We start from the raw sequence: 451,127 nt of genomic DNA on the forward strand, positions 1-451,127 counted from the left end.
TCATGCTACCACTAGAGTGAAAGCACCACCAGCATTCAAAAGTAACCAAAACATCAGCCAGGAAGCATAGGAACTGAGAAGTGGTCTGTGGTCACCACCTGCAGAACCATTCCTTTATTGGGGGTGTCTTGCTAATTGCCTATTATTTCCACCTGTTGTCTATTCCATTTGCACAACAGCATGTGAAATTTATTGTCAATCAGTGTTGCTTCCTAAGTGGACAGTTTGATTTCACAGAAGTGTGATTGACTTGGAGTTACATTGTGTTGTTTAAGTGTTCGCTTTATTTTTTTGAGCAGTGTACTTTGAACATATTCCCTGTAGAAAGGAGTACATTTAATTTAATTAATTTAATTTAAAGAAGTTGCTCTATCCACACACAAATGGTTGCAAAATTCCAGTCACTTTCCACAAATTCCCAAGTTTACCAGAAATCCTGGTTGTAGGATTCCTGATTTCCTGATTCCAGTAATCTTCCAACTGAGACTTCTGGAAACCTGGGAATTTTTTAGAAAGTTACTGGTATTTTACAACCCACCCTCTATGCAAAGTATAGATTTCCGAATTAGAGACCAAACAGTTCATGAACACATCTGACAGCATAGCAAACCACTGATCCTCAACACTACCCTACCTCGACTGGGTTGTGAAGGGCATTTTAATTAAAGATTAATTACATAGACTTTGCCAGCTCTGCAAGGAGACACTGCCTGCACATAAACGGCCCACTGAGGATTTCTGCCTCTGCTTGCCCTGACTTCTCACCTTGAGAAAAGCCCCCAGTGAACAGCTAGTGATTTGCTGAACACAGTGCCTTGCCCGGAGGCTCAAATGACAAACCCATGTCCTCTGGCGTACCACCAACCCAAGCCGTTTTCCCTCAATTCCCAACACAGCAGATAAAAGCAATAAGCTGCGTTCAATTTGGAGTTGACATCTGACATCTCTCAAATCCAAATGTTATGTTTTCATTCACTTAGTTTGGGCTATTGATGTTTCTCTCACCAGCTAGCAATTTAGGTTGGCATTCCCCATGACTCACTGTGCCTACCAAACATATTGACCAATCCCCTAGGTGGAGAGAAATCAGCTCATGTTTATTTTTGATTTCGTTGGTGACATTGATTGGGTCACCAGGCGGCTTAATGCCGTTTCACCCCAAATGCAGCAAGCCATTTGAAGGACAGCAGGGATATTTTCAGCATCACTGTCTGGTTTTTCAATCCATACTTGTTTCTATTATTGGCAATGGGCAGACGCTGTTTGAAAATGGGGACAACCGCTAGCGTTCAGGAACAAGGCCACATTGTTGGGCTTGCTCTTTCACAGAACTGTTCCTACTTATGTGAAGCACACTTTTTCTTGTAAAAAATGTATCATATTTGTCTGGCTAAAATGTCTTTTATAACATAAGGAAGTAAAATGTATTCTCCAAAGTGCGTTTTCACCCACTCTGGGTAGTGGGTGGACTGGATACCCTAGATTATAATTATTGGATAAGTATAGGCCTAGAACAAGTTGTTAGCACCCATGGCCCCCATTGTGGAAATGAACCGTGTCTAATCTCTCTCTTATGTAACTAGGGGTATTCACATTTTATGTAGCGGCTTGTTAGTGGTAATTCAATAGTAGCACTACCTGTAGTGTTTTAGACAGAACATCATGTTCAAGTGTTTTGTTTTAGACATTAGTGGGTACATGGTGAATAAGAAGGGCGTAACGGGGAGTGTATTCAGAGTCCTGTCATTAATTAGTTTGTAATCATGACTGATATCGACCAAACAGCCAATGGTTTATGGATGGTTCCTTGGTGAATGGGTAGAGCTTGTTAACCAGGTTGACACACACACACACACACATCTGTGTATATGTATATATAAACGCAACAACTTAAGAGTTTACTGAGTTACAGTTCATATAAGGAAATCAGTCAATCTAAATACATTATGTTAGACCCTAATCTATGGATTTCACATGACTGGGAATACAGATATGCATCTGTTGGTCACACATACCTGTTGATCACAAAGTAGGGACGTAGATCAGAAAACCAGTCAGTATCTGGTATAACCAGTCAGTATCTGGTATGACCAGTCAGTATCTGGTATGACCAGTCAGTGTCTGGTATGACCAGTCAGTGTCTGGTATGACCAGTCAGTGTCTGGTATGACCAGTCAGTGTCTGGTATGACCAGTCAGTGTCTGGTATGACCAGTCAGTGTCTGGTATGACCACCATTTGCCTCATGCAGCATGACACCAATCCTTCGCATAGAGTTGATCAGGCTGTTGATTGTGGAATGTTGTACCACACCTCTTCAATGGCTGTGCAAAGATGCTGGATATTGGTGGAAACTGGAACACACTGTTGTACACGTTGATCCAGAGCATCCCAAACATGCTCAATTAGGTGACATGTCTGGTGAGTATGGAAGCCATGGAAGAACTGGAACATTTTCAGCTTCCAGAAATGATGTACAGATTCTTGTGACATGGGGCAGTGCATTATAATGCTGAAACATGAGGTGATGGCGGTGGAGGAATGGCACGACAATGGGCCTCAGGATCTCCTCACGTTATCTCTGTGCATTCAAATTGCCATCGATAAAATGCAATTGTGTTTGTTGTCTGTACCTTATGCCTGCTATACCATAACCCCACCACCACTATGGGGCACTCTGTTCACAACGTTAACATCAGCAAACTGCTCCCCGTTGGACGTACTGCCAAATTCTCTAAAACGATGTCAGAGGCAGCTGATGGTGGACATTCCTGCAGTCAGCATGCCAATTTTACGCTCCCTCAAAATTTGATACATCTGTGGCATTGTGTTGTTTGAAAAACAGACTGGAAAATGTTCCGGGATTCAACCAATGGCATTGAGGAGTTTACCACATCAGTCACCGGCATCGACAACATCGTCCCCACATTGACCATACGTACACATCCCAACCAGAAGCCATGGATTACAGGCAACATCCTCATTTCCTGTTTAAGAATGACAATGCCCCTGTGCACAAAGCGAGGTCTAAATAGAAATGGTTTGTCGATGTGGAAGAAATTGCCTGGAATGCACAGAGCCCTGACCTCAACCCCATCAAACACCTTTGGGATGAATTGGAACGCCGACTGCGAGTCAGGCCTAATCGCCCAACATCAGTGCCCGACCTCACTAATGCTCTTGTGGCTGAATGGAAGCAAATACCCGCAGCAATGTTCCAGAATCTAGTGGAAAGCCTTCCCAGAAGAGTGGAGGCTGTCATAGCAGCAAAGAGGGGACCAATTCCATATTAATGCCCATGATTTTGGAATGAAATGTTCGACGAGAAGGTGTCCACATACTTTTGGTCATGTAGTGTATGTGTGTGTCAGTCTGACATGCTTCACTTTGCATGTAGCATGAAGTCAGAGAAATGAGTAAATGTACAAAGAAACCTCTGGTGCAGGTGAGGTGTCTTGTTAACAAGCGTTACGTAATCAGGGACGACTGCAAAGAGTAGATAAGCTATATATAATAATTCACTTGAACTTTCCTCTCCAACATCTTCATCTGCCCTTTTTTTTCAAAGCCCTGCACCGACTCGTATTATACACCGCTGCTGTGAGCTGTTAACTGCTGCAGGGGGATGACTTAAGCAAAAAAAAAATTGGGCAATTGACCATGTTACATTAACTTTGGCGCACACGGCCAAGTGGTGACTGTGTTATATTTTGCTGCTGTGTTTGCAGTATCCGTGGCAGTCTGGGCCCCAGCACTCGCAGTGGAAGTGATACTATCGCCTCGGTACTGTCTGTTAAGGAAACAAAGCCTCCACCATCAGGGATAGGAGACATTTATTATTCTTTCCACTTCAACATCGTCATAAAACGGAGGGTGATTTTGTATGGACAAAATACAAAGAGTGGAATTCCACCTCCTTTTTTTTTCCCTCCTCAAATGTCTACTCCTGAAACAGGAAAGGGCATTCGATTGTGGAAGGGAAAGTTGTCGTCTCGATTCCAAGCCTTAACTTTGTTTCAAGCATGTCACTTGCTTGTAAGTTCATCACTCTTTCCTGCCCATTAACCGATGAGAGAAGTTAATACATACTGTACATTGGCCATTCGGCAGGGGAGGCATTTACTGTAGATCAACCCCAGAGGGAAAGGTCATGGGCTGGCTCGTTGTGAAACTGCACTGTTTAATTGGTGTCTCGAGGATGCAGGCTCTCATGTAAACAGGAACTAAATCTTGGTTGTTCAGTTGTCTCAATGCTATCTAATTACCATCGTTGCTTGCATGAACCAAAGTTGTTCAGTGTTTAATTATGCAGTTATAACTTTAAAACTCGTACTCAATGAGGAAAGAGTTTTAGGTTTTAGTTGTACTCTCTGAAGTTCTCTGGATAAAAAAAGAACAGTCTGTGATTAACCGTGGGCGCAGCACTCAGTAGTGATGTAGTTAGTGTAGTAGGCTAATCAGTAATGATGTGGTAAGCTAATGAGTAAAGATGTGGTAGGGTAATCAGTAATTATGTGGTTAGTGTAGTTGGCTAATCAGTAATGACCTGGTAGGCTAATCGGTAATGATGTAGTTTGTGTACTAGGCTAATCAGTAATGGTGTGATTAAAAAAACGCTACTACTTGATTGGAAAACTATATACAGTGAGATATAGCACTGCCATTTATGACATTTGAGTCACATCTCCCATGGAGCGTGCATGTGCCCTGTTACCCTTTGACCCCACCTCATCAGTAACCCTATACCAACCTCAGGATATTTTCTTCACTTGTATTTTTGTCCATCACACCGGGTTGAGCACCCCCTGTGAAGTAGACCACTCGCTGTGTCCATTTACTAGAACCAGGCCAAAGCCTGCAGTATATTTACACCATCTACAGTATTGTTAATAATACAGTGGATATACACTGAAACAGAGGTCTACTCCTGGACCAAACAGTACTTTAAATGGAGATCCTCTTAAATGGTATTTTAACTAAAAGTTATGTTTTGTCTGTGGGTGTGTCTGGGATTAGACCTACTCCTTGGAGGACCAAAAATCCCAATGGTTGGATATCAGTAATTTAGAACACGTGTGGAGGTCAAATGTCACTAAGGACTACTTATCCCACGTCCCAAATGCAGCGCTGTATGTTTGAAAGTTGTGTCTGCCTGCAGAGTTAAGACAAAAAATGTTACTAGTCAAACTCTCCAAATATGTCCCATGGTCCTCTGAGGAACCACATTCTCAGACAGAAACAGGTGCCCATGAGAGCAACAGTACATTATTCACTTTCAGAACACCTCCCTTTAGCTGTGCTTGTGAGACCTTGCCGTTTTAGCCTGTACAATAGCCCGCTATTAGCCTGGAATCTATTCTGCTATTACTCTGTTTCAGGCTCTTTACATGAGACATTGAAAGGTTAGAGGAAACCCTTTTGGGAGATGAGTCTCACCCTTTTAGAGCCAGTGTGTGTCATCTGCAAAAAAAAGTGGCTTTTGGTGCTGTTTGTGCAGAGTAATTCTCTGTGGACTGAAGTACTTTTCCATGACACTCACTGGCTGTAAATGCAGTAGCAACAGCACCAATTGATGGCTTCGCGAGACCATGGGAGTGCTATATAAACATTCAGTGGGCAGACTAACATGTTATTAAACTCTGTTAGAAGTAACAACAAGAAGAACACCATTGGCATGTTTGGGTAGTAGTTATGAAGTTCCGAAAACCAATGAAAATTTTGATTGTTGAGTCTGTCTGTCCCTCGTTTCACAATCTCAGGCAATCACACGATTTGAAGGGCAAAAGTAGTCTTATCTTCTCCGCAATGCCCTAGAGAGTGTGGTACATAACCCGGGTAATGGTCTATACTACCGGCCATGTTTTTGTTGGATTTTACAAAATACCGTGACGAAGGCATTCGCTCGAAACGTGTCCGTTTTTAACAATGAAATTATTTATTTGAAATGGTTATTTTTGAAGAACACTCCCATTGCCCTTCAAAGAGTTGCTGATTTATCTTCACATCTACAATACTCCCCAGAGCACAGTGTATACAGGAGTGACTGGGCAGGCCTTGTCTTCGACCATATTCCTGAATGTCTTGGTCTGCCAATCAAAAGCCCCTCGACTCGCTCGGCCCACCTCCCGTCATGCTATCCCGTGCCAAATAATACACCCCTGGGGGAACCCAACCCATCACCAGCCAAATATTTCCTATCTGAGTTTTGATACCGGGGATAATCAAAGTTCAAAGAGAGGCCAGACCATTCTTGATAAACAGGCTGGATATAGCGTAACGGTCTTGGAAATGCCGCCGTGCTCAGATGCTGAGTGTACACAGAGCGCTCAGGAGACTGATGGAGAGGGATTCAATAAGACATTCAACTGGGAGGTTCATGTGGGCTAGTGCATTACACAGATTGCCAAAACAGAGGCTAGGAATGCATGTAGCCACTGGACCCCATTTGACCGCTGTCTGTCAACCATAATCAGTGGTCCCTGGCAATAGGGAGTGGGTTTGCACCAACTTTCTAGTATTGAAATGCAGAAAGATTAATTGTCCAGCCGATTTACATGAGATGGAGAACTGTCTTTGGCATGTGTTGTTTTATGAGCAAAAATGCCAAAGTTCTCTCTTTGTGGTAGCTGAATTTGTCCTTTCATCTTGAGAAATGGTATAAGGCTGAAAAAATTCACCTGTTCATCCTGTAACTATATTCCCAGCTCTCTAGTAGATTTATAATATATGAAAATAATGTTTTTAATGAAAATGTCATTATTTTTATAAATATGTTGGCAACCGTTTTATAAAGACCATAAGGCCCTCAAACCATTTAGGCTTCAACCTTGGGCCTAAGAACAGCCCTTAGTCAGGAGTTATCACACGATAACCCCTGGGTTCTTATGCCTTATTGCTTAAATGTACAGAGAGAAAAGATTAAAAACACTCTCCGAAAGCTGACATTTGCCGAGACCCCAATTTTTTTTCAGATCACCAGTGACCAACCGGTCTTGCAATCCACAAGGGCTGTACATTTAACTTCACACTGCTCTGGTGAGGATGGGCAGCTAAACAAAAAGCTGTCTTTTACACATGTCAAGATTCTCTATGAATGGATTGTCTTTCTCTGTCTACTTCCCTGCCTGTGTCTGTCTGTATATATTCATTTGACTGCTAGTCTGTCTGGCTGTCTGTATATCTCTCTCACTCCCTCCCTCTCTGTGTTCATCATAACTGCCCAGGGGTGCCCCCCCCCCCATCACACAACGTCGTTATATCATGTGTGATATACTTTCCTCGTTTTCATGGAGTGCATGAAGTCAAATCTGTAAAATAATGGCTCCAGATTATTCTTATTATTCATAAAGCCATGAAAGAATCTCACTTTTGAATTTGAATGAAGTTGCATGTGGAGTTCTGTAGATAAGCAGGTAAACAAAAGTGCAAACGCAACATATAAAGTGTTGTTCCCATGTTTCATGAGAAGGAAAAAAACATATTTCTATCAAATTTTGTGCACATATTTGTTTACATCCTTGTTGGTGAGCATTTCTCCTTTGGAAAGCTAATCCATGCACCTGACAGGTGTGGCATATCAAGAAGCTGATTAAACCACATGCTCATTACACAGGTGCACCTTGTGCTGGGGACAATAAAAGGCCACTCTAAAATGTAAAGTTTTGTCACACAACACAAAGCCTCAGATGTCTCAAGTTTTGAGGGAGTGTGCAATTGGCATGCTAACAGCAGGAATGTCCACCAGAGCTTTTGCCAGATAATTTCTCTACCATAACGTCTGACGACGTGTTACAGAATTTAGCGGCCTGTCCAACGGCCTCACAACCGCAGACCACGTGCAACCATGCTAGCCCAGGACCTCCACATCTGGCTTCTTCACCTGCGGGATCGTTTGAGACCAACCACCCGGACAGCTGATGAAACTGTGGGTTTGCGCAACCAAAGAATTTCTGCACAAACTGTCAGAAACCGTTTCAGGGAAGCTCATCTGCGTGCTCATCTTCCTCACCAGGGTCTTGACCTGACTGCGTTTCGGCATCGTAACCGACTTCAGTGGGCAAATGCTCACCTTCGATGGCCACTGGCACACTGCAGAAGTGTGCTCTTCGCGGATGAATCTCGGTTTCAACTGTACCGGGCAGATGGCGTCGTGTGGGCGAGTGGTTTGCTGACGTCAACGTTGGTAACAGAGTGCCCCATGGTGGCAGTGGGATCATGCTATGGGCAGGCATAAGCTATGGACAATGAACACAATTGCATTTTATCGATGGCAATTTGAATAAACAGAGATACCGTGACGAGATCCTGAGGTCCATTGTCATGCCATTCATCCACCGCCATCGCCTCATGTTTCAGCATGATGATGCACAGCCCCATGTCGCAAGGATCTGTACACAATTCCTGGAAGCTGAAAAAGACCCAGTCGTCCATGGCTTGCATACACACCAGAAATGTCACCCATGGAGCATGTTTGGGATGCTCTGGATCTACGTGTACCCGCCAATATCTAGCAACTTCGCACAGCCATTGAAGAGGAGTGGGACAGCATTCCACAGGCCACAATCAACAGCCTGATCAACTCTATGCAAAGGAGATTTGTTGTGCTGCATGAGGCAAATGGTGGTCACCAGATACTGTGGTTTTCTGATCCACGACCCTACTTGTTTTTTAAGGTATCTGTGACCAACAAGCATATCTGTATGCTTCCCGGTCATGTGAAATCCATAGATCAGGACCTAATTTATTTATTTCATTTGACTGATTTCAGTATATGAACTGTAACTCAGTATAAAAAACAAAACACTGTCATGCGGCCCATGGATCCTTCACTGTAGATCAACACTCACTGCTGAACAGTTATTCAAGCATTTCTCTGGGAATATGTGAAAGCAATCACAAGGGATATAGAGTGTACTGTATATGCTGATGTAATTCAGCAGGAAAAAATGCAATTCAATTGTAAACTGAAATTATAACATTGTGCTTTTCATTTTATTTAGCTCAAAAACAACTAATACAGTAATCAAATGTCATCAGGCAGATTCATTATATCTTATACACATCAATGTGCAGTATGTAAATATCCTATACTGTATTTAGTAACTCTAGCTAGTGTAAACTAGCTGGTTTACTTACTTCAAGTGCAGTTTGGAGATGGGCAGAACACCTTGGGCATGGGCAGATCAGTTAAGCAGAGAAACTTGCATTTTTCGCCACAAAAAAAGTAGCTAACTTACCCTAATCAGGCAATCAAAAATGCCTCCTTCCCTCACTCTGACCCTATTCTGACCCTAACCCAGCGGAAGGACTTTTGGGTAGCAAACCAAGCAGCATCTCAGAAGATTGAGCAACTGCCAGAAGTTCAAAGGTCATCGGACTCTGGGATAAACATGGGATCCAGGTGCATTTTGGGGAGGATGACGGGGGTGCTGGCCCCCACCCAGCCGCAGGCCACCCTATTGAATGTGGGCCTCTGCACCACAGGCTCCCCCTGGAGCTCTGGGTACAGCTCCGGCATGGTGTTGTGTTCCACGTCGGGGGCCTTGAACAACGGGGCCGGTATGGTGGACTTGCCGCCGAAGCCGCCAAACGGGGTAGCCACTCTGGAGATGGATAGAGGATTGACAATGTTAATATTAGCCTTGCACAACTAACAAGGCAGAGGGGAAGTGACACTTTGACTGAGTCATCAAAGAGTCTAAGCCTCTGGCTGGAGGACATGTTCTGTTGACATGGTAAGGGATGTATGGTAAGAGATGTATGGTGTATCTGTTGACAATGTTGTGACTCAGATAAAGGAATGCACCGTATGTCAGTGGACACTTCATCCGCTACCAAAGTGTAAAAGCAAGTTTACATTTCTATACATTTCTGCCTAGTAGACATAGAGAATGTTGTGTAGAAAACCAACTGTTCAAAACACTACTTGTTTCTTGCAAGGGTAAAGCATCATCTTTTGAGTATCAAAACTCCTTAATGTATATATTTTTTGGAGGGTCAGGACAGAGTTAGAAACAAGATTTGGGGGATAGACCTAGGAAGAAGAACAGTAAGGAAAGGCACAGCCAGTCAGGGAAAGGGGGGGGCACCTAGTCAGTTGCAAAACTGAATGCATTCAATGGAAATGTGTCTTCCTCATTGAACCCAACCCCTCTGAATAATAGAGGTGCGGGGGCCAGCCATAATGGACATCCACGTCATCCGTGCCCGGGGAGCAGTTGTTGGGGGTTAACTGCCTTGCTCAATGGCAGAACAGCATTTTTTTTTCTGGGATTCGAACCAGCGATCTTCTGGCTCTTAAACTTTGGGAACCCTTGGCCTAGCGGTTTTCACTCAATCCCCCCCTTGCAGCATTGGGGAACATTCCACACCCCACATCTATTTCTATGGGCACAAGCACTGTTCATGACACAAACTGTCCAACCCCTATTGTTGATGGAGAGAACAGTTTGCAGGTTTAAAGCGTATTTCCTGCAATTCTACACATTTTGTCATGGGGTGCAGAGAACAATGAGCAGTTTTAAAGTACATTTTCTTGCAATTCTATACATTTTACCATGCCATGTGATATTTCAGTGACTCGAACATTGCTACAAAATCTATGGGCCAAAGAACCTAGCTAAAAAAACGTGGGCTAGTTTATCTGGACATTTCTGAGAAGTTATAAATACCTCTCTGAGGTATGCAATGACTGACATGACAAGAGGAAACTGATGATGCACTACCCAATTCCAAAATTGCACTCTACTATTACAACGTTCTCAAGTAAGTTGAAAGCAGAACTGAGTTCATAAAAAAATGTAATTAAATGTATTAAATGTACCAGTCAAATGTTTGGACACATCTACTCATTCAAAGGTTTTTCTTTATTTTTTACTATTTCCTATATTGTAGAATAATAGTGAAGACATCCAAACTATGAAATAACATATATGGAATCCTGTTTTGTAACCAAAAAAGTGTTAAACAAATCTAAATATATTGTAGATTCTTCAAAGTAGCCACCCTTTGCCATGATGACTGCTTTGCACACTTGACATTCTCTCAAACAGCTTCACGATGAATGCTTTTCCAACCGTCTTGAAGGAGTTCCCATATACGCATGTTGGCTGTTTTTCCTTCACTCTGCGGTCCATCTCATCCCAAACCATCTCAATTGGGTTGGGGTCGGGTGATTGTGGAGGCCAGGTCATCTGATGCATTACGCCATCACTCTCCTTGGCCAGATAGCCCTTACACAGCCTGGATGTGTGTTTTGGGACATTTTCCTGTTGATAAACAAATGATAGTCCCACTAAGCGCACACCAGATGGGATTACATATCGGTGCAGATTTCTGTGGTAGTGTGCCTTAAATCACAGACAGCGTCACCAGCAAAGCACCGTCACACCTCCTCCTCCATGCTTCATGATGGGAACCACACATGCAGAGATCATCCGTTCACCTACTCTGCGTCTCACAAAGACACGGAGGTTGGAACCAAAAATCTTATCAGACCGAAGGACAGATTTCCATCGGTAAAATGTCCATTGTTCCGTGTTTCTTGGCCCAAGCAAGTGTCTTCTTCTTATTGGTGTCCTTTAGTAGCGGTTTCTTTGCAGCAATTTGACCATGAAGGCCTGTTTTCACACAGTCTCCTCTGAACAGTTGATGTTGAGATGTGTCTATTACTTGAACTCTGCAGCCAAAATAAATGCTTCAATCTGAGGTGCATTTAACTTTAACTTATCCTCTGCAGCAGAGGTAACTCTGGGTCTTCCTATCCTGTGGTGGACCTCATGAGAGCCAGTTTCATCATAGAGCTTGATTGCTTTTGCGACTGCACAAATTTGACGGATTGACTGACCTTCATGTCTGAAAGTAATGATGGACTGTCGTTTCTTTTTGCTTCTTCAAGCTGTTCTTGCCATAATATAGACTTAGTCCAATTTGGTAAAAGACCATCTTCTGTATACCACCCCTACCTTGTCACAACACATCTGATTGACTCAAACACATTAAGATGGAAAGAAATTCCACAAATGACCTTTTAACAAGCCACACCTGTTAATTGAAATGCATTCCAAGTGACTACCTCCATGAAGCTGGTTGAGAGAATGGCAAGATTGTGCAAAGCTGTCATCAAGGCAAAGGGTGGCTACTTTGAAGAATCTCAAATATAAAAGATATTATGATTTAACACTTTTTTCCCCATCATTTTGATGTCTTCACTATTATTCTATAATGTAGAAAATTATTTTTTTAAATAAAGAAGAATCCTTGAATGAGTAGGTGTGTCCAAACTTTTGACTGGTACTGTATGTATTTATAAAAATAAATAAAAATTGGGGGGCCCCACAGTTTGGGAACCACTGCGCTAGGCTACCTGCTGCCCTCAGTCAGCTGAGCGAAGGCTTGAACCTCCGTTGCCGTGGGGGTATAATTTGTCTAGAGTCGGGAGCATTACTACTGCACCAGCCTCCGGCATGGCAAGTACTGTACTATCATCAGTCCTACCTGTTGAAGCTCTTGTACCCTGGTCCTTCAGGCTTGGCCTCTAGCTCTGCCAGGTGGTTGACAAGGCTATCGGCCAGGGAGGGGTCGCTGTGGTAGATGGCCTGGTCCCAGGGGGAGTGGTAGGACTTGGGGAGGCATGTGCTGTTGAACTTCTCTGGTTCCATTTGTTTTAGAGGTCCACCATAACCTGGGCAAAAGAGGGGGAGAGAGAATCTGGTGTAATCTGGTGTAAGGGCCCTGTGACTCCATTCGGTACAGTTTGTCAAAGCGGTAGAAGAAGTTGAGAGCAGGAGAGGAAGAATCAGAGGGAGAGCTAGACATAGAAATAAGAAAGAGGAGGCAGTGAGAAACTGCATAACAGAGAGATGGTGTAATGATTTACAATGCCATTTGAGGAATCTATCAGGTCATATACAGTACTCCCAAGCTGATTTTTGTCTTGCACAAACCTGAATATAAACAAAGTGCAGCACTGTATGGGTTCTCCCTGTATGGTCAAAAATATGGTTAAGTTTCACAGTGAACCCACATGAAGGACATTTTACTGTGTGGTGTAAGGGTGACAGGGAAGGCCTATCCAAATAAGTATCCTTCAAAACTAGTGTTCTTCGCCAGGGGCGCCTTGCAAACACGTGTTACGTAACGTAGGGTGTTGCTGTGTCACGTCCAACCCTCTTACAACTAACAAAATATTCAGTTTGTTTTATCAAAGGAGGAAATGAGAAAGACCAAACATTGTCTCCTCAGGGGAGTTCTGCTGTTTTTTTTTTTTGAAACTTCCTTCACAAACGCAAACCACAAGATCTACTTGGGGCCACGGAGAAGTGTTCACGAGCATGGCTGCACATTTGGCTGCTCCAATGTGTTGTGGGAAATGTACTGTGACTGCCGCACTGCAGGAAACACTGGGGGTTGGGAAGATGAAAGGGAGATCACTGTATTAGTGACATGGGGTTAAGGCATGGTAGATATAGACAACAAGACTAGAGACAAAGTTTTGACTCCATGTTTGGAAGCATTGTTCCAAATGTGAAGCATTGTTCCAAATGTTCTCACGTTCGCGTCATGATCTCGAGCCAGTCCGTCAGACCCACACTACCAGAGGGACAAGATATTTGGTTAGCACTTGACATTACAGCAATGAATAAAGTGGTACCATGGTGACAACATTGTAGTATTACATATCTATTACCACTGTATTACCATAATATTAGCCCTTTTGCCACTCTGTAATGTAAAAGGCTATCGATACGGGTATATCAGTGGAGTGACATTTCAACACAAGAGTCTGATTGCGGTGCAGTGATTTATTTGGTAGCCAGAATTTCCTTGCTTCCCTTCCCTATTCACACTATTCAACAAGCCATTAGACACCCAAAAGTGAAACATCTGGGTTCATCTCTTGGCTATTTTAAGAGTCATTGTGTGACATCCGATACCCTTTGAGCCCAATTCACTGCTACTGTTATCGCTGTGTCCACGGACTTCTCCGCCGACTCCCTCTCAAGGTGGTGGCGTAGTCATATGTTCCCAAAATAGCATCACAAACTGTCTCCATGTGCTCATCGGCTTAACTGGTGTCCATATTATGTTGACGGTGCTGGATCAGGAGGTTGAGCGTGATCCGAGCGCCATTCTCTTCCTGATGGTTCTCAGAGGATAGCGAGTGGTGGACACAGGAAATACTCTGCGCATTTCCTGTGGAGGAAACTTGACTGTTATCAAACTATCCCCAAGGTCGCCCATAAAAAGTGAGGGAAGGGAAGGGGGAGAATGGATAGATACAGAGAGTGAGGGAGAGATCCACAGAGAAAGATAGAGAGGGGGGAGAAGGAGAAGGAATGCTCCTGCCCTGGAGCCGGAAGATTCCACTCAAGAATAATGTTTTCCCCCACGAAGACGCCTAAGTACAAAAAAATGCAATGGAATTAATAAAATGCCAAAACAATGAAGACTATCGCCACGCTGTAGCTAAACATTTCATAGTTTGTTAAATCCAGCTGGACCAACACCTATTTTATCCATACACTTACCTCATGTGAATAAAGGAGTAAACGTTACTAGCACCAAAAGTTCTACCATAGAGCAAGATGTAGCTATGACCATATTACTTAATAAAAGTAAAATCCTGTCTAGTGGGTAAGGGGCTAGGGCTACTTTCTTGAAAGGACATAAGGCCAGGGATATTCTCATTCTCACTCAATTTTTAATTTGGCCTAAGGTTTTGAGCTCTGTGCCCGATGCAGGTGCTCCAATAAATGTTTTCAACTGGCCAAGGCTTGATGACTTCAATGTCACCGGCTCACCCGTGCTAGTATAAATCATACTAATGACTCCACTGACATCCAGGTTAATGAGTCGTAGGGGTCATGGGGTCATGAATTTAGAGCAGAGGTTATGTCGCATTAGCAGCACCCACCTGGTGCAATGTTGTCTGGGTTGGGGGTGTTGCTCGGATCAGGCGTGTTCGTGGTTGTTTTAGACTGTTCCACTCCCAAGCTGTTGCTTTCTGTGGTTTCTTGACTCTGCGTTTGAAGAGTTACACCATTCCAAGGAGAAGGTGAGAGGGAGGGAAAAGGCAAGGACAGAGACAGTTTAGAGCAAAGGTCAGAGATATAGAGGGGTTAAGAAAGAGAAAGTGAGATTGGGAGAACGATGGAGAGTTCAGTGACTGTCTTATGTAGAGCCAGTAACATGAGGAGCATTGTTTTCCCATGTATGAATATCCTGTGCTGTGGCCCACAGTGGGTAACTTTCATCCTCCCCAGTGATATTTGTACTAATTTATGCCAGGACTTCCTCAGGAAATGTTGACAACTTGAAATAAATTCCCCTTTGCCCCAAAAGGTAAACAAACGGGGACTGCAAGATCAAACTATTTTCATTTAGAGTTTTAATAATTTCATTAGATTCAGTGTCCAATATATTCCAAACAACCTTAAAATGTACAGGTGATTGACAAAATAAAGGAAACACCAATATATAGTGTCTTAATGGAGTGTTTGGCCACCACGAGCCAAAACAGCTTCAATGCGCCTTGTCATAGAGTTCCAGACGCTTGCAGAATCTATTGGATTCTTCCATGAGAAATGACTTCATTTGGTGAGGGTGGGGGAAAACACTATCTCTGGCACTGCTCCAGAATCTCCCATACGTTTTCAATTGGGTTGAGATCAAGTGACTAAGACTTACACACACACACACGACCCACCCTTTAAACCCTCTATGCTTATCTGAGACCCCTCTTTCAAAGTCACTGAGATATCTTCCTCTATCCATGGTAGACAAAATAATGGGCGACTGGGAATGTTATTCATGACTCTAAACATGATGGGATGTTAATTGATAAATTTACTCAGAAACCACATCTGTGGTGAAGCACCTGATTTCAATATACTTTGTATCCCTCATTTACTCAAGTGTTTCCTTTATTTCGGCAGTTGCCTGGATGTGTGTGTGTGTGTGTGTGTGTGTGTGTGTGTGTGTGTGTGTGTGTGTGTGTGTGTGTGTGTGTGTGTGTGTGTTTACAGGCTCAAACAACTAGGTATCAGAGGAAGTGTCCTGGATGTGACTTCTAAATGGAAAGAAACAGATTGGACTCTCTGTTTCAATTAGTTTGGTAAAGTATATTGGGAAATGTTCCTGTATGGTCTGAGTAGCATAGTAGCCGCTAGGGCCTACAGTAGCCGCTAGGGCCTAAAGTAGCCGCTAGGGCCTAAGTGGCCTAAATTGCCGGGACGAAAAGATGAAGACTTGGCACACTGCCCATCCAAACACAAAGCTTGTAAACAGGACTTTTAACTTATGCCCGAATCTCATAGCTATTATGCAAGTACAAGGCCTTATCCAGAAACAACCCACTATCCGTTACCCCCTATCCGTTACCCCCTATCCGTTACTCTAGCGGTTAGGCTGTTTCTGCAATGTGTCCGAGTCTTGAGCAGCAGTAAGGCTGCAGTCTGATAATCATCTCAAGCGCTTATGTGTTTCATCAGGAAATTAGGTATAGTGTTCGTCAAGTGTCTGTTGCCGTTCTCCTCCTCGTAAGTGTATAGGCAACTATAGGATTGGGAAGAATGAATCACGAGATGACAGTCTCCTACAGTACAAGATAAGCTCTTCGAACGCTATTGATAATGGTTTGAATGAACCGAATGGAAACTCTGCGATGAGCCTTCTTTAAATCTCTCATCACAATCGCGTAGAGCTCCAAAACAAATGCTAATGGTATCGGTCATCTCCCTCATCGCTCATTTTGCCATAAATGTTCACGTTGAAACAGCAACTTTGTTCCAGTTTTTTGATTGTCGTTGTAGTATCCAGAGTTTTTAATCTAGCTAGCGTTCACATTCAAGCGTGTACTGTACATGCAAGGGGTTTGTGTTGCTTACATTGATCTGTGTGTTGGTTACATTCTGGATGCTCTCGAAGGTGTATTTTTCAGAGCGCCTCTTGCGCTTTTCAAAGAGGAGGGAGCCCCTGTTGGAGGCCAGAGACAGCTCCTCCAGCATCACATCCTTAGGGACACTCATCTTCTTCCCCAGGTCCATCTCTGCATCTGGAAGAGACACAACAGCTCTGAGAAAGTAGGGATGGTGTGTATGGGGAAAGGTGGGTGGGGATGTGTGTGTGTGTGTTGTGTCATTCTGTACCTCAGCTGTGCATGCCCTTGTTATGGTTTTATCTGTGTTTGGCTGAGCTAGTGTCCCACACGTCCTTACATTTTAATGACCCTATTATGCATACAGTCTGTAGTCTGTCAGAGTAAGTTATGCTCGTTATACTGACAATATTCACATTTGTCTATTTACATTCTACTGATTTACCTTTCACTGTAAAACATATTCCCATTACCCATCTCACTGACTTAATATATTGTATGCTGTCAATAATACAATACATTTATAATAATCTTTCTGTGTCAGACAGCCTCTCATGTTGGCCCCCTTGTTTGTGATTAGCAGTGAAATCCCCCCCCCCCCCCCTCCCGTGCATGCTGATCATGGAGACGTCATAGTTTAATCAAATGAGCCAAAAGCAAACCAGCCTGACAGAATATCCCTCAGCTGTCAGTGGCCCTCAGGCTCTCCCTCTCTCTCTCTCCCCAATGAGCCATGCAGTTGTCCCCTCCCAGAAATAGCTTGTTCAAAGGACAACGACAAAGGGATTAATTACATTGAGTAATAAAAAAACGTAATATTTGCTTATTTATATCCAAGGCCGCAGACGGTTCAATGGTGCTGCTTGGAAACCAGTAGTGAACTAGATGATACCCGGTTACAGAGTCTGTATAGATTGAGTGAGAGAGAGAGTGTGTGTGTTTGTCTTTGTTTACAGGCACACACACATGTATTTGTCTGTACTGTATGACTGCAGTTAAATTGTTCATGTGTGTCCATGTGTTTTTTTTACATTAGAAATTAATGAAGGGAGGCAGCGGGGGGAGAGAGAGCGAGTGTGAGAGAGAGGCCACGTGTCGTACCATACCTTCAGGACCCTGTACCTCCCTACAGATGGCTGCAGCTTGCATCTTCCTCTCGTTGGTCGTCATGGTAGAGAACTGCGACATCCCTGCCCCTGGGGAAACAATATCACAAGGGACAGCATGTGACGGCACGCCTTGTGCCGTAGCAACTAGCTTAACAAACCAAAGGAAGCAATGCCGCGCAGCACTGTAAGGCATGCTATCCTCACCAACATTACACTCCCCCTGCCACGAACAAACACCCACCGCAGCAGGTACAATTTATTGGTAGTGCTGAAAGGGCAAAGTTAACACATCCCTTTTAAATAACCCTGAGCCGTTAAACGCCAAGCACATGCTCGGCAGACATGACACTCACTCGGTGGTGAAGCGAGAATCAATATGCTTGGGATCACCCTTTTGGGTTGAGAAAGGACATAGGTATGGGACGGGCAATGTCACAGCAAGCATGTGTGACGGTTGACAAGCTGTGGGAAAAGCAACAGTCCACATCATACCATTGTGTTCCTTGGTCTAGCTGTACGATGCACCATCTTGTTTTCATTTGAAATCCACATAAATCTGTATCCGTATGAATAGCTGCTCATTCAGTAAGTCATTCGGTAAACATCATTTAGGTAAAGACAACAGCAGAGTAACGTGCAGAGAAATCAAAGTACTTGTCTTGTCTATTCACTTGGCCTGAGGGCCATTCCTATACGACAATCTGACCATTTTAATTAAAGCATTCTTAGCTCTAGCGTCAAAAACACTGAAAACACTATGGAGAACTTGGAAATATTGTGAAAAAGATTGCTTGACATCATCGTGCATAATGACATTCATCACCCTACAGTAAACCATTTACATATCAGGCTGCATTAAGTCTTAGGAGGGATCATATAGTAGACATACTACGTGTGTACCTTACATCAAGTGTCCTACATTAACAAGACATGGGGATGCAAGAGAAAAACTGTTCGATTGGACAATAATACAGCTCTGTCAATCATAACGCCTGTACTATTGAAAGTCCCAAACAAGCTTGAAACATCAATGTCACCCTGTGGTATCACCCAGCAAAACATATAGGCACAGCACCTAGGAAGTGACCCTATGCCTATGACACCTTACCTGTGTGTAGGTACCTTTAGGGGCGTCTCAGCATGTGCCTGTATCCTTACGGAAGCTAGGAAGACGTGGGGCGAGGAGGTCAGACTGGGTGGGGCGACCTGCGCGGGTCCTTGCACTCCCCTGTGCTGAAGCCTTAACGGGGGTGAGTGGGAAGGAGGGGGAGGTGAGGGGGCTTGGTAGCTGGCTGGATGAGTGACTGGCTGTGTGGGTGTCAGTGTGTGTCCTAGTTATTGGGCATGTTTGAGTGGTATGGCTAAAGCAACCCGACTATGTGAAGGACCGAGGAGTGAAGTTAGGGTAGGTGAAACTACGACAGCCGAAAGTCGGACACTAAGGCTCAGATCGACATGGCAGAATCAAAATAAACATCTCCAACCCCCATATCATACACTCACAAACTGAAATCATATGTGTGTACATTGTACAATCAATTAGTGAGACAGAGCCTCAAATATGAAATCCATTTATACTGTATACAGTATTTCCAATGTAGCCTGCTATATTTGAATTGCGGCAAAGTTGGTTCCGGTTTCAGTCATGTCTTTGGTCATGTTCCCGTGGGTCAAACAAAAGACCCTAATGATTGGTTGACAGTAGAGCCTTCCTTCCACAATGCAGGTGACGGCTGCAGGATGAAGTTGGTGAAGGGCAACTGCATAAACTTGCAGTCATCTTCGTGACTTTTTAATCACGTGATTTTCATGTTGTCGACATGTAGGCAGGCGCATGTCGGCCAATTTTTATCTCTATAATGAAACACACTTCGAAAGGCGGTGACCAACAATGGTCACTGACTTGACAAAAGGGATCCGCTCGAACGCGCCCAATGGTATTTGGTTCGGGCGGTGGGGGGCTAAATATAGCGGCTACCACTCCCCTTCCCTCCCTGTCGCTCGTGGCTCAGTGTCTGTACAGAAGCTTAGGCTGGGTGCAGGGGTTGCTGCCGAACTAGCTCCTGCCTAGCCACTACTCCCCCCCCCCCACCCCTTTCTGACACCATACCATCTCCCATAGTTCCCTTGGTCTGATTGGCATGGACCTGTTGGAAAGTGTGTGAGGCTGGGGTTGTAAATACCCCTCTCCCCCCAGTAGAGCCAAGGACAAAACCCTTATATTACCAATCCTTATCACATATCTGTAGCGTAGACCTCAACGGCCTGTTCAGGGAGCTGAAATGATTGGATATGTAACTGCTATAAACTCTTCCTAAGCTGCTGAAAGGAATCGTTTTGGTATTGGACCCTAGGTGGCAGTAGAGTTAATTGAGAGGTGGGGTTTTATATTTCCGATGCATCAAATGCATCAACGACTATGGGACTACCAATAGTTTAGTTACCAGGACCTAACTGCACCCGGGCCTTGTCATTTTGGAACTTTGTAGGCTTTTTGAATGGTCTTCAATTAGGAATGTGTGTACATTGTACAATCAATTATTTATATATACATTTATATATAAAGTTACCTATTGATTGTTAAAGAATTATAAATGCCTTATGACCTTAGTTCCACTGTCATACCCCATCATAAACCAAAATATAAGCTTGGTTTACTCCAATGTTTATACATAAACACTGTATAGCTTCAAAAACATGCTTAAAACTATAACTTTAATGTATTGGATGGTCAGTCCTTGCATCCATGGCTCTGTCTATGAATTTGATAGTGGTTTCATTTCTCCAGGCCATCCCTCATCTTTACACCAAAACAGAAACCGGGGATGTTGAGGAGTTTGTTGAACAACATTCACAGTTCTTCACTACTTCTATCCTATTCTAGTCTATCCAACTCAATTGCTGACTGTTGCGTTATGCTACTTTGTGGCATCAAACTTGGAGATTGAAGCATCATCACATGCTGACAGTGGGACAGGACTGCTCTTTTGTTCTAATGCTGCACCACTCTCCATAGCACAGCTGCTGTAGACCCCCTGCCATTATGTAACTGTCTCCTAGGCAACAAGTCCCCCTAACAACCCCTACCCAATGGCTATGGAGCGTGTGACTCGGAGGGACTAAACATCAAGCATAGTGCTGCACACATGGCTAGTAAAATGGCGATTTTTGCGTTAGTTATTACTTTATTTGCTCAGAATGTATGTGCAATAATTTGACGCTAAAATAGCAACTATATGCCGAGGGAATTCACGTGTGTTATAATAATAATAATAAATTACATTTGTAGAACGCTTTTCATTTGCAGATGTAAATCACAAAGCTCTTCACATTGTGAGCAACCATTAAAGCTTTATTTTACCAAAAAGGCTAAAGACATTAAAAGATAGCTAGCGGTCAAGTACCATACAAGATACACAAAATAATAAAGGTGACGAGGACAGAACAATAGAACTTGAAACAAACATATAAGACCAACAACTGACACCACAACGTAGAAAGTATTACGTGAAAGCCAGTTTGAAGAAGTGATTCTTAAGCTCAGACTTAAAGGACGTGGTGGTCTGGGGCAAGCGGAGGTGGGGGGGGACTGCAAGGAGTCTTTTGATCATTTGACTAGAGTGACCCTGAAGGCTGTTCACTTGAGGTATTGGATACCATAGGCATTGAGGGGTATTGACGACTAACAGGAGGCTTGAATTTTTTCTAATTTGGATGGGTAGCCTGTGGAGAGAGGCTAGAATGGGTGGGATGTAGGCAGATCTCCGTGTTCATGTGAGGACACTGGCAGCGCTGTTCTGCACAAGCTGCAGCCCGTGGATGCTTTTTTAGGGGAGGGCATTGCAGTAATCGAGTCGGGAGGTGACTGGGGAGTTGACCATCTTTTCCAGATCAGGTTTGGAGAGAGCAGGATGAAGCTGGGTGATGTTTCTCCGGTGAAATAAATATTTTTTGCAGACAGATTTTGTGGTCAGAGAAAATGAGGGAGGAATCCAGTAACACCCCAAGGTTGTAGACCTAGGAGGACAGTGGGATGGAGTGGCTGCCAAAGGTAAGAGCGGTGATGGGACTGGTTTTGGTGTGATGGGGAGTGCCGATGAGGATTGCTTCTGTTTTAGTATTGTTGTGTTGCAGGAGGTTGTTTGACATCCAGGCCTTTATGTCATCTAGACAGCTTGTGAGGGTGTTAATCGAAGAGAGGGAATCCAGGGTTTGGTTTTATGTAGATCTGTGTGTCATCAACATATTGTGTGCGGTTTGAAAGGTATGAGGTGAACCAGTTATGGGTGGTACTGTCCAGACCTATGTATTCCTTCAGTCGACCCAGGAGGATGCTGTGGTCAAACTGTGTTGAAGGCAGCACAGCTGTGGACATACCACCACAAGCAAAAACCAAGGCGACACTAAGCGAACTGACAGCAAGAATCCTCTCACCCGGAAGCAGTCAGTTTCCCAGAAGCAAGCCAGTTTAAAATAAAACTTCTCAAAATATCACCAACATGTATCCTGGCCCACAAGACGATCCGGCATGCTTGACCATGTATACACAAACATCCGTGATGATAACAAAGCCATCCCCCGCCCCCACTTCAGCCAACAGATCAGATCTCTCTGTTCCTACAAGCAGCAACTCAAGAAGGATCCACCAACACAGAGAATAGTGTGGCACTGGACAGAGGAAGCAGTTTCAATGCTGCAAGATTGTTTTGAGAACATTCTGATTGGAATATGTTCAGAGTCATCCACCCAGGACACGTCATCAACATTGAGGAATATACATTGTCAGTGTATAGTAAATTAGGAAATGTGTTGATGATGTTGTACCCATAATAACAATTTGGACATACCCCAGCCCAAAATCCTGGATATACTGAGATATCCGTACAATGCTGAGAGCCTGTACTGCAGAATTGAATGTAAGCAGAACGAACACCGATGACTCGGTGTCGCGCAACACATACAAGCTAAGCCGGTACGAAATCCGCAAAACCATTAGGGAGGCAAAAATATAGACTCATATAGACTCAAACTTGAGTTGATGTTTGACAACTCAGACTCACGTCGCATATGGCTAGGATTGCACACTATCACTGACTGCCAAAGCCTACCTCCTAGATGAGTTTAACACATTCTATATTCGCTTCGAGGCAAACAATACCGAGCCATCCAGAAAGACTCGCTGTTCTGGACTACCAGGCTCTTTTTCTGTCCGAAGCTGACGTGAGAACTTCAGTGAACACTCACAAAGCCACCAGCCCAGATGGCATCCCTGGCCGCGTCCTCAGAGTGTGTGCTGACGAGCTGGCAGGCGTCTTTTCAGACACTTTCAACTTCTCCCTGTCCCAGGTGGTAGTCCCCACCTGCTTTAAGGAGACCACCATCATCCCAGTCCCCAAGAAAAACAAGGTGACATGCCAGGCACACTGGACCCACTCCAATTTGCCTACCGCTGCAACAGATTCACGGAAGATGCCATTTCCTTTGCTATTCACATGGCCGCAACACATCTGGGAAAGGGGAACACCTATGTGAGAATGCTGTTCATTGACTACAGTTCAGCATTTAACACTATTGTTCCCTCCAAGCTCAACACCAAGCTCAGAGCTGTGGGTCTTGACGCCATCCTCCGCAACTGGATCTTGACTCTTAACACAGAGGCCCCACAGGGATATGTCCTTAGTTCTCTGCTGTCCTCCCTGTTCACCAACGACTGCATGGCTTTGCACGACACCAAGTCCGTCATCACGTTTTTCTCACAAAACCATGGTTGTAGGCCTGATAACCAACAAGGACAAGTCAGCCTATAGGGAGGAGGTAAGTGAACTGGCATTGTGGTGTCAAGACAGCAACCTCTCCCTCAACGTCAGCAAAACAAAGGAGTTGATTGTTGACTTCAGGAAGCAGACGAGGGAACATGCCCAGATCCACATCAACGGGTCTGCAGTAGAGAGTAGAAAGTTCCTCGACATCCACATCGCCGAAGACTTGTGCATTGTTGCCTGGTAAGGGAATTTCTCAGTCCCCGTCACAAGGCCCTAAAGCGGGTGGTGAAGATGGCCCAGTACTTCACTGGGACTGTGCTCCCACCCATCCAGGACATCTACTCGAAGCGATTCCTGAGGAAGGCACATAAGCATCATCAAGGACCCCACACACCACAGCCACGAGCTGTTCTCTCCCTTACGGCCAGGAAGACGGTATCAGACCTCTTGCTCCGATACAAACAGGCTCAGAGACGGTTTCTATATACAAGCCAAAAGACTGATGAAAACTTGAACTGGACTGACCTGCTCTGATTCTTCACACCTTAGCACACATGCACTCATACACACACAAGATGGCGTAGCAGTCAGATGTCTTTCTTTGTCTTGTCTCGTCCCATGTATATTTCTTTTTCTTCGCATTCTTTTTAATATTTTTCCTAAACCTCAACTTCAAAATACTCTGTTGCAACCCGCCTCACCCAATGTGGTGTGGATCTGTTTTTTTTCTAAAGTATTTCTATTTACCTCTGAACTGGAATACCTCAGCTGAAGTTAGCTAGCTAACTAGCTACCAGCTATCAGTCAGCTAACCTTTAGCTCGGAAAGCTCTCGCCAGTTAATACAACGCGTTTCAAACCAGCGCATGCCGGACCTATGTTTCTCTCCTATGTTTCTCTCCTACCGCAAACTCTGAACCCTTTCATCTGGATCATGTCAGCTAGCTAACTGCAACCCGGGTTGACTACTCCTGGCGTTTCTGTCCCGTAGCAAGCACCAACTAGCCTGGGGCTAGCCGACGCTTGAACCATCTCCCAGCTAGGGCTCCTGGGCTACTCCTGAAGCCCACTCTTCGGCTACAATATCCAGACTCCTTCTACTGCCGGTACGGGGCACGGAACCCCGCAGATCCTTCACGACTGGAATACCGACATAATCTGCCCGAGGATCCCAAAAGGCCCCACAGGCGTGACTTCCCCTGAAGGCTCATTCTGCTAACCGCGGCCTGCTAGCTATCTATAGCATATTGGACTGTTAGCTGATCCACCGGCCAGTTTCTTGGACCACTATACCCATTTTGCCAATTGGACTTGGACCACTCTGCTACTTGCAACCCTACTAATTCCACGACTGGTCTATCAACGTCACCGAACGAGGAGGCAAAAACTTTCCCCCCATTGCGACATACCTCTAAGGCCTTATGCTAGCTTGCTAGCCCCGGCCTGCTAACTGTCTGAATCGCCGTGTCCCCAAACAGCCCAACCACTCACTGGACCCATACAATCACTTGGCTACGCATGCCTCTCCATAATATCAATATGCCTTGTCCATTACTGTCCTGGTTAGTGATTACTGTCTTATTTCACTGTAGAGCCAAAAGCCCTGCTCAATATGCCTTAACCAACCATGTTGTTCCACCTCCCACATATGTGATGACATCACCTGGTTTTAAACGTCTCTAGAGACTATATCTTTCTCTTCATCACTCAACGCCTAGGTTTACCTCCAATGTACTCTATTTCTACCATACCTTTGTCTGTACATTATGCCTTGAATCTATGCTATCGTGCCCAGAAACCTGCTCCCTTTACTCTCTGTTCCGAACGTGCTAGACGACCAGTTCTTATAGCTTTTAGCCGTACCCTTATCCTACTTCTCCTCTGTTCCTCTGGTGATGTACAGGTTAATCCAGGACCTGCAGTGCCAAGCTCCATTCCTACTCCCCAGGTGCTCTCATTTGTTGTCTTCTGTAACCGTAAAAGCCTTGGTTTCATGCATGTTAACATTAGAATCCTACTCCCTAAGGTTGCTTTATTCACTGCTTTAGCACATTCTGCCAACCCGGATGTCTTAGCCGTGTCTGAATCCTGGCTTAGGAAAAACACCAAAAACCCTGAAATTTCCATCCCTAACTATAACATTTTCCGCCAAGATAGAACTGCCAAAGGGGGCGGTGTTGCAATCTACTGCAGAGATAGCCTGCAGAGTTCTGTCGTACTATCCAGGTCTGTACCCAAACAATTCGAGATTCTACTTCTAAAAATTAACCTTTCCAGAAACAAGTCTCTCGCTGTTGCCGCTTGCTATGGACCACCCTCTGCCCCCAGCTGTGCCCTGGATACCATATGTGAATTGATTGCCCCCGCATCTATCTTCTGAGCTCGTGCTCCTAGGTGACCTAATCTGGGACATGCTTAACACCCCGGTCATCCTACAGTCTAAGCTTGATGCCCTCAATCTCACACAAATTATCGATGAACCTACAAGGTACAACACCAAATCTGTAAACACGGGCACCCTCATGGATATCATCCTAACTAACTTGCCCTCCAAATACACCTCTGCTGTTTTCAACCAAGATCTCAGCGATCACTGCCTCATTGCCTGCATCCTTAATGGGTCTGCAGTCAAATGACCAACCCTCATCACTGTCAAACGCTCCCTAAAACACTTTAAAACACTGCGAACAGGCCTTTCTAATTGACCTGGCCGGGGTATCCTGGAATGACATTGACCTCATCCCGTCAGTAGAGGATGCCTGGTTATTCTTTAAAAGTGCCTTCCTCACCATCTTAAATAAGCATGCTCCATTCAAAAAATGTAGAACTAGGAATAGATGTAGCCCTTGGTTCACTCCAGACCTGTCTGCCCTTGACCAGCACAAAAACATCCTGTGGCGTTCTGCATAAGCATCGAATAGCCCCCGTGATATGCAACTTTTTAGGGAAGTTAGGAACCAATATATACAGGCAGTTAGGAAAGCTAAAGCTAGCTTTTTCAAACAGAAATTTGCATCCTGTAGTACAAACTCTAAAAAGTTCTGGGACACTGTAAAGTCCATGGAGAATAAGAGCACCTCCTTCCAGCTGCCCACTGCACTGAGGCTAGGAAACACTTTCACTACCGATATATCCAAAATAATTGAGAATTTCAACAAGCATTTTTCTACGGCTGGCCATGCTTTCCACCTGGCTACCCCTACCCCGGTCAACAGCCCTGCGTTCCCCACAGCAACTCGCCCAACTCGCCACTGTCATCCCCTCTTCAAAGGGGGAGACACTCTAGACCCAGAATGCTACAGACCTATCTCTATTCTACCCTGCCTTTCTAAGGTCTTTGAAAGCCAAGTTAACAAACAGATCACCGACCATTTCGAATCTCACCGTACCTTCTCCACGATGCAATCTGGTTTCAGAGCTGTTCATGGGTGCACCTCAGCCATGCTCAAGGTCCTAAAAGTCATCATAACCACCATCGATAAGAGACATTACTGTGCAGCCGTATTCATCGACCTGGCTAAGGCTTTCGACGCTGTCGATCACAACATTCTTATTGGCAGACTCAACAGCCTTGGTTTCTCAAATGATTGCCTCACTTGGTTCACCATCTACTTCTCCGATAGAGTTCAGTGTGTCAAATCGGAGGGCCTGTTGTCCGGACCTCTGGCAGTCTCTATGGGGGTGCCACAGGGTTCAATTCTCGGGCCAACTCTCTTCTCTGTATACATCAATGATGTCGCTCTCGCTGCTGGTGATTCTTTGATCCACCTCTACGCAGACGACACCATTCTGTATACCTCTGGCCCTTCGTTGGACACTGTGTTAACTAACCTCCAGATGAGCTTCAATGCCATACAACTCTCCTTCCGTGGCCTCCAATTGCTCTTAAATACAAGTAAAGCTAAATGCATGCCCTTCATCCGATCGCTGCCCGCACCTGTCCGCCCCTCCAGCATCACTTCTCTGGACGGTTCTGACTTAGAATATGTGGACAACTACAAATACCTAGGTGTCTGGTTAGACTGTAAACTCTCCTTGCAGACTCACATTAAAGATCTCCAATCCAAAATTAAATCTACATTTGGCTTCCTATTTCGCAACAAAGCATCCTTCACTCATGCTACCAAGCATACCCTTGTAAAACTGACCATCCTACCGATCCTCGACTTCGGCAATGTCATTTACAAAATAGCCTCCAACACTCTACTCAGCAAACTGGATGCAGTCTATCACAGTGCCATCCGTTTTGTCACCAAAGCCCCATATACTGTACTACCCATCACTGCGACCTGTATGATCTCGTTGGCTGGCCCTCGCTTCATACTCGTTGCCAAACGCACTGGCTCCAGGTCATCTACAAGACTCTGCTAGGTAAAGCCCCGCCTTATATCAGCTCACTGGTCACCATAGCAGCACCCACCCATAGCACGCACTCCAGCAGGTATATCTCACTGGTCACCCCCGAAGCCAATTCTTCCTTTGGCCGCCTCTCCTTCCAGTTCTCTGCTGCCAATGACTGGAACGAACTGCAAAAATCTCAGAAGCTGGAGACTCTTACCTCCCTCACTAGCTTTAAGCACCAGCTGTCAGAGCAGCTCACAGATCACTACACCTGTACATAGCTCCTCTGTAAATAGCCCATCCAATCTACCTCATCCCCGTACTGTATTTATTTATTTATCTTGCTCCTTTGCACCCCAGTATCTCAACTTGTACATTCATCTTCTGCACATCCCACCATTCGTGTTTAATTGCTATTGCTATTGTAATTGCTTTGCCACCATGGCCTATTTATTGCCTTACCTCTCTTATCCTACCTCATTTGCACATGCTGTATATAGATTTTTCTACTGTATTATTGACTGTATGTTTGTTTATTCCATGTATAACTCTGTGTTGTTGTATGTGTCGAACTGCTTTGCTTTATCTTGGCCAGGTCGCAGATGCAAATGAGAACTTGTTCTCAACTAGCCTAGCTGGTAAAATAAAGGTGAAATAAATAAAAAATAACACACACACACACAGTACATTCATGCTACACACACATCACAACTGCTGCTACCAGATTCTTATTTCCCTTACCCAATACATGTGTAAATATTGTGCCAATACTATAAATTGTGCCTTCCTGTAAAATACTTATGCTAAAATGTTTATTCTATTTCACTGAGTCATTAACTTTGTTTGTGTTCTTATCTTTTATTATTTCTTATTGTTGTTTGCATTGTCGAGAAGGAACCCACAAGTAAGCATTTTGTTGGACGATGTATACCATGCGTATCCCGTAGAACTAATAAGACATGAAAAGAAACACAACCTTTTAGCATCACATGGACTACCAGCAGCACAAAAAACAATGATCTAATGATTCCATTTAGATTTGATGATGCCTATATTAGAACTGGGATGAGTTAAGATGGAGTAGCTTAGAAACATGTCAGTCCCACAACAACAAAATGAGAAAAATACTTTGTCAGTAGTTCAATGCTTTTTTATTTCCCAAAATGCCTCATCCTGCCTACTGAAATCAAATGATGAAATCAAAACCGACAAAAAGTACACAGACATTGGGTAATTGTTTGGACTGAAAGTACTGTAAAATAAATGAATGAAAATACAAAAAAATATCACTCTTATCACTCCAATATATCGTTGCTGATGACACACATACACAACTTTGTAAAATCACATGACAGATACTAACTAGTGTTAAACTATTTCAAATCTCGCAATAATAAGAGATGATACATGAAAATTCAGAATTTGATCCATCGCAATCGCACATAAAATCTTCACCGTGGACTCATGAGAATCCATGAAAGAAGTAAGCAACACAGGCAAACGCAAGTGATGTGTCTCACAATTTCAACTTGATCCACACCATACATGTCCATGACCACATAATAAAATGACAGTTATTGATTTCCTATTCTACATTCTATTTGCTTTGAAGCCGATTTATCACCAGCCACGGACATCGGCAAATAACACATTCTGTGCTCTACTTAAAGTCCAAGAACACTATTTCCACCGCTCACTCTCGAGTGTACCTAGTGTCACCTCTCATCTCTTACATAACTGGATCTCACTTTACATGAAGGTATATTTAACATTATTAATGTAAAGTATTAAGGTAATCTAAAGGACTTACCTATACATGATTTATATGGAAGTTGGAGATGCGTGTGGCATCTCACAGTAGTATTCAGCCCTGTGTTCTTAGCCCCTTGCTCTGGATTGTTAATGGTTTACTATAATTGACTCCCTAAGCATTAACCATATTCATATTGACACGTTTAGGTTGAGACATGTGAATCCACGAACACCACAAAAACCAGCATGCTAAGTAAATACATCCGCAGTGGCTCTTTAAGTCATCTGGATAATAAAACGGTAAAATCAGAACACGTGACCCTTTCGTATCCAACTCCCCACAACGTATATGTGGCCACCAACTACTACTATAACACCTGGGTTATTTTGTGTGTTTCTCTTCGTGTTCGTGCCCTATCAACTAATGCTATTGCACTAGGTCTTAGTTTGTCATCACACATTATTGTAGCACTCAGCAATTTCAAACTGACTTTTGTTGTGGTCATTGGTGAGTGGGTGATCTGTTTTGATGCACAGCGAACATAGCAGTATATTTCCCACTGTATTCCATACTGTATAAAGGTTTTTTGACACAAATGTACATGTCCATTCATTACTCCCATCCTTTCATTTTTATACATGACAATCACACATTCTGCCTTACAACATACTTTATGCCCATTTCTTCCTCCAACGAAATACTATTGATTTCACATACTTTGAATGCTACCATCACATCACAGTGTTGGAGGAAATTAAAGCCTCTGACAGTGCAATTACACCATTCTTTTTGCTTCAATCACTCATTGATTTCTGTCCAATGAAAGCTTGATGAAGTGAAACTCAATAGCATCCCATTTGACTAAAATAGAACCATCATTGACAGTGTCCCCAATACCAAAACATTTACTCTTATCATCTGTATATTCTTAGCAGTATTCTCAATGCAACCGAATAAGCAGATCCAACCTCCTTCAATCTCTCTCCTGTACACACCACAAACTATCCCATCGCTCTCCTCAACCCTTGTGTTATCCCATTGTCCCAAGTTTTATTTTATGCTGATTATATATATGGTCCTTACTACTATTCATCTGAATATCTTGGAGTTACTTTCTGGTCTTGTTATGAAGATAAGTAGCCGTCATGTTTGTCTGCCTCTAGCGTCTCCAGCTCCAGTCGGTGTGGTACACAGATCTGTAGCTCGGCTGCTGCTGCCCCCTCAGGGGCCTTCCGTTCCCATAACCGGCCCCAGAGTGCTCGATATTGGCCTCCGTCAGGGACCTCTGGGGCTGCAACTGTCTGGGCAGGGACCTGTTGCCAGCTGGACCGGCGGGGGCTGAGGCCGTGCTCTTTGTTGGGGACAGGAACGGAGGCATAACTCTGCTGTAACTCTGGCTCTGACCCTGGCTCTGGGTCTGGCTCTGCCTCTGGTTCCATCTCTGGTTCGGGTTCCATCCCTCAGTCATCCTGGGAGGATCGTAGGACACCCTAGACTTCCACTCAGCAGGGGGCTCGGGGAGCAGCTTGCGCTGGGCATCCAAGCACACGTTGAAGGCGATGGCCTGCTGGAGGTTCTGGAAGGTGAAGGCCTCGTCAACCAGGCCCATGGGGTGGCGGGCTGCGGCCTCCCAGGGGGAAGGAGGCTTGTAACTCTTGTCCAGCCAGGACATCTGCCTCCCCTGGGGTGCTGGAGCAGACGAGGCCCGGGGTTTATACGAGAGGGAAGGGGACCCAGACGATGACCGGAGGCCCAGCGATGGTGCTCTGGCGGCGGGTGGGGACAGAGAGTAGCTCCTGCCAAATGCCTGGAAAAGAGACATTCAGACATGTTTACTTCAGACAGCACTTGTCTGACTATCCTTCCAGCAAGAACAAATCACAGTGAAACTTGGAAAATGGCTTAGATATACAGTAGTTTGAGAGCCTCCTTTGAGCATTTAATACCCACATATAATCCAGTATTCTCTTCCCTCTCTCGCAGCAACAGTCATGTGTAACTGTACAGCTTCATATTAGGTTATGTTCCAAGTAATATTTTTGATATGGTAGTTCGATTGTTTATCAACAATAATATAAAGCAATGAGAATTCATTTTTTATCACCTTTCTCACAATAGTTATGCCATAAATCATTCGTTTGTGTTCTCTTGGTAAATGGCAAAAGAACGGCACCGTCCTACATCGTGTGAGGAGTATTTTGGTAACCTGAATCATGATATATTAGGAGTTGACATTCACGCTGCTAGTATACTGCACAAAGGCCAGCTCTCAATTCTCAAAACAACTATTAATGTTCTAAAGGAAGACAACTCTACCAGAATCAGGATACAACTTGATAGAGGATTCCTATTCAAGAAGCTACAACCTTAGAAAAAAGGGAGAACCATTTGAATAACCTTTTTTGGTTCCAGGAAAAACTATTTTGGTTTCCATGTAGAGCCCTTTCCACAGAGGGTCCTACATGGAACCAAAAAGGGTCCTACATGGAACCAAAAAGGGTTCTGCCTGGAACCAAAAAGGGTTTTGCCTGGAACCAAAAAGGATTTTGCATGGAACCAAAGAGGGTTCTGCCTAGAACCAAAAAGGGTTCTGCCTGGAACCAAAAAGGGTTCTGCCTGGAACCAAAAAGGGTTTTGCCTGGAACCAAAAAGGGTCCTACATGGAACCAAAAAGGTTTATGCCTGGAACCACAAAGGGTTTTACTATAGGAACAGCTGAATAACCCTTTTTGAACCCTTTTTTCAAAGAATGTACTTTTCCATTTTTTTGTTGTCACAATTCCAACACTTGCCCGACTTTTGATTTCTCAGAACAATCAGCTTATGAGTGTCTTTCCAAAATTAGCCACATTTATCTTGTTTAAATTGGATCTTACTGGCTTTGTGGATTACCAGCATCACTTTCAAGGTGTCTCAATGAGTCAGCAAAGCTTCTCAAGGGCCGTTATCTTGTCTCTCTCATTGTATCAAAGAACAGGTCCCTTTTAATTCCCTATTAGGATCCCTGCACAGGCAGAGGAAATGTGTGTGTCGATTGTTCTGCCAGCACTGCCCAGTCTTCCTGCAATTTAAACCACTCTGAAGGGAGTGTGCTGCCATCTGGTGAATAAGTGTAAGAACAGCCAAAAATATCAACTCCTATAGAATTTTGTCAATGGCAGGAAAAATAAAATGGAATTGTACGATTCCTTTTAGGGGGAAATTCGATAACTAACTTGTTTAGTGAGTCAAGATATCCGGTAAGCTGTAAGAAGAGTCCAAGAATTGTCTTTGCGATCCAGCTGTCACTATTTTGACTGGGACGCATATGAATCGGCTTAAGTAGATTAGTAGACAATGTAGCTACATTAGGTCCTGTTTTATTCAAGATTGATGTTAAAGAGGATTTGTACACGTGAAAGGATGTTGCCTTTATTGCATTTGGTTTATTTGTTTATCGGGATGTACAGTAGATTTTGAAAATGATTATCTATGGAAAAATCTATATTCCCCCTGTTGTCACATTTTCTATTTTATTTCCTCTATCTTTTTTCCATTGCTAAATTGTAGCTCAAGCTTACTGTTTTTAATCAAATTAACAGATAGACGGTTGTTAAATGTGGGTGGAGTATGAATAAGTGTGTTACCTAATGTTAATCCAAGTGTTTTGCCAAGTTTGACAGTAATCAAATTAACCAAACCTGCACTTTAAGCCACCTTTGAAAGGTAAGAGTGGGACATGGTGATACACAATGGAATTGGCCTTAACACTGTATGATATCCCAGGATAGGACAGGCCATGTACAGTTGTAGGATCTTAATTTGATCAACCTTTTGCAAGATGACTTTTCTGCAAAGCAGGAAATGTAAAACTTGTGGTGTATTTTAGGTTTAAAAAGGCTTGATTTTTCCCCTTACGAAAAATATATAAATCCCTACAAAAATGGCCATTAACTATAATCCACATAATATTTAACATTTCCTGTTGCTGCAGGATTATTTTCCTGCTGTAGCAAACTGGATCAGATTAAGCTCCTACATCTGTAGGTCTTTGGAGTGGACGTTTGTCAGAGGTTTTTGTGTTTTCAGACAGATGTTTGACTCGCTCCACATACGGTGCATCAGTGTTATGGTTCAGATTATCAAGATTTATGTATTCAATCCCCGACTGACGCTTAAAATAGCCTCTGACCAGGATAGAAGGAAAGGCATGAACTAATCGCTGATTTCCAGCCACCGCAGGGAATGCTTGGGTGTCTACCTGGGATTGGAGGGGTGACATCAAATTTAGATGGGCACCATTGAGTCTGGCGTTACCACACCATTGGGGAGTCCGCCTAGCATTAGCATTTTAATGATGTCATGGCAGCTGGGTCCATTGGAAAGGGTGTCTGCTGGGCTGGCGTGACAGTGCTACTGTACACAGGGATTTTATAGTTGTGCTTTTCACTCGACTCCTACGTCGCTGGTTTGTTGACAACATCCAATGGAAAATACTGAGATGAGGACATGTGTTGACAAACAGTTTTGGGGTCTTCTATCATTCAGTTCACCAGGAAACACAACATGTTGTGCATCAATCAATGTTTTCCCATTCATTCTGCAACTGTCCCATGCCTTAGCCATAAATCTGCCACAGTTTAGTCTTGCGACTTAAAGCCTCTCCCACAACACATACAGAGGTCTTTACAGTTATTAAAATGTACAACCAAGAAGAGCACCTAAATAATTATTCGCTTAGAATGCATTAACAATACATAAATCGACAGTATGTGAGATTTTAAGAAACCGGTGCAGCCAAAAGGCCAGAACAGGAAGTGAGGATGATCAAATTCCCTCCCGATATAGCCTGTGCCTGCGGTGGGCACCGAATTGATATTAAAATTCCCCCTCAACAGACGACATCCCCTTGTCAACCTCTCTAACATGGCTCCCAACACGACGTGGTGATGCAAGACCAGAAGGGTAAACATTTACACTGTAGGTCAGAGCTTGCTCATTCTCCAGTCTTATCCAATGAGGTTGTCCAAGCTGGAAATACCCTTCTGTCACCATGCGTTCAGGGATGGGAGAGTGCTTTTTGAGCACTTTTCTCAATTCTAGAGAAGTCCAGAGTTTGAGTGAGGGACTCATCATATTTCTAAGCAGAGGCAGCTGGCTTGTAACAAGGCTTTTATAGACTGTGAGCAGTGAGCTATTATTGGACAGTGGTTGGCTCTCCACCATTTTGAATTTACGATACTTAACCACAGATGGTGCTAACAGTGGTAGCTAGCTACCTCCACTATCAGCACAAAAGCATGTTGGGTATGCCAATAAACATGTCAGTTGTTTAGAAGGTGACATGGAGTACCTGCAACTTTGTTTCTCCTCTATTCTAGTTCACACTATGTTCTCAAACTTCCTTCAGGCTGTGATTTATTGAACGTACTATTTGTATTTCGCTATGACTGAAAATAGTTTAAGACGTGCTACTGTTTAAAAAAAATCTAAACCAAAAATCCCTGGGTGTTCCTATTTGAGTTAGGAAGTAGCAAAATAATGAATGTGGGTGTTTTTGTCATTTCTCTACAGAAAATATGGCGCAGTGGTAAGGTGGGAACAGAGTTGTGCCAAGTATAAAGAAGGTGTAGAGGGAAAGTAAAGAGTGGGCAGAATGGGAGGTGAAAATGCAGGCAGAAGAGGCCAACCAAGGAAACGCAAACGTAAGGATAAAAGGCATTTTAATGGCACTGACATGAATCGTACAGAAAGTGCACTATGAAAAAGAAACACAAAAGAAAATGAAAAAGAATCGACAGAACAAGAGAAACCAACTCTAACAAATGTATACCATTCAAATGACAGGGTGGTTCATCCAAACTCCCTGTTTTTCTGTAACGGCTTATTTCAATATCCCTTTTTAGAATGGTTTTTTTGGGCCATTATGTTAAACCAAAGCAGGTGTACAGAAACATAGGAAAAAAATATGCAAAGCTAAAATTAGAAGCGTGAGAAAAGACAGAATAGCTGGAGGTCTAGTGAGCGACTGGTGAAATAATACAAGCCCACTAATCCTCCCAAACCGACAGCTTTCACTCACGCACACACATAATCTGTGACATGGAAAAGTTTACATTTAGCCACCTAACATGACGCAATAACTGGTCAAAATGAATCTAAAACAATTCAAGCGGGGTCGTTTGGAAGACACTGAATGAAATTGTACCAGATCTACATCTTAAACTTGTGCAAGTACCTTCCACCTCCAGGAGACGGGACCCTAACAAAAAAATACTAGACTTATATGTATACTTCAATTTATAAAATACAAAACATTCCCTTTTTGCAATGCAATTTATGAATGTTTGGTAAATGCCGTGTTTCCTATTCACTATTGCATATGAACATTATATCCACCAAATCTAAGTAACGTCACTGTACTTACAAAACACACGTCAAATGAAGCCAGGCGGCTCTCAAACCTGACCCTAAATATGTTTCCACTGACCACTCCTGGTCTCCCTAACCATGTCGAGAGCTTGGGACGATAAGGTTCAATCTACATTGTTGTCCAAATGTTGTCATTGACATAGTCTTGTTCTGTTCAATGTTCTCTACCTATATAGTACTCTAAATACCCCCAATTCATGTTGTTACACTTAAAAGAATAAGATAAAAAATTGCTGACACCATTCAAACCAATGAGGGTTTGAAACTGTACGGCCAATTATCTCAGAATGGTCTTTTAGCAGATAGAGCCTTATCGTGCCAAGCTCTCGGTGTCTTAAACCTCTTAGTCGCTACTAATAATTTTCTTCTCAGATCATTCAAGGTCAATTTTGACAAATTATTGCACATCTTAACAGCTAACAAATACACTGTTGATATTGCAGAAGATCTTAGCAAACTTGTCACTGGCTCACACACCGCCTTAGTACTCCAACCTTTTCTTAAATTCCCTTTCAAGCATCTCTCATTTCCAATTTTAACTTTCTCAGCAATATACATTCACCTGCTCCTCTGAATTCTTGCTGGCTATTATCCTCGTTCACATTCTGGCAATGCCTGTTCACAGGCTCCACTGATTCACGTCATAAGTCTATTGAATGCATTTTGTGGATTTCCTGAAAAACTACATTTTATCATTTTTGGGCTTAGATAATTGAGATACACCAATATCATATATTAAATTTTCTATGTATTGTGCATTGCAATATTGCAAAGAAACCAACATTGAAAAGCGTTGCTTGAAAAACAAAGATATTATATAGTTGTATACATGTAAAGAGTGAATGCATAGCAGGTGGAAAAATACATCCAAACTTTATATATTAAAGGCCCAGTGCAGTCAAAAATGTGAATATCCTGTGTTTTATATATATTTTTTCCACAGTATGAGGTTGGAATAATACTGGGGAATTGTGAAAATTATGATAATGCCATTTCAGTGTAAGAGCCTGAAACTTTGGTTGGATGGTGTTTTGGCCTGCCTGCCGACATCACCAGGCAGTATAAGTTAATATACCAATAACAAAGAGTTTCAAACCGCTCTACCAATAACATCTAGTTTTCAGGTTATGTAACCCTCCCATTAGGCTCGTTCAATTAGGCCCCTCACTTAGACCACTCCCAGACAGTCCTAGCAAAATTCTTGCTTGAGAAATTGCTCTTTGCTAAGATGCAATTTGTTTGTTTCTAACCATTTTAATAAAAAAATAAAACAGTAAGGTACTTAATTCTTACACAGAAATGATTTGATATTGAGATCAAAACAGCTGCATCGGGCCTTTTTAAAATTCTAGCATTTATTTAAAAAAATATGTTGGCTATAAAATGTTGAAAAGGCATCTTAAAAGCTTTCTATGAATATATAGCATTTATATGAATGTACTGTGCATGTATGTGTTGTAACTAGAGCTACTGTTCTTTTAAGCAAAGATCACTTAATTATGCTATCAGAATCACTCTTTCCCCACAGCTGCTGGCTTCCACACCTGGGCTGAACTCTTTTTGGCCATGAACCTGGGCTTTGGAGTGGTGCTGCCCCCAGAGATGGACTCAGACTTTGCCGCTATGGGAAAGCTGGGCACCACGTAGGTACTGGGAGGTAGTGGCTGGTATGGGGCTTGGGGTGCTGCTTGGTAGGGGGGGCTATGGGCTGGCTGATAAGGACCTTGGGGGGTCTGTTGGTAAGAAGGGTTTTGAGCTTGCTGCTGGGGTTGATAAGGGGCTGGAGGGGCTTGTTTGTAAGGGGGATTATATGGATGTTGGTAAGGGCCAGCAGGAACCTGCTGGTAGGGATTGTTAGATGGCTGGTAAGCATTAAGTGAGGCTGGGTGGTATGGACTATCATGCATGGGTGGTTGAGGGGTAATCCCGTAGAGCTGCTGGGGCTGCTGTGAATAGGGAGCATTCATTTGTCCAGCCGGCTGGACAGGGGCAGCTTGCTCATATCTTATTGGTTGGTTTTGGTTTGGAGGGAGTGGGGCAGGCTTTGGTGCGGCGGCCTTGGCAGCCTCGGCAGCCTCCACTGCTGGGCCATAAGTAAAGAGGGAGGCATTGAGCTGATAAGGCTGATGTTTCATGACATCTATAACGGCAAGGGGTTTGCAGGCAGGTTTGCCTTTCCCTTTCTTTGCTTTGACCGCAGGGCTAGATGGAGGGGGTTGCTTAATGGCCCCTGGTGGGTAGGAAGGGGACTGTATGGGGTTGTAATTCGATGTAGGGGGAGCTCTGCAATTGGGCGAATATTTCCACGGATGAGGTACGGAGGGAGAGGGCGACGTGGGCCTTGCCTTGTTTGCCTGCGCAGTGGCTGCCTGGGCTTGCTGAGCTGCCTGTGCAGTGGCTGCCAGCACAGTGTCCGAATCCACGACATACTTCTCCATACGAGATTGCCTCTTGGCGAACAAATCGGCTCCTTTCCCCCTAACCGCTGGCATCGACAAAGCCGAGCCCATTCCTCCTACTGGTGCCAAAACGGTTGCCATTGGATTGATGACGGGTGACGAGGACCTTTCGCCAAGTGTGTAAGAGTTAATTCGCTGTGGGGGAGGTGGAGGAGTAGAACAGGGAGCACTTTGTGGAGCATTCCAAGGTTTTGGAGAAGGTTGACACACTCTGTGCATCCGGGTCTGAGTATTCACTGGGGCTTGCTGTGGTTGTGGGGCCCAGGTACTTGTGTGTGTCTGAGGCTGTGCCTGAGCTGGGGCCCATGCATTCATAGGTGGCTGTAAGGGTGCCTGCTGTGGAGGTGGTTGTTGCCAGTTTTGCTGGGGTGGGGATTGGGTTGAAGGTGGTTGGACCCAAGGTGGCTGTGGCCGGGCCTGATTCTGATCTGGGGCCCAGGCATTCATGGGTGGCTGTTCTTGCTCTTGAGATAACTGGGCCCATGGAGGCTGGACCTGAGCCTGAGCAGGTGCTGGGGCCCATGCATTCATAGGGGGTTGAGACTGAGCTGGATGTTGGGGTTGAGCTTGTTGGGCCCAAGGTGGTTGTTGTGGCTGGGTATGGCTCTGTGGTGGTGTCCATGCATTCATTGGAGGCTGAGGTGATGACACCCAAGGTGGCTGAGTCTGGGCCTGGGGCCAAGCCTGTTCTGGAGACTGAGGCTGAGGTTGTTTAGCCCAAGGTGCCTGGGGCTGTTGCTGTGCTTGTTCTTGAGGTTGAGCCCAAGGTGCCTGGGGCTGTTGCTGTTCTTGAGGTTGAACCCATTGGGGTTGTGACTGGGCAGGCGCTATAGCCCAAGAATTCATGGGTGGCTGAGGCTGAGGAGGTTGGGGAGTCACCCAAGGGAGATGTGGTGGGGACTTACTTGGAGCTGGAGCCTGGTGCTTCATTTCAGCAGGTGGCCAAGTACTCACAAGTGGCTGCTGTGATGCCTGTGTTAGTGACGGAGCCCAGGAACTCACTTGAGGCTCGGGTTGCGAATGAGACTGAGTTGGTGAGGGACCATTTCCTCCCCAAGCTGGCACTTGCTGGGGCTGCTGCTGCTGCCTGCCACTTGCCTGGGACCCTGGGGGACTCCATGTGTGTTTGGCTGGAGAGGGGGGCTTGGCAGGAACAGGAGCTTCCTGGGGGGCAAGAGGAGGGGAGGGCTCTGGGGCCAGTTCTGGGGCGGACTCGGTCTCAAGGGCTGCAGCAGGTGCAGGGACGCTATTTTCAGCATGCAGTGGCAACTCCTGGTTGGCCAGCTCAGGCTGAGGGGACCAGGGTGGAGAGTTGGGGTTAATGATGGGTTTGGGAGCGACTGGTGGAGGCGTCTTATGCTTGACCCTTGGTGACTGGAGGAAGTTGCAAGCCTCAGCTCCCAAGCTAAGGTAGTCCTCTTCCGTGCATGACTCGGAATCCAACTTCTTGTCACTCCTGTTGAGGAGATTCAGAAGCTCGGGGTTGGGTGACACTTTGGGTGCTTGTTTGAAATTGAACATTGGCTTGCCCTTGAACCTGTTCCTTGTGTCCTGCAAGATCCCAGACTTGATTGCCGGTGTCGAAATGCGCTCGTCGCGTGAGGCAATCTGCTCTCCCTGACCCATCATCTCTTGGTTGCTGCCACTCACTGGGGGAGAAAACAGGGCGGGCATCTGGTTTTGTAATGAGAAGGGTTGGGCAGTTTCATTGCTCATGGAACTCTGCATTTCATTGGTTTGATGGTTGGCCATGCCATTCATGTTAGACGAGTACTGCTGAATATGCTGCTGTTGGTACTCTTGCTGCTGGTGGTGCTGCTGTTGATGATATTGTTGTTGCTGCTGGTACTGCTGCTGCTCGTACTGTTGTTGTTGCTGCTGCTCGTACTGTTGTTGTTGTTGCTGCTGGTGCTGCTGTTCATAGTACTGCTGCTCTTGGTACTTCTGATACTGTTGCTGCTGCTTCTGGTGCACGCTAAAGTCCATGTAGGCCTGCCTCTCTGTGGTGGCCTGCATGTACGAGCGCTCCTCCATCTGCTGGTAGGCTGCATGTTTCTCCACCTCCTGTACCCCCTCCACGGGAATCCCCTGGCGCCTCATCTCCTCATGTTCGCCAACGATCTCATCCATGCGCTGGCGGCGCTGGGCGAACATTGTGGCCCCCTTTCCCGTGGTGTTGGGCAGTTGCTCCATCTCCTCTCCGGAGTTGAGCTTGCGCTCGATCTCAAGTAGTCCTGTGTCCCAGTCGAAGGTTAGCACTCTGCCACCGCCCTGGGCATTAGTGATAAAGTCCTCCTCAAGCTCTGATCCGCTGGTGGTGGCTACGAGGGTGAATTTGATCGCTCTGGCGTCTTCCTCGTCGCTGTCATCGACCTCGTACTCTGGTTCACTCTCACCGGTGCCGTAGCTGACGAGTGTGTACTTCTTGGCCCTCTGTCGATGCCTCTTGAACATCAACACCCCCTTGTTGTTGGGGTTGGGAGCTTCAGCGTTCAGAAGGATAGCAATGCGCTTACATTTAGACTTGGCCTCCTTCACCTGCTTGTCTGACAGGCTCTCACTGCGCCTGAGCCCTGTGAGGGGGAGAGGGGAGGGAGGGAGAGAGAGGGTAGAGGGAGAGTGTTAGTTCATTTAACTGCATATTATGGGTAATAATAGCTCGGGTATAACTGAAACCACCACAAATCTGTAAAATATCACAAATGAATATCTTCCTATTTGAGCTCCAAAAGTATTTGGACAGTGACAACTTGTTTTGTTTTGGCTCTGTACTCCAGCAATTCTAATTTGAAATGATGTAATGACTGAGGTTAAAGTGCAGACTCTCAGCTTTAATTTGAGGGGATTTTCAGCAATATCAGGTGAACAGCACTTTTTTGTAGATAGTTCCCCTATTTTAAGGGACCAAAAGTGTTGAGACAAATTCACTTATGTGTATTAAAGTAGTAAAATGTTAAGTATTTGGTCCCGTATTCATAGCACGCAATGACTACATCAAGCTTGTGACTCTACACATTTGTTGGATGCATTTGCTGTTTGTTTTGGTTGTGTTTCAGATTATTTGGTGGACAATAGAAATGAATGGTAAATAATGTATTGTGTCATTTTGGAGTCACTTTTATTGTAAATAAGAATAGAAATACTAACCTCCCGTGTAATTGTAATGATGAGAGGTTAGCATGTCTTGGGGGTATGATATTTGTGCGTCTAACCTTCTCACTCATCATTGTTCACGATTCATTCAGGATGATCTGTAAGCATGGTAGCATCCACATGTATGTAGAAGTGTTTATGAAACATATTCTATTCCTATTTACAATTGAAATGACTCCAGAATGACGCAATACACTATTTACCATTTAATTTCTATTGTCCACCAAATAATCTGAAACACAACCAAAACAAACGGCAAATTTAATTTAAAAAATGTGTAGAGTCAGAAGCTTGATGTAGTCATTGCGTGCTATGAATATGGGACTAAATACTTAACATTTTACTACTTTAATACACATAAGTGAATTTGTCCCAATACTTTCGGTCCCCTAAAATGCGGGGACTATGTGCAAAAAGTGCTGTAATTTCTAAACTCAAATCAGACCATGCTATTAGTTATTTAAAGTCAGCATGAGCTAAATATCAATGCGGACTATTTGATTCAGCCCATTTTTATATTGAAATATTTCAATCCAAAACAAATTTGTAAAACTCCCTCAAATGACAAGTGCAATCAATAACCTATGAATTGATATTTTCATAGACATCATTCATTCAATACTTTCCTGGTCCCGATTTTATAGTTGGCTTTTGATGCCCTTTACTTAGTGCCAAGACAGATCACAAATTTGTTCACTCAATCTACACAATCTCTATTCAATTAACACGCCAAGCAATTACCCAATTCTCTGACCCATGCCTAATATACTCCTTGTTTGTTCCCCAATAATACATGATATTAACACAGCTGTGACAGCCTGTTCAACGGGTGGCCCAATAGTTGGAGCGAAAAGCAGACCATAGAACATATTAATATTAGCCTGTGGGACAAAAGTGCATTCACCAGCACCCAAGCACCTTTACCCCTTTTCTGTAAGTCCACTCTCGGATCTGTCACCTAAACCCGAGGCGACGACAGGCATGCCTACACACTCTTTAACGACCCCAACCGTACCCACACATACAAACACAAAGCGGCGATTTATAAAAGAACCCATCCTTAAAAAAAAAAAAATCCCACAGTAGACTAACCTCAAGGTGGAGGAAGACGGGGAGTAGTGAGCGACTCTCTCTTTACGGCGCAGGCTAAGACGAGCCGTTTTAAAGGATCGGGTAACGGGCCAGTGCAGCATATGCTGGTGTCCATCAAAGAGCATTTCTACAGGCATCATCAATGCACTGGTGTTTTATTTATGTCCCCCTGCATGGCTCAATGTAATGCCCTATCTATCTCTGGAAGACACATCCTGATCAGGCCCATATTCAAAGCTAGGGGAAAACATTTGATAGGGCATTTTGTAGAAAAATGTATAATAAACAAATATTATGAGAATGATTTATTCTTATCCCCATCTCTCTCTCTCTTTCTTTCTCCTCTATATCAATCTATCTTTTATTTAGCTCTATCTCACATCTTTCTTTCTTTCTTTCTTTATCTATCTTTCTCCTGATACAGTAAATTGCCACAATCCTGCCTTCTGTGATCTTGGATACTACTAGTATAATTCAGCCTTGAACTGGACCTCTCTGCTTCAATCCAAAACCCCTCCCAAGTAAGAGAGATTGTCTACTATTTTGGGGGGCACATTTTAGCGTGCAACAGAGCACCGGGCTAAGGAATGCACACATGCCATCCAGAGTTGCGTTAACAAATGAAGTTCACAGCAGTGCTATGTCAGTCTGCTATTAGGTCTGAGTCAGTGCACCTTATAAGACAACACTAATTTGACACTCCTACACAAAGGATGACTAGTGGCAGTGAGATAAGTGGAAGGGAAAAGGTATGGGGTACTCACTGGCGTGCTTGGCCCGGTGCTTGTTAGGTTTCTCAAGGTCCTTCTCTGAATCTGAGTCTCGCTCCGCTGCTGGTTCCGCCCCCTCTGTGGGAATTCCAAAGGAGACGGTGAAGGAGGCGGGAGCTCCCTGGCTTTTCCCTCCTCCTTCCTCCCCAGGGGCTTCACCAACACTTCCACTGGCCCCATAGACGACTACCCCTTCTACCAGACGAGGAGAGCCCCTCCCGGCTGCTGGGTGCTGCAGGGTGACTTCCACCTGGCCCAGCAGAGAGGGGGAGCTCAGCACCACTCCATGCTGACTCAGGGGCTCCCTAGCTGGGCCAGGGACGTAGAGCGAGTGGGTGGTGGTGTGAAGGAGGGCCTCGTTCTTGAGGGCCTCTCTCGCCTGAATCTCCCCCTCTATTCCAAGAGCACTCCCCAGGGAGGTGCAGACGGGATCCTCCAGGGTGTGTTCGGCGAGGGACAACTGTAGCTCCACCATTGCCCCAGGGGAGAAACTCCCCCCCTGTGGTCCCTCTCGACCTTTGTCCCCTCCTCCTCTGGGGAACTGGCACTCCTCAGGCGCAGGTACGCAGAGCTGGGTGCGGACCAGATGGATCCCTCCGGGGGCCTCCGTGTCACTCTCCGTCTCCCCATAGTAGGCCTCGTCCTGGGAATCGGCGATGTAGAGCTCCCTGGGGGGTTGGGACCTGCCAGGGGACAGGATGTGGAGGGTGGTGCTTTCCAAAGCCTCACCAGGGGACTCCTTTGTGCCAAAGTAGGTCTCTGAATGAAAATCCTCAGGGGATAGGGTGTGCCATCTGTATGAAATAGTTCAATGAAAATGGTAAAAAACTTAGCCAAGTGTTGAAACTGAGCATACTGTGTTAATATGTCTTATCTGGGGACTGGCATAGAACATCTAATTACAAAACTATAGTGTTTTTGATCTCATCATTTGATTGCCTGGATTTCCAATATGCAATATCGTTGAATAATGTGCTGCGCAAACGTGCACTTGCCCTTTGTGTTAACTAAATCTATCTCATCTACCACTGGCCCTCAAGTGGTCACCTTAATCAAGCAAACTCAATCTCCGTCCCTCATGTTATTTGACTGGAGTGAAACACTGAAGTGGAAAGTAATCACATTTCAATTGGGCCCCACTTAATTTCCCCTTTTAGTGTCATAGAGGAAAACAGAATGTCATTCTGTGACTACAGTTATTACATTGGAGTCATTTGGAGCCTAGCAACCAAAGGGAAGGGGATGAGAGATGTGACCAAAAATGTTAAAATTGGCATAATCTCGACACCCAGAACCAAATCTTGAGTGTGAACTGGTCTGTGTTTAGTCTGTCACCAGAGACTTAAAGTGGCATGGTTAAAGTCCTACAATTGCTTTTCACCCATCTAGTCTGTTGACGTCAGAGTGCTATGCATGATGGGGAAATAAGACGGCTAGCCACTTTAGAGTAACACGATCCACTTGCAAAGGGACTGTGTGCCTGTCGGGTGATCTAAATTATGCCTTAAATATGGGCAATGGCACCAATATCCCATGGTACACCAGATGTGTGATGCCCACTGAGTAACTGTTTAACAGCTGCTTGGTGAGCGGACCGCTGGTTCGTCAGCAGCCAAGCCACTCAAAGGTCAACGCACTTGCCAATAAAGCCACTCTGTCTGTCCGCCCACCATATTCCAGGCCACTCAACCAAGTACAAGGGCAGGTCATTTACAGCATGCTGTCTAAAGGCAAATACACTGGTGATTTGTTGTGTTGAACCATGCCTTGTAGTACATGGCCCAGTTAATAGGACCAAGCAGTAGGTTTTGAGAGCATTGAGTTGGGGATGGTTAAACCTTGATAAACCGGTAGCACCCAGGGTTGGGGTCGATTTGAATTCAAGTCAATTCAAGAAGTAAGCTGAAATTCCAATTCAGTAATTGGAAAATAAGAGCATATCTTTCAAATTCAAATCACTTTCTGAATTCACTTTCTTCAATTCAAATTGACCCCAATCCTGGTAGCACCCCGACGTTGAAATGATGATGATCTTGACTCCCATAAAAAGAATTGATTGAGAAACAATGTTGTAGTTAATAGTAAAACAAAAATCCAGCTTTCGATGTTACCTTTTGACCAGTAGTTGCAGGGAGTCGACGGAGGCGTCAATGAGAGCATTTGCTTTCGGGAGGGAAAGCTCCCCGCAGGGTTCTCCATTCAGCGACACCAACTCGTCCCCCTCGCAGATCCCGGCCAGGGACGCATGACCGCCCTCTTCCACCTATGGGAAGACAAACAGTGGTGAGTCACAATGACATGCCTCACAATATATACATATATATTTTTCCTTCACCTGGCACTACAACAATTACTCAGGTTACGGTATTTACTGTAACAAAGTTGGTTTTGGTGAACCACTGTTGCGTGATGAGTAACATTTCCTGAGATCGGAAGACTTGATAATCTAGCTCTAGGCATTAACTTGGTGAGCTATCTCAAGATGCCCAGGTTCAAACTCTACATGACTGTAGGTCGCATTTTCAATTGGACATCTACTTGGATAAAAGACAGAATACCTTCCCCATGGTTCTCTTGGACTATGAGGACAGCCATTCAAAAGGTTTGAGTATATGTTTAATCAAGTGGGTATCGGGTCCCTGGTCATTGGCAAGACTTGAGATGATGTTAGTGATGTGTCAAGCCTAGACATTAGCTCTGGGAGCCAACTTGAGTCTTTGGGTCTCAGACAAGGTTACTCTTCAGCAAAGCTCAGCCAAAGTCTTCTGTTCCACTTGCAGTGAGGAGTCCAAAGTTAAATAAGGTCTTTATTGATACGAGTCCAAATGCTACAAATGTGTACCAGTACAGTACCTCCATTTAGATATCATTGACTTAGATGATGGCACAACAATACCTTACAATACTTATCCACGCCATACATTTTCAGAGCAACTGCTGACAAAAAGGTCAACATAGGAAATCACCACTGTATTCACATGTTAACCCAATGCTCCCATTGGCTACTATATTCAAATGCCAGTGTAACCAGCCAGTGTGGACAATCCTGACAGGTCATCTCTCCAAATGTGACATCAGAGCGCACAGTGCCCACCAGTGAACATACCACAACAGGTGCTCGTCGTGTGACCCAACAATGCAAATTGCTGCTTCGTTCAGAGCCATAACCCAGACGTTCAGAATAGCCAAGCAGCAGGGGGTTTAAGTGCAGGAGTTACCACTGACCTTCTCTGGCACTTTGGGTGACAGTGGTACTGTATCTACAGCTCCAAACCACCTCAACTCCATCACTCAATCATCAGTTGAGGTACAATAGCTGAACTAATAGGGAAATATATGGACTCAGCTGACATTGATACTTATTTCATTTAATATAACTGTGTCACTTGTGTACTGTTGGCACAGTGATATTATGTTACTGTACTTATTGAAATGACATTTACTGATCTCTAGAATGTTAAAAGCAAGATCGCAAAATATTAGAGAAATAAAATGTGGTGGCTACAATTAGAACATGCTCAATGCATTGTAGATTAATATAACATACTACTGCAATAACCCTTCACTTTATAAAGCTGTAGTCAATCAACTATAAATAGATTGCATCTAGTAAAGGAACTATACAACTACCACTGTGATGAAACTATATAGAGTGAAAGACATGTAAATACTCTGTGGTTATTAGTGAAATTAGTATGATTTGGAAAAATGTAAAGGTGCAATGTTTGATTTTTTGACTTTTTAATTAATGATATATGTATACAAGAATATACCTTTTATAAATGCCTCATAAGCTAAGTTTAACTGTCGTACACCAAAGTATTTATTATATTGTTTGTAAACAAGACTGGTGCAGCAGTCTAAGGCACTGCATCAGTGCTAGCTGTGTAACTACAGATCCTGGTTCGATTCCAGGCTGTGTTGCAGCCGGCCGCGACTGTGAGATCCATGAGGTGGAGCACAATTGGCCCAGCGTCGTCCGTGTTAGGGGAGGGTTTGGCTGGCCAGGATGTCCTTGTCCCATCGCGCTCTAGCGACTCCTGTGGCTGGTCGGGTGCAGTGCACGCTGACACCGTCGCTAGGTGTACGGTGTTTCCTCTGACACATTGGTGCGACTGGCTTCCGGGTTAAGTGGGCAATGTGGCAAGAAGCAGTGTGGCTTGGCGGGGTCGTGTTTCGGAGGACGCACGACTCTTGACCTTCGCCTCTCCCGAGTCCGTACGGCAGTTGCAGCGATGGGACAAGACTAACTACCAATTGGATATCACAAAATTGGGGAGAATAAGGGGGGTAAAAAATTTTGTATAATAAATAAATATGTTTTTTAATGTAATTATTAACAAACACTGTATAGCTTTAACCCTTTACACTCGTACCCACTCGTACACTCGTAAATGCCTAAATTTGAACGCAGTGGCTGCACAGTAGCATGTTATAAATTACGTCAAAGCTCTACGCTTCAAATCGCTGTATTGGTTTTGACCGACAGACGTTCTGAATTTGAGCACGGCACACGACAAGAAGTTGCCCCCATCCCTCCCACTAATTGATGCCCACTTGACCCAGATTACGATTTATAATAGGCTATTTATAATGGACCGTAAGTAAACAACAACAGTAATTGTCTGATGGCGGGGATGCAGGGTTGTGTTCCAAACAAAAGTACAAGTGTGCTTGCTCTAGTTCCTCAACGACAGAGCTAGGAGAGCTCAAAAAAAAGAACCTTCTTTGAGTTATAAAAGTGCATTGAAATTACGTAGGAACTGTGCACCCTATTGAGAGTCTGTGGCCACTTGGAGAAACCAGTTAGTCCTCTCACTTAAAACCCCACATTTTCCAGCAATATTCTTCTTATCGTGTTACTGAATGTATCCAGAGTATTTTCAGATGTTTTTATCAACAAATGCAGCAAAAAGTACATTAAATGTTAAATGCTAAATTAAATCAACAGTGTAATGTTTGGATTCAGTCTTGTGTCAGGTGAACTGTTGTCCTCAACTTTGGTCTAATAATTTCCCCATAGTCTCCAAACTGTTCTCTTTCAGTCGCTACAATGCATATGCTTTTCATATATCTGTAAAACAGTTAAATGTATCTCTATAGGCCAATTCCCACGAGTGTAAAGAGATTGTGTTAACTATAATTTTTCATCCATAGCTCTGTCTATACATTTGTGTGGTTACATTTCTCCCTCTGCAGTTTATCGAAACAGTGGCGTGGTGTCCAATTTTGTTCATGATTGATCTGCAGATTGGCCCTTTTTAAACAGTATCCAGCACTGGCAGTTAATTTCTTATGATCAGTACAGCACCTACTGGAGTGGCCAGTGTTGTTTAAATGGCTGTTCTTAAGGGGCGTGGAGGACAAAAGGTGTGTATCGTTATTCTTACAAATCCCTCTCCTCTGTACATTCCATTTGCTTCCAGTCAAAGCTCGCATCCACTACAAGACCACAGTGCTTGCCTACGGACCAGCAAGTGGAACTGCCCCTCCCATCTTCAGGCTATGCTCAAACCCTATATTCCAACCTGAGCACTCTGTTCTGCCACCTCTGGTCTCTTGGCACTCCCACCCCTATGGGAGGTCAGCTCCCACTTAGCCCAGTCAAAGCTCTTCTCTGTCCTGACACCCCAGTCGTGGAACGAGCTTCCCCCTGATGCTAAGACAGCAGTCCCTGCCAATCTTCCAAAAATATCCGATACCCAACCTCTTAAAATAATATCTTAAATAAGACATCGGTCTTACCCCACCCAAACTAAAATGTAAACTGTGTACTTGCTTTTCGCCCAAAAAAGTACTTATTATGACTGTGATATGTGGTTCTCACCTAGCTATCTTAATATGAATGCACTTACTGTAAGTTGCTCTGGTTAAGTCTCTGCTAAATGACTAAAATGTTAATGTACCGTGTATATAGCAGCAAACCATGCAAATGCAACCATCCCTTTTGCTTTCACTTTGGTAGTAAAAATCTGCTTTGTTTTCTATTAAATTCTCCATTAAACCTGAAACCACTGTGTCAGTAATTGGTTATTGCACAAATTACAAGAATTGTAGTTTCATTTATTTTATTTAACCTTTATTTAACTAGGCAAGTCCAGTTAAGAACAAATTCTTATTTACAATGAGGCCTAACCCGGCCAAATCCTAACCCGGACAAAGCTGGGCCAATTGTACGCCGCCCTATGGGACTCCCAATCTGTAGTGACATACTTGTATGTCCCCTGCGTGTGCTCCCTCTGCTGTACCCTGAAGTCCAAAATATCGAAAATTGAAGTGTGTCTAGGGTGTCAGGTAAGGAAGAGATGATATGATGTTTAACTAGCCTCTCAAAGCACTTCAGGATGACGGAAGTGAGTGCTACAAGGTGATAGTCATTTAGTTCAGTTACCTTTTGCTTTCTTGGGTAGAGGAACAGTGGTCGACATCTTGAAGCAAGTGGGGACAACAGACTGGGATAGGGAGGCTGGAATAGGGCGGCGCACAATTTGGATCAGTGACGTCAGGGGAGGGTTTGGCCGGGGTAGGCTGTCATTGTAAATAAGAATTTGTTCATTAAATTATTCAACAGAATTCTTGCAACCAACAGAATTTTATTTATATGGGAAATACAACCACCAGAGCTCTGCAGGTTATTTCTGCAAAGAGGCAGAATCATTAGATCATTGGTTTGGTACTGTCCATAAGTACCGTGTTTTTGGTCACAAGTCCAGGAATGGCTAAAGAATTGCATTATTTACCTGGAGCTAACCCTGCAGATAGCATTACTGGGTGATCTGAAAAGTCATAGTCAATCGCTCAATAATATAGTCATATCTTTAGCAAAATATTTATTTTCAATTTACAATTGTAGAAACTATGAGAATGGAAAGGTTCAGAGCTTTTGTGAAACATCACAGCACAATTGAAAAATATGGCAAATATGGATGGTGTTAAGAGAGAGATGGGAAGTGGTTGAATGGGACTAAAAACAACAAGATAACCAATGTAAAACATACTATGCCCGTAAAACGTATATAGGTTCGGAACCTTTTTGAAAGAGTACAGTTTGAACGATATCACAAATGGAAATCAAACCGGATGGACATAAAATGTATATAGTATGTACATGTATAAGCTGGAAATACAGGCCTAAACATTGTTGTTCACTAGTTTGCTCCAATTGGGGGAGGGGTGGTAGGGTTTGAGGGTATAAAGGAAATATACTAATCCCCAAAAATATTGTGTGTGTGTGTGTGTATATATATATATATATATACACACGTCTTGACCAAACCCCCTGTCTGCCACGACCAGGGGGTTTGGTCAAGACGTTTACACAGATCAGACACGGACAAAGTTGGATTAGCTCGGTTTCAAGAGTGTTTATTTAAATAACAACTGTCTTCTGGGCTCCAGGGTCTTGCTGTATCCTGGGGGAAACAAAACTGAGCTCCCTCCGTTACCTCTGGGACTGAGCATGACTATACAGGAGTAACCTCTCTTCCCCCAGTACCCTCCCCCGGAGCTGCCCTTCTGGCAGCTTTATGGGACTCGTCCAGCTGGTGAGCGATCAGCCCCAATTAGTCCTGGCCGGAGAGCCCGTCGAGATCTGGTATGTCCAGTAGAGGGAGCCATTGCCTCGTGATATAGACTCCATCTGTCACCAGGTCCTCAACGAGTCTCCCCCTGGTGCAAAATATATATATATATTGGGGATTGGAAGTGATGCAGACAACTACAATGATGGAAGCTACAATCTATCTGCAATATTAAAGCTGATCTCCCCCCTATTTAAAAAATAAATAAAACACACACACAAAAACAATGTTCATAATTGACTTGCCTAGTTAAAAAAAAACATTTAAAAAAAAGGGAGATTGAATATGTCCGTAAACACTCCAGCCAGCTGGTCTGCTCATGCTCTGAGGGTTGTGGCTGTATGCCGTCTGGGCCGGCAACCTTGCGAGGGTTAACACGCCACGGAGAAGGAGAGCACACTGTCCTTGGTAGCGGGCCTTGTCGGTGACACTGTGTTATCCTCAAAGCGGGCAAAGAAGGTGTTTTAGCTTGTCCGGAAGCAAGACGTCGGTGTCCACAATGTGGCTGGTTTTCACTTTGTAGTCCGGGATTGTCTGTAGACCCTGCCACATATGTCTTGTGTCTGAGCTGTTAAATTGCGACTCCACCTGTCTCTGTACTGATGTTTTGCCTGTTTGAATGCCTTACGGAGGAAATAACTACACTGTTCGTATTCTGCAATATTCCCAGTCACCTTGCCATGGTTAAATGCGGTGATTCGCGCTTTTACAGTTTCTGGTTTGGGTAGGTTTTAATAGTCACAGTGGGTACAACATCTCCTATACACTTCCTGATGAACTCAAGTCACTGTATCAGTGTATTCGTCAATGTTATTCTCAGAGGTTACTCTACGTATCCCAGTCCGCGTGATCAATACAATCTTGAAGCATGGATTCCGATTGGTCAGACCAGCATTGAATAGACCTTAGCATGGGTACTTAATGTTTGAGTTTCTGCCTTCATGAAGGGAAGAGCAAAATGTTGTGTCCAGATTTACTCGAAGGGAGGGCGGGGGGAGGGGCTTGTAGGCATTTCAAAAAGTTAAGTAGCAGTGGTCCAATGTTTTCCCAGCCTGAGTACTACAGTCAATGTGTTGGTAGAACTTCGGTAGCATTTTCCTCAGATTTGATTTGTTAAAATCCCCAGCTACAATAAATGCAGCATCAGAATATGTGGTTTCCAGTTTACATAAAATCTAGTGTAGTTCTTTGAGGGCCTTCGTGGTATCAGCTTGAGGGGGAATATACACTGCTGTGACTATAACCGAAGCGAATTCTCTTGGGAGGTAATACGGTCTGCATTTGATTGTGAGGTATTCTAGGTCGGGAGAACGAAAGGACTTGAGTTTCCGTATATTATCACAATCACACCATGAGTACTTAATCATGAAACATACACCCCCACCTTTCTTCTTCTTGGAGTGTTCTTTATTCCTGTCTGCGCGATGTCCCGAGAACCCAGCTGGCTGTATATACTGGGACAGTATATCACGAGAGAGCCATGTTTCCATCTAAAGTTCTGCACCCATATTCATAAAGTCTGAGTAGGACCACTGATCTAGGATCAGTTTAGTATTTTAGATAATAATGAATAAGATGACATGGACTGGAGACCAAAGGAAGCTGGTGGGAGGAGCTATAGGAAAATGGGCTCATTGTAATGTATGGAATGGATTAAATGAAATGGAGTCAAATGTGCTTTCCATAAGATTGTGTTTGATACCTTTCCATTTATTCCATTCCAGCCATTATAATGAGCCCGTCCTTCTATAGCTCCTCCCACCAGCCTCCTCTGCTGGAGATGCTTCATGCATACAGTTTTATTCCATCAATGGGAATAATGTTTTCACAAATATATTATGTAATGAATGAATGTAATGACTAAATAGATGCTTATACATGATCACATCTGCATATTTTACACCATGTTGTCTCTACTTCCTTAAGTACAGAATTGGGCCTTTATTAAAAAATTGCTTCTAAAGGACAAATCTTGGTATTGATCACACCAGAGAATTACAACAAACTACATTTTTTTACACTTTAATGTTCCTCCACTACCCCTAATGACAACCACATGAGCAGCCTTAACTTTCTGTCTCTACCTCATGCATCTTTCATTACTTGCAAATAGCCGCCTTTCAGTTTTGAAACTTTTGTAGGCATTTTTAATGGTCTTCTATGGGCAAAAACGTAGCGAAATGGTCTTTATCAAAAAACGTCATAAAAGTCCATAAAAGTACAAACACAAAATATAATTGTACGTATCTTATTTGACCTGATTTTCATTAATTTGATGATATATATTGAAGCCCATGCAAAAGATCAGGAAGTAAGATGCAGGAACGCATCACTTGCATGGCGTATAGGCCTTGTTGTTGTCACTCACTCTGCTTGTAACCCTGGCCCAGAATTTAATGTGCTGCCTCTCCTACGTTGTTTTGAGCCCCGTCATTCTAGCCAACTGCCTCTGTCGGAGTTCATTAAACCAGTCCCCATTCTAGCCAACATAGTATCAACATGACTCACATATGTATACCGTACAATAATTATAATATACGGTACTTCTACACAAATACCATTTCCATCACACTTAGTATCAAACAAGTCTGGGTATGAAGCTAAGAGTTTAACACTTCTAAAAAGGAAACAGCCTGACAACCTGTGATAAATACGAGATCTCGCTATATATACAGATATGTTTTATGGGTTTATTTTATGAGCTGGCACCCTCTGCAGGTTGGAAATAACCGGATGCATCCTGTTTTAAGGAGAAATGGAAAGAGCCTGTGACGCGACTTCTGCTTTTGGACTTTAACAAGGTGACATCTTAACTCCTCCTCCACATTAATCGATTGGTTGATCAGTGCAGAAGAGAATCTCCACCCACAGCCATTTTTTCTCGTCAGGACCAGAAAGAAAAATGCCTCCTCAGGTGTTTCTTTTACAGCTGCTTCATTGGGTTAATGAGCTGGTAACCATCTGATAAAACAGTACGACTCCAGCCTGAGTTTTAGGAGCCATCTGTGTGCAAACGGCCATATATGGAGAACTCCTGTGAGCCTGTGTTTGGACTCGTACCTCTCTATGGGAGGAAAGTCTGTCTGGACCACCACAGCACCACTCCTTTCATTTCTTTCCCCTCCTGAGCCATAGTGATACACACATAATGTCAGACAATATTCTAGACCGGACTGAGTTGCCACTGTTAAATTTCAGTCTTGGGTTGCTTATAATAGGTTCCTCCGGTTACTGTATATGCTGTGTTTGAATTGTTATTTTTCATCTGTTTCTATTTTGCTCTTGGTGTGGAAAGATCAACAAAGGAAACACTTTTTATTATTCATAAAGAGTGTGAGAGGTTTGAATCTGTCGTTCAGATTACAGTGCAGCGTTCCATGCAATCTCACGTAGTTACAAAGATTTTTAACAGTCAGACATTTTATATTGTCATCTGTAGGGCCAAAATTTGACAATTCATACTCGTTCCATGCCTGACTGCGCCTTTCCCAAATGTCCTACTTTTTAGTGTCTTAAATGCAACACAAAATCACAGGAAACACAAGACTGTGCATTGAACAAAAAGCTTCAGGCAGTTCCATGCAGCTTTAAGCAATTATGTTTTCAAATCTCAGGCAAACATTTTCTAGTGGTTTTACAGGTAGCGCTGGCTACTCATGGAATGGCAACTGACTGTCACTGCCTCTATATACTGTATTTAAAGGTGCACTCAGTAACTTTGAGTTCGTCAGTGGTACCCTGAGGTACTACAAACGCATTCAGCCCACAGACAACAACAAAAAGATAAGGGGTTACATCTGTAAGCCGAAGCTCCTGGAGTTACATAAAATAACACAAAGCTGTGCGTTTGTTTTATGCATTCATTGAATTGATAAGGCAGTGCATATTGTTTAAAACAAAATCACTCAACTTGATATCAAGGTTTTCATTTTCGTCCTCACAGGAAGGGACAAGCACTGATTGGCCATCACAATGAAATCCTGCAGTCACCACTTGTGATTGGACAGAGCCATTTGTCTCCTGCTACAACTCTACGACTGCGAGGGATGCATGAGAAATGGATATTTGATAGTACAGCATCTTAATCAAGCGCATGTGGTCCACCATTAGGACTAATGCACAAGTAACAAAAGGCCGCTATACTCACAGGGCTGGTTTCCCAGACACAGATTAGGACTAGTCCTGGACTAATAGGATATTTCAATGGAAACTCTCTAGTGAGCATGCTTTTTAGTCTAGAAAACCAGTCCAAAGAAGAGTTAAGACTGCTCTCACCCAGGAGCGATATTCCCCAAAATATGGGAAATTACTTTACTGCCCTCTTTTGAAATGACTTCAGCACTCCTCCCTGTAATGACATTGCTATTTACGCAAAGGGAATCCAAAGTCTTTATTTGAAGGAAACATTTATTCTGGTCGTCAGACAACAGGGTTGACTTGATTCGCAGTGACATATCTCAGTAATTGGAAGGCCAAAATAGCCCTATCCATACACTTGCTACCATCTGTGCAGACTACATAGGAAGGTAACTTGGATTCTGCTTGGACACAGAAACAGGACAACATACTTATCTCATAGGATTTAACCCTGTTGGAGTAGCATCACTGGCACTTTCAAATGAGCTGTAGCGCAAACTGAATCCCATTTAGCTATATTTCTATATTGTCATAGCAATCCAAGGTCCGTAATTAGCCTTCATGAATGAATTCCCAGGGCGTTTTTCATCTTATGCAATTTCCCATGCCTGCCTGTCTGTCAAGTGATATAATTTCAAGGGGCTGTAGAAATCAAAGGACTCAGTTTGCCACAACTCCCTGCAATGTGGCAGGAAATGCCACGTGACAGTGATTAATCAACATCACCATGAGAGATAGGGAAAGGGAAACCGCAAGTTAGTTTGGTATGGTGCAAGTGTTGTAGTGTTTCATTGTATGATTAATTCAGTAGCTAAACTCAACCTGAAAGTATTTATTTGGTCTCTTTACCCTCTTATCAGAGATTGGTCTTTTCCTTGGAGTTTACGTTCCCCTCTGTATCAGAGGAGGCTGGTAGGGGGGGGCTATAGGAGGATGAGCTCATTGTAATGGCTGGAATGGAATTAATGGAATGGAGTCGAACGTGGTTTCCATGTGTTTGATTCCGTTCCGATGATTCCATTTCCAGACATTACAATGAGCCCATCCTCCTATAGCTCCTCCCACCAGCCTCCACTGCTCTGTATGTATTTGGACAGTAAAGCTAAAATTGTAAATTTGGCCCTATACGGCAGCATTTTTTATTTGATATCAAATGTTTCGTGAGGTGACAGCACAGAATGTCACCGATCATTTGAGGGTATTTTTATTCACATCTCAGGTGATGAACAAACAAACCGTGAGAGCCACGCACAGACTTGCGCTTTGAAGTCTGTGATAAATAATACTTTCCTAAGGTTAGGATAAAGGTTAGAATTAGGGGAGCAGAAGTCAGAATGGTACCGGAGGGGATGGCTGCCATTTTACGTGCTCCTAACCAACTGCAATTTTGTTAGGTTTTCTTTGCAACTTATTTTGTACATAATGTTGCTGCTACCATCTCTTATGACCAAAAATAACTTCTGGACATCAGAACAGCAATTACCTCTTTTTTTTTTACGAGTCTGACGTGAAGGATATACTGCTTTCTCGGGAACAGGCCCAAATCCCCATCAATTGCGTGAAAAAAAAGATGGATAAAAAGGGGGCGGAGGTCAGGCTGCCTTCTGAGAATCGTAGAGAAGTAAGTAAAGAAGCTACATCTGGTAAGACGTGGGGCGGGGGAGTGTCCATTTGTCAATAACAGCTGGTTTGTAGTTTCATTTAAGTGATTGCCTATCCAATATGCTGTGTCCATGGGGCCAAATTGCACTTCCCAAGGCTTCCAGCAGATGTCAACAGTCTTTAGAAAGTTGTTTGAGGCTTCTATTGCGGAAGGGTGTTGAATAAGAGCCGTTTCAACAAGTGGACTAGGCTGAAGCCAATCAGTTGTTTACTGCGTGGTCACGCGGGCGCGCCGTTCCTTCTTTTTCCTCTGTAATGAATACGCTATTGTCCGGTTGGAATATTATTGAAGATTTATTATAAAAAGACCCTAAGGATTGATTGTAAACATCGCGCATTGTGCCTTTGGAATAGTGAACTAAATGTGAACAAAACAGAGGTATTTGGACATAAATATGGACGTAATCGAACAAAACAAACATTTCTTGTGGGAGTCCTGGGAGTGCAATACGATGAAGATCAGCAAAGGTAAGTGAAGATTTATAATGCTATTTATGACTTTTGTTGACTCCACAATTTGGCGGGTAACTGTATGGCTTGCTTTTGTGGCTGAACGCTTTTCTCAGATTATTGAATATTGTGCTTTTGCCGTAAAGCTTTTTTTGAAATCTGACACAGCGGTTGCATTAAGAACAAGTTCATCTTTAATTCTATGTAAAACATGTATCTTTCATCAAAGTTTATGATGAGTATTTCTGTTATTTGATGTGGCTCTCTGCCATTTCTCCAGATGTTTTGGAGGCATTTCTGAACATGGCGCAAATGTAAACTGAGGTTTTTGGATATAAATATGAACTTGATCGAACAAAACATACATGTATTGTGTAACAATGAGTCCTGGGACTGTCATCTGATGAAGATCGTCAAAGGTTAGTGATTCATTTTATCTATATTTCTGCTTTTTGTGACACCTCCTCTTTGGTTGGAAAATGGCTGAATGCTTTCTGTGAATAGTTGCTGACCTAACATAATGATATGTTCTGCTTTTGCCGGAAAGCCTTTTTGAAATCGGACACGGTGGTTGGATTAACGAGAAGTGCATCTTTAAAATGGTGTAAAATACTTGTATGGTTCAGGAATTTTAATTATGAGATTTCTGTTGTTTTGAATTTGGCGCCTTGCAATTTCACTGGCTGTTGGCGAGTTGGGACGCTAGCGTCCCGAACGATCCCAGAGAGGTTAAAGAAGTCTTAGGGTATTGCTCGCCTAAGGTAGAGTACCTTAAGTTAAGCTGTAGACCACACTATCTACCAAGAGAGTTCTAATCTATATTATTTGTAGCTGTCTATTTACAGTACCACTCCAAACCGATGCTGGCACTAAGACCGCAATCAACCAGCTGTATAAAGCCATAAGGAAACAAGAAAATGCTCATCCAGAAGCGGCGCTCCTAGTGGCCGGGGACTTTAATGCAGGCAAACTTAAATCCGTTTGACCTCATTTCTACCAGCATGTCACGTGCAGCCAGAGGGACAAAAACTCTCGACCACCTTTACTCCACACCCATAGATGCATACAAAGCTCTGCTTACAAGCAGGAAGTACCAGTGACTCGCTCAATACGAAACTGGTCAGATGACGCGGATGCTACGCTACAGGACTTTTTTGCTAGCACAGACTGGAATATGTTCCGGGATTCATCCACTGACATTGAGGAGTATACCACTTCAGTCATCGGCATCATCAATAAGTGCTTCGACGATGTCGTCCCCACAGTGACCGTACGTACATATCCCAACCAGAAGCCATGGAGTACAGGCAACATCCGCATCGAGCTAATGGCTAAAGTTGCCGCTTTCAAGGAGCGGGACACTAATCCGGACGCTTCTAAGAAATCCCCCTATGCCCTCAGACGAACCATCAAACAGGCAAAAACGTCAATACAGGATTAAGATTGAATCCTACTACATCGGCTCTGAGGCTCATCGGATGTGGCAGGGCTTGAAAACTATTACGGACTACAAAGGGAAACCTAGCCACGAGCTGCCCAGTGATGCGAGCCTACCAGACGAGCTAAATGCCTTTTTATGCTTTGAGGCAAGCAACACAGAAGCATGCATGAGAGCACCAGCTGTTTTACATGACTGTGTGATAACGTTCTCGGTAGCGGGTGTGAGGAAGACCTTTAAAACAGGTCAACATTCACAAACCCGCAGTAATACCTACATGTTTCAAGCAGACCACCATAATACCTATGCTCAAGGAAGTGAAGGTAACCTGCCTACATGATTACTACCCCGTAGCACTCACGTCGGTAGCCATGAAGTGCTTTGAAAGACTGGCTCACATCAACAGCATCATCCCAGATACCCTAGACCCACTCAAATTCGCACACCACCACAACAGATCCACAGATGACGCAATCTCAATCGCACTCCATACTGCCCTTTCCCACCTGGACAAAAGCAACAACTATGTGAGAATGCTGTTCATTGGCTACAACTCAGAGTTCAACATCCTCCGTGCCCACAAAGCTCATCATAAAGCTAAAGGACCCTGGGACTAAACAACTCCCTCTGCAACTGGATCCTGGACTTCCTGACGGGCTGACCCCAGGTGGTAAGGGTAGGCAACAATACGTCTGCCACACCTATCCTCAACACAGGGTCCCCTCAGGAATGTGTTATTAGTCCCCTCCAGTACTCCCTGTTCACTCATTACTGCATGGCCAAACAACTCCACCATCATTGAGTTTTCTGATGATACAACAGTGGTAGGCCTGATCACCGACAACGATGAGACAGCCTATAGGGAGGAGGTCAGACACCTGGCAGTGTGGTGCCAGGACAACAACCAGTCACTCAACTTGAGCAAGACAAAAGGACCTGATTGTGGACTACAGGAAAAGGCGGGCCGAACAGGCCCCCATTAACATCGATGGGGCTGTAGTGTAGTGGGTCGAGAGTTTCACGTTCCTTGGTGTCCACATCACCAACGAACTATCATGGTCCAAACACACCAAGACAGTCAAGAAGAGGGCACGACAACACCTTTTCCCCCTCAGGAGACTGAAAAGATTTGGCATGGGTCCCCAGATCCTCAAAGATCTACAGCTGCACCATCGAGAGTATCCTGACCGGTTCCATCACCGCCTGGTATGGCAACTGCTTGACATCTGACTGTAAGGCGCTACAGAGGATAGTGTGTACAGCCCAGTACATCACTGGGGCCAAGCTTCCTGCCATCCAGGACCTATATACTAAGCGGTGTCAGAGACGATCCCCAAAATTGTCAAAGAAAACAGTCACCCAAGTTATAAACTGTTCTCTTTGCTACCGCACAGCAAGTGGTACCGGAGCGCCAAGTCTAGGACCAAAAGTCTCCTTAACAGCTTCTCCCCCTTGCCATAAGGCTGCTGAACAATTAATCAAATGGCCACCGGACTATTTACATTGCTGCCCCCCCCCATTTATTTTTTACACTGCTGCTAGTCTCTGTTTATTATCTATGCATAGTCACTTCACCCCTACCTACATGTACAAATGACCTTGACTAACCTGTACCCCCACACATTGACTCTGTATATAGCCTTGTTATTGTTATTTTATTGTGTTACTTTTTATTATTTTTTACTTCAGTTTATTTGGTAAATATTTTCTGAACTCTTTCTTGAACTGCACTGTTGGTTAAGGGCTTGTAAGTACGCATTTCCCGGTAAGGTCTACACCTGTTGTATCCGGCACATGTGACAAATACAGTTGAATTTGATTTGGATAATTAGTTGAAATGTTGTTGACGATTATTGAACATCTATCCACTGAACATCGACAAACCATCTACTTAGGACTATCCAAATAAAGTGTTACAAATAAGTATCCTCCACTTACAGAAATGTGGCTGCCTTTCAGTCACGCTAAAGAGTTTCTGCACCTTCAAAAAACAAAAACAAAAATCAGAAATGTGGCTGCCTTTCAGTCACGCTAAAGAGTTTCTGCACCTTCAAAAAACAAAAACAAAAATCAGTGGGTTGTGACTTCACCAACTTTGTTCTCAAGCCAGGACTCCCAAAACTTACAAAATAACTTCCCATATATGGAAAACTGCCTCTTGAGAGTGTAGAGAGACCCCCTCACACTGTGATCTACTGCATGTCAGTACATTGAACAATCACTTTCTCCTTGGAGAGGGAGCCCTGCTCACACCTAATCCAACAGAAGCTTTGAATAACTCCAACTAATCAGATATGAAAGTACCCTACCTCTGACAGTGGAGTATTTCTCAATCTTGGTATGTTAGCTTTTTAAACTTTTACAGCTCTTGACCCGCCCCCGCCCCAACCCCCCTCAAAAAGTATTGAGACAAGCTAAAAGTTATGTCTTCCAGATGACTTTCTGTTAGGATGAGGTCACTCTTCAGATATCCTCGACTGAGGCGTAGACTAGCAAGAGACGTCTTCTATTGACATTTCACATCAGCACAGGCAACATTCTTACAGCTAAGCTGAAGACATTCACACAGTACTTATAGAACAATGTGCTCGGACTGTGGCGGGACCCTCTTTTGGAGTTTAGCACCGTAAAATACTGCAGGAGAATGATACTTGTTCGACAAATCATATAATTAGTTCAATGAGGATGTCATGTACAAAAGACTTTGAAGACTGAAGTCACTTGTAGAGTGGGGGGGTGGGGGGGGTGCATTTCCCTACAAATGTTATTCACCTTTAATTTAATTTACATTTCCCCTTATTCCCTACGCTACATTAGAAAGGCCTCTTTCACAGCTGCCGTGCTTAAGTATTTTTTGGAATGTCAACACGTTCCCCAGTTGTGCCAATAGCAAGGTTTAGAGCAAGACTTTATTTGTCTAAAAATTGAAATCCAGTTGGTTGACTTATTTATAGATTACCTTACTGGAGTGGCTGTGGATGAGTGACGCTTCTCATGGATGATATAATACAGCGTCAGTGTCATTTTTTACATGTCAAAGTTGTTACTTGTTTGTCAATGTCCCAAATAAATTAACTAAATCAATTGATTGTCAACATAAAGTAATAGAATGAAAGATGACTTCAGTTGAAATTGTATGACACAAAAAGCGAACATTTTCAAAATAGCCAAATATATGCGTCTTGGCACCTAAATCCCTCACATACTTTTACAGATGCACAATTGACAGCATCCTGTCAGGCAAGCTACACTGATAATATAATATGAACGCAACATGTAAAGTGTTGGTTTCATGAGCTGAAATAAAATATCCCAGAAATGTTCCATGCGCACAAAAGCTTATTTCTCTCAAATGTTGTGCACAAATTTGTTTACATCCCTGTTAGTGAGCATTTCTCCTTTGCCAAGATAATCCATTCACCTGACTGGTGTGACATTCCAAGAAGCTGATTAAACAGCATGATCATTACACAGGTGCACTTTGTGCTGGGGACAATAAAAGGCCACTCTAAAATGTGTACTTTTGTCCCACAACCAATACCACAGATGTCTCAAGTTTTGAGGGAGTGTGCAATTGGCATGCTGACTGCAAGAATGTCTACTACAGCTGTTGCCAGAGAATTTAATGTAAATTTTTCTACCATAAGCCGCCTGCAATGTCATTTTAGAGAATTTGGCAGTACGTCCAACCGGCCTCACAATTGCAGACCACATGTAACCACACCAGCCCAGGACCTCCACATCCGGCTTCTTCACCTGCAGGATCGTCTGAGACCAACCACCCAGACAGCTGATGAAACTGTGGTTTGCACAACCGAATAATGTTTGCACAAACTGTCAGAAACCGTCTCAGGGAAGCTCACCTGTGTGCTCGTCGTCTTCACCAGGGTCTTGACCTGACTGCAGTTGTGAACAGAGTGCCTCATGGTGGGGTTGTGCTATGGTCAGGCATAAGCTACGGACAATGAACACAATTGGATTTTATCAATGTGAATTTGAATGCACAGAGTTACTGTGACGAGATCCTGGGGCCCATTGTCATGCCATTCATCTGCCATCATCACCTCATGTTTCAGCATGATAATGCACGGCCCAGTTCTGCCATGGCCTGCATACTCAACAAACATGTCATTGATTGAGCATGTTTGGTATGCTCTGGATCGACGTGCATGACAGCATGTTCCAGCTCACGCCAATATCCAGCAATTTCGCACAGCCACTGAAGAGGAGTGGGACAACATTCCACAGGCCACAGTCAACAGCCTGATCAACTCTATGTGAAGGAGATGTATTGCGCTGCATGAGGCAAATCATAGTCACACCAGATACTGGCTTTTTGGGGGGGGGTTTATCTGTGACCAACAGATATCTGTATTCCCAGTCATGTGAAATCCATAGATTAGGGCCTATAATTGATTTCAATTGACTGATTTCCTTATATGAACTGTAACTCTGTAAAATGTTTGAAATTGTTGCATTTATATTTTTGTTCAGTGCAGTTTACCAAGCTACCAATTACATCACACTGGAACAAGTTAAAGTTATTCTTAAGAAAAATATAGTTTACTTTGCAAAAATTACTCTGAAGGTAGTTAACAACATTCAACTAATTAGTGGAAAATTATCATATCTAAAATGTCAGACTACACTCTTCGAAAAAAGGGTTCTACATGGACCCAAAAGAAACCCAAAATGGTTCTACCTCTTCTACTCTTGGAACCCAAAAGAGTTCTACCTGGACTCAAAGAGTTCTCCAATGGGGACAGCCGAAGGACCCTTTTAGGTTATAGATGGTATAATCTTACAAAAACAAAGTTCTAAGTTAAGAAACATGACTGCAAGAACAGATCACTATGGAGTCGGATGTTAACAGAATGTGTAGTTTAATAAACACAACCTAAGTTTCAAGTGAGAATTAGGCAGGTCTGATGCTGGAAAAGAAAGGAAATTCTTGTCTACTTATTTTTTCAAAAACAAATGGTGTGTAGTTCAATAGTTAGCTAAACCGCTACATGGCAAAAACGTAATTAACAACTGAAAACACTACCAAGACTGGAATTTGGTTCAACTACCACCAAGCTACTAAAAAATATAGTTTTATTACTAGTTTAACTACTGTACATGCAGTTCACTACTCCCCAACACTGTAAACACTGCAATACTGTTTAGTGCTGTTTAGACAATCATCAAGTTTGCTGATGACACAACAGTGATAACCCTGATTACAAACAACGACAAGTCAGCCAACAGGAGGAGGTGAGTGCCTTGGCGGTGTGGTACCAGGAAAATACCCTCTCTCCAAACGTCTACAAAACGAGCTGATCGTGGACTACAAGAGACAGCAGAGAGAGCACGCCCCAATAGGTAGGTCCGGCCGTTCAAGGGTCACTATTCTAGTGGAGCAGTTTGGGCTATTTCAGTCAGGCTTGAGGTTATGCTTTTCACATGGTATCATGTGAATTAAAAGGTATTGGTAAAGCAAATAAAAATGTAGTAGAGGTGGAAGAGATCATATTGGCGCTCAAAGGGAGCATTATTAATACAGGCAGTGGACAGCTCTTTTAAAATGTAATTATGAGATTCTATGTAGACTTTTCCTGCAGTCAAATGACCTAGTGACCTCATGGGTGGAATATTATTTATATTTCCATAATTTCATAATTAACCAATATTATTTCAAAAACCTGCCAAAAACATGGTGTTTCTATGTCAAACGGTTTTGTTATATTTAAGTCTTCTGTGATGTATAAAAAGTGTAATATTGGGATGCAAACTCAAAATTGAATACATTTCAACTCTATATCTGACATGATACAGGTGTCTTTTTTTAAGCCCATTACCATGTGTGTGAGGAGTGTACTTTTGTTTCAAAGTAGATTTAAGACTACCAAGAAACACTGTGTGACCCTGATTTAGCCCACTGCAGTAAAAATGAATTATACCATCTATGAAATGCTGTGTAGTCTACACTATGCTGTAGATAAGAGTGGAGGTGCTTCAGTAAACTATGCTCTCATGATGAGTAACTTACCATGCACTCATGATGAATAACTTTGCTAACAGTCTCAGGGCCGGTTTCCCAGACACAGATTAGGCCTAGTCCTGGACTAAAAAGCACTTTCAATGAAGATTCTCCATTTAAGCATGCTTTTTAGACCAGGACTAGGCTTAATCTGTGACTGGGAAACCACCATTTAGGATTGATTACAAAGCAAGTTACAAAGCACTGAGTTTCAACGTCTGTCAAAAAATGACCTTAAATTCTTCAATATTTGGTCCATCGTTTCCTGGAGTTCCAGTTACAAAGTTGAATGGCTGTGATAGGAGAAAACAGAATGGCTCAACAACACTCCACAATACTAACCTAAATGACAGAGTGAAAAGAAGGAAGTCTGTACAGAATAAAAAATATTCCAAAACATGCATCCTTTTTGTAATAAGGCACTAAAGTAATACTGCAAATATGTGGCTAAGAAAAAAAAATCTGAATACAATGCATTATGTTTGAGGCAAATCAAACACATCACTGAGTACCATTCTTTATATTTTCAAGCATGGGGGTGGCTGCATCATGTTATGGGTATGCTTGTCATCGACAAGGACTAGGGAGGTTTTTTTTTTATAAAAAGAAAAGGAGTAGAGCTAAGCACTGGCAAAATCCTAGAGGAAAACCTGGTTCAGTCTGCTTTCCAACAGACACTGGGAGACAAATGTTCCTTTCAGCAGGATAATAACCTAAAACAAAAGGCCAAATATCTTACCAAGATGACACTGAATGTTTCTGAGTGACCGAGTTACAATTTCTCCTTAAATCGATTTAAATCTATGGCAAGCCTTGAAAATGGCTGTCTACCAATGATCAACAACCAACCTGACAGAGCTTGATGAGTTTAAAAAAAGAATAATGTGCAAATATTGTGCAATCCAGGTGTGCAAAGCTCTTAGAGATTTACCCAAAAAGTCTCACAGGTGTAATCGCTGCCAAAGGTGACTCTAACATGTATTGAATCAAGAGGTTGAATACTTATCTAATGAAGATAATATTTTTTTCATTCTTCTTCCACTTTGACATTTGAGTATTTGTTGTATAGATCATTGGAAAAAAAACTATTAAAACAATTTTAATCCCAATTTGTAACAAGAAAATGTGAAAAAAGTCAAATGGTGTGAATACATTCTGAAGGCACTGTAATGACTAAAATCATCCTAAAACACAGCAAATGGCTACAAGTGAGGTTTGGGTCAGTGTTGTGGGCCCACTTAAAATGTTACTTAGGTGGAAGTACTTCCACAAAGTTCAGGAACCCCAAGTATTTAGTATTTCATGAAGTATTCAAATATGTATTGGCTCAGGATTTTTTTATTGGGATGCCCATATCACTTCCACTTAAGTGAACTTTTAGTGCAAGTGAAGGCAATTGCTTAAAAGCAGTAATGTGTAGCCAGTAATGCCTAATATTGTGTTGCCAGTAATATAGATTATGCCTACAATACTAAATTAATCAACAAGTGGTTGGCTGCGCAATTAGGCCTATTAGGCTTAAATTATAATCTTCAATTAAACAAGATAAATCTGAATCGATTTATTTTATTTTTAGTCTAAATAATATGTCCCGTTCAACAGCTTTCCTGCTTTCTCTTGTTGTTGTTTAAATTGGTACCACTCCGTGACCTCTGGAGGTACGCTCGCAGCGCATAGCAACGGTCTCTCTCCTTTCCACAGCTCGAGCGCGTGTTTAGATTCTTGCTGAAATCTTCACTTGTGATAAAGGATCGCTGCAGCCCTCGAGCTCTGACCATATAAGGGTCTCCAAGAATCCTACGCATTCTGCCTGTTCCAAACAAACAAGCTGATAGCATTTTCCCAAATAAAGGGTTAACCATAGAATATATAGAACCTTAACCCTAAAGAGCAAAATCATTCATATATCTGCCTCATCATCTTCCCATCAAATAGGCTACATTTCCAGCGCAGCTAGTGAATTCATTTCCAAATCGCCACTTTTCCTCTAAACATGAGGAGAATATAACTAGTTGGCCACAAATTCTCACCAAGACTGTTATGGCATTGTGAAAGGCACCATTATTCCAGCTGGTAACAATTATTAACATTATAAACTACTGTTCGTCTGGATGCACTAGCATACCAGCCAAATCAGAATGGTACTGTAACATAGATGGCATCCTCTTTTGAAAATGGCGTTTCAAACATTGTTTGACATAACCACGTTCATAAAGCCACACTGTATATGACATGTAAATGAACTTTTTTCAAGATTCAATACAACAATTCCACAAATAAAAGCGAGACGAAACAAACCCGCAGTGCGACACAGCATAAAGTTGATGAAGGCTCCGTTAGTCTGTTAAAACTCGGCAACTCCAAAAGCATAAACAATTAACAAACAACATACTTCAAACGAATGATGTTTCTACCTGATAAACCTGCAAACGTCGGTAGGCATCCCCCTCTCCCTCGCGGAGACTGAAGCCCCAGGGCGCGCCTCCGTGCACCGTAACACAGATATAATCCCCAGTGCCCATGCCACACGCAACAGGCTCCCACCAAAACCGTTATCATCAAATTGTCCGGAGTTGGACCAACAGGGCTCTATGAAACCAAGAGCAGCACAGTGCAGTATAATTCCCATCATCTGCAAGTTATGCAGAGTCCAGCCCGCTCTGAAACGTCATTGCATATGGACCCGCCCGCGCGCGAATCAAGTGGTGCGCTCTAGGGAAAGTCTTGTAGCAGCATTTGTATGGGGCCACAACTGAGTCGGGGTTGAACTTTTCGTACAGTGTCGTTACAATAATAATGAGCTCTGATATCTCAATGTAGCGATTATGCTGCCTGGTTTCTAGTCAAGTTGGTTTGTTGGCCTAAGTAGAATATTGGTTGAAAGTTATTTAATTGGTATTGTTTATCCCTATACATTTATTGATTAATTGCATTGTACATTTGAATAGCCTCTCTGATGACGTTCTCTGTAAGTGGCCCGCGGTCAATTTAGTCGAGTATGGGCATGTGAGGTGCCAAGGATATTGAGTGTACTCTTTTCCGTTTGGCCACACCTATAGAATTTAACAGAATGGACTAACCCTTGGCGATACATAATATAATATAAACTTAATTCACTGGTAGGGAATTTGTCTTGAGCATACGCAGGCCTAAACGAATACTAGAAAGTGAATGAACACACTACAGTCGCATATAGCCAACAATTATGCAGAGATTAAACAATTGAAATCAATTGCTGATTGACTGTGTAAACGATGGTTTCACATTATAAATCATCTTAACAAAATCTGGAATTTTGTAGATCTAGCCTGCTGAGACTAATTAATATCTATGTACGATCTGGTTTGGTCTCAATTACATACACCTTTTAAGGTCATGTGACAGTGGATATCTACCTACTACTGCATAGTGAATGAAACATGAAAGCAATGGGTCTACCCATCTTCTTTCATAGTTTACTGGTTTACATTTAGCCTACCTCATGCCATAGCTATAGGACTAACTGTCAAATCAGAACTGCACAATTTACTGGGCCTTGAAGAGTTTAATGCTACGCAATCGGCGCAATTGGTCTATGCTGACCTGTAGGGTTTCCCACAAATTGGCGCATGCGCACGCACCACTGAGAACTACAGCGCGATACATGGGGGTCGTCACTAAGTTAACACAGCCACAAAGTCATAAACCCCGCCTATTTCTAAAATGTATTTTCTTTAAATGTGATTATTAACCTAACCCTAACCTTAACCACACTGCTAGTCTTATGCCGAACCCTAGCTTTATTTATTTTTTAAGACAGATATTTGTTTTCATGGATTTTTACGATATCGGCGATTCTGACTTTGTGGCTGGGGTAACTAGTGAAAACATGGCATAGGGACCGGTGCTGTGTTGGAGTTTGACGTGGCACTCCGCTTTCACGATCAGGAATTCAGAGTAGAAGACTCGGCAGATACTCGCCAGAATACAGGTAAATAATTGTACAGAAAAGCCTAAAGGGATTTGTAAGAGGGTATTTTATCATATATTGGTCTATTGAAATGCATTTGTTTAACCGAATGCTTTCTCCGTGACGCAAACTTAGTTTAACATGTAGACATTTCCGTGTATGAATAACAATGTATCTATTTGTAAATAACGTACACTGCGCCTATCAGAAACGCATGTTGTGCGCTGGATAGATGGATATTGATTCGGGTGCTGCAAACAACAGCTATATTTTCTTGCAGTTGATAAATATCGGCGTCACTCTGGTTGTAACTAAATGGTAGACTAACGTTTCCTAGGTTGGCGATGCTAAGATTTGTGTCGAAAATAACGGTCTTTGACGTGGCAATTCTGGGTAGTGGCTGAAGGACTCGTCTTACATTTTTTTTTGTTGCTATGACTGTCTCTTGATATTTCTGTCTTAAATTATGGACTGTTTACATGTATTTTTTATCACTTTTGTATTTGATTGTCTACGAGTCGAGAACGGAGTTGTCAATGTGAGACAGCTGTTTATGTGGCCTTAATTGAGCAAGATTTGACAACTCTGTAGGCTATAGTGTGGAAGTTCATCAAGTCAAGCTTAGTTGGTTCTAAAATGGAGAAAATGTCAACTTTACTATGAGATTAAAATATAAAGAATAGCTTACAAGGGAGAACAATAATTTGCTTACAAGGGAGAACAATATAGCATACTATTTTGCAGAAGGTGACAAATGTATTTAGGGCTATGTATTTATTTATAACCGTTGGCCTTTATTGAAAGGCCTATTGCTCAAGAATGATTTCACCAACACTGCACTTGAATAATAATATATCTATAGCCTACAATTTCTGCTCCAATATGTCATCATGAACCAACCAGGTCCATACCCAAACAGTTCGAACTACTAATTTTGAAAATTACTCTCTCCAGAAATAAGTCTCTCACTGTTGCCGCCTGCTACCGACCCCCCCTCATCTCCCAGCTGTGCCCTGGACACCATTTGTGAATTGATCGCCCCCCATCTAGCTTCAGAGTTCGTTCTGTTAGGTGACCTAAACTGGGATATGCTTAACACCCCGGCAGTCCTACAATCTAAGCTAGATGCCCTCAATCTCACACAAATCATCAAGGAACCCACCAGGTACAACCCTAAATCTGTAAACAAGGGCACCCTCATAGACGTCATCCTGACCAACTGGCCCTCCAAATACACCTCCGCTGTCTTCAACCAGGATCTCAGCGATCACTGCCTCATTGCCTGTATCCACAACGGAGCTGCAGTCAAATGACCACCCCTCATCACTGTCAAACGCTCCCTAAAACACTTCTGTGAGCAGGCCTTTCTAATCGACCTGGCCCGGGTATCCTGGAAGGACATTGACCTCATCCCGTCAGTTGAGGATGCCTGGTCATTCTTTAAAAGTAACTTCCTCACCATTTTAGATAAGCATGCTCCGTTCAAAAAATGCAGAACTAAGAACAGATATAGCCCTTGGTTCACTCCAGACCTGACTGCCCTCGACCAGCACAAAAATATCCTGTGGCGGACTGCAATAGCATCGAATAGTCCCCGCGATATGCAACTGTTCAGGGAAGTCAGGAACCAATACACGCAGTCAGTCAGGAAAGCTAAGGCCAGCTTCTTCAGGCAGAAGTTTGCCTCCTGTAGCTCCAACTCCAAAAAGTTCTGGGACACTGTGAAGTCCATGGAGAACAAGAGCACCTCCTCCCAGCTGCCCACTGCACTGAGGCTAGGTAACACGGTCACCACCAATAAATCCATGATTATCGAAAACTTCAACAAGCATTTCTCAACAGCTGGCCATGCCTTCCGCCTGGCTACTCCAACCTCGGCCAACAGCTCCGCCCCCCCCCCCCCCCCCCACAGTTACTCGCCCAAGCCTCACCAGGTTCTCCTTTAACCAAATCCAGATAGCAGATGTTCTGAAAGAGCTGCAAAACCTGGACCCGTACAAATCAGCTGGGCTTGACAATCTGGACCCTCTATTTCTGAAACTATCCGCCGCCATTGTCGCAACCCCTATTACCAGCCTGTTCAACCTCTCTTTCATATCGTCTGAGATCCCCAAGGATTGGAAAGCTGCCGCAGTCATCCCCCTCTTCAAAGGGGGAGACACCCTGGACCCAAACTGTTACAGACCTATATCCATCCTGCCCTGCCTAAGGTCTTCGAAAGCCAAGTCAACAAACAGGTCACTGACCATCTCGAATCCCACCGTACCTTCTCCGCTGTGCAATCTGGTTTCCGAGCCGGTCACGGGTGCACCTCAGCCACGCTCAAGGTACTAAACGATATCATAACCGCCATCGAGAAAAGACAGTACTGTGCAGCCGTCTTCATCGACCTTGCCAAGGCTTTCGACTCTGTCAATCACCATATTCTTATCGGCAGACTCAGTAGCCTCGGTTTTTCGGATGACGGCCTTGCCTGGTTCACCAATTACTTTGCAGACAGAGTTCAGTGTGTCAAATCGGAGGGCATGCTGTCCGGTCCTCTGGCAGTCTCTATGGGGGTGCCACAGGGTTCAATCCTCGGGCCGACTCTTTTCTCTGTATATATCAATGATGTTGCTCTTGCTGCGGGCGATTCCCTGATCCACCTCTACGCAGACGACACCATTCTATATACTTCCGGCCCGTCCTTGGACACTGTGCTATCTAACCGCCAAACAAGCTTCAATGCCATACAACACTCCTTCCGTGGCCTCCAACTGCTCTTAAACGCTAGTAAAACCAAATGCATGCTTTTCAACCATTCGCTGCCTGCACCCGCACGCCTGACCAGCATCACCACCCTGGATGGTTCCGACCTTGAATATGTGGACATTTATAAGTACCTAGGTTTCTGGTTAGACTGTAAACTCTCCTTCCAGACTCATATCAAACATCTCCAATCGAAAATCAAATCAAGAGTCTGCTTTCTATTCCGCAACAAAGCCTCCTTCATTCACGCCGCCAAACTTACCCTAGTAAAACTGACTATCCTACCGATCCTCGACTTCGGCGACGTCATCTACAAAATTGCTTCCAACACTCTACTCAGCAAACTGGATGCAGTTTATCACGGTGCCATCCGTTTTGTCACTAAAGCACCTTATACCACCCACCACTGCGACTTGTATGCTCTAGTCGGCTGGCCCTCGCTACATATTAGTCGCCAGACCCACTGGCTCCAGGTCATCTACAAGTCCATGCTAGGTAAAGCTCCGCCTTATCTCAGTTCACTGGTCACGATGGCAACACCCATCCGTAGCACGCGCTCCAGCAGGTGTATTGCACTGATCATCCCTAAAGCCAACACCTCATTTGGCCGCCTTTCGTTCCAGTTCTCTGCTGCCTGTGACTGGAACGAATTGCAAAAATCGCTGAAGTTGGAGACTTTTATCTCCCTCACCAACTTCAAACATCTGCTATCTGAGCAGCTAACCGATCGCTGCAGCTGTACATAGTCTATCGGTAAATAGCCCACCCATTTTTACCTACCTCATCCCCATACTGTTTTTATTTATTTACTTTTCTGCTCTTTTGCACACCAATATCTCTACCTGTACATGATCATTTATCACTCCAGTGTTAATCTGCAAAATTGTAATCATTCGCCTACCTCCTCATGCCTTTTGCACACAATGTATATAGACTCTTTTTTTTTCCCCCACTGTGTTATTGACTTGTTAATTGTTTACTCCATGTGTAACTCTGTGTTGTCTGTTCACACTGCTATGCTTTATCTTGGCCAGGCCGCAGTTGCAAGTGAGAACTTGTTCTCAACTAGCCTACCTGGTTAAATAAAGGTGAAATAAAAAATGTTATCACATATATTCATCTTGAGAAAATAAGACATCTTTTTTTAGGAGCATTGTTGCAGGAAACTGACATAAGTATAGTCACTTGTAGATTAGACAATGACGATGGGACCTTATCTCCAACGGTCCAATGCGCTTGGGTCTTGTTGTCTTGAGGTCAAATATTGCTTGTTGGCGTTGCCTAGTGGAGAATACCACATATTTACTTTGTACTGTAGGAAAATACTGATGTTAGGTGTGGGGAAAAAACTACTGAAGACCACGAACCTGTCAAGTGTGTGGTCTCGGAAATGTTTTCCCATGTGCAGTGTCAGTTGTTTCTAAATGCTGTGGTTGGTGAAATTCTGTGAATTAGAGCTTTTTTAATCTCACTTTTAAATTCATGCAACATTTTCTTGGCCCTTCAAGTCTAGCCTGCCTTAAATGAACTGCATCCTCAGAAAACAAAATTCCTTGCTTCTGTCTTTGCAGGTTTTTGGATCTCTGCCATTTTGGAATGAGAAGACCGTAACAGCATTTAGGATGAGTCAGCAGGGTTATGTTGCCACGCCTCCATACTCCCAGGCCCAGCCTGGGATGGGGGGCTACCCAGCTGGGTTTGGGAGTTCGCCTGCCCAGCCCCTCTATGGACATTATGGGGGACAACCTCAGTCATTCCCAGCCCCACCAACAGGTAAAGCCACGTTCCTTTGGTCTCTCATTCCTCCTGTAAAATCTTCTGTTTAGCTTTTCATCCAACCGGTCTGATCTTGTCATTTGGGATGTGTGCAATTCTTTATTAGTCCAGGAGCAATTGTTTGTTCATGATTCAAGCAATGCAGCTTCCAATTGAAATGACAAAATGTAAGCCTAGGGATATGTATTTCTGTTGCTCGGCCATACTATCGCCTCGTTATTTAGAAGGTTTGCCCATGTATACTGTACTGTGTATGTAATGTGTGACTGCAAGAGGATGCTTTGTGGACAGCAATGCTATTGGCACAGCATTTAGATGAGACATTTTGCTCAGGTGCATACTTTGTGTATATATTGTCTGACCATAAGAGGATTTTTTTACCTTCCAGGTTTGATGAAGCCTGTGTCATCCCCCTCCGGCATGCCTCCACCAGAGGTCTCCAGCCAGTATGGCTCAAACATTCAGCAGAATGGAGCTCACCCTCAAAGGTAACAGAGCTTACTCCACCGAGCAGAGTCCATTTACCACAAGTGCAAGTGCACACTTTGGGTAAAAGGGTAAAGAATTGAAAGGCAACCATGGCTTCATCCCAATACTCTTAGTGTATTCCTTCCATTTTCTTCAAGTCCACTAATAGGTAAATAGACTGAACATTTTTTTTGTCTGTTGGAACAGATAATATTTAGCTCTTTGTTTAATGTCCTCCAGGTACCCTGCCCCCCCTGCTGCTGCTGCCGCCTCTCCGTATGGACAACCCCCTAATTCCCCCTACCACACCATAGCCCCCCAGGCCCCAGCACAGCAGCTCACCAATCAGATGGGTTCCATGAACCTCGGATATGGTAATTAATCACTGTTTATAGAACTCAAGATTGTTGTATTGGGAATGGTTAGGGGGGTGGCATCCACTTCAGAAAGTAAACAAGATGCAAAGCAACTTACAAACAAGTTTAAAAAGCAAACGGCTGTGTTGTCCAAACAGTAGAACAGAAGCTTTTCTTACTAGTGGTAGTCTAGATATTTATGGCTTTGTCAACTTTGGTAAACTAGCATGCAGCTATGTTAGCAACTTGCCCAAGCCCAGACAGCTGATGTTCTGAGAGATGCAAAATTTGGATCATTACAAATCAGCTGGGATAGACAATCTGGATCCTCTCTTTCTAAAATTATCAGCTGAAATTGTTGCAACCCCTATTACTAGCTTGTTCAACCTCTCTTTCGTATCGTCTGAGATCCCCAAAGATTGGAAAGCTGCAGCGGTCATCCCCCTCTTCAAAGGGGAAAACACTCTAGACCCAAACTGTTATAGACCTATATCCATCCTGCCCTGCCTTTCTAAAATCTTCGAAAACCAAGTTAACAAACAGATCACAGACAATTTCGAATCCCACTGTACCTTCTCCACTATGCAATCTGGTTTCCAAGCTGGTCATGGATGCACCTCAGCCATGCTCAAGGTTCTAAACAATATTATAACCGCTATCGATAAAAGCCAAGGCTTTCGACTCTGTCAATCACCGCATTTTTATTTGCAGACTCAATAGCCTTGGTTTCTCAAATGACTGAGTCGCCTGGTTCACCAACTACTTCTCAGATAGAGTTCAGTGTGTCAAGTTCAATTCTCGGGCCGACTCTTTTCTCTGTCGCTCTTGCTGCTGGTGATTCTCTGATCCACCTCTATGCAGACGACACCATTCTGTATACTTCTGGCCCTTCTTTGGACACTGTGTTGACAAACCTCCAAACAAGCTGCAATGCCAAACAACTTTCCTTCCGTGGCCTCCAACTGCTTTTAAATGCTAGTAAAACTAAATGCATGCTCTTCAACCAATTGCTGCCCGCCCGACTAGCATCACTACTCTGGACGGTTCTGACTTAGAATATGTGGACAACTACAGATACCTAGGTGTCTGGTTATACTGTAAACTCTCCTTCCAGACTCACATTAAGCATCTCCAATCCAAAATTAAATCTAGAATCGGCTTCCTATTTCGCAACAAAGCCTCCTTCACTCATGCTGCCAAACATACCCCTCGTAAAACTGACTATCCTACCAATCCTTGACTTTGGCGATGTCATTTACAAAATAGCCTCCAACAGACTACATACAGTTTGGTGAGTAGAGTATCACAGTGCCATCCGTTTTGTCACCAAAGCCCCATATACTACCCATTACTGCGACCTGTATGCTCTCGTTGGCTGGCCCTCGTTACATATTCGTCCCCAAACCCACTGGCTCCAGATCCTCTAAGTCTTTGCTAGGTAAAGCCCCACCTAATCTCAGCTCTCTGGTCACCATAGCAACACCCACCCGTAGCATGCGCTCCAGCAGGTATATTTTACTGGTCATCCCCAAAACTAACACTCACTTTGTCCGCCTTTCCTTCCAGTTCTCTGCTGCCAATGACTGGAACAAATTGCAACATTCACTGAAGCTGGAGACTTATCTCCCTCACTAGCCAAACTGTAAATGGCACACCCAACTACCTCATCCCCATATTGTTATTTATCTTCTTGCTCTTTTGCACCCCAGTATCTCTATGTGCACATCATCATCTGCACATCTATCACTCCAGTGTTAATGCTAAATTGTAATTGTTTCGCCTCTATGGCCTGTTTTATTTACTGCCTTATCTCCCTACTCTTCTACATTTGCACACACTGTAAATATATGTTTTCTATTGTGTTATAGACTGTAGGTTTGTTTGTAACTCTGTTGTTTTTGTCACACTGCTTTGCTTTATCTTAGCCAGTTCACAGTTAATGAGAACTTGTTCTCAACTGGCTTACCTGGTTAAATAAAGGTGAAATAAAAAAGTTATTGTTAGGCTTCGTTCATGCAGTGTGTTGAAAGTTGTTCACACTCCCCCTACCTATCCTGCAGGTCCAGGGCCCATGCAGAACCCTCAGGCATCCCCCACCTCTCCCCCAGCCCAGCAGCCATTCCAGACTGCCCCTCCCCCAACCATGGGACAAACAACCCTGGGCCCCCCACCTACGGGCCCCCATTCACCCCAGATGGCTCCCCCACAGTCGCCCCTAGCTGGCCCATCTATGGGAGGGCACCCATCTATGGGAGGGCACCCATCTATGGGAGGGCACCCATCTATGGGAGGGCACCCATCTATGGGAGGGCACCCACCCATGGGAGGCATGGGTAGGCCCGTCCCAGGCCCACCCCCTCCAGGCTCTGGGGGCTTCCAGCAGCCTGGGCCTGGAGCAGCCGGACAACCAGGATACCCTCAGCAACCGCAAGGTACAGAAAGCGCAGTTACCTGTGGCTCAGTGATGATCACTGCAAAGCTTTATGGATTTATAGGGCCAGTTTCCTGGAGCCAGATGAAGCCTATTCCTGGAATAAAACATGGTTTTCAGGAATAATCTAGGATATGGTAACTCACTGTGGTAGTCAAACTTATCTTATCGAAGGTGGTGAGTAGTGTGTACAAATTGCTTTTGGAGTACTGTACCACTTAGTGTGTGCTTGCCACTAGGATTGCACCAGGTGTAGGTCACCAGAGCCTTTACACTGTGGCATGGTCTGTATTTCAGGTCAGTTTGGGGGGCAGATGGCGGGACCCGGGATGGCGGGACCCGGGATGGCGGGACCCTTCCAAGGTGGGGCAGCCCATATGTCCGGGCCACCTCAGAAAAAGCTGGACCCTGACTCCATCCCTAGCACAGTGAGTTCATATTTAATCCTCGTGTGACTTCACGTCTTTGCATGCCATGTCACATGTTTCCCAGCTACCTCCAAGCCAGTATTACCTATAAAGACATCTCTTTAGAAGACTGCACACCCAGTATGGGCCCAGGATAGACATGTGAGCATCCCATTTTTGTTACCCCCACCTCTACAAATTACCTATTGTATGTGTCTTATTTGGATTAAATGTATGACCGACAATTTGTACGATACCAACACGTCTCCGTTAACACACACATCTAGCAAAAACTGACCGATTGAAAGCTTTCAAGGACTGTTTAAGGAAATGGCTCCGCACAGTATACACTCTTTCACTGACAATGCACCTCTCTGGTTTAGACACAAGTCACTGAGGACGACCAAGCCAAACGAGGAGGACAGGTGTACACCACAAACCTCAGGGGTCAGGTTCCCCCGCTAGTCACTACTGACTTTACTGTACAGGACCAAGGTAAGGCACAGGAATACCACTGTACTGTAAACACAAACTTATCTGTGTCATTGAACAGAACTAACCTTATTTCCAACATACTTAACTTAGCTTTTTGTCCAGTCCATCACTAGCACCTGACTCGACTAATCAAGGGCTTTGTGATTACTTGACTAGTTGACTCAGGTTTGTTTGTGTTGGGATGGAACAAAAATGTGCCGTTGTGGGGTTCCCCAAGGAATGGATTAGTAGAACGTGACATGGATGGCTTTGAACAAATCCGATAATAGCCTTAGATCAAACATACACTTCTGAAAGATATTCTAATGGCAACATAAGGAACATGATTGGGGTCTTTTCATTAGTGCACACCGTAGCAAAATGTTTTCTCAGGGGAAACGTTTTGCAATGAAAACTAGTTTCTTAGGTAGCTCCCTCACTGTTTTGGCCTCTTTGTTTCTATTTGGTTCATATTGAGTAGACAGACCCCTGCTCTAACTCAAACGAATACCTCTAGAAGCCAGTAATATAACATAAATCTTTAGATGAGATTCCATTTTTTAAAACTTTGTATTTACTTTACCCTTTGATCTCGTTTTAAGTTGCGCCACTTCAGATTTGTCAAACTTAAAACATTTCCGTCTCAGAAAAATTGTTTGACCACACTGGAAAAAATTAAAATATATTAATGTTAAGGTTCTCTGAGTGCAACGTTACCTGAAAATTGCAAGGGAAATACTGATTGTTATGAATTAAGTGGTAACGTTTGATACTGTACTTAAATGTATGAATTAGAACACTGAATATTGCATTTCTTTGTAGAAAATGTAAGTTATTTACAGCCTGATGAATATATAAAGGGAAGAACTGAACGATATTAGGACTAGTGGAAGGCTTTATGCGTAAACACAAAATGCTAACATGTTTAAACTATATATTTTCTTGAATCAAACCAATGAGTACAACTTAATTGAACCATTTACATTTTAATTTTTTACTTTGTTTCCATTTCTTCATCCTCTTTAGGAAACGCCAGTCCAAGATTCATGCGTTGCACCACCTACTCTTTCCCCTGCACGGCTGACCTGGCCAAGCAGTGCCAAGTTCCTTTGGGTGCCATCATCAAACCTTTCGCCACGGTGCCAAAGAATGAGGTAGGCCTTATCCTGTGTATGTTTGCAGAGATTATCCACATTGTTATACAAAGTCAGACCACTAAACCACTTATGAATTTTGAAACCAAGATGTTTAAACCCAGATACTATCAAAACCTCAGGTACATACTGTAGACATCCTTTTAGGGAAGGGAGACACTAGCACTTTTAGTTTTACTCAATGACACGTAGATGTATTATTTCCTTATAAATATACTGTACGTCCAAGTGCTGTAAACTTTTAAAAGTGTCATGTGGACAACCTTCATGTGGATCTTGGGTGGTCTCAGGAATCCTGCCTTAGATATTCTTCCCCTCATTTTGTCTTCTGTGCCAAAGGGCCTTTTTAGGCAATGCTACTGTAGCTTTCGCTCTGTCTTGTAGAAAGAGCTAATTAGCTAATGTCAAGATCTGCGTGGACCCCAGAATATGAAAGGGGTTCAGCAAAGCAATCAAGTGCATTGCCTTCTCTGGTTAGCCCTCAATGTCCAGACAGCACTAGCATGATTCCCATAGTAGGAAGCTAATGCCCTGCATAGATTCCTTATCAAACAAAAGCTAACACATTATCGCCATGTTAGCATTATTGTTTTGTTTGTAATGAATGACCTCACTGCACAAGCAGTGAGTCTTAACATTAAACCCTTGTATCGCACTTGGATTTATTCTAAACATTTTTATAATTCAGCATCACATCCCATTTGGATGACCTACTTGGCTGCATTCACTTCTGTCTGCATGTGGAGTTTAATGGTCTTGGAGGCCATATGAAAAACATACACACACTAGTATATAAACAAGTACTAGAGTAAAAGCCTCCCCTCAAGAAAGAGCAGAAATCAAGGGAGTCTTATTGGGACAATTCAATGTGTTTTTAGGTTAGATTTATATCCCTGAGACAATGTTTTGGTTGTTAGGCTACAATATTTTGGATAGTATATCATTTCAGTGATTCTTAATGTAAATAGTTTGAAGTAGTTGAACGAGATTTGGCTATTTGGCCATGCACATGTGAATATAGCATGTGCGCACAGTTTGTTTTCACTAATGAATGTTTGTGAGTGTACGGACTTTGTGCATGTAATTTATGCCATATGTTTCCATGGGTTTGCTTGTGTGTGGGCCAGAAGCTATAGGCACACCTTTACCATCTGTATTCCTACACATTCCCACTCAGCAGGAAAAATATTTAATCCTTACATTAAACAAAGCCTTATTCGGACAGAAACGTTCAGTTATAGACAAATGTAATGTAAATGTAATGCAGCTATTTACATACATGGAGCATGAGATTGATCCGTTTCTGGGGAGCAAATCTGCTTTGCGTATCGTGACGGCACGTGTTGAGTTGCATGATAAAACTGTTTTGAAGGTATAGATGAGATCACCCACAATGTTTAGACTAAATGCTTTATGGCAGAGTGTGGGTCTACACGGGTGAAGATCTTGACATTTGTCTAAAACGGCAACAACTTCACTCTTCTAGACTGTTGCACTGTGTTAGGTCTTGTTTTTAATTTCCACAATAGCTGTTTTAAAGGCAATATTTGAATTTAAAGTAAAGCTAAATTTAGCTGTTAGGATGATTGTATATAGATAGTGTGGCAGAACCAATTGGTGAGGCATAAACTGAAGCCTGGGAAATGACTCCACCTTTGGCCAAGGGAGCTACTACAGCCCAACTACCCAGGAGGACTGGCACACGTGTTTTTTTAACCTTTATTTAACTAGGCAAGTCAGTTAAGAACAAATTCTTATTTTCAATGACGGCCTATGAACAGTGGGTTAACTGCCTTATTCAGGGGCAGAACGACAGATTTGTCATCTCAGGGATTCGATCTTGCAACCTTTCGTTTGCTACGCTCTAACCAGTAGGCTACCTGCCGCCCCAAACAGAACCAATCAGTCGATATAATCGAGAACAATCATCAGAAATCACACAATATGAATCAGACAGATGGGTGCCGCCTGACCCACTAGTTGGTCAGAAGGTTCAAATCAACGTTTCGTATCATCATTTCCGAGTAGGCGGTAATGGTCATTTTTATTGTGTTGTAACTGAAACTAGAAGATCTTCTGATGTCCTTTCCCTTCGTCAAAGGTACATAAAGTGTTTTTACCCCAGAATAGCCCGCTAATATGACCCATAGTAGGGAAGAACGTTTCTTGAAAACATTTTGATCTACAGTACATCTACACCACGATATGAAATGTTGATTTGAACCTTCTGACCAACTAGTGTATCAGGTGGCGCCCCACTGTCTGATTCATGTCGTTTGATTTCTGATGATAGTTGTCGATTTGATATAAACCGATAGCAATTGTATCGGGTGCATGTGTAGCCTTTAATTTAATCAGCCTCAGTTGTGACACACTGGCAGAGAGCACATGGGCACTGTGTTTTAAATCACTCTAAGGTTGGGTTAAGGATGTGATCCAAGTAAATGTTTTTATTGCAGCCTTGCATCCTGGTTGTATTTACTGGTATATTATCCAGTCAATGACTGCAACAACTATGCTTCTGTTATTGTGTAGTTTGTGCTGCCCTGTAATAAACTCAGCAAAAAAAAGAAACGTCCCTTTTTCAGGACCCTGTCTTTCAAAGATAATTCGTAAAAATCCAAATAACGTTACAGATCTTCATTGTAAAGGGTTTAAACACTGTTTCCCATGCTTGTTCAATGAACCATAAACAATTAATGAACATGAACCTGTGGAACAGTCGTTAAGACATGAACAGCTTACAGATGGTAGGCAATTAAGGTCACAGTTATGAAAACGTAGGACACTAAAGAGGCCTTTCAACTGACTCTGAAAAACACAAAAATAAATATGCCCAGGGTCCCTGCTTATCCGTGTGAACGTGCCTTAGGCATTCTGCAAGGAGGCATGAGGACTGCAGATGTGGCCAGGGTAATAAATTGCAATGTCCGTACTGTGAGACGCCGAAGACAGCGCTACAGGGAGACAGGACGGACAGCTGATTGTCCTCGCAGTGGCAGACCACGTGTAACAACACCTGCACAGGATCCGTACATCTGAACATCACACCTGCAGGACAGGTACAGGATGGCAACAACAACTGCCCGAGTTACACCAGGAATGCACAATCCCTACATCAGTGCTCAGACTGTCTGCAATAGGCTGAGCGAGGCTGGACTGAGGGCTTGTAGGCCTGTTGTAAGGCACCAGACATCACCGGCAACAACGTCGCCTATGGGCACAAACCCACCATCGCTGGACCAGACCAGACTGGCAAAAAGTGCTCTTCACTGACGAGTCGCAGTTTTGTCTCACCAGGGGTGATGGTTGGATTCGCATTTATCGTCGAAGGAATGAGCATTACACCGAGGCCTGCACTCTGGAGCAGGATCGATTTGGAGTCAAAGTCCGTCATGGTCTGGGGCGGTGTGTCACAGCATCATCGGACTGAGCTTTTTTTGCAGGCAATCTCAATGCTATGCATTACAGGGAAGACATCATCCTTCCTGCAGGCTCATTCTGACATGACCCTCCAGCATGACAATGCCACCAGCCATACTCCTCATTCTGTGTGATTTCTTGCAAGACAGGAATGTCAGTTCTGCCATGACCAGCAAAGAGCCCGGATCTCAATCCCATTGAGCACGTCTGGGACCTGTTGGATCAGAGGGTGAGGGCTAGGGCCATTCCCCCAGGAAATACCTGGGAACTTGCAGGTGCCTTGGTAGAAGAGTGGGGTAACATCTCACAGCAAGAACTAGCAAATCTGTTGCAGTCCATGAGGAGGAGATGCACTGCAGTACTTAATGCAGCTGGTGGCCACAACAGATACTGACGGTTACTTCTGATTTTGACCCCCCCCCTTTGTTCAGGGACACATTATTCCATTTCTGCTTGTCACATGTCTGTGTAACTTGTTCAGTTTATGTCTCAGTTGTTGAATCTTGTTATGTTCATACAAATATTTACACGCGTTAAGTTTGCTGAAAATAAATGAAGTTGACAGTGAGAGGACGTTTCTTTTTTTGATGAGTTGATAAACTGGTTAGGATAATGCATGGTAGTAATCATCATTAACCTGAAGCCTGTCAATTTCACCCAAACTACTAACTAAGGCATCGTCTATGTACAGTTGACTATGGGTCAGTGCTATCCGGAACCTTGGGACGTCTCTACCCTTACCGTAACCATAATCCTTTCCGAACCTTAACCCTTACATAACCATTTTACATTTTAACTTCAATGGGGTAGGGACGTCCCAAGGATCCTGGATAGCACGGACTGTTGACTATGGGCAACAGTTGACTCTCTAAAACAAACGCGTGACGGCTCTCTTATGTGATGGCTGTCTTATGAGACTATCTCCTCTGTTCTATTGTGTGGCCCAGACTCCTCTCTACTTCGTGAACCATGGTGAGACTGGCCCGATCCGCTGTAACCGCTGCAAAGCCTACATGTGTCCCTACATGCAGTTCATCGATGGCGGCCGCCGCTACCAGTGCGGATTCTGCAACTGCGTCAACGAAGGTACCCATAATGAGGGGATGGGAGACCTTATTGGGTCATAATGCCCCGTGGCTAAAGATCAGCTATGGATCTGACTAATCTTTTGGAGCTCAACCTATTTTTTTTTTTTAGCTTGTCTTTTTAATTTGAGTAACTTACATTATCCAAGATTTAAATGATAGTAGTTGGTTATTCTTCATATTTCTGACTTAAGGTCTGACCAGGGCTTTAGGGTAGTTTTGAACCCTCTTACATAAACTAATGCACTCGGGTAGGGGACACTATGCCTGAGAGCCATTTAAGGCGTAGTTGCTAAGCAGAGGCAATATTATGTTTGGGGTATGTTATTGTCACCACTGGTAAAACGCGTTATTTTGTTCTCTCACAGTGCCAGCTTTTTATTTCCAACACCTGGACCACATGGGCAGAAGGGTGGATTTATATGAGAGGCCAGAGCTGTCGCTGGGGTCCTATGAGTTCGAAGCCACCCTAGATTACTGCAAGGTAAGCAATGCTCTACCATTGTGGTTTATCTTCATAAATGAACCTTCATAGTGAACCTTATGTATGATATTGTTTCATTTTATACAAATAAAGAGACATTGTCAGTTGGTAAAATAACTACATTGAATAACTTTTGTATGGATGAAAAGTAAAATGTGTTTCAATCAATATTCCTAGCAGTTTATACATCGCCAATAACCTACAATTTGAATTGACATAGAGGAAAGCTGTGATGGTACATGGAACAGAACGGATAAAACTGGCCAAAGTAATTCTTGGCAAGAGTCTATCTCTTAAAGACTTGTATGAAGTGAAAGTGATTAGGAGCACAGAGTACAGGCAAAAGCATGTTCTGTTCTCTCAACACCACCTCATTAAAGCCAAAAGTGCTCCATTTTGTTACGCTCTGTGGGGTGGTCTTTTCTAGTACATTCTGGGTAGAGGTAAGTGGCGGCTAGCAACGCCACGTTTTGCTACTGAAGCCATCTTGTTACTTCAGTCTGTTTATTAATGTTTGGAAATGTAGTCCCGGCCAGCTTTCAGCGCAAGCATCCGAGGTGAGCCGAGTCAGACTGTTACCGCGGAAACAAAACAACGGCCTGTGCTGTGTCCTTCATCCACATTCCTAACAAATGGAGGGCAGTCGGATGTCACACACAGTCTTAACGGCTCCAAGATCCAAGCAAGCTGTAAGCTTAAAACGCAGAGAAAGTAATGGGTGTGGTGAAGGGATACACAGGGCAGAACATGTGAGGAAGAGAGAAAATTGGGATCCAATAGTAGCCTACACGTTTCACCTAAAATTGGGGTACAGATTTGACGTCTCTGGTGTGTTCACGTTATTATGTGGTTAACCTTGGAGGCAGGGTCAGTTGTTGATTTCATAAGTGAACAATAGTTTGTTTTCAGGGTTGTTTTAGACAAAGACATTTTAAACCGCAAATTAAGGAAATAAGGTGAAGTAACAGTTGAATTGAAGTTGTAATTCAAAATGTCCTCTCTCTCTTTCAGAACAACAAGCCAGCCAGTCCTCCGGCGTACATCTTCATGATAGACGTGTCCTATGCCAACATCAAGAGCGGACTGGTCAGACTGATATGTGAGGAGCTGAAGACCCTGCTAGACAACCTGCCCAGGTACACCCACAATACACACACACGCTATCAAACACTGACCTCGTAATCAAGGAATGGAGCCTTGAACCACCTGCATTTGGAACCTGAAACTCTGGAACCTGGCCCAATATCACTCTGCCTACTGCCTAGCTCCAAGATCTTTTTATATGCAATCTCCCAACTTGGAGTGAGACCCACTACATAGCCTTAGGGGTTACGGTGAAATGAGGTAAGCCGTGTCCAATGTCATAATCTTTTATACAATGCCCTGCTCTCCAAAGGATTAGCATTGGATAACTGAAGTCTCACGTCAGAGAGAAACCACATTAGATTTATAGAAGTGTTGGTTTTCAACGCCCCCATCACCCATAATGTGTAGCTTGGTGGTTTGATATTTGGGGTGGGTTGCAGACCTCCAGAGACATTATAGCCTACACTACCTCCCACCTTTCTGTCAACACATCTTCAGGGGGGGCCATATGTTCGCCTGAGCTTCATTATGCTTCCATCGCCTCAGGGTGTAACACAATACTACTGGAAATCCGCGATACCTTGCCAAATATGGTTGTCCCACATCTACAAGGCAAAGAAAAAAGCATTAAGCCAAGTATTTAAGTATCTCATCAGTTGAAAATGATTTCCTAAAGGGTGTGGGGGTGGGTTGATGGGAGGGGGAAGATGCTAGGGGAAGGGAAAGAATGAGGGGGAGGGGAGAAAATGTTATGGTGCAGTGCAGACTCTAACCCTGAATCATGTCCAAGACACAAGAAGTCCGCGGCACAGATGGGTCTGATTTTTGGCTGTTTTATATGGGTCGCCAACAAGACACAAGGTTTTGATTTACCATCGAGAAACGGATGACATACTTCACCTGACTTTCCTAAAATAACTTATTTGGAAACTGGCTCTCGCTCCTAGCCTGCAGACTTATGGAGATATTTGTCCGAAACCCTTACGTCACCCCCGAAACGGTTAGGTAGTGCTCTATCCAAACAAGCCCCCTGTTTTTAAATTACTTTTCTTCCCTGTTGTCCATTGAGACTTTGCTCTCTCCTGTATTGAAACTAATGGAAAACATGTTGGAAACAGAACACTTTTATAAGGATCTGCAACGCTGCCGAAATAGCCACATTTTTGCTTCTAGCTTGCTACTGTGGAAAAGGGGCTCCAAGAAAGCACACGCAGGTGTAGATTAAATCCTGTGGTATTTTCTCCTTCATTTTAATATTTCATCGCTGTTACTCAGTATGAAAACGAGCAATAAAAAGCTGCATTGCATGACTACTTCTCATGTCAGTTCTTGATGTTGACATAAGTCTGTTCTATGGTTCTCATCATTTACATATGGCAGATTTAGTTATAACGAGCACCTCCTTTATACTGGGTTAAAGTGCATGTTCTATACTGCTGTGTTCAGAAAGAAAGGGAGACAAACCCCATTTTCCCCTGTCAGATGGGGAATACTTTTACACTTTATTTGGATAATCCATCTGTAGTGTGACCATTTGTAGAGAATCAACTGCTTGTTAGGGTTAGGGTTAGGATAAGGGTTAAGTTTATGGCTAGGGTTAGTAGATAGTTGAAATGTTACTGATACTGAGCATCTACAGATGGACTATCCAAATAGTGATACCCATTGTTTTGATGATAAGGGTTTTAGATACAGGCCCCAGTTCAACAGACTTACTAGTCCAACAGGCCAATTCCAAGAGCTCTAATTTGTTGCTCAGGTTCTCTTAGTGCTACTACAGCTACTTTCTCTGTACCTCATCAACACAGAGGTGTATATAAAATAGAATTTATCTCAACTGGGTGGAATTCTCCCCAGTCCATGAAAAATGAAAGCGAGATCTATAAAGGGCTGAAAACAAAGTCATATATTTCACTGACAGTTTATTATTCATGTTATTGAACTTCTGTTGAGAGAAATTGAGAGAAATTGTGTGTGGACATTAAATCACATGACATCAGAGATGGCAGTCATCTTAATTGAAAGCATATGAGGCCCCTTTTTTTACTTCACCTATTTGCCCTGAAGAAAAACAATCCTAACCCTCTTTCTGTGGATGTTTGTGTAAGTTCGTCAGGCATGACTGGGTGATGGCCCTTTGTGTTTTTGGAGTGGTGGATGCTGGAAGAGGTGCCCATCCCCGGAATGAGACCCTCTCCTACAATGTGTTTTTGGAGTGGTGGATGCTGGAAGAGGTGCCCGTCCCCGGAATGAGACCCTCTCCTACAATGTGTTTTTGGAGTGGTGGATGCTGGAAGAGGTGCCCGTCCCCGGAATGAGACCCTCTCCTACAATGTGTTTTTGGAGTGGTGGATGCTGGAAGAGGTGCCCATCCCCGGAATGAGACCCTCTCCTACAATGTGTTTTTGGAGTGGTGGATGCTGGAAGAGGTGCCCATCCCCGGAATGAGACCCTCTCCTACAATGTGTTTTTTCTTTGCTTTAAAAATGGGTTTCTGCACCCAGGAATGTTTTTAACTCTAAAACTTCTCTCTAAAACACTCGTAGTTAAATAAATAAATTATGGCGGGAAGTTGTTTTGCTAGAGCAAATAAATATACAAAGGTCTGAAAAACCGGGCATGAGATTGTGCCTTTTGACGTAGTGATATCGGAGAGGTTGAAGGAAAACCATTAGCGCTCTAATTAAGCAATAAGGCCCGAGGGGGTGTGGTATATGGCCAATATACCACGGCTAAGGACTATTCTTACGCACAACGCAATAAGGCACCACAAACCACTGAGGTGGCATTTGCTTGAGCCTGTCTGAAGTGCCAGATGGGCGGAGTTGATACTTTTGGGAATATTGTATTGTTTCTATTACCAGGTCCGTTAGCTAACACTGCTTGCAAACAGTGTGTGTATCCACATTGATTTGTTATCCGTTCTTGTCATATCATGTTTAGAATACAACTTCAGAATAGGGGACTGATCTGCCGCTTATTGGCCATTTTATGTCAGAGTGCATCAGCGACTATAACAATTTAGTGATTACTTAATCTATGCTGTAACATAGTTCCCTGTAATGACAAGCATGTTTAGTTCAAATAGAAAACTATTCTGAAAGGTTCTCTCTTCTAGCCTGGTCCCAAATTTGTGTATGCTTTAGGCAAATATTATCAATGACATGACTATCATTAATGACTCATGCCAGGCTACTGCTTCTCTCGCTCTCTCTCTTTCTCTTCCCCCCCCCCCCCCCCCCCCTAAATGACACTAACGCTCATCCCCAATTTTGCCCCCTCTTCCTCCCGCACAGAGAGGATGGTGCCGAGAGTTCGACGGTGAAGGTGGGCTTCGTCACTTACAACAAGATCCTACACTTCTACAACGTGAAGAGTGCCCTTGCCCAGCCTCAGATGATGGTGGTGTCCGACACGGCCGAGATGTTTGTCCCACTGCTCGACGGCTTCCTCGTCAACTTCCAGGAGTCTCGCGCCGTCATCAACAAGTAAGGGGCACACCTCTGACATGAGAATTGATTTGAGTAGTGATGCTTGATTGCATGTTTTCAAATATTTACATATGGTCATTATTGTTTATGAATAGCAATAGGCAGGTCATTGGTAATGTTAGGCATCTGAACCTTTTTGAAGGAGGCATTGACAATATTTTGCTTATATAGCCCAATTGGAGGGGCAGGATGAACTCTGCACATTGTCACACTTTGGGGTATAGATTACAATCTGATGCAGACCAAAGGGTAAACATTCTGTCTGACACAATCTTACTTTGTGGGTTTGTAGTGGTGTCTTTCTTTTTGATAAATGTATACATTGTCTTTATCTCCAGCTCCTTCTCAAAGCCTGTCGATGTGCATCTATTTCTGTCAAAGCTCATTTCTGAGCAACATTTTTCATGTCATGAAAACAATTGTTGAATGACAACATTTGATTATCTTGCCACACCAGGTGTCCAAGGCCTCATTTTATCCGTAGTTTCAGTGGTTTTCATCACAAATGTCAAAAACAGTTGCTTCCAGAGAAGTGGTCCCTGGAAATATTTGATATTAAAAAGACCCATGTGGATTTATATGGAAAATGGTCTTATCTATGCAGTTGTATGACACGGCATCAAAATTATTTATTACAACTTGATATTTTGGTATGTCTATGATAAATCTCTTACTCCCAGATCAACCAGTTTGTTTTTCTGAAGAACTGACTCATTTTTCTCAACTTGTACAATATAATTAAACAAATGTGAGTTGAGTCCTTGGTTTAGATCCAAATATGACTTTGTCGCAACAACAAAATTCTTCCAAAGGTGTTTTATCTTCTGCATGAGCTGAGAAATTCACTCTTCTAAACTGTCTATGTGCATGATACTCTTCCAATGATCTGTGTAATTGTAAGGACAATACTGTTGGATGTAGCCACTGGCTGTCCCAGTAATCGAAAATAACTTTTTCCTTATCTCTCTTCCTTGATAAACCACAGACTGTTAAAATAACTGGATGGACACTGACCGTAGTACTTACACCCATCACCTCCTTTCAGATTAGCAGTCATAAAGGAAAGGAGGCAATGAAACAGCTATTTTAACACAATTGGGACAGAGCAAATTGTGTATCTACCAAGTGTTGAACACAATGTTCCAGAGGTGAATGATTGTGACACTTCCTCCCTCTCACTCCTCTCCAGTCTCCTGGACCAGATCCCTGATATGTTTGCAGACACCAACGAGAGCGAGACGGTCTTTGCCCCCGTCATCCAGGCTGGGGTAGAGGCACTCAAGGTGAGAGGCTAGATGTCAACTCTGTCACACACGAGGGAATGGGATAGTAGGGCAGCTGTTAGTTTGTCCAGGCGGTGATGGACTCCAAAGTATCCAATAACCTCTCTGATTTCATTACAATTGTTTATTTACATAGGGACAGATAGAAAAACACTGGCACATTGAAATGAAAAGACAACAGACCCACATAATAAGTTGATAAAGTACGTTGTGACATCAATTAAACTCAAAGCTAGAGGAATTATAATAGTCCAAAAAAATAAGTCTGTCAGCTGTAGAGGCCATCTAAACTTTTTGCAGTCACAGCCCCTTTACCGCCACCCCCCCAAAAAAGGGATTTTTTTTTTCAGCATAGTCCATTATACCGTGCGTTCTCAGTTGGCATTGTGCCTTAAACAGTTTCTCCATCAACCCAATGACTCTGCAACTTTCCGTTTTGCTTCTTAATAGAACTGTTTATTTAATCGGCTCCAACTGAATTTTTCCCAACGGCTTGCCTTCAGTTTGAATTAATGTGTGGTAGAGGTCACGTAATTTCAGATGCGAACAGACAGCCTTGCAGAAAATCTCATTTGATTTGGCACGTGCGCCGAATACAACAGGTGTAGACCTTACTGTGAAATACTTACTTACAAGCCCTTAACCAACAATGCATTTCAAGAAAGAGTTCAAATATTTATTAAATAAACAAAATTTTAAAAAAGTAATACAATAAGAAGGTTAGTGGAGGTAATTTGTACATGTAGGTAGGGGTAAAGTGACTATGCATAGATAGTGGTGCAGCAGTCTAAGGTACTGCTTCACTACAGACACTGGTTCGATTCCAGGCTGTATCACAACCGGCTGTGATTGGAAGTCCCATAGGTCGGCGCACAATTGGCCCAGCGTTGGCCGGGGTAGGCCTTCATTGTAAAAAATAATTTGTTCTTGCCTAGTTAAATAAAAGGTAAAATAAACAGTGAGTAGCACCAGTGTAAAAACAAATGGGGGGGGGGGGGGGGGGGGTTACTCACGTTGAGGGAGAGGTTGTTGTCCTGGCACCAGACTGCCAGGTCTCTGACCTCCCTATAGACTGTCTCATCATTGTCGATGATCAGGCCTTAATGATGGTGTTGGAGTCGTGCTTGGCCACGCAGTCGTGGGTGAACAGGGAGTACAGGAGGGGACTAAGCACGCACCCCTGAGGGGCCCCCGTATTGAGGATCAGTGTGGCAGATGTTGTTGCCTCCCCTTACCACCTGGGGGCGGCCCATCAGGAAGTCAAGGATCCAGTTGCCGAGGGAGGTGTTTAGTCCAGGGTCCTTAGGTTAGTGATGAGCTTTGTGGGCACTGTGGTGCTGATCTGTAGTCAATGAACAGCATTCTCACAGGTGTTCCTTTTGTCCAGGTGGGAAAATACGGGTATGATGGTGAGTCACAACTAATTTGGGTCACGAAGACCATTGACTCTGTTGCTTTAGCCATCTGTTGACCTACACTTAAACCCTAGAATCCCCTCACTGAACGTGAAAATAATGAGGCCCGTCTAGGTCAAATCAATGTTGTTCCCTTCATTGAAACGGTCACACAAGGAAATGCTTGCATGTACACCTTTTCCCTGTATTCACTCTCTCCTGTTGTTCCCTCTCTGTAATGTGTTATTTATTTTTGTTTTCTCCAGACAGCAGAATGCAGTGGCAAGCTGTTCATCTTCCACTCATCCATCCCCACCGCCGAGGCCCCTGGGAAACTGAAGAACAGGGACGACAAGAAGCTGATCAACACAGAGAAAGAGAAGGTAAAGAAAAATAGCCCGTCTTTTGCATTTAAAACAAAGTGGACCATATTATCATTGGCTATTAAAAGCTTGCTTTCTAAAATGTGTGTTGTTTGGTTCCCCTGCGGTGTCCTAGACTCTGTTCCAGCCCCAGAAGGGTGTGTACGAGCAGCTCTCCAAGGACTGTGTGTCTCAGGGTTGCAGCGTGGATCTCTTCCTCTTCCCCAGCCAGTATGTGGACCTCGCTACAATGGGAGACGTCCCCACACACACTGGAGGCTCCATTTTCAAGTACAGCAACTTCCAGGTATACACAAACAGTAATGCAAACAACTGCACAATACAGTTTGTTTTTACATTTGAGTCATTTAGCAGACACTCTTAACCAGAATGACGTACAGGTTCAATTAGATTTAAGTGCCTTGTCCAAGGGCACATAAACAGATTTATCACCTAGTCAGCTCAGGGATTCGAACCAGCCGCCATCTGTTATAGGCCCGACACTCTATCCGCTAAGCTACCTGCCGTCTAGTTCCCCAGAGCGCTCTTTTTATGCCACAGAACATCTTATTTTTCCACACTGCCATTTTGAGTCCATGAATCGTTATCTTATTGAACACATGTAATTACTCTCATTACATGAAATGCATTAAAGCCCATTTTCTCATTCAGATCTTGGCACTGGACCAATATTCCATGGAGTATAATTGGGGGAAAACTCTGTTACCTTGTGGTTGACTGTGTCACTACCTGTGTATTTCAGGTGGAAATGGATGGAGAGCATTTCTTGAGTGACCTGAGGAAGGATGTGGAGAAGGCCATCGGGTTTGACGCCATCATGAGAGTCCGCACCAGCACAGGTAATTCAGTCAACTGTTTTTAGTGTATTGCACTTGTATGTACTTAAAAAAGAGGTACAGTTTAGATTGTAGATTGAACATTTTAAATTACATTTGTTTCCAATAGTTTTACATCGCCAGATGTAATGCTTAAATTATGCATTGATTAAAAGGTATTTAGGTAAAATTGGTTTTCATACTGCTAGACTGTATTGCACTTCAAGACACTAACCCATAGTTTTCCCTTGTCTCTCCTGCCAGGCTTCAGGGCTACAAACTTCTTCGGTGCTATCCACATGAACAACACCACAGATGTGGAGATGGCTGCCGTGGACTGTGACAAGGCTGTGACTGTGGAGTTCAAACACGATGACAAACTTAGCGAGGAGACGGGCGCTCTCATGCAGGTGTCTCTCTCACACACACACACACACACACACACACACGACTCAAAAAAAATAACACCACATTGTTTTGCTGAAGTCATCTTAAGCTTCTATTTTGAATGGTTACCACTAATCAGATATTTAGGCTCACTGCAAAGTGGATATTTGACTGCAACAATTACAAATATGCATCATATTTAATAACCAATGTATCCCATTCACAATGTGTTTTCAGCCAAAGGTTCCACAAAGCCTTAAACATCCTACTCTGACATGTAAGATTGAAATCATGACAGGCTTTTGACCCTCTAACGGCTTCTGTGTGTGTGTGTTCCGTTTCTCAGTGTGCCTTGCTGTACACGACCGTCAACGGCCAGCGTCGTTTGCGGATCCACAACCTCAGTCTGAACTGCAGTGCCCAGCTGTCTGAGCTATACAAGAGCTGTGAGACTGACGCCCTCATCAACTTCTTTGCCAAGTCAGGTGACTACACACAGCAGAGTATTACTGTGTTTAGGCTTGTGTTCAGTAAGGTCCAAATGAGATGCACAATAAATCCACTTCCCATCTAGGCATAATGAATGCGATTCGATATATAGTTATTCGCCAAAGTATTTTTATAAGCCTTTGGGCTGGATGTGTCAGTAGTTCATACATGCAGAATCTATGAGAATAATTACTCTTACCTCAAATAGAGACCATGCGTTTGAAAGCGACTGTTTTTCCCCCACATGGGCCAGCCCCCTATCATTTTGAGTTCTACCAATGAGCTACAGCCCCTTGCCATTTGAGTGACAGCTAGCAAGAGGCAAATGATGCACACACAGCAGAGAGAGAGGGCAATGACGTGGTGCACATATGTGACGTAGTACACAATTTTCAGGGACCACTTGGCTCGTGAGCGCTACTTTCAGATCTACTGGCTAAGAAGTATACAAAAGTACGGGAGAATCTCTTGAATTAAATAGTCTGATCATTGGATGTAACATACTTGGCTGGTGTGTTTTATTATGCATTATTCAGCATAATGATACCCAATATGTAGACCTTTATGTGGGAAATCTGCTTAAGTCGACTCGTGACTTGTGGCTTCAACATTGCTGGTCGATGGTGTCATAATTCTGCTTTAGTTAAATACACCTCATGCATCACTTCAGCTTCCTGATACCCAGTATATCTAAATCACCTTATAAGATAACTGAGAGGTGAAGTGAGTCTTTTAAAACCAGAACCATATGCCTCCCATAAAGTATTAGTGACAAGCAAACTTGTTGTATGACATGAGAGCACTTTAGACAGCTTTAGTGTGGGAACACAGTTACTGACCTACAAATGCCCTCTACCTCTCCCTTCATCACTCCCTCTCTCTCTCAGCGTACCGTGCCATGCTGAACCAGCCCCTGAAGACGGTGAGGGAGATTCTGGTCAACCAGACGGCCCACATGCTAGCCTGCTACAGGAAAAACTGTTCCAGTCCCTCTGCTGCCAGCCAGGTCAGTGGCACAGAACACTGTGGACAACTTTCATAGAATAAAAAGTTGTCTTTTTTAAATATTTTTTTACTTGCCTGTGTTATGGTCCCTTTTTTACAAATGCAGTGGTGTGATTTAACTCCTAGGCTGGTGACATTTCAAGTATCTAGTTTTAAAGAAGTGTACAAACATCCATTAACTTACAGGTGCAGGGTACAAAAGTAAACTGATGAAAGACTGAAGGATTCCTGCAAATTTGATTCCTACTGCAGTTTTAGGTTTGCTTTCGTCATTTCAAGTAACAAACATTGTTACTATAGTGTCAGGGAGTCGTGTATTAGGGGTTCTCATTTGCTCCTCTCTCCCCTTGTGTATCTGTGTGTAGCTGATTCTGCCTGATGCCATGAAGGTGTTCCCAGTCTACTTAAACAGCCTGATGAAGACTGGTCCCTTGGTGGGCAGCGCTGATCTCTCTACAGACGACAGGGCTCACCAGAGACTCATCGCCACGGCCATGGGGGTGGAGGATACCCAGCTGCTGCTCTACCCACGCCTTATCCCACTGGTGAGACAACGCTCTCCTGCCTTATCCTGTTGAAGAAACCGCACCCACCTCTGGCTCTACCCATGTCCCATCAATCTCACTCCCTCTCTCGGAGGTCCTTTTTACCAACTGCAATTACATTTTTCTATGATCATGATACCTGTTTCCTTCCTCATTTAGGTAAATGGACCTCCAATCTTAAGTGTTCCATCACTATCCCACTTCCTGTCATCATATTGTTAGTGTGGAGTTCTGGCTACATGGTTTTCACTTAATTGATGTCAAAAGATACTCTGGGATATATACTGAATATCACTCTGGTCAAGGGATACAATAAAGAAACTGAAAGATATTCAGTGTGGATCCCATGTTCCTGATGAACAGCAGAGGGCAGCATTTCGCTGCACCTCCCTACAACATAGTTGACGCATTTACTAGTTCTTTGGTATTGGCATCCGTAAAGTGTGACATCCTCTTATTTGATATGGCAACTCATTCCACAAAAATGATGGCATTTGTATGAGGTTGTGTATTGCATGCCAGCACACAAACAATTACCCAGCAAAACCTGCCATTTTGAGGTGGCTGATAAGAGATGCTGAATGAATAGTGTGTGCATGAGACTTCAGAGAAGAGTATGAGGGTAAATAGTTGCCCTCAGTAGAATAATTACATGCTTCATAATTGTGACAAAATGGCTCATACAATGGCAGTTATTTGTTCTCCTTCACATCAATTACCATGTTTGCTGGGGAAGTGCCAGGCACTTGTGATTCATTTGGTTTTCATTTGTGGGTCACAGCAAACATGGCAATTGTTTTAAAGAAATACTTTAAGATGTGCATAATTAGGGTTGGAATGTTCCTCCTAATAATATGCTGCAAACTCTGGAGCACTGCTCAGCAGAATGAAAGTGCAAGATGCATTTAACTTGTCAACACACCTTTATATGGCAAAAAAATAGTAGCAGTCTCATTGAAAAGGTGTACAGCTCAATATTTTGTAAGGACTCATCTCAAAATGCTATTGTTGGGGTCCAGTTTATACAATGGTTCTTGTTACAGATTGTGGTCTAACATGAGTCATGTGCAGCCCCCTCCATATCTTTGAAGTTATATTCATTCATTGATTCCTCCTCCAGCACAATATGGATGTTGCCAGTGATGTGGTGCCAGCTCCAGTGCGCTGTTCTGAGGAGCGCCTGACAGATGCTGGCATGTTCCTGCTGGAGAATGGGCGCTCCCTCTTCCTGTGGCTGGGCCAGGCCTGCCCCCCAGAGCTTGTCCAGAGAGTCTTCAATGTGCCCTCCTTCGCCCACCTGCCCGCTGACCTGGTGAGGACCAGAACTCCCTTACGCCCAAGCTCTACAGAGGATGGAGTGTTTTGAAACACCTTAGTTAGATACCATTAGTTCAGATATTTGAAAAGTTAATTCAAGACTGCATAGAAAGAACATATCACTAATATGCATGTGTTTTCCAGAGCTCCCTGCCAGTTCTGGACAACCCACAGTCTAAGAAGTTGCGTTCCATCATTGACTCATTGCTTGACCAGAGGCCCAGCGCCATGAAGGTACAGTATTCCATGTATTGGTTACTGTTACTATGCATACTTTCCACTGGATGTCTAAACTACTTTGATATAATTAAAGAACAGTATCTGTTTGTTGAATTGGGAAACAAACGTAGCCATATTTATCACATGGTCATAAATCTTACTTTTAAGCCATGGGAACAATAAAATCACATATTCAACAGGCTGCCCAAGCTTACACTCTTTTTTTGCTTGAAAGCAACTGCCCAAAAAATGAAAGGAGTATTGAAGTATGTTGCTGTTGATATAAAATAATATTAATAATAGACTGGGTAAGTTTGAGCAAGCTTTTAAAAAAACCTGAAAGCAGTTTGTGCAGCAGTGTGCACCTCAGGTCCTCGAGGGCTACCAGGTCTGCTGGTTCCATTCTAGCTGATGAACACCTCCCAAGATGTGCATCAGCTAGAATGAAAACCAGGAGTGTCTTCTTACTATTTACATCATTTAGCGATTAAGTGCCAGGGAGAAAGAAATACAAACAGGACTGTAAGTCCTTGAGGACCAAAGCTGTGCACTGGAGTTAGGGTCAGGGCCTAAGCTGACTGTGTTCCTGTGCATAGCTTCTGATCGTGAAGCAGAAAGACCGGTCTGAGATGCTGTTCCGCCAGCACCTGGTGGAGGACAAGGGGCCCTATGGTGGAGCCTCCTACATGGACTTCCTGTGCTACGTCCACTGCGAGATCAGACAAGTCCTCACTTAACCCCCCCCCCCCCCTGGATATCACCTCTTACAGAGTCCATAGCTGCCTTTCCAACAAATCTTTAACCCCTTATTCCAAAACAAACCTACAGGACTACCGTTCTCTCTCTCATCTGTCAGAGTATCAGGATCTGTGCTCCAGTTTGCATTGTATATTTGTCTACATATGAGTCAGTCTGACTTCTTTAAGTCCGCAGAATTGATTTACATTAACAATGAACTGATTTCTATGTAAATTGGCCAATGGTTGTAAAAGGAATTGCTGGGATTCAGGACACATTAGGCCCTCCGGACCACATTTGCAACATTAGACAATTGGTTTCACTATTGAGTAAACCCAATTTTTATTAGTGTATATTTAGCTTTTTTATTGCCAATGTCTGTTTTTAAGCACGTACATTCCTTGTCACAATTTCTCATTGGGAAGAGTTGACAGAATTTCACAGCATCAAATGGTAATTTAGTCACATGGGTTGGAATAAACATCTGCTTGCCATGACTGAAAATTGGTGCCGTGGCTATTAAATTAATGGCTCACTTTACCATTAGTGATTGGATTCCATTGTTTTTCCATTCCCCTCAGGTATGGAGAGAATTTCCTAGCTAGATTATTGAATCAAGGCCAAATCCAGTGACAACTCACTGACAAACATGGGGAAAAATAACCCACATTTTTCTGTAAAGATGAGATTAAACATTCCACACTCTTAATTCCAATTGTATACCTTGGTTTTTCTCTTCAAGTTACTGCTTATGTCTCATTTACTGGCATTATCATTACTTTAATATATAAAGTCAATTATTGGTTGTTTGTATGCGAGGAGGTGGTTTTGTGGGAAATGGAGTTCCTGTGCCAGTTCAATCTGCCTTAATTTTTTAAATTTGTAAATATAGGCCATTAGTCTATTCCAGTGAGATACAGATTTCAATCTGTAAGGTTTGTATGCAAACATATCTCAGGTCATACCTAGCAATTGTGGTGCAGAGATGGGAAACCAGTGGCGTAACTTGAATGGATGTATTCAAGTGAAGGGGCCTTGGAGTAGATTCTGAGCCTAAAGCCTATATGAAAAATATTGTTTTTGATTAAATTCCTGACTACATCAAGCTTTTGAGAAGTTATGTGCTTGTCTTATTTCCATTGAAATTCTCACTAACAGTCTTGTTGAGCAGTGTTTGAAAAAGTACCAAATTGTCATACTTGTGAAGTAAAGATACATCAATAAAGACTCAAGTAAAAGGGGAAAGTCACCCGGTAACATCTGATTAAGTGTAAAAGTATTTGGTTTTAAATATGTGATCAAAAGTGAAATATTTTCTTTACGGAGAGCCAGGAGCACACTGACACAATTTCCACCAGATCAGAGGCAGTAGGGATGTTCTCTTTTTAAGTGTGTGAATTAGACCATTTTCCTGTCCTGCAAAGCATTCAAACTAAGTACTTTTGGGTGTCAGGGAAAATTTATGGTGTAAAAAGTACATAATTATCTTTAGGAATTTAGTGAGGTAAGTCAATATAAATTGTAAAGTACAGATACACCCCCCCCCCCAAAAAAAGTGTTTTTGTTTTTTACTTCTACGCCAGACTAAGATATAAAATACATTAAGTGATATAGGATACAGTTTCATTTGACTGCCTCAAATATACTCAACAAAGAAACGCAACATGTAAAGTGTTGATTTCGTGATTCGTTGTGGCGAAATGTTCCATACGTACAACAGGATTATTTGTTAGTGAGCATTTCCCCTTTGCCAAGAAAATCCATCCACCAGACAGGTGTGGTTTATCAAGAAGCTGATTGAACTGCATGATTCACGCCAGCCCAGGACCTCCACATCCGGCTTCTTCACCTGCGGGATTGTCTGAGACCAGTCAACTAGACAGCTGATGAAACAGTTTCTGATGAGAACTCAATTCTGATTGTCTGGGCATTGCTCCCTGTGGGTGGTTCCCTGCCCACTCATATGAAATCTATAGATTTGGGACTAATTTATTTATATTGACTGGTTTCCTTATGAACAGTGACTCAGTAAAATCCTTAATTGTTTATTTTTGTTAGTGTATGAACCCACTTTATTTTATTTTATACCTGAGTGAAAGTGCAACACTTACACATAACCAATGCTCCCTCTAAACGCGCACCTCCGCTCCAAGTACAAGAAATATGAGCCTGTGCAGAGAACGAGATTGAACTTCACTCAACTGTCTGCAGTTTAACACGTTATTAACACTATCAAGGATTCCTTCTACAGTGAGGAGAATTGTGATCGAATCAACGCAATATTAGCCACTTTCAATGTAATATACCGAAACAAAACTAACTGCAAGAGATTTTCTTTTAGGCAGAGCGCATTGGAGTAGGATTCTAATCGCATTGACAGGCACGACTCCAGCTCATACGCTACACTAGGGGTACTCAACTCTTACCCTACAAGGTCCGGAGCCTGCTGCTTTACTCTTGTACCTAGTAATGAATTATGTGTCCCAGGTCTAAAGCAGTCCCTGATTAGAGGGGAACAATGCAGCGGAACTGGCATCGAGGTACAGAGTTGAGTTTGAGGGCTCTGCACAGACCGGTGCGCCATAACCAATCAGAGCAGACTGAGTAGTTGCACTGGTTTTTAGATCAACGTGAGTGCTGCACGCAGCCACATTTGTTCACATTCTTTGCTAGTCTGAGTTATTAGCCCAGTTATAGCTCATTTCTAGTCAACAATGGGGGAGTGGTTGCTTCCAACAGGAGCACAAAATGTTTGCATTTCTTGCCATATTTCTTCTTCTTGATGTTTAACGGAAGTTGGCATCCAATTTGTTGCATTACCGCCACCTACTAGACTGGAGTACAACGCCCTTATGCTTGACTTGAAAAAGAAACATGTACTAAATAAATACCCTACCATCTAACACTATACTTACTAATTCCAAAATTATATAAAATGAACACCCCCCTACTCCACTAATTAAATGTATTCATTCCTACCTCATGCCATCACCCTGAAAGGATGGGACATCACCACTTAACACATCATGTAACTCTTCTGCTGTCAAGTCTAGCACACTCAAATACCTCTCTGCAGCTGCCACCACAACCTCAATTTTCAGAGACTTCCGATCCATCCCTGCAGTGCAATTAATAACCATTGCTATAAATGCTAAAAATCCAATCTTACGGAAACTTATTTCACTTTTTGGCCTATCCCTCTGTACTGGTATATCTCTACTACTCTCACCACTCCTCCCCCTTAACCCATATTCCTCTACTTTATTCACTGCCTCAGCATATGACAACTTCTGCTCTACTCTAACCCTGGAAACCTCAAACTGCCTCTCCCGCACAGGACATGTCTGATCCCCAGCTCCATGAGCACCCCTACAATTAACACATTCCACTACTTTCCCCAGTACTACACATTCCTTTGTCTCATGCCCTTCTGCCCATTTCTCAGGACTTGTACCCTCCCTCCTACACACTTCTGCCACATGCCCATAAGCTTGACACGTAATATCTTGGTGTATTCGGCACATACGCTCGTACAGGATAACTTATATATCCTAACTTCACTTTGTCAGGCAAAGACTCAACTTCAAAACTCAAAAGAAGAGACAATGATTTCTGTTTCCCCACTCTCGCCACCCTGTCTGCATCACATCAAACGACGAGCATCACATACACCGGCAGTCTTAGCCTTCTCCTGGTCAACGTTCATATCTACTGCTACCCCAGTTATCACTCCTTTCATTGGTGCCCTTTTCTTGAGAACGAAACAACTCACGTTTCTTTCCCCCATTCATTTTTACTTCGAGCGCATTCTTCCTCTGCCCAACAAAAACAATTATCACTAGACCACTTCAAGTTACCCTCACCGATTCCAGATGACCCACCTTTTTTTCACCCCCCGTGAAAGCACAAATGAATCAGCCAAAAGGCAAGAGTTCACTTTTTCCATAAGCTTCACTCCTACTGTCAGACTCTTCTTCATCCAGATCCTCGGTCTCCGGTAACTTTACTGCACCTACACACCACTGATACTTCACCCTCATTCACTTCCATTTCTCCTCCTTTCTTCCGCTCCCTCTGCTTACACTTTCTACCATTCTTCTTTGACAAACCATCTCCATTTTTCCCACCATTTTTATCCGACTCAAGCTCACCCATCCTTCCCTCACCCTCTTAGACCTCTTCTCCCTCTCTGTTTCCCTCCATTCCTTCTCCATTTTCCAAGTACCTCTCCTTATGATAATACTGCCGCTCCATCCCTGACACCCATCTTGTACTTGCTTTCTCTAGGGATTCCATTTCCCCCTCCCCGTTCCAACTCTGTTCTACTCCCGTCGAAAAAGGTTCACAAACCCTTCAGCAATGCAGTCTCACTGAGATCGGGTCCTAGCCATCTTTGAAAAGCAAGTCAGGTGAAATGTCTTAAAGGGGCAGTGTTGTAAATGATAGAACAGCTATTTCCATGTTAAAATCAAATCAAAGTTTTTGTCACGTTCGCCGAATACAACCTTACAGTGAAATGCTTACTTACAGGCTCTAACCAATGGTGCGAGAAAGAAAAAGGTGTGTGTGTAGGTAGGTAAAGAAATAAAACAACAGTAAAAAGACATTTGAAAAAAGAGTAGCAAGGCTATATACAGACACCTGTTAAGTCAGGCTTATTGAGGTAGTATGTACATGTAGGTATCGTTAAAGTGACTATGACCACATTATTGATGTGGACACCAAGGAATTTGAAGCTCTCAACCTGCTCCACTACAGCCCCGTCGATGAGAATGGGGACGTGCTCGGTGCTCCTTTTCTTGTAGTCCACAATCATCTCCTTAGTCTTGGTTACGTTGAGGGATAGGTTGTTATTCTGGCACAACCCGGCCAGGTCTGTGACCTCCTCCCTAAAGGCTGTCTCGTCGTTGTCGGTGATCAGGCCTACCATTGTTGTGTTGTCAGCAAACTTAATGATGGTGTTGGAGTCGTGCCTGGCCATGCAGTCGTGGGTGTACAGGCGGGGACTGAGCACGCACCCCTGGGGAGCTCCAGTGTTGAGGATCAGTGTGGCAGATGTGTTGCTACCTACCCTCACCCCCTGGGGGCGACCTGTCAGGAAGTCCAGGATCCAGTTGCAGAGGGAGGTGTTTAGTCCCAGGATCCTTAGCTTGGTGATGAGCTTTGAGGGTACTATGGTGTTGAACACTGAGCTGTAGTCAATGAACAGCATTCTCACATAGGTGTTCCTTTTGTCCAAGTGGAAAAGGGCAGTGTGGAGTGCAATAGAGATTGCATCATCTGTGGATCTGTTTGGGCGGTATGCAAATTGGAGTGGGTCTAGGGTTTCTGGGATAATGGTGTTGATGTGAGCCATTACCAGCCTTTCTAAGCACTTAATGGCTACGGAAGTGAGCGCTACGTGTCTGTAGTCATTAAGGCAGGTTGCCTTTGTGTTCTTGGGCACAGGGAGTGGTCTGCTTGAAGCATGTTGTTATTACAGACTCAATCAAGGACATGTTGAAAATGTCAGTGAAGACACCTGCCAGTTGGTCAGCACATGCCCGGAGCATGTGGGATGTGTTTTTTTTCCATTGTTTTTGATACAAGGCCACACGGGTAGGCCTAAATTATGATCATATAGCCACGGTAGCCATCTTGGTCACGGTTAAAACTGACTTAAAGCGGGTACAGCCTTATTGTTCACAGTAAATGCACGGCAGAAGTTGCACAGCATTTTCAAAGTTCAAGTTTGAGCTCAGCAGATCTGAAACTTTCTCTGTGACAATTTTTTTTGAGGGAACATTGAACATAACTACACACCACAGTGACACAACCACATGAAATATCTGAAGACGGGGGGACATGAACATTCAATCCAGTTTATTGAATCTCTCTTATAAAATGCACTCACCTAATCACAAAGACAACTGTACATCTTAAATGTCCAGTGCAGCTTAAGGTCCTTTATATCACCCTTCTAATCCTATATGGGTCCGCACAAATTTAACCTACACTATCTTGGATAGCAGTTTCCTAGATTTAGCTAATGGCAGAAAGATTAGTCTTTCCTTCCTCCATTTTTAGAGTGGTCCTCTGTAGCTCAAAGCATGGCACTTGTAATGCCAGTGGTAGTGGGTTTGATTCCCGGGACCACCCAAACGTGAAACGTGCATGACTAAATCGCTTTGGATTAAAAGCGCCTGCAAAATGGTATATTGTATTGAGTGAAAGAGGAACATAGTTCCTTAACATTTGATAGAGGTCCTTCGAGGAAAATATACAGCACTTCTATTTCAAAATACGATTCAAGTCATCAATGTTTTACCTAATGTGTTTAATGCTTCTCAACTCAACTAGTTTTTTCAAGATTGGAGTAACAACGTGACTCCATTGCAAGTTATTTGAATGGGTGTGGGATTTCTTTTTTTATCTTGGCAGCGTCTGCATCCCTGAATTGCCAATATTTCAAAGTACATTATTTCTTTGAACCAAGTGGTAGGCTCAGAGTACCACAAGGTGGCATTATTGTAACATTTTCTAATGGATCCAAGCCACAAACTCAGCACACAGAGGCTACTCAAATAAGCTAATAACATTGGTACATTGTGTAAGAAAATAAATACAATTTAAGTCCTGTGCATATATCTGTGAAGGTTTTAACAGGCTTTGTTCAATCAATTCATTTTCCAAGATCAGATTGAGTGCAATAAAATCTGAACTCAGAGCACCCAATTACTACCCTCATGCACCTCATGCTATTATGATTGATTTAAATACATTAGGATGTAAGGTTGAGTAACAGATTGACAGAAGTCACTTTCTTTGCCAGAGACACGTTCAATAGGGAGAACACGTTTTGTGATGGTGAAACCGTCAGGTACAACCGTGCCTTACTGTGCCTTACTTAAATCGACCCATGTTTTAAGGAGATAATTAGCCCACTGAACAAAATCCTTGGTCAAATAAGATCAAGCTAGGTACACAAACAAGTCATTTCCCTAGACTATGCCTCTTCTTGTGATCTCCAGAACACATTCCCAGGGGTACATTTACATGGATAAATAAGTTATTGCCAATTAAGGAAACAGAATATGCAAAATACTGCAGATACCTCCTTGCTCATGTCCACATTGCTTTCCACAAACTTTTAATTTAGGGATGGGCAATAAAGTAGGGTTTTGGAGCAGAATCATCCTGTAAGTAGTGATATTAGTGAGGGAGGGGCCCCATCTGCTACCCAGCATGCCCTGTCCCTGAGCATGATTGGAGCCAATCAGGACTCTAATCAGAGACCGCAGCGGCCAATCAATCCTCATATGCAGGGAAACTGGACAAGTCACAAACAAGATGAAGGAAAACACAGGCCCTGTCCAGAAACAACCCCTACACTGAGTATATTTAAGCAATATGGCCATAGCTCCACCTTGCCCTCTGATAGGCTGAGTGGAATTATCACCATATTGTTTCAACCTGTCCAATCCTACACTATCACTCCAGTGTTTAATTGCTATATTGTAATTATTTTGCCACTATGGCCAATTTACTGCCTTACCTCCCTATATAGACTTTTTCTATTGTATTGTCGACTGTATGTTTGTTTATTCCATGTGTATCTCTGTGTTGTTATTTGTGTCGCACTGCTTTGCTTTATCTTGGCCAGGTCGCAGTTGTAAATGAGAACTTGTTCTCAACCAGTCTACCTGGTTAAATAAAGGTGAAATATATATATTTTTTTAATTGTCTAGATAGTTGGGGATAGAGGTTGTTTCTGGACAGGGCAACAGATCTACCTCTCAAAACCAAAGTATGACAGATTCCAATCTGCTTGCATAGCTTCACCCCAGTGACCCTCTGCAAGGACAGTGATAAACTTGCATATTCAAAAAGACCATCAATTCCCCCCAAGAGTGAGCTTCTGCTTAATACTGTCCACCTGACTATCCCTTTGTACATTGACTAGCATATCTACCATATATCATATCTATATAATTCAAATCCAACATACCAGTGTAACCTGCAAAATTGTTATTTGAAACATGAATGAAAAGTCAACAGGACACATGGGGAATACAGACATCAGTCAAATAAAATACAGTACATTTAAAAGCAGCATAATCTTGTGGCAAGATAATTGTTTCTCCTAATCGCATACTCAATGTAAGTAAGAGCTACCTGTGTGCTTCTAATGATACTTTTCACCGTCCAGACTCGTCATCGAATTCAACGTGGAGTGCGTCGTCTCATTTTAGTTGGCAAGTAAGCATGAACAAAGTTGAAAGTTCCACATAGATTCTTAGAGTATATACACTTTTTTTGTAAATGGTACAATGTTAAGTCTATTTTACTTGGGTGCTGGGAGAGCAAAGGATGGACCGTGGTGGCTGAAAAACCTCAGTGGTTAGGAACATTCTGGAATTCTGAGCCTGATTTCAGCATACAGTTATGTCACTATTCATCATACAAACTTTCACCTTCCAGGCTCATTGTTGTCCATCTGTTCAAAGGCAGTGGCATAAGATAACACATTTTGCTGGTTTCCACTAGAAAACACAGGCACAAATGCAAAATTGGCAATATCGTAAAAATTTATGAAAACAAAAATTTGCATTTTGGTTTTAATTTAAGGTTTGGTATAAAATCAGGGTTAAGGTTTGGAATACAATTTTAAGAAGATACATCTTAGAAATAGGCGGGGTTCATTATTTTGTGTCTGTGTGAAACAGTGATGACCCAGTTTGCTGGATTCCTGGACTGCAGATACTGTAAATGGTGACTGCAGCACAGGAGATTTGAAGAGTTCAATCTACTTAATCAAACCACAAAACTCAAATTGGAAAGGAATTCTTTTTTTTTTTTTTACAGTTATTCCAGAATGTTTCATACCATTACATGTATGATTTGTGTGGTCCATTGCGCCGTATGCCGGTTGTTGGTTGGTGTCTGTTGATAGTCGAGTCCAGAGCTCTCCAGGTCAGCCACAAGTTAAATGACGTTTTCAAAGAGCTGCATCGACCTCATGATGTTCTCATCCTGGTGGACAAAGAGAGGAACACTGAAAATGTATACCAGAGGTACCAAATACTGTATTATGTGTGATGCAATTGCAGAGAAGGCGGTGGAAATAACTCACATTTTGGCAGCAGTCAATAAACTCGTCTATGGTTACAACACCATCCTTATTTTTATCCATCTTCTGTTGGTCAGGAACATCAGAGAGGTTCGTCAGGAACGTCAGAGAGGTTGGGAAGCCAATGCAAAATATGTATATTGTAATAGTACTAATTGGAACTAATTGGAAAGATGGAAAATAGTTCATTTCATTCCACATAACAAATGTCACTGTACTTTATGGTAACTTGTATTTAAATATGACAAGCATTGGACTATTAGTCCATACAATACATGCTGATGATGGTGAATGCAATATGCACATTTTGGCAACAATATATGGCACTTAAAAAAAAAAAACACACACCTGAAAAAATATCTCCACATGTTGTCGAGGGGTATCGTCTTTGAGTAGGGGATATGTGCATTTCCCCATCATGTCATAGATGGCCTTCATGATGTCAAGCATTTCCTTTTAAACAGAGAGTAAAGATAAGGTTGACAAGTACACTGTATAAAAGACAAGGTGAAGAAAAGTAGAGGATCCTTTTTAAATATCATTAGACTGGTTGACCAAAATGTAAAGATATGTCATGCTTTACTTCTACATGAAGTAAAGTATCACTCATTCAGCCAATTACTAGGTCAGTATTTTATTCTTATTTATAGACATCAATAAGTAACTCAATTAACGTCATATAGACAGTGAGTTGCGACACTGATTGTATGTACCTCTTTAGTAATATGTCCGTCCTTATTAATATCATACAGATTGAACGCCCAGTTGAGCTTCTCCTGGACTGAGCCTCGGAGGAGGATAGAGAGGCCCATAACAAAGTCCTGCAGTAGAAACACAAACTATTGGAAATTGTACCAAGAACCCATCAGAAATATCTATGAAGCCTTAATGGGTAGATATGATACTGGTAACAGACATTTCTACTCATGTTCAAAGAATGAACTTGAACTGAACTTAGTTTGGTTACCATATCTAAGTGATATCTAGTCTAAAATATATAACATTTAAGTCCTTTAGCAGACACTCTTATCCAGAAGAGCATTTGGTGTCAAGTGCCTTGCTCAAGGGCACATACCCCGCTGGGATTTGAACCAGCAACCTTTCGGATACTGACCCAATGCTCTTAACTGATAGGCTACTGCCACCATTAACACATTCATCAGTATGATTCTTTACAACAATATTCTTCCCAAAAAACAAAACAAATGAACACACATTATATCCTTGGGGTGCGAAACATAGATAATAAATAATGCACATTATTTGATTTGTAGAGATGCTTTGGGATCCCTACAAAATAGGTTTGAGTGTGATACAGTACTCTTGGACAGAAGAACGCACCGTGTTTTTGTAACACCAGATATCTCGGGTGATGAGCAAAGACAACTTTTCTATCCTAATAAGCAAGATTATTCACTTCATTAATGTTAATTATATGTATGCTGGGGGGAATCCATTTGGACTCAATTCAAATTAAGTGAAGTTTCACGGTTAGCATGTGTCTTGTGGGTATGAAGCTTCTAACAACCTTGGAATGCTCACTTTTTTTGTATCAACTTCTGTCAAATGCTCCTAGGGCAACGGGGTAGGTAACTAGGAGAGGATTGAGACGACACACATACTCTCAGAGACTGATGTAAGAAATCTCCACAATTGTACATTCTATATTAAAATATGTATTGTAAAATAGATTATTTAACCTGAAATGTCCCATTGAGATACACTATATAAAGATATATATATATATACAGTGCCTTCAGAAAGTATTTACACCCCTTGACTTTTCCAAATGTTGTTGTGTTACAGCCTGAATTGAAGACTAATTACATTTACATTTTGTGTCACTGGCCTGGCTACACAATACTCCACAATGTGTTTTTGTTTGTTTTTATAAATGAATGAAACATTTAAAGAGCTGAAACGTCTCGAGTCAATAGGTATTCAACCCTTTTGTTATAGCAAGCCTACATAAGTTCAGGAGTATATCTTTTTTTAAAGTCACATAAGTTGCAAACATGATTTTCTTTAAAGACTACCTCATCTCTATACCCGACACACACAATTATCTGTAAGGTCCCTCAGTCGAGCAGTGAATTTCAAACATTTTCAACCACAAAGATCAAGGAGGTTTTCCAATGCATTGCAAAGAAGGCTCCTGAGTGGTGCAGTGGTCTAAGACACTGCATCTCAGTATAAGGGGTGTCACTGCAGTACCTAGGTTCAAATCCAAGCTGAATCACATCTGGCCATGATTAGGAGTCCCATACGGCAGAGCACAATTGACCCGGGGTAGGCCGTCATTGTAAATACGATTTTTTTTATTAACTGACTTGCCTAGTTAAATTCAAAAAAGAAGGGCAGCTATTGGTAGATGGGTAAAAAAACAAACAGACATTGAATATCCCTTTGAGGATGGTGTATCAATACACCCAGTCACTACAAAGATAAAGGCATTCTCAGTTGTCGAAGAGGAAGGAAACCGCTCAGGGATTTCACCATGAGGCCAATGGTGACTTTAAAACAGTTACAAAGTTTAATGGCTGTGATAGGAGAAAACTGAGGATGGATCAACAACATTGTAGTTGCTTCACAATGCTAACCTAAAGGACTAAGTGAAAAGAAGGAAGCCTGTACAGAATACAAATATTCCAAAACATGCATCCAGTTTGCAACAAGGCACTAAAGTAATACTGCAAAAAATGTGGCATAGCAATTCACTTTTTGACAATAATCTAAAAATCAAGGGCAAATCTACACTGGAGTTGTTTACCAAGAAGACAGTGAATGTTCCTGATTGGCAGAGTTACACTTTTGACTTAAATCTGCTTGAAAATCTATGGCAAGACCTGAAAATGGTTGTCTGGCAATGATCAACAAACAAATTGACAGAGCTTGAAGAATTTTGAAAATAATAAATGGGCAAATGATGCACAATCCAGGTGTGGAAAGCTCTTAAGTGGTTTACCCAGAAAGACTAACAGATGTAATCGCTGCCAAAGGTGATTGTAACATGTATTAACTCAGGGGGTTGAATACTTATTAGCTACTGTTTTATTTTTCATTTATTTTTTATATATGTAAATAAAAATCTTCAACTTTGATATTAGTATTTTGTGTACATTGTTGACAAAAAAATACAATTTAAATACATTTTAATCCCACTTTGCAACACAAAATGTGGAAAAAGTCAAGGGGTTGTGAATACTTTCTGAAGGCACTGTATATCCTGTATCCTGTAAATTCTGGTCCTGAAGACTAGCAGGGTGTGCAGGCTATTGTTGTAGCTCAGCATTAGCCCACCCTACTCAATTCATCAACAAAGCCTTTAAGTTAAATGGGTGTCAAGACTAGATTGAAATTAAATGCCTGAACACCCTGTGTGTCTTCAGGACCATAATTGACCGACACTGGTCAAGACTGAGTGTTCCAACAAGAGTAACACTATAGAACCAAATCTCAAATGAGAAATGTATCTAGGTCATTATACTTCAGAGAGTGATGTCAGGGATGTCATCAGGGGCGGATTGGTCATCTGGCAGGTGCCAGATGGGCTGAACCATTTTTTGGGAGAGTGAAAAGAGAGCGGCACAGCCAGAGGCTGTAGTAGCCTTTTCTTTTTTCTCTGTTGACATAATCTATCAGCTTTCTCTATTGGGCAGATGAGGTGAGAAATGGCCCCCCTACCAAGATGGGCCGGTCTGGTTAAGTTCAAAGACAAACGCGCCATCAGTTTGCCAGGCCGTTCCTACCGAAAGGTAACAAATGAAATGACCAGTAAAAAATGAAAAGGTTGTGCGGGGAGAAAAAAATAAGCTTTTGAGTCCGTTGCAGCAAAATCTGGGATACCAAATTGACAGATAAGGTCCATGTTTTGTAAAATAGCGGAACTAAAGAAGCAAAAGAGAGGAAGGATTGCGAGGGAGAGACTGTTAGATGAGTTAATAAGGATGATGACAAACAAAGAACATGACTTAAGGCACACACACAGTTAAACTGCAGCCAAAGGAACGTAGGACAATGCAGTCGAGGTAGAAAACAGAGACACACACACACACACACTGATAGATGTATACGCAGTTCCTTGATGTTTTGGCTGCATGTGTTGCCTAATAATTATAGGCCTAATGAATCCTTAGGGTGGGGGGGGGGGGCATATATCAGACAGGCATTTGCATATGTAGGCTAGTATGCAGCCTAGTTAGGCTAGAAAATAATTAGCTACTGTAAGCCTATTGAACGTATTACAATTCATTCTTTTGCACAGGTTTCTCATATGCCATAAAAAATATTGCAACATCAGTCTTCGTGTGTGTGTGTGCATGCAGGTTTATCTACGGTGTAGTCAGTTAGCGATCGGCTAGGCCTACTTATGATACTGCAACTGTCTTATGAGTAGATTGAAATGCTTTCCCAAAAACATTTTGAATTAAATGTTAAGTACTAATAAGTACACCTACCTGGCAGAATGATATCATGATTATTATTTGTATGAATCGGGTGAGGATTTGCTTGGCAAACTCTGCCATCGTAGTAGCCTACGACGACATTGGTTCCCAGTAGATGGGTAAGCGGCAAAGTCAAAATTGGCTATATTGTCCAAAATAATGAAAAAACACATTTTCTTTTTGGTTTTAATTTCAGGTTAGGATTAAGCATAAGGTTAGCAGTGTGGTTAGGGTTAGGTTTGAAATCTGATTTTAAGAAGATAAATTGTAGAAATAGGCAGGGTTTATAACTTTGCCACTTGCCCAGATAGTGACGACCAGAAACATCGATAGACAAACAAGGTCCTCTCTCGCTAGGTGCACAATTAAAATGACACTCAAGAATCACCCTAAAATATTGTTTTTGATGTGATTTTTGGTGTAGGTGAAGCTGGGGCCGCTGTGGTGCAGCCGGCATGGCTCAAATGAGCCTAAATTAATTCCCAGTCCGTCACTGGGTGTCAGTCAAAGGAATAGGATCTGAAGAAGGATTCACAAGCTTACCTCAAAACTCACAGATCCATCTTTATCCGTGTCAAACGCGTTGAACAGAAAATGTGCATACATCGACGCGTCTGAAATGAGAGACACACAGCCTCAGTCAAACATAGTGGTGACCAGTCACAGCCTCAATTTACACCGACGATACAGGCCCACAGTGGTTCCAACTAGACATAAAATCCATCCCAATTACACAGAAAACAGAGTAGAAAGAGTTTGGATTCATTTTTCTTTCTTGCTTTCACAGTTGCAGGCCTTTAAGTGAGATGTGTTATCGCTCCCTTTCATTCTCACTGCAAGAATAACAAAGACTCGTCTTCACACATGTTGCGGTTGGAACAGAGGTAATCCTCAAATATCTTCAGACAGCATAAACAGAAGCGCGTGTGTGTGCGTGTACTTGTCCGCTTGTTGTAAAGATGGAATTGTCAGTCTTGAGTTTCTTTTGTTGAGCTGTATAATACAGATGTTAGTCCACCAAACACAAGGGACCCAGGGACACTATCAGAAAGGGCTCCAGCTAGTGTCATAGAAACAAAGGGAGCACAAAAAAAACAAACAAGCTATACAACGACATCACAATGTTACATTGCTTCTTAACAGGAAATCCATCCGTTTACATTGGTCAATTAAGCAATAAGGCCAGAGGTGGTCTGGAGTATGGCCAATACACCACGGCTAAGGGCTGTTCTTAAGCACAACGCAACGTGGAGTGCCCGGACACATCCCTTAGCCATGGTATATTGGCCGTATACCACAAACCCCTGAGGTGCCTTATTGCTATTATAAACGGGGACCAATGTAAGTAGAGCAGTAAAAATAAATGTTTCGTCATACCCGTGGTCCGATATACCACGGCTGTCAGTCAATCAGCATTCAGGGCTCGAACCACCCGTTTACAATAAGAGACATACTGTAACATCTATGACATCAGTGGTCACCAACCAGTCGATCGCGATCCACTGGTCAATCTTCAAGGCATTCCTAGTCGATCACCAAAAATTTCTGTAGAAAAGCCAACCATAAAGGCTTGCGCTCCTTTTTTTATTTGTTTGTGTTGCACTATTGCCGGTAGGTGCACTTGATTCAGAAGCCCTGCGCACCGGGTCCACAAAGTGTTCCCATTTTGAACCATTTTAGTTTGTCTGAAAAGACAAACTCTACCTACCCAGCGGACCGGGAGATCTGTGGCTAAATCGAGTGGGCCTAATGCTCTCCGTGCCTACAGCTTCCACATCCCCGGCCACAGCAAAGTTTGATTCTAGACTACATGAGATTTCATAACTTTTAAAAACCATGACCAGAGAGACTGTCAAAGAATACAGCAAAGAGATACTGCTGAGGAGAATTCATCTTTGTGTGAGTTTGGCTGCCATACACTACTGTTATGTACATACAGGTTGTATAGAAACGCTATTTTGATTAGGTTTCTAACGGCTCTTGTACTATTTTATTGTAAAATAAATGAAGATATGTGTTTTACAGCGGTTGACAGATCTAGCCATATCCTCAGAGTTCACACAGAGTTTGGTCTCTCTTGCTGTAATGAGCCATATATTTATATGGTTATGAGACATCATATAAAAGTGATTTGCGGGACACATTCGCCAGTGTTGTTCGTCATTTGTCTTATTTGATACAGTGTCTTAGAGGGGGCTTTTTAAAAACATCATGTGTGAATTAGAATCTGGGGGAGAACTTCAGAGTAGAAAAATATTACCTCAGGGCAGTGTGAACTCTAAATGAACTGAATATCGATATGCCATAGAAAGTCCAGGCACTTATTTCCAAGAACCCAAACCCCTCTTTTTCCAGGTAGACCAATTCCAATGACCCAATTCCACTGGATAATCAAAAGCAAAAGCACATTTGGTCCGGCCAAAGGAAAACCTCATTATAAAATGAGCATTCCCCCCCCCCCCACCTATTCCTAGTCAGTAAGGGATGGGTCATTCTTGAATTGCATTGGAAAATGCTGTCCCTTGACTTTGACGCAATGAAAAAACACTTACAATGGAAAATGTATGTTGTCATTTATTTAACTGTTATTTAATAAGAAAACATATGCAAGTCCTTTATACTGCAAAATATATATTTGTATGCATTGTAGAAACTACTGGGGGCTAGCAAATTGGCTTGTCCCACTGGTGACGTGTTTTTGGGGATTTAGCGATATCTATCTATTATTATTGATAATTTGGTGTCTAAATCCAGTGTTACTTGGTGTTACTCAACTTAAATAAAGGGAAATAACATTGTGAGCAAAATTATTAATCATATCTCTTTAGTAAATTATTTTTAAAGGTTTGATGACCTTAGATTTGATAATTTGTGGCCTCCATTTCAGAAATTCCTCATTTACCAAAAATGTCTCATTGGTGTTACCATCATTGGTGTTACTACTCCTACTGGTGGTACAATGTTATCATAATGATAAACATAATTTAAAGTCATTAAGCTAACATATTAGTTGATTTAGAATGGGAAGAAGGACCCAAATACATTTTAAATAAATAAAAAATCTAGAAAAATTAAGTGAATTTTCCACACTGTCTTGCCAAGGGCCACAGTAATTTAAGAACGACCCGGATAAAACAGCAAAAACGAAAGAAAAACATGAAACATTCTTCAGATATAATGGCGCCGGAGGAGATGGCTGCCATTTTACAGTTTCCTCACCAATTGTGCAATTGTTGTTTTTTTTGCGTCATTTGCAACTTATTTTGTATTTAATGTTTCTGCCACCATCTCTTATAACCGAAAAGAGCTTCTAGATATCAGGACAGCGATTACTCACTGGAAAAATATTTTTTCTTTAACGAATCGGATGCGAAGGATTTACTTCAGACACCAGACAAGGCCCAAATCCCTGTGATTCGCGTGAGAAAGAGACGGAGATATCGGGGACGTAGGTCGGGGTGCCTTGTAAGGATCCGACGGCGAGTGAGTAATCTGCCTCTACCATCAGTCCTATTAGCCAACATACAATCATTGGATAACAAAATAGATGAGCCACGATCACGAATATCCTAACAGCGAGACATGAATAACTAATATCTTATGTTTCACCGAGTCGTGGCTGAACGACAACATGAATAATGTACAGCTGGCGGGGTTTACGCTGCATCGGCAAGGAAGAACAGCCGCCTCCGGTAAGACGAGGTGTGGCGGTCTGTGTATATTTGTAAACAACAGCTGGTGCATGAAATCTAATAGTAAGGAAGTCTTGAGGATTTTCTGGCCTGAGGTAGAGTATCTCATGATAAGCTGTAGACAACACTAATACCAAGAGAGATTTCATCTATATTTTCCATGGCTGTCTATTTACCAGCACAAACCGAAGCTGGCACTAAGTCCACACTCAATGAGCTGTATAAGGCCATAAGCAAACAGGAAAACGCCCATCCAGAGGCAGCGCTCCTAGTGGCAGGGGACTTTAATGCAGGGAAACTTAAATCTGTTTAAACTAATTACTTCCAGCAAATTAAATGTGCAACCAGAGGAAAAAAAACCTCTATAACACCTGTACTCCAAACACAGAGACACGTACAAAGCCCTCCCTCGCCCTCCATTTGGCAAATCTGACCCTATATCGTCCTGATTCCTGTACGTGACTGTACGTACATACCCCAACCAGAAGCCATGGATTACAGGCAATATCCGACCTGAGCTAAAGGGTAGCACTGCCACTTTCAAGGACCGAGACTCTAAACCAGATGCTTATAAGAAATCCCACAATGCCGTCCGACCAACCATCAAACAGGCAAAGCGTCAATACAGGACTAAGATTGAATCGTAATACACCGGCTCTGACGCTCGTCGGATGTGGCAGGGCCTGCAAACTATTACAGATTACAAAGGGAAGCATAGCCGTGAGCTGCCCAGTGACACCAGCATACCAGACAAGCTAAATTACTTCTATGGTTGCTTCGAGGCAAACAACACTGAACCAGGCATGAGAGCATCAACTGTCCCAGACAACTGTGTGATCACGCTCTCCGTAGCCGATGTGAGTAAGACCTATCAGGGCCAGACAGATTACCAGGACGTGTACTCCGAGCATGTGCTGACCAACTGGCAAGTGTATTTTCAACCTGACTGAGTCTGTAATACCAACATGTTTCAAGCAGACAACCATAGTCCCTGTGCACAAGAACACTAAGGTAACCTGCCTAAATGGTAACAGACCCATAGCACTCACGTCTGTAGCAATGAAGTGCTTTGAAAAGCTGGTCATGGCTCACATCAACACCATTATCCCAGAAACCCCAGACCCACTCCAATTTGCATACCGCCCCAACAGATCCACAGATGATGCAATCGCTATTGCACTCCACACTTCCCTTTCCCACCTGGACAAAAGGATCACTTATGTGAGGATGCTATTCATTGACTACAGCTCAGCGTTCAACACCATAGTGCCCTCAAAGCTCATCACTAATGTAAGGACCCTGGGACTAAACACCTCCCTCTGCGACTGGATCCTGGACTTCCTGACATGCCGCCCCCAGGTGGTAAGGGTAGGTAACAACATATCTGCCACGCCGATCCTCAACACGGGGGCCCCCCAGGGGTGCGTGCTCAGTCCCCTCCTGTACTCCCTGTTCACTCATGACTGCAGGGCCAGGCACGACACCAACACCATCATTAAGTTTGCAGACGAGACAACTGTGGTAGGGCTGATCAGCAACAACGATGAGACAGCCTATAGGGACGAGGGCAGAGACCTGACCGTGTGGTGCCAGGACAACAACCTCTCCTTCAATGTGATCAAAACAAGAGATGATTGTGGACTACAGGAAAAGGAGGACCGAGCACACCCCCATTCTCATCGACAGGGCTGTAGTGGAGCAGATTGAGAGCTTAAAGTTCCTTGGTGTCCACATCACCATCAAAATATCATGGTTCAAACACACGCCTATTCCCCCTCAGGAGACTGAAAAGATTTGGCATGGTTCCTCAGATCCTCAAAAAGTCCTACAGCTGCACCATCAAGAGCATTGGTTGCATCACTACCTGGTATGGCAACTGCTCGGCCTCCGACCGCAAGCCTCTACTGAGGGTAGTGCATACGGCCTAGTACATCACTGGGGCCAAGCTTCCCGTGTCAGAGGAAGGCCCTAAAAATTGTCAAAGACTCCAGCCACCCTAGTCATAGACTGTTCCTCTGCTACCGCACGGCAAGCGGTACCGGAGCACCAAGTCTAGGTCCAAAAGGCTTCCAGCTTCTACCCCCCCAAGCCATAAGACTCCTGAATAGCTAATCAAATGGCTACCCAGACTAATTTACATTGTCCCCCCCTCTTTTACACTGCTGCTACTCTCTGTTTATTATCTTTGCATAGTCACTTTTACTCTACCTACATATTACCTCAATTACCTCGACTAACCAATGCCCCCGCTCATTGACTCTGTACCCCCTGTATGTAGCCTTGGTACTGTTATTTTACTGCTGCTGTTTAATTATTTATTATTTATCTATTTTTTACTAAGCATTTATTTTTCTTAACTGCATTGTTGGCTTGTAAGTAAGCATTTCACTAAGTTCTACACTTAGTGACAAATAAAATTAGATTTTATTTGATTTCCATTTTGTAATGCGATATTCTTCTATTCCTTCTCATTACCTTTTTTGTCTGCCTCCTATGCCTAAAATGGAGACATTGCTCGAGATAATTAATCAAGTTGATTACAGAATGCAGTAAAAGAGTTCAAAAGTAACAAGAACCTCCAGCTGATCTAGAAGCTTCCCCAACCAGGGTCGTGTTCAATAGGTAAAAAACAGAAAGTGTTTTGAAACGGAAAACAACCAAACTTTGTGGAGAAGTTTAAGTAGTACATTCTCTGTTTCAAAGCCTTTTTCTCCCATTTTGTGCATATTGAACACAACCCAGGGTTAAAGATTTCAGCCCTAAAGCAGTATGGATGGTGGGAGCCATTTGTCAAGCAGAACAATTCTCACCAGATGTGTCAACATACCTCCCTGTGGGAAGAACTGGGAGTAGATGACTTTGAAGGTGTCTTCATTGACCACGCCGCTAGGGCACTCCTGCAAAGAAAAGGAAAAAGGAAATATATAGTGTGTATACAGTTCACATTTAAAACAAGCTTATATTTTGGGGCATATATCATGAGGCATTTCTAAGTTATATTCTTCAAGAATCAATGGGTATCTATCATTCATTTATATGTCCAAAAATGGATGTAGCAACTAAGGACTGTAGCTTTAAAGGTTTCTCAATTAAAACATGTTTTCAAAATGCTAGTTGATTTGAACAGAGGGTCTTTTCTCCAGGCCAACAAGGTATTCCCAGTTTGCCTCTAAAAAATCTCTGACATGGCCAACCCTATGCTGCAAGACGTGATAAAAGCAATCCTTTCTACTGATGTGAAAAGGACCGCCGTAGCCTTTCATTGGCACGATACAGTTGATTCAGCGTTCCACTGTATATGGGGAGAAACTATACATAAAAGGCTCTGATTTCATTCAGTGCTTTGGAGAAAAAAAGTAAATGGCCCATTCAATGTTGTCCAAGAATAAAGGAAAATGCAAGCCAAGCTCCGACCAATTTCTCATCCAAGGCCTTTTTAAAGCTACCAAGCTGTAGACGTCTGGCCCCATTCAGTAAACTTAAGAGACATTTATAAGAGTACTCTTATGCAACACTTCAAAAGCCAGTCTTTTCAGAAAAAGAAACATCCAGAGAAGAGTGTTGTTAGCGCATAAACCTCAGCATTGAGATGTGTTGGAGGCGGGTAAGCCTTGTTTTCATTATCGACTTATTACCAGCCAACATTCACGCGGCCCGGCTATTCAATTTTGGGAGTGCATTTTTCGCCACAGGGGAAAATATTTCACCCGTGCTGACAATCTCTCAACCCAAAGGTATGAGGGAATTGACTACCCACATTTCAATACACGAATCGACCCTCAGACAAGGCAATACGGGGTTGCAGGATTTCATAAGAGAGACCATATCAAGGTGTGAATGCACATAAACACAATTCATGCATTTGGACAACGGTTTCCTTGATTTACAGTAAATGGGACCCGGGTTGCCAGGATACTGTAGCTGGGGGGGGTTAGGCTTGAAAGTGAAAATTAAAATATATACATAAGTTATGTGAAGGTAAGAACATTATGCTGTTACTGTGCCTTATTGGGCTGTGTTTTCTAATCCTTCCCTATATGAAACTAGGAAAAGCTTCAACCAGATAAAACATACACTTTCATAGCCCTCGCACACAGTACTGAAAGAGGGCCAAAAGTCAAATGAAACCAAAAAAACAATACGAGTTTATGAAATGTGTTTCCTGCAAATACACTGGCAATCAGTGGGAAGCGTTTTTCACATAATTGCATAGAACTACAGTATGGCTTGCATATCAGATGCATTTGGCTGGCCATTATCAACCTTTCATTTTTAGTAGTTGCTCTTATCCAGAGCAATGTACCGGAGCAACTAGGGTTTAAGTGACTTGTTCAAGGGCACATCAACACATTTTTCACCTAGTCAACTGGCCTAACACTCTTAACCGCTAGGCTACCTGCTGCCCACGCCCTCGAGTGAGCGTGGGGAAAAGTGTACCGACCATTATCCCCAAAAGGGAAACAGGAAAATACAGAGGGCTTTTAAAATGGTGTCCTTTGAGAGAAAAATTAGGCTTGGCTCCTTCCTCAAGTCAAAGAGCTATACACTATCTGCCCTTGTCTGCTAAATGGAAATCTATAATGTTTGACATTGAAGCCCTTGAGAATTGTATTAGCCTATCATGTAGGCTTCTGGAGCTAGCGTTAAGGTAATAGAGCTAACTTTTCTTACAGAGTAGAATACTGAGAAAAAATCCATTTTGCTTTAGAAATCCACCAAGGACACAGTCTAAAAAGATCAATCATTGACATGAATAATTTGTTGTTAAACAATGAACAGTAGCATACACTTCCATTTTTATCTTGCCTCTGTACAAGACAGAACGAGAATATAAACCCTGCAGTGCATGCACATACAAACATCATTACTTGTGTGTTATTTAGTAAATCAGAAGGACATGAATGGATCAAGACACCGTATTTACATTGACATTGTAGTCATTTAGCAGACGCTCTTAGACCACAGCAACTTACAGGAGATATTAGGGTTACGTGTCTTGCTCAAGGGCACATTGGCAGATTTTTCCCTTATTTGGCTTGGGGATTCAAACCAGCAACCTTTCTGTTACTGGCCCAACGCTCTTAACCACTAGGCTACCTGCCACTCATTAAGGTCTCACCAACCCACTGTTGGGCTGCTGATAACAATGATAACCCTTAAGCTATGTGCTTTCGAAAACATTCACAGCTCACACTGTAACAAAGCATTCGTCTCGGTAAAAGGTGCAAGATTAATGTCAGGAATGTCGGGGTGGTGCCTTATATAGCCTCTAGCAGGGTTACTAAAGTACTATTTGAGAAGGTCCAGTCATTTTCCTAGTTAGCAAAGGTCCGGATGAATATTGTTATTTATCGGCGTAGTAACAAACCACCACCTCACAACTCATGCAACCCCAAGCTGTCTACTGTATATAATACCATACATCTCCCAATGTTTGGAAAGAGATGACCATTGTGAAATAATAATGAGCAAAAAAGGGAAGGCCACTAAATAAATGAAACACGGGACTGAGCAATGTTGAAATAATCCATCAAGTTGAACAGTGTAAAGACCACATAAAGTAGTGGTTGTAGTAGCTTTCCAGGTTGGTATCGTATGGTTATGAATGAGTATTAATTTACTGAGGCAACACCTGTCATTGCTACGGTGGCCCTGCGGCGCAATACCCCAACAACAATGAAAAAATTGGATAGAAACAAAATGAACTTAAATGATCGCGTTGCAAACTGAATGAACTTGACATGAACACAATTGACTTAGCACAAACAAAATGCAAATTGGCCACAAAAAGGTCACTTAATGATAGTCGACACAAATATTGACAACATTTATAGAACTTGTACATGCATGCAAAACTGTATCCAACTCCAATGGAGAGAGTGAAGGGTGATAATTGTGTGGGCCACAGCTGTTGTTTCGATGTTTGTGGGTGAGGACCAACCACATAAACACAGCTGGTAGGTGGCACCCATAGAGTTTTCAAGGGCAGGGCTGCATGCCTTGTCAAGTAGCAAATCACATTAACACCAGCAGGCATTTGATCAGCACGCAGTTTGTGTGTATCAATGTCAATGTGTTTCCCCACTGAGCTAAAGCCTACCACGAGCATTCAAGTTTCAGGCAAGAATTTTCCTCAAATAACATCTAAAACTCCTCAGAACCTTGCACAACAGGCGCAAGATCAAGAGAGGTTTGAGTTGTAAAAGTTTGCACCAAAGTTACCAGTGAGTGCGCTCCAGGCATACTGTAACTTTACACCTCAGTGTCTACTCAATTGTCTCAGATGGTCTCTGATTTGACCAAGTCTGCAGAAGAGAGATGGAGGAACAGTTTACCCTGGGTGGGTGGTAAGTACCACGTGTTTGGGTCCCCAGATGGCTCATGGTTTTGGGGGAACGAGGGGGAAAGCAGGGGAGTTGCTAGTTCTTTGTTGTTTCATAAACCCCTTTTAATATCCTGTGAGTATCCTGTAGGTCAAGAAGACCCTCGATTTTCCTGGAAAGCAGGCGAGAACACAAAGTTTGAATTAAGTTTGTGTCCAGTTTTTCTTTTCGCTGTTTTGTGACCTGATTCTGTCAAGTTAAGTGTAAGGAAGCTATGAAGGGTGTTGTGGTGTTAACATCTTACCCCTCTGAGGATTGTCTTACTAGGCAATACTGGGTATACAGTACACCGCTTATGCTGTCTATATAAGCTTGATCTAGTCCTGGCTTTAAAAGTCCTGTGTTTGGAATTGTAGGTTACACGTTGAGGGTGTCAAAGTAATAATTATCACATATACAGTGCCTTCAGAAAGTATTCATACCCCTTGACTTATTACACATTTTATTGTGATACAGACTGAATTCAAAATGGATTAAATAGTATTTTTTTCTCACCCATCGTCACACAATACCCCACAATGACGAAGTAAAAACATGTTTTTAGATATTTTTTGCTAATTTATTGAAAATGAAATAGAGAAATATCAAATTTACATAAGTATTCACACCCCTGAGTCAATACATGTTAGTATCACCTTTGGCAGCGATTACAGCTGTGAGTCTATCTGGGTAAGTCTCTAAGAGCTTTGAACACCTGGATTGAACAATATTTCCACATTATTCTTAAAAGAATTCTTCAAGCTGTGTCAAGTTGGTTGTTGATTATTGCCAGACAGCCATTTTCAAGTCTTGCCATAGATTAAACCGATTTAAATCAAAACTCCAGTGTATATTTGGCCTTGTGCTTTAGGTTATTGTCCTGCTGAAAGGAAAATGTGTCTCCCAGTGTCTGTTGGAAAGCAGACTGAACCAGGTTTTCCTCTAGGATTTTGCCTGTGGTTAGCTCTACTCCTTCTCTTTTTATCCTAAAATACTCCCTAGTCCCTGTCGATGACATGCATACACATAACATGAGGCAGCCACCACCATGCTTTTTTACCCATCTACCAATAGCTGCCCTTCTTTGCGTAGCACACGCTCCAGCAGATATATCTCACTGGTCATCCCCAAAGCCAACACCTCCTTTGGCCACCTTTCCTTCCAGTTCTCTGCTGCCAATGACTGGAACGAATTGTAAAAATCGCTGAAGTTGGAGACTTCTATCTCCCTCACTAATTAAGCATCCGCTATCTGAGCAGCTTACCGATCACTGCAGCTGTACACAGCCCATCCAATCTACTGACCTCATCCCAATATTGTTGTTAGTTACTTTTTTGCACACCAGTATTTCTACTTGCACATCATCTGCACATCTACACTCCAGTGTTAATTTGCTAAATTGTACTTACTTCGTCTCTATGGCCTATTTATTGCCTTACATCCTCACATCATTTGCCCACACTGTATATAGACTTTTTTTTATTTTATTGACTCTACGTTTGTTTTTTCCTAATGTAACTCTGTGTTGTTGTTTGTGTCACACTGCTTTGCTTCATCTTGGCCAGGTTGCAGTTGTTAATGAGAACTTGTTCTCAACTGGCCTACCTGGTTAAATAAAGGTGAAATAAAAAAATCTAATTTAACATTTTTGGAAAACCTCCATGATCTTTGTGGTTGACTGAGGGACTTTACAGATAATTGTATGTGTGGGGTACATAGATGAGGTAGTTATTCAAAAATCACTATTCTTGCACACAGAGTGAGTCCAACTTATCATGTGACATTAAGCACATTTTTATCTCCTTAACTTATTTAGGTTTGCCACTCAAGACATTTCAGTTTTGTCTTTTTAAAGAATTTGTAAACATTTCTAGAAACATAATTCCACTTTGACATTATGGGGTATTGTGTGTAGGCCAGTGACACAACATTTCATCCACATAATTTCAGGCTGTAACAACCGCATATGGAAAAAGTGTAAATACTTTCTGAAGGCATTGTATTTTACAAATGCATAATCATGGATATTGCAGTAATTCTAATATACTATACCTCAGATATTTGTTTGTCAGACAATCTCCACATAAGTTATTACACTTAACAAATATTTAAACGCAACATGTAAAGTGTTGGTCCCATGTTTCATGAGCTGAAAATACCTGAACATTTCCATACACACAAAAAAGCTTATTTCTCTAAAATTGTGTGCACAAATTGGTTTACATCCCTGTTAGTGAGCATTTCTCCTTTGCCAAGATATCAAGATGTTGATTAAACAGCAAGATATCCTTTGCCAAGATATCAAGAATCTGATTAAACAGCACGATCATTACACAGATGCATCTTGTGCTGGGGACAATAAAGGGACACTCTAAAATATGCATTTTTTTCACACGACACAATGCCACAGATGTCAAGTTTTGAGTGAGCGTGCAATTGGCATGCTGACTGCAGGAATGCCCACCAGAGCTGTTGCCAGATAATTGAATGTTAATTTCTCTACCATAAGCCGCCTCCAACATCGTTTAAGAGAATTTGGCATTATGTCCAACTGGCCTCACAACTATGTGTATGGCGTTGTGTGGGTGAACGGTTTGCTGATGTCAACGTTGTGAACAGAGTGCCCCATGGTGGCGGTGGGGTTATGGAATGGGCTGGTATAAGCTACGGACAACGTACACAATTGCATTTAGCAATGGCAATTTGAATGCACAGAGATACTATGACGAGATCCTGAGGCTCATGGTCGTGCCATTCATCCGCCGCCATCACCTCATGTTTTAGCATGATCATGCACTGCCCCATGGCGCAAGGATCTCTACATAATTCCTGGAAGCTGAAAATGTCCCGGTTCTTCTATGGCCTGCGTACTCTGTTGAATCAACTTCAAACCTAATCACTAAACCAATCAAGGTGTCTGCTGTACAGACACAAAGTTCGACGTAGACAATATTTATTTGGAGCCTTTGTTGTTTCGCAAAGCTAGTGCTAATTAAAACACTGTTTTGTGTTCTTGTCAACCCCCCCACACTGCTTTTTCACGCTGCATGAGGCCATATAGAGTACAGTAATTATGCTCAGAATGGTTATAGTACGTTGCGACATTAAACGGCTTCCCTTATTTCAGCCCTATTGTCTGCTAATCAAAATATGGTTGTGAGCCGTGCAGAGTGGAAATGCAGTGTGTTCACACTATCCTTGAAACCCCAGAGACTGTTGGGAGGTTACAGATGTCAACACTAATTGGACATAGTGATTAAATGGCAAAGTAATGAAAAATGGCTGGGTGCCAAACAAAGAAACATCCTACTGCTGCCCTTTATACAGTGCAGTGACTCGCCCTAGCACATGTGAGGAGACCAGATGAAAGAAATGTGTATAGAGATTCAATAATATTGCTTTAATTTATCAGGTCCTTCCAGAGTGCTGAAGACAAATCGACAAGAGCAGGGAGAATGTTGGAAGTTTTCAGTTTGGAATCATGCCAATTGACTAAAATGTAAGCCACCACACAAACAATAACATCTTCACTTCAGATCACACAACACGCAACAGATTGCTGCATGTTTTGCTTTTCACGGAGAACATAGAGTTCACACTGCACCTAAAGTTGTTAAGAGCTCGATTTAGAGGAGAGCGTTTGATCAAGGCCAGCAAAGACAGGTAAAGTAGTCAAGCCGGCTGAAAGAGACAGCTAAAATGTTTTCTGTATCGATTCCATCAAAACGCAGGGGCTAGAGAACCCGCAAAAACGGCCACTTTACATTCCGTGAGGTGAGGTCAAGTTCATCTCGGCCATGGTGACATACAGTGAGGGAAAAAAGTATTTCATCCCCTGCTGATTTTGTACGTTTGCCCACTGACAAAAAAATGATCAGTCTATCATTTTAATGGTAGGTTTATTTGAACAGTGAGAGACAGAATAACAATGCACAGTGACAGTGCACTTCTCTACATATGGGTTTGAATGATGTGAGATGACTCAATGTATCTGTATTCATTTGATAAACTTGTGAAATTAACTCATCCATGAGAAGAAAATCATAACTCATTTGTGGAATGCAAACCCCAGCCGCACGTGAAATTCCTTACAATGACTCATCTCGTCAAGGTCGGGGAAGGAAATGTATGTGGAAAATCAAGCTACTGACTGAGAAGTTTGAACAGCGGCATCTCCTCTGATGTATTTTAAAGAGTCACAATCTGAGATGTTAATCTGCTGCCCCATGCCGATGCCCTGGCTCTGAATCCCTGAACAGTTTGGAAGAATTGGTCAGACGTGAGGAGATTGGGTTGCTATTGTCAGGAGTCTGGGATGAGGTCGGCAATGCGAGAAACAACCTTCATACTGCGTCTGACGATAAAGACGAGCAGTGTTGGACATATGATCACATCGGTCTGAATAAAGCCCCGTTCGGACATCTAAATACTTGGCCAAAGGTCTCGTTCTGGGCACTACCGATCCGAGAGAACGCCAAACTCTGGCCGCTCGGAGGGGTTATAAATGTCTTACTCGTAAAGATTGATGTTCAAAAAGACTCTCCTACCACCCTCAGACGCTCACCTTGGAGCGATGTTTCGCACCCAAGTCTGAGACGTCAAGGACACAGGGCCAAAATTGCTTAGAATAGAGACTGTTCCAGATTACATTTGTCAGGCCAGTTTTTTTTTAAAGCTTTCCTGTGTTCTGCCCCTGACACTGGCTGAGCGTGAACCATAGATCAGGATTTTGACCTGAGCGGGTAATAAGTTAAAGAGCTATAGCCTTGACAATGGACAAAAGCTAGTCAAAAGCTGTGATTTTTCTAAGTTTGAGACACTGTCCTGATTGGGAATGTGCCCAACTACAATAACTGCCTAACTGTAGAGAAGTGATGGGTCTGGCTTCTGCTGAGAGGCCACTATCATTGAACATGCAAGACCAAATGCCACCTTAAAACAGTTTTAGCGAAAGAGGAGAGAAAACAAAAAGCTCTAGAGGTAGGGGAAGGGGTCTTAAAAATGTTTTGATGGGAGATTCCATAGGGACAAGGCGTCAGGGGACAACATGGTGACAATTAAGAGCCGCCTCAGGCATTAGATAACTTATCAGCCCTTATTTCCAGTCTCCTGTGGTGAAGGGCTAATGGGTAGACTTCCCCTATGCACATCACAGGGTCTCTGGGTAGTGTCCACAGGGACCAGGGCCACTCGGGATGCGGTGTCATAGGCCGTGGGCCTACCCATTTGTCACCAGACAATTTGGGTCAAGTTAATTCTGGGTCATCTCATTACGGTTCTTAACAGAGGTGACAAAGACCTTTTTATTGTACACTTGCCGCTCTAAAGAACCTTGTGTGACCCGATTGTTCGTTAGTCATTAGATAGTATATAGAATGCATTTGAGGTGTGACCTAATTGTTCCTTTAGTACTCATCCTTGAGTATTCTCGAGTGAGGTACACTGTGTGGCCAAAAGTATGTGGACACGTGCTCATCGAGCATCAGATTCCAAAATCATGGGCATTAATATGGAGTCGGTCACCCCTTTGGTGCTATAACAGCATCCACTCTTCTGGGAAGGCTTTCCACTAGATGTTGGAACGTTGCTGCAGGGACTTGCTTCCATTTAGCCACAAAAGCATTAGTGAGGTCGGGCACTGATGTTGTGAGATTAGGCCTGGCTCGCAATTGGACTTACAATTCATCCTAAAGCTGTTTGATGGGTTTCGAGGTCAGGGCTCAGTGCAGGCCAGTCAAATTCTTCCACACACCGATCTCAGCAAACCATTTCTGGATGGACCTCGCTTTGTGAATGGGGGAATTGTCATGCTGAAACAGGAAATGGCCTTCCCCAAACTAGAATGACATTGTAGCTGTAGCGTTAAGATTTCCCTTCACTGGAACTAAGATGCCTAGCCAGAACCATGAAAAACAGCCCCAGAACATTATTCCTCCTCCACCAAACTTTACAGCTGCCACTATGCATTCGGTTAGGTAGTGTCCTCCTGGCAACCGACAAACCCAGTTTTGTTCGTCGGACTGCCAGATGGTGAAGCGTGATTCATCACTCCAGAGAACGCGTTTCCACTGCTCCAGTGTCCAATGGCGGCGAGCCAACGCTCTGGATAACATAAAAACACCTCTGCTAGGGCGAGGAAAAGGGTCAGAGTGAACAGTTCTCTCATTTGTGTCTGGAAGTAGCTAGCATGCTAGCCAACGTTAGCCAGTTAGCTTGGGTGCTCGACTGCTGTTGTTAGGTCAGAATGCTCGGATCAACCGTACTCCTCAGCCAGAGCATCCAGTGTGCTCTATGAACGCTCCGAGAGCAAAATGCTTTTAATTTACAAACTGACAATCTGACAACATTCTGAGTTTAAGAAAACCCAGAGCACACTCTGGCACTCCAGATGACATTTATGAACACACCCATAGTATAAACCAGCCCTCTTGAAATCTTTGGTTGTTAAGTACATGGCCTCACATGTGAATCCTTCAAGAGACGGTGGGTCTAAAGCTTAAGAGGGTGTAAACAATGCTGAATGGGTGTACTGTAGACAAAGAAGAGCTCTCCAGTAAGTGTACCAAAACATTCCAAGGGCCATGTCTCAAAAATTAGGTACAAAGTTTATCAACTTTCAAAGCATAATTACTTTCCCATTGTTCCTCAAATATAGTGAATGACATACCATATACCAAGTCTCTACTTTAATAAAATGTAACAACTACTTTTTATAATCATCTAAATTTGCAACATAAGACGGAATCGAGCCCGGTTGGTCACATACAGTTGAAGTCGGAAGTTTACATACACCTTAGCAAAATACACTTAAACTCACCTTTTCACAATTCCTGACATTTAATCCTAGTAACAATTCCCTGTCTTAGGTCAGTTAGGATCACCACTTTATTTTAAGAATGTGAAATGTCAGAATAATAGTAGAGAGAATTATTTCTTTCAGGTTTTATTTCTTTCATCACATTCCCAGTGGGTCAGAAGTTTACATACACTCAATTAGTATTTGGTAGCATTGCCTTTAAATTGTTTAACTTGGATCAAATGTTTTAGGTTGCCTTCCACAAGCTTCCCGCAATAAGTTGGGTTAATTTTGGCCCATTCCTGCTGACAGACCTAGTGTAACTGAGTCAGGTTTGAAGGCCTCCTTGCTCGCACACGCTTTTTCAGTTCTGCCCACACATTTCGATAGGATAGAGGTTAGGGCTTTGTGATGGCCACGCCAATACCTTGAATTTGCTGTCCTTAAGCCATTTTGCCACAACTTAGGAAGTATGCTTGGGTCCATAAGGAAGATGCATTTGCGACCAAGCTGTAACTTCCTGACTAATGTCTTGAGATGTTGCTTCAATATATCCACATGATTTTCCGTCTTCATGATGCCATCTATTTTGAGAAGTGCACCAGTCCCTCCTGCAGAAAAGCACCCCCCACAACATGATGCTGAAACCCCTGTGCATCACGTTTGGGATGGTATTCTTCGGCTTGCAAGCCTCCCCCTTTTTCCTCAAATCAAATCAAATCAAATTGTATTTGTCACATACACATGGTTAGCAGATGTTAATGCGAGTGTAGCGAAATGCTTGTGCTTCTAGTTCCGACAATGCAGTAATAACCAACAAGTAATCTAACTAACAATTCCAAAACGACTGTCTTATACACAGTGTAAGGGGATAAAGAATATGTACATAAGGATATATGAATGAGTGATGGTACAGAGCAGCATAGGCAAGATACAGTAGATGGTATCGAGTACAGTATATACATATGAGATGAGTATGTAAACAAAGTGGCATAGTTAAAGTGGCTAGTGATACATGTATTACATAAGGATGCAGTCAATGATATAGAGTACAGTATATACGTATGCATATGAGATGAATAATGTAGGGTAAGTAACATTATATAAGGTAACATTGTTTAAAGTGGCTAGTGATATATTTACATAATTTCCCATCAATTCCCATTATTAAAGTGGCTGGAGTTGAGTCAGTGTCAGTGTCAGTGTGTTGGCAGCAGCCACTCAATGTTAGTGGTGGCTGTTTAACAGTCTGATGGCCTTGAGATAGAAGCTGTTTTTCAGTCTCTCGGTCCCAGCTTTGATGCACCTGTACTGACCTCGCCTTCTGGATGATAGCGGGGTGAACAGGCAGTGGCTCGGGTGGTTGATGTCCTTGATGATCTTTATGGCCTTCCTGTAACATCGGGTGGTGTAGGTGTCCTGGAGGGCAGGTAGTTTGCCCCCGGTGATGCGTTGTGCAGACCTCACTACCCTCTGGAGAGCCTTACGGTTGTGGGCGGAGCAGTTGCCGTACCAGGCGGTGATACAGCCCGCCAGGATGCTCTCGATTGTGCATCTGTAGAAGTTTGTGAGTGCTTTTGGTGACAAGCCGAATTTCTTCAGCCTCCTGAGGTTGAAGAGGCGCTGCTGCGCCTTCTTCACGATGCTGTCTGTGTGAGTGGACCAATTCAGTTTGTCTGTGATGTGTATGCCGAGGAACTTAAAACTTGCTACCCTCTCCACTACTGTTCCATCGATGTGGATAGAGGGGGGTGTTCCCTCTGCTGTTTCCTGAAGTCCACAATCATCTCCTTAGTTTTGTTGACGTTGAGTGTGAGGTTATTTTCCTGACACCACACTCCGAGGGCCCTCACCTCCTCCCTGTAGGCCGTCTCGTCGTTGTTGGTAATCAAGCCTACCACTGTTGTGTCGTCCGCAAACTTGATGATTGAGTTGGAAGCGTGCGTGGCCACGCAGTCGTGGGTGAACAGGGAGTACAGGAGAGGGCTCAGAACGCACCCTTGTGGGGCCCCAGTGTTGAGGATCAGCGGGGTGGAGATGTTGTTGCCTACCCTCACCACCTGGGGGCGGCCCGTCAGGAAGTCCAGTACTCAGTTGCACAGGGCGGGGTCGAGACCCAGGGTCTCGAGCTTGATGACGAGCTTGGAGGGTACTATGGTGTTGAATGCCGAGCTGTAGTCGATGAACAGCATTCTCACACAGGTATTCCTCTTGTCCAGATGGGTTAGGGCAGTGTGCAGTGTGGTTGAGATTGCATCGTCTGTGGACCTATTTGGGCGGTAAGCAAATTGGAGTGGGTCTAGGGTGTCAGGTAGGGTGGAGGTGATATGGTCCTTGACTAGTCTCTCAAAGCACTTCATGATGACGGAAGTGAGTGCTACGGGGCGGTAGTCGTTTAGCTCAGTTACCTTAGCTTTCTTGGGAACAGGAACAATGGTGGCCCTCTTGAAGCATGTGGGAACAGCAGACTGGTATAGGGATTGATTGAATATGTCCGTAAACACACCGGCCAGCTGGTCTGCGCATGCTCTGAGGGCGCGGCTGGGGATGCCGTCTGGGCCTGCAGCCTTGCGAGGGTTAACACATTTAAATGTCTTACTCACCTCGGCTGCAGTGAAGGAGAGTCCGCATGTTTTCGTTGCAGGCCGTGTCAGTGGCACTGTATTGTCCTCAAAGCGGGCAAAAAAGTTATTTAGTATGCCTGGGAGCAAGACATCCTGGTCCGTGACTGGGCTGGATTTCTTCTTGTAGTCCGTGATTGACTGTAGACCCTGCCACATGCCTCTTGTGTCTGTGCCGTTGAATTGAGATTCTACTTTGTCTCTGTACTGACGCTTAGCTTGTTTGATAGCCTTGCGGAGGGAATAGCTGCACTGTTTGTATTCGGTCATGTTACCAGTCACCTTGCCCTGATTAAAAGCAGTAGTTCGCACTTTCAGTTTCACGCGAATGCTGCCATCAATCCACGGTTTCTGGTTAGGGAATGTTTTAATCGTTGCTATGGGAACGACATCTTCAACGCACGTTCTAATGAACTCGCACCGAATCAGCGTATTCGTCAATGTTGTTATCTGATGCAATACGAAACAACTCCCAGTCCACGTGATGGAAGCAGTCTTGGAGTGTGGAGTCAGCTTGGTCGGACCAGCGTTGGACAGACCTCAGCTTGGGAGCCTCTTGTTTTAGTTTCTGTCTGTAGGCAGGGATCAACAAAATGGAGTCGTGGTCAGCTTTTCCGAAAGGAGGGTGGGGCAGGGCCTTATATGCGTCGCGGAAGTTAGAGTAACAATGATCCAAGGTTTTTACACCCCTGGTTGCGCAATCGATATGCTGATTAAAATTTAGGGAGTCTTGTTTTCAGATTAGCCTTGTTAAAATCCCCAGCTACAATGAATGCAGCCTCCGGATAAATGGATTCCAGTTTGCAAAGAGTCAAATAAAGTTTGTTCAGAGCCATCGATGTGTCTGCTTTATATACGGCTGTGATTATAATCGAAGGTGATTATAATCGAAGAGAATTCTCTTGGTAGATAATGCGGTCTACATTTGATTGTGAGGAATTCTAAATCAGGTGAACAGAAGGATTTGAGTTCCTGTATGTTTCTTTCATCACACCATGTCTCGTTAGCCATAAGGCATACGCCCCCGCCCCTCTTCTTACCAGAAAGATGTTTGTTTCTGTCGGCGCGATGCGTGGAGAAACCCGCTGGCTGCACCGCCTCCGATAGCGTCTCTCCAGTGAGCCATGTTTCCGTGAAGCAAAGAACGTTACAGTCTCTGATGTCCCTCTGGAATGCTACCCTTGCTCGGATTTCATCAACCTTGTTGTCAAGAGACTGGACATTGGCGAGAAGAATGCTAGGGATGTGCCCGTCTCCGGAGTCTGACCAGAAGACCGCCTCGTTTCCCTCTTTTTCGGAGTCGTTTTTTTGGGTCGCTGCATGGGATGCATTCCGTTGTCCTGTTTGAGAGGCAGAACACAGGATCCACGTCGTGAAAAACATATTCTTGGTCGTACTGATGGTGAGTTGACGCTGATCTTATATTCAGTAGTTCTTCTCGACGGTATGTGATGAAACCTAAGATGACCTGGGGTACTAATGTAAGAAATAACACGTAAAAAAAAAAAAAAAACTGCATAGTTTCCTAGGAACGCGAAGCGAGGCGGCCATCTCTGTCGGCGCCATCCAAACATAACCGTGGTCATTATGGCCAAACAGTTCCATTTTTGTTTCATCAGACCAGAGGACATTTCTCCTAAAAGTATGATTTTTGTCCCAATGCGCAGTTGCAAACCGTAGTCTGGCTTTTTTATGGTGGTTTTGGAACAGTGGCTTCTTCCTTGCTGAGTGGCCTTTCAGGTTATGTCGATATAGGACTCGTTTTACTGTGGATATAGATACTTTTGTACCTGTTTCCTCCAGCATCTTCACAAGGTCCTTTGCTGTTGTTCTGGGATTTATTAGCACTTTTCACACCAAAGTACGTTCATCTCTAGGAGACACGTCTCCTTCCTGAGCAGTATGACGGCTGCGTGGTCCCATGGTGTTTATACTTGCGTACTATTGTTTGTACAGATGAACGTGGTACCTTCAGGCATTTGGAGATTGCTCCCAAGGATGAACCAGACTTGTGTATTCTTGGCTGATTTATTTGGATTTTCCCTTGATGTCAAGCAAAGAGGCACTAGGTTTGAAGGTAGGCCTTGAAATACATCCACAGGTACACCTCCAATTAACTCAAATGATAACAATTAGCCTATCAGAAGCTTCTAAAGCCATGATCTCATGTTCTGGAATTTTCCAAGCTGTTTAATGGCACAGTCAACTTAGTGTATGTAAACTTCTGACCCACTGGAATTGTGATACAGTGAATTATAAGTGAAATAATCTGGCTGTAAACAATTGTGTCATGCACAAAGTTGCCAAAACTATGGTTTGTTAACTATAAATTTGTGGAGTGGTTGAAAAACGAGTTTTAAAGACTCCAACCTAAGTGTATGTAAACTTCCCGACTTCAACCGTATGTACAATGTGGACCCAGAGGAAAGCACTTAAAATTATTAATTAAAACACTTGTTTCCAAAGTGGTCCTCAAATGGTAAGAACGGTCTAAGAATGGAAACACGAGTCTGACTACTTGGATATTTGGAGGAGGACATTTATGGAGAGACAGAAAAGGGACAATGCATGTTCTCTTAATTGCATTTTGGATGCGTGGTTAAACTGGCCCACTTACGTTCTTGAAGCCTCGGTAGAGGATCTGCAGCTCCTTGCGATTGAAGCGGGTCAGGGCCTCCAGTTGCTCCAGGCCCTCGGGGCGATGGCGGACGGCTGAAAGCTCCAACTCATCCTCCACGCTGTCTGGAGAGGAGGAAGAAGGAGTGAGACATTCAGAAGCTGACGACAACTGGCTACATTTCACCCATAAGAGAAAGGAGTGTGTTGTCCTTATACGCTCAGCAAATCAGGACCCTGTCCTTCAAAGATAATTTGTAAAAATCCAAACAACTTTACAGATCTTCATCGTAAAGGGTTTAAACACGGTTTCCCATGCATGTTCAATGAACCATAAACAATTAATGAACATGCACCTGTGGAACGGTCGTTAAGACACTAACAGCTTACAGACAGTAGGCAATTAAGGTCATAGTTATGAAAACTTAGGACACTAAAGAGGCCTTTCTACTGACTCTGAAAAACACACAAAAAAAGATGTCCAGGGTCCCTGCTCATCTGCGTGAACGTGCCTTAGGCATGCTGCCATGAGGTATGAGGAGTGGAGATGTGGCCAGGACAATAAATTGCAATGTCCATACTGTGAGACGCCTAAGACAGTGCTACAGGATGGACAGCTGAGAGTCCTCGCAGTGGCAGACCACGTGTAACAACACCTGCACAGGATCAGTACATCCGAACAACACAACTGGTACAGGATGGCAACAACAACTGCCCGAGTTACACCAGGAATGCACAATCCCTCCATCAATGCTCACACTGTCCGCAATAGGCTAAAAGAGGCTGGACTGAGGGCTTGTAGGCCTATTGTAAGGCAGGTCCTCACCAGACATCAGATGGAACAACGTCGACTATGGGCACAAACCCACCATCGTTGGACCAGACAGGACTGGCAAAAAGTGCTCTTTACTATGCTCTTTTTCTAGTCCCAGTTTTGTTTTACCAGGGGTGATTGTCGGATTCACATTTATCGTCGAAGGAATGAGTGTTACACCGAGGCCTGCACTCTGGAGCGGGATCGATTTGGAGGTGGAGCGTCAGTCATGGTCTGGGGCAGTGTGTCACAGCATCATCGGACTGAGCTTGTTGTCATTGCAGGCAATCTCAACACTGTGCGTTACAGGGAAGACATCCTCTTCCCTCATGTGATACCCTTCCTGCAGGCTCATCCTGACATTACCCTCCAGCATGATAATGCCACCAGCCATACTGCTCATTCTGTGCATGATTTCCTGCACGACAGGAACGTCAGTCTTCTGCCACGGCAAGCAAAGAGCCCGGATCTCAATCCCATTGAGCACATCTGGGACCTGTTGGATCAGAGGGTAAGGGCTAGGGCCATTTCCCCCAGAAATGTCTGGGAACTTGCAAGTGCCTTGGTGGAAGAGTGGGGTAACATCTCACAGCAAGAACTGGCAAATCTGGTGCAGTCCATGAGGAGGAGATGCACTGCAGTTCTTAATACAGCTGGTACCCACACCAGATACTGACTGTTACTTTTGATTTTGACCCCCCTTTGTTCAGGGACACATTATTCCATTTCTGTTGGTCATACAGTGGGGAGAACAAGTATTTGATAACCTGCAAAATCGGCAGTGTTTCCTACTTACAAAGCATGTAGAGGTCTGTCATTTTTATCATAGGTACACTTCAACTGTGAGAGACGGAATCTAAAACAAAAATCCAGAAAATCACATTGTATGATTTTTAAGTAATTAATTTGCATTTTATTGCATGACATAAGTATTTGATCACCTACCAACCAGTAAGAATTCGGGCTCTCACAGACCTGTTAGTTTTTCTTTAAGAAGCCCAAACTGCTACAGACCTATATCTATCCTACCATGCCTTTCTAAGGTCTTCGAAAGCCAAGTCAACAAACAGATTACCGACCATTTCGAATCTCACCATACCTTCTCTGCTATGCAATCTCGTTTCAGAGCTGGTCATGGGTGCACCTCAGCCACGCTCAAGGTCCTAAACGATATCTTAACCGCCATCGATAAGAAACATTACTGTGCAGCCGTATTCATTGATCTGGCCAAGGCTTTCGACTCTGTCAATCACCACATCCTCATCGGCAGACTCGACAGCCTTGGTTTCTCAAATGATTGCCTGGTTCACCAACTACTTCTCTGATTGAGTTAAGTGTGTCAAATCGGAGGGTCTGCTGTCCGGACCTCTGGCAGTCTCTATGGGGGTGCCACAGGGTTCAATTCTTGGACCGACTCTCTTCTCTGTATACATCAATGAGGTCGCTCTTGCTGCTGGTGAGTCTCTGATCCACCTCTACGCAGACGACACCATTCTGTATACTTCCGGCCCTTCTTTGGACACTGTGTTAACAACCCTCCAGGCAAGCTTCAATGCCATACAACTCTCCTTCCATGGCCTCCAATTGCTCTTAAAACTAAATGCATGCTCTTCAACCGATCGCTACCTGCACCTACCCGCCTGACCAACATCACTACTCTGGACGGCTCTGACTTAGAATATGTGGACAACTACAAATACCTAGGTGTCTGGTTAGACTGTAAACTCTCCTTCCAGACCCATATCAAACATCTCCAATCCAAAGTTAAATCTAGAATTGGCTTCCTATTTCGCAACAAAGCATCCTTCACTCATGCTGCCAAATATACCCTTGTAAAACTGACCATCCTACCAATCCTCGACTTTGGCAATGTCATTTACAAAATAGCCTCCAATACCCTACTCAACAAATTGGATGCAGTCTATCACAGTGCAATCCGTTTTGTCACCAAAGCCCCATATACTACCCACCATTGCGACCTGTACGCTCTCGTTGGCTGGCCCTCGCTTCATACTCGTCGCCAAACCCACTGGCTCCATGTCATCTACAAGACCCTGCTAGGTAAAGTCCCCCCTTATCTCAGCTCGCTGGTCACCATAGCATCTTCCACCTGTAGCACACGCTCCAGCAGGTATATCTCTCTAGTCACCCCCAAAACCAATTCTTTCTTTGGCCGCCTCTCCTTCCAGTTCTCTGCTGCCAATGACTGGAACGAACTACAAAAATCTCTGAAACTGGAAACACTTATCTCCCTCACTAGCTTTAAGCACCAACTGTCAGAGCATCTTACAGATTACTGCACCTGTACATAGCCCACCTATAATTTAGCCCAAACAACTACCTCTTTCCCAACTGTATTTAATGTATTTATTTATTTTGCTCCTTTGCACCCCATTATTTTTATTTCTACTTTGCACATTCTTCCATTGCAAAACTACCATTCCAGTGTTTTATTGTGCTATATTGTATTTACTTTGCCACCATGGCCTTTTTTGCCTTTACCTCCCTTCTCACCTCATTTGCTCACATTGTATATAGACTTGTTTATACTGTATTATTGACTGTATGTTTGTTTTACTCCATGTGTAACTCTGTGTCGTTGTATCTGTCGAACTGCTTTGCTTTATCTTGGCCAGGTCGCAATTGTAAATGAGAACTTGTTCTCAACTTGCCTACCTGGTTAAATAAAGGTGAAATAAAATAAAATAAAAAGCCCTCCTGTTCTCCACTCATTACCTGTATTAACTGCACCTGTTTGAACTCGTTACCTGTATAAAAGACCTGTCCACACACTCAATCAAACAGACTCCAACCTCTCCACAATGGCCAAGACCAGAGAGCTGTGTAAGGACATCAGTGATAAAATTGTAGAATTGCACAAGGCTGGGATGGGCTACAGGACAATAGGCAAGCAGCTTGGTGAGAAGGCAACAAATGCTGCCGCAATTATTAGAAAATGGAAGAAGTTCAAGATTACAGTTAATCACCCTCGGTCTGGGGCTCCATGCAAGATCTCACCTCGTGGGGCATCAATGATCATGAGGAAGGTGAGGGATCAGCCCAGAACTACACGGCAGGACCTGGTCAATGACCTGAAGAGAGCTGGGACCACAGTCTCAAAGAAAACCATAAGTAACACACTATGCCGTCATGGATTAAAATCCTGCAGCGCACGCAAGGTCCCCCTGCTCAAGCCAGCGCATGTCCAGGCCCGTCTGAAGTTTGCCAATGACCATCTGGATGATCCAGAGGAGGAATGGGAGAAGGTCATGTGGTCTGATGAGTCAAAATTAGAGCTTTTTGGTCTATACTCCACTCGCTGTGTTTGGAGGAAGAAGAAGGATGAGTACAACCCCAAGAACACCATCCCAAACGTGAAGCATGGAGGTGGAAACATCATTCTTTGGGGATGCTTTTCTGCAAAGGGGACAGGACGACTGCACCGTATTGAGGGGAGGATGGATGGGGCCATGTATCGCAAGATCTTGGCCAACAACCTCCTTCCCTCAGTAAGAGCATTGAAGATGGGATGTGGGTGGCTCTTCCAGCATGACAATGACCCGAAAAACACAGCAAGGGCAACTAAGGAGTGGCTCCGTAAGAAGCATCTCAAGGTCCTGGAGTGGCCTAGCCTGTCTCCAGACCTGAACCCAATAGAAAATCTTTGGAGGGAGCTGAAAGTCCGTATTGCCCAGCGACAGCCCCGAAACCTGAAGGATCTGGAGAAGGTCTGTATGGAGGAGTGGGCCAAAATCCCTGCTGCAGTGTGTGCAAACCTGGTCAAGAACTACAGGAAACGTATGATCTCTGTAATTGCAAACAAAGGTTTCTGTACCAAATATTAAGTTCTGCTTTTCTGATGTATCAAATACTTATGTCATGCAATAAAATGCAAATTAATTACTTAAAAATCATACAATGTGATTTTCGTTTTAGATTCCGTCTCTCACAGTTGAAGTGTACCTATGATAACAATTACAGACCTCTACATGCTTTGTAAGTAGGAAAACCTGCAAAATCAGCAGTGTATCAAATACTTGTTCTCCCCACTGTATGTCTCTGGAACTTGTTCAGTTTATGTCTCAGTTGTTCAGTTTATTTCAGTCAGTTGTGCCCCAAAGATCACACAACCCCGAATCACCCTCTAAGCACAGACATTAGAAGTGTGTAGTTTACACTACCCACGTTAATCAAATCAATTAGAAGAAACACTAGTTCTCTATCTATTAAACCATCGGTTTTTTATAGCAGCAGCAGGGTTAATGGGACTACGATTTAAACGTCAAACAGTTCTTCTAAATATGCTAACCCTGGATCCTTAAGTGCTGCGGTTATTATCCAGCCACAGTTACGCAGGGCACGTGTCCAGCAGCCCCCGAACTCCAGGGGTTCTCCAACCAATTTTATTATGATTTTTATTTTGAGGGGTTGTGGGCCCCCCAGACAGCATATGATTGCAAAATGTTTATAATTGCAGGAAATGTGCTGTAAAACTGTACGATTCTCACTCGATCTCATGGCAAAAGGAAATTTGCTTTAAATCTGCAAAATATTCTCATAGCCTCATGACAAAACGTGTAGAATAGACATGTTTTCAACACAATTGCAGGAAGTTGGCCATTTACCTAAAACCAAATCTGTTTTCATAAAGGAGGTCGGTGCCCGGGGCCCCAAATGCAGTAGTCCGTTTCTGTGGGGAAAGTATACCATGTAGTCCCCACTTAAATCCAGTAGTCCGTTTCTGTGGGGAAAGTATACCATGTAGTCCCCACTTAAATACAGTAGTCCGTTTCTGTGGGGAAAGCATACCATGTAGTCCCCACTTAAATGCAGTGGCTTTAATATGACTGTTCTGAACCAACTATCCACCATAGTCAGCCAAAGGAGACTTTAGCCAAAATTAAATGTTGTACAATTACAGCACAGGAGCAAATACACACATTTGTATCACCCCTGTTCCTAATGAAATCCAATTAATATGCCATTCACACAAAGGACACTAATGGTTTAAAGGCCTACAGACAATTGAATTTCAGCTCCACAGTATCAGTCTCAGGAGAGTAAGAATATAGGCTAGTAGCGTGCCGTCATTGTCAGTTTAGGCATATTCACTTGATGATCACTACAATTGGACATTATTTGACATTAGGCTTAAGGGTCATTTTCAAGCACACTTCAAAATCCAACCAATCAAGGAACCTATTTTCTTTTCACATCCTCCCCTTGCCCCTTCATTAGAAAACCTTACATGACAAAACAGAGCAAAACCCCCCAAAACGGTTGCCGGTGTCCCGATCTCTCCTATGAAATATCACGGCAGCGAGGTAATTAGTGTTAGAGACCTAAGAACACAGCCCCTCTGGCAAAGAGCCTCCTCAAGATGAGGGCTGCTGAACCCTGAGAAACACTTTAATGGGCCTGTAATGATGACACCCGCCGTCTCGGCCCTGTCACCGCTAGCGGTTGTCCTCGGAGCTAAGCGCTTGACTCATCTCGCTTGCATGCACACACACACACACACACACACACACACACACACACCTGAGATATGACAGCATCTCGCCAACCCTAATTAGCCTAAAAGACCACATCTCCTCTCAGTCCTTGATTAACCTGCCGAAACGGAGCTGGGCCCCAACAGGGTGGGTGTGTGTCTACAAGCATGATGGGTAAGTGAAGACACACCATTTGTTTTTGCAGTCTGAGAGTTTCCCTACGATGCCGGTGAAACCCCTATGCTCACGCTTCAAAAGAATACGATATCTAGTGATCCTATACATAAAGCTAATGTAAACATGCTTACCCTTCTCGTAATGCTGAATTAATTACTGCCGTCACTCACACTGTCAAGTCAATGTCCTGTCCACTGAGTGTGTTGGTGCTCCACAAAGTGAGGTGATTCATCAAAAGAGAGCAACAGAGTCAGCCTCTCCATGTCACTGGTTAAATGATTAAAGAAAGTTCTATCCAAAGGCACTATTTGCAATGGCTTATATTTATTCATTTTTATTTTGTTTTTCCTCAAACTTTTACTTTTGTACACACACAGGGACAGTCACATCAACCAGACAACCCAGATGAATGATTCACCAGTTTCTACTGACTCATAGTTATGACATCATCATAGTCAGAGTTTCAATTACTATTTATCCAATGGACAATAAAGTCCCCCCCCAGGTATATTGCAAACAGGTGGGTTGTAGCATCAGACCTAACCCAGTGCATTGACATCTTCCATATTGACATTTGCATCTCTTTTGCCATGCACCTTCTCTTCACTCTTTGAAGTTTGAATATTATTCGAAAAGGGAGGGATTAGACTTTGATTTTAGGTCCCACATTTTTGTAGAAGGTAAAGTAGGGATTATGTCTCTTCAAAAACATTTCCTCGCAATTGGTGGCAGTGGCCAGCCACAGAAGACGAGGGCGTCAGCGAGCAGACAGAGAAGCAGTGACTGGCCTGAGGTTTCTGTCAAAAACCACACTGACTGTACAGGGATCCCAGGGATCCCACACATTGAAGGCAGTCAATTCAGGAAGTGATTTGAATCAAATTAAATAATAAAACATTTTTAAATAAATAACTTGTACTTTACAGTTTATTGAGAATGTATTGAAAGTATACACCGTTTTTTTCAATTATTGAATTGGAATTTCAGTTTACACCCTGAATAGACTGAATTGACCCCAGAGAGAAGGAAGGAAGGATAACAGTTAGGGGGAAAGAGGGATAAAGAGAGTGTGAAAGACTTGCTTTGGCTACTGGTAGATGACTTTTTGGCAGAGGAGCAAGGAAAGAGCTTCATGAGCCGAGCTCTGACACCGCGCCTGTGGTCGTTCTGGGGGCAGACGTAACCTAGGAGATACAGCACGGTGAGTGTCACAGTTACCAGGGCAACTGGTGGCTGCAATGCATGCTGGGAGACAAAGTGAATGGGGAAGGGAGATGTTGGAGTGCAAGCAGTGGAGATCAGTTACTGTGACAAAGAACTCTCAGGACAACAACACTGGAGTGCATTTACCTGCTATGTGAAAACATTCAGATTTAGCACTCATGTACTATTAAAGGGAAATTAAATCTCAGATCTGGGCACAAATTATCATCAAAGTGGACGCATCTCATCTCCATCTCGAGGCAGCTTGGTCTCACCATTAATTCAGTAAAATATTGTTGTTTGAAATTGGCTTTCAAATGTAAAAGACATTGCAATGCAAAAAACGATTCACTTCAGTATGGCAGCCAATGCTGATACATTCAGTACCTACAACCGAGATGCAACTGTCAGCAGTAATCTTGGCCTGCTAGTGTAAGGCCTACTCCATGAACCCAGTCATTATGTTAACATGACTTATTAATATACTCTAATATTGTGGCACTGGGTCATCACCGTAAGAGGGGCTTTTAATATTATCTGGAGCATGTGACCTTAGGTCAGACACCAATCCAATACCTCGTCTATCAAACTCATTTCACACAGTCAAGCGTATTGCTTTACAAACTCCCAGGGGTCCATGTTGTGCCTGCCACTGTGAGCAATATTATACACGACTGTGACAGCATTGTGTGTCAACACAATATCTATCTCAAGAGGATAAAATGCTCAACCTTTATGATCGCTATAGCGTGTAATACATGTTGTAGAATTTTTATTCATTTAAATAACACGTTTAGATCTTCTGCAAGCGCTAAAGTTGTTTCTACCTTCTTGCCAAAGTGAAAAAATAAATTCTGCAGGCCTTTAAGGCTAGGGTGGGCGTAAATAAAAGCTCACGAATGCGGTGTCGTTCATCAGTCACTCGTAATTACAAGACGGCTTTGACGTCTGGTATAAAGAATAAAGGCAGTGACAGAATGCGCTGCGTGTTTGTGAGGAAGGCACAGTGAGGAGTCCAGACACACTGACAGCCACTAGATGGGAACTCTAGAAAGTGGAGAAAGAGGCTTCCCTTTACTTGGGACTTGTACATTGGCTGGCTACATTTAGCAGATATTATATTTCTACGTGGAGCTGACTACAGTCTAACACAGCGGTATATTCGATGGAAGCCAACATGATGACATACAATGTAGAAAATATACATATAGATTCTCTGACAAATGACATGAATCTAATTTCTTCTTCGAGACAATATCCATCCAGGCCAATAACCAATGTGTGAGACACAATATCCTCCTCCTCTATCATGATGTCAGGGCAATCTTCTGGACCATCAGGTCAGATGTCTTGCTGTTGTCGTCCATTCTTGTTACCACACTGACATACCGATCTCCTTGCCACTCAGCAGCAGGGTATGTGTCCTCGGCAAAAATACAAAAAGCTTTGGAGAGCAGACATTTATGTGGAATCATTAAGGTAGTGCAGTGACACTAGCCTTTAGTAGCTCCAATAAGAGCTCAAGGGAATAGACCAAGTCAAGTAATTCATGTGACAACTCTGGCCAGAGTTGAAATTCAAAGACAATATTTGTCTGAAGTGAATGCCCAACTTATACAAATCCATACTTGCATGTTTTGTTATTTTCGGGAGCTGCGCGGTACCCGGCTTGAGAAATGGCAGACAGCAAGTAAGTGGAATTAATGTAGGCCCTGAGTGACACGGCCCTTAATGCAGCCAGTGTTTCTGGATGAACACTTGCCCTTTGTTTCATAATGGACTAAATGGATGTGATATGTCCTAATGTAGGAGACAGCTTCGACTGAGCTAGCAGGCGTCACAGTGACTGCTTCCTTACCACAGCTCCTGCTCCAGTGAATTGTCGTGCCAAGTTTGTAGTGCGACATATTCATCACAGGCAAAGGTCCAATGTTGTTGTCCTGACCAAAGCATTGTGGGAATACGGACAAACTGGGGACCCACCATTTTTGAAATCACAACACAGCATAAAATCACAACATGCACACTGCTGTCATGTCATACTTTTGCCTTCTGCAAAGAAGGGAACACAACTGTGGCACAGCTAGTTCCCCAAAAGGTTGCCCTATTCCTAAGGGACCACATGTGTTGCTGACATTTTTCAGTACACATAGTACATTATTTTGCTGACACAAAGGTCCCTCATCTAGCTTATCTTGTAAAGTAGCAGCAGTTTATTCTTGCAGCTCATTTCTTACATGATAAGCAGACGTGTTCGAAATCTGTCTTGTCCACTAATGATTACTAAAACTACTTACTGTGTGCTAGTCATACTACACTGAACAAAAGTATAAACGCAACATGTAAAGTGTTGATCCGATGTTTCATGAGCTGAAATAAAAGATCCCAGCATTTTTCAATATGCACAAAAATATTATTTCTCTAAAATGTTTGGCACAAATTTGTTTACATCCTTGTTAGTGAGCATTTCTCCTTCACATAATCCATCCAACTGACAAGTGTGGCATATCACGCAGCTGATTAAACAGCATGCTCATTCCAAAGGTTGTGCTGGGGACAATAAAAGGCCAATCTAAAATGTGTAATTTTGTCACACAACACAATGCCACAGATGTCTCAAGTTTTAGGGAGCATGCCATAGGCAGGAATGTCAACTTGAGGTGTTGCCAGAGAATTTAATGTTAATTCCTCTCTCATAAGCCACCTTCAACGCCGTTTTATAGAGCCTCACAACCGCAGACCACGTGTATGGAGTCACGTGGGTGAGCAGTTTACTGATGTCAGCAATATGAACAGTGCCCCATGGTGGCGGTGGGGTTATGGTATGACCATGCATTAGCTACGGACAACAAACACAATTTCAATTTATCAATGGTAATCTGAATTTTGAATTAGGCAAGTTAGTTAAGAACAAATTCTTATATTCAATGACGGCCTAGGAACAGATTTGTACCTTGTCAGCTGCAGGATTTGAACTTGCAACCTTCCAGTTACTAGTCCAACACTGTAACCACTAGGCTACCCTGCCTCCCCAGGGTTGAATGCATTGAGATACCATGATGAGATCCTGAGGCCCATTGTTGGGCCATTCACCCGCCGCCATCACCTCATGTTTCAGCATGATAAGGCACGACCCCATGTCGCAAGGATCTGTACACAGTTGCTGGAAGGTTAAAATGCCCCAGTTCTTCCATGGCCTGCATACTCACCAGACATGTCACCCATTGAGCATGTGTGGGATGCTCTGGATCGCCGTGTGCGACAGTGTGTTCCAGTTCACGCCAATATCCAGCAACCTCGCACAGCCATTGAAGAGTAGTGGGACAACATTCCACAGGCCACAATCAACAGCCTGATCAACTCTATGTGAAGGAGGTGTGTCGTGCTGCATGAGGCGGTGGTGGTCACACCAGATACTGACTGGATTTCTGATCTACGCCCTTACTATTTTTAAATGTATTTTTGACCAAAGATGCCTATCTGTATTCCCAGTCATGTGAACTCCATAGGTTATTTATTTATTTAAATTGACTGATTTCCTTATATGAACTGTAACTCAGTAAAATCGTTGAAATTGTTGCATTTATATGTTTGTTCAGTATATTTAGAATGTACTGTTAGGTAAAAAAGTATGCAGTAAGCAACAAATATCAACATACTACTTATCCAAACTGAGAATGGGTAACTAATTCGCAATTTCACTTGTGCCGTGCCATTCGTGCATTTTTGGTCTGATTATCAGCTGTTGTCAAATGAGGTACAGATGCAGCTGTGAGAAGACCATGTTCTTCCTCAATAGCGTACAGCGAATTCTACTAGTTCAAAAAAACGAAATGAGTATGACATCCTGCCATTTCTAGCACACATTTTCTACATTTCACATACTATAAAACATACAAAAAGCCTACTATTTAGAAAGCAAGTATGGGTATACGGACACAGCCCATGTCTTTTCCTTCAGATGAGTACTTCCAAAATGAGGTACAGTTGAACAAAATGACAAAGTACAGATCAGGGAACAGTACTGAACCTTTCCACAACGAACAGTATTCTGGGTGATTGTCCTATTCTCAGAAATTACAATATATCATGAAGAGGAAACCAATTTTCTTTCCAGCCTCTTCAATCTAATCATCCCCTATGTAAAGCTTTGACCTTCTCATGACTTCCATCTAACCTCCTAGGTTAGGTTTCCCTCCACTTATCCCTTGTTCAAATATCCCCCAATATTCCAATATTACTGGAGCATGGTCTGTAATGGAGCTAAACAGTGCTCTGCTCAGAAAGCTTTTCTCATGCATGTCGAGGTCTTACTCTGGGATGAGTTAGCATCAGATCCCAAATGTTAGGTTCGCTCTGTGGCATCAGGGATCTGGGATGAGAAAAGCAGGCCAGCACTCAGAGGACCTACAATTCATCATCCGGCAACACACCTGCTAGTGTTACAGACAATCACACTCTAGTGTCACATAAATGCCTTGTCGGAGGTGTGTGGAGCTATAACCGTGCATGGACTGTGGTGTCACTGTAATTAACATAACCCATGTTGACCTAAGGATATCCAGGCCTGGTCTGGTGATCATGCTGTCTGGTCGTTAACCATAGGAAAGGAAACTACCTCTCTTGGGTGACGAGAAACCCAGTTGAATAATAGAGGGCTCATTAGCAGGTGACCATACTATACTGTGCTGTTCACTCCAATGCCATAAGCCACATTCTAAAACGTCAAATATGATTGCATTTATGAATGTATCTGTAATGGGAATTTTTACGTTTGTGCATTTTCCTATAACTAATGTCTGTGTTCTATCTATGTACTGTTCTATAAACCAATTTCTGTGTTCATGCAAGTGGCTGACTGAATGAATCCTCACTATCAAGAGCTGCAATTTGGCAGTACGCCCAGAACCTTGTTTTGAGAATGAAAGATATCTCAGTTTCAAGGTGAGGTATTAGTCTGTTATGTTATGTTCCAGTATTCGTCGGTCACACGTATTAAACAAAACGGTAATGATGAATTAATTCTGTTAAATCATGCAAATATAACTTGTCTGTGTATAGCCGTATATAAGACAACTGCTGGGACTGCCCCAGCAGAGCTCCTGATTGACATGTTTACTATGGTGCATTGAGTTGGTTGGAAGCTCCCCAGCACGCTGACAATAAACAAAGATTAATATTGAGATTGGCTTCGAGTGTCCCTGTGTAAGAATTTCCATATCATGTAAAATGTCATTAGGATACAAAATATATTTTGTGAGATAGACCAACTGGCATTCTGGTGTAGACATGTATACTACATGACCAAAAGTATGTGGACACCTGCTCATCGAATATGGAGTTGGTCCCCCCTTACTGTTCTAACAGCCTCCACACTTCTGGGAAGGCTTTCCACTAGATGTTGGAACATTGCTGCGGGGACATGCTGCCATTCAGCCACTAGAGCAATAGTGAGGTCGGCACTGATGTTGGGCGATTAGGTCTGTCTCGCAATCGGCATTCCAATTCATCCCAAAGGTGTTCGAAGGGGTTGAGGTCAGGGTTCTGTGCAGGCCAGTCAAGTTCTTCCACACACACAAAAAATTCTGGATGGGCCACAATTTATGCATGGGGCATTGCCATGCTGGAACAGGATAGGGCCTTCCCCAAACTGTTGCCACAAAGTTGGAAGCACAGAATGTCATTGTATGCTGTAGCGTTAAGATTCCCTTCACTGGAACTAAGGGGCCTAGCCCGAAGATGGCATCCGTCGGACCACCAGATGGTGAAGTGTGATTCAATACTTCAGAGAACCCATTTCCACTGCTCCAGAATCCACGTGCGGAATCCACGTGCATTAAACCCATTTCATGAAGCTCCTGACGAACGTAGCTTCCAGGGGCAGTTTGGAACTCGGTAGTGAGTGTTGCAACTGAGCACTCGGCAGTCCCGTTCTGTGATCTTGTGGCCTACCACTTCACGGCTGAGCCGTTGCTCCTAGATGCTTCCACTTCACAATAACAGCACTTACAGTTGACCGGGGTAGGTCTAGCAGGGCATAAATTTGACAAACTGACTTGTTGGAACAGTGGCATCCTATGATGGTGCCACGTTGAAAGTCACTGAGCTCGTCAGTAAGGACATTCTCCTGCCAATGTTTTTCTATGGAGATTGCATGGCTGTGTGCTCATTTTATACACCTGTCAGCAACAGCACTCATTTGAAGGGCTGTCCATATACTTCTGTAAATATACAGCAGTGTACATGAGGAGAACAGATGAACAATCTTAATTTGAGGCACTTTGCTCCAGCAGGAAAATAATCCTGCAGCAACAGGAATTTGAAAGTGGAAATTACAAACTTCAGAAGCCTTTTTAAACCTCAAATACACAACAAGTGTGAAATTTGCTGCATTGCAGTAAAGTTCTCCTGCAACAGGTTGATCAAATTAAGATCCTAACACGATTACAATGGCAGGTCAGTTCTTCATGGTTGCTTGTGCAATAAGAGTGAAACTAAAGTCTGGTCAGCACAAACTATGTAACGTGTCCTCTACTTGCGACACACCACAGCCCACTCCAGTAGACAAGCTGGACCCTGAGCCAAACTATGCACTGATCTTATCTCCACCTGAACCGTTTCCTTATATAGTCATTGGGGCCTGGCAAGACAACATAGGACCGAAGCAAGAGTCTCATGTAAATGGCCGGTAAAGAAACAAACTCTGCCATTGTTCACTTCTAACATGCTGACCACACCACTCGCGTAGCGTGCGTTGCAAAATATACTCATACACATCGGTTTTACCGTTTAGAAAGTAAAGCACTTTATGCATCTAGTCCCCCCATTTGAAGCTGTCAAAAGTATTTGGACAAATTCACTTCATAGAACATTACATTTTGTCAAATGAGTATTTCGTCCCATATTCCTAGCACACAATGACTGTATTAAGCTTGTGACCTGACAAACTTGTTGTATTCATCTCTCAAGCCGTGACACGTGATTCCAATGTAAACTGATGATCGAGGCTACTTCTTCGATTGAGATGTCAACACCCAGTGACTGACTGAAGGTCAACTCATTACGAAAAGTCACTGCATTGATTCCTGTCTGTAGATACAGTTGAAGTCAGACGTTTACATACACTTAGGTTGGAGTCCTTAAAACTTGTTTTTCAACCATTCCACACATTTCTTGTTGGACATCTACTTTGTGCATGACACAAGTCATTTTTTACAACAATTGTTTACAGACAGATTATTTCACTTATAATTCACTGTGTCGCAATTCCCGTGGGTCAGAAGTTGAAGTTGAAAATTCCAGAAAATGATGTCATGGCCTTAGAAACTTCTAAAAGGCTAATTGACATCATTTGAGTCAATTGGAGGTGTACCTGTGGATGTATTTCAAGGCCTACCTTCAAACTCAGTGCCTTTTTGCTTGACATCATGGGAAAATCTAAATAAATCAGCCAAGACCGCAGAAAAAAAATTGTAGACCTCCACAAGTCTGGATCATACTTGGGAACAATTTCCAAACGCCTGAAGGTACCACGTTCATCTATACAAACAACCGTATGCAAGTACAAACACCATGGGACCACGCAGTCGTCATACCGCTCAGGAAGGAGATGTATTCTGTCTCTTAGAGTTGAAGGTGCTTTGGTGCGAAAAGTGCAAATCAATCCCAGAACAACAGCAAAGGACCTTGTGAAGATGCTGGAGGAAACAGGTACAAAAGTATCTATATCCACAGTAAAACGAGCCCTATATCGACATAACCTGAAAGGCCGATCAGCAAGGAAGAAGCCACTGCTCCAAAGCCACCATAAAAAAGCCAGACTACAGTTTGCAACTGCACATGGGGACAAATATCGTACTTTTAGGAGAAATGTCCTCTGGTCTGATGAAACAAAAATAGAACTGTTATGAAATTACCATTGTTATGTTTGGAGGAAGGGGGAGACTAGCAGGCCGAAGAACACCATGCCAATCGTGAAGCACGGGGGTGGCAGCATCATGTTGTGGGGGTGCTTTGCTGCAGGATGGACTTGTACACTTCACAAAATAGATGCCATCATGAGGACGGAAAATTAGGTGAATAGACTGAAGCAACATCTCAAGACATCAGTCAGGAAGTTAAAGCTTGGTGGCAAAATGGCTTAAGGACAATAAAGTCAAGGTATTGGAGTGGCCATTACAAAGCCCTGACCTCAAAGCTATAGAAAATGTGTGGGCAGAACTGAAAAAGTGTGTGCGAGCACAGAGGCCTACCAACCTGATTCAGATTCAGTTACACCAGCTCTGTCAGCAGGAATGGGCCAAAATTAACCCTACTTATTGTGGAAAGCTTGTGGAACGCTACCCGAAACGTCTGAACCAAGTTAAACAATTTAAAGGCAATGCTACCAAATACTAATTGATTGTATGTAATCTTCTGACCCACTGAGAATGTGACGAAAGAAATAAAAGTTGAAATAAATCATTCTCTCTACTATTATTCTGACATTTCACATTCTTTAAATAAAGTGGTGATCCTAACTGCCTTAAAACAGGGAATTTTTACTGGGATTAAATGTACTTGGCTAAGGTGTATGTAAACGTCCGACTTCAACTGTAGATATGTGGCATGTTCATATTAATTGTCATGGGAGATCAATAAAATAAATAAATAATATATCCAGTATGTGTGTCTGACAGGGAGAGCAATCTAACACAATATCAGGAACTACTATGCATTTCAATTTGCAATCCAATTTCCATTATTTGCTGTGTCTTGGTGGTGGGAGCATTTGTTTACTATAATACTTTCCGAGAGGCAGTCAGTCGTCATCTGCTTTAAACAACAATCCATGTTTACTCCGAGTTGAAATGAGGATGAACTACCGACTATCCCTTGGCAGAAGGTATTGAGGTAAACTTACACAGCGAGAGAGGGAGTTGAATTCAAATGAGAGAGTCCTGCAGACTGGCCAATGGTGGATTTGATAGGTGTTGGAACAATCACGCGGAGGAGGCCGGCGTGAGATCAGTTCGACAATGCTCTCTTGCCGTGGCACTGTCATCACAGGCACACTTTCTTCTCCCAGAACATGCCTGAGATTTTGGAGAGCCGGATCTGATCGCCCGCCGATAGACAGCCGTTACGGCGGCTTCGTAATGAGCCACTCGGAAGCACATCTGCTCATGTTTGGGGATGAGCCTCGCTAACTTTCCATATAGCTTTTTTCAGACTCAGAAGAGGCAAAAACATGTCAGGTAAGGCTTAATGACATCAAAATGATGGTGATTGGGAGCGAAGCCAGATCTGGTGGAGAGGCTTGAAATAATTTCAACCCACATAGGCGCCGAGGCAAGCCGTGAAGTAATGTTCAACTGTTGCATCCATTAATATTGCAAATGCCTGCCTCTCAGTCAGATGGAGAAATGCTGCTGGTGAGTCCCAAGGGGATGGAGATGTCTCTCACAGACAGCCTGGTGAGGCTGTGTTTTAAATTGGAGACAATCCTCTGGTACTAGTCCAGAATACCACTTCCTGTCATCTCCACCTGCCAAACAATTCTGGGCGCAACAGTGGACACACTTACACTGAGCCTGGCCCTAGAATATTTTAGAGGCAAGACTATAAATAAGCCCCCCCCCCCCCAAACACACACACAGGCAACATGTGCCATTATTGTTATCGGGGAACATCAGAGCACTGCTGTCACTGCTCAACGAAGCAGGTGAGTGCACAGCATAAACACGGACAGCATACCTTCAGAATGCCAAGCTGATTTATCTGATGAGGCAAGAGTCTCTTTGCCGGGTAGCAGACAGCAAAGGTTCACACGCATACAATGAGGCCACTTTCCTTCTAGAATGGTGAAGAAGTACATGAGGCCACATACAGCTTAGTTGAGGCCTGGCAAACTGACGACTCAAAAGGAGGCATTTGCCTTTACAACATGAGGAAAAGAGGGAATCTATTTGGCATCGTCTCCACTGTCAATCTGAATATTAGCCTTTTTAAGTCTTGTTTTTTGGAGATGGCATGCAAATGCTCAGTGCCAGAAAAATACCACCTCCACTGACAACCACTGGATCTTCTGTGTGTGTGTTGGCATCCCTAGGTCTAGCCTGGAGGAAGGGAGATTTTCAAAAGGAGTAAACTGAGGTGACCTTGGGACATATTCTGAAACCCAGACACGGTTTACGTTTCCGGAGGAGTAATACATTCCCATTGGACCTCTCACAGGTACAAATATTTGCAAATGATCCAACACAAATGGTAGCAGACAGTAGAATACAATACAACCACTGCCAAACAACGCGTCTCTCAAATGACTTTTCTTCATTTGTGTTGTGTCCGATGTACAAAGTCGATAGAAGATGGGTATTTCAACCACACTCTTGACCACCTAATGGGAAAGGCTCATTTTAACTCACACATATGCCATGGAAAATGGCCATAGAAACAAATAAAAGCAGCCATTCGTTCCTATTTGTGGTCTCAAACATAAATAGGCTTTAAGATTGGAGTCAGAGAGAATTATGTCATTGCTGTTATTTAATAAAAATGCAGCCTCGAGTTCGATGTTGCTGGCTGTGAGGATGGCAGTGGAATGACTTTGGATAGGAAGGAAGGTCATTGAATATACACTGAACAAAAATATAAACACAACATGCAACAATTTTAAGATTTTACAGTCAATTGAAATAAATAAATGAGGCTCTAATCTATGGACTTCACATGACTGGGAATATAGATATGCATCTTTTGGTCACAGACACCTTAAAAAAAAGTAGGGGATCAGAAAACCAGTCAGTATCTGTTGTGACCACCACTTGTCTGATGCAGCACGACAAGTCTCCTTTGCATAGAGTTGATCTTGCTGTTGATTGTGGCCTGTGGAATGTTGTCCCACTCCTCTTCAATGGCTGTGAGACGTTAGAAATATATCTGAGATCTTTTATTTCAGCTCATGAAACACGGGACCAACACTTTACAGGTTGAGTATTTTAGTTAAATATATTTCCGTTAACCCTGGCAACTCATTTCCTCTACCACTGGGCCCAACTGTTCATGCAATTGCCTTGGTTATTAAAGCAATGTACAGGATTCTGACAACTTGTGATATTTCCTGTCAGAACTATCAGTCCTTTTGGTCTATAAATCATTTATTCAACTTTTATAGCGCTATTGATTACATGAAGAAATCTCAAAGCGCTGTAAAGCACAACAAAAACGAAGCAATTTAAAAACAACATAATTAATTAGAGTGACGGTTTGAGAAAGTTCATGGCATGATTGAGGTCCCCGGAAATGCACATCTTTGCCACAGTTTAAATTCATTGCTTTAGAGGTCAGCACGAGGCCCATTCCAGCTGAAGTAGCCTAAACTGTGGTGGCAGAGATAGAGGAGACCAGTGGGCGTTAGGCTAACAGTCAAACTGTGTTTCAACTATTTCCCATGTTGCCTGGGAAGATGTCCCAAAACAGTGTTAGTCACTAATGAAGCACAGATGGTGAATCGGAGCAAAACCGGGCTTTATAATTAGCGTTCACTGATGTCAAATAGGGGACCATTACATACGAAAAGACATAACTGGTCAACAAAATGCTGTGCTCACCAAGATCTTAGACATAACAGGATATTTGCTTAACAAATTATGCTTAGTTCATGAACTGTAAGCAATGTTTTGTTTGTGCATTGATGTTTCCAATACACAACTTTTCCAGACAAGATACAGACGTTGTTTAGAGGCTGCACCAGACGAAATTGTGTTCTTATCTTAGAACACTTGAAACACTCAAGTCATTCCAGAGCTGTGTTTTTCTCCCTTCTTGAACTGAGACGGACATCACATAAATTGCTGTCCTTTGCTATTATGGCCAGTGACTGACTGCACTTCGGAGCGAGGCTTTAGGATGGGGCATTTGAGGTAATGACAGACCATCAGAGGATTGAGGCGTTTAGAAATGTGCAGTAATCTAGAGTGTTAATTGCAGTAGTCTGTCAGCAGGAAGGGTTTCCATCAGACATTGTATAAAAACACAATTTTCCCTATAACTGTTCCACAGGGTTCAATTCAGAGACAAACAAATGGATAAATACAGTTGAAGTCAGAAGTTCACATACACCTTAGCCAAATACATTTAAACTCAGTTTTTCACAATTCCTGACATTTAATCCTAGTAAATATTAAAAATCAGTTAGGATCACCACTTTATTTTAAGAGTGTGAAATGTCAGAATAATAGTAGAGAGAATGATTTATTTCAGCTTTTATTTCTTTCATCACATTCTCAGTGCGTCAGAAGTTTACATACCCTCAATAAGTATTTGGTAGCATTGCCTTTATATTGTTTAACTTGGGTCAAACGTTTCAGGTTGCCTTCCACAAGCTTCCCACAATAAGTTGGGTTCATTTTGGCCCATTCCTGCTGATAGAGCTGGTGTAACTGAGTCAGGTTGGTAGGCCTCCTTGCTCGCGCACGCTTTTTCAGTTCTGCCCACAAATTTTCTATGGGATTGAATTCAGGGCTTTGTGATGGCCACTTGGGGTCATTGTCCATTTGGAAGACCCATTGCGACCAAGCTTTAACTTCCTGACTGATGTCTTGAGATGTTGCTTCCATATATCCACATCATTTTCCGTCCTCATGATGCCATCTATTTTGTGTAGTGCACTAGTCCCTCCTTGCAGCAAAGCACCCCCACACCATGATGCTGCCACCCCCGTGCTTCATAGTTTGGATGGTGTTCTTCGGCTTGCAAGCCTCCCCCTTTTTCCTCCAAACATAACCATGGTCATTATGGCCAAACAGTTCTATTTTTGTTTCATCAGACCAGAGGACATTTCTCCTAAAAGTACGATCTTTGTCCCCTTGTGCAGTTGCAATATCAACAGTGAAGAGGCGACTCCAGGATACAAACTTCTAAGGCACTGCAGAATTCCATGAAAAAGGGTAAAGAGATTTCTCTGATAGCAATCTAGTTGTGAGCATTCCCATTTTTTGATACAGTGGAACAAAGCTCCATGTTATTGTTGTACCTCAGCTTCGACTATCTCCAGATGACGCAAGCGACTTTGTCATTTATCCAATTCAATAAAACGGCAAATTCCTTTGTTACGGGTGGGCTATTGTATCAGGCTTAAGGCAAATTATAAACCTGTCTTTGTGTGGCTGATAGTTTTCACTGTTTCATACATCAAGTAATGAAAGTGGTACCCTAAGGCAGTGACATCACCTAGACCAGCGAGTCAGCACTTTCACAACTCTACCTAAAATGGGGTAAACTAACTCACAACAACATTTTGACTTTAATTTGCAAAGTATCGGTTAGACTTTCAAAGCCAGACAAAACGCTCAGGGAAAATGAAACAAAGAAACTTATTCAGACATACACTATATATCCATAAGTCTGTGGACACCCCTTCAAATGAGTGGATTCAGCTATTTCATCCCCACCCATTGCTGACAGGTGTATAAAATCGAGCACAAAGCTATGCAATCTCCATAGAAAAACATTGGCATTAGAATGGCCTTACTGAAGAGCTCAGTGGCTTTCAACGTGGCACCGTCATAGGATGCCACCTTTACAACAAGTCAGTTCGTAAAATTTCTGCCCTGCTCAAGCTTCCCCGGTCAATTGTAAGTGCTGTTATTGTGAAGCGTCTAGGAGCAACAATGGCTCAGTCGCAAAGTGGTAGGGCTCACAAGCTCATAGAGCAGGACTGACAAGTGCTGAAACACGTAGCGCATAAAAATAGTCTGTTCACAGTTGCAATACTCACTACCAAGTTCCAAAATGCCTCTGGAAGCAACATTTGTCAGGAGAACCAAGAAATGGGTTTTCCATGGCCGAGCAGCAGCACACAAGCCTAAGTACACCATGCGCCATGCCAAGCGTCGGTTCGAGTGGTGCAAAGCTCGAGAGCAGTGGAAACGCGTTCTCTGAAGTGATGAATCACGCTCCACCATCTGGCAGTCCAACGGACGAATTTGGGTTTGGCGGATACCAGGAGAACGCTACTGTACCTGCCCGAATGCATAGTGCCAACTGTAAAGTTTAGTGGAGGAGGAATAATGGTCTGGGGCTGTTCTTCATGGTTCGGGCTAGGCCCCTTAGTTCCAGTGAAGGGAAATGTTAATGCTACAGCATACAATGACATTCCAGATTATTCTGTGCTTCTAACTTTGTGGCAACAGTTTGGGGAAGACCCTTTCCTGTTTCAGTATGACAATGCCCCGTGCACAAAGCGCCCGACCTCACTAATGCTCGTGGCTGTGTTCCAACATCTAGTGGAAAGCCTTCCCAGAAGAGTGGAGGCTGTTATAACAGCAAAGGGGGACCAACTCCATATTAATGCCCATGATTTTGGAATGAGATGTTTGACGAACAGGTGTCCGCATACTTTTACACTATCTGTGATTAACTTTGACATACTTTTTATTTATTTAACTTTTTTTTAACTCAGCAAGTCAGTTGAAGGCCTACCCCACCAGCCAAACAGGGACAATTCTGCGCCACCCTATGAGACTCCCAATCACGGCCGGATGTGATTCAGCCTGGATTCGAACCAGGGACTGTAGTGTAATCTCTTGCGCTGAGATGCAGTGCCTTAGACCGCTGTGCCACTCGGGAGCCAATAATACATCAAAGCACCTACGCCCTCAGAAAAATGATGGAAAACACTGTTTTAGGGGGATATTCTTTTTCATTTCGCAAGCTAATTAAACTTGTGAAAGTGCTGATTGAGCATATTCCCTGTATCGTCTTGATTGAATAATAAATAACGGATGGGTTACTTCACACCTCAGGCACTCGGCTTCAAAGCTCCTCAAACAATGATTGAATAGGTTCAAGAGGAAAACAATATACTGCTTAACACATTTTTCTCAAGGCGACCATTTTCACGTCATAAGTATTTTGCAGTCTGTGACATGGGCCACAAAAGCTTTTTTATTTTCCACAGAGGTTTTTAATTCAGTAATGTCATGGTAACTCTAAGAAGCACACTCCAACACCTCAGCCATTGTGTGAAATACAAGGTGAGCCTGAATTCATTGGCATTATGGAGATATATTCCTGTTTTCTCCTACTGCTCTGAAACAAAGATCATTTAACATCCTACGACTTCAAAATCTGCCTTCATCTCATCACTGTTCGTCACTCGCCCCCTGTCAGAATTGATTATCTGGGAAACGTTTACCAGTACTGATCATTCGGGTTTCTGACCATTTTGGTAAGTTTCCATCCCACGCCCTTCTCAGTGATGAGGGCTAAAGACACTTGAGGGGACCATTGGTCAGATCGCCCCAGGAAAGGTTGTGTCTAGCAATGTTTACAGGCATTTCTAAAATAGTGGGTTAAAATAGGGTAATTGTTGCAGTTGATTTTCATCCTGTTCATGATATTGAATAAGGATTTTGTTATAAAGAGGGAGAGTATGACCTGTTTTTGTTTTGAAAAAAGCAATATCCTTCTCTTTACTCCTTTAAAGGTATTACCTTGCACATAACAGATGTCATGAGTGTTTCCTCTTACAGAAAAGTAGGGACTTTATGGTGGTAGTTAAAAACAACATTTCTCCTTTATTTAACGTGAAATATGCAGAAATCGCTGCACCATTTTCTGATAAAAAAAAAAAGTATAATTGGGTTGTGTAATTTATGTTTATGTGACAAAACAAACAGTCATTGTGTAGAGAAACATTGTACCAAATAAACCGCAGAGAAATATATTTTCCATAACCAAAAAAAAGTATTTTCAGCTGTTTGAAGCTGGTGTTCAAAACCAAATCTTAAGAATGGAAAGCATAGAAATAGCTCACATAGAACAGATCTACAGCTTTTTAGACTTGCTTTAAATGAGAATGACAGATCTATAACTCACATTTCTATGTGAATTTGGTCAGGTTGTCCAAAAAGTTACACATTGCAGCATTAAAGAAAGTGTCAAGACACAACCAATTTTGCCAGACAAGCCAGGTAGTCCCTTGACACTTTAATGGACATTTGCCAAGATGTAAAAAAATGTTTTTTTAATTGACTTGGTCTTGGGAGGAGGGAGAGGATTTGATGAGAGTAATTTTGTTACAGTCCAATATTTTTGTCAGAGGAGTCAACATACTACAACTATGTGGCACAATAAAAAAAGTACTACTTATGGCCAGTGTTGTAGTCGAGTCACTAAACCATATCCGAGTCGAATCCCAAGTCCCCTGTGCTTGAGTCCGAGTTGGTCACGAGACCCTTTGGGTATGCGATATACACCGTCATAGTACGGATGAAGCCTGGGTTGGAGTGGAAAGCTAAAATCCTGAGTAGATCTAGCTTGTTTCGTAGTATACCCCTCAGGTCCAAGTGCTCAAGTCTGAGTAACAGTGACCAGGTCTGAGGTTTTAAGTTGAACGTGGTTCCAGTCTTTTCTTAATTTTTTCCTGTTCCATATTTGAGATTGTGCCACACTGCACCATCTGCTGAAAAACTTTGAAGAGCAAAACAAATGATTTGGGGTTCTTTAGACATATTTGGTATTTTGGTTACTGGTGTTTTGTTGCTTGCTCGTATTGCCGGCTTGACGGCTCGATGCTTGGCTGTTGCTAAATTCGCACCTCTATTGATCTGGCTTGGATTTGGTCAAAGAAATCTGCTCAACAACAACTAGTGGCTGGCTGGCGGGAAGATTTTCATGTGAGCATTGAAGTAGCGCAAAGATTTTCCTCATTGCACAATGGTCATAATTGCCTGTAAAATGCAATAGCCTATGAAACAAATAAGTAATACACACAGGCTCAAACATATTTAATTTTAATATAATGCTCAATAGATATGTCAAATCAGTAATGATGTTGAAGGGGCTGAATGGTCTCTAGACGGAATTGGCTATTAAATCAATTGTAACAGTCTTTCAGCTACTTTATTTTGGTTGGTAATCACCCACTGATATTTGTGTAGGTTTTTATTGCAAAGTGAAAAGAAAAGGGAGACTTGTCAGAACCTGGTTATTGGATACAGGGGGGAAATTGGGAGGGTAAAGCGAGAAGACAAATTCAAAGACAACCTACCTCTCTATACTCAAGGGGAGAAAGAGACAAATAACTACAGTGGCTTACGGAAGCATTTTTTCCTATTTTGTTGCCTTACAACCTGGAATTAAAATAGATTTTGTTGGGTGTTTGTATCACTTGATTCACACAACATGCCTACCACTTTGAAGATGCAACATATTTTTAATTGTGAAGAAATAACACAAAAAAACAAAAAAACAAAGTCAATACTTTGTAGAGCCACATATGCAGCGATCAATCATTCCTTCAATTCTGACCAGTTTCCCTGCCGATGAAAAACATTCCCACAGCATGATGCTGCCACCACCATGCTTCACTGTGGGGGTGGTATTCTCAGGGTGATGAGAGATGTTGGGTTTGCACCAGACATAGCGTTTTACTTGATGGCCAAAAAGTCTCATCTGACAAGAGTACCTTCTTCCATATGTTTGGTGAGTCTCCCTCTGTGTTTGCTTATTTTTTTCTTTAAGCAATTACTTTTTTTTCTGGCCACTCTTCCATAAAGTCCTGCTCTGTGGAGTGTACGGCTAAAAGTGGTCCTATGGACAGAGGCTCCAATCTCCGCTGTGGAGCTTTGCAGCTCCTTCAGGGTTATCTTTGGTCTCTTTGTTGCCTATCTGATTAATGCCCTCCTTGACTGGTCCGTGAGCTTTGGTGAGATGCCCTTACTTGGCAGGTTTGTTGTGGTGCCATATTATATTTTTTATAATGGATTTAATGGTGCTCCGTGGGATGTTCAAAGTTTCTGATATTTTTTTATAACCCAACCCTGATCTGTACTTCTGCCCAACTTTGTCCCTGACCTGTTTGGAGAGCTCCTTGGTGTTCATGGCTTTAATTTATTTTACCTTTATTTTACTAGGCAAGTCAGTTAAGAACAAATTCTTATTTTCAATGATGGCCTAGTGGGTTAACTGCCTTGTTCAGGGGCAGAATGACAGATTTGTACCTTGTCAGGACAGGGATTTGAACATGCAACATTTTGGTTACTAGCCCAACGCTCTAACCACTAGGCTACCCTGCCACCCCACTTGCTTGGTAGTGGTGCCGCTTGCTTAGTGGTGTTGTAGACTCTAGGGCCTTTCAAAACAGGTGTATATATACACTGAGATCATGTGACAGATCATGTGACACTTAAAGTCCACCTGTGTACAATCTAACTAATTATGTTACTTCTGAAGGCAATTGGTTGCATCAGATCTTATTTAGGGGCTTCGTAGGAAAGGGGGTGAATACAATATACATTTTTTTTTGAATTTTTTTAAACAAGTTATTTTTTTCATTTCACTTCAGCAATTTGGACAATTTTATGTCCATTACGTGAAATCTAAATAAAAATATATTTAAATTACAGGTTGTAATGCAAATAGGAAAAACGTCAAGGGGATGAATACTTTTGCACTGATGTTTTACTATTCAACTCAAACCCTTTGTAAGGCTGCTTGTGTTTCTTATGTCGATATAAGACTCGTTTTACTGTGGATATAGATACTTTTGTACCTGTTTCCTCCAGCATCTTCACAAGGTCCTTTGCTGTTGTTCTGGGATTGATTTGCACTTTTCACACCAAAGTACGTTCATCTCTAGGAGACAGAATGTGTCTCCTTCCTGAGCGGTATGACGGCTGTGTGGTCCCATGGTGTTTATACTTGCGTGCTATTGTTTGTACAGTTGAACGTGGTACCTCCAAGAGTTCGGAAATTGCTCCCAAGGATGAACCAGACTTGTGGAGGTCTACAATTTTTATTCTGAGGTCTTGGCTGATTTATTTAGATTTTCCCATGATGTCAAGCAAAGAGGCACTGAGTTTGAAGGTAGGCCATGAAATACATCCACAGGTACACCTCCAATTGACTCAAATGATGCCAATTAGCCTATCAGAAGCTTCTAAAGCCATGACATCATTTTCTATAATTTTCCAAGCTGTTTAAAAGGCACAGTCAACTTAGTGTATGTAAACTTCTGACCCACTGGAATTGTGATACAGTGAATTATTGTCACGCCTTGGTCATAGTGTTTTGTGTTTTCATTATATATTTTGGTCAGGCCAGGGTGTGACATGGGTTTATGTGTTGTGTTTCGTATTGGGGTTTTATAGGATTTGGGATTGCTAATGATTAGGGGTGTGTCTAGTTAGGCTTGGCTGCCTGAGGCGGTTCTCGATCAGAGTCAGGTGCTTCTCGTTGCCTCTGATTGGGAACCGTATTTAGGTAGCCTGAGTTTCACTTTGTCTTTCGTGGGTGATTGTTCCTGTCTCTGTGTAGTTTCACCAGATAGGCTGCATTAGGTTTCACGTTCCGTTTGTTGTTTTTTTGTATTTTTGTATCGTTATTTCATGTGTCACTTTTCCATTTAAGTCATGAGTAACCACCACGCTGCATTTCGGTCCGACTCTCTTTCTACAAACGAAGAACGCCGTTACAATTATGAGTGAAATACTCTCTCTGTAAACAATTGATGGAAAAATGACTTGTGTCATGCACAAAGTAGATGTCCTAACTGACTTGCCAAAACTATATTTTGTTAACAAGAAATGTGTGGAGTGGTTGAAAAACAAGGTTTAATGACTCCAACCTAAGTGTATGTAAACGTCTGACTTCAACTGTAGTTTCAGAATTACCTTTAATAAATGTATTCTCAGTTGCAGGCTACTGTCATACACACCACAACATCAAACTGTCAAAAACAGGGAGTAAAAGTAGCTCTAACTGCAAGTCTTAAACTGTTAAATTGAAAACAAAGGGCAAGCAAACCAACTAGTGAACTCTGCTGAAAGCCCAAGGCCAGGCATCATCTCTGCCACAGACCTATTTCAGAACCCAGCCTCCAAAACCAACTGCAGAGAGAACATGCACAGTTTTACGTAAGAAACGAAAGGGTAGCAAATAAATACAATTGTCTAGAAGCCATGTTTATTTTTTTCTGTCGTGACCCTCAGAATGCAGAATGACAATGATATGAATAAGACTGTCATTCAGTCTGCAGACTAAAGGTCCTTGTGATTGATGGGATTAGATGTTGGCTCGAGCTACACTGTCAAACTACTACTGGCAGAGTGTAAAAAAAGCCATAAATGTTAATTCTAGCTAAATTAGGGTTATCCACTCTTCAGACATTGTAGTCATTGGATGTTGGGAAATTCTACCCAACCAGAAACAGATGGTCTAAGATGTGTGTGTATATATATTATTATTTATTTATTTATTTTTATGAATCCTCATTTATCCTGGTACTAGGTTAATTGAAAACCAATTTGCATGTGTTACTGTGTGGCTGAGATATATTGCCTGTAAATCTATTGTCCTTGAGGCAAAGCAAATGACAACCGAGACGCAACTTTGTATGAGAAACACCTTCAAGAACACCATTAGAAGTCACTCTTTTAGCCAAATTAGAGACAAGAGAAAGGCCATGTGAGATGGTTATCTGCTAAAACACTCCATGTTTTCTACCCTAATTGCTGACACCGTGTTTTAAATTGACTGTGTTCTGCTCTCATGTAAAAAAAGAAAAGAAAGAAAGGTCTGTGTCACCAGGGCCAGGAAATATTTATCTTCCCCTGACACACTGGTACTGTCTGTACCTGGGAGGCCTTGATCAGCACTATGCACTAATGGGTGGGAGTGTGTGTGTGTGTGTGTGTTGCCAAAGGTTTGTGTCATCATGACCACAGCAGTCTGATTCTCAGAAGTCCTGGAGAACCAGCAGGAGGATAAGGGTTAAGTGTCAGCAGCTAATCAGTCAGATAGTAGGTAGAGGGGCTCTAGCTGACTGATTACAGCTCAGGCTTTCAATTAGCTATCCTATCCACACAAGAAGAAGAAGAAGTACACCTTATGGAACAGCGGGGATTGTGAAGCAGCACAAACATAGGCACAGACACCTGCATACAAACACACAATAACATATGCACTATAAACACACATACACACATGGATTTTGTGCTGTAGATATGTGGTGGTACAGTAAGGGCCTGAGGGCACACACTTAATGTGTTGTGAAATCTGTTGTGAATGCGTTGTAATGTTTAAAAAATTGTATAACTGCCTTAATTTAGCTGGTCCACAGAAAGAGTAGCTGCTACCTTGGCTGCAGCTAATGGGGATCCATAATAAATACAAATACACGGGTGTAGTGGGTCTTAAAGTCAGTCTCAGACATTGCAGACAAACTGTTAAAAGCCCAGTGCAGTCAAAAACGTGATTTACCTGTGTTTTACATATATTTCCAAACTATGAGGTTGGAATAATACTACGAAATTGTGAAAATTATAATGTCCTTTTGGTGTAAGAGCTATTTGAAAAGGCTGGCTGAAATATCAGCCTGTTTTGGTGGGATGGATGGAGTTTAGGCCTGCCTGGTGACATCTCCAGGTGGAAAATTAGAGAGTTCCAAACCTCTCTGCCAATCACAACTAATTTTCAGGTTTCTCGTCTCCACTCAACCACCCCAGACAGTCCTAGCTAAATTCTTGCTTGAGGAATTGCTCATTGCTAAGAAGCTTTTTTTGTTTCGTTTTGACCATTTAATTGAAAACAATCACAGGAAGGTACTTCACTGTTACCCAGGAAGGATTTGATATCGAGATAAAAACAGCTGCATTGGACCTTTATCCGCAGCATCTGGCAGCCCTATTGCCTCTGACCACAAAACATCGGCTTTCATTTCTGCTCCTTTCCGATGATTGCCGATGATCATCAAATCAACGTTTATTTGTCACGTGCGCCGAATACAACAGGTGAAAGGTGAAATGCTTACTTACAGGCTCTAACCAATAGTGCAAAAAAGGTATTAGGTGAACAATAGGTAGGTAAAGAAATAAAAACAACAGTAAAAAGACAGGCTATACAAGAAGCGAGGCTATATATAGACACCGGTTAGTAAGGCTGATTGAGGTAGTATTTACATGTAGATATGGTTAAAGTGAATGTGCATATATGATGAACAGAGAGTAGCAATAGCGTAAAAGAGGGGTTGGCGGGTGGTGGGTGGGACACAATGCAGATAGCCCGGTTAGCCAATGTGCGGGAGCAGTGGTTGGTCGGCCCAATTGAGGTAGTATGTACATGAATGTATAGTTATAGTGACTATGCATATATGATAAACAGAGAGTAGCAGCAGCGTAACAAAGAGGGGTTGGGGGGGGGTCACAATGCAAATAGTCCGGGTAGCCATTTGATTACCTGTTCAGGAGTCTTATGGCTTGGGGGTAAAAACTGTTGAGAAGCCTTTTTGTCCAAGACTTGGCACTCCAGTACCGCTTGCCATGCGGTAGTAGAGAGAATAGTCTATGACTGGGATCTTTGACAATTTTTAGGGTCTTCCTCTGACACCGCCTGGTGTAGAGGGCCTGGATGGCAGGCAGCTTAGCCCCAGTGATGTACTGGGCCGTACGCACTACCCGTTGTAATGCCTTGCGGTCAAAGGCTGAGCAATTGCTGTACCAGGCAGTGATGCAACCACGTAGGATGCTCTCGATGTTGCAGCTGAACCTTTTGAGGATCTCAGGACCTATGCCAAATCTTTTTAGCTTCCTGAGGGGGAATAGGCTTTGTCGTGCCCTCTTCACAACTGTCTTGGTGTGTTTGGACCAATCTAGTTTGTTGTTGATGTGGACACCAAGGAACTTGAAGCTCTCAACCTGCTCCACTACAGCCCCGTCGATGAGAATGGGGGCGTGCTCGGTCCTCCTTTTCCTGTAGTCCACAATCATCTCCTTAGTCTTGGTTACGCTGAGGGATAGGTTGTTATTCTGGCACCACCCGGCCAGATCTCTGACCTCCTCCCTACAGGCTGTCTCGTTGTTGTGGGTGATCAGGCCTACCACTGTTGTGTCGTCTGCAAACTTAATGATGGTGTTGGTGTTGTGCCTGGCCATGCAGTCGTGGGTGAACAAGGAGTACAGGAGGGGACTGAGCACGCACCCCTGGGGAGCTCCAGTGTTGAGGATCAGCGTGGCAGATGTGTTGCTACCTACCCTCACGACCTGGGGGCGGCCCTTCAGGAAGTCCAGGATCCAGTTGCAGAGGGAGGTGTTTAGTCCCAGGTTCCTAAGTTTAGTGATGAGCTTTGAGGGTACTATGGTGTTGAACGCTGAGCTGTAGTCAATGAATAGCATTCTCAGGTTCGCAAGGCACTGTACATACACACACACACACACACACACGCGCATGCATGCATGCATGCATGCATACATACATACATACATACATAAAGTACATACATACATACATACGTACATACATACATACATACATACATACATACATACATACATACATACATACATACATACATACATACATACATACATACATACATACATACATACATACATACATACATACATACATACATACATACATACATACATACATACATACATACATACATACATACATACATACATACATACATACATACATACATACATACATACATAAAGTACATACATATATATACATACATACATACATACGTACATACATACATACATACATACATACATACATACATACATACATACATACATACATACATACATACATACATACATACATACATACATACATACATACGTACATACGTACATACACATACATACATACATACATACATACATACATACATACATACATACATACATACATACATACATACATACATACATACATACATACATACATACATACATACATACATACATAAAGTACATACATATATATACATACATACATACATACATACATACATACATACATACATACATACATACATACATACATACATACATACATACATACATACATACATACATACATACATACATACATACATACATACATACATAAAGTACATACATATATATACATACATACATACATACATACATACATACATACATACATACATACATAAAGTACATACATATATATACATACATACATACATACATACATACATACATACATACATACATACATACATACATACATACATACATAAAGTACATACATACATACATACATACATACATACATACATACATACATACATACATACATACATACATACATACATACATACATACATACATACATACATAAAGTACATACATATATATACATACATACATACATACATACATACATACGTACATACACATACATACATACATACATACATACATACATACATACATACATACATACATACATACATACATACATACATACATACATACATAAAGTACATACATATATATACATACATACATACAGTGCCTTGCGAAAGTATTCGGCCCCCTTGAACTTTGCGACCTTTTGCCACATTTCAGGCTTCAAACATAAAGATATAAAACTGTATTTTTTTGTGAAGAATCAACAACTAGTGGGACACAATCATGAAGTGGAACGACATTTATTGGATATTTCAAACTTTTTTAACAAACCAAAAACTGAAAAATTGGGCGTGCAAAACTATTCAGCCCCTTTACCTTCAGTGCAGCAAACTCTCTCCAGAAGTTCAGTTAGGATCTCTGAATGATCCAATGTTGACCTAAATGACTAATGATGATAAATACAATCCACCTGTGTGTAATCAGGTCTCCGTATAAATGCACCTGCACTGTGATAGTCTCAGAGGTCCGTTAAAAGCGCAGAGAGCATCATGAAGAACAAGGAACACACCAGGCAGGTCCGAGATACTGTTGTGAAGAAGTTTAAAGCCGGATTTGGATACAAAAAGATTTCCCAAGCTTTAAACATCCCAAGGAGCACTGTGCAAGCGATAATATTGAAATGGAAGGAGTATCAGACCACTGCAAATCTACCAAGACCTGGCCGTCCCTCTAAACTTTCAGCTCATACAAGGAGAAGACTGATCAGAGATGCAGCCAAGAGGCCCATGATCACTCTGGATGAACTGCAGAGATCTACAGCTGAGGTGGGAGACTCTGTCCATAGGACAACAATCAGTCGTATATTGCACAAATCTGGCCTTTATGGAAGAGTGGCAAGAAGAAAGCCATTTCTTAAAGATATCCATAAAAAGTGTTGTTTAAAGTTTGCCACAAGCCACCTGGGAGACACACCAAACATGTGGAAGAAGGTGCTTTGGTCAGATGAAACCAAAATGGAACTTTTTGGCAACAATGCAAAACGTTATGTTTGGCGTAAAAGCAACACAGCTCATCACCCTGAACACACCATCCCCACTGTCAAACATGGTGGTGCCAGCATCATGGTTTGGGCCTGCTTTTCTTCAGCAGGGACAGGGAAGATGGTTAAAATTGATGGGAAGATGGATGGAGCCAAATACAGGACCAAGGCTCTCTATGGTCAGGGCGTGACAATAGCACAACAAAATGTGGAAATAAGTCTAGGGGATTGAATACTTTCTGTAAATATATTTCAGGATGTTGTCTATCCCTGGAAATAATCAGAATTCATGTAAACATTACATAACTTGTCCAAATAAAGTGGTATCTTGGCACAACTTACCCAGTGTATGAGGTAAGTTGTGCATAGGGGCAAGGTCTGTTGTGGGGCCTACACATTTCTGTACTGAATGAAATATTACCACTAACTGTCTTTATTTCCCAAACAAAATTCAACACAATCACAAATCACGTTTTTGCCTTTTTAATCACTCTAAGCATATTTTAACACAGGCTTTACACCTAACAAACAACTTGCACTTTTTAAAACACTTTTAACATAGGCTAGGCCCTGTTGTTACCTCATATCCCAGCAATAATGCCTTCAATTACACTCAACTTGCCTTTGGCTAAACTTACCCCATAGCCATTGGCTCAATTTACCCAAAGGCAAACATTTAGACTATATTAGCCCACACAGCTACAAGGATTCACTTTCATGCTAGGTTTAGGACCTCATATTGAGGTGTATAGAGACCCCAAATGATATTTAAAACCATCTTAAAAGTATCTACTTCGGTTTAGATACAAGTATCATAAAACCTCTAACACAATACATTCATTTGGTTTCTTCCTTCAAAGACTCCATGAAATGATGACCTCTTCCTAAAAATTTGGTCAAATTATACATTTTGTGTATGTTTTTTAAAAAACAAGGGGCGGCTCAACTAACCATTTTGCTCAACTTACCCCACTCCCCCCTACTCTAGGACTAGAGATGAGAAACACTGGTTTAAGAAACCTAAAATGCTGAACGACTTAAATTAAAGTGGCACAAATCTAACTTGGCCAGTGGGCCAATATAAAGCACAATTGGCAATTATTTAATGTCTCTCAGTTGCCTAAGCCTCCAGCACCCATAGCTTCCCCGGCTACCTTTGATGCAGTGTCGCTTAATGCTCCCTTCATGTACGCCCCCTAGCTCATCTTTCTGAGTTCTGGATCCCTCAGTCACTTCCCAAAACTCCTCAATTAACACAGTAGTTGACCCCGTCTCTCTCTCTCTCTGTGCTGTATTGCCATTCCTGTTCTCAGTTTCACAAACTGCCCTCTAAGACAACTCCAAATTCAACCCTTATTTGCAAGAAATGAGTGACAATGTATCCAAAGCAATATACTATAAATACAGTACAAAACATGTTACATATAGGAACTTATCCAAGCAAATTACAACAGAGTATAATCAAGTTAGGAGAACCACCAATGGACATATCACTCTTGCATATCCTACAATTCAAACTCCCCCAAACTATTCCCAGCCCCTCGCTCGCTCTTCGCTCTCCATCTCTGTCTCGCTCACCTTTCTCTCTCTGTTTCTGTTAATCTCTTACCCTCTGAGAAGTTGATGAGTCCCAGCAGATGCAGCAGCTTGAGCGAGGCACACACCAGCACCACGATTCCCACCGCCTGCAGCCCCTCAGTCTCCCACAATGCGTTCAGCATGCCTCCACCATGCCCAAGCTCCGGCCCCCGACCCAGCCTCCTCGCGCTCGGGGTCTGCGTCCCCTGTGCTCCAGTTCCCCCGTGCCCTCTCCACCTCCGTCGCGCCTACCCACACGCCTGCTCACTCCCCAAATCCAGACAGGGTAGGATGGAAGCAGAACGGTGGATGAGGAGAAGACGTCTGCCTTAGAGTCCCAGAAAGTCTGCTAGAGGCATACAGGAAATGTCCCACAGAGTTGCTAAGAAGTAAGAGAATAGTGTAAGGGTGCCAAAAACACAACGTGGCTCCTGAAGTGTTTAAAGTGTGCCTTTTTCTCTCTCACTCTCTTTGTCTATGTATCTCTCTCTGTCAAGGGAGATTAGTGCATGTGAGCGCTACGGATGAGGAGAGAATTAACTATGTTCCCTCTGACAGTAGCGCTCTCTGAGACGGGAAAGAGGCAGAGGAGGGAGGGAATAAAAGAGCAAGAGGGAGGGAGGTAGAGAGAGGAGCTGTGGTTGTTAAAATGGTCAGCTTCAGTCCAAACGGCCAGCTTCAGTCAGCTGATTCTAGCCATCCTTTATGGTTAGTTCTGGTCCGGCAGCTTAGTCTCCTATTCAGAGGTCCCCCACTTTTGTTAGTGTCTTATTGGTCAAGGTTACGCCAAATACTTATAACCACATCTCCTTCAACCACATCAGTTACCTTGATTCCCGGGACATCAGTTTCAGTTAGTGTCTGACCCCAGCATGCTGTGTGGTCAGAAACGTGCTTTCCCCATGCTGAAGAGCACTTCCACAGTTTTCCTTCCTGCTGAACTTTTCCTCCTGTGGACTGAATCCCTGTACATGTATGTCTGATGTTTAATTGTGCATCTAAACGACCACATAGTTTATGTCAGTTCTCACTGGACATGATTCTCAGTTATCTGAACCATGAGTGGTCAGATGTGTGTGTGATGTGTGTGTGAATGTGGACATATTCTTCAATTAAACTCCCCTTAACCTGGACATCCGCCTCATCCTTGTTCTGACCGGACATACTGTAGTAGTTGCTACGGGTCTTAAGCCAGCACCTAAGGTTTCTTATTACATTTATTGTAATTTGATTCTCTACCACCCTACCCCTATTTTTCAGTGGTACTAAAGGTTACAGTCTCACACACTGCGTACTTAAACTGAGTGTACAAAACATTAGGAACACCTGCTCTTTCCATGACATAGACTGACCAGGTGAAAGCTATGATCCCTGATCGATGCCACATATTAAATCCATTTCAATCAGTATAAATGAAGGGGAGGAGACCGATTTAAAGAAGAATTTTTAAGACTTGAGGCAATAGAGATATGGATTGTGTGTGCCTTTCAGAAGATGAATGGGCAAGACAAAAGATGTAAGTGCCTTTGAACAAGGTATGGTAGTAGGTGCCAGGAACACTGGTTTAAGTGTGTCAAGAACTGCAACGCTGCTGGGTTTTTCACACTCAACAGTTTCCCGTGTGTATGAAGAATGGTCCATCACCCAAAGGACATCCAGCCAACTTGACACAACTGTGGGATTCATTCGAGTCAACATGGGCCAGCATCCCTGTGGAACACTTTTAACACCTTGTAGAGTCCATGCCCCGCCAAATTGAGGCTGTTCTGAGGGCAAAGTGGAATGCATCTCAATATTAGGGAGGTGTTCCTAATGTTTTCTACACTGAGTGTGAATATTAAATTACCCCAAAGGGGACAATCAACAAATCAGATCAATCTGCAATGGACACTAGGCTAGTGAGTCATATGAACACATAGTACAGTTTTCTGGCATTATTACATGAAGAAAAGTAGGCAACATTCTGGGGGTAGTGGTCTAAATTGGGTTGGAGCACAACTATTGGCTACTGGGACAGTTGTATATTTACATAAATACTAGGGCTGGGACAAAATCAGTACCGTGATACTCATTAGGAAAACAGCCCTAATGTTGGAAACAAACATCATTATGTTGTCATCCAGAGTCACATTTATTTATTTTCCAATCTATAGCACACAAACAGTTTGTGTTTACATTTTTGCCATGAAAAAATATTGCGATGCTGTTATTGTCCCGGGCCTAATAAATACATTGTTTCCCATGGGAGCACTAATTGATCACATCACATGGTAATAATGAGAAAGAGTCCATTTGAAAGGGTGATGGAAAGCTACAGGGACAACAACAACACAGATTAAAATAGTCAATTAGGAAAGTGGAAACTTCAATCTACATACTAATAGCAGCTTCCATTTCGGTGCTTAATTGTAACACAAAGCTAGAATCCTTAGTTGCTACATACATTTTGGGACTTATAAATGAATGACATAACTTATAAACGCCTCGTGAGCTTGGTTCAACTGTCGTACCCCATCAGAACCCAACATATAAACGTGTTTAACTCCAATGTTTATAAACCAAATAAACATTAACTAACACTGTATAGCATCAACACATGGTTTAAACTATAATGTTCATCTCCTGGATGGTCAGTCCTTGCATCCATAGCTTTGTCTATGAATTTGAGATTCGTTACATTTCTCCTGGCTCATCCCACAGCTTTTGACCAAAACAGAGACGGAGTATCACTTTGTTACCGCACAGCAAGCGGTACCGTAGAGCCAAGTCTAGGTCCAAAGGGCTTCCAGCTTCTACCCTCCAAGCCATAAGACTCCTGAACAGCTAATCAAATGGCTACCCAGACTATTTGCATTGTGCCCCCCCTTCCCCTCTTTTACGCTGCTGCTACTCTGTTTATTACCTATGCATAGTCACTTTAACTCTACCTACATGTACATATTACCTCAATTACCTCGACTAACAGATGCCCCTGCACATTGACTCTATACCAGTACCCCCTGTATATAGCCTCGCTACTGTTATATTTACTGCTGCTCTTTAATTATAATTATAATTTGATTTTTTTACTTAACACTTATTCTTCTTAAAACTGCACTGTTGGTTAAGGGCTTGTAAGTAAACATTTCACTGTAAGGTCTGTTGTATTCAGCGCACGTGACAAATAACATTTGATTTGAATTAAGGACTCTAGCGTTAATGGTTTAAGCCCCTGTCTAACTGAACTGTAGCTTGGAAAGAGACTTCATTTGAATCTGGAACCTGTGCCAAAAAGCATAAAAAGCTAATTGATTGCCCTATCATATCAAATGGGACTGAGGGAAGGGGTGTGCACTAACTCGAGAAGATAAAAGCCAGTGATCATACCACCACCTACCGGTCTGCTAAAAGAACTGTTCATAATACCACCGACTGGTTTAGGAATTCTTCTGAGCTGTTCTCCATCCACCCACGGAACCATCCTTTCCTTTCCTTTTGTAGATAACAGCTTGACTGATAACACCTTCGTTACATCTGGTACCGCAAGTCCCCCATAAAGAAACATTGATACCCATTTTCATTTACATTTTGCTCAAGTTTACACAGCTCTTACACAGAATGTAAATTCAAGGACAAATGAAAACAATATTTTCATCTTCTCCTCGCATGAATAATTTAGCATAGTGCAATAAAATAAAATAAACTATTCACCATCATACTGTATTTCATGAAAATGGCCTCTGGCCTTGTGATCGTTTATTGGTAAGTGTCTCATTCACAGTGCTATGTCACTAAATATCACTCTAAAAGGCCCCTGGGAGTAAGGGATCTCAAAGATCAGATGTGTGTTATTGCAGGAGAGACACTAAGGACATATGAAGGGTAATCTGTGTTACAGGTGTAAAATGCAGTATGCAGCTCGCTACCAAAGTTCAACATAGCTGGGTTCTCACTGGAGATGGGAATGTTGTGTTTTTTTTACTGACGGCAACATTTCAAGCTAACATCAACGAGAACAAAATAAAAGCAATATTGCACTGCAAATTGAATAGTAGATTACACGCCTACAGAATGATGCGCATCCTCCTTTTAAATAATGTGATAGGGTAAGACCAACATTTGAGTTTTTCAAAACGACCACCAAAACCACCATGATTGTTTTGTAGTTGCGTAACATCCAACGTCTTAACCTCCAGGCCACTTACAGGGCTCCACCAAAGCTGAAGGAGAAGACAACCAGGATAAAGTCACGAGATGAGATAATGTGTATATTAAGAGTCTGCAACATAAGCTGCATATGCATAGCCATCTACAATTACCTAAAAATGTTGGTGTATGTAGACCTACGCATATATTCGCACACCCACGATAGACTGATATAGCCTACACCCACATCACCAAACTCACACCTCTGATGTCAGCACATGAAGTCTGGCAGCACATCAGTAAAGGTAGAATCATATCATCCCACAGGACAATGGAGGAGTGAGTCATTCAGTCACCAGCACACATCTCTAGTCGCCCATGGTGTCAATTCACTGAACCGCTGGGGAGAGACAGATTTCTTCAAGATCTTCTCAGTGGAGGTTACAGCCCCAGAATGGAGATAGATGGATGGTGAATAAAACATGGGGCCAATGGACCAATCATAACCTCTCCAGTGCATACGGATGCTGTAACCGTAGTGATTAACAATTGAAGACATGAGGGTAGACAGACACCAATGGGAAGAGAGAGAGAGAAAGAGTGTTCTTCATACATCATAGTTACAGATGAACATAAAATAGATACTGTATGTATGTTTGATTGATTGTTTTTCCAAAGGAAGGCATGATCAACTGACAGAACAGGCAATGTGTGGGAATAGAATCAAACAGTGCAAGTCCCCATATAGTTCCCATTTTCCGACAACATCTGTCTGCCGACGTGTCCAGAGGTGCCAGTGTCAGAAAATGTCATTCGGCCGCATCGAGGAATCAGTCTCCATTCCGAGACTGATTCCTTATGATGGAGCACGATGTGCCACTGACAAACCCGAGGCTTTTGCTTCTCTGTCTTACATGGCAGGCTGAGAGATTGATTTTTGGAACAGATTACATATTTTCTCTCTCATGGCTTTGTCTCGCTGCCCTCCAGCCTGCCTGGCCTGCCATATTCGCTGGGGGGGATGTTATCACCAGGAGTCTGGAGGCCGGGCCACGGAGGAAGAGGAAGAAGTCAAAGTCCACTACATCAACAGTGTCTGTCTGGAAGCTGGAGCTCCTTTTGCACAGGCAATAGCAACGACAGAATTCAATCATTAAGTAGCATCATGGAAAGGCAGCAATCGATGAATAAGCACCATACCCCAGTGGGATTGTCTTTGTCAATGGGCAAATGCCTTTGCAGCAGAACTTTAACGTTTAGAGTAACTGAGGTTTTAATGCCAAAACCCAAGACAAAGATGATTCCAGAATGATAAATCACACACACATGAACACCACGGGGGAGAAATTAATTACATTTTCTGTTGTTCCTTTCCTTGTTTATTAGTTTCCCACCATGCATACCTAGCCAGGTAGCCCAGAGTAGACATTGAGCTGCCGCGAATCTACAGGACCAAGAGGAGACAGGAGCCATCATCAATCAAAACGATGACGATCGGCGGACAGGCCAAAACTAGTTATTCTGCGTTTTCTCAGATTAGCGAAAACCTGAAGCGGTCTGCTCAGGCATGCAATACGGCTTTGGTGTTTAGGTTGTTTTCTGGGAGCACGTTAAAATGAGCCCATCATATTTACAGAGGCATCGCCTGTGAAGGGGATGGCAATTAGAACCTATGAACCGAGGCTACCTGTAGTGGAGCTGCATTCACAATGAATGGTGGAGGGACTCTTACGATGCAGAGACATTTCTTCATGGCCTCTTTGGATCTTGCAGACACACACACAGACACACAAAGGAGAATGTCACATGCACACAAGTAAACATCTACAGATGCCGCATGCCTACATCAAAAGGGCACGAGACCCCTTAGGTCTGACAATAGGCTTATCGCTCACTCTAATGGGTTACATATGCCACTTAAATTTTTATTGCCATCAAGCCCCAGGGCTTTTTGTGAGAATTGTTCATCTCAAACGAGTGACAGTGATTTATTTTCACAACACCCAAGTTGACAGGGTGCCCTGGGCTTGCTCCATCACATGTTAGTGCTCAACTCCCTTCATGCCATCTTATCCATATTTTATATATGTGTATCGATACAAAATGAACACATAGCCTGCTATAGCTAAAATGATAGCATGCATCACATACTGGTATGATATTGATTGGACCATTTACACAGTGAGTTGCTATTGGCTGTTAACCCTCATGGCTCTATTGACAGATACAGGTGGACAATGGGTCCAATCAGTTGTACACCCAGCTGGAAAGGCAGTGAATGGCCAGTCAATGGCATTGTCTGCAGGTGGACAGTCACACAAAAGCCAGGGGTTTGAAGTCAGGACAGCATGCTGCTGCAGATAACGTTGACCTCTGTTCCATCCGTCTTAGCCTGGGTGTTAACATGTTCCAAAATCCTTACTGTGGACATCCTGCATGGAAGACAGAGGGCAAGCTCTTCACATGAAGGACTAGCTTTGTCCTTCTGATTTACAGTATAGGCTAGGCTACCGTCCTTCAGAGGCAAGGTACCACAAAAAAGGTTGCTGAAGAATACGATACGAGGTGGCTGAAAAACAGCGCGGAAAGTGGACATAGCGAGTGAGCGCCCGCAACAGTCTGTCCAAACACGGGATTTGGTGGGCAAATCCTGGTTGCTGAGAGGAAATCCCTTCAGGCAATTATCGCTTGAAGGTATCGTGAACATGGCGAAGAAATAGGGAAGTATAATGTGTGTCATCTGTGTTCAGTCTAAGTGTCCTTGGTTCAAGTCAGGGGTAGAGTCCGAAGCAAAGAAAGGTTGTCAATGTTCATGGTTTGTCCTATTGACCAACTGTCAATGAGGTCTGGTCTCTAAAAACGTCAAAGCATCGATTTTCTGCTGATGACAAGCATATACATAGCCTACCAAGAGCCTTTAGAAAAAGACAACGTACAGTGATGGAGGAGAGCGCCACAAAAGTAAAATTGATCAGTTCAAGCGCCACAAACATTTTAGACAAATATGTACGGCTTCCAAAGCTTTTCCTCCAATCACAATGGGTGAGTAACACTGCTTGATGACTGACTCAACACAGTACAACTCAAACTAAACGGGTCAATGGCGGCATGCACTCTGACCCGTTATCCCACCATCCTTCTCAGTCAAAAGCAGGCAGCATGGTTCTGAAAAGTGCTGAAAACACATTGGCTCCCAATTTAATATGAAGATGGAGAACAAGCTATGAAGGAAAATTACTGGAACTTTGGTGCAGGTACAGCCAACTAGAGCAAAAATAATATTGCGATATTGTCAAAATACCCTGATATGTAACTATCGATCCCTCCCCATCACTAAAAGTAATGTATTATGGATCTGTTTGCTGAGAATGTCGAGGAAGAAAATACCCACTGGTTGTGTTGATGATGTTGATCACTGTAAAACTCTCCAGGGGTTTTTGTGGTTAAGATCTAAATGGCTAGCTGCTTTCAAGACGGCATGCATAACGGGCGGGTGCGAATGGTTGGGTAATGCTGTGCAGATGTCTAACATGGATATGATGCAGACGCCAAGAAGTGTCTACAAACGGTGGGTACTACGTCCAGCCCAGGGATCGGCAGGTCATTGATTTCATCATTTCCAAAAACATTTAGGCCTACAGTAGGGCCAATATAACGTGTCCTGATTTTAATTACCGGTCATATTGTAATCAATCCTATCAGATTATTGTATCTAACTGGGTTGAATCGAGAATTAATATCAGAAGTAAACATGAACCTTCATTCTTGTATCATTTCATATCAAATCAAAGTTTATTTGTCACGTGTGCCGAATACAACAGCTGTCAACCTTACAGTGAAATGCTTACTTACAGGCTCTAACCAATGGTGCCAAAAAAAAGTATGTGTGTGTGTGTGTGTGTGTAAGTAAAGAAATAAAACAACAGTAGAAAGACATTTGAAAAAAGAGTAGCAAGGCTAAACACAGACACCTGTTAGTCTGGCTTATTGAGGTAGTATGTACATGTAGGTATCGTTAAAGTGACTGTGCATATATGATGAACAGAGAGTAGCAGAAGCGTAAAAAAAGAGGGGTTGGCGAATGGTGGGACGCAATGCAGATAGCCCGGTTAGCCAATGTGCGGGAGCACTGGTTGGTCGGGCCAATTTAGGTAGAATGTACATGAATGTATAGTTAAAGTGACTATGCATATAGGATAAACAGAGAGTACCAGCAGTGTAAAAGAGGGGTTGGGGCACACAATGCAAATAGTCTGGGTAACCATTGGTTACTTGTTCAGGAGTGTGTATGTTGACCTGTTTAAAGGTCTTACTCACGTCGGCTACGGAGAGCGTGATCACACAGTCGTCCGCAACAGCTGATGCTCTCATGCATGTTTCAGTGTTACTTGCCTCGAAGCTGCATTGGTAGTTACAGTCTTGTCCCATCGCTGCAACTCCCCTACTGACTTAGGAGAGGCGAAAGTCGAGAGCCATGCATCCTCCGAAACAAGCATCTTAACACGAAAGCCAGCTGCACCAATGTGTTGGAGGAAACACCGTCCAATTGGCGACCAAAGTCACCCGGCCTGCCACAAGAACTGGGACTGTAGTGACGCCTCAAGTACTGCAATGTCTTAGACCGCTTGCAGTCCTTGGGAGGCCCTTATCTGTTTGGTTTTAATAATGTTCTACCACTATATATTTCCTCCTCGTATAATTCAGTTAATTGTGTGAAGAAATCCCTTGTCGTAAAGCGGTTGATGCCAGCAGAGTGTTATCAGGGGCCATCTGTGCCGATTTGCAAAATGGATCCGATATATTTGGCAGCAGACAAGCGGGGGAAAAAAACAGATCACATTGAGTATCTCGTTGAGCGTCCAAGAGAAATACACAGTGACTACACAATGGCTGTCTGTAGATCGTTTTTTATTAAGGCGATAGCTACTATAGAAGTTAGACGTTAGATGACTGATTTCCGCTGTCATGAGAAAAGGACTGGTGCGCAGGGAAATACATTTATAAAACACTCAAACTCAAAAATCATTTTAAAGCACATTCATCAATAAACACTGTGCTAAAGCTAGGGTTCACCGCTGAAGAGGATGGACATTTTGCAGATAGTTCTTGTGATGGTAAAAGTGTTGAAATTACACATTCAACGCACATTTTGGGGGGGAAAGGGGGTTGAAAACGAATTACAACAGCCAGAGGTCATCTGCTACATACCAGCATACACCAGACATTTCCAACATTGGGAGAGCCAATGGTTACAAAGTCAATGAATTACCCCCTCCTGATCATTAATCATCATGTAAACAACAGATCCATACATTACTGTATATTGTTATTGCTTATGACAAGATACACGGACATGGCTTGATAGTACCATCTCTGAATTTATGAAAAAAATTCAAATTTACATTTATGAATAGCTTTTTAAGTGGTGATGGCAAAATTATGAGCACAAGCAAGACGGCAAATGAAATATTTTAACAACCCCTAGTTTGCCGGAATGTGAAGAAGACAGGATTAATGATTTTAAAGATGCGAGATACAGTAGGTGGCAATATATATATATATATATCTTTCAAAGTCTTATATGACCCATGACTTGTTCTAAAAGGGTTATTTTAAATGTGGAGCCAAAGCCATTAAACAAAGCCATTAAACAACGCCATTAAACAACGCCATTAAACAAAGCCATTAAACAACGCCATTAAACAACGCCATTAAACAAAGCCATTAAACAACGCCATTAAACAACGCCATTAAACAACGCCATTAAACAACGCCATTAAACAAAGCCATTAAACAACGCCATTAAACAACGCCATTAAACAACGCCATTAAACAAAGCCATTAAACAACGCCATTAAACAAAGCCATTAAACAACGCCATTAAACAACGCCATTAAACAACGCCATTAAACAACGCCATTAAACAAAGCCATTAAACAACGCCATTAAACAACGCCATTAAACAACGCCATTAAACAAAGCCATTAAACAACGCCATTAAACAACGCCATTAAACAACGCCATTAAACAACGCCATTAAACAACGCCATTAAACAACGCCATTAAACAAAGCCATTAAGAGTCAGCTTCAAAAGCCAGTTGGACCTGTTTTAAAGGGATGACCTTGCAGAGACTTACTACTTCTGAAAGATATCTAAAGGAGAAATTCAAAAGCTCTATGTACGGTTTGAAATGCAGGAGCTCAAAGTGAAAGTTTAGATCAGTTCTTTTACATGGTCCTTTTTTTTTACTTGGTCCAATTTGGGATAGATGCAATTATCTTTATTATCAGCCGAGGGGCAATCAAATTGTGTAGTCTGGCCCATAGCCTAACTGTGCAGACACACACCAGGTGAGTACGCTGTCTATCAAATAGTCTCTGCTCTAACTTCTCTGATACAGAATGGTTTTCTTTGCGGAGGGACTTTGATATGATTTTGTTACAATTTGTTTACACTAACAGAGACTCCCATCTCATTATAAAGGTGTATGCAAACATCATTAAACAAATGACATGAGAGTGCATACGAATAAGAACATCCCATTAACTTAATGTGGCTCCCACTTGCACCGTGATGAATGATCCTGTATAATTAAATGTCTGTGGAAAGACTGCCTAGTCAGGCATAATTCAATGTAGTGCTCCCGTTAGTGGCAATACGCCTGCCACTCCACGTCTGATATTCCAAGATATTACAAAAATTATAAGAAATTGTAGAGTTTGTATAACATCCGTCTTTGGTCTCTATTCAGCTATACCCAGTTAAATGATTCAGCATTTCAAACCGGTGAAGGGGAGAACTTTAATATGAATAAAACGGACAAATACGCTGAAACTAGGCTAAATCAGAAGCAAAATGTCATGCTTATATTTATTTCATTTTCGGAAACCAATGTCAGTTTTGAAAAACAATTGTTCCATGAGTTGAATACTCATTAAAACGCGGTAATTTGTTTTAAAGCTGATTCAAAAGCTTGAAAATGTTCTATCAAATGGTACTCACTCTCCTTCCAGACTCATATCAAACATCTCCAATCGAAAATCAAATCAAGAGTCGGCTTTCTATTCCGCAACAAAGCCTCCTTCACTCAAGCCGCCAAGCTTACCCTAGTAAAACTGACTATCCTACCGATCCTCGACTTCGGCGATGTCATCTACAAAATGGCTTCCAACACTCTACTCAGCAAACTGGATGCAGTCTATCACAGTGCCATCCGTTTTGTCACTAAAGCACCTTATACTACCCACCACTGCGACTTGTATGCTATAGTCGGCTGGCCCTCGCTACATATTCGTCGCCAGACCCACTGGCTCCAGGTCATCTACAAGTCTATGCTAGGTAAAGCTCCGCCTTATCTCAGCTCACTGGTCACGATGGCAACACCCATCCGTAGCACGCGCTCCAGCAGGTGTATCTCACTGATCATCCCTAAAGCCAACACCTCATTTGGCCGCCTTTCGTTCCAGTACTCTGCTGCCTGTGACTGGAACGAATTGCAAAAATCGCTGAAGTTGGAGACTTTTATCTCCCTCACCAACTTCAAACATCAGCTATCTGAGCAGCTAACCGATCGCTGCAGCTGTACATAGTCTATTGGTAAATAGCCCACCCTTTTCACCTACCTCATCCCCGTACTGTTTCTATTTATTTACTTTTCTGCTCTTCTGCACACCAATATCTCTACCTGTACATGACCATCTGATCTTTTATCACTCCAGTGTTAATCTGCAAAATTGTAATTATTTGCCTACCTCCTCATGCCTTTTGCACACATTGTATATAGACCCCCCCTTCGTTTTCTACTGTGTTATTGACTTGTTAATTGTTTACTCCATGTGTAACTCTTTGTTGTATGCTCACACTGCTATGCTTTATCTTGGCCAGGTCGCAGTTGTAAATGAGAACTTGTTCTCAACTAGCCTACCTGGTTAAATAAAGGTGAAATAAAAAAATAAAAAAACATTGAAACACACATACAAGGTGAAAATGTCTCCCTCCCGAGGCAGATCTTATAAAAACCTATGCCCATGTGCATTTGTGGTTTGCATCCAGTTTTGTGCATCAACCCACCTTTCTGCACAACAAGAATGTTTTTGCTTTTCATGGAGGTGTATTCAACAGCACAAACCGTAGCAAAATCTATTCCAACGAAAATATTTTTGCAAAGGAAACGAGAGTTACTGTTGGATAAATGGTCTTTATATACACATGAGTTTTCCCTTAAGAAACAATACGATACACACACAAGCAATGGAATCTGGGAGTCCAGGCAAGCTAAATCTTACGGTTTAAGTATTTGATAGAAAACAAATACTATACCGATGTCTGCTTTCAAATGATGAAGCCAGTTTGCCATCATGCTACCATGATGACAATATCGTAAAAGGATAGTAAAGGGCGGTGAGTGGTGCTGCCGTGGTGATTGGTGAATCACTGCCGAGTGAAAACTAAGTGAAAACTCTTTCAAATCATCACTGTCACAAAATCAGTACAGCACACAATGTCACTAGTTGCTATGACGAAGCAAGTGGTCTGTAATTGGAATGCCATTGGAGGTTTTAGCCTAATTGTTAAGTGTTAAGTGGCAACTTAACATGACTGCACCCCTCACATTGTTTTTTCATGTGTATTATTAGAATAAATGTAACAATCAAGTTGGTTGAACTCAAGATAGATGGTTAGTTCCACAAACTAATAGTAAGCTGTAACACTTGTACTAGTAATGTTATTTTGATGCAAGACAGTCTCAATAATATCCCCTGTCCTTACTATATAATCAAAAACACACATAAAAGTATGTGGACACCCCTTCAAATGAGTGGATTTGGCTTTTTCAGCCACATCTGCTGCTGACAGGTGTATAAAAAAAGAGCACACAGCCATGCAATCTCCATAGACAAACATTGGCAGTAGAACGGCCTTACTGAAGAGCTCAGTGACTTTCAACGTGGCAACGTCATAGGTTACCACCTTTCCAACAAGTCAGTTCGTCAAATGTATGTCCTGCTAGAGCTACCCTGGTCAACTGTAAGTGCTGTTATTGGGAAGTGGAAACGTCTAGGAGCAACAATGGCTCAACAGCAAAGTGGTAGGCCACAAAAGATCACAGAAAGGGACCACTGAGTGCTGAAGCACATAGCGTGTAAAAATAGTCTGTCCTCAGTTGCAACACTCACTACCAAGTTCCAAACTACCTCTGGAAGCAACGTTAGCACAATAACTGTTCGTTGGGAGCTTCATGAAATGGGTTTCTATGGCCGAGCAGCCTAAGATCACCATGCGCAATGCCAGGCGTCGGCTGGAATGGTGTGAAGCTCGCTGCCATTGGACTCTAGAGCAGTGGAAAGGCATTCTCTGGAATGATGAATCACGCTTCACCATCTGGCAGTCTGACGGATGAATCTGCGTTTGGCGGATGCCAGGAGAATGCTACCTGCCCAAATGCTTAGTTCCAACTGTAAAGTTCGGTGGAGGAGGAATAATGGTCTGGGGCTGTTTTTCATGGTTCAGGCTAGGCCCCTTAGTTCCAGTGAATGGAAATCTTAACACCACAGCATACAATTACATGCTATATGATTCTGTGCTTCTAACTTTGTGGCAACAGTTTGGGGAATGGCCTTTCTTGATTAAGCATGACAATGCCCCAGTGCACAAAGGGAGGTCCATTCAGAAATGGTTTATTGAGATCAGTGTGGAAGAACTTGACTGCCCTGACCTAAACCCCATCGAAAAGCTTTGGGATAAATTGGGACGCTGACTGCGAGCCAGGCCTAATCGCCCAACATCAGTGCCCGACCTCACTAATGCTTGTGGCTGAATGGAAGCAAGTCCCTGCAGTAATGTTCCAACATTTAGTGGAAAGTCTTCCCAGAGGAGTGGAGGACGTTATAGCAGCTAGCAGCTTTTGTCATGTAATGAACCATTCAAATAAATCTGGATCAAAACCGAGATAACCCACATGCTTCCACAGCTGTGCCACTGAGTTGTTTTGACCATTTGTAACCACTGGATACGATCAGGCATCATTAAACTTCCCGTCTGGGGGGGTGATCTCTAGATTACCATATCAGATGGCTTGTCTCATCAGCTGTCACATCGCCGGGCTCTGGTGGCACGGTGCTGTCAGTCACTGTCTCCCCTTCTGAAGAGGAGGCGGGTAAACTCTTATGAGCCGTTTGCGTCTGGCTGTGTCGTGTGTCTATTTTTAAACCCAGTGTGGCAGTGGGAGAGTAGCACAGTCGGAGGAACCACACCGTTGGGCTTGTTTTATTAAACAGACATATTCGGAATTTGGTTACAAAGAAATGAGGATCAGAAATCCTTCTGGAAAAGTCTAAATATTAGAATCGTAATTGTATTGCATGTCCTATTTTTTATTTATTTTTTTAAATATAATGTAAGTTACTAAAGCACTGTTAACATTCGTATGCAGATGTTAAGACACAATTGTTTCGGTGCAGGTCCAAAAAGTTAGACCCCAACCGAACAGACCAGAGGACAATCAGACCCGAAACACGAAAGGATGCGAGGACAACTCTACGTAGACCCGACCCGTACCCTAACAGGTCGGGTCTCAGGTATATCTGGTCCACCAGGACCCGTGAATACCTCTAGTTGAAGCTGGTGCAAAGGACTTGCTGTTGGGTGTCAGCTCCAATATCACAGAGCTAAGGAGAATAAAAAGCCTACATGCTGAGGGAAATTTCTATGGACTACATCACATCCCAGACTATCTGAGCTTGCATGTCTTGACTGCTGATGTGCATAATTTAAGACTACATAGTAAAATGGAACGATAATAGACAAAGTGTCTCACACTCAGATCCTTATATATGCCATTTAGCAGACGCTTTTATCAAAAGCAATTTACAGTCATGTGCTCAGTAAGGCCTCAGTATGTGCAATTGAAAGACACCTCAATCAAATCCAACTACAGTGGCTTGCGAAAGTATTCACCTCCCTTGGCATTTTTCCTATTTTGTTGACAGGGAATTCAAATCTATTTTTTGGTGGTTTGTGTCATTTGATTTACACAACATGCCAACCACTTTGAAGATGCTAAATATTTTTTAAGACAAAAAAAACTGAAAACTTGAGCATGCATAACTACCAAAGTCAATACTTTGTAGAGCCACCTTTTGCAGCAATTATAGTTGCAAGGCTCTTGGGGTATGTCTCTATAAGCTTGGCACATCTAGCAATTGGGATTTTTACCCATTCTTCAAGGCAAAACTGCTCCAGCTCCTTCAAGTTGGATGGGTTCCTCTGGTGTACAGCAATCTTTAAGCCATACCACAGATTCTCAATTGGATTGAGGTCTGGGCTTTGACTAGGCCATTCCAAAACATTGAAATGTTTCCCCTTAAACCACTCGAGTGTTGCTTTAACAGTATGCTTAGGGTCATTGTCCTGCTGGAAGGTGAACCTCCGCCCCAGTATCAAATCTCTGGAAGACTAAACAAGGTTTCCCTCAAGGATTTTCCTGTATTTAGCGCCATCCATCATTTCTTCAATTCTGACCAGTTTCCCAGTCCCTGCCGATGAGAAACATCCCAACAGCATGATGCTGCCACCACCATGCTTCACTGTGCGGATGGTGTTCTCGGGGTGATGAGAGGTGTTGGGTTTTCCTTGATGGCCAAAACGCTCAATTTTAGTCTCGTCTGACCAGAGTACCTTCTTCCATATGTTTGGGGAGTCTCCCACATGCCTTTTGGCAAACACCAAACGTGTTTTCTTATATATTTCTTTAAGCAATGGCTTTTTTCTGAACACTCTTCTGTAAAGCCCAGCTCTGTGGAGTGTACGGCTTAAAGTGGTCCTATGGACAGATACTCCAATCCCTGCTGTGGAGCTTTGCAGCTCCTTCAGGGTTATCTTTGGTCTCTGTTGCCTCTCTGATTAATGCCCTCCTTGCCTAGTCTGTGAGTTTTGGTAGGTGGCCCTCTCTTGGCAGGTTTGTTGTGGTGCCATATTCTTTCCATTTTTAATAATGGATTTAATGGTGCTCCATGGGATGTTCAAAGTTTCAGATCTTTTTTTTATATCCCAACCATATTCTCTACTTCTCCACAACTTTGTCCCTGACCTGTTTGGAGAGCTCCTTGGTCTTCATGGTGCCGCTTGCTTGGTGGTGCCCCTTGCTTAATGGTGTTGCAGACTCTGGGGCTTTTCAGAACAGGTATATAAATACTGAGATCACGTGACACTTAGATTGCACACAGGTGGACTTTATTTAACTAATTATGTGACTTCTGAAGGCGATTGGTTGCACCAGATCTTATTGAGGGGCTTCATAGCAAAGAGGGTGAATACTTTTCATTTCACTTCACCAATTTGGACTATTTTGTGTATTTCCATTACATGAAATCCAAATAAAAATCCATTTGAAATTACAGGTTGTAATGCAACAAAATAGGAAAAACCAAGGGGGATGAATACTTTTGCACGGCACTGTAGCTAGATCCTTGCAACTCAAGGAAGCAATCTCCACAAAGTCATCAGTACACATGTGCAAGGTCAAAATTGCTTGAGTCAACCTAAAGGTTTTCCTAACACTAATATGCTTTTAAGGAATTATCGAGAAATATATATCCATCCTAAGTTGCAATGCTGCCAACCAGGCTTCTAGTTGAGCAATGATCTGGCCTACTAGCTACATTTATAGATAGAGTATTGCAATTAGCTACAGCTAATTAAAGCATTTTAATTGTGCCTTTTGCTTGTAAAAGAACACCCCATCCATCCATGTTTTCATTGTATTGTAAATCAGTAAAGTAGAGTTGGGAATTTGATGTTAAGTCATTGCCATCTGAGACAAATTCCCAAAAGAGAGCATTATGTAATTCCATAATTACAATCAGGAAGGGTGAACAAAAGGCTATATCCTAGCTCAGGCATTTTGTCAGTCTCTATATTCATATCTCAAATGTGCTATACTGCTCTTCAAATGTAGATGTTGGGTCAACATGACCTTAACTTCAGCAATGTTAATTAGAAGCGCATAGCGCATCAGTAACTTTTGGCTAAAAACACTTCTCCAGGAGGAGACTTACCGCTAGCATGGATTCAGTTTATTGGAGAGTACTTATACCCTTCAATTTTAAGAAACAGGAATGGCCTTGCACAATTTGCTAGTGCTCTGCCCACTTAAGAAATAGTGCTGTTGACTGCTGCTTGACCAAATTCGTCAATCTAAAAGTGAATCACAGCTTACCTCCAGAGGAGGAGAAAGTGGCTTCAGCAAGACTTTCCCGCCCCATATGTAAGGAGGGCTGTGATAGTCGACACATTGGAATGGTTGTTTGGAGATGGGCGCCTGTTCAGGAAACACAAGGAGGCAACACGTCGCAGACATTTCAACCGAAAATAGTGTTTTTTTAGAACCAAAAGAAACTGGCATATGTTTTTGAACCAACATTTATGTTGGGTCTATATAGTTTGCTGCTCATTTTTTATACAATCAATAGCCTTTTTGCCTTGGCTAAAGTATTTTCCTCCATATTCAATAACGAGGCTCTGTGCTGCACGGCGAACAGCTTTGCAGTATGGACAGATTGTTAGAGCATGCAAATACACATGAGGTTGATGCCAGCAGGCCCCAGATCCTGAATACTAGATTCACACACACACAAACCAAACAAACATGGCCGCCTTTTGAAATCTGCAATGGGCCCAGGTTCAAGCATTGTTCTCCAGGAGGCAGCATAGAATCTGTGCTTAAACACGACATGGTAAACACAATTCTGAAAACCTTAACTATGTTTTCACCTTTTTAATAATAATTTCAACGTGACTAGAGACAAGCAAGTGTTATAACAGCATATCAATTGCATGATATTAGCAATTTTGTGAAAATCCAATATTCTTGACGAAAGTAGATTTCCAAGCACAATTATATTATGTTTGGACTGGAGCAGTCTGCCTCCCATTTGAGTAATTTTGCTAGTCCACCCACAGATAGACGTTACTTTTCACATTCAATCAAATTAATTTCAAAACGAACAATTATTTAAATAATACATCTTCAAATATAAGAAACTGAAAAACAAAAGTACTCAAAAGCCCAAAATTAGGTAGGAATCAACACGGTAGAGATAAAAACACAGCATACAGTGGACATAGAAGGCACAGTATGTGGGTATGTGCGGGTGTATATGTGTGATGAGAAAAGTGTGGTGAGTTAAGTGAGTGAAAATGGTTGCAAATGCTAGAGCCCATGTGTCTGCAAGCAGGAGTTGTGACAGAGTTTTCAATTTTGTGCAGATATGGGATATACATTTTAAAAAGACAAATACTATATTTATTTATTGTCCTATCCTGATGGAACGGTCCCAAACCCTTTACCCTAGACACCCACCTGAGCGACCCACACTTTAAGGAGAAATCCATATCTGTTTTATAGACCTACTGCAAGCAGCCTATACACAGCCAAGACAGAAAGCTAAGTAGCACTGCCCCCTCAAGAGCCAAGCAGGGTTGGTCCAACAAAACCAAAGCCCCCGGATATGTGAGCATAATATACAAGGAATTGCTCAAAGCTACTAATGAGAAAATTGCCGACCTTGTACCTAGATGCTGGGAATTCCGGTGGACCCCCACGCAGGTAGTGGCAGTGCTAAACCATGGGGAAGGGGTCACACTCGGACAATAAGAGAGGGGACAAATTATTGTGGACCTGGTGGCACAAATCGAAAAGCCTGACTACTCAGAGATGCTTGAGAAAATGGTCACAACGGGGGACCAGCATGTGTGTGTTTCAGGGGAAAGGGGTGTATCTGAGCTCCATCAGCTAGGACATTGATTATTAAGCTCAATTTTGCGTGACTTCTTAAACAGATACAACTGTATATGCATTCGCACATCAAGTCTACTCTTGAGTTGGGCTCGGGAATGGAACAACTGTTGAACACCTGAGCTTGAGGTTGTTTGTGGGGGAAGGGTAGGGAGAGTGTGTGTATGTATCCCACATCTGTTGCTAAGGGGTAATGAAGTTAGGGACCGTATAGGATGAATCACAAAAATTGTTTCCCAAAATAATAATTGCTTGCCCCCCGCCCCCAAAAATTGTAATGACATTCCTATTTATAGGTAACAATCCTTTGTATCAAGTGCCTACATTACTACGCATATTATTTGTTAATTGTGGAAATAAATTCAGATATGCAAAATGTGATAATATATATTAAATAACAATATACAATACAATCGAAGTGAGGGCGTTGGAAATGCTTTTGGCTGTTAATCTGCTTCTGTTTTGTAGATCAAATCAAATCGTATGTCACATTCGCTGAAAACAGAAGGTGTAGACCCGTAAAAGTGAAATGCTTATTTACAAGCCCTTAACCAACAATGCAGTTAAGAATAAAAAAGTCTTAAAGTATTGACAAAAATAAACAGAAGTAAAAAAAAATTAAAAAATGAAGGAGCAACAATAAAACAACAGTAGCGAGGCTATATGCAGGGGGTACTAGCACTGTGTTACTGTATGCTCTTTTTAAAAGGATGGGTTCCAAACTCTCAAAGGCCCTAGGATCCAGGTGGATGGGGTGGTCTGCCGGTCACTAGGACCACAAACAAACTTGGGGTGGGGGAGGTTTTAGCGGGTGGAATAGTGGAGAACAATTGGAGGTTTACTCAGTAGTAGTAAAAATATCATGGTACAGCTATATGAACACTCAATCATTATGGTACTTTTTAATGGTAAGTTTACAAACATATATTAGGATAATTAGAATAGAAACTTGTATCTGATTATGGTCAAAATTGTGAAATAAGTATAGCTGTAACGGTTCTCTTTAGGTGAAGTAGAGGCGGACCAAAACGCAGCGTGGTTGTTATTCATTGTAATTTAATAAAGAAACTGTACACGAATAAACTAACAAAACAATAAACGTGCAAAAACCTAAAACAGTCCTATCTGGTGCAAAACACAGAGACAGGAACAATCACCCACAAACACACAGTGAAACCCAGGCTACCTAAATATGGTTCCCAATCAGAGACAATGACTAACACCTGCCTCTGATTGAGAACCATATCAGGCCAGACATAGAAATAGACAAACAAGACATCCAACATAGAATGCCCACTCAGATCACACCCTGACCAACCAAAACATAGAAACATACAAAGCAAACTATGGTCAGGGTGTGACAATAGCCAGTTATAATTGAGGGGGGGGGGCGAAATATACTTCTCCCATGGGCAAAGAAACTCAGAGGCGGTGATATTAATCAACAATCATTTTTATCCAATGTACAAATTGTCCAAACAGATCTGCAAGGTAGATGGATTCTTTTAAATAAGTTATTGGACCATAAATAGATTTGGCTCATTAATCTATACCAGTGTTTCCCAACCAGGGCTACTAGGACCCCTGGGGGTACTTGATCTATACACAGGGGGTACTTGAAAAGACTCCTGGGACAATAGGCTTACTGGTAAAAATGTACATTAAGGGGTACTTCTGGGATACTCCAGGCAGAGCAAAATATACTTGGTGGTACAGTAACCGAAAAAGGTTGGGAACCACTGATCTATAGGGTCCAAATAATGATGATCCATGCTTCTTTGAAAATGTATATAATAATTGATCATGCCTACAAGCAATACAGGATTCTATTATTATGGTGGGAGATTATAATATGGTTTTAAATACCTCAATGGCTTGTAAAGGAAATCACATTAAACGATCACCCTCGTGCACTTAAGGACATCACGAATATCATGAATATATTGGAAATAGTGGATATATGGAGGCTTAAATATCCTGAGGGGCTAGTCATCTTGATTACTTTCTTATGTCATTCTCACTGGCACCAAAAGTTTAAAAAGTGTTGATAGGGGACAGAATGCGGTCGGACCAAATAATTGGCATATACATTACTCTTACAGAATTTCCACCTGGGTGAGGATATTGGACATCTTATTAAAACCTATTGGATGACAACTTGTTTTTAACCAGGACAGAATCATTTGTAACTGGCTTTTTCCTACATAGCATAGGTACAGAAGATCCCCATATTGTATGGGACACTTTTAAATGTGCCTTTAGAGGTCATGCAATTCAATACACTTCTTTATTAAATCAAAAGCAATTTAGTTCAAGACTTCATATTAACAAAGGAAATAGAGGGACTAACAATACAGTTAGATAGCAATAAAAACTGTACCATAGAAGCACAGAATAAGTCAGAGAAAAAACAAAAAGAACTGGAGGAACAAGAAAGTGCAATTGTAAAATATTATAAAAAATTAAGCAAACTAGACGGAGTATGAGGAAAAATGCATCATATTATATTTTTTATCTTCAACATAAAAATGCTACCAAAAATAATTTACTGAAACTTACAAGTGACGGAGTCACAGATGATTCCCCAAATTATATTTTCAAATGAGGAAGCAAAGTACACTACAAAAGTAAGTGGAAGTACACTAAAGTACACTACAAAAGTAAGTGGACACCTGCATGTCGAACATCTTATTCCAAAATCATGGGCATTAATATGTAGTTGGTCCCCCATTTGCTGCTACTCTTCTGGGAAGGCTTTCTACTAGATGCTGGAACATTTCTGTGGGGATTTGCTCCCATTCAACCACAAGAGCATTTGTGAGGTTGGGCTCGCAACCTGGCTCGCAATCGGCATTCCAATTCATCCCAAAGGTGTTTGATGGGGTTGATGTTAGGGCTCTGTGCAGGCCAGTCAAGTTCTTCCACACCGATCTCAACAAACCCTTTCTGTATGGACCTCGCTTTGTGAACGGGGGCATTGTCATGCTGAAACAGGAAAGCGCCTTCCCCACAGAATCGTCTAGAATGTCACTGTATGCTGTAGCATTAATATTTCCCTTCACTGGAACTAAGGGGCCTAGACCAAACCATGAAAAACAGCCACAGATCATTATTCCTCATCCACCAAACTTTACAGTTGGCAATATGCATTCGGGCAGGTAGCGTGATTCATCATTCCAGAGAACTTGTTTCCACTGCTCCATAGTCCAATGGCGGTGAGCTTTACACCACTCCAGCCGATGCTTGGCATTGCGCATGGTGATCTTAGGCTTGTGTCATCTGCTCGGCCATGGAAACCCATTTCATGAAGCCCCCGACAAACAGCTATTGTGATGAAGTTGCTTCCAGAGGCAGTTTGGAACACGGTAGTGAGTGTTGCAACCGATGACAGACAATTTTTATGCGCTGTGTGCTTCAGCACCTGTCAGTTCTGTTCTTGAGCTTGTGTGGCCAATCACGACACGGCTGAGCCGTTGTTGCTCCTAGTAGTTTCCACTTCACAATGACAGCACTTACAGTTAAAAGGGGTAGCTCTAGCAGGGCAGAAATTTGATGAACTGACTTGTTGAAAAGGTCACATCCTATGACGGTGTCACGTTGAAAGTGACTAAACTCTTCAGTAACGCCATTCTAATGCCAATGTTTTTCTATGAAGATTGCTTGGCTGTGTGCTCGATTTTATACATCTTTCAGCAATGGCTGAAATAGCCAAATCCACTAATTTGAAGGATTTGAAGACAATCTGCAGGGACTTAGCTGTGTGGAAACTTGCAAGAAGGAATAAAGAATGGTGGCAAGGTCAGCTATCTAAATCTACACAGACAAGCTCATCACCTTTTTGCACTATGTTCTGCCCCTGTTTCCACACATCTGCTAACTGCCACGTAAACAAAAAGGTTGTACTTTCTATTAAAGCTGAGAGCCAATTCTGTTTGTTGGGCTTTTAACTCTGCATTATTCAGTGATTGTTGACTGCTCCATCTTTGCAAATCTTATAATAAAGTTGTTGTTTGAAGAATCTACAGTCCCTCTTCTTCTGGTTAGAATTTCCACAACAATAAACAGTGCATTCGGGAAAGTATTCAGACCCCTTGGCTTTCTCCACATTTTGTTACGTTACAGCCTTATTCTAAAATGGATTAAATACTTTTTTCCCTCATCAATCTACATACAATACTCCATAATGACAAAGCGAAAATATTTTTTTAAAATTATTATTTACACAAGTATTCAGACCCTTTGCTATGAGACTCAAAATTAAGCTATATAAGGTCCCACAGTTGACAGTTCATGTCAGAGCAAAAACCAAGCCATGAGGTCGTAGGAATTGTCCATAGAACTCTGAGACAGGTGTCATGACGTTGCCCTGTTGGGTGAGGTTTATAACCCCCATAAATACCTTTCCCCCTTTTCTCTCCACTCTACAGAATGGACTTTTGGAAATCCCTTTGTTAACATAGAGCGAGTATGGTAACATCAAAAGGTTGGGGAAAGGTACAATATTTCTGTAATCCAACCAGTTGAAAGTGTCCGTTGGTACTTAAAGAATATGATGTCAGATCAGTTGGTGTCTGGGACATTATATCTGATGTTAGGACGACATAAATTGTATCTTGGAAAGTCTACACATTCTAGTTATCAGATTCAAATTCACTTTAAATATGAAACAATTTGCGAAAAGATGAAATGTAATTTTAGCCTCTAAATGAGATAATTATTTTCATAAGTAAACTATGCTCACTCAGTGGCCATGCCCAAGTAAACAGACATTGATTGAGAACTATGAAACATGCCCTTCTCTCCCCTCAAACTTGAGTTCCCGACGACGTGAGGACTGGTGTCCATACGCTTAAAAGGGCTAATTTCAACATGGAGGTGATGATCACCACACTGGAAGGATGAATTTCTACTAGACCAGCCAGAATTCAACGCGAGCTGATTATGGCAAAATGGTATGAACTTTGAACTCTTATTCACTAAAGAAAATGTGATACATCCTAGAAGTCGAGTTATCAGCCGCAGCTGTAAACGTACGTGGCCTAGGAAAGGGCAGACAATCCTAATGAGAATGACAGGGTACAATGTATCCACCCTACAACACTATGACCAGAAATATTCTTCAAAGGACAATGGTGATCTCTGCTGGGCAAACCAGTCTTCCATCTTTGACACATGTATCGAAGCGCAGCTCAGTGTAAATATATATCTTGCATTTTCCTTTTCTGAATGGGCGTTTAGTAGAATGCATAAGATTCTATATTTACGGTAGCATAGCTTCTCAAGGTCCGATAGAGATCCAATCCCCTTTGCCCGTCAGTCTTCCCGCTCTTTGATTCAAACCCAACCCCCTTCCTTTGTGAAACCAACCGTCATATCGGTTTCGTCCGCTAGGGACTTTTTCTTTTATGACATGATTAGTAATCGATGTATGATCCATCCTGTGTATATGTAATTCTGTGTGACTATTTAGGTATTTAGTAAATAAATAATTAAGCCAATTTTTGTAATGCTGATTCAAACTTGTTAGACAGGGTTCGTGAAGATAACCAAGAATTCTACGACATTCAGATGAGACTGAATAAGGTGACAATTAATAATTGACTGCTATTAATATAGAGTTTATTCAGAAGACAGCAACTCTATAAACACTCTTCCATGGTGCCCCAGGTTATTAACGAGTTAATTGTCAGATGGTTTAATTCAAACACGTAATCAATGAAACGTGTGGTAATCGATTTGATAAAATATCATGTCATAATAATTTAATCAGTCAGATACACGACACAGGATTGTGTCGCAGCACAGATCTGGAGAAGGGTACCAAAACATTTCTGCAGCATTGAAGGTTCCCAAGAACACAGTTGCCTCCATCCTTCTTAAATGGAAGAAGTTTGGAACCTCCAAGACTCTTCTTAGAGCTGGCCGCCCGGCCAAACAGAGCAGGGAGGTGACCAAGAACCCAATGGTCACGCAGAGCTCTAGAGTTCCTCTGTGAAGATGGGAAAACCTTCCAGAAGTACAACCATCTCTGCAGCACTTCACCAATCAGGCCTTTATGGTAGAGTGGCCAGACGGAAGCCATTCCTCAGTTTTCCAAAAGGCACCTAAAGGACCCTGACCATGAGAAACATTCTCTGGCCTGATGAAATCAAGATTGAACCATTTGACCGGAGTGCCAAGCATCACGTTTAGAGGAAACCTGGCACCATCCCTACGGTGAAGGATGGTGGTGGCAGAATCATGCTGTGGGGAAGTCTTTCAGCAGCAGGGACTGGGAGACTACTCAGGTGCAAGGGAAAGATGAACGGAGGAAAGTACAGAGAGATCCTTGATGAAAACCTGCTCCAGAGCGCTCAGGACCTCAGACTGGGGCGAAGGTTCACCTTCCAACAGGACAACGACCCTAAGAACACAGCCAAGAAAATGCAGGAGTGGCTTCGGAACAAGTCTCTGAATGTCCTTGAAATGATGCAGAAAATTACATTGACAGAAGCCACAATCTATTTGCAATATTAAAGCTGATCCATCCCCTAAAAAAATTAACTAAATAATAAATAATAAATAATATTTTAAATCGCAATCAAGCTTTTCCTCAAGACAGCATCACTAACATGCACCTTAAATGAGGGCGCTCAATGACAACATGTTCATGTCTGAAACAAAAGCAATTTAAGACAAATAACCATTTTTCTACCCCTGAATGATACATGACTTATTATAAATGTTGAACCAATTGTTGAAGTACAGAATGCAAGAGATAAGATAGCACAGTCAAGACCAAAGGCATTTGCAACAGAGGACGAATGTATAACCTGTTTCTGAAGATACATGAAAGTTAGGAATGGGGAGGAATTGATAGAGTATTGCAATATTATTTTGTACAATATTCTATCGATTCTATGACTAAGTATCGGTAAAAAAAACTTGGTTAACATTATAGAATCGCAATACATATTGAATGGGGGGAAAAAATCATAACGGCACCGAAGTATGGTAATGATATCGTATTGTGAGGTACATGTACACAATTAGTCAACTTCAACCAAGATATCCATAAAGAGCCACAAACCAACAATTAAGTAAACTGTGTAATATGGAATACACTGCATTTGAAGTTAGATTCAAGCTCGGAGGACCTGACAACTTGTCGTTCAGAAAAGTCCTCTAAACTTCTTCATATGCTCTGACGAAACTCAAAGACAGCCTAGCTTATATCTTACCGTCGTAACCCGTCTCTAAAAGTCCGAACTGCTCCATAACCTTGACAAAGAGAATCACCACCACCAGAACGGCAATCATCTCCAGCCCCTCAAGGTTCATGGTGACCAAATCAGTCGGGTCATGGGCTGCCCAATCACAGAGCTCACTGCCTGTTTACAGGACATTTAACTTCACTTAGAGAGCCAGCATCTCAGGCTTGACGAGACACAGGCAAAAGAGAGAAGAGAGAAAGAAAGAAAGAGGAGGGAGAGGATCTGAGAGAGAGGGGGCGTGAAGAGAGAGGGGAACAAGTGATGGGAGGAACACAATCAACCAATAAAAATACAAAGGGTAAAGTAAAGAGGGAGAAGACAGTAAGAGGAAGAAAAGGGGCCGGGTTGACAGAGAGAAACGAGGAAATGGAGAGGCACAAAGACAGAGGGCGAGAGACAGCCACCAGTGTTGCCAGGTGCTGTGGAGATTACCAAGCCCATTGTTATCTTCCCCCCACAGTGGGACACACAAAACGCTGCAGAAAGGACAACCAATCACATCCCAGCATAAGACCACCCTCCCGACCCCCCCAAACCCCATGTTACCTCCTTGATGATCCCCAGGGTATCCCATGAACCCATGGATCAGGGAAAGTCCCAAGGCTGCTCTCTGGAAGTACTCTACATCCCAATACAATACATTCCATAATATTGTCCCGGTAAGAACAAAAGGAAGCGTTCTGAATAACCTGTTGCTATAGTGACAGTAAACATGTATGGATCAAGAGATATTTGAGCAGCCGTGTACGGTTACCAAAGCATATGTTATACTAATGGGTAAAAGAAAAGTGTTCTGAGGTGAACCACTGTCCACCTGAGCCTTTTCTGTGCTAATCTACTTTAAAATTCATCCCAAGATTTTAATTAAAGGGCATTTTCTTCCAAAATGCATAACTAGGTAACAGTGTTACATTGAAAATATCCTAGCATGGTAGGCTACATGAGAAGCAAATCAATAAAGACACAATGACGGTCATAAACCGCCAATTAAGTACGCAGTCAATCATTTTCTCTAAATATATTCTGCGATATATTCACTACGTTTGTAAAGGGTTCAAAAGAATTTGAAGAAACTGTGGGTCCTTCCTGATATTGTGTGTTACATGGATACTTAAAATGGGTCTCTTTCCTCTGTCGTAATAATGACATTATGCAGTAGGCTTGATTGGAATGCTTATTCCTCTCAGGTTGTCCTTTGATTAGAGTGTATAAAGCTGATTAAATGAACATGTGTGCCTGCTCTCACCACCACCTTCAACATTAACAAGGTCAATGCGCTAGCTCAACTTGATTTACGAATCCAATTCCATAAAGAGGGGTCTGAATAGGTAGATAAATATACATGGATGGTTCTCATGGGACAGTTTCATTATGAGCTCAGTTATATTTTTCGTACTGGCGTTTCCTGTTCTGAATTGAAAAATATGAATTCAATCGCTCTTAAAGCATGCACTATTTTGTCTGGTAGGCTTCGTTAGCATATACAGTGAGGTCCAAAAGTATTAGGACAGTGACACATAAAAAAAAAATCCATATCAGGTGAAACGCTTAGAAATTACAGCCCTTTTTGTACATAGTCCAGCCATTTCAGGGAACTAAAGTATTTGGACAAATTCACTTATGTGTATTACAGTAGTTTAGTATTTGGTCCCATAATACTAGCACACAATGACTACATCAAGCTTATGACTCCACAAACTTGGATGCATTTCCTGTTTTTGTTTTGGTTGCATTTCAGATTATTTTGTGCCCGACAGAAATTAATGGTAATAATAGAATATGTTTCTGAACAAAAACGTCCACATTAATGTGGACATTACCATGACGATGAGTGATTTCATTCTATTCATGCATGGCAATCCTACCTTACCTTGTGCAATGACAGTAGTACCTGGCAGAGCAAAAAAAAGGCATCACTGAATGACTTACAGTAAGTACCTGGTTGCACTGCATGACTTTATTTAATACATCTAACCATACACAACACTGTGCATACCGACCCATCATGCACACACACAGACAGCTTACAAGGCTATAAGAATATGACCTCATAATGGGGTCCGAAAGGCACCATAATTCCATTGATTGCGTTTTAGCAGTGTGAAACAGTGTGCGTATCTAAAACGACAGCCCATTTCTTTCTGTCTCCACAGGTTGTTGTATTGTTTTGGTTTCTGACAGCAATGAATATACAGTACTGTGGATGGGAGATTTTGCTGCCATCAAATGGACACTGAGAGAAACGGCAGGGCTCGGCAGAGTTCTCAACTATGCTCCTCAAATTTCACTGTACACTATTTATTCAAATGCATATTTCAAATCAAATGACATTTTATTCGTCACATGCACCAAATAAACAGTGAAATGCTTCCTTACAAGCCCTAAACCAATAATGCAGTTAAGAAAAACACCTAAAAAAAACAAGAAATAAAAGTAACAAATATTTAAAGAGCAGCAGTAAAATGACAATAGTGAGGCTATACTGTAACAGGTTAGTGAAGGCTGCCAATACTGCTATGTACTCCTGTCAAAAGGCAAAAGGGCACTTTACCAGATGGTACCCTTGCTGAATACATAAGTAGGCATGTTGCCCCATGATAGTTGACCCATCACATCATCATCAATCACTGACAAACATGACCTCCAAAAAATGCTTTCTTCCCTTTAAAGGGCAGTACAGTGCAGAGCCATTGGACTATGCATTACAACCTATCCACCTATGGGCCTCCTGCAACTTCAGGGCAATGTGGATTAGTTAGAGCCATAGGGATGGGAGCCTTTATCATTTCACACTGTTGAAATTAGCACAAATCTGTCAGGGCACACTTTGGGTTTATGGGAGTTGACCTTAATCACTGGTCCTAGGTCAGATATTGTTTACCCCCACTAACATTCAAGGTTAAGATTGGGGTTAGGTTAACTTGATCCTAGATGTGCAGTGAATTTCTATCTTAAGCAGTTTATTAGACCTCATTGCGCCCATCATGGCCCTGTGGATATGTGGGACTGGGTAGTGCGGACACAGACAAGGCAGCAGGACCGGTTGGACGCCCATCCTAGTAGCACCTGCTCCAGTCTATCTGTAATTAGCACAACCCCACCTGACGCCATCCTGGACCCTGGAGCCATAACCTTTGTCAGTTTCCATTATCACACCAAGTCATGCTGCTAAACACGGTCACAGAGCCCACCATCTCAGGTCAGCATGTTACAGCACAACCAGCTCTAAAGGCACAACTCCAAAACAGAGTTGCATCCAAAGAACACCATACCTACTGTGAAGCATGGGGGTGGAAACATCATGCTTTGGGGCTGTCTTTCTGCAAAGGGACCAGGACGACTGATCCGTGTAAAGGAAAGAATGAATGGGGCCATGTATCGTGAGATTTTGAGTGAAAACCTCCTTCCATCAGCAAGGGCATTGAAGATGAAACGTGGCTGGTTCTTTCAGCATGACAATGATCCCAAACACACCGCCCGGGCAACGAAGGAGTGGCTTCATAAGAAGCATTTCAAGGTCCTGGAGTGGCCTAGCCAGTCTCCAGATCTCAACCCCATAGAAAATCTTTGGAGGGAGTTGAAAGTCTGTGTTGCCCAGCAACAGCCCCAAAACATCACTGCTCTAGAGGAGATCTGCATGGAGGAATGGGCCAAAATACCAGCAACAGTGTGTGAAAACCTTGTGAAGACTTACAGAAAACATTTTACCTCTGTCATTGCCAACAAAGGGTATATAACAAAGTATTGAGATAAACTTTTGTTATTGACCAAATACTTATTTTCCACCATAATTTGCAAATTAATTAATAAAAAATCCTACAATGTGATGTCCTGGATTTTTTTTTCTCATTTTGTCTGTCATAGTTGAAGTGTACCTATGATGAAAATTACAGGTCTCTCTCATCTTTTTAAGTGGGAGAACTTGCACAATTGGTGGCTGACTAAATACTTTTTTGCCCCACTGTATATAGGGGGTAACGGTACAGAGTCAATGTGTGGGGGCACCGGTTACTCGAGTTAATTGAGGTGATATGTACATGTAAGTAGAGTTATTAAAGTGACTATGCAGCAAAAAAGAGGGGGGGGGGGGGGTGCAAATAGTCTGGGTAGACATTTGATTAGATGTTCAGGAGTCTTATGGCTTGGGGGTAGAATCTGTTTAGAAGCCTTTTGGACCTAGACTTGGCGTTCCGGTACCGCTTGCCGTGTTGTAGCAGAGAGAACAGTCTATGACTAGGGTGGCTGGAGTCTTTGACCATTTTTAGGGCCTTCCTATGACACCACCTGGTATAGAGGTCCTGGATGGCAGGGAGCTTGGCCCCAGTGATGTCCTGGGCCATACGCACTACCCTCTGTTGTGCCATGCGGTCGGAGGCTGAGCAGTTGCCATACCAGGCAGTGATGCAACCCGTCTGGATGCTCTCGATGGTGCAGCTGTAGAACATTTTGAGGATCTGAGGACCCATGCCAAATCTTTTCAGTCTCCTGAGGGGTGTGCTTGGACCATGTTAGTTTGTTGGTGATGTGGACGCCAAGGAACTTGAAGCTCTCAACCTGCTCCACTACAGCCCCGTCAATGACAATGGGGGCGTGCTCGGTCCACCTTTTCCTGTAGTCCACAATCTTCTCCTTTGTCTTGATCACTTTGAGGGAGAGGTTGTTGTCCTTGCACCACACGGTCAGGTCTCTGACCTCCTCCCTATAGGCTGTCTCATCATTGTTGGGGATCAGGCTGTTGTGTCATCGGCAAATTTAATGATGGTGTTGGAGTCATACCTGGCCGTGCAGTCATGAGTGAACAGGGACTACCTGAGGGGCCCCGTGTTGAGGATCTGCGTGGCAGATGTGTTGATACCTACCCTTACCACCTGGGGGCGGCCTGTCAGGAAGTCTAGGATCTAGTTGCAGAGGGAGGTGTTTCGTCCCAGGGTCCTTAGCTTAGTGATGAGCTATGGTGTTGAACGCTGAGCTGTAGTCAATGAATAGCATTCTCACATAGGTGTTCCTTTTGTCCAGGTGGGAAAGGGCAGTGTGGAGTATAATAGAGATTAGATCATCTGTGGATCTGTTGGGGCGGTATGCAAATTGGAGTGGGTCTAGGGTTTCTGGGATAATAGTGTAGACGTGAGCCATGACCAACCTTTCAAAGCATTTCATGGCTACAGACGTGAGTGCTACGGGTCAGTAGTCATTTGGGCAGGTTACCTTAGTGTTCTTGGGCACAGGGACTATGGTGTTCTGCTTGAAACATGTTGGTATTTCAGACGCAGACAGGGATAGGTTGGAAATGTCAGTGAATTCACTTGCCAGTTGGTCTGGGCATGTTCGGAGTACAGTCGTGACCAAAAGTTTTGAGAATGACACAAAAATAAATTTTCACAAAGTCTGCTGCCTCAGTTTGTATGATGGCAATTTGCATATACTCCAGAATGTTATGAAAAGTGATCAGATGAATTGCAATTAATTGCAATTAATTTGCCATGCAAATGAACTGAATCCCCAAAAACATTTCCACTGCATTTCATCCCTGCCACAAAAGGACCAGCTGACATCATGTCAGTGATTCTCTCATTAACAGAGGTGTGAGTGTTGACAAGGACAATGCTGGAGATCATTCGGTCATGCTGATTGAGTTTGAATAACAGACTGGACGCTTCAAAAGGAGGGTGGTGCTTGGAATCTTTGTTCTTCTTCTGTCAACCATGGTTACCTGCAAGGAAACACGTGCCGTCATCATTGCTTTGCACAAGAAGGGCTTCACAGGCAAGGATATTGCTGCCAGTAAGATTGCACCTAAATCAACCATTTATCAGATCATCAAGAACTTCAAGGAGAGCGGTTCAATTGTTGTGAAGAAGGCTTCAGGGTGCCCAAGAAAGTCCAGCAAGCGCCAGGACCATCTCCGAAAGTGGATTCAGCTGCGGGATCAGGGCACCACCAGTACAGAGCTTGCTCAGGAATGGCAGCAGGCAGGTGTGAGTCCTTCTGCACGCACAGTGAGGCGAAGACTTTTGGAGGAGGGCCTGGTGTCAAGAAGGGCAGCAAAGAAGTCACTTCTCTCCAGGAAAAACATCAGGGACAGACTGATATTCTGCAAAAGGTACAGGGATTGGACTGCTGAGGACTGGGATAAAGTCATGTTCTCTGATGAATCCCCTTTCCGATTGTTTGGGGCATCCGGAAAAAAGCTTGTCCGGAGAAGACAAGGTGAGCGCTACCATCAGTCCTGTGTCATGCCAACAGTAAAGCATCCTGAGACCATTCATGTGAGGGTTTGCTTCTCAGCCAAGAGAGTGGGCTCACTCACAATTTTGCTTAAGAACACAGCCATGAATAAAGAATGGTACCAACACATCCTTCGAGAGCAACTTCTCCCAACCATCCAGGAACAGTTTGGTGACGAACAATGCTTTTCCAGCATGATGGAGCACCTTGCCATAAGGCAAAAGTGATAACTAAGTGGCTCGGGGAACAAAACATCGATATTTTGGGTCCATGGCCAGGAAACTCCCCAGACATTAATCCCATTGAGAACTTGTGGTCAATCCTCAAGAGGTGGTGGACAAACAAAAACCCACAAATTCTGACAAACTCCAAGCATTGATTACGCAAGAATGGGATGCCATCAGTCAGGATGTGGCCCAGAAGTTATTTGACAGCATGCCAGGGCGGATTGCAGAGGTCAAAAAAAAAAGAAGGGTCAACACTGCAAATATTGAGTCTTTGCATCAACTTCATGTAATTGTCAATAAAATCCTTTGACACTTATGAAATGCTTGTACTTATACTTCAGTATTCCATAGTAACATCTGACAAAAATATCTAAATACACAGAAGCAGCAAACTTTGTGAAAATTTGTATTTGTTTTCATTCTCAAAACTTTTGACCACGACTGTACACGTCCTGGTAATCCGTCTGGCCCTGAGGCATTGTGAATGTTGACCTGTTTAAAGGTCTTACTCACATTGGCTGCGGAGAGCATGATCACACAGTCATCCGGACCAGCTGATGCGCTCATACATGTTTCAGTGATACTTGCCTCGAAGTGAGCATACAGTAGAAGTAATTTAGCTCATCTTGTAGGCTCATGTCACTGGGCTGCTCTCGGCTGTGCATCCCTTCGCAATCCGTAATAGTTTGCAAGCCCTGCCACATCCGATATGAGTCGGAGCCGGTGTAGTATGATTCAATCTTAGTCCTGTATTGACGCTTTGCCTGTTTGATGGTTCGGGCATAGCGGGATTTCTTATAAGTAATGGATGAGTATTCATGGATAAGTTATACAGTGAAAAGATAAGACTCCACAATGAGATATATGCTCCCAAGTGTGTATACTGAAACCACATTGACCCTATAAGTCTTCAATAGGTCTCTGGAGCCAAAAACATTGCCTGAGAAATGAGCAATTTAGGGAGTTGAATAGGGACAAATTCACTTAAAACTAGGAAAAAAATACTAATGGTCATGCATAATGCAATTTTCCCCATCATGATTTAGCTTCAGAAGATGTTGCTTCACCAACAGTCAGAGTGCCCCTGAGAAAGGGTAAGCAAAATTGGACCAAAAAGGTAATGGGATATAGAATTCTCAGCATGTTTAAGTGCATCAACATAATCATTACAGATTAAATGGAAGGCTCTTGCACTTTGCAACACTGAGTCTCACAGGTTTAAAGGTTCCCAAGAAAGCAAAAGTCATTGTTGGAAAACAGGAAGAGAACCAGGTCTGCACTGTACATTGGGGTCAGTATAAACAACTGTTGCCCCAAGGTTGTCAGAGTCCCCCATTATGTGTCTTGGCCCGTTCAGTGGGGATTAGGCCTCTCTGTGCATGGCTAAGCCTACTTCCTACTGCACCTGCTGGGCCCCCTAAGAGGGATGCTAGCCATTAATCCCAGTCTTAGGAACCCTCCATAATATTGGCCCGTGTACCCCAAGGAGACAAGTGATTAATTCCAGGAAGTAAGCTATCCTGTCGAGGGCCACTCAACGTTAAGAATGAAAACAAGCTTGTAGCAACAAGTCAACCTCTGTGACCCTGCCGTTTCAATTTAAATGCTAATTTAGCAGTGTCAATACGTTTCAAAAGTGACAGTTCTTAGGGATGAACTATGAGGGGTTATGATAGGTGTTTGGATAGCTTATACTGTTAGTACTTATATTTAACAAGTATGGATATTTGAGAGACTATGAAAATCTCTTTAATCATTTCGTATTAATAGACACTATGGCTTTGAAATATCAATGGATCAATCTTCTGTCTGCAATCCTATGCGTCTGGTTTTGCCAATTTCCCAATGTTGAGGTCTGATGTGAAAACAATGTGTAGATACAGTACATATATTCAAAGCATATTCCTTCAAAGAGTTAAAGTTGCACTAATGAATGAGATTGGTGAGTTTTTGAATCAACCAACATCTCTTGGGCCGTTCTCTTATGGGGATCCTAATAAACTAAACTAAATCTCTTGAGGGACAAGGAACCTGACTAGCTCTATGTGGATCGATGTTGACTTGACCTCTCGATGTTGACTTGTGACACATGGCCTTTAAGAGAAGCAGTGCAATGTATGCATACTGATAACTCCATTATACAGTATGAGTGTGTAGCGTAATTATTAAAATATACAGGAGTATGGCTATGAATACTGCAGCAATATTAGCAGTGATATGCTTTTTTCTTTTTCTTTCAGGAGGTATATCAGCTTTAATACTGCAGATATATTGTGGCTTCTATCAATGTAATTATCTGTATCATTTATAATCCCCCTACATTTCTAAATATTTTGGGGTAAATATGTTTTTCTTTGTATTTTCCTTCTTTTATTATTTTCCTCTAACCCTACATCCCTAACCTAATAGGATTAAACTAATTGACAACAATACTTAGGCGTCTACTTCCAGTTCATACATACTATATACATTTTACAGACAAAGTATATTTTACATTAGTTATCTTAAAAAAATATATATATTTATTTGTCTCACCCTTCAGCTCCCCTCAACCCTTCTATCTCTGAACACCACAGAGTTTTGATTTATATTTCTCAACTGTGCGGTGATGTTTCAAAACAGTTCTGAACCTTTCTATTCTCAAAGTTTTTACAGATTGTAAATTAAAGATACCGTTTTTTGCTAAGATTATTATTATGGGCCTCCAATTTTTTAAATGGACTGGAGATTTATATTTACCACCTGGGTCCTGTTTCGGTAATAGTGAAGTCAGACCTCCGTGTTGAGTATCTGATACTCTACCATTTTTATAGTAGTTAATGCATCCTAACAATGGTCCTCTGAGTACATCAAGAAAGGTTCATGTTTTTTTTATCAACTCACTTAATGAGGTCTCAGGACCAAAAGCTTAGGCATTATATATCAAGGAACTCATGCAAGTCTTCAATTATTAGGCAAGGTCACACATCACTCGTACGTTGGTATGCCATGATCAATTTTTTGTCAGCTTTTCTTGTGAGAGTTTTACCATTATTTTAAAATGAAACACACCAACTGAACAGTGCAGGGGTGCAAACATTCACTGCTTAATCATACAACCATTCACATCAATTTGGCAGATTGGAAAAGTACAAAACAGACATGCATTTACCCACTGAGGACTTGAGTCACTTCATGTTTTGTAGTTTCAATCTGAGAGGCAATGCGTCGAGTGCACAGCACTCCTACGCCATCCCCTCTATCAAACAACCCTGTAAAGATGACGTCCACGACAACAAGCCCACTACATCTAGCCTAGAACTACAATCATAATGAAACCCCCATAACTAACTCCAACATCTTTTCACCTTGGAATACTTCAGTAGCTCAAAACCCACTCACAAACAAACCCTGAACAAGACAGTCTAGAACAAAATGCTCAATAGATCTAGCCCTAGCCATAGAATTCCATTCAGAACTCTATAAAAACTGATTCATAGAATCCCTGTGGACCCTACCATCATATTGACCCGCCATAACTAGCCTACAGTCGCATATTTTCATCTTGAGACACTTGAAAAGCTTCATACCCATTAAGAGTGGGTCTGTATGGAGTAGAGTGGAGTTGGAGTGTACGGTTGGCAAGGCGCTAACTAAAACAGCGTCTCTCTTCACATGTGGATGAGAACAGCTATGGTAATTAGAGTGAGGCATTAGAAGGGGTAGTGGAGTGGCACTGCGGGCCTCGGGGCCTGTGCGTTTACCACGCAGTGACTCGGCCCAATTCATCGTCGCTCCCATCCACTGTGATGGTCCCAGGAGCTGGAGCTCAGGCTGGGTTTGAACTCTCAACTTCAAATCTTATATATGGATAGACACGAACACACATGCAAAATAACAGACTAGAATAATAAAATGGCTCACTGTGCTGGGCACAGTGAGTAGTAATCCAATTTGGAGGTTAGCATATCTTGATTTCAGCTTTAGACTTTATGGCGTTTCTTAAAATGTTATGCCGGAGGGGAATTGTGCCTGCCTGGTCAATGTGCTCCATTCCTGTTCTGGTGAAAAGTGCTTAAAATGCATATAGCTGTCCAAACTGTGATCTATTGCCTAACAGAGTTAACCAGCACCCCCATTCATTTTACCTTCAACCTGTATTACAATATTTCAATGAAATATGACTTAGGATGGGAGTGGTCCATTCAGTCTCTCTTACAGCACAAAGCAACTAAATGTTACAAAACAAATGAGGGATGGGCCTGGAGAAATTGAACCACTCTCAAATTAAAAGACAGAGCTTTGGATGCAGGGATTGACCATGAGATCACAATTATAGGTTTAACTATGTTTTGGAGCTGTACAGTGTTTGCTTACAATCACATTGTTTAACAAACAATGGAGTTAAACGGTCTTATATTTTGGATTCTGATGGGAATGACAAGGTGAAAATATGTTGTTAGAAATGTTTCATTGAAAATTAAGTACAGAAATCAAATTTTAGAAGCATTCCCAATATATGTTAGAATCATCTTTGGCAGTGACTACAGCGCTGAGTCTTTCTGAGTAAGTCTCTAAGAGCTTTGCACAACTGGATTGTACAATATTTGTACAATATTTTTTATTTTCTCAATCTCTGTCAAGTTGTTTGTTGATCTTTGCTAGACAGCCATTTAAGTCTCGCCATATATTTTCAAGCAGATTTAAGTCAAACTGTAACTAGGCCACTCAGGAACATTCAATGTAATCTTGGTAAGCAACTCTCTGGTATATTTGGCCTTGTGTTTTAGGTTATTGTCTTACTGAAAGGTGAATTCATCTCCCAGTGTCTGTTGGAAAGCAGACAACCAGGTTTTCCTCTAGGGTTTTTCCTGTGCTTAGCTCTATTACGTTTCTTTTTAGCCCCCCCCCCCCAAAAAAAAAACTCCCTAGTCCTTGCTGATGACGAGCATACCCATAACATGATGCAGAAAACACCATGCTTGAAAATATGGTGAGTGGTACTCGGTGATGTGTTGTGTTGGATTTACCCTAAACATAAAGCTTTGTATTCAGGACAAAGTTAATTTCTTTGCTACATCTTTTGCATATTACTTTAGTGCCTTATTGCAAAATGGATGAATGTTTTGGAATATTTGTATTCTGTAAAGGCTTCCTTCTTTTCACTCTGTCATTGATGTTAGTATTGTGTAGTAACTACAATGTTGTTGATCCAGACTCAGTTTTCTTCTATCAAAGCCATTAAACTCTGTAACTGTTTTAAAGTCCTTCCTCTCTGGCAACTGAGTTAGGAAGGACGCCTGTATCTTTGTAGTGACTGGGTGTATTGATACACCATCCAAAGAGATATTCAATGTTCGTTTATTTTTACCCATCTACCAATAGGTGCTCTTCTTTGCGAGGCATTGGAGAATCTCCCTGATCTTTGTGATTGAATCTGTTTGAAATTCACTGCTCGACTAAGGGACCTTACAGATAATTGTATGTGTGGGGTACAGAGATGAGGCAGTCAGTAAAAAAATCATGTTAAACACTATTATTTCACACAGAGTGAGTCCATGCAACTTATTATGTGACTTAAGCAAATGTTTACTCCTGAAATTACTTAAGCTTTCCATAACAACTGGGTTGAATACTTACTGACTCAAGACATTTCAGCTTTGAATTCTTAATTAATTAAACGTAATTCCTCTTTGACATTATGGGTTAATTGTGTGTGGCCAATGACCAAAAAAATCTAAATATAATCCATTTCAATTCAGGCTGTAACACAACAAAATTTGGAAAAAGTGAATACTGAAGGCATTGTACAGTATATCATTCAACTGTGATATATTGCCTAAGAGAGTTATTTAAAACATAGGAAACATAGGAAAATGACAGATGTCTACACTGTGCCTTTAAGAATCAAACAAAAACGTGTTCTAAAGAAAAGTCCACCGTCCTGTGTGTCCCCCGTCCCCCACCTCAGAAACAAACAAACCACACACACCGTGGCCTACCTGTCCTTTTGCGCCTCTGATCTTTCTGAAGTGAAAAGATGACCATCAAAGCACCCATGCTGCCCCGCTGTACCCGTCTTGATCAGTGATCCAGAAGTCCTGTGCTACTGCTAGTTTTGACGAAGCTACAGCTATCACAGGTTGCTGGCTTGTGAGTTGAGCAGAGTAGAGCTGATGAGCTGCAACTACAACAGTCTCTGGTCCCTGCTTCCCCTTTTATCCACCCAGGCTTAGTGGGCTGGGCACTCAACAAGGGTGTGAAGTGGGGAGTCGAGCGCTCGTGCCTCCCTTTTTCAGTTTTTAATCCCCCCCCCCCCCCCCCCCCCCTCCTCATTTTCTCTCTGAAGTAGTTGCTTCGGAGGAGAGTGCTGCTGCGCTGCCTGGCTACTTTGTACCATTTGAGCACCTACGAGATTAATTGACCTCTCTGAGCAGGAGCCAGGCACTCGCTGAGGGGAATAGTAAGGCCACTATTTCAACAGATACCCTTTCACAGAGGGAAGGAATCGAGGGAGAAATAAGAGGGAGGGAACTCAAACATAAATATTGTCGCTTGCCATTAGTGAATAGGTCTGCTTTAACTATAGCCCCCATGCTGTGAAAGAGAGTGGAAAACCCATAGGCAGCCACCGCCACTGTAGATATTTCAATTACAAGCGAGGCAATCACTTGAGAATTACGTCCATCTGAACCATTTCAATCCTTAAAGGGGGAACCAATTTTTAAAGCTGATTCATGGGTGAGGAGACACCTATTTTTCTGATTCTGCCAGTGTATTCTGATTCTTTATGCAACATAGACATGTTTTTCAAAGGATGCGATGAGATCCTGGAAATTACAATGGAATGACATATCTTGCTGCGAATTACCTTCAATACAGTAATCCAGTATTTTTTTAAAATCCCAATTATGTAAGCAGAATTTCATTTAATCAATCACAGTCGTTGAGTCCTGTAATTGCAATCACAACATTCATAATACAAGGGAACATCAATGGGAAACATGTAATCAAAAAAGCACAAAAGACTGTGAGAAATATGATTGATATGCAGAGAGCATAGAACATCTAGCATCAACAGGTTGTACAGGAAGAGAGACGTGTTTTAAAAGGCAAACATTTCCAAAGACTCCCTCAAAATGTGATTACAAGTTCTTAAAGGAGACCCTTTGCCTGCTAATTTGCGGTGGACACACAAGCCTTTATGGATGGTCAGAGAAGACGAAGGACCTCGCAATTCTGAAAGTCTACAGAATGCTGGCCCCTTTTTGACTGACATGGTCTCGCACCTTAAAAATATCCCTAGCACTCTCGACGACTGTTCCCTTTCACACAACAAAATTTACAAAAACTTCTCCCTGCCACACCCTCAGAACCCTTGGCAGTCTTTTCAAAGAACGTTGGTGGTCCAATTCACCACACAACCGCCCACAGTCAAGTACCAATCTTCCCACTCCATTATTCAGCTTCCTTCCTCTTCGGTGTCAACATTGCTGTTCTGGGGCCTGCGACAAATAAGAGTCTGAGGTAGAAGCAAGTATGTGGGGCTGGGGATGATGAAAACAACTCCCAGCATGGCATGAGCAAGGATTAAGAGCAGGATGGAGACCCCTAACATAGAAATCTACCTGGCAGTGTGGCCATCCTTGAGGTCAGAGGTCCTTTGTGTCGTTCGCTGCCCTGGATCTACATTGCAATTGGGTTTCTCTCAAGGAGTCAGAGTCCGAGCTACAGGGGCTTGAAAACTAAATTACAGCCAGAACCACTCTTGCCAGCTCAGAGAAATAGATAGCTTTGTTGTGGTAGGGAATAGGGCTACTTCGTAAGGCTGCTGTCACTTTAAAATGTATTTTCTCTGCCTCCAGTGGTGCTTTTCAGACCGTTGGTCGCAGTGGGAAAGAGATTGTAATTTGTTGGACAATATCTTCACTAAGCCCTTTGGATTTAAAGGTTTATCTTAAATTAAATTCTGGAATGTTTGGATTGCAAATGGATTAGGCTTGGTTCAACATCTGATCAATATACAATAAATGAAGTGACAAAAGATCAGCCCAAAAGAAACTAAGAAAATGCACTTCTAATAACTTATTGTAAACAGCTTCACAGACAGCTGGTAACTGCTGAGGACTGTAGACAGTTCCTAACTGCCCGGAACCACAGACAGTTCCTAAATAGTGAAATGCATTGATATTAATAACTGCGAGGCTCGCAATAATCCCAAACTGCAGGAGAATGGAGAATAGTAAATGCAGGATGAGAAGCAAGCCATCAGTGGCAGAGAAGTATTGGGCCAACAATACTTTCAATGGTACATCCCGTTTCAAAGCTCTTCACTGTGACCTGTTGGCACAGATCTGGAATCAGATTACTTTCCCCAAAATCCTTAACCTAATGATCAGGGGGTAAAAACAAAACTGACCTTAGATTAGTGTGTCAAGGGGCAACCACATCCTATCTTGACTGCTGTCAGCAGCTACCTCTTTAGGTGCATTAGCTCTGGCGACACCTCAAGCACCCTGCCATCCACTGAGCCTGTGGACCTAAAAATCTTGATACTTGTTGACTGTAGCCTCTGACTAGCAATGTAAAAATGCATTTCCATTGCATCTGCTCCTGATCTACAGTAGCCCAGCGAAGATCATTCCAAGGGCAAAGTCATTATTTTGACACCGTAATGCCTTCTATTAATAAAAAAGATTAGATGCCTCACTAGATCAATCTAACCATCGTCATTTCATCTGCAGTAAGGCTTACTTCATCTGTGTGCAGAGATATCATGTCAGAATCATGCCCCTTGTTTTAACTGGTAAACCTCTAAAATGGCATGCTGTCACAGCTGCTGTCTCTACCTAAATTGCCAGAGAATAACGATTCTTGACTATTAATCACACTGTGCTCATAAGTCAAATTAATTTGTTGTGTTGTTGTTTTTTCTCTTCGGGATCGGTGTCCCATCCATGGGACGGTTGAGCTAACGTAGGCTAATGCGATTAGCATGAGGTTGTAAGTAACAAGAACATTTCCCAGGACATAGACATATCTGATATTGGCATAAAGCTTAAATTCTTTTTAATCTAATTGCACTGTCCAATTTACAGTAGCTATTACAGTGAAATAATAGAATGCTATTGTTTGAGGAGAGTGCACAGTTTTGAACATGAAAAGTTATCAATAAACCAATTAGACACATTTGGGCAGTCTTGATTTTTTTGGGGAAACAGAAATACAATGGTTCATTGGATCAGTCTAAATCTTTGCACATACACTGCTGAGAGTTAGTGGCCAAAATCTAAATTGCAGCTGGGCTGGAATAATACATTATGGCCTTTCCCTTGCATTTCAAAGATGATGGTACAAAAAAACAATACAAAAGAACGGTTGGTTTTTTCTTTGTATTATCTTTTATCAGATCTATTGTGTTATATTCTCCTACATTCCTTTCATATTTCCACAAACTTCAAAGTGTTTCATTTCAGGTTCGAACTCAATTTGTTGGAAAATCACTCTCCTTGCATCTTTTTCCTACACATTTTTTGTGAGTTCTGTGATTTATCATGATTTTTAGAAGAAACTAAATCGAACAGATTTTGATATCAAGGAAAGAGAACACATGCCTTCACAGAAACAACATGATTTTTTCCTTAGAGGTTTTTTGATTCGATTTGGTTCAACAGTATGTCAGAATAAAGCAAGGTGCTGTGTTGAAGTTGAGTTCATTGCACAGACGACCCAGTCAGTGGGTGCCACACGTATTTGATTTGCAGAGACACTTTCAGAAACACCCATTAAAATCTAGCTCCGCTCTGGCGGTTATCACGGTTTCCAATGTACAAGCAGGGAATGGAAAGCGGTCTCATTTCATCATGCTCAATGAGCTGACTGACTCAACGTGTGGCTCTTCTGTATCTCACCTTGTTCATTCTACTGTGTCAGACATTGTTTGTGCCCCAAATGGCACCCTATTCCCTATAGAGTGCATTATTTTTGACCAGGACCCATAGGGCTCTGGTCAAAAGTAGTGCACTTTGTAGGGATTGGGGTGCCATTTGGGACATAGTGACAACGGAACAAAGCTGATTAATTGAACCTCGTTCATCTAACCCTTATCAGTAATGAGTAATATTTTTCACGTAAATTACTGAGAGTACTACACTACCGGTCAAAAGTTTTAGAACACCTACTCATTCAAGGCTTTTCCTTTATTTTTACTATTTTCTACATTGTAGAATAATAGTATAATACATCAAAACTATAACACATATGGAATCACGTAGTAACCAAAAAAGTGTTAAACAAATGAAAATGTATTTTATATTTGAGATTCTTCAAATAGCCACTCTTTGCCTTGATGACAGCTTTGCACACTCTTGGCATTCTCTCAACCAGCTTCACCTGGAATGCTTTTCCAACAGTCTTGAAGGAGTTCCCACATATACTGAGAACTTGTTGGCTGCTTTTCCTTCACTCTGCAGTCCGACTCATCCCAAACCATCTCAATTTGGTTGAAGTCAGGGGATTATGGAGGCCAGGTCATCTGATGCAGCATTCCATCACAATCCTTCTTGGTAAAATAGCCCTTACACAGCCTGGAGGTGTGTTGGGTCATTGTCCTGTTGAAACACAAATGATAGTCCCAACCAGATGGGATGATGTAATGCTGCAGAATGCTGTGGTAGCCATGCTGGTTAAGTGTGCTTGGAATTCTAAATAAATCACAGACAGTGTCACCCCCCCCCCCCCACACATCATAACACCTCCTCCTCCATGCTTTACGATAGGAAATACACAAGCGTAGATCATCCGTTCACAAAGACACAGCGGTTGAAACCAAAAATCTCCAATTTGGACTGCAGACCAAAGGACACATTTCCACCAGTCTAATGTCCATCCCTTGCGTTTCTCTTCTTACTGGTGTCCTTTAGTAGTGGTTCCTTTGCAGCAATTTGACCATGAAGACCTGATTCACACAGTCTCCTCTGAACAGTTGATGTTGAGATGTGTCTGTTACTTGAACTCTGTGAAGCATTTATTTGGGCTGCAATTTCCCGAGGCTGGTAACTCTAATGAATGTATCCACTCCAGCAGAGGTAACTCTGGATCTTCCATTCCTGTGACGGTCCTCATGAGAGGCAGTTCCATCATAGCGCTTGATGGTTTTTGCGACTGCACTTGAAGAAACTTTCAAAGCTCTTGAAATGTTACATATTGACTGTCATTTCTCTTTGCTTATTTGAGCTGTTCTTGTCATAATATGGACTTGGTCTTTTACCAAATAGGGCTATCTTCTATATACCACCCCTGCCTTGTCACAACACAACTGATTGGCTCTAATGCATTAAGAAGGAAAGACATTTCACAAATGAACTTTTAACAAGGCACACCTGTTAATTGAAATGCATTTTTTTCACCTTTATTTAACCAGGTAGGCAAGTTGAGAACAAGTTCTCATTTACAATTGCAACCTGGCCAAGATAAAGCAAAGCAGTTCGACACATACAACGACACAGAGTTACACATGGAGTAAAACAAACATACAGTCAATAATACAGTAGAAACAAGTCTATATACGATGTGAGCAAATGAGGTGAGATAAGGGAGGTAAAGGCAAAAAAAAGGCCATGGTGGCAAAGTAAATACAATATAGCAAGTAAAACACTGGAATGGTAGATTTGCAGTGAATAAAAATAATGGGGTGCAAAGGAGCAAAATAAATAAATAAAATAAAATGACTACAGTACGGAAAGAGGTAGTTGTTTGGGCTAAATTATAGGTGGGCTATGTACAGGTGCAGTAATCTGTGAGCTGCTCTGACAGTTGGGGCTTAAAGCTAGTGAGGGAGATAAGTGTTTCCAGTTTCAGAGATTTTTGTAGTTCGTTCCAATCATTGGCAGCAGAGAACTGGAAGGAGAGGCGGCCAAAGAAAGAATTGGTTTTGGGGGTGACCAGAGAGATATACCTGCTGGAGCGCGTGCTACAGGTGGGTGATACTATGGTGACCAGCGAGCTGAGATAAGGGGGGACTTTACTTTTTAATTATACATTTTTTTACAATAAATGGTCACTCTAAAATGTGCAGTTTTGTGACAACACAACGCCATAGATGTCTCAAGTTTTGAGGGGGAGTGCTACTTATCATGCTGACTGCAAGACTGTCCACCAGAGCTGTTACCAGATAATTAAATGTTAATTTCTCTAACATAGTTTCAGAGAATTTGACAGTACATCCAACCGGCCTCACAACTGCAGACGACGTGTATGGCGTTGTGTGGGCAAGCAGTTTGCTAATGTCAATGTTGTGAACAGAGTGCTCCAGGCAGTGGGGATATATTTGCCAGCAGCATACCAACCTGCATACCACTGCTGGCTTGCTTCTGAAGCTAAGCAGGGTTGGTCCTGGTCAGTTCCTGGATAGGAGACCAGATGCTGATGGAAGTGGTGTTGGAGGGCCAGTAGGAGACTCTATTCCCTCTGGTCTAAAGAAAAAAATATCCCAGTGATTGGGGACACTGCCCTGTGTAGGGTGCCGTCTTTCAGATGGGACGTTAAAAGGGTGTCCTGACTCTCTGAGGTCATTAAAGATCCCATGGCACTTATCGTAAGAGTAGTGGTGTTCACCCTGGTGTCCTGGCTAAAATTCCCAATCTGGCCCTCAAACCATCACGGTCACCTAATAATCCCCAGTTTACAATCGGGTCATTCATCCCCCTTCCTCTCCCCGGTAACTATTCCCCAGGTCATTGCTGCAAATGAGAATGTGTTTTCAGTCAACTTACCTGGTAAAATAACGGATAAATAAATAAATAAAATAAAAATATGGGCAGGCATAAGCTATGGACAGCGAACACAATTGCATTTTATCGATGGCAAGTCGAATGCGCAGAGATACCATGATGAGATCCTGAGGTCCAGAGTGAGGCCGATTTGTTTTTAAGGTATCTGTAACCAACCCTATTTCCAGCCATCTGAAATCCATAGATAAGGGTCTAATGAATTGACTTAAATTGACTGATTTCCTTATCTGAACGGTAACTCAGTAAAATCTTTTAAATTGTTGCATGTTGCATTTATATTTTTTTGTTCAGTATATACGGTGCATTTGGAAAGTTTTCAGACACCTTTTTTTAAAAACATTTTCCTCATCAATCTACACACCTACATCTACCACATAACGACCTTATACCTTATTTACATAAGTATTCAGAACCTTTGCTATGAGAATCGAAATGAAGCTCAGGTGCATCCTGTTTCCATTGATCATCCTTGAGATGTTTCTTCAACTTTATTGGAGTCCACATGTGGTAAATTCAATTGATTGGACATGATATGGAAAGGCACACACACCTGTCTATATAAGTGTCCCACAGTTGACAGTGCATGTCAGAGCAAAAACCAAGCCATGAGGTCGAAGGAATTGTCCGTAGAGTTCCGAGACAGGATTGTGTTGAGGCACAGATCTGGGGAAGGTTGCAAAAACATTTCTGCAGCATTGAAGGTCCCCAAGAACACAGTGGCCTCCACCATTCTTAAATGGATGAAGTTTGTAACCACCAAGACTCTTCCTAGAGCTGGCCGACCGGCCAAACTGGGCAATCGGGGTGGTGACCAAACACCCGATCGTCAGCTCCAGAGTTCCTCTGTGGAGATGGGAGAACCTTCCAGAAGGACAACCATCTCTGCAGCACTCCACCAATTAGGCCTTTATGGTAGAGTGGCCAGACGGAAGCCACTCCTTTGTGAAAGGCACATGACAGCCCACTTGGAGCTTTCAAAAAGGCACCTAAAGGACTTTCAGACAATGAGAAACAAGATTCTCTGGTCTGATGAAACTCTTTGGCCTGAATGCCAAGCATCACGTCTGGAGGAAATGTGGCACCATCTCTACGGTGAAGCATGGAGGTGGCAGCATCATGCTGTGGGGATGTTTTTCATTGGCAGGGACTAGGAGACTAGTCAGGACCGAAGGAAAGATGAATGGAGCAAAGCACAGAGAGATCCTTGATGAAAACCTGCTCTAGATCGCTCATGACCTCAGACTGGGGGGGAAAGGTTCACCTTCCAACAGGACAACGACCCTAAGCACACAGCCAAGACAATGTAAGTATGGCTTCGGGACAAGTCTCTGAATGTCCTTGAGTGGCCCAACCAGGACTTGAGCCCAATCGAACATCTCTGGAGAGACCTGAAAACAGCTAAGCAGCGACACTCCCCATCCAACCTGACAGTGCTTGAGCGGATCTGCAGAGAAGAATGGGAGAAACTCACCAAATACAGGTGTGCCAAGCTTGTAGCGGCATACCCAAGAAGACTTGAGGCTGTAATCGCTGCCAAAGGTGCTTCAACAAAGTACTGTGTAAAGGGTCTGAATACTTATGTGTGATACTTCAGTTTACACTTTGTCATTGTGTGTAGATTGATGAGAATTATTTTTTAATTTTTTTTGAATAAGGCTATAACGTTACAAAATGTGGAAAAAGTCAAGGGGTCTGAATACTTTCCGAATGCACTGTGTGTGCCTCTATTGTGTAACACCTACAAGTAGGTGTTAACACACCCAATCAATTATACAACTGGTGTAGAAGCATGTTCCCAGGGTGTGAGAACAAGTTGATATCGATTGATGAATTTACTGCTGGCCACCGAGTGTGGATGGACTGACAGTGAGGATTTGATTCATGTGTCACATCCTCGCTCATCTTTGGTAGGCCAAAGAGCACTATTTTCATTACATCTGACCATAGCCCTGGTTCCCATTCAAGTGGTCAAGATGACAAAAATATGGTGGTCGATCTTCGATGTTATGAGGCTATTTTGCTTCACCTGGTTCTGGGGCCCTTGTGAAGTTCATGAACCACAACATTTTAGACAACCTGGTTGCCTCTGCCAGGAGGCAGAAACTTGGCCGCAAGTGGATCTTCCAGCAAGCACTAATCATTCCCAAGCACTAATCACAATCCTCAAAAGAAATGGTTAATTGACCACAAAAATCAACATTTTGCAATGGCCATCTCAGTCTCCAGACTTGAACCCCATTGAAAACCTGGGGTATGAATTGAAGAGGGCAGCCCATAAAAGCAGACGAAGGATATCACGGCTCTGGAAAGATTATATATGGAAGAATTATCTAAGATACCTCACAACGTGTTCTCCAATTTCAAAGGTACAGTGTCACTATCTTTGCAAGGGGACAGCACTAGAGTATTGAAAACAGGGCTGCCAATAATTTGTCTTATTTATTTTATAGCCTTTTTTGCTCATCTTTATCAAGGGTGCCAATCATTTTGGAACAGACTAGGTCCTGAGGCATACAGTACATGTGTACATGTAGCATATGCCTCAGGACATGTAATTAACACTTGCATGCTATGTTCCCAGTCATTTTTTCTGGGGTCGTGTCAGGGACCAGGATATTTTGACATGAATGTGTTTCACATTTTCAGTGCTTCAGCTTTACCCACAATAGGGTTCTACTCATGTTCATAGATACAATTCTCAAAACAAATTCAGACTGTAATATTACTGAATAATAATGTGGCAAACTACCAGGATTAACGTTGCATCCAATGTAAACTACAGTAATTCATGTGGAACACAGCCATTACATATTTAATCCTCCCCAACTTCTATAGATGTCTAGAGAGGCTATGGGGACAAGCGTAACAGCCGCAAGTCGCAAATGTGGTGTAGTGCTGATGTTTGGACAACAGATGGAGCTATAGGCTTCAGAGACGTTTTCAGAAACGCCATTAAAATCTAGCTCCGCTCTGGCAGTTATCACAGTTTCCAATGTACAAGCAGAGAATGGAAAGCGGTCTCATTTCATCATGCTCAATGAGCTGACTGACTCAACGTGTGTCTCTTCTGTATCTCACCTTGTTCATTCTACTGTGTCAGACATGGTTTAGGTCCCAAATGGCACCCTATTCCCTATATAGTGCACTACGTTTGACCAGGACCCATAGGGCTCTGGTCAAAAGTAGTGCACTTTGTAGTGATTAGGGTGCCATTTGGGACAAAACTACAACGGAACAAAGCTGATTAATTGAACCTCATTCAACTAAACCTTATCAGTAATGACAAATATTTTTGGTATTACACTACCGGTCAAAAGTTTTAGAACACCTACTCATTCAAGGGTTTTTCTTTATTTTTACTATTTTCTACATTGTAGAGTAATACTGGGACATAAAAACTATGACATAACAATTACAGAATCATGTAGTAACCAAAAAAGTGTTCAAGAAATCAAAATATATTTTATATTTGAGGATTCTTCAAATAGCCACCCTTTGCCTTGACAGCTTTACACTCTTGGCATTCTCTCAACCAGCTTCACCTGGAATGCTTTTCCTACAGTCTTGAAAGAGTTCCCACATATGCTGAGCACTTTTTGGCTGCTTTTCCTGGAGGCCAGGCCATCTGATGCAGCACTCCATCACTCTCCTTCTTGGTAAAATAGTCCTTACACAGCCTGGAGGTGTGTTGGGTCATTGACCTGTTGAAAAACAAATGATAGTCCCACTAAGCCCAAAACTGACATGATGGTGTATCGCTAAAGAATGCTGTGGTAGACATGCTGGATAAGTGTGCCTTGAATTCTACATAAATCACAGACAGAGTCACCAGCAAAGCACCCCCACATCATAACACCTCCTCCTCCATGCTTTACGATGGGAAATACACATGTGTAGATCATCCGTTCACAAAGACACAGGGTTGAAACCAAAAATCTCCAATTTGGACTCCGGACCAAAGGACAAGAGAAATACCATACTGAAAGACTCTCAGCTAAATAACATATTGTCAATATGGCCAAAAGGTCCTAAGGTCACAGCCACGATGTATACTCTCAGCTTGTTCATGTCATTCTACAAGAGTCAAGATAACCTCTTCATTATATTACTTAATTAATCCTCTTCATGCCTTGAGGCACATAAGGCGGCCACAAGAGAGCGCCACTGCTTCAGGTCTGAAGCCTTCATGCTGAGGGTTCTGCAGATCAGGCCACACTATCTCCTTTTCGATTGTACTTTTCCATGTCTCTTTTGGGCGACGTGGCTTTCACCTCCCATCTGGTGTCCAGCATAGGACAATCACATGGTGTGCGATCCGGTGGTAATCTGCATACATGTCCCAGCCATAGTCATTATATTATTTGGCCAGCACATCCACAGGATTCGTCAGTGCTTTGTTTTGAAATGTTTCCAGTTTGTGTTAATAAAGCTGTGATTTTCCAACATTCTGACCCATATCGGAGAACGCTGATGACATTGCTTTTGAAGATGCATATTTTGAGTGGTAGGCTGATATATCTTGGCTCTCGATACAGGTCTTAACATGGCAAAGGCCTGATTCCCTTTACTGAGCCTGGTGGTCACATCACTCATGGAATCGCCACCTTCGGTCACCTTGCTCCCAAAATGAACTCGTCCACCTCTTCCAGGGCAGTGTTGTTGACGTTGATTGGTGTGTTGATTTTGGCGTTCATTCTCATGCCTTTTGTCTTTTGAATGTTGATGTTGAGGCCTGCCATTTGTGTGATGTCTGCCATCTTTTGAGTTTTTGCCTGCATGTTCTGATGAGGACTTGCAAGAAGACAGAGGTCATTTGCACAGTCCAGATCTTCAAGCACTGGGTCAAGTTTCCACCTGATCCCACATTTTCCATATGTTGTGGTTTCCTCCATCAGCCAGTTATTTGCAAGGATGAACAGTGAGAGAATATGCATCGTTGTCCTTTACTATCTTACTCCACATGATAATCTTGCTGTGAGAACTGTGTTAGGGAATGTTCATCCTTTCAATTTTAAAATCGAGAGATCTGACTCCTCATCTGAGTCATGAAATACAATTTCTTAGTGTTGTGGAATGAGAACCGGAACATAAATGTCCATAAATGTACCCGTATAATCTACAAAACACATTATCAGCATTTAACACCCCCACCATTAAAGATAGCTTTGCTCTCCCTAAAATCTGAGGGAAATGTTCTTCAAATAAAATTCTCAAAAATAACCACAAAGCTTTTACTACACTTACCAACTGACTCACTTGTTTTTTACTAGACTTAGATGAGGGCATGAAAGGATATAGACAATATAAATAGTGGAAAACTTAGTAAAAGGGCCATCAAAAGGACAACAGATCTGTCTCCCCCACAAACGATAGGCCTACGACTGTATATTCTTACCTTAAAAGTGTGTCTCAAGATTCCAATCCAAACACTTAGTATTCAGGTCGGCCAACTAATCCTTGTACATTTGTAATGTCGGTTTTGCATCTTGGCCATTTGGGGAATCAGTGATTGAGCGGATAGTAGGGCACTGTATCTTTTTAAATTATTTTTTCAAACTGCAAGCAGAGCAGTCCCACTTTCAGAGGAAGTGAAATTGAAGTGCCTCGGGAATCCTATTTTAGTGTTTTCAGCAGTATGATGGGAAGGTTTAACAAAACGAATGAATGAAATCGAGGAATCCCAAAAAGTTGTTTTATTTTTTTTTAAAGGCAGGAATTAGCCAGAGGGGAAGCAAAAGGAGAGCAGCAACCCAATAAATGTGATCATTCCAAAAAGACTGAACAGACGTTTTCCTCTCGCTCCTCTTTGCCAAAAGATATAAATTAAAAACCACACTATGGAGTCCCTAACACAAGCATAATAGGTGCCTGCTTAAAGTAATGATGCCACCTAGCCCAACTCAGCAGTGTGTAAACACAACGCATCAACTGATCCAGGGACTACTTGGCTGTCTTACCCATGCATGGGAAGATCAGGCAGGACCGGTGTACGGGTGTAAGGAGAACTGATCTAGAATCAGTTGAGGATAAATGGAGCATCCCAGTAGGTTTCAGTGCTTGAATGAGCAGCAGTTGGTGAAAGCACGCAAGCCCCTAATATGCCATGGCACAGATGCCTGTTTCCAAACAGGTCTGCAACCTGCTGTTTCTAATTACAGCCCAATTAAGACAACGGCCTTCTGAGGATGCTGGAGGCACTGGGTGCGGGCATGCGTTAGGGTTGTTTGCGTTGTCATGGAACAGAGCAGACGGCTTAGATTAGTGGGTGCTCATCTGTGTGTGTGTGTGAGTGAGTGAGTGAGTGAGTGAGTGAGTGAGTGAGTGAGTGAGTGAGTGAGTGAGTGAGAAAAAAAAGGAAAGATTGAAGGTCTACTGTATGAAGTGTCTGTGTGCTGGTACACTGAACAAAAATATAAACACACCATGTTAAGTGTTGGTCCCATGTTTCATGAGCTGAAATAAAAGAAATGAAATGTTCCATACTCACAAAAAGCTTATTTCTCTCAAATTTTGTGCACACATTTGTTTACATCCCTGTTAGTGAGCATTTTTCCTTTTCCAAGATAATCCATCCACCTGACAGGTGTGGCATAACACAAAAGTGATTAAACAGCATGATCATTACACAGGTGCACCTTTTGCCGGGGACAATAAAATGTACTCTAAAATGTGCAGTTTTGTCACACAGCACATTGCCGTGCTGACTGCAGGAATGTCCACCAGAGCTGTTGCCAGAGAATTAAATGTTCATTTCTCTACCATAAGCCATCGCCAACGTCATTTTTGAGAATTTGGCAGTACGTCCAACCGGCCTCACATCGCAGACCACGTGTATGGCATCGTGTGGGCGAGCGGTTTTCTGATGTCAACAATGGGGCGGCAGGGTATCCTAGTGGTTAGATAGTTGGACTAGTAACCGAAAGGTTGCAAGTTCAAATCCCCGAGCTGACAAGGTAGAAATCTGTCATTCTTCCCCTAAACAGGCAGTTAACCCACTGTTCCTAGGCCGTCATTGAAAATAAGAATTTGTTCTTAACTGCCTTGCCTAGTTAAATAAAGGTAAAATTAAAAAATTAAAAATAAAATGTGAATACAGTGCCCAATTGTGGCAGTGGGTTTACGGTATGGGCAGGCATAAGCTATGGACAACAAACACAATTGCATTTAACGATGGCAATTTGAATGTACAGAGATACCATGACAAGAGCCTGGAAGCTGAAAGTGTCCTCGTTCTTCCATGGCCTGCATACTTGACTAGAAATGTTACCCATTGACCATGTTTGGGATGCTCTGGATTGACGTATACGACAGCGTGTTCCAGTTCCAGTCAATATATTCAGCAACTTCTCACAGCCATTGAGGGGGAGTAGAACAAAATTCCATAAGGACACAATCAGCAGCCTAATCAACTCTATGCGAAGGAGATGTGTTGTGTTGCTTGAGGGAAATGGTGGTCACACCAGATACGGACTGGTTTTCTGATCCACGCCTCTACCTTTTTTTTTAAAAAGGTATGTGTGACCAACAGATGCATATCTGTATTCCCAGTCTTGTGGGCCTAATTAATTAATTTCAGTTGACTTATTTCCTTAGTAAAATCTTTGATATTGTTGTTCAGTGTAGTTAGGTGTGTGAAGGACAAGTAACATGTTAGTGAAGGCTGCCAATCCTGCTATGTACTCCTGTCAATCTCACATATTTTAGTAAAGACTAAAATATGTGATGTCAAAAGGGCACTTTACCAGATGGTACCCTTGCTGAATACATAAGTGGGCATGTTGCCCCATGATAGCTGACACATCACATCATCATCAATCACTGACAAACATGACCTCCAAAAAATGCAGAGCCATTGGACTATGCATTACAACCTATCCACCTATGGGCCTCCTGCAACTTCAGGGCAATGTGGATTAGTTAGAGCCATAGGGATGGGAGCCTTTATCATTTCACACTGTTGAAATTAGCACAAATCTGTCAGGGCACACTTTGGGTTTATGGGAGTTGACCTTAATCACTGGTCCTAGGTCAGATATTGTTTACCCCCACTAACATTCAAGGTTAAGATTGGGGTTAGGTTAACTTGATCCTAGATGTGCAGTGAATTTCTATCTTAAGCAGTTTATTAGACCTCATTGCGCCCATCATGGCCCTGTGGATATGTGGGACTGGGTAGTGCGGACACAGACAAGGCAGCAGGACCGGTTGGACGCCCATCCTAGTAGCACCTGCTCCAGTCTATCTGTAATTAGCACAACCCCACCTGACGCCATCCTGGACCCTGGAGCCATAACCTTTGTCAGTTTCCATTATCACACCAAGTCATGCTGCTAAACACTGTCACAGAGCCCACCATTTCAGATCAGCATGCTACAGTACAACCAGCTCTAAAATGCACAACTCCAAAACATTTATATTCCGACGATAATATAGGAAATGAGTACGCTTGGCCCATTAATTCATACTTTGTCGTCAAACGGACACCTCAAATCATGCCAAGAACACTAATTGATGACACATTTGCAGGTGATAATTGTGCATTATAATGAATCATTTCTGCTGACATCTGGCTCTAGGTATAAACAATGAGGTGTAAACAATGAGGTGTAAACAATTAGGTGTAAACAATGAGGTGTAAACAATGAGGTGTAAACAATTAGGTGTAAACATTGAGGTGTAAACATTGAGGTGTAAACAATGAGGTGTAAACAATTAGGTGTAAACAATTAGGTGTAAACATTGAGGTGTAAACATTGAGGTATAAACTTTGAAAATGAGGGTAATAACACTCCAGCAGTAAATCAAATTATACGATCATGAACACAAACACAACTAAGTAAACTATCAAAACGCTAGCAGGGAAAACGTTACGCATTTGTATTTTCTATAAAAGAGCGGTCCCAATCTCCAAGGCAATATGTTTTCACTCTCTCCCTCCTCTACTCTACTGTTCAATCCAATTTGTTTAAACAAATACAAATGTTGAACCCAATTGGTTTTCATGGAGGAGGTCAGAGTTGAGCTGGTATATTTGAATGTCATTTATATTTGACATTTTCACAATGCGATATCCTCTTTGGCTCTGGAGATGGCTATTTGCAAGAGTATCTTCGCATGTTTCAGATATGCATTAAGGTGTTCAGAGAGTTGAGATTACAGGAGAGTAATCCATCTCCACTTTATTTGAGGTGCTTCCTGCATACCATTACCTAAGCAGGGTGAAGATGAGATTAAGAGCTTCAGGATGAGGACTAATAGAAATTAAAATCTCGACAGCCGAGTTTACATGAATTATGGGAATTCATTATTTTATTTCTCAAAGTGGGCGAGAGCTCGCCCGAGTCAAAAGGATTGACGAGGTCATCGATCATGTCAGGTTGTCATGGCGATGATTTATCTGGTGCACTTTTGAGCACATCATTACTTAACTTAAGTCCATCTCCAGTTTTTTTTACATTTTCACCTTTATTTAACCAGGTAGGACAGTTGAGAACAAGTTCTCATTTACAACTGCGACCTGGCCAAGATAAAGTAAAGCAGTTTGACAAAAACGACAACAACACAGAGTTACACATGGGATAAACAAACGCACAGTCAATAATACAATAGGAAATCTGTACATAGTGTGTGTAAATGAAGTAAAGAGGTAGGCCATAGTAGCGAAGTAATGACATTTTAACAATTAACACTGGAGTGATAGATGTGCAGATGAGGATGTGCAAGCATAAACACCGATGTGCAAAAGCATAAAAAAAACTAAAACAAATATGGGGATGAGGTAGGTAGTTGGTTGGATGGGCTATTTACAGATGGGCTGTGTACAGCTTCAGCGATCGGTAAGCTGCTCTGACAGCTGACAATTAAAGTTAGTGAGGGAGATATAAGTCTCCAACTTCAGTGATTTTGCAATTCGTTCCAGTCATTGGCAGTAGAGACCTGGAAGGAAAGGCGGCCAAAAGTGGTGATGGCTTTGGGGATGACCAGTGAAATACACCTGCTGGAGCGCGTGCTATGAGTGTTGCTATGGTGACCCGTGAGCTGAGTTAAGGCGGAGCTTTACCTAGCAAAGACTCAGATGACCTGGAGCCAGTGGGTTTGGCGATGAATATGTAGCGAGGACCAGCCAACGAGAGCATACAGGTCGCAATGGTGGGTAGTATATGAGGCTTTGGTGACAAAACGGATGGCACTGTGATAGACTGCATCCAATTTTCTGAGTAGAGTGCTGGAGGCTATTTTGTAACTGACATTGCGAAGTCAAGGATCGGCAGGATAGTCCATTTTACAAGGGTATGTTTGGCAGCATGAGTGAAGGAGGCTTTGTTGCAAAATAGGAAGCCAATTCTAGATTTAACTTTGGAATGGAGATGCTTAATGTTAGTTTGGAAGGAGAGTTTACAGTCTAGCCAGACACCTAGGTATTTATAGTTGTCCACATGTTCTAAGTCAGAACCGTCCAGAGAAGTGATGCTGGGCAGGCGGGCAGGTATCGGTTGAAGAGCATACATTTAGTTTTACTAGCGTTTAAGAGCAGTTGGAGGCCACGGAAGGAATGTTGTACGGCATTGAAGCTTGTTTGGAGGTTTGTCAACACAGTGTCCAAAGAAGGGCCAGATGTATACAGAATGGGGTCGTCTGCGTAGAGGGGGATCAAAGAATCTCCCGCAGCAAGAGCGACATCATTGATATATATACAGAGAACAGAGTCTGCCCGAGAATTGAACCCTGTGGCACCCCCATAGAGACTGCCAGAGGTCCGGGCAACAGGCCCTCCAATTTGACACACTGAACTCTATCTGAGAAGTAGTTAGTGAACCAGGCGAGGCAGTCATTAGAGAAACCAAGGCTGTTGAGTCTGCCGATAAGAATACGGTGATTGACAGAGTCGAAAGCCTTGGCCAGGTTGATGAAGACACCTGCACACTACTTTTTTATTGATTGTAGTTATGATATCGTTTAGGACCTTGAGCGTGCCTGAGGTGCACCCGTGACCAGCTCGGAAACCAGATTGCATAGCGGAGAAGGTACGGTGGGATTCGAGATGGTTGATGATCTGTTTGTTCACTTGGCTTTCGAAGACTTTCGAAAGGCAGGGCAGGATGGATATAGGTCTGTAACAGTTTGGGTCAAGAATGTCTCCCCCTTTGAAGAGGGGGATGACTGCTAATGCTTTCCAATTTTTAGGAATCTCAGACGATACGAAAGAGAGGTTGAACAGACTATTAATATGGGTTGTGACAATGGTAGCGAATAATTTTAGGAAGAGAGGGTCCAGATTGTCTAGCCAAGCTGATTTGTAGGGATCCAGATTCTGCAGCTCTTTCAGGACATCAGCTGTCTGGATTTGGATGAAGGAGAGGCGGAGGGTGGGCTTGGGCCATTTGCTGCGGGTGGTGCAGAGCTGTTGTCCGGGATTGGGGTAGCAAGGTGGAAAGCGGGACCTGCCATAGAGAAATGCTTATTGAAATTCTCAATTATCGGGAATTTATCAGTGGTGACAGTGTTTCCTAGCCTCAGTGCAGTGGGCAGCTGAGAGGAGGTGCTCTTATTCTCCGTAAACTTTACATTGTCCCAAAACCTTTTGGAGTTAGCGCTGCAGGATCCACATTTCTATTTGAAACAACTATCCTTTGCTTTCCTAACTGACTCTGTATATTGGTTCCTGACTTCCCTGAAAAGTTGCAAATCGCAGGAACTATTTGAAGCTAGTGCAGTGAGCCACAGGATGTTTTTGTGCTGGTCAAGGGCAGTCAAGTCTGGAGTGAACCATGGGCTATATCTGGTATTAGTTCTACATTTTTGGAACGGGGCATGCTTATTTAAGGCACTTTTGAAGAACAACCAGGCATCCTCTACTGACGGGATGAGGTCAATATCCTTCCAGGATACCCGGGCCAGGCCGATTAGAATGGCCTGCTCTCAGAAGTGCTTTAGGGAGTGTTTGCCAGTGATAAGGGGTGGTCGTTTGACAGCGGACCCATAACGGACGCAGGCAATGAGGCAGTGATTGTGTTTCACTCCAGACTGATTTACAGTCTACTCCTTGGCTGATTATTCCTTACAGTATATGCATCTGATATTCTAAATGAACTGGGTTGAAATACAGGTGCTGATAGCGGCTTGCAGTGCTTTCAACCTGTCAGAGTGCAGGTTTGCTTTTTAGGTGGTCGTCCTCAAAGGCCCCTGGTTGTGTGTATTCTGTGTGCGCACGCGCGAACAACCAGTTTCAGAGGAATTCAACAACTCCATATCATCATCTTATAGAGAAGTGAGAAATGCACCCAGACACCAATTGGTTGCTGGAATCGCACCATCCAACTCCCAACACGTATCCCACCTGCACCAGTGTGCGGATCACACATCGGCCTCCACACCCACATGAAGTGGCGCATGCCATACGCTACAGCCTACAAGGCGCTATCCAATTCTTGAATTGTATTAAGCATATCGCTGAGGAACCATCAGAGAGCCAATGCCTGAAAACAGCAATACATTCCCCAACACCTGCTCAGTGCTCACACAATCATTCAAACAACCATATTGAGTATACTTGAAAGACAGAATATAAGCTTCATGGGTTTGTATGTACAGTACCAGTCAAAAGTTTGGACACACCTACTCATTCAAGGGGTTTTCTTTATTTGTACTATTTTCTACATTGTAGAATAATAGTGAAGACATCAACATTATGAAATGACACATATGGAATCATGTAGTAACCAAAAAAGTGTTAAACAAATCAAAATATATATGTTATATTTGAGATTCTTCAAAGTAGCCATGACAGCTTTGCACAGTCTTGGCATTGTGATTTGTTGAATACTTTTTTGGTTACTAAATGATTCCATAAATTGTATTTCATAGTTTTGATGTCTTCACAATTATTATACAATGTATAAAATAGTAAAAAATAAATAAAAACTTTTGAATGAGTAAGTGTGTCTAAACCTTTGACTGGTACTATATGTAAACACAAACACTATCATGAAAAAGGGATCATCTTTTAGTCGTCTTCAGACTATGTTCTGTCAGTCACATTGCAAAGCCATTACCACCACTCTGATTAAAGCCAGTCAATAACAGTGACAGGTGAACCGTGAGCTAGCAGTGTCATCGATATGAGCATTAGCGGTAACATCATGGTACCTGTCAAGGTGTAGCCTGCTTCCCTATTCATAGTCAGCCACTACTTGAGTGTGCAAGGAAAATCTTTTCCCTGCGAGAAGGCTTACCTGCTGAAAACGATAGCCCCAAACAGACCTAAGGCGTGTAACAAAGCTAGCAGTTAATGCTAACACTAACAGGAACGCTGTCTCCTCATGCCCTCCAATCTCCCACACAGCTCTTAGATCTGGAACAGAGAGCTAATGGTAACACAATGCTATCTCCTCATGTAACTGAGAGCTAATGTGTAACGCTAATACAATGCTATCTCATGTGGTGCTGTTGCAATGACCGTATTACCATCACACCAGCAGTCATGAGTCATGACCACAATAAAATGGTATTTGTTACAACATTTATGCAGCAGCAAACAAGACCGTTTTGGAATCACCTTGTTGTGCTGTGCTCACATGAACAGGAAGGTTCAAGGCAAATTTTGTCACCAAATTCTGACATTCTCTGGATTTATGGAACTTTCAAGACTGGGAACTCCAGGTCAGAGTCTAAAAACCAGTTTTCACTTTGTCATTATGGGGTATTGTGTGTAGATTGATGAGGATTGTTTTTATTTAAACTAATTTAGAATAAGGCTGTAACTAACAAAATGTGGAAAAAAGTCAAGGGGTCTGAATACTTTACGAAGGCACTGTAAAATAATGGCATGGTATTTAAGTATATATTATCCGCTAAAAGAACAAGCTTACAGCCTATGGAATGGCGCATAGCCAGATAACATACAGTAGGCCAACTCATATTCTGTTTTTCTGAAATACATTTTCTCCATATCACAATGTTTCTTTATTAGACTTTTAATGTAGATGTTGCAAAGGCACACATCAGCGGCTTGTATGCGTAGAGGCCTGGAGATGCTAAACATGTGTATGTTAATTAACGCTCAATTACCGTGAGGCCGGCAGGCTTTTGCATGACACTAACCGTCTGACAAAATGTATGTAACTGAGAGCGAATGGGTAATGCTAATGCTAAAACAATGCTATCTCCTCATGTAACAGAGCTAATGGGTAATGCCATTGCTAACACAAACATCTCACCGTGCCCACTGTTTTCCACATATGTCGTGACTAATACCAAGGCTAATGCAGGTGGAGTGTGCATTACGTCACATTGTTCAGTCAGTCACCTCCTGGGCTTAAAGTTGAAGTGAATGATTGCCATGTGATCGACAGAAGGACATAAGTCACTCACGTTATCAGTTCACTATGATAGAGAATGGTACTGATTTACCCATAGATGATAGACAGGGCACTTCAATACTAACACTGACTGCTGACTAACTTTCTTGCCATTAGTTAGACTCATTTGCAAGCAAACACACTCATATTGCATAATTCGTGTATACACCTCTCTTATTAGGGTTAATACAAGACGGCTCAAGACCATTTCCATTAGACACCACCTTCACCACCGCTTACCGAAAATTGCGATGCAAAAGCTAGGCTAAAACTAATTACTTTTGATGTCTGGCTTTCTTGTCCTCATTTCAGTAAGATGCCCATTCAGAGGGTGACAGGGAATGTTTTTGGCCAAGGTTTGTCAGCAGTTTGTGTGTCGTATTGTTATCTGCCGTCAGCCTAATTCAGTTACAAACGCTTCCCGTAGACACTCAGGGACAACCGGATGATTAATGACACTGGTGGCTTTATGACGATGAAACAGCAGCCATGTTTTAGCCGATTGCCCATGTGAAAACCTTCTATACAGTAAATGTCACACGAAATGAAGGATGTGGGACTGGGCAGTAATCCAGGGTGCATCCTTGTCAACAAGTACTGTAGTTGGTTGGCTCTGATTGGGTCTTCATGATGGTAAATGGGATAGTTCACACCAACATACAAGTTTATCATACATTTACAGACCTCAGAAGTGGACTAATGTTGAGATGAGTCAATGTTTCGCTCCCTCTGTTGTGTAGGGCCTACCTACATCTAGGTATACACCTCAATCCCAAATGAATGAGAAAGATGGGCATCGTCTGAGATTGTGAAATTAGATGGTGCCCATCTCTCCCAGTCGGATCTACATACGGTACGGGACATACAGCCATCAAACATCACCTTTGAGGTTTGATGACTTCGGCTTGGACTGCATCTTCTGACGTTGTGCTGAAATTGTATTGATTTGACAGTCAATTTGAATAAACATTTCCTAACAGTGTTTCTAGTGCCTTATATGTACACAATGCTGTTGGAAAACCTTCAAATCAACAAGACTAAGTCGAGGACCTCCAGGTGACGAGCTGACAATTTATCAGACAGCCATGTGATGTAATGTAATGGCTGACAAAGCGATACAATAAACTACTCATCAGCATAACTAATACAGCACCTCCCTACTGTAAATAGAATGGATAGGCTACGTCAAAGTAATTATGAAGGTAGCTATTTAACACATCCATTTTTGGGGGACTTATATATTGATCAGTGTCGGCCATTTTGGTAATATGCTCTAGTTAACAATCAGTCACAATCTTCCGTAGGGAATGTCCCAAGAAACAGACCAAACATGGCAAGTATAAGGCTAGTATACATCACCTAGGAGTTTGTGTATCCGTGTTCACGATCATAAACAATGCATGAGTTTAACTTGACAGGTAGAAAAGTGTACAGTACCCGAATTCTGCATTGCATATATCAATATTGAGCTCAGCCAAAGCTTTGTTTCATTTTAGTACTGTGTCGAGACGATGCCTCTCAATTGAATTGAACGCTCCCTCGGGAAGCGAAGTTAAACGTTTAGCATTGTCTATGGGTGTTGAAGGGCAAAGAAATCATCCATATTGATGCCATTAACTGTGGGTCTTAATGGCCTGTTACATGTTGTTATGTCATATGGCCATGGTCAATCGATTTTTTCTGTAACAAACTACATGCCAGACATAAAATGGACAGGGGTCAATGATTAGGGGACATCGGTCAAGCCTGTATTGAACTTCATCTCCCATGTTGAGGATGGTATGAAAATCTATTGGAAATCAACCAATCCTCAGTCGTTCACGCAATGGAAAGGTCAAATGCTTTTACTATCATCTAAACAAGTGTGTGGGCGACGGAGAGAAACAAAATTGTGCAGTTTGAGGCCATGTGGCGGAAAATGATATGGCCGTGGGAGATAGGGGTGATGGCTAGTGGGTCTGGGTAGGTGTGATGTAGCTGACGTTTGTATGACGTTGTCGTTTGTATGTGCATGTTTTGTTTTGTTGCTAAAATATCAAATAGAATTGTATAAAAAAATTTTTTTAAAGGTATGTCAAAATGTACCTCAGTATCAGTCATAATAACCATTATACCTAGTGGTCAAACAGGGCAATAGTTCCAATTGTTTTTCCACACCATTCATTTTTCCCATAGTGGTTTTGAGATAAACTTAAAATAAAAGGTCTGTGTTTTGTGTATGCTTACCCTGGCATGACATTTTGATAACCGTGTAAATCTCTCCAGGACAAGGTGACTTTTATCAATATACTCGCTATTATTTACCCCCCTCCAACAAATGTAATGATAATTAGCTGTTAATGTGACTAGCATAAATAATTGCAAATGTCATGATTATCTGGACAAGACTGCCGAATCGAGGCAAAGGTAAGAATCTCTTGATTAACTATCTAATGTTAGCTCAATGTAGTAATGAATAAATTAGCACTGCTTCTTGACACACTGCTCGCTTAACCCGGAAGCCAGCTGCACCAATGTGTCGGAGGAAACACCGTACAACTGGCGACCGCGGCCGGCTGCAACACAGCCCGAGATCAAACCCGGGTCTGTAAGCTAACACGAAACACAGCCTTTATTTTAAGTGTTTCTAAAATCCCCATTGGAAAAAATTAATGGTGGGAAAATGATTGAAACCATTTCCCTGTCTGCTAGGTTTTTATGGGTATTATGACACCTCCACTGTACGGCTCTTTTATAGTTGCGCCTGTTTTGCTCCTGCTATAAAGAAATAGGCCCACCACGAGTCAGTGCAAAACAGCCCCATCACCAACTAAACACACACACACACGAGGTGGCTACAGAGTTCAGATTCCTCCGTGCTCCAGGGCCACTCTTAATGCATTCTGACTGCCGTGCAGTGCCATCCATCTCAGGGGAGAGCAAGGGAAGCTCATCACCCGCTCAGCCTGTCAAAGCCCTGCCATCACCACTGCTCTCCAGGAATACAGACACCCCCATGGAGGTCTGACCAGGGTTTAGGAACGCCCCGGAAATGATACATTTTCAACATTTGTTTGGATTGTAGGGCGCTGAGTTTAGGGATATTTCAGACAACGATATTCATTCTTCCTGCAGAAAAACTCCCCAAAATGATCAGTGAAGTGTGGTAATACACATCACCCAGACTAAATAAATCACCAGAAGGATATCCTCCTTGCCCTTTGTTATGAACTCATCATGTCACTCTCCTACCACCATGGAAGTGAAGTATAAGATCAAATACTGGAGCCACCATCCAGTCTATTCCACTGAGGAGCAATGGAGTGTATCATAATGGGTGGCCATACGACTCATACTGGGTCAATACCAGAAATCTATGGAATTCATTTCCTGGCTTCATAGTTCAGGAGCTAAAATTGACCAGGCTCATTGGAGACACTGTTCGGATTGGATTAGAATGGAATGAAGGGGAAATGGCCCCAGATATGAGGGAAATATATGCTAAAAATTACCTACCTCCAAAGTGGAAGACTTGCTTAGGTTGAGAAAAATCAAACAGACGCATTTAAATACACACAAACACTTTTCTTTTGAATATGACATGTAGTTCACATGAAGTTCAATTATTGGGAGAGAAATCTATCCCATAATATAAATGGGTTGGGCTCCTCTGAGTCAGTTCTCTCTCAGTCCCTACAAAACATTACTGTGTTAATAACCTTGGCTCCCCTTACAGGGACCCAGAAGGTACGGTCATATTCACATCCTGACGTACTGAATTAATAGATTCTAGAACATTATGTGCCTTCCAGACATAAAAAGAAACTCTCCTCATGCATGTTTACATTACATTGCCGCCAATTTATAAAACGCCACATAGCGGGGAAGTCTTGGGCTGCAATAATCATGTGAATACAGTGCAGTGTTTACAGTAAAGTTTCTATGTACACAACAAAACCTAAACCTGTCTTGTAGATCTGAATAAGACATCAGCTACTGTAGCGGCACTTCCAATGACCAATCCAATAGGAGCACGCTGAAAATGATGCAATACTGAGTCATTAAAATGAAAACCCCAGTGTACTTATTGAAATGTACAGATATAGATGTACACTGTGTAGGTCTGAGTGATATGGCCTGAAAATCATATCTTGACTTTTTCAAACTTATGGGTGATTCACAATATATATATCTCAATTTTGTAAAATGTTTTTCTCTAAATAAGCTTTGTTGTACAATTAAAAGTAAAACACATAGCATTTCAAACAGTCAGCTATAATCTGATGAATTGCAATCTTGTGAAATATAAGCCTTCCACAACCATAAGACCCACGAATAATTGTATTCTTTTATCAAAATATACTGAACAAAAATATAAACGCAACATGCACAATCTCAACTATTTTACTGTGTTACAGTTCATATAAGAAAATCTTTTAATTGAAGTACATCTATGGATTTCACATGATTGGGCGGGGGCGCAGCCATGGGTGCACCTGGGAGGGCATACACACACTGAGGAGCCAGGCCCAGCCAATCAGAATGAGTTTTCTCCACAAAAGGGCTTTATTACAGACAGAAATACTCCTCAGTTTAATCAGCTGTAGTTGTGAGACCGGTGAGACGTACTGACAAATTCTCTAAAACGACATTGAAGGCGGCTTATGGTAGAGAAATGAACATTACATTCTCTGGCAACTGCTCTGGTGGACATTCCTGCAGTCAGCAATTGCACACTCCCTCAAAACGTGAGACATCTTTGGCATTGTGTTGTGTGACAAAACTGCACATTTTAGAGTGGCCTTTTATTTCCCCCAGCACAAGGTGCACCTGTGTAATAATCATGCTGTTTAATCAGCTTCTTGATATGCCACACCTGCCAGATGGATGGATTATCTTGCCAAAGGAGAAATGCTCACAAACAGGGATGTAAACAAATTTGTGCCAAAAATTGGGAAGATGAGCTTTTTGTGCTTCTGGAAAAAATCTGGGATATTTTATTTCAGCTCATGAAACATGGAATCAACACATTACATGTTGCGCTTATATTTTTTGTTCAGTAAAGTATAACCTGCTTTTTTGCAATAATCACTGACCTGACTTTCAAGTCTGTCTATGAAAACGGCCCTTTTGTTAAAAATTTGAACAGTATCATGCATAATGCAGATTCAGTAATAATAACTAACTTCTTGTAGCAGGCATTATAGAAAATAAACAATCTCTAAAGCACAAGCCAGCTGAACGTTACATTTCAAGTTTAGCCAACTTGGATCTATTTGCTAGCTAACAAGGCAGAATCAATGTTCAGGTATTGCAGCACATTGAGATGTCAACCCGTGTGATGGAACCACTTCGTAGACTCATACCGCTTTTCTTGATGTTGGTATGAGGTGAGCGCACCCCCTCTGATGTACACGCAGACAAACACACGGGCTACAAAATGGGCTAATATACAAATACATTCACAAAAAACGGAAATGCACAACACACAAAACACATTTTAGCTAACACATAGCTACAAAAGGTATTAACAAACACACACACACACAGACACACACACAGACACGCACCAAAACACATGGCAACAAATCAAATCAAATTTATTGGTCACATACACATGGTTAACAGATGTTATTGCGAGCGTAGCGAAATGCTTGTGGAAGGTGCCAACACAGACACAAAACACATGGCTAAAGAAAGGGCTAACAGACACACACCATCCCCATCTCATCCTTCACTTCAATTGCCTATTATGTCACGCAGATGAAGTTGTCAAGACTCTTAAAGCAGAGACCTGCTGCATCACCATTGCTTATTATGCCCATGCAGGGGTCATAAAACTCTTGCGTAAGGCAATCAAACAGGCCAACACGTGAGGTGCCTGCCTAGTGAGAGACCAAGGCCACAAACTTAAGCGTCTGAAGCATTCTAAAGCCAGAGTGTGATGTTGTTCTAATGGTGACTTTCTGTCAAAAGAATACTAATAATGCCTAATATAGAGAGATTCCGTGCCAGTGTGACCCAAAAATATTTTTACAAGCACATACATTTTCCAGAGTGGGTGCTCCGTTACTTTTTAAGTTATACATTTTACGATTACCGTCGACACAGTGAATGGGAAAAAGGATTCAAAAGGGAATTCTGCTGGTTGTTTGCTGAATATGCAATCCGAAAGGAGGGGCTGTGATTGGTTAATGACCTATAATGTCAAAGAAATGTGTCATACCTTCAAAAGCACCAGAGCACCCACTGGACATGTAATGTACTTGTAAAGTATATTGTTTAAAACAATATGTAAAACCTTTGCTATTAAGATTTAAGTTTAATAAATGGGGTCTTACAGGAGGCATGTATACTGTAGGTCTAAAAAGGGCCTAAAATGGCCACTTTCATCATGATAAAAAAAAAAATGTGTGTGATACAATGTAAAAGCATGCCAAACATTATTCCCCTCCATGAAGTGTGAGAATTGCCATAACAATCTGAGAAACTGCGCAGTGGTCTAAGACACTGCATCTCAGTGCAAGAGGCGTTACTGCGGTACCTGGTTCGAATCCAGGCTGCATCACATCCGGCTGTGATTGGGAGTCCCATAGGGCGGGGTGCACAATTGGCCCAGTGTTGTCTGGGTTTGGCCGGGGTAGGCTGTCAGTGTAAATAATAATTTGTTCTCAACTGACTTGCCTAGATAAACAACGGTTAAATTGAACATTTAAAAAATACCAAAAATATTTTCGTACCACCGCTGGTGTGGAATTGCCCTACGGACACCGTAGCAGCAACTTTCCTTCAAAGGGAATAATGCTGTCCTTATATGGACACCGTAGCAATGACTTTCCATAGAAGGGAATAATGCTGTCCTAATACGGACAGTGACATTATCTTTATCAGACATTACCTTCTTCATATTGATTCTTTTCATTAGGCCTGTTTTGGCTCCACTGTCCTGGGAGTCTATTTCAGCCTCCTCCTCGCTGAGAATGGTCAGACCCCCCTTCGCCAAGCGGATCGATCACTTTGTTAAGGGACAAGTAATTGTGGGGCTGCTTCAAGAGCAATTCATTCAGGCGTCACTCGGCCCACGGGGCTACAGCACAGAGGGGAGGTGAGGAGGGGGAATGATGGTAGGGAATGAGATCTCCTCGTGACATGTTGAGTGCATCATCCTGGTCTGTCTGTTTTGTGTGTAATGGGAAATGCAACACTGACGATCGATTAGGAGTCTGGCGCTCTGGCCGAGGGTTAGTGAGGACGGCAGCTTGAGGCCTTGGGGACGTAGTATTTCAGATCCACCAGTTTACCTCAGGAAGAACTTAGCATCAGAAAAACAAGCTAACAGTCAAGAGGGGCTTGTATCTATTTCATTTGCTGTCATGAGATGTTTTGGCCTAGCGAACAGCCTAACAAACAACAGCCACCTGTACTGCTCGAGCTGTGCAGAACCAATCAATTTCAACATTGGAATGGTGTAGATTCTAAAATACTCTACTTCCCGACAAGTAGGAGAGTTCCCTATAATATTTGAACATGTATGCGGGCACTTTCCTTGACTACAGTCCAAGTAGTAAGAGAGGAAGAGGCAAAGCGATAGGGTCCACTCATATAAAAATCTGTCCACGCGGGAATGCTGCGTTATTCAATGTGTTTCTATAGGCTTAATGAGCTTATTCTGCCGATAAGCAGACTGCCTGCCTTCCTGCCTTTGGGACAACGACTCCCATTGTTAGGGAGGAGAAAAGAACATCTTGTCATTATATACAGTACCTTTGATGCAGTCAATCTCATGGCCATCCAAATCACATCAAAATGAAGGTGCCAGTAGCCTCTCCTCTCACAGGTAGCCTTGCGGTTAGAGCTTTGGGCCAGTTCGAGTGCCCAAGCCGACAAGGGGAAAAAATATGTCGATGTGCCCTTGAGCAAGGCACCTGTACTACCTAACCTTAGTAGTACATCGTGCCTGGTGCAACCTATGGCTGAACTTGTAAATCAACTTAATCAAATTAAGTCACATATTACACTGAAGAAATATATAAAACGCAACGATTTCAAAAGGTTTTACTGAGTTACAGTTAATATAAGGAAATCTGTCAATTGAAATAAATTCATTAGGCCCAAATCTATGGATTTCAAATGACTGGGAATACAGATATGCATCTGTTGGTCACAGATACCTTTTTTTTAAAGGTAGGGCCGTGGATTAGAAAACCAATAATTATCTGGTGTGACCACCATTTTCCTCATGCAGCGTGACACATCTCCTTCACATAGAGTTGATCAGGCTGTTGTTTGTGGCCTGTGGAATGTTGTCCCACTCCTCTTCAATGGCTGTGCGAAGTTGCTGAATATTGTCGGGAACTGGAACACGCTGTTATACATGTCGATCCAGAGCATCCCAAACAGCTCAATGGGTGACATGTCTGGTAAGTATGCAGGCAATCGAAGAACTGAGACATTTTCAGCTTCCAGGAATTGTGTACAGATCCTTGCAACATGGGGCAGTGTATTATCATGCTGAAACATCAGTTGATGGTGGCGGATGAACGCCACGACAATGGGCTTCAGGATCTAATCACAGTATCTTTGCATTTAAATTGCCATCGATAACATGCAATTGTGTTCGGTGTCCATAGACGTATGCCTGCCCAGACCATAACCCCACCATGGGGCACTCTGTTCACAAAGTTAACATCAGCAAACCGCTCACCCACATGATGCCATACATGCTGTTTGCCATCTGACCGGTACAGTTGATTCAACTGTGAAGAGCACACTTCTTCAGGGTGCCAGTGGCCATCAAAGGTGAGCATTTGTCAGTTATGATGCCAAACTGCAGTCAGATCAAGACCCTGGTGAGCATGACAAGCACGTAGATGAGCTTCCCTGAGACGGTTTCTGACAGTTTGTGCAGAAATTCTTAGGTTGTGCAAACCCAGTGTTTCATTAGCTGTCCAGGTGGCTGGTCTCAGACTATTCCGTAGGTGAAGAAGCCAGGTGTGGAGGTCCTGGGCTGGCGTGGTTACACGTGGTCTGCGGTTGTGAGGCCAGTTCTCTAAAATGACGTTGTAGGTGGCTCATGGTTGAGAAATTAACAATCAACTCTCTGGCAAAAGCTCTGGTGGATATTCTTGCAGTCAGCATGCCAATTGTACACTCCCTCAAAACTTTAGACAACTGTGGCATCGTGTTGTGTGACAAAACTGAACATTTTAGAGCGGCCTTTTATTGTCCTCGGCACAAGGTGCACCTGTGTAATGATCATGCCTTTTCATCAGCTTCTTGATATGCCACACCTGTCAAGTGGATAGATTGAAATGCTCACAAACAGGGATGTAAAAAAGACAAGATAAGCTTTTTGTGCTTCTGGAAAATGTCTGGGATATTTTATTTCAGCTCATGAAACATGGGATCAACACATTACATGTTGAGCTTATATAACCACTAGGTAGCCTACCGTTAGACTTGTAACCGAAAAGTTGCAAGATCGAATCCCAGTGCTGGCAAGGTAAAAATCTGTCGTTCTGCCCCTGACAAGGCAGTTCACCCACTGTTCCTAGGCCGTCATTGGAAATAAGAATTTGTTCTTAACTGACTTGCCTAGTTAATTAAAAGGTAAAAAATATATAAATATATATTTTTGTTCACTATAGATTAACCTGTTATTTTGCAATAATCACTGACCTGACTTTCAAATCTGTCTATGAAAACGCTCCTTTTGTTAAAAGGTGTCAAACCAGTATCATGCATAATGCATATTCACTAATAATGACTAACTTCTTTTAATAGAAAATAAACCATCTCTAAAGCACAAGCCCACATGCTAGTGAGTAGCCAGCTGAACGTTACATTTCAAGTTTAGCCAACGTGTATCTATTTGCTAGCTAACAAGGCAGAACAGTAAAATTGTTGTGAACTGTCGCCAACTGTTTGAACAGCATGTTGGTCTGTCTACTTTGTTCAGATGTTGAAATCAAGTGGCCTACCTTACTTCTTAGAATGAGAATGAGTTGCCAGCTCCTTATACTAGACAGCTAGTGTAACAGTCTTTGGCTAAAATGCTGCTAGCTGTAAGTAACGCAATGCCATGTGCCTTATCCTTGCAAAGGAGAAATGGGATGCAAACAATTTTGTGCACAAAATTTGAGAGAAATAATACTTTGTGCATATGGACATTTTCAGGGATCTTTTGTTCAGTCTATTTATAGCCATCTCACTCACACAAAATGTACACTTTGTTAATGTATTCTGGTGTTTGTTCGCTACCTGCGGACTGAAAGGTATCCTTGTCCCATAAGAGCACATCAAGAGATAAATCCAATGCCGTATTGTCAGATTACCTTCATCATTTCTAATGTGGGCATTGTCCCCCTTTATGGCATATTCAGTGCGGTGCTGTGGGCTCTAGTTTCAGTCACCAATTATCATTGCCAGCGCCATTTTTCATGTCTAATGGTTTCCTCTATTAAAGAGGAACCTGGAGGTACTGTAATTTAGCCGGCTGTCATTAAGACGAGACCAACAACGGATGCTTCCAGAGTTATTTGCTCTTTGTGCTCTGTGATGAAAGGATTCAGACTTTTCCCTGAAATGTTAGACATAGGATGAATAGACGCTCTCATGCAGTTTAGAAGGACACACTCCGATTGCAACCAGCATCTAGGCCTATCTGCTGGAGATGATTGGGAGGAATTAGGATGGTCATTTATCGAATGTGTTGGCTACATTACGCCATTGATTATGAAATACTGCTTGAACACAGTGTATCAAAACAAACCCATGATCATTTCAAGCATTACTGCAGCTTATTAATAAAATTTACATTTCACTGATCCTGGTATGTTAAATCACTACTTGAACAAAGCTTCCCTTTTGGACTATCCATTGCGTCGTAGCTGTTCACACAGTAAAGTCACAAAAGGTAGGCCCTTCACAAAAGGGATCACCTCGTCACCAAACCAATTCACTTCAGAAATAAAATGACAGTATTCCCCCTGGTTTAGATGGATAAGAAATAAAATGACAGTATTCCACCTGGTTTAGATAGACATGCTCTCAGATGTAGTACAGTGCCTTCAGAAAGTATTCAGACCCCTTGACTTTTTCAAATATTTTTTTCTAAAATGGATTTTAAAAACACAGTGGGGCAAAAAAGTATTTAGTCAGCCACCAATTGTGCAAGTTCTCCCGCTTAAAAAGATGAGAGGCCTGTAATTTTCGTAATAGGCACACTTCAACTATAAAAATTCCAAAGTGGACGACCAAAAGGCGAAGAGAGTCAATGTCACCGTTTTGGTGAAAGGGCTTTGTACATAAACATTCCATCCCCTCATTAAGTCAGATGGCTAGACCAGAGTTATCGTAGCCTTTAGTCCATTAAAACTCATCCACACAATAATTCAATGAAATACTACCCAGCTCAATGGATGCTGCATTATCTATGATGTCTAACCTCGAGCAACATGTTCTTCCTGTCTATATATGGTATTGTACATACACTCAGTTTATTAGGCACACCCATCTAAACTCAGCAAAAAAAGAAATGGCCCTTTTTCAGGACACCGTCATTCAAAGATCATTTGTAAAAATCCAAATAACTTTACAGATCTTCATTGTTAAGGGTTTAAACACCGTTTCCCCATGCTTGTTCAATGAACCATAAACAATTAATCTACATGCACCTGTGGAACGGTCATTAAGACACCAACAGCTTACAGATGGTAGGCAATTAAGGTCATAGTTATGAAAACTTAGGACACTAAAGAGGCCTTTCTACTACCTCTGAAAAACACCAAAAGAAAGATGCCCAGAGTCCCTGCTCATCTGCGTGAAAGTGCCTTAGGCATTCTGCAAGGAGGCATGAGAACTGCAGATGTGACAAGGGCAATAAATTGCAATGTCCGTACTGTGAGACACCTAAGACAGCGCATCAGGGAGACAGGACGGACCGCTGATCGTCTTCGCAGTGGCAGACCACGTGTAACAACACCTGAACAGGATAGGCACATCCGAACATCACACCTGCGGGACAGTACAGGATGGCAACAACAACTGCCCAAGTTACACCAGGAACACACAATCCCTCCATCAGTGCTCAGACTGTCCACAATAGACAGAGAGGCTGGACAGAGGGCTTGTAGGCCTGTAGGCCTGTTGTCCTCACCAGACAAGGCAGGTCCTCACCAGACATCACCGGCAACAACGTCGCCTATGGGCACAAACCCACCATCGCTGGTCCAGACAGGACTGGCAAAAGGTGCTCTTCACTGACGAGTCGCGGTTTTGTCTCACCAGGGGTGATGGCCGGATTCGCGTTTATCGTCGAAGGAATGAGCGTTACACCGAGACCTGTACTCTGGAGCGGGATTGATTTGGAGGTGGAGGGTCCGTCATGGTCTGGGACGGTGTGTCACAGCATCATCGGACACAGCTTGTCATTGCAGGCAATCTCAGCGCTGTGCGTTACAGGGAAGACATCCTCCTCCCTCATGCGGTACCCTTCCTGCAGGTTCATCCTGACATGACCCTCCAGCATGACAATGCCACCAGCCATACTGCTCGTTCTGTGCGTGATTTCCTGCAGGACAGGAATGTCAGTGTTCTGCCATGGCCAGCGAAGAGCCAGGATCTCAATCCCATTGAGCCCGTCTGGGACCTGTTGGATCAGAGGGTGAGGGCTAGGGCCATTCCCCCCAGAAATGTCTGGGAACGTAAAGGTGCCTTGGTGGAAGAATGGGGTAACATCTCACAGCAAGAACTAGCAAATATAGTGCAGTACATGAGGAGGAGATGCACTGCAGTACTTAATGCAGCTGGTGGCCACACCAGATACTGACTGTTACTTTTGATTTTGACCCCCACTTTGTTCAGGGACACATTATTCAATTTATGTTAGTCACATGTCTGTGGAACTTGTTCAGTTTATGTCTCAGTTGTTGAATCCCGTTACGTTCATACAAATATTTACACATGTTAAGTTTGCTGAAAATAAATGCAGTTGACAGTGAGAGGACGTTTCTATTTTCTCTGAGTTTAGCACTGGGTCGTACCCACCTTTGCCTCCAGAACAGCCAACATTTTTGGGGACATGGATACGTTGCTCAATTGGAAGGGACCTAACGTGTGTCAGAAAAACATTCCCAACACCATTACACCACCAGGCTGTACCGTTGACATCAAGGACAAAACAACTTATTGCCATGCTGACAAGTGACAACATGCATGTGTGTAATATCTGTAGGGATGAAAGGAGCTGTTTGTATTTTGCTGTGACTGGTAATATCCTGGTTCAATCCTGATTTATTGCATTTGTTAATGGAATAGGCATATCGTATTTCCGCCCACTCAGGTTTCTCCACCAAAAAGCACAGCTTCTGTCTCCAGAGAAACCATACACCCAGGTGGACACCCAGGTTACTGGGTGTCCAATTAAATAGTGTAAGGTCATTATGCATGTTCCTGCATGCAGTCTTGGCAGTCTAGTCATCTCACACACTTGTACTGTAGGTGCACAGATCTATTTGTATGCGTTTGTACATGCTGTATATAACAAAGAGATTGTTGCAGTTTCAACTCTCCGAAGGAGCAGCATGGCGTCCGATGCTTAACGCGCAGCCATTAAAGGGGAATTAAAAACACATTTGAACAAACCTCATGTCGAGGGACTTCAAACTAAGTAGAAGCTAAATGCTTTTATCAGCACTGGTGCACTTCGCATTACCCTCCCATTCACAGTATGGGGCGTTCTTCTGTAGTACGCTAATTATTGCAACAGCACAGCTCTCTCAGTCCTTAAGGTTACATGTCATGTGTGATGCACCCAGAGGCCAGTTTATTAGGTTCACTACCCCGTTCACTAAAAAGTTTAGCTCCTACAGGCAGTGAGTCACGTGGCTGTGGTTTGCTATATAAAGCTGGCAGACAGGCATTGAGGCATTCAGTTACTGGTATGATCGTCGGTGCCAGGCGCGCCAGCTCCAGTATCTCAGAAACGTCTGTCTTCTGGGCATTTCACACAGAACAGTATCTAGGGTTTACCGAGAATGGTGCGACAAACAAAATACATCCAGTCAGTGGCAGTCCTGTGGACGAAAACAGCTTGTTGATGAGAAAGGTCGAATCAGAATGGCAGGAATTGTGCAAGCTAACAGGCGGGCCACAAACAGTAAAAAAATGGTGCAGTACAACAGTGGTTTGCAGAACGGCATCTCGGAATGCACAACTCCCAACTCGTCGGTCCTTGGCGCGGATGGGCTATTTCAGTAGACGACCACACAAGGTTCTACTCCTATCAGCTAAAAGCAAAAACAAGCGTCTCCAGTGGACACACGATCACCAACACTGTACAATTGAGGAGTGGAAAAACATTGTCTGGTCAGACGAATTCCGGTTTCTGTTGCGTCATGCTGATGGCAGAGTCAGGACTCGGCGTAAGCAGCATGGGACCATGACCCCATCCTGCCTGGTGTCAATGGGGAATTAAAAATACATTTGAACAGAGCTAACTGGCTTTAGCTCAATGACTGGAAGTCAATGTCTATCTGCAAGCATTGCAAAAATCACAAAGTATCCCTTTAAGACTCCCCTATCCTTTTGCTAAAACACACTGAAAGTTATGATGGGAGAGGGAGGAGAGTTAAAGAAATCCCATTTGGAGGGATTTAAATCCTGTGCTGCATCAGTCATGGAGATCTATGGCTGTAATTCTCATTATTAAGCAGTCAAACGCCGCTGGTCGCCACAGTGATTTATTCCTGCCGATCCCCGGAGATAGATTCCGGTGTGTCAACACTAGGGGTGATAATGATGTTTTGCCCCCCCCCCCCCATCCCCATCCCCCATCAATGTTTTGCTTGCGACTTGTAAGATCTAGTCTGAGGGCAGAGAGCCTAGTTCAAACCGGGTCCGGCTCACCTTCGTATGGTATATCATGTTGCAAGGTGTGTTTCTAAGATCAGGGTAAAAAGACATCAGCATAATATGTCACACACACACACAGTCACCTATCAACCTATTCGCTCCCTTGGTTAGTGCTGTCCCACTGATAAGAAAAGAGAGGACCTCTTTGGTGGTGATTGTTACCCCAAAAGGTAACAGACCCTCCTGTCACGTGCCTAAGAGCCTGAGCATTAGTCAACACTACTGCACCATCCTGAATTACAGCCTCTATCCACGTTTCATTCATTAGGTCACTAGATGGAGGACAAAAAACATGGACGTTGACAGGGAACACTATTAGATGTTCCAGGTCACTGCACAACTGTAGGGCTGTTATCAAGATTAGTAGGTGTTCTGTGTTGCGCTCTGGTGTAAAAACCCTGCATTTCCTCAGGTCAAAGTTTAACCACAGATTAATAAAGTGAAAAAAGAGTGGACAGGAGGAATAACAGGACAGAGAGACCTCAAGGTAGATACGTGGTGGTGATCTATCCTTATTACGTACAAGTCTAATCTATCAAGTCACAAACTAAAAGAATGGTCAACTGGTTTCTTAGTAAACAGTGAACAGTAAAATACCAATGAATTTACGCCAGATGGCCAAGCTCGACGATTACAGAGGTGACAAAACCAACCCTAAACCAACCAAAATAAAAATCTTTACTGTGTTGCTTTGCATTTCATTTGAATTTGCATACCCACCGCACAGAGTATGATGGCAAAAGTAAATCTATGGCACGACACATTCATCAATTCAGCTTCTGACGTAACCACCTCATGCATGACTCCAGGGGATCTGGGTGGGATCCTATTTGCATCTACCTTGTTGACACACAACCATGTAAATGATTGACCAGGGCCTCGGTGGTTGTCTGCCTCTTAAATGATGGGGAAGGTGCTCTATATTCCATATGGCGATCCATGACAGAATTCGCGAGGGAGAGTGAAAGGTTGGCTGGATTTACAGGGGTAAGAGAAGGGGTTTCTGGATAGGGTTATTCTCGTGTCAGAGCGGTCACTCAGCCCCCTAGGCTTAGGTTGCGGTGTCCTTCGCATCCTGCAAGTTAAGCCAAAATCCTGGCTCGACTGCTCCTTGCATGCATGCACATACGCAAGCAAGCGTGCACGCACACAAGCAAACCTGCACATAGCCTACGAGTGCAGGCATAGCATGCAAAAACACAAGCACACACCCCCAGAAAGACACAGAGCAGGAGTCAGATCACACACGGACTCTTCTCCCAAATGAGTTAAATAACATCTAAAACTAGGTTAATTTGAACAGCCTGACTTCTGAAGCAGCTGCGCCACTTGGACAGAACATGTCTGCTCAGATACAAAAGGAGAACATTCAGTAAAAAATATCAGATTCCTGTAATATTCCTGTTTGTTTATCTATAGCCTTTTGAAACGGGACTTAATCCTGGACCAATTAATTATATTGCCCCCCTAACGGGCTTCTTCAATTGAAAACATTAAATAAAATGTTTAACATACATTTAATCACAATCCCAACCTATTTCAAACCCAACCTATTACAATCCCAACCTATTAGCTAAAGGCCATAATCAAAACCGCATGTTGCAGACGTTATGATTGAGATACTTTCACGTCAATGCTGAGATATACATTTCTCGTCGAATTCTGATGAAAAGGGCTGTCTAACCCGTCACAATAGCAAAACATAGAAAGCCTAAAAGGTGATCGCAACAAGCAGACTGAATATCCGCTGCCAAGCTCGCAGGTGGTTCCTCTATAAATGTGTTCATCATCAAACTTGCTAAGGCTGTTGGTTTTTGTCATGATAATCCTGTTGAATTGAAAAGTCTCAAGGGAGAGGCGAGTAAGATTGGAGGGGGAGTTCTGCACCTGAAGGCAATACAAAGATGTGCACAGCAGGTCTGGCAGTGTGTGTATTCTGCTAGATGTTAGAGCGAGCTGACCTATAACTAGATACTGTATCAACAAAAGCCTTCAGCCAAGCCAAGGACTGTAAAAACTAAAATTCTTCTTCTACTCTTCATAAATCTGCATTAGTGTTGTTCTTTAAATGCCAGCTCTCTGTGCTGTATTTATAGCAGGAAGGCCAGGGCGGTGGAGTGAGGAGGTGAGTGAGTTGTGTGTGTGTGTGTGTGGACGTGTTTAACTATTCTTGTGGGGACTTCTGGTAACCCCCCCCCAAAAAGAATTGCAACTGTGGACATTTTGTTGGTCCCCACAAGGTCAAATGCTATTTCTACGGGGCTTAGGGTTAAGGTTAGAATTAGTGTTAGGGTTAGAATTAGATTAAGGGTTAGGAGCTAGGGTTAGGAGCTAGGGTTATGTTTAGGGTAAGGATTAAGGTTAGGTTTTTGGGTTAAGGTTAGGGTAGGAGTACGGGTTAGGGTTAGGAAAAATATAATTTTGAATGGGACTGAATTGTGTGTCCCCACAATGTTAGGTGTACAAGACTGTGTGTGTGTGTGTGTGTGTGTGTGTGTGTGTGTGTGTGTGTGTGTGTGTGTGTGTGTGTGTGTGTGTGTGTGTGTGTGTGTGTGTGTGTGTGTGTGTGTGTGTGTGTGTGTGGACTGATAGGCAATTACAAAGGTAACAGAGGGTGTAATTACAAAACAACAGTGTTGAAACAATCCCTCCTGATTTATGCTTGCACTCATGTTTCCCCTACTACAGGGCACCCTATTAAAACGATCACTGAAACAAAACACCTACAACTGTCGTATCTCAACAGTGGTTGTTGTGCATACAAATCCGACAGCGAGCAGCAATGCATGATTTGAAACAACACACGATCATCACTGTTGCCTACCACCTGCCTATGGATGCAAATTAGACTAAGATTAATTTTTTTTATTTTAGTAACTTAGCAGACGGCGTTATCCCGACCGACTTGTAGTTAGTACATTCATCTTAAGATAGCTAGGTGAGACAACCACATCAGTCAAAGTAAGTACATTTTTCCTCAATGTAGCTATCAGGCTATCAGCACAGTCCTTGCTAGTGTTATGCAAAAATGTTTTGCCAAAAATAGCTACACTGGCATCTAGCAAGGAAGGGTTCTAGTGTGAAGAGACCTGGGTCAAATACTTGTGCTGTGCTTGATTTAGTTGGTCTGGTATAACAATTGAACAAAATAAATGGTCCCAAAAGTGGCAAACTCAAGGTAAATCATTTACAGAGATGTTGATTGGTGGGCTTTGTCCCTGTTAAATAAATGGAATAAAGTGTAGATGAAGTTAGCCCTAGTTAAAACAGTGCTCCATTGCCGGACAAAACAAAAAAATACATCACTTTCTCTTTGGAAAAGCTGAGATAGTCCCGTCTGAGTTGAATAGGATTTGTTGTCCCCTCTTCACGACTGTCTTGGGGTGTTTTGACCATGATAGTTTGTTGGTGATGTTGACACCAAGGAACTTCTTTGTCTTGATCACGTTGAGGGAGAGGTTGTTATCCTGGCACCACATGGACAGGTCTCTGACCTCCTCCCTATAGGCTGTCCATTGGGTGCACTTCAGTTGGCCACGCAGTGCGCCTCCTCAGACTTTTGATGAAAGTTCGGTAGCCTCTGCCACGCCTTCATGCAGCATACCAGAGCAGTTCTTTCACTGTCGGAAGAAATGGTCATGAATATTAATATACACTGAACAAAAATATAAACGCAACATGTAAAGTGTTGGTTCCATGTTTCATGAGCTGAAATTTAAAAAATCCATGAAATGTTCCATACGCACAAAAAGCGTATTTCTCTCAAATGTTGGGCACAAATGTGTTAATATCCCTGCTATTGAGCATTTCTCCTTTGCCAACATAATCCATCCACCTGACAGGTGTGGCATTTCAAGAAGCTGACTAAACAGCATGAGCATTACACAGATGCACCTTTTACAGAGTAAAATAAAAGGCCACTTTAAATATGCAGTTTTGTCACACAACATAATGCCATGGATGTCTTAAGTTCTGAGGGAGAGTGCAATTAGCATGCTGACTGCAGGAATGTCCACCAGAGCTGTTGCCAGAGAATTGAATGTGAATTGTTCTACCATAAGGTGCCTCCAACGTTGTTTTTGAGAATTTGTACGTCCATCAGGCCTCACAACCGCAAGCCACGTGTAACCATGTCAGCCCAGGACCTCCACATCCAGGCTTCATGTCTTAAAGTAATGTACTGTGGTTTCTCTTTGCTTATTTGAGCTGTTCTTGCGATAATATGTACTCGGTATTTTACCAAATAGGGCTATCTTCTGTATCCCACCCCTACCTTGTCACAACACAACTGATTGGCTCAAATGAATTTAGAAGAAAATAAAAGGCACACCTGTAAATTGAAATGCATTCCAGGTGACTACCTCATGAAGCTGGTTGAGAGAATGCCAAGAATGTGCAAAGCTGTCATCAAGGCAAAGGGTGGCTACTTTGAAGAATCTCAAATCTATTTAGATTTGTTTAACACTTTTTTGGATACTACATGATTCCATATGCATTATTTCGTAGTTTTAATGTCTTCACTATTATGTCTTCACTTCTACAATGTAGACAATAGTAAAAATTAAGATAAACCATTGAATGAGTAGGTGTGTCCAAACCTTTGACAGGTAATATACACACACACACACACACACACACACACACATACACATACATACATACATATATATATATATATATACATATATATATATATATATATATATATACACACACACACACACACACACACACACACACACACGTCTCATCGCTTCAACTCCCCAACGGGCTCAGAAGAGGTGAAGGTGGAGTCATGCGTCCTCCGCGCTCCTTAACACCTGCAAGCTTAACCAGAAAGCCAGCTGCACCAATGTGTCGGAGGAAACACTGTTCAAATGGCGACCGGGGTCAGCCCGCAAGCACCCGGCCCTCCACAAGGAGTCGCTAGAGCGCGATGAGCCAAGTAAAGCTCCACCGGCCAAACTTTCCCCTATCCCGGACACGGGCCAATTGTACCCCTTCCTATGGGACTCCTGGCCACGGCCAGTTGTGGCACAGCCCAGGAATGAACCCGGGTCTGTAGTAACGCCTTAGACCGCTGCGCCACTTGGGAGGCCAAGGCACTAACATATCTAGATGAAGCATAGGTTGTAGACTATTGAATGCCTCTGGTGCACAAGACGAGAAGGCCTTGCCTAATACTGTAAATATCCTGGGGTATGACCGGGTATGGTAACTGTTGGTGGTGAAGGAGACCAAACTACAGAGGTCAAGAGGGAGTTTACCCAAAAGGTATTTGTAGATGAACAGACACAAATGTAGCTTTCTGTGCATATAAAGTGAGGTCCAACCCACCATTTGGTACAAGGTGCAAAGATAGGTGAGAGACATGGCATTTGTTATAATGTGCCAAGTAAAGGATGCATGATAAACAGAGTCCAGTCTCTGTAAGACAGAGGAGGCTGCATGCATATACAACAAGTCACCATAATCAATTACAGAGAGAAAAGTGGCCTGAAAAAGGTTCTTTCTACCCATAACTGGGAAGCAAGCCTTATTACGAAAATACAAACCCAATTTCAATTTAAGTTTCCCCACAAGAATATTCATATGAACTTTAAAGGACAACTTGTCATCCAACCATATACCTAGGTATACCTAGGTATATGGATAAGCCACCAGATGTGACAATGCTAAACGTTACCAGTGCGAGCTCTGGTCAAGGTCATGAATGTTGTTATTTTTTTACATTCAAGACCAGTTTGAGACCATAAAGGGACTGAGAAGGAGCACATGAATATACAGTATGACTATCATCTGCATATAGATGCAACTCTGCTGGTTGCATCCCATTTCCCAGATCATTAATACAAATTGAGAACAATACAGGAGCTAAAATGGAACCCTGGGGCACACCTCTATTAATCTCACGAAAGCTAGACTTCTGATTGTCAGCATATACACATTGTGTTCTGTCAGAAAGATAGTTCCTCAACAAATGTACTGCCCCTTCACTGAGACCAATGTCACTGAGTCTAGCTAGCAACAATACATGGTCAACTGAATAAAATGCTTTTGATAAATCGACAAGTGCATTTATGATGTAATTTCCCACAGCCATAGCTGCAGTTGTGGTGCTGTACCCTGATCTAAATATAGACTGAACCCTGCTCAGTATGTTCTTTTCAATGATTATAAAACATTTTTTAACTGTGAATTCACTAGGGATTCAGACTTGGCCAGGATAGGGAGTTTGGAGATAGGATGATAGTTATTAGCATCTGAGGGATCACCACCCTTTAGTAATTTGAGGACATTAGCTGATTTCCAAATGCCTTATTGCAATTATAAACTGGTTACCAACGTAATTAGAGCAGTAAAAATAAATAAATGTTTTGTCATACCTGTGGTATACGGTCTGATATACCACGGATGTCAGCCAATCAGAATTCATGGTATGAGCCACCCAGTTTATAATATGACATAAAACACAGGGAAAAATGTATGTTGACTGCACTGAGCCTTTAAAGATTCCACCTCAGAAAGGAAAATCCAGATGTCATTCAACATGCAACACATATGCTGCCTCTATGGCAGTGTCCGTGGCATTCCACTGGGCATACATTCAAAGGGCTGTTTCATTCTATCCATCTTTCCATTGCTCATTCATTTAACATCCTGAATATCGTCATTCATACATTACCTTTCAAAAGTTTGGGGTCACTTAGAAATGTCCTTGTTTTTTAAAGAAAAGCACATTTTTTGTCTATTAAAATAACATCAAATTGATCAGAAATACAGTGTAGACATTGTTAATGTTGTAAATGACTATTGTAGCTGGAAATGGCAGATTTTTTATGGAACATCTACATTGGCGTACAGAGGCCCATTATCAGCAACCATCACTCCTGTGTTCCAATGGCACGTTGTGTTAGCTAATCCAATTTTATAATTTTAAAAGGCTAACTGATCATTATGTTAGCACAGCTGAAAACTGTAGTTCTGCTTAAATAAGCAATAAAACCTGCCTTCTTGAGACTATTGGCATTCTAGGCAGAGTTGCAAAGAAAAAGACATCTCAGTCTGGCCAATAAAAATAAAATATTAAGATGGGCAAAAGAACTTAGACACTAGACAGAGGAACTGCCTAGAAGGCCAGCATCCCGGAGTCGCCTCTTCACTGTTGATGTTGAGACTGGTGTTTTGTGGGTACTATTTAATGAAGCTGCCCTTTGAGGACTTGCGAGGCGTCTGTTTCTCAAACTAGACACTCTAATATACTTGTCCTCTTGTTCAGTTGTGCACTGGGGCCTCCCACTCCTTTTTCTATTCTGATTATAGTCCGTTTGCGCTGTTCTGTGAAGGGAGCAGTACACAGCGTTGTACCAGATCTTCAGTTTCTTGGTAATTTCTCACATGGAATAGCCTTCATTTCTCAGAACAAGAATAGACTGACGAATTTCAGAAGAAAGTTCTTTGTTTCTGGCCATTTTGAGCCTGTAATCGAACCCACAAAGGCTGGTTCTCCAGATATTCAACTAGTCTAAAGAAGGCCAGTTTTATTGCTGCTTTAAATCAGCACAACAGTTTTCAGCCGTGCTAACATAATTACAAAATGGTTTTCTAATGATCAATTAGCCTTTTAAAATGATAAACTTGGATTAGCTAACACAACATGCCATTGGAACACAGGAATGATGGTTGCTGATAATTGGCCTCTGTACGCCTACAGTATGTAGATATTCCTTTTTTTATTTTTTTTATCAGCCGTTTCCAGGTTCAATAGTCATTTACAACATTAACAATGTCTACACTGTATTTCTCATCAATTTGATGTTACTTTAAATTGATTTCTTCAAAAACAAGGACATTTATTTCTAAGTGACCCCAAACTTTTGAATGGTAGTGTATTTTATGGCTTTTGAACAAGCTCTCTCCATTACAGAAATCCATTTAGGGCCAATCTAAAAATACTTGAAAGCATATCCAAGAAATAGCTACATTAGATCATTGAAAACAGGCCAAACAAATGCAACCTTAAAAATAAATCACAGAAATATTGCGGGACTTAAGAAGTGAAGTGCCTCAATGAAGCATGTTGCGTTCATCTCATAGATACTTTGCATTCCCAGCATTGCACTGCAATTTCTTAAGACTTTCACAGTACTGATACCCTATTCCTACCCAACCCAGCCTATACAACTCATAAAAATTCATACATCCCATTATCTTGCAGACCCTTAATGGTATACTAAGCTCTTCCAGTTTCCAGGGAACCGTTCTGTTCATTCTCCCATCAGGGTGTATTGATTCCCCTTTGTTGCAGGAAGAGCTGAGGCAAGACTTCAGCGCTAGTAATTGGGAGCTAACCATGCGTGGAGAGGACATTCTCTCACAAGCAGCCTGGGCAAGTGGGTTCATTTCTTGAACACTGACCAGACCAACAGAGGGAAAAGGACAGAGGTTGAAAGGAAGAGAACAAGAAAGAGTGGGATGAAAAAAGTACATGATTGAGAGGAGACGTCAGAAGACCAGACAAAGAGGATTGAGAAGTGGGGAAGAGAAGTGGAGAGAATAAGCAACAGGGGAGCAAGAAAGAGGGTTGGAGGGGATAGAGAACCAGACAGAGTGAATAAGCAACTGAGAGGGGGGTACGGAGGAAGGTGGGTAGAGAATTTTAAAAATCTAAATTGAATCTAAGTTATGACTAATGATGACTTGAGGGAGCACCAAGACACTAAGAGGGAAGGCGCGGGGGTAATGGCACGAGTCGCTGAGGTGATAAAACACCAGGAACAAATAACACAAATCAAGACCAAACAAATGAAGATCACCGTGTTGATGTAAAAGAGCAAAGCCTTCGCTGGCTATTCGATATCCTTCTGCTCCTTTAAGGAGCCTCTTTAAGGAGCCCCTTTAAGGAGTCTCTTTGCCTCTTAACATCATTATCTAATAATGAAGGTCTATTTAGCTGCTGGTTTTCAATTTGGCTCCACTGCTGCAATGCAAACCAGGCACTTGTGATCTGTGGTTCCCCATCCAATACACAGAGCGCTGTGCTCGACCGTGCCCTCCAACGATGCTGCTAAAAATAATCTGGCCATTCTTTCCAATGAAAGGGACTCATTAAGTGCAAATCGGAAAACTGAGTACATTTGCTCTATGGGTTAGATTGCAAATGGCAGAAAAACATGACTTCTAGGTATCCACAGGGACCAGCGTGGACTCTCTAATTATATTGCAGTCCCCGCAGCTACCAAAAAACTACCTCAGCAAATGGAAACGTCACCCTGCCCTTTACCTTTAACGAAAACATGTAAACATCGATCCTCCTGTTTCTGACCAACTCATGAATCTTCAAACCAATAGTCAACCGTAAGGTGTCTATCGTTCATAAGTTCTTACTTGATCAAACAGGTTTCGTATGACTGTAACTCATCTAGATGCTGCAGCCATACAGCACAGACCATACTAATGTGTATAAACATACAGTGCACGTATTCAATGAATGTAATATGCAAACATTATTAACAAAGGAGTAACTAGAAACTGTGGTAACCGGGGGGGTGGGGGAGGCGTACACACAATAATAACTGTAGTCCCTGGATACAGGGAGCTGTAATCACTTCTGCCAACCCTGAGGGTGACATTAATATGATAAGCTCATTATTATCTAATTACTTATTGCACGCCTAACATGCTATTCAACCAACTCTCATTCTACGATGACTGCTAGCATGTTGAAACATGTGTATGTGAGCTTTGGATTTGCATTGCGACACACACGTGAGCTTTTTTTGGGGGGTGGTTGGACACAGCCGCACACCAAAAACAGATTGTAATCAAAGTATGAATAACAGGTGGTTGCATTAACTTCTGATTTATAACATAGTGGAGGAAATCAAGAAACATGACGTTTTTCACAGCCGTAATGAGTTTTGGGGTTTGAAACAAATGGTGGAAGGCAACCGAGTAGTCCAATGTTAGACGTGACATTTTGCGTGCCTCTCTTTTACATAAGAGTGAGGTGGATTGTTTTACTCGCCTCTCCCTCTGGTCATGGCCGTAGCAGAGACAACCCATCAGCGCCAGACTACCGTGAGGATGTAACTCGGGGGCCAGTGAATCAGAGCTGAATCAGACCTGCCAGAAAACCGATATGGATCCAGAAATCCATATCGGACCTCTTACTGTTTTGTGCCAATGGCAGTGAACTGTGGGAAAGGGGTCACGCTGACATTTTAATACTAATTTACATGCTGCCATGCCGAGAAATACCATCTTAAATAAATTTAAAAAATTTAAAAAATCCACTATACATATACAGTTGAAGTCGGAAGTTTACATACACCTTAGCCCAATACACTCAAACTCAGTTTTTCACAATTCCTGACATTTAATCATAGTAAAAATTCCCTGTTTTAGGCCAGTTAGGATCATCACTTTATTTTATGAATGTGAAATGTCAGAATAATAGTAGAGAGAATGATTTATTTCAGCTTTTATTTCTTTCATCACATCCCCAGTGGGTCAGAAGTTTACATTAGTATTTGGTAGAATTGCCTTTAAATTGTTTAACTTGGGTCAGATGTTTCAGGTTGCCTTCCAAAAGCTCCCCACAATAAGTTGGATGAATTTTGGCCCATTCCTCTTGACTGAGCTGGTGTAACTGAGGCAGGTTTGTAGGCCTCCTTGCTCGCACACGCTTTTTCAGTTGTGCCCACAAATCTCTATGGGATTGAGGTCAGGGCCTTGTGATGGCCACTCCAATAACTTAACTTTGTTGTCCTTAAGCCATTTTGTCACAACTTGGGAAGTATGCTTGGGGTCATTGTCCATTTGGAAGACCCACCTGCGACCAAGCTTTAACTTCCTGACTGATGTCTTGAGATGTTGCTTCAATATATCCACATAGTTTTCCTGCCTCATGATCTATTTTGTGAAGTGCACCAGTCCCTCCTGCAGCAAAGCACCCCCACAACATGATGCTGCCACCTCCGTGCTTCACGTTTGGGATGATGTTCTTCGGCTTGCAAGCCTCCCCCTTTTTCCTTCAAACATAGCGATGGTCATTTTGGCCAAACAGTTATATTTTTGTTTCATCAGACCAGAGGACATTTCTCCAAAAAGTACGATCTTTGTCCCCATGTGCAGTTGCAAACCATAGTCTGGCTTTTTTATGGCGGTTTTGGAGCAGTGGCTTCTTCCTTGCTGAGCAGCCTTTCTCAGGTTATGTCGATATAGGACTCGTTTTATTGTGGATATAGATACTTTTGTACCTGTTGCCTCCAGCATCTTCACAAGGCCCTTTGCTGCTGTTCTGGGATTGATTTTCAATTTTCGCACCAAAGTACGTTAATCTCTAGCAGACAGAATGCGTCTCCTTCCTGAGTGGTATGACGGCTGTGTGGTCCCATGGTGTTTATACTTGCGTGCTATTGTTTGAACGTGGTACCTTCAGGCATTTGGAAATTGCTCCCAAGGATGAACCAGACTTGTGGAGGTCTGCAATTTATTTTCTGAAGTCTTGGCTGATTTCTTTTGATTTTCCCATGATGTCAAGCAAAAAGGCACTGAGTTTGAAGGTAGGTCTTGAAATACATCCACAGGTACACCTCCAATTGACTCAAATTATGTAAATTAGCCTATCAGAAGCTTCTAAAGCCATGACATTTTATGGAATTTTCCAAGCTGTTTAATGGCACAGTCAACTTAGTGTATGTAAACTTCTGACCCACTGGAATTGTGATATAGACATTTCCACTTCACAATAGCAGCAGCTCTAGCAGGGCAGAAATTTTACAAACTAAATTGTTGGAAAGGTGGCATCTTATGACGGTGCCACATTGAAAGTCACTGAGCTCTTTAGTAAGGCCATTCTACTGCTAATGTTTGTCTATGGAGACTGCATGGCTGTGTGCTTGATTTTTATGCTCCTGTCAGCAACGTGTGTGGCTGAAATAGCTAAATCCACTCATTTGAAGGGGTGTCCACATACTTTTGTATATATAGTGTAGCTCTCACCTCTGATAGTGGTAATTGTCCTACTTTACTTTCTCGACTGCAGACAGTCTGCAGCTAGGGGGTTTCTGAACATTTTCAGTCAGACTGAAATCTAGTTATGATGCGACCTGGACAGTGAAGCTGCTTTGGGATATTTTTGCCTCGGAATGTCTGAAGAACCATGTCGGCTCTATGGACTGCAATTTCAAGAACATTAGGGCAAGAAAGTTTAACGAGATACTAACATGCTGCAAGCAACAAAATATCCAATTGAGACATCATGGGCCGGTTTCCCTAAAATAGTAAGAATAGGCTTCATCTGAGTCTGGGAAAATGATTTGATAGAATATATGTATGACATCATATGAAAACCATTACTATAGATCTTGATTCTCTGCACAGCCAGTAATATGTAGCCACAATACACACACTTAACAGTGCCTTCGGAAAGTAGTCATTCCCCTCGACTTTTTCCACATTTTGTTACGGTACAGCCTTATTTTAAAATGGATTATATAAAAATCCTCAGCAATCTACACACAATACCCCATAAAGACAAAGTAAAAACAGGTTTAGAAATTTTTGCAAATGTATTAAAAATACAAAACAGAAATACCTTATTTACATAAGTAGTCAGACCCTCTGCTATGAGACGCATAATTGAGCTCAGGTGCATCCTGTTTCCATTGATCATTCTTGAGATGTTTCTACAACTTGATTGAAGTCCACCTGTGGTAATTTCAATTGATTGGACATGATTTGGAAAGGCACACACCTGTCTATATAAGGTCCCACAGTTGACAGTGCATGTCAGAGCAAAAACCAAGCCATGATGTCGAAGGAGTTGTCCGTAGAGCTCCGAGACAGGATTGTGTTGAGGCACAGATCTCAGTAAGAGTACCAAAACAATGTGGCAGCATCGAAACTCCCCAAGAACACAGTGGCCTTCCCTATTCTGAAGTTTGGAATCACCAAGACTCTTCCTAGAGCTGTCCACCCGGTCAAACTGAGCAATCGGGGGAGAAGGACCTTGGTCAGGGAGGTGACCAACAACCCGATGTTCACTCTGACAGAGTTCCAGCGTTCCTCTGGAGATGGGAGGTTTTTTGAGAAGGACAACTATCTCTGCAGCACTCCACCAGTCAGACCTTTATGGTTGTGTGGTCAAACGGAAGCCACTCCTCAGCAAAAGGCACATGAAAGCCTGCTTGGAGTTTGACAAAAGGCACTTAAAGAACTCTCCGACCATGAGAAACAAGATTCTCTGGTCTGATGAAACAGAGATTGAATTCTCCTGAATGCCAAGAGTCACGCCTGAAGGAAACCTGGCACCATCCTTACAGTGAAGCATGGTTGTGGCAGCATCATGCTGTGGGGATGTTTTTCAGTGGCAGGTATTGGGAGACTAGTCAGGATCGAGAGAAAGATGAACGAAGCAAAGTACAGAGAGATCCTTGATGAAAACCTGCTCTAGAGACCTCAGAACCTCAGGCTGGGGGCGAGTCTCTGAATGTCCTTGAGTGGCCCAGCCAGAGCCCGGACTAGAACTCGATCGAACATCTCTGGAAAGACCTGAAAATAGCTGTGCAGTGACACTCCACCTCCCACCTGACAGAGCTTGAGAGGATCTACAGAGAAGAATGGGAGAAACTCCCCAAATGCAGGTGTGCCAAGCTTATAGCCTCATACCCAAGAAGACTTGAGGCTGTAATCACTGCCAAAGGTGCTTCAACAAAGCACCGAGTAAAGGGTCTGAATACTTAGGTAAATGTAAGACTCTTTATTTTTTATTTTTTTAAACCGGTTTTTGCTTTGTCATTATGGGGTATTGTGTGTAGATTGAGGGGGAAATACAATTTAATCCATTTTAGAATAAGGCTGTAACGTAACAAAATGTGGAAAAAGTCAAGGGTTCTGAATACTTTCGGGAATGCACTGTAGTGGGGGATGACAATACAATCATATTGTTACGCAACAGTTATTTTACACTGTACAAGCAACAGTTCCAGAACAAAATGGCTTTGTGTTAGGGTGCAGACCAGGAGTCTATGAAAGGCATAACATCACAGAGCGTATCCCTTGAGAAGTGGCAACAGCTCACCCCAGATTCTGCCACCACACACTCAAATTAAATATACATACTAGGAAATGGACCGTCCTGGGAATGCACACAGAGGTGCACCTTTGCTCACATGTAAACACACACTGATGCACACTCAAACAGAAAGATACACACAATCCCCCGCCAAGCAGGCTGTACTTTGTAGCAGACATGAGCAGAAGAATCAGTATCAGCAATGTCCTAAGCTTTGGGCTGGATCCAACACTTGCAAATATCTCTCCCTTACAAGCAACTTCCCATGAACATGTCTTATGCTGAATCGACAACATTTAGCTCCGAAAGTATATTAGAACATCACTGAGGCTCTTCATGGAGGCAACATGTCAACATTTCTCTCACTTTACAAGACGGAAGAGTAAGGAGAGGAAATGTTAGCCTCGACGGAATTCAAATTGATTTGGTTAAATAAAATTACTTGAAATCAATGAAGGATCACAACCTCTTTCAACAGAATCCAGGGACCTGGACACCTCTTTAGAGAGACTAAAGTCTGTCTAAGGAAACTTTCCCCAGGTAACGGATCCAATAACAAACAACAAAACAGGAGGGAAATAGGCGTGAATGTCCTGGAATCAGCGCCAGGTATTTGAGCCTGTCCGGCTGAAAATGGATGATGCATTACCGGAGCTGCCGCAGGTGACAGCTGAATGCTCAGGGGCCCATCCGACCGGAGAGGGGGAGAGAAACTGAGGAAATATCTACCTCTGATCTGGAGCAAACGTAAGATTTACAGCACGCTGTCTGTAGCGAAGGGAGAGGCATCGGCTGCATAGAAGAGAAAATGTACAGGAGAGACTTGGAACACTTGTGCAGAGAGTGTTGCCTCAAGGTCTGGGGGGGGGGGGGGGGGGGGGGGCTCTGAAATGAGGCCCGCTAAGGAGTAACCGCGTGAATCGTGCAGCTTTGGAAAACCTAACTGGACTTGATTGATACTTTGGTGAATAGTCTCTTTTTCTCTTCCTCTCTCCATCATAAACAATGCATTCTAGAAGGCAGATGTGTAAGTGTTTCCCTCCGTGCTCACAACAGATAAATCGTTGCAGTTTCGTTTTATGGCCAGAGAACCTGTACAATTCAGATTTGTTTTCCCTCTGTTCTCTAAGGCTGAGAGCACTGCTGAAAAATTCAAGGACCCTGCTCTGCCAAGGTGCTAACATAGAACGTGTACCATGAATTTAAATTCAACCGCAGTCCTACTGTAGCTATTCTAGTCGCCATAACCTTAAGGGTCGGAAAGGTTTTGCCCACATTGAAACATGTAATGTTAATCTATCATTGTTCATCATCCACATGAATAAACCAGACCTCAACACTCATATGCTAGTTGCCAGTAAAATAAGACAATATACACGTATATAAGCCATTATATACAGTATGGTGCCATACTGCACTGCAGGACTATGTATAGAGATATCATCTCGGTGACTAACAGAGAGCATGCATGGACTGTTCCTTGAAAGTAAAGTGATCAACAAAGCAATGGCGTTGAGACTATTCTAGAACAATTAACAACTCGATTAAAATCCTATACGGTAATATGTTTCATCTATCCTTCTACTACCTGATCATCCCAGTGATGCGGTCATTGGTCTGGTCAAAACACTTATAGATGTTAATTACGTCAAGTCGTAAATCATTTGCCGCTGCAGATTTTGATTCAGCAATGGGTTGACTGAGGTAGAAATGCTTTTCTGGCTCCAATGGTTGAATGATAGTGTACTACTTCATATGTTTGATGGCACTTCTTGTGTCGTCTCATCATCGTCTTGATTCACTGTTGGCTGCTGTACCCCTCAGCAGATGTTTTCAGGCTAAATACAATGTCTTTACTTTCCATGACCACCAGCAGCAGCATTGGTGGTATACTATACAGTAAGTCACTCTAGAATAAAAGGGAAAAGGGTCAGTGTACATTTAATATTATCCCATTACCAAAAGGCTAATATAAAATATCAACATCTCTGAGATTGAGTAGATTATGCTAAATAACTGATTAAAGATGTGGGACAAGATGTGGGCCTGGTTTGGTTACAAATCAACTGTAATATCTTATGTTTCACCGAGTCGTGGCTGAACGACGATACGATAATATACAGTTGGCTGGGTTTTCTGTGCATCGGCAGGACAGAACAGCTCCGTCTGTAAAACAAGGGGTGTCTATTCGTCAATAACAATTCGGTGCGCAATATTAAGGAAGTCTTGAGATATTGCTTGCCTGAGGTAGAGTACATTATGATCATCCAGAAGTGGCGCTCCTAGTGGCCAGAGACTTTAATGCAGGCGAACTTAAATCAGTTTTCCCTCATTAACAGCATGTCGCGTGCAACCAGAGGGAAAAAAAACTCTAGATCACCTTTATTCCACACACAGAGATGCATACAAATCTCTCCCTCGCCCTCCATTTGGCAAATCTGACCACAATGCAATCCTCTTGATTCCTGCTTACAAGCAAAAACTAAAGCAGGAAGTACCAGTGACTCGCTCAATACGGAAGTGGTCAGATGACGCGGATGCTACGCTACGGGAACTGTTTTGCTAGCACAGACTGGAATATGTTCAGGGATTCATCCAATGGCATTGAGGAGAATACCGCCTCAGTCATCAATAAGCGCATCGACGACATCGTCCCCACAGTGACCGTATGTACATATCCAAACCAGAAGCCATGGATTACAGGCAACATCCGCACCGAGCTAAAAGACCAGAGCTGCCACTTTCAAGGAGCGAGACACTAATTTGGAAGCTTATAAAACATCCTGCTATGCCCTCAGACGAACCATCAAACAAGCAAAGCTTAAATACAGGACTAAGACTCAATCCTACTAAACCGGCTCTGACGCTCGTCGGATGTGGCAGGACTTGCAAACTATTAGAGACTACAAAGGGAAACCCAGCCGCAAGCTGCCCTGTGACGCAAGCCTACCAGACAAGCACAATGCCTTTTATGCTCACTTCGAGACAAGCAACACTGAAGCATATGAGAGCACCAGCTGATCCGGACAACTGTGAAATCACGCTCTCCATAGCCAATGTAAGCAAGACCTATAAACAGGTCAACATTCACAAGGCCGCGGGGCCAGACAGATTACCAGGATGAGTACTCAGGTCATGCGTGGACCAACAGGCAATTGTTTTGACATTTTCAACCTCTCCCTGACCGAGTCTAATACCTACATGTTTCAAACAGACCACCATAGCCCCTGTGCACAAGAAAGCAAAGGCAACCTGCCTAAATGACTACCGCCCCAAAGCACTCAAGTCGGTAGCCATGAAGTGCTTTGAAAGGCTGGTAATGGCTCACATAAACACCATCATCCCGGAAACCCTAGACCTACTCCAATTCGCATATCGCCCCAAGAGATCCACAGATGACGCAACCTCAATTCCACTCCACACTGCCCTTTCCCACCTGGACAAAAGGAACACCTATGTGAGAATGCTGTTCATTGACTACAGCTCAGCGTTCAACAACATAGTGCCCACAAAGCTCATCACTAAGCTAAGGACCCTGGGACTAAACACATTCCTCTGCAACTGGATCCTGGACTTCCTGAAGGGCCACCCCCAGGTGGTAATGGTAGGCAACACATCTGCCACACTGATCCTCAACACGGGGGCCAATCAGGGGTGCGTGCTCAGTCCCCTCCTTTACTCCCTGTTCATCTACGACTGCGTGGCCAAGCACGACTCCAACACCATCATTGCTGACAACACAAAAGTGGTAGCCCTGATCACCGACAACGATGAGACAGCCTATAGGGAGGAGGTCAGAGACCTGACAGTGTGGTGCCAGGAGAACAACCTCTCAACATGAGCAAGACGAAGAAGCTGATCGTGGACTACAGGAAAAGGCGGGCTGAACACGCCCCCATTCACATCGACGGGACAGTAGTGAAGCAGGTTGAGAGTTCCAAGCTCCTTAGTGTCCACATCACCAACAAACTATCATGGTCCAAACAGGGCACAGACTCCAGTCAGACTCCAGTCATAGAGCGTTCTCCCTGCAGACTCCAGACTCCAAACAGACTCCAGTCATAGACCGTTCTCCATGCTACCGCAAGGCAAGTGGTACCGGAGCATCAAGTCTAGGTCCCTAAGCTATAAGACTGCTGAACAATTAATCAAACAGCCACCCAGACTACTCACATTGACCCCTTTGTTTTTACACTGCTGCTACTCTCTGTTTATTATCTATGCATAGTCACTTTAACCCTACCTACATGTATGAATTACCTCGACTAACCTGTACCCCCGCACATTGACTTGGTACCGGTACCCCCTGTATATCGCCTCCTTATTGTTCTTTTATTATGTTCCTTTTAATAAATGTTTTACTTTGGTTTATTTAGTAAATATTTTCTTGAACTGCATTGTTGATTAAGGGCTTGTAAGTAAGCCTGTTGTATTCGGCGCCTGTGACAAATACAATTTGATTTGAACAGGTCTACACCAAATGTGCAAATAACTACCAGATAGACATTTTCCATCATTTGTATTTTATTATTGTAGATAAAGCACCACACCAATCCATAGGGCTTCTTACAAATCAATACTAGTATTGATCAAATGTATCATACTGGCACTTGACATACTCCATTTAATTACGTGAACACTTTGCGTTGTTAGAATCCCCTTTTTAATGCAACCAATGGGGATTGGAGGTTTAGAGAAAGAGGCAATGCACACTTAAAACATCTGTACTGGATTTAAGATGTTAATAACATTTTGGTTTGCTGGAGTCAGCGAGCTTACAGGAATTGGGCTTCCTCCAACGGGAATTAAAGCTGCTCGATTTATCCATAGCTATTCATAATTAACTAGTTAGGCGGTATCTGTCAATAGAGGGAGTAATGCCAGAAAAGACTAACTACACCATAAGCAGATTCTAAAAGGAAAGCTCAAAGGCCTGTTTTACTGGTATATCCACACACCTGAAACAAGTTAACCTTTATCAGGCTTCAAAACACAAATGACTGCAAAAAATGTTTTTAATTTATTTAGGCCTATATTATCCACCTATTTGTAAAATGAAAGGCCAGAACAATGCTACTATGAGCAAATAACATCTATGCTTCAATGAATACCTGTTGGTATGGAAACAAATATGCGCTTGGAGGAGAGGAGATGATCCTCTCTTTACGCTCCATACCTCCCATGGTGACTGACCACATCATTGAGTGGTGTAATTGAGTGGAAAATACCATCCTACACCCTGCCCGTCGGTGGAGCACACTTTTGACATCTCGCTGCGACGCTGCCCATTGGGGGAGAACACCTATCATGACATCTCCCCAAGATCAGCAAGAATGCGCCGGAGCACTTGTTGTTGTTGACCAAGTTGACCATGGCCACAACCAGATGTTTGTAGCCAACCAAATCCAGTCATGTACTGAACCGCTAAACTCCCCAATGCTGACATGTCCTCTCCTGAGCATTTGCAATGAGTATGGAGCAGCTATTCATTTAAGTACATGCCGTGACTTTCTCGATACAAATAAAAAACAACTCGGTACAATTGTTTTTGTAATGATCTGTACTTTTGTCTCACGTGATTGAGAGGATCACGTCTGTATATCAGACCATCCCTTTTATAGCGTGAAGAGCAGAGTGCCTGCTCCACCTACTCATTCCTTGCTAGAGCTGTCTGGGCTGCATTGTTAGCTCCCAACTTGAATAATCTTGAAATATTAAGACTGTTCATTACTGTTCGCAAAACAATGTCAATGCAGTTTAGCATACTTTTACAATGTAAGATGATACCGGTAGCTTCCAGCTTTAATAGTAGGCTAACTATTAATTCACTTCTTTGTCTCCCTCGCTTTCCATCTGATTTCCACTAGATTCCATAGCTACAAAATCTGATTCCACAGCCACATTCAGGCCTGCTAATGATGTCATTACTTTCTTAAATATACAGCACACACTTTTATAAAATATGAGATCGCTTCGTCAACACAATTGCTGTTGATCAGTACAATAAAATAATGTTCTACTAGCAGTTGCCAATAACATAAGTCCTAAATGGAAGGCATTGTTTGTCATCAGTAGCTCCATTAAATCAGGTAAAACAAGCTCAATTAACTCAATGCATGCACACACTCCTATTGAATAATATGCATTCACCTCTACTATGAGTAGACCCAGTTTATCAATAGAGATTTACCATTCAAATAAATTATAACCATGATGTTGTTTTGTAGTTAGATTGGTCAAATTGATTTTATGATTCATTAATGCATACATGGATGTCTTAACAACAAAAAAGTTCAACTGTAATGATATTGAACTCAAAAGATGCCCAACAACAGAGCAGTAGCTGAGTATCTGTCTGGATCAAGTGCCATTCTGTGACTTTGGCTAATACACCTTTCTTTTTGTTGTGGTATCGTTTTTTAATCGAGTTTCGTGACGGTATCGTGATACTAATCCTGGTATCGTAGTCAAACTTCTGGTATCGTGACAACACTATCGTACACGTCGCGACTGGCGATACAATGAACCTCTGTGAGGCAGCCAAATGAATGTACTAAAAAAAACAGGGATATTATGTATCCTAGCCCAGAGAGACCATAGAGAGTTGACAATGTACTCCGGTCGTTACAAAAGCCAGTGTCTTCATAATACATGAAAATCAACTGACTGACTGAATGAGAGGTATAAACAAACACACCCTTTCATGAATAATGTATACAAGCACATTCTATGAATACTGTATGCTTACAGTATCTATAGATCATGTTATATCCACATGCTTCTACAGGTAACCTTTATTCTGTGTGTAACTCGTCACATCTTAATGCGCTGTAATCCAATATAATCCAATGTCATCTCTTCAAATCTCATTGGTTCACCATCAGTCCAATCACCAAAGCTCAGACCTGAGAGTTCAGGTAGTACTGAAGTTACAATCAGTCTGTTAATATAGTCACAGTTTTACAAATCACACCTAAATCATGCGAACAAGGAAGTTACTTTGGGAATTATTTTCCTGATGCAGTATGGCTGTATAATTTACCTGTCGAGGTTCGCTGAGGAGCCAGCAAACACATTGACCAAGGTCACTTTGCAACTTGATTAATATATTCACGAGAATTAAACTTCAGTCACTTTTAATGACCAAGAATACGCTTCACCCATGAATAAACTCTGTGGCTCATACACTGGAACAAACAGGGTGACAAATTCAAGAAAGTAGCATAACATATAGGCTACTGCATAGAAAGTAAAACGCTATAAGTGTTCAATAAATCAATTACAGCCAGGTATGACAGAAGGTTGTGTTGTCACAGCCGTAACGATGCACAGATTGATCTGTAACAAAACAATCAAAATGCAACATAATTGGGCTTCTTTGACGAAGCTGTGTAAACGGTCCTCAATGACTAACGTCCCATTTGTGCGGTGCAGCTCAGGCATGCTGGAAGGGTTGTACACTACTAGCGATGAGTGGCATATTTTCAGGCACCTGTCCAAGGTGACGAGATAAAGACTCGTTCAGTCCCTTCCAACCGCCTCCTCACCCTCTTTCTGTCTTCAGCTGTGTTGCTCTCTTTTCTGCTCTCTTTCTCTCTGATACACACACGCGCAAACACCCAATGATCTGGAACATGTAATAAGCAAACACCAACTGTGGTATTTTTCACTGTAACTTGACCCAGAGTCATACTTGTATACATCAGCTAGACACCACAAGGAATGGCAAGAAATAAAATGCCTGATAGCTCTGAAAGTGGCAGTTTTATGAGTCTGTGGAAGCTTTGGCTCTGCTCTGCACCTTGAAGCAAGTGACCATACATGAGCACATTTAGAAGCAGCTTCCAAGAATATAGCAACCAACGTCACGTCCAAGATTACCACAACTGTTCGGCTACATCCCTCCTCAGCAGGACTAAGAAAGCAATGGAAAGTTAGTGTTCACACAACACACAGTAGAAGAGAAGTGATGGCACAAAGCCCCTCAGAAACTTTACCTGCATGGAGCGTGCCTGTGATGAGTCTGTACAGGTACTGGGCGAATTTAAACATTTCCCTCTTGCACCTCTTCCTGCAGCTGCTCATGATTGCTTCGGGGGTCAGGGGTGAGCGGCACGAGGGGAATGGCGACTCCTTTTCAGGGTGTAATCCTCTTGGTCCTCCCTCTAGGCTTTTGAGTGAAACAGTGACTTTCCTCTCCTCTTGTCATCCAGTCCACTCCACTCCTCTGTCCGGCTACGTTCCCCGGCTTGTGGTCTGGTGTGTGCGTGTGTGAGAGAGAGAGGCGGCCGCGGTAGGCTCATGTGTGTGTGGAGAGCACTGGGGGGCTCTTCTTAATGTGACAAATCTCTCAGGGCTTCTCTGGCGCCTCCGGGGGATGGCAGCGCAGCGAGCGCTCTGTCAGGGTCAGTTTACCTCTTGGTCCCCACAGGGCTGCTCTGTATTTATTGCCCTCTCTCTTTTTCTCTGCAGTGTCTCTTTCCTCTTTGTCCTCCTCACTGAAGCTTCTCGTTTACAACTGAGGTTATTCTCTCTCCACCCCTCTCTCTAGCTACGTCCGTACAGTAGCTCTCCACCTCTTACTTTGTCTGTGTAGTATCTCTCCACCTCTCTCTGCCTCTCTTGCTCCAGTACTACGCTGGATGATCACTCTACTCAGCACCATCTGTGGATGTTTTGCCCTCGCCAAGGGGGGAGGGGCCTGTTTGGCCCTAGGGAGGAGGAGAGAGAAGGGGAGGTGGGGAAAGTAGTAGTGGGAAAGTGTCTACCTCAATGAATCAGCAATGACAGAACAGCAGATTACGGGCCTGTCATATCACGACGCAATGCACTATAACCAGAGATGGACGGTGTTAATTGAATGGAATCTGATTCCCAGGAGAGACAGAGAGAGGGGAGAAACAAAGAGCTTGCGAGAGAGGGATAAGGGGGGGATATGTAGGGATAGATTGAGGTACATAGGGCAGGGAGAAAAAGACCGGATGAGTGGGTGGGTGGAGAGACACGAGTGAAAGAGAGAGCGCGAGAAAGAGAGAGAGAGTGCGATAGAGGGAGGGTGAGAGAGGGAGGGAAGGGAGAAGATATACAATACCAATCAAACGTTTTGACACACCTACTCATTCCAGGGTTTGTCTTCATTTGTACTGTTTTCTAAATTGTAGAATAATAGTGAAGACATAAAAACTATGAAATACCACATATGGAATCATGTAGTAACCAAAAAAGTGTTAAACAAATCTAAATATATTTTACATTCTTCAAAGTATCCACCCTTTTCCTTGATGACAGCTTTGCACACTCTTGGCATTCTCTCAACCAGCTTCACCTGGAATGCTTTTCCAACAGTTTTGAAGGAGTTCCCACATATGCTGAGCACTTGTTGGCGGTTTTTACTTCATTCTGCGGTCCAACTCATCCCAAACCATCTCGATTGGGATGAGATCAGGTGATTGTGGAGGCCAGGTCATCTGATGCAGCACTCCATCACTCTCCTTCTTGGTCAAATAGCCTTTACACAGGCTGGAGGTGTGTTGGGTCATTGTCCTGTTGAAAAACAAATGATAGTCCCACTAAGCGCAAACCAGATGGGATGGCGTATCGTTGCAGAATGCTATGGTAGCCATGCTGGTTAAGTATGCTTTAAAATAAATTACTGACAGTGTCACAAGCAAAGCATCCCCACACCATCGCACCTCCTCCTCCATGTTTCACGGCGGGATCCACACATACGGAAATCATCCGTTCACCTACTCTGCATCTCACAAAGACACGGCAGATGGAACCAAAAACCTCTGATTTCCACCGGCTTAATGTCCATTGCTCGTGTGTCTTGGCCCAAGCAAGTGTCTTCTTATTGGTATCCCTTAGTAGTTGTGTCTTTGTAGTAATTTGACTATGAATGCCTGATTCACACAGTCTCCTCTGAACAGTTGATGTTGAAATGTGTCTGTTACTTGAACTCTGAAGCATTTTTTGGGACTGGTAACTCTAATGAACTTATGCTCTATAGCAGAGGTAACTCTGCGTCTTTCTTTCCTGTGGCGGTCCTCATGAGACAGTTTCATCATAGCTCTTGATGGTTTTTGCGACTGCACTTGAAGAAACATTCAACGTTTTTGAAATCTTACAGGATTGACTGACCTTCATGTCTTAAAGCAATGATCGACTGTTGTTTCTCTTTGCTATATTGAGCTGTTCTTGCGATAATATGGACTTGGTCTTTTACCAAATAGGGATATCTTCTGTATACCACCCCTACCTTGTCACAACACAACTGATTGGCTCAAATGCATTAAGAAGGAAAGAAATTCCACAAATTAACTTTAACAAGGCACACCTGTTAATTGAAATCATGTGACTACCTCATGAAGCTTGTTGAGAGAATTTCAACAGTGTGCAAAGCTGTCATCAAGGCAAAGGGTGGCTACTTTGAAGAATCTCCAATATAAAAAATATTTTTTGATTTGTTTAACACTTTTTGGGTTACTACATGATTCCATGTGTTATTTCCTTAGTTTTGATGTCTTCACTATTATTCTATAATATAGAAAATAGTCTAAATAAAGAAAAACCCTTGAACGAGTAGGTGTGTCCTAACTGTTTAGTGGTAGTGTAGGTACAGAAGCCAAGGTGAGAGAGTGAGAAAATGAGATGGAAAGAGAGACGAGGAATATTGAGTGAGGATCAGAGAGTGATATGAGGAGAGGTTGGGAGAAGCTGGTTAACAGGGGCAGCCAGGAAAGGGGCTTCCTGCATGATGCTGGAACCTAATTTTAAGGTAATAACAGCCAGGGAGCCAAGGTTATCTCATCTGGCTTGATAATGACTGACTGGCGGCGCCCATCATATTTTAGTCGCACAAAACAGCGTCGGCACTAGTGTTCTGATGACATCACAACCAACTTACCAGGACGAGCACATCAACGTCGCCCGCTAATTAGCCTTCGCCTCAATTATGTACATCGATCAATGCCAATGTTTTCCCCAGTCAAAAGAGACAGTCATTAACTCAGACCACGATCAACTCCTAAATCAATTCTCACATGCCCTGCTATCAATTGAAAAAAACTGTCCCTTTTCAGTGATATTATTTCAAGGCTGTCAAATGGGTAGTCTGGGTGCTGTGAGGCCTAGGATTCACTATGTGTCTGACTAACATTGGGGAGGCTTGAGCATTCAGGTATGAAATGAGGTGGCTGAAATCTACTGTGAAATGAGGGTAGAGTTCCAAAGGTCATTCCGTGCACACAGAACAGGCAGGCCTATTTTGGGAATGTCGCTCCGAGTGGAGAGCTCTTTTCCGCAAGTGCCGTTGTCGCCTCTGAGGACTCCGACCTCTGCTCTCGCCGGCGCGTGACTCTGAAGTACATTATTTTAGGACAGAGATGAGGAGCACAGGGACTGTTTCCACGTAGAAAAGTGTTTTTGAACAAATTAGAGACATCCTTTCTGTCAAATCCTAAAGCTGTGGATTAAATTCACACCGTCAGTCAAAGCTCCCAAAAAATGTACCCAATAAGAACAACATTAATACAAAATGAAAGTATCACATGATGTCATAATGAAGGACAACTTTAGCATGTCTAATAAACATTTAATCACCACTGACCACTGACCAAATGCAGTGTTAGAAAGAAATAAGGCTATATATCAACTTACCATGTCAGCTCATTGTTTACTTTCAGTTCTTGTAAAAAGAAAGACAAATTACATTGGAGTCCAGATCTGGACTAGAACACCAACTTAAAACGCTCAACCTAAAACTGAAAAATAAAAACAACACCCTTCCTATGTGCCTGCTGCTTCACCCTCTCAAGAGTCCACGATGAATGAGCCAGCCAATACCTGAAGGTGTGCAGCCCTAATCAAGAGCATTCAATAGGAGGCATTTCAATCAGCGAGGTCCGAAAAGTTACATGGAGAGAGAGAGAATTTCTCTCTCAGAGTGCACCATTTTCTCCAAGGGAGAATTTGGGTTGAGAATCTGTGCAGCTCGGTCACCTCTCACCCAGTGCCTGGTTTCCAATTCCAGCTGTGTTTCCGATAAACAAAAAGGGCCTTTTAAAGGTTTACCTCAAATTCTCATGCAGTTGTAATTCACTGAAGTTCTACTGGAGTATTTTAAGGACAGGCCATTTTTGTCGATGCACTGCTTTCTGGGATGATTCAAGTGACATGAGGACAATTTAGTTCTCTGGTCTATCTCTGACAAGACAGACAGATAGTCAGTGGTTCCCTTCACACAAACCTGAGCCAATCTGAACCACTGGCAAAATAAAACCAACTAGTGTACACAATATTGTTTGCGTGTAGCATTATAGCAACAGCAATCTCTCATCTTTGACCAGACATGCAAGTAACTTTTTATAGATTGTTAAATTCGGATCTTCTGTTCCTCGAAATACACACATAATGTATACGATCCATCACATTCCAAGCCCATATACGTACCTGAGACACCCTCAAGACCAGTCATGTTTGCCTTAATGGAAATTGCCTTGGAATTGTCTTGGAAGCCCTGCTGACGTCATGGGATGTTAACAGTCAGGATAGAGTATGTAATAGGCAGCTTCTGTTTTGCTACTGGTATTCCAAAAAGGATAATACATGTAAGAACACAACCTAAAAAAACAACAACAACCTCAACAACAAAAAATCACATTTTGGTAATTTTGAGATTCTGTGACGAGACATGGAGCAATGATGAATGATATTGTATGAAATAGGCTAATACTGTATTGTCTCTTGCCAAGTTCTGCCAGATACCGAACCTCTTACTGTCAGTCTAACAGCAGCAAACAGTGAGCAGACATTGCCTTATTTCACACACACACACACACACAGACACACACAGACACACACAGACACACACAGACACACACTTCAAGGGTATTGGGAAGGCCAAGAGAATACTAACCATCACTGCCTGCTGAAGGGAAGGAGGAGGACGGCGAGGATAGAGGTGAAGAGAAAAGAGAGAGTGAAGGAGAGAGAACTACAAACAAAGCAAAGAGAATAATAACTTTCCAATGCATTACCTCCGGTCAAAAAATACAAACATTCAAACACTTTCCGTCTGGCCTATGGACGCTATATGTGAAGCACTGCCTCTGGATCACATATAGCTTACTACTGCAGCATGGGTTCGAGTACTGCCCACTGCTATTTCAGCAAAAAAACTAACATTTTACACCGTCTCTCTTCTATCCAGTAAAGGATAAAATGACATAAAATATACCTTAAAAGAAATATAAATATACAGTACCAGTCAAAAGTTCGGGCACACCTGCTCAATCAGGGGTTTTTCTTTATTTTTACTATTTTCTACATTATAGAACAATAGTGAAGACATCAAAACTATGAAATAACACATGGAATCATGTAGTAACCAAAAAAGTGTTAAACAAATAAAAAATATATTTTATGAGTTTCGTCAAAGTAGCCACCCTTTGCCTTGATGACAGCTTTGCACACTCTATGCATTCTCTCAACCAGCTTCATAAGGTAATCACCTGGAATGCAGTTCAATTAACAGTTGTGCCTTGTAAAAGTTAATTTGTGGAATTTCTTTCCTTAATGTGTTTGAGCCAATCAGTTGTGTTGTGACAAGGTAGGGGTGGTATACAGAAGATAGCCCTATTTGCTAAAAGACCAAGTCCATATCATCGCAAGAACAGCTCAAATAAGCAAAGACAAATAACAGTCCATCATTACTTTAAGACAAGGTCAGTCAATCCGGAAAATGTCAAGAACTTTGAAAGTTTCTTCAAGTGCAGTCGCAAAAACCATCAAACGCTATTATGAAACTGTCTCTAGTGAGGACCGCCACAGGAAAGGAAAACCCAGAGTTACCTCCGCTGCAGAGGATAAGTTCATTAAAGTTATCAGAAGTAAAAGTCAATGCAGCCGGTGGCCACACCAGATACTAAGTACCGCAGTGCATCTCCTCCTCATGGACTGCACCAGATTTGCCCGTTCTTACTGTGCGATGTTACCCTACTAATCCACCAACATACTCTTCCCAGACATTTCTGGGGGGAATGGCCCTAGCACTCACCCTCTGATCCAACAGATCCCAGACGTGCTCAATGGGATTGAGATCCAAACTCTTCACTGGCCATGGCAGAACACTGACATTCCTGTCTTGCAGGAAATCACGCACAGTACGAGCAGTATGGCTGGTGGCATTGTCATGCTGGAGGGTCATGTCAGGATGAGCCTGCAGGAAGGGTACCTCATGAGTGAGGAGGATGTCTTCCTTGTAACGCGCAACGTTGAGATTGCCTGCAATGACAACAAGCTCAGTCCGATGATGCTGTGACACGCCGCCCCATACCATGACGGACCCTCCACCTCCAAATTGATCCCGCTCCAGAGTACAGGCCTCGGTGTAATGCTCATTCCTTCAACGATAAACGTGAATCCGACCATCACCCCTGGTGAGACAAAACCGTGACTCGTCAGTGAAGATCAATTTTGCCAGTCCTGTCTGGTCCAGCGACAGTGGGTTTGTGCCCATAGGCAATGTTGTTGCCTGTGATGTCATTAAATTATCTTTGAAAGACAGGGTCCTGAAAAGGGGATGTTTCTATTTTTGCTGAGTTTAGTATATTTTCTCAGCACATACAATGTATATGCTCTTGGCTGAGGTCCATATCAAGATCTTGATATGCATTTTGATATGCTAAATAAGGACCAATATTTATTTGAGTTTGAGGACATGCTCAATAATGTGAAAAATATAAAATCCATATCATTATAACAGACACTATAAATTGTGTATTATCTCTGGATAAAGGAATGCACAACCGCAAGCTAAAATCCCTAACTGGTAGCCTAGCAACAAGAATCACGTATTTTCTGCTGCGAAGTTCCAACTGCTATTTTTCAATTTGGTTGCGACAAATGAGTGTGTAAACGGTGTGGACAAACTGACAAATGGAGAAACAAAAAAGTGAGAAGCTGTTAAACTTCTTATGGCTTAGATCCCGCTAACGGGATCGATATGACAACAGCCAGTGAAAGTGCAGGGCGCCAAATTCAAAACAACAGAAATCTCATAATTACAATTCCTCAAACATAGAAGTATTTTACACCATTTGAAAGATAAACTTGTTGTTAATCCCACCACAGTGTCCGATTTCAAAAAGGCTTCACAGCGAAAGCACACCAAACGATTATGCTAGGTCACCGCCTAGTCACAGAAAAACAGCCATTTTTCCAGCCAAAGAGAGGAGTCACAAAAAGCAGAAATAGAGATAAGATTAATCACTAACCTTTGATGATCTTAATCAGATGACACTCATAGGACTTCATGTTACACAATACATGTATGTTTTGTTCGATAAAGTTCATATTTATATAAAACAATCTGGGTTTACATTGGCGCGTTATGTTCAGTAGTTCCAAAACATCTGGTGATTTTGCAGAGAGCCACATCAATTTACAGAAATACTCATCATAAATGTTGATGAAAATACAAGTGTTATGCATGGAACTGTAGATAAACTTATCCTTAAGAAAATGTTCTAATTTGGCCAGTAGACAGTAGGGCTTGCTAGGCTTGATAGGGGGGTAAGCGCGAACTATCCTAACCCCATCAAACCTCAAGGTGACGGCTAATGTTGTAAAACGTTTAGGCATATTTGGTATTACTGGTTAATATAAGATAGTTAATTAGCTAGCTAGCTAACTATAAACTTGGCTGTATACTGAACAGAAATATAAAATGCAACATGTAAAGTGTTGGTCCCATGTTTCATGAGCTGAAATAAAAGATCCCAGAAATGTTCCATTTGCACAAAAAGGTTATTTCTCTCAAATATTTTGCACAAATTTGTTTACATCCCTGTTTGTGAGCATTACTCCTTTGCCAAGATAATCCATCCACCCGACAGGTGTGGCATATCAAGAAGCTGAATAAACAGCATGATCATTACACAGGTGCACCTTGTGCTGGGGAAAATAAAAGGCCAGTATCCTAAAATGTTCAGTTTTGTCACACAACACAATGCCACAGATGTCAAATTTTGAGGGAGTGCGCAATTGGCTGCAGGAATGTCCACCAGAGCTGTTGCCAGAGAACTGAATGTTAATTTCTCTACCATAAGCCGCTTCCAACGTCATTTTAGAGAAATTGGCAGTACGTGCAACCGGCCTCAAACCGCAGACCACGTGTAACCACGCCAGCCCAGGACCTCCACATCCGGCATCAGATTTCCTTACATGAACTGTAACTCAGTCAAATCGTTGAAATTATTGCATGTGCGCATTTATATTTTTGTTCAGTGTAGAAAGTCACCTCTGAGTACAATATGTATACATTATCACATCTTCAGTTCTAACCTTGTTGTAATTCACTCCTGACACCAAAAGGACCCGATAGGTCATATAAACATGTTTTTTTTTACACAAGACACATGCATCCTGGTTAAAATACATGCCTTGACATATCAAATGTATTTATAAAGCCCTTTTTACATCAGCAGATGTCACAAAGTGCTATACAGAAACAAGGCCTAAAACCCCAAACAACAAGCAATGCAGATGTAGAAGCACGGTGGCTAAGAAAAACTCCATAGAAAGGCAGGAACCTAGGAAGAAACCTAGAGAGGAACCAGGCTCTGAGTGGTGGCCAGTCCTCATCTGGCCGTGCTGGGTGGATAGTAGAAGAGTACATCGCCATATCAGAAAGATAATGTAAGATAAATGTTACACTAAGATACATCTATTTTCAAAAGTGTCCCATCTCTTTACTGTCAATGTTAAAATCACAAGGCCATGAAACCCAATGTGACAAACAAGCCATTCCAACCAATAACGGCGCCCATAAGAGCCGATTGTATCAAAAGTGTAACATCACACACTAAGCAGATCATTTACCTTCATGTGATGGATCGTTCAATATGCCGTGGATTTAACCCCCAACAATCGACAACCCCTGGGGTGTGCTTTTCCCAAGCTTTATGGGGAAGGGCAAAGCACGTCCTCTAAAAAAAGGAAACATTTTCTGAGATGAGACGATAAAGGAAGAGCCTGTCGAACTGTCTTGGGAAGGAGAGCTTTTGGGTGCCGATAGCTCTGAAGGCAAAGCGATGCCTTTTTCGAGACAACTGTGTTATCAGTGACATTTGGAGTTTCATGCACTGAGCGGTTTCAGAAATGAGCCAGGTTAGTATCCTCCGAGCTCGCTAAACTGCTATGACAGTTTGCGAATGTTAGCTCACTTTCTCCCGTGGGCAATTGTGGAGAAGCCATATGGTGTTCATCCTTGTGTTCATTTGAATCTGGGATGGTTCTGTATCCACGCAAAGACTTTGGACATTTAGGCAATACTGAACCATATGGATAATCATATGAATTAAGTGTCAGAGCAGTACTTGATACTCCAGGTATGATTTTATATGCAGTTTTGCATGCAGGGAATGGCATTGAAATTTGGGCTATTTCTAATGCTCATCTGCAGTCAGTGGTCTTTTTGCATTCACTTCCATGCCTCAGTCTCCTGCTATAGCTAATTTGCAAATGGTTATTCCATCACAGAATATTGATATAATCCCCAACAGTAGAAACTGGTTGATGTGGTACTTGAGCTTTACAAAGAAACTTGCAGAGTCAAATTCATTCCTCCTTGTGGGATTTTTATTTATTTATATGTGCCATTATGCTTCAGATGTCCTATCGCAGTATCAGAAGCAGCTATTCTGTAAGACGAATGACACGCAGATAAGGGTAGACTTGGCTTTCTTTGTCCATTTACGAAGCCTACTGCTGAAGAGAGGCTGTAATGGACAATTTATCTTTGGGCAACTTTAGACAACTTTTCCAGAGCTATCTTGAATAGAGAGCAAAGAGGACGATTGTTGGCATGGCTCCAGGTTCCACTAGGGAGATAATGCTTTGTTATCCTGCCTCTCCTTTTAATTTGGTCGTTTTGGGTTGTTAAAAGCGGTCTCGGCTTTTCTTTGTTGGGTTGCGAGTCTTTATGTCTGTTAATGTCCATTGCAGTCTTTTATGTGGGTTTTCACCTCTGGCAGGGTATCAGAGTCTGATTACGGGCAAGGTCGCCAGATCAGGCTAATCAAATATAATGCACAGCCATATGTGGGTCTGGCGGTCATGAATTGTTGTAAGCCAGTGATTGTCAAGCAAATAACTTCCGGTCTCACGGTAATTGACTGTTAATTAACATGAACACATTTAGCATCTCCTGGCTTCCACTCATAGCCTACAAGCCACTGATGCAGACCTCTTTAGCATCTACATTTTAAAAAGTCTAATAAATCCATGTAATATAGCCTACACTGTCGCAATAAATCCATTATTTATTTTAGACAGGTCTAAAGAAACATGACAGAAAGAAAATGTAGTGTATTTCAGAAGAACAGAATAACATACTCTGAGTTGTCCTTGTGTTAGGCCATGACCTGGCTATGACATATGGCTGTGGGTTACACTAGTTCATTTAGCAGATAAGATTTGCTTAGAATTCTGTGGCATTATTTTATAGTATGTAGAACACAATTGAACATAGCTGAATAAAATAGAAAGTATATTTTCCCCAAACGTTTTGTGGGAGTGCATACATGCAGCTATTCTGTGTTGTCGTGACGTTGTATTAGTTAATGTGACGACTGTTGCTCATCGAATGATTAAAGTTTCTAATTGCGTGATTAACTGAATCAAGCAATTATTAACTCATTAACCCGGGGCACCATGGGAAAACTAGTTTTTAGTGAGTTTCTATTTCCCAAATTAACTCAAAAGAATATCAGAATATCGATTTTACAACAGCCGCTAATTCACCAGTTACCTCTACCATCTCGTTCTGAACGTCGTATAGTCCGTGAATCTGCACGGACCCGGGTCTCACCAATGAGTTCATACCACAATAAATATTTATTTACTAAAAAGCTAAAATGATGATAAAAGATAGACAAAACACATTATAGGCTATTGATTAGAACTTAGTATATTGGGCCAACACACTATGGCGCGTGTTCAAAAAGAGAGAGAAAAAAGAAAGTACACGAGAGAAATATACATTTGGGTGAATTTGTCAACTATGCTTAATCTAACCCTAGCCTTGCCCCAAACTGCCACTCTTATGGGTCAGAATATAATGATGTAATTACGTGGGAAAGTTCGCTGTGGATCCTCCGCATGGACCGTTCAGGCTGCTCGATGATGCACTTCTCCGGCGCACCTTTCTGGTCGTCCTCACAATGTCAGTGTCCTTTTGGTTTAGGAGTCTGTTCCCTCACCCTTGCTATGGAAGGGGTCTTCCGAGGACAGACAGCTCTGTAGCTCAGAGCTCACAGCATAGGAATGAAACCATTTAGATACCACGATTCGCTGGGATTGGATGCTAAGGGGGTCCGGCTTGAATTCACCCGCCTAGACACAGCTACTCACCCGTAGCTTGGGTAGAAAAAGATTTTTGTCTTCAAACTTGTGTTGCGTTCTGGGTTCGTTTACTTTTTAGACCTTGGCTGCAGCTTGGATCACGTAGTCTTCACTGGAAATTCTTTATTCACAGGTTTTATACCCTTTGGTCAGAAGTGGGCGTAACTGCCTTTAGGGCAATTCTCTGGGTGTACCAAGTTAAGAGGGCAAGGTCTAGATTTTACTCAAATCCAATTTTAGACAACTAACTTCACATTTCATCTTCCCCAAAACATTCTCTTTGATTTGTATATTTTCCATACAACGTACAATGTATAAACATCAAACATATACTAGGAAAACTCTTCACGTTACAATGTTTTCGTAATAACGTCATCTATTAACCTTTAATAACAAAACAAAAATGACATACATTTTCATATTCTATCTATCATCATGACGGAAACCATTGTTCTAAAGTCCCATTATTTCATGTTTAATGTTCTGAGGCTGGTTCTCCATAGTAACAGGACAAAGGAATTTGTCTGTGGCCTGAGATTTACCAGGGGCGTGAGGGGTCATAAAACCCCCACATCTTCAGACCCCTAGATCTCTCCTCCTCTGTTGGGGTTGAGAGATAATCTGTAGGGTTGTGGTCTCCTGTAACCTGACCTGATCAGGACAGTCATGACAGTGTTGAGCGGTTCACAAAGATGTAGGTACTCCTATATGCATAATTTAGAGTTATTTATGTAACTTTAGTTTTGATAAACATTTGGGCTATATGTTTTGATTTTGTCACGGGTGCTCCCTCTCTGGCCTCAAGGTCACCAGGCTGCTCATTATGTCGTACACCTGTCACCATCGTTACTCGCACCTGCGCATCGTCAGACTCACCTGGACTCCATCGCTTCCTTGATTACCTTCCCTATATATGTCACGCCCTTTGGTTCCTTTCCCAGGCGTCATCAATCTCTCATTTACAATTTGACAATGCCTCGAATTTCCCGTCTGCATCCCCTTTGTGTGGCCGTAATGCCCCTTAATAAAATCCATGCCTATCACAGCCAGTGGCCATTGTGCCCTTGGGTTGAATATTAAAATTGCCTTCTCCCGGCTGCGTGCCGAAGCACCTTTCACTCACATGGCTCTCAGTCATGTGATCAGGTCTTTCTCACGGGCTACAAGTGAAGACAGACACATAGGGGATGCAACTGCGTGCTTCCTTATCCAATTCCGAGGCGCATATTGAAGATATTGGAAGAACTGTCCACATTTACTTTGTCAGCCAACAAGATAAGTAGGCCTAACAAACAGCAAAAGCACTATGCCTATGTCAATTTACTATCCCCCATAGTACAAAAGTTGTCCTATTCTATTCTGTGCTAGAAATAAATATTACAAACATAGTCCAAGACAGTTGTGGGATGAGATGGATTCCAAATTAATACCACGAGCGTCTAAAAACCAATGAGCCTGACGCAACATATGTGAACGTTTAGCTTAAAATGTTGATAAACTATTAGGCTATTTATTCACATAAGCACAGCAATGCGCACACGGCAGTAGGCTATAAGCGTGAATGTTCCATTAGCAGGAAAACACCATTCTCAAAAGTGACCACAAATGTGATTTTGCATGTAATGCTTTTATTATAAAAGGTGCATTTTTAAGGTGAAAATGATCTTCCCAAACTTGAAACTCACGCGCTGCATATGTATGGGTCTACACTCGTTGTAAAGCGGATTAATGTGCTTCTTTTAAATAAGTTATTTGGTTACATTAGTAGTGATACAAACCTTATCAAAACTTATAGGCCTATGGGCTAGGCTACATTAGGTGTGCGACTATGATTTGAAAAAGTCGCAAAAGAAAAAGCATGTGCTATTTGCCTTAAGCTGGGCATCATTCACAAGTGATAATATATCATTCGCAGCTAATATAGTCAGCAATAAAACTATTCTTAATATAATCTTGTCTTTACATATACTAAATAATATATGCATGAAATCTATTTTCATTTAGAATGGACCATTAACATGCACCCGTTTCGAAACAGGCAGTGGAAAACAATACATGTCATCTATGCACTTAAATAGCGAACGGAGGACCCTTTTCCCATGGTTCATTTTCATGTCAGCCAGGTAGGCTATGCTCCAGTTTTAAAGTGAAGCAATGTGCTTAATAGTAGGAAAGCGTTGATTTTCAGCAAACTTAACATGTGTAAATAATATTATATGTATGAACATAACAAGATTCAACAACTGAGACATAAACTGAACAAGTTCCACAGACATGTGACTAACAGAAATGGAATAATGTGTCCCTGAACAAAGAGGGTTTCAAAATCAAAAGTAACAGTCATTATCTGGTGTGGCCACCAGCTGCATTACATACTGCAGTGGATCTCCTCCTCATGGACTGCACCAGATTAGCCAGTTCTTACTGTGAGAGGTTATCCCACTCTTCCACCAAGGCACCTGCAAGCACTTTTTGCCCGTCCTGTCTGGTCCAGCAATGGTGGGTTTGTGCCTATAGGCGATGTTGTTGCCGGTGATGTCTGGCGAGGACCTGCCTTACAACAGGCCTACAAGCCCTCTCAACCTATTGTGGACAGTCTGAGCACTGATGGAGGGATTGTGCGTTCCTGGTGTAACTCGGGCAGTTGTTGTTACCATCCTGTACCTGTCACGCAGGTGTGATGTTCGGATGTACCGATCCTGTGCAGGTGTTGTTACACGTCTGCCACTGCAAGGACAATCGGCTGTCCGTCCTGCCACCCTGTAGCGCTGTCTTAGGCGTCTCACAGTACGGACATTGCAATTTATTGCCCTGGCCACATCTGCAGTCCTCATGCTTCCTTGCAGCATGCCAAAGGCACGTTCACGCAGATGAGCAGGGACCCTGGGCATCTTTCTTTTGGTGTTTTTCAGAGTCAGTTGAAAGGCCTCTTTAGTGTCCTAAGTTTTCATAACTGTGACCTTAATTGCCTACCGTCTGTAAACTGTTAGGGTCTTAATGACCATTCCACAGGTGCATGTTCATTAGCTGATGGGATCCTCCTCTTTTTAATAGAGGCCATCACTCAGTTTTGTCACGCAATTGCATAGCCTATAGAAATGTTGCACAACATGAGCTCATGGGCTCTCATGAAGTGTTTGATTAGATTTTGCATTGATGTCAGAGTGATTAGAGGGACAATAGATTGCTGAGTACCAGGCAGTTAGAAAGTTTGGCAGGCTACTAATGACCAGCAGCAGCATCAGAGCTTGGAGAAGCCTAATTACCGTGACTAAAAAGTCACGTGGAATTTGACTGCCGTCATGACTAATGACCACCGCCGTGGCCGTAATATGGTCACCGTAACAGCCCTAGGTCTGGGAAATCTGTTCGTCTGGGATTTAATGTAAAGTGTGTGGCGCCTGAAGCCTGACAATGCAAATGTGAGGGTCCTTATGTTTTCAATGTGTAGATTTACAGGTGGGGTTCTTGTAATGGAAAGGTAATTAACTATACTTTCAGCAGTGCCACAACATAGTATGATTATTGGTTGTGGTCCAAAGCAGTATTTAGATTTGCTTAGAGGTGACTATAAATGACTCAAGCCACACAAAATAAAAAACGTCAAGAGCCACTGAATCAAGGTCTAAAAGCATTACCATATCAACCTCGGTGGAGAACAATGATGACTCCCTACCATTTGTAGGCACCATCTGTAACACGAGAGACTCTTGTCTGTACCACTGCTTTCTTAAGCAGGGAGGAGTGCCAGAAAAGCAGATAGCATCTAGAGCACATTTGAGACTGAGTTACAGCTACCTAAGAACATCTCAAAAGGCCAAAACCCGCTTTGGTCAGGCTGACACCAAGGAGTCAGCCTGACAAATTACAGGACATCGAGGGACAGACAGAAGAGAAGCTAAAGATTATCTGAGACAGTCAAAACGTGGATATGGGACAATTTAAAAGTATATATGTGTAGGAGACATTCCTGAAAACTGAAGTGAAGAACAAAAAACATGGTAGGTCTCAGAGAAAGAGAGTCGGAATAAAGACGACACTGGTGACAACGCTATCTCCTAGTCTGCTGGGGCCAACTGACAAATTAGTTAGGGAACAGACAGGGCTGGTCCAGGAGTGGGAGACACATTGAGGAAGAGGGGAGAGGGAGAGAGAAGTGGAGAGTAATGAAGACCTCAGGGCTGGGGGGAAATGATGACGACGATCTATCTATCGCTCTCTTTGATGGAGTGAGAGTTCTTTGCTCATTTTGCCTTCCCTTACCATCCCTCGGGCCAAAAAAGTATTTAAATATGATGCCCCTCTACAGACATATACCATCCATCTCATCATTGACAGGGAAGAAACTCTGCCTTAGCAGTAGAGTAGGACCCTGGTAATGCTTAATAACCATTACATAAGGGGCTAGTTGCATATTGAACAAGGAAACAGTAAGTACACATATCGTCCCCCATGAATGATGCAGTTCCCCCCTTGGGCCAATCAGTGTCATTTTTTAAATGCCCGATCTCTATGGCAAGACGCATCCTTCACCCAAGTTTCGTCAAAAATCGGTAGTGTCAGATATCACGTGGGTTAGATAGCTCATATTCCTGAGCATCAGTACCAAAGTTGGTTAAAATACAAATATCCTTGACGGATTTAATGACAATGTTTAATGATTAATGTTTTTTTGTTCAATAGCGTCCATGTTGGTTTAGGTACTAATCTGGAAAATATTGCGTTGAGAGACGTTTGTCCAGAAGAGTAGCGTTTAAGTGTTTTCACAAAATTCTAATTGGTGGAAAATCCATAATGGTGGACATCATGGGTCCCTCAGGAAAATGTGTTCCTTGTGAGGAGATGTACAGTATGTGTCAAATTTCATGACTTGGGGTCAAACAGAGTGAGCGGCGTGACCTTTCAAAGTTAGCATTTTCAATCTCTTATAGCGCCACCATCTGCACCATGGATCAGCAGGTAGCCTAGTGGTTAAGAGTGTTGGGCCAGTAACCAAAAGGTCGCTGGTTCGAGTCTGTCTATGTGCTCTTGAGCAATGCACTTAAACCCTAATTGCTCCTGTAAGTCGCTCTGAATAAGACCATCTGCTAAATGAATGAAATGTAAGGTCAAATGTAATTCACCCAAATTTTGTCATAAATCGGCCCAGTGCTGTCTGACATATTGCATGTGAAGAAAGAAAGGAAAGAGAAATCAACTCCCCGATTTCATTGTGAGGGACCATTATAATCTGTAATAGCATGGTGTAGGCCTACATCTTTCACCTGAAATCATCATTGCTTTCTCTGTTAAACTGTCAAATACTTTTAGGGAGTAAGCCTGAAAGGTCTGAACAGACCACCATCCAACTGTCCTAAATCTGGGTCTAGACTAGAGAGACACTCCTGTGGCTATTTCAAATAGGTCACTTTTGGTTTCCTCACAAATAGCGCCACAGGGTGTAATTATTGTCCGGTGCACTTTCTCTGCCCACAGAGGAGATATATGGGGGATAATACTGAAGAGCTATTTACTGTACGACTGTTTTTGCATTATGGTGGATTACAGGATGCTGAGCTACGCCACTAATGACTGAACAGCTACCACACCCATGGTGTTCAGGTGGAGACTGAGCTGAGGCAAATTTCCCTGTCAAAGCCAAATACAGGTGGCTCGTTTAGCCAATATTAAGCCTTCCCATTAGAAGCACAATATCAATGCGCATTAAATATGCAGTGTAAATATCTAAATTAGACATGTTAGATGCCAACGCTCGTCTATAGGAAATATTCAGTGATAAATCTTACATTTGCATGAAAGTCATTTCACAGACACTCTTATCCACAGCCATTTTCAATAAATGCAGTCAACTATGGGAGGGGTGAAACAACCACATGGGGCTTTCCAGTGATGTGGCACTAAGGGTTCCAATCCAGTGTGTTTGAGCAATCAATTAGCAACAGAAAGGTGGGGTAATCCTTTCCATACACTCGAAGGGCAATGTCATCTCGTGAGATGTGCTTAATTGGAGGTCCTTAATGAGTTCAATTAGTACAAATCAAGAGATGAGAGAGAGTGTTAACATGAAGTGATTGCAATCTATCAAGAGACCCATTTATGGTATTCATAGAACACTTTGTCCTCTATGTTAAGTACCTTTGGACATGCCATTTTAATTAAATATCTTAAATTGTGCCATTAATAAATTCAGAGTTGTAAAATAAGAACATGTAAGTCAATAAGACTTCAGGATGGACTGTGAGCATATAGAAAAATACATTTGCGGGATAATTTTGTTCGTCAGAAATGAGCTATATACGCAGGGCTTCAAACTATTCTAAACTGAACAAAAATATAAATGCAACATTTAAAGTGTTGGTCCCATGTTTCATGAGCTGAAATAAAATAAAAAAATCCCAGAAATGTTCCATACACAGAAAAAGCGTATTTCTCTCAAATGTTGCACCCAAATACATCCCTGATAGTGAGCATTTCTCCTTTGCTAAGATTATCCATCCACCTGATGGTGTGGCTTATCAAGAAGCTGATTAAACAGCATGATCATAACATCGGTGAACCTTGTGCTGGGGACAATAAAAGGCCACTCTAAAAATGTACAGTTTTGTCACACAACACAATGCCACAGATGTCTCAAGTTTTGAATGTCCACCAGAGCTGTTGACATAATTGAATGTTAATTTATCTACCATAAGCCGCCTCCAATGCCGTTTTAGAGAATTTGGCAGTACAACCGCAGACCATGTGTTACCACGCCAGCCCAGGACCTCCACATCTGACTTCTTGTCTGAGACCAGCCAACCGGACAGCTGATTAAACTGAGGAGTATGTCTGTCTGTAATAAAGCCCTTTTGTGGGGAAAAACTCATTCTGATTGGCTGGCTCTGACTACCAAGTCGGTGGGCTTAAGGCCTCCTAGGCCGACCCATGGCTGCGCCCCTGCCCAGTCATGTGAAATCCATAGATTAGGGCCTAAATGAACTTCTTAATTGACTGATTTCTTTATATGAACTGTAACTCACGGGCAATAAAGATAAAACATCAGGTGACAATCCTAGGTGTTATTGTAGATTCTGAACTCAATTTCAAGTCACACATTAGGAATGTGTTATTTACATTTTACCCCAATTTCGTGGTATCCAATAGTTTTTTAGTAGCTACTATCTTCTCTCATCGCTACAACTCCCGTACGGGCTCGGGAGAGACGAAGGTTGAAAGTCATGCGTCCTCCGATACACAACCCAACCAAGCCGCACTGCTTCTTAACACAGCGCGCATCCAACCCGGAAGCCAGCCGCACCAATGTGTCGGAGGAAACACCATGCACCTGGCAACCTTGGTTATCGTGCACAGTGCCCGACCCGCCACAGGAGTCGCTGGTGCGCGATAAGACAAGGATATCCCTACCGGCCAACCCCTCCCTAATACGGACGACGCTAGGACAATTGTGCGTCGCCCCACAGACCTCCCGGTCGTGGCCGGTTACGACAGAGCCTGGGCGCGAACCCAGAGTCTCTGGTGGCACAGCTGGCGCTGCAGTACAGCGCCCTTAACCACTGCACCACCCGGGAGGCCAAAAATAGCCTTTTATCACCTGATGAACATTGCCAAGGTGCAGCCATTTCTCTCTCTGGCTAATACAGAGAGAATCATCTATGCTTTTCTTACAAGCAGGCTCCTATTCCCCCTCAGGAAACTAAAACGATTTGGCATGGGTCCTGAGATCCTCTAAAGGTTCTACAGCTGCAACATCGAGAGCACTGGTTGCTTCACTGCCTGGTACGACAATTGCTCGGCCTCCGACCGCAAGGCACTACAGAGGGTAGTGCGTACGGCCCAGTACATCACTGGGGCCAAGCTGCCTGCCATCCAGGACCTCTAGACCAGGCGGTGTCAGAGGAAGGCCCTAAAAATTATCAAAGACCCCAGCCACCCCAGTCATAGACTGTTCTCTCTACTGCCGCATGGCAAGCGGTACCGGACAAAAAGGCTTCAACAGTTTTTAGCCCCAAGCCATAATACTCCTTAAATGGCTACCTGGACTATTTGCATTGTGTTGCCCCCCCCAACCCCTCTTTTACGCTGCTGCTACTAATTCTTTAGTTGTTTATCCTCGTTTGTTGTGTAGTAAATATTTCAGTTTTTATTTTTATTCATTTTTTCCTGTCAAGCACGTTGTGTTGCATTCCATGTCTGAAATGACCTGTATAAATAAAGCTTGATTTGAACTCAGGAAAATCTCAGAAATTGTTGCATGTAGCTTTTAATTTTTTGTTCAGTATAAATTCAAATCTCTGCATTTACTGACAGTCACAATTCAATTACTCAGCCAGTTACCATTGTAGAGCCATCAGGATTTTGTGATTTATCATATGCATTGCTAAGCAGCTCCAGTCAAGCCAAGCCGTTACGCAGTTTTAGCAAAATGAACCTGTCAGGGACAATGTGGATGCAAGCACGCCTGACACGTGAGGGAATCATACGTAATTACAATAAGCCACTACTTGCCACAACCTGTAGCCATCTTCCAGAGCCCATGACGTTATCTGCTTCAATCGTTTCATTCGATGCACTTTGCATTAAGTGCCCATTTCTGTGATAACAATTTGTCACGAGGGAAACAAAGAAAGTAAAATAGCTAAAGTAAAATGGCTTCTGGCTGACAAACACTCATTTATTTGCATATCACACAAACTTCAGCAGATCGTGTCAAATCAGTTTTTATTTAAAAAAATTTTACCTTTATTTAACCAGGCAAGTCAGTTAAGAACACATTCGTATTTTCAATGACAGCCTGGGAAAAGTGGGTTAACTGCCTGTTCACGGGCAGAACGACAGACCTTGTCAGCTCAGGGGTTTGAACTCACAACCTTCCGGTTACTAGTCCAACGCTCTAACCACTAGGCTACCCTGCCGCCCCAGACTACAGTTACACTGTAGTTTGCCAACTATGAGACCTGATCCTTGAACAAAAGTTATTAACTGAATGACTGTGAGATGAGTGAGAAAAACAAAATGTCTGTTACCGCCATGGGATCGGACAAATTACAACCGACTCGCAGTACAGCGAATGATCATTAGCAATGCAATTACTGTGAATGTGAACCCATTGTATTTGAAATTCATCAGTGAAAGTGGATTGCCCGTAAGTACTAAAGTGTGTAAGAGAGCATAATTCGGGGTATTAAGTAGCAAACTAATGTACTCTGTTTACAACTGTACTATTCCCTTAACCAGGGGTTCCTGGAAACATCTCTGAACTTCACGTACACAGCCATATTGATCATGGCTGTCTGGCATTGTGTTTGGCCAATAGGTTTCTGGTACTATTCATGATGTTCTGGATATTATCAATGGAGACCACTTTTCATAACAAGGCTCAAGTGTTTCTCTGATGCGTTTAGAATTGGATTCATGTTTTATCCTTTGCTCTATGCCCCCAAACTAGCCGCCATCATTTGCGTGTGGCCTACTCGTTTCTAAACTAAGGTGCTAACGTTTTGCTGGTTCAAGAGGTCGAAGTAAACACCGTGAGCACTTAGGAAGAATCTAAACTGTTAGTGTTCAAAAGGAGTTATCTGTCATAACAAAGCGTATATTGTACCACGCTAAAAAGGTCTGCGGGCCAGCTGAAGTGTTTTATTTTTTCCATGACCTCATTTGTTTATTTGATCTCTGATGGTCAGAACTTCACCAGGCGTCCTACACTCACTGGCCAGTTTATTAGGTATGCCCATCTAGTACCGGGTCCGACCCCTTTTTGCCTCCAGAACAGCCTGAGTTCTTCAGGCCCTGGATTTTACTAGGTGTTAGAAACATTCCACATGCTGGCATCACGCAGTTCCTGCAGATCGGACGGTGGTACATTCATGCTGCAAACAGCCCGTTTCATCTCATCCCATAGATGCTCTATTGGGTTTGATCAGCCACAATGAGCACGGTTACATGAACATAATAGCACGAACAGATGCGCAAATCAAGCGCACCGCTGTAACTCCGGTTAAGGCATGCATTTACATGTCCTAATAATTCAAAAGACTGCCCAGAAAACCAAGTGTTATAATCAGTGTATGCTTATATGCTTACTTCGATTAAGAACTTTCTCTGCTCATCTTAATCGGTGTAAGGTGTTTCCATTACTAATGCCATACCCTGCCTTCTGCCACTGTCACGTTCTGACCTTTATTTCCTTTGGTTTGTCGTTATTTAGTATGGTCAGGGCGTGAGTTGGGGTCGGCAGTCTATGTTTTTCTATGATTTTGGGATTTCTATGTTTCGGCCTAGTATGGTTCTCAATCAGAGGCAGGTGTCATTAGTTGTCTCTGAGAATCATATTTAGGTAGCCTGGGTTTCACTGTTTGTTTGTGGGTGTTTGTTTCCGTGTCTGTTTGTTCACCACACGGTACTGTTTTCGGTTTATTCACGTTACGTTTTTGTATTTTAGTGTTCAGTTTGTCTTTAAAATAAACATGCTACATAAACATGCTACACCTCCTCTTCAGACGAAGAGGAGGAAAACCTTTACAGCCACGATCAGTTTAATATCAAATTATTATGTCGGACCCCAGTAAGACTAACTGTCGCCATTGGCGTCGGCTAACGGGAATATAATATATAATATAATATAATCAAAAGATTGTGAGTTAAAAAGTATTATATTGTTGATTGATTGACTATGGCCTTCCAAATCGCCAACACTGCTATTTGTTGGGGTAATTTTAAATGAATGTTGTGAATTTTCAGCCATTCACAGAGTATTCAGACCCCTTTTCAAGCTATTCCAGTACTTGAATTTAAGAGTTCTAAAGTACTTTAAGCACCTAGTACAAACCCTGTTAATATATACCAGACAAACAAGTTCCCTATCTTCTCCCCCTTCCAATTGCATCCGCCATTTTTACGGTAATACTGCAATGAGTAGGCTGTAATTTTGGATTGAGTAAACATTCCTATATATTTCCAATAGCTGCATGTGTGACATAACTCTGTCACGCCCTGGTCTTAGTATTTTGTGTTTATATATTTATTTTGGTCAGGCCAGGGTGTGACATGGGTTTATTTTGTGTTGTGTTTTTGTATTGGGGTTTTAGTAGGTATTGGGATTGTGGCTGAGTAGGGTTGTCTAGTAAAGTCTATGGCTGCCTGAGGCGTACTCAGAGTCAGGTGATTATCGTTGTCTCTGATTGGGAACCATATTTAGGTAGCCCAGGTTTCACTGTGTGTTTGTGGGTGATTGTTCATGTATCTGTGTGTTAGCACTAGATAGACTGTTTAGGTTTTGTTCTGTTCATTTTTTCTTCATCATTAAATATGTATCTAACTTACCACGCTGCATTTTGGTCCGACTCTCAACGGAAGAAAGCCGTAACAAACTCCACCATTCCCACTAATAATATCATTAATAAATAATACAATTTATTTACTTTTTAATCTGGACTGAAAGGATTTCATTGCCTCTAGTTTGTCTAAGTTGGCCTTCACACAGGTCTTTCTGTCTGTTTATTAATTAGGTGAAAAATCCATAAACATCATTCAGTGGAAATGGAGACTGAAAACATACACTTAAAATAATTTTGCTTCCTCTCAAAATATTAATTTGGTGAATAATGGATGGCGGCGTCATTTGTAACAAGTTTCTGCAAATTACTTTCTGTAACGAGTTTCTGTAAAAATAATTTAATTTAAGTTCATTTCATAATTTCACAGCAAACCTGCAACGTTGTTGATCATACGCCTACAGCGTAATAGTATTCATCAAGAAAACTACACTGAGTGTACAAAACATTAAGAACACCTGCTCTTTCAATGAGAGCTATGATCCCGGATTGATGTCGCATGTTAAAGCCACTTCAAATCAGGAAGTTAGAGAGAAGTAAATTAAGGCTGTTCGGAGGGCATGTTCTTAATGTTTCGTACCCTCAGTGTGTATATAACCATTGTAAAAGTAGGCTTAATGAAACATGGCGAGAGGGAAGCACGCTTAGATTCCCCCTCACCAAAGGACCGTACACATCCAATTCATCAGTGAGTGTCCCATTTGCCTTAGATGCACATTGGCTGCAAGTTCCAAAAATTAGGCTACCGCTCTGAATAGCTGCGCAATCATTAACTTCTAACATAATAGCCCAAACATAAACAATATTAGGCATGGGCAACCACCGAGCCCATGTCGTGTCCCACTAATGGCCTGCATTAATGCAAATAGCATTCAGTCTGAAATCATTTTATTGCACATCATCTAGATATAAAAAAAAGAAAATGTCACACGTGGACGATTATAGTGTCACATATCCACAGTCTACCACAGTCTACGACTGTACGGATGTCAAAAGAGAGAACGCAAGGGGGGGGGGGGGGGGGGGGGGGGTCTACGAAAGCGCTAAAAGACCAAAAAGGTGAGGGCGAGATAGAAAATTAAGTATATAGTGTTGTGTATGCCTAATTGGGAAATGCTGGCTCAGCATGGCAGGGACACTCAAAACCAAGTCGTAATCTTGAAGTCCCTGAAGAACTGATTGTTTATGTACAATGTATCCAATACCAGGCGTACTTTCTGGCCCTGTGGTGTTTTAACGCCTCCTATCCATGATTTAGCCCAGGTGTTGTTCATTTATGGAGAAAGAGGTTCCCTTCAGCTCCGTTCATCTTTCCATCACTGCCATCACTTCTTCTTGTAGTGGGTTAGGGACCTTCCTTCCAAACCCATGTGTCCTTTGGTAGTTCACTTTTGTCACTTGTTCCTCTCTCATCTTAAATTTTACCCTTATTTTCTGTCACTAGGTAATCTTCTCTTTCCTCTTCCTCCAGCCCCATGATGACAATGTTACGCCTCATGCTTCTGCATTTTAGGTTCAGAATTCACGACTTTATCTGTTTGTTGTCATCCCGAAGAGTGTTTGTTTTCATTTGGAGAGTCTGTACTGTAGTTCTGAGTACTGTGGTTCTGAAGTTTTCATTTCCTGTCTTTACCTCCTGTATTCATTTGTTACTCCACTGACAGTTTGATGGCTTCGGATTCTGACAATACCCAGGGGATCAGATCTAGCAATTGTTTATTCATCTTCGACAACACAGTACTGTCAACCTTGGAAAATGTTGTTGGGTAATCTCCTTCTCCGTTCATTATGTTAGAATGTTTGGATGGCCGCGGTTTGTCGGTTTCGCTGGATGACAATACTGTTCTAACTCGCTTTGTTGACTCAATAAAATGCTCCAGTTCCAATATGTCCTCCGGTTTGTTTGTGTTGATCAATTAATGGATAAATTATCATTTTTAAACAATAAATTAATCTGACAGGTTGGGAGCTCAACACGCCAGCACCTACCGCGCAATTTCCTAAAAAAAGTCACTTCTTAGCAAAGATAATTTAGCTAGGACTGTCTGGTAGTGGTCTGAGTCACAGTGCCATTTTGAAAGAATGTCAGACTGGGCCAATGCACCAAGGGACTAATAAGCATCCAGCTTTCGCTTGTGCAACCCTCCAAGGGGCCTTCGTTATGACAAAGGTAATGGGGTTGGGTTTTTCTTGGAGGCTATGACAACATGGATGGGGGAGAAAGGGCCATTTGGCAAGAACTGCATGGGGATTTGAGTTGACATGATATGAAATGTAGGCCGTCATTTTAAATAACAATTTGTTCTTAACTGACTTGCCTAGTTAAATTAAATAAATAAATAAATACAAATGAATTGAGTTTCAGAGCTAAAATGTAATCTGCTGGAAAGAAGAGCATGTTTGAAAATCCAATTGTGCTGCAGATCTAGGGCTCTCCAACCCTGTTCCTGGAGAGCTTCCATCCTATAGGTTCACTTCCTATTCTCCAATCTTCTCTCCAGATTTCCTACCTTAAATCTCCCACTTCTCCCCCTTCGCTCTCTCCCTCCCTCCCTCTTGTCCTTCTCTCTTGCTCTAACTCCACATTCCTCTCACAGATGTCCCTCTCTGCTGGAGTCATCTGCATTGCTGGCCCTGAGAGGACTTCTAACCTGGCCTCCTGTTGTATGCTTTGGCAGAGCCGCTTCCCCTTCATCACTCCCACTATACCTGGGTCTTGTTCAGGAGTGTGCAACATACTGAACGTTGCAGATAGCAATATCAATATAGAATTGACATGATTACTAAAAATTTCAGAGGCAGGTCTACACAATTACCGACAATACATCTCAGCTTACAGCACTGAAAGTGGGCCATGCACCGGCTCGTAGACCTTCACTCCCATTAATATTACATTTCCATTCAGATGGGGTGAGATGGCAGCCACATCTCTTCCATTAGCCCAAGTGATAATGACAATGCCTCTTATAATCGGCAGGTAGAGCTTTGGGCCAGTAACCGAAAAGTTGCTAGATTGAATCCCTGAGCTGACATGGTAAAAATCTGACGTTCTGCCTCTGAACAAGGCACTTAACCCACTGTTCCTAGGCCGTCATTGTAAATAAGAATTTGTTCTTTATCTGACTTGCCAAGTTAAATCAAATAGTAATGCTTAAATATTAAGCAGCCAGCCATTAGGTGTGCTGCAATCAGAGCGCCGCGTGTAGGACTTCTGTACTTCAGCTGGGACGTTACAAAGACATGATCTGGGTACAGAACAAACTGTCAATGGGAAAGGTGTGATCATCTAATCCGAGATGCTTTGATTTTGCTCAAAATTGGCTTTTGAGGCAATGGTGCAGAAGTGACATTTTTTAGGTTATACAGTAGGTGGTTGAATTCAACAGGCTGTAATTGAGTTGAACTGTGCTGCTATGAAAAGATAGGCTACTTTATCTCATCTCTGTATTGATGAAAAGCTCAATTTGCCGCTAGCGCCACATACAAGGTAACAAGGTTTAAAAATGAATCACATGTATTGAACCATATCACTTCCTTAGCTTTGGGTGTTACAGATGAGATGGCAACTGGTAAGAGCGTCTGGCCTCTTGGTCATTTTTTTATATATCAGCAGTAGTACTGTGGCAGTCATGAAAATGTTGTCAGCCGGTTATTGTTATGCAAAAGGATTTCTGGTCTCCCGGTAATTGACCGTTAATTAACATAAACACATTTAGCATCTCCAGGACTCCACACATACAAGCCGCTGAGGCGCAACTTAGGAACAGCTGCATTTTTTTTTCAAAATTATAATAAATCAATTTAATATACACCATCACAATACAATCCAATACTTATTTTAGTCAGGTCTAAAGAAACATTATACCATTTTTTTTTCTTTTCAAAAGAACAGAATATGAGTTGACCTACTGTAGGCCTTTGTTATCTGGCTATGCTCCATGCTGTAGGTTTGTTCATTTCGCTGACAAGATATTCTTATAAGTCCTGCTGCATTATTTCATACGATCCGATTTTATAGTAAGAAGAATAGAACTGATCTTAGCTGAATAAAAAAATAATGGATATATTTCCCATTACAGAGCGAGTGTGCACATGAAGTGGCTATGTTGAGCGGAAAAGTGATCATTTGAAACAGGTCCCACACACTAGATTTACAGTTCTTTGGAAACTTTAGTTGTGAATGATACAAACCTTAGAATGTCTTAGAAATCAGAACATACATTATATGGGCTGCATGGTGTGACTATAGACTATTGATTTGATAAAAATATCAACACAAATCTTGCGCTGTTCATCAAGTGATCATATTTTCACCCGTCAGACTATTTTCTATCTAATCTGGTCTTTAATAATATGTCAAATGTATTTAGATGTTGGATTACCCATTATCAAATGGGCAGGAAAAGGGGCAGGGGGAAAACATACATGGCATCTGTATGCACTCAAATAGTGAATGGAATCTGCGTGCTGTATGAGCAGCAGAGAAATAAATATAAGAAAATGTATTTCACTCCAACGCATCAATCACTGTTTGAGAAGCAGACTCTCACTATCCGACAGGTGATATTCCAACCAAACCTTGTATTCCGTGAGCTCTAAAACCCTGTTCCTGCAGCTACAGTGCTTCATTTGGGAAACCAATTGGAATCTGTTCGGGAACATCAATAGTAACATGTTTTCACAATGAAACATATTTTACTAAACGGTTGACAGCCTGTCTGCTCGCTCAAGAAAGGAATAAAGGAGAGAGATGATAGGATGGAAACACATGTTGATGAGATATTCTCTATAGCTGAAGGTAATGTGTCACCCAATTATTTATGAAAATAAAATAAAAATCTCTATTGCTAGGCTATTCAAAATCACATTCAAATTCACCATTGTAGGCTAACTGTAAGCCTCCCTGCACAAACAATGAACCAACAGCATCGCCCGCCTAACGCTACACGTTCTCTCCCAGACTCATGGACAGACATTTTGGAGCATAACATAAGGCAATCAGTCCATCCATTATGCATAATAGTAGAGTCCAAACTCAAAGGTGATAACTCAAATTTGTTTCATTTTGGAGTATAGGATAGACCAATTATGTACCAAAGGCATCTTAAAATCAGTTTGGTTTTATGTTTTTCTGCCATGCACATTTTTCCGACTCAGGCTCACAAGCCAACAGTGCATTTGGAAAGTATTAATATTTTGTATCTGCATTTTGTTACATTACAGCCTTATTATAACATTTCTGAAATTCTTTTTTTACTCATCAACCTACACACAATACCCCTTAAGGACAAAGCAAAAACACGTTTTTAGAAATGTTTGCAAATTTACTAAAAATAAAAAAACTTCATCACATTTACATGTGACCCCAAACAAAAGTTTGGGGTCACATAGAAATGTCCTTGTTTTTGAAAAGGCCAGCATCGCAGTTGTCTCTTCCCTGTTGACGTTGAGACTGGTGTTTTGTGGGTACTATTTAATGAAGCTGCCAGTTGAGGGAGGCGTCTGTTTCTCAAACTAGACACTCTAATGTACTTGTCCTCTTGCGCAGTTGTGCACCGGAGCCTCCCACTCTTTCTATTCTGGTTAGTGCCAGTTTGCGCTGTTCTGTGAAGGGAGTTACACAGCGTTGTAAGAGATCTTCAGTTTCTAGGCAATTTCTCGCATGGAATAGCCTTTATTTCTCAGAACAAGAATAGACTGATGAGTTTCAGAAGAAAGTTATGCGTTTCTGGCCATTTTGAGACTGTAATCAAACCCACAAATGCTGATGCTCCAGATACTCAACTAGTCTAAAGGCAGACAGTTTTATTGCTTCTTTAGTCAGGACAACAGTTTTCAGCTGTGCTAACATAATTGCAAAAGGGTTTTCTAATGATCAAATAGCCTTTTAAAATGATAAACTTGGATTAGCTAACACAATGTGCCATTGTAACACAGGAGTGATGGTTACTGATAATGGGCCTCTGTACACCTATGTAGATATTCCATAAAAAAATCCAATCTGCCGTTTCCAGCTACAACAGTCATTTACAACATTAACAATGTCTACACTGTATTTCTGATCAATTTGATGTTATTTTAATGGACAAAACATTTGTTTTCTTTCAAAAACTAGGACATTTCTAAGTGCCCCCAAACTTTTGAACGGTAGTGTAATAAGTATTCAAACCCTTTACTCAGTACTTTGTTGAAGAACCTTTGGCAGCAATTACACCCTCAAGTCTTCGAGGATATGATGCTATAAGCTTGGCACACCTGTATTTGGGAAGTTCCTCCCTTTCTTCTCTGTAGATCATCTTAAGCTCTGTATGGTTGGATGGGGAATGTCACTGCACAGCTATTTTCAGGTCTCTCCTGAGACGTTCGATCTGGTTCAAGTTCGGACTGTGGCTGGGCCACTCAAGGACATTCAGAGACTTCTCCCGAAGCCACTCATGTGTTGTCTTGGCTGTGTGCTTAGGGTCACTGTCCTGTTGGAAGGTGAACCCTCCCCCCAGTCTGAGGTCCTGAGGCCTCTAGAGCAGGTTTTCATCAGGGATCTCTCTGTACTTTACTCTGTTCATCTTACCCTCAATCCTCACTAGTCTCCCAGTCACTGCCGCTGAAAAACATCCCTACAATCCTGTCTCGGAGCTCTACGACCTATTCCTTCGACCTCATGGCTTTGTTTTTGCTCAAACATGTATTATCAACTGCTGGACCTTATATAGACAAGAGTGTGTGCCTTTCCAAATCATGCCCAATCAATTGAATTTACTAGAGGTGGACTCCAATCATGTTGTAGAAACACATCAAGGATGATCAAGGGAAACAGGTTGCACCTGAGCTCAATTTCGAGCCTCATAGCAAAAGGTCTAAATACTTATGTAAATAAGGTATTTATGTTTTTTATTTTTAATACATTTCATAATATAAAATAAATATATATTTTAAAAAACTTTGCCTTGTCATTATAGGGTATTGTGTGTCGATTTCTGAGGAAAAACATTATTTTAGAATAAGCCTGTAAGGTAATAAAATGTTGAAAATGTCAAGGGGTCTGAGTACTTTCAGAATGGGAAAGGGGGATACCTAGACAGTTTTACAACTGAATGCATTCAACGGAAATGTGTCTTGCACTGTATGCATAAGCTTGAAACAGCATCCACATACGGTTTGAAACAGCATCCACATACGGTTTGAAGCAGCATCCACATACGGTTTGAAACAGCATCCACATACGGTTTGAAGCAGCATCCACATACGGTTTGAAACAGCATCCACATACGGTTTGAAACAGCATCCACATACGGTTTGAAGCAGCATCCACATACGGTTTGAAACAGCATCCACATACGGTTTGAAACAGCATCCACATACGGTTTGAAACAGCATCCACATACGGTTTGAAACAGCATCCACATACGGTTTGAAACAGCATCCACATACGGTTTGAAACAGCATCCACATACGGTTTGAAACAGCATCCACATACGGTTTGAAGCAGCATCCACATACGTTTTGAAGCAGCATCCACATACGTTTTGAAGCAGCATCCACATACGTTTTGAAGCAGCATCCACATACGGTTTGAAACAGCATCCACATACGGTTTGAAGCAGCATCCACATACGTTTTGAAGCAGCATCCACATACGTTTTGAAGCAGCATCCACATACGTTTTGAAGCAGCATCCACATACGGTTTGAAACAGCATCCACATACGGTTTGAAACAGCATCCACATACGGTTTGAAACAGCATCCACATACGGTTTGAAGCAGCATCCACATACGGTTTGAAGCAGCATCCACATACGGTTTGAAGCAGCATCCACATACGGTTTGAAGCAGCATCCACATACGGTTTGAAACAGCATCCACATACGGTTTGAAACAGCATCCACATACGGTTTGAAACAGCATCCACATACGGTTTGAAACAGCATCCACATACGGTTTGAAACAGCATCCACATACGGTTTGAAACAGCATCCACATACGGTTTGAAGCAGCATCCACATACGGTTTGAAACAGCATCCACATACGGTTTGAAATAGCATCCACATACGGTTTGAAACAGCATCCACATACGGTTTGAAACAACATTCACAACGACCATATGTTACACTGTTTCAACCTGCTGTTAAATGTCTTTCTTCAAATTGATCATCACAGTGATGTGAGTTTTAAAAGTATGATAGGCCAGCTGTTTTGATAAGTGTTTGATGTGATTTTCCATTGCATTTTAATTGATGTCAGAGTGGTTAGATGGACAATAGAGCCCTGAGTACCAGGCCATTAGGACCTGATGAAAGTTTGCAAGTTGGGTACTACAAAGCATGTCCTGAGTGCATAAAATGAGATTACCGTGACTAACGGCCATGTTGAAATTTACTGCGGTAACAACTCATGACTGCCGGTGTGGCGGTAATACGGTCACCGCAACATACCTAATCAGCAGTGGACTAAAACTTCTGAGGACCGTCATGTCATGCTCTACACACACACCTTTAAAATCTCATTAAATGTTCATTACTGTGGTCATTCACTTTGATTGACTCCTATTTAAATTCATGAGATTCACTTGTCAAACACAGTCCTGTCTAGCAGCTGCACTGAACTGACTGCACGATGTGAGCTCCAACACGCATCACCTCAAAACTAAATTTCCCATGAACCTCTGCCTCGTCCCTGGTGTATTTTTTATTATAGATTAAATGGGGGAAATTACCTCGTGATTAAGGAGCCAGTCTCTCCAGCGACCCGTCTAATGTCTGTATGTAATGTTTTGGTGTACTCAAACAATGATTATTAACCAAAACCAAATGCCTCAAGAGAATAATAGGGTTTGCAATAGGCTCTTTGGCACGCTAGACAATCCTTGCAATGTTTAATGAGGGAGAATGACTCGGCAAGCTAATGTTCAAATGTCAAATCTATTTGCAGAGAGAGAGAGAGGGTGTATTCATTCCCCTCCCTGCTCAATCACTAGAGTTCTAAAGTGAGAAATTAAGCGATGAAATCTTGAAAATAGCAACAGCGCATCTGGGACCACATTAGCAATGGAAAGTCAACATGTTTAATTCAGGACCACTCCTTCCATTAGAGATTTGTCATGCAGTCAAATGCCCATTAAGCAACGGTTTCCCAGCCTATTAACACAACGGTTCAACCTCTTGTTGTGGCTTACTGATAAACTAGAGGTTTGTCTCTACTAGGCTTGCGCGGTATCCAGATTGCCATACCTTCATAGCAACCTTGTGCCATTCTGGGATAGTCGGTAATACCGTCACTGAACACAAGGGCTGTTATGTTCAAACCCCACTGAGCCGCTGTCATCCGAAGTCATCTGAATACAAGTAACTCAAAAATGCTACTCACAGTTTGCTGCACACACAAAAATATTAGAGAGCAAGGCTCTTGATCCAGGAGGGGATTCTCTGCTGTTACCAAGATTAGCTTGATTTTGCAATTGGATAACTACCAAGTTAGCAAACCAAATGCAGCGCATTTAGCACAGTTTAGACTGTAAACATAATAGTTATATCTGCCTGGCAAACATTTCGTTGTAAATTCCATACTGTAACTAGATCATCTGGCGTGTGCTGCACAACAGTGAGTGAGTGACTCACAAGGCTCCGGTCTCTCGTCATTGTGTGCTTATAACCAAACACCATGTGACTGGGGACTACCGGTAAGCTTCACAATAAAAAAGTATTTGAAAGGTGAAATTAAGAAGGAGATCTGATTTATCTCCTGACGTATTGCACAAGTTGACTGCAGATATTCCATTAAAAAGTAGCTAGAAATATTCAAATGTATAAAAAAAAAGTATAATAAATAGTTTCAACGGTATTGACGGTATGGAAAAACCATACCCCGGTATACGATATACCGCCCAAACCTCGACTCTACCTGCAGTTACAGGTATACTCCAGAACATTATCCATTCAAAAAAATAAAAAATAAACATTCCGCTCTCAAGTTTGCTTTCTTTTTACCACAAAAATCATGCAACCCAACTATGTGGTTGCTCCTTTAAAAGTTGCGTCATACTGCAGCATACCTTGCGGGCTGCTGCAGCATTCTGTGGCACGTTATCTAATTGTCAGACATTTTTTCTGTTAATGCAAGTTAGTGCTAGTTTGACCACCAGAGGGCATCTTTGAGAAGCATTTGATAGTTTTCCAAATTGGCATTACCAGATCATTTAAAACCTTTTTTGTAATAACATAGTATATAGGATTGATTTTAAGAAAGTTGGCTTAATTAATTTGATTAATATTATGGTGTTTTTATTCAGAGAAAAATGAAACCCTCAGGGTTTCCGTTAAGATGGAATGGAAAATATGGCGCTGTACAACGTGACGGCCAGGAGTAGGCTACAGCATAAGAGGATTGGGAGATTCTAAATTGTTTGCCTTCATTAGACAACTTTGTTCCAATATTTCTGTAAATCAGTTATATTTATTCCCATAGTAATTCATTATGGATCCATAACTAAATCAACATCTGCATTTTGAAAGAGTATTTTTATAATTATTTTCTTAACGAAAGCATAAAGATGCTGATGAAGAAATACAGTACATGCTTTTACATTTGGATAATAAAGCATTTTAAGCATTTTGAAGATATAAGCCACCTGCATTTGTTTATTAGGCTACTATGCAGTCTGACAAGTAAACATAGAATACAATTCATAATGTAGTAAACATGGGAAAGTGCCTAATTCCTTACATAAGGGAGAGCAGGCCATGTCTGTAATACAAAATGTAGGCTGTCCTAAATAAGAATTTGTTCTTAACTGATTCCATGTGTTATTTCATAGTTGTGATGTCTTCACTATTATTCTACAATATTTAAAATAGTACAAATACACTGCTCAAACAAATAAAGGGAACACTAAAATAACACATCCTAGATCTGAATGGATGAAATATTCTTATTAAATACTTTTTTCTTTACATAGTTGAATGTGCTGACAACAAAATCACACAAAAATTATCTCTGGAAATCAAATGTATCAACCCATGGAGGTCTGGATTTGGAGTCACAATCAAAATTAAAGTGGAAAACCACACTACAGGCTGATCCAACTTTGATGTAATGTCCTTAAAACAAGTCAAAATGAGGCTCAGTAGTGTGTGTGGCCTCCACGTGCCTGTATAACCTCCCTATAACGCCTGGGCATGCTCCTGATGAGGTGGCGGATCGTCTCCTGAGGGATCTCCTCCCAGACCTGGACTAAAGCATCCGCCAACTCCTGGACAGTCTGTGGTGCAACGTGGCGTTGGTGGATGGAGCGAGACATGATGTCTCAGATGTGCTCAATTGGATTCAGGTCTGGGGAACGGGCGGGCCAGTCCCGAGCATCAATGCCTTCCTCTTGCAGGAACTGCTGACACACTCCAGCCACATGAGGTCTAGCATTGTCTTGCATTAGGAGGAACCCAGGGCCAACCACACCAGCATATTGTCTCACAAGGGGTCTGAGGATCTCATCTCGGTACCTAATGGCAGTCAGGCTACCTATGGCGAGCACATGGAGGGCTGTGCGGCCCCCCAAAGAAATGCCACCCCACCTGATCGTTTGAGCAGACACATGCACATTTGTGGCCTGCTGGAGGTCATTTTGCAAGGCTCTGGCAGTGCTCCTCCTGCTCCTCCTTGCACAAAGGCGGAGGTAGCGGTCCTGCTGCTGGGTTGTTGCCCTCCTACGGCCTCCTCCACGTCTCCTGATGTACTGGCCTGTCTCCTGGTAGCGCCTCCATGCTCTGGACACTATGCTGACAGACACAGCAAACCTTCTTGCCACATCTCGCATTGATGTGCCATCCTGGATGAGCTGCACTACCTGAGCCACTTGTGTGGGTTGTAGACTCCGTCTCATGCTACCACTAGAGTGAAAGCACCGCCAGCATTCAAAAGTGACCAAAACATCAGCCAGGAAGCATAGGAACTGAGAAGTGGTCTGTGGTCCCCACCTGCAGAACAACTCCTTTATTGGGGGTGTCTTGCTAAATGCCTATAATTTCCATGTGTTGTCTATTCCATTTGCACAACAGCATGTGAAATGTATTGTCAATCAGTGTTGCTTCCTAAGTGGACAGTTTGATTTCAGAGAAGTGTGATTGACTTGGAGTTACATTGTGTTGTTTAAGTGTTCCCTTTATTTTTTTGAGCAGTGTATAATATGCAAAAGTATGTGGACATCAAATTAGTATATTCTGCTATTTGACACATTTGTTGCTCACAGGTGTAGAAAATCAAGCACATAGGCATGCAATCTCCATAGACAAAGACTTTCAACGTGACAACGTCATAGGATGCAACATTTCCAACAAGTCAGTTTAGCCGAGTAGCCGGACACAAGCATAAGATCACTATGAGCATTGACAAGTGTTCGCCAGAGTGGTGTAAAGCTCGCCGCCATTGGACTGGAGAAGTGGAAACATGTTCTCTAGAGTGATGAATCCCGCTTCACCATCTTGCAGTCCGACAGACGAATCTGGGTTTGGCGGATGACTGGAGCACACTGCCTGCCCCAATGCATAGTGCCAATTATAAAGTTTGGTGGAGGAGAAATAATGGTCTGGGTCTGTTTTTCATGGTTTTGTCTAGACCCTTTAGTTCCAGTGAAGGGAAATCTTAACACTACAGCATACTATTTTAGACTATTCTGTTCTTCCAACTTTGTGGCAACAGTTTGTGGCAACAGTTTCAGCATGACAATGCCCCCGTGCACAAATGGTTTGTTGAGATCGGTGTGGAAGAACTTGATTGGCCTGCACAGAGCCCTGACTTCAACCCCATTGAACACCTTTGTGATGAATTGGAACACTGGCTGCGAGCCATGCCTAAATCGCCCAACATAATTGCCCAACCTCACTAATGCCGTTGTGGCTGAATGGAAAAAGGTCCCAACAGCAATGTTCTAACATCTAGTGGAAACCTTCCCAGAAGAGCGGAGGCTGTTACAGCAGCAAAGAGGGGACCAACTCTGTCACATTTACACTCAGCGTGCCTCCCACTACAATAAACGCACTGAAATAGCTGGATTGCTGACAATTGAAACAAATCTGTATCCCATGTCATAGTGACAGCTTTGTTCTCCTGGATCCTGGCCACCATCGACTAGTCGGTGACAGGTTGACAGATCCTCCTGTCTGGGCATTCACGCTCGGATCAACACATGCCATGTGGTCAAAGGTAGGACATGGTGGGAAAGCGATATACTGTCAGCTACATGAGATTCCAATCAGTGTACTGATGAAGACATACGATTCCAAATGGCATTATGCTGTGTTCCAAATGAACGCATGTAACCATGTAAACAGTTTAAGAATACTGTATACTAGCCAATACATTTACACAGCTTTAGGGTAAATACTATAAGTGGGTTCCCTGGTTTAAATGCAGTGTATACAAAGGACTTATAAATATAACTAAAAAAATATACAGGCCAATCATTAGAAACAACTTAGTATGTGCAATAATGTACAACTCCAATGTCATCTTTACTTTGCTCTGCCGCGGCAACGCAACTCAAATGCTGTTTTTTCACCAAAGCTGAGGCAACCTAAATTGGCTCTGTGACAGGGACAGTTGTGTGAAAGCGGAGAGACACAGATGCATATGAAGTCACTTCTGGCCTCAGGCGCTGAGTCTTACTGGTTACACTGTACCTAGCATCAATCACACAGGCTATTTTTAGCACGGCCAGGCCACCTCTGGAATACAAACACTGAGCTGAAGTAGGTTAGGCCCACAGCCTACAGTGAGCGATACATATGTAGGGTGGCCATCTTGGAAATACAGTAACAGCTGATTGATGACAAAGAGCAGAGGATATTTAGTAATGGCAGAGATGCATTTAAAGACCTATGAAGAAAAATGTCACATTCTTGGTGGGAACCACTTTGAAAGAAGGTTTTAATTTGAAAGTGTAATTAAACTGTTCGAGAGAGAGGAAGCAAAATGTCTGATATAATACTGCTTATCATGGGCTAATTCTCAGTGAATTGCCGAGTTTTCGTGGGCCATGGAACAATCTGGCATTAATGAGGTCTCAAGTATGAAAACGATTTTCTAATAGTACACAGCAGTGGATGCTGCTGAGGGGCTCCTAATAATTGCTGGAATGGAGTAAAATACATGGTATCAAACCATGTGTTTGATATATATGATACCATTCCACTAATTCCGCTCTATCCATGACCACAAGACCGTCCTCCCCAATTAAGGTGCCACCAACCTCCAATTGTACACAGTCCACTGAAACTACCAAATACAATGCTGCAGAGAACGAATGGAAAACAACCACAGCTTTAATGATGTAGATATAATGAACCCCAACCAAGAGAAAGGACAGACGAGCGCATGGCGGGACAAACCTACGACTCAGAGTCACGTGCTCGCAGACGTCTCGGTAGACGTATCCCAGGACAGCGGCGAGGCCTATTGTCTGTCGTCGGGATACTTTGACCTGTTTTGCAGACTGCTCCGTTAGCCGTGTTTAGCCGCTAAATCCTGTTTATCGTCACGCAGCGCAGGGTTCTGTTGTGACGGGCTCCAGACAAGTGGGGAAAAGGACTGCCAGGCTCATTGTGCATGAATGGAAACTAATACTGAAGTGTTTGTCTCCGTTTTGGGCTTTCAGAACAACAACGATTATTCATGCCACTGATTAATAGAATGCTAATTGAATCAACTCCAAATAGGGGCCTTTTGGGTGCCGCCATTATAAACTTTACAATTATGTTAATAATGGTACAGCAGAAAGGAACTGTGATAATTGGTCAAATAACCAGTAGCTTCTTTCTAAGTGATAGAGTAAGCAATTGAGTATGGCCTTTTCTTAAAGACCTAAGTCTATATTAGTTGAGTAAAAAAAGTTGCAAAAAGCAGTGGGTTCAGTAACGGATAAACGCTGACGTTCTGTACATTACCTTTGGAATATTGGACGATGCAGCGGGACGAGGTGGTAATGTAACGGTTAATTCCCAGGTAATGTACAGAACGGAGGCATTTATCCCGCGTATACCACAGTTGCCAAAGAAAACATTTACTGGTAAAAACAACATGCTTTTTCATTTTGATAAGCGACTTCAAACGTTCTCATCTTTCCACGTCGTTCTATCGTAAGGGACGCAATCCAGCTAATTATTTTTGTTATTTGTTAATTTTGTTTCTGACGTGACCCATTCATTCATTCTTTATGTTCTGTTGCCATGCTGGCTGGCTACATTCTTATCCCTTGCTTGCTAGTTAGCCAAATACGGCTAACACAGTCACATCAACCTCTGCAGACAAAATAACAGCAATATGGCTGCATTTGCATTTGTTTAAGTTGTTTTCTAATGACATGTATTTAGATATATCTGACCATAACAATGAGCTGATGATGCACGATCTCGCCTGGCTTAGAACATTTGCTCTCTCGTCAGGACACTGTTCATTACATTTGTCGACATTGCATTGCAAATTAAACACTATGCAGAAGCTAGCTAAATAGTTTGTTGCTAGCAAATCTGCTATTATAACAACCAAATTCAATAATGCCAGTTGCTGGTCAAACTAGAAACACGTAGGGGGATTTGACAGCACAGCGCCACTTGTGACATGACTGCAACATTAAAGGACTGGAGGAATTCATGTTCATCACGTTAAGGTTCGGTCATCAGAAGATACTGCTAGAACATGCAGCCAGCTATCTATGTTTTTGCTCGTTGGACCTGCGTTTACAATGTATCCAATTTCAGATGTGTGGTTGTTGGTTTTAGCGTTTTGTAACAAGTACGGATGCATGCAGTGCTTTATATTGAGTCATCCAACTATCCCGATATCTGGTTTTAACTCCCATTCTATAATGAACTAAAATATAAATGCAACATGTACAGTGTTGGTCCCATGTTTCATGAGTTGAAATAAAAAGATCCCAGAAATGTTCCATTTGCACAAAAATCGTATTTCTTTCAAATTCTGGCAACAAATTTGTTTACATCCCTGTTATTGAGCATTTCTCCTTTGCCAAGATAATCCGTCCACCCGACATGTTTGGCATATCAAGAAGCTGATTAAACAGCATGGTCATTACACAGGTGCACCTTGTGCTGGAGGCAATAAAAAGGAACTTTAAAATATGCCGTTTTGTCACACAACACAATGCCACAAAAGTTTTGAGGGAGCGTGCAACTGACATGCTGACTGCAGGAATGTCCACCAGAGCTGTTGCCAAATAATTTAATATTAATTTCTCTAACATAAGCCGCCTCCAACGTCATTTTAGACAATTTGGCAGTACATCCAACCGGCCTCACAACCACACCAGGCCAGGACCTCCACATCCAGCTTCCTCGCCTGTGGGATCATCTGAGACCAGCCACCCAGACAGCTGATGACACTGAGGAGTATTTCTGTCTGTAATAAAGGATTTTTAATGGGGGAAAACAAATTCTGATTGGCTAGATTAGAACCTAATTTATTTATTTCAATTGACTGATTTCCTTATATGAACTGTAACTCAGTAAATCGTTTAAATTGTTGCATGTTGCGTTTATACTGTATTCTTGTTCAGCATAGAATGCCCTTCTAGTCAATCAGAAACGACTATTCAACAATGCTGTGGTACACAACATGACCAAACGTATATGTGGACACCTGCTTGTCGAACATCTAATTCCAAAAACATGGCATTAATATGGAGTTGGTCCCCTCTTTGCTGCTATAACAGCCTCCAGTCTTCTGGCAAGGCTTTCCACTAGATGTTGGAACATTGCCACGGGGACATGATTCCATTCAGTCACAAGAGCATTAGTGAGGACGGGCACTGATGTTGGGCGATTAGGCCTGGCTCGCAGTCAGCGTTCCAATTCATCCCAAAGGTGTTCGATGGGGTTGAGGTCAGGGCTCTGTGCAGGCCAGTCAAGCTCTTCCACACCGATCTCAAAAAAATTGTTATGCTGTAACAGGAAAGGGCTTTTCCCAAACTGTTGCCACAAAGTTGGATGCACCGAATCGTATAGAATGTCATTGTATGCTGTAACATTAAGATTTCCCTTCACTGGAACTAAGGGGCCTAGCCCGAACCATGAAAAACAGACCCAGACCATTATTCCTTCTCCACCAAACTTTACATTTGGCACTATGCATTGGGGCAGGTAGCTATCTCCTGGCATCAGCCAAACCCAGATTAGTCCGCCGGACTGTAAGATGGTGAAGCGTGATTCATTACTCCAGAGAACGCATTTCCACTGCTCCAGAGTCCAATAGCAGCAAGCTTTACACCACTTCAGCCGACGCTTGGCATTGCGCATGGTGATCTTAGGCTTGTGTGTGGTTGCACAGCCATGGAAACCCATTTCATGAAGCTCCCGACGAAGTTATAGTGCTGACGTTGCTTACAGAGGCAGTTTGAACTCTGTAGTGAGTGCTGCAACCGAGGACAGGTGATTTTTACGCTATTCAGCACTCGGCGGTCCCGTTCTGTGAGCTTGTGTGGCCTACCACTTTGCGGCTGAGCTGTCGTTGCTCCTAGACATTTCCACTTCAAAATGGCAGCACTTAGTTGACCGGGGCAGCTCCAGCCGGGAAGAAATTTGATGAACTGACTTGTTGGAAAGGTGGCATCCTATGACAGTGCCACATTGAAAGTCACAAAACTCTTCAGTAAGGCCATTCTACTGCCAATGTTTCTCTATGGAGATTGCATGGCGGTGTGCTCAATTTTATACACCTGTCAGCAACGGATGTGGCTGAAATAGCAGAATCCAGTCAATTGAAAGGGTGTCTACATACTTTTGTAAATATAGTGTATAGTGACTAATATTTATTGCAAGCCCCGAGCCGACTAGGTGCCCTTGAGCAATGCACTTAACCCTCATTGTCCTTGTAAGGCACTCGGGGTAAGTGTTGAAATGACTAATTTAATTCCACTGAGGCCTCCTACTCTCGAAAAGTGGGATGGAAGAACCAAGTAAGCATGACACTGTATCTGCTGAACGACAGTTACTGATCCATAAGGGAAATCCATCAGAAACTCTGCTGTCCTGTCTTTACTTGGTCTGTTCATTACTATCAACAACAACAAAAAATATTCACTCTACATTTTCAAGCTAATGAGCAGTAATTTTGACCGCAACATTCTAACAGTGTAATTAATACATTTCATATATGCCAACGCAAAACCATTCCTTTGGTTTTGTTTATGAAGGTGTTAAGTAACATAAACAAATATATATTTCAAATAGCACAATAGCATTTATTAGTATGTTACTGTAGGCTATATGTAAAAAGGAAAAATTACAAAAAAGACCAGCATTCAAGTGTTCAATAAATGTGATTTGTGGAGTGCCTTTGTTTCAACTATGAAACAGAAAGCATATGGTTTGGAACACGGTAACTGTTTATAACAACAAAATAAAATGAATATCCCAAACACCAAGACGCATGGTCAAATGATGAAAACATGACAGCAGTCAATTATTGTCAGCTCATGCTCATGGAGTGTGTCTTCACACAATGGCATCAGTTGGAGCATGTCAATGTCATACAAACAAAGCTTGTGAGTGCGTTGCTGATGTTTTTTGCTTGATATGTAGGGCCTGCTCTCTCAGTGATGACATTTTGCTGACAATCTGCCAGTCACTTCTGCACTGTTCTGGCTTTATTGCGCTTATAAGCCTCAGAGGTGTAGGTTATTCAGACTGCGGCTCAGAATAATAATCATCATGATACATTTTCTCCCCACCATGAGTCATTTTCAATTCCGTTTTTGTAGCAACCCTAACGCAGCATGTGAATCCACCCATCTTGGTCTTTTTGCCATTGTAAAGTCCAGAGTAGAAAGATAAGACTGCTTAGATTAGGTGGACTGATATAGGGTATATACCATTTTGAGATTATAATTAGAATAGATCAATACAATGGCCCGCCTTGTTCTTAATTCACAATTGGTGATTGAATAACTATGCATTGTTCGCGTCTCCTCACTCATTCTCCTTTACTTATTGTTTTAAATATTATATAACAGGCCCTACTGTCGGGAGAAGGAGCAGAGCAGGCCCTACTGTCGGGAGAAGGAGCAGAGCCGGCCCCACTGTCGGGAGAAGGAGCAGAGCCGGCCCCACTGTCGGGAGAAGGAGCAGAGCCGGCCCCAATGTCGGGAGAAGGAGCAGAGCCGGCCCTACTGTCGGGAGAAGGAGCAGAGCAGGCCCTACTGTCGGGAGAAGGAGCAGAGCAGGCCCTACTGTCGGGAGAAGGAGCAGAGCAGGCCCTACTGTCGGGAGTAGGAGCAGAGCAGGCCCTACTGTCGGGAGAAGGAGCAGAGCAGGCCCTACTGTCGGGAGAAGGAGCAGAGCAGGCCCTACTGTCGGGAGAAGGAGCAGAGCAGGCCCTACTGTCGGGAGAAGGAGCAGAGCAGGCCCTACTGTCGGGAGAAGGAGCAGAGCAGGCCCCACTGTCGGGAGAAGGAGCAGAGCAGGCCCCACTGTCGGGAGAAGGAGCAGAACAGGCCCTACTGTTGGGAGAAGGAGGGACAGCGGGGGGAAACCATTCAGAACATGACAATCTAAATTGGGTTAGAGCTCCTGTTCTGTTGGTAATATTTAGAGTCTAACAACGTCAATGTTATACTTATTTAGGAAAAGTCAAGGAGGAGGATGGAGGGGGGCATGAGTTTAAAAGTATTGAGTATTAAAACAATCCAATTCAGTCCAAATGACTGCTTTAGCGGTTCTAGTGTTCATTTAAAAAACAGTGGGGCGACAGGCATTAATGAAGAGACCAATTTCTAACAGCGTCACTCAGCACTGCGTCAAAACCGCTAGGTCTGGATCTCCTGCTGCGATAGCACTTTTCCTCCAGCAATTACATCTGCAATCAACTCAATAACAAGTGTGCAAGAGGGAAGGTCAGGCAATGTGCTCACCCCAAAAAATTGCAGAAACAATTGAAAAAATGCTTTCTTTTTCATGGTCCTGCTACAAGAAACTCTTCAGGAGTGCTTTCCTAGCTACCTGGGGGAATTGGAAGATGTGACCCTGACATGTAATCTCATGGTGAGAGATTCTGCATCTGACGGCTGGGATAGGCAGACCGGCGGAGAGCACTGGTGCCCCCTGTGAGGGGAAAGGCATGCAGTAGAACCTGAAGAGCAGAAGTTGAATAGGAGCAGCACTTGCACTGATTAGCCTGTACAGAAAATTAAAAAGAGGGAAAACTAGAGCTATTGTGTTGTTTTCTGTACTCATGTGATAACCAGAACATGGAATTCCTACTTATACAGCCCATCTAGGATTTATCTTCCACTTAAATAAGCTGGCATTGTTTTGCTGCATGGTATTTTCAAGAAAAATGTATCTTCGATCCAACAGAGTATAAAGGGTGAGTGTCAATATCTGAGCATTTACCAAAACTATGACTGTATTCCAATCCATATTAATGACAACTTTTGGGGAGAAGACGCATCATTGAGGCTGAATTTCTTTTTAGCAATTTGCAAGTGCTAAAGCTCACTCGAGTGCCATCTCATCAGATAAATACAATTTTGCTACATTTCACGACTGGCCGCTAATGACAAAGTGATATGCTATATTAATTGCTGCATCATCATTTACTAATCATGTGCGGCCCAACTTCATCAGAAAACAGACAGTTTATCGCATCAAGTGTGTCTGGGAACAAAACAATCATAAGACAATGAGGATCCTTGCCAACTCTAGCGAATATCATCTGCTCTTAGCCTGAAGTGACTTTAGCAAGCTACTTGCATAGATGAAGATTTTACTGAAGTATAGAGAATTGGGAGTATTGCAACATGTAGCATGTTACCAGTCACCATTAGGGTTTGGTCATTTATCAAAAGTAACCAGAATATTTATTCAATCTATTGTAACTTTGGTAATTAAAATTTAACTTTTATTTTTTTTTAAATATCTTTGTCCATGAGTTTCTAATGGATAGACCATATGGTTCAAGAAAAAAATGCCAAACTAATGAAATAAATATTTAAAATCAACAATCGCATTCAAATGACTCTGAAACTCTTCCAACTATTTACTTTTTTCACAACTGCCTCCAGTTTGGTGCCAAAACATTGCCAACAAAGATATATTGACATGGTAAAATAAATACAATTGCGTACCAAAATATAAAGGACATTTCATGCTGAAACCCTCATATTCCCAAGGTGGCATAGCAGTTCAGACGTCTTTTGTCCTCGTCTTGTCGTGTCCTGTATATATATATATATTTACAACTTTTTCACATACATTTTATTTTTATTTTCCATCAACTCATCTTCAAAACACTCTCCTGCAACCCGCCTCACCAATGTATATTTATAAAAAAAGTATTATTTACCTCAGATCTGTAATCCTCCAAGAAGCTAGCCAGAAACTCCAAGAAGCTAGCCTGCAACTAGCCAGAAGCTAATCCAGAAGCTAGTTCAGAAGCTAGTTGGCTCCTTTACTGGTAAATCGTTGGTGTTCAGCTAACCACGGTTTGTGGTCATCGGCTATCCTTTGGCTCGAAAGTCTATCGCCAGTTCTGTACGGCGCAGCGCGGCTCGGAGCGGAGCATACCGGACCAATTTTTCTCTCCATGTCCCTGGATTTCGACTGCTCTCTGGACATTCATGCCCGGATCTCACAGCTAGCTAGCTGCTATCCGTGTGACTATCGGCCTTCGTCGATTCCGGAGCAAACATCAATTGTTCCGGAGCTAGCAAGCTCCGTCAATCACTCCTGAGTTCCATCAATCGCACCTGGGCTGCAGTCGCCTATCCGGACCCGTTTTGCTGCCTTCGCGGAGCCCCACCGGGCCTTCACAACTGGACTGCCGACGTTATCTACCCGAAGGGGTTATTCGGCTGGCTCCTCCGTCGCGACGTTACCTGAACGCCCATCTGCGGCCTGCTAACCGTTAGCTGTCTTACCGGCTGCTATCTGAATAGACAATCGGACAATTTTTTTTTTATTTTTTTTTTTTATTATTATTATTATGTTTTTTTCTTGGGCCTCTATAACTATATCTATTGTTTTTATTTTTGTTGTTGTTGTGTGATTTGGATTGATCCCCTCTACCACACGGAACCCCACTAATCTACTGACGGAGCGCAGGAGGTGGCTAACAACAGACCTCCATCCTATGCTAGCTTGCTACCGATGCCCTGGCTAGCTGTCTAAATCACCAACCAACCTCTCCACTCACCGGACCCTTTTGATCACTCGACTAAGCATGCCTCTCCTTAATGTCAATATGTCTTGTCCATTTCTGTTCTGGTTAGTGTTTATTGGCTTATTTCACTGTAGAGCCTATAGTCCTGCTCACTATACCTTATCCAACCTATTAGTTCCACCACCCACACATGCAATGACATCTCCTGGTTTCAACGATGTTTCTAGAGACAATATCTCTCTCTTCATCACTCAATACCTAGGTTTACCTCCACTGTATTCACATCCTACCATACATTTGTCTGTACATTATACCTTGATGCTATTTTATCGCCCCCAGAAACCTCCTTTTACTCTATGTTCCAGACGTTCTAGACGACCAATTCTCATAGCTTTTAGCCGTACCCTTATTCTACTCCTCCTATGTTCCTCTGGCGATGTAGAGGTGAATCCAGGCCCTGCAGTGCCTAGCTCCACTCCTATTCCCCAGGCGCTCTCTTTTGACGACTTCTGTAACCGTAATAGCCTTGGTTTCATGCATGTTAACATTAGAAGCCTCCTCCCTAAGTTTGTTCTATTCACTGCTTTAGCACACTCTGCCAACCCGGATGTTCTAGCTGTGTCTGAATCCTGGCTTAGGAAGACCACCAAAAACTCAGACATTTTAATTCCAAACTACAACATTTTCAGACAAGATAGAACTGCCAAAGGGGGCGGTGTTGCAATCTACTGCAAAGATAGCCTGCAGAGTTCTGTCCTACTATCCAGGTCTGTACCCAAACAATTCGAACTTCTACTTTTAAAAATCCACCTCTCTAAAAACAAGTCTCTCACCGTTGCCGCCTGCTATAGACCACCCTCTGCCCCCAGCTGTGCTCTGGACACCATATGTGAACTGATTGCCCCCCATCTATCTTCAGAGTTCGTGCTGCTAGGCGACCTAAACTGGAACATGCTTAACACCCCAGCCATCCTACAATCTAAACTTGATGCCCTCAATCTCACACAAATAATCAATGAACCTACCAGGTACCTCCCCAAAACCTTAAACACGGGCACCCTCATAGATATCATCCTAACCAACTTCCCCTCTAAATACACCTCTGCTGTCTTCAACCAAGATCTCAGCGATCACTGCCTCATTGCCTGCATCCGTAATGGGTCAGCGGTCAAACGACCTCCACTCATCACTGTAAAACGCTCCCTGAAACACTTCTGCGAGCAGGCCTTTCTAATCGACCTGGCCGGGGTATCCTGGAAGGATATTGATCTCATCCCGTCAGTAGAGGATGCCTGGATATTTTTTAAAAATGCCTTCCTAACCATCTTAAATAAACATGCCCCATTTAAGAAATTTAGAACCAGGAACAGATATAGCCCTTGGTTCTCCCCAGACCTGACTGCCCTTAACCAACACAAAAACATCCTATGGCGTTCTGCATTAGCATCGAACAGCCCCCGTGATATGCAGCTGTTCAGGGAAGCTAGAAATCATTATACACAGGCAGTTAGAAAAGCCAAGGCTAGCTTTTTCAAGCAGAAATTTGCTTCCTGCAACACTAACTCAAAAAAGTTCTGGGACACTGTAAAGTCCATGGAGAATAAGAACACCTCCTCCCAGCTGCCCACTGCACTGAAGATAGGAAACACTGTCACCACTGATAAATCCACCATAATTGAGAATTTCAATAAGCATTTTTCTACGGCTGGCCATGCTTTCCACCTGGCTACTCCTACCCCGGACAACAGCACTGCACCCCCAACAGCAACTCGCCCAAGCCTTCCCCATTTCTCCTTCTCCCAAATCTATTCAGCTGATGTTCTGAAAGAGCTGCAAAATCTGGACCCCTACAAATCAGCCGGGCTAGACAATCTGGACCCTTTCTTCCTAAAATTATCTGCCGAAATTGTTGCCACCCCTATTACTAGCCTGTTCAACCTCTCTTTCGTGTCGTCTGAGATTCCCAAAGATTGGAAAGCAGCTGCGGTCATCCCCCTCTTCAAAGGGGGGGACACTCTTGACCCAAACTGCTACAGACCTATATCTATCCTACCGTGCCTTTCTAAGGTCTTCGAAAGCCAAGTCAACAAACAGATTACCGACCATTTCGAATCTCACCATACCTTCTCTGCTATGCAATCCGGTTTCAGAGCTGGTCATGGGTGCACCTCAGCCACGCTCAAGGTCTTAAACGATATCTTAACCGCCATCGATAAGAAACATTACTGTGCAGCCGTATTCATTGATCTGGCCAAGGCTTTCGACTCTGTCAATCACCATATCCTCATCGGCAGACTCGACAGCCTTGGTTTCTCAAATGATTGCCTCGCCTGGTTCACCAACTACTTCTCTGATAGAGTTCAGTGTGTCAAATCGGAGGGTCTGCTGTCCGGACCTCTGGCAGTCTCTATGGGGGTGCCACAGGGTTCAATTCTTGGACCGACTCTCTTCTCTGTATACATCAATGAGGTCGCTCTTGCTGCTGGTGAGTCCCTGATCCACCTCTACGCAGACGACACCATTCTGTATACTTCCGGCCCTTCTTTGGACACTGTGTTAACAACCCTCCAGGCAAGCTTCAATGCCATACAACTCTCCTTCCGTGGCCTCCAATTGCTCTTAAATACAAGTAAAACTAAATGCATGCTCTTCAACCGATCGCTACCTGCACCTACCCGCCTGTCCAACATCACTACTCTGGACGGCTCTGACTTAGAATACGTGGACAACTACAAATACTTAGGTGTCTGGTTAGACTGTAAACTCTCCTTCCAGACCCATATCAAACATCTCCAATCCAAAGTTAAATCTAGAATTGGCTTCCTATTTCGCAACAAAGCATCCTTCACTCATGCTGCCAAACATACCCTTGTAAAACTGACCATCCTACCAATCCTCGACTTTGGCGATGTCATTTACAAAATAGCCTCCAATACCCTACTCAACAAATTGGATGCAGTCTATCACAGTGCAATCCGTTTTATCACCAAAGCCCCATATACTACCCACCATTGCGACCTGTACGCTCTCGTTGGCTGGCCCTCGCTTCATACTCGTCGCCAAACCCACTGGCTCCATGTCATCTACAAGACCCTGCTAGGTAAAGTCCCCCCTTATCTCAGCTCGCTGGTCACCATAGCATCTCCCACCTGTAGCACACGCTCCAGCAGGTATATCTCTCTAGTCACCCCCAAAACCAATTCTTTCTTTGGCCGCCTCTCCTTCCAGTTCTCTGCTGCCAATGACTGGAACGAACTACAAAAATCTCTGAAACTGGAAACACTTATCTCCCTCACTAGCTTTAAGCACCAACTGTCAGAGCAGCTCACAGATTACTGCACCTGTACATAGCCCACCTATAATTTAGCCCAAACAACTACCTCTTTCCCAACTGTATTTAATTTTAATTTATTTATTTATTTTGCTCCTTTGCACCCCATTATTTTTTATTTCTACTTTGCACATTCTTCCATTGCAAAACTACCATTCCAGTATTTTACTTGCTATATTGTATTTACTTTGCCATCATGGCCTTTTTTGCCTTTACCTCCCTTCTCACCTCACATTGTATATAGACTTGTTTATACTGCATTATTGACTGTATGTTTGTTTTTACTCCATGTGTAACTCTGTGTCGTTTTATCTGTCGAACTGCTTTGCTTTATCTTGGCCAGGTCGCAATTGTAAATGAGAACTTGTTCTCAACTTGCCTACCTGGTTAAATAAAGGTAAAATAAAATAAAAAAAATAAATAAATAAATATTAATTCTATCAGTCTCGAGACCCCAGCAAAAATCTGCTTTTCCTTTATCTGTCCAGCCCTAATATTTACCCTCACAATGGAATGTTTTACCATCTGGTTTTCAGGACAAACAGGGCTACAAGTGGAAAAACAAAACAATTTGACATACTGTACACTACCGGTCAAAAGTTTTAGAACACCTACTCATTCTGTCACGTTCTGACCATAGTTCTTTTGTGTTTTCCTTGTTTTAGTGTTGTTCAGGACGTGAGATGGGTGGGCATTCTATGTGGATGTCTAGTTTGTCTGTTTCTGTGTTTGGCCTGATATGGTTCTCAGTCAGAGGCAGGTGTTAGTCGTTGTCTCTGATATGGAACCATATTTAGGTAGCCTGTTTTGTCATTGTGGGTGATTGTCTATGTTAGTTGCTTTTGTCAGCACAGTTCTTATGATAGCTTCACGGTCGTTATTTGTTTATTGTTTTTGTACAGTTTACTTTGTGTTTTTCGTCATCTATTAAATGATGCGTTCACACCACGCTGCGCTTTGGTCCGCTTCTTACGACGATCGTGACACATTCAAGGTTTATTTTTTATTTTTACTATTTTCAACATTGTAGAATAATAGTGAAGACATCAACACTATGGTCAACAACACCACTATCAACACCACTAGTGATTAGAGCATTGGACTAGTAACCGAAAGGTTGCAAGTTCGAATCCCCGAGCTGACAAGGTACAAATCTGTCGTTCTGCCCCTGAACAGGCAGTGTTCCTAGGCCGTCATTGAAAATAAGAATTTGTTCTTATAATAAATAAAAGGTAAAATAAATACATATTTGAGATTCTTCAAATAGCCACCCTTTGCCTTGACAGCTTTACACACTCTTGGCATTCTTTCAACCAGCTTGATGAGGTAGTCACCTGAAATGCATTTAAATTAACAGGTGTGCCTTGTAAAAGTTAATTTGTGGAATTTCTTTCCTTCTTGATGTGTTTGAGCCAATCAGTTGTGTTGTGACAAGGTAGGGGTGGTATACAGAAGATAGCCCTATTTGGTAAAAGACCAAGTCCATATTATGGCAAGAACAGCTCAAAGAAGCAAAGAGAAACGACAATCCATCATTCTACATTATTCTACAATGTACAAAATAGCAATAATATAGAAAATCCCTTGAATGAGTAGGTGTTCTAAAACTTTTGACCAATAGCGTAAAGTTACATTCATTGGTTTTATTGACAAACGTCAACAACAAAAAGGTCAGCCAAAGCAAAAACCTGATAAAAATGTATTGATATGAATGCTGTAAGTACAGATATTGTTTACTCACTGGGAAATGAATATCCAACTAGTCATTGACAACTGTGTGGAGCTTGGAGTTTGTGACAGCAACTAAGTGATCTTATCACAGTATCACAGACTCAATGTCCAGGGATTTCCAATGATCATCTTCCTTTTAACGACTTGTGTAGCTTGTGAGCATCACAATGCGTTACATGTGCGGGTTACATGTGCGTGTTCATGGGAGTCTCAGCTTATCAGACATTTTTGTAAAAAAAGAGCCGGGCCCCTTCGGGATCCGCCCTCGTCTCACAAACACGCCTCTGACTCAGCTCGGTTAATCACACAGACTAATGGTTGGCTTCTGTGGACACAAAATAAATATACGAATCCAAACGGTACAACACAGAACTCTGTATCTCTAACACTTGGGGTTAAACACCAATGGTATTCAGTAAGTTGGTTTATATTCAGCTTTGTCATTCTACTATTATTTTTATGATTTTATATATTTTACGTGTGATAAGGCCACACAGAGCACCAGAACGAAAATAAATGAAAATAAATGAAACAATTTGAAAGATTTTGCTGAGAAACATTTCTCCAGCGTGCATCGAAGATGAGCATTTGTCCACTGAAGTCAGTTACGACGCCGAACTGTAGTCAGGTCAAGACCCTGGTGAGGATGACGAGCACGCTTCCCTGAGACGGTTTCTGACAGTTTGTGCAGAAATTACTCGGTTGTGAAAAACCCCTGTTTCATCAGCTGTCCGGGTGGTTGGTTTCAGATTTTCCCGCAGGTGAAGAAGCCAGGTGTGGAGGTCCTGGGCTGGCATAGTTACACTTTTTTAAGTCAGTTCAGAACAAATTCTTATTTTCAATGACGGCGTAGGAACAGTGGGTTAACTGCCTGTTCAGGGGCAGAACGACAGATAAGTACCTTGTCAGCTCGGGGGTTTGAACTTGCAACCTTCCGGTTACTAGTCCAACGCTCTAACCACTAGGCTACCCTGCCGCCCCATGGTCTGCGGTAGTGCGGCCGGTTAGACATACTGCCAAATTCTTTAAAATATCTGGCAACAGCCCCAGTGGACATTCCTGCAGTCAGCATGCCAACTGCACACTCCCTCAAAACTTGAGACATCTCTGGCATTGTATTGTGTGACAAAACTGCACATTTTAGAGTGGCCTTTTAGTGTCCCCCGCACAAGGTACACCTGTGTAATGATCATGCTGTTTAATCAGCTTCTTGATATGCCAAACCTGTTAGGTTTGGATGGATTATCATGGCAAAGGAGAATTTTTGGGCACAACATTTTTGACAAACTACTGTTTTTTTTTGGGGGGGGGGGGGGGTCTTTTAAAATCAGATCATGAAACATGGGACCAACACTTTACAAGCTGTGTTTATATTTTTGTTCAGTGTACAGACACCTGTGATAATCTGAAGTACCCAAAAGGTCTAGTATTCCCAAAACAACTTGAGTTACCAAAGCTCTAGTAGTTTACTTATAAACGTCAAATGTGCCCAGTAATATACTCTCCCTTTGCAACCTTAGTCATCGTTAATCATTAGTGATGCTATTGACAAACCATTGGCTAGTCGTCTAATCTTATGCAAATGTATATAACATTTAAAATAAAAAGGCCTAAACTGCTATATATCAAACTGATGTTCCAACTGAAGGATATTCAAGATCTAGCTAATAATCTTAAAAAGAACACATACAATTGCCAATCTGACCTGAGTATCAGAACCCTGCTTTCTTTCACAGGCATTGCATAGCCCATGGCCAAGTGCAAGCGAGCAATAGCCCGTGAAAGTAAATAAACGGTGCGGCGCATTCAAAAGCAGCCGCCATTAGGGCCATAATGCTGTTAATGACATGCTATTTTACCTGCACAACCTGTGGATACAATCTGTGCCCAATTTCATATGGGACATAATGTATATTATAGGTCTACAATATGACGCTTTGAGAAGTTGCCTGGGGATAATCCCACTAACAGTCCTTGTAAAAGAAAAGAAAACAACGGGACAATTGACTATCGCCTAAAAGCCATAGGCATAATCGATTATCAACAGCCTAAACCTGCCTTACTATATAAATTGAGTCTTGAAATGTCCTATTATAGAGATGACCTACAGGCTACAGAAGTGTACAGTATTACAATTTATGTAACAAAGAACAGTACAACTGATATCAAGTCTTGCACTAAGTAGGCTACTGCTTGTATGTGTGGGTTGCTGCCATCTTCTGGTGGCAAACGTGAGGCTCTATTGATTTCTCAGAGATGTACAATACATTAATCATATTTTCTGGCAAGATCACCCAAAAAGTATTTGGCCTATTCCAATGATTATATATATTTTTCTTCCCCCAACAGATTAAATACATGAGCAGCTTGTACACTGAGCAATATACAGCACAGATAACCAAATGAATGCTAAATTCTAAGAGCAATTAAAACACCTAAATAAATTGCTTTTTTCACTTAGAACAGAATATGTCCACATTATTGGTGTTAATTCGCCTACAAATGGAATTGCATACAGGGCAAAACCACGACAGTACATTTCCCTCAGTCTTGCAAAGAAGAGATACATATAATGGTGTATTCTTGCCCCCTCTATCGTCCAAATGTAATATCCACATAAAGTTGGTTGAAATGATGCATACAGTTTGGAGTCCTGTATTGTGGACAACATCACTGACGCACACAGAGGATTCTGACACTCGCTGTCACACAGCTGTCGAAATTATACTTTAAATAAACTGTAAGTGCCATTTACAAATATCAAAACGAAGTATGTCGACAAACTGAGGCTTGCCATTCAATTAAGTCCAAAAATACAAAACCTCAAAACATTTGACAAATCAAAAGTGAGGGGCCCTCTCAGAATAGACAAGTCCTTGACTAGCCCTATAGCTCTGGGCATGCATATTTATGTATGCCTGACTTAGGAAGCTTGCTCATTTGCCATTGACCTCCTCTTGGTCCTGAGGGACCTATTATCAACTGGGAGGGATGTAAATGTGATTATCTAAGTACTGGAGAAGCAGCCTGTTGTGAGACTTGGGTAATACGTTTTGTGCCAAAATTGAGGAGTACATACTCTCAGTCTTATTCAAAGGGGGGGGGGGGGGTCTCAGCTGGGTGCCGTAGCTCATTCATTACAAGGTGGGGGTCTTTAACAACTATACTCTGACAGAAACACATAGGATAATATTTACACATGCCATCCACAAAGTGTTACAATGGGATCCCAATGATTGAGTTATGTACAAACTCCATCAGAAGATTTTAAAACACAAAATGAGGAGGACAGTGATATATGGCATGCCTATAGTGATCTGCAAGTGACAGTGGCTTCTGTATGCTTTAGTCTTGACTGAAGTATCATTTGAATGCTAAATGTCATTCATGTCATCCCTTAAGACAGATTCATTTTATAGCATCACAGATTCATAAAGCATTCACAAGCAATTGTCATCTTCACTTAAAGAGCGATATAGCACGGGTCACTTACTAAAAGGTTATGCTTTAAGAGGTGACTTGGCAGCTGCTGTTGTAATGCGCCAATGTGTCCTCGGCTGGAGAGATTGGCAGGTTTCCTCAACAGCAGGGAAGACCGAACCGGAATTCTAAATTAGGACGGCTCTTGGAACAACATTTTCCTCCAGGCCACAGTAGTCCAAGTCTCAGTGCCATTTAAATGCAAAACTGAAACGGAAAATTAGTTTACATTATACAAATGTACCTCTAGGCAACAAAAACTAAACAGAGGCTCTGAACCCATGCCATGCACATCTAAGAAAGGGGAAATTTCTTCTGAATAACCTCAACTGAAAGACAAAGCCTTTAGGACAAATTTATCTCCGTTAACTAGCCAAGAATATTTGACTGTATTTTTATTTTCCCAATGGCTCAATACTACACTGGTCATTCTCATCCTCTTTTGAGGATATTTCCTAGGAAGACTTCCAGGGCTAAATATAGCCATGCCAACTTAAAATTCTACTAGTGAAGATAATGTCCAAACCAATTTCTATACCTGACAGGATGTACTGAAAATATATTGACAGAATATATTAAATACCAAAAGATTAATTTTGGGATATATTTCTAAAAGGAAAAAGCTCTCTCCAAGGACACAGGCTGGACAGCTTGATCCATCCCAAAACTGGGAAATGCTGGCAGATGTGGGCCAGTGCCTCACAGTTCCATCAGTGACAGCTGTAAGCCTGTGACCATATTAACCGAACTGGTTCTATGGTCCAACTCTCTGTGCGATGTCTACTTTGACAGAGATAACAATGCCTTGGGAGGATGCTATGGATGAGCCATTTGAGAGGAAGAGGCTGAGCTTGCAGACGATGCAAAGCAGCGAGGCTTTGCCTAGTGGCAATCACAGAGACTGAGCAGGTATAGAGGGGGGTTTCTGGGATGCCAGAATTCACTGTTGAGCATTCTGGAGATCTGTAGGCTCATAAACAAAACATTAAGGATGAAAGATGCCCACTTGAAAATCCCAAAGTCGTATCTGACCTGCCCATATCCCTGTCTCAACTCCGGTGCAAGTTTAGGTTAGTGCTATGATATTCTATTGGCACAACGGATTTCATAACATGTCCCCGTGTATTTGAAAGCAGAGCAAAGAAAATTGACAAATGGCTTTAGAGCGAGTCAAACTGATACATAGATTCCATAATACCATATGACCGATGTACATATACAGCCCACTGAGTAATCAACAACACTGCCGTTACAATGCAAATATTTTGACTAACGCCGCCAGCTTCAGCATATGATACGATGAGCGCTAATCATTTTTCACTCTGATTGGACCATACATTTCACCTTTCCTACAAGGTGGGGACAGGGCCGATCGATATCAAATCAAATCCAATTCAATTGGTCACATAGCAGATGTTAATGCTAGTGTAGCGAAATGCTTGTGCTTCTAGTTCCGACAATGCAGTAATAACCAACGAGTAATCTAACCTAACAATTCCAAAACTACTACCTTATACACACAAGTGTAAAGGGATAAAGAATATGTACGTAAATATATATGAATGAGTGATGGTACAGAACGGCATAGGCAAGATGCAGTAGATGGTATAGAGTACAGTATATACATATGAGATGAGTAATGTAGGGTATGTAAACAAAGTGGCATAGTTTAAAGTGGCTAGTGATACATTTATTACATAAAGATGCAGTAGATGATAGAGTACAGTATATACATATGAGATGAGTTATGTAGGGTATGTAAACATTATAATAAGTAGCATTGTTTAAGGTGGCTAGTGATATATTTTTACATACATTTCCATTATTAAAGTGGCTGGAGTTGAGTCAGTGTGTTGGCAGCAGCCACTCAATGTTAGTAGTGGCTGTTTAACAGTTTAATGGCCTTGAGATAGAAGCTGTTTTTCAGCCTCTCGGTCCCTGCTTTGATGCACCTGTACTGACCTCGCCTTCTGGATGATAGCGGGGTGAACAGGCAGTGGCTCGGGTGGTTGTTGTCCTTGATGATCTTTATGGCCTTCCTGTGGCATCGGGTGGTGTAGGTGTCCTGGAGGGCAGGTAGTTTGCCCCCGGTGATGCGTTGTGCAGACCTCACTACCCTCTGGAGAGCCTTACGGTTGTGGGCGGAGCAGTTGCCGTACCAGGCGGTGATACAGCCCGACAGGATGCTCTCGATTGTGCATCTGTAGAAGTTTGAGTGCTTTTGGTGACAAGCCACATTTCTTCAGCCTCCTGAGGTTGAAGAGGCGCTGCTGGGCCTTCTTCACGACGCCATCTGTGTGGTTGAACCAATTCAGTTTGTCCGTGATGTGTACGCCGAGGAACTTAAAACTTACTACCCTCTCCACTACTGTCCAGTCGATGTGAATAGGGGGGTGCTCCCTCTGCTGTTTCCTGAAGTCCACAATCATCTCCTTTGTTTTGTTGATGTTGAGTGTGAGGTTATTTTCCTGACACCACACTCCGAGGGCCCTCACCTCCTCCCTGTAGGCCGTCTCGTCGTTGTTGGTAATCAAGCCTACCACTGTAGTGTCGTCCTCAAACTTGATGATTGAGTTAGAGGAGTGCCACGCAGTCGTGGGTGAACAGGGAGTACAGGAGAGGGCTCAGAACGCACCCTTGTGGGGCCCCAGTATTGAGGATCAGCGGGGTGGAGATGTTGTTACCTACCCTCACCACCTGGGGGCGGCCTGTCCCCAGGTGCTTAGTCTTATCATCTGGAGCTGTTTTTTGCCCCACATACTTGAGCTGCGCGATTGACAAAATATTGAATTACGATTTTCAGTTTGTCAGATATTGCAAGTGCAATTTTCAAACGCTTGGGATCATATGAAGTAATACATACTGTGATAACTGAATACTAAACCAAATACTCTTTTCCAACATTGTTATACTTATAACAGATAGGATTATTAAACATATCAAACATTACATTTTAACATTACATGATCATCAAAGTGTGCCATAAGCACAGCACCTATTAATTAATGACATTATGAGTTCCTATTTCACCATTATGAGCTTCCTATTCCATCCTTGAATAACCTAAGTGAATTATTTATTCAGGCAGCCATATGCTGCAGATGGGATAGGAAGCTTATGATTGTGTAATGTATAAGTAGGCTCAATCATCATTATAATTGAAATGATTTGTCAGTGCCTTAAAAACATGAAACACAGCCTACCGATAGCAAGATGCAGCCTGTGCCCAAAGCATTGGAGTCTGGTTCAGTCATTCAATGCGATGGCCTTATGCACACTTGCTGCTCTTCGTTCAGGCCCCAGGTGGCTAAAGCTTCTCGCAACCCCAGAGCGATGTTTTCTCCTGTGTGATCTCTGAGGAAGTAGCCGATGATGTTTGCAAGCACCGACCTTTGCAGTTCAAACTCCTCATCAATAGTGTCAAAAGAATGTAGGTATTTGTTGTTCTACTACTAAAGGTCTATTGTAGTCGTGCAATAATCAACATGTGTAAGATCGGTTTCAACTTGTCCCTTAACTTTGTTATACAATGTTGGGACGGCGATTTGGAAGAAAAATGTGCGAGATGGTATGAATCTTGGATCTCCTGTCCAGCTGGTTTATCATCTTCTTGAAGATGTCTTTGCAGACTGTGTAAATAGGAATCATGTGATAGAAACAGTCCATCAGAAAGTATTCACACCCATTGACTTTATCCACAACACAGGCAGAATTTTAAATGTCACTGGCCTACAAACAATCTCAAAGTGGAATTATGTTTTAAGACATTTTTTTATGTCTTGAGTCAAGTATTCAACCCCTTTGTAATGGCAAGCCTAAATAAATTCAGGAGTAAGATTTTCCTTAACAAGTCACATAACATGCATGGACTCATTGTGTGCAATAAGTGTTTAACACTATTGTAACCCACACATACAATTATCTGTAAGGTCCCTCAGTGAAGCAGTGCATTTCAAACACAGTTTCAACTACAAAGACCAGGGAGGTTTTCCAATGCCTAAAAAGAAGAGCACCTATTGGTAGATTTCTTCGTTTTTTTTAAGTAGACATTGAATTTACTTTTGAGAATGATGAAGTAATTAATTACACTTTGGATGGTGTATCAATACACCCAGTCACTACAAAGATACAGTGCATCTAAAAAGTATTCAGACACCTTCCCTTTTTCCACTGTTATTCTAAAATGGATGACGTTTTTTTTTAAATCCTCATTCTACACACAATACCCCATAAAGACAGTTGTTTTGACATTTTTGCAAATATATTAAAAACAGAAAACAGAAATGCCTTATTTACATAGCTATTCAGACCCTTTACTTAGTACTTTGTTGAAGCACCTTTGGCAGCGAGTACAGCCTCGAGTCTTCTTGTATATGTAGATTGATGAGTAAAAAATAAAACAAGGCTGCAATGTAACAAAACGTGGAAAAAGTCAAGGGGTCTGAATACTTAATGAATGCACGGTATAGGCGTCCTTCCTATCTCAGTTGCTGGAGAGGAGGGAAACCACTCAGGAATTTCATCATGATTCCAGTGGTGATTTTAAAACAGATACAGAGTTTAATGGCTGTGATAGGAGAAAACTGAGGATGGATCAACAACATTGTAGTTACTCCACAATACTAACATAATTTACAGAGTGAAAAAGAAGCCTGCACAGCAAAAACATATTCCAAAACATGCTCCCTGTTTACAACAGGTCAATAAAGAATTTAGGCAAAAAAAGTGGAAAAGCTATTTGCTTTTTGTCCTCAATACAAAGTGTTATGTTGGGGCAAACATGTTTTCAAGCATAGTGGTGGCTGCATGTTATGGAAATGCTTGCAATCATTAAGGACTGGGGCATTTTTCAGGATAAGAAATGGAGCTAAGCACAGACAAAACCCTAGAGGAAAACCTGGTTCAGTCTGCTTTCCACCAGACACTGGGAGATGAATTGACCTTTCAGCAGGACAATAACCTAAAACACATGGCCAAATATACAGTTGAAGTCAGAAGTTTACATACACTTAGGTTGGCATCATTAAAACACATTTTTCAACCACTCCACAAATTTCTTGTTAACAAACTATAGTTTTGGCAAGTTGGTAAGGACATCTACTTTGTGCATGACACACATTATTTTTCCAACAATTGTTTACAGACAGATTATTTCACTTATAATTCACTGGGAATGTGATGAAATAAATAAAAGCTGAAATAAATCACTTTACTATTAATCTGACATTTCACAATCTTAAAATGAAGTGGTGATCCTAACTGACCTAAAACAGGGAATTTTTACTAGGATTAAATGTCAGGACTTGTGAAAAACTGAGTTTAAATGCATTTGGCTAAGGTGTATGTAAACTTCCGACTTCAGCTGTACACTGGAGTTACTTAAAAAGAAGACAGTGAATGTTCCTGAGTGGCCGAGTTACAGTGATGAATTAAATCGACTTGAAAATCTATGGCGAGACCTGACAATGGTTGTCTCGCAATGATCAACAACCAATTTGACAGAGTTTGAAGAATTTTGAAAATAATCATGGGCAAATGCTGCATAATCCAGGTGTGGAAATCTCTTAAAGATTTACCTAGAAAGACAGCTGTAATCGCTGCCAAATGTGCTTCTACAAAGTATTGACTCAGGGGTGTGAATACTTATAGTATGTAAATGAGATATCTGGATTTCATTTTCAATAAAATTGCAAACATTTCTAAAAACATGTTTTTACTTTGTCATTATAGGGTACTGTGTGTCGATGGGTGAGGAAAAATATGTGTTCACTCCATTTTGAAGTCAGGCTATAACAACAAAATGTGGAGTAAGTCAAGTGGCATGAATATCTTCCAAAGGCACTGTACAGTAGGTGATAGCCTCGGTGATTTCTATGTGGCTGCGGGATGTTTTTTCATTAGCTCTTATCAGCACTCAGGTTCTCGACACACTGAGGTAAAGAAGCCCTATCTCTCCTCAGCAGCATTTTTCATTGTGCACTCTTAGCTGGGACACGAGATTGGTCAGCATGTACATGTCATGCAGAGAGAGAGAGCCTGCTTGTGATTGGTCAGCATCCTCTGTGCATGTAGAGAGTGAATGAACGTAGTCTAGCGCATGTCATTAGAGGAGGCACGGTAGTCCAGTTTTTGTTGGTATTAACATAGTATCAAAGGAGAAAATCGCAGCCTCTTGCGATATGGGTATTGCACATGTCGATATCGCAATTTCAATCAGAATTTGATTCATCTTGCAACCCTGCCACATGCAGCAAGACACTCAATGATTCATTCCGGTCCAGGATCAAGCATATTTCAGGGACTTAAAAATAAAACAGTAGACAATGATGTCTGCCCAAAAAACATCAGCGTTCAGTCTTACATGAGTTCCTCTGGTGTTATGATTACTTTTTAAATTTATTTTTTATCCATGGAATTTGAATGAAGGTCTACATCAACAGCTGACCTTTTCCAGTCTAGGACATGATGCATTCACCTTGCAAGCGCTCATGCACATAACTTGTAAAATGTGGGGAAAGGACTGGGCCTTCCATGAGTATCCATTTGACAAAATCATCAAACCCCAACACCATGTCATTAGACTGCTAAATTCCCTGGGGTAATAGTGACGTTACCACCAAAACAAAGAACATTTGAGAAAAAGGTAAGCTATATGTTGACAAGAAAAAGCTGGTCCATATAAAAATATATGTGGACACCCCTTTAAATTAGTGGATTCAGCTATTTTAGCCATTGCCGACAGGTGTATAAAATCAGGTTACTCAAACGAGTAACCGGGTGGTAGCAGGATAGTGATGGCCTTAACTTCTATTACCATCGCCAACCATGTAAAAATAGTCTACGTTAAGCCAACAAATAAAAACATTGCAGCCTGCAGGTTGAAAATATAAAATAAATTACATTGGATATTCATGGCCTGTCTGCAAGGAACTTGAAACATTTTTATCAACTATTAATTCGGTCCAGCCCCAAGCTTGCACTATCAAACCTGCAGCACCATATAAAATATTCTGGACGCTCAGAGTTCCCCGGCCAGTGAGCTCCAGACACAGCTGTATTTGCGCAAGAGATAATCAGGTAAGCCTATTTTATGACAATTCCACCAGATCACAGCATGACATTTGTTTTCCCTTTCACGCCGAGTGGTTATCAAAAGGGAGAGAGCTGGAAAGATTTCTCAAAATGGGCTACTTTGAAGAACTATTGTCATTCTCAATGGACGTAAAAATAGACTTTGTTTACAGCAAGTTTGAAGTGACGAAAAAATTACTGAGAAGCTCCACTGTTCATTTGTGGTGGTAAGTTAAGACAATTAGAAATACCATCAGATCCCCAAATGGGCACATTTATAAGTCTACATTTGCACGCAGGGAAGATAGCCTAGGCCTACTTCTACATGTATTCAGGTGCGCGTCCTTACTCAACATTGACAGGAGCACGCCAAACAAAATACAATGAATGAATTGATAACTCGTATATGGAATGAAATAAACGAAAACTTGTTCCTCACAAGTGTAGCATAGGTTGTGCACTCTGCAACCAACGTGTCCACTCTGACATGCAGAACTGTAAGACTGTTATAATAATACTATATTGAATGCTTTAGCAGAAATTAGGCTAACCAAACAAACATTGTAGGTTAGAAATGGGAATTAACTACCTGTGATACTGGTGTGCCATCCCCAAGGCCCCCATAATGGATTAATCCTCTGAGACAGGCGTCAATCCAGACATGTACCATACATTTTATTTACTTTTTTTTTGCAACTGCTCAACTAAAAAAAAATGCTTGGCCGACCAACAGCCTATCGACCAAACAATCGATCAGTCAACTAACTGGGGACCGCCCTAGATGGAACACACATTTCAAAACAATACGCTCATCTCCACCACAGCTCTGAATTTCCATAAAGCCAATGTGAGGATAATGCTACAGTAGAACCCATGAGGGAGGCCATTACTGAGAGCTAACAGCATCGTCATGAAGGGATTAGAACATTCCTTGGCTCAAGTCCTCGAAGCTCCATGACAGGTTTAATAATCACTTTCTGTGAACACTTCCTAGGTTTGTGATGATTTGTGTTAAAGCTGCAATATGTACCTTTTTTGGGGGCGACCCAACTAAATTCACATAGAAAAGTGACAGATCTATAACTCGTTCTCATTGAAAGCAAGTCTAAGAAGTGGTAGATCTGTTCTATGTGAGCTATTTCTATTGCTTCCCATTCTGAAGTTAAATGTTTGCGTCTTTTACTTTAGGTTTTGTACACCAGCTTCAAACAGCTGAAAACAATATTCTGGGTTAAAGAAAATATATTTCACAGTGGTTTAGATGGTACAATGATACATTGCCTAATTTCAGTTTGTGACAAAACAAGTAAACTATTCAAATTTGAGCAACCAGGAAATGGCGAATTCTGGATATTGCAGCGAATAGTGTGCTAATACAGGCCATTACATTAGCCACAACCTGTTATAGATGCTTACATGCAGATTTTTAAAGCATCATGGGTGATGGGACTATGAATGCATTCATAATGCACTATGGTTCATAGAAAGTTTTACCAAAGTTGTTTTCTCCCAGATGAGGGGAACAGTCGTATATTTTGAATTCCCTGGTCCTCCCTACTGTACTTTCTCAACGGAACTGAGGTTGTGTATGTTTTATCAACAAGTGCTTGGCCTAGATAATTGTTTGCTCTACAAGTTTGTTACCATGCGTGTACATGCTTGCTTGTCATCATGCCCAGCTGCACAATGTCATTGTGGTCAGAAGCCCTGTGGCTCCATGACAACAGGTCAGTGGGTAGCCCCAGCAGGGCCAGACAGAAGCAGCATTGAGCTGAGTGTATCTAGGCCGAGCACACGTCACATCACCCACATATTCACCAGTACTGTAACCTTGTCGTCCATCAAAACAGCAGCGGTTTAAAAATAGAAGAACACGGGACATAGCAAATCATCTCCTCAAAGAAATCACCTGCAGCATTCAATCTAAGGAGGTTCTGAGCCAGCCAGGCATTGAGTTTAGTACACCAACTCCGATAGCGCTGCCTTTTTACAACAATGTGCTATTTAACAGAACACTTCAACAGAGATGAGCGCCGTGGATTATTGTGCGCTTGTGTTCAGATACTACTATACCACTCACAAGCCCGGGAAATTGATACCATGACCTCGTTGACCATATCAAGTCATTTGATATACCATTGGGAAAATCTTAAGACGATTTTCAGGTTAAAAACAAAGGCTATGAAACAACATTAAACCGAGTGAATTCATTACACAGTAAAAAAAAAAAAGTTTTTAAAAAAAGGCAGTCAACTGCGTTAACACTGAACATTGTTTTATCCAAATGTTTTATTCATACAGCATCAGAAGAAATAAGGAAGTAGATATGAACCTGTTTTGCCATGTGAATCGCTTATAAAACATTTCAGCATGCAAGTTCATTTCAAACAATAGTTACCTTCCACGTGGCCATCAAAGCTACCTGTACTGTATAAAAAGGTGTGCCTCCTTCTGCAGATGAACCCTCTCTAACAGGAGACGAATGCCATGGCGAAGTTGACAGCACTGTCTCCTACTTGTGAGCACTGTCTTTGCGCTCAGCGACACAAAGCCCTAACTAGAGGCCCAACTTCATCCTCTTAAACCCCTACAGCAGACGGCAAATCCACGGAAACACGTTCCTCCTACACTCTAAAAAGAAAAGGTTCCTGGAGTATCCTTTAGGGGTTCTTCAAATTGAAACTGTGGGGGGACCCCTTTTAATGGTTCCTCGAAGAAACTTTTGGGTAAAAAATATTTCACTACCCCCCCACCCTCCCCTATTATTATTTTTAATAATAATAATAAGCATAACAATAACACCATATTTTAGTTGTCATTGTTTATCATGATTTTAGTGGCAAAGCAGAGTTCAAAAATCTAAATAGGAGGTAAACTCCCAGCCGATCCCCAAGAATAATGGGTATGTCCTCTGGTGTGTTGATGTTCTCCGTATCCACAGCCCAGAATGATTTTACAGTGCATGGTCATTGAACAGGATTCCTGATATATTCATCAGAGTGGTAGGGAGGGTGAAGTCTGTGAATCCCAAAAATAGTCATTATACAGATGATTAACAAAACATGCACAACAGTATTCATACCTTTGTTTTTGTACATATGAATGAAAACAGCTGCTTTGATAATGGTTTTCATACACATTTCTTCTCCATAACGTAGAGGCCTATGGGATAATCATTGAAGAGGTAAGGGAGGAGGATGGTCAATGTGCTCTGCATAGCATAATACCAATTCACATACCTTTGTATGCCTCCTCGTCTGTATACCTGCAAACACCGACACAAAAGTGAGCAGTTCAGTCATCTGTACCCAACACTGCTAGCTTTCAACATATTCTTATAGCCTACAAATTCTTACCTCTGATTGATATCCATTGAATTGTGTCCACTTTGGGTTTTAGAAACATTTGCCATACATGAAAAGATAGATGGTATCACCATAAAACAGTATCATACAAGGGCCAAACCTTACCTTCAATTGAGGAGATCTTAACATTTTTCAGTTAAGGGCCTGTTTCAGTTGGGCAGGTAGGTTCCTGCAAGAACCCCCACCAATTAAGGAGGTCCCTTGATTAACCCCACCTCCTTTGTCGTTCTTGGAAGAACCTTTTTCAGTGCCAAGAACCCTAAAGTTTTTCAAAGACCTTTGAGACTCTTAGATGAACCCTTGTTGAACCCCACATTTTTAGAGTGCATATAGAGGACATGGGTGCCAAGGGAAACTAAGTTGGAACAGAACCCACCTCTCGAGGTCTGCAGACATACGCACGACTCCCCGAGAACCTGGATCGGGAAGTTGCTACCCAGGAGTGCCTTTGGCTGTGGAGCGACGGGTCCAGGTTTTACGACCGCGACAACATACAGCCTGATAACTACCAGGGAAATGAGAACTGTACGCATGTGAACTGGGGAGAAGAGAAACGCTGGAATTATTGTATCTTCTGTATGTGCCATGAAACTATGAGCTCTCCGACATCTTAATTGAGAAGTCTATTTTATTTGGTTGTCTATTTATGACACATTAAATTGGTTACTAGGTAACATTACTAGAAAAAAAAACACACCATTGTTTCTTTCACTGCATTTTGTTTCGCAACATCCATCTTGTATATACTGGAAATAGGGGCAGTTTGATATCAATAATGTGTCATCAAATGAAAAATAAAGGATCACTTCCATATTCAAACAGGCTATGCATGTTAGTGTAAGCCAGGATCCACAACCTCACCCTACAAACCAATCTACAATAAGCAGGTAAAGAATAAAATAACCTGAAAGGGCTGCTGTATTCTAATAGTGTAATACAATTACCATTTATTTTCATACTACAGTATTAATTATGCACTAATGGTAATTATTTCCCAAATGAGAGTTCAGCATTTTTTTATGGGAATTGTCAATAATCCAGGGAAGAGCCAACTCAGCATAACTGTAATGAATAGTGAGAGCGGTGTAGTCCATTGTTGCATGGTTTCCCCTCTCTCCCCAGAGCAGCCTTTTCACCTGTTAAATGGAGCATGGCACTACAGCCTGAGTAGAAAGCCACTTGACTGAACATGAGTCACGACACACAGGAACCTTTTCCCACTCTTCTCCCTCCTCAGGCCGTGTTCTGAGTCAATGTGTCGGAATGTCTGCATAAATTATTCAGCCGAGCGGTGCCTGCTATCTGCAGATAACAAGTGGCTCTTTTGCTGGTCAGCGTGTTCCAAAGACACTGTATAAGCCACCTGGTGATTAGGCCTCTGTCCGTGAAGAGCTGTGTATCATTGTGGCAATAGAGCACAAGACAAATTAGACAAAGTACTGTACATCGTACAGGTCACAACTACTTTCTCAGGGGCTCCCTTTTCTCAGCTCACTAGCCAAAGGCTAGTTGGGGGTCAGAATTTACACAGACGGCGACAAATGTCCAGTCATGTGAAAAAGTACACCCGCTGGAAAGTAAATTTTTTGTACAAATTTGGACACATGGATATTTGAGCTAAATTCCCACCACATTCATTTAGAAAGGTAACCAGATTTAACTATTTAAAAAAAAAATCTACTTTGAAAATGTTATGCAATTTAAAAATAAAAAAAGTATTTTCCTTATTGATGAAAAAGTTAGTACACCCCAACCTTTACCATCACATAAAATGGCTAAAATTAGAATCAGGTGCACCAAAACAGGTGCAAATGATTAGAAAATCATATGGGTGTGTGGAACATCATGCCAAGATCAAAAGACCCACCCAAGGCCCTCAGAAGAAAGACTATTGATGCCCATGAGTCTGGGAGGGGATACAAATCCATTTCCAAGCAAATCAAAGTACATCATCCCACTGTCTGACGGCTCATCTACAAATGGAGAAGTCCTACCAAATTCAGTCCAAGAGCTGACCGAAAGATGCTCATATAAGTCTCTAAGAACCCCAGGGTAACATCAAGTGACTTTACAGGCCTCTCTTGCCACAATCAATGTCAAAGTGCATGAGTCAACTGTCAGAAAGAGACTGCACAAACATGGCCTACATGGGAGGTCAGGAAGGAAGAAGACTCTGCTCTCAAAAATAATATCAAGACAAGACTGACGTTTGCCAGACAACAGCTGGGTAAAGACCAAAACTACTGGAACAATGTGCTCTGGACAGTCAAAGGTGGAGTTATTTGGCCGCAATGCTAGATGCCTTGTTTGGCAAAAACGAACCATTGCCGTTATTTCAGCCAAAGGGGGCAACACCATCTATTGAAGCTAGAGATGTACTTATTTTTTACGCACCATAGAATTGCATTTCTGTTGATATTTGATGATTCAATGATTGCAAAGTATAATCTTCCAGTGTTGTCAATAGTGTTGAAGTGAAGATTACATTTCCATCTGTCCAAATATGAAAATTAAAGGCAACTTTCCAGGGAGTGTACTTACTTTTTCACACGACTGTACATCAGGAATGAATGAATGCAGCACGTGACAGCTCTATGTTGTTTGGCCCCACGACAGGATAGCTGTTGTAAATCTCACGGTCTTTAAATAAATGGAGCCGTAACCATTTGTTTTATGACAGATTTTGCAAACAGCATTGTGGATCCTTGCTAAAAATCCATATGCATTATGTCTAAATCATAAATCATAAAGTATAAGGGTGCTGCTTCCACATTCACTAAACCGATTGAATCACAATGCTGTGAAAATATATAAAGATGGATGTAAGTCTAAATCCCCTATGGCCACGTAGCCTTTAGTCTAAGAATAGGGGCAATTTAAAGTGGTTGCATTGGTTGCATACTGATGAGGGCTTGACACACTAAGTATATACAGTGCATTTGGAAAGTATTCAGACCCCTTCCCTTTTTCCACATTTTGTTACGTTACAGACTTATTTTAAAATTGCTGCAAATATTTTTTTTACCCTCATCTACACACAGTACCCCATAATGACAAAGCGAAAACAGATTTTTTTTAACCTTTTTGCACATTCATTAAATACCTTATTTAAATAAGTACAAACATCTCTAGAGAGAACTGAACAAAAAAAAACTGTTCAGCAATGCTCTCCATCCAACCTGACAGAGCTTGAGAGGATCTGCAGCGAAGAATGGGAGAAACTCCCCAAATACAGGTGTACCAAGCTTGTAGCATCAAAGCTGCTTCAACAAAGTACTGAGTAAAGAGTCTGAAAACATGTGTAAATGTGATAGTTTTTTACATTTTTGATACATTTGCAACAAACAAAAAAACGTTTTGCTTTGTCATTATGGGGTATTGTGTGTGATTGACAAGGGGAAAAAAACAATTTAATACATTTTAGAATAAGGCTTTAACGTAACAATGTGGAAAAAGTCAAGTGTTCTGAATACTTTCCAAATGCACTGTAAGAGACTAAGTTGTGTCTCTTACCTAACCGTGACTCGTTTCGGGAAACTAGGTGTATGTCGCACATCCCTACTTCACAGGAGAGCCATTTGAACATGATTTTTTTATATTTTTATCCAAATGCATTTTTTTGCCAGAAATGTCTTCTGGACCATGTGAACTTTCATGTGCCTTAATAACAAGCTTGTATGCCATCTGTAAATACGAATACAATTGTTAAAATTACAAGCCTAGTTGGTTTAGCCACGAAAAAAAACTGCAACCTTCCAGCTAGCCATGATTGGCTGAGATAAAGAGTGGCACACTTCTAGCACACTAAAGAGGGGCACACAATGTAGCACACTTCTGTCTATAATAAGAGCTGGTCAGTATGTGTAGGTAATCCTTTCTAACTTTCTGCTTTTTTGAAAAGGTATCACGTAGTAAAATTGCATAAGTGTGAATCTCCACTTTCTAGACCGAGTTTTGAAATCAGTGGAATTAGAGTATGATAGCTAAGGAGATGGAGAACATTCTGCAGTTTGATTGCAAATAACACACAGAAGGCTGTTGTATAAAACACCCGTCTCTGGATTACATCTTCAAACTATGGGCAACCATGGCACCCGTGACAGAAGGGGGAAGCGTCCATCCATGTATACGGGTAAGATAGTCTAGCTAGCTACATTTTCAGATATTACCCGTTTCTAATTTAGTCAGAAAGTCAACTGTTAGCTAGCTGGCTATCTCGGTAGTTAACGTTACGTGTATGAACTGCGGAGTAATAGTATTCTAATCGCAGAGCCATTTGTATTGCTAGTTATAGCCCAAGTTAGCTAGCTAACATTGAACCGGATTGTTGAGCCAGCTTGGTTTAAAGATTACAGGGTGGAGGTTGGTACACCACAGCAAGCAGCTGAAAAAAGGGCATTGGAAGCACAGACACGGCACACAGAGAAGATGGCCATGATGAAATAACTACTGGAACACGGTTGTTGCTTGTCTTCCTGTTCACCGAGTAGCATGACCCGGAGAACACCATCTATGGTATCATCAATGACATCATGCTCTCAAAAATAGATTAAACATTGTTTACTACCCAAAAGAAAGCAGTCGTGCCTTTTCTGTGAACCGTTTGATCGTTCGTAAATTCGTCATTATCAAGCGCTCTAGACGCTCGAACCAGAGCATTCACATTTCAGAGTAGAGCGTCCAGAGTGAATTTACAGACTCACCCTATGCTCAGACAAGGTACAGGGTAGCTGAGGAATGCTCAACTCAGTTCTCTTATACCGAGGCAGAGTTTACTTTTTTTTCACAGTATTTTCTAGCAACAATATCGAGTCACCATCAGTCCATTCTTGTCAATCTTGAAAACGCTTACCTGTACCTATTTGTCCTCTGTACAACTTGCGGTCCTTCCGCTGGGTGCTGTAATTCATACTTTTAATAACAACGAATACAACTTTTTCCCTGCATTTGGGTCCGTGCCATCAAGGATCCACAGGACGTCCCTATTCCATTGAAGTTGAACTGTAAAATTTTTAAGGGTTATGGTTGGCTTATGGTTAAGGTTAGGGTAAGGGTTAAGGTTAGGTTTTAGGATAGCGACGTCCCAAGGATCCCGGATAGCACGGACCCAATCGAATCTCAGCTTAAGTAGTACGTAGTACGAGCAACACAAGGAAAACGTTTGGTGGTTGTATTCCAGTCCTGGAGGGCTGAATCCCTACAGTTTTTTGTTTCTACCTGGTAGTTAATTGCATGATGCTAAATTAATCTCTTAGAAGAGAGAGAGGATGAAAACCAGAAGAGTTTCTGCCCTCCAGGACCAACATTTAACAGCCCTGGTACGACAACATTGGTTGCTAAATACAAAATCTGGCACGACAACAACCACAGACTGAAAATAATGTCTGCATTTATTGTCTATCAACGTGTAGCTTATGCTGAGTAATGAAATAAGAAATGATATAAGACAATGATAGAGTTGGCAGACTCCTTTAATAGGGAGCTTTATTGGACTGTGGGTATAAATCATGACCACTAATTGACATGCCAAACCTTCCTCTACTTCAACAGTCTGGTAAAGCAGTGCACCCCAAAACAATGAAAACAATTATTGGTCAAATGAGAAATATCAAATCTCTTGACCACTTGCACAGTCATGTTGGGACCGAATCCATTTGCACAAAAAATGTGAAATCTTAACAAGTTCGACCAAAACCTATGATTGATTTTAGTGGATTTTAGGGTAGTGAAACTTTTCCAGGGTTAAACTGATTCCTATTGTGCATGGTAGTGTGATGGTGTTCCTTTCCCCTTAACCAATGACAATGACTATTCAAATGGTTAGTTCACGATATCAAATACAGTATGTTCCAAACGGAAATATGCTTCCAGAAAACGGGTTAGCGGAACGCTAGTGACAAACAAGGAGTGTGTCAATGTAGAAAATCTATGTACACCAAACAAAAATATAAACCCAACATGTAAAGTGTTGGTTCCATGTTTCATGAGCTGAAATAAAAGATTCCAGAAATGTTCCATCCGCACAAAAAGCTTATTTCTTTCTATATGTTGTGCACAAAAGGTATCTGTGAGCAGATGCATATCTGTACTCCCAATCATGTGAAATAAATAGATTCATGAATTTATTTCAATTGGCTGATTTCCTTAAACTGTAACTCAGTAAAAATCATTGAAATTGTTGCATTTATATTTTTGTTCAGTGTATATAAACGGTACATCGTCATCAAAGGTGAGGACAGATGACAATAAGTCTCTCTATCCATCTGTCCAATCACAGCACTCAGAACATAAAAAATCCAATTGGACAGGCCATTCCACTGCACTGCACATAGATTATTTTACTTAGTTGCGTGTTATGCTACCCCTCCTACATCATATATCAAACTTGAACCGTGACCTCATGAAATGTTCTTCTTCCATGGCTTTCAGACAGGACATAAATGAAGAGCGCAGGGACGATGAGTGTTTCACATTAGAACATCTATCGCTGACTTGGGGAGGCTGATGGTTATAGATGTAGCGTGACATATTGGTACTTATCAGGATATGGGCAGACAGATATCTATAGTTCAACTTTGTACATATAAGGCTAAATTCTCTGATACTAAGAGAATGGGCGGCAGGTAGCCTAGGGATTAAGCGCAATGGGTCAGTAACCGAAAGGTTGCTGGTTCGAACCCAGGAGCTGACATCTGTTGATCTGCCCTTGAGCAAGGCACTTAACCCTAATTGCTCCAGTAAGTTGCTCTGGATAAGAGTGTCTGCTAAATGAATAGAAATGCAATACACTGGCACTTTGTCCCTCGGTGGCACCACCCGTTTGGTATGTCCATCCAAGGAAGTCAAACAGAGTGAAATTTGTGGTGTAAACAAGCCTAGGAGTTGATTATCTAAACATGAAAGGCAGTCCATTCTCTTTTTGGCCTCCAGCAATCATAAACTCACTCCTTCTGTTCACTCTTCCCTGCACTGTTTATTTCCGCATATAAACTCCACCAGTTCCCCTCTCTCACTCCCTCCCCATCTGCCTCTCTCAATCTATCCCTCCTTATCTGCCTCTCTCAATCTATCCCTCCTTATCTGCCTCTCTCAATCTATCCCTCCTTATCTGCCTCTCTCAATCTATCCCTCCTTATCTGCCTCTCTCAATCTATCCCTCCTTATCTGCCTCTCTCAATCTATCCCTCCTTATCTGCCTCTCTAAATCTATCCCTCCTTATCTGCCTCTCTCAATCTATCCCTCCTTATCTGCCTCTCTCAATCTATCCCTCCTTATCTGCCTCTCTCAATCTATCCCTCCTTATCTGCCCCTCTCCCTCCTTCCTTCCTTATCTGCCCCTCTCCCTCCTTCCTTCCTTATCTGCCCCTCTCCCTCCTCCCTCCTTATCTGCCCCTCTCTCTCCCTCCCTCCTTATCTGCCCCTCTCCCTCCCTCCTTATCTGCCCCTCTCCCTCCCTCCTTATCTGCCCCTCTCCCTCCCTCCTTATCTGCCCCTCTCCCTCCCTCCTTATCTGCCCCTCTCCCTCCCTCCTTATCTGCCTCTCTCCCCCCTTATCTGGCTCTCTCCCCCCTTATCTGCCTCTCTCCCCCCTTATCTGCCTCTCTCCCCCCTTATCTGCCTCTCTCCCCCCTTATCTGCCTCTCTCCCTCCTTATCTGCCCCTCTCTCTCCCTCCCTCCTTATCTGCCCCTCTCCCTCCCTCCTTATCTGCCCCTCTCCCTCCCTCCTTATCTGCCCCTCTCCCTCCCTCCTTATCTGCCTCTCTCCCCCCTTATCTGCCTCTCTCCCCCCTTATCTGCCTCTCTCCCCCCTTATCTGCCTCTCTCCCCCCTTATCTGCCTCTCTCCCTCCTTATCTGCCTCTCTCAATCTCTCCCTCCCTCTCTCTCTCTTTCTCACTGTCTTGCTCTCTGGCCTGAGTCAGACGGCAGGCGGTCATCCTAGCAGATGCTTCCCGACATGACAACCCAACGGGAAAAACAAAAGCTGGCTCCTAAACAAACAGAACCTGGTGGAGAGCGCCTGGGAGACAGTGTTTTTTTGTGTAGGGGGGAATGACATTTTTCTAAATCTGATCATGGTAGGACCGGTCTATCGTTGATTGACTGTATTTTGGCCCAATGACCACTGATCATCTTGAATTCTAGCTTGGAAGATAGCCAATGAGCTGAGGTAAACGGCAATATGTAATGGTTATACGTTTGAAGACCAGCCTTTGTCATAAACTCTGGCGTAAAAGAGATTCATTCGCCATTGCAAATCCTACTTGACGTAGCCATTGGTGTTACGCATAGCAGTACATATTCAATAGCATTTTCAACAAGTTTATATATTTAAAATATGGCGAATAAATCAGGAAAAGCTAAAACAAAGTCTAGGTATTCAGATTTAAGCCAAATTATACAGGAAATAGATAGATACAGCGAGACCGAGTTGCTTCAGGAAGATTCATCTTTCAGCAAAGCTAGTTTTGACTCCCAGGCGGAAGACATGTTTCTGCATGGCGAGGATGCCATGCTGGATTGGTAAATTCTAATGCTAATGTCATTGTTTGAAATTAATAATATAAAATATTATTCATTTGAGTTGTTTTCTTTTTTTTTGCAATATATTAGTTATTGGATTTTCAACTGCTGGGGAAGGGCTACAAACTGTTTGTGGACAACTTCCACACAAGCCCTACACTGTTTACAGAGCTGAGGAAGCGGGATGTGCGGGCTTGTGGCACCATTCGGACCAACAGAGTGGGCTTTCCAAAGACAAAGGTGAATGTCATGCCTAAGCGGGCTGAGCGGGGTACCATGCGATGGATCCGTGAAGATGGCCTGCTCTTTGTGAAGTGGATGGATACCAGAGAGGTGGTCATGTGCACCAGTATCCACAAGTCCTTCAGAATAGATCACGTCGTTAGCCGTGTGAAGGACGGTGCCGCGGCATGGACCACAAAAAATGGCCCGATTCCAGCTGCTGTGAAGGACTACAACAAGAGCATGGGAGGTGTGGACCTGTCAGATGCGCTGATAGGATACTACAATGTTCTCCACAAGACCATAAAATGGGACAAGACATGTTTCTATAATTTCATTGACATTGCTGTGGTGAATGCCTTCATCCTCCAGAAGGAAATGGCTAAGAGCTGTGGACAGCCCCCCATCTCACAGCTAGCCTTCAGGGAGCTGCTCATCCAGGAGCTTGTTAGCTACAGCAAGTCCACTGTAGCACCTTCTGTCCCCTCTACCTCTGTCCCTTCTCCTCCAACCAGTGGTGTTCACCTGCCCAGATTCATCTCTGCAGGCATGAATGTGCCTCAGGGCAAAAGGGGCACAGTAGGGAGACATCGTTGTGCCCTTTGTCACAGGAAATGCCCCATCACCTGCACCACCTGTTCAGTAAGCCTTTGCTTTACAGCAGAAAGAGACTGCTATGGGTCATGGCACCAGCAGCACAATATTGTGTAGAGGACTGAGGGTCTTCACAATATTGTAAATAGAAAATGTGTAAATAGTTACCCTTGTTAATTGTTTGTTTTATTATTATTTTCTTTTTTTATATAAAAAAATATCTTTTTTTGTGTGGGGGGGTGTGTTAGAATAGCATTTATGTATTTTGTATATAGTTCTTTCCTTCAAAATGTATCACTTGACCAATTCGGCCACTTGGGTACATTTGTGTGGGACACCTGGGTGACTTCATGTTCAATGTCATGTAGCTCGCTCATTTTTTTAAATTATCTGTCCAAAACATTGCTCAGCTATTGTTGCCATCTTATGGTCTTCATTCAAATCCTCCACAGCATCCTATCTGTATGTTTGGCTGTTCTTGGTCATTTGAAAGATGATGCAGCAACAATAAAAAACAGAAAACGTATGTTTATTTCCTTGTATTTTCTTCTACCAGATCTATTGTGTTATATTCTCCTAAATTCAATCCACATTTCCACACAATTCAGAGTGTTCCCTTTCAAATGATACCAAGAATATGCATATCCTTGCCTCTGAGCCTGAGGCTACAGGCAGATTAGGGTATGTCTTAGGCGGAAATTGAGAAGAAGGGTGGGGGGTACCCCAAAGAAGTTTAACAAAAGGCTAAGCTTGAGAGCTAGCATATTTATTTCATTTCATTTGCGATTTTCATGAATAGTTAACGTTGCGTTATGGTAATGAGCTTGAGGCTGTATTCACGATCCTGGATCCGGGATGGCTAGAATCAAGAGGTTAAAGCTTGGTCACAAATGGGTCTTCCAAATGGACAATGACCCCAAGCCTAATTCCAAAGTTGTGGCAAAATGGCTTAAGGACAACAATGTCAAGGTATTGGAGTGGCCATCACAAACCCCTGACCTCAATCCCATAGAAAATGTGTGGGCAGAACTGAAAAGGTGTGTGCGAGCAAGGAGGCCTACAAACCCGACTCAGTTACACCAGCTCTGTCGGGGGGAATGGGCCAAAACTCACCCAACTTATTGTGGGAAGCTTGTGGAAAGCTACCCGAAATGCTTGACCCAAGTTAAATCAATTTAAAGGCAATGCTACCAAATACTATTTGAGTGTATGCAAACCTCTGACCCACTGGGAATGTGACGAAAGAAATAAAAGCTGAAATAAATCACTCTTATATTATTCTGACATTTCACAATCTTAAAATAATGTGGTGATCCTAACTGGCCTAAAACAGGGAATTTTTACTAGGATTAAATGTCAGGAATTGTGAAAAACTGAGTTTAAATGTATTTGGCTAAGGTGTATGTAAACCTCCGACTTCAACTGTGGCTGGCAAATTATAGCATCACAAGAGAAAACAATACAGAGAACTAGCAGCCCGAACGCCTCCAGAATGTATCTTCCTCCACTGTAAAAGTTCAGTGGTGATCTGCTAGGGGAATGAATGAGGCAGGGATGCCAGTCATCATTGCCCCAAAAGTACCCCAAGCTGGGTGGCTGGTTGTAGCTATTTACACAAGGGACAATTCCATTCCAAGAAAAGTAAAGGAGTAATCCCAGTCATTTCAACCAAGTACAAGTGCTGCCACTTGAGTGACGTGAAAAGCTTGATCTGCGTTTGCTAACAATGATAACAACTGAAAGGGTGAGTGTGTTACTGGCCAGCCATCAGTTAGCTGATGCAATGCAATGACATGGCTAACCATAGTCAGCAATACGATTACATGCAGTGTACCCCTGCCTATTTACACATCACACAGATTGGTGGCAATAACATTATACTGCATCATGGGTGGACAATCCTACTAGAGAGCCAATGAGGCTGCAGGTTTTGTTCCAGCCCTGCTCTAACACCTAATTCAGCTAATTAATGTCCCGATTAGAACCTGCATGTACCTAGTAGCACTATAGGATTACAGAATATAATTCTCACAAGAAGGTGTTCTGTACAAACACTGACTGGACAGATTCTCATGCGCAACCAATTCCATTGTACAACTCCAAAATCTAAAACTGGCCACAAAATGGCCAAATTCTATAGGAAAGACAGTCTGAACATGAGTATGCTTTAACACCACATGATTCAAAAACCCCTTTACAAGAAATGACTAAGCAGCTAAAGGCACTGAATATGCAAATTAAAACAATTAGGCTAATCTTGCCAGAGCATTTCTTGCAATACCGCAACATCAAATGAGTGCATTGTTAATTCGCCTTGTCAGTAGAGAGTTGAGGAAGTACAGAATTACCCAGTCAGAATAAATCACAGTTTCATATCTCACCTCAGTATACATGTATGGGGAAAAGGAGCTAGAGAAAACAATCGCATAAGGAACACTTTAGAGAAAGTTGTGATCAGCACAATTTGTCCACTCACAGTTGGATTCCTTGAAATCCTTTGGTTCAAACGCCTAGTCTGCAGGCATAATTAGGACCCAATTAAAGATGCAAACAGCCAAAACAAACATTGAAATGTGTGGAGGATCTGTTAACTACTGTTCCATTGCTTTATGAGAGAAGCAATGAGCTGCCAGAGTGATTATCAGTTTGGAAGGCAACCAAGTTCTGATTAGAAAAGAAGCCTGGGTAGGAACGTAAGGTGGTCACTTGCTCACTTCGAGAACAAACTGTATTTGTGTTGTCCATGACCTCTACCTCTCCTTGATGTCTCTCCACGACACTAAAGGACACATGCAGTAGTTGCAGGGACGCATCTTAGTGATTTTTACGGGATGCGCTAGGTAACACTACAGTATAAAAATGTGGTGTTACATTGTATTTAAGTAATTTATTTGTAGATATAGTAATGGAGTTGAGCAGGTAAGAGCAACAATGTTGGAGGGAAATGTCAATTCAACTGTGTACGTTTTTATATAATGAAAAACATATTCCTCGACCTAAAACGGTCTACAAAGTTGTAGTCCTGACTGACTACAGTAAATAATGTTTATTATAGTGGCAGCAGAATATGCATTTATAGTAATCTGACATAGTAGTCATTAAACATCACTGCACGAATGCTGTGCCAAATTCAGTTACCAATGTTAATGTTTCACATTCAAATCGTATTATGTACCATATAATTCATATCATAAGCTATTACAAACCAGACTAGAGATGCCAGTAAATAGCTAAAAAAAATGTTTTAGTATAGGCTACATGACAACAAAAAGGATAGACCAACATTTTCCGACTAATTAGGCTACAATAAATTAAAACAAATATAGAACGCAATGAACGAAACCTCACGCAAGTGTTTCTATTCAAAAACAGATGTTCAAATAGACAAGACAGGTAGTGCTAAGTAGCTGTAGTATGTACATCAAATACGGTACATTTCGTTCCTATAATATCCGAGAAGGCAAAAGTAGAAACATGACTCATTCAACATTTTATAATTTAGCAAACGTCTCCATGCAAAGCACTTCGAGGTAAACCCCACGCCTCTGACACGCCAACTCCACCGGCATGCTTCGCCTAGTATCAGCATCAACATATCAACCCAAAGGCTGTATAATAAAACATGCAAATACTGTCCTACCAGTTGAACGTCCAGCAGCATCCACTCGGGCAGATATGCTTTCCACTCTCTTTGAATCCATGGTTATAAAAGTCGTTCGTTTAGTTTGAGCGACAGTGAGTAAATGACTTGGAGCACTGGAAAGTTGACGCTGCTTTGCCCACGAGCTTGTGCAGATTCTGCAGAATTCTTGCGCATGGCATTCTCAATGGGGGGCGAGCATACGACATATCAAAACTTCAGTCAGCTGCAATAAGCAAATGAGTCCATTTCTAAATTGGAATCGGAACCGGTTGTTTGACATTACTTCTTATTATAACGACTGTTTAAGTTCTGTTTGTATATGATGTTATCAAATTGAGGGAATTTAATATTTTGAAAGATTAGACTTCTCATGAATCTACATATATATAGGTATTAGGCCCTTTCTGTAGAAAAAAATAGCCAAACAAGATCAAACAAAGTAACGTTTTTTCTCAATGTACATTCCAAATATCCTATAGTCTATATAGGATATGAAAAGGTGACTCACAAGAAATACTTTTTTCCTTCTGTTGACACAATGCAGGAGTATAATGTTACAAAGTCAATTATTTGCCATGCTGGGGGCCAATAACAAACAAACAAACGAAAACAAAACACACACACACACACACACACTTGGTCTGCAGTTCTTGGTTCCAAGAACTGTGCCACTGGGAATATACATGTTCTCTGTTTTTGACACACTATCAGTTAGTGGTGGAAAAAGTACCCAATACTCATACTTGAGTAAAAGTAAAGATGGCTTAATAGAAAATGACTAAAAGTGAAAGTCACCCAGTCAAATTACACTTAAGTATATTTAAAACCAAATACTTTTACTCAAGTATCAAAAGTCAATGTAATTGCTAAAATATACTTAAGTATCAAAAGTATAAATAGTTTGAAATTCCTTATATTACTAGACTATTACTAGCGTTCAACCTCTCTTTCATGTCGTCTGAGATTCCCAAAGATTGGAAAGCAGCTGCAGTCATCCCACTCTTCAAAGGGGGAGACACTTTTTTTTCTTCTTTTTTTTGGTGAATTTTACCCCTTTTTCTCCCCAATTTCATGAAATCCAATTGTTTTAGTAGCAACTAACTCCCGTACGGGGTCGGGAGAGACGAAGGTTGAAAGTCATGCGTCCTCCGATACACAACCCAACCAAGCCGCACTGCTTCTTAACACAGCGCGCATCCAACCCGGAAGCCAGCCGCACCAATGTGTCGGAGGAAACACCATGCACCTGGCCACCTTGGTTAGCGTGCACTGCGCCCGGCCCGCCACAGGAGTCGCTGGTGCGCGATGAGACAAGGACATCCCTACCGGCCAAGCCCTCCCTAACCCGGACGACGCTAGGCCAATTGTGCGTCGCCCCGCGGACCTCCGACAGAGCCTGGGCGCGAACCCAGAGTCTCTGATGGCACAGCTGGCGCTGCAGTACAGCGCCCTTAACCACTGTGCCACCGGGGAGGCCAGGGGGGGGACACTCATGACACAAACTGCTACAGACCTATATCTATCCTACCCTGCCTTTCTAAGGTCTTCGAAACCCAAGTCAACAAACAGATTACCGACCATTTCGAATCCCACCGCACCTTCTCCGCTATGCAATTTGGTTTCAGAGCTGGTCATGGGTGCACCTCAGCCACGCTCAAGGTCCTAAACGATATCTTAACTGCCATCGATAAGAAACAATACTGTGCAGTTGTATTCATTGACCTGGCCAAGGCTTTCGACTCTGTCAATCACCACATCCTTATTGGCAGACTCAATAGCCTTGGTTTCTCAAATGATTGCCTCGCCTGGTTCACCAACTACTTCTCTGATAGAGTTCAGTGTGTCAAACCGGAGGGCCTGTTGTCCAGGCCTCTGGCAGTCTCTATGGGGGCGCCACAAGGTTCAATTCTTGGGCCCACTCTCTTTTCTGTATACATCAATCATGTCGCTCTTGCTGCTGGTGAGTCTCTGATCCACCTCTACGCAGACGACACCATTCTGTATACTTCCGGCCCTTCTTTGGACACTGTGTTAACAACCCTTCAGATGAGCTCCAATGCCAAAATACTATCCTTTCATGGCCTCCAACTTAAATACAAGTAAAAGTAAATGCATGCTTTTCAACCGATCGCTGCCTGCACCTGCCCGCCCGTCCAACATCACTACTCTGGACAGTTCTGACTTAGAATATGTGGACAACTACAAATACCTAGGTCTCTGGTTAGACTGTAAACTCTCCTTCCAGACTCACATCAAACATCTCCAATCCAAAGTTAAATCTAGAATTGGCTTCCTATTTCGCAGCAAAGCATCCTTCATTCATGCTGCCAAACATACCCTCGTAAAACTGACCATCCTCGACTTTGGCGATGTCATTTACAAAATAGCCTCCAATACCCTACTCAATAAACTGGATGCAGTTTATCACAGTGCCATCCGTTTTGTCACCAAAGCCCCATATACTACCCACCACTGCGACCTGTACACTATCGTTGGCTGGCCCTCGCTTCATACTCGTCGCCAAACCCACTGGCTCCAGGTCATCTACAAGACCCTGCTTGGTAAAGTCCCCCCTTAGCTCGCTGGTCACCATAGCAGCACCCACCTGTAGCACGCACTCCAGCAGGTATATCTCTCTGGTCACCCCCAAAACCAATTCCTCCTTTGGCCGCCTCTCCTTCCAGTTCTCTACTGCCAATGACTGGAACGAACTACTAAAATCTCTGAAACTGGAAACACTTATCTCCCTCACTAGCTTAAAGCACCAGCTGTCAGAGCAGCTCATAGATTACTGCACCTGTACATAGCCCATCTATAATTTAGCCCAAACTACCTCTTCCGCTACTGTATTTATTTATTTATTTTTCTCCTTTGCACCCCATTATTTCTATTTCTACTTTGCACATTCTTCCACTGCAAATCTACCATTCCAGTGTTTTACTTGCTATATTGTATTTACTTCACCACCATGACCTTTTTGCCTTTACCTCCCTTATCTCACCTCATTTGCTCACATCGTATATATAGACTTACTTTTCTACTGTTTTATTGACTGTATGTTTGTTTTACTCCATGTGTAACTCTGTGTTGTTGTTTGCGTCAAACTGCTTTGCTTTATCTTGGCCAGGTCGCAATTGTAAATAAGAACTTGTTCTCAACTTGCCTACCTGGTTAAATAAAGGTGAAATAAATAAATTAAATTAAGCAAACCAGACTGCACCATTTTCTGTTTATTTTATTTTATTTACAGCTAGCCAGGAGCACACTCCAACACCCGGACCTAATTTACAAACAAAGCATGAGTTTAGTGAGTCTGCCAGTTCACAAGCAGTAGGTATGACCAGGGATGTTCTCTTGATAAGTGTGTGAATTAGACAATTTTGCTGTCCTGCTAAGCATTCAAAATGGAACAAGTACTTTTGGGTGTCAGGGAAAATATGGAGAAAAATAATATATGATTTTCTTTAGGAATGCAGTGAAGTAAAAGTTGTGAAAAATATAAATAGTAAAGTACAGATACTCCAAAAAACTACTTATCAAATCAAATCCAATTTTATTGGTCACATAAACATGTTTAGCAGATGTTAATGCGAGTGTAGCGAAATGCTTGTGCTTCTAGTTCTGACAATGCAGTAGTAACCAACAAGTAATCTAACCTAACAATTCCACAACTACTACCTTGTAGACACAAGTGTAAAGGGATAAAGAATATGTACATAAAGATATATGAATGAGTGATATTACAGAACGGCATAGGCAAGATGCAGTAGATGGTATCGAGTACAGTACATACATGAGATGAGTAATGTAAGTTATAAACATAAAGTGGCATAGTTTAAAGTGGCTAGTGATACATGTATTACATAAAGATGGTAAGATGCAGTAGATGATATAGAGTACAGTATATACATATACATATGAGATGAGTAATGTTTAAAGTGGCTAGTGATACATTTTTTACATCAATTTCCATTATTAAAGTGGCTGGATTTGAGTCAGTATGTTGGCAGCTGTTTTTCAGCCTCTCGGTCCCTGCTTTGATGCACCTGTACTGACCTCGCCTACTGGATGATAGCGGGGTGAACAGGCAGTGGCTCTGGTGGTTGTTGTCCTTGATGATCTTTATGGCCTTCCTGTGATATTGGGTGGTGTAGGTGTCCTGGAGGGCAGGTAGTTTGCCCCCGGTGATACGTTGTGCAGACCTTACTACCCTCTGGAGAGCCTTACGGTTGTGGGCGGAGCAGTTGCTGTACAAGGTGCCATTAATACAGGTAACGAGTGGAGGACAGAGGAGCCTCTTAAAGAAGATTGTAGAAAGTAATGGAATGGAATGGATAGCGCTTACATGACTCTCTATTCTGCTTGAGAGAGAATAATGTCTGTTCTACACAGCACCGTTCTATCTGAACATTCTACTGTATAGCATTTACGTAAGGTTGCAAAATTCCAGTAGCTTCCCCAAAATTCCCCGGTTTTCCAGAAATCTTGATTGGAAAATTCCTGGAATCAGGATGGAATAAACAGGAAATCTGGGAATCCTCCAAGCTAGGAATTTTAGCAAACTTATTGGAATTTTGTAACCCTAGTTGCTTACAAGCCTCACGTAGCAGGGTATACCATAGAAGATGTGTGTCCTACTTACACAATACAAAAATATAAACACGAAGTGTTGGTCCCATGTTTTATGAGCCAAAATAAAAGATCCCAGAATTGTTCCATATGCACAAAAACCTTTTCTCAAAAATGTTGTGCACAAATGTGTTTACATCCCTGTTAGTGAGCATTTCTCCTTTGCCAAGATAATCCATCCACCTGACAGGTGTGGCATATCAAGAAACTGATTAAACAGCATGATCATTACACAGGTGCTCCTTGTGCTGGGGACAATAAAATACCACTCAAACGTTCAGTTTTGTCACACTACACAAGGCCACAGCGTGCAATTGGCATGCTGACTGCAGGAATTTCCACCAGAGCTGTTGCCAGAGAATTGAATGTCACTACCATAAGCCACCTCCAACATTGTTTTAGAGAATTTGGCAGTACATCCAAACAGCCTCACAACCACAGATCACGTTTAACTACACCAGGCCAGGACCTCCACACCCTGCTTCTTCACCTGTGGGATCGTCTGAGACAAGCCACCATATCTGTGCATTCAAATGGCAATTTGAATGCACAGATATATGGTGACAAGATCCTGAGGCAAATTGTCATGTCATTCATCCGCTGCCATCACCTCATGTTTCAGCATGATAATTCATGGCCCCATGTTGCAAGGATCTGTACACAATTCCTGGAAGCTGAAAATGTCCCAGTTCTTCAATGGCCTGCATACTCACCAATTGAGCATGTTTGGGGTGCTCTGGATCAACGTGTACGACAGTGGTTCCAGTTCGCTCCAATATCCTGCAACTTCGCACAGCCACTGATTAGGAGTGGGACAACATTCCCAGTCATGTAAAATCCATAGATTAGGTCCTAATTTATTTATTTCAATTGACTGATTTCCTTATATGAACTATAAAATATTAGAAATTGTTGTATGTTGCGTTTATATTTTTGTTCAGTGTAGATATGTCTTGTAAATTCCACTGCCAGCACATTCACTTCTGTTGATGTGAATAGCCTATGAATGTGTGCACATGCTCTAGAGTCACATTGCACTACATTAAATACGCTAGCTAGTTTATCCCAAAAGCTAGTGGTTCAGTCTGTCACAGTAGCTTCCCCTTCACATGCAACTTTGTGTGATTCTAACAGTAAGTACTTAAGTAAAAAAAAATACTTTAAAGTACTACTTAAGTAGTTTTTTGGGGTATCTGTACTTTACTATTTATATTTTTACTTCACTACATTCCTAAAGAAAATAAATGTACTTTTTACACCATACATTTTCCCTGACACCCAAAAGTACAATTCACACACTTATCAAGAGAACATCCCTGGTCATCCCTACTACCTTTGATCTGGCAGAGTCACTAAAACCAAATACTTCATTTGTAAATGATGTCTGTTGGGGTGTGCCCCTTGCCATCCGCCAATCAAAATATTTATTTAATTATGCCGTCTGTTTTTCTTAATATAAGGAATTTTAAATGGTTTATACTTGCACTTTTGATACTAAAGTACATTTGAGCGATTCCGTTTACTTCTGATACTTAAGTATATTTAAAACCAAATACTTTGACTTTTACTCAAGTAGCATTTTACCGGGTGACTTTCCCTTTTACTTGAGTCATTTTCTATTAAGGTATCGTTACTTTTATTCAAGCATGAAAATTGAGCACTTTTCCCACCACTGCTCCGGACTCCACTCTGCAGTTGACGTGTTGAACTCAAAGTGACAAGTGAGTCTGGCTTAGGGGCGATGAGACTAACGCTGAGGCTATTAATGGGATGGGTTTATGTAACTGCAGTCTAAAGTCGTACTATTATGTGGGCTATATAGTACACAACAATCAGATGCTCTGAGGCATCCAGGGTAGTCATAGCCTTAAATGCATGCCTTCCAATTGAAATGTATGCCAGAAGCATGAACGTGCCAGTTAACATTGAAGATTTAAATGGAGTCGAAAGATTGCAGATTACTTGGAACATATCAATAATGCAACATTGCAACGCTGTTACATATAATGCCTGTTTGCCTGAGGTTGATGCCGTGCAGGTGCTTGTATGCATGTGCACACACACGTGCACACACACATGCACTGAAACATATCCAGTTGTTCTTCTAGATTTTTGTTGTCCTTGACGTATTTTGTTTTTAAATCGTTGTTTTTCTCTTTTGCTCTTCTTGGTTGTTGGTGCATTGGGGGACGATGGCTTGGGGGGGTTTGTGGCTGGGGAATGGAGGGAGAGGTGGGGTGGTCTCGGTTGGTTGAGGAGCAGCTCTCGGGAGGAAACTGTGTGGGGGGGAGGGGGATCTTGGGGGGTTGGTGGCCTGGCGGTTGGGAGCTTGGGCCCGTGGCCGACAGGTCGCTGGTTCGGGTCCCCGTTTTGACTTGATGGGGGATCTGTCAACGTGTCCTTGGGCAGGGCGTTGATCCTGGTTGCTTCTGTGGGTCGCTCTGGAGTCTTTTAGATGACAATGTAATGTAAATGTTGAGGGGCTTCACTGCAGGTAGATTGTATATTTTATCATTCAAAAATGATTTAAAAAAGAATACAATATTGTGACTTTCTTGTAAACCTGTAACATATTGCAAGGAGTGGAATAAAAAAATAACTGTCAAAGATAACCTGTGGGGATAAATACCTCCTCTCTCAATTAACCTCTCCCTTCTTCAGTCTCTATCTGCCCATCTGTCAGTCTCACCCTCACTCTGTCCATCCCGCAGTTTCTCCCTCAATCTCACCTTCCCTCTGTCCCTCCATCTCTCCCTCTTCTCCTATCTCTGACACTTAGCCGAATCTGAACCTCTGCCCATTGCATAATGGGCCCCACACCTAGCCATCTTCATAGTCAAGAATCCCTTAGATGAGCCTGAAAAGAAATAAACAATGGGATCCCACTGTGTCTATACGGACCAGTGGAGGCTGCTGAGGAGAGAACGGCTCATAATAATGTCTGGAAAAGAGAAAATGGATTAGCATCAAACACCTGGAAACAATTCCACTTATTCCACTCCAGTTATTACCACGAGCGTGTTCTCCCCAATTATGGTGCCACCAACCTCCTGTGACACAGACATCCTTGGTGACTATACCTATAGACCTAAAAGACCGACAACAGTTGGATTCAGGACAAGCAAGGAAAACGATGACTTACTTGGAGTTCAGCATAGGCCAATGATGAATATCATCCATTTCACTCGATTAAAGGCAAATTCTTCCAGGTCGCATCAGTTGAGGCCCTCGCTCTCAGTCAACTTCCCCAGATGTGACTGCAAACAAAGCAATCAGATAAAATGCACATGTTTACCCATCATATTCTGTCAGTAAAGCTAAATAGGAAGTCAGTCATTATGAAACCAGTTAGTGAGAGTATGCTGTTCAGTAGTCTGGCTCTGTTTAAGTCCTAGGCCCAAGGCACACAGACAGCTTACCTTCTCCATCATCTGACCTCAGACCTGGCAGCGTTGGCCCTCTAGGCCGGCCGTCTCCATTATTGTTTGGTCATTCAGTTGTATTTAGTTGAGGTGATACCAAGAATATGTTATGAATTGTATGTATAATGACTAAATGATGTATACATTTAAAGTAATGATAGGACTATATCTAACAGAATTCTACCCTGTCTCTGTATAACGATGAAGAATGTTTGTCCATAAGAAAAGAGGGACTGTTAGCAGGCAAGGAACTGTGGCAGACAACTTGTGACCACTGTGAAATTGATAACAGGGAAGGAAGTCTCCCCACCCAGGGAGGGGAGAAACCTTGGGCTTGCAGTAGATTGTGTAACATGTTGCAGGATATGATAAGCAATGTATGCATAGGAGAAGACTTGTAAACTATATTGTCATTGTCTTAGAGGAGGAGGGACATTTATGATGAAATGAGAGGTATATAAACCAATGTACATGTAATGATGGGCAGAGCTCTCGTGAATAAACGTTGCTGACTATTGTAGGCTGGCCTCTGTCTGTTTCATTTCAACAAGAACCTTACAAATTCTTGGTAACAGACCCGAGCGAGTAGTTCAATTGAAGTTCAGTTTATGAACATTGAGAACATGATTCTCTTAACAGAATACAAAATAAAGAAAAGCTGCATCAAGGGGACCGCATGCTCTCCCTCACAGTCCAAATGACCAGATGCACATCAAAAACGGAACTCCCTACAAATACACCACATCAACACGAGTGGCTTTTCATAGCAGGTAAGGAGAGGATAAAATGTTTTAAAAACTTAACCCCTTTTCCTAACCTTAACCTAATTGTCCTAACCTCCTACGTTAATTCTCCTAACCCGCTGTGTAAGTTCTCCTAACCTGCTACAAAAAAAGTTGTAGCTGTATCTAAAGTAGTCCCTCTAGTTAGAACCGATTATGTGGTAGTGCTGTCTAAAGTAAATGGACATTTCCTAACAGTTTGCAAAGAAATTAACACAAAAAAAGGCTTCAATGTAATATAAAATCACGAGAAGTACACTGGCCATCACAATTCAATGCCCATACATTAAAGATGACCGTTTAAAAAGCTATTTGTCTTCATATTTGTGGAGGGTGGAGAGAAAACTATCGAGTACTTCAAACAGGTGCCATTAATACAAGTAACGAGTGGAGGACAGAGGAGCCTCTTAAAGAAGAAGTTACAGGTATGTGAGAGCCATAAATCTTGCTTGTTTGTAGGTGACCAAATACTTATTTTCCACCATAATTTGCAAATAAATTCATAAAAAAATCCTACAATGTGATTTTCTGGATTTTCTTTCCTCATTTTGCCTGTCATAGTTGAAGTGTACCTATGATGAAAATTACAGGCCTTTCTCATCTTTTTAAGTGGGAGAACTTGCACAATTGGTGGCTGACTAAATACTTTTTTGCCCCACTTTATGACTTCAATTACCTCGACTAACCCGTACCTTTCCACATTGACTCAGTACCGGTAATTACTGTTTTTAAAAAAAACTTTAAACTCAATTGATTTGACATGATTTGGAAAGGCACACGCCTGTCTATGTAAGGTCCCACAGTTGATAGAAAATAAACAAGCCATGATTTCGAAGGAATCTGGGGAAGGGTACTAAAAAATGTCTGCAGCATTGAAGGTCCCCAAGAACACAGTGGCCTCAATCATTCTTAAATGGAAGAAGTATGGAATCACCAAGACTCTTCCTAGAGCTGGCCTCCTTGACAAACTGAGCAATCGGGGGAGAAGGCCCTTGGTCAGGGAGGTGACCAAGAACCCGATGGTCACTCTGATAGAGTGCCCAAGTTCCTTTGTAGAGATGGGAGATTTTTCCAGAAGTACAACCATCTCTGCAGCACTCCACCAATCAGGCTTTTATGGAAGAGTGGCCAGACGGAAGCCACCCCTCAGTAAAAGGGGCGGCAGTGTAGCCTAGTGGTTAGAGCATTGGACTAGTAACTGAAAGGTTGCAAGTTCAAATCCCTGAGCTGACAAGGTACAAAATCTGTCGTTCTGCCCTTGAACAGGCAGTTAACCCACTGTTCCTAGGCCGTCATTGAAAATAAGAATTTGTTCTTAACTGACTTGCCTGGTTAAATAAAGGTAAAAAAAACAAAAAAACAACATGACAGCCCGCTTGCAGTTCACCAAAATGCACCTAAAGGATTCTCAGACCATGAGAAACAAGATTCTCTGGCCTGATGAAACCAAGACTGAACTCTGGCCTGAATTGTTTTATTTATTTTTAATTTCACGTTTATTTAACCAGGTAAGTTAGTTGAGAACAAGTTCTCATTTGCAACTGCGACCTGGCCAAGATAAAGCATAGCAGTTCGACACATACAACACAGAATTACACATGGAATGAACAAAACATACAGTTTTTTTAAAAGTCTATATACAGTGAGTGCAAATAAGGTCAAATAAGGGAGTTAAGGCAATAGATAGGCCATGGTGGCGAAGTAATTACAATATGGCAATTAAACACTGGAATGGTAGATGTGCAAAAGATGGATGTGCAAGTAGAGATACTGTGGTGCAAAAGGAGCAAAATAAATACATACAGTATGGGAATGAGGTAGATAGATGGGCTGTATACAGATGGGCTATGAACAGGTGCAGTGATCTGTGAGCTGCTCTGACAGCTGGTTCTTAATGCAGGTGAGGGAGATGGGAATCTCCAGCTTCAGAGATTTTTGCAGTTCGTTCCAGTCAGTGGCAGCAGAGAACTGGAAGGAAAGGCGACCAAAGGAGGAATTGGCTTTGGGGGAGACCAGTGAGATATACCTGTTGGAGCATGTGCTACAAGTGGCTGCTGCTATGGTGACCAGCGAGCTGAGATAGGGCAGGGCTTTACCTAGCAGAGACTTGTAGATAACCTGTAGCCAGTGGGTTTGGCGACGAGTATGAAGCGAGGGCCAGCCAACGAGAGCATACAGGTCGCAGTGGTGGGTAGTATATGGGGCTTTGGTGGCAAAACGCATGGCACTGTGATAGACTACATCCAGTTTGCTGAGTAGAGTGTTGGAGGCTATTTTATAGATGACATCGCCGAAGTCAAGGATCGGTAGGATGGTCAGTTTTACGAGGGTGTTTAGCAGCATGAGTGAAGGAAGCTTTGTTGCGAAATAGGAAGCCGATTCTAGATTTAATTTTTGATTGGAGATGCTTAATGTGAGTCTGGAATGAGAGTTTGCAGTCTAGCCAGACACCTAGGTATTTGTAGTTATCAACGTATTCTAAGTCAGAGCCGTCCAGAGTAGTGATGCTGGATGGGCGGGCAGGTGTGGGCAATGATCGGTTGAATAGCATGCATTTAGTTTTATTTGCATTTAAGAGCAGTTGGAGGCCACGGAAGGAGAGTTGTATGGCATTGAAGCTCGTCTGGAGGTTAGTTAACACAGTGTCCAAAGAAGGGCCAGAAGTATACAGAATGGTGTCGTCTGTGTAGAGGTGGATTAGAGAATCACCAGCAGCAAGAGCGACATCATTGATGTATACAGAGAAGAGAGTCGGCCCGAGAATTGAACCCTGTGGCACCCCATAGAGACTCCCAGAGGTTCGAACAACAGGCCCTCCGATTTGACACACTGAGCTATGAAAGAAGAGGCAATCATTTGAGAAACCAAGGCTGTTGAGTCTGCCAATAAGAATGTGGTGATTGACAGAGTTGAAAGTCTTGGCCAGGTCGATGAATACAGCTGCACAGTAATGTCTCTTATCGATGGCGGTTATGATATCGTTAAGCACCTTGAGTGTGGCTGAGGTGCACCCATGACCAGCTCGGAAACCAGATCGCATAGCGGAGAAGGTACGATGTGATTCAAAATGGTCAGTAATCTGTTTGTTAACTTGGCTTTCGAAGACCTTAGAGATGCAGGGTAGGATAGATATAGGTCTGTAGCAGTTTGGGTCTAGAGTGTCACCCCCTTTGAAGAGGGGGAAGAACGCGGCAGCTTTCCAATCTTTGGGAATCTCAGACGATACGAAAGAGAGGTTGAACAGGCTAGTAATAGGGGTTGCAACCATTTTGGCAGATAATTTAAGAAAGAGAGGGTCCAGATTGTTTAGCCCGGCTGATTTGTAGGGGTCCAGATTTTGCAGCTCTTTCAGAACATCAGCTATCTGGATATGGGTGAAGGAGAAATGGTGGGGGCTTGGGCGGGTTGCTGTGGAGGGTGCCGGGCAGTTGACCGGGGTAGGGGTAGCCAGGTGGAAAGCATGGCCAGCCATAGAGAAATGCTTATTGAAATTCTCAATTATAGTGGATTTGTCGGTTGTAACAGTGTTTCCTAGCCTCAGAGTAGTGGGTAGCTGGGATGAGGTGCTCTTATTCTCCATAGACTTTACAGTGTCCCAGAACTTTTTTGAGTTTGTACTGCATGATGCAAATTGCTGTTTAAAAAAGCTAGCCTTAGCTTTCCTAACAGCCTGTGTATATTGGTCTCTAATTTCCCTGAAAAGTTGCATATCACGGGGGCTATTCGATGCTAATGCAGAACGCCACAGGATGTTTTTGTGCTGGTCAAGGGCAGAGAGGTCTGGAGTGAACCAAGGGCTATATCTATTCCTGGTTCTAAATTTTTTGAATGGGGCATGCCTATTTAAGATGGTGAGGAAGGCACTTTTAAAGAATAACCAGGCATCCTCTACTGTCGGGATGAGGTCAATGTTGTTCCAGGATACCCCGGCCAGGTCGATTAGAAAGGCCTGCTCGCAGAAGTGTTTTAGGGAGCGTTTGACAGTGATGAGGGGTGGTTGTTTGCTCGCAGACCCATTACGGATGCAGGCAATGAGGCAGTGATCGCTGAAATCTTGGTTGAAAACAGCAGAGGTGTATTTGGAGGGTGAGTTAGTTAGGATGATATCTATGAGGGTGCCCGTGTTTACGGATTTGGGGTTATATCTGGTAGGTTAATTGATAAATTGTGTGAGATTGAGGGCATCAAGCTTAGATTGTAGGATGGCCGGGGTGTTAAGCATGTCCCAGTTTAGGTCACCTAGCAGCACGAGCTCAGAAGATAGATGGGGGGGCAATCAAATCACATATGGTGTCGAGGGCACAGCTGGGGGCAGAGGGTGGTCTATAGCAAGCGGCAACGATGAGAGACTTGTTTCTGGAAAGGATCATTTTTAGAAGTAGAAGCTCAAATTGTTTGGGTACAGACCTGGATAGTAAGACAGAACTCTGCAGGTTATATTTGCAGTAAATTGCAACACCGCCCCCTTTGGGAGTTCTATCTTGTCGGAAAATGTTATAGTAAGGAATGGAAATGTCAAGGTTTTTGGTGGTCTTCCTAAGCCAGGATTCAGACACAGCTAGGACATCCGGATTGGTGGAGTGTGCTAGGGCAGTGAATAAAACAAACTTAGGGAGGAGGCTTCTAATGGTAACATGCATGAAACCAAGTCAACAAGTGAGAGAGCCTGGGGGATGGGAGTGGAGGTAGACACTGCAGGGCCTGGATTAACCTCTACATCAACAGAGGAACAGAGGAGTAGGATAAGGGTACGGCTAAAGGCTAACAGAACTGGACGCCTAGTACGTTCAGAACAGAGAGTTAAAGGAGCCGGTCTCTGGGCAAGGTAGAATATATTCAAGCAATAATGTACAGACAAAGGTATAGTAGGATGTGAATACAGTGGGGGTAAACCTGTGCATATAGTGATAATGAAAGAGATATTGTCTCTAGAAATAGCATTTAAACCAGGTGACGTCACAGCGTGTGTGGGGGGTGGAGCTAAATTGTTAGCCGAGGCGTGTTGAGCAGTGCTAGAGGCTCTACAGTGAAATAAAACAATAGTTACAAACCAGAACAGCAATCGACACGGCATGGTGACGTTAGGGAAAGGCATGCGTAGCCGGGTGATCATACAAGTCCAGTGCGTGGCTTCAGGCAGTTAGCAGCATGGGGCTAGCAGGCTAACAGAATGCCAGGAGTTACATCTGGAGGAAACCTGGCCCCATCCCTACTGTGAAGCATGGTGTTGGCAGAATCATGCTGTGGGGATGTTTTTCAGCGGCAGGGACTGGGAGACTAGTCAGGAAAGATAAACGGCGCAAAGTAGAGAGAGATCCTTGATGAAAACCTGCTCCAGAAGTTGCTCTGGAACAAGTCTCTAAATGTCCAGGAGTGGCCGAGCCAGATCCCGGACTTGAACATCTCTGGAGAAACCTGAAAATAGCTTTGCAGCAACGCTCCCCATCCAACCTGACAGAGCTTGAGAGGATCTGCAGAGAAGAATGGAAGAAGTTTTGGTTTTGCTTTGTCATTATGGGGTGGGTAGATTGAGGAAAAAAACAACATTTAATCCATTTTAGAATAAGGCTGTAATGTAACAAAATGTGGAAAAAGTCAAGGGGTCTGAATACTTTCCGAATGCACTGTATATACTGTACATCCATTAGAAAGCACCAGATGTAGAATGTATGATTCATCTTTTACCTTACAAACAATGGCTTGACACTGGCATAATCATTAGAAACACTGGTTGCTGATTTATATTTTAATCTATATTTCAGGCCTCTGAAGTTGTAGATAATTAGAACGTTCCAGGTAATATATTTAATGTTCCTCTAAACAGTTCCGAGACAGCTAATTGCGACTAGCACAGATGGCCTGACTTCATATTAGGTATCCATTTTTATTCCCCTGGCAAGTTTCCACAACAAAGCCAGATGCTTCTTCCAGGCAATGTAGGCAAACAATCGGAAGAAATGTAAGAGATGCATCACTCGTCTGGTAACGCTCTTAGGATACTCAATGGGAGGAAAAATTGATACCATTTTATACATCTCAATATGGCAGTCAACATTTGAAGTTTCTCAACTACTTAAAAAAATGTTTTTAATTAACTGTCGAGTCCTGGAAGAAATGGATACCCTTTGAGTTCTGAACACACATTTGGGAAAGCACCTGACTTAATATCTGATCTTTCATTTATCCATTTTCTGCCCAAGGTGTCCGCATGATTTCAAGGCAGACTGAATCGGCCTGTTGGTTGACTTGATCCAGAGAGTAAACAGAAGTGTCAACCTCAAGTGAACTTTCTAACAGATGGGATCGACTCCTTGAAACCTCTGTCATTATTTGACTGGAGGGAATCACTGAAGCCAACACGAATCAAGACATAATTGCTCAATACATTATTCAAAGGTCTTATTACGGTTTGTCATTTCCAAGATGGCTGGGTAATATATCGCTTCCCGCCTGAAATATGCTCTATAATACATCATCAGCAGAAAGGCAGAGTGATGGCTTTTACTTTCTTTGCTGTGGCCTTTGTGACTGGGACAGTTACAGAGAGTCAATACTTTTTTAATGAATCACTTTCAACGTTACATGACCTTCACACAACAGCTCAGAAACGGACAGGTTGATAAGTAACGGCCGCAGTATGTCAAAACATGGATTGCCCTTTGGCCCCCAGGAGAATTGCTAATCAGTGGGTTAGGACCGTAGGATTGACGATAGGATTGGATTCACCTAACAGACTAAAAGGATGGCAATCCGTCTCAGTCCAACACGTTGCGTTGCAAAGGTACTGCTCAGTTGTCGAGTCATGCTCCTGTCCCCCCTGCTGACTCTTTCCTAACAGGGATTTACAGCTGTGAATAGCGCTGATGGTCTGCTAGAGAGGAGAGGAAAGGTGTGAAGGTGACGATGCACTGCATTAATGATCCCTTCCTCTCACTGCCGACAGTGACACGGACTCCGCCCTGAGAATCAGCTGTCAATTACCTCAGGCGTTACCAGTGGGCCCCTGGAAACTTCCGGGGCAGAAAAAAAAATATTAATTAGATCCAGACCAAGACCTCAACCACAATTAAAGAATTGACTCTCCAGGTGAGTGTAAAAAGAAGAGGACACAGTTCACCAAATCCCCAATTACAAGCTTGTCAAGGTAGCTGCCGAGAGAGAGAGAGAGATCTTTTGAAAACCAAGATGCTCTGACTCACCTTTTGGACTCCTCTCGAAATATGTCGGCGTAAAGGTTAGCCGAGAAAAAGGGAATAAGAAACTTTCAATTACGTGAATGGAATTAGAAACGTTTGGTTTATTACACTGAAACAAACTAGAAAATAAAAAAGAACCCGCCCAGTGGATACACACTAGGCAACGGCACAGAACATGCAGTTTCACGTCCATAACTCATTTAATTAGGATTAAATGATAGAAAAATAAACCATTTACAAAATGTCTACTACAGAGACAGACCAGTGGCATCCAAAACACACATGTTCCACAAACTCAAAATAGTGTGACTATTTTGCAGATATTTTTCAATAACAATTGTTTTGAAACATTGTACCATAAAATAAAATAAACAATGATCGAAACAAAAATTTCACAGTTGAAGGGAGAGCGCACGTGACATGCAGTCTTCGGTGCAAAAAACACACTACACAGTAGTTTCGTGTTTCCATAGTCCAGTTTTTATGTTGGCTGAGCACGAGCTCTCTGTGTTGATTATAGGCATGATCTGCCCATTGTTTTTGAGCGTGCCGTTTTGTGTAGCCAGGTTGAGCCCGTACGACTTGGGCTGGCCGTCCACCAGCTCTGTGTTATTGGGCTGCTTTATGCTACTACTGTCTTTACTCGTAACGGACGCAGAAGTCCCAGCCCCCTCACCTTCTCCTCCTGTTCCTACTGTTGATCCTACACTTCCACTTCCCACTACTCCGATAGCTCCGTTGCCCAGGGCGCTAGTGCTGCCCCCTCCCTTGTCGGTGTAGCGCGAGCGTCGGGGCAGGGACGTGCTGGCGTCACTGCTGTCCTGTAGCGTCTGGCTCTGGTGGCGCTCCCTGTAGGCCATGTAGACTGCCCGTCGGCTGCACCGCGCCTGCTGACTGTCGTGGTGTTCGTGGCGATGCCGCCGGTGGGGGCCGCTCTGCACGCTGCCGTCCACGCTGGTGGGCACGTCATAGGCATACTCGCGCAGCACCGTGAGTCGGCTGGCCCGGTGGGCCCGCGCCCTGTTCTTGTGATGCCGGCCCGTGGGTCCGTTGGCGGCAGGATTGTTGTTGTTGGGCCGGAACTGCACCTCCACGGGTGCCACGTGCATCTTGATCTCGTTGTCCACCGAGTGCTCCGTCAGGCTGTTGTCCAGCATGGCTGCCCCATTGGTGGGCAGGGCTAGTAGGGGCAAGGATTTGTTCTGCGCTGCCTCTGCATGCAGATTGGTCAGTTTACTTCCCTGGGTGGAGTTTCGCACACTGGGGCCACTCTTATTGGTGCAGGATGACTCTGCGCTGCTGTGGGCACACTTGGCCGCATCGTCGTTGCCCCTACCAACTGACCCAGCCGCGGACACCGTGGATGCCCCCGGCAGTGGCAGCAGGGCGTCCTCCTGCGCCGAGTAGGCCCGTCTCTCGGGGCAACAGGCCTGGGCCCAGTGGCGCCTCATGTCCTGGCGGTTGACGCAGTGGTGTGCCATCAAAAAGCCACCCAGAGCCAGCGCCGCAACGCCAAACAGGCAGGAGAACACCAGGTCGGCCGGCCTCTCCTGGGACACGGCCATGGCGCCAAACACCCACAGTGACGCGTAGAGCCCCAGAGCAACCGCCGCGCCCAGGAGCTGTAGCGCGAACGTATGCTCATTCTCCAGCGCTGACAGGGACACGGCATGGGGAGCCGACACCGTCGAGGACGAGGCGTCGTGGGACTGGAGGTGGAGGAGTGTGGCCGGGACGTCTCCGGCATCGCTGCCCGCTACCGCCAGCCGCTGTTGCTCCTCGGCGGGTTCCTTGAGTTCGTAGCGGCGCTCGGGGTGGCGGCGCAGCTGGAGGAGGATGCTAAGGAAGTACATGCAGTCCACGAAGACGATGAAGCCGACGGGGCCGTAGAAGGCCCCCAGGCTGGGCTCCCACGCCATCCAGCAACTGAGGAGAAGACAGAAGGGGAAGGAATCAGTACAAACATACAGTAAATATTTATGTAAATGTGGTACACATGTACAATATCATACACACAAATGTATTGTGCAGATGTGTCGATATATCAGCTGCATTCAGTGAAAACACATGTTGTCAATGAAGCCATAAGACAAGTATGACATGACAAATCTTTGCCAGATGAGTCAAGAGTCACCCATTCAAGTGGTCCACAAACCATTTTAAAATTATAACAACTTCAACATTGTTTTGTGTTTGACTCAACCCATAGCTCATTAAATCAAGTTTTAAAAAAACACACGCAGGCATGGAGTCTCTTTGAAAATGCGAAAAGCGGGAATAGAGTATCTGTTCCGGAATATTCCACGGGGCGGGTTCCATTCGTCTCAGCTGCAAACTAATTAAACTCCAAAGACTTCAGACAGACACAGGTCCAGATTTCCAAATTACAACCCAAACAGCTGCCACCATAAAGTGAGAGAATGAAAGAGGGGGAGAAATGGAGAGGGAAAGAAAGAGCGAGAGAGCGACAGAAAGAGAGAAGCGAGAACACAAACAGAGAGAGGAAGAATGAGAAGAAAGAGAGACCGACAGACTTGGAAAATGGCAGCAGACGTGAGGTGCCGAGACACACACTATAAATAGCGCTCCCCAATCGGGCTCTCGGAACTTCACAGGGACTCAGAACTTTTCCTCCCCCCACAAAATATTTGTTATTTACATAAAGCTACGCACACACGCATTCTGGCCAGTCGAAAACAAAAAGCGATTTCTCTTGGGTCTAGTTTTATATATACACAAAGCCTTCTGTCGATATAAAACATAACAATTTCCATAAACACACACTATAGTAGAATAACTAATTGGTTTCCATACAATGTGACAGTAAACTGGCACTACTTACTATGGTGCGTTGGTCTGGCTACCGTAGTTCTTGATGTTGGCGGCTGCGGTTATGCCACAGACGATGATCGGTATCCCTCCGCCTATTAGGTAGAACCTGGTAGGAAAAGGTAGCGGAAAAAGAACTGAGTAGGACCTGCTTGGGATCAAATTGGTGGTGAGTTGGTTGCAGAGGTGGCATGTGTGCTTCAGGCCTCCGTACTGACACCATGTGGTGGGTGTTAAACCAACCACGCAAACCAAACCCTCTCTCTCCACAAGTCACAGCTATATTTCCAGAAGATACATAATATACACATAATAGTATTAGGAGCTCCTTGTAAAGGGAGAGAAACGCAAAATGGGATTGTACAGCATTTCAACTGATCCTCGTCCACACACTAAACAGTTAGTCTGACTCGGCTATAATGACCAAACCTTTTCATAACTGTGCATTGTGGGAAATGTAGTATTTTACCTCAGCATGGGTCGTGGAGGGGGCGGGGGCTCGTCCAGCTCTTCGTAGTGCTTGGCCTTGCGGGTCACTTGCTTGTAGATGTTGCGTGCCGTCACGCCCACCCACAGAGCTGTGGCCAGGGTCGAGTAGTGCAGAACTATGCCCACCTGGATAAAAATCACCACCAAGCTCAGTCATGATCAGGATTCCAATTTAAACAAACAACTTCATTATGAAAATGTTCAATGCGCCAAACTGTATGAGTGTACCAAGTATCATGATTTTATGAAAAAGTTCACATATTGCCTGGACTATATAAAGGCTTTATAGAGCATTCACAAATTCTACATAAGCACTGCATAGATGCTTCACTAATAATTTATGAGCAAAATACTACGCATTCTGAAAACTCACTTCATAAAATGCTATTGCACTAATTGACCGTTTGTAAAGTTCCTTGACAAAGTAGAGCCTAGCTGTAGGATATCCTTTATTCTAGGGGGCAAACCGTTATTTTCCAAGATGTTCTCTACCAGCTGGGCTCTTTGTGTTAAGGACAATGAGTAAATGAAAAGAACCCAGTGCAAATCAGCATTTGCTGCTACACTGCCTTCAGTCCCGTTTCTCCACCCTTCTCATGGATTTAATGGTGGAAACAGCAAGTGTACACTTTGGGGAAAAAGGGCGGAGAATCAGGCATCACACTATGTTGCCAAAGGCAATTTTGCCTCCTCCACAACATCTTGAGATCCCCATATAATTGTGAGATGCTTTTGGCAAGGGAAGGCAGGTTGGCAGTCTGGCTGGCAGGTTGGTAGGCAGATAGGCTGGCACACCAGTGGCTTATGGTGTGGGGGGGGGGGGGAATACTCACAGCTTGGCACACGCTGGCGTAACGCGTCTGGTTGATGCCACCCACGAAGACGCCGCAGGTGAGGAAGATGTGGAGGCAAAGGTTGACCAGCATGTGCCAGAACTTACGGCTGATTCGGACAGACCTGGACACGCAACCACACAGAACTAGTGAGATTCATCAAAACAATATCAGGGAATAAAATATCACGTCTGTTTGTTTGATTCATTCAAAATCTGTTACGAGTTTGGAGTGGTGGAGATGTGCTCGTGGAGTGGTGAACATATTAGTGGAGACTGGACAGTATTGGTCCCCAAACTTCCTTGCATTGTCACCCACCCAATAAGAAACATTCTGGCCTGGAATCTTGTGCTGCGACCCGAAAGCGAGTCACAGTCCATCATTTGGTAATATTAGATACCGTACTACTAGTAAGATGGATACTTGGTATCTTATGCACTAGGTATACACTGTATTAGATTCTACTAGGAGGTAGAGCTGTTACCTGTGGTGGTAGACGTAGCTGATGATGATGGCCAGCAGACAGAGCAGGAGGACGATAGCTGTGGCATAGAGGACTGGGTGGAGAGGCTCAATGCTGGGAGAGAAATACTCCACCCCAGTAAGATCCTGTGGCATACACACATCAAAATGTTTCAATGTCATCACTTTAGACAATGTGTCATACAAAAACAAATTAACCCTGAAGAAAAGGTATGAGCCAATTTCGTCAACTCAGGAGATTGTCATGTGATTGTTCCAAAACTAAACAGGTAGTGTTTATAGGGCTTGTGAACCCGAAAAGAGATGTTGAGCCCGTCTTGAAAAGGCTAATGTCTCGATGTCAGTATCCTAAATACTCAGAAGCATCGTGGCAAGAAAACAAAAGAAGAAGCTTACTGCATTTACTGAAGAAAACATGTTGGAAACAGCCTTATGTTGTCTCCCGGAGTCACATTTGTTCATTGAGTTTAAAAGGCCATTCAACCCCTGGCCACCCACCATGAGCACGGCGTAGTTGCTGAGCGAGTCACAGGAGAGCGTGGTGAAGTTGTCATGGTGCCGCAGGACACGGCAGCCCTCGCTCTGCCAGCCACCCTGCCCACCCAGCAGGCTGAAGTTCCAGCAGGCGGGCACGGCGTCCGAGCCACGGGCAAACCTCCGCAGCGTGGCGTTCACCGGCACACGCAGTCCGCGCAGCTGGAAACCCTCTGACCAATCAGAGGCAGAGAGACAGAGAGAGAGAGAGATGAGGAGAGAGATGAGTAGAGCGATGAGGAGAGAGAGAGAGATGAGGAGAGAGAGAGAGATGAGGAGAGAGATGAGGAGAGAGATGAGTAGAGCGATGAGGAGAGAGAGAGAGATGAGGAGAGAGATGAGTAGAGCGATGAGGAGAGAGAGAGAGATGAGGAGAGAGATGAGTAGAGCGATGAGGAGAGAGAGAGAGAAAAAGAGAGAGAGGCGTAAGTCTTCAAAACATATCCTGGTGCTTTTATTTATTGGTCCTTTTTTTAGCTACCTTTTCTAAAAATCCAATGCAAGACAAAAGGGTGAAAGGTAGCCTAGCGGTTAGAGCGTTGGGCCAGTAACCGAAAGGTTGCTAGATCAAATCCCCGAGCTGACAAGGTAACAATATTTTAGTTCTGCCACTGAACAAGGCAGTTAACCCACTGTTCCTGGGCCGTCATTGTAAATAAGAATTAGTTCTTAACGGACTTGCCTATCTGTATTACAGATGGATCCCTAAATCAAAAGTCTTTGCCCAAACCACAAAATTCACTCTTAAAACAAGTCACAACAGTATCTTGAACAAAACCCATCTAATACTTTAGTGGTACAGTGGGGTCCATGTCAGACTCACCTATCTTGGCCAGGAGAACGGGGGTGGCCACGTTCCTCCTCTTCCCACCGTCAGCCAGCAGGGTGGAGTTGCCCGTGGATGGGAAGAGCTTGCCGTTGCGGAAGGCCAGCAAGTGAAGCTTGTAGACGTTGTCGTCGGCCTGGCCCAGGTACTGAGAGAACAGAGAGGGGGGGAGCTGCAGGGACGCCTCCACCATGGTGTTCTAGGGAGAGAAAGAGAGGATTTATTCTTTCATTTTATTTTCCTTTATTTAGTCCCATAGAGATAAAAAAAAAATTGGATTGAGTGTACAGCATAATGTGTGATTCTGGTTTAACGTTTTAGTCTACAATTCATTGTTTAGTTAGCATTTACTTAGAAAAGACATGGTTATATGGTAAGCTGTTCTTAGGTTTGTGCTATGGGTGAACCTCAAGACAACACACCTCACTTTGGTAAAACATTTCAAGGGGCAATGATGGCGATATCTAAAACGAATGATGCATCATTTTCAGTCTATATATTGTTAAGGCTACGGGGACCTGTTTCAATGACTGCTGCAGCTTGCTCTTTGCAGTCTAGGCTACTTTATAAGCACTTTGTGACAAGTGCTGATGTACAAAAGTTTGTGTTTCTACAAATTGGATTGATTGCCTCTCCTTCGGTCATTCCTGGATACTGACCTTGAGAGAGAGGCTAGACAGGGTGCTGGTGACGTTACACTTGAAGCTGAGCTGGCGGTCAGGGTTGCCATCCAGGTCAATGCGCGGGCCCAGGTCTCGGAGAGCGATGCGTTCAGGCATCAGCTTCTGGAACAGTGTGCATGTCATGCCATTGAAGCTGCTCGCCTTGATGGCGTGGGCCTCCAGGGCGATGTTATGGGAATTCTGGGAACAAATGATAGGTGTACAAATAAACAACAATCAGATGTACTTTTAAATTCCAATAGTAAAAACACACACATACAAAACGCCACCTCCCAACGACAATGCATTTACACCCCGATGCCATTTGGTAATGCGATCTCATGATCTGGCGCGATCTTACGGTGGAGTGGGCCTGGGTTCCGCTGGCAAGCTGGTGTACAGAGATCCTCTGGAGACACTCCACGATGCGGGAGCAGGCCCTGGCCTCGCGCTGAGCCAGCCGCAACACCCGCTCATCAGCGTGCATCAGATTACTGGAGATGTCCACCATCACGTCCCCCAACTGAGACAGACAGAACAGGGTTAACACACACACACACACACACACACACCACACACACCAAGAAACCACAGAACTACACACAGTTACCTGCAAATACCAGCCAGAGGCACACGCATACACAGGCCTTATCAATCGAAACAATAGAGTGCTTTGTTTTTTTATCCAACACTCAATGTAGTCTTTATTATCATCGTCCTGGAAATACCTGAATTTGAGCCTTCGGGTTCCTCTCAGCGCTGACGGAGGGCACAGGGCTCTAGACCAGGGCTGCATTCCAAACACTTAACAGACACACCCTATCCCCTCAGCCCTCAAAGTAAGTGGACACTTCTGATGACGTTTCATGATGTCTGACGAGTATACACTTGCAGAGCGAGGATGGATTTTTTATTTATTTTTAATGGACCACCTTGTCCGGAAATTCGTCATTCGTTCACCCCGTGATGATTGTGTTTTCAGCCCCCGGTAGCTTGTGGGTGCTTTAAATGCGCTACAGTCAATTATGATTGCATGTCGACTTATATTAACTATGTAATTTTTATGATCGCCAGCAAAAGATTTACCCAACCAACGTTAGCCTGCCTAGCTACTTCTGAAGAAGGAAAATGTTTTATTTCTACATTTTCCAAAAGATTGCTCAGGTGCAACATTCAAAGCCTTCCCCAATGAGCACAAACTGCCAGGTGTGAAACCCAAGACAAATAAACCCGACCCGGCCTTGCTTTGCAATCCCCCACAGCTCGACAGGAAAAATCCCCCATTCCAGATCCTAGCTCATTCGCTTTCATTACGATTCGTCTGTGGATTTAAACAGGACAGGGTTGCTCTGTATCAACTATGAGGAGTGGAATAACATAAAGGGCCAAAGTATCAGCAGTAAGCTGGAGGTGAATACACTGTGTGGCGTATTCGCACCTCTCACTTGCACACACAGTAAACACACACTTAAAAAATACTATTACCTAGCTCTACTTAGAACATTTATTTTGGTTCTGACCCCATTTCCTCTCATTACACTTATGCCTGAGGCCGTGCATGTTACTGTCCTCTCCGAGTGTGTGTGTGTGTGTGCTTCTTTATATGAACATCTTATTCATCCATAAAGGTGGGACTGGGAGACTGAAGCGGGACACACCTCCTTGTATTTCTCGGCAAACTTGCCAAACTTCTCGATCATCTCAGCCACGAAGATGACGTCCATCTTGTCTGAGAAGTTGGCGGCCTCGAATGTGTAGACGAGCAGCTGGCGGGCCGTGATCACCGCGTTGGTCATGTTCAGAGGCATCTGGAACACAGAGAGACAGAGAGGTTGAGAAGGACTGTGTACACAAGGGTGAACGCTTCAAAAAACAACACTTGAGGGTAGGAAGACAAAAAGAATGACAACGCTGACAAAATCAAGAGGGGAGACTTGGCGGGAGATATACAATAAGTTGAAGTTGAAGAAAGAAAAGACAGACAAAGAGAGCAAATCAAACATGGTCAGACAGAGTGTCATGGTCACCTGGTTGATGATGTAGAGGAAGCGAGTTACGTCTTTCTGGTACTGGCAGCGGAAGTAGTCGTCCTTGGCCCACAGGCCCCCGCGGTCACAATGCCGCCCCGCAAGCCGCTCCTCACCCACCGAGCCAGAGTAGATTCCCGTGCCTGACGCCAGCTTGTTGCAGGGCAGGTAGGCTGTGATGCCTGCTAGGGTACGAGGCCATCTGAGAGGTGGGGGGGATCGAGAGAGAAAAACAAAGAGAAAAAGAGAGGGGAGCGAAAGATACAATAGATAGAAAGAGAGGGACAGAGAGAGAGAGACATAGTATATAGATAGAAAGAGGGACAGAGAGAGAGAGACATAGTATATAGATAGAAAGAGGGACAGAGAGAGAGAGACATAGTATATAGATAGAAAGAGGGACAGAGAGACAGTGAGTAACATCTTAGAAGGGTGGGTTTGCCACAATGTGGTGGCATGATTCACATGATGTGTTCCAGGAACATGTGATTACTTATCCGCAACAGCGGTTTACTGAGCTCAACATCATCATTGAAAACTGTGGCGCGCTTTAGTTCCTGCCCAGTACTACTTATTCACTCAATGGAATAAATGCTTTTGACAGTCACTCAACTGGTTCGTATTCATTAGTGCACACTGTGGGAAAACATACCAAAACAGTGTACAAACTAAACTATTGGAATTTCAGGTTAGTAAGGCCTAACGAATACGACCCAGATTTTACTACTAACAACAAGTCTGATATTCAGCCACTAGGTGGTGCCACCGAGCTGAGTTTGTTCCAAAAATAACTGTCTGGTACAAACTTGTTTACCTCAACAAGCCCATTAAAATTAAACAAGTACCTGATTAAATAAGACACTAGATATATATTAATACAATAGATAAATATATTAGATTCATAAAATAGATTAATACAACTACAAACATTTACCTGAAAAATTTCACAGACAGATTACCAACTAATAATAACCTAGTCTAGCATACAATGTGATAGTGAAAGTAGCACCCCCTCACCTGAAGTCACCCTTGTTGTTGGACACTCTGTCGGGTGGGCAGTACTTGGCGGAGCTCTCCAGAACCACAATGTCGACGGTACGGGTGGTGTTCCCTCGGCTGGTCCTCACACGACACTCCCATTTCCCAGTTGAAGCAGGCTGGATGTTGGAGATGGTCAACGCACTGAGTAAAGAACAGAGGGGAACAAGTAAATCAAATATTACTGCCAAAGACGGAAAGAGAGAGTAGACCGCTTTTAACCATGTATGCCGAGAGGCACCATTTGCATCAGATGTTTAAATGCACAATCTGTCATTTTAATTTACAGTCCAAAAGTGGTACCCCAGCTGTCTCTTGCGGCCTACTGCTTAGCTGATTTAAAGAGGGTTAGGTCAGTTGTGCTTTGTGGAAACAATCAATCAAATCCTATTTACATAGCCCTTTTTACAATAACATTTGTCATCAAGTGCTTGACAGTAACCTTCCCTTAACCTCCAAGCAGCAGCAGGGGTGAGGAAAAACTCATCTAAGGGTGCCGTTCTCATTACCACTGTCTTCTATCTATCCACCAACCCGCCCACAAGTACCGTCCCCCTTACCTGGCGATGAGGGAGCAGTTCTGTACCATGCTCTTCTCGATGAAGATGCCCTGGGCTGCATCGGGCTCCACCATGCGGCCGTCCTGGTACCACAGCACCTGCATGTCCTCCGCCACGAACGAGGCCTGGCACTGGAAGGGCAGGCTGTCGCCCTGGAACACGACCTGACGCTGGGACGGAGTCAGCTGGAAGGAAGGCAGTTCCAGGGGTGCGTCTGGAGGGTAGGGGAGTATGGGGGTTACATTTTAGTGCATCGCTCTCTCTAGACTGCATGTCTGGGTAGGATTGGGTTAATTCAAGTTATTTGTTCACAACTGAATTCTTCTCCTCAGGGGTGAAGCCAGGTGCGAAATGAAGCCCATCTGTAAATAGCACACCCAACTACCTCATCCCCATATTGTTTTTTTAGTTTTTTGCTATTTTGCACCCCAGTATCTCTACTTGCACATGATCTGCACATCTATCACTCCAGTGTTAATGTTAAATTTTAATTATTTATTGCCTTACCTCCCTAATCTTATTACATTTGCACACACTGTACATACACTTTTTCTATTGTGTTATTGTTGTTGTTTTTGTCGCACTGCTTTGATTTATAATCTTGGCCAGGTCGCAGTTGTAAATGAGAACTTGTTCTCAACTGGCCTACCTGGTTAAGTAAAGGTGAAATAAAATGTAAAAAATAAAAAGGGGATCATTTCAATAGTCAAACGTTGGTACCTATTTGTAACTCGGTCATGTGTCTCCACTTGTAAAAGCTGTGCCACGTATTTCCTAACCCGTGCAGTGAAGAGTGCCAAACTGATAAGACAGGGCAAGCACAAACAAAACACTGCAGTGCTCCGTACTGCTGGCCATTCCCTTATCGCCTGTGTCATTGGACAACTCCCACTCCCAACAACGCCAGCAACTAAAGCCATCTCTGAACTGAACACAAAATAACTGCACTATACGCCATTTGTTCTCTGTTCATCTCTCTGCATTTTGATATACCCTGTACATCCACCGTATATCAACTGTATATACACTGTACATCCACCGTATATCAACTGTATATACCCTGTACATCCACCGTATATCAACTGTATATACCCTGTACATCCACCGTATATCAACTGTATATACCCTGTACATCCACCGTATATCAACTGTATATACACTGTACATCCACCGTATATCAACTGTATATACCCTGTACATCCACCGTATATCAACTGTATATACCCTGTACATCCACCGTATATCAACTGTATATCCACCGTATATCAACTGTATATACACTGTACATCCACCGTATATCAACTGTATATACCCTGTACATCCACCTGTATATACACTGTACATCCACCGTATATCAACTGTATATACCCTGTATATCCACCGTATATCAACTGTATATACCCTGTACATCCACCGTATATCAACTGTATATACCCTGTACATCCACCTGTATATACACTGTACATCCACCGTATATCAACTGTATATACCCTGTACATCCACCGTATATCAACTGTATATACACTGTACATCCACCGAATATCAACTGTATATACCCTGTACATCCACCGTATATCAACTGTATATACCCTGTACATCCACCGTATATCAACTGTATATACCCTGTACATCCACCGTATATCAACTGTATATACCCTGTACATCCACCATATATCAACTGTATATACCCTGTACATCCACCGTATATCAACTGTATATACCCTGTACATCCACCGTATATCAACTGTATATACCCTGTACATCCACCGTATATCAACTGTATATACCCTGTACATCCACCGTATATCAACTGTATATACCCTGTACATCCACCGTATATCAACTGTATATACCCTGTACATCCACCGTATATAAACTGTATATACACTGTACATCCACCGTATATCAACTGTATATACCCTGTACATCCACCGTATATCAACTGTATATACCCTGTACATCCACCGTATATCAACTGTATATACCCTGTACATCCACCGTATATCAACTGTATATACCCTGTACATCCACCGTATATAAACTGTATATACACTGTACATCCACCGTATATAAACTGTATATACACTGTACATCCACCGTATATAAACTGTATATACACTGTACATCCACCGTATATAAACTGTATATACCCTGTACATCCACCGTATATCAACTGTATATACACTGTACATTCACTGTATATCAACTGTATATACACTGTACATCCACCGTATATCAACTGTATATACCCTGTACATCCACCGTATATCAACTGTATATACCCTGTACATCCACCGTATATCAACTGTATATACCCTGTACATCCACCGTATATCAACTGTATATACACTGTACATCCACTGTATATACACTGTACATCCACCGTATATCAACTGTATATACACTGTACATTCACTGTATATACACTGTACATCCACCGTATATCAACTGTATATACCCTGTACATCCACCGTATATCAACTGTATATACACTGTACATCCACTGTATATACACTGTACATCCACCGTATATCAACTGTATATACACTGTACATTCACTGTATATTTGTATATAAACTGTTCTTTCTCCCGAGTGGCACAGTGGTCTAAGACACTGCATCTCAGTGCAAGAGGAGTCACTGCAGTACCTGGTTCGAATCCAGGCTGCATCACATCCAGCCGTGATTGGGAGTCCCATAGGGTGGTGCACAATTGGCCCAGCAATTGACCCAGCACAATTGGTAGGCCGTCATTGTAAATAAGAATTTGTTCTTAACTGACTTGCCTAGTTAAATAAAGGTAAAAAATAAAAGATCTTATAGCACTATACTCACTACCTAGTTGTATGTAAACTCTGTCGTCTGTATTCTGTCTCTAAATGTAGTCGATCACTAGCACCAAGTACAACTCTGAGCATGTGTAAAGGTAGCTACTTGGCGAATAAAGGTGATTCTGAACTGAAAATAGAGTGCAGAGCCAAATGCTAGAGGTTGCACGTCCATCTGTTCTGTATATCGGTCTTGGACGACCGCGTGCTAACGACTGATGCCATGTAAAAATGTGTTCATGTGAGGTCGAAGTGCCCAGATCAGATGTGTGGGCATGGTTATGCGTGACTGTGCTAGAGTTTGAAGATGTGTGTGTACGCATCAAAAGGTAGTCTCTTACTAGGAGCTCTGGTACAAACAAGGTGATGTAAAGGGGTAACAGGTGTGTGTTTGTGTTCTCACGAAACTTTGTATGTACGTGGAGCTTAAGGGCTTTAAGGTGATGAGTAGTTGTAGGACCAGGTGTGTGTGTGTGTGTGTGTGTGTGCCCTTACCACAGGTGAACAGCTCAGGCTTGGTGGAGGTGATGAGCTGGCCCTGCAGGGAGCGAGGGTAGGAGCAGCTGGTGTCCTTCACCCCCACGTTGTTGTCTTTGATCCAGTGCAGCAGCCACAACAGGTTGCAGTCGCACAGCAGGTACGGCGTCTGGAACTCCCTGAGGTAACGTGGGGACAGGCAGAGTTAAAAATACATTTAAAAAGGAGCATTACTTTCACTTTCATTTACAGTGAAAAGTGATAGTCCCCTGTTCGATCCCCCATTCCATAACCTACTTTCTATGCTGTGTTCTTCTTATCTACTTTTTATTGCCTCTCTGCAATTGTTTGTAAACTGAGGGTTGGGCCCTTGGTGGATGGAACCATTAGAATCTTTGTTTTGCTTCCTGGCTGAATGTGTTTGCATTACCTTGAGTTGTGAACCAGGAAATAAAATATACAGATTGCACCTATTGGTGCATTTCTACAACAGGGTATTGTACTATACTCTTTAAAGTACCCCGAATAGAAAACCCACTACACTGCCACAGGGTGTCATGGAATAGCGTTGCAGGGCCTGAACTCTAAAGCATACTTACAAAGTCTTCAATGACACCAAGCTGTCAAACGTCCCTTGGGCCAGCGATGAAAACATGTTTCCTGAAAGGTTTCTGAAAGGACAAGATGAAGGCCAGCAATCATCTACAACAGATCAAATCAAGTATGCCAATCTGTCACATCACACAATCAGGACCCAAACACAACCTGTCATTGGCAACTCCACTGAGATGTCCAGGAATCTTAATCCTCACCTTTGCATCGTAGGGAAAAGGACATGGAATTATATGTTGCAGCTGTGGCACTGAGACCCGTGGGGGAACCATGGGTATTATGCTAATATCACAGCACCTGGACGCCACCATTTTCTGAGCAGGGTAATTACTATTAGGGCGTTGGAGCCAGATATGTCACTTTCACATGAATGTCCTTATCAATGACTTATTTTTTAGGATGGATAGGGGGAAAATGCAAACAGTTTTCAAAGAAAAATAATACTATGGATCTGGTGTATTTAAACAAAGGAATAAAGGAAAAATAACTACTACTTACAGTCGAACTAGACTTGTGAGGCCTTTGAATATGTCCACGTTGAGGCAGCCAATGCGATTGTTGGACAGGTCTCTGTGGAAAGCAAAACAAATGGAGATTCTGGTTATATTCTGTCCTGATTTACTCAAGTCAAACAGCAGCAACAGTCTAAGAAACGTAATATGCCATCGTAAATTGTACAAACAGCATGAAATTCATGACTAGAGTCAATTGACCTCATGTGGTGACTCGGCGAATTCTAATAAATCCACATTGTAGCTCAACAAATCAAAAAGTGGAGAAAACTGTCAACTCAATTAAAAGACAGGTGATGTCATTCGCAGAGACAGGTTGGGGCAGAGGCAGGGATTGAAAAATCCAGGTCTGTCAGTTTTACAACTTTTCAAGGTGATTTGAGACGATGCCTGTGTTCGCCCCGAGGCGGCTTTCACATCAAAGCTGTTAGTAACACACTATACTAGTTGAAATTAATGTATTATGATTGATGTCATACACATCAAAGTGTGTCTTTTTCACCAGGACCTGACACAAAGTGTCTGCCAAACATCAGGTAGTATTATCGATCTTTGAAGAAACCGTGTTTGGGCAAGGATTTTATTTAGTCTACATTGTGAAAATATGATTTTGATCAACTCAAAAGATAGTTCAAACTAGAAGAAATGATGATGGAAGGCAGTTCGAAACAACCATGTATAAAATCAAGGATGTGGTGTATATGCAAGCCGTTACAGCTGAACAAAACGGATATGCTAAACGACTCGAACGTAAACAAATGACTCAAGTGTAACATTGGAACGGCCAGAAGAGGCCTCACAATAGCTTACAAACTAGACCCTGCTAGCTGCAAGCTACAACCCTAGCCAAAGGCCTAATGCCAGGGCAGCATCAGACACTTAAATGCTTAGAAAATAAGTGTGGAGCGCATTACGTAAACATCCTGGTGTTGGTCTAATTATTGTTGTGGTTCCTAGGGAGGGTGGCAGCTGGGGAATTTACTGAGTGAGGTGGTTAGTTCCGCCTGGCCTGGGGAAAACCTTTCAAGGGTTGCCAAGAAGTCATGCTGGCATCCCGTGTCTGAGGAGGATCACCTACTGGGGTGGAACTCCCTTAGCTAAAGGGATAAACTCCCACCCTGCCAATGCTGCCATGGCATAGCATTAGACATGGTCCAGTGCTTTGCAGTTGGGAGTGCAGTGTGACGTCAAAGCAGCCCACATAAGGAGAAAATGGCCAACTCTCACAAATTAGCCACATCATCCCAAATATATTCCAACACATGTTTGTTTTTTAAAATCTTGTGGTCTGTCCATTAAAGTAGCAGCAGCGCTCAACATTACAGCAGACCCAGAGCAAGCTGTCTGTTGTGATATGAGCAGATATAAAAATAGATGGGTGTGTAAGTAACAAGACGGGGTCAGTGACTGTTCAGCTGTCGGTGGAATGTAGCGGCTGCTGTCGGGTGGTAAGGCCCTGGAGTGGCCAGTAGGGGGTTGTAGCTTGAAGTTGCCCCTAGACACTGGATCTTGGGTCCATTTTACATTTCCCCCCCACTAATGGTTAACGTCAGGATTGGGGGAAGGGAGGCTGATCCTAGATCTGTAGATAGGGGAACTTCACCCCAGACATACATGAATGGGTTGCATCCAGCAAAAAAAATGTGCTTTGTCACATCATAGGCATCTTATGGCTCTATTGACAACGTATACATTTAGCTGAATGCAGCTGATATATGGGCACGTCGCACCTGAGTCTAGACCTACTTTCTGCACATCAGGACCTTGACTAGCTGTATCAGGTGGTAAAACAGGGTTGGAGCTAGCCTCCCCTTGGGCTCTCTCCCCCCAGGGAATTAATCTACTCCACCACCCCTAGCCAGTCATCCCCAAACAGCTGGGACCAGGCACCATGTGACTGATCCCAGATCAGATGTTTGTCCCATGACGTGTCCAAAGCAACCCTCAAAACGTTGAGGTCATGTTAGCTTTGCTTTTCATTTACTACAGTGGATCAGTTGCAGCTCGTGTCCGTCAGCTGGTTTGAAATAGGATAACATTTCCTAACAATGTACACTGGAATGGACATTGACCTACATTTCGATTCATTACAAATTATGACAACAAAAAGGGGTGAAGTAATACATTGTAGCATGCATTGAACACTGTCTGTTTTTTCAAGAGAAACTTCAAGAAAAATGTCAAGTCTGACATCGCTCTCCTCTCTCCGACAAGACGGATAAAAGAGGCAAGCAGCTTCGGTTTGGCCAAGTCGCTCGAGTCTTAAAAACGAGCAAAAATCTAATTAGGCTCTTTGAAGTGAGGTACAGGGACAGATGGGAGAAATTAAAGATTGGCTGAGGCTGAGAGAGAGAGAACACAGTCTTTGTCGGGCGCTTTCGCTACTGACTGCATTGGAAGAGAGAGGGAGCATGTATTTTCATGTCCTCCCTGTCAATTAACTCCATCACCCTTTTCCAGAAGCAGACGAGGGCGGGCTGGAGGGTAGGTGCACAGCGTGCCAGCAGTCACCACAGGGCTTCTGTTTACAGCACCAGGCCCAAGTTCAAGACTCATTTTACCTCAGCTACTCCTTTCGCACTTTTGCTAGTTGAGGAATATGTTGTAAGCGATATGTTGGAGACGCAGCCAGAGACAGGAGCAAATGAATGATTTAACCACCTCCTGACAACCTGTCTGTGCCGTATATTTCCACTGCCAAACATGTTAAATTATGTGCAAAGACTGCTGTGTCTTCTGACCATAATACTGATGCATTTATAATCAGTGGATATCCAGTGTTTCTGATCAATTCATTTCGACCCAACGTTGACATTGTGTTATATAGGCGCATGCAAGATGAAATAGCTGTTGGCTGAATGATTTGTAGGTTGGCTGAGGGAATTACAGTTAGCTATACGTTTAGGAAATATAGGTCTACAGTTGGTTGTAAAATGGTTGAGGCTTGACAAGGGGAAATTAAGCTCTGCCCAAGCCAAGGAGACAACCTTCCTGTCTCACTCACAGCTCCGCACTAGCATCCAAACTATAGTTTATGTTGGTAAGGACCGGCAGTTATAAGATGATTGCAATACACAAAAGGCGCACACACACAGACAGAGACACACAAACACTCAGAAGAGTGCACAGGTACAAACACACTCATACGCGCTCTCTCTAGCACAGACACACAGACCCACGCACATGCCCATCCATCCATTCCCCTTTCCATGAATGTGTGAACGTAGATAGGGCCTCATGCAGTCTCAAGTGGTCCCTGGCAAGGGCCCAAGTGGACTGGTGAACTGAATAGAACATTGCTTGAAGCATTAAAACACAGAGAATCTCACTGCAGATAAGTACCTCTCGGCAGTCTATCACAGTGGGAGGCCGTTCCTTCTCTTGCTAGAACAAAAGCGGTACCTGCCGACCCGGTAGCAACGAACGTACCGATTTTACATACCGAAATCACAATGCTTGTCAGTGGCCAACAACTTTACTTTGAGCCAATCAGACAGCACGAACCCCCACGTGGGAGAGCAAAATAAAAGGGGGATTTTCTCTGCACATCCACGTGTGAGACAGTCACACCTCATATGCAATGTAGGCTATGGGATGGTAGCTAGCTAAATGCGCAAAACACTTCTTCCAAGCGAGATAACCATTGTATCTAGAATTGACATTATAATTAAATCACAATGGAGTTAGTGCAGTGTCCTTAGCTAGCTAGCTATGGTGTGTTAGCTAACGAATATGCTAACATTAGCAAGTTAGCTAAACATTTGGCTCTTGACTGCCACTGGCAGTATGGGGTAATGGAGTGTGAATTAAATAGTTTCTTCGTCATCTTGCTAGGTAGTGATCTAGCTGTGGCCATCTGGCTAATATAATAAGGACTTTTTACAAAATAACAATTAAAATTGCAGACTGCTTGGAATCTAGACCATTAGCAATACCCACGGATATGCATTGCCAAACGAAGCTACTGCCACCTTCTGGTTTGGAGTCTTTTAACAAGGGGCGAGTGGCTGACGACTTCGCTGTGTGAACACACAAGAGATCGACTGCCGACACTCTGTTCAAAGGCGCTAAGTACTGTTGCCAGGCAAAAGTTTTAAAATCCTACCAGTGTGTCTGAGCTTTTACAGCTGTCGCTTACATAGACTGGATAGGCTAGACACAGAGTTAGCAATTGCCTCTCTCTCAGAAACAACAGAGTAGGGCCAAGAGTATTGTCGAAACCTGGCAAAGACCGTTCGGTCGAAATGTTGCATTGTGGAAGCATATACAACAGTGTGTAGTTTATTTTCTTTCTTTTATACAACAGTTTTGGACATGGTGCGTTATGGATGCAGTATAATAAATCGGATGTTGAGCAATAGAGGATCGGCGTAGACGCATATTTAAAACCGTTCAGCCCATGACTCGTCCGTCTGCCAAGAAAATGACAAATTTGATTAAGATGAAATTATTTATTGCTGATGGTGATGTTGATAATACTCACAGTCTTTTGAGTGCGAGCAATCCAAGGAAAGCCCCCGGTTCGATACGGCTGACGATGTTGTTCCGCATGTCCCTGTGAAAGACAAACAAAGGGTAAGCCACAAGAAAATAAAAAGGCAATCTAAACGTCAAGTGCACAACAAAGAACGTCTGGTTCGTGTCACGGCATATTGCAATCAACACATATTACGAATATTTGCAGCCAACTTGATCCAAAAATACCATTCCCCAATGAGTAAGACATATTATTTTACGCATCTAATAACACAAAGATATTCTCTCTAGGCCTGCTCAAATAAATAAAAAATGACAGTCGAAGAAACACACTTCAGATCAGAGGTGTTCCCGAAATCCACATAAATACAGTGGATTGTGAGAATGTCCTTTTGTCTAAGGTGGAGTTTTTCCTTGACTTCTCCAAGGACGTCCAGGACAAGAGAAAAGCGTTCATGGAGGTGAGACACGTGCATGAAAGTGTGTCGCGGACGTCAATGAGGCAGAACGATCTGAGTGGCGTGGTAGGCTATGGAAGATCCCCATGATGGCGGTGGTTCATCACGGATTAACTACCATTTTTCTCTAAGCTGAGAGAACTTCCTATGTTGTGAGTAATAGTCTCACTGAGTGTTTATGCTGTGAATGCTGCCTACAATTTATCATTCTGGTTTACAGTTGATATCATTATAGTACTCGACTGAGCAGCAATCTAGGCCAAGCATATCATTTGTTTTACGGTCATAGTAGGGATAAACATATCTATTTTTTTGTTTGTTTTCACTCGCATGTTCGTGCCATGTGTGATGGGCACAACCCAAAGTGTTAGTTGGCTTATTTATCATTATTATGACCTATATCGGACACCCTTTGGTGTTGGTTCTCTGCTTACATTCCTGCCTTATGGAATTAGACAGTTCACGAGAAAGATAATCTCTTCTCTTTGGGAGTATAATGAGCAGCCTGTCTTTATGTCCAATGGTTTTGGTTGATCCATGTCATTTCAATGACACGTCATCGCTGTCATATCAAAATGTATATGGTCACGCCTGTATTTGGTGTTGGTAAAACGTCCTTATTCTAGTTGGAGCGTCAGTGCTGGGAAGTCCTCGGTACACTTCACATGGATGAAGGCCTGGTTGAGGGGAGGGTGATTTAAAAAATAAATAATTGTGTTGCGTGGGTTTGGGATATGTTTATGACATATTTGTTCTATGGGAAGTTTAGTGTTCTGTGGGGTGCACTACCAGTCGTTCACTTTTCTTTGATTCAAAAGCAAAGGCTATCCGAAAGGCATTGATTTAAAATACCTTAATGGTCGTCATGTTTTGGTAATAGTATATTTACAACCTTTCAGACGTGACCAACGTGATTCAAATGCACAAATCAAGTGGATGCTGCAGTGTATCCAAGTGGCATTGGGAGCAACTGCTTGCACGCGCGTTACCACTCCACTATGCCTCCCTGCCACGGATTTTGCGCCATCAGTAGAGATACCAACATGAGCAGCAGCTGCATTTGGCTACATACAGACCATTAGTGGAATTCCGGCGAGAGAGTAACAGTTAATGTGATTGGATGTTAATTATTTGACTAGGCTACCTGTATTTGACATTGTGTTGTTATTTCGCTGAACACTAGATGGTTTCATTTTATTTTTGGCAGTGAAACAAGGCTACTCAGGTGAGAGAGAAAAACTAACTTAAATGTATAACCCCGTTGGAAAATCTAAAATGTGCATTTAAAGAAAGGCCAATCACGTTTTTATTTGGCGTACACCAGTTTGGGAATATCTGCCATAAATACATTCAACCCCCCAAAAAGAGGTGTATATTCTATTTTCCAAAAGTATACATGTTCAAGTGGGAAAATAGTTTAAGGACATAGGGGGACAAATCTTGACTTTACTTGTATTGGTTTCAGCCTCTTACAGGACAAGGTTTTTTGTGAAATCCTTAACACACACACATTACGACATTTTTTGAAACAATTTGGGAAGCTTTTAAAGCATACATACGAGGAGTAATGATACAACGATCAGCTACTATTAAGAAATTAAATAAACAGAAAATGTATAAACTTGAAACAGAGCTCAAAACGCTGGAGAGGGAAAATTGTTCCAATCCTAACAACATTTCTCTGGTAAACCGGACAAAAACCAAATACGAGCTGAATACTTTATTCAGTAAAAAAGCTGAAGCAGAGATGATACAAAATCAGGTGAAAAGGCAGGAAAACTGTTGGCCAGTCAATTGAAATCTAGAGAAACAGATCTTCAAACAGGTGGAATCAGAAATAAGACAGGCAAGCTGATTACCAATCAGAAAAAATAAATACATATTTCAAGACTTTGAAAGCAGAGGCATTCTTTCATAATTTGAACCTTCCTAAACTAACAGAGGAAGACAGGAACTGGGCTGGACACCCCATTACTTTAGAGGAATTGACCAAAAAAAGACAAGCACCCAGTGGTAAAACTCCAAGGTTGGACGGGATACCCAGTGATTTCTAGAAAAAGTTTGCAGAGCAGCTTAGCTCAGTAATATTGAAAACATTTAACACATCGATTGAGTAACCGACCTACGCGTGATGCAGTAATCACCCTAATTGTATTTATTTTATTTGTTTTTATTTCACCTTTATTTAACCAGGTAGGCCAGTTGAGAACAAGTTCTCATTAACAACAGCGACCTTGGCCAAGATAAAGCAAAGCAGTGCGACACAAACAACAACACAGAGTTACACATGGAGTAAACAAGAGTACAGTCAATAACACAATAGAAAAAAAGTACTCAGAAATGGAAAGGATGCCCATGGATGTGGGAGCTACCGTCTAATTTCTTTGATAAATTGTAATGGAAAATGGTTTACAAAACTTCTCGCTATGGAGGGTGAATCATAACATTAAGAAAATCATAAATACAGACCAGGTGGGATTTATGAAAAGCAGAACTTCATCTGACAATCCTACAGCATGTCATCTGGAAGGCAAAAGATGTGGATACTTCAGTGGCAGCCTTGTCCCCAGACGCAGAGAAAGCCTTTTATAGGGTGGGCTGGGACAAACTGCATTACACTAGAAATACATTTGGATTTGGACAGGGCTTTCAGAATATTATTAAACATACAGTTGAAGTCTGAAGTCAACACACTTAGGTTGGAGTCATTAAAACTCATTTTTCAACCACTCCACAAATTTCTTGTTAACAAACTATAGTTTTGGCAAGGCGGTTAGGACATCTACTTTGTGCATGACAGAAGTAATTTTTCCAACAATTGCTTACAGACAGATTATTTCACTTATAATTCACTGTAATCACATTTCCAGTGGGTCAGAAGTTTACATACTCTAAGTTGACTGTGCCTTTAAACAGCTTGGAAAATTCCAGAAAATGATTTCATGGCTTTAGAAGCTTCTGATAGGCTAATTGACATCATTTGAGTCAATTGGAGGTGAAATCAGCCAAGACCTCAGAAGATATTTTGACCTCCACAAGTCTGGTTCATCCTTGGGAGAAATTTCCAAACGCCTGAAGGTACCACGTTCATCTGTACAAAAAATAGTATTCAAGTATAAACACCATGGGACCACACAGCCGTCATACCGCTCAGGAAGGAGACGCGTTCTGTCTCCTAGAGATGAACGTTCTTTGGTGCGAAAAGTGCAAATGAATCACAGAACAACAGCAAAGGACCTTGTGAAGATGCTGGAGGAAACAGGTACAAAAGTATCTATATCCACAGTAAAATGAGTCCTATATCGACATAACCTGGAAGGCCGCTCAGCAAGGAAGAAGCCACTGCTCCAAAACCGCCATAAAAAAGCCAGACTACGGTTTGCAACTGCACATGGGGACAAAGATCATACTTTTTGGAGAAATGTCCTCTGGTGTGATAAAACAAAAATATAACTATTTGCCCATAATGACCATCGTTATGTTTGGAGGAAAAAGGGGTAGGCTTGCAAGCCGAAGAACATCTCTACCGTGAAGCACGGGAGTGGCAGCATCATGGTGTGGGGGTGCTTTGCTGCAGGAGGGACTGGTGCACTTCACAAAATAGATGGCATCATGAGGGAGGAAAATGATGTGCATATATTGAAGCAACATCTCAAGATATCAGTCAGGAAGTTAAAGCTTGGTCGCAAATGGGTCTTCCAAATGGACAATGACCCCAAGCATACTTCGATTGTTGTTGCAAAATGGCTTAAGGACAACAAAGTCAAGGTATTGGAGTGGCCATCGCAAAGCTCTGACCTCAATCCTATAGAAATGTTGTGGGCAGAACTGAAAAAGAGTGTGCGAGCAAGGAGGCCTACAAATCTGACTCAGTTACACCAGCTCTGTCAGGAGGAATGGGCCAAAATTCACCCAACGTATTGAGGGAAGCTTGTGGAAGCCTACCCGAAACATTTGATCCAAGTTAAACAATTTAAAAGCAATGCTACCAAATACTAATTGAGTGTATGTAAACTTCTGACCCACTGGGAATGTAATGAAATAAATATAAGCTGAAATGAATCATTCTCCCTACTATTATTGTGACATTTCACATTCTTAATATAAAGTGGTGATCCTAACTGACCTAAGACAGGGGATTTTTTACTAGGTTTAAATGTCAGGAATTGAGAAAAACTGGAGTTTAAATGCATTTGGCAAAGGTGTATGTAAACTTCCGACTTCAACTGTATGTACAACGAGGTCCTCCCGAGTGGTGTAAGGCACTGCATTGCATCCTACGGTGTTTTCTCCGACACATTGGTGCAGCTGGCATTGTGTCAAGAAGCAGTGCGGCTTGTCTGGGTTCTGTTTCGGAGGATGCACAGCTCTCGACCTTTGCCTCTCCTGAGTTCTGTACGGGAGTTGCAGCGATGAGACAAGACTAACTACCAAATGGAATCCACACAATTAGGGAGAAAAAGGGGTAAAAAAAACAACTTTTAGTCACTAACAGACTATGACAAGGCACGAAACAAGGTGACTGTCTCTCGCCTCCCCTGTTTATTATAGCATTAAAACCATTTGCCCGAAGCCATTAGGCTGCATCAGTCAATCAAAGGGGTTAATACAGGAGGTAGGGAGAAAGAACTACTGCTTTATGCAGACTGGAGGTGGGTCTCTGGAAACGGGTCTCTAAAAACTTGAGGTACCTGGGGATCGCTTTAAATCCTGGTCTGGAGAACATGACTTCATAAAACCTTGACCCTCTACTGAACAAAATTAAACTCCAGTATAAGAGCTGGGATAAGCTACAAATCTCATTATGGGGTAGGAAACAGGTTATAAAAGATAGTCATAGATCCTCATATTACCAGTGTTCATACCGGTCTATACCTTTAAATCCATAGACAAAATGATTACTAAGTTTGTATGGGCCGGTAAAAAGGCCAGGGTGAAACTAGCGAGACTACAGGCAACGACTGAGAAGGGAGGATTAAAGCTCCCTAACATGTCATTATATCGAAAAGACATAGTAGCTGCCCAAATAGGCACTCTCTTTACTGAAAATTCTAATAGGCCAATTTTGGAGGACATGGAATTGAATGCCCCATTCGGCGCATCAGATTATTTGAGTCAACAAAAGGTGGGACTGCAGAATCCAATAATGTCCCATACAATAATATATGGAGTCAGATTCTTAAGAAAGAGAAATCTTTACCTTTCCTGACAAGTTCTGCTTTGTTATGGAACAACCCTAAATTGAAAATAGGGGGACATGTGGTCTTCTGGAAAGATTGGAATAGATAGGGGATAAAGAACATTGGTTGTCTATTTCAAGAATAACTAAGGTCCAAGTATAATTTACAGAAACAAGACTTTTGGATATAACAAATTCCATGTAAATTCTGATATAAGTCTTAAGATAGCAATCCTTTGCTAATTACCACATACCGCACGGTTTCTATATAGCCATCTTATAGGTGGATTTAACGGAACTTGTAAGGGCCTAAAGGCCCTAAAAGGGAAAAAGACCAGGGCGGTAACTTTTGGAGCGTAGGAATGGAATATAATAGTACAACAGATGCTCCTCCCTATGAGAGATGCCCAGTCCAAACTGATTCAATTGAAAGTGTTCAATAGGATTTATAGGACTCCTCTGAGGTTGAACAGAATAGGTTTGATAGAATTCAGTCTATGCTGGAGATGTCAGTCAAGTACAGGTGACATAATCCATATACTGTCCGAGCTTGCAAACCTTTTGGCAGAATGTAATGGAAAAGATTACCTGCAAATCCTGCTTTGCCATTACTGAATATCACTAAAGATGTTGATAGACTGAGAAGCTCATGTTTAAACTGGCTAAAAGCTGCTCTAACCACAGCGAAAAGAGTCATACTGAGACACTGGAGGGAGAAGGACCCTCCCTCATTTAACGAATGGTACATAGCCTTGGCAGAAACAGCTTCATATGAAAGGTTGATTTATAAAATGAATGGTACACTCAATGTTTCTGACATCTGGGGACAAAAAAAAGAAGCGGCAGCTCCAGTGAGCACACGATCACCAATACTGGACAACTGAGGACTGGGAAAAACATTGCCTGGAACATGACAGTGAGTTCAGTTTACTTGGGTGGCCTGGTCAGTCCCCAGACCTCAACCCAATAGAGCGTCTTTGGGATGAGATGGAACAGGCTGTTCACAGCATGAATGTACCGCCATCCAATCTGCAGCAACTACATGATGTCATCCCGTCAGCATGGACCAACATCCCTGTGGAACGTTTCCGACACCTTGTAGAATGTCCCGAAGAATACTTGTTTTTATTTTTAATACATTTGCAAAAACTTCTAAAAAATGGATTTCGCTTTGTGGTTATGGGGTATTGTGTGTAGATTGAGGAGGAAAAACATTAATTGAATCAATTTCAGAATAAGGCTGTAAGGTAACAAAATGTGGAGGAACTCAAGGGGTCTGAATACTTTCCGAATGTTTTATTTTATTTTATTTCACCTTTATTTAACCAGGTAGGCATGTTGAGAACACCTTTATTTAACCAGGTAGGCATGTTGAGAACAAGTTCTCATTTACAATTGCGACCTGGCCAAGATGAAGCAAAGCAGTTCGACAGATACAACGACACAGAGTTACACATGGAGTAAAACAAACATACAGTCAATAATACAGTATAAACAAGTCTATATACAATGTGAGCAAATGAGGTGAGAAGGGAGGTAAAAAAGGCCATGGTGGCAAAGTAAATACAATATAGCAAGTAAAACACTGGAATGGTAGTTTTGCAATGGAAGAATGTGCAAGGTAGAAATAAAAATAATGGGGTGCAAAGGAGCAAAATAAATAAATAAATTAAATACAGTTGGGAAAGAGGTAGTTGTTTGGGCTAAATTATAGGTGGGCTATGTACAGGTGCAGTAATCTGTGAGCTGCTCTGACAGTTGGTGCTTAAAGCTAGTGAGGGAGATAAGTGTTTCCAGTTTCAGAGATTTTTGTAGTTCATTCCAGTCATTGGCAGCAGAGAACTGGAAGGAGAGGCGGCCAAAGAAAGAATTGGTTTTGGGGGTGACTAGAGAGATATACCTGCTGGAGCGTGTGCTACAGGTGGGAGATGCTATGGTGACCAGCGAGCTGAGATAAGGGGGGACTTTACCTAGCAGGGTCTTGTAGATGACATGGAGCCAGTGGGTTTGGCGACGAGTACTGTACATTCAGAGACAACATAAGGTCAAAGAGTAAGGCCTACACCCAAGAGCCAGTTTTGAGCTACAATTTTAGCAGAATGTATGACTGTCCTTAAAATGAAATCCCACTGACGCTAACTCACCCCGTTGACCCCTGGTGCTATGGTACTTGTATTGTACTTCTTTATAGACAATATAACTGCAATGGCCACCAATTTCCCCATATCCTGTGGGACTCTCACCCACTCAGACACCTGTGGCAGGGACACTAGACCCCCCCCCCCAAATCAATCAAGCCTCCTCAGCCCAGTAACTGACAGCCATGGGTCTCCAGGGGCCCCACACACAAAGGCTCCCCACCCCGCTTCGCCCTGGACTGAGTTCGAGGCAGCACGGTCACAGATACCTGCTAGCACCTAGCGCTCACCTGCGCCACCACTGCCGAGTCACTCATTACGATCTGTGTTTTTAAAGACCTCGCAGGTCACCACCTGATCCCCCATACAAAGGCCACTGGGTAACTGTGACTGGGCTGTTTGATGTTCAGTAGCTGTCATCTGGCTGGAGGGGGATTGGGAGGCAGGGCCACACATGGATCATAGGAGCCAAGCTATTGCTTTTGATGTGCATTGGCAAAATTGGCTTTCCTGTAGAGGGGTGTTGAAAGACAAATGGAAAAGGGCTAAGGCCAAAAAAAAGAATGATCTTCAAAATTTGATGAATTGGTGCCTCCATGGCAATTCAAAAAGGCTGATTGAGAGCCTTTTTACTAAATAATGTGTTTGTTTTATATGATTGTGTATTGATTTTAGTGTATTGATTTGCATATTGATGTGTATAAGGTATTACTGATGTGTGTAGTGTGTATTGATGTGCATATTGATGTGTATAAGGTATTACTGATGTGTGTAGTGTGTATTGATGTGCATATTGATGTGTATAAGGTATTACTGATGTGTGTAGTGTGTATTGATGTGTATATAGGCAATCTGTGAAAGAGACCTTGGTCTCAGTACGACTCGCTGTCAAAAAAAATAGGTTTAAAGAATCCAATAAATGCAAGGCACAAATGGATCACCTTGGACCACCTGTAAGAGGCCAGAAAAAGAGAGAGGATCTTTGTACTTGCTTACTGTGCCGGATGGTACCTTTAACCGTACTAATAATTTCTCCCCAGCCAATTCTGTTCTCCCCTCTAAATACCATCAAAGTTTCACTTTGAAATGCTGTTGCCTTTGTCAACACTAGCTGTGCTCTTGACCCAACTGTTTCATGTTGGTGACCATAGTAAATCAACCCGAGGGGCAAAATGTCACAAGTTATTGAATAGACTCTGGGGGACGGTGTTCAACAAGGCACAATTTTGGTTCACATTTATCCATGCTTTGATTAGGCTTGATGATACCAAGGTGGGGCCGGTGCCAGCCAAATGACCGGTGTCAAACGCCAATGGGGGCAGCCCACAGTTTAGCACCAAAGCCAATCCCAATCTACTGATCCTTCCATTTCCTCAAAGAGTAGTGCTGGAATGCTGTCAAAGGGTGAAACAGTGCACCAATATTTCTGAACTCGTTTCAAACCGAAATTCAGAATTTTCTGTGATTCCAATTCCTAATGGTCGTTCTGTGGTTTTCCCAAAATGACAGCTTGGCATGATCTTCTGTGGCGTCTTAGACGGGGGAAACAATGGTCTTTGTTTGGTGGATTACGTTAAGCGAGTCTCTGAAAGGTTATGTTTCTGATCTGTTTTTGTCAGTTGTTTACGAAGCTGGTTGACCTACATCTTCTACTGATTGACTGTTAAGTCGTCACAGACATGACTAATATTACAATTCTGGGGTGGCATCCATGTATTGAAAAAACTCAATCGTACAAATTCAACACTATCACCTTTGTCACTGCACTGGCAGAATTATCAGTAAAAGTACAGAATATTAAACCATTTGAGATTTCCTTTATAGAGAAGCAGAATAACTTGTGGGGCGAGTCAGGTAGTGGTGGAGGTAGACCGCGTGCAACCTATCCAAACTCCCCCTCAGGTTCCAAAACTGCCGACCACAAACTACCTGGCACATTTCAAACTCCCTTTGCAAGAACACGCTAGGCCTGCTTGCCATGCTAAAACGTAAATGACTGCATAATGAAATCTGAATTAATTTACCTCAGAGTACTTTAGGGGATTCCCTTGTTCCCTTTTAGGGAATTATCCTTGTGCGCTGACTAGATCGAACCTGAGATTCTGTAGAAGCCTCTGCAGCCATTTTGGAAAGATGTAGAAACACAGCCAAATGCACTGTTCAATATAAGAGCGCAGCAGCTACTGACAAACATTATAAGCTTGTGATTTGGATGTTGGAAAATATTAAGTCTCTTCAATTTTCATCCGCCACAAGTAATATTAAAGTATATTAAAGTTATTTGGCAGGTGTCTAACCCGTATACTCTACCAAATCTGTCACAAAGTTTATTTTCAAGGTGAACATTGATGTTACAATCCCGAGAAATTGCTGATGTTAAAAAAAGTCTGTCTACTGAAACAAAACAGAACACAAGATCACAATCATTCTCAAGGTGGAGAGTTCTCACTCCACCGGAGTCCAGTTCAGTGAGGAACAAACGGAACATCTCCCACCCCATACTTTTTTATATGCTTGAGTGTATCTTTATCTTATGCAACGTTGGTAACCTACAATTACTAAATCTTTGCAGGTTTCTTACATGCATAAAAGACTAGCATTCCTCATATACTGTTATTCCCCATAGTAATGGTTCCGTTTGAAACTCAAAACCTCTCCAGTCCTTCCAAATAACAAGAGATTATCCCTGCTTCATTTGTAATAATAACCATTCCCTCTGTCTTGACTCCGTGTCAGCTTTGGGAGAGAATTACTGTGCGACAGGGCTTGGGTTCATATTACTGTATAGGAGGGTGACCATGAGAGTTGATTATTGACTTCAGGAAGCAGAGGAGGGAACATGCCCCGATCCACATCAGCGGGACTGCAGTAGAGATAGGGTTGTTGCGGTCATAACATTTTGTCCGGCGGTTATTGTTATGCAAAAGCTGGCTGGTCTCACGGTAATTGACCGTTAATTAACATAAACATGTTTAGCATCTCCAGGACACCGCACATACAAGCCGCTGATGAGCCCCTTTAGAACATCTACATTAAAAACTGTCTAATAAAATAATTGATCATACACCATCACAATGAATCCATTCTTTATTTTAGTCAGGTCGATCCAGCAACCTTTCGTTTACTGGCCCAACACTCTAACCACTAGGCTACCTGCCGACCCATTTAGCTGACAAGATATGCCATTATTTTATAACATTTTATAGTAAGAAGAATATACTTGAGCTAAGCTGAATGAAATAGAATGGATATTTTTCCTATTACAGAGATGGTTTGACTATGAAGTGCCTATGTTGAGTGTAGAAATTGTCATTTGAAACAGGTCCTAGATTTAGCGATATTGGGCAACTTTAGTTGTGAATGATAGCAACCGTATAAATGTATTAGAAAACATATATGGGCTGCACGACTATCAGTGATTTGAGAAAGTAGCAAAAAATATATATTGCGCTCTGTTCCTTGCCTCAGGCTGCACAGCTGTTCTCTCATCAAGTGATCATATTTTCACCCATCAGACTATAATCAATATATTCTTGTCTTTACTAATATGTCAAATTAGTTTGGATTTAGAATGACCCGTTATCAAATTGGGAGGAACAGGGGCGAAAAAAATCTATGTAATCTGTATGCACTTGAATAGTGAATTGAGGCTGCGCTCTTCCCCACCGTCCGTTTTGTTAGGCTACTTGGGTTTTATAGCAGAGCATGCGCTTAATATGAGCAGCTAAAAAAATGAATATCAAAACACTTGTTTCACTCCACGCATCAACCGCTGTTTGAGGAGCATGCTCTCGCTAACTACTGGTGATATATATACCCTGTTCCTGCAGCTACGGTGCTTCATTTGGGAAACCAATTGGAATCTGTTTGGGAACATCAATAGTAACATGTTTTCACAATGAAACATATTTCACTAAAAGGTTGACAGCCTGTCTGCTCGCTCAAGAAAGGACTAAAGGAGAGAGGAGGAGGAGGAGGAGATGGACATGCATGTTGATTAGAGGTCGACCGATTAATCGGAATGGCCGATTAATTAGGGCCGATTTCAAGTTTTCATAACAAATCGGTAATCGGCCGATTATATAACAATCCACGAGGAGGCTGCGTGGCAGTCTGACCATCTGTTATGCGAGTGCAGCAAGGAGCCAAGGTAAGTTGCTAGCTAGCATTAAACGTATCTTATAAAAAACAATCAAACATAATCACTAGTTAACTACACAAGGTTGATGATATTACTAGTTTAACTAGCTTGTCCTACATTGCATATAATAAATGCGGTGCCTGAAATTGTGTCACTTCTCTTGTGTTCAGTGTCAGAGTATTTGCAACAGTTTGGGTCACCTGGCTCAATGCGAATTGTGTGAAGACCATTTCTTCCTAACAAAGACCGTAATTAATTTGCCTGAATTTTACATAATTATGACATAACATTGAAGGTTGTTCAATGTAACAGCCATATTTAGACTTAGGGTTGCCACCCGTTCGATAAAATACGTAATCGTTCCGTATTTCACTGAAAGAATAAACGTTTTGTTTTTTGAAATTATTGTTTCCGGATTTGACCATATTAATGACCCAAGGCACGTATTTCTGTGTGTTTATTATACTATAATTAAGTCTATGATTTGATAGAGCAGTCTGAGCGGTGGTAGGCAGCAGCAGGCTCGTAAGCATTCATTCAAACAGCACTGATTAGGTGCATTTGCCAGCAGCTCTTAGCAATGTTTGAAGCACAACTCTGTTTATGCCTTCAAGCCTATCAACTCCCGAGATTAGGCTGGCAATACTAAAGTGCCTATAAGAACATCCAATAGTCAAAGGTCTATGAAATACAAATGGTAAAAAGAGAAATAGTCCTATAATAAACTACAACCTAAAACCTCTTAACTGGGAATATTGAAGACTCATGTTAAAAGGAAACACCAGCTTTCATATGTTCTCATGTTCTGAGCAAGGAACTGAAACGTTAACTTTTTTACATATTGCACTTTTACTTTCTTCTCCAACACCTTGTTTTTGCATCATTTAAACCAAATTTAACATGTTTCATTATTTATTTGAGACTAAATTGATTTATGTATTATATTAAGTTAAAAAGTTGTTCATTCAGTATTGTTGTAATTGTCATTTATTCCAAATATATATATACAGTGCCTTGCGAAAGTATTCGGCCCCCTTGAACTTTGCAACCTTTTGCCACATTTCAGGCTTCAAACATAAAGATATACAACTCTATTTTTCGTGAAGAATCAACAACAAGTGGGACACAATCATGAAGTGGAACGACATTTATTGGATATTTCAAACTTTTTTAACAAATCAAAAAACTGAAAAATTGGGCGTGCAAAATTATTCAGCCCCCTTAAGTTAATACTTTGTAGCGCCACCTTTTGCTGCGATTACAGCTGTAAGTCGCTTGGGGTATGTCTCTATCAGTTTTGCACATCGAGGGGGGAACAGCAAATATTTATTTTATAAACATTTTTTTAAATGTTCTTTACATTTTCAAAAACAGTACATTTATATTTTCCAGCAGGGCTATACATTTGTGTGAGTTTTTTCCCCTCGACTGAGTAGGCTCGTTTCACTGCCAAAAAATAAAATTAAAACCATCTAGTGTTCAGCGAAATAACAACAATGTCAAATACAGGTAGCCTAGTCAAATAATCAACATCCAATCACATTAACTGTTACTCTCTCGTGGGAAACCTTCACTCTTGCGCAGACATTTAGAAATGAAAGATGACAATTCGAAAAACTAAGCCACGGAAATTTGAGCGAGAATTAAGACTACTAGAGTAGTATGACATGTATAATAGCAACAGATACCACTAATAAAAAGGGGCTAGAAGTGTCTTATATGGTGAGATACCGAGTGGCTAGGACAGGCAAGCCCCATTCTACTGTGGAGGACTTAATACTTCCTGCTGCTGCAGATATGGCTGGGACAATGCTGGGACAATGCTGGGGGAAAAGGCCAAAACAACTATACAGACAATGCCTTCATCAAACAACACTGTTTCACGACGCATCAGTGACATGGCAGGAGAAGTTTTGAAACAATTACTGCTTCGCACACAAGCCAGTGAATTATATGCGTTACAGCTGGATGAGTCAACAGACGTGGCGGGCTTGGCACAGCTCCTGGTATATATCCGTTACGTTTATGGGGGGTCAATTAAGGAAGAGATCCTCTTCTGCAAACCACTGGAAACCAGGACAACATGAGAGGATGTTTCTTAAAGTGCTGGATAGCTTTGTGACATCAAATGGACTTTAGGTGGTCAAGATGTGTTGGTATCTGTACTGAAGGCGCAAAAGCCATGACAGGGAGACACAGTGGAGTGGTAACGCGGGTGCAAGCAGTTACTCCCAATGCCACTTGGGAACACTCCAGCATCCACGAGAGGCTCTTGCTGCCAAAGGAATGCCTGACAGCTTGAAAGACGTTTTGGACACTACAGTGAAAAAGGTTGACTTTGTTAAAGCAAGGCCCCTGAACTCTCGTGTATTTTCTGCATAATGCAATGATATGGGCAGCGACCATGTAACGCTTTGAGATATGAGCATAAATGTATCTTTACTGAAAACAATTATCACTTGTCTGACTACTTGCATGATGACGAGTTTCTCACATGACTGCCCTATCTGGGTGATGTTTTTTCTCGCCTGAATAATCTGAATCTAGTATTACAGGGACTCTGCAACTATATTCAATGTGCGGGACAAAATTGAGGTTATGATTAAGAAGTTAGAGCTCTTTTCTGCCTGCATTAACAAGGACAACACACAGTTCTTTCAATAATTGTATGATGTTTGTGTGCAAATAAACTCAGACTTACAGACAATGTCAAATGTGATATAGCGAAGCACACCAGTGAGCTGGGTGCGCATTTACGCAGGTACTGTCCCGAAACGGACGACACAAACAACTTGATTCGTTATCCCTTTCATGCCCTGCCTCTAGTCCACTTACTGATATCTGAACAAGAGAGCCTCAGAAGCCGCTGCCAGATTTCTGGATTGGGCTGCGCTCAGAGTATCCTGCCTTGGCAAATCGCGCTGTTAAGACACTGATGCCCTTTGCAACCACATACCTATGTGAGAGTGGATTCTCTGCCCTCACTAGCATGAAAACTAAATACAGCCATAGACTGTGTGTGGAAAATGATTTAAGATGGAGACTCTCTCCAATACAACCCAACATTGCAGAGTTATGTGCATCCTTTCAAGCACACCCTTCTCATTAACCTGTGGTGAGTTATTCACACCCTTCTCATTAACCTGTGGTGAGTTATTCACACCCTTCTCATTAACCTGTGGTGAGTTATTCACACCCTTCTCATTAACCTGTGGTGAGTTATTCACACCCTTCTCATTAACCTGTGGTAAGTTATTCACAGTTTTATATGTAATATGGCTAAATAAAGACCAAAATTATTGATTATTATTTGTGCCCTGGTCCTATATGAGCTCTTAGTCACTTTCCCAGGAGCCGGGTTGTGACAAAAACTCACACTCATTCTTATGTTTAATAAATATATCGTATAGTGTGTGTGTGTGTGTGTGTGTGTGTGGCAGGCTTACAATGATGGCAAAAAAATCATTTGAGTGCACGCTGATCCTGGTGCTAGAGGGGGTACGCAGCTGGAGGTTGAATGTTTGAAGGGGTACAGAACTATAAAACGTCTGGGACCCACTGGTGTAGATGAATGGGAGGAGACAGGTTAAAGAAATATTTTTAAGCCTTAAGACAACTGAGACAAGGATTGTGTATGTGTGCAATTCAGGGGGTGAATGGATTGGAAACACAAAAGATGTAAGCGCCTTTGAACATATGGTAGCAGGTGCCAGGTGTCGAACTGCAACTCTTCTGGGTTTTTCACACTCAACAGTTTCCCGTGTGTATCAAGAATGGTCCAAAACCCAAACCACATCCAGCCAATGGCAGGTCAGTGGTCGAAAACAAGTAATTGATTGATAGAGGACAAAGGAGGCTGACGCAAATTGTGCAGAGCAACAGTTAGTCAACTGACACTCCAGTCCAACTTTAGTTCCCAAAGACCCCAAAAATTATGCACAACTCATCGTAGCTTGACATGAATGGGGTATGGCAGCCGAGGATCTTACAGAGTTCCACTTCTTTCAGCAAAAAGAAGTGGACGAAAGGAACAAAAACACCGGACACTGAAGAATTTGAAAAACATTGCCTGGTCTGTTGAATCCCGGTTCCTGCTGTTTCACGCTGATGGGAGGACTTGGGTATGGAGAAAACCACATGCATCCATCACACCGCGTGTCAACATTGCAGACAGATGGTGGTGGGGTGATGGTGTGGGGTGGGTTCTCACACATTGGGCCCCTTGATAAAAGTGGAGCAACGTTTGAATGCCACAGGATATCTGAACATTGCCAATCAGGTGCACCTCTTCGTGACAGCAGTTTATCCATCTGCAAATACATGTTTTTCAACAGGATCTCACACCATGCCACATGGCTAAGATTGTTCAGGTATGGTTCCACGAACATGACGGTCAATTAATCTCACTGCAGTGGCCTGCCCAGTCACCAGATCTCAATCCAATTGAGCATCTGTGGGATGAGATGGAACAAGCTATTTGGAGTCGAGATCCACTACCAGCCAACTTGACACAACTGTGGGAAGCATTGGAGTCGACATGGGATGATATATACCATGCATATCCCGTACATAAGACTAATACAAACTTGAAACCTGTTATCTTATGCAATGTTGGTAACCTACAGGTACACAATCTTACAGTTCTCTTACATGCATAAAAGACTAGCATTCCTCATATACTGTCATTCCCCATAGTAATGGTTCCGTTTGAAACTCAAAACCTCTCTAGTCCTTCCAAATAACAAGAGATTATCCCTGCTTCATTTGTAATAATAACCATTCCCTCTGTCTTGACTCCGTGTCAGTTTTGGGAGAGAATTACTGTGTGACAGCAGCTGGCTTGGGTTCATATTACCGTGTAGGATGGTGATAATGTGGACTCAGTGGACCTCATCTCATGCCAGGGCACCTTTGGCCCTCACAAAACACTGTTGTTGCCACAGTACCCTGAGATTTCACGGCCATGGCTGAAGAGGGCTAATCAATTCCCCCCACTGCCTGCCACACAACCAGCTGAAATCCCAAAACGTACCAATGCACACAGACAGATAGACCGAAGCAGAGGAGAAACCCCCTTTTTGAGGGCTGTGGTCTGAGAAAGGAGGGAGGGTGTGGAGTAAGGTTGGCGGGGGGGGGGGGGGGGGCAAGCACATCACTGCATGCAAACAGACCAGGGCACAGAATTATTTTTTGTAGTCGGAGGAGAGAGGGTGAGGGGATGAGGGAGGGAGGGAGCTGGAAGGCAGAAAAGCAGGGATGCTTCAGCATGAGGCCGGGCTGGCATTGTGTGTGAATCCCTCTGCTGACACCTCTAGCCTTGGCTTGGCTTCATTAGAATGACAAAGCAAAGAGCTTCACTGGATGGGTGGGGGGAGCACAATGGGAGCTGCTTTCTAAGGTAAATGTGCCACTGGCTACACGGTTCTTTCACACAGAGAATGAACTCGCCAGCCGCAGCGACTGGCCGTATACTATGCATTAAGACGAAGTAAAGAGCACTAAAAGACTTCCTCGGCGTTGGAGGATCAAAGACGCTTTACACTTAGCGTCAGAAAAAGCCCCTGGTTTATCTTACGGCCTTCCACTCTGAAATTCTAGCATCTGACCCACTTATAAAAACCAGGAGGGAAGCTCTCCCCAAACCCGTAAACAATTTGGGAGTCAGGTGAGAGCAGGCATGTGGCTAGTCCAAGCGTAACTCAAAGAACCACGGAGTATGACGTGCACTCATTGCAGTGATATTCTGAAGCAGATCTAGGCCTAGGTAAAACTCTAGGTACATTCTAGGTAAAACTCTCAAACTTTAAATCACTGTGACCCAACATTAGGGGATGAGTTAGTTCTATCCAACCTTCATCCGCTTGGCTATGGTTTTAGAACCAATACCAGATGACTGACTGCAGCCAAAAAAGGTTTCAAGTACCTCCCACGGGCAGATTCCTGACCCTTTTAACAAGACCTGGAAAAATTTGATGGAAAATATGCCCTTAAAATTCCCCATCGATGCAGTCATCTGTTACTGTAGCCTTGGGTAAAAGCTATTAATGGTCTGGTTATTTTATCTGCATGAAGCCATTCCAAAGCGATAAATCACCAGAGGTCCACAACACACGAGCCGAGAGCATTTCCTCGGAATCTCGGGGGAAACACGGGCGGTGAGATTCCAAACTCCAAAGACAGACGCATTGCGCTGCAGCAGGAAGGATGAATTTCGGCAGGCTCACACCATCGTTCCGAAGCACACTCAATATTGACAGAGCACACCGCCTCAATAAATGTCTTTGCTGCCTATTGACAGGGAGGCAGAGAAAGTAGAGCAGGCCTACTCTCCCCTCTATGCGTTGCTCCTCTCTAGCCTTCACTCTTACTTTGACTTCTTTTGCTCTCCTAACTCTCACTCTAGCTCAAAGCAATAGGTATACTTTCAACTAAGCTAAATTCTTCCTCACTAACAGGTGTAAGAATAGCTCACGGAATCATTTTTACTCCCATTAGAATCACTAGATATTCTTCTGACTTCTGAAAAGAAACACTAAGAAATTCCTGGTGTGTGGAACAACCTCGGATTGGATTCTGCATCATAACTGCAATATAGAACAAGGACTAAGTCTATAATAAATAAAGCACATGTGTCTAACATAGCACGTCCACAAGATTCATTTATGCAAAAAGGCCACGAGGGGGTGCGGTATATTGCCAATATACCACGTGCTTAAGTACAGCCCTTAGCCGACGCAACGCGGAGTGCCTGGATACAGCCCTTAGCTGTGGCATATTGGTCATATACCACAAACCCCAGAGGTGTCATTGCTATTATAAACTGGTTACAAATATAATTAGAACAGTACAAATGAATGTTTTGTCATACCCGTGGTTTAAGACTGGGTGGTTCGAGACTTGAATGATGATTGGCTGACAGCCGTGGTATATTAGACCGTATGACAGGGGTATGACAAAACAATTATATTGCTGTAATTACTTTGGTTACCAGTGTATTACAGCAATAAGGCACCTCTGGGGTTTGTGATGTATGGCCAATATACCACGGCTAAGGTGTGTAGCTAGGCACTCCGTGTTGCATTGTGCTAAGAACAGCCCTTTGACATGGTACAGTGCCTTGTAAAAGTATTCATCCCCCATGGCGTTTTTCCTATGTTGTTGCATTACAACCTGTAATTTAACTAGATATTTATTTGGATTTCATGTAATGGACATACACAAAATAGTCCAAATTGGTGAAATGAAAAATATAACTTGTTTAAAAAATAAATATGAAAAAGTGGTGCGTGCATATGCATTCACCCACTTTGCTATGAAGCACCTAAATACAATCTGGTGCAACCGATTACCTTCAGAAGTCACATAATTAGTTAAATAAAGTCCACCTGAGTGCAATCTAAGTGTCACATGATCTCAGTATATATACACACCTGTTCTGAAAGGCAGCAGAGTCTGCAACACCACTAGGCAAGGTGCACCACCAATCAAGCGGCACCATGAAGACCAAGGAGCTCTCCAAACAGGTCAGGGACAAAGTTGTGGAGAAGTAAAAAAAAAAAAAATATCTGAAAAACTTTGAATATCCCACAGAGCACAATTAAATCCATTATTTAAAAAAATAGAAAGAATATGGTACCACAAGAAACCTGCCAAGAGAGGGCCGCCCACCAAAACTCGAGGGCATTAATCAGAGAGGCAACAGAGACCAAAGATAACCCTGAAGGAGCTGCAAAGCTCCACAGCAGGGATTGGAGTACCTGTCCATAGGACCACTTTAAGCCGTACACTCCACAGAGCTGGGCTTTACGGAAGAGTGGCCAGAAAAAAGCCATATGGGATGGAGGTTTCCCTTCCAGCAGGACAATGACCCTAAGCATACTGCTAAAGCAACACTTGAGTGGTTTAAGGGGAAACATTTAAATGTCTTGGAATGGCCTAGTAAAAGCCCAGACCTCAATCCAATTGAGAATCTGTGGTATGACTTAAAGATTGCTGTACACCAGCTAACCCATCCAACTTGAAGGAGCTGGAGCAGTTTAGCCTTGAAGAATGGGCAAAAATCCCAGTGACTAGAAGTGCCAAGCTTTTAGAGACATACTCCAAGAGACTTACAGCTGTGATTGCTACAAAAGGAGGCTCTACAAAGTATTGACTTTTGGAGGGTGAATAGTTATGCACGCTCAAGTTCAGTTTTTTTTGTCTTATTTCTTGTTTGTGTCACAAAAAATATTTTGCATCTTCAAGTGGTAGGCATGTCGTGTAAATCAAACGATACAAACCCCCCCCAAAAATCTAATTTAATTCCAGGTTATAAGGCAGCAAAATAGGAAAAATGCCAAGGGGGGTGAATACTTTCACAATTGGCCATACACCACACCCCCTCCTCCCTTATTTTAATTTAATTAGAATTTGATTTCAACTAGGTAAGTCAGTTAAGAACAAATTCTTATTTACAATGACGGCCAATCAAAAGGCCTCCTGCAGGGATGGGGGCGGGGATTAAAAATACAAATGTTTAATATAAACACAGGACAAAACACACATCACAACAAGAGAGACAACACTACATAAAGAGAGACCTAAGACAACAACATAGCAAGGCACACTGTCCAGTTACAGTGTTTGTTGCAGCTCGTTTCAGTCGCCAGCTGCAGTGAACTGAAAAGACGAGGGACCTCGCACCCAGGGATGCATGTTCTTCGGGACCTTTAACAGAATGTGACTGGCAGAACGGGTGTGGTATGTGGAGGATGAGGGCTGCAGTAGATATCTCAGATAGTGGGGAGTGAGGCCTAAGAGGGTTTAATAAATAAGTATCAACCAGTGGGTCTTGCGACGGGTAGACAGATGACCAGTATAGAGTGCAGTGATGTGTCCTATAAGGAGCGTTGGTCACAAATCAGACGGCCGAATGGTAAAGAACATCTAGCCGCTCGAATGTACCCTCACCTGCCGATCTATAAATGATGTCTCTGTAATCTAGCAAGGGGAGGATGGTCATCTGAACCAGGGTGGAAACCAAGTCTAGACTTAACTTGCCTGCAGCTTTGATATGTGCTGAGAGAAGGACAGTGTACTGTCTAGCCATACTCCCTAGTACTTGTATGAGGTGACTATCTCAAGCTCTAAACCCTCAGAGGTAGTAAATCACACCTGTGGGGAGAGGGACATTCTTCTTACCAAACCACATGACCTTTGTTTTGGAGGTGTTCAGAACAAGGTTAAGGGTAGAGAAAGCTTGTTGGACACTAAGAAAGCTTGGTTTTAGAGCATTTAACACACAATCTGGGGAGGGGCCAGCTGAGTGTAAGACTGTATCTGCATATAAATGGATGAGAGAGCTTCCTACTACCTGAGCTGTTGTTGATGTAAATTGAGAAGTGTGGGGCCTAGGATTGAGCCTTGGTGACAGGCAGAGGCTGAGACAACAGAATTTCTGACTTTATACACTGCACTCTTTGAGAGAAGTAGTTAGCAAACCAGGCCAAAGACCCCTCAGAGACATCAATACTCCTTAGCCGGCCCACAAGAATGGAATGATCAACCATATCAAAAGCTTTGGCTAAGTCAATAAAAATAGCAGCACAACATTGCTTAGAATCAAGGGCAATTGTGAAGTCATTGAGGAACTTACAGGTTGCAATGACGCATCCAAAACCTGAGCGGAAACCAGATTGCAAACCAGAGAGAATACTAGAGACATCAAGAAAGCTAGTCAGTTGATTATTGACAAGTTTTCCCCACACTTTTGATAAACAGGCAAAATAGAAACAGGTCTATAACAATTAGGAGCAGCTTGATCTCCTCCTTTAAATAAAGGACAAACCGTGGCTGCCTTCCAAGCAATGGAAACCTCCCCGGAAAGGATAGACAGGTTAAAAAAGGTCAGAGATTATAGGGGCAGCAACCGTAACCTCTTGAAGCTAGGGGGCACTATTGTTATGTTTGGAAAAATAACGTTCCCAAAGTAAATGGCCTATTTCTCAGGACCAGATGCTAGAATATGCATATAATTTACAGCTTAGGATAGAAAACACTCTAAAGTTTCCAAAACTGTAAAAATATTGTCTGTGAGTATAACAGAACTGATATTGCAGGCGAAAGCCTGAGAAAAATGCAATCAGGAAGTGACTCTTATTTTTAAACCTATGTGTCCCTGTCCCTATTGACCATTGAAAGGGATATCAACCAGATTCCTTTTTCTATGGCTTCCCTGAGGTGTCTACAGCCTTTAGACATAGTTTCAGGCCTTTATTTTGAAGAATGAGTGTGAACGACCACATTACATAAGTGGTCAGGTGTGGGCTCTCAGAGTGATTTTTGCGAAAGAAAGAGGCGGCCATTGTTCCTCCCGGTCCTAGTGAAAATCCAACTCTCCCGGTTGATGTATTATCGAATAGATATTTGAAAAACACCTTGAGGATTGATTATAAAAAATGTTTGCCATGTTTCTGTCAACATTATGGATATCATTTGGAATTTTTGTCTGCGTTGTCGTGACCGCTATTTCCGGTGGATTCCTGGGCATAACGCACCAAACTAACAGAGGTATTTGGATATAAAAAATATATTTATGGAACAAAAGGAACATTTGCGGTCTAACTGGGAGTTTCTTGATTGAAAACATCCGAAGATCAAAAGGTAAACGGTTCATTTGATTGCTTTTCTGATTTTCGTGACCAAGCTTCCTGATGCTAAGTGTACATAATGCTATGCTAGGCTATCGATAAACTTACAAACGCTTGTATTGCTTTCGCTGTAAAGCATAATTTCAAAATCTGAGACGACAGGATGATTAACAAAAGTTTCGCTATATTTCACGAATATGAATATTTTCTCGTAATATTTTTGGACTGTTGCTATGCTATTCAGCGGTTGCTGATGACAAATATACCGGATCCGGGATGGGTAGTTCTAAGAGTTAAAGAAGAAAGGGTCTAAACCATCTGACCGAGATGTTTTTTTGGGGTCAAGTTTCGGTAGCTCCTTTAACCCCTCGGACTCAGTGACTGCCTGCAGGGAGAAACTTTGTTGCGGGGCAGGGAGAAAAGAGGGAGAAGCATCGGGGATAGTCACATTAGAAGGGATGGGAGATGAGGAAATGTTGGATGGGCAGGGAGGCATGGCTGAGTCAAATATGAATCCTGACTTAATGAAGTGACGAAGAGCCCAGCCATGCGCTTCTTGTCAGTAACAACCACATCATCAACTTTATGGGACATGGGCAGCTGTGAGGAGGAGGGTTTATTCTCCAGGTCTTTAACTGTTTTCCAGAACTTCTTGGGATTTGACCTACAGAGAGAGAACTGCTCCTTAAAGTAACTAACTTTGGCCTTCCGGATAGCCTGAATGCACTTATTTTTCATTTGCCTGAACAAGAACCAGTCAGCTTGAGTATGCGTGTGCCGAGCCTTTCGCCAAATGCAATTCTTGAGGTGGAGTAACTCTGCAAGATCATGGTCGAAGCAGGGGCTGAACCTGTTTTTAATTCTCATTTTCTTTATGGGGCATGTTTGTTAACAATACCACTGAAAATATCAAAAAATAAGGTCCAAGCAACTTCAACAGAGGGGATCAAGCTGATTCCATACCATTTTACAGAGGCCAGTTCATGAAGGAAGGCTTGCTCATTAAAGTTTTTAAAACAGTGATCACTAAGGTCATTACAGAAAACAACAGACTGATATCCTCACTAATAATCCTGATGGGTAATATCAAGAAGAGTAGCCTTTTCTGGGTGTTTGGAGTCATACCTTGTGGGATTGGTAATAATCTGGGAAATATTTAGGGATTCCCATTGCTTTAGGACTTGGTCAGGTGGTTTAAGCATGTCCCAGTTTAGGTCACCTAGCAGGACAAATTCATACTTAGTGTAAGGGGCCAGGAGAGAGCTTAGGGCAGGTAGGGTACAGGCCGGTGCTGATGGAGGACGATAGCACCCAGCAACAGTCAACAAAGAGCTATTTGAAAGTTTAAATGCTCAAAGTCAGCAAATCAAATTGTTTGGGGACAGACTTGGTGGAGACAACTGAGCACTGAAGTTGATCCTTGGTAAAGTGCCACTCTCCCACCTTTGGAAGATCTGTCTTGCCGAAAAAGGTTATAACCAGAAAGGGTTAACATCAGTATTCAAAACGCTCTTCCTTAACCACGTCTCAGTAATGACCAACACATCTGGATAGGAGCTTTGAACCAACACTTTAAATGTCAATTTTTTTTTTAGGTAATAAGCTTCTAGTCTTAACGTGCAGAAAACCCAGGCTTTTAAAAGACAGAAATCAGTGAAGCAGATACCAAGTCAGATTTGGGGCTACCAACAGTAGATGGGACAGGGTGTAAATGCACATTTCCAGATATCATCAACAGTAATACAATCAAGGCACGGCAGAGGACAGGGAGAGCTCTGCAGTGCTGATTTATAACATCTGAATGTGCAATTTCATCAGGTAACATGAATACAAAGTCGACGAGAGCTGGTTAGAATAGGATGGGAGGCCAAAAGACCGTGTACCCAATAGAGAGTCAGAGTCCCAAGTGTGGGAACAAACAGTCTGTCCCTCAGTTGGGATAAGAAAGTTCGTATTTAAAAAAACATGTAGGGGTCATGAGGCGAATAGCGAAATAGCAAAACGCACAAGAAAAAAATAACGACTTGGGCTAGCCATTGTAAGTTCAGAGTCACTCGCGCCAACAGTGCCGGTGTGCTTAATTGCTTAAATATACCACGGCTTTCAGCCAATCAGCACTCAGGGATTGAACCACCCTGTTTATAATATGGCATATCTGGTAAGGGTGATGGGGTTTGTTTAAGACTCACTGAAAAGAAGCCGGCACATTCCGGAAGTACGGTCCTACTAAGAGCATCCCATTGTCCGACGATAGTTAACCCTGGAGGCCATACCTATTTTTAACCCTCTCTAGTGCCATCCAAGTGCTGGATGCCTCCTGGTTTTGTGTGACCTGGATGTTCTGTTGGCATGAAGCCAACATGAAGCCAAGGCCCCTGATTCTTCTAAATCTACTGGATTGTCATGCAGAATTTCTGTACCGACTGGTTGTGAGTTGCAATAGATGTGCAGTGAATGTGTGTCTCGTCAAAGAGCATGTGAAGAGCAAGACATGATTCTTGATATCGATTGGCACATTGCAGTGTTATTCCTTTATTTTTTGTGCCGGCCACAATTGAAATGCATATACAGGGAAAAAGGGATGAAAAGGCATAAATGACACTCATTGTTGATTCTGTCATGGTCAGAGCTTGTGAAAAATAATAAGACTCACAATCTTTCCAAAGTAGACAGCCCGGTGAAGGATCCATTCCTCAATTCCTGAATTTTGTTGTTGCTTAAAATCCTGTGAAGAAAAAGAGAGATGTAATCAACCACTAAAAGTGTCTACATCAATAAGACACCACAAATGACCACATTTTAACGACAAAAGTACAGCAGCTCTCAGCAGTAAGTAGTGTTAGTAGAATTTCAACTAAACTACATTTCACATACTACAACTAGCTCATTACCCAACAAGGAGGAGCTTACCATGGATATGTTTAATTCCATCAACACTGAAAGAAAGCTAAGCTCTAGTAATCCCATTGTCTCTCAACCGTCCGTTCACGGAATGTTCTCTAGCGCCGAGAAGAGGGGAAAACAACTTTCTTCTGCCCACCGTGTACTTCCATGATGCTAAATTGGTAGCATGTGTCTCTACAGTGTACAATTCATCCAGGTAGGCGAGATGCGATAACGTCTGGTGCATACTTTCCGTCAACCCACTTCCGCTTTGATGTTTAAAGGTATAATAATTGGATCCAAAAATGCTGTGACTCACTTTGAGATTGTTTCCAGAGTGCTACATGAAGTCATTTGATGTAACGTTATAGGCTTGATCGTAGACACCGGCAGTTCAGGTGTTTGGTCTCAAACTTCAATAATGAGAGAGTCGTTGGCAACTAGGTGTTATCGTTTCATAGGGGCTAGATCCACAAGTCACTGGTATTGCTGAATCTAAGATCAGACTAGTCCAGGTCAGGGCAACAATGACTCAATGAAAGTATGCTTTATTTGACTGAGACAAAATTGGATCTGTAGATAGTAAGATGCATCACATCCTTAATGAATTACCTCAAGAATCTATTCAATCAGATAAAATAGCAAGTATTGTACTTTTTGACCCCTTATGAAATTGAGAAAAGCCCTCAGAAGATGCTATGAGGTTATCAACATTGTGGCAGGCAACGGAGCTCCACTCAAAATGCAGTCCACAATTTGATAACGCCTCCATCATTCAACCGATCTATTCAGATCAGATTGTGCCTCAATTTATAAATGCACCAAAGGTCAACGGTGGAAAACGGGAGAGGCCTCGCAGAAAACAAATGTCAAGACTAGTGCAATCACATGACCAAAGCTTTAGTTCTTTTTTTTTTTTATTGGGGGCTTCAGCAAAAAGTATCAAACGTCGGCAGAGAAAATGTCCTGTGTCAGAAGAGCATACATTTGAAGTAGAGGTCGATGATTAATCGGAATGGCCGATTAATTAGAGCCGATAACATTTTGTTTTCGAGATGATAGTTTCTGGATTCGACCATATTAATGGCCTAAGGCCCGTATTTCTGTGTTATTATGTTATAATTAAGTCTATGATTTGATAAAGCAGTCTGACTGAGTGATGATAGGCACCAGCAGGCTCGTAAACATTCATTCAAAGAGCACTTTCGTGAGTTTTGCCAGCAGCTCTTCGCAATGGCTAGCTAGTTAGCGGGATGCGCACTAATAGCGTTTCAAACGTCACTCACTCTGAGACTTGGAGTAGTCTCAGAGCGAGTGCCGCGGCTTTTGTGGATGGATGGGTAACACTGCTTCGAGGGTGGCTGTTGTCGATGTGTTCCTGGTTCGAGCCCAGATAGGAGCGAGTTGAGGAACGGAAGCTATACTGTTACACTGGCAATACTAGAGTGCCTATAAGAACATCCAATAGTCAAAGGTATATGAAATACAAATCATATTGAGAGAAATAGTCCTAACTCCTATAATAACTACAACCTAAAATTTCTTACCTGGGAATATTGAAGACTCATGTTAAAAGGAACCACCAGCTTTCATATGTTCTCATGTTCTGAGCAAGGAACTTAAATGTTAGCTTTCTTACATGGCACATATTGCACTTTTACTTCTCCAACACTGTTTTTGCATTATTTAAACCATATTGAACATGTTTCATTATTTATTTGAGGCTAAATAGATTTTATGTATTATATTACGTAAAAATAAGTGTTCATTCAATATTGTTGTAATTGTCAAGGCTTAGTAATTGAATAGTGATGTTTACTCCTGTGGGAAGACCCAACTGGCTTGTGTTGTGGTCATCCTAATTTTTGACTTTCGGGAGGGGATGTGGTGGGTCACACACAACCAGTACCGACAACCCCCGGCCAGATTGGAGTCATTACGGGTGTTGAGGACTAGCTTTATTACAGGGTTGGCTGGTGAAGACTATCGATATTTTCTCTTCCCTGCTCCCAACCCCTCAGAGAGGAAACACAAACCGTTCCTGTGTTTCACGACTGGCCCCGTGGCCCGTGCATTCTTCTCCGCGTGCTGAAACTCCAGATGTCGGGGCTTGGTGAGGAACGAGACTGCAAAGTCTATCACTGCTCTCGACACATACTGATGATTTAGGCAGAGCCACAGGGGATTCACAAAGATCTTGGGTCGAGAAAATCATTGAGGAATAACTGGTCTGACCCAGATTTATATGGCCTATGATGTTTTATTGGTTCAGGGAGGGATGATTTAAATTCCAGTGTGAATGCTAAGTAAAGTAGATCAATGGCTTTTTTACAGATGATAATGAGCACAAAGATGAAAGCAATTAATGCATTGAATGAATGTTTATCTATATATATATTTTTTTTTGGGGGGGGGGGGGGGGGGGGGGGGGGGGGTCTCTGCTGCCAGGAAGATGGCACCAACAGACATGGTAGCACTGCTTCTAGCTCCTCAGCTACTCTGCAGTATGTTTTTTTTTGTGTGTGTTGTTTCTTACATTATTATCCCAGAACGTTTGTGTTATTACATACAGCCACAAGCATTTCGCTTCATCCGCAATAACACCTCCTAAATGTGTACGTGACCAATAAAATTGGATTTGATATGTTCATAACAAGTTCAATAAATTTTCTCTCTCATGACCTGAGTGACGTGTAGACACATGCAGCTCCAATTGCAGATTTGTTTATCCACAAATATCCCTGGTACTTCCGTAGAAAACCACATAATTGTATTCAGAATTAAAAGACATAACAGCTATATTACAAAACACACACACACTCTTAGGAATTATTCAAGTCCGGCTGGATAAATATGCACTTCCAACCTTGTGACTCGCCAACTGTCAAAATAAATCTGTGTAAGAGGCTTCTCCTGAGAGTCATGAGCTCTGTTCTCCCTTCCCCCTCTCTCTTCCTCCCTCCCTCGCTCCTCCTCCTCTCCCTCCTTGTGTCCCTCCTTCCTCCATTCCACCCTCCCTCCCACCTCATCCTGACTGGTGTGTGACCTCAGTGCGAGGGGAACTGCTTAGCTTGCACGACTGCAAAAGAAACCTGTATATATAGTTTACCATAAACTACGACCTCTGAACAATGCGTGTTTATAGTTCTGCCGTCTGAGCACTCATACCATTCACATATTCATTGGGATAAGGGTTCTGCATTGTAGATAGATATTAGGAGCCTACAACAAAGAACATTTGTTGTAAAGAATAGATGTTGTAAAGCTGTAGAATAGATGTTGTAAAGAATAGATGTAAAGCTGTAGAATAGACGGCAAAGAAGTAGGCCTATAGACTGAGCCACTTCAGCCTGACTGAGCCGGACATGCCTAGTTAAATAGAGGTTAAATAAATAAATACAAATACAAATTTCAAAAGTGAATGTAGCCAGCTACAACACCATGTATTGATTCTCAATAGGTAGATAAATCAAGCACTGAAGAACCATATCCAGAACAGGTGGACAATCTTTTGGCAGTCTAGACACCTTTGACCAATTCAATGTGTTCGATCTGCTGAGGGCAAGTGCCTAGAGGCAAGTGTCTGCTTCTCAGTTTACGTTTGCCTCTGGGAGCGTCTACACGTCTGGGAGCGTCTACACATCTGGGAGTGTCTGCACGTCTGCATTCGGAGCGTCTGCACGTCTGCATTCGGAGCGTCTGCACGTCTGCATTCGGAGCGTCTGCACGTCTGCATTCGGAGCGTCTGCACGTCTGCATTCGGAGCGTCTGCACGTCTGCATTCGGAGCGTCTGCACGTCTACACATCTGGGACGTCTACACGTCTGTATTCGGAGCGTCACACTAGAAGGTACTTAGCATCTGAAATCAGCACCACCTGTAGGTTGTCTCCATCTCACATTTGACTACTAGCTTCCTGAGCGTCTGCACTGGTAAATTCCTCAGGGCTCAGGGGCAGAGGAGGGGAACCACCCTTATCTTGACACAAAGATAAAACCGCCTTGAGCATGAGCCAGGAACAAAAGAGCAGTGGGATCCAGACAAATCTCATGTAATATGCACTAATGTACTAGGGACTGAAAAAGCACATGAATTGTAGCCTAAAATCACACAAACTTTGCCGTCAAACCCAACCATCTCCATTGCTAACTAACATTTCACCAAATCCTTTGGGATAATTCTGTTCTTTGCACGCTCTTGGAGTGAAGCAAATAATTCAAAGACAAAAACACAATCTATATTACAGTTATTCTTTCCCAGAAGGAGCCTCACAGTCTTGAGGCTAAGTTTCCACTCATTTTGCATGAGAAAATCCAGCCTTTGAATTGCACCAGCCTCAGGTTATTACCACAAAGTTAACCAGGGATTGAGGAAAAAAAGCCAACCACTATACGACCCCCTCAAAGGCAGTAGGCAATCAAAGTCGACTGGTGCTCTCTCAACACTTGAGACATAACCCTTTAGAAACACAGGGGTAAGAAGTTTGACTGCATAAAAAAATAGATAGATATATTTTCAGGCAATGACCCCCTTACAAACAGGCACATTTTTACCACATTCTTACCTGCATATGCCTTGTTACACCTCCAGTGTACATGACGGCATTGAGTGGTAGTAGTAGTGAGCAGATGTGGGTGGGCGTCCATTTTAATAAATCCATTGAATATACACTGTCAAAAACAAATCCATTATTACTTCGTCTAGGCAGGTCCTAAGAAACATAAGACTAAAAAAAATGTATTTACAAAACAATAGAATGGCATATTGAGTTTGTTACATCCAACTGAATGAAATCAATAGTTCATTATTTTGTTCATTAAAACAGACAAGACACACCTTCCCTGAACACAGCCAACACACATATTTTGTAGTAAGAATATAACCAAATAAAAAAATGGAACTTGTGTCACGGGAACGTGTGGAACCGCTGTCGTATAAGTTAAAGTGTTGAAATATATTTAGAAACAGAGCCCAAGCCTTTTTGATCCACATGTCATCTCTTTCCTACCCTGACTCCACTTTGTGAGTGAGCAGGCGTAGGGTCTTACATTGAGAGCATCTTCATCATGATATCGATAGAAAATAATAGCAATCCTATTTTCAAAAACATGGAAGTCTCGTGTTCATATATCACAACCTCCGCTGGCTTTTGGAGTTGCCTAGAGGCAATTGAGGGAAATAAGAGGCCTGCAATCGAGCAAAATAAGAAGCCCACACTTGATTCGGGCTACATTATTGCATGGTAAATGTTTCTGATCAGTGATAGATGAGCTATATCACCTCCACTTATTTGCCCAGACAGAAACCAATTAACTAAATAGCCTATACCGATGGGGATTCAGTGAAACAGTCACATTGACTGAGACAAGTCAGTGAAGTCACAGGCTTTTGGTTGGGAGTAGGCTACGCTACTAAGCCACTGTAGGACAGTAGGCCTACGCTACTAAGCCACTGTAGGACAGTAGGCCTACGCTACTAAGCCACTGTAGGACAGTAGGCCTACGCTACTAAGCCACTGTAGGACAGTAGGCCTACGCTACTAAGCCACTGTAGGACAGTAGGCCTACGCTACTAAGCCACTGTAGGACAGTAGGCCTACGCTACTAAGCCACTCTAGGACAGTAGGCCTACGCTACTAAGCCACTGTAGGACAGTAGGCCTACGCTACTAAGCCACTGTAGGACAGTAGGCCTACGCTACTAAGCCACTGCAGGACAGTAGGCCTACGCTACTAAGCCACTGTGAGTGAAGAGCAGAACATGTTAAATAATCTACTTGTTAAACTACATAACATGCTGGCAAAAGGTTCTAATAAATGAGTCCACTAGATAAGGTGATCATGAGTAGCACTCGCCTCAACTAAGCTAACATTCAGTGAAAACAAAAAGCTGACATTGATTGATTTATTAAGACATGTACCCGCTTGTCTCAACGTAGCGCGGTGGCATTGGCCACACACTGGTAGGCTATTGCTTAGAATTAATGACAACGATTGGATGACTCTGGGAGTTTCAGTAAGCAACAATTTGATGCATGCCTTCAATTGCATTAGTCTACTTTATTCCAATATTTCCATCATTCAGTGATATGGATCCAACCAGTTGTGGTTAAGGAAACAACATGCCTCGCAAAGTTTAGAAAATGGCAGGAGGATGGTTAACTGGAGCTGCTTAGCAACCATTAAGAGTTTAAAAGAGTAGTGCGTGCCACTGCCGCCTCAGCATTACGGCTACGTATCACACTAAGCCGTAAGCAGAAGTTTACCCAATTATCGTTTTTGGCTTTGATACTGGCAATACCTTTCAGATATAAGGAAAAGGCTGAAAAAAAGTTGGCGGTATGGTAAAGTTGGCGGTAGGAAAAAGTTGGAGGAAAAAACATCTTTCTGAAAGGGATATCAATATGAGCTTAGTGAACGGGAAAACTATGAACATTCATCAAAAGTAACTGATACAGACATAAGGGTCAAATGTAGCGTTGGAGACCATAAGGATACCATTTGAAATTTGCGATTGATTATTGCTTAATTAAGTTATGACCTGGAAGCGTCTTCAGCTAAATGAAGGCCTGAATACTGTCTCCCATTTGGAAGACAAAGGCCTCGTCTTTGAAAGAATGAACTTTTGTTAGGGCAGAGCTGAAAAGGACACTTGTCATTCAAGCACCGACTATGCTGTGTCACTCTCCCATAGTTATAAGCCTGAAAATATCCCCTTTCAATTCCAGTAAGCCACGGTATAAGAACGTATAGAAAACAGTCATCTTACAACTCCTTCAGGTGCATGGTATACACGGTGCCAACATCCAAAATACTGGGCTGACAGCCAAATGAATAGAAACCAAGAACTGGGGCCTTCCAGATAGACAAACAGGAAGGCCTTATACGGACATTCAGATGCACATACATGAGACAAAATGTATAGCCTAGCCTTGAAAATCAACTTGAGACCCAAGTATGGTCTGGCAAACCAAATGCTCAACAGGTCTGAGTGCGTAATGAGAGACCGTGAGCTGCCTGGCTGTGAACACTCAATCGCCAGTCAGTGAATGGCCTTTGGGATTTCGTTATCTTCTCCAAACATCACACGACAGCAAAGAAAAACACGGGGAGCGTTGCTTTAACCCAAATGCTTGCCTGAAAAGCAAAACAAACCATTCTAGCCACCGGACATGCATGACAGTGTACTCCCGGGTACTAGTTCCACGAGCACTTCAAAAGGCCGCCGGCCTGCCAACTTCCCCTTTTCATGTAGGAGCAGCTAAACAAATCAAACGAACGACATAAAGGATTCTACCTTCAGATTCCACAGCAATTTTAAATTCAGCTCACTCAAATTGAAAAGACAATATCAAATATAGGAGGTAAGAGAATGCGTTGTGTGCATCTCTAGGCCTATAAAGTACTTGTCTTTGCTAGGGCTGGGACGATACCAGTATCGTGATACTCATTGGTATCGTGACAAGGAAAATAAAGTGGATTTAACTTCTTTAGGAAAACAGCCCTAATGTGGGAAAGAAACATGTTGTCATCCAGAGGCACATTTATTTATTTCCCAGGTTATAGCAATATTTACATACGGCAGGTATTTAAAGGACCAAAGTGTTGGGTCTCATTCATGTTTTCATTTTTGACATGAAAACAAAATTGCGATACTGGTATTGTCACAGCACTTGTCTTTGTCATATGTTTTACATTCTACTATAAATGTATTTTACATCAAGTCTAACTATTCTGAGTAAGCTACTCCGTTCTAAAAACATGGTCCAATGGCATCACTGCAGGTTAAGTCTTCAGGAAACCGGATGCATACCGGGCCGTCCCCCATGATTCCCTGCCACGAACCGTGCAATTAGTGCTCTTGACTGTGTCGTCAAATTACACTGCCTTACATGCAGTACGAGGAAATCCCTGTCTCTTCCTGACATCAATCCCACACTCCTTGGTGGAGGTGCTCTAGGGTGTGTGCTGGGCCACATAGTCAAGCCCAGGTGCCTGCTGGGAAGGATCGAAATGACACTCAACAAGTCTCTCGAAGAAATATGAGCTCTACTGTTGCTGTACACCAAGAATATGGTTCAACAGAGGCCGTGCTAATATAGGGTGAAACATGAACAGGTTGAGCCTCACACACATGCAGTTGCGCATATATACTTCTTCACATGACACACCTGAAATTAGCCCACTATGCAGATGAAAGGGTGCAAAGGTTATCAACGCACCAGGGTTGATGTTGCACAAGTCTTTTCTGACAAGAGCTGGTTGTGTCAACGCGTTTGTCATTTCCTCTTGGATTACTTTGGCATGCAGTATCAGTTGGGAGTGCAAATGCCGGGAATGCTGCACTCATCCTTTCTTCACAGACATGCATTCAGCAGCCTGAACCCAGAGAGAACCACGCTGGAGAACTGGATGCATTCCACAACAGGGTCGCCAAATACTTCCCCTAGAAGCACAAAGGAGCTGGACTTAAGCCAATCAAAGTCTTCCAACGCTTTGAATTTCAAACGATGGCCAATTAACATTGTTCTAAAACTGGAGGGATTAGTTACACCGACCAAAATGTCTGGAAGATTTTTGTTGATGATTCCAGAAAAATGTCCAACTTGTTACTTTGTTTCATTCAGAGAAGTGCTCAGTTTCACTCCAGACAGGAAACGGGAAGTGTGTGGGTCAAAGAGAGGGAAAGTCGATTATGATTTAATGGGCTCTAATTACACAAGTTGAATTACTGCATCGGACCAGGTCTTTAATTTGCAGAGAAGCAGGCGTGTCAATAGACTATTTAAAATGTCCCAAATAACAAGTCTGGAAAGGGACCCCATGGAAACGATGCCCCAAATTAACACATTTAGAACATGCTATGCTGGTTTGTCAGACCCCAGACCTGTTGTTTAGGAGTTAAGGCTAGATAAGATTGTGTGAACTCTGTCCAGAAACGTCCATTATCTTCACAAGTCAGAGGTAACTCTAGATTTTTTTTAAAGATTGCCCTGAGATAATGGTGGTGATCTAACACTAAAACTGACAAAGTAAAATGTACTTACTTAATGGTTTGTCTGTCATAGGACATCTTGACATAGTAAATTCACTGGGGAAAAGTTGAAAAGGCCACAAAAACAATCCTTTTCTGGGGTGTGCTCAATGAGAAGTTAAAGAACACTCTTATTGGCAGTCAATTGATCAATAAACAGAATACTATCCAAATGTTTTAGATTGAGGTTGGATTCCCTACAATATCAACTTTGCTTGTGGCACTTTCTCTCCTCCCAACTTGAGCTTTTAGGGCCAGGAGGGCAGAGTGAATTTGTTGCTCTCACAGAGCAAAAAGGTCTGGGACCTACAGTGTCCAGGTAGGGGGAAGTGATTGATTTTCAGGGTCAGGGAAGGTCGGGCAGAGCAGCAGGGACCCTGACTGTGATCGGGCCAGTCCAGTCCCACTGTGTCCAGACTAGGGCTAGGAATTGCCAGGAACCTCATGATACAATATTATCAAGACACTCAAGTGCTGATACAATATATATTGTGATTCTCACAATTCTACAGTGCATTCAGAAAGTATTCAGACCCCTTGACTTTTTACACATTTTGTTATGTTACAGCCTTATTCTAAAATTGATTCAATTGTTTTCTTTACTCAATCTACACACAATACCCCATAATGACAAAGAAAAAACAGTTTAGACATTTTTTGCAAATGTATTAAAAATAGAAACGAAAATATCACATTTACATAATTATTCAGACCCTTTACTCAGCACCTTTGGCAGTGATCACAACCTCAAGTCTTCTTCGGTATGATGCTAAAGGTTTGGCACACCTGTATTTGGGTAGTTTCTCCCATCCTTCTCTGCAGATCCTCTCAAGCTCTGTCAGGTTGGATGAGGAGCGTTGCTGCACAGCTTGGTTTCACCAGACCAGAGAATCATGTTTCTCATGGTCTGAGAGTCTTTAGGTGCCTTTTGGCAAACTCCAAGCGGGCTGTCATGTGCCTTTTACTGAGGAGTGGCTGCCGTCTGGCCACTCTACCATAAAGGCCTGATTGATGGAGTGCTGCAGAGATGGTTGTCCTTCTGGAAGATTCTCCCATCTCCACAAAAGGAATTCTAGAGGTCTGCCAGTGACCACTGGATTCTTGGTCACCTCCCTGACCAAGGCCCTTCTTCCCAGATTGCTCAGTTTTGCCACGTGGCCAGCTCTAGGAAGAGTCTTGCTGGTTCCAAACTTCTTCCATTAAAGAATGATGGAGGCCATGGTGTTCTTGGGGACCTTCAATGCTGCAAAAATAATTATGTGCCTCGACACAATCCTGTTTTGGAGCTCTACAGATAATTCCTCTGTCATCTGTGGGACCTTATAGAGACAGGTGTGTGCCTTTCCAATCATGTCTAATCAATTGAATTTACCACAGGTGGACTCCAATCAAGTTGTAGAAACATCTCAAGGATGATCCATAGAAACAGGATTCACCTGAGATTAATTTCAGGTCTCATAGCAAAGGGTCTGAATACTTATGTAAATAAGGTATCTGTTTTAAATTTGAATTATTTTGCAAACATTTCAATAAACCTGTTTTCGCTTTGTCCTTATGGGGTATTGTGTGTAGATTGCTGAGGATTTTTATATATATTTGTAATAATGTCAATTACAACAATCATGAATGAACCCTATTATTTTAACTTATTATAATACATAAATAAAATCTATTTAGTCTCAAATAAATAATGAAACATGTTAAATTTGGTTTAAATAATGCAAAAATAGTGTTACAGAAGAAAGTAAAAGTGCAATATGTGCCATGTAAAAAAGCTCATGTTTAAGTTCCTTGCTCAGAACATGAGAACATATGAAAGCTGGTGGTTCAATATTTGCAGTTCCTCAATATTCCCATTTAAGAAGTTTTAGGCTGTCGTTATTTTAGGAATTATGACATGTCAACTATTACTCTCAATACCATTTGTATTTCATAGACCTTTGACTGTTGGATGTTCTTATAGGCACTTTAGTATTGCCAGCCTAATCTCGGGAGTTGATAGGCTTGGAGTCATAAACAGCACTGTGCTTCAAGCAATGCTTACAACTGCTCGCAAACACAGTAAAGTGCTGTCTGAATGAATGCTTTCATGCCTGCTGCTGCCTACCACCGCTCAGTCTGACTGTTCTATCAAATATCAAATCACAGACTTAATTATAATAAACACACAGAAATACAAGCCTTTGGTCATTAATATGGTAAAATCCGGAAACTATCATTTCGAAAACAAAAAGTTTATTCTTTCAGTGAAATACGGGACCATTCCATATTTAGTCGAACGGGTGGCAACCCTAAGTCTAAATATTGCTGTTACAGTGCGCAACCTTCAATGTTATGTCATAATTATGTAAAATTCTGGCAAATTAATGATGGTCTTTGTTAGGAAGAAACACAGTTCGCAACAAGCCAAGCGACCCAAACTGTTGCATATATCCTGCCTCTGCTTGCACTGAACGCAAGAGAAGTGACATTTTCCCTAGTTAATATTGCCTGGTAACATGCATTTATTTTAACTAAATATGCAGGTGTAAAAAAATATACTTCTGTGTATTGATTTTAAGAAAGGCATTGATGTTTATGGTTAGGTACATTTGTGCAACAAATGTGCTTTTTTCACAAATGTGATTGTGTTAAATCATCACCCGTTTGGCAAAGTTGAAGTAGGCTGTGATTCGATGATAAATTAACAGGCACCGCATAGATTGTATGCAAAGCAGGACAAGCTAGTTAACCTAGTAATATCATCAACCATGTGTAGTTAACTAGTGATTATGTGAAGATTGATTGACTTTTATAAAATAGGTTTAATGCTAGCTAGCAACATACCTTGGCTCATTGCAACCACAAGGTCCTTTTGGCGCGGCATTCGCGCAACAGGTGGTCAGCCTGCCCACGCAGCCTCCTCATGGATTGCAATGTAATCGGCCATAATCAGTGTCCAAAAAGGCTGATTACCGATTGTTATGAAAACTTGAAATTGTCCCTAATTAATCGGCCATCGATCGACCTCTAATCCTGATATAACTATATAACAATTTCACTAGTCCAGACCACTGTCAACCCATCGGCAGGACACTGAGGTTGTAAACCAGCCCATAGACCACCACATCTTCGGGAGAGGCCTGGCCATTTTACAGGCCGTAAATAAACACCCCCCAAATGTAGCGGTTAAAAGAAGAGCACAGTTTCATGGTCACTAATTTGGACAGAGTTGCAGCGAGTCTATTTGACAGAGATCTTGACACCCTGAAGACCTACCCATTATTATTCCTGAAATCTGTTGACAAAAACATTGAGACACATATGGGAAGTTTAGTGGGAAACCCATAGGAATGCCTGAGAACTTCATTATCTCTCTTGTTCTGTGGTGGCCATCTTTCATACCTTGAATCATGGAGCTTGGTTCAACGCTCAAGACATGAGCAATATGTTTCCCTTCCCAATCAATCACTGTCGGGCCGAACAAAATGATGGCCCTCCAAGCAGATCAGCCTACTTTTAACGCATACAGAAATATCACATACCATGACGGAGGTAATAATATCTCAATCTCAAAAATTTAACAAAAACACATTTACTTGAAGAATGAAGAACAGTGCAGATGCAAAGTTTGTGCTGTTTCCATCTTATAGGCCATTCCAAAGCAATGGTAGAGTACTGGTGTAAGGAACTGATGTTCTTGGCTTGTGTACACTCAAAAACACTGCTTCAGTCTTGTCTCCATCGGGGCGACAACATGTGAAATAGGATGCGGTGGTTTAATGGTATGCAGTGTGGTTGCAATGTACAAACAACTGCATGTATCCCATATGTTGTGGCAATGAAATGAGATACAAAACTGTTGCCAACCACACACTAGATGTGTTCACCAATAACTCTCACTGCATGTTTTTGCTTGGCCCAGGGGCGAACTGGGCATCTGGCATTACAGGCAAATGCCAGATGGACTGGTCCAATTTCATCCTAGTGGGTCTGACTAACACTTTTTTGGGGGGCACAAAATTATTATTATCTAGCTAATGGGGCCTCGAGGAAAACAAATTGTTCCAGTCTGCCCCTGGCTTAAGGTGTCTGCATGATAAAGTTTGGCTGAAGTGCTAGCATACTTCCGTAAAAGACCTTCGCTTGAAAAATGAGGAAAAAAAGCATCAATGGTGCAGTTTGTCCATTTTAAGACAGCATAGCCATCTTTTCATTTCCTCAAAATAGTCAGAATTACTCTAAGATAACTTAAGAAATCTGTCATTAATGTTGACGCTTTTGCAGAGGAGATATTAGTTGTGCAATTTTGCATCTGACTGTGATGTTTGGTGGTGTTTCTCAAGTGAAAGTGTTTGCATGAGGACACGTTGTCTCTCAATGAATGACCACAGGCACTTCATTGAAGAAGACCTACCGTTGACCAATCGCCAATAAGAGGGCGTAGACTCTAGCTGCCAACGTTGGCTTGCCTCGAGAGAGAAGAAATTGTGTGTGACCGGACAGCCCCCCCCCAAAAAAACTGTGCCTTCGTCCAAAAAGGAACAAAAACGTCAAAAATGGCATCACAATACATGCAGGAACTGTTCCGAACTCTTTCGGCTGGGAAGCATGCAGACGACTTAAGCCTACATAAATACACTTTGGATGCCGTACAATTAAATACTGCAAGAATTTACAATTATGAAAAGGTATTTTGGTATAAGACATTTCCATCATACGGGACTAGATTATAGTGTGACATGCCAATGACATGTTACATACGATTTATAAGTAAAGGATAATATTATTGTATGCAGCTGACAAGGGACGGATGTGGAGGAGGCAATACAGCTACAAATAGTGACCTCAGCATCTTTGACACAAGTCCTTTGTTATGGACATGGTAACTATATTTGAGCTGGAATGGACAGAATTTGTATGTCAGCAGTTGAAATCAGCAGCAGATTTGAGTGATTAACCCCAACAAGATCAGACTAGAACCAAAAACATCTATAGTTGGCTATAGCCTATTGGAAGAATTATGCATGACCTCAGTCAGACCATCACTTATCAATTGTCATGTCAAAATACAAATAAATATCGTGTTAGGCTGAAAGTTGAATAAGTTTCTCAAACCACAGGCCGACAGACAGGATAAACTGCAGGTAATAAACAAGGCAAATATTTGGCCGCATGGTTCTTTCTGTATCCCCAAGCTGTTCAAAACAAGGGGACAGCATAGTCATTATTTTGTTGATGCCAGACAGGCCTATTGATCTATACTTACAACGTGACTGTTCTGTTGGGGAAGGAGTCCGGGGGTAACACCTGATGGAGTTCCATATTGCTGCAGACCACTTTCCTATCCGCCGTGGCCACTGATGGTGTGCTTTTCCCTGCGCTCTTTGAACCTTCATCATATGATTTACAGTCAGATGATACCGCAGAGCCATCGCCTCCGAGTAGCAAAACAAATAACAATTGCAACAAAGCAACCGCACATGCCCTCATTTTCAAAATATATTCCAAGATAATTAGGCTACTGTAGCATTGGCAAATAAAATAATATATTAATATCAAGTAGCGCAGGAGGCTGGGAATTGTGTGTGTAGTATAAAATGGCCTGGTTCTTTCTGGAAATAAGGGTGAGCCAAAACGTCCCTCAGAATACCCGGACAGTTTTAGTCATGTTGCAAACATCTTGTCCACTATAATGTGGATTTGGATTCCCTCCTCCATTTCTTGCAAAGGTTTCGATGTATGTGTTCAGCATCAATCAATCCGAGAGAGGGTCTGTACATCCTTTGTTTGTCAAACGACACGATTCACAATTCCATTTCGTCATAAGGTCTTTGCAGCCTTCCCGAAAAAAAAACCAACAACTGTTCACTTGTAATTGTAACGATTTTTCAGGGTTACACAACGAAACTTCCGCGATAGAGAAAATATGTTCTTTGTTGCCAATAGCGCGGATCTAATTGAGAATTTGCCTACTCCACCAAGAGACAGCTGCAGTCATCCCAAGATAACACACTCTAATTTCAGGAAATTTGATCACGCCTTAGCTTTAAAAACTTTCTCCTTAAGAGAACTCATCCCGAGAGCCGTAGACTGGAACACTTAAATAGCATTACAACTAACTAAAACAGCTGTTAGCAACTTTTCACTTTAGTGGCGCCCATCGACTCCAGTTGTTGGTGCAAAATGAAATCATGGGACATCTCCTAAAAAAAACGAAAGCAAGAAACATAATCCCACTCCGAGTTAGTCAGTAATCTTGTGTTTAAATATGAGTTAAAGTGGGTCCCTTCCAAATTTGAGTAAATATCCTGAATTGCTGTCCTTGACTTTCAATTGGAGCGTCCACGTCTCTCTCTGAAAGTATTCATTGGCTTTCTTTCCATTGAGAACTCTTCTCCCACAGTCCTGCCCTTGGCTCCATGTTGCAATTCCACCCACTGACGTCACTCCACATAGACCGCCTCTTTCTCCGATTCTCCCTGAGCAGTTGGATCTACCTTTAAATACAAAATAAATAAGACGATACTGTCTAGTAAAAGCATATTGATGCACGTACATCAGCAGTCATACAGCAAACAACCTCTCTTGATGCAGTTGTTAGGTCGGAAATGTTCTTAAATTTCATGGAAAATATTGTCCAGTATGAACTCAATGAACTTTTGAGCGTTCCTGAGACTGAGCAAACTTGTTGATTTGGAAATGTAGCCCAGTTAGTATTTACATACTGTTGTCGACCCGATTTATTGGCCGATGACTTGGATAAAATGTATTTGGTAACACATACTATACTAGTAATACTGCAATAAATACAGTAACAACATTGTAACAGCATTTTTGAAATGGTATGTAACAATATAACAATACGACATTGTTGTTACTAGTGCAATAATAGCATAACCACACATATCTACCTAGCTACACATGTCTACTTTGAAAACAAGGTGGCCAAGAAAATTAAACAATGATTTCATTTTAAAATGTGATTAAAGTAACCCTTGGCAATGCACCCCTTCTCTCTTTTACTGCACCCAGCATTGTATCTCCTCTCTTTCTAGGTGCCTTCACACAAAGCCCTCTTTTCACTTCTCAAACAAGTTCAGGCTAGCTTTGTAATGGGCAATCGCCATGAAAAGCCAGAGTCAGTCAGACAGGAAGAGACCATACAATAATTCAAATATGCAGTACTACAATACCCTTGTATAACACTATTGACATGTAAGGGCCCATAGAAACTAGATAAATACATTTTAGTAGAGTTGGGTTGCCAGACGCTGTCCGTCCGTCCGTCTGTCTATGTTCAGGTCAATTGAGCAGCTTGGCTTTAGAAGAGTGGCTGACAGACAAGCAGCGGAACCTCTCAGTCATCTCAGGAAACGTCAAACCCAGAGGCTGCACAGCTTTAACTTCCATTAGTCTTCATTTCAGGATCGCACAGGGCTTTGACGTCCACTAAAAGAAGGCTGTGTCCAAACATACGGACCACAGTCATTGTAGTAATAGGTTTTCCTTCTTCATGGAGAGAAAAACAAGGAATACTTTAGGATGACACAATGAAAGTTATTTAGAGGGGCGGTGTATTTTGGATGGCCTTCAATATTGACTGAAAAGAGACCAAAATAAGGTTACATAATACACCAAATCCATGAAATAATGTTATATGACTAAATTAAAGATATTTCTCCAGATGCAGGGTTGATCTCTATTATATTACACATAAACTATGATAATTGTCACTACAGTCCAATGTATGTCTGTAATGGCTAGCATTGACTGGTAATTTGATTAGTAGATTGTAATCTCCCAATAAAGCGCTCAGGACTAGTCACATGCCAAAGATTCAAGATGTCATTTCATTCTCTGGGTTATTTTTTTTTATCAATTAACTCATATGAGCACATTTGTGAGGTAAAATATAACTTCATGCATTTATGAAAATATTATTTAAAAAATCGAATTCAGCCAGGGTGCAGGACAGGTAACAAGTGATTAATGAGCAATGTGCAGGTTCACAGATACATATGCCTACATTAGCCTCATCTAACCGCTATCCTTTTTTTACTCGGCTACATCTTTCTTGTAGCCTACAAATATAATTTGTCCAGCGCTAGTTCACGTCATCGATCGTGAACAAGCACGAGTGAAGAGCTCCGAGTCTACGCACCAGTTCTTACTTGCTTTACTATTCAATATTTGACAAGAGAATTGACTTTTTTTTACATGTAGGCAAATAGAACCAACAGCCCTGAATGGAATTGTTTGCATAGAACGATGCTGAAACCATGTTCCCGAACTTTGCATGGGGCGCGGCAACATTCCCTTATCAAATCGAGGGTATGTAACAATAGTTTGTCTGGCGCTGGCGGTAGTCAAACAGTCCACGTGATCATTTCTTCAAGCGTTTGTAGATAGCTAGGTTCAGTAATTGGATTTAGGAAAGCTATTGCGCGTCCCCGAGATGAGATTCTCTGGCCAAGTGCAAGAAGTAGCCTACACAACTGCTGACAACCTATAGGCTACAGCAGGGCCGGCTTTAGCTTTTGGGGGCCCTAAACTAGATTTGTTTGGGGAGCCTCCCCACCAAACAGGCGAACATGTATGTTTTAAAGTTAATTTACTGCAATTCTACACATTTGACCATTGGGACTAGAGAAAATAGAGCCGTTTTATTAAGCATGCCTTCTGCAGTTCTACACATTTTGCCATGGGGCGTAGAGAATTGATCAATTTCATAACACATTTCATACAATTCTACTCATTTTGCCATGGGCTAGATAATTATTTTTGCAGTTTTAACTAAAGTTTTCTGCCGTTCTACAAATTTAGCCATCGGGCAGGGAGAGAAAATGTATACATTTTTAAGTTAATTTCCTGCAATTCTACCGATTAAGTCTTGGGGTGGAGAGACATTTTTGCACGTTTAAAGCTAATTTCATGCAATTCTACACATTTTGCCATGACTTAAGCCATGTTAATGATATCTGCGTGAGAGTGCCTAACAAAATCAATGGGGTGTCAGGGCCCCTTGACACGTGCCCGGTCGGTACATTTTTTAGCTGACACTGTCAGTGACTGACAAAACAAGAGAAACGTGTGCCTTGTGTACCAGTCAAAAGTTTGGACACACCTACTCATTCAAGGCTTTTTCTTCATTTTTACAATTTTATACATGTAGAATAATAGTGAAGACATCAAAACTATGAAATAACACATATGGAATCATGTAGTAACCACAAAAGTGTTAAACAAATCAAAATAGATATTAGATTTGAGATTTTTCAAAGTAGCAACCCTTTGCCTTGATGACAGATTTGCACACTAGTGGCATTCTCTCAACCAGCTTCATGAGGTAGTCACATGGAATGCATTTAAACTAACAGGTGTGCCTTGTTAAAGGTTCATTTGTGGAATTCCTTTCTTAATGCGTTTGAGCCAATCAGTTGTGTTGTGACAAGGTAGAGGTGGTAAACAGAAGATAGCCCCATTTGGTAAAAGACCAACAACAGCTCAAATAAGCAAAGAGAAACGACAGTCTATCATTACTTTAAGATGTGAAGGTCAGTCAATCTAGAACATTTCAAGAACTTTGAAAGTTTCTTCAAGTGCAGCTATGATTAAACTGGCTCTCATGAGGACCACAACAGGAAAGGAAGACTCAGAGTTTCCTCTGCTGCAGAGGATAAGTTCATTAGAGTTACCAGCCTCTGAAATTGCAGCCCAAATAAATGCTTCACATAGTTCAAGTAACAAACACATTAGGTGCGCATAGAAAGGAGTCATGAGTGCATTCAGGTGTGTGTGCAGCGGGCTAATTTTCTCCACAATAAACAAACAGGCTCATTCTGTTCAGAACATCCCAGGGTATTTTATATATTTTTATTTTATTTATTTAACTAGGCAAGTCAGTTAAGAATACATTCTTATTTACAATGACGGCCTACCCCGGCCAAACCCTAACCCAGACGACACTGGGCCAATTGTGCTCCGTACTATGGGACTCCCAATCACAACCAGTTGAGATACAGCTTGGACTCGAACCAGGTCTGTAGTGACGTCTCTAGCACTAAGATGTAGTGCTTCAGACCGAAAGCGCCACTCGGGACATGTCATCTTGTAACTGTACATCAAACATAGTGATTGTAAACGTTGACACTGTATATTACATTGATTATGATTTGGAGTGCACCTTTGGACTCACAGGTGTTTGACTTGCTTGTATGACATCAACGTTGTAGACCTATTTATTACAATCCTCAACGAGTCATCTTCATTTACAGCATTTCCCTAACTCGGACAACAAAACATATGCAAAAGTTGACCAATTACCGGGATGGATGTGGGCAACTTCTTGTCATGCACTGTGCTCAAGTTCAGAACCGCTGTCAGTCATACAGCGATGTAAAACGCAGAGCTGGAAGGGTCCTGTGTGTAGCCGGTGTAGAGAGTCAGGCGCAGGACAGCAATTATAAGTAATCAACGTACTTTTACTCAAAATGACAAATGTACAAAGTAACATCACGAGCACACAATGACGGACCGAAAATACAATAAACAATCACTCACAAATACAACGTGGGGAACAGAGGGTTAAATAATAAACAAGTAATTGATTGAGTGAAGCCAGGTGTGATAAGACAAAGACAGAACAAATGGAAAATGAAAAGTGGATCGGTGGTGGCTAGAAAGCCGGTGACGTCGACCGCCGAACCCTGCCCGAACAAGGAGAGGGACCGACTTCGGAAGTCGTAACAAGAGCCAGAGCTCTGACATCAGCACTGATGACACAGCTGCTTCTGAACGCTACCACGCCTTTTCCTTAGGCTGGTTCGCCTGGCCCGTGTTTGTGACCAGGGACTACCAAGAAGTGATAAGGTCTAATTTTGAGGTCAAATGCAAAGGACTGGGTTACAAAGGATCCAGACTGTCCAGGTTCTCCAAGGACGAGCCTATTATTTTTGTTATTGCTGACATCTTTGCGTTGAACTACTAGACGTCTTGGAGGGTGGAGCCTATGAAGTTTTGGGATTGAATAGTGACCAAGAGGCAGAGGGGGTGTTGGACCCGTCCTGGCATGATGACTCCTTGCTGTCCCCAGTCCACCTGGCCGTGCTGCTGCTCCAGTTTCAACTGTTCTGCCTGCGGCTATGGAATCCTGACCTGTTCACCGGACGTGCTACCTGTCCCAGACCTGCTGTTTTCAACTCTCTAGAGACAGCAGGTGTGGTAGAGATAATCTTAATGATCGGCTATGAAAAGCCAACTGACATTTACTCCTGAAGTGCTGACTTGCTGCACCCTCGACAACTACTGTGATTATTATTATTAGACCATGCTGGTCATTTATGAACATTTGAACATCTTGGCCATGTTCTGTTATAATCTCCAGCCGGCACAACCAGAAGAGGACTGGCCACGCCTCATAGCCTGGTTCCTCTCTAGGTTTCTTCCTAGGTTTTGGCCTTTCTAGGGAGTTTTTCCTAGCCACCATGCTTCTACACCTGCATTGCTTGCTGTTTGGGGTTTTAGACTGGGTTTCTGTACAGTACTTTGAAATATCAGCTGATGTACGAAGGGCTATATAAATACATTTGATTTGATTTGTGGGGTGTCATGGCTGGCTGTGGTTCCTGACGACCTTAAGAAACTGCTGAAGTACATTAGGGGTAAAGAGGACAATGGCCCTGTTCCAGTACTTTGAAAATACTTTTCAAAATGTCCACTTCACAGCTTCCACAAATCCACTTCAGCTCCATTTAAAAGCAGTCAATTCAAAGGATAAATTGAAGTTTGAGAATCGATCATTTCCTGTGTTTTTCCATGAGTGTTAGTAAATTCATGACTTGAATCACCTGCCTAGAGCCAATAAAATTGAGCCAAACCTTGAGTGAGGAGAAAGCAATTAACATTAATAGAGTTGCTTGCTATTGTTTATTTTTTTGCACAGTAAACAGATTGAACATCCATTACAGTTGTCACATCGAATTGTGTCACATTGATTGCTTCAGGTGAACACTATTTGAGAATGAGCCATTTCCTTTTGTTGCTGGTTGTCACTTTCCATTAGCATGAGTGGAGTCCTGTAACAGTGCAACGGACACACACACGCACGCACGCACACACACACACACACACACACACACACACACACACACACACACACACACACACACACAAACACGGTGTTGTTTGACTGTCATTTGTGAACTCAGGCGTTGTTGGACAATGATAGCTACCACTTTTCACAGGACACATTCAATAACCCTGCGGTCTACATCACAGAAAATGGCTTCTCCCAGGTGGGGCCAGTGGACATGGAAAACATCCAGCACTGTGGGTTTTACCAGGACATCATCCAGGTTAGTAGCCAGAGGTAATGACCACAGCAGGCCACAATAGAGGTACTGCATATTATGGAGAATCTATCATTTTAGGATGTTACTTTCTTCTGAAAGTCAATTTGACCAGTCGCTTCTTGTACTATTTTAACCTCTGAAAGGTTGCTTTGCACATCAAATCCTAGTATATATGCAAGATCCAGAAACTATGGAGGCTGAGTCACCTGATTCCCATTTGATGATCCTGTTCCGTTGTCTTGGGTATGTAGGCTATTTCACTTCAACAGAGAAAGGTTGAGAGAGAGAGAGATTATGGCTATCACAATACAACGGGATCTTGTTCTTTTGTAACGTGCAAAGAAAGTATTTTCAGATTAGCCCTTAATGTGCATTGTCACGTATTTAATAAGTATAGCGCCATCTATTATTAACTTGCTGTTTGTCCCTTTGTTCTAGATCTCAGAGAGGATGGTGTTGACGTGCTAGTTTAATTCACCTGGTCCTTCCTGGATAACTTTGAATGGGCCGACGGTTTCGCTTTGGCCTGTTCCACATGGACTTTTCTTGACCAGAGTGACCGTGCACCGCGTACCACTCTGGAAGAGGGTACTCCGGGATCATCTCCAAGTACAGATCTCAGACCAGGACAAATAACTAAACAGCCAATGGGCACAGATAAAATCATCCAAATCAGCCAATAAAAGCCATTTTTTGCTCAATGTTCTGTTCTAATCAAATACAACCAAGCTTGGCCCATTTTGATTTGCCCATCTGAAATACATTATAGTTGTGAAGTCTTTAAGACGTTCCTTCTCACCACTTTTCTCTGTCAACCCTGAAAATGTTTTGTAAAAGAGTGCTAAGCTCATTCGGCTCCCTTCGCAAGAAAGTGATTTTTGTCTGATTTCTTCCCTGACTTTGGCATAGAACTGCAAGGACCCGGCCAAAGAGTGTTACGTTTATTCAAGTGAATGCAAATTTGTATTATATCCTGCCCAATTCCCAGTCAATCTGTACAAAGGGTTTTTGGAGGGTAGAGGAGGATGGAGAATTCCCTACACAGAGTATGGAGCCAGCTATAAGCCATCCAGGCCTAGCTGTTGTTGCCAATGCAGGGTTGGTCGGGGGCACAAGTCTACAGAGGAGTGTGTGTTTCTGTGTCTGTGTGCCTGCGTGCACATGATCGTATGTGTGTGTTGGCATCTTTGTGTGTGTGTCTGCGTCTTTGAATGTGTGTGTGTAATCTTATATCTCAACCCGCAAGGCCCCTATATGGCTCAGATTAGTTTTTTTTGAGATCCTATACAGCCCTCATGGTGAAAAAAATACACAATGCCACTCATTGTGCCCGGTGGAGGGTTAGAGTTGAGTGAGCGCTTGATGTAACACTAAGAGTAAATCCTACTGGGCCTGGGTAGGGAGTGGCGCCAGACAGGAGCCCATACCCAGGTATGAATGATCACATAGTCTAATGCAGATTTGTATTTACAAACAGTGAATCAGAGATTATGCGCAGGGGTTACTGGGAAGTCAGTACATTATGAGGGAAGAGATTTACGCACATTCAAATGTGCAGGACGAGGACAAAGATTTGAATGGAAAAACATTTACCAACCAAATGTAAGCAAATTGTGCACTTCTGCTCAAGGTTTGTTCACTGTGCTATACAGTGGCAGGGGAAAAGTCTGTGTACATACCGTACTGTCAATATACAAGGGAAACGATCCTCGACTTCAATGGTAAAAGGCATCGTCAGATTTGTTCTTATCGTAAAATATAAACGATCCGTCCATAGGGGGCTGAGGTAAAGGATCCACCCATAGGGGGCTGAGGTAAAGGATCCGCCCATAGGAGGCTGAGGTAAAGGATCCGCCCATAGGAGGCTGAGGTAAAGGATCAGCCCATAGGGAGCTGAAGTAAAGGATCAGCCCATAGGGGGCTGAAGTAAAGGATCCACCCATAGGAGGCTGAGGTAAAGGATCAGCCCATAGGGAGCTGAAGTAAAGGATCCGCCCATAGGGGGCTGAGGTAAAGGATCCGCCCATAGGGGACTGAGGTAAAGGATCCACCCATAGGAGGCTGAGGTAAAGGATCCGCCCATAGGGGGCTGAGGTAAAGGATCAGCCCATAGGGGGCTGAGGTAAAGGATCCACCCATAGGAGGCTGAGGTAAAGGATCAGCCCATAGGAGGCTGAGGTAAAGGATCCACCCATAGGGGGCTGAGGTAAAGGATCCACCCATAGGAGGCTGAGGTAAAGGATCCGCCCATAGGAGGCTGAGGTAAAGGATCAGCCCATAGGGAGCTGAAGTAAAGGATCAGCCCATAGGGGGCTGAAGTAAAGGATCCACCCATAGGAGGCTGAGGTAAAGGATCAGCCCATAGGGAGCTGAAGTAAAGGATCCGCCCATAGGGGGCTGAGGTAAAGGATCCGCCCATAGGGGACTGAGGTAAAGGATCCACCCATAGGAGGCTGAGGTAAAGGATCCGCCCATAGGGGGCTGAGGTAAAGGATCAGCCCATAGGGGGCTGAGGTAAAGGATCCACCCATAGGAGGCTGAGGTAAAGGATCAGCCCATAGGAGGCTGAGGTAAAGGATCCACCCATAGGGGGCTGAGGTAAAGGATCCACCCATAGGAGGCTGAGGTAAAGGATCAGCCCATAGGGGGCTGAGGTAAAGGATCCACCCATAGGAGGCTGAGGTAAAGGATCAGCCCATAGGGAGCTGAAGTAAAGGATCCGCCCATAGGGGACTGAGGTAAAGGATCCGCCCATAGGGGGCTGAGGTAAAGGATCCGCCCATAGAAGGCTGAGGTAAAGGATCAGCCCATAGGGAGCTGAAGTAAAGGATCCGCCCATAGGGAGCTGAGGTAAAGGATCAGCCCATAGGGGACTGAGGTAAAGGATCCGCCCATAGGGGGCTGAGGTAAAGGATCAGCCCATAGGGAGCTGAAGTAAAGGATCCGCCCATAGGGGACTGAGGTAAAGGATCCGCCCATAGGGGGCTGAGGTAAAGGATCCGCCCATAGGGGGCTGAGGTAAAGACTCAGAGACAGGACTACAGTGCTGTGGTCTATAGACTCAGAGACAGGACTACAGTGCTGTGGTCTGTAGACTCAGAGACAGGACTACAGTGCTGTGGTCTATAGACTTAGAGACAGGACTACCGTGCTGTTGTCTATAGACTCAGAGACAGGACTACAGTGTTGTGGTCTATAGACTCAGAGACAGGACTACAGTGCTGTGGTCTATAGACTCAGAGAAGGGACTACAGTGTTGTGGTCTATAGACTTAGAGACAGGACTGCAGTGCTACAGCATAAAGACTCAGGGACAGGACTACTGAATGGTCGCCTCCGACACAGTTAAAAGGGACAGATGCTATGGCTGCATTGAAAGGAACTTGACAGTACAAAAGGTACCAAAAACAGTCCTAGGTCTATTGGTGGGTTTGCTCCTTGCAGTCCTTTCAGATGATGCAAGGAAAGATAGTCACTAAGAGACTTGAGATGTGACATGTATCGTCAGTCTCCCTTTGTAATTGTCACGTTCTGACCTTTATTTCCTGTGTTTTGTATTTAGTTAGTATGGTCAGGGCGTGAGTTGGGTGGGTAGTCTATGTTTTATTTTCTATGATTTGGGGTTTTCTATGTTTCGGCCTAGTATGGTTCTCAATCAGAGGCAGGTGTCATTAGTTGTCTCTGATTGAGAATCATACTTAGGTAGCCTGGGTTTCACTGTGTGTTTGTGGGTGATTGTTCCTGTCTTTGTGTTTTGCACCAGATAGGGCTGTTTAGGGTTTCACACGGTTCTTGTTTTGTTGTATCAGTTGTTCATGAGTAAGTTTACATATTAAAAGAACCATGGACACTTACCACGCCGCATATTGGTCCTCTGATCCTTTTCGCCTCTCCTCTTCGGAAGAAGAGGAGGAAATCCCTTACAGTAATGCCAAAAATGACAGTCAACCTGGGGTTTATTCATTATGTCTTGCAATGGAAACGGTTTACCATTTAAGAACCAAACGGAACAAAACAGGGCGGGACCAATAGAAACTCTCGTTTTTGTTGCTAAACTTTTTCAGTTCGCAGTAAACGGTTTCTGTGGCAAAACGTTTTTCAACAGAATCGCCGTCATCTATACACCCCTGCTCTTAGTCTCAGATGGTTCTGTTGACATACTGTACGCTCCTAACAATGTTTTTATGTCTTTACTCATTCATCTGTAGCATATGCTCCTTTACCATCTTTGTTTGATTTGAATGTTGCTTTGTCCGTTTTTCTCTCTCCACCCGTTTTCTGTGCTAAAAGTAAGGAATGTAAATATTTACTTCATACCCTTGTGGTCCTGACTGGAACATCCTTTGTGTGTCCTTCTGAACCCGTTTCATACAAATGTTCCTCTGTGAACAATAGTGTGTACTGTATGTCAAGCCTGACCTGTAGCTTTGGTTGGGCCCCTGTTTTGCCATCTCATCTTTCCATTCGATTGAATTCAAAGCCATCAATGCCATTCAATAAAAGGTATTAAACACATCCAAATAGATTGACTGTATTATGAGCCTGTCAGTGTGGATAAAACTCATTTCAACAGCCTTGCTGAACAACAGATGTCATCCTGCCACCAGAAAACCAGGGTGGCATTTGTGTACGTGCCCCAGCTGCCCCGGCAGCTGTACAAACTCCCGACTGTGAGAAACTACCCAGAGAACAAGGTGAAAATCCTCCCTCAAGTCACGTGTTGACTCTATGTACATAGTGTGGTTAATTCTGGCTTCATTTAATGTATGGACTGTGTACAATGGACTGTAGAACCTGCATAGCTGAGGCTGTTCTTTCTATGGGCAAGCCATTGCAAACCACCACTGAATGGCACGTCATGCACCTAAATATTTTGACGGGAAACTTAGGGGGGGGGACAACTTTTATCTGATAAATTAATGAAATTGCTCACTTAAGTTTGAGTGGGCATTGACAATAGAACAGCCTTGGTTGTATGGTGTTAGTATCGTAAGAAGTTGGTATAAAATTGAATGTTTTCTTAACCCTGAAATTATACAAATTAAATCATATTTACTTGTTATTTTCAACTACATAAGTGGATTTATTTGTTGTTTTGTTTTTAAAGCATTAAAATATGTTCCTTTCACTCTACTTGGAGACGAGTGAACGTTGGAGGATATTTGTGTTGTCTTACACTGCCACTATGTGGAACCAAATAGAACTACAGCTTTGTTGCGAAATTAAGTGATCATGAACACAATGTGACATCACATAATACGGTGTTTTGAACCCATAAAAATGATCACCAACCATCTCTCCATAACTCCCTAAACCATATCTGTCGTTATGATATATTTAGAATACAAATAAGATGAATATAAAATATCAATATTTATGCCCCAGTATGAAGGGAAGCATAATTTGTATTATGTATTATTATGCGACTTTGTTGTTTGCATTAATAAGCATATTGTGGCATGACGTATCTTCGGCTATGCAGATTGTTTTCAACAGATGTGAAAAATGCCTCCGTGGACCTCCTCTAAGTCAAGCAGAATGATATTCTCTTTTGTCTTGTGATGAATAACAACCTATTGTGCGGCCGTCAATAACGTATTTGAAACCAGCGGTGAATATTTCTACGCGGGTTTTTTAAATATATGTAAGATTTAACAATATTTTACACCACTTCTCTAACCTGACTTGAAAACATTTGGCCCAGAAAATAAATGCTTTAAAGTTCATTCAAGTTTGCCTCTTATTTTACAGTGAATAACAACATTAAAGGCCCAGTGAAGTCAGAAACGCGGTTTCCTGTGTTTTATATATTTCCACACTATGAGGTTGGAATAATACTGTGAAAATGTTTTTAAAAAAAGGATATAATAATGCCCTTTTAGTGTAAGAGATGTTGAAAACACCAGTTGAAATTTCAGCCTGTTTTGGTGGGATGGAGTTTCCGCCTGCCTGGTGACATCATCAGATGGTAAATTTGTTAATAGACAAGAGAGTTCCAAACCTCTCTGCCAATAACAGCTAGTTATCAGTTTACCACTCCCCACTCAAATCACTCCCATATGAGTCCAAGCAAAATAATTTTTTGAGAAATTGCTCTTTGCTAAGAAGCAATTTTTGTTTCTCTTTGACCATTTCAATTGAAAACAATAAGAGTAAAGTACTTCGTTGTTACCCAGAAATTATTTGATATTGAGATAAAAATGGCTGCATTGGACCTTTAAGAGCAGAATATAAGTATGGTAAAGGGGTACTTCACTACTTTTTTTAAAGCACCATAATTATTCTCTTCAGCACCATACCAAAGTCTCCATATATGAAAACAGCATTGTTCTATTTTCTCCAGTCAAAAGGATAAGATGAAAAGGTTATACGAAAATTACCCCCTATGATGTCATCGAGGGTAGCGATAAAGTGTGGAAAATAGTAAATGAACACACTAATAATAATTTTATGACAAATTAATAATACAATTCAGTTAGGATCATACAAAACTGTGCAACCTATAGTCCTACCAACTCCCAAAATGCATTTTGTACACATTACATTTGGTAAACACAATAATAAAGTGGTTGTTTTCAGTATCAAATTGAAGGTTAAACAAAATATGTTGTTATTTCCCTATGATTTATGCTTGTCAAAGTACGTCATTTTTGCTAGAAATTCCAGATTGGACTGGATGAGTAATTTCCCAGCTAGTGTCTCTCATTACTGATTGATTCATCTTTCCATGTGACTAGCTAGGGAGCAGTATGGATGAGATAACTGCTCCGGAATTGATTGCATGAAATATAAGAAGAAGTTAGTACTGCGCCTAACGAGCAGCAAGATTGGCCTTTTGTGATAGTCTGGATGGGATAATATGTGCCTATTGCAGGTTTGAATGCTGAAACATTAATTAACATTTAAATAATTCACTGTTACAGACTATTTTATTAAGCCCCACGAATATTCAACTTTAATTCATTACAAGGGGGAATTTATTCTGATTAGGCTGTGATGTAGAAAGTCGCTCAGGAAGCCGTTTCCAAACGTGCTTTCCAATTAAGCCGCAAATATATCATGTATATAGATAGATATAGATTGATTCTGAATTAGGACGTTTAATTGTAACATTCAATCACAGTCGCCGATGGAGATCTGTGCCGATGAACATTCCCACAAATTAGCAAAGGAGGCACATTTGTATTTGGCCAAACTTAACTTGTTATATTTTGACAGGCCCTATAAAATATTCAACGGCCAGAGAACTCATTTACCTAATATAAATATCTGAATAATTTAGCTGCTAATTAACTAGTATCTCCATAATAAATTATGTAAAAATGTCTGAGTTTGATGTCTTGACATATTCAGGTACAGAGGCGCTGACTTCTAGAAAATAATTACCTTTTCTATTTACTGATTGCCCTCATATGCATATTCCCGGGAGAAATGGTGTAATGAAATTGTTTCTTTAATGTCAAGATAAAGAGATGTACCCCTTGTGTACTGAACTGATAGCTTCCATGTATCTCCCCATTTCTTCCTCTCTCACATCCCTGGTCTTCTTATCTCAGTCTCTCTCTCAGCCAATCAGAAAGTGACAGAGGAGAAGTTTCTCTTTCACCCTCTCTCCCTCTCTCTCATATGTATATGTATGCCTCTGTCCATCTTCCCTGTCTCGCTTTCTCTTTCACCCTCTCTCTCCCCCCTCTCTACAGAGCTCATCTCTTTCCCTCATTCTAATCGTATCGCTCAGTCTCCGTTGACAAGAGAGGAGAAGAAAGAAACAGCCCAAACTTTATAAATCCCATTGACCTATTTCACCAGACTTTTAGCTGGGAATGTATAATCATGCCAAACACTGAAGAGGAAATTTAGAAGTAATGTGTTATTTTTCCCCCACTTCTCCTCATCACAACCTCGATACCCCCCTCTTCTTTGAGCTGGAAGCCATTTCTGTGGAGGGGGGGGGGGGGTAAATGCTTTTAGGTGGCGTTACTCGCTCTTTCAAAGCTCCGCAGCTACTTTTGTCCACGTCGTAAGAAGCGTGACATCGGAGTTAAAAAGTGCTTTGGATAGCCTCGACATTGAATCTTGAATTTGGGGATGAGACAAGATTGAGGGACGAATGCTTCTGCCTCGAAGACAGGAACCGGAATTAGTGCTAGCCATGCAGAGAACTAAATTACACAGAAATTACAGATGATCTCAACCGCATACAAGCAATTTTGGGATCTGTGTTGAAACATATCTATAGCAGAACAGCAAAAATGCTCATATACATTTATAGAGCTTCTGATCATTTTCTTGCCTTAGTACCTGACTTATATATCTTAGACCAGGGTTTCCCAAACTCGGTCCTGGGGCCCCCCCTGGGTGCACATTTTGTTGTTTGCCCTAGCATTACACAGCTGATTCAAATAACCAACTCATGATCAAGCTTTGATTATTTGAATCAGCTGTGTAGTGCAAGGGCAAAAACAAACACGTGCACCCAGGGGGGGCCCCAGGACCGAGTTTGGGAAACCTTGTCTCAGACCGCCCTTTGCAAAATATTAAATACAAATGTAATCTGTGAATACAAAATTCACTGCTAAGTGTTTTGTCCACATAATACTAACACGTTGTTTTCATCAGTAGAGAAACGTGTGAAATTGTGTTCACTGTTTCCGGAAATCAGTTAATCCTCCTGCACAACATTCTAAATCATCCCATCAGTGTCATACCATGGTCACAACATATTGCAAGATCTAGGCAATGGCGGCTGTCTAATTGTTATGCTTTTTTACAATATTGCGGACATGCAGAGGTGCAGAGAATTAAGTTGTGTTCCTTCTACATAACATAACCTACATAACATACATAAGGCCTATACATTCATATCAGTTGTGTTCCTTCTACATAACATACATAACATACATAAGGCCTATACATTCATATCAGTTGTGTTCCTTCTACATAACATAACCTACATAACATACATAAGGCCTATACATTCATATCAGTTGTGTTCCTTCTACATAACATAACATACATAACATACATAAGGCCTATACATTCATATCAGTTGTGTTCCTTCTACATAACATAACATACATAACATACATAAGGCCTATACATTCATATCAGTTGTGTTCCTTCTACATAACATAACATACATAACATACATAAGGCCTATACATTCATATCAGTTGTGTTCCTCCATTGTATTATTCAACTTTCCTTTAGTTCTATTGTGGATTGTGTTGATATGTGCCAATGGAAAGTCTACAAAACTATGAGCAAACCAACCTTTGTTTTGAATACGTGATGATACCGATTAATTAATGCCATTATTTTGTCAGGGATAATATTTGATTTGATGTATAATGAAATTGTTTGGTAAAATATGCATTGCCCATAATTCTGCACCTTTGGATAGTTGAACTTCTAATTTTGATCATTATGAATTAGTGACGGCAAAGAAAATGTATTAGCAATTTTGATGGTATAATATAGTTCTGCTGATTGTATTTATGTTTGAGAAGGCAACTATATTTTGACAAATGCATTTACTGTTTTGCAAAAAAGCCACAGAGTTTTGAAAATCGACAACATTGTTTCAAAAAACGCTAGTATGCATGTGAGAAAAATGTAAAATTGCAATGATAACAAACTATTCATAGTTTTCTTTGTGGTCCACCCTGAGAAACAGGAAATGACGTCGCCAAACGACTGTTCAAGCCCAACTTTTCCCCGTGTATGACGGCTTTTCGTGATAGAGGTTCTCAGACCCCTTGGAAAATGTCAAGCTAGTAGTACATTCAGCCGCTCCTGAGAGCACAGCGGACAAAGTGTAAGGAGATCAAGCAGAGTGTAAGTAGACCTAGCAGGGTGAGAGAGAAGCCGCCTGTATGTGTCAGCCAGGTCGTTCAATTTGATGTCGAAATTGGACGTCTATCCATGTCTGAGGACGTCGGGAAATGCCTTGGAGAACCGTCCACAAGGGCCAACAGCGAGCATTACTACCATCAAGTAGGCATGGGTTTTGCTAGGGAGTTGTGGACGGCGATGGTAGATCGGTGTAATCCCACGACTCTGGATCAGAAGGTTGTGTGATCTTTTTTCGTCGTTGATTTGAACCCTATCGTGAACCTGAACCCTTACCTTAACCATTCCCAAATGAGTGCCTAAACTTAACCCTCAACTTCGAAATATGACGTTTGTAGAAATGGAACGATACCGAGCAGCAGGAGCAACAAAAAACACGTAGAAATTCGACGTTTGGAGAAACTTCGAAGTTGGACGTTTGAAGAACATGGATGAACGTCTAACTCTGTAGTGAGACTGTGAGAGCTTGTTGGTTTGTGTTGAGGTGGCCAATGAGCCACCTCAATCATGGCAGAAACCACAGGGGAGAGAGAGAGCGAGTGAGTGTGTGTGTGTGTGTGTGTGTGTGTGTGTGTGTGTGTGTGTGTGTGTGTGTGTGTGTGTGTGTGTGTGTGTGTGTGTGTGTGTGTGTGTGTGTGTGTGTGTGTGTGTATCACACCGGGACAACTGTAACCAGTTGAAATAAGAAGTGACTATATTCTGATGTGATGATACCAGGAGTAGCAAAGAGAGAAATATACACTATTGTTCCCTTTGAAAATGTCAACAAAGACAGAGACAAAATCTGAAAGACCCTTGTCATTGACACTCACCCAAACCACAACACCCCAAAACATTATCTAACCATTTCCACAAAAACATAAATTATCCCTACCAAAATGGTCAATAAAACTTTCCAAGCCTGATAATCATCCTAAAATCACCCTAAAACATACAGTTTCAGTAATCCCCATCGAATGCTGCCTCCTTAGCCTCACGCCAAAAGGTATCAGTTCTAAGTAAACGGAGATGCCTCCGTCCACCATCCTCTCGCTAGTGAGAGAGCAGGGAGGTGAGGTGGTGGTGGGGAGCAACAATGTGTCTCGCTAACACTAATTAGCTCTAAGTGTTGTACGACATGCTCCCGCTCATCCGCGTTGTCACTCAGGGTTGGAGTGTGGCTAATGAGAGAGTTATCTAGGCCCTTGTAATAACGCATTCAAATGAACACCGCTGACCTGACCTATGGGATGGCTTTTTAATCTCACCACTTAATACCGATCAGACGGTTCGCTCAAAGCTCGTTAGCTCAACTTTCATTTGATCAAACAGGTGTTAATTATGTTTAATTGCTCTGTGACTTGCACACGGATCTTCAGGTGTTTTGGGTGATGGGCAGGGGGAGGGGGGGTGGTGCCCTGAGGAAAAGGGACATGGGAGTGTGTGTTAGGGTGTGTAAGCCCCTTATCATGGGTATACAGTCAAGGATTAGGGAGGTTAGTAAGGTCACGGGTTTACAGCGGATTTCCGCCACATGTAAAACAGCATTCATTTTGTTTGGATTAGCATAATCATTATCCGTTGGCGCCAAAACGCAACGTCGGACTGTTGTGCAAACATTGCTTTCTGACGCAAAGCGAAACTTCCGAGGGGGGCCGGAGAATTGTAACAATATTTACCTGGGTGATATTAGTCATTTAACCATTCACACTTCCGCAAATAATCTTGCAGTTCTTTAATTGGATAAAGGTATTGTTGTTGTGAGCGGCGAAATGTGTGTCTGGTCAGTTTCTGCCTCTCAGCTAGACGGCATTGAACCCCACTAACATGAGGAATAACCCCCTTCAGGTGTTTGGCTGTTGGTGTTTTTGTTTTTCCAAGTTATACCGGTAATAAATAGCAGATCAGGTGGAGTTCAAGGCTACAAACAAATGGGCTTATGCATTGGCTGGCTTTTTGGGGCTTGTATTGTTAAACATCTCTTGCATGTTTGTGTGTGTGTGTGTGTGTCTTTTTGTCTGTGAATGTGTGTGTTGGGGGGGAGGCATTAGCATTGTAGAACAGGTCTATGAAGGTAAATCAAACTCCCTTGGCCCTCTGACATCACTGGGAGGAGACAGAGCCATAACCAGGGTTTGAGTTTTATTGAGGTCTGGAGGAGGGGAGGGGAGGGTAGGGGGCATTATCATCACCTTGGCTGCTGTAGGTTCATTCAAGCACATGGCCTATTAGCATCACGACTGCTCAATCAGTTGTAATGACGTATTGTATAAAACCATCAATACAGATATCTATTTTCTCGAATTGCATAGCGTTCATGTTCGTATTCCTAGGCATTACTAATTAAGCTCCGCACAAATGGACACAGATGATCGCATTATCACATTCACATGAATTATTTGAATATTACTTACGATTCTGTATTACTATCAGTAATGTATTGGTAAAAAAAAGGTGTGTAATGGATAAGACAAACAACCACCCATACAAACAAAAGGTATGACATTTTTACAACTATATTGTTGTCACGCCCTGACCTTAGTTATCTTTGTTTTCTTTATTATTTTGGTTAGGTCAGGGTGTGACGAGGATGGTTTGTTTAGTTTTTGTATTGTCTAGGGGTTTTTGTATGACTATTTTTTTTTGTAAGTCTAGGTGTTTATATTTCTATGGTTGCCTAGATTGGTTTTCAATCAGAGGCAGCTGTTTATCGTTGTCTCTGATTGGGGACCGTATTTAGGTAGCCATATTCCTTGGGTAGTTTGTGGGTTCTTATTCTATGTTAAGTTGCCTGTCTGCACTAGCCATATTAGCGTCACGGTTGGTTTGCATAGTTTGTTCAGTGTTCGTTCTTTCATTAAAGAAGTATGTACACTTACCACGCTGCGCCTTGGTCTCCTCCATATGATGACCGCGACAATTGTCTGCATTTTAATGCGGGACTAGGCCTATAGGGAAGATAGGCCAATCTCTAGATGTTCATACTGAAAAAGAATTCAGTTCCTTGATAAAATTAGTACAGATTTTCTCAAGTTTGGGAACCACCGTCCTAACCTCTCTCTGCTCGCTAGCTCCTTCTTTCTCCTCTGCTTCCTCCCGCATGCATTGCAGCCTGCCTCAGCCTCACTACTAAGTGCCACATCACTGTCTTCCTCAGTAACCTACTCTCTGTAAAGCAAAGTTATTATGAGAATTTAGGAGCTGATTTTTTTGCTGCTGCTGAGGAAGGCTCTGTTTAACGTTAGCTGGCTGAGTAATACTAGCCAGAGCCTCTGCACGAAGCTATTCACCTGACTGACATACAGCATATGTATAATACTTTTTTTTACTACAAGAAATGACTGAGGTCTGGACCTTGGTTTCCTCATATGTAGTTATGGCCAATGGGAGGAGAGAAAGGAAAAACGGCACACACACGTGTGACTCACCCAGAAGGCCCACCACTCCCCAAACTCATTACATCCCCCTTTATGTTGTGTACAAACAATTTGAAGTGAACTGAATGGGGCGCAATAAAGAGGGATTTTACTGGATTTGCTAAGAGCGTCACTCCGAGGAGACCAAGGCCTATACATTGGGTAGCCAATTCATTTTAGAATGTATGTTTCCAATTCAATTTAAAAACGCAACAATGGCCACTTGAAGTGTTGCTCGAAGACAACTGTCATCACACGGTAGTCGCTGAAAGACGCCACCCACGGAAACTCAATAACAACGGGATTAGATTCATGGCAATTGTTATTCCAGCAGCCCCTTTTGTTTAGACAACAGCTTTTTGTTACTGCATCGCTCGGAAACAACCTTCCCCTCCCCTGTGCCGCTCCACTGAACGCAAAAAACTTCACCAGTCTGTGGTGTACTGTGCACTGACTTGAAACATGTCGGATACTGTGTGATCATTCTGATATGAATATAACTCTTCTGGAATATACTTTTCAAGGGAGACTTGGCCCAAGACTTGACCATACAGTCCATGTTTATTGCATAGATGTGAGGACAATATACACCAGTGGTTCCCAAACTGTGGGGCGCACCACCTAGGGGAACTCAGTCCGGCTTTCAACTTACTTTTGACAGTTGTAATGGTAGAATTCACAAGGTGCAATTTCTGGTAGAGGTAGTGCATCTTGGGTAGTGCATCTATCAGTTTTCCTCTTGTCACGTCAGTCATTGCATACCTGAGAGAGCTATTTATAACTTGTCAGGGCGTGGGATGTTCCCCAATGCTGGAAGGGGGACCTAAGTGAAAAGGTGGACCGTTCTTGATACACACGGGAAACTGTTGAGGGTGAAAAAGCCAGCAGCGTTGCAGTTCTTGACACACTCAAACCGGTGCGCCTTGCACCTACGGACAGACCCCGTTCAAAGGCACTTCAACCTTTTGTCTTGTCCATTCACCCTCTGAATGGCACACATTCACAATCCATGTCTCAATTCACACCACTTGACTTTTTCCACATTTTGTTGTGTTACAAAGTGGTATAAAAATGTATTTAGGTCACCAATCTACACAAAATACTATGTTATGTCAAAGTGGAAGAAGAATTCTAACATTTAGTAATGGAAAAGTAATGGAAAATAAAACACTAAAATATATTTATTAGATAAGTATTCACCCCCCTGAGTCAATACAGGGTCGAATCAGCTGTGAGTATTTCTGGGTAAGTATCTAAGAGCTTTACATATCTGGATTGCACAATATTTGCCCATTATTCTTAAAACAAATCTTCAAACACTGTCAAGTTGGCTGCTGATCATTGCTAGACAACCATTTTCTAGTCTTGCCATAGATTTTCAAGCCAATTTAAGTCAAAATCACAGCTAGGCCACTCTGGAACATTCAATGTCATCTTGGTAAGCAACTCCAGTGTATATTTGGCCTTGTGTTTTAGGTTATTGACCTGCTGAAAGGTGAATTCATCTCCCAGTGTTTGTTGGAAAACAGACCAAACCAGGTTTTGAGATTTTGCCTGTGCTTAGCACTTTTTATCATAATCAACTCCCTAGTACTTGCCAATGACAAGCATACCCATACCATGATACAGCCACCCCCATGCTTGAAAATATGAAGAGTGGTATTCAGTGATGTGTTGTGTTTTGTATTTTTGGATTTGTATTCAGGGAAAAAGTTAATGAATTTTCCACATTCTTAGCAGTTTTACTTTAGTGCCTTATTACAAACAGGATGGATGTTTTGGAATATGTTTTATTCTGTAGAGGCTTCCTTCTTTTCACTCTGTCAATTAGGTTAGTATTGTGGAGTAACTACACTGTTGTTAATCCATCCACAGTTATCTCCTATCACAGCCATTCAACTCTGTAACTGTTTTAAAATCACCACTGGCCTCATGGTGAAATCTCTGAGCGGTTTCCTTTCTCTCCGGCAACTTAGCTAGGAAGGTTGCCTGTATTTCTGTAGTGACTGGGTGTATTGATACACCATCCAAAGTGTAATTGATAAATGTACCATGCTCATAGGGATATTCAATGTCTGTTTTTTTAACCCATCTACCAATAAGGGCCCTTCTTTGCAAACCACTGGTCTTTGTGGTTGAATCTGTGCTTGAAATTCACTGTTTGACAGAGGGACCTTACAGATAATTGTATGTGTGGGGTACAGAGATGGGGTAGTCATTTAAAAAGAATGTCCATGCAACTTATTTTGTGACTTGTTAATCAAATTGTTTATCTTGAACTTATTTAGGCTTCCATTACAAAAAGGTGGAATACTTATTGAGTCAAGACATTCCAGCTCTTCATTTTTGACATTATGGAGTATTGTGTGTAGATCAGTGACACAAAATCTCAATTGAATCCATTTGATATTCAGGCTGTAACACAACATAATGTGGAACAAGTGAAGGGACGTAAATACTTTCTGAAGGCACTAGGTTTAGTAAACAAGCCTGTCATTGGTTAAAAGGGCATTGTACACTAGCCTCTGCTTGAGAGTGTTCTATATAGGCTGTGGGAGGCAGGTTTGGCTCTCTATCTATCGTGGTGAGGCCCATTGTCATGCAGTGCCTCAGGTAAAGAGCCCAGTCGTCACTCATTCCTGTGACGGCCGGCGCTATCTACCCTGACGGTGACTGATACTGATGAAAGGAGTGTGTGTGTGTGTGTGTGTGTGTGCGTGTGTGTGTAATTTCCGAGGTGGGTCTGGTGAATGGAGGCTGTGTGTGGGAGAGATGGATGCCACCATGGCTGGAGGTTCTGTTGGAGGCTGGTGGGCAGTACCCTGCCAGGCAGCCTTGCCCGTGAGGGGGATGGACGGACGACCATGGATGACCACTGTTGCCATGATGGATCAGTTGTCGCATGGTTGTGGAAGGGCACGGTAGCAAAACAGCAGAGTGTGTCCATTGGTGTTTCTGCTGTGTGGCTCAGTTAGTAGAGTAGGGGCTTGCAACGCCAGGGTTGTGGGTTCAATTTCCATAGGGGACTGGTATGAAAAAAACATATATGTATGCGCTCATTACTGTAAGCTGCTCTGGACAAGAGTGTCTGCTAAATTACTCAAATGTACTGTCCACTTCAGTGGCTGCTGGTACTGTGTTTCAGAGGGTGCACATTTTAGTTCAGTCCCAGCACTGACATCTAATCCAACCAATCAAAGGCTTAGTCATTAATTGATTAGTTGAATCAGGTGTGTCCGTGCTGGAATAGAACAAAACAGTGCAGGCCCTTTTGAGAAAGACCCAGTGGCCAGTATGATCAATCACCAGCCTAGCCGAAGTGCCTGGGGCCCCCTAGTGGACGCATGGGTGTGTCCCTCAATGTGACCACGTGTCATTCCTGGACCAATAACAGGGACTTTTCTTTGAGGTGCTGAGGTGTGAGGTGTTCAAATCACCACAACGTGCTCTGGGAGCTGAGTGTGGATGTGTGTGTGTGTGTGTGTGCGTGTGCGTGTGCGTGTGTGTGTGTGGACGGTGGCTGAAGGTGGTGTGTTTGTCCATGAGTGTATGTGTCTGCGTGCGCTGAAGGTGGTGTTCTTTGGATTCATTGCTTTTGCGTGCATGTGTCTGCATACATGTGTGTTCTCACACAGACTTCCCCCAGGAGATCGATGTGTCTCCATGGAACATTGTCCTGACTCCCGGCAAGTGGAGTGAGTAGAGACTAAGGGGTTGTTGGAGAAGAGGGGGAGAAAGAACAGCACAGTAAATGTGTGCTATGCAAATAGCCCCAGAGGACATCGCAATCAATTTATCTTATTGAAACAAATGGGGAGAGCAGCTCGGCCGGGGTGATATTTTTTGTTGTTGTTGGCCGCCCCCATTGTTATTGTAATTAACCCTCCCAACCCAAATCCCTTACATCTCCCTCTTCACTCACCCCCTGCACCCCAATCCTGGCGACCCCATTGCCGGGCCTTGCCTCAGATCCCTTTAACCTTAATGAAAAGCCCTGGCGTTCGCAGGTAACATGTAAATGCAGTAATCATGATTTATAGTCCCAGGTGACATGCTAAAAGCCATATGAGATCCGCAGAGGAAGGCATATCGGGGAGGGAATTCCATGTAGAGTGTGGACCACCTCCTTCTCAGCAACCCTCCAAGATGGCTTACGGTCATTCCCGGAACACTCTCATGTTGATAATCTCAGCAAAATTAATGGAATCCCAATATACAAAATGGACACGCTTCAAGATGACCTCGGCAGACTCTAAAGTCGGCCACTCCAGCACAATGACTATTTCATATACATATACATAGCCGTCCTATTGAGGATTTGCCATTCTTGTTCTTTTTCTTTGGGTGGCTGTATTGATGCCTGTAGTTCCCAGCGGCTATTCCTGAGTGTGGCGTGGGCATTGTGTGTGTTTATGTGGCCCTATGGAGACAGATCGATAGCTAAAGGAGAGAGCTGGGGTCACAGTAGCGATCAATACATCCGTACAAACGACCTCGAGCCGCCGCATGATCGGCCGCTTGACACCTGAGACGATCTTTACACCAAATGTCCTTCAGACAGACATTCCACGACAGCGGGGCTACGGGGTGCCACAAACCGCTTCCTGCTCCTCACTTCAGCTCCAAAAACAGCAAAAGGCTGTATTTAAACTAGCGTCCGGCAAACTTCCGCTGGTGTATAGCCCATGGTTTACCCAGCATCACCTAAGCACAAACGCATGCAGCTGAGAATGCCAATTACCCTGTGCGTGGTGCATGCACCCACCTCTCGCGGCTCAGGCTTAACAGGCAAATTGGGATTCATTCGGGAAAGGTCCGGCTTGGAGGTGACACTGTGTCGTTCTGCCCCGAAGAAAGGGGGTCGTCCGTGGCGAATGTGGAGCGACGGGCGACACTGATTGTTCCCCCATTACCCGCGTGCCATTTTGCATAAGCGGCACATGGCTGTGATGAAAACTAGTGGCTGTTGGTTTCAGGTGCGAGGCAGACACCCTGGAAATGAGCTTTTTTCTCTATTTTCTTCTTGCCCTTTTCTGCCGCTGTCGCCACCTCCGCATAATTCAGCGGACCCATCTTGTAGAAATGTCAGCGTGTGATGGGGTCGCAGAGCAGCCAGCGTGACAGAACGCAACGCTTCCCAGGCTGCCGGGCTCAAAGACGGGCTGAGCAGGCCGAACGGTGCAGCCCGTCTGACCTTGTGGCTGTTGATGTATGCAGCCGCATTTGCGTCAGAAAAATGGATGCTTCTCTTCTTCTTGGTGGGCTTTCGTCGCAGTGAGTGAGAGCACGACTTACCAGCCCCCCAGTTCATGGAGAGGTGGCGCATCTTTCAAAGAGAGGGTATTAGGTTTTTATTTTCCAGAGGAAATATAAATACATTCATTTTTTTCTTCTCCTTTTTTGAAGAGGTCAATTCTCTTCTTCACATATCTTTATGTGCCCTCCAATTCTTCACCATAGCCTTCGGCACATCCGAAAACGTTCCCCTGTTCTATCACAACCAACCCCACCCCCTACTTCCTACCTTGAGAACAACACCAAAGGTACCATCCCCATTTCTTCCCCCCTTTCCTCTCTCCTTCAGAGACCTGATTACAAATGGTCAATTTGAAAATAGAGTCGAAAGTCCCCCAAGGCCGCTTGCTTGTCAAATTGAAAAGGCACAAGGACGAGTAAGTCGCCCCTGTCCTCGTCCTGATATTCCGAGGCGAGAGAGAGAGAACGAGAGAGAGGAAAGAGAGAGAGCGAGAGAGGAAAGAGAAAGACACAGAGCGAGAAGGGGCGAGAGAAAAAAGGGAACATAACAAATTCCCCCCGTTCGGCAGGCGAGGCGATGCTAGGCGATGGGGATGCGAGGCGATGGGGATGCGAGGTAGAAGCAGAGGCAGAGGCAGCGGGGGGAAGCGGAGATCTTGAACATCTAGCCCTCAGCATTTATATCAGAAGTCTCCACAAAGCGCCATGGATCACTCCAGTCAGCTGGTGTTAGTGGTATCAGGAAAAGCCATGGAGCTGTCACCAGAGTATGGGCCTTTCATAATTTACCACAGACAGGCCTTACCCTTCTCTCCCTCGGCCTCAGTCAAATGCAGACACAAGCCTTTGAGGATAATATATTTTCAAATCTCTCCTCCTCATGCTGAGAGAAGGCAATTTTTATTTAATATATTTATTTAATTTCCTGACTCTCTCCCTCTTGCTTCCCCCCCAAAATCACCCCCAAAGCAGTCCGCAGAGTGGTCATGGCACGGCTTATTTTCCTGTCTGCACTAATCTACCAGGCCTTTGTTTTCCTTGCCGTTGTCCACAATGATGCACTTCTCCACAATGGAAGTGGTATTGTCTTGTCTTTTGAAGTTGCATATATAATACCAATTTCCACAGTCCACATTCTACTATATCCGCCGTGGTAATTTAACAGTAACTACAACGGGACGAAAACATGAGGTAGCGAAGCCCCAAAAACATTTCATCTGAAATAAACCTGAGCCAGTGATGATTCGCAAAGGGAAACCATCTAGTTTGTCTGGAAATGAACTCTCCTAATAATATATCACCCATATTTCACCCAACCTGAAATGCTGCAAACAGACTGAGCAAATACTATCCGCTATGAGAGTTATCATCTAGGCATCGGCAGTGACTTTTTCACATTCACGATGGCCTGTTCTCTGGTTAATAATAACGGTGATGGAGAGTGCCCTTTGAAACACTCCAGACGTCGTTTACGCCGCTACTCGTCGGAGAGGGCTTGTAATCAGATGGGATACACGCCCCCCCCCCCCCCCTCGCCGTTCCCCCACTCTCCTCGAAATACATTATGGAGGAATATGAGCAACACATCTTATTTGATACGGTGAGGTGAATTGAAGAGGTTGTGAACATTGTGTCGCACTCAAACAGCTGAATGGTAATAGACAGTAGAAGACGGAAGAAATAGAACCGTGAGGCCGTCACTCACCAGGAAGTGGCAGGCTGTGTAAGTACACTGCCCTCTTACAGATACAAGGGAATATTACTATATGTCACTCTACCAGGCCGTTGTCATGCAGGTGATTATCACTGATCCGTCACAAGTGGCAACATGACCCTAAATGTATGTATCATGTAAACTTTCCCCCACCTTGCATGACATAAGTCATGTTTCACTATGAATGCTGAGCTAGCCTTTAATAGCAAATGGCCAACCCAAAGCTAGGAAGGCAGAGATAATGTGTAGCTCTTCCCTGGAGGCTCAATGATGCCATTAGGATTTAGACCAGAAACACACCTGGTTGAATACAGCGATATTCCCGATATGATATACACTGAGTGTACAAAACATAAATAACACCTTGTTAATATTGAGTTGCAACAAGGTGTCGAAAGTGTTCCACAGGGATGCTGGCCCATGTTGACTCCAATGCTTCCCACAGTTGTGTCAAGTTGGCTGGATGTCCTTTGGGTGGTGGACCATTCTTGATACACATGGGAAACTGTTGAGCGGGACAAACCCAGCAGCCTTGCAGTTCTTGGCACAAACCGGTGCGCCTGGCACCTACTATCATACCCCATTCAAAGGCACTTACATTTTTTGTTTTGCCCATTTACCCTCTGAATGGTACACATACACAATCCATGCCTCAATTATCGCAACGCTTAAAAATTCCCCTTCAACCCGTCTCCTCCCCTTCATCTACAATGATTGAAGTGGATTTAACAAGTGGCATCAATAAGGGATCAGAGCTTTCACCTGCATTCACCTGGTCAGTCTACATCACGTAAATAGCAGGTGTTCTGAACGTTTTGTACACTCAGTGTATTCCTTTTGTTTGGCCCTGATGAAGGCATTTGCCCAAAAGATGCTGGTTTTATCAATAAAACATAGTTCCTACAGACACCGACAGTATAGGCCACTGGACAAACACAAGGCTGAATGAAACGAATTGTTATTATTTCCCCTCTACTCCTCCTGTCAGTTGGTTCTTTCTCACGGAGACGCATTTGAAGCTGCTCTATATTGTTCTTGATGTAGTTCCCTCTAACCACAGTTAAAGAGAAACGCTCCTGTCCTCCAGTTCTCAACTAAGCGGGGTCTCAGTGTGGCCCTCTGCTTACGGGGTTGGGGAGGGATGGGATGGCGGGTAAGACTGCTTGGGTAAGCAGAGTAAGGATTCATTCTTTTCCAGGAAGCCCCCCCCCCCTTTAGCCCAATACGCGTTCTATCCCCGACCTGTATCATTATGATTATCAGCAAACAAGTATTTTTGGGGCGATGACCAGTAAAAGCAGCAGACATGTGTGTCGGGTGCAATTCTTATGGGAATAGGAAAAGCACTGTGCTGATTTTTCTTTTTCGTTCAGTACCCAACGTTCACAGCGAAAATGGTGTGTGTGAGGGTGCTTATGGTTTGTTGTATTTGCTATTCTCAATTGGGGGAGATGAGGGCAAATGGTTGAAAGTAAGTACGCCTAATGGCATACACAGTACATTTATGTCATTTAGCAGGCACTCTTATCCAGAGTGACTTACAGAGCGACTTGAAGGTGGTAGATCATTGAAAGCCACTCATTCCAAGAGAGAGCACTGAGTAGTCAAGAGGGCACCGACAGACACACATACGCACGCCCAATGTGGATAATACCCTATGAACAAAACGTCAAAGTGTACTAGAGAGGGGAAGCCGCAAGCAGAGACGTTTAAGCTCTTTATGTTAGTAGCACCACGACCTGGTACTACTTCAACTCCATGTGTAGGATGCATGGGAAAAAGTTGAGGCCCATTCAGTCAGAGTATATATATTAGCATAGAATGCTGAATTACCGGCTGCGACTCAAACACACAGAAGCGTTAAGAAGGTTCTTCTGCATACCGAGCATTAGCTATTTTGACTGTCACGTCTAACAATTTGTCTGTCCCTTCTAACAATTAGACTGTCCCTTCTAACAATTAGACTGTCCCTTCTAACAATTAGACTGTCCCTTCTAACAATTATACTGTCCCTTCTAACAATTTGACTGTCCCTTCTAACAATTTGACTGTCCCTTCTAACAATTTGACTGTCCCTTCTAACAATTTGACTGTCCCTTCTAACAATTTGACTGTCCCTTCTAACAATTTGACTGTCCCTTCTAACAATTTGACTGTCCCTTCTAACAATTCGACTGTCCCTTCTAACAATTTGACTGTCCCTTCTAACAATTCAACTGTCCCTTCTAACAATTTGACTGTCCCTTCTAACAATTCGACTGTCCCTTCTAACAATTTTACTGTCCCTTCTAACAATAAAACTATCCTTTCTAACAATTTTACTGTCCTTTCTAACAATTCGGCTGTCCGGTGCCTATTTGTAATCCACATATTCCTGGTTTGAGCAACAATGATGAGGAAGACATCAAAAATAGAGCGAGTCGGGTCTATTCCTCCTGACAGAGGCTTTGCATCTCGCCGATGAAGGGAGGATGATGAAAGAGAGGGGTGGACAGGAGGAAGATATCCGCTGAACAAGTGGACACAAATAAACAGCGTCTCAGGGCCCCTAATCCTAGAGACAGGCTCGGCAGTGGCCTGTCAAACCGCGCGTCGCCAATTTGAATGCACAGCAGGAACTCCCCACTCATCAATTTTGTGGGGATCTTGTTTATTTGCAACCCCTCTCTCTCCACACCACCAACAAAGTCTATTATTTGTTTTTGTGCAGAGTCTGTTTGACATTGAGACGGTGATGACGAGGAGGAGGAAGAGGAAAGAGGAAAGGAGGGAGAGGAGGGAGAGGATGAGAAAGATGAAGGGTGGTGGAAGATGGGTAAAAAGAGGAGTAAGAGGAAATAGAGGATGAAGAAGAAAAGGTAGATTATATAATGTAGTTACTAAGGGATAAGTCGACCTAGGACGAAGGATTTGGATATCTCGGTAAAGGTGTTGGCCTTGGGGACAGAACACTCAGTCGCTCGTTGGCTCGTCAGCTATGAAATCGCAGAGGCCTTCAACTCCCGTGCCAAGTATGCCACTCACTGGCTATGGAATTTGAAGCAGGTGTCCAGACCAATATATCAGCAGGGCTGTGGCTGCGCCAACAGAACGCCACTCTGGGAGGAGAGACTGAGAGGCTAGGTTGAAGGGTTGTGGGGAGGAAAAAGTTTAGAGAGAGTTGCCTCATACATTTTGTCTTCATAACCATGCTGTAGTACTGTAGTAAGTGTGGGGGGCGTTCATTACGTATTTTGTCATGTATATTGCATAGAGAGTTGTCATGACGTTGCCCTGTTGGTGAGGTTTATGACTCCCATAAATACTTTCCCCCTTTTCTCTCTCTACTCTACAGAATGGACTCTTGGAAAGCCCTTTGTTAACATAGAGAGAGTATGGTACCATCGGGGCGGCGGCGTTGGACGAGTAACAGAAATGGTTGCAAGATCAAATCCCCGAGCTGACAAGGTAAAAATCTGCTGTTCTGCCTCTGAACAAGGCAGTTAACCCACTGTTCCTAGGCCATCATTGTAAATAAGTATTTGATCGACATGACAACAGCCAGTGAAAGTGCAGGGCGCCAAATTCAAAACAACAGAAATCTCATAATAAAAATTCCTCAAACATACAAGTATTTTACACCATTTTAAAGATAAGCTTGTTGTTGTCAAAAAGGCTTTACGACTAAAGCACACCAAACGATTATGTTAAGTCAGCACCTAGTCACCGAAAAACACAGCCATTTTTCCAGCCAAAGAGAGGAGTCACAAAAAGCACAAATAGAGAAACAATTAATCACTAACCTTTGATGATCTTCATCAGATGACACTCATAGGACTTCATGTTACACGATACGTGTATGTTTTGTTCGATAAAGTTCATATTTATATACAAAGATCTCAGTTTACATTGGCGCGTTACGCTCAGTAATGTTTTTCTTCCAAAACATCCAGTGATTTTGCAGAGAGTTACAGAAATACTCATAATAAACATTGATAAAAGATACAAGTGTTATGCATGGAACTTCAAATAAACTTCTCCTTAATGCAACCACTGTGTCAGATAAAACATTTAAAATAAACTTTACAGAAAAAGCACACCATGCAATAATCTGAGTACAGCGCTCAGACATGAAAACAAGCCATACCCGCCATGTTGTGGAGTCAACAGAAGTCAGAAATAGCATTATATATATTCACTTACCTTTGATGATCTTCATCAGAATGCACTCCCAGGAATCCCAGTTCCACAATAAATGTTTATTTTGTTCAATAAAGTCCATCATTTATGTCCAAATACCTCCTTTTTGTTTGCGCCTTTAGTTCACAAATCCAAATTGACGACGCGCATGCCAGACGAAAAGTTTTTAAAAATCCATTACAGTTCGCAGAAACATGTCAAACGATGTACAGAATCAATCTTTAGGATTTTTTAAACATAAATCTTGAATAATGTTTTAACCGGAGAATTCCTTTGTCTTTAGAAATGCAATGGAACGCAGCTACCTCTCACGGGAGCATGCCTGAATGAGCTCATGGCACTCTGGCAAACCTCTTACTCAATCAGCTCTCAGTCTCTCCTCCTTCACAGTAGAAGCCTCAAACAAGGTTCTAAAGACTGTTGACATCTAGTGGAAGCCTTAGGAAGTGCAATTGGACCAAATTTACCCTGTATCTTGGATAGGCAAAGAGTTGAAAAACTACAAACCTCAGATTTCCCACTTCCTGGTTGGATTTTTTCTCAGGTTTTTCCCTGCCATATGAGTTCTGTTATACTCACAGACATCATTCAAACAATTGTAGAAACTTCAGAGTGTTTTCTATCCAAATATACGAATAATATGCATATCTTAGCTATCTGGGCCTGAGTAGCAGGCAGTTTAAATGAGAGAATTGTTTTCATAAGTAAAATATGCTCACTCAGTGGCCACGCCCACGTGAATAGGCATTGGTTGGAAATTATGAACCAACCCCTTTTCTACATTCCTTTTCTACATTCCTGTAAAAGCCACCGTGACCGTGAATTATCTTATGTTCCCGACGACATGAGGACTGGTGTCCATACGTTTAAAAGGGCTAATTTCAACGTGGAGGTGACGATCGCCACACTGGAAGGATGAATTTCGACTATAACAGCCAGAATATAGAATGAGCTTAGTAGAATGAGTCTTCCCTTTTTCTTAAATTGCGTTCACTCCCCCTCAAGAATTTAAAAGGCGAGTGTAAGAAGTAGGGGTCTTTTAAATCCACAAAGGGGTGTAAGCAAGTGCACAATTTGGGTAGCCGGGCATAGAATCTGAACAAAAGGAGAAAGCACATTTCCTGCCCAGTCTGTATGTGAGTGTTTATTGAGCACACTCCTTCCCCTCTGTCCCTGTGTCCCACAGTCTCCCTCCTCCACCCTCTGTCCCTGTGTCTCCCCCTCCCTCCTCCATCCTTTTTCCCTGTGTCCCCCTTCTCCCTCCTCCCACCTCTGTCCCTGTGTCCCCCCTCTCCCTCTTCTGTCCCTGTGTCCCCCCTCTCCCTCTTCTATCCCTGTGTCCCCCCTCTCCCTCTTCTGTCCCTGTGTCCCCCCTCTCCCTCTTCTGTCCCTGTGTCCCCCCTCTCTCCCCTCTCCCTCTTCTGTCCCTGTGTCCCTCTTATTCCTCTTCTGTCCCTGTGTCCCCTTCTTCCTCTTCTGTCCCTGTGTCCCCCCTCTCCCTCTTCTGTCCCTGTGTCCCCCTCTCCCTCTTCTATCCCTGTCTCCCCCCTCTCCCTCTTCTGTCCCTGTGTCTCCCCTCTCCCTCTTCTGTCCCTGTGTCCCCCCTCTCCCACTTCTGTCCCTGTGTCCCCCCTCTCCCTCTTCTGTCCCTGTGTCCCCCCTCTCCCTCTTCTGTCCCTGTGTCCCCCCTCTCCCTATTCTGTCCCTGTGTCCCCCCTCTCCCTCTTCTGTCCCTGTGTCCCCCCTCTCCCTCTTCTGTCCCTGTGTCCCCCCTCTACCACTTCTGTCCCTGTGTCCCCCCTCTCCCTCTTCTGTCCCTGTGTCCCCCTTCTCCCTCCTCCCTCTGTCCCTGTGTTCAGCCCTCTCCCTCCTCCCACCTCTGTCCCTGTGTCCCCCTTCTCTCCCTCCTCCCTCTGTCCCTGTGTCCCCCTTCTGCCTCCTCCATCTGTCCCTGTGTCCCCCTTCTCCCTCCACACCTCTGTCCCTGTGTCCCCCTTCTCCCTCCTCCCTCTGTCCCTGTGTCCCCCTTCTTCCTCCTCCCTCTGTCCCTCTGTCCCTGTGTCCCCCCTCTCCCACTTCTGTCCCTGTGTCCCCCCTCTCCCTCTTCTAGTCCCTGTGTCCCCCTTCTCCCTCCTCCCTCTGTCCCTGTGTTCAGCCCTCTCCCTCCTCCCACCTCTGTCCCTGTGTCCCCCCTCTCCCACTTCTGTCCCTGTGTCCCCCTTCTCCCTCCTCCCACCTCTGTCCCTGTGTCCCCCCTCTCCCTCTTCTGTCCCTGTGTTCCCCTTCTCCCTCCACCCCTCTGTCCCTGTGTTTACCCCTTTCCCTCCACCCCTCTGTCCCTGTGTCCCCCTTCTCCCTCCTCCCTCTGTCCCTGTGTCCCCCTTCTCCCTCCTCCCTCTGTCCCTCTGTCCCTGTGTTCGCCCCTCACCCTCCTCCCACCTCTGTCCCTGTGTTCAGCCCTCTCCCTCCTCCCACCTCTGTCCCTGTGTCCCCCCCTCTCCCACTTCTGTCCCTGTGTCCCCCTTCTCCCTCCTCCCACCTCTGTCCCTGTGTCCCCCCTCTCCCTGTTCTGTCCCTGTGTTCCCCTTCTCCCTCCACCCCTCTGTCCCTGTGTTTACCCCTTTCCCTCCACCCCTCTGTCCCTGTGTCCCCCTTCTCCCTCCTCCCTCTGTCCCTGTGTCCCCCTTCTCCAACCTCCCTCTGTCCCTGTGTTCGCCCCTCACCCTCCTCCCACCTCTGTCCCTGTGTTCCACCCTCTCCTCCTCCCACCTCTGTCCCTGTGTTCCACCCTCTCCCTCCTCCCCCTCTGTCCCTGTGTCTCCCCCTCCCTCCTCCATCCTCTTTCCCTGTGTCCCCCTTCTCCCTCCTCCCACCTCTGTCCCTTCTCCCTCCTCCCACCTCTGTCCCTGTGTCCCCCCTCTCCCTCTTCTGTCCCTGTCCCCCCCCCTCTCCCTCTTCTGTCCCTGTGTCCCCCCTCTCCCTCTTCTGTCCCTGTGTCCCCCCTCTCTCCCCTCTCCCTCTTCTGTCCCTGTGTCCCCCTTCCTCCTCTTCTGTCCCTGTGTCCCCCTCTCCCTCTTCTGTCCCTGTGTCCCCACTCTCCCTCTTCTATCCCTGTCTCACCCCTCTCCCTCTTCTGTCCCTGTGTCTCCCCTCTCCCTCTTCTGTCCCTGTGTCCCCCCTCTCCCTCTTCTGTCCCTGTGTCCCCCCTCTCCCACTTCTGTCCCTGTGTCCCCCCCTCTCCCTCTTCTGTCCCTGTGTCCCCCCTCTCCCTATTCTGTCCCCGTGTCCCCCTTTCTTCCTCCTCCCTCTGTCCCTCTGTCCCTGTGTCCCCCCTCTCCCACTTCTGTCCCTGTTCCCCCCCTCTCCCTCTTCTGTCCCTGTGTCCCCCTTCTCTCACTTCTGTCCCTGTGTCCCCCCTCTCCCTCTTCTGTCCCTGTGTCCCCCCTCTCCCTCTTCTGTCCCTGTGTCCCCCCTCTCCCACTTCTGTCCCTGTGTCCCCCCCTCTCCCTATTCTGTCCCCGTGTCCCCCTTCTTCCTCCTCCCTCTGTCCCTCTGTCCCTGTGTCCCCCCTCTCCCACTTCTGTCCCTGTGTCCCCCCTCTCCCTCTTCTGTCCCTGTGTCCCCCCTCTCCCTCTTCTATCCCTGTGTCCCCCTTCTCCCTCCTCCCTCTGTCCCTGTGTTTCAGCCCTCTCCCTCCTCCACCTCTGTCCCTGTGTCCCCCCTCTCCCACTTCTGTCCCTGTGTCCCCCTTCTCCCTCCTCCCACCTCTGTCCCTGTGGTCCCCCCTCTCCCTCTTCTGTCCCTGTGTTCCCCTTCTCTCCTCCACCCTCTGTCCCTGTGTTTACCCCTTCCCCTCCACCCCTCTGTCCCTGTGTCCCCCTTCTCCCTCCTCCCTCTGTCCCTGTGTCCCCCTTCTCCCTCCTCCCTCTGTCCCTGTGTTCGCCCCTCACCCTCCTCCCACCTCTGTCCCTGTGTTCCAGCCCTCTCCCTCCTCCCCACCTCTGTCCCTGTGTTCCACCCTCTTCCCTCCTCCCCCTCTGTCCCTGTGTCTCCCCCTCCCTCCTCCATCCTCTTTCCCTGTGTCCCCCTTCTCCCTCCTCCCACCTCTGTCCCTTCTCCCTC

At 42.7% G+C, this 451,127-nt stretch overlaps 5 protein-coding genes and 2 long non-coding RNA genes across 15 annotated transcripts; 2 read left to right on the forward strand and 5 right to left on the reverse strand.

Annotated features, from left to right (window-relative positions):
- Nucleotides 1-8,963: 8,963 nt before the first annotated feature.
- On the reverse strand, nt 8,964-19,282 carry LOC109896457 (myozenin-2-like). 4 transcript variants are annotated; one of them, XM_020490718.2, is made up of 7 exons: nt 19,093-19,282; nt 18,338-18,446; nt 17,982-18,071; nt 16,886-17,052; nt 14,914-15,019; nt 12,495-12,681; nt 8,964-9,601 (listed from the first exon to the last, which is right to left on the reverse strand). In XM_020490718.2, the coding sequence occupies exons 3-7, from the start codon at nt 18,061-18,063 to the stop codon at nt 9,361-9,363; spliced, it is 783 nt and encodes a 260-aa protein (XP_020346307.1). In that variant the 5' UTR covers nt 18,064-18,071; nt 18,338-18,446; nt 19,093-19,282; the 3' UTR covers nt 8,964-9,360. The 4 variants fall into 4 exon arrangements, with proteins under 4 accessions (XP_020346307.1, XP_020346308.1, XP_020346309.1 ...); XM_020490719.2 differs by lacking the exon at nt 18,338-18,446 and adding an exon at nt 18,477-18,540; XM_020490720.2 differs by lacking the exon at nt 18,338-18,446 and having other exon boundaries at nt 19,107-19,282.
- Nucleotides 19,283-29,218: 9,936 nt separating this feature from the next.
- Nucleotides 29,219-67,613, reverse strand: LOC109897036 (synaptopodin-2). Of its 2 annotated transcripts, none has more exons than XM_020491547.2 (5): nt 67,428-67,613; nt 45,836-45,987; nt 43,719-44,518; nt 37,795-41,282; nt 29,219-31,646 (listed from the first exon to the last, which is right to left on the reverse strand). In XM_020491547.2, the coding sequence occupies exons 1-5, from the start codon at nt 67,533-67,535 to the stop codon at nt 30,999-31,001; spliced, it is 5,196 nt and encodes a 1,731-aa protein (XP_020347136.2). In that variant the 5' UTR covers nt 67,536-67,613; the 3' UTR covers nt 29,219-30,998. The 2 variants fall into 2 exon arrangements, with proteins under 2 accessions (XP_020347136.2, XP_031688258.1); XM_031832398.1 differs by having other exon boundaries at nt 29,221-31,646; nt 38,596-41,282; nt 67,428-67,604.
- Nucleotides 43,299-49,732, forward strand: LOC109897038 (uncharacterized). Of its 2 annotated transcripts, none has more exons than XR_004211058.1 (3): nt 43,299-43,475; nt 45,847-46,007; nt 49,151-49,732. It is a non-coding gene; the product is annotated as an uncharacterized LOC109897038 (long non-coding RNA). The 2 variants fall into 2 exon arrangements; XR_002256176.2 differs by lacking the exon at nt 43,299-43,475 and adding an exon at nt 44,393-44,475 and having other exon boundaries at nt 49,151-49,723.
- Nucleotides 67,614-68,903: 1,290 nt separating the features above from the next.
- LOC109897039 (protein transport protein Sec24D) lies at nt 68,904-98,184 on the forward strand. Its single transcript, XM_020491549.2, has 23 exons — nt 68,904-68,983; nt 73,282-73,483; nt 73,875-73,974; nt 74,195-74,328; nt 76,371-76,742; nt 77,039-77,169; nt 77,532-77,643; nt 78,649-78,776; nt 83,147-83,285; nt 83,653-83,768; nt 84,780-84,904; nt 88,151-88,342; nt 89,535-89,628; nt 91,289-91,405; nt 91,521-91,691; nt 92,148-92,244; nt 92,485-92,630; nt 92,954-93,092; nt 93,984-94,102; nt 94,467-94,646; nt 95,767-95,958; nt 96,108-96,197; nt 96,779-98,184. Exons 2-23 carry the CDS (start codon nt 73,333-73,335, stop codon nt 96,917-96,919), a joined length of 3,186 nt encoding a protein of 1,061 aa, XP_020347138.1. The 5' UTR covers nt 68,904-68,983; nt 73,282-73,332; the 3' UTR covers nt 96,920-98,184.
- LOC116375298 (uncharacterized) lies at nt 95,673-99,484 on the reverse strand. Its single transcript, XR_004211059.1, has 2 exons — nt 99,347-99,484; nt 95,673-95,989 (listed from the first exon to the last, which is right to left on the reverse strand). It is a non-coding gene; the product is annotated as an uncharacterized LOC116375298 (long non-coding RNA).
- Nucleotides 99,485-102,767: 3,283 nt separating this feature from the next.
- On the reverse strand, nt 102,768-340,749 carry LOC109897040 (Kv channel-interacting protein 4). 3 transcript variants are annotated; one of them, XM_020491552.2, is made up of 8 exons: nt 340,603-340,749; nt 132,563-132,687; nt 116,994-117,063; nt 111,018-111,088; nt 106,743-106,850; nt 106,378-106,482; nt 106,033-106,095; nt 102,768-105,932 (listed from the first exon to the last, which is right to left on the reverse strand). In XM_020491552.2, the coding sequence occupies exons 1-8, from the start codon at nt 340,661-340,663 to the stop codon at nt 105,885-105,887; spliced, it is 651 nt and encodes a 216-aa protein (XP_020347141.1). In that variant the 5' UTR covers nt 340,664-340,749; the 3' UTR covers nt 102,768-105,884. The 3 variants fall into 3 exon arrangements, with proteins under 3 accessions (XP_020347141.1, XP_020347140.1, XP_020347139.1); XM_020491551.2 differs by lacking the exon at nt 340,603-340,749 and adding an exon at nt 263,748-264,602; XM_020491550.2 differs by lacking the exon at nt 340,603-340,749 and adding an exon at nt 167,057-167,848.
- A 15,966-nt stretch (nt 340,750-356,715) lies between these two features.
- Nucleotides 356,716-416,721, reverse strand: LOC109897041 (adhesion G protein-coupled receptor A3). Of its 2 annotated transcripts, XM_020491555.2 has the most exons (19): nt 415,527-416,721; nt 401,017-401,088; nt 375,827-375,898; nt 371,330-371,401; nt 370,819-370,890; nt 370,238-370,398; nt 366,916-367,129; nt 366,335-366,499; nt 365,318-365,519; nt 364,949-365,098; nt 363,652-363,813; nt 363,288-363,491; nt 362,626-362,827; nt 361,767-361,975; nt 361,270-361,394; nt 360,786-360,909; nt 359,933-360,078; nt 359,477-359,572; nt 356,716-358,560 (listed from the first exon to the last, which is right to left on the reverse strand). In XM_020491555.2, the coding sequence occupies exons 1-19, from the start codon at nt 415,748-415,750 to the stop codon at nt 357,081-357,083; spliced, it is 4,152 nt and encodes a 1,383-aa protein (XP_020347144.1). In that variant the 5' UTR covers nt 415,751-416,721; the 3' UTR covers nt 356,716-357,080. The 2 variants fall into 2 exon arrangements, with proteins under 2 accessions (XP_020347144.1, XP_031688259.1); XM_031832399.1 differs by lacking the exon at nt 401,017-401,088.
- Nucleotides 416,722-451,127: the final 34,406 nt, after the last annotated feature.

The sequence above is a fragment of the Oncorhynchus kisutch genome, linkage group LG9 (assembly GCF_002021735.2).
Source record: "Oncorhynchus kisutch isolate 150728-3 linkage group LG9, Okis_V2, whole genome shotgun sequence".
NCBI classification, from domain to species: Eukaryota; Metazoa; Chordata; class Actinopteri; order Salmoniformes; family Salmonidae; genus Oncorhynchus; species Oncorhynchus kisutch.

Bases quoted from the DNA above. Each gene is read 5' to 3' on its own strand.
- LOC109897041 (XM_020491555.2), bottom strand. From the start codon at position 415,750: ATGAGGGCATGTGCGGTTGCTTTGTTGCAATTGTTATTTGTTTTGCTA. The intron at 362,828-363,287 runs GTCAGTATCCAG...TTCTCTCCCTAG, and splicing joins TGTCTAGCCTCTCTCTCAAG to AACACCATGGTGGAGGCGTC. The intron at 361,976-362,625 runs GTGAGTCTGACA...CTGATTGGTCAG, and splicing joins CGTTCTCCTGGCCAAGATAG to AGGGTTTCCAGCTGCGCGGA.
- LOC109897036 (XM_020491547.2), bottom strand. From the start codon at position 67,535: ATGGGCACTGGGGATTATATCTGTGTTACGGTGCACGGAGGCGCGCCC. The intron at 44,519-45,835 runs GTAACATCGAAA...TATTTCATACAG, and splicing joins CTGCAACTACTGGTCAAAAG to ATGGCACACCCTATCCCCTG. The intron at 31,647-37,794 runs GTGTGGAAGCCA...TCTCTTTTCCAG, and splicing joins CCAAAAAGAGTTCAGCCCAG to GCATTTGGCAGGAGCTACTC.
- LOC109896457 (XM_020490720.2), bottom strand. From the start codon at position 18,063: ATGTCGCAGTTCTCTACCATGACGACCAACGAGAGGAAGATGCAAGCT. The intron at 17,053-17,981 runs GTATGGTACGAC...TGTCTCTTCCAG, and splicing joins GGAGGTACAGGGTCCTGAAG to ATGCAGAGATGGACCTGGGG. The intron at 12,682-14,913 runs GTGGGTGCTGCT...TCTTTTGCCCAG, and splicing joins CCCAGACAACATTGCACCAG to GTTATGGTGGACCTCTAAAA.
- LOC109897039 (XM_020491549.2), top strand. From the start codon at position 73,333: ATGAGTCAGCAGGGTTATGTTGCCACGCCTCCATACTCCCAGGCCCAG. The intron at 83,769-84,779 runs GTAAGCAATGCT...TCTCTCTTTCAG, and splicing joins CCACCCTAGATTACTGCAAG to AACAACAAGCCAGCCAGTCC. The intron at 92,631-92,953 runs GTGTCTCTCTCA...TCCGTTTCTCAG, and splicing joins AGACGGGCGCTCTCATGCAG to TGTGCCTTGCTGTACACGAC.
- LOC109897040 (XM_020491550.2), bottom strand. From the start codon at position 167,168: ATGCTGAACGCATTGTGGGAGACTGAGGGGCTGCAGGCGGTGGGAATC. The intron at 106,483-106,742 runs GTACATACAATC...TCTGTTTAAAAG, and splicing joins ACGGACATATTACTAAAGAG to GAAATGCTTGACATCATGAA. The intron at 105,933-106,032 runs GTGAGTTATTTC...TTTGTCCACCAG, and splicing joins TTATTGACTGCTGCCAAAAT to GATGAGAACATCATGAGGTC.